The sequence below is a fragment of the Stegodyphus dumicola genome, chromosome 6 (assembly GCF_044657685.1).
Source record: "Stegodyphus dumicola isolate Sdum_Otavi_A_Nest chromosome 6, ASM4465768v1".
NCBI lineage: Eukaryota > Metazoa > Arthropoda > Arachnida > Araneae > Eresidae > Stegodyphus > Stegodyphus dumicola.
Genome location: NC_140773.1, coordinates 216506966 through 217083681, shown reverse-complemented (window position 1 = coordinate 217083681; position 576716 = coordinate 216506966). Strand labels below are relative to the sequence as shown.

Below are 576716 nucleotides of genomic sequence, written 5' to 3'. Positions count from 1 at the left end.
ATTGAATTGCCTCCGAAAGAGCAGAAAAAACTGGAACAGCAGGTAAAAAAAAAATTCAGATTTATTTGATAAGACACCTTGATTAATGCATGTGGTGAGTCATGAGATCGAGCCGGGAAATAAACTTCCCAGGTAGAGCAAATCCCTAGCGCTAATTAAATAGGAGCTAAAGGGAAGACCATTGAGTGTGTGTGATTATGGCAAAGCCTCGAGGGCTATCTGCTTAAGGGAATGGATGCCTTCGTGGAGGACTTTCTAAGGGAAACTGACTCGTATACACGTTACACATGGGGAAAACCACGAAAACGCCCATGCAGCCAGTCCGTTCGCGGGATTCGAACCTCGGACCGAACTGCCAGTGTTCAGCGACTTTACCGCTCGGCCGCTGGTAGGCCCGGGAAAATCATTGAAAGACACAGTTCGGAAATATTAAAAAACGAAATAATAATTCCCACCAGTAGTCTCTACGCTAGCCCTGTAGTCCTATGCAAAAAGAAAAAAAGATAAAAAAAATTACCTCCTACTGACTTTAAGGCATAGTAATTCGCTATCGATTATAGAAAATTAAATAGCATAGTAAAATATCCGGTTTACTCCTCACCTGTAATTGAAGAAATAATAAGAAAAACTAAATCCGCGAAATATATGAATACTCGAGTTCACGTCTGGATACTTCCAGATACGTGTATAACCTGAGGACATACCAGAAACAGAATTCATTGCCAAAGCAGGGGTATATGAGTTTCTTAGTATTTCGTTCCGCCGATGCGGGGCGCTTGCTACATTTCAAAGTGTTTCAAAGGATATATATATATATAATATTAAGGCACATACCTGGCAAATCAGCCCTCATGTACTTAGATGACATAATAGTCACAAGTAACACAATTGGTGAACACATTGAGGATTTGCACCTGCTAAAAGAAGCAGGTTTAAAAGTGAATGCAGAAAATGTAAATTCACGACCAAAGATAGCACATAGTAAGTAGTATTCTCAAATTTAAATAGAGACTTCAATATAAATGGCTATAAGTTTTGGTTCATATTTTAAGCGCACGGCCTAACATCGTCTAGCAAAATGGCTAAAGCCGGTTAGTTAACGTAGCAGAACTTTGCGAGAGAAACGTACAACTGCGAAAAGCTGCCAAAAGCTCTATCTTTAAAGCTTCTCTAGCTTAAATGATTTTAACTCGTTTACATCTAGATTAGAGTTAACGAAATGTAGAAGTTATAGTAAAGATGCAAATAATAATAAAACTGGCCAATTGACTTAAACTCTACATCTTGCTCTTTACAATATATTTGCGATTATTAAACAAGTACAAAAAATCTTAAGAAAAATGTCGATATTTATATGGTTAATGACTGGAAATGTTTATGCTTCGAAAGTTAGAGACAAATCTAACTCCAAACTTTGGTTTTACTACTATTAATGGAATGGAGACGCAGATTTATGAATATTGGAGAGTTTCAAAATTTTAAAACTTCATTTGGCAGGTTTCTAACTGTAACTTTTCAAAAATTCCTTTTTGAGATTATACTATGAAAACCTGAATGCAATTTTACCAGAAATAATTTTAGTGTGTAAAATGTCAGAGAAAGGCTATACTGATTTTCTGATTGCAAGAAAACTACTACTACTAAATAACTGTTACATAATTTTCTTGAACTTGCTTTAAAAATGCCAGTTGGATTGCAGCGATAACTATCTACCTAATTCCATTTTGTCGAAAACCTCAAACTGCATGCGTTACCGTGGCTTTGAGACTAGGATTAATATACCTGATATTGTATAGGACTCCTATTTTAATACTTTAGTATATTCAACACTAATGCAATAGATATACATGCATAAAACATTAAAATGCTGGAATATAAAATTTTAAATTTCATAACTTATGGATCAAAATATTCTTCACCATTTGGGAATTCAGTGCTCTTAGTGTCACTTGAGCACCGTTTTTGAGTACCATATTTGTGTCTCTCGCAACAGTCTTGTTTCACTTTTTCCATAATTCAAAAAATCTCTAAGTATGCGTTATGTGTTTAATTTTCAAAAAGAGGGTGAAGCATTGAAAGAAAAGATTTTAGAGTCATTAGGTTTTCTTGAAGCAGGAGACATGAAAAATGAGCAATGCCCTTCTCTGGACTCGAACCTGGACTGCTCGAATACGCGCCGAGTGTGCTACCATTATACCACAAAGGCATGCTGGAAAGAAGGAAGAAAATACCTTATATACTCGTCCTTTTAAAAGGCGATTGATGATTAGGGGATCCAGTCACCATATACTAGTGGTGACGAATTATTGTTCACCATTTTTTAGTTCGAGTGCCACTCTAGAGTCATTAAGCATTTTTTGATGCAGGATATGTGAAAATGGGCAATATTCTCACCGGAACTCGAATCTGGACCTCTCGAATATGCACCGAGTGTGCTATCTCTACACCATGAAGACATGCTGGAAGGAGGGAGAAACTACCCTATAGCATATTTCTTCTACATTGCGTACATCTTCAAGGAGTGGTAGATTAATTGCAATAATGCTTTTTCACCCAAGCACCAACTAAGCAATGAACTATTAATACTAATTTCGCGGGGCACTCAATATCGGGATCGCCGTGGAAGGCAGTAATGGATGCATATGCGCAACTATGTCTGATCTGGCTACAGTTCACTTTAAATTAATGGGAGTTTTGTTTAAGGCTAAATTGTTTGAATCGTGTTAAATCTTAAAAAACTGGAAATGAAAGTAAAAGTAGCAGATCAGCAAATACTTTGACAAGATTACATCTACAATAATATCATTCAGCGTTGATTTCAGATTGATTGTAATAAGTTTATCATCAATTAAAAGATAACTGAAGTATCTTCAAGAAATCAAATTCAACATCAGAAGTTTTAAAAGAAGCTTTGAGATAAAAATCGAGCCCAGATTCAACGTTTTAAAATTAGCAGAAGCTATTGTGAAAGTTTGATAATAAGACCTGACGATACAAAGTTTTCAAAATAAAATAATAATATTAAAAACATAAAGTCTGAAAGCTTTCAAATTTTATATTTCTCCCAAAGGGGCGACTTTTCATTTAAAGACACATACAAGTTTCAAGACCATTTGCGCTAAAAATATTTTAAAACAGTATATCTTTAGAATTTCCGATAGACAGTCTCGAGCCCTGGAGATGAAATGTGTTATTCCTTACAGTGTTCCCTATGCTCACTTTGAAATTGTTAAGTTTTTAAATCAAACTTCGTTAAAGGTTTACAAAATATCAAATAGATAATAAAAGAAACTCCAAATTCAGACTTTCAAGTGCCCATGTTCAGGTGGAGGACTATGTTATTCAAAATTTGAATACTTGGGGCATCATCGTTTTTCATAGTACGAAAAACATACATACATTCACGTAGATTCCTCATTATTTAATTTCTTTAATTACAATACAGGGCGATAATATTGGGTGGTAGCAATCCTAAACGTGATACAGCCGTTTATAGTGATTCAACAAAAAATGCCGTTTCGAGACTGATAGCCCTTCTGTTTTAATGCCCCTTTGGACAAATAATGATTTTATGAGTCCCTTTAGTGTTATTTCAGGAGTCCGGTTACTAATCAGTGATAGATAATAGAGATGAAAAAAGCGTTTATTGCTTTTTAATCGCTTAATTCGTTAATCAGTATTAGAAAGATTAAATTTGTCAGTGGAAACACATTTCTTTCAAATGACTGAGATTATTGATTCAATTTTAAACAAGACAAATATCTTACGCTTTGCTAAATGATAACACACAGCTTTTAAATTGCTAAGTTTGTTAGTAAAAACTTTAGTTCCTACAAAACGAAAGCAAATAAAAAAATTTGAAATTAAAAATTCGAGTTTCAAGGTGCACTAGTAGCTTAAAATTTAAAAGCGCTAGATGCTGTAGCTTTTTCACAGCGTAAAAAAGCATACAAAAATCTGGTTTATACATAAACAGATTCTTCATTATTTATTAATGAAAGTAAACAATAAAACAGCATGTAGCACACTAAACTACATAAAGTGTTATTCTAGTTAGAATAATCTAAAATAGATTTAATTTCAGATAAAATATTTTATTTTCTGTTATTTAAATTCAGAACAGCAATTGAAAATTTCAAGGTTGTTTGTAAGTAACACAGGTGTTCTCCCATTTACTTTTAATTAACGTTAGATTTAAAATCGTATTTAATTTGCAAGTAAAATTAACTCTGATAGAAGAAGATAGCCACATTGTGTCACATAAAATGCAATTTAGCTTTTCCATTAATTGCATTCATTTATAGATACAGAGCGAATGCTAATATGTCTAATATATGTATTTTTTACTCGTGTAAAAATCAATTCTCGTAAAGCATTCTTTCTTTAATGTTAATTCAAATACTGTTAATCTATGTCATCAAATAATTTTTAGAAATATGTATTCCATAGTTTTAAGATATTGTCATAAATTTTAGATACTTAAAATTAGTAATAAATACAATGCAAATGTCTGTGCAGAATGCGTAAATATAAAATGTGTCAATGTTGCTTAAGATAACTCCATTTAGTCAAGACTAATGAAATAGATCAAATTATTCATTTAAACAAAGCTACATCATTTTAAATATATTTACTCGCATATTTCTTCTCCTCGTTTTTTTCAACTTGTGATTTAAAACTTCTGATTTATCAACATATGCATAAATAAAAAAAAAGTATTTTGTGTTAGTTAAAAGAATATTATTGAAATTAATAAATCTCTTGAAATACATATAAAAAATGCCGAAAGCCTTTCCGATTTTATATTACGTCCAAATGGGACATTCTTTTCATTTACTTACACATGCACGTTTCGAGAGCATTTGGGTTAATGTGCCTTTGGACTAAAAATATTTAAAAACAGCCTATCTTTAGAATTTCCGATAAACAGGATAAACTGGATAAACTCCGATAAACTGGAGATAAAAATTTTTTTTTTCGTAGAGTGTTGCTACTGCTTGCTTTGGAATCGTGGAGTTTGTTAATCAAAAATTCGTTAAAGTTTTAAAATGTTTAAAATATATAATAAAATATTTAAAAACAACATATCTTTAGAATTTCCAAAAGACAGTCTCTCGCGCTGGAGATAAAAGTGTTTTTTCCCGTATTGTGAGTGACACTGCTTGTTTTTAAATCGTTGAGCTTGTTAATCAAAAATTCGTTAAAGTTTTACGAAATGTGAAATACACAATAAAACAAAATTCAAAATTCGGGCTTTCATGTGTCCATATTCGGATGGAAGACTGAGTTATTTAATGTACATTTTATGGCTCTAGGTACCGTTGTTATTTCACAATGCACACATTCATGCAAATTCTCCATTATTTAATTTTTTTTAAATATAATACAGGGCAATAATATTTGGTGGTAACAATTTGAAAAGTGATTTAGACTTTTATAGTGATTCAAAGCAAAATCCCATTTTGAGACTAGTAGCCCTTATGACCAACGCTCCTTTGGGCTAATAATAATATCAGAATAGCCTTTTTAATGTGCCATGTTTACGATTTGCATTTAATGTTAAGCATTGCACATTAAAAAGCACACATAAAGACAAACTAGTCTATTCATCTGTACCCTCTCCCGGTTTTTCAGCATAAGATTTAGAAACTTCTGATATACGATAACGTTCTGAAATATATGCATAAATAAGAAAATATTTTGTGTAAGTAAATATGATTGAAACTAATAAGTCCTTTGGAATACATAATAAAATAATATCAGATTGTCTATATGTGTGTTTTTTAATAAGTTATGTTTAAAATTTAATGTAAATGTAAATGTAATTTAATGCAAGTACTTGTATGCATTATTTTAAATACATTGAAATGGTTCATCGGCTAATTCTGGATACAGAAAAGCAAGGACTTTCGTAGAAGAGAGATTTCAATTAATTTCAAGGTTCCTTTCCTCTGATGAAGTGACATTGAGATCGATTGACTTCCTCTTCTGTTTTTGTTCATTTTTCTTTTAGATTCATAATTTTTGAAGAGGGGATTTGCTTGTTTGAAATGTTTTGGTTTCAAACTTTTTTAATTTATTATTGCATTTCTATGATTATTTGAAATTTATTAATTATGAATTTCAATTTCTGATCTTTGTGAAATATTAGTTCTACATTTCTTACTTAATACTGAAATGTTTACTTACTGTAGTAAACATTTCAGTATTAAGTAAGTAAGTATATTATTAAGTAAGTATTTTATTAATACTTAACTGTTTCATGCAACGATACTAGCTTGATAAAGCCTTGACTAGGCCGGCAAGCTACAGCATAAGCATTTTTAATGATAATGTCAAGTCTCATTTTAAACATTTTAAAATGTAAGAAACAAATAAACTGCATACATTTTGAGTGAAATCAATGTCCCATTGGGTCTCACGCAGAGTCCAATGGCTCTTAAGGGAAAAGAAAAGGTAAAAGAAGGTACTTCCTAAAGACAGTTACTTGATATTTTTAAGAAAGAAAATTTCCCATAAAAAAAAAAAAAACCACCACTGTAGAGTCATTAAAATTTTTTGGACCCTCACCGGAACACGAACGGAGACCTCTCGAATATGCGCCGAGCCTGCTAACCGTTACACCACGAATACACGCTGGAAGAAGGGAGAAAATACCCTATAACATCTTCCTCATTCTTTTCCACTTACATCGTCTACTCCGTACACTCTCCTTTCTACAGGTAAAGAAAAATTAAATTAAGTTTTCGGCTATTTTATTTGTTTAACATTGTGTTTATCTTTTTATTACTTCCTTGAATGAAGTAAAAAGGAACTATTGTAATCGCGAAAAGTTTCAGGCAGAATATTTCAACGACAATATCCATTTAACCGCTATTGAATGAATTTAACGATGCTTTTGCGTGACATCTGTACCTAAGCACAATAAAAAAACTCTTTTCTCCCAAAAACAAATTATAAAACTGCTTTAAAATGAATTCTGAAGAGAATTTTTCGTGGCGTACGTACGTACGTACGTATCTCGCATAACTCAAAAACGAGTAGCCTCAGAACGTTGAAATTTTGTATATAGGACTACTATAACATGTAGATGTGCCCCTCGTATTTTGGTTGCAATCGGCCGCACCAAACATATATAAATGTATTTATATATATATCCATTCTGTTACCCGGCTCAGTGACCTCAGTTTCTTTACTCTTATATGTTTGTAAATTATGCATTTTTTGCTTAATAAAATGATTAAATTATGTTGTTCTTATCTTCCGTTTAAGGTTTTTATGCCTTTAAGAAATCTGCAAGCAGTATTTGTAGAATTATCAACAATTTAAAAGCTGTTTAATTGTGGTTAAGCCTAATGTTTAAGTAACATGGAGACATGCTTGTTTACATTTGAAACAGCAGAATAGTAGATTTGTTTCCAATCTAGAAAGACTAAGCTTCGCAACAACAAAGATAACGCCTTCATGTATTATTATTACGAATTAAATCATGCTTAATCCTTTCTGGAATTGTTTCGAGGAAATAAGTGTTTAAGATTTACTTCGTAATTTTTAATACAGATATCTCGAGTTTTTATGTATTTTTGCCTTGTCGAGAAGTGAGAACTGAATTATTTATTATACATCGTTCTAGATTTATTATAGTATTTGAAAAGAACATGTGGCAACAATTAGATAATTCTTCAAATGATATAAATTTTGTGCATTCTTAGTTATAATATGAACGAAATATAACGCTGTTAAGTGAACTTAGCGCCACAGTGTCGCTGTGGTAAACAAATATAGTGAATTTATTCTATTGTGGTTTATGCTGTATCGTCGAAGTAGATTTCATTCAATCCAATAAGTCAAAATGAAATGCAAGAAAAAATGGGTATAATTTAATATTCCGCACAAGGAAGTCGCGGTGTACACATTCGATTTTTTAATATGTAACGATTTCTATCGGTTTGGGATTATGAAATTTTGCGCAAATTATACTGTTGTAAAATTTTAATAAACAATCATCTGTGGCTCAGAAACAAAGTAATGCATTTTACATTAATTTCTTTGGGAAATATTGCTTCGGTTTACGAACATTTCTGTTGAAAAACGACCTTCAAGAACGAATCATGACAGTGAACTAAGGTTTCGCTGTAGACATTGATATATGAAAACATGCAAAATATTATTGCTACCTATATCCGTAGGTCTTTAATTGCAAATATTTAAAATTGAGTTTATGAATTCCAATATATAGGGAATTCCAAGAGAATTAACTTTTTCAATCAAGAACTTGAGTAACAGTCTTAAGAAGTGAGAACGTAAATGAAAACTGCTTTAATTTATGGTAATTATTCTACCGGAAAGCTTTTGAAATTCCAAATTCGCCTGTATTATTTTAAAATCTTAAATGTATTACAATTATTATATGCAATATTTCTTACAAATGTAAATTCGAACGAAGATTTTGTGTCTTCCTATGTGCTGCAAATTCAAATAATAGAATCATATTATTTTCTGTTCTCTATGTAGATCTTAGGGAAAATTATGGGATTTCGTTCTTAAGTATCTTTTTGGTTGAAAAATGGTGCTACATCTTCTGTACATAATAGCAGCCATTTTTATGGTTAAGTTATTTAAATATGCCAAACTCACAAGGGATATCTTCCTAAGAGAAGGGATGCTTTCGAGGAAGACTTTCTGAGGGAAATTAGCTCGTATTCAAGTTACATGTGAGGAAAATCACGAAAACCAGACACGCATCTAATCCGTTCGTCGGAGGTGGAACCTAGGTCGAATTCTCGGTACTCAGCGGTCTTAATTTTTCGGCTAGTGATGAGCACTGTTTTCATGGAACTATAGTGGTTAGCGGTCGTTGACTGCCGTGCTGAAGAACTCGAGTTAGAACCCCGAAGATGGCATGGATGTTTGTAAATGTATAGTGTGCGTGCGGATGGGAGTGCTCTAAATATACGGCCAGCCGAAAGTCTTCTCGAAAGGTTAATGATAGGGAAAGAGGGGTGGAAGACTCTCGATCCCGACCCTCCCTAGGGTTTTCTCCATCAAAGTTGTGGGTGGAACTGAGCTAAATTGCACTGTCATCTGTAAGGTGCTCAAGGCTGTTGCCAACGACAGACGTATCTTTCACTCCTTGCCACAAGGAATTTTGTGGGCTTGGATTGACTATAGCTTAGCCAAGTGAGCATTAGTCAACAACAACAACAATAATTTTTATGAAGCTATGCGTAGGTGTTGGTGTATTTAATTATGGCAAAGCACACAAGGGCTATTTGCCTAAAGGGAGGGATGCTCTCGTGGAGGACTTTCTAAGGGAAACTGGCTCGTATACACGTTACACATGGGGAAAACCACGAAAACGCCCATGCAGCTAGCCCGTTCGCGGGATTCGAACCTCAGACCGAACTACCAGTGTTCAGCGTCTTTACCGCTCGGCCGCTGGTGGGCCTAAGCTATGCGTAGAAAATGTAAGAGCAAGGAATGATGATTCTAAAATAATCTTGATGAGCTTTGTTATTATTAGAATTCTAAATTATTAAATTAATATTAATAAATATATATTTGTTTCTTGTTACACTTTCATAATCTGCTTTATAATTTTCTTTTGATAATATAACTTTACAATACATTAAATATTGATAAAATAAAGAAAAGGATTAGAAATAAAAGATAAAAGAGAATAATAATTTTAAATGCCATGAAATGTTTTTAATTAATAAAATAATTTACTCATGCAATAACTGCTGCACTGCTAAATTTACTTCATTTGTCAAGATTATCAATTTTATGATTATTACTCTATTTTATAGGACTTTATTTAATTTAATTTGAAATCTGAAAAGCTTATAATTTTATGATGTTTTATTCTGTATCATTAAATTTCAAAATTAAGATTACCTTAATTCTGAATTTTAATGGCACTGAATAAAATTATTGAAAAGTTGTATGTCTTTTTCTACAAGATAAGTTAATAATTGAAAATATATTTCTTTATACAAGTAAAAAAATATCTAATATATAAGTGCAAAACTTATGTATGATATTTACTCTCACATATTAATTTAATACTTGCACTTAATATTAGACATGCAGTAAAGTTCTGATATTAAATGTAATACGGTTATTTTATACAAAATATCAGCAGTTTATACATAAATATATAAGTAATCCTGCAGATGAAATAATTTGATTTAAAAAAATGTCTTTAAAATTTAATATATTTTCGCTATAATCTATATATCAATCGTTTTAATTTATTGCTCAGAAACTTATATTTATTTTCTTACTACTTAAAGAAAATCTGAAATCAAAATACTGATGTTACATTGTATACTATTATGGATTGATGCTTACATTTTCTGCTGTAGAATATTTTTAATGTGAAAATACTCGAAATGATAAATTTCTAAATGCAAAATCGTCAAAGACCTTTTCCAAATTCTAAATGCAAAAGATATTCTCCAGATTTCAATTCTAAAATTGAAATGAATTTAATAGTGTGCATGCGTAATATGGAAAACAGTTTATTTTGGAATACAAAACCTGTTTTACCTCGAATATTAAGATCTAGAAACTCAAACTCATATGTGTGCTAAAATTTTTAAATTACCACGACACAACTCATTTTGCCATACATGACATTTTTATAGTATGAATAATGTACATTTTTCCTAAAAAAACATTGTTACATGTATACACTATAAATCTGTAGTGGTCCAGTTATTGCTAGTATAATGGCCTCGTTATTGCATGAGTCATAATTGTTTTTAATTTCAAGTATTTTATATACTTTTGCATGTGTTTAAATACTTCATAAAATTAACTTTGACGTTTTGTTAATATTTTTATTTCTTTTATGCTGAATGGCAAAAAGTAATTATTCATATTTATATTTCTTTCACGCTGAATGGCAACGAGTAATGAATCATGATTAGTTTAGTTTTCGAATGTTATTCTATAAAATAGAAGCAACTCCTTTTGATAGCTGAAAAATAAGAGCAATAAACTTAGCTATTTGTTTGTAATTTTTGCTGTTTGTAATCATAATTTAGTTTAAACATTACTAGCCAAGGCTACAAATCCAGACTTACCTTTTCTGAGTCAAGCGGATGTCATTTTCCGTCACTCTCCAAGCTGATTTCAAACAGGAATATTTCGTGTGACAGCTAGACATTGATAACAAATATTGCATAACACAGTCTGATCTGTTTATCTTAATGTAAGCACAAGATGATAATGTTTTGTTTGGAATACAAATTACAAATTTTTGTTGCTTTCCATGTGATTTTAGTTGCTTACGATTTGTTAACATTTGTTTTCATTTTCAATGATTGCATGCATGCAAAAAAATAAATAAATATTATTATTTCTCCTTTCGATTATAGTGTTAATTTTGATAAGACACAATGCATTTATTCATTGTGATAAATTATTATTATTTTCAAATACGTTTAATGACTTATAATTAATAAATTATGAAACATTTTGTTAAGAATACAGCTACTGATATTTTCAACTTAAATAAAAAATATATTAAAATCTAAAATGTACACTAAAACAAATAAATACAAATTTTTATTATTTTAAAACATCCAAAACAGAATACAGATCTGCAATAAAACAAGCAAAAGGGCTGCAGATAAGTATTTTACACATAACTCTGAAACTGTAAAAAATAAACGTAAAATATAAACATCCAAGTGCAACAAATAATTTAACAATATTTACACTATGTACAACAAATACTGATGAGCGTCAGTTTTTCTTTACATTCATTTGCAGCTGATATCGAGTGACCTAAATTAGTCAGGCAGATATTAACAGAAATTTGAAAAATAATAGAAATGTTGTAAAAATCTTTATACTTAACGCATTATAAAATTTTAGAAAATACAGATACGGTGATAAATTTAGAAGTATCATTAAACAGATTGCATTGATTTGAAACAATCACATGAATTTTTAAAAAACTAAATTAAGTTTAAAATGTACATTTTTATAAAAAAATACTTCGACAAGAAAATTTGAAAATGTATGATAAATTTTTACACTAATTTTTGCATCATCTAATATAGTGAATTTATTTTATTGCTTAAATGGACATACAGTTTATCTTCTTGAACAAAATAATTTTAATCTAAATCATTTGAAAACTCTATATTAAAAATCTTCAACCAAAATGAAAAAAAAAAAAAAATAATAATAATAATAAAAAAAAAAAAAATACAGAAGTATTTAAGTAAGTAACAATGGCAGTGAAAACAAATTACAAAATATCAAGTATTGGTAATTTAAATTATTAAATAATCCAAAATTAAATAAATTTATAAAGTACAATATCTAAAACAAAAAATAATTCTATAAACAGCTGATTTACAGATTATTGCTCTATTGTACTATAATATTTCTTAAAATCTCACATGTGCAATATCGAGAGGAAAAAATCTGTAAAATTATTACTTACAGATGATTATTCTATTGTACTTGCACTGCAAATATTTCTATATGAGAATGTCCTAAAAATACTGATAGTCGTGCAGTTTGGAAGAATGTCATGATTTGGCTACGAGGTAACAAAATAGTTCAGCACTTGCAATGGTACACCCTACATGGTTGTCCTGCAATTAGGAGGTTAATACTTATCGTTCTTTTTGGAACATCAAATGTTCATGTCAGTTATAAAGTGTGACACACGCTGAAGTTCATTCTGCTGTCGAAGGTAATCTTTCTCTTACTCGTTGACAGAACCCTTTTGTGCCATCAGGACCTCTTGGTACTCGGATGGTTTTGACTGGAAGACTCTGCAGCAGGGAGCCCGTCGAAGACACTGAAGATGTCAAATTCGAATCGGACAGCATCATCTGCTCCCGTCTCCTGCGCCAAGGGCTGAGAGTCTCGATGGTATCGGTCTCAGTCTTCTGCAGGCGGTCCCTCGATCCATTATACCGGTTGCTCAGCGATGCGAAAGATGAATTTGGATCATTATAGATGGAAGGATTGAAACTATGTCGTCTAGGATATCTGCTGTCGAAAGTGTTTCCAGTGTTGTTACCTGGAGAGGAAGAGAGATAACCGGAACTCTGAGAGCTCATGGATCCACTCCGTCTCGTTCTCTTTGGGTCATCAACAAGCAGATTGCTTTTCTGCTTCTCGATAGTTTTTTTGTCTGCTGATGATTTCCTATTCTTTTTCTTTTTCTTAGGACTTTCCTTGGTAGCACTGGAATCGTTGTTATTAGGCGAAGGCTTGGCGATTTCCTTTTTAGGGGATTCAGCTTTATTAGTTTTATTGTCCTTTAGTAGAACCGGTATCACTTTTATCTCTGATGACTGGTTGCTTTCCAAGGCTTTCTTGGCTGAAGCGTGTTCTTCGAATTCCACAAGAGCGCAAATCTTAGCCTGAACATCTGGATTCTTTGAAAGGAATCGTTTAATATCAGAAGGTATGGATCCTCCAGGTCTCAGGATTCTCACAAGAGCTATGTCTCCGCAACTAGAAAACATCTCGCTGATACTGTCGACAGATGGCTTATCGGAATTGAAGCCGTATACTATGATAGATCTTGAAGTAACTGTCTCGTCGTGGTCAGGTAAAGGAGTCAAACGTTTCACTTTCGTGCCATCTGCATTGAGAGCTAGCATCTGAGACTTTTTGACACTGTGAGCTACGGCTTTCCAGTTTCGGCACAGACTTCTAACTTTGCGAAAAGATGCCAAGAGTTTCAAGCTCACGTAACCTTCCTTATTGCGACGAACATGTTTCAGCAAAAATGGATCCTTGAGAATATTAGCATCAGAAAGATAGAACTCTACCATCTTCATGATATTCTCTGCAGTCTCATCATCGGGAATATCGAATGCTTGTTCTGATCCACTACAGTCAACTCCAGAATCCTTCGGTTCTGAATCAGACAAATTCAGTCCTTCTTCGCTGTGATTCCCACAAGAGGAATCATCATCTATATCCTCAACTGACAAAGTCGGCTTCATCGCCTTCGTTGTAGCAACTACAGCGCTCATTTTAATTTACGCTGGCGGCAGCTCTGGATAGAGAGATCACGGGAGAAACGCGGTTGTTCAAAACGGCGGGAAGTATCCGAAGAAGCAAACTTTACAGGATATCTTCCTCTTTCTTCCCACAAGCTTTGATGATGACGATTTCTACTGCTGCGATCTGATTAATCCGCAAGAGCCGAGTTAAGAGTTTTTATGCTGTTCGGATTACGCCCCGCGTTCTGATTGGACGAAGAGGAAAACGAACGATCCCGCCACGTCGCTAGCTGTGACAGCGGCAGATCTAGGATTACTCATCACCGCCGCGTGACGTCACTGCGAAAGGTGATTTGGAAGCCCCGATCTTCTGTCGCCGGTTGGTATTGTGCGATGCAATTGCTGTAAGGCTTCTGCATGCACGAGGAAAGTCGTGTGATTATGAGTGTGCGCTTGAACATTGTGACCGCTACAAACGTGAGAGATTAACAGGTGTCTTTTCTTACTTCGCATTTTCTAAAGGGGAGAAACTGTACGACAGAAAACTTATCGCTTTGATGAAATGCGTTGTATAAAAGAAATAGGTTAATTCAAAGCGAAAAAGAATACGCATTAACTAGAGATAAGCGAAATATCGATAAATGTTTTTATGACTCATCAAAATTTGAGTATTTTAATCAGAAATATTTTGTATTGTCTTAGCAAAGTAATATCTTTTTGCGTAATATGAAATAAAAATATTAAATGGGCTTTTTTTTATTTTTAAGGATATATGTTTTCAAAGGCATTTATTTCTTTTATAAGACATGATTTTTTTTTAAATTTGTATTTTTAGAAGCATGTTAATTTTAGAAGAAAAATTTTAATTTGTTTTAAAATTTGAGTCTGTCTTAATAAAAAAGTGCCTCGGAATTATCTAATTTTCCTTATCGTGTCCCATTTGAACTCGTAAAACATTAATAGAAGTAAATTAATGAATATAAAATAATAATAATAATAAAAGAAGAAGAAAGAAAATTTGAAAACTCTCAAATTTTATACTACTCCCAAATGGGTGCTTTTTTTTCATTTACAGGCACATACACGTTTCGAGAGCATTTGGGCTATCACCACCTTCGGTTAAAAATATAAAACAGTATATCTTAGAATTTCCGATAGACAGTCTCTCTCGCGCGCTAGAGATAAAAAAAAAGCGTTTGATTCCTTATAGTGTTGCCATCGCATGCGTGGAAATGTTTTAATTTTTTAATCAAAAATTCGTTAAATTTTACAAAATATGAAATACACAATAAAACAAAATCGAAATTCAAAATTCGGGTTTCCAGGTGCCCATCTTCGGGTGGAGGACTAGGTTATACAAAATTTGATGTCTCTCTTTTTTGGGGGGACAGGGCGAGAAACATTCATTCATACAGGTTCTTCATTTCTTATGTTTTTTTTTTAAATATAATACAGGCCGATAGCATTTAATGGCAACAATTTGAAAAGTGATACAGCCGTTTATAGTGATTCGTTGCAAAATATTGTTTCGCGACTAAAAGCACTTTTGGGCTAATAAGATCCATTTATGGTTACGAAGTAGTGTCAAATACCTTTATAATAGCGAAATTTCTCATCTTTTCTCAAATTAAATTTTATTCTCCATTTTTAAATTAATTATCCAACAACAACAACAAAAAAGTAAGTTTCTTCATATTGTAGATTTCATGAAAAGAATATTTAATTTTTAAATTTATCGAAACCCTACTAAGGCGACCATCTTTGGTTCCAACTTTGGGCGCCTTTATATAATTATGCACATAGAATCGTTTTCAGAAATGGTCCCCGTAATTTATTCCATGGCACATTTATAATATATAATGATTTGGTTTTCCTCGGATGAATGGCTGATAATGAATCTACAGATACTTTGCCAACGATAACGTTCTTTTTTGGTTTCGTACTATTTGTACACAAAATATTTTTTCTTTCTTTACCTTATAATATTCACTTTACTATAAATAAAAAAAAACCCTGATGTGTACACCACATGACTTCTTTGTACGGAATATTAAATTATACGCATTTTTCTTGCATTTCATTTAAACGTATTGGATTGAATTAAATTTACTTCGCCGACAGCGCATAAACCACAATAGAATAAATGTATTCTTTAAAATTCAGTCTATTTGTTTACCATAGCGACACTCTGGCGCTAGGTTCACTTAACAGTATTCTATTTCGTTCATATTATAACTCAGAATGCAGAAAATTTATATCATTTAAAGAATTATCTAATCGTTGCCACATGTTCTATTCAAATACTATAATAAAGCTAGAACAATGTATAAAAGAAATTAAGCAAACAAAACAAAAAAAGAAACAGTTTTTCACAGACGATTGAGTATTTCTCATTCAATTAATTCAGTTCTCACTTCTCTACAAGGCAAAAATACATAAAACCTCAAAATATATGTATTAAAAATTACAAAGTAAATCTTAAACACATATTTCCTGGAAAAAATTTCAGAAAGGATTAAGCATGATTTAATTCGCAATAATAAATGAAGGTGTAATCTTTGTTGTTGCGAAGCTGAGTTTCTCTAGATTGGTAACAAATCCACTATCCTGATGTTTCAAATGTAAACAAGCAATGGCTGCCATCAAAAAAATTATTAGGCTTAACGGCACTTAAACAACTTTAAAATTGTTGATAATTCAAAAAATATTGCATACAGATTTACTAAAGGCATAAAAAACTTAACCAGAAGATAAGAACAACGTAATTCAATCATTTTTAAAGCAAAAAATGTACAATTTACAAACATATAAGAGTAAAGAAACTGAGATCACTGAGCCGGGTAACAGAGTGGATATATATATATATATATATATATATATATATATATTTATATACGTTTGGTGCTGCCGATTGCAACCAAAATACGAGGTGCACATCTACATGTTATAGCAGTCCTATATACAAAATGTCAACGTTCTGAGGCTACTCGTTTTTGAGTTATGCGAGAACACACGTTCGTACAGACGCCACGAAAAATTCTTTTTAGAATTCATTTTAAAGTAGTTTTATAATTTTTTTGGAGGAAAAGAGTATTTTATTCTGTCCTTACGTACAGATATCACGCAAAAACATCGTTAAATTGCATTCCATAAAGGTCAAAATGGATATTTTCGTTGAAATATGCTGCCTAAAACTTATCGCGATTACAATACTTCCTTTTTACTTCGTACAAGGAAGTAAAAATTGTTGTATTTTTACTCGCACGCATTACATTAGCAAGCATACATACTCTCTCTCGGTAGTAGTTGATATTGTCTCAACTATGCTTGTGTAAGATTTTCGTTCAAAATGCATCTTAGTATATTGTAATGCTATCTTGAAATATTTAAAAAGATAGAAATTATAGCCATGAGATGAACATTTTATGTATTTGGGAAATTTCCAGCTTTTTAATTTAAATGTATGCAACTATTTTATATAAAAGTTGCATTAACATTTAGAATGAAGTTAAACAATATTTGACAGTATTCTTATATATCTCTTCTTAAGAAATTAGGCATTCGAAAACCGGGACAGCTAAAAAATAATGACTTTTGAAAACTCCCTGAACAATGTTAGTTCCGACAGGGGTTCTAATCCATACGAACGGGCTGACTGCATGGGCATTTTCGTATTTTTACCCATGTGTAATGTGTATCCGAGCCATTTTCATTTAGAAAGGTCCTCAACCAAGGCATTCCTCCCGTTAGCCCTAGTGTGCTTTGACATAATAAATTAAACCAAACAATTATTATAAAATTAAAGCTAAAAGTATTTTATCTTTTAGCTGCGATTTCCTAATAAGTAAATATACAGAGGTAAATTCAGATGAGTTTTGATGACGATGGATTACCAAGAGAAGATCTTGATTTGTACACGTTTCTACATATCGAATATGCATAAAATATTTTTCCATTACTTCCAGCATGCCTTCGTGGCGTTACGCTAACACGACCGGCGCGTATTCGAGAGGTCCAGGTTCGAGTCCTGGAGAGAGCATTGCTAATTTTTCATGTACTCCCGCTTCAAAATAACCTAATGGTTCTACAGTGGCTCCGAAACTAAAGCATGTCGGACAATAATTCGTCAAACCAGAATTTGGCAATTGGGTCCCCTAATTACCAGTTGCTTTTTAAAAGGGGGAGTATATAAGGTATTTTCTGTCTCCTTCCAGCATGCCTTCGTTGTGTAACTATAGTACACTCGGCTCGTATTTGAGAGGTCCAGGTTGGGGTCCCGGCGAATCGCTCAATTTTCATGTACTCCTGCTTCAAAATAGCCTAATGATTCTGTAGCTGATATAACTATTTCCTGTTCTTTAAATGAACGAGTTAACGTTTGAAAACATAATAATTTTGAAATATTGATGTGTAAGAATAGTAGAAACTACAAATTCCGAATTGTGTTTCCCCCGATTTTCAAGCAACGATATATAGGGTGTTTCATAGATCATGGGACAAACTTGGAGGGGTGGTGAAGCGTACTAAAACATGCATTTTTTGTATAGGAATGTAGAGTCTAAAGTGACGTGTTAAGGCAGGAACGCCAAAAAAAAAAGACACGAGTGAAAAATGTGTTTATGTACAAAATCAACGCAAAGTGCTTCTTTGCAGCAATACAGTATTCAAAATAAATGTTCAAAAAAGGGAACACTAACAGTAATAGGAACTACAGCTGTTGTGATTGGCTAGTAATGCAGCGGTAGAGGGCGGTAGTCAGCCGGACAAACCACGATCCGATGCCTCAGAGCATCTCATGTACCGTGCTGCTAATGGGAACGGCAGAGCAGCGCTACGGTTGTACCAGGAACGGTTTCCGAACAGGCGTATGCCGAAGCACACAATGTTCTAGAGGTTGCATCGGTCTTTATGTGAAAAAGGGTCATTTGAAGCCACCTCTGACACTAGGAGTGGAAGAAGAAGTGCACGACAACCTCGCATTGACGAACCCATCTTGAACATTGTGCATGAATCACCTCAGACAAGTACAAGAGCTATTTGCACGTCGCCTGCAGCTGAGTCATTCCACCGTTTGGAGAGTATTGCATGAAAATGGTTTGCACCCATACCATTTGCAGAGAGTCCAAGCCTTGCAAGAGACAGATTCCCTTCTTCGAGTTCATTTCTGTCATTGGTTCTTGCAGCAGTGTGCGGCGCAGGCGGATTTCCCATCGGATGTGCTATTCACGGACGAGGCAACTTTCTCACAGGACGGCATCTTCAATAGCCACAACATGCACGTGTGGGCAACTCATAATCCACACGGTACACGTCCACATGCATTCCAAACTCGCTTCTCCATGAATGTGTGCGCGGGTACTGTTAAAGACTAGCTCGTCAATCCCTTCTGCGACGTTACCAAGCATGTATTATTGCTGCTGGTCGTAATTTTGGACATTTATTGTTAATACTGTATTGCTGCAAAGAAGCACTTTGCGTTGATTTTGTGCATAAACACATTTTCCTCTCGTGTCGTTTTTTTTTTTTTTTTTTTTTTTTTTTTTTTTTTTTTTTTTTTTCCTTCGTTCCTGCCTTAACCCGTCACTTTAGACCCTACATTCCTATAAAAAATGCATGTTTTAGTACGCTCCACCACCCCTCCAAGTTTGTCCTATGATCTATGAAACACCCTGCATATTCATAAGAACTCTGTATGAATATTTTCCTCTGTATTCAGTTTGACAGTTGGTAGTATTTTCGGGATATATAAAAAATTCGCCAACTGTTAAAATAAAATTTATTCAAATACAACAGTTTCTTTTTTATTATTATTTTAATTATTTAACGAGTTCTAATAGTTTACTTCTGACTATCCAGTCTAACTATTCAGTTTTAAACTTTATGAAAGTTAGATTGAAATTTTGAAATAATTAAGCTCAGAGAATTTAACTAAATGCTTCTAAAATAGTTTGCAAGGTATTTAGAGAAAAGAAGGATGCGATACTTTTCAGAAATGAAATGAATGCTTAGAACAAATTTTTGCCGTTCTTCTTAAAAATTATTTCATGCTAATGTAGAGGGTAAAGGTTTAGTGAAAAGAATTTATCAAAAAAAGGTAATGTAGGTATCGTCCCACTACACTTCGGTTTATTTTTAAAGTTAATATTCAAAATAGTACATAGTATAATATAATATAATATAACAGTATAAATAGTATATCTACATTTTGATTGATATCATATCTATTAGATATAATTATAGTAGTTATAATAGGTATAATAATAGTAGGCTAACAGTCATAATTTATAACAGTTCATAATAGTTCCTTGAGATAAAGTTTATTATATGAATCTGTATCTTCTTCTTCATCTTTTCCCTTTTTTTACTATATCATTATTATTGCAAGGGTTTGTTTTTAATTCGTCGCGTATTCGTGAGATCCAGGTTCGAGTCCGGCAAGGGCACTGCTCATTTCTCACATCATTCTGCATCAGAAAACCCTAATATCTCTACAGTGGCGCCCGAACTAAAAGATGGTGGATGATGATTCTTCAGCAGCAGGATTTGGCGACTGGTTCCTGTGACCCCCAGTCGCCCTTTAAAAGTGGGGAGTATATAAGGTATTTTATCCCTCCTTTCTGCATGCCTTTGTGTTGCGACGGTAGCACACTCGGAGCGTATTTGAGAACTCCAGGTTCGAGTCCAGAGAGAGCATTGTTCATTTTTGACATTATTCTACATCAGAAAAACCTAATATAACACAGTAAAATAATTGCCATTTCATTGCTGCAGATCCTCAAAATTAAACCTTCTGTATTTTATGTGCAGAGTTGAATTCTATGTTTTACCTGGCGTCAATAAGTTTCTTTCCTCAGGACGTTATGCTAAAAATCTTCAAGCTGTTTATTTGGCAACCTCAGCTATCTCTTAATCTTTTCGACGGGCTATTTTTCATTCAGTTTTGCTATTTAAACAAGTATTTCAACAGAAAAATAATATCATAGGTCTCCAAAATGAACTAAAGTCCTTAAGCCTTATTTTATGAAACCAAAGCGGAGGACATATTATACGGTATTTCTCCCGCCTTCTTAACATGCCTTCTTAGTGTAGTGGTCAGCACGCTCGGCGGATATTCAAGAGGCCCATGGTTCGAACTCTGGCGTAGGCGTTGCTCATTTTTCATCTCTCCTGCTTCCAAAAAATACCTAATGTCTCTAGGATTGTCCTTTCTTTTTCATAGTGTTATATAATAGATGCTTGAAGTTGGGGATGTACGGAAAATTGGAAAATTAATCCTGATTCCAAAGGATAAAGGAGGATTTCGTCTATTTTGTCTGCTGAAAATATTTGCAAAGGTTTACGATAAAATTTTAGTTAATAGACTGTAATATATTTTAAATAAGAATAATGTTAATTCTGAAAGGCAATTTGGTTTCAGAAGGTCAACAGAACTGGCTCTTCATAGAGTTACAGCTGACATTAGAGAGCACAGAAAGACGGAGCATGTGGCTTTGGTTTCATTTGATGCCAGGGGTGCCTTCGACATTGTAAGGTGGCTCTTCCTGATGCGACACTTGAAGAATATTGGAATTACTAAGAGTTATAAGGTATTTTCTCCCTTCTTTCTGCATGCTTTCCTGGTGTAACGGTAGCACGCACGTCGCGTATTCGAGAGATCCAGGTTCGAATATATATGAAATTATAAAAAGTTACTTTTTAAAGGCGAAAGATGGTTTTTAAGGGTCCATCTGATAATCTGAACTGGTTTTTGGACATTTACAAAGGATGTCCCCAAGGCTCTTGCAGCGCTCCTCTGTCCTGAGGTCTTCAGAGAGTCAATAGTTCGAATTGTGAGATTATCTACTATGCCGACGATATACTGGTTATGGTGGAGGGCGACTCTCTTGAAAAAATGGAGAAAGTATTTTAAAAAGTATAAACTGATTTGAAAGAATGTAGTGATATAAAGAACATATATTTTAATAATGAAAAACACTTGTGGACTTTTTTTCCCCTCGAGGAGGGAAAAAGACTAACCCCCCACAATTGAAATTTAAGGGTAATCCATCAAATTTGATGAAAATATGAAATATCTAGGAATTATTATTGATAGCAAATTAAATTTTGCGGAACATTTTAAGCACATACATAGAACCACAGGTCCTGAGGTCTTCAGAGAGTCAATAGTTCGAATTGTGAGATTATCTACTATGCCGACGATATACTGGTTATGGTGGAGGGCGACTCTCTTGAAAAAATGGAGAAAGTATTTTAAAAAGTATAAACTGATTTGAAAGAATGTAGTCATATAAAGAACATATATTTTAATAATGAAAAACACTTGCGGACTTTTTTTCCCCTCGAGGAGGGAAAAAGACTAACCCCCCACAATTGAAATTTAAGGGTAATCAATCAAATTTGATGAAAATATGAAATATCTAGGAATTATTATTGATAGCAAATTAAATTTTGCGGAACATTTTAAGCACATACATAGAACCACAGATAACATTTTAAAAAGTTATAAGTATAGTTTTAGTGCTGATACTTTGAATAAATAAGAGTTTCACCCTGAGAGAGATATTTAGAAATGTGGTCATCCTTAAAATTTTATATGGAGTAGGATCTTGGGGCTGCCCGGCAGAGGAGGTACTTAGGATTAGAATGAAATTGGACACCCTGCAGAGAGGCTGGATACTTGCCATTAAAAGAGCCTTCAGAACCGTTTCGATTGAAGTTGCTGCGTCTTTGCGGGTGTTCCTATTTTATACAAATTATACTACAAAAAGTTTCTATTAGCTAATAAAATTATTATAGATACTGAAATTGGACAAAAAGTACTCACGAGTAAGGCCTTTTAACAGGAGAATGAGGATATTATTCACCCAACGACACGATTTGGATTATTTTATGATCTCGATTTTCCTTCTGGATGCGAAATAGACGATTTTACAGATGGTTCTAGAATTGACGGGCGAGTGGGTAGCGCTGTGGTAATTTATTTTCATGGAGTGGAGATAGACAATGGAGACTAAAACTTAAACCAAGGAATTCGATTTATCAAGCAGAACTATGCGCATTGACAGAGGCCAATTTGAGTCTTTTATCCCAATTTGAGTCAATTACGCCTTGTCCAATTTGAATAGGATTAATAAAAAATTAACAGTTTGATGTTTTATAAATATATATACTCATGCCCTATCTGCGCTTCAGGTACTCACCCAACCAGATCATAAAAGTCAACTGATTAATGAAATAAAAGACTAGTTTAAAAAGACTGAACGAAAACATATTGTTAAATTAGGCTGAGTGAAAGCACACAGTGGAATTGTCGGAAATGAAAGGGGCGGACACCCTTACTAAAATGGCGCACTTGGAGATGGAATCGATAATTCTGATATCCAAGACTCAAGAAATAAGACTATTGCTGAAATGGAAAACTGGATTTATACAGAATGGAATTTTTGCTGGGAATCATCTAACAAGAAAAAAGTTAATGAAAAACGTAAAGATGATGTATATTATAAGTAACGTTGCTATAAATCAGGTACTGACTAACCATAGCTATTTCCCGGCAGTTTATTTTAATCGATTCCATCTACAGAATAATGACAAATGCTTAATATGTGATAATTTTGAAGACGCCAGGCACTTCGTCGATGAATGTGCGCTTACCCGGAATGCAAGGGAGAAATATAGAAATAATTTTAAGGAGTATTTCAAAAGGAACTATTCAAATTTGAAACATTTTGCAGACACAATAATGAAGATTATAAATACGAACAAAGATAGAATTGAAATTCTACACTGAGACTCAGATTTTGGACTTTATATGTTTTTTTAGTCCATAGGGACTTTGTTCCTGAAGGACTATTGTTTTCTTTTTGCGATTTTGCGTTGAAACACTATAAATGTCCGTTTCACTTTTCAAACTGTTGCCACCCAATGTTAGAGTCCTGCGTTATATCTGAAGTAATTAAATAATGAAAAATCTGCATAAATGTATGATTATTTCTCGCATTGTGATAAAACAACGGTATATAGAGCCATCGAATTTTGAATGACGTAATCCTCCTACAAATATGGGCATGTGGAAGATCAAATTTGAAATTTGGAATTTGTTTTATAATCGATTTCATATTTTGTAAACCTTTAACGAATTTTTTAATTAACAATTTCTAGGATTTCAACGCGAGCAATGGCATCACTCTACAGAAAGAGAAACACATTTTTATCTCCAGCGCGCGGAATTGTGTATGGGAAATTCTAAAGATAGGTTCGTTTTAAAATTATTTTGCGACATTGCTACTGAACTGAATTTTATGGTTTAAGGGCAAAGAACATGATATTTAATAAATAAAGATAACACACAAAAAGTTTAAAAACGCCCCCTTGTACGTAATTTAAAATCTGAAACCTTTCAGGTTTTAAAAATTTTTTTGGCTTTTATCTTGTTTTTTTTTTTTTTTTTTTTTTTTTTTTCCTGGCCAGTCCTATTTTTTTTATCATACGGCCGGATTGTGCCGGCTAGGAGGATCGAGGCTGTGCTCTTATAATAATAATAATAATAATAATAATATGTTCCAGCTCCCAAAAGAAGGTTAATTGTTGTTTGAAAAAGATTCCGTTGGAAATTTATGTATGAAAAGTGAAAGCAATAACATTTTACAGCAGTATTAGCAACAATACATTACAAAATTTGTAAACAATGACGAGACATTTCCTTAGTAAACTAAACAAAGATTATCTTGGTAGGGTAGATAAAAATGTGACAGTCCCCATCTGAGGACTAATTTTTAAAATTATTTTGTCTGCTTTTTATCCCAAAAGGGTTAAAATTCCCGAAGTCTTGGATCTGACTTTTCACCAAATCACTTTCTATCATTTCAGCTTTCAAATAAAGAGATGCTGCCACCAAATATTATCGCCATGTATTACTAGCACAAAAGGTCTAGACCCAAAGGTCTGAAAACGGCATTTTGCATCGTTTCACTTTCTGCTTCGGTTCGCTTTTGCCTCTAAATATTATCGCCATGTATTATATTTAAGGAAACTAAATAATGAAGAATTTGCATGAATGTTTCTGGCATTGTGAAAAAACAACGGTTACGTAGAGCCATCAAATTTTGAATAACGTAGTCCTCCACCGAATATGGGCATCTGGAAGCCCGAATTTGGAATTTGTTTTATTATAGATTTCATATTTTGTAACACTTTAACGAATTTTAGATTAACAAACTCAACGATTTCAAAGCCAGCAATGGCAACACTGTACGGGAAAAAAAAGTTTTTTTTACCTATGACGCGCGAGACTGTGTATCGGAAATTCTAAAGATATGCTCATTTTAAAATTATTTTGCAATATTGCTGTTGAATTGAATTTTGTGGTTTAAGTGCGAAGAACATGATATTTAATAAATAAAGGTAACACACGAAACGTTAAAAAATCCCCTTTGGGTGTAATATAAAATCTGAAAGCTCTCAGTTTATTATTTTTTTAAAAACCTAACCAGTCATTTAATGTTCAATACCTTTACAGTCATTTTCACTTTTTTTCCCCTGCCAGAATGCTAATTTTAATTCGCGCGTATTCAAATGAGGTAGAAAGAGATAGTGTTTAAAGTAAGGTTTTAGATTGTTTAATCAAAGCTCCGCCCCTTGAGCTTGAGCTCCGCCCCTGTTGTTAGTTGCAATTCTACTATAGCCGTTTGTCTTCGGCATTGTGTTATTCCTGCCATTAGTGCTTCCCATGCCGGTGTAGTTTTCAGCCAACTTGTGCGTTATTCATTTGCTGCGAGCATTTGGCTAACTTAGTTTAGTTTTAATCCGAATTCATTACTTTTGAGTTATGCCGTAAATGATGGCTAGTTGTGTAAGCACAAGAAGTGCTTTCTCTTAAATTTAATTCAGTTCTTAATAAAAGAGTCTTTTTTCTTACGCTCTATGTCTTCTTACTAGATATAGCGATAAATCACTTGAAATCCAGCTTGAGTCTCGATTAAGTTTATGCTTTCCAAGAAGGTGAGACTCTACATGTTATGTTCTATCTTTTTTTCAACCTGATCTTTTAAGCTTATTAAATCTCCAAATTGAGCAAATGCTATTATTCGATTTAATGTTACGTAACCCTAGACATTCGACTTAGTTTTCGATTGGATCAAATTACAACGCTTCGCAAATGAACACACGTTGAATGAAAAGCAAATATTTGTTGAATATGACGGAACGTAATCTGGAATGCTATTATCTGAAAAATTCGGTTGTGTTCTTTATGCTAGTATGCCGCTAGGAGAATTTGGATTCCTTCATTTCAGCAATGCTTTCACCGGGATTCCAGCTCCGAAACTTACGATGCTAGTGTTTTCCAATTACACTATGAAGAAAGAAAAACATTTTGTATAAGATAAATAAAAAGAAACGCAAATAGTAATAATCAGTATGAATAAGTTAACGACTTAATTTCATGTAGTCTTGGAAAAAAGCAAGCAATCCGGATTATTCGAGTTCTGGATGTCCATCATCCTGAAAGATGGAATCTGTTGGACTTATCTGAAATGCAACCATTTTTACAATTTTTCTTTAATGCTATGATTCTAAATTTTAAAAAAAAAATTAATGTTAAAAGATTACAAAATAAATATCTTTCATTTCTGAAATCACTATAAAATCCCGAGCAAGTTCTGGTTCCAAAAAGGTAATTAATTGTCGATAATATTTTCTAAAATATATTTTTATTGCTCATAGAATATATTTATTGGAGATGTCCGTAAGTAGGGCACATGTATAAACTGCAATAAGGAATTCGGAATTTTTCAGAGCAAAATGTTCTTACTTCTTGATGAATTATGGATCTCATACTTGCCTTTGTTAAAATTTGTAGAATTTTTCTTGATAACTAGCTTCAATTTAATATTTAATTTTCCTTTAATTAAAATGTCATAATAATGGGATTCCTTTCCACAGATAATTAGATTAAAAGCAATAATTCTAACTTGCAAACAATTAAGAAAACTCGCATTCGTAGAAAGGGTCGGCAGCTCTTTTGCATATGCCTGAATTTTAAAAGACAGCTGTCCAAAGACCTGATCCACGAAGGCGTCCCTCTCTTTAAGCAGATAGCCCTCAAGTGCTTTGCCATAACCGCATAAATCAAACTAAACCAAAACTCTGAATGTTCGTTGCTGAGTGGCAAGCCCAGTTATTTGTTACTGTTAGTTACAAGCGCAGTTATTTGTCAGTTATTCAGCCCAGTTATTTGTTACATCTTAAACCACGCGCGCCTTCTTTTATACTAGTTCAACTCGTACTTTTCTGTTTTGGGTAAGGTAATGCAGAAACGATGAGAAACGAAATGAGAGAGTAATTTAGTTAAATTCGGAGAGGTATAGGTTCGAGTATTCGGAGAGGTATAGTATAGTATTCAGAGAAGTAAAATAAAATATTCGAAGAGGTACAGGTTCGAGTCCCGGCTAGGGCACTGCACATTTTTCACATCTCCTGCTTAAAAAAAAAATCCTAATACAAGTAATAAGTATAGTAGTAATAAACCACCTCAAGCAAGTTCTTCGGTTTTATTACATAAAAAATCCGATGTGTAGACCACATGACTTCCTTGCACGGAATATTAAATTATATTATATTATTTGCAGCATTTCATTTAAACATATTCCCTCGAATTTCGTTAGAGATATAGTTCTCATTCAATTAATTCAGTTCTCACTTCGCGGCAGGGCAAAAATACATAAAACCTTTAAATATCTTTATCGAAAATTGAAAAATGTAGAAAAATATAAAACAACAAATACAGTTAAAATTTAAAAAAAAAAAAAAAAAAAAAAAAAAAAAAAAAAACACTTTTGCAATTATAATTAGAGTTTCTACACGAAACGAAGCAATTCGGCCAGCGGGCAAGAAGGAAGATTTTTTGAGGTGCACAAAACTCAAAGTTTACTTTTGGCCCCACTCGGCAGAAAGATAATGAATGTGCAGATGCTGACTTAATTTACTATTCTGGAAGTTTCAAATGTAAACAAATATGGCGCCTATGAAAAAATATGCTAAGCCGCACTTAAATAACATTTGAATTGTTGATAATTCTACAACTATTGCATGCAGGTTAACTAGAGGCATAAGAACTTTAACCGGAAGATAAGAACATCATTCAATCATTTTTAAAGCAAAAAATTCTCAATTTACCAATATATAAGAATAAAAAATAAACTGAGCTCTGAGTTCAGGGAGCCGAGTAACAGAGTGGATAGATATATGTACTTATCTACTTTTGGTGCAGCCGATTGCAACCGAAAAGGGAGTTGCACAACCACATGTTGCAGCAGTCCTATATACCAAATTTCAACCTTCTGAGACTATTGTTTTTGAGTTGTACGTGATACATACACACGTACGTACAGACGACTCGAAAAAAAAAATCTCTTCTGAATCCATTTGAATCCTTTTTATAACCTTTTTTGGGAAAAAGAGTCCTTCATTCTGTTCTTACTTACAGATGTCACTCAAAAACATAGTTAAATTGTATTCGAAGCTGTCAAAATGGATATTTTGGGTAAACAATGATACCCTAAAATTTTCACCATTACAATACTTCCTTTACTTCGTACAAGGAAGTAAAAATAATTACACATATATAGAAACGTGAATAAGCTCTGCATTAAGCTGCAGAAAAATGTTTAAATCTAGGAAATGTAAGTAATTTTGAATTCCTGTTGTTAACGCCGTGCAGAAGTAAAGCAGTAATAAGTTAAAATTTTTCAGAAATTTTGTGAAAAAAAATTTGCTATAAAATATTTTTTCTTTACCAATTGTATGAAATAAATCTGCATTTTGATTTTTCTTTTTGATTACTTTCTTTTCGCATCGTAGCAGTAGTTCATATTTACAGTACCAATGAATGCATCGTAGCATTCATTGGTACTGCAAATATGGTTTTTGTGCTAATCACAGAGATGTGCACCAAAGCACCATTTACAGGATGAGTTACTAAACACGTTTTCTTTCACGTTTCACTTAGAATTAATTGTTAGAATTCGAAAAAATTATACATCCGTCAAATCAATCCTAAAAATAATAATTAAAAAAATATTTAATTTATTTTATCTCTAAATCTTACATACATATATATCAAAATTTGAAGCAGGTAAGTATTCCAAAATTTTTTCGGACCAAGTGTAAATATATATATATATATATATATATATATATATATATTTGGTGTGAGACTTGTCTTTAGCGGAATCTTCCAAAACTTCTTGAACAATTAGATTAGGTAATTTTACCTTATATGGAATTATGTTACGTTAACATGCGTTTATTATTTGCACGATGCGGTAAATATTGCTGCTGCATGAAACAAACACATTTACAATATTTAATACCTAATTTAATTTCCACGCCGCCTGAGAAACAGCAAGATTCTAGAGCAGGGATGTCAAACTCATAGATACATTTGGGCCAAACAAACAAGGTTTAACTTTAGGCGGGCCGAAAGAAAAAAAAATCAATATTCATAGAAACGTAGATTTATTTCGAATAATACAATAATAAACATATATATATATTTATATAGAAAAGAACAAGAAAAATTTAATGTTTACGTCCTGATACTTGACATCTCTTCTCTGCTATTATCTTTCCTATTTCGGAAGAAATTTTGTTTGCAGTGATAACTTTCAACGCTGACCCAAGGTGAGCATCATTAATACGGTTTCTAATAGGAGACTTATTACCTTTCATGACTGAAAATAACTGCTCTCACCGATAAGTGCTACCAAACATGGAAATAATTTAATATGCGAATTTTCGAGTATTTTCAAACCTGGCTGGTAAATATTTGTAAAATTCAGGCACGCCCACTTCAATGAATTTTGCTTTAAAATTTGAGTTGCATTGAATCTGGATCACCTCTATTTGCATATGGCTGGGTACTGAGTCAATACTTATTGAGAAAATCGAAGAAAACAAAAAAATTTGTCTTCAAGGGAACTAAAATCATTAAACCTCGTTTCAAATTCAGTTGTTAAATTTGCAATTTTTTCTGCGTATTTTTGATACGAACAAGTATCATCTAAACTTGATTTGTTCATGCTTCACGTCGGGAAGTGCGTCAAATCTTCATTTTTAAGTTGTTTTTCCCAAAGAACTAGTTGACATTTGAATGCTTTAATTATGTCAAACATGTTCGTAATGATATGATCTTTTCCTTGTAACGATACATTTAAATCGGTTAAGTGTTTGGTTATATCAACCAAGAAAGATAAATCTTGTATCCATATTGGATCGTAAAACAAACTTACGTCTTGATTTTTCGTTTTTAAAAACTGACATATTTCTTATTTCAAATCCCAGAATTGTTTGAGAATCTTGGAGCAAGATAACAAACGTACCTCGGTATAGTAGGACAAACCCGAATATTCACTATCTAACTCACTTAAGAAAGCAGTGAATTGACGCTGATTTAAACCTCGAGATCTTATAAAATTTATAACTTTTTTTATATTTGACAAAACATTCTCCATATTTATTACTTTCGTGCATAGAACTTCTTGATGTATAATACAATGCATATGATGAATGTTTGAACCGTGAATTTCACTAAGTTTTTTTCTTAGTAATGCTACGAATGCTACGAAGCCCTTGTTTCTCCCGGTCATTGATGGAGCGCCATCTGTAGCTACAGAATTTAATTTTGCCAAAGGTAGATTGTATTTCTGCAGAAGTTCAAAAACACAAGTAAATATATCTTCTCCTGTGGTAGTACCAGGCATCGGTATTAGTTCCAGTAATTCCTCAAAAATGTTAAAATTCTTGTCACAAGAACGAAGAAACACTGCTAATTGAGCTTTGCCACTAATGTCCGTGCTCTCGTCACAGGCAATGGAGAAACTTTCGAAACTAGATGATTTTGCTTTGATCTGATCACTTAAATTTGCGGCTAAATCAGTAACTCTTTCCGCAACTGTGTTTCGAGACAATGAAATGGATTGAAAAGCCTTCACATTTACAGGACAAACAATTTCTTCAGCTTTCATTAGGCATTCCTTGATGAAATCACCTTCAGTAAAAGGCTTCGAATGTTTATTTATCAACTCGGACAAGATGTAGCTTGCATGTACCGCCGCTTCACTTTCTTGCAATACTTTACTAAACATGGACTGTTGCTTTTTCACTCCTAACTTGAGCTCTTTCAACTTTTCTTCTCTCATTAATCCTTCGTAATTGTTATATTTCGATTTGTGTTGTTCGTAATGACGTTTAATATTATATAACATTGATACATTAATAGTATTATTACATATCAAGCGGATTATTTTATCTTTTATTTCACAGCAAAAATATTCTAATTCCCATTTTACTTGGAATATTCTATGTTCGTCAGCGATTTTTCGTTTCATTTTACTACCACTTGGTTTTGATATAGACATACTGAATACAAAGGGCTGGAATAAACACGGTTAACGTTAACAAGTTAACAAAAATTCATTCTTTCCACAAAAGATAAATCAAAATGCTGAAATATTTCTTCAAAAATATTCTAACAATATCACAAAATGTTAAACGTTTAGCAAAAATCAATTCAAAACAGAGAAACTAATTCTATCTCACAGCGAAATCGCTACAAATCAATCACAGCATTTAAGTAAACAAACAGTTCGCTAGAACTACAGCTACTACTGAGATGAGTTGTTTATTCTCGGCTTTTATAGGCTTTATAATTAATTTCTCGAATATACTGGAAACATCTATAAATATCTGGATTTTTGTGGATGGCAACAGCAATTACGAGATATTTATTTATTAGGTATTAAATGCACGCGCTGTTCTATTTTTAACCTTCCAACGCAGATGTCTTTTCAAAAATCGTCTGCGTTGCTAAGGCAACATGAAGCAAATCTAATTGCAATTCTAAATAAAAAAACTAAATAAATAAATAAATATGAAATCCGTAACAGTATGAATTAAGTAATAATTAATAATAAAGCAAAGTGCATGCACATGCATGCACCAATATATCGTACAAAACTATGATTGGAAAACTGAGACCATGAGTTCGGCCACATTCGGCTATCGGGGGTTGCGTACAAGTTCTGAGTGCACGTGTCCCCCAAAAGCCGAAGGTAGCTGAACGCAAGCTACTCACACGCATTTGTAATTTAAGTAGTGTGTGTGTCAGCTCGCTGTGAGTAATCTAGCAACACTGAATAAATTATCGTTAATTACTTAGCAGTAAACATTTCATTTTTTTTCTTCGTCGGTATGTTATTTTATTATTATATATTATTATTTGCCGATATATTGGCCGGGACTCAAAAATATTTGTTGTGGGCCGCATGCGGGCCGCGGGCCGCGAATTTGACATCCTTGTTCTAGAAGATTGCCATTCGACGAGATATAAAATTTTTAATTCAACTTTCAAATTTTACTCGTTTTCTTAACAAATAGTATGATTTCAAAGGAATACGCTCATTATTTTCCTTTTTCTTATTCTTTATTTTAATTTTAATTATATGTCTAAGTAATATAATTTAAATATATAAAAAAGATAATTTTTATGGAATATTGCAGAATTATTGTAATTAACAACAAAAGAGGATTTAAATACACTATATTTTACATACTTCAGTGCAAGCCTTTTTTTTAAAAAAAAAAGTTCGACCAGCTTTATTGCTAGACTATTGGGTAGTAAAATTAAACAAACGCAAAATTAAAACATGATATTTTAAAAAAGATTTAATTTGAAAATTTATGTATTAATGCGAGATAAAATGCATATTTTAAATAAAGAGATTCAATCTATGATTACGGGATAAAGAATATATTTTTTTAATTTATGAGTATTCTTTATATCACATGGTATGGCATGAATTAAAGGTTTGAAATACTCAACATAATAATATAAATTTTAAGATTTGCGAGAGTTCTTTTTACATTAATTTCTGATGCCATTAGTATTTCTTTATATGAGAATTAATTTTACTATTGTGCATGTTACCGGCCAAGTATGAAATCCGACATTCTAATTCGGCATTATTCTATAGAATGCCTAGGAATTTTAAAGAATGCCAAAAGCTGGCCGGCAATGTATGAAAGGATTTAAATTTCACACATTGTAGAGTCATTAGGTTTATTGGAATCAGAAAAGATGAAAAATATGCAACCGCCTTCGCCGGGAATCGAACCACGGACCTCTGGAATACCGGCCCAGCGTGCTACCGTTACACCACGAAGGCACGCTAGGGAAGTGTGAGAAATACCTTATATACTCCCCTTTTTAATGGGCGACTAGGGTTTTAGGGGACCTAGTCGCCAAATCCTGAGTGCGGAGAATCATCATCCTCAACCCTTTTAGTTCGGGCGACACTTGTAGAGACATTAGGTTAATTGGAAGCAGAAAAGATAAAAAATATGCAACCGCCTTCGCCGGGAATCGAACCACGGACCTCTGGAATACCGGCCCAGCTTGCTACCGTTGCACCACGAAGGCACGCTAGGGAAGTGGGAGAAATACCTTATAACATTGCCTAGACATTTCATAGAATGCCAAATGACAAACCGGGCAAAGTATGAAATGCATCTGAAATTCTTTTCGAATAACCGAAACAACTTACCAGAAGTTAATACATGATGTGAAAAAGACAAAATGACTGCTAAGAAGGAACTACTGGAAGGAACTATTGGCTGCTGAATCGCTATGAGTTGATGAGTGTGGAAAATTAAAATTAAAAAAAAAAATAAATAAAAAAAAAAAAACTCATTTATCCTGTTAAAGAAGGCGTACTTCATGAAATTCATTTGGATGTTGGGCACGGAGGACTGGACAGAATGTTTAAGAGCCTTTAACCTAAATACCGCGAAATGATATTGAACTGGACATCCACCTTTGTGAGCTCTGCCAGTAAAAACAAACAAGTATTAAAAAGGGCATTATTGTGAAACTTGGGGTGATTTTTCTAGATTTAATTCCCGTAGTCAGGTAGATCTAAATGATTTCCAGACAGATAGAGAATATAAATTTTTATGGTTTTTATGATTTATGGTAACATCCATAAATGATTACGTCATTCCCATGGAAACAAGATTTTCACCTAGTCTTTATGTTTCTCTTTAATGCTTGTTGGAATTTTTGTGAAGCTCTATAAGCAAGATCTTTTAATAGGAAAACGGTAATAACCAGTCTCTTCAAACAACCTAATTTAATTATAATTTATATCTCAATAAAATATAATTAAAAAAATCTGATGTGTACACCACATGACTTCCTTGTACGGAATATTAAATTATACGCATTTTTTTCATGCATTTCATTTAAACTTATTGGATTGAATTAAATCTACTTCGTCGATAGCGCATAAACCACAACAGAATAAATGCACTCTTTAAAATTCACTATATTTGTTTACCACAGCGATACTGTGGCGCTAGGTTCACTCAACAGCGTTATATTTCGTTCATATTATAACTTATGAATTACTTTTTTTCTGATTTTTAACTACTAAAGAGTTTTCGCCAGTAGATCGAATTAAAGTGCACTAGGCAAAGATATTTCCAAATAAATGGTACTAGAGAAGTACCAACACCCGTGGGCGAAGAAAATTCAGCTGCATGAGCAGGCACAACTTAATACTTACGAAAGTAGACGTTCATCATAAAAATTGTGCAGTAATAAGCAATGGCATTAAATTGAAGCATGCAGGCAGGTGCAGTGAGTTATATGGCAAATGCAGTGAGTGCAGTATAGCTAGTAAGAGTGCAGGATAAGCAATAGTGAGGCATCATGAAAATGGCGCGAAGACAGTTTGAAGCTGTGAATGGCATAAGTCCTTCAGAAGTATGCAGTAGCTAGATAGGCCGTAAAAAGTTCAAAAGTTCGTAGAATCATACGATAAAGAAAAAATTCATACAAAATAATTTAAAATGAAATAGTAACATAAAAAACTTGAATAAAAAAAGTTTCTTGATTAACATAAGTATAAAATGGAACACAAATAATGGGATAGAGTCCAAGTTCTCTATCGGAGAAAATTAAGCAAAGATCGTGACCTGTGGTCAGTGCGAAAAACATTCAGAGTCCAAGTAAATTTTAAAATTAAAATTCACAAGTTACCATCATTGCGAATTGTGATGAATTGTCCTTGGGCGTTTGACAGTGTGTTCAATGGTTGGATCATAATCCGACATTTGTTTAATTGCGTTATACTGACTATGTTTCATCTTCTCGAAGAAGTTGTGAGCTGTCATGAGTATAAAGTTATGCACAGATGGAATATCCTGGTCGTTATGAATTATAGAGTTTCTCACGTACCAAGGTGCATTCACAATGCTACGTAGAATTTTATTTTGAAGTATATCCAGTTTTTTACGCTCAGTTTTATTGGCGATTGCCCAGACCGGCACTGCATATCGAATTAGAGATATGTAAAGCATTTTCTTTATTTTTAGACTGAGCTTTGATTTTTTGCCGATAATAGAATAAATTGTCATGTAGGCATTTGCTTTGTTTGAGATGTAAGAAATATGATCTTTGAAGTTGAGAGACTTATCTATGTAAACACCTAAATATTTATAGGAATTAGCTATAGGGATTAGAGTTCTATCTAAGTAGATATCAGTGTTGATATTTAATCTTGTTTTGTATCTCCGATAAAGCACAATACAACATTTAGAGGCGTTGAGCTTGATTTTCCAAGTCTTGCTCCAGTCATTGACCATACTGAGACGCATTTGTAAATTACTTAGAGCGAGCTGGGGATTTCTGGATTCAGTCAGTACTACAGTGTTCTCAGCATATTTGAGTATTTTCGTGTTGAATGGGTGCGGGAAATCATTGATATAAACATTATAGAGCCGGGGGGAAAGAACGGACCCTTGTGGGACCCCGCTATGAATTGTTTTTCTGACAGATAAGGCGTCACCGCAGCGAACTTGAAAAGTCCTGTTTTTCAGATAGGAACTAATGAGTTTTACGAAACTGTTTGGAAGCATAAAATTATTCAATTTATGCAGGAGGCCTGCATGCCACACTCTATCAAAGGCCTTTTCGAAATCGAGGTAGCATGCAGCCACTCCATTTTTCTTAGTAAAGGCTTGCCAAACAAATTCCCCCAAATAATTTGATGAGTCGTGCAGTGTCCACTGCGGAAGCCGAATTGCAGTTCATCTATTAAATTGATTTTTTCGAGATGGTTAGCGAGCCTTGAGTAGAGGATTTTCTCAAATACTTTTCCTAATGAAGGTAAAAGACTGATAGGTTTGTAGGAAGTGACGAGTTTAGGATCTTTCTTTGGTTTTAAGATATTGACAATTATTGAGTGTTTTCATTGCTGAGGGAAATAATTATTTCAGATGCCGACATTAAAAATATTAAGACGTTGTATTATGTTAGTAATACAACGTCTAGGAAGGGCTTTAAGTGCTTCATTGCTAATTTGATCATAGCCTTTGGCTTTCCTTGGCTTGAGTTTGTGAATAATTTCTCTTACTTTTCTTGGTGAAGTAAAGGGAATGAAATTTGTAATAGGATAATTGTTAATACTGTCAATGGTAAAATTAACTTCTTCTTGGGAGTTATTCTCAGGAGGGTGAGGTTGAAAGATTTTCTCTAATTCATTAGCCATTATATTAGCAATCTCGTCATTAGATTGATAAGAGATTCCCATGTGATGAATTGCATGAGTTTGATTTGGTCTGCTATATCTTAGACATTTAGCAATTTTCCATACTGCTTTATCTTGAGGATCCAGGTTTGATAGGAGAAAGTCCCATTTTTTGTTTCTGAATTCCATAATTTCATGCTTGATTTTCCTGTTTAAAATGTTGATGTGCCATTTGGCACGAGGTTCTCCGGACCGCTTCCATTCCTTATGTTTTCTGTTCTTCTCTGCAATAATATCTTTTATATATTTAGGAAGAGAGAGAAAATTAGTGCTTTTGCATGGATAAGTCACATTATTGATTGCATCTTTCATTTTAGTGGTGAATTTATAAATTTCATCATATTATAACTCAGAATGCACAAAATTTATATCATTTGAAGAATTTTCTAATCGTTGCCACATGTTCTATTCAAATACTATAATAAATCTAGAACCATGTATAAAATAAATTAAGAAAACAAAACAAAAAATAAACAGTTTTTCACAGACGATTTAGTATTTCTCGTTCAATTAATTTAGTTCTCACTTCCCGACAAGGCAAAAATACATAAAAACTCATATCTATATTAAAAACTACGAAGTAAATCTTAAACATTTATTTCCTGAAATAAATTCCAGAAAGGATTAAGCATGATTTAATTCGCAATAATACACGAGGGCTTTATTTTTTTTTGTTGCGAAGCTTAGGCTTTATAGACCGGCAACAAATCTACTATTCTGCTGTTTCAATAGTAAAGAAACATGTCCGCCATGTTGTTTAAAAATTAGGCTTAACCGCACTTAAACAGCTTTTAAATTGTTGATAATTCTACGAATATTGCTTGCAGATTTCCTAAAGGTATAAAATCCTTAACCGAAAGATAAAAACAACATAATTCAATCATTTTTAAAGCAAAAAATATACAATTTACAAATATATAAGAGTAAAGAAACTGAGATCACTGAGCCGGGTAATAGAGTGGATATACATATGTTTGGTGCAGCCGATTGAAACTAAAATACGAGGGACACATCTACAGGTTAAAGCAGTCCTATATACAAAATTTCAACGTTCTGAGGCTACTCGTTTTTGAGTTATTCGAGATACGTACGTACGTACAGACGCCACGAAAAATTCTCTTTAGAATTCATTTTAAAGCAGTTTTATAACTTTTTTGGGAGAAAAAGAGTCTTTTATTCTGTTCTTACGTACAGATGTCTTGCAAAAACATCGTTAAATTGCATTCGATAGTGGTCAAAATGGATATTTTCGTTGAAATAAGCTGCCTGAAAATTTTCGGGATTACATTACTTCCTTTTTACTTCGTACAAGGAAGTAAAAAAGAATTTTATATAATAGGCTTTTATTTAAAATGTGTATGGTAATTAAAAGAGTGCCAGTGCGGTTTAATTTACATTGTACTAAAACCATTACACTATATTATTATATAGTGTATAAAATTAAATTGCACTAAAAGTAAAACAATAATTTATCATACAGTGTAATGGGAATATTAGATTAAATAATACTATTTACAAAATTCATCTACAGTTTTATAAAGCATAGAGCATCCATGATAAATTAAAAATGATAATGCGCTTAAACTAATAGATTTCGTTAATTTAAGCGCCCCAGTCTTTTATTATTCGCGATATAAAATTATAAAGGAATTCTATACATAGAATTATTTAATCTGTTGTGCTTTTTTTCCATTTTGTTCTAAAAACAGTAAATTTTTTAATGTCTTTCTGGAGTATCTGGTTCTAAAACTTAATAGCGATACCACAACTCTTGGATGAAGTGGGTGACAGATATACTTCTGGTAACGGGGCATGGGAAACTATAGACCTTTTATCCAATAATAATCAAACTAAAACTGTTATTAACCAATAGTTATAAGGCAATATTAATCCCCTGTCTTGAGAAATTTAGCAACTTCAACACCTTTAATCAAATACCAGTAATATAGTTTTACTCTTCTTATGCTTTCCTTTCTCCAGATAACATGCAGTTAATAGCTTCTCTTTCTTGTCAGATGTGATGTTGTAACATCTGAAAATGAATACTTGAATAATAATTAAGACACAATAACACGCCGAATAAATACTGATTCAGAAGTCAAACAACAAAAATCAGCGTTAATTTACAAAATTTTCACAGGACTAGTTTCGATGGTTTTACCGAACCATCATCTTCAGCTGCAAAACCGCAAATGAACAAGATAGGAAATAATGTTTAGATAAGATAAGAAAGCCTGGACAAGAATAAGCAAGTGGCGCCATCTGTTGGCGAAACCAGAACTAAAACATAATTTCTCTAAAATCCGAAGGCAAATTTGGATTGGAATTAGGATCGTTAACTAGAACAGAAAGATTTTTATGAATGTGAAATGCCTCTAGAAAATCCAGTTCTCCAATGGAAGATGTTTTTTGAATAATTTTGGCAGCAGAAAAATTGAAAGTGTGATTTTCGGACCAACAATGTTGAGCAACAGAAGACTTCTGTATTTCCTTTTTTCTAACATATGCCTCATGTTCTTTGACGCGAAATTTTAAGGCTCTCTTAGTTTGGCCAATGTAAATTAAACCGCACTGGCAAGGAATCCTATAAATACCCCAGGAATTCATATCCGGAATGGGGTCCTTGAGTATAGAAGTTGGAATTTTATTGATGGGAGAGTAAACAACCCGAAAGTTAAATTTCTGCAAAATATGTGCAACTTTATAGCTAATTGATGGAAAGAAGGGAATGACAACAGAATTTTTATAATCTCCTAAAATAAGAGTGTGGCTTTTAGTGTGTTGAGATGAGAATTTTTTAACTGCTTGATTAATAATGTTGGGTGAAAAGCCCCTGTCAATAGCTATTGCTTTTAAATAATTTAGTTCTTCATCAAGGGCTAGTTTGGAGGAGCAAACCTGAAGAGCACGGAAAACATAGGAATAAAATGAAGCTAACTTTGTTTAGTCGGATGACATGATTTAAAGTGTGGTGGAAGGCAAACCGATGAAGGTTTACGGTAAACTGTAGTACTGAAGTTGGATGTATTACGTGTGATCAGAATGTCGAGAAACGGAAGAGAATTGCAAGTCTCAAGTTCAAAAGTGAACTGAATAGCAGGATCAATAGAATTCATTGTTGAAAGAACTCTATTTAAATCATCTTTATTACCTTCAAACAGGGCAAAAGTATCGTCTACGTAATATTTATTTTGGAAAACAAAATGTGTTTGTTTCAAACACTCTCACTCAACTCTGTTTGAAACAAACACATTTTGTTTTCCAAAATAAATATTACAAGCAAACTGAGGGATTAGCCATGGGAAGCCCCCTCAGTCCCATCCTGGCTGATATCTACATGCATTATTATGAATCAAAATTGTTTGAAACTTTAAACTTCCCGGCATGGTTCCGCTACGTAGACGATACTTTTGCCCTGTTTGAAGGTAATAAAGATTATTTAAATAGAGTTCTTTCAACAATGAATTCTATTGATCCTGCTATTCAGTTCACTTTTGAACTTGAGACTTGCAATTCTCTTCCGTTTCTCGACATTCTGGTCACACGTAACACATCCAACTTCAGTACTACAGTTTCCCGTAAACCTTCATCGGTTTGCCTTCCACCACACTTTAAATCATGTCATCCGACTAAACAAAAGTTAGCTTCATTTTATTCCTATGTTTTCCGTGCGCTTCAAGTTTGCTCCTCCAAACTAGCCCTTGATGAAGAACTAAATTATTTAAAAGCAATAGCTATTGACAGGGGCTTTTCACCCAACATTATTAATCAAGCAGTTAAAAAATTCTCATCTCAACACACTAAAAGCCACACTCTTATTTTAGGAGATTATAAAAATTCTGTTGTCATTCCCTTCTTTCCATCAATTAGCTATAAAGTTGCACATATTTTGCAGAAATTTAACTTTCGGGTTGTTTACTCTCCCATCAATAAAATTCCAACTTCTATACTCAAGGACCCCATTCCGGATATGAATTCCTGGGGTATTTATAGGATTCCTTGCCAGTGCGGTTTAATTTACATTGGCCAAACTAAGAGAGCCTGAAAATTTCGCGTCAAAGAACATGAGGCATATGTTAGAAAAAAGGAAATACAGAAGTCTTCTGTTGCTCAACATTGTTGGTCCGAAAATCACACTTTCAATTTTTCTGCTGCCAAAATTATTCAAAAAACATTTTCCATTGGAGAACTGGATTTTCTAGAGGCATTTCACATTCATAAAAATCTTTCTGTTCTAGTTAACGATCCTAATTCCAATCCAAATTTGCCTTCGGCTTTTAGAGAAATTATGTTTTAGTTCTGGTTTCGCCAACAGATGGCGCCACTTGGTTATTCTTGTCCAGGCTTTCTTATCTTATCTAAACATTATTTCCTATCTTGTTCATTTGCGGTTTTGCAGCTGAAGATGATGGTTCGATAAAACCATTGAAACTAGTCCTGTGAAAATTTTGTGAATTAACGCTGATTTTTGTTGTTTGACTTCTGAATCAGTACTTGAATAATAATTTGTTGAACAGCGGATGCGCACGTCGAAGTGCTTGGATTGCCTTTTTATGATTTATTATGCTATGAATTATATTTGAATAAAGCTGATCTGTGAAAATGTGAAACTGTATGTTTCTGATCTGTTAAAATGTGTTTTAATGTCACAACTGTATCTTTTTACCATAAAGCCATCAAAGCTGCATGATCATCATCATCATCTTTTACTTTATCGGCCCTAAATTCTTATCCCACATTTACATTTATCTCTTTATTATCTCTGTTATGAAATAATGAAAAATATGTATGAATGTATATGCATAGTCCTCTCTCTTTGGAAAATGGCGGCATCTACAGCCGAAAAGTTTGAACGTAAAAGGTCTTCATCCGAAAATGTGCACGTCGAGATTAATATTTTGAATTTCGAATTTAGTTTTTATTTCTTTATTTCTTTTGTAATTTGATCTAATTTATTAGGTTTTTGATTGAGAAACTCAGCGATTTAAAAGCAATGTGTTGTCTCTGATCGAAATGAGACATTTTTATCTTCCGAGGGTTCCGATCTTTTACCACTCGGCAAAGTTTAAGTTACGAATGGCCTTTAACTAGCTCAATCTGTCGTTTAACCATAGATTCAGCTAGTTAAAGGCCATTTGTTACCCCTTCTGGAAATAAAATTCTTCAGATTTAATGTGTCTGTTACTGATTAACGAACTACGGAACTTAAAATCTGTAAACTCAATTCTTAATAATATTGTTTTCTTTTTTAATCGGATTCATTTAAACAAAAACGTATTAAATTTTCTTGCCTATTGTGCTCGGGCTAGTAATGCGTATTTAAATTCTTCTGTATTCATCACATTTAGTGCATCCATTCTATACTACACTGAATACCAATAAGTATTTGGATACTTATGCAAATGACGATATCTGCAGTCCCAAGGTACGCCACGGACTCCGCCGGTATATATCGTGTAGGAAACAGCATCGGCTTTAGTCGCATGCAAGATGCCTCGCAGTTCGGAGCTCTCTGATTTCGAGAAAGGTATAATTATCGGGTATCACAAATGTGGCCGATCCTTAAGGGACATATCTAGCGATCTGAAGTACCCAATATAGACAGTGGCCTATGTGATTAAGAAGTGGAAGATGAGCGGTGATTGTCGCAATGTGCCCCTAGTCGGCTGACCAACGAAGCTGGGGGATAGAGACCGACGAGTGCTGTTCAGAGAAATTCGGAAGAACCGCACCCAACCGATAGCCCTCATCCGCGAGGAGTTTCAACAGGCATCCGGGAGTATTGTTTCAATGAATACCATCCGTCAGGAAGCACATCTGCTTGGTTTTTATGGTCGTGCTGCTGCCCATAATCCTTTGATCACAAAGTCCAACCGTGCTGCTCGGTTAATGTGGTACAAAGCACATCGAAATTGGACCGTAGATCAGTGGAAACGGGTTCTTTGGAGTGACGAATCACGATTCACCCTTTACCTTTCGGATGGCAGGATCTGGGTCTGGCGTCTACCTGGAGAACGTCTCCTGCCAGAATGCTTTGTGCCAACAGTCAAGTTCGGCGGAGGTGGAATTATGGTCTGGGGTATTTCTCCTGGTATGGGCTGGGACCCTTGGTCCCCATTCTTGGTAAGCTCAACTCCGATTCCTATTGCACTATTTTGGACGACAATGTGCTTCCTACGTTGTGGCAGTTTTACGGGTTGGACTCCTGTTACTTTCAGGACGACAATGCCAGTTGTCATGTCTCGATGTTAACCAAGGCTTGGTATGGTGCCAATGGAATTCATCGAATGAACTGGCCTGCCCAAAGTCCAGACTTGAACCCTATCGAGAACCTCTGGGACGAGTTGCATCGCCGAATTCAGGGGTGCACTACCCGTGCAAAATCGGTGAAGGAACTTCTATGACTTCTCCAAGTCGAGTGGAAGAAAATACCACTAGCTGTCATACAAAGACTTGTGGAAAGTATACCCCGGAGGGTCCACGCTGTAATTACCTCACGTGGAGGCTCTACCAACTATTGATTTTGAATAAAGTTAGTTTTTCTTTTCTATCACAGGTGTCCAAATACTTATTGGTAGTCAGTGTATATAATAATATTATTTTAAACTGCTTTCGTGCTTTTTTTTCGTGTCTTATTAATAATGATTCGCCCATCTTCGTTGCATGGTTGAAAGAAAAAAAGGATTGTTCCAGAGGAACAAGATACATGATATGATTGCTAGATAAACAATTATTGTGTTCCCTATCATCAATCTCTTCGATGAAAACGAAAACAAAATAAAAAGAAACTACTAATATTTGAATTAAGATTAGTACTGGTTATATACTTAAGAATAGAATGCACACCAAAAATAATATAAATATAGTCGGGAAGGGTCTGAAAGAAAGAAATAATTTCCTCCATATTTCATATTCAGTATTTAAATGTTAACAAATGCTTTTGCACACTAAAAAATAAAATATTTTAAAACAGCGTTATTCATTCCAAGCCTTTCTGGAGTATAATTAAAAGCAGCTGTCATGTTAAAGGAATTGTATGATGAGCTGCAGCATTCACTACAGCTCATCGTATAACTTCTATTGCCTATGATCTAATGACTATGATCGTTGGACTGGAACGATTGCTTAAATTAGTGTAATAAAAATACTTTTGATTTATTATTAAAATCATTAAATATTTTTTTTTGAAATTATAACAGCTGGACCCTATGTAATTACACCAATTGGATTCATAAAAAACATTACATATTTTTGCTTTTCGTAATAATTGTTACAGGCTACTAGTATAAATATATAATTTCATTAAATCTTTTTAAGTTAAAATATGGCACAGCTAATTGAAATTGGTTTTAAAAAGTTTTCTTGAAAAAGTATTAAATTTAAATAAAAATACTTAGTATTAAAAAATACAAAATCGTAAAAGCCGTTATATTATTTTCAGACTTTTTCGAAATCAAGAGGAGATAAATTAATCAAAGAATATTTCTCAAAGAATATCCCCCTACCAAAAATATTTTGTTTCTGTACTCTAAAAATTAGCTGAGGCACTGAATTAATAATTTAAATATTTTTCGTACCTCTGAAAACTAAAAACGCATCCCCTACAAAACAAATTTTCCCACCAAATAATCATAAATAAAACGTTAAATGCAAAATAAGATGTGCTCGATTCTTTGAAGATTTTTTGGTTGTATTATAATTTCTTATTTTAATTATTTCTTACCATTGCATTTGGACGTGAATTTAATTTATTATATCAGTTTGATAGATTAAATTCCATATGTAATTAGCATTATTTTTATTTGAAAACTTGTTTATATTAATTCAAATGTATAGACTATGTTACCAGATAGTAAATTTTCAAAACATTTGTGCATTTTTTGTGTTTTAAGGTTTATTTATATAGCATAATTCTTCAAAACTGCGGCAGATACTTTCAAAATTTTTTATTTTAATGCAGAATTATTCTATATGTCACATGACATGGTTAAAAAAATCTACGCATTTACTATGATATACACGTGTTATGTGCATAAGTCAACCTACATCACAGAGATAATAATTTTAATACTGATCTTGTTATAGCTGTACATGATTCTATGAGATAGACTGGAGGTACAATTCACTAACCAAATTCGCGTTAGATATCGAGTATGGGCAGCTCGTACTACAATATCTTTGACTTATCCTCAAAGAAAAATATCACAGATCTGAGCGAAAGTTTAAAAGTAGAACTCGTGTAATCGCCTTGTGCACTTTGACCAATATATTGATGTACTTCAAGCATACGTTTTTACAACACAATTAATGCAGTGGAAATGTTTTTCCTCCTCTTGTTATCGAGATCTTGAAAGCGTACAAAATGTGTTCGTTTCGAGAGACGCTGTGTACATAGATATAAATAAGACAGCAGAAGAAATCAAAATAATCACAGTGAAAAAATGAGAAATTCTATGTTATATTGTAGAGACATTAGGTGTTTGATGCTGAGGCACGTGAAAAACGAGCAATCCCGTCCCCGGGACGCATAATGGCAAACCTCACATTGAGTTGATCAATGTTAACGAATTTCGCTTACTGCGCATGCTCAGTGTTGTACCGTTGGCGTGGGAGAAAATACTGGCGACTAAGGCATAAACATCCCTACAAGCCTGTTTGGTCATGTAGGTCTTATTGCAATTGCAATACTATGTAACTGTTGCAATACTTATGGCAATTGCAATACTGTTTGCAATTGCAATACTATGTAAATTTGTTTGCGCTCAATACATTTGCTTCTTTTCATTTTGGTTTATTTTGTTCATAAGAATGATAATAATTTCTTTGATTTTTATTCAGTAATTTAAGCTGGATTTATTCCTTAATTTGTTAAAGTATATGCGAATGAAACGTATGGTAAATAATCAGTTGCTTTTTTTCCTCAGAAATATAATCAATATAGTGCATTCAGCTAATATACCTTGTAATGTTTCCTGTTTTGTAATCACTCTTAAAAATTTGCGTAGTTTGCAATCTATATTTACACTCTACGTAATGAAGCAACTTACAAAGTTTTAAAACCCCGAACCGTTTACGACCAGATAACAGAATATAAACCACATACCGTATTTGCTTTCCTTTAGAATTATGCCAAAGTTGTAATTGCGCCAAATTCTGTTCTGGGCAAGCGTAGTATGCAAAATTCGCTTAACATTGATCAACTGAATGTGCGGTCTGCCATTACCCCGCCGAGGGGACTCGAACCTCAGATCTCTCAAATACGCGCCGAGTGTGCTGGACATTACACCCCGAAGGCATGTTACGAAGGCGAGACATGTACCTTATGATATAAAATAAGTTTTAATCCTACTTCAGATTTTCTATTTGGGTTTGGTATTAAATAGTCTTTAATACTTAGAGGCAAGTTATTGATTTCACAGAGCTTTAGTTGTATCTCTAAACGGGTAGAAAAGTAAGCAAGCAACAACGAAAATACTTTTTAACAACTAGAGATCTAGAATTTACCTAAGTATGTCTGGAGTATCTAATAAAGTAATTTCAAACTTAAATTTTTATTTTGTTTGTGCTCAACAAACACGTATGCATAAATTTAGTAACTACCTTTCTAAAAGTTGACCGTTCTGCTAGGTATAATACGTTTGCTTCACTTTCACCAAACTGTGATTTCTAAAAGGTTAGTTTAAATGTCACATATCTAAAGTCTATATAATTTTATTACAGAATTTATTTAATACCTGTGTTTGATTTGAGCATTACTCAATTTAGATTTCTTACTGTAGTGGACTTAAAACCCATGATCGCCGAATGCAGAACTTGAAAGTAGATAAGAGGCTAGAATTTTTTCTTTAACAAAACGGAAATTTTTCTTAGCCAAATAAAAATTATTTTTTAACAAAGAAAAATTAACTATATTTTAAATTTTACTTGCTACTTACTCATTAAAATACATAAAAAATACTAATTATAATAAAGCAAACGAAAAATTCGGATTTATATCTTCTACTGACTCTAAATGTTGTCCCCTGCAAGAAACTTCTGTTAGTTAATTAATCTTTAATTCGTTCAAGGTGCTACATTCAGAAGCTATGCATACTTCCAAACATAAGCGATGGTATAAAATAGAGCTAATAAAAAGCACAAATAAGGAGTATTTTTAGTTTATCTCTATCTATGTAGCAATATAAACTACGTAGCTGGACCATCAACCGACCAAATAGTGATTGACTCAAGAAAAATATATATCAGAAACACCAACTCTATAGAGAAAAAAGGAAACATTACAATACTGAAGCATTACCAAATGTCAGCTAAGCGCACTAAATTTATTGATTGTACAGTCTCTAATATCAGTGGTTTTTAACAATTGCATCCATTATTTGATTCGTTTACAAGGGCAGATGTGAAAATTTCTTTTAATTCTAGCTACCGAATTCCGTGGGTAAATTTTGATACCTTTATAGTTTGAAATAATCATTTCTTTACATTAAGAACTAAAACAGTGTCTAATACTTTAGTTTTTGATATTACCAACGGTGGTTAAAGACTAATGTATACTGGTAGTTCGTCCCCCTGAGTTCGAACCCAGGTAAACGGCCTAGCTGTCTGATTGGTCTCGTGTGTTCTTCATATGTAACGTAGATACAAAACAGACTTGGAAAGTTCTCCATGCAGACATCTCAACGCTTAGGCAGATAAGCCCTTGTGTACTTTGTCATATTCAAATAATCTAACCTATCTTTAATTCTTTTCATGGCAGGAGGTGCCAATGATATTAGAAATATTCTTAGCTGGAACTTTTAGCATATTTGGGCTGTCAAGCTCGTTCATTATGTCATATATCATCCAGTAACGCAATTCTTTAACTAATTGAGCATGTAATAATCACACTTCTCGATAATGTATGTCTTCGTTTTATATTTTAACGTACTAAAGCTAGTATATTTAATTCTAAACGCTGGAATACGTAACAAAATACATATAATTTATAATATATCTGATTGATATAATTAATATTTATGAATATTTAGCGTTTTACGTATTTGTTACAAAATGTTTTGATTCTATAACTTAACGTTACCTGTTTCAAAATGATAAAAAAATTATTTTAAAATGGATTCCTTTATTGATTTTTAAGAAATTGAAATTAATACTTATTTTTAAATAAATAAGTTCTTAAAATTCTTAAGATTGATATTTAAAGTTTCCATTTAATATTAGTCATAGGTTGCATGTAATAAATTAGAAAATTGATTTATTTGCCTTAATGAAGAAGGAATAAATTGTTATAAATTTAGTTAAATGCGCCAAAGCATAATTTATAAGGAGCATATAAGGAATGGGTAGAATTTAAAATGCCATATAAGCTTTATGCTTTATGCTTGCTTTATATTATAACAAGCTTTATGCTTGTTCCTTATATGGCATTTTAAATTCTACCCAGTACTTCCAAAAACTAAATAATAGAATTGTTTCCTATATACTAATAAAATAAAGTCAGATTACTTAATCAATTTCTATTCGTTGCACTTCTATTCATTCGCATTCTCTGTAATTATGCGAAGTTTCAGCCTACATAGAATAGATTTCAACAAAAAACTGCATTTTCGAATTTCTTATTTCAGGAGATTAATGGTCAGGTTGCAAACCTCTTAGTTCAATATCCCCATCACCTGCAGCGTAGAATATCTGCATTCGAACTTTTAGCTTTTTCAGATCAAAGGACTAAATTCTAATCTGCCTTTAAATAACCACTATAAATGTTAATTACACCGAAATTTTATTTCTTCTTACACTTTTATATTTGATTCTTAAGGTCATTGATCCACTGGGTAATGCCAGACGAAATTCTTAGCATTTTTTGCGAGCGAAGATTTCACGTGCAAATCTATCCATTCGAACGATAACCAGCCGCATTGGCAGATCCAATATATATTTAGTTTTAGCATCTACTTCCTCCAACCCTTTAAAACTCCCCAGAGGACTTTTAATTTTTAAAACTTCTGCTTTCATCTACACCGCTAGTCAATCTCTTTACGTCAAATATATCCCCGCTGTGTGGGTAGCCGGGGGAAAAGATAACACAGTGCTAAAGGAAATGTTCTTCATTAAGGAATAACCTCACGTATATTTTCGAGATCTTACGTAAGCTGATATCATCGTCCAGCTGCACCCGCCTAGGTATAAAAAACAAGAGAATAAAGAGTGATGTCCACATGCAAAGTAAGGTACCTTTCCATTATTACCTTTTTCATTTTAAGATTGCGTAAGGGCGCAATGGGAAATTTATATCTTTATTTCCTACCTTTTCTCCTGAAAATGAGCACTATGACCTTACTCTTAAGTACGTCTGGGTATTCGCTACATGGCCTTCAATGGTACTTTCGGAAAACATCCTAATGTGTTAACGAACGCTTAAAAGATAAAATATCATTCTGGGAAAATAACAATTTTTTCCAAGTGGCTATGTTTTACGCAAATATGTGGTAGCCATGTCCTATGCAAAAAGCATACAAGGTCATCAAATGAGCAAATTGAGATTTTAAAAACAAATTATTTAAAAGCTGACTAATGTGTTGAGATTATGAAATGTCTTGTAATGCTGTCTTAATCGAAAATTATTCCAAAGTTATCGTTTTACCTCATTAAATGTCAATAAGTTAATTACCCAGACAGTTCCTCCGAATTATGAATTCATACAGGTGCAAACACTACTTCTATCATCTTGACAAAAACACATTTTCTATCATCACAAAACGTTGGCTAAATTATTTTCATCTTTACCATATATTAATCTTTTCATCTTTACCATATATAGTTGCTAAAATGATTAATGGTGCACAGTTCCACAAAATTTTATCGTGTAAATCAGTTGTAGAGACATTGGGTATTTTTGAAAGGAGGAGAGATGAAAAATGAGCAATGCCCTTGCCGGGACTCGAACCACGAGCCTCTCGAATACGCGTCCAGCGTGCTGAGCACTACACCACGAAGGCATGCTAAGAAAGCGAGAGAAATACCTTATATACTTCCCTTTTAAAGGGCGACTGGACATTAGGGGGACCCAATCGCCATATCCTGGTGATGGAGAATCATCATCCACCAACTTTTTACTTCCTTGTACGAAGTAAAAAGGAAGTATTGTAATCGCGAAAAGTTTCAGGGCATGCATCCTATTTTAACGCAAATACCCATTTTTACCGCTATCGAATGCAAATTTAACGATGTTTTTGCTTGACGTCTGTAAGGACAGAATAAAGGACTCTTATTCCCCCCCCCCAAAATGGTAAAACTAATTTTAAATGATTTCCGAAGAGAATTTTTCGTGGCGTCTGTGGGTACGTATGTATCTCGCATAACTCAAAAACGAGTAGCCTCAGAGCGTAGAGTTTGGTCCGAGGTTCGAATCCCGCGAACGGACCGGCTGCATGAGTGTTTTTGTGGTTTTCCCCACGTGTAACGTGTATACGAGCCAGTTTCCCTTAGAAAGTCCTCCACTAAAGCATCCCTCCCCTTAGGCAGATAGCCCTAGTGGGCTTTGCCATAATTAAATACACCACACGTTTCAAAAAAGTTCCTAATATTTTCAAAAAATTCCTAACGACTCTACAGTGGCGCCGGAACTAAAAGGTGGTGGATGATGATTCTTCACCATCAGGATTTGACGATTAGGTCCCCTGATCCCCAGTCGCCCTTCAAAAGGGAGAGTATATAAGGCATTTTCTCCCTCCTTTCTGCATGCCTTCGTGGTGTAACGGTAGCACACTCGGCGTGTAATTGAGAAGTCAGGTTCGAGTCCCGGCGAGGACACTGCTCATTTTTCATGTCTCCTGCTTCAAAATAACCTAATGATACTAGAAACGGTATTAGGTACGTTGGAGGGTTAGCAAAATTTCTGTTCATAACGAAAAAGCTTTAAAATAGGATGTGAAGAGAGTAAAATGTTAAGCCTCTAGAATTCGATCGCTTATTGGCGCCAGATTTGAAAAATGAGCCTTAATGATGATTTGAAAATGAGCAAAATTAGCCTAAAATTAATCTCTCTCACACGATTTTCTAATTAGACTAGCCTGGCAAAAATATTGCAATCACAAAGTTCGAAATAACAACTTTGCAAATGAGCGAAGACAAACAATAGTTGCTAAAATGATTATTGATGACCATAGCTTGTATGGTCTTGGCTGCAAATAAAACTCCACACCATCAAAAATGTCGGTAGAAGAGTCAGTCCAGAGTAAAGATCAGCAAATCTAACCGACTTACGGTTGAAATGCTTAAAGAGTTTGTAAGGATCCTAAGTTTTACTAATGTTTATTTTATTTTAAACCTGTACTATCACTTCTTATTTTCTACTTCCGGCCAGAATTAAATGCTTTAACTTGTTTATGCAAATTGTTTTGCTAACGCCCAAGTACTTAAGTTGTGGCTTTTTGCCAAGCGAGAGAGAGAAGGAGTTTTAGGAAACAAGCCACTTGCCACTGTAGTTTTACGAGTTTTCACTCTGTTGCTGGTTGCCTTAAAGGCCAGAGGTTTAGCCCTCTTGATATTTGCAGACGTATCGTAGTTTTAGCAGCTTGGCGTACTACATACGTAGTGAAATCCGACAGATCCGACACGTTCTCTAAATCAAAGTAATTACTTATTTAGCTCAAAGGGAAATGTGCCCAGAAGCGCTATTAATTTCGTTTTAGCATTTTGCATTGGTTCATTATAAAAGTCTGAAGCACTTTTGGAATTGTTGCCACCAAATATTAGATCCCTGCATTATATTTAAAAAAAATTAAGTAATGAAGAATCTGAATGTATATATGTTTCTCGCACTGCGAAAAAACAACGGTACCTAGAGACATCGAATTTTGAATAACATAGTTTTTCACTCGAATATGGCCATCTGGAAGCCCAAATTTGGAATCTGGAATTTTTTCATTGTCTATTTCATGTTTTGTAAAACTTTAACGAATTTTTGGTTAACAAACTCAACGATTTCAAAATGTCCCATTAACATTAAACATTGCGTGCATCTTCCAAGCATGGATATTTTATGCGTGAGGCTGTTGAATTGAATTTTATGTGATATAGATGCAAATGACATGATATTTAATAAATAAAGGCAACACACAAAACGTTTAAAAAACGCCCCTTTGGGCGTAATATAAAATCTGAAAGCATTCAGATTTTTTTATTAATTTTACTTTTTTAAGTAATAAATGCATATAATATGCATGAAAATTGATTACTTGGATTATCCATGGCATTAATGCAGATAATCGAAAGAACACTGCGTCTTATTACACCACCCCTCAGTCATTCTTACAACCTCAGTCATTTTTACATGGGCTACAACTTCGATTGTAGTCATTAAACTTAGATGACTTCGGAGTGCATTCATTCGGAAATGAACACAGAGAAAAATAAAAATTAAAGTATTAATTCAAAAAAAATCGATAATAAGACAAATTTCAAATTTCAAATTTGCCATACTCGTAGGAGGATTACGCCTTTCAAAATTCGATGGCTCTAGGTACCGTTGTTTTATCGCAATGCGAGACATAGACATACATTTATGCAGATTTTTCATTATTTAATTTCTTCAAATATAATGCAAAACTCTAACATTGGTGGCAACAGTTTGAAAAGTAAAAGGGACATTTATAGTGATTCAACGCAAAATCGCAAAACGAAAACCCCTTTGGACTAATAAAAATTAAATATCAGCTTCCTCAAATAATTCTTTTAAAGCAATTCACGAAACAAAGAAATTGAGCAATTTTTTTTATCTATGTATTTTTTAACTGAGACATGTCTCACTTTACAAAACTTAAGGATGTTCAAAGCTAAGATACAGAAGAGTGAATGATCTAATCCAGTGGTTCTCAATCTTTTGACTAACGCATACCATCTAAACAAAAACTGAAAAACCACTACCACTACATTTTACAACGGTTATTTTTCAATTTGTCAATAGAAATATTAAAAAAGATATATTTTGCTATTTTTACAACCTATTGGCTATTTGTATTAAATATGCACACACAAAAAATATTAGATTAAAAATTGGTTACCATTTTAATTATCTAAATTTAAGTTATAGTACTTCAATCCTAAATTTTCCGGTGAAATCTGGCCCTGTTTCAGGAGAAATCAGTGTCATTATGTCTGGTCTTATTTCACTTAACTTCAACCGTAAATTGTAAATTAGGATACACTTTTAATTTTGTTCTATATTAATTTTTCAAATAAAACGTAAAAGGAAATCCTTGTTCACACAAATAGATTGTGAAAAAAATCAATAAAATTTAATAGCTTTATTTGAAACGAATTCGTTTCAAATAAAGCTATTAAATTTTTATTGATTTTAAATTCGTTTTGTTTGGGTTCAGCCCAAAGTTAACAAGTGTTTTCTTTATGAAATCTTTTCTTTCGCGTACCACCGGTTGAGAATCGCAGGTCTGATCCATATCAGTATAAAATTTTACAACAGTTCCAGTCATACACATTAATTATAATATTTTCTCTTATTTGTTTTGGTTGCTATCAAGATTGCAAAAGCAGATTTCTACACTGCTTTTACATGAATGAAATCAGGGCTGTGCAGTCGGAGTCGGAATAGAAGTCGTGCAGATTTGGGGGTAAAAGAAATCGGAGCTGGAGTCTCTCAAAACAGGTCGACTCCGATTCCACTTTTGTTGGACAGTTTGAATTTGAAATGAAATTAAAGTGAATTCAAAAAATTAATGACAAGCCGACTTATTTTTATTTATGAACTATATACATTAATACATAGTTATTTTCTATTATATTGACATTAATAAATAAATATAAAGGAGGAGGATTTGATATTTGTCATTAGTGATTAAACTGATTCCTTTAGTTACAAATCTCACTGATAAATTTAGCTAAGCAGCAATAGCAGCAAGAACTCCCAAAATTGATGCCATTCTTAGGAAGCGACCAGGAAAAGGAGGAATTATTGATCAAGTAACGCGATAAGGAAGTACATATTTGATGAAAATGAGGTTGTTAGAAATAAGAACTTTTTTAGAAGACGTAGATAACCCTAATGTTTCACTAACAGAAAAGCTGTAGAATGATCTTGCAGAATTGGAACTCTTCTTCCTACACCGTATATAGCCACAAAAAAGCTGCAATCTCAAGAATTGACAGAAGACGAGAATGGAAGAATGTGATGTTTATTCTTTCTGAAATGGAAGGTTTATTGCAGAAGGAATCATTTCTTCAATGAAGAAAAGAGAAACTAGTTTGCTAGACAATGAGATCTTGCTGGGTTCAATATACGGAGATCCGAAACACCGAATTTTCTTGGATGACGAACAAATTAAAAAGGCAAAGAAAGTCATCTATGAACTTTCATTAAAAATGAAATTATACTCAGAACAATTGGAAAATTCGAATCAGGACAGTCAAACTGCAGACATTGCAATTGAGTCTCTATCCTTTTCCATTGATGAATTAGGTTTTGAGAAATATCTTTGGATAACATTGAAAAGGCTAAGGCAAAGCGAATGAAAATAAAAAACAAGAGCCTTTAGATATAAAAATGAAAAAATACAAACAAGATTTCTATACGGCCTTTGAAGAAATAGAGAAATATGATTGCGCTTGGAAGACACCTCTTTTAGAACTTATAAAAATCTATCCTGAAAAGTTAAATGAAGTAGCCCTAACAGTAACAGCTCTTCCTCCTACTCAAGTTAGTGTAGAAAGACTCTTCTCGGCTCTGAAGTTTATCAAATCGGATCTGTGGCTCTCCAACAAAGAAGATCTTGCCGAAGCTATACTCTTTCTTACAAATAACTAATGCTAGTTTTTCCATTTCATAATAAATGCTAATTAATATAAATAATTTGCCATGCCATCATTTTTTTCTGTAGCATCTATTACTTCTTTTATATTTAAAAAATAAGCTGTAACCCATGTGTATATGTTTACATATATATATATATATATATATATATATATATATGAGGAAGTTGGAGTCATTAAAATTCCAAGAGTCAGAGTCGGAGTCGGTCATTTTCCCTACCGACTCCACAGTCCTGAATGAAATGCATTGCAAACTGTATATGTTTATAGTAAAACATAACAAAGTGTGATACATAACACCTTATCAAAAACATTCTAAGAACTGAAATAATCAAAGGTTAACCATTTAAAGCATTAAAAGTTTTGAATGTAGCTTTTTAAATGTACACGAAGCCGTATAGTATCTAACATTGTTTATCAAACGGAGATTATATTCCGAAAAAAAAATTAAATTACGATGAACATAATCGAGAGTATTTGTGCGTAATGCAGTAATTTTCTCATCTTTAATATAAAAAATGGTTTTTCTGTTCTGTTACATAATTTTGGAATACTTTTAATTATTGTAATTACTTAAAAATCGTAAATGTTATTTCTAATCTATTGGTGCAGAGATTACGATAAGAGACATTTTTATAATTTCAATTGCTCTAGTATGTATATACAATACGCTTTCAAAGACAAAATTCCTTTTTCCATTAGAATCATGACTGAGGTCTTAAGACTTTGGCCTTTTTTGGAGCAAGAAATACGAAAAATCAGCAGTACCGTCGCCGAGATTTTAACTGTGGATCTTTTAATTATCAGCTGGATGTCCTACCATTTACAACAAGCGAATAAGCAAGGGGGTATGTGATAACGCCTTAAATTCTGTCCGCATAATGAGCGACTTGGAAGAAGAATGAGACCCTGTTGACCAAATCTAGATGGAAACGAATTATCGTTCACTAGATTTTTAAAAAGTGTGCCGGTGTAGAGGTATTTCGCTTGTAGTTCGTTCGGGGTTCGAATCTCGGTGAACCGATTGGTTGCATAGACGTTTTCGTAATTTTCCTCGTGTGTAACATGTGCATCGCCCAAACAGTATAGTGGTTAGGGGTGCCTACTGCGATGCCGAAGGGTCCGGGTTCGAATCCCAGAAAAGGCAATGTTAAGTGTATAGTATCTTTGCGACATAGGAGCACTATAAATACACGATGAGTTAAAATCCTCTTAAGAGTTTGGTCGCAAGAAAATAAGGGTGGAAGAACCTCGGACCATCCTGCTGGGGTGCTCTCCTTCAAACCTGGGGGCGAAACTGACAAAAGTCATACAGTCGACTCAAAGATCTAGCCAATAACAGGCGCAATCTTGCTCTGTTTGTCGTGATGAATTTTGTGGTTCTGTTCTGAAGAAACTCTGTCAGATAAGTGAGATAAGTCACAACATAACACCAACACAACATTTGTAACGTGTATACGAGCCAGTCTCTCTTAGAAAGTCCTTTACAAAGGCATCCCATCCCTTAGGCAAAAGCATAGATCTTTCAATTAATTACCAGCTGAACGTTCTACTACTTGCAGCACTCATGAAGGAATGCAATAATTTCTTAAAATATTAATCATTTTATTTGAAATGGTCAGATAAATGATAAGAAAACTCATAACAATGGGAGATAATACATGAAGTAAATTAAAGTGATGCACTGAGCGCCGCCTGAGATAACCACTAACCTGACTTTGTTGTAAAAGTCTTTTACAGTGTTAATAGTCATCCTGGCAGAAGGGAATATTCCTCCGTGTAAAAATATGAATTTAAATATTACATGGGCATACAAGGCCTGTGTATAAGCATAGATATGTTGATTACAAACATTGTCTTGTACAAGTTACATGTGAAATCATGACAGTTATGTGTACATTTAAACATTATCTGAATTCATATTTACAATATTTTTACTGAGATAATCAAAGTAAACTTGTAATTCATTTACACATTGACTGGATTTTCAATATCATTTAAACTGGTTTACAATATTATTTTTATCAAGTACATACGAACTGGATAGTAATATGCTTACATTACAATAGTTTTGCTCTTACAGTCCTGTTACTATTCTACAGGGTGAGCTATTTTTCTAGTGTTGATTATAAGTTGTAGTATTTTGAATTGCTATTAAAATTATGCTGCGAAGATACAATTCTCAAAGGAGGGGAAGAATTTCTTTGTACCTTTAACAAAAATATTTGCTCAAAGCGGCATTGCTGATTATTTTCGAATTATTATATCGAAATTTTTTCTACTTAGAGGAATGCTTTGCATGATATGTGGGCATTGCAAGGTAAGAAAGAAAAGCTAGTTTGAAAACTCAACAAAGATATTCTTGAAGTAATAAAGAAAAAAATTAATTTCACTATGTAATAAATAGCATATGGTTAATACCTTAGTCTGAGTATTGTATTGTGTGTGTGATTATGGCAAAGTCTCGAGGGCTATCTGCCTAAGGGGAGGGATGCCTTCGTGGAGGACTTTCTAAGGGGAACTGGCTCGTATACACGTTACACATGGGGAAAACAACGAAAACGCCCATTCAGCCAGCCCATTCGCGGGATTCGAACCTCGGACCGAACTACCAGTGTTCAGCGTTTTTACCGCTCGGCCGTTGGTTGGCTGTACCTTAGACTGAAAGAAATCGTTTTTAAATTTTTAATTGACTTCTGAGGGAAAACTGGAGAGTTATTTTTACAGACGTAAACGCAGATGGAATATTTACAAAATTATTAGATTTATTTTGTTAGATACAAATATTGGGTCAGTCCATAAATTTGTGCGCATTTTTTGGTAAATTTTTAAATAATATAAAAAACACAATTTAACATTTTAATCTATTATATATTTTGCTCCATTATCTGCAATGTCTCGCCATCTTACAAGCAGCTTTTTTATGTTATTGCTATAGAAAGACTCTGGTTTTGATGCAAAAAAACTTGAAGGTTCATTGTGTACATCCTGCTTAGAATTTAATTTTTTTTCCCAGTAGAAAATTTTGTAAGGCACGAAATAAGTTAAAATCACTTGGGGCAATATCTGGGAGTAAACTGGTTGTGGCAAAAGCTCCAATTAAATTCACTCATTTTTTGCGTTGTTCGAGCCGTATGCGGTCTAGTGTTATCATGATGAAACAACACTTTCTTGATATTCACCCATCGTGGGCGTTTTTTGATCCATTCTGAGTTTAGACGGCAAAGTTGTTCATTATCAACTTCTGAATGAATCGTTTGATTTCGTTCTAACAGTTCAAAACTTCCTGAAATGAGCTTCATCATCTATGCTGATTTTTCCAATTTTAAATTTTTTAAACCATTTCTGGGCAGTCCTTACACTAATAGTGTGTTCACCATGTACACTATTAGTTTTTATCGCTGCAGACCTGGCAGATTCAGCACACGAAAATAAAAAATGTAGCACAGGACGTTTGTACTGATTATTTATATTCATCTTCTATGGGTACTAAAATGCGTTCGATATTTAGAGAAGTTGGTGATGAACTGAATAATATGTTAGTCAAACGATGAGAAGTTTCAACAGGTTCAAAATTTTATTGTTTTAGTAAATGCGTCATAGTGAATTCCACGCATACTCTTAATGCGCACGCACGAACTTATGGACTGACCCGATATTTTGATGCATTCATGATAATTTAGTACTTAGTATGTAAATCCTATGCTTTTCTAAGTATTTTGAGAAGTATGAGCACCTAATGAATAAAAGATTTTCAATTTTTTTTACATCCATATCATGATGACACATTTTAATAACATTCTAGGTGTTTCTCACTATGTTAGTTATTCTCTTTAGCTTTGTTTTTATTTCCTTTTGCAGTAGACTAATATTTTTTATCGGATTCTTATCTACACTCACGTACTAATTATCTTCACATTCATCGAGTCACAGCTTTCCCAGAAACTGTGAATTATATAATTTTATGAATTTGTGTGGACTGGCACATAACATCATAACACATAAAAACAAAAGAAAAAAATTTAAGAGCAATGCATACGATATAAAATTGCAATATAAAACAGTAAAAAGGTAATAATATGTTACAAGGAGAATTCAGAAAAAAAAGAAGACAATAACTCAGAAAAAAAAAGCTGAAAAGCTTATGAGCTGAATACGGAATGTAATCTTCCCTGAATTGTGCATGCATACCACAACGTGTTTTCATCCTGGCAATAACGTTGCTAAGAACAGTTACGGAATTAAGTTCCACGCCTCTAGCAATGAGGTCTTTAGAGCGTATGCATCTCGAAGAGGAGGATGTCTCGGTGCAACTTCTGGTAAGCCCAAAGTAGCCCCCATATTCCCTATCTGGTTAAGAGTAGATTTTGCTGGCTACAGTATTCACTTGATGTCTTTACTTTCAAGGAATCTGTCAACGAGTTTGCTCGATGCGGACAAGCATTATCAGCCATAGATAAAAAATGAGATCCATATGCATTGTAATACATTGTGGGTACACTCAGACCCTCCTGGTCACGGAGTGGCCTCATGGTCAAAATAAAGAGTGACCCCCAAAATGAGGTCAATGATCCAAAAGGAGATCCGTATGCGTTACTGAAAAGTCTTACATATGATTTTAAGACCTCATCTCGATATCTCTGGCCAGTCACATATCCGTTATTGAAAACATGGGTTGGGGCGCATGTCCATCGATTATTATTCCTCACATCTGCATTAACGAAACGGTCAAGTTTCGTAAAGTCTCCTGGAAAATTTCGCGTTCCCGACTCCTTCCGGATGTTAATACAGTTATAATCAGATGTTAAACAAAACCGGGACTAATTAGTAAAACAAATATGGGACGATTAGTGTTCACTTGTGAGACATTAGGTATTTTTGGAAGCAGAAGTCATGAAAAATGAGCAATGCCCTCGCCGGGACTCGAAACTGGACCTCTCGAATACGCGCCGGGTGTTACACTACGAAGGTTTATGCAGAGAGGAGGGAGAAAATACCTTATACACTCCAGTTTTGATATTCTTTGCATCAAGTAAAGTGATCTTTCTTTAATTTAGAAGGCAAACAACAAAAATCAGCGTTATATTTTCAAATTTTCTCAGGACTAGTTTCGATGGTTTTACCGAATCATCATCCTCAGCTGCAAAAGCGGGGAGGGGGGATTGCGCATTTGCTTTTTTTTTCCCCTCGCGGAAGAAACGGATATTTCCGTTTCTTCTTTGTGGCATGATGAACTTCGTGACTTGATTTTGCTTTGTTGTATGATCAGAACAATTTTCCAGAGTGCCAGTTCCTTATTTGAATCACGTGTGCTTTCAATTATTAATTATTATTGATTTATCATTTTTCTCTTATAGCTGCATCCACAATTAACAGCCTTCCTAGAAATTCAATATTCATCCCGTTCTAGATCATTGCTAAACACTGGACGATAAGTTAATTTGATGAATACACTCTATTCTAATGATATTTTCTGGTAACTTCCGAACTTATTTTGATGTTTTCTTTATTAACACAGAATATAAGTTAAAGTTATCCTAAAAGTTATCCTAAAGTTATCCTAAAAGTAATTAATAATATTTCTCAAGTATTTAACCAAGAAAATATACAGAGCCATTAGGTTACTTTGAAGCCAGAAGACATGAAAAATGAGCAATGATCTTGCCGGGACTTGAACCACGGACCTCTCGAATACGCGCCGAGCGTGCTAACCATTACACCACGAAGGCATGCTATGAAGGCAGGAGACTTACCTTATGATATAGAAAGTAGGATTTTAAATGAAACTGAAAATAAAGGTCACAGAATAATATTTGGCGATAATTCTTCGGGTATAATAAAATATCAATGAATGATTTACTAATTTCACTCCATTGTATACTATATTATTTTTGAATTTAACAGTTTTTTGCCATATCAGATTAACGCATGTTTCGGAAACTTTTAATGTGTTATTTATTAATATTATTTTCACTATCCCAGCTGATATTTTCAAACCCATAGAAGTTAACTTATTTCTTAAATCCGTTGCCGTTGTCTTTTCGTATAGTAAGCTCAATTTTTATCAATTTTCCTTATTTAGTTTCGATATAGTCTATGGTTTTGAATGCACCTTGATGAAAAAAGGCTCATAAAAGTTTTGTCCATTATTGAATTTTTAACAGCTCCCCTCCCATGATTATACATTTTTTCATTTATGAGTGAAAAATTAAAGATCATTTTTATCTAACCTTTGAATATTGTATAAAAGAAATTAGTGGTAAATAACAAATAAAATAAAATTTAAAATTCCCCAAAATAATAAATAAGAAAAGGACGAATATATGAAATAGACTGCATTGCCAATTCTAATGCCGCCCAACCGGGATAGTGGTTAGTGACGCTGACAACCGTACCGAAAAGACCGGGGTCGAAGCTCGCAGAAGGCATGGATGTTTGTAAATGTATAGCGTCTGTGTGGCATGCGGCACTCTAAATATGCAACGAACCTAAAGTCCTCTCAAGAGGTCAGTGGTAGGAAAATGGGGGTTGGAAGATCCTTGAACTTGTCCCCACCCCGGGGTGCTCTCCTTCAAAATAGGATGCGAAACTGCGCAAAATCGTACTGTCACCTGTATAGTCCCTCAAGGCTCTTGTGAACGACAAACGCAATCTTGCCTCCTTTCCAGGATAAATTTCGTGGGCTTACTCTCATATCTGACAATCAAGATTAGTCACAACAACAATTTCTAATGCAATTAAGTTGCATAAAAGACGCGTAAAAAGCAAATAATTATATATATATTGTAATTAAAATAGTGGCATATAGGTTATTATCTTAATGAATGACAGGGATTTCTTCAGTAAGTATACACTATAAATATTAATTAAATATTGTCATTATTAAACTGCGACATTCAATAAAAGAAATATTTTCAAATAGTTGCTGATTTAGACTTATAATAATAACGTTATTTAAAAACGATTTTCTTGAGATTTGTCAATTTTTTACTCTGATAATCTGTCTGTGTCTACACTAAGTTTTGAGCTATCTCGTAATGCAGTTAAAAAGGAAGATAGAAAAGAAAATAGCATGAGAATGTTAGGCTATGTGATCTTAATTCCTTCATGAAAAGTTGTTTTGGAAACGTTTTATCAGTAATAGACGTAAAATATTTTTCTTCCTTGATTTACCTATATCTTAGAAATTTCACCACCCATGAATTGCTGAAGTTTTGTTTGTAAGGTTTTCCATATCGAATAACCATCAGTTTTCACCTCAACATGTGAAAGCTTTTCAGTTCTTGTTTTTGCAAACATACGAGAAAGAAATTAAAGAATGAGGTCAAAAGCGATATCGATTTCGGTTTACGCATTCTCCTGCTGAAAGTATTTCTTATGAAGACATATTCTAAGAAAAATCCTCCCTCTTAAGTATAAAGTAATAACACTTGCTGAAAATTAAATGATAAAAGCTTAAAAATTCTAGCAACTACTTCTTTTCTTAAGTATTAATAGGCCAAAACAAAGTTACATACCAAGTTCAAAATAATAACATCTGATTCAAATTAAATGATAAAGCGTAAAGATTCTAGCAACTACTTAATTTGTTAAGTATTTACAGGGTAAAACAAAATTACAAAGTTTTAATAACTAAACAAGTTTGGGCTTAAGATTTTGAGAAATATAAACATATGTTACCGTGAAAGACCGAAATTGGAGAATGTCGACTTTCAACCGGAGAATGTCAACATTCACCAAATACGTCAGTGAAAGATCCAATATTGCATTACATTCTTGTACATTCGGACCCTCACCGGTGTATGTCGACAATCACAGATATGCTCTGGTGTAGGTCGAAAAGAGAGGAGTATATGTACACGCTTGTCATTGCAAAAGGAATGTTCCACAATTTTGTTCCACAAATAAATGCAGTTATTTGTGGAAGTAAAAGCAAGGGCCTCTTGTGCAATTCAATGTGTCATAATAGTTTAAGTTGTTGCAATAAATAAGATTTGAATCACATAATTTAGTAAGTTTTTAACTTGTATTATTTTCCTTTCTCATTTTGAATGTACTGTGTGTTTTAAGTTCTTAAGTTCTTATTTTAAGTGCGTTTTTTGCGACTGAATTACGGAGAAGAAAATATAATATTCTTATATGTTCAACATCCACCATTAGTACATGGCGAATGTCGACATTTACCGGTGTAAGTCAGAAATAAGAGTATTTGGAAAATATTTAGGACATACACCAAGCGACTATATGAATGTTGACATTCACTGGTGAAATTCGACATTCTCCAGATTTCGGTGTTTCGCCGTAACATATACATATGTAAGATAAAAAATATGAAAGCAAACTTCTAATTTTAATTGGCTATAATCTCTATTATTTTTTATTTAATTTGGGGGCTTCCTCTCTCTCTCTAAAACAAATAGCGCCATAAGTCTAAACTGCGTCATTTAAATTAATCATGCGATCTTACGTAACCCTTAATGTAGATATCTCTTGCCAAATCAAAGTAATTTGTAAACCAAACTTTTTTTGACTCCCTCCCTTCTTTCTCTGAAGTACTGCGACACTCTTTCTCTTTTCGCTTATGCTTTCATTAAGATGCTTCTGCAATCATATATGTTCGCTATCATTGCCATAGTATCAAAATTGTTCTGGAAATAGATACGATTCGAGTGCCAAGTGAATTTTGATCACGTATGTGAATTTAAATAAACATGGAATTTAATCTGGCTCTACTGCTTTTTCTTCAAAATGGATGGACGCTCTAAGCATCAAATATTTACGTCATCAGTATTTGTACGTATCTACATGTCAGTGCTCTTACATCAGGGCTTCCAAAATCGGGCTATCAAACTCGAAATATAGCCTCGAAAAACTCCCATACACCTGACTCCGGACCAAGTTTCCAGTGTTCAATGGCATTTACCCCTTCGCCGCTTCTGAGCTTTTTTTTTTTTTTTTTTTTAGATTGATAATTAATCCCTAGATCAAAATGCTGATTCCTGGAAGTTTCTTAGGCTAGTGGTTTAAATCTCATGTAAAACGTAAATCAGGAATGATTAAACTTTATTTCAGTTAGGCTTCGAATCTACGTATTAACCCTTAGCGCTCCGCACGTTTTTGTACCACTGCCTACCAGCAACTCCGGCACATTTTCACAGCGGAATGCAGCATCCAGACTATCTGCATAAATCTCTTTCTTGTAAATATTTTAACAAAGAAAGGGATGTGACTATTCCCCTTAACTGACCAATAATCCTGCATATTCGCCAGGGGTATCGTACCCATATTGATAATAACTCCAATAAAAGCAGAAAACTCATCGTCTTCCACCGCACGCTACGTTTTCCAAATAGAATTACTAGATATTTCTTTATCCTTTAGAACATTTTCTGCGTAATTGTTGGTTTCTTTTATAATTTCATTTACCAGTTCTTTGTGAAAAATAATTTGAAATATTGGGTCGGCTGTACAATATTTGTAGGAATTTGTGGTCCAATAACCTTTGGCGATACAGTAAAATGTATTCTATCCGGAATATATAATTCTTCTGTGGCATCGCGTCATTTAGCTAAGTCTTCCGGAGACTCTTCGCTTTCACTTTCAATAACTACCATTTGTCGTCTCTTTGGTAGTATAATTTCGGAACCACTACTTGAAGTGTCAGAATTATAATCAACATTGTCTTCCACAATATCTTCTAAGAATGAAAAATCAAACACATCTTCACTATCACTCAACTCTATATTCTCATCACAATAATTATTTTTCTCCGTGTTGCTAACCATAAAATGGGTCAAATAATGTTTCAGTCGTAGCAGCTGCGAGACTGAGCACGTTTTAACTACAGATAACAATTGCCAACGCCGACGATTCCGTAACATCTTAAGCCCAATCAACCATGCTAAAAACAATGGGCTCCGCAGCGGAGCCTACGGAGTTACGGAACAAATGACGGACGGCTCCGTAGCGGAGCCAACGCAGCGCTAAGGGTTAAAATTACTATAAGCAGATATTTATAAAATGTCAATGGTAATCAAAGTGTTTGATTAATTTTAACCGTCAACGTCTTTAACATAAAGGAAATTAATAAAATTTCGCATTTTCAATTATAGTGATTATTTATAAACGTAAATAATAATTACTGTTGCATTTTTTTTTTTTTTTGGCATTCAAAAAAGTATGTTCCTACAACATTTTTTGCAGATAGAAAAAACAATGATTTTCTTTTAATTTTTATCCTTTTCTGAAAGCGAGATAAAATGAAAGAAAACGTAACAGTCTTTATAACAGCCTATAATAAATTCCTTTAAAGCGAGGAACAGTCGCGATTTTTTACCTAAACTCACTCTTCTGGAGAGATTAACGTATGTGATGAAAGAAGTCCACTCAGTTCGAAACTGCAGTGGAAATACGAATAAACTAACCAGGATTTCTACTTAAAATAAAATAGCTAAAATAGCACCTACACTTTATTTGACCACAAAACATACCAAGATCACACCTAAGGCATTTAAATAGTTCGGTAGGTATAAATAAGTCAGCAGGTACTTTTGTTCTGTTAAAACTGCATGTAAGTGTATATATCTTGTTTCCCCAAAAGTAAAATTTAATCGGAAAATAAGATTTCGCATAAATTTTCGGTTGCTCGTGGTATAAGCCCTGTCCCAAAAGTAAGCCCTAGTCAAAAGAGTCAAACAGTTATTAGCCGAATATCAACAGACGAGGTCGTGACTATTAGAATCTTCATAATTTAATATCTAGTCTAATAGTCATAATCACTATTCAATATGCCGTGTAACGAACATACTTCACATACTCAGTGAAATAAAGAAATAATTTTTGAATCTGTGGCTAAAATGTTTTGTCACTTCTGTGTAGTCAATCATTCTTAAAAGTTTTTGTTGCCAATACTGCCTAATACAGCGGTGTTCGCACATTTTTACACGAATTTATTGTACCTATAGAAATACTGTACCGAAAGTTTTTGTATTTTAAATGTTCTATTTGACAACTCTTATTCTTCACTATCTTTCTACATCGTATTTTCCAAGAAAATAAAGTATTTTGTAGTATCGGCAAAGGTATTTTATTCCATTCCTCTTGAACAACTTTCGATGAACATTTCGATGATTTCTTGAACAACTTTAGGGTTGTGGGTCGACGTTTGGACAATTCGTTTTTTAAAAGTCCAAAAGAGCAAAAATCCATCGGTGAAATATCAGGAGATTTAGAAGGAATATGAGTGAAAAGTGTGGCCTTGGTATCCGTTCCTTGTTCGATTTTTTCCAGGAAATTAACAGCGGAATTTGGTGTGTGGCTGCTTGCTTGGTCTTGATGCAGTTCTACTGATTAATGGTGCTATGGGTAAAGAGAAGGTATTTCATATTTCAAAATGGGTATAAAATATGTCTTTGATAATATGTGGAGTTTATCTTAATATTTTTCTCCACTCTCTTTATTTTTTAGCTTGCTTTTATATGAAAAACCAGCAAAGATCATAAATCCCTTAGAAAAACTTTCTTGGATTCTTTGAACCATGATTTAAGATTTTGTTCTCCTCTTTGATGACAATAAATGGATCTCTTTTTGTTACATTTAATCTCTTTTTGTTCATTTAAATACACCCAATATTCTTCTACTGTGACAATATTTTTCCATTTTTGTCAACATAAATGTTTCTCATTAAGAATTCTGCAGCTCGTTCTGCATTCGGCGATATGTCGTAGAGGAAAACGATGCACATAAATTTTTTTTTTTTTTTTTTTTCCTTTTAAAGATTTAAATCAGCATTAACCACTTTGTTTGCAGTTTACACTGAGTATTTAATAACTTTGCTGCTATCCTTTCTTTTAATATTAAAGATTTTATCTTTGCAACTTTCGAAGGAATCCGGTTTTCCCTTGGATATGTAATGGAACTAACTTTCCACTTGAAGCTAAACTTTGACTTTTTTTTCCTTTCTTGTTGACAATATCACCTATCGTAGCTTTAGAAATCAGAAAACCGTGGCTTTCACAGCGTTTTTAATAACTAGATACGAATAAGTTTCTTGGAAAGAGCACAAACATAGCCTTCCATCCACTGCTTCTTTAAAAGCGCCATTTTGCATGAAAACAAAACTATGAAGTAGCAGATGATAATTTAAAGATATGATAATTTAAAAAATAAAGTTGCAGTTAATTTTTTTCCAAGCAGACGACTTTTATAGTAAAGAAAAGTCGTCTAAAAATGTGCGAATACTTCTTCTATTAAAACTTGATTTAATAATTCACTTAAAAGGAATGATATTTCGATTGTCTAAACAAGATGAATGTAAAATCTTCTTGGAAGTAAAAAAAGAAATTGTGGGCTGTCCGGTAAAAATTTTACAGTCCGTCTAAAGAGAAGTTAAATCGCCAAAAATGGTGATTATAGTACGATAAGTTGTAAGGTATCGTGACTTGGGTGAAGAATTCATGGAATAAAATCACTGACAGCTGTATTATCAATGCATTACGAACTGTCTAGAGGGTTAACAAGTGTTCATTTAAGAAGATCTGTATTGCTAGACATGATAGATTATGGCCGATAGTTCTACAGGAAATGAAACCACAAGAGAAAGAAAATCAGACCAGGATTTGAGGTTTGGAGATTTATGACGATGTTCCAGAAGGTGGCATGATTGCAACTGAATAAATTTAAATTTTATACATGAGTGTTGATCGTTGCAAATGGATAAATGTTAACTGTTATTCATTAGTAAATAAGAAATCCCCTGAAAATAAACCCTAATTCGTTTTTGTAGGAAACAATTAATGTAAGATGTCTTAGTTTCGATAAGATAAGATAGTATATGCCACATATTCTTATATACCACATGCTTAAAGCGTAACATTGCCACGGCAATAAGATACAAAAATTAAATTAGCTTTCATTCGTTATTTTCGCGATAAGCCAAATGAACGTTTTTAATGGACATTTTGAAAGGCTTTCACATTTATGTTGTTGTTGTTGTGACTTATCCCACTTGTTTGGCAGTGACATCGGAACAAGCCCACGAAATTCATCGTGGCAAGGAGTGCAAGACTACGTCTGTCATTGGCAAGAACCTTGAGCACTATACAGGTGACAGTAAGACTCTTCTCAGTTCTGCCTCCAGTTTTGATGTAAAGCACCTCCTTGTGTGTGTGGGGGTGGGGGTCGAGTCCGATAGTTCCCACCCCTCTTCCTCTACCAAAAACTCTCGAGAGAGGACTTTTGGCTCGCAGCATAGCTGGCTATTTTTAAGTAACAGAAAGAAGACAATTAAAGCTAATAATTATATGCATTATCTAGTAATAAACTAATAATTACATGCATTATCTTATTTGTTGCGACATTGCTTTTTGCCTGATTGAGGTGTAGCGAATGACCGAAGTGACTTGGTATATTCGTTACTTCTTCAATCGTAATTATTTTTTTCCACAGATGTTGAACTGGGATCGAGAATATAACTTTTTTAAGCGGCCGTTTTCTGCTCCCAATTCAAAAAAATCCCCCCCCCCCCCCAGATAACAGTTAAAACAGATCCGAAGTCATCTGTTCCTCTGTCAGCTTCAGATACTGAGATGCATAATGCAACCCGTGTAGGATTTCCCCGTGTCTTCAAAGGACCTTATTGAGATTTATCTGATTGTTTTTGTCTTCTTAGACTGACTTTTTAAACATTCTTTAGATAGTCTTCTTTCCCTTTGAGCATTCCTTTCATTAAAACACAATATACAAATCTTCTGCATGACTTTATCTTCCAAAACGTAGTCTTCTAAACCTGATATATCGACATCTTGCCTACATTTCCGATAAGCTATGCTTTCGCTGCACTTATTTTAATAAATGACATATAATTTAATACTGATAATAAAGTCTTGTTTTTTCATTTAACACCTCATTATCAGGTTAAGACGAACTTATTGTAGTCAAAATATCTTGCAACTTTTCTTCCTCCTCCAGTAAATCAAATGCTTCCCTCGTAATAGGAATTGTCGACAATGCGATTCTTGCTGCGCAAACAAGCATAGCCTAGTAAGAAGGGGTCTTTTCTTACCACTATTACCTTTTCTCATTAACTGAGCAATTTTAGTTCGTTCTTCTAAGAAGTAAATGTGTTGTCTTACACCCCCGTCTTCAACACGTTTTCAGTATTCTGGGCTTAGCTCTGTCAACACTGCTTTAGCTGTGGCTATGACTTGGTTTTCCATGCAGTACCTTAATCCCTGTCAAGGTTATTTTTAATCTCGAATAAATCTATTATAAAATTCTCCCCCCCTTTTTTTTTCCCAACTGCAGTGCACAACGAGCATCAAATAGCAGTAATATAACAAGCAGTTGTGCTACAATTTCTGCATATTTTGTCTGAAGAAATTTAAAACGTCAAACTTTGTCAGGTGAACTTAATAAATTAAAATTAATTTATAATTTCCATCAGGTTATGACTAAAAATACATGATAAGTCTACATGCCATCTTGAGTTCAAGTCAAAACAAAGAACAACGTATTTTTCGCCTATTTTTGATTTTTGTTGCCAAGTTTATGAAAGTTCAGAAAAATTTTTATATTTTTTGCAATATTTTTATAACTATGCTAAGTTCTGTCATCCAATCTTTGCCAGTATGCCCAACAGATGTAGGACTTTCGTTTACAGTGTGAACCATAGAATCACTTGAATAGTAAAACAATCATTTTGGGTTTTGTATCCGTGATCAAGACTATTAGTTTTTCTGCTTCCTGAACTATGGACATCATAATGTTATAGAAGACAACAATCACGTCTTATTTTCTTATCTGATGTTTTAGATTTCTTCTCATCCACCATTAAACAGATTAACTTGTCTTAGGTAAGTAAAGAATTGTCCGTTTTCATATCACACTTCCTTAGTGAAGATTTAAACTTGTTTTTCATCACGTCTTTTTTGCTCACATCACATACACTTAATGGATTCATCATTCATATCAACTCAAAATTGTTTATATTTTTCACTTTAAAATAAGAATTTAGTATTTTAACACAACATCTTATATATCAAAGCACAAATAGACGCATAGTAAGAAACATAGAATGGCGGTTTTCAATTGACTGGAATAAATTGACGCCTATATTCGCGCACTATCATATGAAGAGAACGACGGTATTACTTGTTGTCATTCATTACTTAATCATGTTATTTCAACTACAGACGTTAAAATTATATAAATTTTTATTTAATGCTGTAACAGACTGTATATCCTGTGTATTATTCTATGAGTGTATTATTCTATGAAATGTATTATTCTATGAAATGTATTATTCTATGAGTGTATTATTCTATGAAATGTATTATTCTATGAGTGTTTTATTCTATGAAACAATTAGTTTAAGCATAGAGCACGGATGTATTTTTCGCTTTTATTGATACATTCATCTTTTAATTGATGTAATAATTTTTCATGTTTCATATTTCATAAGCATATTCATGTTACATTTTCATTATTCATGTTTCATAAACTAACGAATTTTATACTTTAGTAGTAACATTTGCAAAATTTAACTAATAAAATAAATATCAGGTAATAAAATAAATATCAGGTAAAAATAAATATCAGGTTGATGAAGAAGTCAAACAACAAGAATCAGCGTTATATTAGTAAATTTTGTAGGACTAGTTTCGATGGTTTACTACAGAACCATCTCCCTCAGCTGCGAAAATGCAAATGAACGAGATAAGGTATGGTGATAAGATAAAATAAGAATGACTGGACAGAAGTGAAGCTACTGGCGTCATCTATTAATGAAACAAGAAAACTAAAATATAATTTCCTTAAAGGCTGAAGGTAAAGCTGGATTGGAATTAGGGTCATTAATAAGAACAGAAAGATTTTTTTGAATGTGAAACGTCTCAAAATCTAATTCACAAATGGAAGATATTTTTTGAATAATTTTGGCTGCAGAAAATGAAAAGTATGATTTTCGGACCAACAATGCTGGGAAATAGAGAACTTATGAGTTCCCTTTTTCCAAACGTATGCCTCATCTTAACGCGAAATTTTAAGGCTCTCTTAGTTTGACCAATGTAAATTAAACCACACTTGCAAGGAATCCTGTAAATACTTCAGGAATTCATATCCGGAATGGGGTCTTTAAGCATGGAACTAGGAATTTTGTTGATAGGGGAATAAACAACTCGAAAGTTAAATTTCTGTAAATACGTGCACTTTTGTAGCTAATCGATGGAAAGAAAGAAATGAGAACAAATTCTTTTTCTTTTTTCGTGATGAGATGAGAATTTTTTAACTGCTTGGTTTAATAATGTTGGATGAAAAGCCCCTGTCAATAACAACTGCTTTTAAATATTTTAGTTCTTGATTAAGAGTCGGTTTCGAGGAGCAAACCTGAAGTGCATGGAAAAGAAAGGAATAAAATGAAGCTAACTTCTGTTTAGTCGGACGCCATGATTTGAAGTGGGGTGAAAAGCAAACCGATGAAGGTTTGCGGTAAACAATAGTACTGAAGTTTGATGTGTTACGTGTGACCGTGTTGTTTGTCTTTTCCAATAACAACATATGAGCAACCTTAAATAATTGCCTATTTTATGTTCCTACTTTAAACTCTTTGGGATAAAAAAAAATTGATTTTCTGTTCCTTTTTCTTTCATTTAATATTCCCATTGAAGGCAGGCTAAATTGGGCAAGGTTAGATACACTAATGGCAACGAATTAAAATCCTTGATAGGGCATGGACATTTGTAATTGCTGCAGATCTGAAAAAATAGGCCATCATGACTCGTTCGTAAGGTCTATGACCAATGCAAGTTCTCTCCTTGCCCATGACCCAAATTATTCAAGTTGATATCATGGGCCTGATTCAAGGACTTAAACTAAACAAAACTTAAACTAGACACATAAATTCACATTCAAGCTGTTTGTTATTACGCTTGAGTAACGCGAATAATGCAAGCAAAATATTTTGAAACTTTTAACGTAGTATGTCATTTTTATCTAAAAATTCATTACGGTTATAATAATTTTGTTTAATTGTTTAAAAATGTTATTATTTAATGTAATACGGATGTCTTTTACCTTATCTCTCAGAGAAAGACCACCTCTATTAGCATGGAATAATAAAATAAGTTTTAAGAACTTATTTTATTAAAGATTATTATATTATTATTTTATTAATTTAAGAAGTCGTCTGAACCTCTTTTAGGAATAAAATAGCTTACTAATTTCCATAGCCACACCTGCGTTCGCGTCATTGCGGTCAACTGACTTATCTACATTAATTAAGCAAGCAAGCAGTCTATACATGAAAATAAAACGTTCTCCATAACCTTGTGGACAACTTTTCCAAGTTTTAGGATGAGAAATCAACTTTTTGGAGGTCATGCCAACTTCACTTTGCCGTAATGGATTCCGAAGGGCGAAGCAATTAGAGGTTATCTAAACTCAATAAAGATTTTAGTGTTAAAAATACAATTAGAAGATTATTTTAGGTTTAATTTTTAAGTCAACCTTGAAATACGCAATTGAATGCATAAAGTGTCAAATAAAAAAAGCTGTTTCTATTTCTATATGCCCAATATATAAAGTTCCTTTGGATGGTATATTAATCATAGATAAATTTAGATAGCTTTCTTTTTCAAATGTCTTTTCTAAGACTTTAAACATCTGCTGGTGATTCATTGAATTCAGCTAAAGTGTTATCTTTAAAAAATGATGTTCATTGCCAATGTATAAGGCAGTTATGAATCTAGGTTCCTACCAGTATTTCATTCTATGAAATTAACATGCCATTTTATGACTACTAAACCATTTCTTTCAGCTGAAGTGTCAGCAAGAATTTAAAACAAATCGTCTACCTCAAAAGGTAATGGAAAAATAGCACAGTTTTATAGTTGAATTTAATTGTTTTCGGAGATCAAAACCAATATTAGAAGCCATTATTTCCATTAAATTATGAAAATTTAGTTTATGAAATAATCTGATTGTTCTTATTTATATGGTCATTTCCTTTCTAACTTATTTTTAATCTTAATCAACCCTAAGATTCAAACAAGATCGATAAATACCTTTTGATAAATTCAATCTCATAAGAATATGCTTTAATCTTGTTTTATGATTTTCGCATAATTTTCACCAAATAAAAATTTTAGAAGTAAAATAAAAAAAGATTTATAAGACTTTTTTTTCGTAGTTAACATATATTGGTAGTTAAAGGGAAGTTATGAGAAATTTTATAACTCAAAGACGGCACTGCAGAAACAACATTGCCGAGAAAATTCAAAAATTACTACTTTCCTTGCCAGTTAACATTACACCGTTCTTCAATGAATCCCTAATCACACTGGAATCATTAGTGAAGAAAAAGGGGAGTAAATTGCTAAATCGGTTGTCACAGATCTTCCACTCAAAAATGGTATAAGGTGGCATTCCACTAAGAGACAAATTACAAAGGCCTCTACTAATGGAACAAGGGCAGAAGATGTGAGCTGATGTAGAAATAGATGAGAGTGTACACTTTCATTCCCAAATCAGGGTAAAAGCTGCATAGTAGTACATCTGAACTCGAAGTTTTTTACTAATCATTGCCAATATGTGAGCTCTTTACATCGTTTCAGCTTTCGGGACAATGATAGCTGTACATATTGATGAGTTTGGGGGCATGACCACTATCAATTCAAGTGCTCTAAATCAGAATCCATCCATCACCTCAGAAAAACATCCACCGAGAATTGCCTCTCATGGGCTAAAGACCCCTACAATAATTCACACGCAATTAAATGTATTCAAAACTGCACTAAAGTAGCTCTGTCGATATCGAATAAGTTGAAAGACTAATTCCAAATTCACTGTACAGTTTGCTATATTACTTTGGTACTGCTACAATGTCCTATAAGCGTGCTTATAGATTTCTGACCATATAGCTTGAACATTCCATTTTACTTGTTTGTACGAAGTAAAGGAACGCTAAAAATTTCGAGTTTCTTATTTCAACGAAAATATTCATTTTTACCGCTCTCGAATCCTTTTGAACGATGTTTTTGCGTGGCATCTGTACGTACGGACAGAATAAAGGATTTTTTTTCCCAAAACGCATTTAAAATGGATTCAGAAGAGATTTTTTTCGTGACTTATGTATGTATCTCGCATAAACACGAAACGTTTGAGTTGATACTTTTAGAAAAGCTTTTCGTATATTATCTCCAAGGAAGAAAAACATATATATATACAGATGGAGGAAAAAATAATGCTAACACCTGTGAAAACGTATGACGCATTTCACACCTGCAGTAAAGCTGCGATTCCTGCAACAGAAGTCTGCCACCTAGTGAGCGTGAAGAGGAAGGTATCAGTCTCTCAACAGCAGTCACCTGCGTTGCATGCTTCGATCGAACTGTCTGTGAGAAGTTGAAATGTCAGATCTGTCAGAGCTCCAAAGAGGAATGATAGTTGGAGCGCATTTAAGTGGAGTATCGGTTATGGAAATATCAAACCTTGTGGGATGTACAAGGAGTATGGTATCAGCCGTTATGACAGCATTGTCATAACGGCTGACGATCTGACGATCTAAGACCACGTCTTCAAAGCATAATAGTGGCCGAAAGTCAAAGCTGACTGATAGGAATAAACGGGTCTTGAAGCTCATTGCAACCCGAAAGCACAAGCAATCATTATCCGAAATGAACAGTCATCTGCAGGACACCGTTTCAACTAAAACTGTCAAAAGCGAACTTCATGCTGCGAACATTTATGGCAATAGTGGCAATTCGTAAACCCTTGGTGACAGCAACTAATGCTTTCAAGCGACGCCAGTGGTGCAGAGATCACAAAGGCTGGCCCCACAGCAGTGGCAACAGATAATATGGCAGGTGAATCGTCATATACCCTATTTCAGACGAGCGGACGCGTTTATGTTTGGAGAATGCCCAAAGAAGCGTTTCATCTTGACTGTCTCTTGCCGACTGTCAGGATGGGGGTGGCGCCATTATGGTATGGGATGCGCTATCTTGGCATGGTCTTGAACCCCTTGTTATTCTGCATGGGAGGATCACATCCAATCACTATCTAAGCATTCTATGGGATCATGTCCATCCTTTTGTCCAGACTGTATTCCCTGGGGAGCGACCCCTTTTTCAAGACGACAACACCCCTATCCATGTATTCAAGAATGGTTCGAAGAGCATGACGATGCAATTGAACATCTCGTTTGGACCTCTCAGTCTCCGGACTTGAATATTATTGAACATTTATGGGCATATTTGGAGTCCAAACTTCGTTCCCGATTTCCAACTCCCTCCGGTCTTTCGGAATTAGAGACCACTCTGCAGGAGAAATGGCTTAATATTCCTTTAAATATTGTCCATGACCTTTATGCATCTATTCCACATCACATTCAGTCTGTACTTCAGTCAAAGGGTGGTCCAACTCCCTATTAATGAAGATTTTCCATTATTTCACAGGTGTTCGTATTATTTTGTCCTCCATCTATATATATATACCCACTTTGTTAGCCGCCTCGGTGAGCTCGAATTTTTTATTCTTTATATGATGCTAAATATGCATTTTTTGCATTAAAAATAATTGAATTATATTATTATATTTCGTTTAAAGTTTTTATGCCTTTAGTTAATCTCCGTGCAACAATTGTAGAATTAGCGACAATTTAAAAGTTGTTCAAGAAGTAGTAGTAAGCCTAACAAAGCCGTCGGAATTATGTTTTTGTGTATTTTACAGTTTTTAATGACGAAATTTTCAATTTTATGTATTTGTGCCTTGCCGCGAAGTAAGAACTGAATTAATTGAATGAGAAATATATATATATATATAATGAAATTCGAGGATGTTTCCAGGAAGTTTAAATAATGCACCCAAAATGTGTATAACTTAATAGGTCGTGCGAGGAAGTCATGTGGTGTCTACATCAGGTTGTTTTTTATTATTATTATTATTATTATTATTATTACCAAGATGATACACATGCAAGATGATACATGGCTAATATTTTTAAGACAGTGGTTTTAGGGTACAAAAACGTTTTTTAAAAGTTATGCATTGCTAAAATTATGCATAATAACACTGTTATAACGTCACTGTGTCTCAGTGATAGTGCATTGCATTCGCATTGCAACGCCCTTAGTGCTATAACATAGAACTACACTAGTACTATAGCAGTATTCTATTGTTGTACACAATGCCTGTAAAATTCCTTACTCGGCTTTTATTTTCGCAGCCGTTAGTCGTAGACATATACCTAATCTTTATCTCCTTCTTATACTTATATTTAGGAAAGGTTTGTCTTCGTTATAAAAAATAAAATACAAAATGCTTGAACCCACATACCACAAAGACTGACCGAGATATTTGATAAGTCAGGTATAAAAGTCTGTCACAAAAACTAAGGAGAGAAATGTTTACATATATACGAACAATAAATAAAAATCTGATGTATACACCACATGACTTCTTTGTACGGAATATTAAATTATACGCATTTTTTCTTGCATTTCATTTAAACTTATTGGATTGAATTAAATCTACTACGCCGACAGCGCATAAACCACAATAGAATAAATGCATTCTTTAAAATTCACTCTAGTATTTGTTTACCATAGCGACACTCTGGAGCTAGATTCACTTAACAGTATTATATTTCGTTCATATTATAACTCATAAGGTACAAAATTTATATCATTTAAAGAATAGAATTATCTAATCGTTGCCACATGTTCTATTCAAATACTGCAATAAAGCTAGAATGATGTATAAAAGAAATTAAGCAAACAAAACAAAAAACAAACAGTTTTTCACAGACTATTCAGTATTTCTCATTCAATTAATTCAGTTCTCACTTCACGAGAAGGCAAAAATACATAAAAACTCAAAATATCTGTATTAAAAATTACGAAGTAAATCTTAAACACTTATTTCCTCGAAAAAATTCTAGAAAGGATTAAGCATGATTTAATTCGCAATAATAAATGAAGACGTTATCTTTGTTGTTGCGAAGCTGAGTTTCTCTAGATTGGTAAAAAATCCACTAGCCTGCTGTTTCAAATGTAAACAATCAATGGCCGCCATAAAAAAAGGGTTAGCGGCACTTAAACAACTTTAAAATTGCTGATAATTCTAAACATATTGCATACATATTTACTAAAAGCATAAAATCCTTAACCGGAAGATAAAAATAACATAATTCAATCATTTTTAAAGCAAAAAATGTACAATTTACAAACATATAAAAGAGTAAAGAAACTGAGATTACTGAGCCGGGTAACAGAGGGGATATATATATAAATATATTTATATACGTTTGGTGCGGCCGATTTCAACCAAATACGAGGTGCACATCTACATGTTATAGCAGTCCTATATACAAAATTTCAACGTTCTGAGGCTACTCGTTTTTGAGTTATGCGAGATACGTACGTACGTACATACGTTTGTACAGACGCCACGAAAAATTCTCTAAAAATTAATTTTAAAGTAGTTTTATAATTTTTTTGGAGGGAAAGAGTCTTTTATTCTGTCCTTACGTACAGATATCACGCAGAAACTTCGTTAAATTGCATTCGATAGCGGTCAAAATGCATATTTTCGTTGAAATATGCTGCCTGAAACTTTTCGCTACTACAATACTTCCTTTTTACTTCGTACAAGGAAGTGAAAATGCAGTTTAGGAAAATGTTTATGAAAAGTATTGATTAATATTTTTTTTTTCAAAATGGAGGTCTTATTTACAGAATTATAGAATTAGTGTTCTAAGAAACACTGGAAGGCTTCATTAAGGGCCACAGCCAACTTGAAATACTATTTTCATTAATTAAAAATAAATAATATTTGTAGTTAAATTATTTTTGCGCTATTATCAAATTATGATTCTAAAATACTAAAACTTCATCAGAATATTTAAAACGTGTTTCTTAGACATGCAATCTTAACAAAACTTTTGTTACTCACACAAGAAATTACATATTACTTGCGTGAATATTGTTTCGGCATACTATATGTAATAAAATTATAAATTAAAGACACTTGCATGTCACAAAACAATACCATTGAATGAAATGTATGGGAACAACCTTGAATTTTTTTAATTTATTTATTAACCGACTCTGAAAATTTCTCTGCAAATTGAATATGGCGTCCAAAATCAAAAATTTTCAATTTAAATATCTCGGTCAATTTTTGTCGTGTGATAGTAAACCTCTTGCGTTTTAATTTTCATAACAAGTACAAAAACGTTCATAAATATAAATAAAGAGGTCGGAAGAACATATAAAATTCATAATTTTTAGAATATTAATTTGTTTAAATTTAAAAATACCGAAACACGGATCTTTGCGCCATTTAAAACATTTTGTTGTTGCTGTTGACGCTGTGACTTCTCAGAAAATAACATCAGCACAAGTCCAGGAAATTCATCTTGGCAAAGAGCGCAAGATTGCGCCTGTCATTCAAGGGCCTTCAGCACAATACAGGTGGCAGTACAATTTCGCTCAGTTTATAAGGATCTTAAGTTTTACTAACGTTTATTTTATTTTAAAAGTTTGCTGTCCTCTCTTATTTTCCACTTCCGGCCAGAATAAACGTGTTAATCAGTTGATGTAAATTGTGCTTGCTAACGCTTAAGTATTTCAGTTGTGGCTTTTCGCCAAGGCGAGTTAAGAGAGAGAGTGAGTCTTCTTGCCACGTTATTTCACGCGTACTTTCAGTCAGTTGCTGTCTGCTTCTAAGGCCAGAGGTTTAATCTCTTGGATCTAAGACGTATTGTAGTTTTCCGCAGTTTTTGTACGTAATAATCTGAAAGGCCAAATCTTCGTGTAACTCATCTGTGTAAAGTATTCGAAGTTAGTTGTTATTTAAATTTAGCTAGCTAGCAGTTCTTATTTTCTTACTTTCAGACCACAAGTGGTTGGTCTTTGTATCTCGAAGTGCGGGAGCACCTGTAAAGTGTGGATAATAAAGGGTAAAGTTAACTCTTCTTACCTGTGTCGTCTGTTCCACGCAGACACGAACATAGTTTGAGTAAGCTCCCTTTTCCCATTCAGGATATTAAATGTTTCCCAAGGCAATTAGAAGGAATAGCAGCCCTGATAAGTTCCGACCCTAATTTTGAGAGCGTACTGGGGGGGGGACACGTCGGAGGGTATCCCATCTCCTTTTCCCTTACCATTAACATCTTTTGGCTCGACGAATATTTAGAGACCCCCTGCAGCACAGACACTATACATTTACAAACATCCATGCCTTCTCCGGGATTCGAATCCAGGCCCTCCGGTACGACAGTCAGCGTCGCTAACCACTATCCCGGTTGGGCGGCAAACATTTTTGTAATTTGTGTATGTCAATGATCAAAGGCTAAGTATATAAAGATCAGATACGGATTTTTTTGTGGATGCGATGTACATATGTATTTGTGCGGGTGCACCAGTTTATTGATATTGAAAAATATAAAACAGTATTCATTTGGTGCATCGTATTATAGTGTGCTACTATTATTAATAATGTTACAAATTTTGTGTTTAGTTTAAATAATTTTAGTAGAATTATAATTAAAATCGTTTTATTTCCCCGTGCAATGTAGCACGAGACACATTTATGTCGGAAAAGTGAAAATACAGGAGCATGTGGATTTAACATTGAGTAAATTGTTGTCTCAGTAATTTGTATTAAAATTGGATAAATGTAATTGACCACTATGTTGGCTGTAACCGTAATTCCATCCTCTTATTGCTTTCCAGAAATCTCGAGAAGCAGAAAGTACTAGAAATTTCTAGCGACCTGCTGAAATCTACAAAAAGCCAGAGAAAGAGAGCATATCAGCTCAATTGCTTAGTTACTGTTGTTGCGAGTTGTAGTTCCGCGTGAACTGACATAAATTGGTGTTAGCTTTCTCTTTAGATAACGCTTTCCATTGCGTTGTATTTTGACGTTTCTAGTATAACTACTGATTGTACTGCTGCGGAATATTGTGAACACTTGAACGAATATCTCTGAGGAAAATTCCAGCGTTTTGTTATATTTCTTACGATAAGAATAAATTTTATTAACTTATTATCGGACTTGTGCATTAAATCTATTACGAACCCGTACGCACGCAACAATATGTTTACATATGTTTATTAGTTATTTGTCCTGTCTATTTTCATACGATAAACAGCAGTGCTGTACCGATGTATGTATGTATATGTCTTGAGCTGCTGTGAAATTATTTAGAACTCTAAAAAAGACAGCTCTATTTTAACTTAAAACGTAACTTATGTATTGCTCCCTTCTCACCTCATTCAGTTAAACGACTGAACACTCATAACAGAATTAACAGCAAACACTCATAATGCTTCACCCGTATGGCTAATTTCATACAGCCATTGCCATTTCTTACCGATACAGCACATAGAAGAGATATCTCTGGACATGTGAATGAATTTCGAATCGCTGAAAAGGCTGTTAAATACCATTTCGAAGTGGACCGGCAGCTGTTTCAGTAAAGTATATTAATGTCTGGGGCGATTTCAATAGATAAAATGTTTGTCTCAATACATTTCTCTATAATTTTTCTGAAAATTTCTCTGCAAATTTTAAAGTGCCGCTAAAATTATAAGGTATTTCTCCCGCCTTCTTCGCATGCCTGCGTGGTGTGGTGGTCTGCACGCTTGGAGCGTATTCCAGAGATCCGCGGTTCAATTCCCGGCAAAGACGTTGTATATTTTTCATCTTGCCTGCTTCCAAAAATACCTAGTGTCTCTACAAAATCATTACTGTAGTACCACTGGAAAGAGGATCTTACAAGGAGTATTTAGAGACCAATTTCAAGACAATTGGTTAATTATAACGCCAGTAATTAATTTTTAAAGTAAGTGATTCTGCAGTGATTCTGATTTTAAAGTAAGTGATTCTGCTTAATTTTTAAAGTAAGTGATTCGAGGTGTCCGGGACGCCTAATGGCAGACCGCACATTGAGTTGAACAGTGTTAAGCGAATTTCGCTTACTGCGCATGCTTGATGGTGTACCTTTGGCGCGGGAAGAAATATTGGCGATTAAGCAACCCTACGTTAGCTTATTCGTGATCTCCATGGCTGTCGAGTGTGTTCGAGTGATGTTTAAAACTGCAATGTTGTGGAACTTTGCTTATTAGTTATTTTAACGTCCATGCCGATTGCACTTGCTTATTTTTCTAATATATGTTTCATTTTAATTTGTCAATAACAGTGCATTTAATATTTTTTAACATATGTTCGTAATAATTCGTTATTTAAATATAATTTGTTTACATGTTATAATTCAGTTATTGTAAACTGGAGTATCTCGCTTAGTTTGTTAGCGTATATTCGCGCTTTTATTTTCTCATTTCAAAGAATTTAATAACTAGCATTAAAGAATTGTAAAATTTCTTCAGTGTTATTTGCAAGTACTTGTTATATTCCTGCGTGCTTCTTTATGTATGTACGAATGGAACGTATGGTAAATCCTGAATTGTTTTTATTGCTTAAAAGTATAATGAATAAATTTTCAACTAATATATCCTAAATTTCAGTCTTTTTCTGAACTAAAATTTGTACAGTTCCAAAGGAATGTGCAGAATTTCATAAGTACAGTAAGACCCCGCTTAACGCTGTTTCGTTTAGCGCTGTTTCGGTTTAGCGCTCTTTTGTTTCAACCCAGGGATTCCAAATAACATATCCGAAACAGTGTAGTTGTGTTTCTTGCTTTGTGGACGCATTTTTATCATTTGAAACATTTATTGACATTATTGTAAGTTTAAATTTGTATAATACTATAACGATTAATACAGTGACAAATATTATGATCTTTAGTTTTTATCACGGGTGATAATAAAAAACAAGAAAAGAAAGCAACCAGAAAAAGCATTTCACTGGAAACTCAAATGCAAGTGATTAGAAGATTAGATTCTGGTGAACGTCAATCTCAAATTAGTGCTGCATTGATTTTGGCAACTTCAACAATAAGGACAATTCTTAAGAATAAAGAAAAAATACTGTCATCGGCAACTGCAACTACGTCAAGCTCTGCAACTAGAATTACCCTTTCTAGAAATAACATTATAGAGGAAATGGAAAAACGACTGTCTATATGGATTGACGACGAAATTGAACGCAATATGCCATTAAACCAATCTATCACAATGCTGCCTTCTTGACAAAAAGGCAGAAAATTGGAAACCCAGAATAGACTGAATGATCTGACTGAGAATTTTATTTGTTTTTAAAAGTATATGCGTTTATATTGTTTTTATTTTTGTAAGAAATAAATGTTTGATTTTATTTTTATTAAAAAAAACATTATTAAATTTAATGCCTAACCATTTTTTATCCGTCTTCCCCTAAACCCATTATTTACATGGTAAGATAGCCTCGCTTAGCGCTGTTTCGCATTACGCTCTACTTCGATGGAACGTATCCCCCGCGTTAAGAGGGGTCTTACTGTATTATATTTTACATTTTGAATGTAAACACTCCTTCACATTACTTCGCAATAATTTCAGCTTTCTAGTTGTTTGAGCAGTACAGCAAAAAATAGTATTTTAACACTGTAATTAATTTACATTTACATTATACTCTACGAAGATTTAAACGCCAGGTTTGTTTACAATTAGATGGCGATACATCTACCATATACCGTATTTATCTTCTTTTCAAATCGCGCCAACATAGTAATTACGCCAAATTGTTTTCTGGGCATGCGCAGTATGCCACATTCGTTTAACACTGTTCAACTCAATGTGCGGTCTGCCATTACGCGTCCGGGACCCTTGACCTTTTCAAGCGATCCAACGATCACCTGCAGTCCAGCGACCCCCCCCCCCCGGCGTCAGCGACTTCCTTTCTATCAACAAAGGGGAAAGAAGACCAACAAAGTGTTTTAATTCGTCTTTTCTCTAATTAGGCAACTAACTGGAGTAGCTCTTCAGAACCTTCAGTTTTGGACTCCTCATGTGACAGGGATTACAGGGATATAAATTTCAGAATTTTTGGACGACTACAACCCGAGTTTTCCTTTTTGTGACTTTATTTTGAACATAGGATTTTCACCTTCGCGCGACTGTGTTTACGTACAGTGTTTACCTGATTTATGCCCATCTCTTGGATTACACAGTGACAATATTTGAACGATTTCTGCAGAAACTCATTATACAGAAGAAGAGCAGAAAAAATAGCGGCCAAGTGCCAATTGGCTTACCGCGGCTGCTTATAGATGGTACAGAGAAGGTTAGCAACCAAGGTAGGATTGCCTGTTTCTAATTAAATCAATTAATTTAATTAAGAATCGCATTACTTACTGGTTAGACTAGGCTAATTTTTGTCATTAACTTCATATTATAAAAATAGACTTCAGGTATACTTGGGAATAACGTCGGATACTGTATAATTACCAAACTATGTCAATTTGTGTCGTTTTGTGCTATCTAATAATATCTATTACTGTTATGCTAATTTAACTACAGTTTCTAACGCTACAATTTTGCTGTGATCGTGTGCATTTAATTTGTACTCTGCACAGAAGGCTCTAGCTCCCATTGCAAATCTGTTTTATTTACCGCAGTTCAAAACTGGCTCATTAATTATATTAATTGCCAATATAATTCTCTTGTATCAGTATTTGATAATATGTTTTTACGGAATGCATAAACAGTAGCATTTCCTATCAGAGCATTATGATTTAGTTTCCTTGTACTTTATTCTAAATTTTTATGTGTGATAATTGGCTTACCAACGTGTTTTAATTAGGCAGTAATTAAACATAAATAGTAATATTATATCATTTGTGTGTATCTCTGTGCATATAATCTATTCCGTGAATGTATAATAGTACTGTTACAGTGTTCTGATCACCTTTTGATTATTCTATTTTATTAATTAACATTAATTAATTTGTTGATCATTACATATTTCTTCGAATAAGAGCATTAGCGTTACTTAAAGTGCAAGTGTGTGTGAATTACGGGCAGAGTTAGTGTCACAGTGAAATTTTACAACAGTGAAAGTGAATAAGTGATTATTAAGTGCTTACAGTGATACGTGTGCAAGTAATAAGTGCACAAAAAGTGCATTAGTGATTAGTGCTGATTAGCACAAGTGCATTTACGTTCAGTGAGTGAATTTACGAGCAGAGTTAGTGTCACAGTGAAATTTTTACTATAGTGAAGTGTATAAGTGTTCTGTGTGTTTCTATGTGATTTTACTCTTTGCATCAAATTCAGTGCGCCATCTCAAGTCCACAATAGTTTCTCGCATTGTATAGTGCAAGTGATTGCTACTATGACACGGCCATCAACCTCAGCGGCTGAGTACGACAATTCTAACTGCGACTCTTATCCGGCAACTCTTGCTGGCTTAGAATTAGACTATCACACAAAAATCAATAAGCCTGCGAAAGTCTTAGAAAAACAGCCTCCATACAAAGAGGAGGCAGATACCTTCTTCCTTCAGACGTAGAGGTATCTCTCCTGGATTTGATAGACGCAGTGCACACTTTGGCACTGGAAGGCCCAAATTACATACCAAAACCAGAAGCAGCAGACGCCTGTACCACCACTTCCTCCATAGTCTGTTGCGGTTCATTGCACGGCACAGCTCCCAACGAAGGCACCAACGACTCATCAGCGCTTAGCGATACCGTCGTCAGAGTCAAAACATACGTCCAAGCAACCAGACCGAAGCCAAAACACACGGTTTTAATTTATCCCTCTGAGAGTACTGCACAGGGTAATAAGGACCTAAAAGCTGTCCTTAACGAAAATTTCTCTATTCAGAAGCTCTGAGTTAAAATCTCCTCCATTAGAAATCTACAGAAAGGAGGACTAGCTGTAGACTGTGTTTCCAAAGAGGACGTGACCAAGCTCACTACTACTTTACAAAGCACGCAGGGACAAGTAATAGTCAAGATCAAGCAACCACTGACTAGACTACCACGAGTGGCTATCCACAACGTATCTCCTGACGTCCAGCCAGAAGAGATAGAAAATGCACTCGCCTCAGAACTCCATCTCACCAAAACAACAGCCAAAGTCATGTACCGACTCAAGGACAGAGGAAACACCGTCAAATGGATACTTGAATGTCAACCAGCGGCACTTAGAAGCCTCCTCCAGTCATCCAAGCTCTTCATTGGATGGAGAGGACACAGGATTGCTGAGCACTTCGACACAAAATGATGTTTCCGATGCCAGGAGTTTGGCCATCTGCAGCAAACATGCACCAATAGAATCTATTGTGCCTTCTGCTCTGGAAGTCACAGTGTTAAGGACTGTCACGCCAGCAGGCCAATATGCATCAACTGTTCAGACGCCAACTATAAAACGCGCAGCACAATGCCATGCAGCCATCCGGCCTATGATACCAACTGCCCAACGTATGGAAGATACATCGAACGCGTCAGAAAGAGCACTCTCTATGAATAATGAACAAAAGCCGAACAGCACAAGCGATACGCGGGGCAACCCAAGAAACTTCAAGTGCGGAAGCTAATTCTAATCAAGCACAGATAAAGTGCACACAAATTAACTTACAACGGGCGGTAGCCGCGTCCACGCAGGTAGTCCAGCATGCTATTCAATATAACTTAGATTTCTTGATAATTCAAGAACCTTATTGTCGAGAGGGCCAAGTGGCAAGCCTACCACTGGCATGGAAAATTTTTCAGAAGAAAGCCAATGCAGAACAAGCACCACAGGCAGCCATTGTCTGTTGCAACCCCTCCTGGTCTCCATACGTAGTAACCATAGAAAGAGACTTCGTTACTATTCTAGTCATCTTTGAAGAGCAGCAATTCCTCCTAACCTCCGTCTACTCCCCACCCACGGAAGGTCTTACGGATGTGACTTGCAACTTTATACGAGTGAAATAGAAATGCCCAACAGTACCTCACGTCATTGGAGGAGATTTCAATGCACATAATATTATATGGGGCTACCAAGACACAACACCTAAAGGGCGAGACATGGAAGATTTTATGGCCTGTCACGATCTACATTTGCATAATAGTGAAGGGGCACAACCAACCTATGACAATACCTATCATAAAGGATGGCCTGATCTTACACTCTCAACTGCTAATTTTGCCAACAACTTTAGCTCATGGGATGTTCTAGATGATGAGAGTAACTCAGATCATCGATACATCCACTTCACACTAACACTTGAAGCCAGCATTAATATCCTCCAGAGATTCAAACTACCGGGCGGAAAGATACGACGACTGAAGAATGCCTTTCAGGAGCTGCTCATCAGAGAAGAAGACATACTAGAAGAGCTTACCACTCCCCAAGAACTGGATGATCACACAGAACACATTCTGTCATTACTCAGACAAATATGTCAGCAGATCCTCCCTACAAGGACCTCCAAAAAACTCCAAGGCATATCCTGGGGGACGGGAAGACTGAAAGAGATGAAACAGAGGTGCAGAGCTCTGCGGCGCCGCCTCAGATCTGCTACCAACGAAATAGTAGCTTCCAACATCCTTACTGCCTTTCAGCAAGAAAGGGCCGCCTACAAGAAAGCAATTCTTGAAGCTAAAATTAACAGCTGGAGATCTTTCTGCACCAGTAACAGTAATCCATATGGAATTTTACACAAACTGGCAATGAAGAAGATCTTCCAACCAGCGCAAGTACCAGTTCAACCAACAGCACCACATACTATGGACGTAGCGGCCTCCACCGCCAAGGAACTTTTAAATGCTATTTCCCACAGATGATACACAAGCAGATACTTCAGAACAGAGGCAACTTAGAGAAGATACAAGCTCGCCATGCACACCGAACGATATACAGTTTTCTGCACAGGAGATACGTAATATCTTACTGTATATGCCACTAAAAAAGTCCCCGGGTCCAGACGGACTCGATTACGCAATTATCAAAGTTGCATATCAGGCACGACCATCCTACTTCCATAAATACTACAACCAGCTTCTGCATTATAAAATATTCCCCACAGCCTTCAAAAAAGGCAATGTGGTATTATTTTTAAAAAAGGATAAAGACCCCCTAGTATCGATCTACGAGAAGCTCATCGTCAACAGGCTAAACTTTCATCTACATCAATACCAAAGCATTAGCCCAAGACAATTTGGCTTCAAATCAAGCAGTTCTACCACTCATGCCCTGCAGTGAATCCATGAAGTCATAATTCAGAACAAATCGCAGGGCTACCAGGCGGCTTTTATATCGATAGATTTGCAAAGTGCGTTCGATACCCTCTGGTGGCCTGCCATCAGGCAGGCCCTCAGAGAGGCAAGATGCCCAAGAAATATCTATCAAGTCCTGGACAACTATCTGGCAAACCGGCAACTGATGATCTCTAACAACAGTAGTACTGTTTCAATAACACAAGTGAGAGGATGTCCACAGGGGTCCTGTGCAGGGCCTCTGCTATGGAACCTCACCTTTAATAAAGTCTTAGCGGCAAGGTGGCCACAACATACTGTGATAGTTGCATACGCGGACGACGCGGCATTACTGGTCAGAGGCCGCACACGTGCTGAGCTTGAAGCCCATGGCAGTTAGTCATGCACTATCTTTGCCAACCTCTGCGAAGAAGCTAAAACTCCAAATATCCACCACAAAGTCCACTGCTATCATCTTTCCAAGAAAGGGTACAAATCCAACACGTAGCCCATGTATCAAACTACAAGGCCGGAATATTAAGGTCGTAAAAACTTTAAGTTACCTTGGGGTAATATGGGACCCAGGTCTGACTTAGCTTCCGCATATCCAGGCACAAAAGATTAAAACATCTGCAATTGCCAGGAGATCACGACAATTCCAAGGCCGGAACTGGGGACGGAATCCCCACATTCAAAAGGTACTTTACAAAACTGTAGCTAAGAAGGTGGCACTCTATGCGGCAGCTATATGGGCACAGCCCATGACCGCACGCAAGGTTAAGCAACTCCTATCACTACAGCGCCCATTCGCCCTAGGTTTATGCAGAGCCTACCGCACCACTGCAACTTATGCAGCACTCACCTTGGCAGGCATCATGCCACTTCATATCCAAGCGGAGCTAGAGGCCACATATACTAAAATAATACATCTACAGAAAAACGCAACCTTTGCAGGCACCTTACATAGCCCTGCAAATTACGAACATCCATGTACTCCTCTCCACACCCACCCAGCACACAAGGAACTTGGCAATCACACTATCCTCAAACCGCCACGACGTCAACCAGAAGGAAACCCTAATATGCACACGTTCTACACAGATGGCTCGAAAACTGCTGATGGTGTAGGTAGTGCCTTTATATACTACAGGCAAGGCCATGCTGCACATCATTGGAAAGGGCACCTCAATCCAAATAATAGCATTTTTCAAGCAGAAGTAGTTGCCATTACAGCTGCCATTGAATAAGTGGCGCTCAACAACATCACACGTGTGCAGCTTTATACAGACAGACACACCGGGCGAAGGACCTCCATCCCAGGTCCTCATTATACGGGACCCATTGAGAGTTTGAAATATCCAACGCCCGTGGGACCTCGTTCTCGCAGGCGCTACCTCCGCAGTCCCCGTCCGGCTTTTACTAAGCATTGGCCAGAACGATTCGTTGCTAATTTAAAACGCTGTCACCTTGCCTCCGGGCACCACTCCATCGGCAAAACCACATTGTAGTAAGGTGCTCTGTCCGCTTTGTCAGTCTCCCCCACGAAAACTGAATGGGGTCAAACCGCCGGGAGCTCAGTCGACAAATGCACCATGTAGCTCCACCACAGCCGAAGGAACGGACACGACAGTACCAGTACGGTCTCTGCCAAGCCTGAACCAACCTGAGTACAATACTCGGGCTCTAGTCCTGTGAAGTCAAATTATTTACCCCCGTGGTTGAGTCTGCCTAGGTACAGATCCTAACCAGTACTTCCCAGGCATTCGCCTGAGTCAACCCCCGGGGGGCTTTATACAGACAGTATGTCGACACTGCTTGCTCTTGACAAACATAGTCACGCCTCCCCGCTGATCATACGACTGCAGCATATCCTAAAAGATAATCGGCACGCACATGTTGACCTAGTATGGATTAAAGCCCATGCAGGTAACAGGGGTAATGAGACAGCGGAACGCTTAGGAGGCTGCTTCAAACCAAAATGCCAGACCGATATCAGTATCAGCACACTTTCCTCAAAAGTCAACTGCGAAATACCGCTATCCAGTGGTAGCAAAGAGAATGGGATCAGGGCGACACGGGAAGGAGAGCGCATAGCTTCCTGCCAAAAGTAACCACGGAGCGCCTTATGGCAATTGCTCCCTTTATCAACTTCATTACTGGTCATGGTCCCTTCCCGAATTACTTCTACCGCCGCACCATCTAAACCACGGACGCTGTGTTTGCGGGGGTGAGGGGTCACCGGACCATTATATCTTTCAGTGCCCACTCACGGAACAGTTCCACTTCCCGATACCAGCCAATATCTCAGCATTTCACAAGTTCCTAGCCAAAAACAGAGCGGCCATAAATAAAATCTGCAAAGTAATAACCACCATTGCAGCATATGGCCAGGACCTCTGTCAACCAGAGTAATAGGGCTTATATGCATTACTTGCACTGACATATGCACTCTAATGCTCTACCATCTAATCTCTGACTGCATAGGGAGCAGAAGAAAATTAGACACCATTTTTAGGTGTTTGATTTTCTTCTTTTGTTATAACCTATTAAGTGGTTTTTTCTTTTCTTTTTTTTTTTTTTTTTTTCTTTTTTCTTTTTTTTTTTTTTGCCTGTATGTTAATTCAAATGTACTTCAAATGCCAGATGTTGAACAGTTGCCCCTGTATGGCCATGTATCCACACTTATAATTATTAAATAAACTCCAGGGGAGGACGCGGGACATATGCCTGTTAACCTCTGTTAAGCTTCAGACGTCCCCGTCCTCCGCCACCTGTCACCTGTTCTTATAGTGAAAAGCGAATTTTTCTGTAGCGATTAATGAAGCTTAAATTTCATTCCAGCGCATTTCAGTTACTTAAAAGTTTACATATTTTAATAACCTCATAAGCGGATAGAAATATCAATAACGCAAATTTGGCATCTTCGAAGACCTTCGTCAACACTAAATTTATCCTGCTTGGTGGGATCTCCTTATCTGTTAAGAAGCATGTGGAGTTACATCGTACTATTATAAATAAGGCAATTAGTTTTCTGGAGCCCTAATATGCATCAGAGAAATTCATTAATGAAAATAGATCTTATACGTTGTGTCTGTTTCCTACATAGGTGTCGTTATCAGAATTCTCCAAGTTGCTATGTTTCCTGAAATATTCACTTTTTCCTCGGATTATTTGAATTGACATCAGTCTAGTAATATTTGTCATTTAGTTCTCTTGCTCAGTATAACAAACTAAAAGAAAAATTATCAAATTGAACGGATCTAACAAGTACTCCGATAAGATCTGATAGGTAAACTGATATCTGCTAAGTAAGCTCTGAGATATTTGGTGCACAAAGTTTACGGATGCCAGGATTCTCAATAAGAAAACGCCTCGAAACTAATTTGGAGGCTTACAGCCACTTGTGTAACGTGTCCTTGAACTTAGATATCTATATGATGCCCTCGAAATCTCTCTACACGTTTCGAAAATCAACTATCGAACGTTATTCACTTATAGAACATATAATTGTGTTATAGTAACATTTCAAATACCTAACATATGTTTCGTAAAAATTTTTCATGCCTCCTATTACTAAACAAAGTGAAATTTTAAGATTGCGCTTATTTGAATTGCCTCTAATTAAAAACAAATGGATTGTATAATTTTAATTTAGCTTTTAATATATACAGGGAAAGATATTCTGATTTAAAATTACAAAATGTTATTGGGTTGGAAAGAAATTAATTTCGGTTTACATAAATAAGTAGATTTATGTTCGTTTTACCATTCTTCCGTCAGTCTTATATACAATTTTTTTCTTTTGAGATTTGACGGTTGACATTTTTAGATCGCTAGAGAAAAAAATTCCGTGCATTTTTTATTTGTTTTCTTAGTTCACGGTCAGCTTTTAAAATGGTGTCCAAAAATAATCTTTTTGACATATTTTACTTTTTTATTTTCATAAAGTCAAGAGGAAGTTGAGACTTACAAAGATTTATGGTGTCGGTTGCTCTAGAGCAGAGCTTCTTAAGCTTTCTTCAGTCGCGATCCATTTTTATCACTGAGAATTTTTTCGCGACACCAGATATTAAATATAAAATAAAGATATAACAATGTTACAAAAAAAATCTGAAAAGTATCAGATTTTAAATTACGTCCAAAGGAGCATTTTTTAACGTTTTGTGTGTTACCTTTATTTATTAAATATCATGTTCTTCGCACTTAAACAATAAATTTCAGTTCAATAGCAATGTCGCAAAATACTTTTAAAATGAGCCTATCTTTAGAATTTCCCATACACAGTTCCGCGCGCTGGAGACAAAAAGGTCCCCCCCTCCCCCCGTAGATTGTTGCCATTGCTCGCTTTAAACTCGAGGTTTTACTCAAAAACTCGTTAAAGATTTACAAAATATGAAATCGATCATAAAACAAACTCCAAATTTCAAATTTTGACTTCCATATGCCCATATTCGCAGTAGGATTATGTCATTCAAACTTCGATGGCTGTATGTACCGTTATTTTATCACAATGCGAGAAATATACATACAGTCATGCAGATTTTTGATTATTTAATTTCTTCAAATATAATGCAGGACTCTAACATTGGTGAAACGGACATTTATAGTGATTCAACGCAAAATCGCAAAACGAAAACAATAGTCCTTCAAGGACAAATTCCCTTTGGACTAAAAATAAATATCCCCCCGTAAATAATTTACTTCTTTGGTGAACAATATATATATATATATATATATATACAATGAGTTAGTTTTAAGATTTATTTTAAGCAAACAAAAATTAAAGAAAATTCTAATAAGATAGATGTGCTTGCTTTCTGCTATACAACAAACTAGCTTTACAAATTCCTTTTGCACTTTATATAACAGGTAATTAATCTCATTAATATCAATTAATGTAATGTCTTTAAACATCTAATTTCATTAATGTCAATTAATGTAATTTTTTTAAGTCTTATAAATACAAATTCTTTAAATTCAACCATCAAATTTAATTTTCAGGAACCCATTTGCTGTCGCGATCCTATAGTTTTCTGTAATTCTGCCATAGTTCTCTAGAGAACGCATGCGTCAAAATTTGTTTAAAAAACTTCGTTTTGGAGATTTCTCGCTTGAAGATGACAAACGTTCTGGCCGACATTCTGAAGCTGATGATAACAAAATTAAATCCATAACTGAATCGAACTGACATATAATTATGAGAAATTTTGCAAAAGCTTAAATGTATCGCATGTAACAGCTGCAATTGAAAATCACGTAAGATGTCTTAGACTCGTTAAAAAGCTGGATGTTTGGGTTCTGCATGAACTGAAAACACTTAACACAACGAATCAATATTTGTGATTCGTGTTTCAAACGCAATGCAATTCGCCGTTTTTTGTAACGAATTATCACCGATGATGAAAAATGGATTGCGTACAATAAAATAAATCGAAATAGATCATGGTCCAAGCACGATGAATCAGCGCAAATCATATCGAAAGTTAAATTACAATAGAAAAAGATCATGCTGTCAGTTTGGTGGAATCACAAAGGTGTTGTGTATTTTGAGCTGCTTAAAAGCAGCCAAACGATCAACTTAAATGTTTACTTCCAGTACCTTATGAAACTGGAGGAAGCAATCAAAGAGAAAAGGCCAGACTATGCAAATCGCAAAGGAATCGGGTTCCACCACAACAATGCGAGGCCTCGCACATTTTTAGGAAAATATACAAAATTACTGAAGCTTGGGCGGGAAGTGATGTAGTATCCTCATATATGGGCGGGAAATGATGTAGCACCCGACTTTGCACCATCGGATTATTATTTATTTCACAAAGCTCATAAAATTTCTTAAAAGGTAAAAATTCAGTAATAACGAAACCTCTAATCGCACTTGTTTGAGGTTTTTGCTGATAAAGACCAGAAGTTCTACGAGCTCGGAATTTTGAAGTTACTAGAAGGATGGCAAAAGGTCATCGAACAGAATGGAAGATACTTAACTGATTAACGTTAATTTTTTATAGAGAAAAAATTTTATTTTATTTAACATTGAAAAACCAAAATTACTTCCTTACCAAACCGATATTAAATTAGTATTGCTTTTTAAAATTCTCTCTATAGGCCTTCCGAAAGAAGACCTAATACATATTTTTCAATCTTCAAAGAGTAGTTTTGTGTACTATTCTCACAATTACATCGCCTTTCATATATATATAAAAAAAAAAAAAAAAAAAAAAAAAAGAACTAGAGGGGAAAAAGAAATTATAAACTAAGACTTTTAAACACTTTTTCATAGTTATAATTAAAGTCACAAACTAGAACTGATAGATTTGGTGAGTTTGAAAAGGCCTTCAGAATATTCTACTTCGACCAAAAAATGCTTTTTGGTGACTTTAACAGTAAGAAAAGTTTTAACACCTGTGAAGAGACTGATTAATTTGGTTCAAAAACAAGGAAAACTTTGAAATTTTGCCATAAGGAAACATATATCTTATATCAAAAACGCAGTTGAATTAAATAATATTAAATCACATTGACAGGACTATAAATACTCTAGTAATTCAAATATGGTGCATCAAAAATTTTAATACTATTTTTAAATCAGTTCCAATCTAAGATTCATTTTTCTCTGATTTAAAATAGCTTTTATATTCTAGAGGACTAATGATTGTAGTTCACAATTACTTATTAACTACAAAATATATATAAAAAAAATTCTGAAAGGCTTCAGATTTTAAATTACGTCTAAAGGGGCCTTTTTTTTTACATTTTGTGTGTTACCTTTTTTATTAGATATCATGTTCTTCGCCCTTAAACCATAAAATTCATTTCAAGAGCAATATCGCAAAATAATTTTAAAATGAGCATATCTTTAGAATTTCCGACACACATTTTCACGTGCTGGAGATAAAAAATTTTTTTTCTGTACAACGTCGCCATTGCTCGCTTTGAAATCTTTCAGTTTGTTAATCAAAATTTCGTTAAAGTTTTACAAAATATGAAATCGGTAATAAAACAAATTCTAAATTCCAAATTTGGGCTTGTAGATGCCCATATTCGTAGGAGGATTACGTTATTCAAAATTTGATGACTCTAGGTACCGTCGTTTTTTCACAATGCAAAAAACATACATACATTTATGCAGATTCACCATTATTTAATTTCTTTAAATATAGTACAGGGCGATAATATTTGGTGGCAACAATTTGAAAAGTAAAACACCGCTTATAGTGAATCAACGTAAAATGCCAAAATGAAATTAATAGTCTTTCTGGGCAAATTTCCCCTTTGTACTAAAAATACATTGATTTATAAAGTTTGCTCAGTGTTTCATAACATTGTAGCAAAATGTAGGCATTAGAAAACGTAGAAATAAATTACAAAGAGCATTTCAAAGTTGAATAATAAATAGCCTTCAGAACAGCATCTAGATTCAGCCTAATTGTATTACATAATTTAAGTAATCCTCTTCAAGCCTCGAAAAACTAAATTTTTTTAATCACTTCAGCTTATTCTGCTTTTGCAGTATATACAACATCCGATTCCATGTTTATTACTTACCACCTGTCCTTCAGCATTTATATTATTATTTTTTACTCGGCTGTGCGTGACTTACATAATACTTAGTTTAGGTTCAATATCTCATATAATTCATTGCATAACATATCTTTTACATCCACACACATACCAAAGAAAACTGAAGGTGAATGCCAGTTCACCTTCAACTTCCATTCGAAGCATAGTGGTGAGAGCATTGTAAAATGAAAGTACACTTTTGTTGCCAATAAAGATTTAGTTTCTCTTTAAATACGTCCACTTTTTGAACATAAATATTAATTGGTGTTTGAAATAACATGGCGAATTTTACACTGGTTCTGTGGTAACCAATCGCAAGATTATTTTTCTCTTCTGTTGCACTCTTGCTTTTGCAAGTAACATACAGTTATTCATTTCTCTGTCATGTACAACGTTTCCACAAGTCCTTGCCCAGTCCTTATTTTTCCAAACATTGATAGTAGATATATATACTTCCAACTGAAAAAAAAATTAGTTAAAATGACGCAAATATTCGTAGTGTGAGAATTTAAATTAAAAATCAGTTATAAGGTATTTCCTTTCTCCTTTCAGTATGCCGATGGTGTAACGATAGCACACTCGGCGTGTATTCGAAAGGTTCAGGTTCGAGTCCTTGCGAGGGCATTGTTTATTTTTCATGTCTCCTGCATTAGAAAAAAAAAACCCTAATGACTCAACAGTGGCGTGCGAACTAAAAAAGGAGGTAATGACAACAACTCGTCACCATGAGGATTTGGCGACTGGGTCATCTAATCTCTTGTCGCTCTTTAAAAGGGGGAGTATATAAGCTACTTTCTCCCTCCTTCCAGCATGCTTTGTGATGTAACAATAGCACATTCGGCGCATATTCGAAAGGTCCAGGCTCGAGTCCCCATGAGGGCATTGCACGTTTTTCACGTCTCCTGCTTCAAAATAATAATAATAATGACTCTACATAAAAATTCAAAAATTTAAACTTCTATATATTTCACCGGTTCCTATACTTTGAAAACTGTTATTTCAATTACAAAAAGTAAAACACAAAATGTTTGATTTCCATGCGACAAAAATAGAGATATTTAATTTCAAAGTTTGGAATCTCTGACGTCATATTAAATTTGCATACAGGGAATGAGTTAAAAAACGATTCGAAGATGATTTCCCCTCTTGAATGCCATTCAATGATATTCGTTTCTGATTTACTAGCGCCTTTAATATACATTTTATATAGAATATACGTAGTTATAATTTTGTTACATTTGGTATGCAGAAAGAATTAAGTAGTACACAAGTAATTTATAAGTTTTCAAAGTCTAAAGATATGTTATTAATATTCTCATAAAATTTTATTACTTTAACGTCATAATTTGGTAATCGTTCTATAACATATTTTTTATCTTCTTGCTGCATGCTTTCGATGTATAAGTGAAGCATACTCGACGTGTATTCGACAGGTACAAGGTTCGAGGCTCGGCGGGGGCACTGCACACTTTTCCTGTTCTTGCTAAAATAAAAAAATTAAAAAAAAAAAAAAAAAAGCTAATGACTCTACAAGTGGGGGCCGAATTAAGAAAGTTGGTAGACGATAATTCATCACCATCAGGATTTGGCAATTGCTGCCCTAATCCCCAGTCGCCTTTTAACAGGGGAGTATGTAAGGTATTTTTTCCCTCCTTTCTGTATGGCTTTGTGGTGTAATTGGAAGCATATTTGACGGATATTCAAGAAGTTCAGGCTTTCAGTCCTGGCAGACAGGAGGGTATTGCACATTTTTCCTGTTCCTGTCCCCCCCCCGAAAAAAAACCTAATGACTCTATACAGTTCAAAAAATTTATTCAACTACAAATATTCTTCATTTTATATTAATGCCAATAATAATACGAGCTGGCTAAGTGGCAGTTCTAAAGCCAACATCTCAAGTCAGTACTTAATACTTAAATTCTGTCTGGAACACAAATTTTACATGATTCTGTGAAAGATCTCCAATTTAAATATATATATATATATTGATCCATATTTTTATAATAATTTACATAGAAATATTTAACACTTACTCTCCTATCTTCAGACGCCTTTTTCTAAGCTCATATTTTATTTTTTGCTACATGGAAATTCAAACATTTTGCTTTTCACTTTGGGTACGGTCCCCGAATATGATCTCCGAGTTTAATATCAGATATCTCAGTCAATTTTTATTCTGCAAGAATTACACGTTTTATATTTTGTTTTTCATAACGAACGCAAAATTTTCCATCACATGAGTATAGGAACCGAAGGAAAATTTATTTCATTAAGTTTACAAATTTATTATTATTTTATAGATTGATCACGATCCTAAGAGGCAGAATTAGTAGTTTTCGAAATTAAGACTCATGGTTTAACGCTGAAAAAACTTTTCGATCATTCAAATATGTTACCTTGTAGAGACATTAGGTATTTGGGAAGCAGGAGAAATGGAAAATTAATAACACCTTTCGTCGGGAATCGAAATGCGGACCTCTGGAATACGCGCCCGCCGTACAGACCATCACACCGCGAAGACACGCTAGGAAGGTCGGAGAAATACTTTACATACTCCCCCTTTTAAAAAAAGGCTGAGGTTTTTTAGAGGACCCAGTCGCCATATCCTGGGTGCGAAGAATCATCATTCAACACCCTTTTAGTTCGAGCGGCACTGTAGAGACATTAGGTATTTTGGAAGTAGAAGAAATGAAAAATTAGCAACGTCTTCGCCGCGAATCGAACCGCGGACCTCTGGAATATGTGTCCAGCGTGCAGACCACCACACTATGAAGGCACACTAGGAAGGCGGGAGAAATACCTTATAACCTAAGAGAACATAGAGTTGTCAACAAGCCTAACTGCTAAATAATTTTACATTTCAGCTTCTGATTTTGAGGGCAGAGAAAATGAGTTTAAATAATCTAACTTTACAGGAAGAAAAGTATAATTACGAAAAATAAATCAATCAGTTCACCACTGAAATATAAATATGTTAACAAAAATAAATAATAATATTTTTAATTATTATTTATTTTTATTAATAATATTTAATATTATTAATAAAATTTTAATAATAATATTTTATTATATTTTTATTAATTATTTTAAATTTTATTAATAATATTTTTATTAATAAGATAAAAATAAATAATAATATTTATTTTTGTTAAGGATTCCCCTTTTCTCCATTACTTTAATAAACTTTTCGTCTTTGATGTTAGGTAGTGACGATCTTAGGTAGAAATTTTCCTCTGGTCTAGTGCTTCGATTTTACACCTGTACTTTCCATCTAAACTAGATAAAGATAATTATTACAGATAACGTTAAACCTTTATCTGTAAGATAAAGGCAAAGGATTAACATTATCTGTAAGATAAAGGTCGTTAATACTCAGCTCATTAATACCTAAAATACAATGTTTATTAACACGGAGCAAGAAATTTCTTTATTAACTCAGTGTTAACAAATCTTACTAATCAAAAGTAGTGATACGAGAGTTTGTAGATGATCATTACTATGGAGGATTTTATGTGTTGTAACTGAAGTACTGGCAACACAGATCTATCTAAATAAAACTAGTGATAGCAAAACCATCCATTGCGAGCTACCAGCAACTCTAGGCAATAAATTGACTCACGCGCGAACCTTTTTTTCATTTAAACATTCTATGCTGTTAAAATTTGTGTGCAGATCGTCTGTCTGTTTGTTTGTGGCATTACCTCCTCCGGAACGGTGGCGAGTTGAGTTTCTACAAAGGTACTCCCCGGGTTCCAAAAATTCGTGGGAAGCCATTTCGATCATTCTCATTTCGTTATATTTTAATCAGCAGAGATATCAAAAACTCTGAAAAAGAAGGAAGTCTGAATCAAAAACTCTGAAAACACTAATTTTCTCCCTCATTTTTCCCAAAGGTTGAAAATGACATAAAAAATTAGGAATTGTATTAAGAATGAAATCAAAATATTTTCTAAGTGAAACTGGCTCGTATTTATTTCTGCTGGTAAGACATGGAAACACCTATTTAAAATACGCTTACGTACTTATTCCAAAAAAAGAAAAACTATGTTTTTACTCATTTAAAAAAAGTTTTCTTAATAATACCACTCAAATGAATACTAAAGCTGTCAAATTCCACCTTGTTTGCTTTGCTACTAGCATCGTGAGGTTGCAAAACTACTAAACAACTGTATTAGTAGCCCACGGCTGCATTACTCTCACAAGTAAAAAAAAAATTAATAAATGCCGTATCAACAATTTTACTTATTCTTTCTTGGAATACAGGCTACACTATGACGTCAATTTGTTGGTATTTCTTTCTCTTAACATTGGCAACACGTGCGTCGATAATTTTCTGTGACTTGATCAACCTCCTGATGATCTAAGAGTGTGGCGAGATGATCAGTGCAGCCAATCAGAGTAGCGGCTTCGATCGTACGCCCTTTTGCCTTTGAATGACCATTTTGTTTATTTTTATATTTTATTCTGTTTGTACAACAAGATGGCGATAGATCCGGATCTGATTAGTACAGAGACCTCGTGAAACATTAATGTTTCATAATCGCTTCCAGCTTAACGCGGACTTTGACTTACAGTTGGCGAACTCCCAAATTCTCTAGATTACCATTCCAAAAACAAAACTTAGTCTGAAAAACAGAACTTAGTAAATTTTAGTTTGTGAAAAAAATGTAAAAAAATTTTGCTGAGACAAAACTGTGTACCAGTGCCATTTAATTGTTGATTAATTATCAGCAAAATTAAAATTTTTTCTTTAAAAAAAGCTTATTTTGTTAATTTGACTTGACGCTGTAAGTGTTTGATCTATGGTCGGAAAAATTAAGTGAAGACTGAGAATTTTAAATTTTTCTCGATTTGCGGTTTTTCCCCATTTTGTACATAGAGTTTTTCATAGTGGAAAATGTCATATAGCGTAAGTATAGGTACTTCATGTATGTGCATTTATGAAAAACATCGGTAGATCTGATATTAATTGTGTTAATGATTGTTGTGATAAATACTTTCTCGTTCATTGTAAAGTGCTCAATTTAATGCTCATATTATTTTTTTTACTCGGACTTTAATTCAATTGTTGAAGAATTTGCGATGTAGTCATATTTCTAAGCAGTTTTAATGATGCAGTTCAAATAACAGTAGCTTAAAGTTTGAGAACTGCGTTTCAGCAAGTAAATTTCGAGGCTTCAGAGACATGGACGCTAACTATGGAGAGAACAATAAAAAGGGTTCTAATCAATTGGGACATTTATCTAAAAATAAAGATATTTTTGTGTTTTAAACCCTTTTCCTTAAATCACATTTTATAGCCTTTATTTTATTTCATAGGGTTTAATTTTTATGTTTCGAAAGAGGTACTAAATTTTGTAACACTCTGTGAAATGAAAAACGAGAAAAATATATATATACAAAAGAACATTATGTTTGCTAAATCAACAACATGTACCAGTGTCTAAGCCTTTTCAATATTTCAATTTGCTATAAATGATCCTCATCAGAAAAGAGACACTGATAATCATGTTATTCTAACATACCACTATCCAGAAACAAAATTACGTTCATTGCTTCAGTATTTATAGGCAACTGTGGTTTCTTGCTGGGTACATGCATTTGTCATCAATACCATAGTAAACACACGTTTTCCTTAATTCATGACAATATTTTAATGAGTTGCATGAAATATTCAGTATTTTATCTATATAATAGTCTATATAAAAGTCAGTACATTAAATAATATTCCCTATTTGTTAGTTAATTTAGTATAAATCTAAGTACATTTCGACAAGCTAACTAGTCTTCAGCTTAGGCACTCTTGAAGAGTTTTCGACTTAAGCCGGCTTAATTAGGTTTTACATCCCTCACTCGTTTAACTTACTGCAGTTAAATATAATATATAATTGTTGTCCAGAGTGACTTATTTTCTTTTATGTTTGTAAAATTAAAAAATAGCTTTTTCTGGTAAAGTTCTGTAAAAAAATTAAGAATTTTTTTTTATTCTCAAGTTACTAAAAATGGTTTATTATACTTAACGTGAAAATTTTGGTATATTTATTTAAAATGTTAATGAAAAGTTATCCCTAAAAATGTCTCCTTTTTATCTGTCTTACATTTAATGGACTACTTAGAAAAACACAAGAAAAGTTAGTTGTCTTTAAGACATGGAAAAATTCTTAACTTCTGCTGCTTAAAGAAAAGGATCAAACGCTATAGAGAATGATAAAGTTTTATATAAAATCTACATCATTCTAGTTTCTTTTTTGAGGAGGTCTAATTTTATATTGATAATGGTTGATGCGTTCTTAGATCTTTAACTTAATGAATAGAAAAATATGTTGTCAGATTTAGGCATGTTATGATTTTGACACATGATGGCTTCATGAGATCTGAATATATTTCAAGGATTCCTTTAAGATAACAATTAATTAAAGAAGATTCTTTTTTATGTGATCTTAATTTTATTGACAATATTGCCGTCAAGAATTGAATTTTAGTCGTAATTTCTTGGCAAAATATAATACTCTGTACTCACAGATAAGATATATTGCAGTGAAAGTGAAAATTTAGTAAGAGTATCATAGTTTTGAAAGCTTGCAAATGTACGCTACAGGTTTCAGTAGTTATTATATGCACTTTTCCCATCGTAGTTGCTTTCTATTTATATTTTTTTTAATTAATGATTCTTGTTTTACATTAGCTTGAAAGAATGAACTCGAACGCAATAAAATGAAACGGGTTAGCAACTTAAATAACAATAAAAGAGCTAAAATATACTGGTAATGGATACTTAAAAAATGAATTAGATATGATTAAGAGGATGTTAGAAAAAGAGCGAGGAATAAGAAGAAAAACCAAAAACCTCTTCAAGATATTTTTCCAATGCCGGGCACTAACCATTATAGGGCATTGGCTACTACTGAGCTCAGAAGCGGTGGTCACGCTATTATTTAAGGCGCCTAATAAGTGATCCACCGTTGCCTTTTATGAAGGCAGTTTACATCCATGCCTTCATAAGAGGGTTCCAACTCAAGCCCTTTGGTATTGCAGTTATTAACCACTTTCTTGTCTGAGCGACTCAAGATTTTAGAAAACACATAAAATCGGAAAGAGGATTTTATTAAAAGTACACTGCTCAAAAAAAAAAAAAAAAAAAAAAAAAAAAAAAAAAAAAAAGTGGGGGCGACAGTTCTATATTTTCCGTTCTACTGAGCCGACTTACAGATTTCAAGTTGCGTTTTTCATATCTCGAAAGCGCAACTTAGTATATATATTAGATATATATATATGTAGCATTGTTCTATCACAGGTATTTTGACAAAAATAGGACTTTTTCTGAAATAACATCCCAAAGGTTTTTCATATTTCGACTCTACGACTCAAATTATGTCTAGATATTAAATTTTGTGAATTTGGTACGAAGTTTACGGAAAAATTCAAAAATTTATCTTGTTACAATTTTTCAGCTTTCGCCAAGAATCACCACTTGGCGAACTTCTTAATATGTGGCAAGCAATTTTCCTTTCCCTTCCATTATATGGCTCCGGCATAATGGAAGGGAAGGGCATAATCTCGTTCCTACCTTTTTACATTGTACGTGAGCGGAATTCGTTTCTACTTCCAAATAATTTTAACAAAGTGTCTAAACTTCGTTTGATGTTTTATCGCATTCAGTAAATATGCCAAATTTCAAAACGCGCCAGCATATAAATTCACATATATGTTGAATACAAAATTTCACATAATTTTCACATAATTTTGAATACAAAACTATAATTTTTTGCAGGTATGCTTAGAAATACGTGTACTTTAAGATGATGGTAAAAATTTTATAGTTTATAATTCAAGAAGGTTTTTGAAAAATTTATAAAAATTATTTAAAAATACAAATTTTACAAATAAATCATAAAAAATGGGTGAATTTTATTTGGAATGAACTTGCATTTCGAAATGTGAAAGGAAGAATCAAATAAGTTTAATAAAAAAAAAAGAGAGATTAATGAATATATACCAACTCAATTAACATTGAGGGCTAAAATTTTGAGAGCTAATTTTTTAATAACTACTCTTGCGATTTTTACAAAACTTGGTAGTTTGGGCGTAATCTGAGTCGTAGAATCGAAATATGGAAAACAATTAGTACGTTATTTCAGAAAAGTCCGATTTTGTGTCAAAATACCTGTATTAGAACAAAGCTATATATAAATCTAATACATATCCTAAGTCGCGTATTCGAGACATGAAAAACGCAAGTTGAATTTCGTCAGTCGGCCCAGTGGAACCGAAGATATGGAACTGTCCCTCCCACTTTTTTTTTTTTTTTTCTTTTTTTCACGCAGTATACATTAAGAAGAAAATCGAAAGAATCTTTTACTAAAGTATATTTTTTTTTTCCTTCTTCTTAGTTCCTTAAAAGTACACTAAGAAAAGGTTGAAAAAAATTTACTGATGATGTGGATAAGCAGTGCTCGTCACCTGTTCAAATCACATCGGATCTAAACACATTTGAGAATATCAAACGACTGAATTTCATAGATGCCATTTGTATATTACAAACTGTAATTTTAGTATTAAATATGGCTAGCAAGATAATAATTAATGACTTATTTAATGACTAATAACTTAAAAGAATAATAAAAATTAATGTTAAACTGTTTAATGTAATTTTGAAATTTATTTATAATTTTTTATATAAATATATGCTTCGTAAGAATATTTTTAAACTTTTAGGACTGATTAATCCGGGTTTGTTTGGTACTTTTAATTAAAATTTCAATCGTATTACAAGTTCGTAAAACTGCTTTTAAATTTTCTGATTTATTAACCTCTTCGTCGTCCGTAAGGCGTCTAGCGCGTTCAAGTGAAACTTCCGCAGGGCGGCCGTACCGCGCCTCAAGCGTTCTTCTACATTTTAAAACTTTTAAACGTTTAAAACGCTTTCTAAATGTTTACTTGTTTCAGTTTTTATTTTTCTTTGTTCTAATACCTCCTAGGGGATAGCACTAACCAGGCATTCTATTTCTAATTGAATTTGCCCCGGGTTTTATGAATATTCGCGCCATTTTACATAAGATGCAGCTTCAACGTCTACTCAGCAGAAGAGAAAAAAAAATGAGGTTTTGAATTGGAAAGACAAGATGGATGTACGTTTGATGAGTACAGCTTTTAATTCCTCTGAAGATTTCCGTGAATTAAACCTTTTAACGCAAGTTTTAGCTGTGTTTTGAGTGACTTCGCCCAAGCATTGACCAATATGCAGTGCATCTAGCCAAGTTATGTAATTATTTATGTTCTTCGAAATGCTTGAATTTTCACAAGATTCAGTTCTGTGTATTATGTTTTGAGCGACAAGTTTTCTGTAACGATATCTGAAAGCTTTTTAATATTCTGTTGTTGTTGTGACTTATCTGACGTGTCCGGGAGTAACATCAGAACAAGACCACAAAATTAACCTTGGCAAGGAGTACAAGATAGCACTTGTCGTTCGCAAGAGCCTTGAACACCCTACAGGCGATAGTGCGAATTTGCTGAGCTCCCCGGGGGTCCGATCCGAGGGTATCTCACACCTCCTCCTCTACCACAACCCTTCGAGAGGACTTTCGGCTCTCCGTATATTTAGAAAGCCCCCATGCCGCATAGCCACCATACATTTACAAACATCTTTGCCTTCTCCAGGCCATCTTTTGAGCCATTCGTCAGTTAGAACAAAATCTTCTTCAGCATTTTAGCGAATTTTTCAGTTTTGCCGGTCAAAATGCTAGAAGGAAATTTTTTAGTCTTGTAGATTATAATCATTTTCGAAGAAAAATTTTTGTATCTTTCAGTTCTCCATTCTTTTTTACCTTCCTTGAGACATTTGTATCTTTTTTAGTTCTTCCACAATTTTAATTCACATGAAAATTCCTATTGCAGAAATTTTGAGTTTAAATACAGCCTCCCTTAAGTGGCACTTACCAACAGCATCTTTCAATAATTTTAGTGTTCTCTTTTAGGCTTAAATCTTTGTGTTTTAAACGTTTTAGTAAGTTTTCTGAAACCTCTCTGTGAATATATAGGAGTAATTTTTATTAAATAAATGAAGTACAAAATTTGCTCAGAGAAAATTAGTAGGCTCCTTTGTCACTGAAGAAGCAATCAGTTGCAAATCGGAATTTTACAAGCTACGAAGATGAATTTATTAAACGACAATTTTTCTTTCAATTAGTACGTACTTTAAGTACTTATAAGTTCCTGGAGATCTGTTAGATAACAAACTGTTGATTTTATTGACCAATAAGTCAAAAAGTACGGGTACTCTCTATTAAACAGTAGAAACTTTTTTTCAGTTATTGATGTTATCATTAAGGAAATGTGGTATGATTTGCTTCATGATAAGAATTAAAATTAACAAATGGCTAAAATTTACTGATTTCTTTACTTAAATAAAAATCTGATGCGGACACCGCATGACTTCTTTGTACGATGACACATTATACACATTTTTCGCTGCACTTCATTTCAACTTCTTTCCTCGTATTTCGTTAGAAATATATTTCTCAATTAATTATTGGGTCAGTCCATAAATTTGTGCGCATTTTTTGGTAAATTTTTAAATAATATAAAAAACATAACATTTTAATCAATTATATATTTTCCTCCATTATCTTCAATGTCTCGCCATCTTACAGGCAGCTTTTTTATGCCATTGCTGTAGAAACACTCTTGTTTTGATGCAAAAAAAACTTGAAAGTTCATTGTGTACATCCTGTTTAGAATTTAATTTTTTTTTCCCGGTAAAAAATTTTGTAAGGTACGAAATAAGTGAAAATCACTTGGAGAGTAAGCAGAATGTGGCAAAAGCTCCCAGTTAAATTGACTAATTTTTTGCGGCCGAGCCGAGCGGTAAAGTCGCTGAACACTGGTAGTTCGGTCCAAGGTTCGAATCCCGCGAATGGGCTGCCTGCATGGGCGCTTTCGTGGTTTTCCCCATGTGTAACGTGTATACGAGCCAGTTTCCCTTAGAACGTCCTCCACGAAGGCATCCCTTCCCTTAGGCAGATAGCCCTAGAGGGCTTTGCCATAACTCAACACACACACACTAATTTTTTGCGGCGTTGTTCGAGCCGCTGTCTAGCATTGTCATGATGAAATAACACTCTCTTTATATTCACGAATCGTGGGCGTTTTTTGTTCAATTCTGACTTTAGACAGCAAAGTTGTTCACTATAAACTTCTGAATTAATCGTCTGATTTGGTTCTAACAGTTCAAACCGTCCTGAACGGGGTTCATCATCAATGCTGCTTTTTCCAACTCTACATTTTGTAAACCATTTCTGGGCAGTCCTTACACTAATAGTGTGTTCACCATGTACACTATTCATTTTTATCGCTGCAAACTGGCAGATTCACCACACGAAAATAAAAAATGTAGCACAGCACGCTTGCACTGATTATCTATATTCATCTTCTTTCGGTACTAAAATACGTTCGATATTTACGAAAGTTGGTGATGAACTGAATAATATGTTAATTAAACGATGACAAGTTTCAGCAGGTTCAAAATTGTATCGTTTTAGTAAATTCGTCATACTGAATTCCGCGCATACTCTTAATGCGCACGAACTTATGGACTGAGCCGATAATTCAGTTCTCATATCGCGGCATGTCAAAATTACAAAAAAATTCAAAACATCTTCGTTAAAGATTGGAAAATAGAGAAAAGCATAAAACACCAAATACAGTTAAAAAAACAGTTTTTACACAAAAACAAGCAATTCGGCCAGCGAACATGCACACTGACTTAATTCACTGTTCCACTAAGAGTTTCAAATGTAAACGAATGGTGGCTACGTTAGGCTTACTAAAACAACTTTTAAATTGTTGGTAATTTTGCAACTATTGCATGCAGAGTACCTAACGGCATAAACTCTTAACCGGAGCATAAGAACAGCATAATTCAATCACTTTTAAAGCAAAACATGCAAAATTTTATGCTTTAAGAGATTATAAATAAGAAATATATAAGAATAAAGAAGCAAATCTCACCTAGCCAGGGTGAATATATATATATGTGTGTTACTGTAAACAACCGAAGTCTGGTAAAAAGTTCTCCACTTTGGAAAAATTAAAATGTGTTCTGGGGCTTTTACCAAGCCTTTGCCGTAAATCCTAGGAGTTACCAACGCCTTCCGGTAAAAGCCCGAAATGAGAGATTTAAATCGACCTTTAGTTGGGGACAGGGACTCAGAAAATGCAACTGTTCAAAGAAGTGTACTACGAAGATGTGTTTGTGCAAATCAGCTGTTCTACTTTGTAATTCAAAATGCCGTAACAGTCAACCTTGTTGTAACAGGCAGTGAGAAGTATTAAAGGAAAATGTACTACATTTTTCTGATTTTTAAATTTAATAATTTTTATTGTTTTTCTGAGCTTTCAGTTTAATTTTTTTAACTATTGTCAAAATTATGTTTAAAAGTTGTTGCAATCTTTTCAGTAGTTTTCGAGAGAATTGTGCATTAGTTCAGCTTTTTAACATGGAATCTTATTTGTAAAATGGCATAAGTACCTCATATTTTTATTTTTATTTCTTGTAACTCTTCGAAAAATAATTGTAAGACAGTTCCATCGACATGATCTTAAGTCATACCTTATTTTGATCATTTTTACAATTTATATCATCAGTTAAAAAATTAAAATGTGTTCTAACCTTTTGAGGACATACTGTATACAATACACCTGCAAATGAAAATTCCTATCATAAGTAATCTGTCGTTTCAGGCTTTTACCGGAAGGCGTTGGTAACTCCTAGAATTTAACGCAAAGGCTTGGTAAAAGCCCGAAATGGAATCATGTTAAAAAGCATACTTCGTACTTTTGCCAAGCCACTTTGATAAAAGCTAGGTTTTACCGATAAAAACCTAGGATTTACCAGGTTTCGGGCAGTAATACATATATGTACAGTAACATATATATTGTTAAGAAATGTACAGACTCGGTAAGATGGTTTCCTCGCAAAGCAATTTTATGGTTGCCATAAAATGGAAAAAAAGAAGGCGGGTCGCCACATTTGGCGAGAAATCGCCCATTTGGCGACATTTGGTGACAAAATCGGCGATATACCATGGACGGATGGAGAACCTTCTGGAACGAATTCTTACCGGTTTAGCCCAGAATGTTCTCGAACACAAGCCGAAAGCTATATAAACCCTGCTGGTCCGCAGTCAGTTAGTGTGTCTCGTCTAGAGTGCGAGATAGTTAGTATCGAGTTAGTGTGTCTCATTTAGTTAGTACGTGCGGAGACGATCGATTTGACAGCCGGCCAGCGAGCGCCGAGTGGGTCGTCGAGTTCACCGAAGGAGTCTCTTATTATATCGCGGTTAGCGCATCGTCGAGAGAGCGTGTTAAGACGACTGAACCGAAGAGTCTGGAGCTGTGCTCATGTGTCATAGAGTGCATCGCGAGTTGTAGCGTGGAGAGTCTCGAGAGTACGTGAAGCTCCGAGAACGACCGAGCAGAGTCGGAAGCTTTGGAGTGAAGCTGTCTCCATCGTTATTGCCTGATAGTGTGAAGGCTGTGTCACTGATTGTTCCAGCGTGTTTAGAGTAGTTCATCGACGAATGTAAAAAGTGTTATTGGTTATTATAAAGTTCTGATTAATATTGGCTAAATAAAGTGTGTTTTGATACTTCATCAAGTGTCGTCGTTATTCACTCCAAATCCATACGAACCCCGTACGAACGTAAAGGAAGAAAATAACGTAACAACTGGTGAGAGAAGAAAAACGTAACAATATGTACACGTTTGGTGAAGTCGATTCCAATGAAATAGGGAGGTGCACAAATATATGTTATAGTGGTTCCATATACAAAATTTCAACGTTCTACGGCTAATCGTTTTCCAGTTAAGCAAGATACATATATACGTACGTACATACGTATTGACGTCACAAAAAAATCCCTCTTGGTGCCATTTAAAATCCATTTTACAATCCATTTACAGATACGGAACAGAAAAAAAATGTACAGTACGGGCAGAGAAAAGGGTGCATTATTCTGTACAGATGTCACGCAAAAAAACGTTTCGTCCGAATGGACTGAAGAACGATCAAAATGCATATTTTCTTTGAAATAATGATACCCGAAATTTTTCGCGATTATAATACTTCCTTTGCTTCGTACAAGGGAGTAAGAAATATTAAAAAATATGCACATACAGGCTGAACGCGTAATTTTAATATGATTTACCACCCATAAATGCTGCTTCGCTTGTATTATTGTTAATTTATCTGATTTTAATACTATCCCATACAATCCATACACAATACAATTAATTACAGTTGTACAATTAGTATATAATGGGGTATCTGTTCAAAAATTAATAAAAAATGCTTTCTTACATTGCAATTCCCTACTCAGATATAGATGTTAACATACTCATATTTGCATACGTGTAGAGATAGGATTTTTGGAAGCAGGAAAGATGAAAAATGAGCAACGCCATCGCCAGTAATCGAACCACGGGCCTCTGCGCCCAGCGTGCAGACCAGCACACTACAAAGGCATGCAAAGAAGCGGGAGAAATACCTTATATACGTACGATTAATATCATACTAATACGTTTTCATACATGAAAACCGATTAAATTAAGACTTCTCATAGGTAAACCTTCTTTTAATGTACCTCAAATTTTAATGAAGCACCTAAAGCTTATTGAATAATATTTAGCAATACCATTAACCTTAAATTTCTTTCCAAGAATTTTTTATATTGATACAAGAAACTGCTGAACAAAGCATACCATAATCAAGAATATCAAGATAACTAAAAAAGAAATTTTGAGGAGATTAATACTTTCGAAATATAAATAACCTTGAATTCCTTTCAAAACTATCTCTTTTAGATAAGAGTACGATTCGAGATATTTCGCTGCCTGAAACACCTATCTTAAATCTAAACTGGAGCATAGGCACAAGTATGTACTTAAAGTAATCAATCTGAAAATCAGATTTTACGTTAATTTTATTACCTCGAAAAATTTGACGACTAGGCACTCTCGGAATTCGAAATTTGAAAAATGCTTGCCTAAGATGTTTTCAGTTGATATTAGGTCAGCAGATCTTTCACTGGGTTACCTAGTATGACACATGGAACATGCCGATAGGTTTCCGCATGTACTATAATTTTGTATTTCTTGTTTAAAATTTTCGAACGATAATAAAAAATATATGAAAGGAAAAACATATGTAGTCACCACATAGTTTAGCTACTTTTTATTTATATATTTATTGAAATGCATGTTTTCCGAACAGCATTTTTTAAGAAAAAAATCCATATTGATAATAAAAATATTATTTATGAATACTTTATAAGGTATTGTCTCCGTTCCTTCTGCGTGCTTTCGGGCTGTAACTGAACACACGTCTGACACGTAATCAGGAGGTCCGACGAGGGCGGAATTCTCTAGCTTCCTGCCTTCGAAAAAAATTCTAAATTATTCTACAAATGGCTCCCGAATACATGTGTATACATATACGTCTCTACAAGTATGGTGGTTCCTAAAAATGTCAAATATAGCATTCTATAAATTAAAATGTATATACATTATAAAAATGCATTGTAAAGTGCGAAAAAAAAGGGGGTTCAGTTCTATATCTTTCGACCTATTGGGCCGATTGACGAAATTCAAATTGCTTTTTTTGGGTTTCGAAAGCGTGACTTAGGATATGTATTGGATTTATACATAGCATTGTTCTAATATAGCTATTTTCACACAAAATTGTTCTGAAATGGCATGGCAATCTTTTTCCATATTTCGATTCTACGATTCAAATTATACCAAACTGCTAAGTTTTGTAAAAACCCCACGAGTAGTTTTTTAAAAAAATGGCTCTCAAAATTTTAGCTCCTCCTTGTTAATTGAATTTAGTATATATTTATTAATATCACTTTTTTATTAAACGTATGTGATTCTTCCCTTCACATTTTGAAATTTACGTTCACTCCAAATAAAATTCGGCCATTTTTTATGATTCATCTCTACATATAATAAAAGAAAGAGTCTGTCTGCGTGTCAGGTGTGTGTGTCTTTCGTTCGCGCTGCGCATAAGCTAATAGACCCACGGCTACGAAATTTGGTACATAGGTGCATCTAGACAAGAGCCAGTGCACCTCGAAGCGATTTTTTCAAAATTCGAATTAGAATTTCTTTTATTTTATTTTACGTTTTGTGACAAAATCGCGTCATTTTGAGACATAATGGGCTATAGGAAAGCGAGATTTTACTCTACACACTCCATTTTCACATAGTCATGAAACGTAAGCACTTAGCTATTTTACAAACTTAAAATAAATTTCGTGTTTCAATAAATCGATTAAATACGAATTTATTTAACAAAGTGAGCTTAACACCTTTTCAACGGGATTTTTTACAACAAAGTTTATTTTTAAAAATGTACCGTTTATTTTTCTTTGATTTTAGGATACGTTAAACTTTCATCCTTGCGACTGCTTTTACAAAAAGAATTTTGGAAAAATGATAATATTTTGTATTTAAATTTTTTTTTTAATGAAGCTTCCGAGTACACATCTCACATCTTTAAAAATGTGGTTTTGGCAACAATTTTCCTTTCTTATTGTAGTTGATAGATTTTTGATGAAATCGCATCATTTTGAATAGTTTCATTCTTTTAGAAATATGGGTTGGCAACAACTTTTCATCGTATTTTTTATATCACTGTTTTTAAGAGATTGGCATATTTCCTTGTCATTTTTTTATATGTATAATATATTTTTATTGATTTTTTTTTTTTTTGATAAAATTGTTCTGCAGAGTAAAATTCTGCGCGGAATTTTTTGTACTTTGAGTTTTTTCCATGTTATTTTTTGCTTATTTCACTATTTGTAAGATATAGAAAAGTTTTGCATGATTTTTTTTCTTCAACGGAAAGTTGGTTAATTTTTGTATTAGGATAATTAATATTTGTATTAAGGGGTATATCTATAATAGTGTAATTTTTTTCTCTTGAAAATATGAGATAAAATATCATTAATTATACTTTGCTTTTCAGAATTTTTTGTTTTTTGTGTTCTTTTATGTTATTTATTGCTCATTTCACTGTCTTTAAGATATTGAAAAGTTTTGAGTGATTTTTTTAGATAACATAGTTCTTAACCTCCTTTATAGCATTTGAGTTCTTAAGATTTTGCAAAGGGAAGTTGGTTAATTTATTTATTAGCATAATTAATATTTGTATTATGGGATATTGCTTATTTCATTGTAATTTTGTTACACGTAATAATTTTTTTCTTTGTTTGAAGTCGTTCTGCAGAATAAAATTCTAAGCAGTTTTTAAATTTAACGTTTGGTGTTCCCTTCAGCCATTTTTCCGGTATATTTAAAAGCCAGACGAAGGATGGCAGCGAAGCTGCTAGTTTTTAAATATTTTTTATAAATATTTCGAAAAAGATATTGAATTACCTATAAAAATTTTACCGTCATCTTAAAGGGGATGTATTTCTAAGCATACCTGCAACAAATTAGAGTAATGCAAAATTTCCTAAGACATACGTAATTTACATATTGGCGCGTTTTGAAATTTGACATATTTGTGATAAAGCGATAAATGTGCCAAATTTGTTTTAAAAATTATTTGAAAGAGTGATACATAAATTAAGAATTTTGACACGTGACTTATTCTTGGCGTAAACCGACAAACGTCCGATTTTGTGTCAAAATACCTATATTAAAACAATGCTATATATAACTATAATATATATCGTAGGTCGCGTTTTTGAGACATGAAAAACGCAATTTGAATTTCGTCAATCGCCTCTGTAGAACGGAAGATACAAGGGAACTGTCCCCCCCCCACAGTGTACATACTTGGTTCCATTGCAACGTTATTTTCAAAAACAAGAGTTTCATTTATAGATTTCCCGTTTAACTCAAAGATACTTTATGAAAAAAATTTAATAAAGAAAGAACAATAATATATGCATGTAGAAAAAGATATTTTTTTATTGAAGTTAATGAATATAGGAGTGTGATAAATGCATAGCTATTTCCTGCATATCATATAAATTTTTACTTAAAGCACTTTTTTCAATTATTTCTTATGAGAAATATATTTAGGTAAATCGGTGCATTTTGAATGAAAATAACAAAATATCTTCTGAAAGTTCTTATTTTAAATGGAAGGCGATATTAGAATAAATATATATCTGATACGAATTCTGCCCTCCATTAGTTTTACATAATAATTTACTTTCGGCCTCCGAATCATTTAATTTCTTCGTCCTGTCTATTTGATGAAAATCTAAATGTATTCGCTTGTTCATTTATTCGGTCATTCAGAATGTATCCAAAGACCTTGAAAAGAACGATAAAAATTATTTTTACCTTTTTCTTACAACCTTGAATGACATCAACTTTGAAGTTTTGAAGTTCAATTTGCGCACATTCGAACTTGAAATAGATGTTTTCGTAGCAGGCACTTAAAGTTATTTTCATAGTGTTTTTAAGAATGTCGAATATATCAAAGTATGTCATTGTTATCGTAACCTTTTAACGGACCTTCTTTTCGCATGAAACGTGATTCACGTTGCATGACCAGGGTGGTAAATGTCACCAAGAAAATGTGACTTGCGATTGCGACATCTGTTTGAAACCTTAAAGAATTTCTTATTACTGATTCTTCTCAAGGAATGCCGTTCGAAAACACATTTAAAATAAATTTTGGTTATGATCAAAGTTGCTTACGCATTTGGAATCACACAGATAAGGATCATTTCAACAGTCAGTACTTGGATACTTGTAGAATAAAAAGAAGACCAAGCATAAATTTATTTAGCTTTACATTGCTGTAAACTAACACGTAGAATTGGTAAATTAATTATAGTACGTTTAACATCAGCATAAATGTGTTATACTTTTCGAAAGAAAATATTTTACCTTTATGTATATATGACCTTTACATTTTACTAAAAAGATTGCACTAATAAATGTTAAGCCAAATGCATAAAGATTATCCTAGCAGTATTCATTATTTAAACATTCATGTATAAAACGTTTTTCATAAAAATATGTATGTGAGTCATTATGCCTTTTTAATGCCAGAGACGCAAAAAATAAGCAATGAGCTCGCCGAGACTCGAACCTGGAACTCTCGAATATGCGCCGAGTTGGCTACCGTTACACGACGATGGCATGCAGAAAGGAAGGAGAAAATGCCTCATGTACTCCTCCTTTAAAAGAACATCTGGGGATTAGAGGACCCAATCGCCAAATCTTGGTGGTGAAGAATAATCATCCACCTTTTAGTTCGGACACCACTATAGTGTCATTACGTTATTTGAAGTAGGAAACACGAAAAATGAGCAATACCCTCACCGGGACTCGAACCTGAATCTCTCGAATACGAGCCGAGTGTGCTACCGTTACACCACGAAGGCATGCTTGAAAGAGGAGAAAATACCTTATAAAGTGTAATTGTAATGTGTACTATTGTAAGTATAATCTGTGTCTGCATCCGCATTTAATATCTGTGTAGTAAATAATAATGTACACAGTGTCTAGTTATCAGTATAATATAGTATCTAACTATCTATATTAGTATCTAGTATCTATGTAGTACGTAGTAATGTATTTAGTATCTGTGGATTTTGTGTAAAGACTTGCATTAGTATTTACAAGCTGTGTCAACATTCGTTTTTAATATCTGTATAGTATGTAATAGTATATTTTGCTTTTATATGTATCCGTATTACTCTGCATTAGTATTTAATATCTGTTTCAGTATTCGCAATTATCGGTGAAATTTTATAACCACGTTAATATATTTGTATTCGGTTCCAAAAAAAAGGAGAAAGTTTTACGTGAACCTACCTCGAAAGAATGTCGAAGGCATGCGGAAAGGAAGGAGAAAATACCTTATATGCTATTATAAATATTTGCTCGTTGTAAGAAAGATTTCAAATCTCTGGATTAATCCGAAATTATTTGGGCAACAGATAATGGTATGAACAAGGCTCAGTTGATACAGCCTGGAAGTCTAGGTATGACATTCTTTCGAGGTAGGTTCACGTAAATCTTTCTCCGTTTTTTGGAACCGAATACAAATATATTACTCTTTTCCACAAAGCAATTATCAAGATAGATTGCCTGGTATAGCCTAAATTCCTAGTCCTTCTTTGATAAGTAAAAATCTGATGTGTACATCACATGACTTCCTTGTACGGAATATTAAATTATACACATTTTTTCTTGCATTTCATTTAAACTCATTGGATTTAATTAAATCTACATCGTCGATAGCGCATAAACCACAATAGCATAAATGCACTTTTTAAAATTCACTATATTTGTTGACCATAGCGGCCCTCTGGGACTAGGTTCACTTAACAGCGTTATATTTCGTCCATATTATAACTCAGACTGCATATAAATTTATATCATTTGAAGAATTATCGAATCGTTGCCACATGCACTATTCAAATACTATAATAAATCTAAAACGATATATAAAAGAAAGTAAGCAAACAAAATAAAAAGGCAACAGTTTTTCACAGACGATTCAGTATTTCTCATTCAATTAATTCAGTTCTCACTTCCCGACAAGGCAAAAGTACATAAAAACTCAAAATATCTATATTAAAAATTAAGAAGTAAATCTGAAACACTTATTTCCTCAAAAAAATTCCAGAATGGATTAAGCATGATTTATTCCGCAATAATAAAAGAAGGCGTTATCTTTGTTGTTGCGAAGCTTAGTTTCTCCAGATTGGCAACATATCTGCTATTTCGCCAAATTTAAAATATAAACAAACATGTCCGCCATCACAAAATTCATTAGGCTTAGCGGCACTTAAACAACTTTTAAATTGTTGATAACTCCACAAATATTGCATGCAGATTTACTAAAGGCATAAAACCCTTAACCGAAAGATAAGAACAACATAATTCAATCACTTTTAAAGCAAAACATGCACAATTTACAAACATGTAAGAATAAAGAAACTGAGCTGACTGAGCCGAGTATCAGAGTGGATATATATATTTATATATTTTTGGTGCGGCCGATTGCAACCAAAATACGGAGGTGCACATCTACATATTATAGCAGTGCTACATACAAAATTTCAACGTTCTGAGGTTACTCGTTTTTGAGTTATGCGGGATACGTACATACGCACAGACGCCACGAAACATTCTCTTCAGAGTTCATTTTAAAGCAGTTTTATAATTTTTTTGGAGGAAAATAGGCTTTTATTCTGTCCTTACGTACAAATATCACGCGAAAACATCGTTAAATTGCATTCGATAGCGGTCAAAATGGATATTTGCGTTGAAATATGATACCCGAAATTTTTCGCGATAACAATACTTCCTTTTTACTTCGTATAAGGAATTAAAAATGGGTATAGCGATATAAAGCTATAATATGCTTGTCTGCTTTGCTATTGTTTTGCTTACAGAAAAGATTCCGAAATTTTAAAAACCAGTATTAAAAATCATCGCTGAATTATCGTGGTTTGTTAAGGGTTTCTTCTTGCACAGAAATCTGAGAACCATATATTTTGACTCACATGCCTTGTACACTGACTACCAATAAGTATTTGGACACCTGTGGTACAAAAGAAAAACTAACTTTATTCAAAATCAACGGTTGGTAGAGCCTCCACGAGAGGTAATTACAGCGTGGACCCTCCGGGGCATACTTTCCACAAGTCTTTGTATGACAGCTAGTGGTATTTTCTTCCACTCGACTTGGAGAAGACATAGAAGTTCCTTCACCGATTTTGCACGGGTAGTGCACCCCTGAATTCGGCGATGCAACTCGTCCCAGAGGTTCTCGATAGGGTTCAGGTCTGGACTCTGGACAGGCCAGTCCATTCGATGAACTCCATTGGCCCCATACCAAGCCTTGGTTAACGTCGAAACATGACAACTGGCATTGTCGTCCTGAAAGTAATAGGGGTCCAACCCGTAAAACTGCCACAACGTAGGAAGCACATTGTCATCCAAAATAGTGCGGTAGGCATCGGAGTTGAGCTAAACCATGAATGGGGACCAAGGGTCGCAGCCCATACCAGGAGAAACACCCCCAGACCATAATTCCACCTCCGCCGAACTTGACTGTTGGCACAATGCATTCTGGCAGGAGACGTTCTCCAGGTAGACGCCAGATCCTGCCATCCGAACGGTAAAGGGTGAACCTTGATTCGTCACTCCAAAGAACCCGTATCCACTGATCTCTACGGTCCAATTTCGATGTGCTTTGCACCACATTAACCGAGCAACGCGTTTGGACTTTGTGATCAAAGGCTTATGGGCAGCCACACGACCATGAAAACCAAGCAGATGTGCTTCCTTAGGGATGGTATTCATTGAAACAATACTCCCGGATGCCTGTTGAAGCTCCTCGTGGATGAGGACCATCGGTTGGGTGCGGTTCTTCCGAATTTCTCTGGACAGCACTCGTCGGTCTCTATCTCCCAGTTTCGTTGGTCTGCTGACTCGGGGCACATTCCGACAATCACCGCTCACCTTCCACTTCTTAATCACATAGGCCACTTTCGATTTTGGGTACTTCAGATTGCTAGATATGTCCCTTAGGGATCGGCCACATTTGTGATACCCGATAATTATACCTTTCTCGAAATCAGAAAGCTCAGAACTGCGAGGCATCTTGCATGCGACTAAAGCCGATGCTGTTTTCTACATGACATATTTCGGCGGAGACCGTAAAGTACCTTAGGACCGCAGATATCGTCATTTGCATAGGTGTCCAAATACTTATTGGTAGTTAGTGTATTAGACAGTAACAGATTCATATGTATGAAAAAAACTAAATTTAGGCGCGGAATTTCATCATTTTATAGCAATTGAAGCTGGTTTCGTTTCCTGTTTTAATCATTAAAGCCTTGATATCCGTAACAAGAATTGATAACCAAACATAAGCAGAATTTCTTATAAAGTATTTTTATAATTTAAATTCTTAAAAGCACTCCATATGTAAAACGATTAAACGATACATTAATCATTAACAGTAATTCAAATTTGATCAATTTGGCATGCTTATTATGGTAAAGGCCGAAACATCGCAGCAAAAACATCGCAGTCGAAAATGTCTTGGAAAAAACAATGCAAGGCGAAAACGTCGTCGTATAAAACATCGTGGAAGAAAAGAAAGCATCGAGGTATAAAATATCGTCGTCGAACTTTCTTTGATTTAAACTCTCCCAGATACATTCATGTAAATTTCCAGGGTCTTTCATAGGCTGAGCATTTTCAAAATCGGGGCTTTGATCAATGTCTCTGTCTCCTCTTCAGACTATTTAAGCCTTGCCTTTTTCTTTTCAACTCCATAAGGGGCTCGGCAATGTTTAAAAACTTTTCAGTAAACTATCTACTATAATACGACTATATAATCAGTGAAACTATGTTAATTAGGCATTGTTTGGAGAAATAAACTTATTCACTGTAATGACTGGTATTTAATCCTGCGAACCTTAAAGGTATATGCAGGGCTTATTGAAACTCCTAATTGATTTAAAATCAACCACCATACTGTACTCGTTACTGGCCGGAAGATCCATTAACCTCGCCAACAAATTAAAATACTTTATTAATGAAACAACTTGTTACAACAAAAAAAATATAATAATACATAATTTTTAATCAAATTAAAATTAACATATTCCTAATTTAGGGAATAGAACACTTTTCCATATAATAGTACAACATATAACAAATGACATCCTTGTCGTAAAAAGATTATTTGTACAACAATGTATAATCTAATATAAGTTTTTATAAAACACAGAGACCTTCCAACAAAATGAATAACTTTTTCAATTTCTTTTTAACATTTTTAAACATAAAAATTTACAATTTTCAATAATAATTCATAATCCAAAATTATTCACCATTTTTCTTTTTCTTTCATTTCCTTCCTTTTCTTTTTAAGAGAACATTACCCATAGTCAGTTCTTCTTATTATAAGATCCATTTGTCTTCTAAAACAGGAACAATTTTTATCTAAGCTTGAATGCTTACTTTCTAATTCTAATTTATATTTATTGTTCGCTTGTACGCAATTAATGCATTCAGGTTCATTTTTGCATTCCCAATAATTATGTCCTTTTTTCGAACATTTCCCACATATCAAATCTTTATCACATTTACTTTGAAAATGACCATACTCTTGACATTTAAAACATCTTACAACATTTAGATATTCTTTTACTGTGATTCTATATCATTTCAAATTAATTTTATTTTGGTTCATAATCGGACCAAACTTATCTGGTTGAATATTTGCTACCCAATGTACTTTTTGATTTTTAGCTTTTATTTTGAACAAAAGTTCAATTCCGCCATTTTCAAATATTTGATTTTGTTTCTTAATTGCTTCCAAAATTTCACCTTTATCCAATTCTTCTTCCACATTATACAATATAATTTTAGGTTGTTTCCTTTTAGGAGCTTTTACTTGAATTTCATCTCTTAAAAGAGAATTCGTTTTTATTTCTCGTTCTAATGAAACAATATCTTCTTTTTTCGAACATTGTACAACCAATCCACCATTATTCACTTTTCTAACATTTTTAATACCAATCTTCAACTCAACTGGATCAATAATTTCTACCACTTTTGATTTAACTTCTTCAGAAGAAGTTCCCTTTTTACTTGGATAGAGTAGAACAACATGTTCTTCTATTTTCTTAGTTTTTCCTTTATTCTGATACGTTTTCTTATGACTTATTTTCTGCTGTTTTGAAACCTCAGCAAAAGATCTTTCATATTGTGGTTTCTTGTCCAATATTTCTAATTTTCCTTTTAAATTTTCGATCTCCAATGCTTGAGATACCAAATAACTAAACAACACTTCTTGTGTGTTAAAAACTTTCTTTCTTATTGCAATTGTAATTCTACTTGCATCTTCCAAACAAGTCTCTAGCTCGCTAATTATAGTCCGAGCTTCTTCGATCAAATCGCTTTGCACAACAGTCTCTGTCTGAACTTTCTTATCCATTATCAATCTCTTTTGGGGTTTGGATTTAGACCACCTTCCTTAGGAAGTGGAGCCCTCAGACCACGACAAGGTACCAAACCCCGGGAAGTGTTTCTATTGATTATCAAAATTTAAGTATAAAAATACTTTCCAATAATAAACGCTTTTCCAATTCAATCAAAATGAGCCAATAACTTCCCCTGAGGGTTATTCACTGTAAGGCATTCAGCTCGTTTGTCTGAATGCTTTCTTGAATCAACTAAATTCCTATATATCTTAATCCTTTACAAGCACATTTACATTTCGCAATACTTACTTTTAGTCTGGCATCTTTTAATAAAGAAAATACTTCACGGATGGCCTTTGCATGCTCTTCTAGTGATTTCGAGGTTACAATTAAATACTCAGGATATATAAGATAAATGCTTCCCAGGACTAGCCGAAGAATACCAACCATCATCTGCTGAAAGTTTGCTGGATTGCCCAATAACACAAAAGACAAGTGTAGAAAAGTATAAATCCCAAATTTCGTGATAAAGGCAACTTTATTAACATTTTCTGGCCTGACAGCTGTTTGAATGTACCTGCTGGTCAGGCTAACACTGTCATATACCCTTTTATTCTGCCAATTATGTCTCGTAGACAGTGGATACGCGGGATTTCCAATGTCAAATATCTATTAGTGGATATTTATTTTGCTTCCTACACAGGACCACAGGTCTCGCGTTTGCTTTTCATACCGGAATTATAATTTTGTTTTCCAACATGTTTCCATGCGTTCCTCAATGATTCTTCCTTTAACCCTTTGCGGCACAGTGTGTACAATCTGGACACACCTAAAATTTTCCTTTTGTACGCACAGAAAAATTGAATGAAAAAGGATTTATAAGTTACTATAGGTTACTATGAACCTTCTTTATTTATAGTAGATGCCAGCTCAACACAAACCAGTCCATATATTTTAGCCATCTTTAGTTTTTTAAGACCCTCATTTTTCAAAGAAATCTTCCAGATTATTTTAGAGTATAAAAGGAATTGTTTGAAAATAAATTTCTATGTTATTTTTTGGCTGTATGCTAATCTCCTTATTCTATATTAGTTTTAAATTTTTACCTTGAAATCTTGCCTAAAATCAAACGTCAAACCCTAGGTGTGCCCAGACCGGGCTCACCGATCATCTAGGACAACTGAGAGTCTGTACTCTTTGTTTCTCCGCATCTCATCGGTCAGTTCATTAAAACAATGCTCGTTTCAGAACTCTTTTCGAAGCTGTATTCAATCAATGTGCCCACTTTGGGCATACCAACAGAATTAAAACGATAAGTGCTATCTTCACAAAATTTTACTTGTGTACTCATCTAGGCCTAATTAGACTGCCTACCTTTTTTTAATCAAAATTCCACTTCAAAAGGTAGCGTGCCGGAAAGAGTTAACCGTATAAGGTATTTCTCCCACTTTCCTAACGCGCTTTCATGGTGTAGTGGTTTTGCACACTGGGTCGATATTCCAGAGGTCCGTGGTTCGATTCGAAGGCGGTTGCTAATTTTTCATCTTGCCTGCTTCCAAAAAATACCTAATGTCTGTACAACCGCCGCATCATATTTAACTTCATCAGACATATCGCTAAATAAATCGGAAAATTTCTCACCGGTTATTTCTTTCTTATTTCCCTCGGAAAGGTTTTCGAATTAAGCGTTTGCGTCGACTTGGGCGCTCTATCCATATCACCCATTGTTAGTGTTATCATGTGGTAAGTTAATTTATGATTTACTTTTTTGCAGGAAGTCCACCTCCAAAGTAACGTCAGTTTATAAACCTGTTAAAACCAAAAACACCATCTTTTGAGCTTTATTTTTGACTTTCATGTTTAATGTCATTCTACCTAGCACCGGACATTGTCCTTTCGTGCAGCTATAACTCAATAACCTGTTCTTTAAACAATTTTGTACTTCCAAAAGTCTTTGAAAAAAATCTGGCAAGCGAAAACTTCTTTCGCTAATACTATCCAGCTCTCGTTAGTATGCTTGAGCTATAAGGTAGCTCAACATTGTTAAGTACAATAGTATTCAGTGTTATTTGAGAGTATTTATTATTGTCTTATGACGCCTGTCCTCCCTTCCCTCCACCCGTCTTAGCTTAAGTACTCACTCTGGTCCTTCTTATCGGTAAAATCGGTTTTTTTTTTGTTTGTTTGTTTGTTTGTTTTGTTTCCCCCCCCCCCGAATTCTCGCCTCTGAGATTTTTTTTTTTTTTTTTTTTTCCATCCCCCATGCCAAATTTCATCATTTTTCTGCACTGGCAGGAATTTTTGGCCTTGCTCGCGAGACCTATATCCATTGATTCTATGAAAACCAGTTTGTGTCTGACGATATTCGACCTCTATTCGTCTACTTTCATGTATAGGTGCCAATTGAAATAAAGTGACTTAATGTTTGGGGGTTCCTTAATTCCTTCTGTACTTTCCGTAACGGACGAGAAACTACTATCTTTATAACTCTCTTTCTCATTCCCATACAATTACAACTTTACTCAATATAAACTTCGTCAATTCTTCATCCTACGTTTGAAATCGATTATACAACTCTGTTTTTAACTGAACCCTGTTTTTTTACTGAAGGGGATGCCTTTAATAGAGCTTATTTAAAAGTTTCATATCAATAACTCAGCACATCGACAGGGCTTAACAACGCCTTCCCAATAAATTTATGTCACTTGAAAACTTGCTCTTATAACACTGATGGGACTATTGCTACCACATGGGCGTCAATTGTAACCTGTGCTGGGTGTTCCAAATAGCTTAGCTTTCTCAATTACCACGAAAATATGAGGCGTAACGTTTAAACTGAGTAGTGAATTACTACCACTAGAAGATCTAACCATCAAACAAATAGACACAGAATTAAAGCATTTTAAGTATATTCTGCGTCCTCACTTGTGAGTGTTTAAATTAAAATACACAAACACAAATTTACCAGCCAACCTGGAGTTGGTGTAAAACTCCAAGCTTCATTTCACAAAGGATATAAATGCAACAAATTAAATCTAATTTGAGGAGAGATTACAACATTTCATTGATCTCGACAGAATTTCAAACGTACACTTACCAAAACATAATCTAACCTCAATCTAGCGAGAGCAGCGTGTATCTCGTGTATTTACTTTTGGGGATTATGTGTAGTATTTTGTACTTTTATGTTTTTGTTTGTGGAACTTTACTTCCAGCGAGAGCAGCATTAACGTCGCCCACCGATTGTTTTCTTCAACTGGCAGTAAAATGGAAAGCCGGCCAGACTCTCAGATTCCTATTCGTAAATCTCTAAATTTAAAGAAAAACTAATTGACACTGAAATCTTCATAAATTCTGGAATAAGCGAACCGCGTAGCGAAAAGAGGCAAAAAGGGAAGAAGTAAATTAAAATAACATTTCCTTAGTAAAACTTTAACATAAATGCTACAAGCTTAGATTGAACAAAGAAGTAAAATTAAACAAATTTCTACACTGGTTAATAAAATCTTCTGAAATATTTATTCAAGTGTCATAATTACAAGTTATAATATATATGCCATTTTACTAGCAAACTGTGTAAAGCTGTAAATGCTAAAATGTAGATCATAATGTTAAGATGATCTTTCGCATACTTGCTTTATGTGAATTTTCCATTTTTTATAAAACATTTAAAATAATATATTTTATTTATTTATTTCAGTTCGAGAAATATTAGAGACTTGTTTAACTATCTATAAATGTTTATCAACAATGGTACTAATGACAAAAATGTATCTTTTAACAGTTACATCAATAAATAGTAAATGTTTGAATGTCACTTTTCATCCATTACAAGCAAATCAAAAGAAAAAGCAGATCAGCTTATTGAGAATATCACTAGTTTATCTGTTTCATATAATTTGTGCAACTTTGAGAAAATACTTAGGATCATGATTTTATTTATTTATTTATGTTTGTAGCATGGGAAAATTTTCATAAAGATTTCATATTGCATTCAAATGATAATATTAATGTGAAAATATAGATTTTTAATAGTTAAATCTTTAAACAATTAAATATACCTTTCATCTGCCAAGAACATTATCTTCCTGCAAAAAAGCACCAAAAGCGAAACAAAACATTTTTTTTTTAATTTTTATTTTGGTCTGCTAGTCTGAGATAATCTTAGAAATCCTTTTTTGACTAATTCACCTGCTATATGCATCAATCATACAAGCCACCCAGACAGGAAAGTGGTTAGCAAATCCGACTGTCATACCAAAGAGCCAAGGTTCGAATAGCGAAGAAGGTATGGATATAACTTGTCAGTTTCTTCTAGGAGGCAACGGTAACCTAGCTGTTGGGCGTCTCCATAATAAAGAGACCACTGCTTCTGGCCTTAGTAATGGCTAATGACTATGTATGTCTAGAGTCCATCACCATTGGAATAAAAAAACATCAGCCGAACAGGTCCATTATCGTGGCCAAGAGGCAAGAAGTAATGTATATCGTTGGCTTAGACTATAGGCACCTTTTAGGTGATAATGCGAGGTTGCCCAACTTCGATCCAGTTTTAATGAAGAACCCCGGACAACGGATCCGAAGTTCTTTTACCCCTTTCGAGAGAATTTTAGGCTCAAGAGTATTTTGAGTTGCATCCCCAAAGGCATTGTATACTTACAAACATTCATATCTTCACCTGAATTCAAACTTAGGCCCAAAGCTATGGCAATCCAAGGCTATGCCTTTGCTACAACCAGCCATATTACTAACACGACACAGTCTTAGAGGTGACCGACCAAAGCCTGAAAATAACATTAAAAGTTGTAAGGATCTTAAGTTTGATTAACGTTTATTTTGTTTTAAAATTTTACCGTCATCTCTTATTTTTCACTTCCGGCCAGAATAAACGCTTTAAATTGTTTATGGAAATTGTACTTGCTAACGCTTAAGTATTTAAGTTGTGGCTTTTCGCCAAGAACAGAGTTAGATGGGAAGAGAGTGAGCTTTCTTGCCAATGTACTTCACGCTAGCTTTCAGTTCCTGTCGGCCTTTAAGGTCAGAGGTTCAGTCCTCTTGATATCTGAGACGTATTGTAGTTTTCCGCAGTTTGCGTACTACATACGTAATAATCTGAAAGACCAGTCTTAGGGTTAATCCTCTGTGTAAAGTACTCGAGTTTAGTTCTTATTTAAATTTAGTTAGCTAGTAGTTCTTATTTTCTTACTTTCAGACGACGAGTGGTTTGTCTTTGTATCCCGAAGTGCGGGAGCGCCTGTAATATCGTGGAGAATAAAGGGTAAAGTTAACCCTTCTTGCTTGTGTTGTCCATTCCACACATACTCGAACATAGCTTGAGTAAGCTCCCTGTTCCCATTCAGGGCATTAGATGTTCCCTAAACATATTAGACGATCAACCAGTCCTGATACAGCTACTGTTTTTTAGGGTTCTGGTTAAATAATTGGCCGATTTGCGAAGTAGCCGGCCATTCTGCGGAGCGGCCAAGTTCGGACTGTGACCATAACATGTTCAAACAATCTCGTGTATTTACTTTTGGGGGGTAGAATTTTATACTTTTATGTTTTGTTTGTGGTACTTTACTTTTAAATTTCATTGATTGATTGCATCGCTTTTAAATGATGCACATACTGTACATAAATTTTTCTTACTGTGAATATCCTTTTTTTTTTTTTTTTTTTTTTTTTTTTTTCATTTAAGAATCCTACACTTTAAACAAAATGCGGATTGCCTTATACCATGGGTTTAATTCTACTCTGACGCCCTTCGTTAAAATCAGAGAGACTGTGTTTATCGAAATAATATTTTCTTACTTATTAGTATTGTTCAAATCTGTTATTTTATCTTCTGAAAAATGCTTCATTGGATTTTTCCAGAATATCATGAAAACACTGTTATGAGATTGCACCATCGTGGATTAAAAACACTGTAACTCGTTTTCTACTACCAGAAGAAGGGAAATAAGCTGAAATTTATCGAAAAAATATGCGCACACTGCTACGTGACTTGCATTAAACTGGCAAATGAACAGACAGGCTCGAACTAAAGGTAAAAAAACACGCACTTTAGTCACAAAATACAGAAAGGAAGAAATAAATTTACAGATGAAGATTAATTCAAAGATTTCTAAGCCTCCAGCATACAAAAATAAGACGAAAGTGAATCATGTTTGCAAAAAAATAGATATTATTTATGAATATGAATGTAGTTTCTCAAAATAAATAAAGCAAAACTTGTTATATGCTACTAGAAAGCCCGGCGGTCATACGAAATGACCGCTGTTCTAGATATTGCAATTCTGCTAATTTAAACTGAATTACACAGGGGAGGCGGAGAGGACGCCCCTTTACTTACTGCATGGAGGTAGGAAGTAAGATGGAGTCGTCCTAAACAAGTTTCTCCCGTACCCTGCTCTGAAGCACCTGTGATCCCTACGTGGTGACCAAAATATTGGGTCATTTACCATTGAGTTCTATGGGATTTGACGCGTTCGGATGTAAATATTTTGTAAATACGTCATAAATATACATATAAATGTATATATTTTCTTTTTCTACACTGCAAAGTCCTAAGTATGTGAAAACAACATATTTTTAAACAACATTTCATTCTGAACGGAATTAAATGCTATACTTTTCACAAGACAGTTTGCTCAGAATGGTTTAATTTGAATGAAATATTTTCACAAGTTTTCGTTAATTACACTAAAAAAAAAAAGTTAAAGTAATTCGATTTTATTCGGTTAAGGTACAAAAATTAAGATCAAAGTTTATTGTATTATTAATATTAAAATGATGCATTATTTCTTTTCTATTTATAGAGCTTCTTCCTCAAATACTTTCTTAAATATGACATGATTTTTTGTCTTCTGATGCATCTTTTAAATCGAAAAATGTAAGTCAATTTATAATTAATGCTCTATTCTAATTCCTAATAATTAAATAAGTATTAAATAGTACTTGACTTTCTCTGAACATTTCTGAAAGGGAATAAAATAAGTTTTGGTTTCTTAAGTATTATTTAAAACTTGTAACTGAGTTATTATAAAATGTAAGGGGAATAATTCTTTTAATTATACTTATCAGATTTTTTTTTTACTCTTCATTTCAACAAAACATATTCCAAAACTCTTTATTACGTTCTTAAGTGCGCATCTCATAGCATTTGCTTTACAATACCTTTTAACAGACTACTTTCCAATACGAACAATTCTTGCTTAAATAGTTTTATAACGTATTTGTCAACAGGATTTCAATTTATGTTTACAATTCAATATTAAGGTTATTATATATTAAGATAGCGTTTATAATCATCATAAATTAGATGCATTTAATAATTAGATTTCTTCACAGTACTTTCACAGTTGTTTATAAATGAATAAATTCTTCATTTCAAATACATTTATAAATAATTTAATGAATATTTAAGTATTTTGTCAAAGGCAGATACATGCTTTTTGCAAGCACATGCATGAATACCCATACATATTTCCTATTTTTCATTTCCGGCATGTGCAAATCTTTAATTTCTGTGCATTCATTATTTTTTTCGTGTAACGTAATTTACACTAATTTAGCATACACCCGAAAGTTTTACATAAAAAATATATATGAATATTATTTGAATGAAAATTATAAGTATCATTTTTAATACCCACTCAAAGGTCAGTTTTTCTTCAAAATTCCTCCACGATGGCATCTCTCTCTTTAGGCAGATAGCCCTTGCATGCGTTACTCTGTTGAATAAAAACTTAATCTGACCTATGTGCCTAATTACAAATATTTTAACATACATAATTTTATATTTATAAAACATGTAAGCCCAAAATGATTATTTTTCAGATATATAAAATTAAAACGATGGGTTTAAAATGAGCAGCAGTGAAGCCTCTCCTCTAAAAAATTTTAAAAGGTACATGTTATAATAATATATGGATGTGGAAAAAATTTGTTTTATTTAAAACATTTTGACGTTTGGAAAATAAAATAAAAGTAGCGATAACTCTATCAAGGGTATCGAAAGACGTATACAATTTTAAATGTACCGTAAGGTATTTTTCATTCCTTAAGCATAACATTTTTCTTAAAGTCTATATTTTTGTAGTGCAACAGCTTATAATTTTATAAAACAAATTCATAATCAAAATCGCTGTTGTTAGTTATCGAAAAATAACCAAGATGTGATTTTTGCGTAAATGTCAGTAAACTATACAAATTGCTATTATCCATCACACTATGAATGTTTCTTTCATGCGAAAGTGTCCCTTTTTCGATTTCTATGGAACTGTCGTGTGTCGAAATACTATCAGAATCTTGTCAAGCGAGCTTCTGAATGTAAACAAAGAACACCCCCTCTGGTGACCCAAGCTTCAAAGAAGTGCTTCACTTTTAGAGCGGGTTGGCCCCTCCTCCCTTTCCTACCTCCATGGGGCAGTAAGTCATGGAGGTAGGAAAGGGAGGAGGGGCCAACCCGCGCTAAAAGTGAAACACTGCTTTGAAGCTTGGGTCACCAGATGGGGTGTTCTTTGTTTACATTCAGAAGCTCGCTTGACAAGATTCTGATAGTATTTCCAAAGAACACGACAGTTCCATACAAATCGAAAAAGGGACACTTTCGCATGAAAGAAACATTCATAGTGTGATGGATAATAGCAATTTGTATAGTTTAGTGACATTTACGCAAAAATCACATCTTGGTTATTTTTCGATAACTAACAACAGCGATTTTGATTATGAATTTGTTTTATAAAATTATAAGCTGTTGCACTACAAAAATATAGACTTTAAGAAAAATGTTATGCTTAAGGAATGAAAAATACCTTACGGTTCATTTAAAATTGTATACGTCTTTCGATACCCTTGATAGAGTATTCGCTACTCTTATTTTATTTTCCAAATGTCAAAATGTTTTAAATAAAACAAATTTTTTTCACGTCCATATATTATTGTAACATGTACCTTTTAAAATTTTTTAGAGGAGAGGCTTTACTGCTGCTCATTTTAAACCCATCGTTTTAATTTTATATATCTGAAAAATAATCATTTTGGGCTTACACGTTTTATAAATATAAAATTATGCATGTTAAAATATTTGTAATTAGGCACATAGGTCAGATTAAGTTTTTATTAAATAGAGTAACGCATGCAAGGGCTATCTGCCTAAAGAGAGAGATGCCATCGTGGAGGAATTTTGAAGAAAAACTGACCTTTGAGTGGGTATTAAAAATGATACTTATAATTTTCATTCAAATTATATTCACATATATTTTTTATGTAAAACTTTCGGGTGTATGCTAAATTAGTGTAAATTACGTTACACGAAAAAAATAGTGAATGCACAGAAATTAAAGATTTGCACATGCCGGAAATGAAAAATAGGCAATATGTATGGGTATTTATGCATGTGCTTTCAAAAAGCATGTATCTGCCTTTGACAAAATACTTAAATATTCATTAAATTATTTATAAATGTATTTGAAATGAAGAATTTATTCATTTATAAACAACTGTGAAAGTACTGTGAAGAAATCTAATTATTAAATGTATCTAATTTATAATGATTATAAATGTTATCTAAATATATAATAACCTTAATATTGAATTGTAAACATAAATTGAAATCCTGTTGACAAATACGTTATAAAACTATTTAAGCAAGAATTGTTCGTATTGGAAAGTAGTCTGTTAAAAGGTATTGTAAAGCAAATGCTATGAGATGCGCACTTAAGAACGTAATAAAGAGTTTTGGAATATGTTTTGTTGAAATGAAGAGTAAAAAAAAAATCTGATAAGTATAATTAAAAGAATTATACCCCTTACATTTTATAATAACTCAGTTACAAGTTTTAAATAATACTTAAAAAAAAAAAAAAAAAAAAAAAAAAAAAACTTATTTTATTCCCTTTCAGAAATGTTCAGAGAAAATCAAGTACTATTTAATACCTATTTAATTATTAGGAATTAGCGAAATACTTATTTAAAGTATTTCGCTAATTCCTAATAATTCTCTAATTTAAAATGAACCGAATAGAGCATTAATTATAAATTGACTTACATTTTTCGATTTAAAAGATGCCTCAGAAGCCATAAAATCATGTCATATTTAAGAAAGTATTTTAGGAAGAAGCTCTATAAATAGAAAAGAAATAATGCATAATTTTAATATTAATAATACAATAAACTTTGACCTTAATTTTTGTATTTTAACCGAATAAAATCGAATTACCTTGATTTTTTTTTTCTAGTGTAATTAACGAAAACTTGTGAAGATATTTCATTCAAATTAAACCATTCTGAGAAAACTGTCCTGTGAAAAGTATAGCATTTAATTCCGTTCAGAATGAAATGTTGTTTAAAAATATGTTGTTTTCACATACTTAGAACTCTGAAGTGTTGTAGAAAAAGAAAATATATACATTTATATGTATATTTACGACGTAATTACAAAATATTTACATCCGAACGCGTCAAATCCCGTAGAACTCAATGGTAAATGACCCAATGTTTTGGTCACCACGTACGGGTCGCCGGTGCTTCAGAGCAGGGTACGGGAGAAACTTGTTTAGGGCGACTCCATCTTACTCCCTACCTCCATGTACTGTCCCACGGGGTTTCCCCCTTCTACTTGCTTAATTGCTCAAAGTAGAGTGCAATGAAGGAAACCACTGGCGGTACATTTCTTAAGAGCCCAACGCTAGCTCAATCAATAAAGCTGATTTAAATAATGAAATGATAATTTACGTGTCAAAGATCTCTTTGTACACAACATTTCTTGTGTAGATCTTTCCATCATTTTTAAGCTCGCCTTGCAGAGGACCATCCATTATTTTTAATTTTACGCTACGTTCTTTCACGAACTTTTGAACAGGCAACATAAAGTTGACAGTGTCCAAATTCAGGCTAAGGTAAATAAATGCCAATACGTTTAAGCGTTTGGCCCTGAGACTTATGGATGGTCATAGCAAAGCCAAGTTTTACAGGAAATTGTCTACGTCTCAATTGAAACGGCAACCCTGTGCCGTGGCAACTTCACCCCATTGGCTAGTACAGTTACGCAAGCAACCAATAAACTATCGGCGACAAACAGACACTTAAGCCGTATATATATATGGGATGAAGTAACATCATCTCCTCCGAAACGGCTGTCTCCCGGGCTTAGCGAAGCACACCGTTGGATTCCGCAGGCACGTAGCACGCCATTTTGACCATTCGCGTCTTAATCATTCGCGGACTTTAATTAGCCGAGATATTGCTTAAAAACTAATTTTCTCCTACGTTTTCCCTACATTTTCCACTTTCTTTCTTGGGCTTTCCCTATTACAGGGATTTGGCTCCGTGCCAAATTCTTTTTTCTCGAATATCTACGGAACGGCGCCGAGTCGAAATTCGAGACGCGTATCCTCGGATTCCAAAAAATTCTCCGAATCCATCGATACCATTCTAATCTTTGTACGACTTTACTCGCGCGCCGAGATATTAATTAAAAACTGCGAAAACGTTAATTTCCGCGCTCATTTTTCCGAGTGGCAACAATAAACTATCGGCGACACACACTTTAGGCCGCTTATATATATAAAGATAAGATATTTCTCCCGCCTTCCTTGGTATGCCTTCGTGGTGCGGTGGTTTGCATGCTCGGCGGGTATTCCAGTGGTCCGTTGTTCGATTCCCGGCGAAGGCGTTGTTAATTTTTCAATCTCTCTTGCATCCACAAAATACCTAATGCCTTTACAGTGGCGCCCGAACTAAAAAAAGGTGTTGGATGATGATTCTCCTGACCCAGGGTATGGTGATTGAGTCCCCTAAAAAATTGAGTCCCCTTCAAAAGGGGGAGCATATAAGGATTTCTCCCACCTTCTTGGCATGCCTTCGTGGTGTGGTGGTCTGCACGCTGGGCGCGTATTCCAGAGGTCCGTGGTTCGATTCCCGGCGTAAGCGTTGCTAATTTTTCAATCTCTCTTGCTTCCACAAAATTACCTAATGTCTCTACAAAGCCACAACGGTTTCTGAGATCATAAATCAGCGTCGACACTGAAAGTTCTCCTTCTGAATGAATCATTTCCATATTAGACAGAAATTATTTAGAGTTGTGGACGGTAATCTTACATCTCTTTAAGTTATTTATAAATATTTTGGCATTTTTATGTTAAGCATCTGTCGTAAACATCAAACTGTTTAAAAAGTATTGACTTGTGGTAAATCTCAGAAAGAAGGAATAGTTTCAAACAGATATCAAGATTAAAATTTAATGCTGAGAACTTCAGATAATTAACAGTTTGCAAATATCTTTTGCAGCCAAGTTAGAATTTTAATATAATGTAAAAATTAAAGTAGTTTTCCTTTCTATGATTAAGACAAAAGATTACAAACTGCGTAAAAAATTTCTTTAGAACATAGTGTGTTCTAAGCTAAATGTAATAATTTGGTTTTATATTTATTTGCTGGTTATATGTCATGACTTACTGCGCGTTCATATTTTGCACATAGCTTCACAAGTTGTTATGTGAGTTGTGCATCATAATTTTTACAAAAATTGTAAATTAAATTTCATACCTTAAAAGTAAAGGAAATAAACATTGTGTATCGATTAATGAAAGTGGAATAGTGTGAAATTATGTTATGAGATGCAGTTAGAAAAGCTATTCCCTTACGTTGTAGAATAAAACATTCTATATAAAAACTGTAAAGACATTAGGTATTTTTTGGAAGCAGAGGAGTCATGAAAAATTAGCAACGCCTTCGCCAGGAATCGAACCACGGACCTCTGGAATACGCGCACAGCGTGCAGACCACCACACCACGAAGGCATGCCAAGAAAAGGAAGAAATATATAAAACTTTAAAAAAAATTACAGAAAACTAACTATACTATTACTATACTACGCGTATGGGGAGTATGAAATACTGAAGTATCTGAAAACGTTTAAGTATTTGACCTTAAATAATATAATTTAGCATTTTATATGTGATAATTATTTATCGTATGTATGACAGAAAGATTTGCTTTTTGCCGCGCAACCGGGATTGGGGGTCAGTAACACTGACTGCCGTACCGAAGGGCTGTTCAAATCCCGGAGAAAACATAGATGTTTGTTGTATAGTATCTGTTATATGGTATGGCCTTATAGTTAGAGTGCATGGAGGCACTCTTAACTATACGGCTATTTTCAAGTCCTTTCGAGAGGCTCATGGTAGGGTAAGAAGGCTCTTGTCAGAGACAGACGCAATCTTGCATTCCTTGCCACGATGAATTTCATGGACTTGTTCTAATGTTGCTGTCAGACAAGTCAGATAAGTCGCAACATCAAACCTGCTTTTTAAACTAAAGGAGTATAATGTGTATTTTAGTTATTTTTCACAGTATTCGTGCGGATGTAAAGTGACATACTGTCCCTGTTACGAAACGAAGCTGTGCGTGTGTGTCCACCATTATCTTTCTTATTTCTATAAAATGGCGAAAGTGCTTTCACTTTCCACTCAGGCAATTGACTGTAAACTTCCGTTAGCAAAACACTTCACGAAGATCCAAATAATGTACTCCACACTCATACTGCGCCACACTGTTTCCTTTCATTATAGTCAACCACATTTTTAATAACAGTGTGTTTTACGCTGTACAAACGTATTATTGTCGAGCAGTTATAATTTTACTCTGAGCTGCTAAAAGCAAAATTTAGCAGAAACACCGAATGAAACTTGTACTCAGGTTATGAAAAGTGTTGATGTAGTAGGTATTATATCTTAAATAAATCTTTTGAAAAATTTATAATTCGAAAATAATTTTGTGAAGTTTATTTTGTTTCTTAAATCTTTATTGTTTGCGAGTGTGATATTTTTTTAGAATCCTTCCTTAATGTTGATTCATAATTTAAAAGATGTTTGTCAAATTTTATCCGTACTAAAATTCATTAAAAAATATTCAAGACTATTACCCCATTTGTTCTACTTTAAAGTGCACTCTTGTAAATGTCACTGAAAAAGAGGTATATCATAAAATCAAAGAAATCCTTAAGTAGTAATTTTTTATTACTAATTATTCCTAGGTTAGTAATTTTTCCAAATTTTTAATAAAAAGAGGTACCACATTTAAAATTAATTAAATAATCGGCCTTAGTTTAGAACTTCTTTTAAATAAAACTATCGATTTTTCAGGGGACAGGACAATTGTTATCGAAAGCGACAGAGTGTTACTGAAAATCTACCCGAATTTAAATTTGCTCTTTTGTTTAATTTAAATTTTACTTCCAAATGGGTAAATTATTGTTGTTAATGAATCAAAATCAATTGCCAAAAATATTTGCTAGAGATATTTTGTCAGCTCATTTCTAGTATTTATTTTAAATCTCCCCCTTCCCCCCGATGAATCCGAAATTAAGAGGCTTTCCTCATAATAGAAGAAAAATTATATTTCAGATTTTAAAAATATTCGCAAATGTTTCTTCATACCTAAAATGTTGATTCGATGCAAGTTTTATCTGAAACGTTTTCAGTATTTAGATATATACACTGCTATGATGACTCTCTTTTCTAATTCTGTATGTGAATTATAGTGAAATTTAAAATTGCTTTATACTTTGGTTGAAGGTTTGGTTTGGTTTATTGAATTAAGGCAAAGCACTCGAGGGATATCTGCCTGTGGGAAGGGATGCCTTCGTGGAAGACGTTTCTATGGAAAACTGACCCGTATATACGTTACGCATGGGAAAAACTACGAAAACGTGCATGCAGCCAGCCTGTTCACCTGGAATCGAACCTGGTCGGAACTACCACTGTTCAGCGATTTTTACCGCTCGGCCGCTGGTAAGCCAATTATACTCGTAGATGGAAAGACTGCATGCATTAATTTCATTCATTATTTACTGTGAAACTCTTACTTTCGGGTTTCTTCCTGGCTGGTAAAAGGCGAAGAAGATTTATTACCATAACCAATGAACTTTTCTTTCAATACCTATTACTGTAATTATTAGAAATTCTTTTTTCATTTGCCTTTTATCTTGAAAAATTATAAAATAATTTGATTTTTCTTTTCCTCAGTGAAGGAAACGTAATTATGAAGACTTTTCACGGCACTTAATCCCATAATATTTCACGAATTCTTTATCTTCATTCAAAGCCCAAAAAAGACTAAATTTAGAGCCATAATTGCAAAGTTCCAATGAAACTCTCCGAACTGATGCATGAAATTTGGTAACACGATTACGTGCAGATAGAGATATTTGAGCGAGCGGATGTTGAAACGCTCAGCACATCTCAAACTTCTCTCTCTCACCACACAAATTTCGTGTTTCGTGTTTAGAACCAGGGCATACAAATATCATCCACTGATACTGACTTCCTGTTGATCCCAAAGTCAAACATCGGTCATTCTGCACGATTCCTCCTCTCATGACGACAAGGAAAGTGGGAGAGGCAGATAATAAATGATTTTTATAGAATCAGCGCTTGCATCAAGTTTGCATTTTTTTTATATTTTGCTCTTTCATGTAGGGAAGCAAATACTTTGTTTTTTAATTTTGCTCTAAATAAATGTTATCGAAGAAGAAAGGATTTTTTGTCTTAATAAATCTGTCTTTTCACTATCAAAGATAGATAAACATCAACGGAATCTTTTTCTTGTGAGATGTATTAATTTCCCTTTAAAGAATCTGTTATTTATGTGTAACAAAGCGATTCATTTTAAAAAGAATGTACTTTTACTTTTTTATACGAAGTAAAGAAGGTATTGTAATCACGAAAAATTTCGGGCATCATATTTCAGCGAAAATATCCACTATGACCGCTCTCCAATCCATTTGAACGATGTTTTTGCGTCACATCTCTACCTACGGACAAAATAAAAAACTTTTTTCTATAACGGATTGTAAAATGGATTCAGAGGAGATTTTTTTCATGGCGTCTGTAAGTACATACGTATGTATGTATGTATCTCTCACAAATCAAAAACGAGTACCTCATAACATTGAAATATTATATATGGGAGACTGCTATAACATGGACTTGTGCAACTCCCTTTTTGGTTGCAATCAGCAACCCCAAAAATATATAAATATATACACTCTCTTATTCTGTGAACTCAATTTTTTATTCTTATATGTTGGTAAATTGCGCATTTTTTGCTTTAAAAAAGATTGAATTGTGTTGTTCTTATGTTGCGGTTAATGTTTTTATGCCTTTAGTTAATCTGTATTCAGTGGTTGTAGAATTGTGAACAATTTAAAGTGTAACACTAAGCTTAACGAAGCCGTCATTTGTTTACATTTGAAACTTCGTAGAATAGTGAACTAAGTCAATTGGTTTTACTAGGAAAAAAACTTGTACTTGGTTATGAAAAGTGTTGATGTAGTAGGTATTATATCTTAAATAACATGTAGTTGTGCAACTATAACATGTAGTTGTGCAACTCCCTTTTTGGTTGCTATCGGCAACCCCAAAAATATATAAATATATACACTCTCTTACTCTGTGAACTCAATTTTTTATTCTTATATGTTGGTAAATTGCGCATTTTTTGCTTTAAAAAAGATTGAATTGTGTTGTATGTTGCGGTTAATGTTTTTATGCCTTTAGTTAATCTGTATTCAGTGGTTGTAGAATTGTGAACAATTTAAAGTGTAACACTAAGCTTAACGAAGCCGTTATTTGTTTACATTTGAAACTTAGTAGAATAGTAAACTAAGTCAATTGGTTTTACTAGGAAAAAAACTTGTACCTGGTTATGAAAAGTGTTGATGTAGTAGGTATTATATCTTAAATAACATGTAGTTTTGCAACTATAACATGTAGTTGTGCAACTCCCTTTTTGGTTCCAATCGGCAACCCCAAAAATATATAAATATATACACTCTCTTACTCTGTGAACTCAATTTTTTATTCTTATATGTTGGTAAATTGCGCATTTTTTGCTTTAAAAAATATTGAATTGTGTTGTTCTTATGTTGCGGTTAATGTTTTTATGCCTTTAGTTAATCTGTATTCAGTGGTTGTAGAATTGTGAACAATTTAAAGTGTAACACTAAGCTTAACCAAGCCGTCATTTGTTTACATTTGAAACTTAGTAGAATAGTGAACTAAGTCAATTGGTTTTACTAGGAAAAAAACTTGTACTTGGTTATGAAAAGTGTTGATGTAGTAGGTATTATATCTTAAATAACATGTAGTTGTGCAACTATAACATGTAGTTGTGCAACTCCCTTTTTGGTTGCTATCGGCAACCCCAAAAATATATAAATATATACACTCTCTTACTCTGTGAACTCAATTTTTTATTCTTATATGTTGGTAAATTGCGCATTTTTTGCTTTAAAAAAGATTGAATTGTTTTGTATGTTGCGGTTAATGTTTTTATGCCTTTAGTTAATCTGTATTCAGTGGTTGTAGAATTGTGAACAATTTAAAGTGTAACACTAAGCTTAACGAAGCCGTCATTTGTTTACATTTGAAACTTCGTAGAATAGTGAACTAAGTCAATTGGTTTTACTAAGAAAAAACTTGTACTTGATTATGAAAAGTGTTGATGTAGTAGGTATTATATCTTAAATAACATGTAGTTGTGCAACTATAACATGTAGTTGTGCAACTCCCTTTTTGGTTGCAATCGGCAACCCCAAAAATATATAAATATATACACTCTCTTACTCTGTGAACTCAATTTTTTATTCTTATATGTTGGTAAATTGCGCATTTTTTGCTTTAAAAAATATTGAATTGTGTTGTTCTTATGTTGCGGTTAATGTTTTTATGCCTTTAGTTAATCTGTATTCAGTGGTTGTAGAATTGTGAACAATTTAAAGTGGAACACTAAGCTTAACGAAGCCGTCATTTGTTTACATTTTAAACTTAGTAGAATAGTGAACTAAGTCAATTAGTTTTACTAGGAAAAAAACTTGTACTTGGTTATGAAAAGTGTTGATGTAGTAGGTATTATATCTTAAATAACATGTAGTTGTGCAACTATAACATGTAGTTGTGCAACTCCCTTTTTGGTTGCTATCGGCAACCCCAAAAATATATAAATATATACACTCTCTTACTCTGTGAACTCAATTTTTTATTCTTATATGTTGATAAATTGCGCATTGCTTTAAAAAAGTTTGAATTGTGTTGTTCTTATGTTGCGGTTAATGTTTTTATGCCTTTAGTTAATCTGTATTCAGTGGTTGTAGAATTGTGAACAATTTAAAGTGTAACACTAAGCTTAACGAAGGCGTCATTTGTTTAAATTTGAAACTTAGTAGAATAGTGAACTAAGTCAATTGGTTTTACTAGGAAAAAAACTTGGTTATGAAAAGTGTTGATGTAGTAGGTATTATATCTTAAATAACATGTAGTTGTGCAACTATAACATGTAGTTGTGCAACTCTCTTTTTGTTTTCTATCGGCAACCCCAAAAATATATAAATATATACACTCACTTACTCTGTGAACTCAATTTTTTATTCTTATATGTTGGTAAATTGCGCATTGCTTTAAAAAAGATTGAATTGTGTTGTTCTTATGTTGCGGTTAATGTTTTTATGCCTTTAGTTAATATGTATTCAGTAGTTGTAGAATTGTGAACAATTTAAAGTAACACTAAGCTTAACGAAGCCGTCATTTGTTTACATTTGAAACTTAATAGAATAGTGAACTAAGTCAATTGGTTTTCTAGGAAAAAAACTTGTACTTGGTTATGAAAAGTGTTCATGTAGTAGGTATTATATCTTAAATAACATGTAGTTGTGCAACTATAACATGTAGTTGTGCAACTCCCCTTTTGGTTGCTATCGGCAACCCCAAAAATATATAAATATATACACTCTCTTACTCTGTGAACTCAATTTTTTATTCTTATATGTTGGTAAATTGCGCATTTTTTGCTTTAAAAAAGATTGAATTGTGTTGTTCTTATGTTGCGGTTAATGTTTTTATGCCTTTAGTTAATCTGTATTCAGTGGTTGTAGAATTGTGAACAATTTAAAGTGTAACACTAAGCATAACGAAGCCGTCATTTGTTTACATTTGAAACTTAGTAGAATAGTGAACTAATTCAATTGGTTTTACTAGGAAAAAAACTTGTACTTGGTTATGAAAAGTGTTGATGTAGTAGGTATTATACCTTATATAACATGTAGTTGTGCAACTATAACATGTAGTTGTGCAACTCCCTTTTTGGTTCCAATCGGCAACCCCAAAAATATATAAATATATACACTCACTTACTCTGTGAACTCAATTTTTTATTCTTATATGTTGGTAAATTGCGCATTTTTTGCTTTAAAAAAGATTGAATTTTGTTGTATGTTGCGGTTAATATTTTTATGCCTTTTGTTAATCTGTATTCATTGGTTGTAGAATTGTGAACAATTTAAAGTAACACTAAGCTTAACGAAGCCGTCATTTGTTTACATTTGAAACTTAGTAGAATAGTGAACTAAGTCAATTGGTTTTACTAGGAAAAAAACTTGTACTTGGTTATGAAAAGTGTTGATGTAGTAGGTATTATATCTTATATAACATGTAGTTGTGCAACTATAACATGTAGTTGTGCAACTCCCTTTTTGGTTGCATTCGGCAACCCCAAAAATATATAAATATATACACTCTCTTACTCTGTGAACTCAATTTTTATTCTTATATGTTGGTAAATTGCGCATTTTTTGCTTTAAAAAAGATTGAATTGTGTTGTTCTTATGTTGCGGTTAATGTTTTTATGCCTTTAGTTAATCTGTATTCAGTGGTTGTAGAATTGTGAAAAATTTAAAGTAACACTAAGCTTAAGGAAGCCGTCATTTGTTTACATTTGAAACTTAGTAGAATAGTGAACTAAGTCAATTGGTTTTACTAGGAAAAAAACTTGTACTTGGTTATGAAAAGTGTTGATGTAGTAGGTATTATATCTTAAATAACATGTAGTTGTGCAACTATAACATGTAGTTGTGCAACTCCCTTTTTGGTTGCTATCGGCAACCCCAAAAATATATAAATATATACACTCTCTTACTCTGTGAACTCAATTTTTTATTCTTATATGTTGGTAAATTGCGCATTTTTTGCTTTAAAAAAGATTGAATTGTGTTGTATGTTGCGGTTAATGTTTTTATGCCTTTAGTTAATCTGTATTCAGTGGTTGTAGAATTGTGAACAATTTAAAGTGTAACACTAAGCTTAACGAAGCCGTTATTTGTTTACATTTGAAACTTAGTAGAATAGTAAACTAAGTCAATTGGTTTTACTAGGAAAAAAACTTGTACCTGGTTATGAAAAGTGTTGATGTAGTAGGTATTATATCTTAAATAACATGTAGTTTTGCAACTATAACATGTAGTTGTGCAACTCCCTTTTTGGTTCCAATCGGCAACCCCAAAAATATATAAATATATACACTCTCTTACTCTGTGAACTCAATTTTTTATTCTTATATGTTGGTAAATTGCGCATTTTTTGCTTTAAAAAATATTGAACTGTGTTGTTCTTATCTTGCGGTTAATGTTTTTATGCCTTTAGTTAATCTGTATTCAGTGGTTGTAGAATTGTGAACAATTTAAAGTGTAACACTAAGCTTAACGAAGCCGTCATTTGTTTACATTTGAAACTTCGTAGAATAGTGAACTAAGTCAATTGGTTTTACTAGGAAAAAAACTTGTACTTGGTTATGAAAAGTGTTGATGTAGTAGGTATTATATCTTAAATAACATGTAGTTGTGCAACTATAACATGTAGTTGTGCAACTCCCTTTTTGGTTGCTATCGGCAACCCCAAAAATATATAAATATATACACTCTCTTACTCTGTGAACTCAATTTTTTATTCTTATATGTTGGTAAATTGCGCATTTTTTGCTTTAAAAAATATTGAACTGTGTTGTTCTTATCTTGCGGTTAATGTTTTTATGCCTTTAGTTAATCTGTATTCAGTGGTTGTAGAATTGTGAACAATTTAAAGTGTAACACTAAGCTTAACGAAGCCGTCATTTGTTTACATTTGAAACTTCGTAGAATAGTGAACTAAGTCAATTGGTTTTACTAGGAAAAAAACTTGTACTTGGTTATGAAAAGTGTTGATGTAGTAGGTATTATATCTTAAATAACATGTAGTTGTGCAACTATAACATGTAGTTGTGCAACTCCCTTTTTGGTTGCTATCGGCAACCCCAAAAATATATAAATATATACACTCTCTTACTCTGTGAACTCAATTTTTTATTCTTATATGTTGGTAAATTGCGCATTTTTTGCTTTAAAAAAGATTGAATTGTGTTGTATGTTGCGGTTAATGTTTTTATGCCTTTAGTTAATCTGTATTCAGTGGTTGTAGAATTGTGAACAATTTAAAGTGTAACACTAAGCTTAACGAAGCCGTTATTTGTTTACATTTGAAACTTAGTAGAATAGTAAACTAAGTCAATTGGTTTTACTAGGAAAAAAACTTGTACCTGGTTATGAAAAGTGTTGATGTAGTAGGTATTATATCTTAAATAACATGTAGTTTTGCAACTATAACATGTAGTTGTGCAACTCCCTTTTTGGTTCCAATCGGCAACCCCAAAAATATATAAATATATACACTCTCTTACTCTGTGAACTCAATTTTTTATTCTTATATGTTGGTAAATTGCGCATTTTTTGCTTTAAAAAATATTGAATTGTGTTGTTCTTATGTTGCGGTTAATGTTTTTATGCCTTTAGTTAATCTGTATTCAGTGGTTGTAGAATTGTGAACAATTTAAAGTGTAACACTAAGCTTAACGAAGCCGTCATTTGTTTACATTTGAAACTTAGTAGAATAGTGAACTAAGTCAATTGGTTTTACTAGGAAAAAAACTTGTACTTGGTTATGAAAAGTGTTGATGTAGTAGGTATTATATCTTAAATAACATGTAGTTGTGCAACTATAACATGTAGTTGTGCAACTCCCTTTTTGGTTGCTATCGGCAACCCCAAAAATATATAAATATATACACTCTCTTACTCTGTGAACTCAATTTTTTATTCTTATATGTTGGTAAATTGCGCATTTTTTGCTTTAAAAAAGATTGAATTGTTTTGTATGTTGCGGTTAATGTTTTTATGCCTTTAGTTAATCTGTATTCAGTGGTTGTAGAATTGTGAACAATTTAAAGTGTAACACTAAGCTTAACGAAGCCGTTATTTGTTTACATTTGAAACTTAGTAGAATAGTAAACTAAGTCAATTGGTTTTACTAGGAAAAAAACTTGTACTTGGTTATGAAAAGTGTTGATGTAGTAGGTATTATATCTTAAATAACATGTAGTTGTGCAACTATAACATGTAGTTGTGCAACTCCCTTTTTGGTTGCTATCGGCAACCCCAAAAATATATAAATATATACACTCTCTTACTCTGTGAACTCAATTTTTTATTCTTATATGTTGGTAAATTGCGCATTTTTTGCTTTAAAAAATATTGAACTGTGTTGTTCTTATCTTGCGGTTAATGTTTTTATGCCTTTAGTTAATCTGTATTCAGTGGTTGTAGAATTGTGAACAATTTAAAGTGTAACACTAAGCTTAACGAAGCCGTCATTTGTTTACATTTGAAACTTCGTAGAATAGTGAACTAAGTCAATTGGTTTTACTAGGAAAAAAACTTGTACTTGGTTATGAAAAGTGTTGATGTAGTAGGTATTATATCTTAAATAACATGTAGTTGTGCAACTATAACATGTAGTTGTGCAACTCCCTTTTTGGTTGCTATCGGCAACCCCAAAAATATATAAATATATACACTCTCTTACTCTGTGAACTCAATTTTTTATTCTTATATGTTGGTAAATTGCGCATTTTTTGCTTTAAAAAAGATTGAATTGTGTTGTATGTTGCGGTTAATGTTTTTATGCCTTTAGTTAATCTGTATTCAGTGGTTGTAGAATTGTGAACAATTTAATGTGTAACACTAAGCTTAACGAAGCCGTTATTTGTTTACATTTGAAACTTAGTAGAATAGTAAACTAAGTCAATTGGTTTTACTAGGAAAAAAACTTGTACCTGGTTATGAAAAGTGTTGATGTAGTAGGTATTATATCTTAAATAACATGTAGTTTTGCAACTATAACATGTAGTTGTGCAACTCCCTTTTTGGTTCCAATCGGCAACCCCAAAAATATATAAATATATACACTCTCTTACTCTGTGAACTCAATTTTTTATTCTTATATGTTGGTAAATTGCGCATTTTTTGCTTTAAAAAATATTGAATTGTGTTGTTCTTATGTTGCGGTTAATGTTTTTATGCCTTTAGTTAATCTGTATTCAGTGGTTGTAGAATTGTGAACAATTTAAAGTGTAACACTAAGCTTAACGAAGCCGTCATTTGTTTACATTTGAAACTTAGTAGAATAGTGAACTAAGTCAATTGGTTTTACTAGGAAAAAAACTTGTACTTGGTTATGAAAAGTGTTGATGTAGTAGGTATTATATCTTAAATAACATGTAGTTGTGCAACTATAACATGTAGTTGTGCAACTCCCTTTTTGGTTGCTATCGGCAACCCCAAAAATATATAAATATATACACTCTCTTACTCTGTGAACTCAATTTTTTATTCTTATATGTTGGTAAATTGCGCATTTTTTGCTTTAAAAAAGATTGAATTGTTTTGTATGTTGCGGTTAATGTTTTTATGCCTTTAGTTAATCTGTATTCAGTGGTTGTAGAATTGTGAACAATTTAAAGTGTAACACTAAGCTTAACGAAGGCGTCATTTGTTTAAATTTGAAACTTAGTAGAATAGTGAACTAAGTCAATTGGTTTTACTAGGAAAAAAACTTGGTTATGAAAAGTGTTGATGTAGTAGGTATTATATCTTAAATAACATGTAGTTGTGCAACTATAACATGTAGTTGTGCAACTCTCTTTTTGTTTTCTATCGGCAACCCCAAAAATATATGAATATATACACTCACTTACTCTGTGAACTCAATTTTTTATTCTTATATGTTGGTAAATTGCGCATTGCTTTAAAAAAGATTGAATTGTGTTGTTCTTATGTTGCGGTTAATGTTTTTATGCCTTTAGTTAATATGTATTCAGTAGTTGTAGAATTGTGAACAATTTAAAGTAACACTAAGCTTAACGAAGGCGTCATTTGTTTAAATTTGAAACTTAGTAGAATAGTGAACTAAGTCAATTGGTTTTCTAGGAAAAAAACTTGTACTTGGTTATGAAAAGTGTTGATGTAGTAGGTATTATATCTTAAATAACATGTAGTTGTGCAACTATAACATGTAGTTGTGCAACTCCCCTTTTGGTTGCTATCGGCAACCCCAAAAATATATAAATATATACACTCTCTTACTCTGTGAACTCAATTTTTTATTCTTATATGTTGGTAAATTGCGCATTTTTTGCTTTAAAAAAGATTGAATTGTGTTGTTCTTATGTTGCGGTTAATGTTTTTATGCCTTTAGTTAATCTGTATTCAGTGGTTGTAGAATTGTGAACAATTTAAAGTGTAACACTAAGCATAACGAAGCCGTCATTTGTTTACATTTGAAACTTAGTAGAATAGTGAACTAATTCAATTGGTTTTACTAGGAAAAAAACTTGTACTTGGTTATGAAAAGTGTTGATGTAGTAGGTATTATACCTTATATAACATGTAGTTGTGCAACTATAACATGTAGTTGTGCAACTCCCTTTTTGGTTCCAATCGGCAACCCCAAAAATATATAAATATATACACTCACTTACTCTGTGAACTCAATTTTTTATTCTTATATGTTGGTAAATTGCGCATTTTTTGCTTTAAAAAAGATTGAATTTTGTTGTATGTTGCGGTTAATATTTTTATGCCTTTTGTTAATCTGTATTCATTGGTTGTAGAATTGTGAACAATTTAAAGTAACACTAAGCTTAACGAAGCCGTCATTTGTTTACATTTGAAACTTAGTAGAATAGTGAACTAAGTCAATTGGTTTTACTAGGAAAAAAACTTGTACTTGGTTATGAAAAGTGTTGATGTAGTAGGTATTATATCTTATATAACATGTAGTTGTGCAACTATAACATGTAGTTGTGCAACTCCCTTTTTGGTTGCAATCGGCAATCCCAAAAATATATAAATATATATACTCTCTTACTCTGTGAACTCAATTTTTTATTCTTATATGTTCGTAAATTGCGCATTTTTTGCTTTAAAAAAGATTGAATTGTGTTGTATGTTGCGGTTAATGTTTTTATGCCTTTAGTTAATCTGTATTCAGTGGTTGTAGAATTGTGAACAATTTAAAGTGTAACACTAAGCTTAACGAAGCCGTTATTTGTTTACATTTGAAACTTCGTAGAATAGTGAACTAAGTCAATTGGTTTTACTAAGAAAAAACTTGTACTTGATTATGAAAAGTGTTGATGTAGTAGGTATTATATCTTAAATAACATGTAGTTGTGCAACTATAACATGTAGTTGTGCAACTCCCTTTTTGGTTGCAATCGGCAACCCCAAAAATATATAAATATATACACTCTCTTACTCTGTGAACTCAATTTTTTATTCTTATATGTTGGTAAATTGCGCATTTTTTGCTTTAAAAAAGATTGAATTGTGTTGTTCTTATATTGCGGTTAATGTTTTTATGCCTTTAGTTAATCTGTATCATTGGTTGTAGAATTGTGAACAATTTAAAGTAACACTAAGCTTAACGAAGCCGTCATTTGTTCACATTTGAAACTTAGTAGAATAGTGAACTAAGTCAATTGGTTTTACTAGGAAAAAAACTTGTACTTGGTTATGAAAAGTGTTGATGTAGTAGGTATTAAATCTTAAATAACATGTAGTAGTGCAACTATAACATGCAGTTGTGCAACTCCCTTTTTGGTTGCATTCGGCAACCCCAAAAATATATAAATATATACACTCTCTTACTCTGTGAACTCAATTTTTTATTCTTATATGTTGGTAAATTGCGCATTTTTTGCTTTAAAAAAGATTGAATTGTTTTGTTCTTATGTTGCGGTTAATATTTTTATGCCTTTAGTTAATCTGTATTCAGTGGTTGTAGAATTGTGAAAAATTTAAAGTAACACTAAGCTTAAGGAAGCCGTCATTTGTTTACATTTGAAACTTAGTAGAATAGTGAACTAAGTCAATTGGTTTTACTAGGAAAAAAACTTGTACTTGGTTATGAAAAGTGTTGATGTAGTAGGTATTATATCTTAAATAACATGTAGTTGTGCAACTATAACATGTAGTTGTGCAACTCCCTTTTTGGTTGCTATCGGCAACCCCAAAAATATATAAATATATACACTCTCTTACTCTGTGAACTCAATTTTTTATTCTTATATGTTGGTAAATTGCGCATTTTTTGCTTTAAAAAAGATTGAATTGTGTTGTTCTTATGTTGCGGTTAATGTTTTTATGCCTTTAGTTAATCTGTATTCAGTGGTTGTAGAATTGTGAACAATTTAAAGTGTAACACTAAGCTTAACGAAGCCGTTATTTGTTTACATTTGAAACTTAGTAGAATAGTAAAGTAAGTCAATTGGTTTTACTAGGAAAAAAACTTGTACCTGGTTATGAAAAGTGTTGATGTAGTAGGTATTATATCTTAAATAACATGTAGTTGTGCAACTATAACATGTAGTTGTGCAACTCCCTTTTTGGTTCCAATCGGCAACCCCAAAAATATATAAATATATACACTCTCTTACTCTGTGAACTCAATTTTTTATTCTTATATGTTGGTAAATTGCGCATTTTTTGCTTTAAAAAATATTGAATTGTGTTGTTCTTATGTTGCGGTTAATGTTTTTATGCCTTTAGTTAATCTGTATTCAGTGGTTGTAGAATTGTGAACAATTTAAAGTGTAACACTAAGCTTAACGAAGCCGTCATTTGTTTACATTTGAAACTTAGTAGAATAGTGAACTAAGTCAATTGGTTTTACTAGGAAAAAAACTTGTACTTGGTTATGAAAAGTGTTGATGTAGTAGGTATTATATCTTAAATAACATGTAGTTGTGCAACTATAACATGTAGTTGTGCAACTCCCTTTTTGGTTGCTATCGGCAACCCCAAAAATATATAAATATATACACTCTCTTACTCTGTGAACTCAATTTTTTATTCTTATATGTTGATAAATTGCGCATTGCTTTAAAAAAGTTTGAATTGTGTTGTTCTTATGTTGCGGTTAATGTTTTTATGCCTTTAGTTAATATGTATTCAGTAGTTGTAGAATTGTGAACAATTTAATGTAACACTCAGCTTAACGAAGCCGTCATTTGTTTACATTTGAAACTTAGTAGAATAGTGAACTAAGTCAATTGGTTTTACTAGGAAAAAAACTTGTACTTTGTTATGAAAAGTGTTGATGTAGTAGGTATTATATCTTAAATAACATGTAGTTTTGCAACTCCCTTTTTGGTTGCTATCGGCAACCCCAAAAATATATAAATATATACACTCTCTTACTCTGTGAACTCAAATTTTTATTCTTATATTGGTAAATTGCGCGTTTTTTGCTTTAAAAAAGATTGAATTGTGTTCTTCTTATGTTGCGGTTAATGTTTTTATGCCTTTAGTTAATCTGTATTCAGTGGTTGTAGAATTGGGAACAATTTAAAGTGTAACACTAAGCTTAACGAAGCCGTTATTTGTTTACATTTGAAACTTAGTAGAATAGTAAACTAAGTCAATTGGTTTTACTAGGAAAAAAACTTGTACTTGGTTATGAAAAGTGTTGATGTAGTAGGTATTATATCTTAAATAACATGTAGTTGTGCAACTATAACATGTAGTTGTGCAACTCCATTTTTGGTTCCAATCGGCAACCACAAAAATATATAAATATATACACTCTCTTACTCTGTGAACTCAAATTTTTATTCTTATATGTTGGTAAATTGCGCATTGCTTTAAAAAAAATTGAATTGTGTTGTTCTTATGTTGCGGTTAATGTTTTTATGCCTTTAGTTAATATGTATTCAGTAGTTGTAGAATTGTGAACAATTTAAAGTAACACTAAGCTTCACGAAGCCGTCATTTGTTTACATTTGAAACTTAGTAGAATAGTGAACTAAGTCAATTGGTTTTACTAGGAAAAAAACTTGTACTTGGTTATGAAAAGTGTTGATGTAGTAGGTATTATATCTTAAATAACATGTAGTTGTGCAACTATAACATGTAGTTGTGCAACTCCCCTTTTGGTTGCTATCGGCAACCCCAAAAATATATAAATATATACACTCTCTTACTCTGTGAACTCAATTTTTTATTCTTATATGTTGGTAAATTGCGCATTTTTTTCTTTAAAAAAGATTGAATTGTGTTGTCCTTATGTTGCGGTTAATGTTTTTATGCCTTTAGTTAATCTGTATTCAGTGGTTGTAGAATTGTGAACAATTTAAAGTGTAACACTAAGCTTAACGAAGCCGTTATTTGTTTACATTTGAAACTTAGTAGAATAGTAAACTAAGTCAATTGGTTTTACTAGGAAAAAAACTTGTACTTGGTTATGAAAAGTGTTGATGTAGTAGGTATTATATCTTAAATAACATGTAGTTGTGCAACTATAACATGTAGTTGTGCAACTCCCTTTTTGGTTGCAATCGGCAACCCCAAAAATATATAAATATATACACTCTCTTAGTCTGTGAACTCAATTTTTTATTCTTATATGTTGGTAAATTGCGCATTTTTTGCTTTAAAAAAGATTGAATTGTGTTGTTCTTATGTTGCGGTTAATGTTTTTATGCCTTTAGTTAATCTGTTTTCAGTGGTTGTAGAATTGTGAACAATTTAAAGTGTAACACTAAGCATAACGAAGCCGTCATTTGTTTACATTTGAAACTTAGTAGAATAGTGAACTAATTCAATTGGTTTTACTAGGAAAAAAACTTGTACTTGGTTATGAAAAGTGTTGATGTAGTAGGTATTATATCTTATATAACATGTAGTTGTGCAACTATAACATGTAGTTGTGCAACTCCCTTTTTGGTTGAAATCGGCAATCCCAAAAATATATAAATATATACACTCTCTTACTCTGTGAACTCAATTTTTTATTCTTATATGTTCGTAAATTGCGCATTTTTTGCTTTAAAAAAGATTGAATTGTGTTGTATGTTGCGGTTAATGTTTTTATGCCTTTAGTTAATCTGTATTCAGTGGTTGTAGAATTGTGAACAATTTAAAGTGTAACACTAAGCTTAACGAAGCCGTCATTTGTTTACATTTGGAACTTCGTAGAATAGTGAACTAAGTCAATTGGTTTTACTAAGAAAAAACTTGTACTTGATTATGAAAAGTGTTGATGTAGTAGGTATTATATCTTAAATAACATGTAGTTGTGCAACTATAACATGTAGTTGTGCAACTCCCTTTTTGGTTGCAATCGGCAACCCCAAAAATATATAAATATATACACTCTCTTACTCTGTGAACTCAATTTTTTATTCTTATATGTTGGTAAATTGCGCATTTTTTGCTTTAAAAAAGATTGAATTGTGTTGTTCTTATATTGCGGTTAATGTTTTTATGCCTTTAGTTAATCTGTATCATTGGTTGTAGAATTGTGAACAATTTAAAGTAACACTAAGCTTAACGAAGCCGTCATTTGTTTACATTTGAAACTTAGTAGAATAGTGAACTAAGTCAATTGGTTTTACTAGGAAAAAAACTTGTACTTGGTTATGAAAAGTGTTGATGTAGTAGGTATTATATCTTAAATAACATGTAGTAGTGCAACTATAACATGTAGTTGTGCAACTCCCTTTTTGGTTGCATTCGGCAACCCCAAAAATATATAAATATATACACTCTCTTACTCTGTGAACTCAATTTTTTATTCTTATATGTTGGTAAATTGCGCATTTTTTGCTTTAAAAAAGATTGAATTGTTTTGTTCTTATGTTGCGGTTAATGTTTTTATGCCTTTAGTTAATCTGTATTCAGTGGTTGTAGAATTGTGAAAAATTTAAACTAACACTAAGCTTAAGGAAGCCGTCATTTGTTTACATTTGAAACTTAGTAGAATAGTGAACTAAGTCAATGGTTTTACTAGGAAAAAAATTTGTACTTGGTTATGAAAAGTGTTGATGTAGTAGGTATTATATCTTAAATAACATGTAGTTGTGCAACTATAACATGTAGTTGTGCAACTCCCTTTTTGGTTGCTATCGGCAACCCCAAAAATATATAAATATATACACTCTCTTACTCTGTGAACTCAATTTTTTATTCTTATATGTTGGTAAATTGCGCATTTTTTGCTTTAAAAAAGATTGAATTGTTTTGTATGTTGCGGTTAATGTTTTTATGCCTTTAGTTAATCTGTATTCAGTGGTTGTAGAATTGTGAACAATTTAAAGTGTAACACTAAGCTTAACGAAGCCGTCATTTGTTTACATTTGAAACTTAGTAGAATAGTAAACTAAGTCAATTGGTTTTACTAGGAACAAAACTTGTACCTGGTTATGAAAAGTGTTGATGTAGTAGGTATTATATCTTAAATAACATGTAGTTGTGCAACTATAACATGTAGTTGTGCAACTCCCTTTTTGGTTCCAATCGGCAACCCCAAAAATATATAAATATATACACTCTCTTACTCTGTGAACTCAATTTTTTATTCTTATATGTTGGTAAATTGCGCATTTTTTGCTTTAAAAAATATTGAATTGTGTTGTTCTTATGTTGCGGTTAATGTTTTTATGCCTTTAGTTAATCTGTATTCAGTGGTTGTAGAATTGTGAACAATTTAAAGTGTAACACTAAGCTTAACGAAGCCGTCATTTGTTTACATTTGAAACTTAGTAGAATAGTGAACTAAGTCAATTGGTTTTACTAGGAAAAAACTTGTACTTGGTTATGAAAAGTGTTGATGTAGTAGGTATTATATCTTAAATAACATGTAGTTGTGCAACTATAACATGTAGTTGTGCAACTCCCTTTTTGGTTGCTATCGGCAACCCCAAAAATATATAAATATATACACTCTCTTACTCTGTGAACTCAATTTTTTATTCTTATATGTTGATAAATTGCGCATTGCTTTAAAAAAGTTTGAATTGTGTTGTTCTTATGTTGCGGTTAATGTTTTTATGCCTTTAGTTAATATGTATTCAGTAGTTGTAGAATTGTGAACAATTTAAAGTAACACTCAGCTTAACGAAGCCGTCATTTGTTTACATTTGAAACTTAGTAGAATAGTGAACTAAGTCAATTGGTTTTACTAGGAAAAAAACTTGTACTTGGTTATGAAAAGTGTTGATGTAGTAGGTATTATATCTTAAATAACATGTAGTTTTGCAACTCCCTTTTTGGTTGCTATCGGCAACCCCAAAAATATATAAATATATACACTCTCTTACTCTGTGAACTCAATTTTTTATTCTTATATGTTGGTAAATTGCGCATTTTTTGCTTTAAAAAATATTGAATTGTGTTGTTCTTATGTTGCGGTTAATGTTTTTATGCCTTTAGTTAATCTGTATTCAGTGGTTGTAGAATTGTGAACAATTTAAAGTGTAACACTAAGCTTAACGAAGCCGTCATTTGTTTACATTTGAAACTTAGTAGAATAGTGAACTAAGTCAATTGGTTTTACTAGGAAAAAAACTTGTACTTGGTTATGAAAAGTGTTGATGTAGTAGGTATTATATCTTAAATAACATGTAGTTGTGCAACTATAACATGTAGTTGTGCAACTCCCTTTTTGGTTGCAATCGGCAACCCCAAAAATATATAAATATATACACTCTCTTAGTCTGTGAACTCAATTTTTTATTCTTATATGTTGGTAAATTGCGCATTTTTTGCTTTAAAAAAGATTGAATTGTGTTGTTCTTATGTTGCGGTTAATGTTTTTATGCCTTTAGTTAATCTGTTTTCAGTGGTTGTAGAATTGTGAACAATTTAAAGTGTAACACTAAGCATAACGAAGCCGTCATTTGTTTACATTTGAAACTTAGTAGAATAGTGAACTAATTCAATTGGTTTTACTAGGAAAAAAACTTGTACTTGGTTATGAAAAGTGTTGATGTAGTAGGTATTATATCTTATATAACATGTAGTTGTGCAACTATAACATGTAGTTGTGCAACTCCCTTTTTGGTTGAAATCGGCAATCCCAAAAATATATAAATATATACACTCTCTTACTCTGTGAACTCAATTTTTTATTCTTATATGTTCGTAAATTGCGCATTTTTTGCTTTAAAAAAGATTGAATTGTGTTGTATGTTGCGGTTAATGTTTTTATGCCTTTAGTTAATCTGTATTCAGTGGTTGTAGAATTGTGAACAATTTAAAGTGTAACACTAAGCTTAACGAAGCCGTCATTTGTTTACATTTGGAACTTCGTAGAATAGTGAACTAAGTCAATTGGTTTTACTAAGAAAAAACTTGTACTTGATTATGAAAAGTGTTGATGTAGTAGGTATTATATCTTAAATAACATGTAGTTGTGCAACTATAACATGTAGTTGTGCAACTCCCTTTTTGGTTGCAATCGGCAACCCCAAAAATATATAAATATATACACTCTCTTACTCTGTGAACTCAATTTTTTATTCTTATATGTTGGTAAATTGCGCATTTTTTGCTTTAAAAAAGATTGAATTGTGTTGTTCTTATATTGCGGTTAATGTTTTTATGCCTTTAGTTAATCTGTATCATTGGTTGTAGAATTGTGAACAATTTAAAGTAACACTAAGCTTAACGAAGCCGTCATTTGTTTACATTTGAAACTTAGTAGAATAGTGAACTAAGTCAATTGGTTTTACTAGGAAAAAAACTTGTACTTGGTTATGAAAAGTGTTGATGTAGTAGGTATTATATCTTAAATAACATGTAGTAGTGCAACTATAACATGTAGTTGTGCAACTCCCCTTTTGGTTGCTATCGGCAACCCCAAAAATATATAAATATATACACTCTCTTACTCTGTGAACTCAATTTTTTATTCTTATATGTTGGTAAATTGCGCATTTTTTGCTTTAAAAAGATTGAATTGTGTTCTTCTTATGTTGCGGTTAATGTTTTTATGCCTTTAGTTAATCTGTATTCAGTGGTTGTAGAATTGTGAACAGTTTAAAGTGTAACACTAAGCTTAACGAAGCCGTCATTTGTTTACATTTGAAACTTAGTAGAATAGTGAACTAAGTCAATTGGTTTTACTAGGAAAAAAACTTGTACTTGGTTATGAAAAGTGTTGATGTAGTAGGTATTATATCTTAAATAACATGTAGTTGTGCAACTATAACATGTAGTTGTGCAACTCCCTTTTTGGTTGCTATCGGCAACCCCAAAAAGTATATAAATATATACACTCACTTACTCTGTGAACTCAATTTTTTATTCTTATATGTTGGTAAATTGCGCATTTTTTGCTTTAAAAAAGATTGAATTTTGTTGTATGTTGCGGTTAATATTTTTATGCCTTTTGTTAATCTGTATTCATTGGTTGTAGAATTGTGAACAATTTAAAGTAACACTCAGCTTAACGAAGCCGTCATTTGTTTACATTTGAAACTTAGTAGAATAGTGAACTAAGTCAATTGGTTTTACTAGGAAAAAAACTTGTACTTGGTTATGAAAAGTGTTGATGTAGTAGGTATTATATCTTAAATAACATGTAGTTTTGCAACTCCCTTTTTGGTTGCTATCGGCAACCCCAAAAATATATAAATATATACACTCTCTTACTCTGTGAACTCAATTTTTTATTCTTATATGTTGGTAAATTGCGCATTTTTTGCTTTAAAAAATATTGAATTGTGTTGTTCTTATGTTGCGGTTAATGTTTTTATGCCTTTAGTTAATCTGTATTCAGTGGTTGTAGAATTGTGAACAATTTAAAGTGTAACACTAAGCTTAACGAAGCCGTCATTTGTTTACATTTTAAACTTAGTAGAATAGTGAACTAAGTCAATTGGTTTTACTAGGAAAAAAACTTGTACTTGGTTATGAAAAGTGTTGATGTAGTAGGTATTATATCTTAAATAACATGTAGTTGTGCAACTATAACATGTAGTTGTGCAACTCCCTTTTTGGTTGCTATCGGCAACCCCAAAAATATATAAATATATACACTCTCTTACTCTGTGAACTCAATTTTTTATTCTTATATGTTGATAAATTGCGCATTGCTTTAAAAAAGTTTGAATTGTGTTGTTCTTATGTTGCGGTTAATGTTTTTATGCCTTTAGTTAATATGTATTCAGTAGTTGTAGAATTGTGAACAATTTAAAGTGTAACACTCAGCTTAACGAAGCCGTCATTTGTTTACATTTGAAACTTAGTAGAATAGTGAACTAAGTCAATTGGTTTTACTAGGAAAAAAACTTGTACTTGGTTGTGAAAAGTGTTGATGTATTAGGTAATATATCTTAAATAACATGTAGTTGTGCAACTCCCTTTTTGGTTGCTATCGGCAACCCCAAAAATATATAAATATATACACTCTCTTACTCTGTGAACTCAAATTTTTATTCTTATATTGGTAAATTGCGCATTTTTTGCTTTAAAAGATTGAATTGTGTTCTTCTTATGTTGCGGTTAATGTTTTTATGCCTTTAGTTAATCTGTATTCAGTGGTTGTAGAATTGGGAACAATTTAAAGTGTAACACTAAGCTTAACGAAGCCGTTATTTGTTTACATTTGAAACTTAGTAGAATAGTGAACTAAGTCAATTGGTTTTACTAGGAAAAAAACTTGTACTTGGTTATGAAAAGTGTTGATGTAGTAGGTATTATATCTTAAATAACATGTAGTTGTGCAACTATAACATGTAGTTGTGCAACTCCCTTTTTGGTTGCTATCGGCAACCCCAAAAATATATAAATATATACACTCTCTTACTCTGTGAACTCAATTTTTTATTCTTATATGTTGGTAAATTGCGCATTTTTTGCTTTAAAAAATATTGAATTGTTTTGTATGTTGCGGTTAATGTTTTTATGCCTTTAGTTAATCTGTATTCAGTGGTTGTAGAATTGGGAACAATTTAAAGTGTAACACTAAGCTTAACGAAGCCGTTATTTGTTTACATTTGAAACTTAGTAGAATAGTAAACTAAGTCAATTGGTTTTACTAGGAAAAAAACTTGTACTTGGTTATGAAAAGTGTTGATGTAGTAGGTATTATATCTTAAATAACATGTAGTTGTGCAACTATAACATGTAGTTGTGCAACTCCCTTTTTGGTTCCAATCGGCAACCCCAAAAATATATAAATATATACACTCTCTTACTCTGTGAACTCAAATTTTTATTCTTATATGTTGGTAAATTGCGCATTTTTTGCTTTAAAAAAGATTGAATTGTGTTGTTCTTATGTTGCGGTTAATGTTTTTATGCCTTTAGTTAATCTGTATTCAGTGGTTGTAGAATTGTGAACAATTTAAAGTGTAACACTCAGCTTAACGAAGCCGTCATTTGTTTACATTTGAAACTTAGTAGAATAGTGAACTAAGTCAATTGGTTTTACTAGGAAAAAAACTTGTACTTGGTTATGAAAAGTGTTGATGTAGTAGGTATTATATCTTAAATAACATGTAGTTGTGCAACTATAACATGTAGTTGTGCAACTCCCTTTTTGGTTCCAATCGGCAACCCCAAAAATATATAAATATATACACTCTCTTACTCTGTGAACTCAAATTTTTATTCTTATATGTTGGTAAATTGCGCATTTTTTGCTTTAAAAAAGATTGAATTGTGTTGTTCTTATGTTGCGGTTAATGTTTTTATGCCTTTAGTTAATCTGTATTCAGTGGTTGTAGAATTGTGAACAATTTAAAGTGTAACACTAAGCTTAACGAAGGCGTCATTTGTTTAAATTTGAAACTTAGTAGAATAGAGAACTAAGTCAATTGGTTTTACTAGGAAAAAAACTTGGTTATGAAAAGTGTTGATGTATTAGGTATTATATCTTAAATAACATGTAGTTGTGCAACTCCCTTTTTGGTTGCTATCGGCAACCCCAAAAATATATAAATATATACACTCACGTACTCTGTGAACTCAATTTTTTATTCTTATATTTTGGTAAATTGCGCATTGCTTTAAAAAAGATTGAATTGTGTTGTTCTTATGTTGCGGTTAATGTTTTTATGCCTTTAGTTAATATGTATTCAGTAGTTGTAGAATTGTGAACAATTTAAAGTAACACTAAGCTTAACGAAGCCGTCATTTGTTTACATTTGAAACTTAGTAGAATAGTGAACTAAGTCAATTGGTTTTACTAGGAAAAAAACTTGTACTTGGTTATGAAAAGTGTTGATGTAGTAGGTATTATATCTTAAATAACATGTAGTTGTGCAACTATAACAGGTAGTTGTGCAACTCCCCTTTTGGTTGCTATCGGCAACCCCAAAAATATATAAATATATACACTCTCTTACTCTGTGAACTCAATTTTTTATTCTTATATGTTGGTAAATTGCGCATTTTTTGCTTTAAAAAGATTGAATTGTGTTCTTCTTATGTTGCGGTTAATGTTTTTATGCCTTTAGTTAATCTGTATTCAGTGGTTGTAGAATTGTGAACAATTTAAAGTGTAACACTAAGCTTTACGAAGCCGTTATTTGTTTACATTTGAAACTTAGTAGAATAGTAAACTAAGTCAATTGGTTTTACTAGGAAAAAAAGTTGTACTTGGTTATGAAAAGTGTTGATGTAGTAGGTATTATATCTTAAATAACATGTAGTTGTGCAACTATAACATGTAGTTGTGCAACTCCCTTTTTGGTTGCAATCGGCAACACCAAAAATATATAAATATATACACTCTCTTAGTCTGTGAACTCAATTTTTTATTCTTATATGTTGGTAAATTGCGCATTTTTTGCTTTAAAAAAGATTGAATTGTGTTGTTCTTATGTTGCGGTTAATGTTTTTATGCCTTTAGTTAATCTGTATTCAGTGGTTGTAGAATTGTGAACAATTTAAAGTGTAACACTAAGCATAACGAAGCCGTCATTTGTTTACATTTGAAACTTAGTAGAATAGTGAACTAATTCAATTGGTTTTACTAGGAAAAAAACTTGTACTTGGTTATGAAAAGTGTTGATGTAGTAGGTATTATATCTTAAATAACATGTAGTAGTGCAACTATAACATGTAGTTGTGCAACTCCCTTTTTGGTTGCATTCGGCAACCCCAAAAATATATAAATATATACACTCTCTTACTCTGTGAACTCAATTTTTTATTCTTATATGTTGGTAAATTGCGCATTTTTTGCTTTAAAAAAGATTGAATTGTTTTGTATGTTGCGGTTAATGTTTTTATGCCTTTAGTTAATCTGTATTCAGTGGTTGTAGAATTGTGAACAATTTAAAGTGTAACACTAAGCTTAACGAAGCCGTCATTTGTTTACATTTGAAACTTAGTAGAATAGTAAACTAAGTCAATTGGTTTTACTAGGAACAAAACTTGTACCTGGTTATGAAAAGTGTTGATGTAGTAGGTATTATATCTTAAATAACATGTAGTTGTGCAACTATAACATGTAGTTGTGCAACTCCCTTTTTGGTTCCAATCGGCAACCCCAAAAATATATAAATATATACACTCTCTTACTCTGTGAACTCAATTTTTTATTCTTATATGTTGGTAAATTGCGCATTTTTTGCTTTAAAAAATATTGAATTGTGTTGTTCTTATGTTGCGGTTAATGTTTTTATGCCTTTAGTTAATCTGTATTCAGTGGTTGTAGAATTGTGAACAATTTAAAGTGTAACACTAAGCTTAACGAAGCCGTCATTTGTTTACATTTGAAACTTAGTAGAATAGTGAACTAAGTCAATTGGTTTTACTAGGAAAAAACTTGTACTTGGTTATGAAAAGTGTTGATGTAGTAGGTATTATATCTTAAATAACATGTAGTTGTGCAACTATAACATGTAGTTGTGCAACTCCCTTTTTGGTTGCTATCGGCAACCCCAAAAATATATAAATATATACACTCTCTTACTCTGTGAACTCAATTTTTTATTCTTATATGTTGATAAATTGCGCATTGCTTTAAAAAAGTTTGAATTGTGTTGTTCTTATGTTGCGGTTAATGTTTTTATGCCTTTAGTTAATATGTATTCAGTAGTTGTAGAATTGTGAACAATTTAAAGTAACACTCAGCTTAACGAAGCCGTCATTTGTTTACATTTGAAACTTAGTAGAATAGTGAACTAAGTCAATTGGTTTTACTAGGAAAAAAACTTGTACTTGGTTATGAAAAGTGTTGATGTAGTAGGTATTATATCTTAAATAACATGTAGTTTTGCAACTCCCTTTTTGGTTGCTATCGGCAACCCCAAAAATATATAAATATATACACTCTCTTACTCTGTGAACTCAATATTTTATTCTTATATGTTGGTAAATTGCGCATTTTTTGCTTTAAAAAATATTGAATTGTGTTGTTCTTATGTTGCGGTTAATGTTTTTATGCCTTTAGTTAATCTGTATTCAGTGGTTGTAGAATTGTGAACAATTTAAAGTGTAACACTAAGCTTAACGAAGCCGTCATTTGTTTACATTTGAAACTTAGTAGAATAGTGAACTAAGTCAATTGGTTTTACTAGGAAAAAAACTTGTACTTGGTTATGAAAAGTGTTGATGTAGTAGGTATTATATCTTAAATAACATGTAGTTGTGAACTATAACATGTAGTTGTGCAACTCCCTTTTTGGTTGCTATCGGCAACCCCAAAAATATATAAATATATACACTCTCTTACTCTGTGAACTCAATTTTTTATTCTTATATGTTGATAAATTGCGCATTGCTTTAAAAAAGTTTGAATTGTGTTGTTCTTATGTTGCGGTTAATGTTTTTATGCCTTTAGTTAATATGTATTCAGTAGTTGTAGAATTGTGAACAATTTAAAGTAACACTCAGCTTAACGAAGCCGTCATTTGTTTACATTTGAAACTTAGTAGAATAGTGAACTAAGTCAATTGGTTTTACTAGGAAAAAAACTTGTACTTGGTTATGAAAAGTGTTGATGTAGTAGGTATTATATCTTAAATAACATGTAGTTTTGCAACTCCCTTTTTGGTTGCTATCGGCAACCCCAAAAATATATAAATATATACACTCTCTTACTCTGTGAACTCAATTTTTTATTCTTATATGTTGGTAAATTGCGCATTTTTTGCTTTAAAAAATATTGAATTGTGTTGTTCTTATGTTGCGGTTAATGTTTTTATGCCTTTAGTTAATCTGTATTCAGTGGTTGTAGAATTGTGAACAATTTAAAGTGTAACACTAAGCTTAACGAAGCCGTCATTTGTTTACATTTTAAACTTAGTAGAATAGTGAACTAAGTCAATTGGTTTTACTAGGAAAAAAACTTGTACTTGGTTATGAAAAGTGTTGATGTAGTAGGTATTATATCTTAAATAACATGTAGTTGTGCAACTATAACATGTAGTTGTGCAACTCCCTTTTTGGTTGCTATCGGCAACCCCAAAAATATATAAATATATACACTCTCTTACTCTGTGAACTCAATTTTTTATTCTTATATGTTGATAAATTGCGCATTGCTTTAAAAAAGTTTGAATTGTGTTGTTCTTATGTTGCGGTTAATGTTTTTATGCCTTTAGTTAATATGTATTCAGTAGTTGTAGAATTGTGAACAATTTAAAGTGTAACACTCAGCTTAACGAAGCCGTCATTTGTTTACATTTGAAACTTAGTAGAATAGTGAACTAAGTCAATTGGTTTTACTAGGAAAAAAACTTGTACTTGGTTGTGAAAAGTGTTGATGTATTAGGTAATATATCTTAAATAACATGTAGTTGTGCAACTCCCTTTTTGGTTGCTATCGGCAACCCCAAAAATATATAAATATATACACTCTCTTACTCTGTGAACTCAAATTTTTATTCTTATATTGGTAAATTGCGCATTTTTTGCTTTAAAAGATTGAATTGTGTTCTTCTTATGTTGCGGTTAATGTTTTTATGCCTTTAGTTAATCTGTATTCAGTGGTTGTAGAATTGGGAACAATTTAAAGTGTAACACTAAGCTTAACGAAGCCGTTATTTGTTTACATTTGAAACTTAGTAGAATAGTGAACTAAGTCAATTGGTTTTACTAGGAAAAAAACTTGTACTTGGTTATGAAAAGTGTTGATGTAGTAGGTATTATATCTTAAATAACATGTAGTTGTGCAACTATAACATGTAGTTGTGCAACTCCCTCTTTGGTTGCTATCGGCAACCCCAAAAATATATAAATATATACACTCTCTTACTCTGTGAACTCAATTTTTTATTCTTATATGTTGGTAAATTGCGCATTTTTTGCTTTAAAAAATATTGAATTGTTTTGTATGTTGCGGTTAATGTTTTTATGCCTTTAGTTAATCTGTATTCAGTGGTTGTAGAATTGGGAACAATTTAAAGTGTAACACTAAGCTTAACGAAGCCGTTATTTGTTTACATTTGAAACTTAGTAGAATAGTAAACTAAGTCAATTGGTTTTACTAGGAAAAAAACTTGTACTTGGTTATGAAAAGTGTTGATGTAGTAGGTATTATATCTTAAATAACATGTAGTTGTGCAACTATAACATGTAGTTGTGCAACTCCCTTTTTGGTTCCAATCGGCAACCCCAAAAATATATAAATATATACACTCTCTTACTCTGTGAACTCAAATTTTTATTCTTATATGTTGGTAAATTGCGCATTTTTTGCTTTAAAAAAGATTGAATTGTGTTGTTCTTATGTTGCGGTTAATGTTTTTATGCCTTTAGTTAATCTGTATTCAGTGGTTGTAGAATTGTGAACAATTTAAAGTGTAACACTCAGCTTAACGAAGCCGTCATTTGTTTACATTTGAAACTTAGTAGAATAGTGAACTAAGTCAATTGGTTTTACTAGGAAAAAAACTTGTACTTGGTTATGAAAAGTGTTGATGTAGTAGGTATTATATCTTAAATAACATGTAGTTGTGCAACTATAACATGTAGTTGTGCAACTCCCCTTTTGGTTGCTATCGGCAAACCCAAAAATATATAAATATATACACTCTCTTACTCTGTGTACTCAATTTTTTATTCTTATATGTTGATAAATTGCGCATTGCTTTAAAAAATTTGAATTGTGTTGTTCTTATGTTGCGGTTAATGTTTTTATGCCTTTAGTTAATATGTATTCAGTAGTTGTAGAATTGTGAACAATTTAAAGTAACACTCAGCTTAACGAAGCCGTCATTTGTTTACATTTGAAACTTAGTAGAATAGTGAACTAAGTCAATTGGTTTTACTAGGAAAAAAACTTGTACTTGGTTATGAAAAGTGTTGATGTATTAGGTATTATATCTTAAATAACATGTAGTTGTGCAACTCCCTTTTTGGTTGCTATCGGCAAACCCAAAAATATATAAATATATACACTCTCTTACTCTGTGAACTCAAATTTTTATTCTTATATTGGTAAATTGCGCATTTTTTGCTTTAAAAAGATTGAATTGTGTTCTTCTTATGTTGCGGTTAATGTTTTTATGCCTTTAGTTAATCTGTATTCAGTGGTTGTAGAATTGGGAACAATTTAAAGTGTAACACTAAGCTTAACGAAGCCGTTATTTGTTTACATTTGAAACTTAGTAGAATAGTAAACTAAGTCAATTGGTTTTACTAGGAAAAAAACTTGTACTTGGTTATGAAAAGTGTTGATGTAGTAGGTATTATATCTTAAATAACATGTAGTTGTGCAACTATAACATGTAGTTGTGCAACTCCCTTTTTGGTTCCAATCGGCAACCCCAAAAATATATAAATATATACACTCTCTTACTCTGTGAACTCAAATTTTTATTCTTATATGTTGGTAAATTGCGCATTTTTTGCTTTAAAAAAGATTGAATTGTGTTGTTCTTATGTTGCGGTTAATGTTTTTATGCCTTTAGTTAATCTGTATTCAGTGGTTGTAGAATTGTGAACAATTTAAAGTGTAACACTAAGCTTAACGAAGGCGTCATTTGTTTAAATTTGAAACTTAGTAGAATAGTGAACTAAGTCAATTGGTTTTACTAGGAAAAAAACTTGGTTATGAAAAGTGTTGATGTATTAGGTATTATATCTTAAATAACATGTAGTTGTGCAACTCCCTTTTTGGTTGCTATCGGCAACCCCAAAAATATATAAATATATACACTCACGTACTCTGTGAACTCAATTTTTTATTCTTATATTTTGGTAAATTGCGCATTGCTTTAAAAAAGATTGAATTGTGTTGTTCTTATGTTGCGGTTAATGTTTTTATGCCTTTAGTTAATATGTATTCAGTAGTTGTAGAATTGTGAACAATTTAAAGTAACACTAAGCTTAACGAAGCCGTCATTTGTTTACATTTGAAACTTAGTAGAATAGTGAACTAAGTCAATTGGTTTTACTAGGAAAAAAACTTGTACTTGGTTATGAAAAGTGTTGATGTAGTAGGTATTATATCTTAAATAACATGTAGTTGTGCAACTATAACAGGTAGTTGTGCAACTCCCCTTTTGGTTGCTATCGGCAACCCCAAAAATATATAAATATATACACTCTCTTACTCTGTGAACTCAATTTTTTATTCTTATATGTTGGTAAATTGCGCATTTTTTGCTTTAAAAAGATTGAATTGTGTTCTTCTTATGTTGCGGTTAATGTTTTTATGCCTTTAGTTAATCTGTATTCAGTGGTTGTAGAATTGTGAACAATTTAAAGTGTAACACTAAGCTTTACGAAGCCGTTATTTGTTTACATTTGAAACTTAGTAGAATAGTAAACTAAGTCAATTGGTTTTACTAGGAAAAAAAGTTGTACTTGGTTATGAAAAGTGTTGATGTAGTAGGTATTATATCTTAAATAACATGTAGTTGTGCAACTATAACATGTAGTTGTGCAACTCCCTTTTTGGTTGCAATCGGCAACACCAAAAATATATAAATATATACACTCTCTTAGTCTGTGAACTCAATTTTTTATTCTTATATGTTGGTAAATTGCGCATTTTTTGCTTTAAAAAAGATTGAATTGTGTTGTTCTTATGTTGCGGTTAATGTTTTTATGCCTTTAGTTAATCTGTATTCAGTGGTTGTAGAATTGTGAACAATTTAAAGTGTAACACTAAGCATAACGAAGCCGTCATTTGTTTACATTTGAAACTTAGTAGAATAGTGAACTAATTCAATTGGTTTTACTAGGAAAAAAACTTGTACTTGGTTATGAAAAGTGTTGATGTAGTAGGTATTATACCTTATATAACATGTAGTTGTGCAACTATAACATGTAGTTGTGCAACTCCCTTTTTGGTTCCAATCGACAACCCCAAAAATATATAAATATATACACTCACTTACTCTGTGAACTCAATTTTTTATTCTTATATGTTGGTAAATTGCGCATTTTTTGCTTTAAAAAAGATTGAATTTTGTTGTATGTTGCGGTTAATATTTTTATGCCTTTTGTTAATCTGTATTCATTGGTTGTAGAATTGTGAACAATTTAAAGTGTAACACTAAGCATAACGAAGCCGTCATTTGTTTACATTTGAAACTTAGTAGAATAGTGAACTAATTCAATTGGTTTTACTAGGAAAAAAACTTGTACTTGGTTATGAAAAGTGTTGATGTATTAGGTATTATATCTTAAATAACATGTAGTTGTGCAACTCCCTTTTTGGTTGCTATCGGCAACCCCAAAAATATATAAATATATACACTCTCTTACTCTGTGAACTCAATTTTTTATTCTTATATGTTGATAAATTGCGCATTGCTTTAAAAAAGTTTGAATTGTGTTGTTCTTATGTTGCGGTTAATGTTTTTATGCCTTTAGTTAATATGTATTCAGTAGTTGTAGAATTGTGAACAATTTAAAGTGTAACACTCAGCTTAACGAAGCCGTCATTTGTTTACATTTGAAACTTAGTAGAATAGTGAACTAAGTCAATTGGTTTTACTAGGAAAAAAACTTGTACTTGGTTGTGAAAAGTGTTGATGTATTAGGTAATATATCTTAAATAACATGTAGTTGTGCAACTCCCTTTTTGGTTGCTATCGGCAACCCCAAAAATATATAAATATATACACTCTCTTACTCTGTGAACTCAAATTTTTATTCTTATATTGGTAAATTGCGCATTTTTTGCTTTAAAAATATTGAATTGTGTTCTTCTTATGTTGCGGTTAATGTTTTTATAACTTTAGTTAATCTGTATTCAGTGGTTGTAGAATTGGGAACAATTTAAGGTGTAACACTAAGCTTAACGAAGCCGTTATTTGTTTACATTTGAAACTTAGTAGAATAGTGAACTAAGTCAATTGGTTTTACTAGGAAAAAAACTTGTACTTGGTTATGAAAAGTGTTGATGTAGTAGGTATTATATCTTAAATAACATGTAGTTGTACAACTATAACATGTAGTTGTGCAACTCCCCTTTTGGTTGCTATCGGCAAACCCAAAAATATATAAATATATACACTCTCTTACTCTGTGTACTCAATTTTTTATTCTTATATGTTGATAAATTGCGCATTGCTTTAAAAAATTTGAATTGTGTTGTTCTTATGTTGCGGTTAATGTTTTTATGCCTTTAGTTAATATGTATTCAGTAGTTGTAGAATTGTGAACAATTTAAAGTAACACTCAGCTTAACGAAGCCGTCATTTGTTTACATTTGAAACTTAGTAGAATAGTGAACTAAGTCAATTGGTTTTACTAGGAAAAAAACTTGTACTTGGTTATGAAAAGTGTTGATGTATTAGGTATTATATCTTAAATAACATGTAGTTGTGCAACTCCCTTTTTGGTTGCTATCGGCAACCCCAAAAATATATAAATATATACACTCTCTTACTCTGTGAACTCAATTTTTTATTCTTATATGTTGATAAATTGCGCATTGCTTTAAAAAAGTTTGAATTGTGTTGTTCTTATGTTGCGGTTAATGTTTTTATGCCTTTAGTTAATATGTATTCAGTAGTTGTAGAATTGTGAACAATTTAAAGTGTAACACTCAGCTTAACGAAGGCGTTATTTGTTTACATTTGAAACTTAGTAGAATAGTGAACTAAGTCAATTGGTTTTACTAGGAAAAAAACTTGGTTATGAAAAGTGTTGATGTATTAGGTATTATATCTTAAATAACATGTAGTTGTGCAACTCCCTTTTTGGTTGCTATCGGCAACCCCAAAAATATATAAATATATACACTCTCTTACTCTGTGAACTCAAATTTTTATTCTTATATTGGTAAATTGCGCATTTTTTGCTTTAAAAAGATTGAATTGTGTTCTTCTTATGTTGCGGTTAATGTTTTTATGCCTTTAGTTAATCTGTATTCAGTGGTTGTAGAATTGGGAACAATTTAAAGTGTAACACTAAGCTTAACGAAGCCGTTATTTGTTTACATTTGAAACTTAGTAGAATAGTAAACTAAGTCAATTGGTTTTACTAGGAAAAAAACTTGTACTTGGTTATGAAAAGTGTTGATGTAGTAGGTATTATATCTTAAATAACATGTAGTTGTGCAACTATAACATGTAGTTGTGCAACTCCCTTTTTGGTTCCAATCGGCAACCCCAAAAATATATAAATATATACACTCTCTTACTCTGTGAACTCAAATTTTTATTCTTATATGTTGGTAAATTGCGCATTTTTTGCTTTAAAAAAGATTGAATTGTGTTGTTCTTATGTTGCGGTTAATGTTTTTATGCCTTTAGTTAATCTGTATTCAGTGGTTGTAGAATTGTTAACAATTTAAAGTGTAACACTCAGCTTAACGAAGCCGTCATTTGTTTACATTTGAAACTTAGTAGAATAGTGAACTAAGTCAATTGGTTTTACTAGGAAAAAAACTTGTACTTGGTTATGAAAAGTGTTGATGTAGTAGGTATTATATCTTAAATAACATGTAGTTGTGCAACTATAACATGTAGTTGTGCAACTCCCCTTTTGGTTGCTATCGGCAAACCCAAAAATATATAAATATATACACTCTCTTACTCTGTGTACTCAATTTTTTATTCTTATATGTTGATAAATTGCGCATTGCTTTAAAAAATTTGAATTGTGTTGTTCTTATGTTGCGGTTAATGTTTTTATGCCTTTAGTTAATATGTATTCAGTAGTTGTAGAATTGTGAACAATTTAAAGTAACACTCAGCTTAACGAAGCCGTCATTTGTTTACATTTGAAACTTAGTAGAATAGTGAACTAAGTCAATTGGTTTTACTAGGAAAAAAACTTGTACTTGGTTATGAAAAGTGTTGATGTATTAGGTATTATATCTTAAATAACATGTAGTTGTGCAACTCCCTTTTTGGTTGCTATCGGCAACCCCAAAAATATATAAATATATACACTCTCTTACTCTGTGAACTCAAATTTTTATTCTTATATTGGTAAATTGCGCATTTTTTGCTTTAAAAAGATTGAATTGTGTTCTTCTTATGTTGCGGTTAATGTTTTTATGCCTTTAGTTAATCTGTATTCAGTGGTTGTAGAATTGAGAACAATTTAAAGTGTAACACTAAGCTTAACGAAGGCGTTATTTGTTTACATTTGAAACTTAGTAGAATAGTGAACTAAGTCAATTGGTTTTACTAGGAAAAAAACTTGGTTATGAAAAGTGTTGATGTATTAGGTATTATATCTTAAATAACATGTAGTTGTGCAACTCCCTTTTTGGTTGCTATCGGCAACCCCAAAAATATATAAATATATACACTCACGTACTCTGTGAACTCAATTTTTTATTCTTATATTTTGGTAAATTGCGCATTGCTTTAAAAAAGATTGAATTGTGTTGTTCTTATGTTGCGGTTAATGTTTTTATGCCTTTAGTTAATATGTATTCAGTAGTTGTAGAATTGTGAACAATTTAAAGTAACACTAAGCTTAACGAAGCCGTCATTTGTTTACATTTGAAACTTAGTAGAATAGTGAACTAAGTCAATTGGTTTTACTAGGAAAAAAACTTGTACTTGGTTATGAAAAGTGTTGATGTAGTAGGTATTATATCTTAAATAACATGTAGTTGTGCAACTATAACATGTAGTTGTGCAACTCCCCTTTTGGTTGCTATCGGCAACCCCAAAAATATATAAATATATACACTCTCTTACTCTGTGAACTCAATTTTTTATTCTTATATGTTGGTAAATTGCGCATTTTTTGCTTTAAAAAGATTGAATTGTGTTGTTCTTATGTTGCGGTTAATGTTTTTATGCCTTTAGTTAATCTGTATTCAGTGGTTGTAGAATTGTGAACAATTTAAAGTGTAACACTAAGCTTTACGAAGCCGTTATTTGTTTACATTTGAAACTTAGTAGAATAGTAAACTAAGTCAATTGGTTTTACTAGGAGAAAAAGTTGTACTTGGTTATGAAAAGTGTTGATGTAGTAGGTATTATATCTTAAATAACATGTAGTTGTGCAACTATAACATGTAGTTGTGCAACTCCCTTTTTGGTTGCAATCGGCAACACCAAAAATATATAAATATATACACTCTCTTAGTCTGTGAACTCAATTTTTTATTCTTATATGTTGGTAAATTGCGCATTTTTTGCTTTAAAAAAGATTGAATTGTGTTGTTCTTATGTTGCGGTTAATGTTTTTATGCCTTTAGTTAATCTGTATTCAGTGGTTGTAGAATTGTGAACAATTTAAAGTGTAACACTAAGCATAACGAAGCCGTCATTTGTTTACATTTGAAACTTAGTAGAATAGTGAACTAATTCAATTGGTTTTACTAGGAAAAAAACTTGTACTTGGTTATGAAAAGTGTTGATGTAGTAGGTATTATACCTTATATAACATGTAGTTGTGCAACTATAACATGTAGTTGTGCAACTCCCTTTTTGGTTCCAATCGACAACCCCAAAAATATATAAATATATACACTCACTTACTCTGTGAACTCAATTTTTTATTCTTATATGTTGGTAAATTGCGCATTTTTTGCTTTAAAAAAGATTGAATTTTGTTGTATGTTGCGGTTAATATTTTTATGCCTTTTGTTAATCTGTATTCATTGGTTGTAGAATTGTGAACAATTTAAAGTAACACTAAGCTTAACGAAGCCGTCATTTGTTTACATTTGAAACTTAGTAGAATAGTGAACTAAGTCAATTGGTTTTACTAGGAAAAAAACTTGTACTTGGTTATGAAAAGTGTTGATGTAGTAGGTATTATATCTTATATAACATGTAGTTGTGCAACTATAACATGTAGTTGTGCAACTCCCTTTTTGGTTTCAATCGGCAACCCCAAAAATATATAAATATATACACTCTCTTACTCTGTGAACTCAATTTTTATTCTTATATGTTGGTAAATTGCGCATTTTTTGCTTTAAAAAAGATTGAATTGTGTTGTTCTTATGTTGCGGTTAATGTTTTTATGCCTTTAGTTAATCTGTATTCAGTGGTTGTAGAATTGGGAACAATTTAAAGTGTAACACTAAGCTTAACGAAGCCGTTAATTGTTTACATTTGAAACTTAGTAGAACAGTAAACTAAGTCAATTGGTTTTACTAGGAAAAAAACTTGTACTTGGTTATGAAAAGTGTTGATGTAGTAGGTATTATATCTTAAATAACATGTAGTTGTGCAACTATAACATGTAGTTGTGCAACTCCCTTTTTGGTTCCAATCGGCAACCCCAAAAATATATAAATATATACACTCTCTTACTCTGTGAACTCAAATTTTTATTCTTATATGTTGGTAAATTGCGCATTTTTTGCTTTAAAAAAGATTGAATTGTGTTGTTCTTATGTTGCGGTTAATGTTTTTATGCCTTTAGTTAATCTGTATTCAGTGGTTGTAGAATTGTGAACAATTTAAAGTGTAACACTCAGCTTAACGAAGCCGTCATTTGTTTACATTTGAAACTTAGTAGAATAGTGAACTAAGTCAATTGGTTTTACTAGGAAAAAAACTTGTACTTGGTTATGAAAAGTGTTGAAGTAGTAGGTATTATATCTTAAATAACATGTAGTTGTACAACTATAACATGTAGTTGTGCAACTCCCCTTTTGGTTGCTATCGGCAAACCCAAAAATATATAAATATATACACTCTCTTACTCTGTGTACTCAATTTTTTATTCTTATATGTTGATAAATTGCGCATTGCTTTAAAAAATTTGAATTGTGTTGTTCTTATGTTGCGGTTAATGTTTTTATGCCTTTAGTTAATATGTATTCAGTAGTTGTAGAATTGTGAACAATTTAAAGTAACACTCAGCTTAACGAAGCCGTCATTTGTTTACATTTGAAACTTAGTAGAATAGTGAACTAAGTCAATTGGTTTTACTAGGAAAAAAACTTGTACTTGGTTATGAAAAGTGTTGATGTATTAGGTATTATATCTTAAATAACATGTAGTTGTGCAACTCCCTTTTTGGTTGCTATCGGCAACCCCAAAAATATATAAATATATACACTCTCTTACTCTGTGAACTCAATTTTTTATTCTTATATGTTGATAAATTGCGCATTGCTTTAAAAAATTTGAATTGTGTTGTTCTTATGTTGCGGTTAATGTTTTTATGCCTTTAGTTAATATGTATTCAGTAGTTGTAGAATTGTGAACAATTTAAAGTGTAACACTAAGCTTAACGAAGGCGTCATTTGTTTAAATTTGAAACTTAGTAGAATAGTGAACTAAGTCAATTGGTTTTACTAGGAAAAAAACTTGTACTTGGTTATGAAAAGTGTTGATGTAGTAGGTATTATATCTTATATAACATGTAGTTGTGCAACTATAACATGTAGTTGTGCAACTCCCTTTTTGGTTGCAATCGGCAATCCCAAAAATATATAAATATATACACTCTCTTACTCTGTGAACTCAATTTTTTATTCTTATATGTTCGTAAATTGCGCATTTTTTGCTTTAAAAAAGATTGAATTGTGTTGTATGTTGCGGTTAATGTTTTTATGCCTTTAGTTAATCTGTATTCAGTGGTTGTAGAATTGTGAACAATTTAAAGTGTAACACTAAGCTTAACGAAGCCGTTATTTGTTTACATTTGAAACTTCGTAGAATAGTGAACTAAGTCAATTGGTTTTACTAAGAAAAAACTTGTACTTGATTATGAAAAGTGTTGATGTAGTAGGTATTATATCTTAAATAACATGTAGTTGTGCAACTATAACATGTAGTTGTGCAACTCCCTTTTTGGTTGCAATCGGCAACCCCAAAAATATATAAATATATACACTCTCTTACTCTGTGAACTCAATTTTTTATTCTTATATGTTGGTAAATTGCGCATTTTTTGCTTTAAAAAAGATTGAATTGTGTTGTTCTTATATTGCGGTTAATGTTTTTATGCCTTTAGTTAATCTGTATCATTGGTTGTAGAATTGTGAACAATTTAAAGTAACACTAAGCTTAACGAAGCCGTCATTTGTTTACATTTGAAACTTAGTAGAATAGTGAACTAAGTCAATTGGTTTTACTAGGAAAAAAACTTGTACTTGGTTATGAAAAGTGTTGATGTAGTAGGTATTAAATCTTAAATAACATGTAGTAGTGCAACTATAACATGCAGTTGTGCAACTCCCTTTTTGGTTGCATTCAGCAACCCCAAAAATATATAAATATATACACTCTCTTACTCTGTGAACTCAATTTTTTATTCTTATATGTTGGTAAATTGCGCATTTTTTGCTTTAAAAAAGATTGAATTGTTTTGTTCTTATGTTGCGGTTAATGTTTTTATGCCTTTAGTTAATCTGTATTCAGTGGTTGTAGAATTGTGAACAATTTAAAGTAACACTAAGCTTAAGGAAGCCGTCATTTGTTTACATTTGAAACTTAGTAGAATAGTGAACTAAGTCAATTGGTTTTACTAGGAAAAAAACTTGTACTTGGTTATGAAAAGTGTTGATGTAGTAGGTATTATATCTTAAATAACATGTAGTTGTGCAACTATAACATGTAGTTGTGCAACTCCCTTTTTGGTTGCTATCGGCAACCCCAAAAATATATAAATATATACACTCTCTTACTCTGTGAACTCAATTTTTTATTCTTATATGTTGGTAAATTGCGCATTTTTTGCTTTAAAAAAGATTGAATTGTGTTGTTCTTATGTTGCGGTTAATGTTTTTATGCCTTTAGTTAATCTGTATTCAGTGGTTGTAGAATTGTGAACAATTTAAAGTGTAACACTAAGCTTAACGAAGCCGTTATTTGTTTACATTTGAAACTTAGTAGAATAGTAAAGTAAGTCAATTGGTTTTACTAGGAAAAAAACTTGTACCTGGTTATGAAAAGTGTTGATGTAGTAGGTATTATATCTTAAATAACATGTAGTTGTGCAACTATAACATGTAGTTGTGCAACTCCCTTTTTGGTTCCAATCGGCAACCCCAAAAATATATAAATATATACACTCTCTTACTCTGTGAACTCAATTTTTTATTCTTATATGTTGGTAAATTGCGCATTTTTTGCTTTAAAAAATATTGAATTGTGTTGTTCTTATGTTGCGGTTAATGTTTTTATGCCTTTAGTTAATCTGTATTCAGTGGTTGTAGAATTATGAACAATTTAAAGTGTAACACTAAGCTTAACGAAGCCGTCATTTGTTTACATTTGAAACTTAGTAGAATAGTGAACTAAGTCAATTGGTTTTACTAGGAAAAAAACTTGTACTTGGTTATGAAAAGTGTTGATGTAGTAGGTATTATATCTTAAATAACATGTAGTTGTGCAACTATAACATGTAGTTGTGCAACTCCCTTTTTGGTTGCTATCGGCAACCCCAAAAATATATAAATATATACACTCTCTTACTCTGTGAACTCAATTTTTTATTCTTATATGTTGATAAATTGCGCATTGCTTTAAAAAAGTTTGAATTGTGTTGTTCTTATGTTGCGGTTAATGTTTTTATGCCTTTAGTTAATATGTATTCAGTAGTTGTAGAATTGTGAACAATTTAATGTAACACTCAGCTTAACGAAGCCGTCATTTGTTTACATTTGAAACTTAGTAGAATAGTGAACTAAGTCAATTGGTTTTACTAGGAAAAAAACTTGTACTTGGTTATGAAAAGTGTTGATGTAGTAGGTATTATATCTTAAATAACATGTAGTTTTGCAACTCCCTTTTTGGTTGCTATCGGCAACCCCAAAAATATATAAATATATACACTCTCTTACTCTGTGAACTCAAATTTTTATTCTTATATTGGTAAATTGCGCATTTTTTGCTTTAAAAAAGATTGAATTGTGTTCTTCTTATGTTGCGGTTAATGTTTTTATGCCTTTAGTTAATCTGTATTCAGTGGTTGTAGAATTGGGAACAATTTAAAGTGTAACACTAAGCTTAACGAAGCCGTTATTTGTTTACATTTGAAACTTAGTAGAATAGTAAACTAAGTCAATTGGTTTTACTAGGAAAAAAACTTGTACTTGGTTATGAAAAGTGTTGATGTAGTAGGTATTATATCTTAAATAACATGTAGTTGTGCAACTATAACATGTAGTTGTGCAACTCCATTTTTGGTTCCAATCGGCAACCACAAAAATATATAAATATATACACTCTCTTACTCTGTGAACTCAAATTTTTATTCTTATATGTTGGTAAATTGCGCATTGCTTTAAAAAAAATTGAATTGTGTTGTTCTTATGTTGCGGTTAATGTTTTTATGCCTTTAGTTAATATGTATTCAGTAGTTGTAGAATTGTGAACAATTTAAAGTAACACTAAGCTTCACGAAGCCGTCATTTGTTTACATTTGAAACTTAGTAGAATAGTGAACTAAGTCAATTGGTTTTACTAGGAAAAAAACTTGTACTTGGTTATGAAAAGTGTTGATGTAGTAGGTATTATATCTTAAATAACATGTAGTTGTGCAACTATAACATGTAGTTGTGCAACTCCCCTTTTGGTTGCTATCGGCAACCCCAAAAATATATAAATATATACACTCTCTTACTCTGTGAACTCAATTTTTTATTCTTATATGTTGGTAAATTGCGCATTTTTTTCTTTAAAAAAGATTGAATTGTGTTGTCCTTATGTTGCGGTTAATGTTTTTATGCCTTTAGTTAATCTGTATTCAGTGGTTGTAGAATTGTGAACAATTTAAAGTGTAACACTAAGCTTAACGAAGCCGTTATTTGTTTACATTTGAAACTTAGTAGAATAGTAAACTAAGTCAATTGGTTTTACTAGGAAAAAAACTTGTACTTGGTTATGAAAAGTGTTGATGTAGTAGGTATTATATCTTAAATAACATGTAGTTGTGCAACTATAACATGTAGTTGTGCAACTCCCTTTTTGGTTGCAATCGGCAACCCCAAAAATATATAAATATATACACTCTCTTAGTCTGTGAACTCAATTTTTTATTCTTATATGTTGGTAAATTGCGCATTTTTTGCTTTAAAAAAGATTGAATTGTGTTGTTCTTATGTTGCGGTTAATGTTTTTATGCCTTTAGTTAATCTGTTTTCAGTGGTTGTAGAATTGTGAACAATTTAAAGTGTAACACTAAGCATAACGAAGCCGTCATTTGTTTACATTTGAAACTTAGTAGAATAGTGAACTAATTCAATTGGTTTTACTAGGAAAAAAACTTGTACTTGGTTATGAAAAGTGTTGATGTAGTAGGTATTATATCTTAAATAACATGTAGTTTTGCAACTCCCTTTTTGGTTGCTATCGGCAACCCCAAAAATATATAAATATATACACTCTCTTACTCTGTGAACTCAAATTTTTATTCTTATATTGGTAAATTGCGCATTTTTTGCTTTAAAAAAGATTGAATTGTGTTCTTCTTATGTTGCGGTTAATGTTTTTATGCCTTTAGTTAATCTGTATTCAGTGGTTGTAGAATTGGGAACAATTTAAAGTGTAACACTAAGCTTAACGAAGCCGTTATTTGTTTACATTTGAAACTTAGTAGAATAGTAAACTAAGTCAATTGGTTTTACTAGGAAAAAAACTTGTACTTGGTTATGAAAAGTGTTGATGTAGTAGGTATTATATCTTAAATAACATGTAGTTGTGCAACTATAACATGTAGTTGTGCAACTCCATTTTTGGTTCCAATCGGCAACCACAAAAATATATAAATATATACACTCTCTTACTCTGTGAACTCAAATTTTTATTCTTATATGTTGGTAAATTGCGCATTGCTTTAAAAAAAATTGAATTGTGTTGTTCTTATGTTGCGGTTAATGTTTTTATGCCTTTAGTTAATATGTATTCAGTAGTTGTAGAATTGTGAACAATTTAAAGTAACACTAAGCTTCACGAAGCCGTCATTTGTTTACATTTGAAACTTAGTAGAATAGTGAACTAAGTCAATTGGTTTTACTAGGAAAAAAACTTGTACTTGGTTATGAAAAGTGTTGATGTAGTAGGTATTATATCTTAAATAACATGTAGTTGTGCAACTATAACATGTAGTTGTGCAACTCCCCTTTTGGTTGCTATCGGCAACCCCAAAAATATATAAATATATACACTCTCTTACTCTGTGAACTCAATTTTTTATTCTTATATGTTGGTAAATTGCGCATTTTTTTCTTTAAAAAAGATTGAATTGTGTTGTCCTTATGTTGCGGTTAATGTTTTTATGCCTTTAGTTAATCTGTATTCAGTGGTTGTAGAATTGTGAACAATTTAAAGTGTAACACTAAGCTTAACGAAGCCGTTATTTGTTTACATTTGAAACTTAGTAGAATAGTAAACTAAGTCAATTGGTTTTACTAGGAAAAAAACTTGTACTTGGTTATGAAAAGTGTTGATGTAGTAGGTATTATATCTTAAATAACATGTAGTTGTGCAACTATAACATGTAGTTGTGCAACTCCCTTTTTGGTTGCAATCGGCAACCCCAAAAATATATAAATATATACACTCTCTTAGTCTGTGAACTCAATTTTTTATTCTTATATGTTGGTAAATTGCGCATTTTTTGCTTTAAAAAAGATTGAATTGTGTTGTTCTTATGTTGCGGTTAATGTTTTTATGCCTTTAGTTAATCTGTTTTCAGTGGTTGTAGAATTGTGAACAATTTAAAGTGTAACACTAAGCATAACGAAGCCGTCATTTGTTTACATTTGAAACTTAGTAGAATAGTGAACTAATTCAATTGGTTTTACTAGGAAAAAAACTTGTACTTGGTTATGAAAAGTGTTGATGTAGTAGGTATTATATCTTATATAACATGTAGTTGTGCAACTATAACATGTAGTTGTGCAACTCCCTTTTTGGTTGAAATCGGCAATCCCAAAAATATATAAATATATACACTCTCTTACTCTGTGAACTCAATTTTTTATTCTTATATGTTCGTAAATTGCGCATTTTTTGCTTTAAAAAAGATTGAATTGTGTTGTATGTTGCGGTTAATGTTTTTATGCCTTTAGTTAATCTGTATTCAGTGGTTGTAGAATTGTGAACAATTTAAAGTGTAACACTAAGCTTAACGAAGCCGTCATTTGTTTACATTTGGAACTTCGTAGAATAGTGAACTAAGTCAATTGGTTTTACTAAGAAAAAACTTGTACTTGATTATGAAAAGTGTTGATGTAGTAGGTATTATATCTTAAATAACATGTAGTTGTGCAACTATAACATGTAGTTGTGCAACTCCCTTTTTGGTTGCAATCGGCAACCCCAAAAATATATAAATATATACACTCTCTTACTCTGTGAACTCAATTTTTTATTCTTATATGTTGGTAAATTGCGCATTTTTTGCTTTAAAAAAGATTGAATTGTGTTGTTCTTATATTGCGGTTAATGTTTTTATGCCTTTAGTTAATCTGTATCATTGGTTGTAGAATTGTGAACAATTTAAAGTAACACTAAGCTTAACGAAGCCGTCATTTGTTTACATTTGAAACTTAGTAGAATAGTGAACTAAGTCAATTGGTTTTACTAGGAAAAAAACTTGTACTTGGTTATGAAAAGTGTTGATGTAGTAGGTATTATATCTTAAATAACATGTAGTTGTGCAACTATAACATGTAGTTGTGCAACTCCCTTTTTGGTTGCTATCGGCAACCCCAAAAATATATAAATATATACATTCTCTTACTCTGTGAACTCAATTTTTTATTCTTATATGTTGGTAAATTGCGCATTTTTTGCTTTAAAAAAGATTGAATTGTTTTGTATGTTGCGGTTAATGTTTTTATGCCTTTAGTTAATCTGTATTCAGTGGTTGTAGAATTGTGAACAATTTAAAGTGTAACACTAAGCTTAACGAAGCCGTCATTTGTTTACATTTGAAACTTAGTAGAATAGTAAACTAAGTCAATTGGTTTTACTAGGAACAAAACTTGTACCTGGTTATGAAAAGTGTTGATGTAGTAGGTATTATATCTTAAATAACATGTAGTTGTGCAACTATAACATGTAGTTGTGCAACTCCCTTTTTGGTTCCAATCGGCAACCCCAAAAATATATAAATATATACACTCTCTTACTCTGTGAACTCAATTTTTTATTCTTATATGTTGGTAAATTGCGCATTTTTTGCTTTAAAAAATATTGAATTGTGTTGTTCTTATGTTGCGGTTAATGTTTTTATGCCTTTAGTTAATCTGTATTCAGTGGTTGTAGAATTGTGAACAATTTAAAGTGTAACACTAAGCTTAACGAAGCCGTCATTTGTTTACATTTGAAACTTAGTAGAATAGTGAACTAAGTCAATTGGTTTTACTAGGAAAAAAACTTGTACTTGGTTATGAAAAGTGTTGATGTAGTAGGTATTATATCTTAAATAACATGTAGTTGTGCAACTATAACATGTAGTTGTGCAACTCCCTTTTTGGTTGCTATCGGCAACCCCAAAAATATATAAATATATACACTCTCTTACTCTGTGAACTCAATTTTTTATTCTTATATGTTGATAAATTGCGCATTGCTTTAAAAAAGTTTGAATTGTGTTGTTCTTATGTTGCGGTTAATGTTTTTATGCCTTTAGTTAATATGTATTCAGTAGTTGTAGAATTGTGAACAATTTAAAGTAACACTCAGCTTAACGAAGCCGTCATTTGTTTACATTTGAAACTTAGTAGAATAGTGAACTAAGTCAATTGGTTTTACTAGGAAAAAAACTTGTACTTGGTTATGAAAAGTGTTGATGTATTAGGTATTATATCTTAAATAACATGTAGTTGTGCAACTCCCTTTTTGGTTGCTATCGGCAACCCCAAAAATATATAAATATATACACTCTCTTACTCTGTGAACTCAATTTTTTATTCTTATATGTTGATAAATTGCGCATTGCTTTAAAAAAGTTTTAATTGTGTTGTTCTTATGTTGCGGTTAATGTTTTTATGCTTTAGTTAATCTGTATTCAGTGGTTGTAGAATTGTGAACAATTTAAAGTGTAACACTAAGCTTAACGAAGGCGTCATTTGTTTAAATTTGAAACTTAGTAGAATAGTGAACTAAGTCTATTGGTTTTACTAGGAAAAAAACTTGGTTATGAAAAGTGTTGATGTAGTAGGTATTATATCTTAAATAACATGTAGTTGTGCAACTATAACATGTAGTTGTGCAACTCTCTTTTTGTTTTCTATCGGCAACCCCAAAAATATATGAATATATACACTCACTTACTCTGTGAACTCAATTTTTTATTCTTATATGTTGGTAAATTGCGCATTGCTTTAAAAAAGATTGAATTGTGTTGTTCTTATGTTGCGGTTAATGTTTTTATGCCTTTAGTTAATATGTATTCAGTAGTTGTAGAATTGTGAACAATTTAAAGTAACACTAAGCTTAACGAAGCCGTCATTTGTTTACATTTGAAACTTAGCAGAATAGTGAACTAAGTCAATTGGTTTTCTAGGAAAAAAACTTGTACTTGGTTATGAAAAGTGTTGATGTAGTAGGTATTATATCTTAAATAACATGTAGTTGTGCAACTATAACATGTAGTTGTGCAACTCCCCTTTTGGTTGCTATCGGCAACCCCAAAAATATATAAATATATACACTCTCTTACTCTGTGAACTCAATTTTTTATTCTTATATGTTGGTAAATTGCGCATTTTTTGCTTTAAAAAAGATTGAATTGTGTTGTTCTTATGTTGCGGTTAATGTTTTTATGCCTTTAGTTAATCTGTATTCAGTGGTTGTAGAATTGTGAACAATTTAAAGTGTAACACTAAGCATAACGAAGCCGTCATTTGTTTACATTTGAAACTTAGTAGAATAGGGAACTAATTCAATTGGTTTTACTAGGAAAAAAACTTGTACTTGGTTATGAAAAGTGTTGATGTAGTAGGTATTATACCTTATATAACATGTAGTTGTGCAACTATAACATGTAGTTGTGCAACTCCCTTTTTGGTTCCAATCGGCAACCCCAAAAATATATAAATATATACACTCACTTACTCTGTGAACTCAATTTTTTATTCTTATATGTTGGTAAATTGCGCATTTTTTGCTTTAAAAAAGATTGAATTTTGTTGTATGTTGCGGTTAATATTTTTATGCCTTTTGTTAATCTGTATTCATTGGTTGTAGAATTGTGAACAATTTAAAGTAACACTAAGCTTAACGAAGCCGTCATTTGTTTACATTTGAAACTTAGTAGAATAGTGAACTAAGTCAATTGGTTTTACTAGGAAAAAAACTTGTACTTGGTTATGAAAAGTGTTGATGTAGTAGGTATTATATCTTATATAACATGTAGTTGTGCAACTATAACATGTAGTTGTGCAACTCCCTTTTTGGTTGCAATCGGCAATCCCAAAAATATATAAATATATACACTCTCTTACTCTGTGAACTCAATTTTTTATTCTTATATGTTCGTAAATTGCGCATTTTTTGCTTTAAAAAAGATTGAATTGTGTTGTATGTTGCGGTTAATGTTTTTATGCCTTTAGTTAATCTGTATTCAGTGGTTGTAGAATTGTGAACAATTTAAAGTGTAACACTAAGCTTAACGAAGCCGTTATTTGTTTACATTTGAAACTTCGTAGAATAGTGAACTAAGTCAATTGGTTTTACTAAGAAAAAACTTGTACTTGATTATGAAAAGTGTTGATGTAGTAGGTATTATATCTTAAATAACATGTAGTTGTGCAACTATAACATGTAGTTGTGCAACTCCCTTTTTGGTTGCAATCGGCAACCCCAAAAATATATAAATATATACACTCTCTTACTCTGTGAACTCAATTTTTTATTCTTATATGTTGGTAAATTGCGCATTTTTTGCTTTAAAAAAGATTGAATTGTGTTGTTCTTATATTGCGGTTAATGTTTTTATGCCTTTAGTTAATCTGTATCATTGGTTGTAGAATTGTGAACAATTTAAAGTAACACTAAGCTTAACGAAGCCGTCATTTGTTTACATTTGAAACTTAGTAGAATAGTGAACTAAGTCAATTGGTTTTACTAGGAAAAAAACTTGTACTTGGTTATGAAAAGTGTTGATGTAGTAGGTATTAAATCTTAAATAACATGTAGTAGTGCAACTATAACATGCAGTTGTGCAACTCCCTTTTTGGTTGCATTCGGCAACCCCAAAAATATATAAATATATACACTCTCTTACTCTGTGAACTCAATTTTTTATTCTTATATGTTGGTAAATTGCGCATTTTTTGCTTTAAAAAAGATTGAATTGTTTTGTTCTTATGTTGCGGTTAATGTTTTTATGCCTTTAGTTAATCTGTATTCAGTGGTTGTAGAATTGTGAACAATTTAAAGTAACACTAAGCTTAAGGAAGCCGTCATTTGTTTACATTTGAAACTTAGTAGAATAGTGAACTAAGTCAATTGGTTTTACTAGGAAAAAAACTTGTACTTGGTTATGAAAAGTGTTGATGTAGTAGGTATTATATCTTAAATAACATGTAGTTGTGCAACTATAACATGTAGTTGTGCAACTCCCTTTTTGGTTGCTATCGGCAACCCCAAAAATATATAAATATATACACTCTCTTACTCTGTGAACTCAATTTTTTATTCTTATATGTTGGTAAATTGCGCATTTTTTGCTTTAAAAAAGATTGAATTGTGTTGTTCTTATGTTGCGGTTAATGTTTTTATGCCTTTAGTTAATCTGTATTCAGTGGTTGTAGAATTGTGAACAATTTAAAGTGTAACACTAAGCTTAACGAAGCCGTTATTTGTTTACATTTGAAACTTAGTAGAATAGTAAAGTAAGTCAATTGGTTTTACTAGGAAAAAAACTTGTACCTGGTTATGAAAAGTGTTGATGTAGTAGGTATTATATCTTAAATAACATGTAGTTGTGCAACTATAACATGTAGTTGTGCAACTCCCTTTTTGGTTCCAATCGGCAACCCCAAAAATATATAAATATATACACTCTCTTACTCTGTGAACTCAATTTTTTATTCTTATATGTTGGTAAATTGCGCATTTTTTGCTTTAAAAAATATTGAATTGTGTTGTTCTTATGTTGCGGTTAATGTTTTTATGCCTTTAGTTAATCTGTATTCAGTGGTTGTAGAATTGTGAACAATTTAAAGTGTAACACTAAGCTTAACGAAGCCGTCATTTGTTTACATTTGAAACTTAGTAGAATAGTGAACTAAGTCAATTGGTTTTACTAGGAAAAAAACTTGTACTTGGTTATGAAAAGTGTTGATGTAGTAGGTATTATATCTTAAATAACATGTAGTTGTGCAACTATAACATGTAGTTGTGCAACTCCCTTTTTGGTTGCTATCGGCAACCCCAAAAATATATAAATATATACACTCTCTTACTCTGTGAACTCAATTTTTTATTCTTATATGTTGATAAATTGCGCATTGCTTTAAAAAAGTTTGAATTGTGTTGTTCTTATATTGCGGTTAATGTTTTTATGCCTTTAGTTAATCTGTATCATTGGTTGTAGAATTGTGAACAATTTAAAGTAACACTAAGCTTAACGAAGCCGTCATTTGTTTACATTTGAAACTTAGTAGAATAGTGAACTAAGTCAATTGGTTTTACTAGGAAAAAAACTTGTACTTGGTTATGAAAAGTGTTGATGTAGTAGGTATTAAATCTTAAATAACATGTAGTAGTGCAACTATAACATGCAGTTGTGCAACTCCCTTTTTGGTTGCATTCGGCAACCCCAAAAATATATAAATATATACACTCTCTTACTCTGTGAACTCAATTTTTTATTCTTATATGTTGGTAAATTGCGCATTTTTTGCTTTAAAAAATATTGAATTGTGTTGTTCTTATGTTGCGGTTAATGTTTTTATGCCTTTAGTTAATATGTATTCAGTAGTTGTAGAATTGTGAACAATTTAATGTAACACTCAGCTTAACGAAGCCGTCATTTGTTTACATTTGAAACTTAGTAGAATAGTGAACTAAGTCAATTGGTTTTACTAGGAAAAAAACTTGTACTTGGTTATGAAAAGTGTTGATGTAGTAGGTATTATATCTTAAATAACATGTAGTTTTGCAACTCCCTTTTTGGTTGCTATCGGCAACCCCAAAAATATATAAATATATACACTCTCTTACTCTGTGAACTCAAATTTTTATTCTTATATTGGTAAATTGCGCATTTTTTGCTTTAAAAAAGATTGAATTGTGTTCTTCTTATGTTGCGGTTAATGTTTTTATGCCTTTAGTTAATCTGTATTCAGTGGTTGTAGAATTGGGAACAATTTAAAGTGTAACACTAAGCTTAACGAAGCCGTTATTTGTTTACATTTGAAACTTAGTAGAATAGTAAACTAAGTCAATTGGTTTTACTAGGAAAAAAACATGTACTTGGTTATGAAAAGTGTTGATGTAGTAGGTATTATATCTTAAATAACATGTAGTTGTGCAACTATAACATGTAGTTGTGCAACTCCATTTTTGGTTCCAATCGGCAACCACAAAAATATATAAATATATACACTCTCTTACTCTGTGAACTCAAATTTTTATTCTTATATGTTGGTAAATTGCGCATTGCTTTAAAAAAAATTGAATTGTGTTGTTCTTATGTTGCGGTTAATGTTTTTATGCCTTTAGTTAATATGTATTCAGTAGTTGTAGAATTGTGAACAATTTAAAGTAACACTAAGCTTCACGAAGCCGTCATTTGTTTACATTTGAAACTTAGTAGAATAGTGAACTAAGTCAATTGGTTTTACTAGGAAAAAAACTTGTACTTGGTTATGAAAAGTGTTGATGTAGTAGGTATTATATCTTAAATAACATGTAGTTGTGCAACTATAACATGTAGTTGTGCAACTCCCTTTTTGGTTCCAATCGGCAACCCCAAAAATATATAAATATATACACTCTCTTACTCTGTGAACTCAAATTTTTATTCTTATATGTAGGTAAATTGCGCATTTTTTGCTTTAAAAAAGATTGAATTGTTTTGTTCTTATGTTGCGGTTAATGTTTTTATGCCTTTAGTTAATCTGTATTCAGTGGTTGTAGAATTGTGAACAATTTAAAGTAACACTAAGCTTAAGGAAGCCGTCATTTGTTTACATTTGAAACTTAGTAGAATAGTGAACTAAGTCAATTGGTTTTACTAGGAAAAAAACTTGTACTTGGTTATGAAAAGTGTTGATGTAGTAGGTATTATATCTTAAATAACATGTAGTTGTGCAACTATAACATGTAGTTGTGCAACTCCCTTTTTGGTTGCTATCGGCAACCCCAAAAATATATAAATATATACACTCTCTTACTCTGTGAACTCAATTTTTTATTCTTATATGTTGGTAAATTGCGCATTTTTTGCTTTAAAAAAGATTGAATTGTGTTGTTCTTATGTTGCGGTTAATGTTTTTATGCCTTTAGTTAATCTGTATTCAGTGGTTGTAGAATTGTGAACAATTTAAAGTGTAACACTAAGCTTAACGAAGCCGTTATTTGTTTACATTTGAAACTTAGTAGAATAGTAAAGTAAGTCAATTGGTTTTACTAGGAAAAAAACTTGTACCTGGTTATGAAAAGTGTTGATGTAGTAGGTATTATATCTTAAATAACATGTAGTTGTGCAACTATAACATGTAGTTGTGCAACTCCCTTTTTGGTTCCAATCGGCAACCCCAAAAATATATAAATATATACACTCTCTTACTCTGTGAACTCAATTTTTTATTCTTATATGTTGGTAAATTGCGCATTTTTTGCTTTAAAAAATATTGAATTGTGTTGTTCTTATGTTGCGGTTAATGTTTTTATGCCTTTAGTTAATCTGTATTCAGTGGTTGTAGAATTGTGAACAATTTAAAGTGTAACACTAAGCTTAACGAAGCCGTCATTTGTTTACATTTGAAACTTAGTAGAATAGTGAACTAAGTCAATTGGTTTTACTAGGAAAAAAACTTGTACTTGGTTATGAAAAGTGTTGATGTAGTAGGTATTATATCTTAAATAACATGTAGTTGTGCAACTATAACATGTAGTTGTGCAACTCCCTTTTTGGTTGCTATCGGTAACCCCAAAAATATATAAATATATACACTCTCTTACTCTGTGAACTCAATTTTTTATTCTTATATGTTGATAAATTGCGCATTGCTTTAAAAAAGTTTGAATTGTGTTGTTCTTATGTTGCGGTTAATGTTTTTATGCCTTTAGTTAATATGTATTCAGTAGTTGTAGAATTGTGAACAATTTAATGTAACACTCAGCTTAACGAAGCCGTCATTTGTTTACATTTGAAACTTAGTAGAATAGTGAACTAAGTCAATTGGTTTTACTAGGAAAAAAACTTGTACTTGGTTATGAAAAGTGTTGATGTAGTAGGTATTATATCTTAAATAACATGTAGTTTTGCAACTCCCTTTTTGGTTGCTATCGGCAACCCCAAAAATATATAAATATATACACTCTCTTACTCTGTGAACTCAAATTTTTATTCTTATATTGGTAAATTGCGCATTTTTTGCTTTAAAAAAGATTGAATTGTGTTCTTCTTATGTTGCGGTTAATGTTTTTATGCCTTTAGTTAATCTGTATTCAGTGGTTGTAGAATTGGGAACAATTTAAAGTGTAACACTAAGCTTAACGAAGCCGTTATTTGTTTACATTTGAAACTTAGTAGAATAGTAAACTAAGTCAATTGGTTTTACTAGGAAAAAAACTTGTACTTGGTTATGAAAAGTGTTGATGTAGTAGGTATTATATCTTAAATAACATGTAGTTGTGCAACTATAACATGTAGTTGTGCAACTCCATTTTTGGTTCCAATCGGCAACCACAAAAATATATAAATATATACACTCTCTTACTCTGTGAACTCAAATTTTTATTCTTATATGTTGGTAAATTGCGCATTGCTTTAAAAAAAATTGAATTGTGTTGTTCTTATGTTGCGGTTAATGTTTTTATGCCTTTAGTTAATATGTATTCAGTAGTTGTAGAATTGTGAACAATTTAAAGTAACACTAAGCTTCACGAAGCCGTCATTTGTTTACATTTGAAACTTAGTAGAATAGTGAACTAAGTCAATTGGTTTTACTAGGAAAAAAACTTGTACTTGGTTATGAAAAGTGTTGATGTAGTAGGTATTATATCTTAAATAACATGTAGTTGTGCAACTATAACATGTAGTTGTGCAACTCCCCTTTTGGTTGCTATCGGCAACCCCAAAAATATATAAATATATACACTCTCTTACTCTGTGAACTCAATTTTTTATTCTTATATGTTGGTAAATTGCGCATTTTTTTCTTTAAAAAAGATTGAATTGTGTTGTCCTTATGTTGCGGTTAATGTTTTTATGCCTTTAGTTAATCTGTATTCAGTGGTTGTAGAATTGTGAACAATTTAAAGTGTAACACTAAGCTTAACGAAGCCGTTATTTGTTTACATTTGAAACTTAGTAGAATAGTAAACTAAGTCAATTGGTTTTACTAGGAAAAAAACTTGTACTTGGTTATGAAAAGTGTTGATGTAGTAGGTATTATATCTTAAATAACATGTAGTTGTGCAACTATAACATGTAGTTGTGCAACTCCCTTTTTGGTTGCAATCGGCAACCCCAAAAATATATAAATATATACACTCTCTTAGTCTGTGAACTCAATTTTTTATTCTTATATGTTGGTAAATTGCGCATTTTTTGCTTTAAAAAAGATTGAATTGTGTTGTTCTTATGTTGCGGTTAATGTTTTTATGCCTTTAGTTAATCTGTTTTCAGTGGTTGTAGAATTGTGAACAATTTAAAGTGTAACACTAAGCATAACGAAGCCGTCATTTGTTTACATTTGAAACTTAGTAGAATAGTGAACTAATTCAATTGGTTTTACTAGGAAAAAAACTTGTACTTGGTTATGAAAAGTGTTGATGTAGTAGGTATTATATCTTATATAACATGTAGTTGTGCAACTATAACATGTAGTTGTGCAACTCCCTTTTTGGTTGAAATCGGCAATCCCAAAAATATATAAATATATACACTCTCTTACTCTGTGAACTCAATTTTTTATTCTTATATGTTCGTAAATTGCGCATTTTTTGCTTTAAAAAAGATTGAATTGTGTTGTATGTTGCGGTTAATGTTTTTATGCCTTTAGTTAATCTGTATTCAGTGGTTGTAGAATTGTGAACAATTTAAAGTGTAACACTAAGCTTAACGAAGCCGTCATTTGTTTACATTTGGAACTTCGTAGAATAGTGAACTAAGTCAATTGGTTTTACTAAGAAAAAACTTGTACTTGATTATGAAAAGTGTTGATGTAGTAGGTATTATATCTTAAATAACATGTAGTTGTGCAACTATAACATGTAGTTGTGCAACTCCCTTTTTGGTTGCAATCGGCAACCCCAAAAATATATAAATATATACACTCTCTTACTCTGTGAACTCAATTTTTTATTCTTATATGTTGGTAAATTGCGCATTTTTTGCTTTAAAAAAGATTGAATTGTGTTGTTCTTATATTGCGGTTAATGTTTTTATGCCTTTAGTTAATCTGTATCATTGGTTGTAGAATTGTGAACAATTTAAAGTAACACTAAGCTTAACGAAGCCGTCATTTGTTTACATTTGAAACTTAGTAGAATAGTGAACTAAGTCAATTGGTTTTACTAGGAAAAAAAACTTGTACTTGGTTATGAAAAGTGTTGATGTAGTAGGTATTATATCTTAAATAACATGTAGTTGTGCAACTATAACATGTAGTTGTGCAACTCCCTTTTTGGTTGCTATCGGCAACCCCAAAAATATATAAATATATACATTCTCTTACTCTGTGAACTCAATTTTTTATTCTTATATGTTGGTAAATTGCGCATTTTTTGCTTTAAAAAAGATTGAATTGTTTTGTATGTTGCGGTTAATGTTTTTATGCCTTTAGTTAATCTGTATTCAGTGGTTGTAGAATTGTGAACAATTTAAAGTGTAACACTAAGCTTAACGAAGCCGTCATTTGTTTACATTTGAAACTTAGTAGAATAGTAAACTAAGTCAATTGGTTTTACTAGGAACAAAACTTGTACCTGGTTATGAAAAGTGTTGATGTAGTAGGTATTATATCTTAAATAACATGTAGTTGTGCAACTATAACATGTAGTTGTGCAACTCCCTTTTTGGTTCCAATCGGCAACCCCAAAAATATATAAATATATACACTCTCTTACTCTGTGAACTCAATTTTTTATTCTTATATGTTGGTAAATTGCGCATTTTTTGCTTTAAAAAATATTGAATTGTGTTGTTCTTATGTTGCGGTTAATGTTTTTATGCCTTTAGTTAATCTGTATTCAGTGGTTGTAGAATTGTGAACAATTTAAAGTGTAACACTAAGCTTAACGAAGCCGTCATTTGTTTACATTTGAAACTTAGTAGAATAGTGAACTAAGTCAATTGGTTTTACTAGGAAAAAAACTTGTACTTGGTTATGAAAAGTGTTGATGTAGTAGGTATTATATCTTAAATAACATGTAGTTGTGCAACTATAACATGTAGTTGTGCAACTCCCTTTTTGGTTGCTATCGGCAACCCCAAAAATATATAAATATATACACTCTCTTACTCTGTGAACTCAATTTTTTATTCTTATATGTTGATAAATTGCGCATTGCTTTAAAAAAGTTTGAATTGTGTTGTTCTTATGTTGCGGTTAATGTTTTTATGCCTTTAGTTAATATGTATTCAGTAGTTGTAGAATTGTGAACAATTTAAAGTAACACTCAGCTTAACGAAGCCGTCATTTGTTTACATTTGAAACTTAGTAGAATAGTGAACTAAGTCAATTGGTTTTACTAGGAAAAAAACTTGTACTTGGTTATGAAAAGTGTTGATGTAGTAGGTATTATATCTTAAATAACATGTAGTTTTGCAACTCCCTTTTTGGTTGCTATCGGCAACCCCAAAAATATATAAATATATACACTCTCTTACTCTGTGAACTCAATTTTTTATTCTTATATGTTGGTAAATTGCGCATTTTTTGCTTTAAAAAAGATTGAATTGTGTTGTTCTTATGTTGCGGTTAATGTTTTTATGCCTTTAGTTAATCTGTATTCAGTGGTTGTAGAATTGTGAACAATTTAAAGTGTAACACTAAGCTTAACGAAGCCGTCATTTGTTTACATTTGAAACTTAGTAGAATAGTGAACTAAGTCAATTGGTTTTACTAGGAAAAAAACTTGTACTTGGTTATGAAAAGTGTTGATGTAGTAGGTATTATATCTTAAATAACATGTAGTTGTGAACTATAACATGTAGTTGTGCAACTCCCTTTTTGGTTGCTATCGGCAACCCCAAAAATATATAAATATATACACTCTCTTACTCTGTGAACTCAATTTTTTATTCTTATATGTTGATAAATTGCGCATTGCTTTAAAAAAGTTTGAATTGTGTTGTTCTTATGTTGCGGTTAATGTTTTTATGCCTTTAGTTAATATGTATTCAGTAGTTGTAGAATTGTGAACAATTTAAAGTAACACTCAGCTTAACGAAGCCGTCATTTGTTTACATTTGAAACTTAGTAGAATAGTGAACTAAGTCAATTGGTTTTACTAGGAAAAAAACTTGTACTTGGTTATGAAAAGTGTTGATGTAGTAGATATTATATCTTAAATAACATGTAGTTGTGAACTATAACATGTAGTTGTGCAACTCCCTTTTTGGTTGCTATCGGCAACCCCAAAAATATATAAATATATACACTCTCTTACTCTGTGAACTCAATTTTTTATTCTTATATGTTGATAAATTGCGCATTGCTTTAAAAAAGTTTGAATTGTGTTGTTCTTATGTTGCGGTTAATGTTTTTATGCCTCTAGTTAATCTGTATTCAGTGGTTGTAGAATTGTGAACAATTTAAAGTGTAACACTAAGCTTAACGAAGCCGTCATTTGTTTACATTTTAAACTTAGTAGAATAGTGAACTAAGTCAATTGGTTTTACTAGGAAAAAAACTTGTACTTGGTTATGAAAAGTGTTGATGTAGTAGGTATTATATCTTAAATAACATGTAGTTGTGCAACTATAACATGTAGTTGTGCAACTCCCTTTTTGGTTGCTATCGGCAACCCCAAAAATATATAAATATATACACTCTCTTACTCTGTGAACTCAATTTTTTATTCTTATATGTTGATAAATTGCGCATTGCTTTAAAAAAGTTTGAATTGTGTTGTTCTTATGTTGCGGTTAATGTTTTTATGCCTTTAGTTAATATGTATTCAGTAGTTGTAGAATTGTGAACAATTTAAAGTAACACTCAGCTTAACGAAGCCGTCATTTGTTTACATTTGAAACTTAGTAGAATAGTGAACTAAGTCAATTGGTTTTACTAGGAAAAAAACTTGTACTTGGTTGTGAAAAGTGTTGATGTATTAGGTAATATATCTTAAATAACATGTAGTTGTGCAACTCCCTTTTTGGTTGCTATCGGCAACCCCAAAAATATATAAATATATACACTCTCTTACTCTGTGAACTCAAATTTTTATTCTTATATTGGTAAATTGCGCATTTTTTGCTTTAAAAAGATTGAATTGTGTTCTTCTTATGTTGCGGTTAATGTTTTTATGCCTTTAGTTAATCTGTATTCAGTGGTTGTAGAATTGGGAACAATTTAAAGTGTAACACTAAGCTTAACGAAGCCGTTATTTGTTTACATTTGAAACTTAGTAGAATAGTGAACTAAGTCAATTGGTTTTACTAGGAAAAAAACTTGTACTTGGTTATGAAAAGTGTTGATGTAGTAGGTATTATATCTTAAATAACATGTAGTTGTGCAACTATAACATGTAGTTGTGCAACTCCCTTTTTGGTTGCTATCGGCAACCCCAAAAATATATAAATATATACACTCTCTTACTCTGTGAACTCAATTTTTTATTCTTATATGTTGGTAAATTGCGCATTTTTTGCTTTAAAAAAGATTGAATTGTTTTGTATGTTGCGGTTAATGTTTTTATGCCTTTAGTTAATCTGTATTCAGTGGTTGTAGAATTGGGAACAATTTAAAGTGTAACACTAAGCTTAACGAAGCCGTTATTTGTTTACATTTGAAACTTAGTAGAATAGTAAACTAAGTCAATTGGTTTTACTAGGAAAAAAACTTGTACTTGGTTATGAAAAGTGTTGATGTAGTAGGTATTATATCTTAAATAACATGTAGTTGTGCAACTATAACATGTAGTTCTGCAACTCCCTTTTTGGTTCCAATCGGCAACCCCAAAAATATATAAATATATACACTCTCTTACTCTGTGAACTCAAATTTTTATTCTTATATGTTGGTAAATTGCGCATTTTTTGCTTTAAAAAAGATTGAATTGTGTTGTTCTTATGTTGCGGTTAATGTTTTTATGCCTTTAGTTAATATGTATTCAGTAGTTGTAGAATTGTGAACAATTTAAAGTAACACTCAGCTTAACGAAGCCGTCATTTGTTTACATTTGAAACTTAGTAGAATAGTGAACTAAGTCAATTGGTTTTACTAGGAAAAAAACTTGTACTTGGTTATGAAAAGTGTTGATGTATTAGGTATTATATCTTAAATAACATGTAGTTGTGCAACTCCCTTTTTGGTTGCTATCGGCAACCCCAAAAATATATAAATATATACACTCTCTTACTCTGTGAACTCAAATTTTTATTCTTATATTGGTAAATTGCGCATTTTTTGCTTTAAAAAGATTGAATTGTGTTCTTATGTTGCGGTTAATGTTTTTATGCCTTTAGTTAATCTGTATTCAGTGGTTGTAGAATTGGGAACAATTTAAAGTGTAACACTAAGCTTAACGAAGCCGTTATTTGTTTACATTTGAAACTTAGTAGAATAGTAAACTAAGTCAATTGGTTTTACTAGGAAAAAACTTGTACTTGGTTATGAAAAGTGTTGATGTAGTAGGTATTATATCTTAAATAACATGTAGTTGTGCAACTATAACATGTAGTTGTGCAACTCCCTTTTTGGTTCCAATCGGCAACCCCAAAAATATATAAATATATACACTCTCTTACTCTGTGAACTCAAATTTTTATTCTTATATGTTGGTAAATTGCGCATTTTTTGCTTTAAAAAAGATTGAATTGTGTTGTTCTTATGTTGCGGTTAATGTTTTTATGCCTTTAGTTAATCTGTATTCAGTGGTTGAAGAATTGTGAACAATTTAAAGTGTAACACTAAGCTTAACGAAGGCGTCATTTGTTTAAATTTGAAACTTAGTAGAATAGTGAACTAAGTCAATTGGTTTTACTAGGAAAAAAACTTGGTTATGAAAAGTGTTGATGTATTAGGTATTATATCTTAAATAACATGTAGTTGTGCAACTCCCTTTTTGGTTGCTATCGGCAACCCCAAAAATATATAAATATATACACTCACGTACTCTGTGAACTCAATTTTTTATTCTTATATTTTGGTAAATTGCGCATTGCTTTAAAAAAGATTGAATTGTGTTGTTCTTATGTTGCGGTTAATGTTTTTATGCCTTTAGTTAATATGTATTCAGTAGTTGTAGAATTGTGAACAATTTAAAGTAACACTAAGCTTAACGAAGCCGTCATTTGTTTACATTTGAAACTTAGTAGAATAGTGAACTAAGTCAATTGGTTTTACTAGGAAAAAAACTTGTACTTGGTTATGAAAAGTGTTGATGTAGTAGGTATTATATCTTAAATAACATGTAGTTGTGCAACTATAACATGTAGTTGTGCAACTCCTCTTTTGGTTGCTATCGGCAACCCCAAAAATATATAAATATATACACTCTCTTACTCTGTGAACTCAATTTTTTATTCTTATATGTTGGTAAATTGCGCATTTTTTGCTTTAAAAAGATTGAATTGTGTTGTTCTTATGTTGCGGTTAATGTTTTTATGCCTTTAGTTAATCTGTATTCAGTGGTTGTAGAATTGTGAACAATTTAAAGTGTAACACTAAGCTTTACGAAGCCGTTATTTGTTTACATTTGAAACTTAGTAGAATAGTAAACTAAGTCAATTGGTTTTACTAGGAAAAAAAGTTGTACTTGGTTATGAAAAGTGTTGATGTAGTAGGTATTATATCTTAAATAACATGTAGTTGTGCAACTATAACATGTAGTTGTGCAACTCCCTTTTTGGTTGCAATCGGCAACCCCAAAAATATATAAATATATACACTCTCTTAGTCTGTGAACTCAATTTTTTATTCTTATATGTTGGTAAATTGCGCATTTTTTGCTTTAAAAAAGATTGAATTGTGTTGTTCTTATGTTGCGGTTAATGTTTTTATGCCTTTAGTTAATCTGTATTCAGTGGTTGTAGAATTGTGAACAATTTAAAGTGTAACACTAAGCATAACGAAGCCGTCATTTGTTTACATTTGAAACTTAGTAGAATAGTGAACTAATTCAATTGGTTTTACTAGGAAAAAAACTTGTACTTGGTTATGAAAAGTGTTGAAGTAGTAGGTATTATATCTTAAATAACATGTAGTTGTACAACTATAACATGTAGTTGTGCAACTCCCCTTTTGGTTGCTATCGGCAAACCCAAAAATATATAAATATATACACTCTCTTACTCTGTGTACTCAATTTTTTATTCTTATATGTTGATAAATTGCGCATTGCTTTAAAAAATTTGAATTGTGTTGTTCTTATGTTGCGGTTAATGTTTTTATGCCTTTAGTTAATATGTATTCAGTAGTTGTAGAATTGTGAACAATTTAAAGTAACACTCAGCTTAACGAAGCCGTCATTTGTTTACATTTGAAACTTAGTAGAATAGTGAACTAAGTCAATTGGTTTTACTAGGAAAAAAACTTGTACTTGGTTATGAAAAGTGTTGATGTATTAGGTATTATATCTTAAATAACATGTAGTTGTGCAACTCCCTTTTTGGTTGCTATCGGCAACCCCAAAAATATATAAATATATACACTCACTTACTCTGTGAACTCAATTTTTTATTCTTATATGTTGGTAAATTGCGCATTTTTTGCTTTAAAAAAGATTGAATTTTGTTGTATGTTGCGGTTAATATTTTTATGCCTTTTGTTAATCTGTATTCATTGGTTGTAGAATTGTGAACAATTTAAAGTAACACTAAGCTTAACGAAGCCGTCATTTGTTTACATTTGAAACTTAGTAGAATAGTGAACTAAGTCAATTGGTTTTACTAGGAAAAAAACTTGTACTTGGTTATGAAAAGTGTTGATGTAGTAGGTATTATATCTTATATAACATGTAGTTGTGCAACTATAACATGTAGTTGTGCAACTCCCTTTTTGGTTTCAATCGGCAACCCCAAAAATATATAAATATATACACTCTCTTACTCTGTGAACTCAATTTTTATTCTTATATGTTGGTAAATTGCGCATTTTTTGCTTTAAAAAAGATTGAATTGTGTTGTTCTTATGTTGCGGTTAATGTTTTTATGCCTTTAGTTAATCTGTATTCAGTGGTTGTAGAATTGTGAACAATTTAAAGTAACACTAAGCTTAACGAAGGCGTCATTTGTTTACATTTGAAACTTAGTAGAATAGTGAACTAAGTCAATTGGTTTTACTAGGAAAAAAACTTGTACTTGGTTATGAAAAGTGTTGATGTAGTAGGTATTATATCTTAAATAACATGTAGTTGTGCAACTCCCTTTTTGGTTGCTATCGGCAACCCCAAAAATATATAAATATATACACTCTCTTACTCTGTGAACTCAATTTTTTATTCTTATATGTTGGTAAATTGCGCATTTTTTGCTTTAAAAAAGATTGAATTGTTTTGTATGTTGCGGTTAATGTTTTTATGCCTTTAGTTAATCTGTATTCAGTGGTTGTAGAATTGGGAACAATTTAAAGTGTAACACTAAGCTTAACGAAGCCGTTATTTGTTTACATTTGAAACTTAGTAGAATAGTAAACTAAGTCAATTGGTTTTACTAGGAAAAAAACTTGTACTTGGTTATGAAAAGTGTTGATGTAGTAGGTATTATATCTTAAATAACATGTAGTTGTGCAACTATAACATGTAGTTCTGCAACTCCCTTTTTGGTTCCAATCGGCAACCCCAAAAATATATAAATATATACACTCTCTTACTCTGTGAACTCAAATTTTTATTCTTATATGTTGGTAAATTGCGCATTTTTTGCTTTAAAAAAGATTGAATTGTGTTGTTCTTATGTTGCGGTTAATGTTTTTATGCCTTTAGTTAATCTGTATTCAGTGGTTGTAGAATTGTGAACAATTTAAAGTGTAACACTCAGCTTAACGAAACCGTCATTTGTTTACATTTGAAACTTAGTAGAATAGTGAACTAAGTCAATTGGTTTTACTAGGAAAAAAACTTGTACTTGGTTATGAAAAGTGTTGAAGTAGTAGGTATTATATCTTAAATAACATGTAGTTGTGCAACTATAACATGTAGTTGTGCAACTCCCCTTTTGGTTGCTATCGGAAACCCAAAAATATATAAATATATACACTCTCTTACTCTGTGTACTCAATTTTTTATTCTTATATGTTGATAAATTGCGCATTGCTTTAAAAAATTTGAATTGTGTTGTTCTTATGTTGCGGTTAATGTTTTTATGCCTTTAGTTAATATGTATTCAGTAGTTGTAGAATTGTGAACAATTTAAAGTAACACTCAGCTTAACGAAGCCGTCATTTGTTTACATTTGAAACTTAGTAGAATAGTGAACTAAGTCAATTGGTTTTACTAGGAAAAAAACTTGTACTTGATTATGAAAAGTGTTGATGTATTAGGTATTATATCTTAAATAACATGTAGTTGTGCAACTCCCTTTTTGGTTGCTATCGGCAACCCCAAAAATATATAAATATATACACTCTCTTACTCTGTGAACTCAAATTTTTATTCTTATATTGGTAAATTGCGCATTTTTTGCTTTAAAAAGATTGAATTGTGTTCTTATGTTGCGGTTAATGTTTTTATGCCTTTAGTTAATCTGTATTCAGTGGTTGTAGAATTGGGAACAATTTAAAGTGTAACACTAAGCTTAACGAAGCCGTTATTTGTTTACATTTGAAACTTAGTAGAATAGTAAACTAAGTCAATTGGTTTTACTAGGAAAAAACTTGTACTTGGTTATGAAAAGTGTTGATGTAGTAGGTATTATATCTTAAATAACATGTAGTTGTGCAACTATAACATGTAGTTGTGCAACTCCCTTTTTGGTTCCAATCGGCAACCCCAAAAATATATAAATATATACACTCTCTTACTCTGTGAACTCAAATTTTTATTCTTATATGTTGGTAAATTGCGCATTTTTTGCTTTAAAAAAGATTGAATTGTGTTGTTCTTATGTTGCGGTTAATGTTTTTATGCCTTTAGTTAATCTGTATTCAGTGGTTGAAGAATTGTGAACAATTTAAAGTGTAACACTAAGCTTAACGAAGGCGTCATTTGTTTAAATTTGAAACTTAGTAGAATAGTGAACTAAGTCAATTGGTTTTACTAGGAAAAAAACTTGGTTATGAAAAGTGTTGATGTATTAGGTATTATATCTTAAATAACATGTAGTTGTGCAACTCCCTTTTTGGTTGCTATCGGCAACCCCAAAAATATATAAATATATACACTCACGTACTCTGTGAACTCAATTTTTTATTCTTATATTTTGGTAAATTGCGCATTGCTTTAAAAAAGATTGAATTGTGTTGTTCTTATGTTGCGGTTAATGTTTTTATGCCTTTAGTTAATATGTATTCAGTAGTTGTAGAATTGTGAACAATTTAAAGTAACACTAAGCTTAACGAAGCCGTCATTTGTTTACATTTGAAACTTAGTAGAATAGTGAACTAAGTCAATTGGTTTTACTAGGAAAAAAACTTGTACTTGGTTATGAAAAGTGTTGATGTAGTAGGTATTATATCTTAAATAACATGTAGTTGTGCAACTATAACATGTAGTTGTGCAACTCCTCTTTTGGTTGCTATCGGCAACCCCAAAAATATATAAATATATACACTCTCTTACTCTGTGAACTCAATTTTTTATTCTTATATGTTGGTAAATTGCGCATTTTTTGCTTTAAAAAGATTGAATTGTGTTGTTCTTATGTTGCGGTTAATGTTTTTATGCCTTTAGTTAATCTGTATTCAGTGGTTGTAGAATTGTGAACAATTTAAAGTGTAACACTAAGCTTTACGAAGCCGTTATTTGTTTACATTTGAAACTTAGTAGAATAGTAAACTAAGTCAATTGGTTTTACTAGGAAAAAAAGTTGTACTTGGTTATGAAAAGTGTTGATGTAGTAGGTATTATATCTTAAATAACATGTAGTTGTGCAACTATAACATGTAGTTGTGCAACTCCCTTTTTGGTTGCAATCGGCAACCCCAAAAATATATAAATATATACACTCTCTTAGTCTGTGAACTCAATTTTTTATTCTTATATGTTGGTAAATTGCGCATTTTTTGCTTTAAAAAAGATTGAATTGTGTTGTTCTTATGTTGCGGTTAATGTTTTTATGCCTTTAGTTAATCTGTATTCAGTGGTTGTAGAATTGTGAACAATTTAAAGTGTAACACTAAGCATAACGAAGCCGTCATTTGTTTACATTTGAAACTTAGTAGAATAGTGAACTAATTCAATTGGTTTTACTAGGAAAAAAACTTGTACTTGGTTATGAAAAGTGTTGATGTAGTAGGTATTATACCTTATATAACATGTAGTTGTGCAACTATAACATGTAGTTGTGCAACTCCCTTTTTGGTTCCAATCGACAACCCCAAAAATATATAAATATATACACTCACTTACTCTGTGAACTCAATTTTTTATTCTTATATGTTGGTAAATTGCGCATTTTTTGCTTTAAAAAAGATTGAATTTTGTTGTATGTTGCGGTTAATATTTTTATGCCTTTTGTTAATCTGTATTCATTGGTTGTAGAATTGTGAACAATTTAAAGTAACACTAAGCTTAACGAAGCCGTCATTTGTTTACATTTGAAACTTAGTAGAATAGTGAACTAAGTCAATTGGTTTTACTAGGAAAAAAACTTGTACTTGGTTATGAAAAGTGTTGATGTAGTAGGTATTATATCTTATATAACATGTAGTTGTGCAACTATAACATGTAGTTGTGCAACTCCCTTTTTGGTTTCAATCGGCAACCCCAAAAATATATAAATATATACACTCTCTTACTCTGTGAACTCAATTTTTATTCTTATATGTTGGTAAATTGCGCATTTTTTGCTTTAAAAAAGATTGAATTGTGTTGTTCTTATGTTGCGGTTAATGTTTTTATGCCTTTAGTTAATCTGTATTCAGTGGTTGTAGAATTGTGAACAATTTAAAGTAACACTAAGCTTAACGAAGGCGTCATTTGTTTACATTTGAAACTTAGTAGAATAGTGAACTAAGTCAATTGATTTTACTAAGAAAAAACTTGTACTTGATTATGAAAAGTGTTGATGTAGTAGGTATTATATCTTAAATAACATGTAGTTGTGCAACTATAACATGTAGTTGTGCAACTCCCTTTTTGGTTGCAATCGGCAACCCCAAAAATATATAAATATATACACTCTCTTACTCTGTGAACTCAATTTTTTATTCTTATATGTTGGTAAATTGCGCATTTTTTGCTTTAAAAAAGATTGAATTGTGTTGTTCTTATATTGCGGTTAATGTTTTTATGCCTTTAGTTAATCTGTATCATTGGTTGTAGAATTGTGAACAATTTAAAGTAACACTAAGCTTAACGAAGCCGTCATTTGTTTACATTTGAAACTTAGTAGAATAGTGAACTAAGTCAATTGGTTTTACTAGGAAAAAAACTTGTACTTGGTTATGAAAAGTGTTGATGTAGTAGGTATTAAATCTTAAATAACATGTAGTTGTGCAACTATAACATGTAGTTGTGCAACTCCCTTTTTGGTTGCATTCGGCAACCCCAAAAATATATAAATATATACACTCTCTTACTCTGTGAACTCAATTTTTTATTTTTATATGTTGGTAAATTGCGCATTTTTTGCTTTAAAAAAGATTGAATTGTTTTGTTCTTATGTTGCGGTTAATGTTTTTATGCCTTTAGTTAATCTGTATTCAGTGGTTGTAGAATTGTGAAAAATTTAAAGTAACACTAAGCTTAAGGAAGCCGTCATTTGTTTACATTTGAAACTTAGTAGAATAGTGAACTAAGTCAATTGGTTTTACTAGGAAAAAAACTTGTACTTGGTTATGAAAAGTGTTGATGTAGTAGGTATTATATCTTAAATAACATGTAGTTGTGCAACTATAACATGTAGTTGTGCAACTCCCTTTTTGGTTGCTATCGGCAACCCCAAAAATATATAAATATATACACTCTCTTACTCTGTGAACTCAATTTTTTATTCTTATATGTTGGTAAATTGCGCATTTTTTGCTTTAAAAAAGATTGAATTGTGTTGTATGTTGCGGTTAATGTTTTTATGCCTTTAGTTAATCTGTATCATTGGTTGTAGAATTGTGAACAATTTAAAGTAACACTAAGCTTAACGAAGCCGTCATTTGTTTACATTTGAAACTTAGTAGAATAGTGAACTAAGTCAATTGGTTTTACTAGGAAAAAAACTTGTACTTGGTTATGAAAAGTGTTGATGTATTAGGTATTATATCTTAAATAACATGTAGTTGTGCAACTCCCTTTTTGGTTGCTATCGGCAACCCCAAAAATATATAAATATATACACTCTCTTACTCTGTGAACTCAAATTTTTATTCTTATATTGGTAAATTGCGCATTTTTTGCTTTAAAAAGATTGAATTGTGTTCTTATGTTGCGGTTAATGTTTTTATGCCTTTAGTTAATCTGTACTCAGTGGTTGTAGAATTGGGAACAATTTAAAGTGTAACACTAAGCTTAACGAAGCCGTTATTTGTTTACATTTGAAACTTAGTAGAATAGTAAACTAAGTCAATTGGTTTTACTAGGAAAAAACTTGTACTTGGTTATGAAAAGTGTTGATGTAGTAGGTATTATATCTTAAATAACATGTAGTTGTGCAACTATAACATGTAGTTGTGCAACTCCCTTTTTGGTTCCAATCGGCAACCCCAAAAATATATAAATATATACACTCTCTTACTCTGTGAACTCAAATTTTTATTCTTATATGTTGGTAAATTGCGCATTTTTTGCTTTAAAAAAGATTGAATTGTGTTGTTCTTATGTTGCGGTTAAGGGTTTTATGCCTTTAGTTAATCTGTATTCAGTGGTTGAAGAATTGTGAACAATTTAAAGTGTAACACTAAGCTTAACGAAGGCGTCATTTGTTTAAATTTGAAACTTAGTAGAATAGTGAACTAAGTCAATTGGTTTTACTAGGAAAAAAACTTGGTTATGAAAAGTGTTGATGTATTAGGTATTATATCTTAAATAACATGTAGTTGTGCAACTCCCTTTTTGGTTGCTATCGGCAACCCCAAAAATATATAAATATATACACTCACGTACTCTGTGAACTCAATTTTTTATTCTTATATTTTGGTAAATTGCGCATTGCTTTAAAAAAGATTGAATTGTGTTGTTCTTATGTTGCGGTTAATGTTTTTATGCCTTTAGTTAATATGTATTCAGTAGTTGTAGAATTGTGAACAATTTAAAGTAACACTAAGCTTAACGAAGCCGTCATTTGTTTACATTTGAAACTTAGTAGAATAGTGAACTAAGTCAATTGGTTTTACTAGGAAAAAAACTTGTACTTGGTTATGAAAAGTGTTGATGTAGTAGGTATTATATCTTAAATAACATGTAGTTGTGCAACTATAACATGTAGTTGTGCAACTCCTCTTTTGGTTGCTATCGGCAACCCCAAAAATATATAAATATATACACTCTCTTACTCTGTGAACTCAATTTTTTATTCTTATATGTTGGTAAATTGCGCATTTTTTGCTTTAAAAAGATTGAATTGTGTTGTTCTTATGTTGCGGTTAATGTTTTTATGCCTTTAGTTAATCTGTATTCAGTGGTTGTAGAATTGTGAACAATTTAAAGTGTAACACTAAGCTTTACGAAGCCGTTATTTGTTTACATTTGAAACTTAGTAGAATAGTAAACTAAGTCAATTGGTTTTACTAGGAAAAAAAGTTGTACTTGGTTATGAAAAGTGTTGATGTAGTAGGTATTATATCTTAAATAACATGTAGTTGTGCAACTATAACATGTAGTTGTGCAACTCCCTTTTTGGTTGCAATCGGCAACCCCAAAAATATATAAATATATACACTCTCTTAGTCTGTGAACTCAATTTTTTATTCTTATATGTTGGTAAATTGCGCATTTTTTGCTTTAAAAAAGATTGAATTGTGTTGTTCTTATGTTGCGGTTAATGTTTTTATGCCTTTAGTTAATCTGTATTCAGTGGTTGTAGAATTGTGAACAATTTAAAGTGTAACACTAAGCATAACGAAGCCGTCATTTGTTTACATTTGAAACTTAGTAGAATAGTGAACTAATTCAATTGGTTTTACTAGGAAAAAAACTTGTACTTGGTTATGAAAAGTGTTGATGTAGTAGGTATTATACCTTATATAACATGTAGTTGTGCAACTATAACATGTAGTTGTGCAACTCCCTTTTTGGTTCCAATCGACAACCCCAAAAATATATAAATATATACACTCACTTACTCTGTGAACTCAATTTTTTATTCTTATATGTTGGTAAATTGCGCATTTTTTGCTTTAAAAAAGATTGAATTTTGTTGTATGTTGCGGTTAATATTTTTATGCCTTTTGTTAATCTGTATTCATTGGTTGTAGAATTGTGAACAATTTAAAGTAACACTAAGCTTAACGAAGCCGTCATTTGTTTACATTTGAAACTTAGTAGAATAGTGAACTAAGTCAATTGGTTTTACTAGGAAAAAAACTTGTACTTGGTTATGAAAAGTGTTGATGTAGTAGGTATTATATCTTATATAACATGTAGTTGTGCAACTATAACATGTAGTTGTGCAACTCCCTTTTTGGTTTCAATCGGCAACCCCAAAAATATATAAATATATACACTCTCTTACTCTGTGAACTCAATTTTTATTCTTATATGTTGGTAAATTGCGCATTTTTTGCTTTAAAAAAGATTGAATTGTGTTGTTCTTATGTTGCGGTTAATGTTTTTATGCCTTTAGTTAATCTGTATTCAGTGGTTGTAGAATTGTGAACAATTTAAAGTAACACTAAGCTTAACGAAGGCGTCATTTGTTTACATTTGAAACTTAGTAGAATAGTGAACTAAGTCAATTGATTTTACTAAGAAAAAACTTGTACTTGATTATGAAAAGTGTTGATGTAGTAGGTATTATATCTTAAATAACATGTAGTTGTGCAACTATAACATGTAGTTGTGCAACTCCCTTTTTGGTTGCAATCGGCAACCCCAAAAATATATAAATATATACACTCTCTTACTCTGTGAACTCAATTTTTTATTCTTATATGTTGGTAAATTGCGCATTTTTTGCTTTAAAAAAGATTGAATTGTGTTGTTCTTATATTGCGGTTAATGTTTTTATGCCTTTAGTTAATCTGTATCATTGGTTGTAGAATTGTGAACAATTTAAAGTAACACTAAGCTTAACGAAGCCGTCATTTGTTTGCATTTGAAACTTAGTAGAATAGTGAACTAAGTCAATTGGTTTTACTAGGAAAAAAACTTGTACTTGGTTATGAAAAGTGTTGATGTAGTAGGTATTAAATCTTAAATAACATGTAGTAGTGCAAATATAACATGTAGTTGTGCAACTCCCTTTTTGGTTGCATTCGGCAACCCCAAAAATATATAAATATATACACTCTCTTACTCTGTGAACTCAATTTTTTATTTTTATATGTTGGTAAATTGCGCATTTTTTGCTTTAAAAAAGATTGAATTGTTTTGTTCTTATGTTGCGGTTAATGTTTTTATGCCTTTAGTTAATCTGTATTCAGTGGTTGTAGAATTGTGAAAAATTTAAAGTAACACTAAGCTTAAGGAAGCCGTCATTTGTTTACATTTGAAACTTAGTAGAATAGTGAACTAAGTCAATTGGTTTTACTAGGAAAAAAACTTGTACTTGGTTATGAAAAGTGTTGATGTAGTAGGTATTATATCTTAAATAACATGTAGTTGTGCAACTATAACATGTAGTTGTGCAACTCCCTTTTTGGTTGCTATCGGCAACCCCAAAAATATATAAATATATACACTCTCTTACTCTGTGAACTCAATTTTTTATTCTTATATGTTGGTAAATTGCGCATTTTTTGCTTTAAAAAAGATTGAATTGTGTTGTATGTTGCGGTTAATGTTTTTATGCCTTTAGTTAATCTGTATCATTGGTTGTAGAATTGTGAACAATTTAAAGTAACACTAAGCTTAACGAAGCCGTCATTTGTTTACATTTGAAACTTAGTAGAATAGTGAACTAAGTCAATTGGTTTTACTAGGAAAAAAACTTGTACTTGGTTATGAAAAGTGTTGATGTAGTAGGTATTAAATCTTAAATAACATGTAGTAGTGCAACTATAACATGTAGTTGTGCAACTCCCTTTTTGGTTGCATTCGGCAACCCCAAAAATATGTAAATATATACACTCTCTTACTCTGTGAACTCAATTTTTTATTCTTATATGTTGGTAAATTGCGCATTTTTTGCTTTAAAAAAGATTGAATTGTTTTGTTCTTATGTTGCGGTTAATGTTTTTATGCCTTTAGTTAATCTGTATTCAGTGGTTGTAGAATTGTGAAAAATTTAAAGTAACACTAAGCTTAAGGAAGCCGTCATTTGTTTACATTTGAAACTTAGTAGAATAGTGAACTAAGTCAATTGGTTTTACTAGGAAAAAAACTTGTACTTGGTTATGAAAAGTGTTGATGTAGTAGGTATTATATCTTAAATAACATGTAGTTGTGCAACTATAACATGTAGTTGTGCAACTCCCTTTTTGGTTGCTATCGGCAACCCCAAAAATATATAAATATATACACTCTCTTACTCTGTGAACTCAATTTTTTATTCTTATATGTTGGTAAATTGCGCATTTTTTGCTTTAAAAAAGATTGAATTGTGTTGTATGTTGCGGTTAATGTTTTTATGCCTTTAGTTAATCTGTATTCAGTGGTTGTAGAATTGTGAACAATTTAAAGTGTAACACTAAGCTTAACAAAGCCGTCATTTGTTTACATTTGAAACTTCGTAGAATAGTGAACTAAGTCAATTGGTTTTACTAAGAAAAAACTTGTACTTGATTATGAAAAGTGTTGATGTAGTAGGTATTATATCTTAAATAACATGTAGTTGTGCAACTATAACATGTAGTTGTGCAACTCCCTTTTTGGTTGCAATCGGCAACCCCAAAAATATATAAATATATACACTCTCTTACTCTGTGAACTCAATTTTTTATTCTTATATGTTGGTAAATTGCGCATTTTTTGCTTTAAAAAAGATTGAATTGTTTTGTTCTTATGTTGCGGTTAATGTTTTTATGCCTTTAGTTAATCTGTATTCAGTGGTTGTAGAATTGTGAAAAATTTAAAGTAACACTAAGCTTAAGGAAGCCGTCATTTGTTTACATTTGAAACTTAGTAGAATAGTAAACTAAGTCAATTGGTTTTACTAGGAAAAAAACTTGTACCTGGTTATGAAAAGTGTTGATGTAGTAGGTATTATATCTTAAATAACATGTAGTTGTGCAACTATAACATGTAGTTGTGCAACTCCCTTTTTGGTTCCAATCGGCAACCCCAAAAATATATAAATATATACACTCTCTTACTCTGTGAACTCAATTTTTTATTCTTATATGTTGGTAAATTGCGCATTTTTTGCTTTAAAAAATATTGAATTGTGTTGTTCTTATGTTGCGGTTAATGTTTTTATGCCTTTAGTTAATCTGTATTCAGTGCTTGTAGAATTGTGAACAATTTAAAGTGTAACACTAAGCTTAACGAAGCCGTCATTTGTTTACATTTGAAACTTAGTAGAATAGTGAACTAAGTCAATTGGTTTTACTAGGAAAAAAACTTCTACTTGGTTATGAAAAGTGTTGATGTAGTAGGTATTATATCTTAAATAACATGTAGTTGTGCAACTATAACATGTAGTTGTGCAACTCCCTTTTTGGTTGCTATCGGCAACCCCAAAAATATATAAATATATACACTCTCTTACTCTGTGAACTCAATTTTTTATTCTTATATGTTGATAAATTGCGCATTGCTTTAAAAAAGTTTGAATTGTGTTGTTCTTATGTTGCGGTTAATGTTTTTATGCCTTTAGTTAATATGTATTCAGTTGTTGTAGAATTGTGAACAATTTAAAGTAACACTCAGCTTAACGAAGCCGTCATTTGTTTACATTTGAAACTTAGTAGAATAGTGAACTAAGTCAATTGGTTTTACTAGGAAAAAAACTTGTACTTGGTTATGAAAAGTGTTGATGTAGTAGGTATTATATCTTAAATAACATGTAGTTTTGCAACTCCCTTTTTGGTTGCTATCGGGAACCCCAAAAATATATAAATATATACACTCTCTTACTCTGTGAACTCAAATTTTTATTCTTATATTGGTAAATTGCGCATTTTTTGCTTTAAAAAAGATTGAATTGTGTTCTTATGTTGCGGTTAATGTTTTTATGCCTTTAGTTAATCTGTATTCAGTGGTTGTAGAATTGTGAACAATTTAAAGTGTAACACTAAGCTTAACGAAGCCGTTATTTGTTTAAATTTGAAACTTAGTAGAATAGTGAACTAAGTCAATTTTTTTTACTAGGAAAAAAACTTGGTTATGAAAAGTGTTGATGTAGTAGGTATTATATCTTAAATAACATGTAGTTGTGCAACTATAACATGTAGTTGTGCAACTCCCTTTTTGGTTGCTATCGGCAACCCCAAAAATATATAAATATATACATTCTCTTACTCTGTGAACTCAATTTTTTATTCTTATATGTTGGTAAATTGCGCATTGCTTTAAAAAAGATTGAATTGTGTTGTTCTTATGTTGGGGTTAATGTTTTTATGCCTTTAGTTAAAATGTATTAAGTAGTTGTAGAATTGTGAACAATTTAAAGTAACACTAAGCTTAACGAAGGCGTCATTTGTTTACATTTGAAACTTAATAGAATAGTGAACTAAGTCAATTGGTTTTACTAGGAAAAAAACTTGTACTTGGTTATGAAAAGTGTTGATGTAGTAGGTATTATATCTTATATAACATGTAGTTGTGCAACTATAACATGTATTTGTGCAACTCCCTTTTTGGTTGCTATCGGCAACCCCAAAAATATATAAATATATACATTCTCTTACTCTGTGAACTCAAATTTTTATTCTTATATTGGTAAATTGCGCATTTTTTGCTTTAAAAAAGATTGAATTGTGTTCTTATGTTGCGGTTAATGTTTTTATGCCTTTAGTTAATCTGTATTCAGTGGTTGTAGAATTGTGAACAATTTAAAGTGTAACACTAAGCTTAACGAAGCCGTTATTTGTTTAAATTTGAAACTTAGTAGAATAGTGAACTAAGTCAATTTTTTTTACTAGGAAAAAAACTTGGTTATGAAAAGTGTTGATGTAGTAGGTATTATATCTTAAATAACATGTAGTTGTGCAACTATAACATGTAGTTGTGCAACTCCCTTTTTGGTTGCTATCGGCAACCCCAAAAATATATAAATATATACATTCTCTTACTCTGTGAACTCAATTTTTTATTCTTATATGTTGGTAAATTGCGCATTGCTTTAAAAAAGATTGAATTGTGTTGTTCTTATGTTGGGGTTAATGTTTTTATGCCTTTAGTTAAAATGTATTAAGTAGTTGTAGAATTGTGAACAATTTAAAGTAACACTAAGCTTAACGAAGGCGTCATTTGTTTACATTTGAAACTTAATAGAATAGTGAACTAAGTCAATTGGTTTTACTAGGAAAAAAACTTGTACTTGGTTATGAAAAGTGTTGATGTAGTAGGTATTATATCTTATATAACATGTAGTTGTGCAACTATAACATGTATTTGTGCAACTCCCTTTTTGGTTGCTATCGGCAACCCCAAAAATATATAAATATATACATTCTCTTACTCTGTGAACTCAATTTTTTATTCTTATATGTTGGTAAATTGCGCATTTTTTGCTTTAAAAAAGATTGAATTGTGTTGTTCTTATGTTGCGGTTAATGTTTTTATGCCTTTAGTTAATCTGTATTCAGTAGTTGTAGAATTGTGAACAATTTAAAGTGTAACACTAAGCTTAACGAAGCCGTTATTTGTTTACAATTGAAACTTAGTACAATAGTAAACTAAGTCAATTGGTTTTACTAGGAAAAAAACTTGTACTTGGTTATGAAAAGTGTTGATGTAGTAGGTATTATATCTTAAATATCATGTAGTTGTGCAACTATAACATGTAGTTGTACAACTCCCTTTTTGGTTGCTATCGGCAACCCCAAATATATATAAATATATACACTCTCTTACTCTGTGAACTCAATTTTTTATTCTTATATGTTGGTAAATTGCGCATTTTTTGCTTTAAAAAAGATTGAATTGTGTTGTATGTTGCGGTTAATGTTTTTATGCCTTTAGTTAATCTGTATTCAGTGGTTGTAGAATTGTGAACAATTTAAAGTGTAACACTAAGCTTAACGAAGCCGTTATTTGTTTACATTTGAAACTTAGTAGAATAGTAAACTAAGTCAATTGGTTTTACTAGGAAAAAAACTTGTACCTGGTTATGAAAAGTGTTGATGTAGTAGGTATTATATCTTAAATAACATGTAGTTGTGCAACTATAACATGTAGTTGTGCAACTCCCTTTTTGGTTCCAATCGGCAACCCCAAAAATATATAAATATATACACTCTCTTACTCTGTGAACTCAATTTTTTATTCTTATATGTTGGTAAATTGCGCATTTTTTGCTTTAAAAAATATTGAATTGTGTTGTTCTTATGTTGCGGTTAATGTTTTTATGCCTTTAGTTAATCTGTATTCAGTGCTTGTAGAATTGTGAACAATTTAAAGTGTAACACTAAGCTTAACGAAGCCGTCATTTGTTTACATTTGAAACTTAGTAGAATAGTGAACTAAGACAATTGGTTTTACTAGGAAAAAAACTTCTACTTGGTTATGAAAAGTGTTGATGTAGTAGGTATTATATCTTAAATAACATGTAGTTGTGCAACTATAACATGTAGTTGTGCAACTCCCTTTTTGGTTGCTATCGGCAACCCCAAAAATATATAAATATATACATTCTCTTACTCTGTGAACTCAATTTTTTATTCTTATATGTTGATAAATTGCGCATTGCTTTAAAAAAGTTTGAATTGTGTTGTTCTTATGTTGCGATTAATGTTTTTATGCCTTTAGTTAATATGTATTCAGTTGTTGTAGAATTGTGAACAATTTAAAGTAACACTCAGCTTAACGAAGCCGTCATTTGTTTACATTTGAAACTTAGTAGAATAGTGAACTAAGTCAATTGGTTTTACTAGGAAAAAAACTTGTACTTGGTTATGAAAAGTGTTGATGTAGTAGGTATTATATCTTAAATAACATGTAGTTTTGCAACTCCCTTTTTGGTTGCTATCGGCAACCCCAAAAATATATAAATATATACACTCTCTTACTCTGTGAACTCAAATTTTTATTCTTATATTGGTAAATTGCGCATTTTTTGCTTTAAAAAAGATTGAATTGTGTTCTTATGTTGCGGTTAATGTTTTTATGCCTTTAGTTAATGTGTATTCAGTGGTTGTAGAATTGTGAACAATTTAAAGTGTAACACTAAGCTTAACGAAGCCGTTATTTGTTTAAATTTGAAACTTAGTAGAATAGTGAACTAAGTCAATTTTTTTTACTAGGAAAAAAACTTGGTTATGAAAAGTGTTGATGTAGTAGGTATTATATCTTAAATAACATGTAGTTGTGCAACTATAACATGTAGTTGTGCAACTCCCTTTTTGGTTGCTATCGGCAACCCCAAAAATATATAAATATATACATTCTCTTACTCTGTGAACTCAATTTTTTATTCTTATATGTTGGTAAATTGCGCATTGCTTTAAAAAAGATTGAATTGTGTTGTTCTTATGTTGGGGTTAATGTTTTTATGCCTTTAGTTAAAATGTATTAAGTAGTTGTAGAATTGTGAACAATTTAAAGTAACACTAAGCTTAACGAAGGCGTCATTTGTTTACATTTGAAACTTAATAGAATAGTGAACTAAGTCAATTGGTTTTACTAGGAAAAAAACTTGTACTTGGTTATGAAAAGTGTTGATGTAGTAGGTATTATATCTTATATAACATGTAGTTGTGCAACTATAACATGTATTTGTGCAACTCCCTTTTTGGTTGCTATCGGCAACCCCAAAAATATATAAATATATACATTCTCTTACTCTGTGAACTCAATTTTTTATTCTTATATGTTGGTAAATTGCGCATTTTTTGCTTTAAAAAAGATTGAATTGTGTTGTTCTTATGTTGCGGTTAATGTTTTTATGCCTTTAGTTAATCTGTATTCAGTAGTTGTAGAATTGTGAACAATTTAAAGTGTAACACTAAGCTTAACGAAGCCGTTATTTGTTTACAATTGAAACTTAGTACAATAGTAAACTAAGTCAATTGGTTTTACTAGGAAAAAAACTTGTACTTGGTTATGAAAAGTGTTGATGTAGTAGGTATTATATCTTAAATATCATGTAGTTGTGCAACTATAACATGTAGTTGTACAACTCCCTTTTTGGTTGCTATCGGCAACCCCAAATATATATAAATATATACACTCTCTTACTCTGTGAACTCAATTTTTTATTCTTATATGTTGGTAAATTGCGCATTTTTTGCTTTAAAAATGATTGAATTGTGTTGTTCTTATGTTGCGGTTAATGTTTTTATGCCTTTAGTTAATCTGTATTCAGTGGTTGTAGAATTGTGAACAATTTAAAGTAACACTAAGCTTAACGAAGCCGTCATTTGTTTACATTTGAAACTTAGTAGAATAGTGAACTAAGTCAATTGGTTTTACTAGGAAAAAAACTTGTACTTGGTTATGAAAAGTGTTGATGTAGTAGGTATTATATCTTATATAACATGTAGTTGTGCAACTATAACATGTAGTTGTGCAACTCCCTTTTTGGTTGCAATCGGCAATCCCAAAAATATATAAATATATACACTCTCTTACTCTGTGAACTCAATTTTTTATTCTTATATGTTGGTAAATTGCGCATTTTTTGCTTTAAAAAAGATTGAATTGTGTTGTATGTTGCGGTTAATGTTTTTATGCCTTTTGTTAATCTGTATTCAGTGGTTGTAGAATTGTGAACAGTTTAAAGTGTAACACTAAGCTTAACGAAGCCGTCATTTGTTTACATTTGAAACTTAGTAGAATAGTGAACTAAGTCAATTGGTTTTACTAGGAAAAAAACTTGTACTTGGTTATGAAAAGTGTTGATGTAGTAGGTATTATACCTTATATAACATGTAGTTGTGCAACTATAACATGTAGTTGTGCAACTCCCTTTTTGGTTCCAATCGGCAACCCCAAAAATATATAAATATATACACTCACTTACTCTGTGAACTCAATTTTTTATTCTTATATGTTGGTAAATTGCGCATTTTTTGCTTTAAAAAAGATTGAATTTTGTTGTATGTTGCGGTTAATATTTTTATGCCTTTTGTTAATCTGTATTCATTGGTTGTAGAATTGTGAACAATTTAAAGTAACACTAAGCTTAACGAAGCCGTCATTTGTTTACATTTGAAACTTAGTAGAATAGTGAACTAAGTCAATTGGTTTTACTAGGAAAAAAACTTGTACTTGGTTATGAAAAGTGTTGATGTTGTAGGTATTATATCTTATATAACATGTAGTTGTGCAACTATAACATGTAGTTGTGCAACTCCCTTTTTGGTTTCAATCGGCAACCCCAAAAATATATTAATATATACACTCTCTTACTCTGTGAACTCAATTTTTTATTCTTATATGTTGGTAAATTGCGCATTTTTTGCTTTAAAAAAGATTGAATTGTGTTGTTCTTATGTTGCGGTTAATGTTTTTATGCCTTTAGTTAATCTGTATTCAGTGGTTGTAGAATTGTGAACAATTTAAAGTAACACTAAGCTTAACGAAGGCGTCATTTGTTTACATTTGAAACTTAGTAGAATAGTGAACTAAGTCAATTGGTTTTACTAGGAAAAAAACTTGTACTTGGTTATGAAAAGTGTTGATGTAGTAGGTATTATATCTTATATAACATGTAGTTGTGCAACTATAACATGTAGTTGTGCAACTCCCTTTTTGGTTGCAATCGGCAATCCCAAAAATATATAAATATATACACTCTCTTACTCTGTGAACTCAATTTTTTATTCTTATATGTTCGTAAATTGCGCATTTTTTGCTTTAAAAAAGATTGAATTGTGTTGTATGTTGCGGTTAATGTTTTTATGCCTTTAGTTAATCTGTATTCAGTGGTTGTAGAATTGTGAACAATTTCAAGTGTAACACTAAGCTTAACGAAGCCGTTATTTGTTTACATTTGAAACTTAGTAGAATAGTAAACTATGTCAATTCATTTTACTAGGAAAAAAACTTGTACTTGGTTATGAAAAGTGTTGATGTAGTAGGTATTATATCTTAAATAACATGTAGTTGTGCAACTATAACATGTAGTTGTGCAACTCCCTTTTTGGTTCCAATCGGCAACCCCAAAAATATATAAATATATACACTCTCTTACTCTGTGAACTCAATTTTTTATTCTTATATGTTGGTAAATTGCGCATTTTTTGCTTTAAAAAATATTGAATTGTGTTGTTCTTATGTTGCGGTTAATGTTTTTATGCCTTTAGTTAATCTGTATTCAGTGGTTGTAGAATTGTGAACAATTTAAAGTGTAACACTAAGCTTAACGAAGCCGTCATTTGTTTACATTTGAAACTTAGTAGAATAGTGAACTAAGTCAATTGGTTTTACTAGGAAAAAAACTTGTACTTGGTTATGAAAAGTGTTGATGTAGTAGGTATTATATCTTAAATAACATGTAGTTGTGCAACTATAACATGTAGTTGTGCAACTCCCTTTTTGGTTGCTATCGGCAACCCCAAAAATATAGAAATATATACACTCTCTTACTCTGTGAACTCAATTTTTTATTCTTATATGTTGGTAAATTGCGCATTTTTTGCTTTAAAAAAGATTGAATTGTGTTGTATGTTGCGGTTAATGTTTTTATGCCTTTTGTTAATCTGTATTCAGTGGTTGTAGAATTGTGAACAGTTTAAAGTGTAACACTAAGCTTAACGAAGCCGTCATTTGTTTACATTTGAAACTTAGTAGAATAGTGAACTAAGTCAATTGGTTTTACTAGGAAAAAAACTTGTACTTGGTTATGAAAAGTGTTGATGTAGTAGGTATTATATTTTAAATAACATGTAGTTGTGCAACTCCCTTTTTGGTTCCAATCGGCATCCCCAAAAATATATAAATATATACACTCTCTTACTCTGTGAACTCAATTTTTTATTCTTATATGTTGGTAAATTGCGCATTTTTTGCTTTAAAAAATTTTGAATTGTGTTGTTCTTATGTTGCGGTTAATGTTTTTATGCCTTTAGTTAATCTGTATTCATTGGTTGTAGAATTGTGAACAATTTAAAGTAACACTAAGCTTAACGAAGCCGTCATTTGTTTACATTTGAAACTTAGTAGAATTGTGAACTAAGTCAATTGGTTTTACTAGGAAAAAAACTTGTACTTGTTTATGAAAAGTGTTGATGTAGTAGGTATTATATCTTAAATAACATGTAGTTGTGCAACTATAACATGTAGTTGTGCAACTCCCTTTTTGGTTGCTATCGGCAACCCCAAAAGTATATAAATATATACATTCTCTTACTCTGTGAACTCAATTTTTTATTCTTATATGTTGGTAAATTGCGCATTTTTTGCTTTAAAAAAATTGAATTGTGTTGTTCTTATGTTGCGGTTAATGTTTTTATGCCTTTAGTTAATATGTATTCAGTAGTTGTAGAATTGTGAACAATTTAAAGTGTAACACTAAGCTTAACGAAGCCGTTATTTGTTTACAATTGAAACTTAGTACAATAGTAAACTAAGTCAATTGGTTTTACTAGGAAAAAAACTTGTACTTGGTTATGAAAAGTGTTGATGTAGTAGGTATTATATCTTAAATATCATGTAGTTGTGCAACTATAACATGTAGTTGTACAACTCCCTTTTTGGTTGCTATCGGCAACCCCAAATATATATAAATATATACACTCTCTTACTCTGTGAACTCAATTTTTTATTCTTATATGTTGGTAAATTGCGCATTTTTTGCTTTAAAAAAGATTGAATTGTGTTGTATGTTGCGGTTAATGTTTTTATGCCTTTTGTTAATCTGTATTCAGTGGTTGTAGAATTGTGAACAGTTTAAAGTGTAACACTAAGCTTAACGAAGCCGTCATTTGTTTACATTTGAAACTTAGTAGAATAGTGAACTAAGTCAATTGGTTTTACTAGGAAAAAAACTTGTACTTGGTTATGAAAAGTGTTGATGTAGTAGGTATTATATTTTAAATAACATGTAGTTGTGCAACTCCCTTTTTGGTTCCAATCGGCATCCCCAAAAATATATAAATATATACACTCTCTTACTCTATGAACTCAATTTTTTATTCTTATATGTTGGTAAATTGCGCATTTTTTGCTTTAAAAAATATTGAATTGTGTTGTTCTTATGTTGCGGTTAATGTTTTTATGCCTTTAGTTAATCTGTATTCATTGGTTGTAGAATTGTGAACAATTTAAAGTAACACTAAGCTTAACGAAGCCGTCATTTGTTTACATTTGAAACTTAGTAGAATTGTGAACTAAGTCAATTGGTTTTACTAGGAAAAAAACTTGTACTTGGTTATGAAAAGTGTTGATGTAGTAGGTATTATATCTTAAATAACATGTAGTTGTGCAACTATAACATGTAGTTGTGCAACTCCCTTTTTGGTTGCTATCGGCAACCCCAAAAATATATAAATATATACATTCTCTTACTCTGTGAACTCAATTTTTTATTCTTATATGTTGGTAAATTGCGCATTTTTTGCTTTAAAAAAGATTGAATTGTGTTGTTCTTATGTTGCGGTTAATGTTTTTATGCCTTTAGTTAATATGTATTCAGTAGTTGTAGAATTGTGAACAATTTAAAGTGTAACACTAAGCTTAACGAAGCCGTTATTTGTTTACAATTGAAACTTAGTACAATAGTAAACTAAGTCAATTGGTTTTACTAGGAAAAAAACTTGTACTTGGTTATGAAAAGTGTTGATGTAGTAGGTATTATATCTTAAATATCATGTAGTTGTGCAACTATAACATGTAGTTGTACAACTCCCTTTTTGGTTGCTATCGGCAACCCCAAATATATATAAATATATACACTCTCTTACTCTGTGAACTCAATTTTTTATTCTTATATGTTGGTAAATTGCGCATTTTTTGCTTTAAAAAAGATTGAATTGTGTTGTTCTTATGTTGCGGTTAATGTTTTTATGGCTTTAGTTAATCTGTATTCAGTGGTTGTAGAATTGTGAACAATTTAAAGTGTAACACTAAGCTTAAGGAAGCCGTTATTTGTTTACATTTGAAACTTAATAGAATAGTAAACTATGTCAATTCGTTTTACTAGGAAAAAAACTTGTACTTGGTTATGAAAAGTGTTGATGTAGTAGGTATTATATCTTAAATAACATGTAGTTGTGCAACTATAACATGTAGTTGTGCAACTCCCTTTTTGGTTCCAATCGGCAACCCCAAAAATATATAAATATATACACTCTCTTACTCTGTGAACTCAATTTTTTATTCTTATATGTTGGTAAATTGCGCATTTTTTGCTTTAAAAAATATTGAATTGTGTTGTTCTTATGTTGCGGTTAATGTTTTTATGCCTTTAGTTAATCTGTATTCAGTGGTTGTAGAATTGTGAACAATTTAAAGTGTAACACTAAGCTTAACGAAGCCGTCATTTGTTTACATTTGAAACTTAGTAGAATAGTGAACTAAGTCAATTGGTTTTACTAGGAAAAAAACTTGTACTTGGTTATGAAAAGTGTTGATGTAGTAGGTATTATATCTTAAATAACATGTAGTTGTGCAACTATAACATGTAGTTGTGCAACTCCCTTTTTGGTTGCTATCGGCAACCCCAAAAATATAGAAATATATACACTCTCTTACTCTGTGAACTCAATTTTTTATTCTTATATGTTGGTAAATTGCGCATTTTTTGCTTTAAAAAAGATTGAATTGTGTTGTATGTTGCGGTTAATGTTTTTATGCCTTTTGTTAATCTGTATTCAGTGGTTGTAGAATTGTGAACAGTTTAAAGTGTAACACTAAGCTTAACGAAGCCGTCATTTGTTTACATTTGAAACTTAGTAGAATAGTGAACTAAGTCAATTGGTTTTACTAGGAAAAAAACTTGTACTTGGTTATGAAAAGTGTTGATGTAGTAGGTATTATATTTTAAATAACATGTAGTTGTGCAACTCCCTTTTTGGTTCCAATCGGCATCCCCAAAAATATATAAATATATACACTCTCTTACTCTGTGAACTCAATTTTTTATTCTTATATGTTGGTAAATTGCGCATTTTTTGCTTTAAAAAATTTTGAATTGTGTTGTTCTTATGTTGCGGTTAATGTTTTTATGCCTTTAGTTAATCTGTATTCATTGGTTGTAGAATTGTGAACAATTTAAAGTAACACTAAGCTTAACGAAGCCGTCATTTGTTTACATTTGAAACTTAGTAGAATTGTGAACTAAGTCAATTGGTTTTACTAGGAAAAAAACTTGTACTTGGTTATGAAAAGTGTTGATGTAGTAGGTATTATATCTTAAATAACATGTAGTTGTGCAACTATAACATGTAGTTGTGCAACTCCCTTTTTGGTTGCTATCGGCAACCCCAAAAGTATATAAATATATACATTCTCTTACTCTGTGAACTCAATTTTTTATTCTTATATGTTGGTAAATTGCGCATTTTTTGCTTTAAAAAAATTGAATTGTGTTGTTCTTATGTTGCGGTTAATGTTTTTATGCCTTTAGTTAATATGTATTCAGTAGTTGTAGAATTGTGAACAATTTAAAGTGTAACACTAAGCTTAACGAAGCCGTTATTTGTTTACAATTGAAACTTAGTACAATAGTAAACTAAGTCAATTGGTTTTACTAGGAAAAAAACTTGTACTTGGTTATGAAAAGTGTTGATGTAGTAGGTATTATATCTTAAATATCATGTAGTTGTGCAACTATAACATGTAGTTGTACAACTCCCTTTTTGGTTGCTATCGGCAACCCCAAATATATATAAATATATACACTCTCTTACTCTGTGAACTCAATTTTTTATTCTTATATGTTGGTAAATTGCGCATTTTTTGCTTTAAAAAAGATTGAATTGTGTTGTATGTTGCGGTTAATGTTTTTATGCCTTTTGTTAATCTGTATTCAGTGGTTGTAGAATTGTGAACAGTTTAAAGTGTAACACTAAGCTTAACGAAGCCGTCATTTGTTTACATTTGAAACTTAGTAGAATAGTGAACTAAGTCAATTGGTTTTACTAGGAAAAAAACTTGTACTTGGTTATGAAAAGTGTTGATGTAGTAGGTATTATATTTTAAATAACATGTAGTTGTGCAACTCCCTTTTTGGTTCCAATCGGCATCCCCAAAAATATATAAATATATACACTCTCTTACTCTATGAACTCAATTTTTTATTCTTATATGTTGGTAAATTGCGCATTTTTTGCTTTAAAAAATATTGAATTGTGTTGTTCTTATGTTGCGGTTAATGTTTTTATGCCTTTAGTTAATCTGTATTCATTGGTTGTAGAATTGTGAACAATTTAAAGTAACACTAAGCTTAACGAAGCCGTCATTTGTTTACATTTGAAACTTAGTAGAATTGTGAACTAAGTCAATTGGTTTTACTAGGAAAAAAACTTGTACTTGGTTATGAAAAGTGTTGATGTAGTAGGTATTATATCTTAAATAACATGTAGTTGTGCAACTATAACATGTAGTTGTGCAACTCCCTTTTTGGTTGCTATCGGCAACCCCAAAAATATATAAATATATACATTCTCTTACTCTGTGAACTCAATTTTTTATTCTTATATGTTGGTAAATTGCGCATTTTTTGCTTTAAAAAAGATTGAATTGTGTTGTTCTTATGTTGCGGTTAATGTTTTTATGCCTTTAGTTAATATGTATTCAGTAGTTGTAGAATTGTGAACAATTTAAAGTGTAACACTAAGCTTAACGAAGCCGTTATTTGTTTACAATTGAAACTTAGTACAATAGTAAACTAAGTCAATTGGTTTTACTAGGAAAAAAACTTGTACTTGGTTATGAAAAGTGTTGATGTAGTAGGTATTATATCTTAAATATCATGTAGTTGTGCAACTATAACATGTAGTTGTACAACTCCCTTTTTGGTTGCTATCGGCAACCCCAAATATATATAAATATATACACTCTCTTACTCTGTGAACTCAATTTTTTATTCTTATATGTTGGTAAATTGCGCATTTTTTGCTTTAAAAAAGATTGAATTGTGTTGTTCTTATGTTGCGGTTAATGTTTTTATGGCTTTAGTTAATCTGTATTCAGTGGTTGTAGAATTGTGAACAATTTAAAGTGTAACACTAAGCTTAAGGAAGCCGTTATTTGTTTACATTTGAAACTTAATAGAATAGTAAACTATGTCAATTCGTTTTACTAGGAAAAAAACTTGTACTTGGTTATGAAAAGTGTTGATGTAGTAGGTATTATATCTTAAATAACATGTAGTTGTGCAACTATAACATGTAGTTGTGCAACTCCCTTTTTGGTTCCAATCGGCAACCCCAAAAATATATAAATATATACACTCTCTTACTCTGTGAACTCAATTTTTTATTCTTATATGTTGGTAAATTGCGCATTTTTTGCTTTAAAAAATATTGAATTGTGTTGTTCTTATGTTGCGGTTAATGTTTTTATGCCTTTAGTTAATCTGTATTCAGTGGTTGTAGAATTGTGAACAATTTAAAGTGTAACACTAAGCTTAACGAAGCCGTCATTTGTTTACATTTGAAACTTAGTAGAATAGTGAACTAAGTCAATTGGTTTTACTAGGAAAAAAACTTGTACTTGGTTATGAAAAGTGTTGATGTAGTAGGTATTATATCTTAAATAACATGTAGTTGTGCAACTATAACATGTAGTTGTGCAACTCCCTTTTTGGTTGCTATCGGCAACCCCAAAAATATAGAAATATATACACTCTCTTACTCTGTGAACTCAATTTTTTATTCTTATATGTTGGTAAATTGCGCATTTTTTGCTTTAAAAAAGATTGAATTGTGTTGTATGTTGCGGTTAATGTTTTTATGCCTTTTGTTAATCTGTATTCAGTGGTTGTAGAATTGTGAACAGTTTAAAGTGTAACACTAAGCTTAACGAAGCCGTCATTTGTTTACATTTGAAACTTAGTAGAATAGTGAACTAAGTCAATTGGTTTTACTAGGAAAAAAACTTGTACTTGGTTATGAAAAGTGTTGATGTAGTAGGTATTATATTTTAAATAACATGTAGTTGTGCAACTCCCTTTTTGGTTCCAATCGGCATCCCCAAAAATATATAAATATATACACTCTCTTACTCTGTGAACTCAATTTTTTATTCTTATATGTTGGTAAATTGCGCATTTTTTGCTTTAAAAAATTTTGAATTGTGTTGTTCTTATGTTGCGGTTAATGTTTTTATGCCTTTAGTTAATCTGTATTCATTGGTTGTAGAATTGTGAACAATTTAAAGTAACACTAAGCTTAACGAAGCCGTCATTTGTTTACATTTGAAACTTAGTAGAATTGTGAACTAAGTCAATTGGTTTTACTAGGAAAAAAACTTGTACTTGGTTATGAAAAGTGTTGATGTAGTAGGTATTATATCTTAAATAACATGTAGTTGTGCAACTATAACATGTAGTTGTGCAACTCCCTTTTTGGTTGCTATCGGCAACCCCAAAAGTATATAAATATATACATTCTCTTACTCTGTGAACTCAATTTTTTATTCTTATATGTTGGTAAATTGCGCATTTTTTGCTTTAAAAAAATTGAATTGTGTTGTTCTTATGTTGCGGTTAATGTTTTTATGCCTTTAGTTAATATGTATTCAGTAGTTGTAGAATTGTGAACAATTTAAAGTGTAACACTAAGCTTAACGAAGCCGTTATTTGTTTACAATTGAAACTTAGTACAATAGTAAACTAAGTCAATTGGTTTTACTAGGAAAAAAACTTGTACTTGGTTATGAAAAGTGTTGATGTAGTAGGTATTATATCTTAAATATCATGTAGTTGTGCAACTATAACATGTAGTTGTACAACTCCCTTTTTGGTTGCTATCGGCAACCCCAAATATATATAAATATATACACTCTCTTACTCTGTGAACTCAATTTTTTATTCTTATATGTTGGTAAATTGCGCATTTTTTGCTTTAAAAAAGATTGAATTGTGTTGTATGTTGCGGTTAATGTTTTTATGCCTTTTGTTAATCTGTATTCAGTGGTTGTAGAATTGTGAACAGTTTAAAGTGTAACACTAAGCTTAACGAAGCCGTCATTTGTTTACATTTGAAACTTAGTAGAATAGTGAACTAAGTCAATTGGTTTTACTAGGAAAAAAACTTGTACTTGGTTATGAAAAGTGTTGATGTAGTAGGTATTATATTTTAAATAACATGTAGTTGTGCAACTCCCTTTTTGGTTCCAATCGGCATCCCCAAAAATATATAAATATATACACTCTCTTACTCTATGAACTCAATTTTTTATTCTTATATGTTGGTAAATTGCGCATTTTTTGCTTTAAAAAATATTGAATTGTGTTGTTCTTATGTTGCGGTTAATGTTTTTATGCCTTTAGTTAATCTGTATTCATTGGTTGTAGAATTGTGAACAATTTAAAGTAACACTAAGCTTAACGAAGCCGTCATTTGTTTACATTTGAAACTTAGTAGAATTGTGAACTAAGTCAATTGGTTTTACTAGGAAAAAAACTTGTACTTGGTTATGAAAAGTGTTGATGTAGTAGGTATTATATCTTAAATAACATGTAGTTGTGCAACTATAACATGTAGTTGTGCAACTCCCTTTTTGGTTGCTATCGGCAACCCCAAAAATATATAAATATATACATTCTCTTACTCTGTGAACTCAATTTTTTATTCTTATATGTTGGTAAATTGCGCATTTTTTGCTTTAAAAAAGATTGAATTGTGTTGTTCTTATGTTGCGGTTAATGTTTTTATGCCTTTAGTTAATATGTATTCAGTAGTTGTAGAATTGTGAACAATTTAAAGTGTAACACTAAGCTTAACGAAGCCGTTATTTGTTTACAATTGAAACTTAGTACAATAGTAAACTAAGTCAATTGGTTTTACTAAGAAAAAAACTTGTACTTGGTTATGAAAAGTGTTGATGTAGTAGGTATTATATCTTATATAACATGTAGTTGTGCAACTATAACATGTAGTTGTGCAACTCCCTTTTTGGTTGCAATCGGCAATCCCAAAAATATATAAATATATACACTCTCTTACTCTGTGAACTCAATTTTTTATTCTTATATGTTGGTAAATTGCGCATTTTTTGCTTTAAAAAAGATTGAATTGTGTTGTATGTTGCGGTTAATGTTTTTATGCCTTTTGTTAATCTGTATTCAGTGGTTGTAGAATTGTGAACAGTTTAAAGTGTAACACTAAGCTTAACGAAGCCGTCATTTGTTTACATTTGAAACTTAGTAGAATAGTGAACTAAGTCAATTGGTTTTACTAGGAAAAAAACTTGTACTTGGTTATGAAAAGTGTTGATGTAGTAGGTATTATATTTTAAATAACATGTAGTTGTGCAACTCCCTTTTTGGTTCCAATCGGCATCCCCAAAAATATATAAATATATACACTCTCTTACTCTGTGAACTCAATTTTTTATTCTTATATGTTGGTAAATTGCGCATTTTTTGCTTTAAAAAATATTGAATTGTGTTGTTCTTATGTTGCGGTTAATGTTTTTATGCCTTTAGTTAATCTGTATTCATTGGTTGTAGAATTGTGAACAATTTAAAGTGTAACACTAAGCTTAACGAAGCCGTCATTTGTTTACATTTGAAACTTAGTAGAATTGTGAACTAAGTCAATTGGTTTTACTAGGAAAAAAACTTGTACTTGGTTATGAAAAGTGTTGATGTAGTAGGTATTATATCTTAAATAACATGTAGTTGTGCAACTATAACATGTAGTTGTGCAACTCCCTTTTTGGTTGCTATCGGCAACCCCAAAAATATATAAATATATACATTCTCTTACTCTGTGAACTCAATTTTTTATTCTTATATGTTGGTAAATTGCGCATTTTTTGCTTTAAAAAAGATTGAATTGTGTTGTTCTTATGTTGCGGTTAATGTTTTTATGCCTTTAGTTAATATGTATTCAGTAGTTGTAGAATTGTGAACAATTTAAAGTGTAACACTAAGCTTAACGAAGCCGTTATTTGTTTACAATTGAAACTTAGTACAATAGTAAACTAAGTCAATTGGTTTTACTAGGAAAAAAACTTGTACTTGGTTATGAAAAGTGTTGATGTAGTAGGTATTATATCTTAAATATCATGTAGTTGTGCAACTATAACATGTAGTTGTACAACTCCCTTTTTGGTTGCTATCGGCAACCCCAAATATATATAAATATATACACTCTCTTACTCTGTGAACTCAATTTTTTATTCTTATATGTTGGTAAATTGCGCATTTTTTGCTTTAAAAAAGATTGAATTGTGTTGTTCTTATGTTGCGGTTAATGTTTTTATGACTTTAGTTAATCTGTATTCAGTGGTTGTAGAATTGTGAACAATTTAAAGTGTAACACTAAGCTTAAGGAAGCCGTTATTTGTTTACATTTGAAACTTAATAGAATAGTGAACTAAGTCAATTGGTTTTACTAAGAAAAAAACTTGTACTTGGTTATGAAAAGTGTTGATGTAGTAGGTATTATATCTTATATAACATGTAGTTGTGCAACTATAACATGTAGTTGTGCAACTCCCTTTTTGGTTGCAATCGGCAATCCCAAAAATATATAAATATATACACTCTCTTACTCTGTGAACTCAATTTTTTATTCTTATATGTTGGTAAATTGCGCATTTTTTGCTTTAAAAAAGATTGAATTGTGTTGTATGTTGCGGTTAATGTTTTTATGCCTTTTGTTAATCTGTATTCAGTGGTTGTAGAATTGTGAACAGTTTAAAGTGTAACACTAAGCTTAACGAAGCCGTCATTTGTTTACATTTGAAACTTAGTAGAATAGTGAACTAAGTCAATTGGTTTTACTAGGAAAAAAACTTGTACTTGGTTATGAAAAGTGTTGATGTAGTAGGTATTATATTTTAAATAACATGTAGTTGTGCAACTCCCTTTTTGGTTCCAATCGGCATCCCCAAAAATATATAAATATATACACTCTCTTACTCTGTGAACTCAATTTTTTATTCTTATATGTTGGTAAATTGCGCATTTTTTGCTTTAAAAAATATTGAATTGTGTTGTTCTTATGTTGCGGTTAATGTTTTTATGCCTTTAGTTAATCTGTATTCATTGGTTGTAGAATTGTGAACAATTTAAAGTAACACTAAGCTTAACGAAGCCGTTATTTGTTTACATTTGAAACTTAATAGAATAGTGAACTAAGTCAATTGGTTTTACTAAGAAAAAAAATTGTACTTGGTTATGAAAAGTGTTGATGTAGTAGGTATTATATCTTATATAACATGTAGTTGTGCAACTATAACATGTAGTTGTGCAACTCCCTTTTTGGTTGCAATCGGCAATCCCAAAAATATATAAATATATACACTCTCTTACTCTGTGAACTCAATTTTTTATTCTTATATGTTGGTAAATTGCGCATTTTTTGCTTTAAAAAAGATTGAATTGTGTTGTTCTTATGTTGCGGTTAATGTTTTTCTGCCTTTAGTTAATCTGTATTCATTGGTTGTAGAATTGTGAACACTTTAAAGTAACACTAAGCTTAACGAAGCCGTCATTTGTTTACATTTGAAACTTAGTAGAATTGTGAACTAAGTCAATTGGTTTTACTAGGAAAAAAACTTGTACTTGGTTATGAAAAGTGTTGATGTAGTAGGTATTATATCTTAAATAACATGTAGTTGTGCAACTATAACATGTAGATGTGCAACTCCCTTTTTGGTTGCTATCGGCAACCCCAAAAGTATATAAATATATACATTCTCTTACTCTGTGAACTCAATTTTTTATTCTTATATGTTGGTAAATTGCGCATTTTTTGCTTTAAAAAAGATTGAATTGTGTTGTTCTTATGTTGCGGTTAATGTTTTTATGCCTTTAGTTAATATGTATTCAGTAGTTGTAGAATTGTGAACAATTTAAAGTGTAACACTAAGCTTAACGAAGCCGTTATTTGTTTACAATTGAAACTTAGTACAATAGTAAACTAAGTCAATTGGTTTTACTAGGAAAAAAACTTGTACTTGGTTATGAAAAGTGTTGATGTAGTAGGTATTATATCTTAAATATCATGTAGTTGTGCAACTATAACATGTAGTTGTACAACTCCCTTTTTGGTTGCTATCGGCAACCCCAAATATATATAAATATATACACTCTCTTACTCTGTGAACTCAATTTTTTATTCTTATATGTTGGTAAATTGCGCATTTTTTGCTTTAAAAAAGATTGAATTGTGTTGTTCTTATGTTGCGGTTAATGTTTTTATGCCTTTAGTTAATCTGTATTCAGTGGTTGTAGAATTGTGAACAATTTAAAGTGTAACACTAAGCTTAACGAAGCCGTCATTTGTTTACATTTGAAACTTAGTAGAATATCTAACTAAGTCAATTGGTTTTACTAGAAGAAAAACTTGTACTTGGTTATGAAAAGTGTTGATGTAGTAGGTATTATATCTTAAATAACATGTAGTTGTGCAACTTCCTTTTTGGTTCCAATCGGCAACCCCAAAAATATATAAATATATACACTCTCTTACTCTGTGAACTCAATTTTTTATTCTTATATGTTGGTAAATTCGCATTTTTTGCTTTAAAAAAGATTGAATTTTGTTGTATGTTGCGGTTAATGCTTTTATGCCTTTTTTAATCTGTATTCATTGGTTGTAGAATTGTAAACAATTTAAAGTAAGACTAAGCTTAACGAAGCCGTCATTTGTTTACATTTGAAACTTAATAGAATAGTGAACTAAGTCAATTGGTTTTACTAAGAAAAAAACTTGTACTTGGTTATGAAAAGTGTTGATGTAGTAGGTATTATATCTTATATAACATGTAGTTGTGCAACTATAACATGTAGTTGTGCAACTCCCTTTTTGGTTGCAATCGGCAACCCCAAAAATATATAAATATATACACTCTCTTACTCTGTGAACTCAATTTTTTATTCTTATATGTTGGTAAATTGCGCATTTTTGCTTTAAAAAATATTGAATTGTGTTGTTCTTATGTTGCGGTTAATGTTTTTATGCCTTTAGTTAATCTGTATTCAGTGGTTGTAGAATTGTGAACAATTTAAAGTGTAACACTAAGCTTAACGAAGCCGTCATTTGTTTACATTTGAAACTTAGTAGAATAGTGAACTAAGTCAATTGGTTTTACTAGGAAAAAAACTTGTACTTGGTTATGAAAAGTGTTGATGTAGTAAGTATTATATCTTAAATAACATGTAGTTGTGCAACTATAACATGTAGTTGTGCAACTCCCTTTTTGGTTGCTATCGGCAACCCCAAAAATATAGAAATATATACACTCTCTTACTCTGTGAACTCAATTTTTTATTCTTATATGTTGGTAAATTGCGCATTTTTTGCTTTAAAAAAGATTGAATTGTGTTGTATGTTGCGGTTAATGTTTTTATGCCTTTTGTTAATCTGTATTCAGTGGTTGTAGAATTGTGAACAGTTTAAAGTTTAACACTAAGCTTAACGAAGCCGTCATTTGTTTACATTTGAAACTTAGTAGAATAGTGAACTAAGTCAATTGGTTTTACTAGGAAAAAACTTGTACTTGGTTATGAAAAGTGTTGATGTAGTAGGTATTATATTTTAAATAACATGTAGTTGTGCAACTCCCTTTTTGGTTCCAATCGGCATCCCCAAAAATATATAAATATATACACTCTCTTACTCTGTGAACTCAATTTTTTATTCTTATATGTTGGTAAATTGCGCATTTTTTGCTTTAAAAAATATTGAATTGTGTTGTTCTTATGTTGCGGTTAATGTTTTTATGCCTTTAGTTAATCTGTATTCATTGGTTGTAGAATTGTGAACAATTTAAAGTAACACTAAGCTTAACGAAGCCGTCATTTGTTTACATTTGAAACTTAGTAGAATTGTGAACTAAGTCAATTGGTTTTATTAGGAAAAAAACTTGTACTTGGTTATGAAAAGTGTTGATGTAGTAGGTATTATATCTTAAATAACATGTAGTTGTGCAACTATAACATGTAGTTGTGCAACTCCCTTTTTGGTTGCTATCGGCAACCCCAAAAATATATAAATATATACATTCTCTTACTCTGTGAACTCAATTTTTTATTCTTATATGTTGGTAAATTGCGCATTTTTTGCTTTAAAAAAGATTGAATTGTGTTGTTCTTATGTTGCGGTTAATGTTTTTATGCCTTTAGTTAATATGTATTCAGTAGTTGTAGAATTGTGAACAATTTAAAGTGTAACACTAAGCTTAACGAAGCCGTTATTTGTTTACAATTGAAACTTAGTACAATAGTAAACTAAGTCAATTGGTTTTACTAGGAAAAAAACTTGTACTTGGTTATGAAAAGTGTTGATGTAGTAGGTATTATATCTTAAATATCATGTAGTTGTGCAACTATAACATGTAGTTGTACAACTCTCTTTTTGGTTGCTATGGGCAACCCCAAATATATATAAATATATACACTCTCTTACTCTGTTAACTCAATTTTTTATTCTTATATGTTGGTAAATTGCGCATTTTTTGCTTTAAAAAAGATTGAATTGTGTTGTTCTTATGTTGCGGTTAATGTTTTTATGACTTTAGTTAATCTGTATTCAGTGGTTGTAGAATTGTGAACAATTTAAAGTGTAACACTAAGCTTAAGGAAGCCGTTATTTGTTTACATTTGAAACTTAGTAGAATAGTAAACTAAGTCAATTGGTTTTACTAGGAAAAAAACTTGTACTTGGTTATGAAAAGTGTTGATGTAGTAGGTATTATATCTTAAATAACATGTAGTTGTGCAACTATAACATGTAGTTGTGCAACTTCCTTTTTGGTTCCAATCGGCAACCCCAAAAATATATAAATATATACACTCTCTTACTCTGTGAACTCAATTTTTTATTCTTATATGTTGGTAAATTGCGCATTTTTTGCTTTAAAAAATATTGAATTGTGTTGTTCTTATGTTGCGGTTAATGTTTTTATGCCTTTAGTTAATCAGTATTCATTGGTTGTAGAATTGTGAACAATTTAAAGTAACACTAAGCTTAACGAAGCCGTCATTTGTTTACATTTGAAACTTAGTAGAATTGTGAACTAAGTCAATTGGTTTTACTAGGAAAAAAACTTGTACTTGGTTATGAAAAGTGTTGATGTAGTAGGTATTATATCTTAAATAACATGTAGTTGTGCAACTATAACATGTAGTTGTGCAACTCCCTTTTTGGTTGCTATCGGCAACCCCAAAAATATATAAATATATACATTCTCTTACTCTGTGAACTCAATTTTTTATTCTTATATGTTGGTAAATTGCGCATTTTTTGCTTTAAAAAAGATTGAATTGTGTTGTTCTTATGTTGCGGTTAATGTTTTTATGCCTTTAGTTAATATGTATTCAGTAGTTGTAGAATTGTGAACAATTTAAAGTGTAACACTAAGCTTAACGAAGCCGTTATTTGTTTACAATTGAAACTTAGTAGAATAGTAAACTAAGTCAATTGGTTTTACTAGGAAAAAAACTTGTACTTGGTTATGAAAAGTGTTGATGTAGTAGGTATTATATCTTAAATATCATGTAGTTGTGCAACTATAACATGTAGTTGTACAACTCCCTTTTTGGTTGCTATCGGCAACCCCAAATATATATAAATATATACACTCTCTTACTCTGTGAACTCAATTTTTTATTCTTATATGTTGGTAAATTGCGCATTTTTTGCTTTAAAAAAGATTGAATTGTGTTGTTCTTATGTTGCGGTTAATGTTTTTATGACTTTAGTTAATCTGTATTCAGTGGTTGTAGAATTGTGAACAATTTAAAGTGTAACACTAAGCTTAAGGAAGCCGTTATTTGTTTACATTTGAAACTTAGTAGAATAGTAAAGTAAGTCAATTGGTTTTACTAGGAAAAAAACTTGTACTTGGTTATGAAAAGTGTTGATGTAGTAGGTATTATATCTTAAATAACATGTAGTTGTGCAACTATAACGTGTAGTTGTGCAACTTCCTTTTTGGTTCCAATCGGCAACCCCAAAAATATATAAATATATACACTCTCTTACTCTGTGAACTCAATTTTTTATTCTTATATGTTGGTAAATTCGCATTTTTTGCTTTAAAAAAGATTGAATTTTGTTGTATGTTGCGGTTAATGCTTTTATGCCTTTTTTTAATCTGTATTCATTGGTTGTAGAATTGTAAACAATTTAAAGTAACACTAAGCTTAACGAAGCCGTCATTTGTTTATATTTGAAACTTAATAGAATAGTGAACTAAGTCAATTGGTTTTACTAAGAAAAAAACTTGTACTTGGTTATGAAAAGTGTTGATGTAGTAGGTATTATATCTTATATAACATGTAGTTGTGCAACTATAACATGTAGTTGTGCAACTCCCTTTTTGGTTGCAATCGGCAACCCCAAAAATATATAAATATATACACTCTCTTACTCTGTGAACTCAATTTTTTATTCTTATATGTTGGTAAATTGCGCATTTTTTGCTTTAAAAAAGATTGAATTGTGTTGTTCTTATGTTGCGGTTAATGTTTTTATGCCTTTAGTTAATCTGTATTCAGTGGTTGTAGAATTGTGAACAATTTAAAGTGTAACACTAAGCTTAACGAAGCCGTCATTTGTTTACATTTGAAACTTAGTAGAATAGTGAACTAAGTCAATTGGTTTTACTAGGAAAAAAACTTGTACTTGGTTATGAAAAGTGTTGATGTAGTAGGTATTATACCTTATATAACATGTAGTTGTGCAACTATAACATGTAGTTGTGCAACTCCCTTTTTGGTTCCAATCGGCAACCCCAAAAATATATAAATATATACACTCACTTACTCTGTGAACTCAATTTTTTATTCTTATATGTTGGTAAATTGCGCATTTTCTGCTTTAAAAAAGATTGAATTTTGTTGTATGTTGCGGTTAATATTTTTATGCCTTTTGTTAATCTGTATTCATTGGTTGTAGAATTGTGAACAATTTAAAGTAACACTAAGCTTAACGAAGGCGTCATTTGTTTACATTTGAAACTTAGTAGAATAGTGAACTAAGTCAATTGGTTTTACTAGGAAAAAAACTTGTACTTGGTTATGAAAAGTGTTGATGTAGTAGGTATTATACCTTATATAACATGTAGTTGTGCAACTATAACATGTAGTTGTGCAACTCCCTTTTTGGTTCCAATCGGCAACCCTAAAAATATATAAATATATACACTCTCTTACTCTGTGAACTCAATTTTTTATTCTTATATGTTGGTAAATTGCGCATTTTTTGCTTTAAAAAGGATGAATTGTGTTGTTCTTATGTTGCGGTTAATGTTTTTATGCCTTTAGTTAATCTGTATTCAGTGGTTGTAGAATTGTGAACAATTTAAAGTGTAACACTAAGCTTAACGAAGCCGTCATTTGTTTACATTTGAAACTTAGTAGAATAGTGAAATAAGTCAATTGGTTTTACTAGGAAAAAAACTTGTACTTGGTTATGAAAAGTGTTGATGTAGTAGGTATTATATCTTATATAACATGTAGTTGTGCAAATATAACATGTAGTTGTGCAACTCCCTTTTTGGTTGCAATCGGCAATCCCAAAAATATATAAATATATACACACTCTTACTCTGTGAACTCAATTTTTTATTCTTATATGTTGGTAAATTGCGCATTTTTTGCTTTAAAAAAGATTGAATTGTGTTGTTCTTATGTTGCGGTTAATGTTTTTATGCCTTTAGTTAATCTGTATTCACTGGTTGTAGAATTGTGAACAATTTAAAGTGTAACACTAAGCTTAACGAAGCCGTTATTTGTTTACATTTGAAACTTAGTGGAATAGTAAACTATGTCAATTCGTTTTACTAGGAAAAAAACTTGTACTTGGTTATGAAAAGTGTTGATGTAGTAGGTATTATATCTTAAATAACATGTAGTTGTGCAACTATAACATGTAGTTGTGCAACTCCCTTTTTGGTTCCAATCGGCAACCCCAAAAATATATAAATATATACACTCTCTTACTCTGTGAACTCAATTTTTTATTCTTATATGTTGGTAAATTCGCATTTTTTGCTTTAAAAAAGATTGATTTTTGTTGTATGTTGCGGTTAAAGCTTTTATGCCTTTTTTTAACCTGTATTCATTGGTTGTAGAATTGTGAACAATTTAAAGTAACACTAAGCTTAACGAAGCCGTCATTTGTTTACATTTGAAACATAATAGAATAGTGAACTAAGTCAATTGGTTTTACTAGGAAAAAAACTTGTACTTGGTTATGAAAAGTGTTGATGTAGTAGGTATTATATTTTAAATAACATGTAGTTGTGCAACTCCCTTTTTGGATCCAATCGGCATCCCCAAAAATATATAAATATATACACTCTCTTACTCTGTGAACTCAATTTTTTATTCTTATATGTTGGTAAATTGCGCATTTTTTGCTTTAAAAAATATTGAATTGTGTTGTTCTTATGTTGCGGTTAATGTTTTTATGCCTTTAGTTAATCTGTATTCATTGGTTGTAGAATTGTGAACAATTTAAAGTGTAACACTAAGCTTAACGAAGCCGTTATTTGTTTACATTTGAAACTTAGTGGAATAGTAAACTATGTCAATTCGTTTTACTAGGAAAAAAACTTGTACTTGGTTATGAAAAGTGTTGATGTAGTAGGTATTATATCTTATATAACATGTAGTTATGCAACTATAACATGTAGTTGTGCAACTCCCTTTTTGGTTGCAATCGGCAACCCCAAAAATATATAAATATATACACTCTCTTACTCTGTGAACTCAATTTTTTATTCTTATATGTTGGTAAATTGCGCATTTTTTGCTTTGAAAAGGATTGAATTGTGTTGTTCTTATGTTGCGGTTAATGTTTTTATGCCTTTAGTTAATCTGTATTCAGTGGTTGTAGAATTGTGAACAATTTAAACTTCGTTAAGCTTAGTGTAGCACTAAGCTTAACGAAGCCGTCATTTGTTTACATTTGAAACTTAGTAGAATAGTGAACTAAGTCAATTGGTTTTACTAGGAAAAAAACTTGTACTTGGTTATGAAAAGTGTTGATGTAGTAGGTATTATATTTTAAATAACATGTAGTTGTGCAACTCCCTTTTTGGTTGCAATCGGCAACCCCAAAAATATATAAATATATACACTCTCTTACTCTGTGAACTCAATTTTTTATTCTTATATGTTGGTAAATTGCGCATTTTTTGCTTTGAAAAGGATTGAATTGTGTTGTTCTTATGTTGCGGTTAATGTTTTTATGCCTTTAGTTAATCTGTATTCAGTGGTTGTAGAATTGTGAACAATTTAAACTTCGTTAAGCTTAGTGTAGCACTAAGCTTAACGAAGCCGTCATTTGTTTACATTTGAAACTTAGTAGAATAGTAAACTAAGTCAATTGGTTTTACTAGGAAAAAAACTTGTACTTGGTTATGAAAAGTGTTGATGTAGTAGGTATTATATCTTAAATAACATGTAGTTGTGCAACTATAACATGTAGTTGTGCAACTTCCTTTTTGGTTCCAATCGGCAACCCCAAAAATATATAAATATATACACTCTCTTACTCTGTGAACTCAATTTTTTATTCTTATATGTTGGTAAATTCGCATTTTTTGCTTTAAAAAAGATTGAATTTTGTTGTATGTTGCGGTTAATGCTTTTATGCCTTTTTTTAATCTGTATTCATTGGTTGTAGAATTGTAAACAATTTAAAGTAACACTAAGCTTAACGAAGCCGTCATTTGTTTATATTTGAAACTTAATAGAATAGTGAACTAAGTCAATTGGTTTTACTAAGAAAAAAACTTGTACTTGGTTATGAAAAGTGTTGATGTAGTAGGTATTATATCTTATATAACATGTAGTTGTGCAACTATAACATGTAGTTGTGCAACTCCCTTTTTGGTTGCAATCGGCAACCCCAAAAATATATAAATATATACACTCTCTTACTCTGTGAACTCAATTTTTTATTCTTATATGTTGGTAAATTGCGCATTTTTTGCTTTAAAAAAGATTGAATTGTGTTGTTCTTATGTTGCGGTTAATGTTTTTATGACTTTAGTTAATCTGTATTCAGTGGTTGTAGAATTGTGAACAATTTAAAGTGTAACACTAAGCTTAAGGAAGCCGTTATTTGTTTACATTTGAAACTTAGTAGAATAGTAAAGTAAGTCAATTGGTTTTACTAGGAAAAAAACTTGTACTTGGTTATGAAAAGTGTTGATGTAGTAGGTATTATATCTTAAATAACATGTAGTTGTGCAACTATAACGTGTAGTTGTGCAACTTCCTTTTTGGTTCCAATCGGCAACCCCAAAAATATATAAATATATACACTCTCTTACTCTGTGAACTCAATTTTTTATTCTTATATGTTGGTAAATTCGCATTTTTTGCTTTAAAAAAGATTGAATTTTGTTGTATGTTGCGGTTAATGCTTTTATGCCTTTTTTTAATCTGTATTCATTGGTTGTAGAATTGTAAACAATTTAAAGTAACACTAAGCTTAACGAAGCCGTCATTTGTTTATATTTGAAACTTAATAGTGAACTAAGTCAATTGGTTTTACTAAGAAAAAAACTTGTACTTGGTTATGAAAAGTGTTGATGTAGTAGGTATTATATCTTATATAACATGTAGTTGTGCAACTATAACATGTAGTTGTGCAACTCCCTTTTTGGTTGCAATCGGCAACCCCAAAAATATATAAATATATACACTCTCTTACTCTGTGAACTCAATTTTTTATTCTTATATGTTGGTAAATTGCGCATTTTTTGCTTTAAAAAAGATTGAATTGTGTTGTTCTTATGTTGCGGTTAATGTTTTTATGCCTTTAGTTAATCTGTATTCAGTGGTTGTAGAATTGTGAACAATTTAAAGTGTAACACTAAGCTTAACGAAGCCGTCATTTGTTTACATTTGAAACTTAGTAGAATAGTGAACTAAGTCAATTGGTTTTACTAGGAAAAAAACTTGTACTTGGTTATGAAAAGTGTTGATGTAGTAGGTATTATACCTTATATAACATGTAGTTGTGCAACTATAACATGTAGTTGTGCAACTCCCTTTTTGGTTCCAATCGGCAACCCCAAAAATATATAAATATATACACTCACTTACTCTGTGAACTCAATTTTTTATTCTTATATGTTGGTAAATTGCGCATTTTCTGCTTTAAAAAAGATTGAATTTTGTTGTATGTTGCGGTTAATATTTTTATGCCTTTTGTTAATCTGTATTCATTGGTTGTAGAATTGTGAACAATTTAAAGTAACACTAAGCTTAACGAAGCCGTCATTTGTTTACATTTGAAACTTAATAGAATAGTGAACTAAGTCAATTGGTTTTACTAGGAAAAAAACTTGTACTTGGTTATGAAAACTGTTGATGTAGTAGGTATTATATCTTATATAACATGTAGTTGTGCAACTATAACATGTAGTTGTGCAACTCCCTTTTTGGTTGCAATCGGCAATCCCAAAAATATATAAATATATACACACTCTTACTCTGTGAACTCAATTTTTTATTCTTTTATGTTCGTAAATTGCGCATTTTTTGCTTTAAAAAAGATTGAATTGTGTTGTTCTTAAGTTGCGGTTAATGTTTTTATGCCTTTAGTTAATCTGTATTCAGTGGTTGTAGAATTGTGAACAATTTAAAGTAACACTAAGCTTAACGAAGGCGTCATTTGTTTACATTTGAAACTTAGTAGAATAGTGAACTAAGTCAATTGGTTTTACTAGGAAAAAAACTTGTACTTGGTTATGAAAAGTGTTGATGTAGTAGGTATTATACCTTATATAACATGTAGTTGTGCAACTATAACATGTAGTTGTGCAACTCCCTTTTTGGTTGCAATCGGCAATCCCAAAAATATATAAATATATACACACTCTTACTCTGTGAACTCAATTTTTTATTCTTATATGTTGGTAAATTGCGCATTTTTTGCTTTAAAAAATATTGAATTGTGTTGTTCTTATGTTGCGGTTAATGTTTTTATGCCTTTAGTTAATCTGTATTCACTGGTTGTAGAATTGTGAACAATTTAAAGTGTAACACTAAGCTTAACGAAGCCGTTATTTGTTTACATTTGAAACTTAGTGGAATAGTAAACTATGTCAATTCGTTTTACTAGGAAAAAAACTTGTACTTGGTTATGAAAAGTGTTGATGTAGTAGGTATTATAATTTAAATAACATGTAGTTGTGCAACTATAACATGTAGTTGTGCAACTCCCTTTTTGGTTCCAATCGGCAACCCCAAAAATATATAAATATATACACTCTCTTACTCTGTGAACTCAATTTTTTATTCTTATATGTTGGTAAATTCGCATTTTTTGCTTTAAAAAAGATTGATTTTTGTTGTATGTTGCGGTTAAAGCTTTTATGCATTTTTTTAACCTGTATTCATTGGTTGTAGAATTGTGAACAATTTAAAGTAACACTAAGCTTAACGAAGCCGTCATTTGTTTACATTTGAAACATAATAGAATAGTGAACTAAGTCAATTGGTTTTACTAGGAAAAAAACTTGTACTTGGTTATGAAAAGTGTTGATGTAGTAGGTATTATATCTTATATAACATGTAGTTATGCAACTATAACATGTAGTTGTGCAACTCCCTTTTTGGTTGCAATCGGCAACCCCAAAAATATATAAATATATACACTCTCTTACTCTGTGAACTCAATTTTTTATTCTTATATGTTGGTAAATTGCGCATTTTTTGCTTTGAAAAGGATTGAATTGTGTTGTTCTTATGTTGCGGTTAATGTTTTTATGCCTTTAGTTAATCTGTATTCAGTGGTTGTAGAATTGTGAACAATTTAAACTTCGTTAAGCTTAGTGTAGCACTAAGCTTAACGAAGCCGTCATTTGTTTACATTTGAAACTTAGTAGAATAGTGAACTAAGTCAATTGGTTTTACTAGGAAAAAAACTTGTACTTGGTTATGAAAAGTGTTGATGTAGTAGGTATTATATTTTAAATAACATGTAGTTGTGCAACTCCCTTTTTGGATCCAATCGGCATCCCCAAAAATATATAAATATATACACTCTCTTACTCTGTGAACTCAATTTTTTATTCTTATATGTTGGTAAATTGCGCATTTTTTGCTTTAAAAAATATTGAATTGTGTTGTTCTTATGTTGCGGTTAATGTTTTTATGCCTTTAGTTAATCTGTATTCATTGGTTGTAGAATTGTGAACAATTTAAAGTAACACTAAGCTTAAGGAAGCCGTTATTTGTTTACATTTGAAACTTAGTAGAATAGTAAACTAAGTCAATTGGTTTTACTAGGAAAAAAACTTGTACTTGGTTATGAAAAGTGTTGATGTAGTAGGTATTATATCTTAAATAACATGTAGTTGTGCAACTATAACATGTAGTTGTGCAACTTCCTTTTTGGTTCCAATCGGCAACCCCAAAAATATATAAATATATACACTCTCTTACTCTGTGAACTCAATTTTTTATTCTTATATGTTGGTAAATTCGCATTTTTTGCTTTAAAAAAGATTGAATTTTGTTGTATGTTGCGGTTAATGCTTTTATGCCTTTTTTTAATCTGTATTCATTGGTTGTAGAATTGTAAACAATTTAAAGTAACACTAAGCTTAACGAAGCCGTCATTTGTTTATATTTGAAACTTAATAGAATAGTGAACTAAGTCAACTGGTTTTACTAAGAAAAAAACTTGTACTTGGTTATGAAAAGTGTTGATGTAGTAGGTATTATATCTTATATAACATGTAGTTGTGCAACTATAACATGTAGTTGTGCAACTCCCTTTTTGGTTGCAATCGGCAACCCCAAAAATATATAAATATATACACTCTCTTACTCTGTGAACTCAATTTTTTATTCTTATATGTTGGTAAATTGCGCATTTTTTGCTTTAAAAAATATTGAATTGTGTTGTTCTTATGTTGCGGTTAATGTTTTTATGCCTTTAGTTAATCAGTATTCATTGGTTGTAGAATTGTGAACAATTTAAAGTAACACTAAGCTTAACGAAGCCGTCATTTGTTTACATTTGAAACTTAGTAGAATTGTGAACTAAGTCAATTGGTTTTACTAGGAAAAAAACTTGTACTTGGTTATGAAAAGTGTTGATGTAGTAGGTATTATATCTTAAATAACATGTAGTTGTGCAACTATAACATGTAGTTGTGCAACTCCTTTTTTGGTTGCTATCGGCAACCCCAAAAATATATAAATATATACATTCTCTTACTCTGTGAACTCAATTTTTTATTCTTATATGTTGGTAAATTGCGCATTTTTTGCTTTAAAAAAGATTGAATTGTGTTGTTCTTATGTTGCGGTTAATGTTTTTATGCCTTTAGTTAATATGTATTCAGTAGTTGTAGAATTGTGAACAATTTAAAGTGTAACACTAAGCTTAACGAAGCCGTTATTTGTTTACAATTGAAACTTAGTAGAATAGTAAACTAAGTCAATTGGTTTTACTAGGAAAAAAACTTGTACTTGGTTATGAAAAGTGTTGATGTAGTAGGTATTATATCTTAAATATCATGTAGTTGTGCAACTATAACATGTAGTTGTACAACTCCCTTTTTGGTTGCTATCGGCAACCCCAAATATATATAAATATATACACTCTCTTACTCTGTGAACTCAATTTTTTATTCTTATATGTTGGTAAATTGCGCATTTTTTGCTTTAAAAAAGATTGAATTGTGTTGTTCTTATGTTGCGGTTAATGTTTTTATGACTTTAGTTAATCTGTATTCAGTGGTTGTAGAATTGTGAACAATTTAAAGTGTAACACTAAGCTTAAGGAAGCCGTTATTTGTTTACATTTGAAACTTAGTAGAATAGTAAAGTAAGTCAATTGGTTTTACTAGGAAAAAAACTTGTACTTGGTTATGAAAAGTGTTGATGTAGTAGGTATTATATCTTAAATAACATGTAGTTGTGCAACTATAACGTGTAGTTGTGCAACTTCCTTTTTGGTTCCAATCGGCAACCCCAAAAATATATAAATATATACACTCTCTTACTCTGTGAACTCAATTTTTTATTCTTATATGTTGGTAAATTCGCATTTTTTGCTTTAAAAAAGATTGAATTTTGTTGTATGTTGCGGTTAATGCTTTTATGCCTTTTTTTAATCTGTATTCATTGGTTGTAGAATCGTAAACAATTTAAAGAAACACTAAGCTTAACGAAGCCGTCATTTGTTTATATTTGAAACTTAATAGAATAGTGAACTAAGTCAATTGGTTTTACTAAGAAAAAAACTTGTACTTGGTTATGAAAAGTGTTGATGTAGTAGGTATTATATCTTATATAACATGTAGTTGTGCAACTATAACATGTAGTTGTGCAACTCCCTTTTTGGTTGCAATCGGCAACCCCAAAAATATATAAATATATACACTCTCTTACTCTGTGAACTCAATTTTTTATTCTTATATGTTGGTAAATTGCGCATTTTTTGCTTTAAAAAAGATTGAATTGTGTTGTTCTTATGTTGCGGTTAATGTTTTTATGCCTTTAGTTAATCTGTATTCAGTGGTTGTAGAATTGTGAACAATTTAAAGTCTAACACTAAGCTTAACGAAGCCGTCATTTGTTTACATTTGAAACTTAGTAGAATAGTGAACTAAGTCAATTGGTTTTACTAGAAAAAAAACTTGTACTTGGTTATGAAAAGTGTTGATGTAGTAGGTATTATACCTTATATAACATGTAGTTGTGCAACTATAACATGTAGTTGTGCAACTCCCTTTTTGGTTCCAATCGGCAACCCCAAAAATATATAAATATATACACTCACTTACTCTGTGAACTCAATTTTTTATTCTTATATGTTGGTAAATTGCGCATTTTCTGCTTTAAAAAAGATTGAATTTTGTTGTATGTTGCGGTTAATATTTTTATGCCTTTTGTTAATCTGTATTCATTGGTTGTAGAATTGTGAACAATTTAAAGTAACACTAAGCTTAACGAAGCCGTCATTTGTTTACATTTGAAACTTAATAGAATAGTGAACTAAGTCAATTGGTTTTACTAGGAAAAAAACTTGTACTTGGTTATGAAAACTGTTGATGTAGTAGGTATTATATCTTATATAACATGTAGTTGTGCAACTATAACATGTAGTTGTGCAACTCCCTTTTTGGTTGCAATCGGCAATCCCAAAAATATATAAATATATACACACTCTTACTCTGTGAACTCAATTTTTTATTCTTTTATGTTCGTAAATTGCGCATTTTTTGCTTTAAAAAAGATTGAATTGTGTTGTTCTTATGTTGCGGTTAATGTTTTTATGCCTTTAGTTAATCTGTATTCAGTGGTTGTAGAATTGTGAACAATTTAAAGTAACACTAAGCTTAACGAAGGCGTCATTTGTTTACATTTGAAACTTAGTAGAATAGTGAACTAAGTCAATTGGTTTTACTAGGAAAAAAACTTGTACTTGGTTATGAAAAGTGTTGATGTAGTAGGTATTATACCTTATATAACATGTAGTTGTGCAACTATAACATGTAGTTGTGCAACTCCCTTTTTGGTTCCAATCGGCAACCCTAAAAATATATAAATATATACACTCTCTTACTCTGTGAACTCAATTTTTTATTCTTATATGTTGGTAAATTGCGCATTTTTTGCTTTAAAAAGTATGAATTGTGTTGTTCTTATGTTGCGGTTAATGTTTTTATGCCTTTAGTTAATCTGTATTCAGTGGTTGTAGAATTGTGAACAATTTAAAGTGTAACACTAAGCTTAACGAAGCCGTCATTTGTTTACATTTGAAACTTAGTAGAATAGTGAAATAAGTCAATTGGTGTTACTAGGAAAAAAACTTGTACTTGGTTATGAAAAGTGTTGATGTAGTAGGTATTATATCTTATATAACATGTAGTTGTGCAAATATAACATGTAGTTGTGCAACTCCCTTTTTGGTTGCAATCGGCAATCCCAAAAATATATAAATATATACACACTCTTACTCTGTGAACTCAATTTTTTATTCTTATATGTTGGTAAATTGCGCATTTTTTGCTTTAAAAAAGATTGAATTGTGTTGTTCTTATGTTGCGGTTAATGTTTTTATGCCTTTAGTTAATCTGTATTCACTGGTTGTAGAATTGTGAACAATTTAAAGTGTAACACTAAGCTTAACGAAGCCGTTATTTGTTTACATTTGAAACTTAGTGGAATAGTAAACTATGTCAATTCGCTTTACTAGGAAAAAAACTTGTACTTGGTTATGAAAAGTGTTGATGTAGTAGGTATTATATCTTAAATAACATGTAGTTGTGCAACTATAACATGTAGTTGTGCAACTCCCTTTTTGGTTCCAATCGGCAACCCCAAAAATATATAAATATATACACTCTCTTACTCTGTGAACTCAATTTTTTATTCTTATATGTTGGTAAATTCGCATTTTTTGCTTTAAAAAAGATTGATTTTTGTTGTATGTTGCGGTTAAAGCTTTTATGCCTTTTTTTAACCTGTATTCATTGGTTGTAGAATTGTGAACAATTTAAAGTAACACTAAGCTTAACGAAGCCGTCATTTGTTTACATTTGAAACATAATAGAATAGTGAACTAAGTCAATTGGTTTTACTAGGAAAAAAACTTGTACTTGGTTATGAAAAGTGTTGATGTAGTAGGTATTATATCTTATATAACATGTAGTTATGCAACTATAACATGTAGTTGTGCAACTCCCTTTTTGGTTGCAATCGGCAACCCCAAAAATATATAAATATATACACTCTCTTACTCTGTGAACTCAATTTTTTATTCTTATATGTTGGTAAATTGCGCATTTTTTGCTTTGAAAAGGATTGAATTGTGTTGTTCTTATGTTGCGGTTAATGTTTTTATGCCTTTAGTTAATCTGTATTCAGTGGTTGTAGAATTGTGAACAATTTAAACTTCGTTAAGCTTAGTGTAGCGCTAAGCTTAACGAAGCCGTCATTTGTTTACATTTGAAACTTAGTAGAATAGTGAACTAAGTCAATTGGTTTTACTAGGAAAAAAACTTGTACTTGGTTATGAAAAGTGTTGATGTAGTAGGTATTATATTTTAAATAACATGTAGTTGTGCAACTCCCTTTTTGGATCCAATCGGCATCCCCAAAAATATATAAATATATACACTCTCTTACTCTGTGAACTCAATTTTTTATTCTTATATGTTGGTAAATTGCGCATTTTTTGCTTTAAAAAAGATTGAATTGTGTTGTTCTTATGTTGCGGTTAATGTTTTTATGACTTTAGTTAATATGTAATCAGTAGTTGTAGAATTGTGAACAATTTAAAGTGTAACACTAAGCTTAACGAAGCCGTTATTTGTTTACAATTGAAACTTAGTACAATAGTAAACTAAGTCAATTGGTTTTACTAGGAAAAAAACTTGTACTTGGTTATGAAAAGTGTTGATGTAGTAGGTATTATATCTTAAATATCATGTAGTTGTGCAACTATAACATGTAGTTGTACAACTCCCTTTTTGGTTGCTATCGGCAACCCCAAATATATATAAATATATACACTCTCTTACTGTGTGAACTCAATTTTTTATTCTTATATGTTGGTAAATTGCGCATTTTTTGCTTTAAAAAAGATTGAATTGTGTTGTTCTTATGTTGCGGTTAATGTTTTTATGACTTTAGTTAATCTGTATTCAGTGGTTGTAGAATTGTGAACAATTTAAAGTGTAACACTAAGCTTAAGGAAGCCGTTATTTGTTTACATTTGAAACTTAGTAGAATAGTAAAGTAAGTCAATTGGTTTTACTAGGAAAAAAACTTGTACTTGGTTATGAAAAGTGTTGATGTAGTAGGTATTATATCTTAAATAACATGTAGTTGTGCAACTATAACGTGTAGTTGTGCAACTTCCTTTTTGGTTCCAATCGGCAACCCCAAAAATATATAAATATATACACTCTCTTACTCTGTGAACTCAATTTTTTATTCTTATATGTTGGTAAATTCGCATTTTTTGCTTTAAAAAAGATTGAATTTTGTTGTATGTTGCGGTTAATGCTTTTATGCCTTTTTTTAATCTGTATTCATTGGTTGTAGAATTGTAAACAATTTAAAGTAACACTAAGCTTAACGAAGCCGTCATTTGTTTATATTTGAAACTTAATAGAATAGTGAACTAAGTCAATTGGTTTTACTAAGAAAAAAACTTGTACTTGGTTATGAAAAGTGTTGATGTAGTAGGTATTATATCTTATATAACATGTAGTTGTGCAACTATAACATGTAGTTGTGCAACTCCCTTTTTGGTTGCAATCGGGAACCCCAAAAATATATAAATATATACACTCTCTTACTCTGTGAACTCAATTTTTTATTCTTATATGTTGGTAAATTGCGCATTTTTTGCTTTAAAAAAGATTGAATTGTGTTGTTCTTATGTTGCGGTTAATGTTTTTATGCCTTTAGTTAATCTGTATTCAGTGGTTGTAGAATTGTGAACAATTTAAAGTGTAACACTAAGCTTAACGAAGCCGTCATTTGTTTACATTTGAAACTTAGTAGAATAGTGAACTAAGTCAATTGGTTTTACTAGGAAAAAAACTTGTACTTGGTTATGAAAAGTGTTGATGTAGTAGGTATTATATTTTAAATAACATGTAGTTGTGCAACTCCCTTTTTGGTTCCAATCGGCATCCCCAAAAATATATAAATATATACACTCTCTTACTCTGTGAACTCAATTTTTTATTCTTATATGTTGGTAAATTGCGCATTTTTTGCTTTAAAAAAGATTGAATTGTGTTGTTCTTATGTTGCGGTTAATGTTTTTATGACTTTAGTTAATCTGTATTCAGTGGTTGTAGAATTGTGAACAATTTAAAGTGTAACACTAAGCTTAAGGAAGCCGTTATTTGTTTACATTTGAAACTTAATAGAATAGTGAACTAAGTCAATTGGTTTTACTAAGAAAAAAACTTGTACTTGGTTATGAAAAGTGTTGATGTAGTAGGTATTATATCTTATATAACATGTAGTTGTGCAACTATAACATGTAGTTGTGCAACTCCCTTTTTGGTTGCAATCGGCAATCCCAAAAATATATAAATATATACACTCTCTTACTCTGTGAACTCAATTTTTTATTCTTATATGTTGGTAAATTGCGCATTTTTTGCTTTAAAAAAGATTGAATTGTGTTGTATGTTGCGGTTAATGTTTTTATGCCTTTTGTTAATCTGTATTCAGTGGTTGTAGAATTGTGAACAGTTTAAAGTGTAACACTAAGCTTAACGAAGCCGTCATTTGTTTACATTTGAAACTTAGTAGAATAGTGAACTAAGTCAATTGGTTTTACTAGGAAAAAAACTTGTACTTGGTTATGAAAAGTGTTGATGTAGTAGGTATTATATTTTAAATAACATGTAGTTGTGCAACTCCCTTTTTGGTTCCAATCGGCATCCCCAAAAATATATAAATATATACACTCTCTTACTCTGTGAACTCAATTTTTTATTCTTATATGTTGGTAAATTGCGCATTTTTTGCTTTAAAAAATATTGAATTGTGTTGTTCTTATGTTGCGGTTAATGTTTTTATGCCTTTAGTTAATCTGTATTCATTGGTTGTAGAATTGTGAGCAATTTAAAGTAACACTAAGCTTAACGAAGCCGTCATTTGTTTACATTTGAAACTTAGTAGAATTGTGAACTAAGTCAATTGGTTTTACTAGGAAAAAAACTTGTACTTGGTTATGAAAAGTGTTGATGTAGTAGGTATTATATCTTAAATAACATGTAGTTGTGCAACTATAACATGTAGTTGTGCAACTCCCTTTTTGGTTGCTATCGGGAACCCCAAAAATATATAAATATATACATTCTCTTACTCTGTGAACTCAATTTTTTATTCTTATATGTTGGTAAATTGCGCATTTTTTGCTTTAAAAAAGATTGAATTGTGTTGTTCTTATGTTGCGGTTAATGTTTTTATGCCTTTAGTTAATATGTATTCAGTAGTTGTAGAATTGTGAACAATTTAAAGTGTAACACTAAGCTTAACGAAGCCGTTATTTGTTTACAATTGAAACTTAGTACAATAGTAAACTAAGTCAATTGGTTTTACTAGGAAAAAAACTTGTACTTGGTTATGAAAAGTGTTGATGTAGTAGGTATTATATCTTAAATATCATGTAGTTGTGCAACTATAACATGTAGTTGTTCCACTCCCTTTTTGGTTGCTATCGGCAACCCCAAATATATATAAATATATACACTCTCTTACTCTGTGAACTCAATTTTTTATTCTTATATGTTGGTAAATTGCGCATTTTTTGCTTTAAAAAAGATTGAATTGTGTTGTTCTTATGTTGCGGTTAATGTTTTTATGACTTTAGTTAATCTGTATTCAGTGGTTGTAGAATTGTGAACAATTTAAAGTGTAACACTAAGCTTAAGGAAGCCGTTATTTGTTTACATTTGAAACTTAATAGATTAGTGAACTAAGTCAATTGGTTTTACTAAGAAAAAAACTTGTACTTGGTTATGAAAAGTGTTGATGTAGTAGGTATTATATCTTATATAACATGTAGTTGTGCAACTATAACATGTAGTTGTGCAACTCCCTTTTTGGTTGCTATCGGCAACCCCAAAAGTATATAAATATATACATTCTCTTACTCTGTGAACTCAATTTTTTATTCTTATATGTTGGTAAATTGCGCATTTTTTGCTTTAAAAAAGATTGAATTGTGTTGTTCTTATGTTGCGGTTAATGTTTTTATGCCTTTAGTTAATATGTATTCAGTAGTTGTAGAATTGTGAACAATTTAAAGTGTAACACTAAGCTTAACGAAGCCGTTATTTGTTTACAATTGAAACTTAGTACAATAGTAAACTAAGTCAACTGGTTTTACTAGGAAAAAAACTTGTACTTGGTTATGAAAAGTGTTGATGTAGTAGGTATTATATCTTAAATATCATGTAGTTGTGCAACTATAACATGTAGTTGTGCAACTCCCTTTTTGGTTGCAATCGGCAATCCCAAAAATATATAAATATATACACTCTCTTACTCTGTGAACTCAATTTTTTATTCTGATATGTTGGTAAATTGCGCATTTTTTGCTTTAAAAAAGATTGAATTGTGTTGTTCTTATGTTGCGGTTAATGTTTTTATGCCTTTAGTTAATCTGTATTCATTGGTTGTAGAATTGTGAACACTTTAAAGTAACACTAAGCTTAACGAAGCCGTCATTTGTTTACATTTGAAACTTAGTAGAATTGTGAACTAAGTCAATTGGTTTTACTAGGAAAAAAACTTGTACTTGGTTATGAAAAGTGTTGATGTAGTAGGTATTATATCTTAAATAACATGTAGTTGTGCAACTATAACATGTAGTTGTGCAACTCCCTTTTTGGTTGCTATCGGCAACCCCAAAAGTATATAAATATATACATTCTCTTACTCTGTGAACTCAATTTTTTATTCTTATATGTTGGTAAATTGCGCATTTTTTGCTTTAAAAAAGATTGAATTGTGTTGTTCTTATGTTGCGGTTAATGTTTTTATGCCTTTAGTTAATCTGTATTCAGTGGTTGTAGAATTGTGAACAATTTAAAGTGTAACACTAAGCTTAACGAAGCCGTCATTTGTTTACATTTGAAACTTAGTAGAATATCTAACTAAGTCAATTGGTTTTACTAGAAAAAAAACTTGTACTTGGTTATGAAAAGTGTTGATGTAGTAGGTATTATATCTTAAATAACATGTAGTTGTGCAACTATAACATGTAGTTGTGCAACTTCCTTTTTGGTTCCAATCGGCAACCCCAAAAATATATAAATATATACACTCTCTTACTCTGTGAACTCAATTTTTTATTCTTATATGTTGGTAAATTCGCATTTTTTGCTTTAAAAAAGATTGAATTTTGTTGTATGTTGCGGTTAATGCTTTTATGCCTTTTTTAATCTGTATTCATTGGTTGTAGAATTGTAAACAATTTAAAGTAAGACTAAGCTTAACGAAGCCGTCATTTGTTTACATTTGAAACTTAATAGAATAGTGAACTAAGTCAATTGGTTTTACTAAGAAAAAAACTTGTACTTGGTTATGAAAAGTGTTGATGTAGTAGGTATTATATCTTATATAACATGTAGTTGTGCAACTATAACATGTAGTTGTGCAACTCCCTTTTTGGTTGCAATCGGCAACCCCAAAAATATATAAATATATACACTCTCTTACTCTGTGAACTCAATTTTTTATTCTTATATGTTGGTAAATTGCGCATTTTTGCTTTAAAAAATATTGAATTGTGTTGTTCTTATGTTGCGGTTAATGTTTTTATGCCTTTAGTTAATCTGTATTCAGTGGTTGTAGAATTGTGAACAATTTAAAGTGTAACACTAAGCTTAACGAAGCCGTCATTTGTTTACATTTGAAACTTAGTAGAATAGTGAACTAAGTCAATTGGTTTTACTAGGAAAAAAACTTGTACTTGGTTATGAAAAGTGTTGATGTAGTAAGTATTATATCTTAAATAACATGTAGTTGTGCAACTATAACATGTAGTTGTGCAACTCCCTTTTTGGTTGCTATCGGCAACCCCAAAAATATAGAAATATATACACTCTCTTACTCTGTGAACTCAATTTTTTATTCTTATATGTTGGTAAATTGCGCATTTTTTGCTTTAAAAAAGATTGAATTGTGTTGTTCTTATGTTGCGGTTAATGTTTTTATGCCTTTAGTTAATATGTATTCAGTAGTTGTAGAATTGTGAACAATTTAAAGTGTAACACTAAGCTTAACGAAGCCGTTATTTGTTTACAATTGAAACTTAGTACAATAGTAAACTAAGTCAATTGGTTTTACTAGGAAAAAAACTTGTACTTGGTTATGAAAAGTGTTGATGTAGTAGGTATTATATCTTAAATATCATGTAGTTGTGCAACTATAACATGTAGTTGTTCCACTCCCTTTTTGGTTGCTATCGGCAACCCCAAATATATATAAATATATACACTCTCTTACTCTGTGAACTCAATTTTTTATTCTTATATGTTGGTAAATTGCGCATTTTTTGCTTTAAAAAAGATTGAATTGTGTTGTTCTTATGTTGCGGTTAATGTTTTTATGACTTTAGTTAATCTGTATTCAGTGGTTGTAGAATTGTGAACAATTTAAAGTGTAACACTAAGCTTAAGGAAGCCGTTATTTGTTTACATTTGAAACTTAATAGATTAGTGAACTAAGTCAATTGGTTTTACTAAGAAAAAAACTTGTACTTGGTTATGAAAAGTGTTGATGTAGTAGGTATTATATCTTATATAACATGTAGTTGTGCAACTATAACATGTAGTTGTGCAACTCCCTTTTTGGTTGCTATCGGCAACCCCAAAAGTATATAAATATATACATTCTCTTACTCTGTGAACTCAATTTTTTATTCTTATATGTTGGTAAATTGCGCATTTTTTGCTTTAAAAAAGATTGAATTGTGTTGTTCTTATGTTGCGGTTAATGTTTTTATGCCTTTAGTTAATATGTATTCAGTAGTTGTAGAATTGTGAACAATTTAAAGTGTAACACTAAGCTTAACGAAGCCGTTATTTGTTTACAATTGAAACTTAGTACAATAGTAAACTAAGTCAACTGGTTTTACTAGGAAAAAAACTTGTACTTGGTTATGAAAAGTGTTGATGTAGTAGGTATTATATCTTAAATATCATGTAGTTGTGCAACTATAACATGTAGTTGTGCAACTCCCTTTTTGGTTGCAATCGGCAATCCCAAAAATATATAAATATATACACTCTCTTACTCTGTGAACTCAATTTTTTATTCTTATATGTTGGTAAATTGCGCATTTTTTGCTTTAAAAAAGATTGAATTGTGTTGTTCTTATGTTGCGGTTAATGTTTTTATGCCTTTAGTTAATCTGTATTCATTGGTTGTAGAATTGTGAACACTTTAAAGTAACACTAAGCTTAACGAAGCCGTCATTTGTTTACATTTGAAACTTAGTAGAATTGTGAACTAAGTCAATTGGTTTTACTAGGAAAAAAACTTGTACTTGGTTATGAAAAGTGTTGATGTAGTAGGTATTATATCTTAAATAACATGTAGTTGTGCAACTATAACATGTAGTTGTGCAACTCCCTTTTTGGTTGCTATCGGCAACCCCAAAAGTATATAAATATATACATTCTCTTACTCTGTGAACTCAATTTTTTATTCTTATATGTTGGTAAATTGCGCATTTTTTGCTTTAAAAAAGATTGAATTGTGTTGTTCTTATGTTGCGGTTAATGTTTTTATGCCTTTAGTTAATCTGTATTCAGTGGTTGTAGAATTGTGAACAATTTAAAGTGTAACACTAAGCTTAACGAAGCCGTCATTTGTTTACATTTGAAACTTAGTAGAATATCTAACTAAGTCAATTGGTTTTACTAGAAAAAAAACTTGTACTTGGTTATGAAAAGTGTTGATGTAGTAGGTATTATATCTTAAATAACATGTAGTTGTGCAACTATAACATGTAGTTGTGCAACTTCCTTTTTGGTTCCAATCGGCAACCCCAAAAATATATAAATATATACACTCTCTTACTCTGTGAACTCAATTTTTTATTCTTATATGTTGGTAAATTCGCATTTTTTGCTTTAAAAAAGATTGAATTTTGTTGTATGTTGCGGTTAATGCTTTTATGCCTTTTTTAATCTGTATTCATTGGTTGTAGAATTGTAAACAATTTAAAGTAAGACTAAGCTTAACGAAGCCGTCATTTGTTTACATTTGAAACTTAATAGAATAGTGAACTAAGTCAATTGGTTTTACTAAGAAAAAAACTTGTACTTGGTTATGAAAAGTGTTGATGTAGTAGGTATTATATCTTATATAACATGTAGTTGTGCAACTATAACATGTAGTTGTGCAACTCCCTTTTTGGTTGCAATCGGCAACCCCAAAAATATATAAATATATACACTCTCTTACTCTGTGAACTCAATTTTTTATTCTTATATGTTGGTAAATTGCGCATTTTTGCTTTAAAAAATATTGAATTGTGTTGTTCTTATGTTGCGGTTAATGTTTTTATGCCTTTAGTTAATCTGTATTCAGTGGTTGTAGAATTGTGAACAATTTAAAGTGTAACACTAAGCTTAACGAAGCCGTCATTTGTTTACATTTGAAACTTAGTAGAATAGTGAACTAAGTCAATTGGTTTTACTAGGAAAAAAACTTGTACTTGGTTATGAAAAGTGTTGATGTAGTAAGTATTATATCTTAAATAACATGTAGTTGTGCAACTATAACATGTAGTTGTGCAACTCCCTTTTTGGTTGCTATCGGCAACCCCAAAAATATAGAAATATATACACTCTCTTACTCTGTGAACTCAATTTTTTATTCTTATATGTTGGTAAATTGCGCATTTTTTGCTTTAAAAAAGATTGAATTGTGTTGTATGTTGCGGTTAATGTTTTTATGCCTTTTATTAATCTGTATTCAGTGGTTGTAGAATTGTGAACAGTTTAAAGTTTAACACTAAGCTTAACGAAGCCGTCATTTGTTTACATTTGAAACTTAGTAGAATAGTGAACTAAGTCAATTGGTTTTACTAGGAAAAAACTTGTACTTGGTTATGAAAAGTGTTGATGTAGTACGTATTATATTTTAAATAACATGTAGTTGTGCAACTCCCTTTTTGGTTCCAATCGGCATCCCCAAAAATATATAAATATATACACTCTCTTACTCTGTGAACTCAATTTTTTATTCTTATATGTTGGTAAATTGCGCATTTTTTGCTTTAAAAAATATTGAATTGTGTTGTTCTTATGTTGCGGTTAATGTTTTTATGCCTTTAGTTAATCTGTATTCATTGGTTGTAGAATTGTGAACAATTTAAAGTAACACTAAGCTTAACGAAGCCGTCATTTGTTTACATTTGAAACTTAGTAGAATTGTGAACTAAGTCAATTGGTTTTACTAGGAAAAAAACTTGTACTTGGTTATGAAAAGTGTTGATGTAGTAGGTATTATATTTTAAATAACATGTAGTTGTGCAACTATAACATGTAGTTGTGCAACTCCCTTTTTGGTTGCTATCGGCAACCCCAAAAATATATAAATATATACATTCTCTTACTCTGTGAACTCAATTTTTTATTCTTATATGTTGGTAAATTGCGCATTTTTTGCTTTAAAAAAGATTGAATTGTGTTGTTCTTATGTTGCGGTTAATGTTTTTATGCCTTTAGTTAATATGTATTCAGTAGTTGTAGAATTGTGAACAATTTAAAGTGTAACACTAAGCTTAACGAAGCCGTTATTTGTTTACAATTGAAACTTAGTACAATAGTAAACTAAGTCAATTGGTTTTACTAGGAAAAAAACTTGTACTTGGTTATGAAAAGTGTTGATGTAGTAGGTATTATATCTTAAATATCATGTAGTTGTGCAACTATAACATGTAGTTGTACAACTCTCTTTTTGGTTGCTATCGGCAACCCCAAATATATATAAATATATACACTCTCTTACTCTGTTAACTCAATTTTTTATTCTTATATGTTGGTAAATTGCGCATTTTTTGCTTTAAAAAAGATTCAATTGTGTTGTTCTTATGTTGCGGTTAATGTTTTTATGACTTTAGTTAATCTGTATTCAGTGGTTGTAGAATTGTGAACAATTTAAAGTGTAACACTAAGCTTAAGGAAGCCGTTATTTGTTTACATTTGAAACTTAGTAGAATAGTAAACTAAGTCAATTGGTTTTACTAGGAAAAAAACTTGTACTTGGTTATGAAAAGTGTTGATGTAGTAGGTATTATATCTTAAATAACATGTAGTTGTGCAACTATAACATGTAGTTGTGCAACTTCCTTTTTGGTTCCAATCGGCAACCCCAAAAATATATAAATATATACACTCTCTTACTCTGTGAACTCAATTTTTTTATTCTTATATGTTGGTAAATTCGCATTTTTTGCTTTAAAAAAGATTGAATTTTGTTGTATGTTGCGGTTAATGCTTTTATGCCTTTTTTTAATCTGTATTCATTGGTTGTAGAATTGTAAACAATTTAAAGTAACACTAAGCTTAACGAAGCCGTCATTTGTTTATATTTGAAACTTAATAGAATAGTGAACTAAGTCAATTGGTTTTACTAAGAAAAAAACTTGTACTTGGTTATGAAAAGTGTTGATGTAGTAGGTATTATATCTTATATAACATGCAGTTGTGCAACTATAAAATGTAGTTGTGCAACTCCCTTTTTGGTTGCAATCGGCAACCCCAAAAATATATAAATATATACACTCTCTTACTCTGTGAACTCAATTTTTTATTCTTATATGTTGGTAAATTGCGCATTTTTTGCTTTAAAAAATATTGAATTGTGTTGTTCTTATGTTGCGGTTAATGTTTTTATGCCTTTAGTTAATCTGTATTCATTGGTTGTAGAATTGTGAACAATTTAAAGTAACACTAAGCTTAACGAAGCCGTCATTTGTTTACATTTGAAACTTAGTAGAATAGTGAACTAAGTCAATTGGTTTTACTAGGAAAAAAACTTGTACTTGGTTATGAAAAGTGTTGATGTAGTAGGTATTATATCTTAAATAACATGTAGTTGTGCAACTCCCTTTTTGGTTGCTATCGGCAACAACAAAAATATATAAATATATACACTCTCTTACTCTGTGAACTCAATTTTTTATTCTTATATTTTGGTAAATTGCGCATTTTTTGCTTTAAAAAAGATTGAATTGTGTTGTTCTTATGTTGCGGTTAATGTTTTTATGACTTTAGTTAATCTGTATTCAGTGGTTGTAGAATTGTGAACAATTTAAAGTGTAACACTAAGCTTAAGGAAGCCGTTATTTGTTTACATTTGAAACTTAGTAGAATAGTAAAGTAAGTCAATTGGTTTTACTAGGAAAAAAACTTGTACTTGGTTATGAAAAGTGTTGATGTAGTAGGTATTATATCTTAAATAACATGTAGTTGTGCAACTATAACGTGTAGTTGTGCAACTTCCTTTTTGGTTCCAATCGGCAACCCCAAAAATATATAAATATATACACTCTCTTACTCTGTGAACTCAATTTTTTATTCTTATATGTTGGTAAATTGCGCATTTTTTGCTTTAAAAAAGATTGAATTGTGTTGTATGTTGCGGTTAATGTTTTTATGCCTTTTATTAATCTGTATTCAGTGGTTGTAGAATTGTGAACAGTTTAATGTTTAACACTAAGCTTAACGAAGCCGTCATTTGTTTACATTTGAAACTTAGTAGAATAGTGAACTAAGTCAATTGGTTTTACTAGGAAAAAACTTGTACTTGGTTATGAAAAGTGTTGATGTAGTACGTATTATATTTTAAATAACATGTAGTTGTGCAACTCCCTTTTTGGTTCCAATCGGCATCCCCAAAAATATATAAATATATACACTCTCTTACTCTGTGAACTCAATTTTTTATTCTTATATGTTGGTAAATTGCGCATTTTTTGCTTTAAAAAATATTGAATTGTGTTGTTCTTATGTTGCGGTTAATGTTTTTATGCCTTTAGTTAATCTGTATTCATTGGTTGTAGAATTGTGAACAATTTAAAGTAACACTAAGCTTAACGAAGCCGTCATTTGTTTACATTTGAAACTTAGTAGAATTGTGAACTAAGTCAATTGGTTTTACTAGGAAAAAAACTTGTACTTGGTTATGAAAAGTGTTGATGTAGTAGGTATTATATTTTAAATAACATGTAGTTGTGCAACTATAACATGTAGTTGTGCAACTCCCTTTTTGGTTGCTATCGGCAACCCCAAAAATATATAAATATATACATTCTCTTACTCTGTGAACTCAATTTTTTATTCTTATATGTTGGTAAATTGCGCATTTTTTGCTTTAAAAAATATTGAATTGTGTTGTTCTTATGTTGCGGTTAATGTTTTTATGCCTTTAGTTAATATGTATTCAGTAGTTGTAGAATTGTGAACAATTTAAAGTGTAACACTAAGCTTAACGAAGCCGTTATTTGTTTACAATTGAAACTTAGTACAATAGTAAACTAAGTCAATTGGTTTTACTAGGAAAAAAACTTGTACTTGGTTATGAAAAGTGTTGATGTAGTAGGTATTATATCTTAAATATCATGTAGTTGTGCAACTATAACATGTAGTTGTACAACTCTCTTTTTGGTTGCTATCGGCAACCCCAAATATATATAAATATATACACTCTCTTACTCTGTTAACTCAATTTTTTATTCTTATATGTTGGTAAATTGCGCATTTTTTGCTTTAAAAAAGATTCAATTGTGTTGTTCTTATGTTGCGGTTAATGTTTTTATGACTTTAGTTAATCTGTATTCAGTGGTTGTAGAATTGTGAACAATTTAAAGTGTAACACTAAGCTTAAGGAAGCCGTTATTTGTTTACATTTGAAACTTAGTAGAATAGTAAACTAAGTCAATTGGTTTTACTAGGAAAAAAACTTGTACTTGGTTATGAAAAGTGTTGATGTAGTAGGTATTATATCTTAAATAACATGTAGTTGTGCAACTATAACATGTAGTTGTGCAACTTCCTTTTTGGTTCCAATCGGCAACCCCAAAAATATATAAATATATACACTCTCTTACTCTGTGAACTCAATTTTTTTATTCTTATATGTTGGTAAATTCGCATTTTTTGCTTTAAAAAAGATTGAATTTTGTTGTATGTTGCGGTTAATGCTTTTATGCCTTTTTTTAATCTGTATTCATTGGTTGTAGAATTGTAAACAATTTAAAGTAACACTAAGCTTAACGAAGCCGTCATTTGTTTATATTTGAAACTTAATAGAATAGTGAACTAAGTCAATTGGTTTTACTAAGAAAAAAACTTGTACTTGGTTATGAAAAGTGTTGATGTAGTAGGTATTATATCTTATATAACATGCAGTTGTGCAACTATAACATGTAGTTGTGCAACTCCCTTTTTGGTTGCAATCGGCAACCCCAAAAATATATAAATATATACACTCTCTTACTCTGTGAACTCAATTTTTTATTCTTATATGTTGGTAAATTGCGCATTTTTTGCTTTAAAAAATATTGAATTGTGTTGTTCTTATGTTGCGGTTAATGTTTTTATGCCTTTAGTTAATCTGTATTCATTGGTTGTAGAATTGTGAACAATTTAAAGTAACACTAAGCTTAACGAAGCCGTCATTTGTTTACATTTGAAACTTAGTAGAATAGTGAACTAAGTCAATTGGTTTTACTAGGAAAAAAACTTGTACTTGGTTATGAAAAGTGTTGATGTAGTAGGTATTATATCTTAAATAACATGTAGTTGTGCAACTCCCTTTTTGGTTGCTATCGGCAACAACAAAAATATATAAATATATACACTCTCTTACTCTGTGAACTCAATTTTTTATTCTTATATTTTGGTAAATTGCGCATTTTTTGCTTTAAAAAAGATTGAATTGTGTTGTTCTTATGTTGCGGTTAATGTTTTTATGACTTTAGTTAATCTGTATTCAGTGGTTGTAGAATTGTGAACAATTTAAAGTGTAACACTAAGCTTAAGGAAGCCGTTATTTGTTTACATTTGAAACTTAGTAGAATAGTAAAGTAAGTCAATTGGTTTTACTAGGAAAAAAACTTGTACTTGGTTATGAAAAGTGTTGATGTAGTAGGTATTATATCTTAAATAACATGTAGTTGTGCAACTATAACGTGTAGTTGTGCAACTTCCTTTTTGGTTCCAATCGGCAACCCCAAAAATATATAAATATATACACTCTCTTACTCTGTGAACTCAATTTTTTATTCTTATATGTTGGTAAATTCGCATTTTTTGCTTTAAAAAAGATTGAATTTTGTTGTATGTTGCGGTTAATGCTTTTATGCCTTTTTTTAATCTGTATTCATTGGTTGTAGAATTGTAAACAATTTAAAGTAACACTAAGCTTAACGAAGCCGTCATTTGTTTATATTTGAAACTTAATAGAATAGTGAACTAAGTCAATTGGTTTTACTAAGAAAAAAACTTGTACTTGGTTATGAAAAGTGTTGATTTAGTAGGTATTATATCTTATATAACATGTAGTTGTGCAACTATAACATGTAGTTGTGCAACTCCCTTTTTGGTTGCAATCGGCAACCCCAAAAATATATAAATATATACACTCTCTTACTCTGTGAACTCAATTTTTTATTCTTATATGTTGGTAAATTGCGCATTTTTTGCTTTAAAAAAGATTGAATTGTGTTGTTCTTATGTTGCGGTTAATGTTTTTATGCCTTTAGTTAATCTGTATTCAGTGGTTGTAGAATTGTGAACAATTTAAAGTGTAACACTAAGCTTAACGAAGCCGTCATTTGTTTACATTTGAAACTTAGTAGAATAGTGAACTAAGTCAATTGGTTTTACTAGGAAAAAAACTTGTACTTGGTTATGAAAAGTGTTGATGTAGTAGGTATTATACATTATATAACATGTAGTTGTGCAACTATAACATGTAGTTGTGCAACTCCCTTTTTGGTTCCAATCGGCAACCCCAAAAATATATAAATATATACACTCACTTACTCTGTGAACTCAATTTTTTATTCTTATATGTTGGTAAATTGCGCATTTTCTGCTTTAAAAAAGATTGAATTTTGTTGTATGTTGCGGTTAATATTTTTATGCCTTTTGTTAATCTGTATTCATTGGTTGTAGAATTGTGAACAATTTAAAGTAACACTAAGCTTAACGAAGCCGTCATTTGTTTACATTTGAAACTTAATAGAATAGTGAACTAAGTCAATTGGTTTTACTAGGAAAAAAACTTGTACTTGGTTATGAAAACTGTTGATGTAGTAGGTATTATATCTTATATAACATGTAGTTGTGCAACTATAACATGTAGTTGTGCAACTCCCTTTTTGGTTGCAATCGGCAATCCCAAAAATATATAAATATATACACACTCTTACTCTGTGAACTCAATTTTTTATTCTTTTATGTTCGTAAATTGCGCATTTTTTGCTTTAAAAAAGATTGAATTGTGTTGTTCTTATGTTGCGGTTAATGTTTTTATGCCTTTAGTTAATCTGTATTCAGTGGTTGTAGAATTGTGAACAATTTAAAGTAACACTAAGCTTAACGAAGGCGTCATTTGTTTACATTTGAAACTTAGTAGAATAGTGAACTAAGTCAATTGGTTTTACTAGGAAAAAAACTTGTACTTGGTTATGAAAAGTGTTGATGTAGTAGGTATTATACCTTATATAACATGTAGTTGTGCAACTATAACATGTAGTTGTGCAACTCCCTTTTTGGTTCCAATCGGCAACCCTAAAAATATATAAATATATACACTCTCTTACTCTGTGAACTCAATTTTTTATTCTTATATGTTGGTAAATTGCGCATTTTTTGCTTTAAAAAGGATGAATTGTGTTGTTCTTATGTTGCGGTTAATGTTTCTATGCCTTTAGTTAATCTGTATTCAGTGGTTGTAGAATTGTGAACAATTTAAAGTAACACTAAGCTTAACGAAGGCGTCATTTGTTTACATTTGAAACTTAGTAGAATAGTGAACTAAGTCAATTGGTTTTACTAGGAAAAAAACTTGTACTTGGTTATGAAAAGTGTTGATGTAGTAGGTATTATACCTTATATAACATGTAGTTGTGCAACTATAACATGTAGTTGTGCAACTCCCTTTTTGGTTCCAATCGGCAACCCTAAAAATATATAAATATATACACTCTCTTACTCTGTGAACTCAATTTTTTATTCTTATATGTTGGTAAATTGCGCATTTTTTGCTTTAAAAAAGATTGAATTGTGTTGTTCTTATGTTGCGGTTAATGTTTTTATGCCTTTAGTTAATCTGTATTCACTGGTTGTAGAATTGTGAACAATTTAAAGTGTAACACTAAGCTTAACGAAGCCGTTATTTGTTTACATTTGAAACTTAGTGGAATAGTAAACTATGTCAATTCGTTTTACTAGGAAAAAAACTTGTACTTGGTTATGAAAAGTGTTGATGTAGTAGGTATTATATCTTAAATAACATGTAGTTGTGCAACTATAACATGTAGTTGTGCAACTCCCTTTTTGGTTCCAATCGGCAACCCCAAAAATATATAAATATATACACTCTCTTACTCTGTGAACTCAATTTTTTATTCTTATATGTTGGTAAATTCGCATTTTTTGCTTTAAAAAAGATTGATTTTTGTTGTATGTTGCGGTTAAAGCTTTTATGCCTTTTTTTAACCTGTATTCATTGGTTGTAGAATTGTGAACAATTTAAAGTAACACTAAGCTTAACGAAGCCGTCATTTGTTTACATTTGAAACATAATAGAATAGTGAACTAAGTCAATTGGTTTTACTAGGAAAAAAACTTGTACTTGGTTATGAAAAGTGTTGATGTAGTAGGTATTATATCTTATATAACATGTAGTTATGCAACTATAACATATAGTTGTGCAACTCCCTTTTTGGTTGCAATCGGCAACCCCAAAAATATATAAATATATACACTCTCTTACTCTGTGAACTCAATTTTTTATTCTTATATGTTGGTAAATTGCGCATTTTTTGCTTTGAAAAGGATTGAATTGTGTTGTTCTTATGTTGCGGTTAATGTTTTTATGCCTTTAGTTAATCTGTATTCAGTGGTTGTAGAATTGTGAACAATTTAAACTTCGTTAAGCTTAGTGTAGCACTAAGCTTAACGAAGCCGTCATTTGTTTACATTTGAAACTTAGTAGAATAGTGAACTAAGTCAATTGGTTTTACTAGGAAAAAAACTTGTACTTGGTTATGAAAAGTGTTGATGTAGTAGGTATTATATTTTAAATAACATGTAGTTGTGCAACTCCCTTTTTGGATCCAATCGGCATCCCCAAAAATATATAAATATATACACTCTCTTACTCTGTGAACTCAATTTTTTATTCTTATATGTTGGTAAATTGCGCATTTTTTGCTTTAAAAAATATTGAATTGTGTTGTTCTTATGTTGCGGTTAATGTTTTTATGCCTTTAGTTAATCTGTATTCACTGGTTGTAGAATTGTGAACAATTTAAAGTGTAACACTAAGCTTAACGAAGCCGTTATTTGTTTACATTTGAAACTTAGTGGAATAGTAAACTATGTCAATTCGTTTTACTAGGAAAAAAACTTGTACTTGGTTATGAAAAGTGTTGATGTAGTAGGTATTATATCTTAAATAACATGTAGTTGTGCAACTATAACATGTAGTTGTGCAACTCCCTTTTTGGTTGCTATCGGGAACCCCAAAAATATATAAATATATACATTCTCTTACTCTGTGAACTCAATTTTTTATTCTTATATGTTGGTAAATTGCGCATTTTTTGCTTTAAAAAAGATTGAATTGTGTTGTTCTTATGTTGCGGTTAATGTTTTTATGACTTTAGTTAATATGTAATCAGTAGTTGTAGAATTGTGAACAATTTAAAGTGTAACACTAAGCTTAACGAAGCCGTTATTTGTTTACAATTGAAACTTAGTACAATAGTAAACTAAGTCAATTGGTTTTACTAGGAAAAAAACTTGTACTTGGTTATGAAAAGTGTTGATGTAGTAGGTATTATATCTTAAATATCATGTAGTTGTGCAACTATAACATGTAGTTGTACAACTCCCTTTTTGGTTGCTATCGGCAACCCCAAATATATATAAATATATACACTCTCTTACTCTGTGAACTCAATTTTTTATTCTTATATGTTGGTAAATTGCGCATTTTTTGCTTTAAAAAAGATTGAATTGTGTTGTTCTTATGTTGCGGTTAATGTTTTTATGACTTTAGTTAATCTGTATTCAGTGGTTGTAGAATTGTGAAGAATTTAAAGTGTAACACTAAGCTTAAGGAAGCCGTTATTTGTTTACATTTGAAACTTAGTAGAATAGTAAAGTAAGTCAATTGGTTTTACTAGGAAAAAAACTTGTACTTGGTTATGAAAAGTGTTGATGTAGTAGGTATTATATCTTAAATAACATGTAGTTGTGCAACTATAACGTGTAGTTGTGCAACTTCCTTTTTGGTTCCAATCGGCAACCCCAAAAATATATAAATATATACACTCTCTTACTCTGTGAACTCAATTTTTTATTCTTATATGTTGGTAAATTCGCATTTTTTGCTTTAAAAAAGATTGAATTTTGTTGTATGTTGCGGTTAATGCTTTTATGCCTTTTTTTAATCTGTATTCATTGGTTGTAAAATTGTAAACAATTTAAAGGAACACTAAGCTTAACGAAGCCGTCATTTGTTTATATTTGAAACTTAATAGAATAGTGAACTAAGTCAATTGGTTTTACTAAGAAAAAAACTTGTACTTGGTTATGAAAAGTGTTCATGTAGTAGGTATTATATCTTATATAACATGTAGTTGTGCAACTATAACATGTAGTTGTGCAACTCCCTTTTTGGTTGCAATCGGTAACCCCAAAAATATATAAATATATACACTCTCTTACTCTGTGAACTCAATTTTTTATTCTTATATGTTGGTAAATTGCGCATTTTTTGCTTTAAAAAAGATTGAATTGTGTTGTTCTTATGTTGCGGTTAATGTTTTTATGCCTTTAGTTAATCTGTATTCAGTGGTTGTAGAATTGTGAACAATTTAAAGTGTAACACTAAGCTTAACGAAGCCGTCATTTGTTTACATTTGAAACTTAGTAGAATAGTGAACTAAGTCAATTGGTTTTACTAGGAAAAAAACTTGTACTTGGTTATGAAAAGTGTTGATGTAGTAGGTATTATACCTTATATAACATGTAGTTGTGCAACTATAACATGTAGTTGTGCAACTCCCTTTTTGGTTCCAATCGGCAACCCCAAAAATATATAAATATATACACTCACTTACTCTGTGAACTCAATTTTTTATTCTTATATGTTGGTAAATTGCGCATTTTCTGCTTTAAAAAAGATTGAATTTTGTTGTATGTTGCGGTTAATATTTTTATGCCTTTTGTTAATCTGTATTCATTGGTTGTAGAATTGTGAACAATTTAAAGTAACACTAAGCTTAACGAAGCCGTCATTTGTTTACATTTGAAACTTAATAGAATAGTGAACTAAGTCAATTGGTTTTACTAGGAAAAAAACTTGTACTTGGTTATGAAAACTGTTGATGTAGTAGGTATTATATCTTATATAACATGTAGTTGTGCAACTATAACATGTAGTTGTGCAACTCCCTTTTTGGTTGCAATCGGCAATCCCAAAAATATATAAATATATACACACTCTTACTCTGTGAACTCAATTTTTTATTCTTTTATGTTCGTAAATTGCGCATTTTTTGCTTTAAAAAAGATTGAATTGTGTTGTTCTTATGTTGCGGTTAATGTTTTTATGCCTTTAGTTAATCTGTATTCAGTGGTTGTAGAATTGTGAACAATTTAAAGTAACACTAAGCTTAACGAAGGCGTCATTTGTTTACATTTGAAACTTAGTAGAATAGTGAACTAAGTCAATTGGTTTTACTAGGAAAAAAACTTGTACTTGGTTATGAAAAGTGTTGATGTAGTAGGTATTATACCTTATATAACATGTAGTTGTGCAACTATAACATGTAGTTGTGCAACTCCCTTTTTGGTTCCAATCGGCAACCCTAAAAATATATAAATATATACACTCTCTTACTCTGTGAACTCAATTTTTTATTCTTATATGTTGGTAAATTGCGCATTTTTTGCTTTAAAAAGGATGAATTGTGTTGTTCTTATGTTGCGGTTAATGTTTTTATGCCTTTAGTTAATCTGTATTCAGTGGTTGTAGAATTGTGAACAATTTAAAGTGTAACACTAAGCTTAACGAAGCCGTCATTTGTTTACATTTGAAACTTAGTAGAATAGTGAAATAAGTCAATTGGTTTTACTAGGAAAAAAACTTGTACTTGGTTATGAAAAGTGTTGATGTAGTAGGTATTATATCTTATATAACATGTAGTTGTGCAACTATAACATGTAGTTGTGCAACTCCCTTTTTGGTTGCAATCGGCAATCCCAAAAATATATAAATATATACACACTCTTACTCTGTGAACTCAATTTTTTATTCTTATATGTTGGTAAATTGCGCATTTTTTGCTTTAAAAAAGATTGAATTGTGTTGTTCTTATGTTGCGGTTAATGTTTTTATGCCTTTAGTTAATCTGTATTCATTGGTTGTAGAATTGTGAACAATTTAAAGTGTAACACTAAGCTTAACGAAGCCGTTATTTGTTTACATTTGAAACTTAGTGGAATAGTAAACTATGTCAATTCGTTTTACTAGGAAAAAAACTTGTACTTGGTTATGAAAAGTGTTGATGTAGTAGGTATTATATCTTAAATAACATGTAGTTGTGCAACTATAACATGTAGTTGTGCAACTCCCTTTTTGGTTCCAATCGGCAACCCCAAAAATATATAAATATATACACTCTCTTACTCTGTGAACTCAATTTTTTATTCTTATATGTTGGTAAATTCGCATTTTTTGCTTTAAAAAAGATTGATTTTTGTTGTATGTTGCGGTTAAAGCTTTTATGCCTTTTTTTAACCTGTATTCATTGGTTGTAGAATTGTGAACAATTTAAAGTAACACTAAGCTTAACGAAGCCGTCATTTGTTTACATTTGAAACATAATAGAATAGTGAACTAAGTCAATTGGTTTTACTAGGAAAAAAACTTGTACTTGGTTATGAAAAGTGTTGATGTAGTAGGTATTATATCTTATATAACATGTAGTTATGCAACTATAACATGTAGTTGTGCAACTCCCTTTTTGGTTGCAATCGGCAACCCCAAAAATATATAAATATATACACTCTCTTACTCTGTGAACTCAATTTTTTATTCTTATATGTTGGTAAATTGCGCATTTTTTGCTTTGAAAAGGATTGAATTGTGTTGTTCTTATGTTGCGGTTAATGTTTTTATGCCTTTAGTTAATCTGTATTCAGTGGTTGTAGAATTGTGAACAATTTAAACTTCGTTAAGCTTAGTGTAGCACTAAGCTTAACGAAGCCGTCATTTGTTTACATTTGAAACTTAGTAGAATAGTGAACTAAGTCAATTGGTTTTACTAGGAAAAAAACTTGTACTTGGTTATGAAAAGTGTTGATGTAGTAGGTATTATATTTTAAATAACATGTAGTTGTGCAACTCCCTTTTTGGTTCCAATCGGCATCCCCAGAAATATATAAATATATACACTCTCTTACTCTGTGAACTCAATTTTTTATTCTTATATGTTGGTAAATTGCGCATTTTTTGCTTTAAAAAATATTGAATTGTGTTGTTCTTATGTTGCGGTTAATGTTTTTATGCCTTTAGTTAATCTGTATTCATTGGTTGTAGAATTGTGAACAATTTAAAGTAACACTAAGCTTAACGAAGCCGTCATTTGTTTACATTTGAAACTTAGTAGAATTGTGAACTAAGTCAATTGGTTTTACTAGGAAAAAAACTTGTACTTGGTTATGAGAAGTGTTGATGTAGTAGGTATTATATCTTAAATAACATGTAGTTGTGCAACTATAACATGTAGTTGTGCAACTCCCTTTTTGGTTGCTATCGGGAACCCCAAAAATATATAAATATATACATTCTCTTACTCTGTGAACTCAATTTTTTATTCTTATATGTTGGTAAATTGCGCATTTTTTGCTTTAAAAAAGATTGAATTGTGTTGTTCTTATGTTGCGGTTAATGTTTTTATGACTTTAGTTAATATGTAATCAGTAGTTGTAGAATTGTGAACAATTTAAAGTGTAACACTAAGCTTAACGAAGCCGTTATTTGTTTACAATTGAAACTTAGTACAATAGTAAACTAAGTCAATTGGTTTTACTAGGAAAAAAACTTGTACTTGGTTATGAAAAGTGTTGATGTAGTAGGTATTATATCTTAAATAAAATGTAGTTGTGCAACTATAACATGTAGTTGTGCAACTCCCTTTTTGGTTGCTATCGGCAACCCCAAAAATATATAAATATATACACTCTCTTACTCTGTGAACTCAATTTTTTATTCTTATATGTTGGTAAATTGCGCATTTTTTGCTTTAAAAAAGATTGAATTGTGTTGTTCTTATGTTGCGGTTAATGTTTTTATGCCTTTAGTTAATCTGTATTCAGTGGTTGTAGAATTGTGAACAATTTAAAGTGTAACACTAAGCTTAACGAAGCCGTCATTTGTTTACATTTGAAACTTAGTAGAATAGTGAACTAAGTCAATTGGTTTTACTAGAAAAAAAACTTGTACTTGGTTATGAAAAGTGTTGATGTAGTAGGTATTATATCTTAAATAACATGTAGTTGTGCAACTATAACATGTAGTTGTGCAACTTCCTTTTTGGTTCCAATCGGCAACCCCAAAAATATATAAATATATACACTCTCTTACTCTGTGAACTCAATTTTTTATTCTTATATGTTGGTAATTTCGCATTTTTTGCTTTAAAAAAGATTGAATTTTGTTGTATGTTGCGGTTAATGCTTTTATGCCTTTTTTTAATCTGTATTCATTGGTTGTAGAATTGTAAACAATTTAAAGTAACACTAAGCTTAACGAAGCCGTCATTTGTTTACATTTGAAACTTAATAGAATAGTGAACTAAGTCAATTGGTTTTACTAAGAAAAAAACTTGTACTTGGTTATGAAAAGTGTTGATGTAGTATGTATTATATCTTATATAACATGTAGTTGTGCAACTATAACATGTAGTTGTGCAACTCCCTTTTTGGTTGCAATCGGCAACCCCAAAAATATATAAATATATACACTCTCTTACTCTGTGAACTCAATTTTTTATTCTTATATGTTGGTAAATTGCGCATTTTCTGCTTTAAAAAAGATTGAATTTTGTTGTATGTTGCGGTTAATATTTTTATGCTTTTTGTTAATCTGTATTCATTGGTTGTAGAATTGTGAACAATTTAAAGTAACACTAAGCTTAACGAAGCCGTCATTTGTTTACATTTGAAACTTAATAGAATAGTGAACTAAGTCAATTGGTTTTACTAGGAAAAAAACTTTTACTTGGTTATGAAAAGTGTTGATGTAGTAGGTATTATATCTTATATAACATGTAGTTGTGCAACTATAACATGTAGTTGTGAAACTCCCTTTTTGGTTGCAATCGGCAATCCCAAAAATATATAAATATATACACACTCTTACTCTGTGAACTCAATTTTTTATTCTTTTATGTTCGTAAATTGCGCATTTTTTGCTTTAAAAAAGATTGAATTGTGTTGTTCTTATGTTGCGGTTAATGTTTTTATGCCTTTAGTTAATCTGTATTCAGTGGTTGTAGAATTGTGAACAATTTAAAGTAACACTAAGCTTAACGAAGGCGTCATTTGTTTACATTTGAAACTTAGTAGAATAGTGAACTAAGTCAATTGGTTTTACTAGGAAAAAAACTTGTACTTGGTTATGAAAAGTGTTGATGTAGTAGGTATTATACCTTATATAACATGTAGTTGTGCAACTATAACATGTAGTTGTGCAACTCCCTTTTTGGTTCCAATCGGCAACCCCAAAAATATATAAATATATACACTCTCTTACTCTGTGAACTCAATTTTTTATTCTTATATGTTGGTAAATTGCGCATTTTTTGCTTTAAAAAGGATTGAATTGTGTTGTTCTTATGTTGCGGTTAATGTTTTTATGCCTTTAGTTAATCTGTATTCAGTGGTTGTAGAATTGTGAAGAATTTAAAGTGTAACACTAAGCTTAACGAAGCCGTCATTTGTTTACATTTGAAACTTAGTAGAATAGTGAAATAAGTCAATTGGTTTTACTAGGAAAAAAACTTGTACTTGGTTATGAAAAGTGTTGATGTAGTAGGTATTATATCTTATATAACATGTAGTTGTGCAACTATAACATGTAGTTGTGCAACTCCCTTTTTGGTTGCAATCGGAAATCCCAAAAATATATAAATATATACACACTCTTACTCTGTGAACTCAATTTTTTATTCTTATATGTTCGTAAATTGCGCATTTTTTGCTTTAAAAAAGATTGAATTGTGTTGTTCTTATGTTGCGGTTAATGTTTTTATGCCTTTAGTTAATCTGTATTCAGTGGTTGTAGAATTGTGAAGAATTTAAAGTGTAACACTAAGCTTAACGAAGCCGTCATTTGTTTACATTTGAAACTTAGTAGAATAGTGAAATAAGTCAATTGGTTTTACTAGGAAAAAAACTTGTACTTGGTTATGAAAAGTGTTGATGTAGTAGGTATTATATCTTATATAACATGTAGTTGTGCAACTATAACATGTAGTTGTGCAACTCCCTTTTTGGTTGCAATCGGAAATCCCAAAAATATATAAATATATACACACTCTTACTCTGTGAACTCAATTTTTTATTCTTATATGTTCGTAAATTGCGCATTTTTTGCTTTAAAAAAGATTGAATTGTGTTGTTCTTATGTTGCGGTTAATGTTTTTATGCCTTTAGTTAATCTGTATTCAGTGGTTGTAGAATTGTGAACAATTTAAAATGTAACACTAAGCTTAACGAAGCCGTTATTTGTTTACATTTGAAACTTAGTAGAATAGTAAACTATGTCAATTCGTTTTACTAGGAAAAAAACTTGTACTTGGTTATGAAAAGTGTTGATGTAGTAGGTACTATATCTTAAATAACATGTAGTTGTGCAACTATAACATGTAGTTGTGCAACTCCCTTTTTGGTTGCTATCGGCAACCCCGAAAATATATAAATATATACACTCACTTACTCTGTGAACTCAATTTTTTATTCTTATATGTTGGTAAATTCGCATTTTTTGCTTTAAAAAAGATTGAATTTTGTTGTATGTTGCGGTTAAAGCTTTTATGCCTTTTTTTAACCCTTATTCATTGGTTGTAGAATTGTGAACAATTTAAAGTAACACTAAGCTTAACGAAGCCGTCATTTGTTTACATTTGAAACATAATAGAATAGTGAACTAAGTCAATTGGTTTTACTAGGAAAAAAACTTGTACTTGGTTATGAAAAGTGTTGAAGTAGTAGGTATTATATCTTATATAACATGTAGTTGTGCAACTATAACATGTAGTTGTGCAACTCCCTTTTTGGTTGCAATCGGCAATCCCAAAAATTTATAAATATATACACACTCTTACTCTGTGAACTCAATTTTTTATTCTTATATGTTCGTAAATTGCGCATTTTTTGCTTTAAAAAGGATTGAATTGTGTTGTTCTTATTTTGCGGTTAATGTTTTTATGCCTTTTTTTAATCTGTATTCATTGGTTGTAGAATTGTGAACAATTTAAAGTAACACTAAGCTTAACGAAGCCGTCATTTGTTTACATTTGAAACTTCATAGAATAGTAAACTAAGTCAATTGGTTTTACTAGGAAAAAAACTTGTACTTGGTTATGAAAAGTGTTGATGTAGTAGGTATTATATCTTATATAACATGTAGTTGTGCAACTATAACATGTAGTTGTGCAACTATAACATGTAGTTGTGCAACTCCCTTTTTGGTTGCAATCGGCAACCCCAAAAATATATAAATATATACACTCTCTTACTCTGTGAACTCAATTTTTTATTCTTATATGTTGGTAAATTGCGCATTTTTTGCTTTAAAAAGGATTGAATTGTGTTGTTCTTATGTTGCGGTTAATGTTTTTATGCCTTTAGTTAATCTGTATTCAGTGGTTGTAGAATTGTGAACAGTTTAAAGTGTAACACTAAGCTTAACGAAGCCGTCATTTGTTTACATTTGAAACTTAGTAGAATAGTGAACTAAGTCAATTGGTTTTACTAGGAAAAAAACTTGTACTTGGTTATGAAAAGTGTTGATGTAGTAGGTATTATATCTTAAATAACATGTAGTTGTGCAACTATAACATGTAGTTGTGCAACTCCCTTTTTGGTTGCTATCGGCAACCCCAAAAAGTATATAAATATATACACTCACTTACTCTGTGAACTCAATTTTTTATTCTTATATGTTGGTAAATTGCGCATTTTTTGCTTTAAAAAAGATTGAATTTTGTTGTATGTTGCGGTTAATATTTTTATGCCTTTTGTTAATCTGTATTCATTGGTTGTAGAATTGTGAACAATTTAAAGTAACACTAAGCTTAACGAAGCCGTCATTTGTTTACATTTGAAACTTAGTAGAATAGTGAACTAAGTCAATTGGTTTTACTAGGAAAAAAACTTGTACTTGGTTATGAAAAGTGTTGATGTAGTAGGTATTATATCTTATATAACATGTAGTTGTGCAACTATAACATGTAGTTGTGCAACTCCCTTTTTGGTTGCAATCGGCAATCCCAAAAATTTATAAATATATACACACTCTTACTCTGTGAACTCAATTTTTTATTCTTATATGTTCGTAAATAGCGCATTTTTTGTTTTAAAAAAGATTGAATTGTGTTGTTCTTATGTTGCGGTTAATGTTTTTATGCCATTAGTTAATCTGTATTCAGTGGTTGTAGAATTGTGAACAATTTAAAGTAACACTAAGCTTAACGAAGCCGTCATTTGTTTACATTTGAAACTTAATAGAATAGTAAACTATGTCAATTCGTATTACTAGGAAAAAAACTTGTACTTGGTTATGAAAAGTGTTGATGTAGTAGGTATTATATCTTATATAACATGTAGTTGTGCAACTATAACATGCAGTTGTGCAACTATAACATGTAGTTGTGCAACTATAACATGTAGTTGTGCAACTCCCTTTTTGGTTGCAATCGGCAACCCCAAAAATATATAAATATATACACTCTCTTACTCTGTGAACTCAATTTTTTATTCTTATATGTTGGTAAATTGCGCATTTTTTGCTTTAAAAAGGATTGAATTGTGTTGTTCTTATGTTGCGGTTAATGTTTTTATGCCTTTAGTTAATCTGTATTCAGTGGTTGTAGAATTGTGAACAATTTAAAGTGTAACACTAAGCTTAACGAAGGCGTCATTTGTTTACATTTGAAACTTAGTAGAATAGTGAACTAAGTCAATTGGTTTTACTAGGAAAAAAACTTGTACTTGGTTATGAAATGTGTTGATGTAGTAGGTATTATATCTTAAATAACATGTAGTTGTGCAACTATAACATGTAGTTGTGCAACTCCCTTTTTGGTTGCTATCGGCAACCCCAAAAATATATAAATATATACACTCTCTTACTCTGTGAACTCAATTTTTTATTCTAATATGTTGGTAAATTGCGCATTGCTTTAAAAAAGATTGAATTGTGTTGTTCTTATGTTGGGGTTAATGTTTTTATGCCTTTAGTTAAAATGTATTCAGTAGTTGTAGAATTGTGAACAATTTAAAGTAACACTAAGCTTAACGAAGGCGTCATTTGTTTACATTTGAAACTTAGTAGAATAGTGAACTAAGTGAATTGGTTTTACTAGGAAAAAAACTTGTACTTGGTTATGAAAAGTGTTGATGTAGTAGGTATTATATTTTAAATAACATGTAGTTGTGCAACTCCCTTTTTGGTTGCTATCGGCAACCCCAAAAATATATAAATATATACACTCTCTTACTCTGTGAACTCAATTTTTTATTCTTATATGTTGGTAAGTTGCGCATTTTTTGCTTTAAAAAAGATTGAATTGTGTTGTTCTTATGTTGCGGTTAATGTTTTTAAGCCTTTAGTTAATCTGTATTCAGTTTTTGTAGAATTGTGAACAATTTAAAGTGTAACACTAAGCTTAACGAAGCCGTTATTTGTTTACATTTGAAACTTAGTAGAATTGTGAACTAAGTCAATTGGTTTTACTAGGAAAAAAACTTGTACTTGGTTATGAAAACTGTTGATGTAGTAGGTATTATATCTTATATAACATGTAGTTGTGCAACTATAACATGTAGTTGTGCAACTATAACATGTAGTTGTGCAACTATAACATGTAGTTGTGCAACTATAACATGTAGTTGTGCAACTATAACATGTAGTTGTGCAACTCCCTTTTTGGTTGCAATCGGCAACCCCAAAAATATATAAATATATACACTCACTTACTCTGTGAACTCAATTTTTTATTCTTATATGTTGGTAAATTGCGCATTTTCTGCTTAAAAAAAGATTGAATTTTGTTGTATGTTGCGGTTAATATTTTTATGCCTTTTGTTAATCTGTATTCATTGGTTGTAGAATTGTGAACAATTTAAAGTAACACTAAGCTTAACGAAGCCGTCATTTGTTTACATTTGAAACTTAATAGAATAGTGAGCTAAGTCAATTGGTTTTACTAGGAAAAAAACTTGTACTTGGTTATGAAAAGTGTTGATGTAGTAGGTATTATATCTTATATAACATGTAGTTGTGCAACTATAACATGTAGTTGTGCAACTCCCTTTTTGGTTGCAATCGGCAATCCCAAAAATATATAAATATATACACACTCTTACTCTGTGAACTCAATTTTTTATTCTTTTATGTTCGTAAATTGCGCATTTTTTGCTTTAAAAAAGATTGAATTGTGTTGTTCTTATGTTGCGGTTAATGTTTTTATGCCTTTAGTTAATCTGTATTCAGTGGTTGTAGAATTGTGAACAGTTTAAAGTAACACTAAGCTTAACGAAGGCGTCATTTGTTTACATTTGAAACTTAGTAGAATAGTGAACTAAGTGAATTGGTTTTACTAGGAAAAAAACTTGTACTTGGTTATGAAAAGTGTTGATGTAGTAGGTATTATATTTTAAATAACATGTAGTTGTGCAACTCCCTTTTTGGTTGCTATCGGCAACCCCAAAAATATATAAATATATACACTCTCTTACTCTGTGAACTCAATTTTTTATTCTTATATGTTGGTAAGTTGCGCATTTTTTGCTTTAAAAAAGATTGAATTGTGTTGTTCTTATGTTGCGGTTAATGTTTTTAAGCCTTTAGTTAATCTGTATTCAGTGGTTGTAGAATTGTGAACAATTTAAAGTGTAACACTAAGCTTAACGAAGCCGTTTTTTGTTTACATTTGAAACTTAGTAGAATTGTGAACTAAGTCAATTGGTTTTACTAGGAAAAAAACTTGTACTTGGTTATGAAAACTGTTGATGTAGTAGGTATTATATTTTAAATAACATGTAGTTGTGCAACTCCCTTTTTGGTTGCTATCGGCAACCCCAAAAATATATAAATATATACACTCTCTTACTCTGTGAACTCAATTTTTTATTCTTATATGTTGGTAAGTTGCGCATTTTTTGCTTTAAAAAAGATTGAATTGTGTTGTTCTTATGTTGCGGTTAATGTTTTTATGCCTTTAGTTAATCTGTATTCAGTGGTTGTAGAATTGTGAACAATTTAAAGTGTAACACTAAGCTTAACGAAGCCGTTTTTTGTTTACATTTGAAACTTAGTAGAATTGTGAACTAAGTCAATTGGTTTTACTAGGAAAAAAACTTGTACTTGGTTATGAAAACTGTTGATGTAGTAGGTATTATATCTTATATAACATGTAGTTGTGCAACTATAACATGTAGTTGTGCAACTATAACATGTAGTTGTGCAACTATAACATGTAGTTGTGCAACTATAACATGTAGTTGTGCAACTATAACATGTAGTTGTGCAACTATAACATGTAGTTGTGCAACTATAACATGTAGTTGTGCAACTCCCTTTTTGGTTGCAATCGGCAACCCCAAAAATATATAAATATATACACTCACTTACTCTGTGAACTCAATTTTTTATTCTTATATGTTGGTAAATTGCGCATTTTCTGCTTTAAAAAAGATTGAATTTTGTTGTATGTTGCGGTTAATATTTTTATGCCTTTTGTTAATCTGTATTCATTGGTTGTAGAATTGTGAACAATTTAAAGTAACACTAAGCTTAACGAAGCCGTCATTTGTTTACATTTGAAACTTAATAGAATAGTGAGCTAAGTCAATTGGTTTTACTAGGAAAAAAACTTGTACTTGGTTATGAAAAGTGTTGATGTAGTAGGTATTATATCTTATATAACATGTAGTTGTGCAACTATAACATGTAGTTGTGCAACTCCCTTTTTGGTTGCAATCGGCAATCCCAAAAATATATAAATATATACACACTCTTACTCTGTGAACTCAATTTTTTATTCTTTTATGTTCGTAAATTGCGCATTTTTTGCTTTAAAAAAGATTGAATTGTGTTGTTCTTATGTTGCGGTTAATGTTTTTAAGCCTTTAGTTAATCTGTATTCAGTTTTTGTAGAATTGTGAACAATTTAAAGTGTAACACTAAGCTTAACGAAGCCGTTATTTGTTTACATTTGAAACTTAGTAGAATTGTGAACTAAGTCAATTGGTTTTACTAGGAAAAAAACTTGTACTTGGTTATGAAAACTGTTGATGTAGTAGGTATTATATCTTATATAACATGTAGTTGTGCAACTATAACATGTAGTTGTGCAACTATAACATGTAGTTGTGCAACTATAACATGTAGTTGTGCAACTCCCTTTTTGGTTGCAATCGGCAACCCCAAAAATATATAAATATATACACTCACTTACTCTGTGAACTCAATTTTTTATTCTTATATGTTGGTAAATTGCGCATTTTCTGCTTTAAAAAAGATTGAATTTTGTTGTATGTTGCGGTTAATATTTTTATGCCTTTTGTTAATCTGTATTCATTGGTTGTAGAATTGTGAACAATTTAAAGTAACACTAAGCTTAACGAAGCCGTCATTTGTTTACATTTGAAACTTAATAGAATAGTGAGCTAAGTCAATTGGTTTTACTAGGAAAAAAACTTGTACTTGGTTATGAAAAGTGTTGATGTAGTAGGTATTATATCTTATATAACATGTAGTTGTGCAACTATAACATGTAGTTGTGCAACTCCCTTTTTGGTTGCAATCGGCAATCCCAAAAATATATAAATATATACACACTCTTACTCTGTGAACTCAATTTTTTATTCTTTTATGTTCGTAAATTGCGCATTTTTTGCTTTAAAAAAGATTGAATTGTGTTGTTCTTATGTTGCGGTTAATGTTTTTATGCCTTTAGTTAATCTGTATTCAGTGGTTGTAGAATTGTGAACAATTTAAAGTAACACTAAGCTTAACGAAGGCGTCATTTGTTTACATTTGAAACTTAGTAGAATAGTGAACTAAGTGAATTGGTTTTACTAGGAAAAAAACTTGTACTTGGTTATGAAAAGTGTTGATGTAGTAGGTATTATATTTGAATAACATGTAGTTGTGCAACTCCCTTTTTGGTTGCTATCGGCAACCCCAAAAATATATAAATATATACACTCTCTTACTCTGTGAACTCAATTTTTTATTCTTATATGTTGGTAAGTTGCGCATTTTTTGCTTTAAAAAAGATTGAATTGTGTTGTTCTTATGTTGCGGTTAATGTTTTTAAGCCTTTAGTTAATCTGTATTCAGTTTTTGTAGAATTGTGAACAATTTAAAGTGTAACACTAAGCTTAACGAAGCCGTTATTTGTTTACATTTGAAACTTAGTAGAATTGTGAACTAAGTCAATTGGTTTTACTAGGAAAAAAACTTGTACTTGGTTATGAAAACTGTTGATGTAGTAGGTATTATATCTTATATAACATGTAGTTGTGCAACTATAACATGTAGTTGTGCAACTATAACATGTAGTTGTGCAACTATAACATGTAGTTGTGCAACTATAACATGTAGTTGTGCAACTATAACATGTAGTTGTGCAACTCCCTTTTTGGTTGCAATCGGCAACCCCAAAAATATATAAATATATACACTCACTTACTCTGTGAACTCAATTTTTTATTCTTATATGTTGGTAAATTGCGCATTTTCTGCTTTAAAAAAGATTGAATTTTGTTGTATGTTGCGGTTAATATTTTTATGCCTTTTGTTAATCTGTATTCATTGGTTGTAGAATTGTGAACAATTTAAAGTAACACTAAGCTTAACGAAGCCGTCATTTGTTTACATTTGAAACTTAATAGAATAGTGAGCTAAGTCAATTGGTTTTACTAGGAAAAAAACTTGTACTTGGTTATGAAAAGTGTTGATGTAGTAGGTATTATATCTTATATAACATGTAGTTGTGCAACTATAACATGTAGTTGTGCAACTCCCTTTTTGGTTGCAATCGGCAATCCCAAAAATATATAAATATATACACACTCTTACTCTGTGAACTCAATTTTTTATTCTTTTATGTTCGTAAATTGCGCATTTTTTGCTTTAAAAAAGATTGAATTGTGTTGTTCTTATGTTGCGGTTAATGTTTTTATGCCTTTAGTTAATCTGTATTCAGTGGTTGTAGAATTGTGAACAATTTAAAGTAACACTAAGCTTAACGAAGGCGTCATTTGTTTACAATTGAAACTTAGTAGAATAGTGAACTAAGTCAATTGGTTTTACTAGGAAAAAAACTTGTACTTGGTTATGAAAAGTGTTGATGTAGTAGGTATTATACCTTATATAACATGTAGTTGTGCAACTATAACATGTAGTTGTGCAACTCCCTTTTTGGTTCCAAACGGCAACCCCAAAAATATATAAATATATACACTCTCTTACTCTGTGAACTCAATTTTTTATTCTTATATGTTGGTAAATTGCGCATTTTTTGCTTTAAAAAGGATTGAATTGTGTTGCTCTTATGTTGCGGTGAATGTTTTTATGCCTTTAGTTAATCTGTATTCAGTGGTTGTAGAATTGTGAACAATTTAAAGTAACACTAAGCTTAACGAAGTAGTCATTTGTTTACATTTGAAACTTAGTAGAATAGTGAACTAAGTCAATTGGTTTTACTAGGAAAAAAACTTGTACTTGGTTATGAAAAGTGTTGATGTAGTAGGTATTATACCTTATATAACATGTAGTTGTGCAACTATAACATGTAGTTGTGCAACTCCCTTTTTGGTTGCAATCGGCAATCCCAAAAATTTATAAATATATACACACTCTTACTCTGTGAACTCAATTTTTTATTCTTATATGTTCGTAAATAGCGCATTTTTTGCTTTAAAAAAGATTGAATTGTGTTGTTCTTATGTTGCGGTTAATGTTTTTATGCCTTTAGTTAATCTGTATTCAGTGGTTGTAGAATTGTGAACAATTTAAAGTAACACTAAGCTTAACGAAGCCGTCATTTGTTTACATTTGAAACTTAATAGAATAGTAAACTATGTCAATTCGTTTTACTAGGAAAAAAACTTGTACTTGGTTATGAAAAGTGTTGATGTAGTAGGTATTATATCTTATATAACATGTAGTTGTGCAACTATAACATGTAGTTGTGCAACTATAACATGTAGTTGTGCAACTATAACATGTAGTTGTGCAACTATAACATGTAGTTGTGCAACTATAACATGTAGTTGTGCAACTATAACATGTAGTTGTGCAACTCCCTTTTTGGTTGCAATCGGCAACCCCAAAAATATATAAATATATACACTCACTTACTCTGTGAACTCAATTTTTTATTCTTATATGTTGGTAAATTGCGCATTTTCTGCTTTAAAAAAGATTGAATTTTGTTGTATGTTGCGGTTAATATTTTTATGCCTTTTGTTAATCTGTATTCATTGGTTGTAGAATTGTGAACAATTTAAAGTAACACTAAGCTTAACGAAGCCGTCATTTGTTTACATTTGAAACTTAATAGAATAGTGAGCTAAGTCAATTGGTTTTACTAGGAAAAAAACTTGTACTTGGTTATGAAAAGTGTTGATGTAGTAGGTATTATACCTTATATAACATGTAGTTGTGCAACTATAACATGTAGTTGTGCAACTCCCTTTTTGGTTGCAATCGGCAATCCCAAAAATTTATAAATATATACACACTCTTACTCTGTGAACTCAATTTTTTATTCTTATATGTTCGTAAATAGCGCATTTTTTGCTTTAAAAAAGATTGAATTGTGTTGTTCTTATGTTGCGGTTAATATTTTTATGCCTTTTGTTAATCTGTATTCATTGGTTGTAGAATTGTGAACAATTTAAAGTAACACTAAGCTTAACGAAGCCGTCATTTGTTTACATTTGAAACTTAGTAGAATAGTGAACTAAGTCAATTGGTTTTACTAGGAAAAAAATTGTACTTGGTTATGAAAAGTGTTGATGTAGTAGGTATTATATCTTATATAACATGTAGTTGTGCAACTATAACATGTAGTTGTGCAACTCCCTTTTTGGTTGCAATCGGCAACCCCAAAAATATATAAATATATACACTCTCTTACTCTGTGAACTCAATTTTTTATTCTTATATGTTGGTAAATTGCGCATTTTTTGCTTTAAAAAGGATTGAATTGTGTTGTTCTTATGTTGCGGTTAATGTTTTTATGCCTTTAGTTAATCTGTATTCAGTGGTTGTAGAATTGTGAACAATTTAAAGTGTAACACTAAGCTTAACGAAGCCGTCATTTGTTTACATTTGAAACTTAGTAGAATAGTGAACTAAGTCAATTGGTTTTACTAGGAAAAAAACTTGTACTTGGTTATGAAAAGTGTTGATGTAGTAGGTATTATATCTTAAATAACATGTAGTTGTGCAACTATAACATGTAGTTGTGCAACTCCCTTTTTGGTTGCTATCGGCAACCCCAAAAATATATAAATATATACACTCTCTTACTCTGTGAACTCAATTTTTTATTCTAATATGTTGGTAAATTGCGCATTGCTTTAAAAAAGATTGAATTGTGTTGTTCTTATGTTGGGGTTAATGTTTTTATGCCTTTAGTTAAAATGTATTCAGTAGTTGTAGAATTGTGAACAATTTAAAGTAACACTAAGCTTAACGAAGGCGTCATTTGTTTACATTTGAAACTTAGTAGAATAGTGAACTAAGTCAATTGCTTTTACTAGGAAAAAAACTTGTACTTGGTTATGAAAAGTGTTGATGTAGTAGGTATTATATCTTATATAACATGTAGTTGTGCAACTATAACATGTAGTTGTGCAACTCCCTTTTTGGTTGCAATCGGCAATCCCAAAAATATATAAATATATACACACTCTTACTCTGTGAACTCAATTTTTTATTCTTTTATGTTCGTAAATTGCGCATTTTTTGCTCTAAAAAAGATTGAATTGTGTTGTTCTTATGTTGCGGTTAATGTTTTTATGCCTTTAGTTAATCTGTATTCAGTGGTTGTAGAATTGTGAACAATTTAAAGTAACACTAAGCTTAACGAAGGCGTCATTTGTTTACATTTGAAACTTAGTAGAATAGTGAACTAAGTCAATTGGTTTTACTAGGAAAAAAACTTGTACTTGGTTATGAAAAGTGTTGATGTAGTAGGTATTATACCTTATATAAGATGTAGTTGTGCAACTATAACATGTAGTTGTGCAACTCCCTTTTTGGTTCCAAACGGCAAGCCCAAAAATATATAAATATATACACTCTCTTACTCTGTGAACTCAATTTTTTATTCTTATATGTTGGTAAATTGCGCATTTTTTGCTTTAAAAAGGATTGAATTGTGTTGCTCTTATGTTGCGGTTAATGTTTTTATGCCTTTAGTTAATCTGTATTCAGTGGTTGTAGAATTGTGAACAATTTAAAGTAACACTAAGCTTAACGAAGTAGTCATTTGTTTACATTTGAAACTTAGTAGAATAGTGAACTAAGTCAATTGGTTTTACTAGGAAAAAAACTTGTACTTGGTTATGAAAAGTGTTGATGTAGTAGGTATTATACCTTATATAACATGTAGTTGTGCAACTATAACATGTAGTTGTGCAACTCCCTTTTTGGTTGCAATCGGCAATCCCAAAAATTTATAAATATATACACACTCTTACTCTGTGAACTCAATTTTTTATTCTTATATGTTCGTAAATAGCGCATTTTTTGCTTTAAAAAAGATTGAATTGTGTTGTTCTTATGTTGCGGTTAATGTTTTTATGCCTTTAGTTAATCTGTATTCAGTGGTTGTAGAATTGTGAACAATTTAAAGTAACACTAAGCTTAACGAAGCCGTCATTTGTTTACATTTGAAACTTAATAGAATAGTAAACTATGTCAATTCGTTTTACTAGGAAAAAAACTTGTACTTGGTTATGAAAAGTGTTGATGTAGTAGGTATTATATCTTATATAACATGTAGTTGTGCAACTATAACATGTAGTTGTGCAACTATAACATGTAGTTGTGCAACTCCCTTTTTGGTTGCAATCGGCAACCCCAAAAATATATAAATATATACACTCTCTTACTCTGTGAACTCAATTTTTTATTCTTATATGTTGGTAAATTGCGCATTTTTTGCTTTAAAAAGGATTGAATTGTGTTGTTCTTATGTTGCGGTTAATGTTTTTATGCCTTTAGTTAATCTGTATTCAGTGGTTGTAGAATTGTGAACAATTTAAAGTGTAACACTAAGCTTAACGAAGCCGTCATTTGTTTACATTTGAAACTTAGTAGAATAGTGAACTAAGTCAATTGGTTTTACTAGGAAAAAAACTTGTACTTGGTTATGAAAAGTGTTGATGTAGTAGGTATTATATCTTAAATAACATGTAGTTGTGCAACTATAACATGTAGTTGTGCAACTCCCTTTTTGGTTGCTATCGGCAACCCCAAAAATATATAAATATATACACTCTCTTACTCTGTGAACTCAATTTTTTATTCTAATATGTTGGTAAATTGCGCATTGCTTTAAAAAAGATTGAATTGTGTTGTTCTTATGTTGGGGTTAATGTTTTTATGCCTTTAGTTAAAATGTATTCAGTAGTTGTAGAATTGTGAACAATTTAAAGTAACACTAAGCTTAACGAAGGCGTCATTTGTTTACATTTGAAACTTAGTAGAATAGTGAACTAAGTCAATTGGTTTTACTAGGAAAAAAACTTGTACTTGGTTATGAAAAGTGTTGATGTAGTAGGTATTATATTTTAAATAACATGTAGTTGTGCAACTCCCTTTTTGGTTGCTATCGGCAACCCCAAAAATATATAAATATATACACTCTCTTACTCTGTGAACTCAATTTTTTATTCTTATATGTTGGTAAATTGCGCATTTTTTGCTTTAAAAAAGATTGAATTGTGTTGTTCTTATGTTGCGGTTAATGTTTTTATGCCTTTAGTTAATCTGTATTCAGTTTTTGTAGAATTGTGAACAATTTAATGTGTAACACTAAGCTTAACGAAGCCGTTATTTGTTTACATTTGAAACTTAGTAGAATTGTGAACTAAGTCAATTGGTTTTACTAGGAAAAAAACTTGTACTTGGTTATGAAAAGTGTTGATGTAGTAGGTATTATACCTTATATAACATGTAGTTGTGCAACTATAACATGTAGTTGTGCAACTCCCTTTTTGGTTCCAATCGGCAACCCCAAAAATATATAAATATATACACTCACTTACTCTGTGAACTCAATTTTTTATTCTTATATGTTGGTAAATTGCGCATTTTCTGCTTTAAAAAAGATTGAATTTTGTTGTATGTTGCGGTTAATATTTTTATGCCTTTTGTTAATCTGTATTCATTGGTTGTAGAATTGTGAACAATTTAAAGTAACACTAAGCTTAACGAAGCCGTCATTTGTTTACATTTGAAACTTAATAGAATAGTGAACTAAGTCAATTGGTTTTACTAGGAAAAAAACTTGTACTTGGTTATGAAAAGTGTTGATGTAGTAGGTATTATATCTTATATAACATGTAGTTGTGCAACTATAACATGTAGTTGTGCAACTCCCTTTTTGGTTGCAATCGGCAATCCCAAAAATATATAAATATATACACACTCTTACTCTGTGAACTCAATTTTTTATTCTTTTATGTTCGTAAATTGCGCATTTTTTGCTTTAAAAAAGATTGAATTGTGTTGTTCTTATGTTGCGGTTAATGTTTTTATGCCTTTAGTTAATCTGTATTCAGTGGTTGTAGAATTGTGAACAATTTAAAGTAACACTAAGCTTAACGAAGGCGTCATTTGTTTACATTTGAAACTTAGTAGAATAGTGAACTAAGTCAATTGGTTTTACTAGGAAAAAAACTTGTACTTGGTTATGAAAAGTGTTGATGTAGTAGGTATTATACCTTATATAACATGTAGTTGTGGAACTATAACATGTAGTTGTGCAACTCCCTTTTTGGTTCCAAACGGCAACCCCAAAAATATATAAAAATATACACTCTCTTACTCTGTGAACTCAATTTTTTATTCTTATATGTTGGTAAATTGCGCATTTTTTGCTTTAAAAAGGATTGAATTGTGTTGCTCTTATGTTGCGGTTAATGTTTTTATGCCTTTAGTTAATCTGTATTCAGTGGTTGTAGAATTGTGAACAATTTAAAGTGTAACACTAAGCTTAACGAAGCCGTCATTTGTTTACATTTGAAACTTAGTAGAATAGTGAAATAAGTCAATTGGTTTTACTAGGAAAAAAACTTGTACTTGGTTATGAAAAGTGTTGATGTAGTAGGTATTATATCTTATATAACATGTAGTTGTGCAACTATAACATGTAGTTGTCCAACTATAACATGTAGTTGTGCAACTCCCTTTTTGGTTCCAATCGGCAACCCCAAAAATATATAAATATATACACTCTCTTACTCTGTGAACTCAATTTTTTATTCTTATATGTTGGTAAATTCGCATTTTTTGCTTTAAAAAAGATTGAATTTTGTTGTATGTTGCGGTTAAAGCTTTTATGCCTTTTTTTAATCTGTATTCATTGGTTGTAGAATTGTGAACAATTTAAAGTAACACTAAGCTTAACGAAGCCGTCATTTGTTTACATTTGAAACATAATAGAATAGTGAACTAAGTCAATTGGTTTTACTAGGAAAAAAACTTGTACTTGGTTATGAAAAGTGTTGATGTAGTAGGTATTATATCTTATATAACATGTAGTTGTGCAACTATAACATGTAGTTGTGCAACTCCCTTTTTAGTTGCAATCGGCAACCCCAAAAATATATAAATATATACACTCTCTTACTCTGTGAACTCAATTTTTTATTCTTATATGTTGGGAAATTGCGCATTTTTTGCTTTAAAAAGGATTGAATTGTGTTGTTCTTATGTTGCGGTTAATGTTTTTATGCCTTTAGTTAATCTGTATTCAGTGGTTGTAGAATTGTGAACAATTTAAAGTGTAACACTAAGCTTAACGAAGCCGTCATTTGTTTACATTTGAAACTTAGTAGAATAGTGAACTAAGTCAATTGGTTTTACTAGGAAAAAAACTTGTACTTGGTTATGAAAAGTGTTGATGTAGTAGGTATTATACCTTATATCACATGTAGTTGTGCAACTCCCTTTTTGGTTCCAATCGCCAACCCCAAAAATATATAAATATATACACTCACTTACTCTGTGAACTCAATTTTTTATTCTTATATGTTGGTAAATTGCGCATTTTTTGCTTTAAAAAAGATTGAATTTTGTTGTATGTTGCGGTTAATATTTTTATGCCTTTTGTTAATCTGTATTCATTGGTTGTAGAATTGTGAACAATTTAAAGTAACACTAAGCTTAACAAAGCCGTCATTTGTTTACATTTGAAACTTAGTAGAATAGTGAACTAAGTCAATTGGTTTTACTAGGAAAAAAACTTGTACTTGGTTATGAAAAGTGTTGATGTAGTAGGTATTATACCTTATATAACATGTAGTTGTGCAACTATAACATGTAGTTGTGCAACTCCCTTTTTGGTTCCAATCGGCAACCCCAAAAATATATAAATATATACACTCTCTTACTCTGTGAACTCAATTTTTTATTCTTATATGTTGGTAAATTGCGCATTTTTTGCTTTAAAAAGGATTGAATTGTGTTGTTCTTATGTTGCGTTTAATGTTTTTATGCCTTTAGTTAATCTGTATTCAGTGGTTGTTGAATTGTGAACAATTTAAAGTGTAACACTAAGCTTAACGAAGCCGTCATTTGTTTACATTTGAAACTTAGTAGAATAGTGAACTAAGTCAATTGGTTTTACTAGCAAAAAAACTTGTACTTGGTTATGAAAAGTGTTGATGTAGTAGGTATTATATCTTATATAACATGTAGTTGTGCAACTATAACATGTAGTTGTGCAACTCCCTTTTTGGTTGCAATCGGCAACCCCAAAAATATATAAATATATACACTATCTTACTCTGTGAACTCAATTTTTTGTTCTTATATGTTGGTAAATTGCGCATTTTTTGCTTTAAAAAGGATTGAATTGTGTTGTTCTTATGTTGCGTTTAATGTTTTTATGCCTTTAGTTAATCTGTATTCAGTGGTTGTTGAATTGTGAACAATTTAAAGTGTAACACTAAGCTTAACGAAGCCGTCATTTGTTTACATTTGAAACTTAGTAGAATAGTGAACTAAGTCAATTGGTTTTACTAGGAAAAAAACTTGTACTTGGTTATGAAAAGTGTTGATGTAGTAGGTATTATATCTTATATAACATGTAGTTGTGCAACTCCCTTTTTGGTTGCAATCGGCAACCCCAAAAATATATAAATATATACACTCTCTTACTCTGTGAACTCAATTTTTTATTCTTATATGTTGGTAAATTGCGCATTTTTTGCTTTAAAAAAGATTGAATTGTGTTGTTCTTATGTTGCGGTTAATGTTTTTATGCCTTTAGTTAATCTGTATTCAGTGGTTGTAGAATTGTGAACAATTTAAAGTGTAACACTAAGCTTAACGAAGCCGTCATTTGTTTACATTTGAAACTTAGTAGAATAGTGAACTATGTCAATTGGTTTTACTAGGAAAAAAACTTGTACTTCGTTATGAAAAGTGTTGATGTAGTAGGTACTATACCTTATATCACATGTAGTTGTGCAACTCCCTTTTTGGTTCCAATCGCCAACCCCAAAAATATATAAATATATACACTCACTTACTCTGTGAACTCAATTTTTTATTCTTATATGTTGGTAAATTCGCATTTTTTGCTTTAAAAAGATTGAATTTTGTTGTATGTTGCGGTTAATGCTTTTATGCCTTTTTTTAATCTGTATTCATTGGTTGTAGAATTGTGAACAATTTAAAGTAACACTAAGCTTAACGAAGCCGTCATTTGTTTACATTTGAAACTTAGTAGAATAGTGAACTAAGTCAATTGGTTTTACTAGGAAAAAAACTTGTACTTGGTTATGAAATGTGTTGATGTAGTAGGTGTTATATCTTATATAACATGTAGTTGTGCAACTCCCTTTTTGGTTGCAATCGGCAACCCCAAAAATATATAAATATATACACTCTCTTACTCTGTGAACTCAATTTTTTATTCTTATATGTTGGTAAATTGCGCATTTTTTGCTTTAAAAAAGATTGAATTGTGTTGTTCTTATGTTGCGGTTAATGTTTTTATGCCTTTAGTTAATCTGTATTCATTGGTTGTAGAATTGTGAACAATTTAAAGTAACACTAAGCTTAACGAAGCCGTCATTTGTTTACATTTGAAACTTAGTAGAATAGTGAACTAAGTCAATTGGTTTTACTAGGAAAAAAACTTGTACTTGGTTATGAAATGTGTTGATGTAGTAGGTGTTATATCTTATATAACATGTAGTTGTGCAACTATAACATGTAGTTGTGCAACTCCCTTTTTGGTTGCAATCGGCAACCCCAAAAATATATAAATATATACACTCTCTTACTCTGTGAACTCAATTTTTTATTCTTATATGTTGGTAAATTGCGCATTTTTTGCTTTAAAAAAGATTGAATTGTGTTGTTCTTATGTTGCGGTTAATGTTTTTATGCCTTTAGTTAATCTGTATTCAGTGGTTGTAGAATTGTGAACAATTTAAAGTGTAACACTAAGCTTAACGAAGCCGTCATTTGTTTACATTTGAAACTTAGTAGAATAGTGAACTAAGTCAATTGGTTTTACTAGGAAAAAAACTTGTACTTGGTTATGAAAAGTGTTGATGTAGTAGGTATTATACCTTATATCACATGTAGTTGTGCAACTCCCTTTTTGGTTCCAATCGCCAACCCCAAAAATATATAAATATATACACTCACTTACTCTGTGAACTCAATTTTTTATTCTTATATGTTGGTAAATTGCGCATTTTTTGCTTTAAAAAAGATTGAATTTTGTTGTATGTTGCGGTTAATATTTTTATGCCTTTTGTTAATCTGTATTCATTGGTTGTAGAATTGTGAACAATTTAAAGTAACACTAAGCTTAACAAAGCCGTCATTTGTTTACATTTGAAACTTAGTAGAATAGTGAACTAAGTCAATTGGTTTTACTAGGAAAAAAACTTGTACTTGGTTATGAAAAGTGTTGATGAAGTAGGTATTATACCTTATATAACATGTAGTTGTGCAACTCCCTTTTTGGTTCCAATCGGCAACCCCAAAAATATATAAATATATACACTCTCTTACTCTGTGAACTCAATTTTTTATTCTTATATGTTGGTAAATTGCGCATTTTTTGCTTTAAAAAAGATTGAATTGTGTTGTTCTTATGTTGCGGTTAATGTTTTTATGCCTTTAGTTAATCTGTATTCAGTGGTTGTAGAATTGTGAACAATTTAAAGTGTAACACTAAGCTTAACGAAGCCGTCATTTGTTTACATTTCAAACTTAGTAGAATAGTGAACTAAGTCAATTGGTTTTACTAGGAAAAAAACTTGTACTTGGTTATGAAAAGTGTTGATGTAGTAGGTATTATATCTTATATAACATGTAGTTGTGCAACTATAACATGTAGTTGTGCAACTCCCTTTTTGGTTGCAATCGGCAACCCCAAAAATATATAAATATATACACTATCTTACTCTGTGAACTCAATTTTTTGTTCTTATATGTTGGTAAATTGCGCATTTTTTGCTTTAAAAAGGATTGAATTGTGTTGTTCTTATGTTGCGGTTAATGTTTTTATGCCTTTAGTTAATCTGTATTCAGTGGTTGTTGAATTGTGAACAATTTAAAGTGTAACACTAAGCTTAACGAAGCCGTCATTTGTTTACATTTGAAACTTAGTAGAATAGTGAACTAAGTCAATTGGTTTTACTAGGAAAAAAACTTGTACTTGGTTATGAAATGTGTTGATGTAGTAGGTATTATATCTTATATAACATGTAGTTGTGCAACTCCCTTTTTGGTTGCAATCGGCAACCCCAAAAATATATAAATATATACACTCACTTACTCTGTGAACTCAATTTTTTATTCTTATATGTTGGTAAATTCGCATTTTTTGCTTTAAAAAAGATTGAATTTTGTTGTATGTTGCGGTTAATGCTTTTATGCCTTTTTTTAATCTGTATTCATTGGTTGTAGAATTGTGAACAATTTAAAGTAACACTAAGCTTAACGAAGCCGTCATTTGTTTACATTTGAAACTTAGTAGAATAGTGAACTAAGTCAATTGGTTTTACTAGGAAAAAAACTTGTACTTGGTTATGAAAAGTGTTGATGTAGTAGGTATTATATCTTATATAACATGTAGTTGTGCAACTCCCTTTTTGGTTGCAATCGGCAACCCCAAAAATATATAAATATATACACTCTCTTACTCTGTGAACTCAATTTTTTATTCTTATATGTTGGTAAATTGCGCATTTTTTGCTTTAAAAAAGATTGAATTGTGTTGTTCTTATGTTGCGGTTAATGTTTTTATGCCTTTAGTTAATCTGTATTCAGTGGTTGTAGAATTGTGAACAATTTAAAGTGTAACACTAAGCTTAACGAAGCCGTCATTTGTTTACATTTCAAACTTAGTAGAATAGTGAACTAAGTCAATTGGTTTTACTAGGAAAAAAACTTGTACTTGGTTATGAAAAGTGTTGATGTAGTAGGTATTATACCTTATATAACATGTAGTTGTGCAACTCCCTTTTTGGTTCCAATCGCCAACCCCAAAAATATATAAATATATACACTCTCTTACTCTGTGAACTCAATTTTTTATTCTTATATGTTGGTAAATTGCGCATTTTTTGCTTTAAAAAAGATTGAATTGTGTTGTTCTTATGTTGCGGTTAATGTTTTTATGCCTTTAGTTAATCTGTATTCAGTGGTTGTAGAATTGTGAACAATTTAAAGTGTAACACTAAGCTTAACGAAGCCGTCATTTGTTTACATTTGAAACTTAGTAGAATAATGAACTAAGGCAATTGGTTTTACTAGGAAAAAAACTTGTACTTGGTTATGAAAAGTGTTGATGTAGTAGGTATTATACCTTATATAACATGTAGTTGTGCAGCTCCCTTTTTGGTTCCAATCGGCAACCCCAAAAATATATAAATATATACACTCACTTACTCTGTGAACTCAATTTTTTATTCTTATATGTTGGTAAATTCGCATTTTTTGCTTTAAAAAAGATTGAATTTTGTTGTATGTTGCGGTTAATGCTTTTATGCCTTTTTTTAATCTGTATTCATTGGTTGTAGAATTGTGAACAATTTAAAGTAACACTAAGCTTAACGAAGCCGTCATTTGTTTACATTTGAAACTTAGTAGAATAGTGAACTAAGTCAATTGGTTTTACTAGGAAAAAAACTTGTACTTGGTTATGAAATGTGTTGATGTAGTAGGTATTATATCTTATATAACATGTAGTTGTGCAACTATAACATGTAGTTGTGCAACTCCCTATTTGGTTGCAATCGGAAACCCCAAAAATATATAAATATATACACTCACTTACTCTGTGAACTCAATTTTTTATTCTTATATGTTGGTAAATTGCGCATTTTTTGCTTTAAAAAAGATTGAATTGTGTTGTTCTTATATTGCGGTTAATGTTTTTATGCCTTTAGTTAATCTGTATTCAGTGGTTGTAGAATTGTGAACAATTTAAAGTCTAACACTAAGCTTAACGAAGCCGTCATTTGTTTACATTTGAAACTTAGTAGAATAGTGAACTAAGTCAATTGGTTTTACTAGGAAAAAAACTTGTACTTGGTTATGAAAAGTGTTGATGTAGTAGGTATTATACCTTATATAACATGTAGTTGTGCAACTATAACATGTAGTTGTGCAACTCCCTTTTTGGTTCCAATCGGCAACCCCAAAAATATATAAATATATACACTCACTTACTCTGTGAACTCAATTTTTTATTCTTATATGTTGGTAAATTGCGCATTTTTTGCTTTAAAAAAGACTGAATTGTGTTGTTCTTATGTTGCGGTTAATGTTTTTATGCCTTTAGTTAATCTGTATTCATTGGTTGTAGAATTGTGAACAATTTAAAGTATAACACTAAGCTTAACGACGCCGTCATTTGTTTACATTTGAAACTTAGTAGAATAGTGAACTAAGTCAATTGGTTTTACTAGGAAAAATACTTGTACTTGGTTATGAAAAGTGTTGATGTAGTAGGTATTATATCTTAAATAACATGTAGTTGTGCAACTATAACATGTAGTTGTGCAACTCCCTTTTTGGTTCCAATCGGCAAACCCAAAAATATATAAATATGTACACTCTCTTACTCTGTGAACTCAATTTTTTATTCTTATATGTTGGTAAATTCGCATTTTTTGCTTTAAAAAAGATTGAATTTTGTTGTATGTTGCGGTTAATGCTTTTATGCCTTTTTTTAATCTGTATTCATTGGTTGTAGAATTGTGAACAATTTAAAGTAACACTAAGCTTAACGAAGCCGTCATTTGTTTACATTTGAAACTTAGTAGAATAGTGAACTAAGTCAATTGGTTTTACTAGGAAAAAAACTTGTACTTGGTTATGAAAAGTGTTGATGTAGTAGGTATTATATTTTATATAACATGTAGTTGTTCAACTCCCTTTTTGGTTGCAATCGGCAACCCCAAAAATATATAAATATATACACTCTCTTACTCTGTGAACTCAATATTTTATTCTTATATGTTGGTAAATTGCGCATTTTTTGCTTTAAAAAAGATTGAATTGTGTTGTTCTTATGTTGCGGTTAATGTTTTTATGCCTTTAGTTAATCTGTATTCAGTGGTTGTAGAATTGTGAACAATTTAAAGTGTAACACTAAGCTTAACGAAGCCGTCATTTGTTTACATTTGAAACTTAGTAGAATAGTGAACTAAGTCAATTGGTTTTACTAGGAAAAAAACTTGTACTTGGTTATGAAAAGTGTTGATGTAGTAGGTATTATACCTTATATAACATGTAGTTGTGCAACTCCCTTTTTGGTTCCAATCGGCAACCCCAAAAATATATAAATATATACACTCACTTACTCTGTGAACTCAATTTTTTTTTCTTATATGTTGGTAAATTCGCATTTTTTGCTTTAAAAAAGATTGAATTTTGTTGTATGTTGCGGTTAATGCTTTTATGCCTTTTTTTAATCTGTATTCATTGGTTGTAGAATTGTGAACAATTTAAAGTAACACTAAGCTTAACGAAGCCGTCATTTGTTTACATTTGAAACTTAGTAGAATAGTGAACTAAGTCAATTGGTTTTACTAGGAAAAAAACTTGTACTTGGTTATGAAATGTGTTGATGTAGTAGGTGTTATATCTTATATAACATGTAGTTGTGCAACTATAACATGTAGTTGTGCAACTCCCTTTTTGGTTCCAATCGGCAACCCCAAAAATATATAAATATGTACACTCTCTTACTCTGTGAACTCAATTTTTTATTCTTATATGTTGGTAAATTGCGCATTTTTTGCTTTAAAAACGATTGAATTGTGTTGTTCTTATGTTGCGGTTAATGTTTTTATGCCTTTAGTTAATCTGTATTCAGTGGTTGTAGAATTGTGAACAATTTAAAGTGTAACACTAAGCTTAACGAAGCCGTCATTTGTTTACATTTGAAACTTAGTAGAATAGTGAACTAAGTCAATTGGTTTTACTAGGAAAAAAACTTGTACTTGGTTATGAAAAGTGTTGATGTAGTAGGTATTATATCTTATATAACATGTAGTTGTGCAACTCCCTTTTTGGTTCCAATCGGCAACCCCAAAAATATATAAATATATACACTCACTTACTCTGTGAACTCAATTTGTTTTTCTTATATGTTGGTAAATTCGCATTTTTTGCTTTAAAAAAGATTGAATTGTGTTGTTCTTATGTTGCGGTTAATGTTTTTATGCCTTTAGTTAATCTGTATTCAGTGGTTGTAGAATTGTGAACAAATTAAAGTGTAACACTAAGCTTAACGAAGCCGTCATTTGTTTACATTTGAAACTTAGTAGAATAGTGAACTAAGTCAATTGGTTTTACTAGGAAAAAAACTTGTACTTGGTTATGAAAAGTGTTGATGTAGTAGGTATTATACCTTATATAACATGTAGTTGTGCAACTATAACATGTAGTTGTGCAACTCCCTTTTTGGTTCCAATCGGCAACCCCAAAAATATATAAATATGTACACTCTCTTACTCTGTGAACTCAATTTTTTATTCTTATATGTTGGTAAATTGCGCATTTTTTGCTTTAAAAAAGATTGAATTGTGTTGTTCTTATGTTGCGGTTAATGTTTTTATGCCTTTAGTTAATCTGTATTCAGTGGTTGTAGAATTGTGAACAATTTAAAGTGTAACACTAAGCTTAACGAAGCCGTCATTTGTTTACATTTGAAACTTAGTAGAATAGTGAACTAAGTCAATTGGTTTTACTAGGAAAAAAACTTGTACTTGGTTATGAAAAGTGTTGATGTAGTAGGTATTATACCTTATATAACATGTAGTTGTGCAACTCCCTTTTTGGTTCCAATCGGCAACCCCAAAAATATATAAATATATACACTCACTTACTCTGTGAACTCAATTTTTTTTTCTTATATGTTGGTAAATTCGCATTTTTTGCTTTAAAAAAGATTGAATTTTGTTGTATGTTGCGGTTAATGCTTTTATGCCTTTTTTTAATCTGTATTCATTGGTTGTAGAATTGTGAACAATTTAAAGTAACACTAAGCTTAACGAAGCCGTCATTTGTTTACATTTGAAACTTAGTAGAATAGTGAACTAAGTCAATTGGTTTTACTAGGAAAAAAACTTGTACTTGGTTATGAAATGTGTTGATGTAGTAGGTGTTATATCTTATATAACATGTAGTTGTGCAACTATAACATGTAGTTGTGCAACTCCCTTTTTGGTTCCAATCGGCAACCCCAAAAATATATAAATATGTACACTCTCTTACTCTGTGAACTCAATTTTTTATTCTTATATGTTGGTAAATTGCGCATTTTTTGCTTTAAAAACGATTGAATTGTGTTGTTCTTATGTTGCGGTTAATGTTTTTATGCCTTTAGTTAATCTGTATTCAGTGGTTGTAGAATTGTGAACAATTTAAAGTGTAACACTAAGCTTAACGAAGCCGTCATTTGTTTACATTTGAAACTTAGTAGAATAGTGAACTAAGTCAATTGGTTTTACTAGGAAAAAAACTTGTACTTGGTTATGAAAAGTGTTGATGTAGTAGGTATTATATCTTATATAACATGTAGTTGTGCAACTCCCTTTTTGGTTCCAATCGGCAACCCGAAAAATATATAAATATGTACACTCTCTTACTCTGTGAACTCAATTTTTTATTCTTATATGTTGGTAAATTGCGCATTTTTTGCTTTAAAAAAGATTGAATTGTGTTGTTCTTATGTTGCGGTTAATGTTTTTATGCCTTTAGTTAATCTGTATTCAGTGGTTGTAGAATTGTGAACAATTTAAAGTGTAACACTAAGCTTAACGAAGCCGTCATTTGTTTACATTTGAAACTTAGTAGAATAGTGAACTAAGTCAATTGGTTTTACTAGGAAAAAAACTTGTACTTGGTTATGAAAAGTGTTGATGTAGTAGGTATTATATTTTATATAACATGTAGTTGTTCAACTCCCTTTTTGGTTGCAATCGGCAACCCCAAAAATATATAAATATATACACTCTCTTACTCTGTGAACTCAATTTTTTATTCTTATATGTTGGTAAATTGCGCATTTTTTGCTTTAAAAAAGATTGAATTGTGTTGTTCTTATGTTGCGGTTAATGTTTTTATGCCTTTAGTTAATCTGTATTCAGTGGTTGTAGAATTGTGAACAATTTAAAGTGTAACACTAAGCTTAACGAAGCCGTCATTTGTTTACATTTGAAACTTAGTAGAATAGTGAACTAAGTCAATTGGTTTTACTAGGAAAAAAACTTGTACTTGGTTATGAAAAGTGTTGATGTAGTAGGTATTATACCTTATATAACATGTAGTTGTGCAACTCCCTTTTTGGTTCCAATCGGCAACCCCAAAAATATATAAATATATACACTCACTTACTCTGTGAACTCAATTTTTTTTTCTTATATGTTGGTAAATTCGCATTTTTTGCTTTAAAAAAGATTGAATTTTGTTGTATGTTGCGGTTAATGCTTTTATCCCTTTTTTTAATCTGTATTCATTGGTTGTAGAATTGTGAACAATTTAAAGTAACACTAAGCTTAACGAAGCCGTCATTTGTTTACATTTGAAACTTAGTAGAATAGTGAACTAAGTCAATTGGTTTTACTAGGAAAAAAACTTGTACTTGGTTATGAAATGTGTTGATGTAGTAGGTGTTATATCTTATATAACATGTAGTTGTGCAACTATAACATGTAGTTGTGCAACTCCCTTTTTGGTTCCAATCGGCAACCCCAAAAATATATAAATATGTACACTCTCTTACTCTGTGAACTCAATTTTTTATTCTTATATGTTGGTAAATTGCGCATTTTTTGCTTTAAAAAAGATTGAATTGTGTTGTTCTTATGTTGCGGTTAATGTTTTTATGCCTTTAGTTAATCTGTATTCAGTGGTTGTAGAATTGTGAACAATTTAAAGTGTAACACTAAGCTTAACGAAGCCGTCATTTGTTTACATTTGAAACTTAGTAGAATAGTGAACTAAGTCAATTGGTTTTACTAGGAAAAAAACTTGTACTTGGTTATGAAAAGTGTTGATGTAGTAGGTATTATACCTTATATAACATGTAGTTGTGCAACTCCCTTTTTGGTTCCAATCGGCAACCCCAAAAATATATAAATATATACACTCACTTACTCTGTGAACTCAATTTTTTTTTCTTATATGTTGGTAAATTCGCATTTTTTGCTTTAAAAAAGATTGAATTTTGTTGTATGTTGCGGTTAATGCTTTTATGCCTTTTTTTAATCTGTATTCATTGGTTGTAGAATTGTGAACAATTTAAAGTAACACTAAGCTTAACGAAGCCGTTTATTTGTTTACATTTGAAACTTAGTAGAATAGTGAACTAAGTCAATTGGTTTTACTAGGAAAAAAACTTGTACTTGGTTATGAAATGTGTTGATGTAGTAGGTGTTATATCTTATATAACATGTAGTTGTGCAACTATAACATGTAGTTGTGCAACTCCCTTTTTGGTTCCAATCGGCAACCCCAAAAATATATAAATATGTACACTCTCTTACTCTGTGAACTCAATTTTTTATTCTTATATGTTGGTAAATTGCACATTTTTTGCTTTAAAAAAGATTGAATTGTGTTGTTCTTATGTTGCGGTTAATGTTTTTATGCCTTTAGTTAATCTGTATTCAGTGATTGTAGAATTGTGAACAATTTAAAGTGTAACACTAAGCTTAACGAAGCCGTCATTTGTTTACATTTGAAACTTAGTAGAATAGTGAACTAAGTCAATTGGTTTTACTAGGAAAAAAACTTGTACTTGGTTATGAAAAGTGTTGATGTAGTAGGTATTATATCTTATATAACATGTAGTTGTGCAACTATAACATGTAGTTGTGCAACTCCCTTTTTGGTTGCAATCGGCAACCCCAAAAATATATAAATATATACACTCTCTTACTCTGTGAACTCAATTTTTTGTTCTTATATGTTGGTAAATTGCGCATTTTTTGCTTTAAAAAGGATTGAATTGTGTTGTTCTTATGTTGCGGTTAATGTTTTTATGTCTTTAGTTAATCTGTATTCAGTGGTTGTTGAATTGTGAACAATTTAAAGTGTAACACTAAGCTTAACGAAGCCGTCATTTGTTTACATTTGAAACTTAGTAGAATAGTGAACTAAGTCAATTGGTTTTACTAGGAAAAAAACTTGTACTTGGTTATGAAAAGTGTTGATGTAGTAGGTATTATACCTTATATAACATGTAGTTGTGCAACTATAACATGTAGTTGTGCAACTCCCTTTTTGGTTCCAATCGACAACCCCAATAATATATAAATATATACACTCTCTTACTCTGTGAACTCAATTTTTTATTCTTATATGTTGGTAAATTGCGCATTTTTTGCTTTAAAAAAGATTGAATTGTGTTGTTCTTATGTTGCGGTTAATGTTTTTATGCCTTTAGTTAATCTGTATTCAGTGGTTGTAGAATTGTGAACAATTTAAAGTGTAACACTAAGCTTAACGAAGCCGTCATTTGTTTACATTTGAAACTTAGTAGAATAGTGAACTAAGTCAATTGGTTTTACTAGGAAAAAAACTTGTACTTGGTTATGAAATGTGTTGATGTAGTAGGTATTATATCTTATATAACATGTAGTTGTGCAACTCCGTTTTTGGTTGCAATCGGCAACCCCAAAAATATATAAATATATACACTCACTTACTCTGTGAACTCAATTTTTTATTCTTATATGTTGGTAAATTCGCATTTTTTGCTTTAAAAAAGATTGAACTTGGTTGTATGTTGCGGTTAATGCTTTTATGCCTTTTTTTAATCTGTATTCATTGGTTGTAGAATTGTGAACAATTTAAAGTAACACTAAGCTTAACGAAGCCGTCATTTGTTTACATTTGAAACTTAGTAGAATAGTGAACTAAGTCAATTGGTTTTACTAGGAAAAAAACTTGTACTTGGTTATGAAAAGTGTTGATGTAGTAGGTATTATATCTTATATAACATGTAGTTGTGCAACTCCCTTTTTGGTTGCAATCGGCAACCCCAAAAATATATAAATATATACACTCTCTTACTCTGTGAACTCAAATTTTTGTTCTTATATGTTGGTAAATTGCGCATTTTTTGCTTTAAAAAGGATTGAATTGTGTTGTTCTTATGTTGCGGTTAATGTTTTTATGCCTTTAGTTAACCTGTATTCAGTGGTTGTTGTATTGTGAACAATTTAAAGTGTAACACTAAGCTTAACGAAGCCGTCATTTGTTTACATTTGAAACTTAGTAGAATAGTGAACTAAGTCAATTGGTTTTACTAGGAAAAAAACTTGTACTTGGTTATGAAATGTGTTGATGTAGTAGGTATTATATCTTATATAACATGTAGTTGTGCAACTCCCTTTTTGGTTGCAATCGGCAACCCCAAAAATATATAAATATATACACTCACTTACTCTGTGAACTCAATTTTTTATTCTTATATGTTGGTAAATTCGCATTTTTTGCTTTAAAAAAGATTGAATTTTGTTGTATGTTGCGGTTAATGCTTTTATGCCTTTTTTTAATCTGTATTCATTGGTTGTAGAATTGTGAACAATTTAAAGTAACACTAAGCTTAACGAAGCCGTCATTTGTTTACATTTGAAACTTAGTAGAATAGTGAACTAAGTCAATTGGTTTTACTAGGAAAAAAACTTGTACTTGGTTATGAAAAGTGTTGATGTAGTAGGTATTATATCTTATATAACATGTAGTTGTGCAACTCCCTTTTTGGTTGCAATCGGCAACCCCAAAAATATATAAATATATACACTCTCTTACTCTGTGAACTCAATTTTTTATTCTTATATGTTGGTAAATTGCGCATTTTTTGCTTTAAAAAAGATTGAATTGTGTTGTTCTTATGTTGCGGTTAATGTTTTTATGCCTTTAGTTAATCTGTATTCAGTGGTTGTAGAATTGTGAACAATTTAAAGTGTAACACTAAGCTTAACGAAGCCGTCATTTGTTTACATTTGAAACTTAGTAGAATAGTGAACTAAGTCAATTGGTTTTACTAGGAAAAAAACTTGTACTTGGTTATGAAAAGTGTTGATGTAGTAGGTATTATACCTTATATCACATGTAGTTGTGCAACTCCCTTTTTGGTTCCAATCGCCAACCCCAAAAATATATAAATATATACACTCACTTACTCTGTGAACTCAATTTTTTATTCTTATATGTTGGTAAATTCGCATTTTTTGCTTTAAAAAGATTGAATTTTGTTGTATGTTGTTGTTAATGCTTTTATGCCTTTTTTTAATCTGTATTCATTGGTTGTAGAATTGTGAACAATTTAAAGTAACACTAAGCTTAACGAAGCCGTCATTTGTTTACATTTGAAACTTAGTAGAATAGTGAACTAAGTCAATTGGTTTTACTAGGAAAAAAACTTGTACTTGGTTATGAAATGTGTTGATGTAGTAGGTGTTATATCTTATATAACATGTAGTTGTGCAACTCCCTTTTTGGTTGCAATCGGCAACCCCAAAAATATATAAATATATACACTCTCTTACTCTGTGAACTCAATTTTTTATTCTTATATGTTGGTAAATTGCGCATTTTTTGCTTTAAAAAAGATTGAATTGTGTTGTTCTTATGTTGCGGTTAATGTTTTTATGCCTTTAGTTAATCTGTATTCAGTGGTTGTAGAATTGTGAACAATTTAAAGTGTAACACTAAGCTTAACGAAGCCGTCATTTGTTTACATTTGAAACTTAGTAGAATAGTGAACTTAGGCAATTGGTTTTACTAGGAAAAAAACTTGTACTTGGTTATGAAAAGTGTTGATGTAGTAGGTATTATACCTTATATAACATGTAGTTGTGCAACTCCCTTTTTGGTCCAATCGGCAACCCCAAAAATATATAAATATATACACTCACTTACTCTGTGAACTCAATTTTTTATTCTTATATGTTGGTAAATTCGCATTTTTTGCTTTAAAAAAGATTGAATTTTGTTGTATGTTGCGGTTAATGCTTTTATGCCTTTTTTTAATCTGTATTCATTGGTTGTAGAATTGTGAACAATTTAAAGTAACACTAAGCTTAACGAAGCCGTCATTTGTTTACATTTGAAACTTAGTAGAATAGTGAACTAAGTCAATTGGTTTTACTAGGAAAAAAACTTGTACTTGGTTATGAAAAGTGTTGATGTAGTAGGTATTATACCTTATATAACATGTAGTTGTGCAACTATAACATGTAGTTGTGCAACTCCCTTTTTGGTTCCAATCGGCAACCCCAAAAATATATAAATATGTACACTCTCTTACTCTGTGAACTCAATTTTTTATTCTTATATGTTGGTAAATTGCGCATTTTTTGCTTTAAAAAAGATTGAATTGTGTTGTTCTTATGTTGCGGTTAATGTTTTTATGCCTTTAGTTAATCTGTATTCAGTGGTTGTAGAATTGTGAACAATTTAAAGTGTAACACTAAGCTTAACGAAGCCGTCATTTGTTTACATTTGAAACTTAGTAGAATAGTGAACTAAGTCAATTGGTTTTACTAGGAAAAAAACTTGTACTTGGTTATGAAAAGTGTTGATGTAGTAGGTATTATACCTTATATAACATGTAGTTGTGCAACTCCCTTTTTGGTTCCAATCGGCAACCCCAAAAATATATAAATATATACACTCACTTACTCTGTGAACTCAATTTTTTTTTCTTATATGTTGGTAAATTCGCATTTTTTGCTTTAAAAAAGATTGAATTTTGTTGTATGTTGCGGTTAATGCTTTTATGCCTTTTTTTAATCTGTATTCATTGGTTGTAGAATTGTGAACAATTTAAAGTAACACTAAGCTTAACGAAGCCGTCATTTGTTTACATTTGAAACTTAGTAGAATAGTGAACTAAGTCAATTGGTTTTACTAGGAAAAAAACTTGTACTTGGTTATGAAATGTGTTGATGTAGTAGGTGTTATATCTTATATAACATGTAGTTGTGCAACTATAACATGTAGTTGTGCAACTCCCTTTTTGGTTCCAATCGGCAACCCCAAAAATATATAAATATGTACACTCTCTTACTCTGTGAACTCAATTTTTTATTCTTATATGTTGGTAAATTGCGCATTTTTTGCTTTAAAAACGATTGAATTGTGTTGTTCTTATGTTGCGGTTAATGTTTTTATGCCTTTAGTTAATCTGTATTCAGTGGTTGTAGAATTGTGAACAATTTAAAGTGTAACACTAAGCTTAACGAAGCCGTCATTTGTTTACATTTGAAACTTAGTAGAATAGTGAACTAAGTCAATTGGTTTTACTAGGAAAAAAACTTGTACTTGGTTATGAAAAGTGTTGATGTAGTAGGTATTATATCTTATATAACATGTAGTTGTGCAACTCCCTTTTTGGTTCCAATCGGCAACCCGAAAAATATATAAATATGTACACTCTCTTACTCTGTGAACTCAATTTTTTATTCTTATATGTTGGTAAATTGCGCATTTTTTGCTTTAAAAAAGATTGAATTGTGTTGTTCTTATGTTGCGGTTAATGTTTTTATGCCTTTAGTTAATCTGTATTCAGTGGTTGTAGAATTGTGAACAATTTAAAGTGTAACACTAAGCTTAACGAAGCCGTCATTTGTTTACATTTGAAACTTAGTAGAATAGTGAACTAAGTCAATTGGTTTTACTAGGAAAAAAACTTGTACTTGGTTATGAAAAGTGTTGATGTAGTAGGTATTATATTTTATATAACATGTAGTTGTTCAACTCCCTTTTTGGTTGCAATCGGCAACCCCAAAAATATATAAATATATACACTCTCTTACTCTGTGAACTCAATTTTTTATTCTTATATGTTGGTAAATTGCGCATTTTTTGCTTTAAAAAAGATTGAATTGTGTTGTTCTTATGTTGCGGTTAATGTTTTTATGCCTTTAGTTAATCTGTATTCAGTGGTTGTAGAATTGTGAACAATTTAAAGTGTAACACTAAGCTTAACGAAGCCGTCATTTGTTTACATTTGAAACTTAGTAGAATAGTGAACTAAGTCAATTGGTTTTACTAGGAAAAAAACTTGTACTTGGTTATGAAAAGTGTTGATGTAGTAGGTATTATACCTTATATAACATGTAGTTGTGCAACTCCCTTTTTGGTTCCAATCGGCAACCCCAAAAATATATAAATATATACACTCACTTACTCTGTGAACTCAATTTTTTTTTCTTATATGTTGGTAAATTCGCATTTTTTGCTTTAAAAAAGATTGAATTTTGTTGTATGTTGCGGTTAATGCTTTTATCCCTTTTTTTAATCTGTATTCATTGGTTGTAGAATTGTGAACAATTTAAAGTAACACTAAGCTTAACGAAGCCGTCATTTGTTTACATTTGAAACTTAGTAGAATAGTGAACTAAGTCAATTGGTTTTACTAGGAAAAAAACTTGTACTTGGTTATGAAATGTGTTGATGTAGTAGGTGTTATATCTTATATAACATGTAGTTGTGCAACTATAACATGTAGTTGTGCAACTCCCTTTTTGGTTCCAATCGGCAACCCCAAAAATATATAAATATGTACACTCTCTTACTCTGTGAACTCAATTTTTTATTCTTATATGTTGGTAAATTGCGCATTTTTTGCTTTAAAAAAGATTGAATTGTGTTGTTCTTATGTTGCGGTTAATGTTTTTATGCCTTTAGTTAATCTGTATTCAGTGGTTGTAGAATTGTGAACAATTTAAAGTGTAACACTAAGCTTAACGAAGCCGTCATTTGTTTACATTTGAAACTTAGTAGAATAGTGAACTAAGTCAATTGGTTTTACTAGGAAAAAAACTTGTACTTGGTTATGAAAAGTGTTGATGTAGTAGGTATTATACCTTATATAACATGTAGTTGTGCAACTCCCTTTTTGGTTCCAATCGGCAACCCCAAAAATATATAAATATATACACTCACTTACTCTGTGAACTCAATTTTTTTTTCTTATATGTTGGTAAATTCGCATTTTTTGCTTTAAAAAAGATTGAATTTTGTTGTATGTTGCGGTTAATGCTTTTATGCCTTTTTTTAATCTGTATTCATTGGTTGTAGAATTGTGAACAATTTAAAGTAACACTAAGCTTAACGAAGCCGTTTATTTGTTTACATTTGAAACTTAGTAGAATAGTGAACTAAGTCAATTGGTTTTACTAGGAAAAAAACTTGTACTTGGTTATGAAATGTGTTGATGTAGTAGGTGTTATATCTTATATAACATGTAGTTGTGCAACTATAACATGTAGTTGTGCAACTCCCTTTTTGGTTCCAATCGGCAACCCCAAAAATATATAAATATGTACACTCTCTTACTCTGTGAACTCAATTTTTTATTCTTATATGTTGGTAAATTGCACATTTTTTGCTTTAAAAAAGATTGAATTGTGTTGTTCTTATGTTGCGGTTAATGTTTTTATGCCTTTAGTTAATCTGTATTCAGTGATTGTAGAATTGTGAACAATTTAAAGTGTAACACTAAGCTTAACGAAGCCGTCATTTGTTTACATTTGAAACTTAGTAGAATAGTGAACTAAGTCAATTGGTTTTACTAGGAAAAAAACTTGTACTTGGTTATGAAAAGTGTTGATGTAGTAGGTATTATATCTTATATAACATGTAGTTGTGCAACTATAACATGTAGTTGTGCAACTCCCTTTTTGGTTGCAATCGGCAACCCCAAAAATATATAAATATATACACTCTCTTACTCTGTGAACTCAATTTTTTGTTCTTATATGTTGGTAAATTGCGCATTTTTTGCTTTAAAAAGGATTGAATTGTGTTGTTCTTATGTTGCGGTTAATGTTTTTATGTCTTTAGTTAATCTGTATTCAGTGGTTGTTGAATTGTGAACAATTTAAAGTGTAACACTAAGCTTAACGAAGCCGTCATTTGTTTACATTTGAAACTTAGTAGAATAGTGAACTAAGTCAATTGGTTTTACTAGGAAAAAAACTTGTACTTGGTTATGAAAAGTGTTGATGTAGTAGGTATTATACCTTATATAACATGTAGTTGTGCAACTATAACATGTAGTTGTGCAACTCCCTTTTTGGTTCCAATCGACAACCCCAATAATATATAAATATATACACTCTCTTACTCTGTGAACTCAATTTTTTATTCTTATATGTTGGTAAATTGCGCATTTTTTGCTTTAAAAAAGATTGAATTGTGTTGTTCTTATGTTGCGGTTAATGTTTTTATGCCTTTAGTTAATCTGTATTCAGTGGTTGTAGAATTGTGAACAATTTAAAGTGTAACACTAAGCTTAACGAAGCCGTCATTTGTTTACATTTGAAACTTAGTAGAATAGTGAACTAAGTCAATTGGTTTTACTAGGAAAAAAACTTGTACTTGGTTATGAAATGTGTTGATGTAGTAGGTATTATATCTTATATAACATGTAGTTGTGCAACTCCGTTTTTGGTTGCAATCGGCAACCCCAAAAATATATAAATATATACACTCACTTACTCTGTGAACTCAATTTTTTATTCTTATATGTTGGTAAATTCGCATTTTTTGCTTTAAAAAAGATTGAACTTGGTTGTATGTTGCGGTTAATGCTTTTATGCCTTTTTTTAATCTGTATTCATTGGTTGTAGAATTGTGAACAATTTAAAGTAACACTAAGCTTAACGAAGCCGTCATTTGTTTACATTTGAAACTTAGTAGAATAGTGAACTAAGTCAATTGGTTTTACTAGGAAAAAAACTTGTACTTGGTTATGAAAAGTGTTGATGTAGTAGGTATTATATCTTATATAACATGTAGTTGTGCAACTCCCTTTTTGGTTGCAATCGGCAACCCCAAAAATATATAAATATATACACTCTCTTACTCTGTGAACTCAAATTTTTGTTCTTATATGTTGGTAAATTGCGCATTTTTTGCTTTAAAAAGGATTGAATTGTGTTGTTCTTATGTTGCGGTTAATGTTTTTATGCCTTTAGTTAACCTGTATTCAGTGGTTGTTGTATTGTGAACAATTTAAAGTGTAACACTAAGCTTAACGAAGCCGTCATTTGTTTACATTTGAAACTTAGTAGAATAGTGAACTAAGTCAATTGGTTTTACTAGGAAAAAAACTTGTACTTGGTTATGAAATGTGTTGATGTAGTAGGTATTATATCTTATATAACATGTAGTTGTGCAACTCCCTTTTTGGTTGCAATCGGCAACCCCAAAAATATATAAATATATACACTCACTTACTCTGTGAACTCAATTTTTTATTCTTATATGTTGGTAAATTCGCATTTTTTGCTTTAAAAAAGATTGAATTTTGTTGTATGTTGCGGTTAATGCTTTTATGCCTTTTTTTAATCTGTATTCATTGGTTGTAGAATTGTGAACAATTTAAAGTAACACTAAGCTTAACGAAGCCGTCATTTGTTTACATTTGAAACTTAGTAGAATAGTGAACTAAGTCAATTGGTTTTACTAGGAAAAAAACTTGTACTTGGTTATGAAAAGTGTTGATGTAGTAGGTATTATATCTTATATAACATGTAGTTGTGCAACTCCCTTTTTGGTTGCAATCGGCAACCCCAAAAATATATAAATATATACACTCTCTTACTCTGTGAACTCAATTTTTTATTCTTATATGTTGGTAAATTGCGCATTTTTTGCTTTAAAAAAGATTGAATTGTGTTGTTCTTATGTTGCGGTTAATGTTTTTATGCCTTTAGTTAATCTGTATTCAGTGGTTGTAGAATTGTGAACAATTTAAAGTGTAACACTAAGCTTAACGAAGCCGTCATTTGTTTACATTTGAAACTTAGTAGAATAGTGAACTAAGTCAATTGGTTTTACTAGGAAAAAAACTTGTACTTGGTTATGAAAAGTGTTGATGTAGTAGGTATTATACCTTATATCACATGTAGTTGTGCAACTCCCTTTTTGGTTCCAATCGCCAACCCCAAAAATATATAAATATATACACTCACTTACTCTGTGAACTCAATTTTTTATTCTTATATGTTGGTAAATTCGCATTTTTTGCTTTAAAAAGATTGAATTTTGTTGTATGTTGTTGTTAATGCTTTTATGCCTTTTTTTAATCTGTATTCATTGGTTGTAGAATTGTGAACAATTTAAAGTAACACTAAGCTTAACGAAGCCGTCATTTGTTTACATTTGAAACTTAGTAGAATAGTGAACTAAGTCAATTGGTTTTACTAGGAAAAAAACTTGTACTTGGTTATGAAATGTGTTGATGTAGTAGGTGTTATATCTTATATAACATGTAGTTGTGCAACTCCCTTTTTGGTTGCAATCGGCAACCCCAAAAATATATAAATATATACACTCTCTTACTCTGTGAACTCAATTTTTTATTCTTATATGTTGGTAAATTGCGCATTTTTTGCTTTAAAAAAGATTGAATTGTGTTGTTCTTATGTTGCGGTTAATGTTTTTATGCCTTTAGTTAATCTGTATTCAGTGGTTGTAGAATTGTGAACAATTTAAAGTGTAACACTAAGCTTAACGAAGCCGTCATTTGTTTACATTTGAAACTTAGTAGAATAGTGAACTTAGGCAATTGGTTTTACTAGGAAAAAAACTTGTACTTGGTTATGAAAAGTGTTGATGTAGTAGGTATTATACCTTATATAACATGTAGTTGTGCAACTCCCTTTTTGGTCCAATCGGCAACCCCAAAAATATATAAATATATACACTCACTTACTCTGTGAACTCAATTTTTTATTCTTATATGTTGGTAAATTCGCATTTTTTGCTTTAAAAAAGATTGAATTTTGTTGTATGTTGCGGTTAATGCTTTTATGCCTTTTTTTAATCTGTATTCATTGGTTGTAGAATTGTGAACAATTTAAAGTAACACTAAGCTTAACGAAGCCGTCATTTGTTTACATTTGAAACTTAGTAGAATAGTGAACTAAGTCAATTGGTTTTACTAGGAAAAAAACTTGTACTTGGTTATGAAATGTGTTGATGTAGTAGGTATTATATCTTATATAACATGTAGTTGTGCAACTATAACATGTAGTTGTGCAACTCCCTATTTGGTTGCAATCGGAAACCCCAAAAATATATAAATATATACACTCACTTACTCTGTGAACTCAATTTTTTATTCTTATATGTTGGTAAATTGCGCATTTTTTGCTTTAAAAAAGATTGAATTGTGTTGTTCTTATATTGCGGTTAATGTTTTTATGCCTTTAGTTAATCTGTATTCAGTGGTTGTAGAATTGTGAACAATTTAAAGTGTAACACTAAGCTTAACGAAGCCGTCATTTGTTTACATTTGAAACTTAGTAGAATAGTGAACTAAGTCAATTGGTTTTACTAGGAAAAAAACTTGTACTTGGTTATGAAAAGTGTTGATGTAGTAGGTATTATACCTTATATAACATGTAGTTGTGCAACTATAACATGTAGTTGTGCAACTCCCTTTTTGGTTCCGATCGGCAACCCCAAAAATATATAAATATATACACTCACTTACTCTGTGAACTCAATTTTTTATTCCTTTATGTTGGTAAATTGCGCATTTTTTGCTTTAAAAAAGATTGAATTGTGTTGTTCTTATGTTGCGGTTAATGTTTTTATGCCTTTAGTTAATCTGTATTCATTGGTTGTAGAATTGTGAACAATTTAAAGTATAACACTAAGCTTAACGAAGCCGTCATTTGTTTACATTTGAAACTTAGTAGAATAGTGAACTAAGTCAATTGGTTTTACTAGGAAAAATACTTGTACTTGGTTATGAAAAGTGTTGATGTAGTAGGTATTATATCTTAAATAACATGTAGTTGTGCAACTATAACATGTAGTTGTGCAACTCCCTTTTTGGTTCCAATCGGGAACCCCAAAAATATATAAATATGTACACTCTCTTACTCTGTGAACTCAATTTTTTATTCTTATATGTTGGTAAATTCGCATTTTTTGCTTTAAAAAAGATTGAATTTTGTTGTATGTTGCGGTTAATGCTTTTATGCCTTTTTTTAATCTGTATTCATTGGTTGTAGAATTGTGAACAATTTAAAGTAACACTAAGCTTAACGAAGCCGTCATTTGTTTACATTTGAAACTTAGTAGAATAGTGAACTAAGTCAATTGGTTTTACTAGGAAAAAAACTTGTACTTGGTTATGAAAAGTGTTGATGTAGTAGGTATTATATCTTATATAACATGTAGTTGTTCAACTTCCTTTTTGGTTGCAATCGGCAACCCCAAAAATATATAAATATATACACTCTCTTACTCTGTGAACTCAATTTTTTATTCTTATATGTTGGTAAATTGCGCATTTTTTGCTTTAAAAAAGATTGAATTGTGTTGTTCTTATGTTGCGGTTAATGTTTTTATGCCTTTAGTTAATCTGTATTCAGTGGTTGTAGAATTGTGAACAATTTAAAGTGTAACACTAAGCTTAACGAAGCCGTCATTTGTTTACATTTGAAACTTAGTAGAATAGTGAACTAAGTCAATTGGTTTTACTAGGAAAAAAACTTGTACTTGGTTATGAAAAGTGTTGATGTAGTAGGTATTATACGTTATATAACATGTAGTTGTGCAACTCCCTTTTTGGTTCCAATCGGCAACCCCAAAAATATATAAATATATACACTCACTTACTCTGTGAACTCAATTTTTTTTTCTTATATGTTGGTAAATTCGCATTTTTTGCTTTAAAAAAGATTGAATTTTGTTGTATGTTGCGGTTAATGCTTTTATGCCTTTTTTTAATCTGTATTCATTGGTTGTAGAATTGTGAACAATTTAAAGTAACACTAAGCTTAACGAAGCCGTCATTTGTTTACATTTGAAACTTAGTAGAATAGTGAACTAAGTCAATTGGTTTTACTAGGAAAAAAACTTGTACTTGGTTATGAAAAGTGTTGATGTAGTAGGTATTATACCTTATATCACATGTAGTTGTGCAACTCCCTTTTTGGTTCCAATCGCCAACCCCAAAAATATATAAATATATACACTCACTTACTCTGTGAACTCAATTTTTTATTCTTATATGTTGGTAAATTCGCATTTTTTGCTTTAAAAAGATTGAATTTTGTTGTATGTTGCGGTTAATGCTTTTATGCCTTTTTTTAATCTGTATTCATTGGTTGTAGAATTGTGAACAATTTAAAGTAACACTAAGCTTAACGAAGCCGTCATTTGTTTACATTTGAAACTTAGTAGAATAGTGAACTAAGTCAATTGGTTTTACTAGGAAAAAAACTTGTACTTGGTTATGAAATGTGTTGATGTAGTAGGTGTTATATCTTATATAACATGTAGTTGTGCAACTATAACATGTAGTTGTGCAACTCCCTTTTTGGTTCCAATCGGCAACCCCAAAAATATATAAATATGTACACTCTCTTACTCTGTGAACTCAATTTTTTATTCTTATATGTTGGTAAATTGCGCATTTTTTGCTTTAAAAAAGATTGAATTGTGTTGTTCTTATGTTGCGGTTAATGTTTTTATGCCTTTAGTTAATCTGTATTCAGTGGTTGTAGAATTGTGAACAATTTAAAGTGTAACACTAAGCTTAACGAAGCCGTCATTTGTTTACATTTGAAACTTAGTAGAATAGTGAACTAAGTCAATTGGTTTTACTAGGAAAAAAACTTGTACTTGGTTATGAAAAGTGTTGATGTAGTAGGTATTATATCTTATATAACATGTAGTTGTGCAACTATAACATGTAGTTGTGCAACTCCCTTTTTGGTTGCAATCGGCAACCCCAAAAATATATAAATATATACACTCTCTTACTCTGTGAACTCAATTTTTTGTTCTTATATGTTGGTAAATTGCGCATTTTTTGCTTTAAAAAGGATTGAATTGTGTTGTTCTTATGTTGCGGTTAATGTTTTTATGCCTTTAGTTAATCTGTATTCAGTGGTTGTTGAATTGTGAACAATTTAAAGTGTAACACTAAGCTTAACGAAGCCGTCATTTGTTTACATTTGAAACTTAGTAGAATAGTGAACTAAGTCAATTGGTTTTACTAGGAAAAAAACTTGTACTTGGTTATGAAAAGTGTTGATGTAGTAGGTATTATACCTTATATAACATGTAGTTGTGCAACTATAACATGTAGTTGTGCAACTCCCTTTTTGGTTCCAATCGACAACCCCAAAAATATATAAATATATACACTCTCTTACTCTGTGAACTCAATTTTTTATTCTTATATGTTGGTAAATTGCGCATTTTTTGCTTTAAAAAAGATTGAATTGTGTTGTTCTTATGTTGCGGTTAATGTTTTTATGCCTTTAGTTAATCTGTATTCAGTGGTTGTAGAATTGTGAACAATTTAAAGTGTAACACTAAGCTTAACGAAGCCGTCATTTGTTTACATTTGAAACTTAGTAGAATAGTGAACTAAGTCAATTGGTTTTACTAGGAAAAAAACTTGTACTTGGTTATGAAATGTGTTGATGTAGTAGGTATTATATCTTATATAACATGTAGTTGTGCAACTCCCTTTTTGGTTGCAATCGGCAACCCCAAAAATATATAAATATATACACTCACTTACTCTGTGAACTCAATTTTTTATTCTTATATGTTGGTAAATTCGCATTTTTTGCTTTAAAAAAGATTGAATTTGGTTGTATGTTGCGGTTAATGCTTTTATGCCTTTTTTTAATCTGTATTCATTGGTTGTAGAATTGTGAACAATTTAAAGTAACACTAAGCTTAACGAAGCCGTCATTTGTTTACATTTGAAACTTAGTAGAATAGTGAACTAAGTCAATTGGTTTTACTAGGAAAACAACTTGTACTTGGTTATGAAAAGTGTTGATGTAGTAGGTATTATATCTTATATAACATGTAGTTGTGCAACTCCCTTTTTGGTTGCAATCGGCAACCCCAAAAATATATAAATATATACACTCTCTTACTCTGTGAACTCAATTTTTTATTCTTATATGTTGGTAAATTGCGCATTTTTTGCTTTAAAAAAGATTGAATTGTGTTGTTCTTATGTTGCGGTTAATGTTTTTATGCCTTTAGTTAATCTGTATTCAGTGGTTGTAGAATTGTGAACAATTTAAAGTGTAACACTAAGCTTAACGAAGCCGTCATTTGTTTACATTTGAAACTTAGTAGAATACTGAACTAAGTCAATTGGTTTTACTAGGAAAAAAACTTGTACTTGGTTATGAAAAGTGTTGATGTAGTAGGTATTATACCTTATATCACATGTAGTTGTGCAACTCCCTTTTTGGTTCCAATCGCCAACCCCAAAAATATATAAATATATACACTCACTTACTCTGTGAACTCAATTTTTTATTCTTATATGTTGGTAAATTCGCATTTTTTGCTTTAAAAAAGATTGAATTTTGTTGTATGTTGCGGTTAATGCTTTTATGCCTTTTTTTAATCTGTATTCATTGGTTGTAGAATTGTGAACAATTTAAAGTAACACTAAGCTTAACGAAGCCGTCATTTGTTTACATTTGAAACTTAGTAGAATAGTGAACTAAGTCAATTGGTTTTACTAGGAAAAAAACTTGTACTTGGTTATGAAATGTGTTGATGTAGTAGGTGTTATATCTTATATAACATGTAGTTGTGCAACTCCCTTTTTGGTTGCAATCGGCAACCCCAAAAATATATAAATATATACACTCACTTACTCTGTGAACTCAATTTTTTATTCTTATATGTTGGTAAATTCGCATTTTTTGCTTTAAAAAAGATTGAATTTTGTTGTATGTTGCGGTTAATGCTTTTATGCCTTTTTTTAATCTGTATTCATTGGTTGTAGAATTGTGAACAATTTAAAGTAACACTAAGCTTAACGAAGCCGTCATTTGTTTACATTTGAAACTTAGTAGAATAGTGAACTAAGTCAATTGGTTTTACTAGGAAATAAACTTGTACTTGGTTATGAAATGTGTTGATGTAGTAGGTGTTATATCTTATATAACATGTAGTTGTGCAACTATAACATGTAGTTGTGCAACTCCCTTTTTGGTTGCAATCGGCAACCCCAAAAATATATAAATATATACACTCTCTTACTCTGTGAACTCAATTTTTTATTCTTATATGTTGGTAAATTCGCATTTTTTGCTTTAAAAAATATTGAATTTTGTTGTATGTTGCGGTTAATGCTTTTATGCCTTTTTTTAATCTGTATTCATTGGTTGTAGAATTGTGAACAATTTAAAGTAACACTAAGCTTAACGAAGCCGTCATTTGTTTACATTTGAAACTTAGTAGAATAGTGAACTAAGTCAATTGGTTTTACTAGGAAAAAAACTTGTACTTGGTTATGAAAAGTGTTGATGTAGTAGGTATTATATCTTATATAACATGTAGTTGTGCAACTCCCTTTTTGGTTGCAATCGGCAACCCCAAAAATATATAAATATATACACTCTCTTACTCTGTGAACTCAATTTTTTATTCTTATATGTTGGTAAATTGCGCATTTTTTGCTTTAAAAAAGATTGAATTGTGTTGTTCTTATGTTGCGGTTAATGTTTTTATGCCTTTAGTTAATCTGTATTCAGTGGTTGTAGAATTGTGAACAATTTAAAGTGTAACACTAAGCTTAACGAAGCCGTCATTTGTTTACATTTGAAACTTAGTAGAATACTGAACTAAGTCAATTGGTTTTACTAGGAAAAAAACTTGTACTTGGTTATGAAAAGTGTTGATGTAGTAGGTATTATACCTTATATCACATGTAGTTGTGCAACTCCCTTTTTGGTTCCAATCGCCAACCCCAAAAATATATAAATATATACACTCACTTACTCTGTGAACTCAATTTTTTATTCTTATATGTTGGTAAATTCGCATTTTTTGCTTTAAAAAAGATTGAATTTTGTTGTATGTTGCGGTTAATGCTTTTATGCCTTTTTTTAATCTGTATTCATTGGTTGTAGAATTGTGAACAATTTAAAGTAACACTAAGCTTAACGAAGCCGTCATTTGTTTACATTTGAAACTTAGTAGAATAGTGAACTAAGTCAATTGGTTTTACTAGGAAAAAAACTTGTACTTGGTTATGAAATGTGTTGATGTAGTAGGTATTATATCTTATATAACATGTAGTTGTGCAACTATAACATGTAGTTGTGCAACTCCCTATTTGGTTGCAATCGGAAACCCCAAAAATATATAAATATATACACTCTCTTACTCTGTGAACTCAATTTTTTATTCTTATATGTTGGTAAATTGCGCATTTTTTGCTTTAAAAAAGATTGAATTGTGTTGTTCTTATATTGCGGTTAATGTTTTTATGCCTTTAGTTAATCTGTATTCAGTGGTTGTAGAATTGTGAACAATTTAAAGTGTAACACTAAGCTTAACGAAGCCGTCATTTGTTTACATTTGAAACTTAGTAGAATAGTGAACTAAGTCAATTGGTTTTACTAGGAAAAAAACTTGTACTTGGTTATGAAAAGTGTTGATGTAGTAGGTATTATACCTTATATAACATGTAGTTGTGCAACTATAACATGTAGTTGTGCAACTCCCTTTTTGGTTCCAATCGGCAACCCCTAAAATATATAAATATATACACTCACTTACTCTGTGAACTCAATTTTTTATTCTTATATGTTGGTAAATTGCGCATTTTTTGCTTTAAAAAAGATTGAATTGTGTTGTTCTTATGTTGCGGTTAATGTTTTTATGCCTTTAGTTAATCTGTATTCAGTGGTTGTAGAATTGTGAACAATTTAAAGTGTAACACTAAGCTTAACGAAGCCGTCATTTGTTTACATTTGAAACTTAGTAGAATACTGAACTAAGTCAATTGGTTTTACTAGGAAAAAAACTTGTACTTGGTTATGAAAAGTGTTGATGTAGTAGGTATTATACCTTATATCACATGTAGTTGTGCAACTCCCTTTTTGGTTCCAATCGCCAACCCCAAAAATATATAAATATATACACTCACTTACTCTGTGAACTCAATTTTTTATTCTTATATGTTGGTAAATTCGCATTTTTTGCTTTAAAAAAGATTGAATTTTGTTGTATGTTGCGGTTAATGCTTTTATGCCTTTTTTTAATCTGTATTCATTGGTTGTAGAATTGTGAACAATTTAAAGTAACACTAAGCTTAACGAAGCCGTCATTTGTTTACATTTGAAACTTAGTAGAATAGTGAACTAAGTCAATTGGTTTTACTAGGAAAAATCTTGTACTTGGTTATGAAAAGTGTTGATGTAGTAGGTATTATACCTTATATAACATGTAGTTGTGCAACTATAACATGTAGTTGTGCAACTCCCTTTTTGGTTCCAATCGGCAACCCTAAAATATATAAATATATACACTCACTTACTCTGTGAACTCAATTTTTTATTCTTATATGTTGGTAAATTGCGCATTTTTTGCTTTAAAAAAGATTGAATTGTGTTGTTCTTATGTTGCGGTTAATGTTTTTATGCCTTTAGTTAATCTCTATTCATTGGTTGTAGAATTGTGAACAATTTAAAGTGTAACACTAAGCTTAACGAAGCCGTCATTTGTTTACATTTGAAACTTAGTAGAATAGTGAACTAAGTCAATTGGTTTTACTAGGAAAAAAACTTGTACTTGGTTATGAAAAGTGTTGATGGAGTAGGTATTATATCTTAAATAACATGTAGTTGTGCAACTATAACATGTAGTTGTGCAACTCCCTTTTTGGTTCCAATCGGCAACCCCAAAAATATATAAATATGTACACTCTTTTACTCTGTGAACTCAATTTTTTATTCTTATATGTTGGTAAATTGCGCATTTTTTGCTTTAAAAAAGATTGAATTGTGTTGTTCTTATGTTGCGGTTAATGTTTTTATGCCTTTAGTTAATCTGTATTCAGTGGTTGTAGAATAGTGAACAATTTAAAGTAACACTAAGCTTAACGAAGCCGTTATTTGTTTACATTTGAAACTTAGTAGAATAGTGAACTAAGTCAATTTGTTTTACTAGGAAAAAAACTTGTACTTGGTTATGAAAAGTGTTGATGTAGTAGGTATTATACCTTATATAACATGTAGTTGTGCAACTCCCTTTTTTGGTTCCAATCGCCAACCCCAAAAACATATAAATATATACACTCACTTACTCTGTGAACTCAATTTTTTATTCTTATATGTTGGTAAATTCGCATTTTTTGCTTTAAAAAAGATTGAATTTTGTTGTATGTTGCGGTTAATGCTTTTATGCCTTTTTTTAATCTGTATTCATTGGTTGTACAATTGTGAACAATTTAAAGTAACACTAAGCTTAACGAAGCCGTCATTTGTTTACATTTGAAACTTAGTAGAATAGTGAACTAAGTCAATTGGTTTTACTAGGAAAAAAACTTGTACTTGGTTATGAAATGTGTTGATGTAGTAGGTGTTATATCTTATATAACATGTAGTTGTGCAACTCCCTTTTTGTTTGCAATCGGCAACCCCAAAAATATATAAATATATACACTCTCTTACTCTGTGAACTCAATTTTTTATTCTTATATGTTGGTAAATTGCGCATTTTTTGCTTTAAAGAAGATTGAATTGTGTTGTTCTTATGTTGCGGTTAATGTTTTTATGCCTTTAGTTAATCTGTATTCAGTGGTTGTAGAATTGTGAACAATTTAAAGTGTAACACTAAGCTTAACGAAGCCGTCATTTGTTTACATTTGAAACTTAGTAGAATAGTGAACTAAGTCAATTGGTTTTACTAGGAAAAAAACTTGTACTTGGTTATGAAAAGTGTTGATGTAGTAGGTATTATATCTTATATAACATGTAGTTGTGCAACTCCCTTTTTGGTTCCAATCGGCAACCCCAAAAATATATAAATATATACACTCACTTACTCTGTGAACTCAATTTTTTATTCTTATATGTTGGTAAATTCGCATTTTTTGCTTTAAAAAGATTGAATTTTGTTGTATGTTGCGGTTAATGCTTTTATGCCTTTTTTTAATCTGTATTCATTGGTTGTAGAATTGTGAACAATTTAAAGTAACACTAAGCTTAACGAAGCCGTCATTTGTTTACATTTGAAACTTAGTAGAATAGTGAACTAAGTCAATTGGTTTTACTAGGAAAAAAACTTGTACTTGGTTATGAAATGTGTTGATGTAGTAGGTGTTATATCTTATATAACATGTAGTTGTGCAACTATAACATGTAGTTGTGCAACTCCCTTTTTGGTTCCAATCGGCAACCCCAAAAATATATAAATATGTACACTCTCTTACTCTGTGAACTCAATTTTTTATTCTTATATGTTGGTAAATTGCGCATTTTTTGCTTTAAAAAAGATTGAATTGTGTTGTTCTTATGTTGCGGTTAATGTTTTTATGCCTTTAGTTAATCTGTATTCAGTGGTTGTAGAATTGTGAACAATTTAAAGTGTAACACTAAGCTTAACGAAGCCGTCATTTGTTTACATTTGAAACTTAGTAGAATAGTGAACTAAGTCAATTGGTTTTACTAGGAAAAAAACTTGTACTTGGTTATGAAAAGTGTTGATGTAGTAGGTATTATATCTTATATAACATGTAGTTGTGCAACTATAACATGTAGTTGTGCAACTCCCTTTTTGGTTGCAATCGGCAACCCCAAAAATATATAAATATATACACTCTCTTACTCTGTGAACTCAATTTTTTGTTCTTATATGTTGGTAAATTGCGCATTTTTTGCTTTAAAAAGGATTGAATTGTGTTGTTCTTATGTTGCGGTTAATGTTTTTATGCCTTTAGTTAATCTGTATTCAGTGGTTGTTGAATTGTGAACAATTTAAAGTGTAACACTAAGCTTAACGAAGCCGTCATTTGTTTACATTTGAAACTTAGTAGAATAGTGAACTAAGTCAATTGGTTTTACTAGGAAAAAAACTTGTACTTGGTTATGAAAAGTGTTGATGTAGTAGGTATTATACCTTATATAACATGTAGTTGTGCAACTATAACATGTAGTTGTGCAACTCCCTTTTTGGTTCCAATCGACAACCCCAAAAATATATAAATATATACACTCTCTTACTCTGTGAACTCAATTTTTTATTCTTATATGTTGGTAAATTGCGCATTTTTTGCTTTAAAAAAGATTGAATTGTGTTGTTCTTATGTTGCGGTTAATGTTTTTATGCCTTTAGTTAATCTGTATTCAGTGGTTGTAGAATTGTGAACAATTTAAAGTGTAACACTAAGCTTAACGAAGCCGTCATTTGTTTACATTTGAAACTTAGTAGAATAGTGAACTAAGTCAATTGGTTTTACTAGGAAAAAAACTTGTACTTGGTTATGAAATGTGTTGATGTAGTAGGTATTATATCTTATATAACATGTAGTTGTGCAACTCCCTTTTTGGTTGCAATCGGCAACCCCAAAAATATATAAATATATACACTCACTTACTCTGTGAACTCAATTTTTTATTCTTATATGTTGGTAAATTCGCATTTTTTGCTTTAAAAAAGATTGAATTTGGTTGTATGTTGCGGTTAATGCTTTTATGCCTTTTTTTAATCTGTATTCATTGGTTGTAGAATTGTGAACAATTTAAAGTAACACTAAGCTTAACGAAGCCGTCATTTGTTTACATTTGAAACTTAGTAGAATAGTGAACTAAGTCAATTGGTTTTACTAGGAAAACAACTTGTACTTGGTTATGAAAAGTGTTGATGTAGTAGGTATTATATCTTATATAACATGTAGTTGTGCAACTCCCTTTTTGGTTGCAATCGGCAACCCCAAAAATATATAAATATATACACTCTCTTACTCTGTGAACTCAATTTTTTATTCTTATATGTTGGTAAATTGCGCATTTTTTGCTTTAAAAAAGATTGAATTGTGTTGTTCTTATGTTGCGGTTAATGTTTTTATGCCTTTAGTTAATCTGTATTCAGTGGTTGTAGAATTGTGAACAATTTAAAGTGTAACACTAAGCTTAACGAAGCCGTCATTTGTTTACATTTGAAACTTAGTAGAATACTGAACTAAGTCAATTGGTTTTACTAGGAAAAAAACTTGTACTTGGTTATGAAAAGTGTTGATGTAGTAGGTATTATACCTTATATCACATGTAGTTGTGCAACTCCCTTTTTGGTTCCAATCGCCAACCCCAAAAATATATAAATATATACACTCACTTACTCTGTGAACTCAATTTTTTATTCTTATATGTTGGTAAATTCGCATTTTTTGCTTTAAAAAAGATTGAATTTTGTTGTATGTTGCGGTTAATGCTTTTATGCCTTTTTTTAATCTGTATTCATTGGTTGTAGAATTGTGAACAATTTAAAGTAACACTAAGCTTAACGAAGCCGTCATTTGTTTACATTTGAAACTTAGTAGAATAGTGAACTAAGTCAATTGGTTTTACTAGGAAAAAAACTTGTACTTGGTTATGAAATGTGTTGATGTAGTAGGTGTTATATCTTATATAACATGTAGTTGTGCAACTCCCTTTTTGGTTGCAATCGGCAACCCCAAAAATATATAAATATATACACTCACTTACTCTGTGAACTCAATTTTTTATTCTTATATGTTGGTAAATTCGCATTTTTTGCTTTAAAAAAGATTGAATTTTGTTGTATGTTGCGGTTAATGCTTTTATGCCTTTTTTTAATCTGTATTCATTGGTTGTAGAATTGTGAACAATTTAAAGTAACACTAAGCTTAACGAAGCCGTCATTTGTTTACATTTGAAACTTAGTAGAATAGTGAACTAAGTCAATTGGTTTTACTAGGAAATAAACTTGTACTTGGTTATGAAATGTGTTGATGTAGTAGGTGTTATATCTTATATAACATGTAGTTGTGCAACTATAACATGTAGTTGTGCAACTCCCTTTTTGGTTGCAATCGGCAACCCCAAAAATATATAAATATATACACTCTCTTACTCTGTGAACTCAATTTTTTATTCTTATATGTTGGTAAATTCGCATTTTTTGCTTTAAAAAATATTGAATTTTGTTGTATGTTGCGGTTAATGCTTTTATGCCTTTTTTTAATCTGTATTCATTGGTTGTAGAATTGTGAACAATTTAAAGTAACACTAAGCTTAACGAAGCCGTCATTTGTTTACATTTGAAACTTAGTAGAATAGTGAACTAAGTCAATTGGTTTTACTAGGAAAAAAACTTGTACTTGGTTATGAAAAGTGTTGATGTAGTAGGTATTATATCTTATATAACATGTAGTTGTGCAACTCCCTTTTTGGTTGCAATCGGCAACCCCAAAAATATATAAATATATACACTCTCTTACTCTGTGAACTCAATTTTTTATTCTTATATGTTGGTAAATTGCGCATTTTTTGCTTTAAAAAAGATTGAATTGTGTTGTTCTTATGTTGCGGTTAATGTTTTTATGCCTTTAGTTAATCTGTATTCAGTGGTTGTAGAATTGTGAACAATTTAAAGTGTAACACTAAGCTTAACGAAGCCGTCATTTGTTTACATTTGAAACTTAGTAGAATACTGAACTAAGTCAATTGGTTTTACTAGGAAAAAAACTTGTACTTGGTTATGAAAAGTGTTGATGTAGTAGGTATTATACCTTATATCACATGTAGTTGTGCAACTCCCTTTTTGGTTCCAATCGCCAACCCCAAAAATATATAAATATATACACTCACTTACTCTGTGAACTCAATTTTTTATTCTTATATGTTGGTAAATTCGCATTTTTTGCTTTAAAAAAGATTGAATTTTGTTGTATGTTGCGGTTAATGCTTTTATGCCTTTTTTTAATCTGTATTCATTGGTTGTAGAATTGTGAACAATTTAAAGTAACACTAAGCTTAACGAAGCCGTCATTTGTTTACATTTGAAACTTAGTAGAATAGTGAACTAAGTCAATTGGTTTTACTAGGAAAAAAACTTGTACTTGGTTATGAAATGTGTTGATGTAGTAGGTATTATATCTTATATAACATGTAGTTGTGCAACTATAACATGTAGTTGTGCAACTCCCTATTTGGTTGCAATCGGAAACCCCAAAAATATATAAATATATACACTCTCTTACTCTGTGAACTCAATTTTTTATTCTTATATGTTGGTAAATTGCGCATTTTTTGCTTTAAAAAAGATTGAATTGTGTTGTTCTTATATTGCGGTTAATGTTTTTATGCCTTTAGTTAATCTGTATTCAGTGGTTGTAGAATTGTGAACAATTTAAAGTGTAACACTAAGCTTAACGAAGCCGTCATTTGTTTACATTTGAAACTTAGTAGAATAGTGAACTAAGTCAATTGGTTTTACTAGGAAAAAAACTTGTACTTGGTTATGAAAAGTGTTGATGTAGTAGGTATTATACCTTATATAACATGTAGTTGTGCAACTATAACATGTAGTTGTGCAACTCCCTTTTTGGTTCCAATCGGCAACCCCTAAAATATATAAATATATACACTCACTTACTCTGTGAACTCAATTTTTTATTCTTATATGTTGGTAAATTGCGCATTTTTTGCTTTAAAAAAGATTGAATTGTGTTGTTCTTATGTTGCGGTTAATGTTTTTATGCCTTTAGTTAATCTGTATTCAGTGGTTGTAGAATTGTGAACAATTTAAAGTGTAACACTAAGCTTAACGAAGCCGTCATTTGTTTACATTTGAAACTTAGTAGAATACTGAACTAAGTCAATTGGTTTTACTAGGAAAAAAACTTGTACTTGGTTATGAAAAGTGTTGATGTAGTAGGTATTATACCTTATATCACATGTAGTTGTGCAACTCCCTTTTTGGTTCCAATCGCCAACCCCAAAAATATATAAATATATACACTCACTTACTCTGTGAACTCAATTTTTTATTCTTATATGTTGGTAAATTCGCATTTTTTGCTTTAAAAAAGATTGAATTTTGTTGTATGTTGCGGTTAATGCTTTTATGCCTTTTTTTAATCTGTATTCATTGGTTGTAGAATTGTGAACAATTTAAAGTAACACTAAGCTTAACGAAGCCGTCATTTGTTTACATTTGAAACTTAGTAGAATAGTGAACTAAGTCAATTGGTTTTACTAGGAAAAATCTTGTACTTGGTTATGAAAAGTGTTGATGTAGTAGGTATTATACCTTATATAACATGTAGTTGTGCAACTATAACATGTAGTTGTGCAACTCCCTTTTTGGTTCCAATCGGCAACCCTAAAATATATAAATATATACACTCACTTACTCTGTGAACTCAATTTTTTATTCTTATATGTTGGTAAATTGCGCATTTTTTGCTTTAAAAAAGATTGAATTGTGTTGTTCTTATGTTGCGGTTAATGTTTTTATGCCTTTAGTTAATCTCTATTCATTGGTTGTAGAATTGTGAACAATTTAAAGTGTAACACTAAGCTTAACGAAGCCGTCATTTGTTTACATTTGAAACTTAGTAGAATAGTGAACTAAGTCAATTGGTTTTACTAGGAAAAAAACTTGTACTTGGTTATGAAAAGTGTTGATGGAGTAGGTATTATATCTTAAATAACATGTAGTTGTGCAACTATAACATGTAGTTGTGCAACTCCCTTTTTGGTTCCAATCGGCAACCCCAAAAATATATAAATATGTACACTCTTTTACTCTGTGAACTCAATTTTTTATTCTTATATGTTGGTAAATTGCGCATTTTTTGCTTTAAAAAAGATTGAATTGTGTTGTTCTTATGTTGCGGTTAATGTTTTTATGCCTTTAGTTAATCTGTATTCAGTGGTTGTAGAATAGTGAACAATTTAAAGTAACACTAAGCTTAACGAAGCCGTTATTTGTTTACATTTGAAACTTAGTAGAATAGTGAACTAAGTCAATTTGTTTTACTAGGAAAAAAACTTGTACTTGGTTATGAAAAGTGTTGATGTAGTAGGTATTATACCTTATATAACATGTAGTTGTGCAACTCCCTTTTTTGGTTCCAATCGCCAACCCCAAAAACATATAAATATATACACTCACTTACTCTGTGAACTCAATTTTTTATTCTTATATGTTGGTAAATTCGCATTTTTTGCTTTAAAAAAGATTGAATTTTGTTGTATGTTGCGGTTAATGCTTTTATGCCTTTTTTTAATCTGTATTCATTGGTTGTACAATTGTGAACAATTTAAAGTAACACTAAGCTTAACGAAGCCGTCATTTGTTTACATTTGAAACTTAGTAGAATAGTGAACTAAGTCAATTGGTTTTACTAGGAAAAAAACTTGTACTTGGTTATGAAATGTGTTGATGTAGTAGGTGTTATATCTTATATAACATGTAGTTGTGCAACTCCCTTTTTGTTTGCAATCGGCAACCCCAAAAATATATAAATATATACACTCTCTTACTCTGTGAACTCAATTTTTTATTCTTATATGTTGGTAAATTGCGCATTTTTTGCTTTAAAGAAGATTGAATTGTGTTGTTTTTATGTTGCGGTTAATGTTTTTATGCCTTTAGTTAATCTGTATTCAGTGGTTGTAGAATTGTGAACAATTTAAAGTGTAACACTAAGCTTAACGAAGCCGTCATTTGTTTACATTTGAAACTTAGTAGAATAGTGAACTAAGTCAATTGGTTTTACTAGGAAAAAAACTTGTACTTGGTTATGAAAAGTGTTGATGTACTAGGTATTATACCTTATATAACATGTAGTTGTGCAACTCCCTTTTTGGTTCCAATCGGCAACCCCAAAAATATATAAATATATACACTCACTTACTCTGTGAACTCAATTTTTTATTCTTATATGTTGGTAAATTCGCATTTTTTGCTTTAAAAAAGATTGAATTTTGTTGTATTTTGCGGTTAATGCTTTTATGCCTTTTTTTAATCTGTATTCATTGGTTGTAGAATTGTGAACAATTTAAAGTAACACTAAGCTTAACGAAGCCGTCATTTGTTTACATTTGAAACTTAGTAGAATAGTGAACTAAGTCAATTGGTTTTACTAGGAAAAAAACTTGTACTTGGTTATGAAATGTGTTGATGTAGTAGGTATTATATCTTATATAACATGTAGTTGTGCAAATATAACATGTAGTTGTGCAACTCCCTATTTGGTTGCAATCGGAAACCCCAAAAATATATAAATATATACACTCTCTTACTCTGTGAACTCAATTTTTTATTCTTATATGTTGGTAAATTGCGCATTTTTTGCTTTAAAAAAGATTGAATTGTGTTGTTCTTATATTGCGGTTAATGTTTTTATGCCTTTAGTTAATCTGTATTCAGTGGTTGTAGAATTGTGAACAATTTAAAGTGTAACACTAAGCTTAACGAAGCCGTCATTTGTTTACATTTGAAACTTAGTAGAATAGTGAACTAAGTCAATTGGTTTTACTAGGAAAAAAACTTGTACTTGGTTATGAAAAGTGTTGATGTAGTAGGTATTATACCTTATATAACATGTAGTTGTGCAACTATAACATGTAGTTGTGCAACTCCCTTTTTGGTTCCAATCGGCAACCCCTAAAATATATAAATATATACACTCTCTTACTCTGTGAACTCAATTTTTTATTCTTATATGTTGGTAAATTGCGCATTTTTTGCTTTAAAAAAGATTGAATTGTGTTGTTCTTATGTTGCGGTTAATGTTTTTATGCCTTTAGTTAATCTGTATTCAGTGGTTGTAGAATTGTGAACAATTTAAAGTGTAACACTAAGCTTAACGAAGCCGTCATTTGTTTACATTTGAAACTTAGTAGAATAGTGAACTAAGTCAATTGGTTTTACTAGGAAAAAAACTTGTACTTGGTTATGAAAAGTGTTGATGTACTAGGTATTATACCTTATATAACATGTAGTTGTGCAACTCCCTTTTTGGTTCCAATCGGCAACCCCAAAAATATATAAATATATACACTCACTTACTCTGTGAACTCAATTTTTTATTCTTATATGTTGGTAAATTCGCATTTTTTGCTTTAAAAAAGATTGAATTTTGTTGTATGTTGCGGTTAATGCTTTTATGCCTTTTTTTAATCTGTATTCATTGGTTGTAGAATTGTGAACAATTTAAAGTAACACTAAGCTTAACGAAGCCGTCATTTGTTTACATTTGAAACATAGTAGAATAGTGAACTAAGTCAATTGGTTTTACTAGGAAAAAAACTTGTACTTGGTTATGAAATGTGTTGATGTAGTAGGTGTTATATCTTATATAACATGTAGTTGTGCAACTCCCTTTTTGGTTGCAATCGGCAACCCCAAAAATATATAAATATATACACTCTCTTACTCTGTGAACTCAATTTTTTATTCTTATATGTTGGTAAATTGCGCATTTTTTGCTTTAAAAAAGATTGAATTGTGTTGTTCTTATGTTGCGGTTAATGTTTTTATGCCTTTAGTTAATCTGTATTCAGTGGTTGTAGAATTGTGAACAATTTAAAGTGTAACACTAAGCTTAACGAAGCCGTCATTTGTTTACATTTGAAACTTAGTAGAATAGTGAACTAAGTCAATTGGTTTTACTAGGAAAAAAACTTGTACTTGGTTATGAAAAGTGTTGATGTACTAGGTATTATACCTTATATAACATGTAGTTGTGCAACTCCCTTTTTGGTTCCAATCGGCAACCCCAAAAATATATAAATATATACACTCACTTACTCTGTGAACTCAATTTTTTATTCTTATATGTTGGTAAATTCGCATTTTTTGCTTTAAAAAAGATTGGATTTTGTTGTATGTTGCGGTTAATGCTTTTATGCCTTTTTTTAATCTGTATTCATTGGTTGTAGAATTGTGAACAATTTAAAGTAACACTAAGCTTAACGAAGCCGTCATTTGTTTACATTTGAAACTTAGTAGAATAGTGAACTTAGTCAATTGGTTTTACTAGGAAAAAAACTTGTACTTGGTTATGAAATGTGTTGATGTAGTAGGTATTATATCTTATATAACATGTAGTTGTGCAACTATAACATGTAGTTGTGCAACTCCCTATTTGGTTGCAATCGGAAACCCCAAAAATATATAAATATATACACTCTCTTACTCTGTGAACTCAATTTTTTATTCTTATATGTTGGTAAATTGCGCATTTTTTGCTTTAAAAAAGATTGAATTGTGTTGTTCTTATATTGCGGTTAATGTTTTTATGCCTTTAGTTAATCTGTATTCAGTGGTTGTAGAATTGTGAACAATTTAAAGTGTAACACTAAGCTTAACGAAGCCGTCATTTGTTTACATTTGAAACTTAGTAGAATAGTGAACTAAGTCAATTGGTTTTACTAGGAAAAAAACTTGTACTTGGTTATGAAAAGTGTTGATGTACTAGGTATTATACCTTATATAACATGTAGTTGTGCAACTCCCTTTTTGGTTCCAATCGGCAACCCCAAAAATATATAAATATATACACTCACTTACTCTGTGAACTCAATTTTTTATTCTTATATGTTGGTAAATTCGCATTTTTTGCTTTAAAAAAGATTGTATTTTGTTGTATGTTGCGGTTAATGCTTTTATGCCTTTTTTTAATCTGTATTCATTGGTTGTAGAATTGTGAACAATTTAAAGTAACACTAAGCTTAACGAAGCCGTCATTTGTTTACATTTGAAACTTAGTAGAATAGTGAACTAAGTCAATTGGTTTTACTAGGAAAAAAACTTGTACTTGGTTATGAAATGTGTTGATGTAGTAGGTGTTATATCTTATATAACATGTAGTTGTGCAACTCCCTTTTTGGTTGCAATCGGCAACCCCAAAAATATATAAATATATACACTCTCTTACTCTGTGAACTCAATTTTTTATTCTTATATGTTGGTAAATTGCGCATTTTTTGCTTTAAAAAAGATTGAATTGTGTTGTTCTTATGTTGCGGTTAATGTTTTTATGCCTTTAGTTAATCTGTATTCAGTGGTTGTAGAATTGTGAACAATTTAAAGTGTAACACTAAGCTTAACGAAGCCGTCATTTGTTTACATTTGAAACTTAGTAGAATAGTGAACTAAGTCAATTGGTTTTACTAGGAAAAAAACTTGTACTTGGTTATGAAAAGTGTTGATGTACTAGGTATTATACCTTATATAACATGTAGTTGTGCAACTCCCTTTTTTGTTCCAATCGGCAACCCCAAAAATATATAAATATATACACTCACTTACTCTGTGAACTCAATTTTTTATTCTTATATGTTGGTAAATTCGCATTTTTTGCTTTAAAAAAGATTGAATTTTGTTGTATGTTGCGGTTAATGCTTTTATGCCTTTTTTTAATCTGTATTCATTAGTTGTAGAATTGTGAACAATTTAAAGTAACACTAAGCTTAACGAAGCCGTCATTTGTTTACATTTGAAACTTAGTAGAATAGTGAACTTAGTCAATTGGTTTTACTAGGAAAAAAACTTGTACTTGGTTATGAAATGTGTTGATGTAGTAGGTATTATATCTTATATAACATGTAGTTGTGCAACTATAACATGTAGTTGTGCAACTCCCTATTTGGTTGCAATCGGAAACCCCAAAAATATATAAATATATACACTCTCTTACTCTGTGAACTCAATTTTTTATTCTTATATGTTGGTAAATTGCGCATTTTTTGCTTTAAAAAAGATTGAATTGTGTTGTTCTTATATTGCGGTTAATGTTTTTATGCCTTTAGTTAATCTGTATTCAGTGGTTGTAGAATTGTGAACAATTTAAAGTGTAACACTAAGCTTAACGAAGCCGTCATTTGTTTACATTTGAAACTTAGTAGAATAGTGAACTAAGTCAATTGGTTTTACTAGGAAAAAAACTTGTACTTGGTTATGAAAAGTGTTGATGTAGTAGGTATTATATCTTATATAACATGTAGTTGTGCAACTCCCTTTTTGGTTGCAATCGGCAACCCCAAAAATATATAAATATATACACTCTCTTACTCTGTGAACTCAATTTTTTATTCTTATATGTTGGTAAATTCGCATTTTTTGCTTTAAAAAATATTGAATTTTGTTGTATGTTGCGGTTAATGCTTTTATGCCTTTTTTTAATCTGTATTCATTGGTTGTAGAATTGTGAACAATTTAAAGTAACACTAAGCTTAACGAAACCGTCATTTGTTTACATTTGAAACTTAGTAGAATAGTGAACTAAGTCAATTGGTTTTACTAGGAAAAAAACTTGTACTTGGTTATGAAAAGTGTTGATGTAGTAGGTATTATATCTTATATAACATGTAGTTGTGCAACTCCCTTTTTGGTTGCAATCGGCAACCCCAAAAATATATAAATATATACACTCTCTTACTCTGTGAACTCAATTTTTTATTCTTATATGTTGGTAAATTCGCATTTTTTGCTTTAAAAAATATTGAATTTTGTTGTATGTTGCGGTTAATGCTTTTATGCCTTTTTTTAATCTGTATTCATTGGTTGTAGAATTGTGAACAATTTAAAGTAACACTAAGCTTAACGAAGCCGTCATTTGTTTACATTTGAAACTTAGTAGAATAGTGAACTAAGTCAATTGGTTTTACTAGGAAAAAAACTTGTACTTGGTTATGAAAAGTGTTGATGTAGTAGGTATTATATCTTATATAACATGTAGTTGTGCAACTCCCTTTTTGGTTGCAATCGGCAACCCCAAAAATATATAAATATATACACTCTCTTACTCTGTGAACTCAATTTTTTATTCTTATATGTTGGTAAATTGCGCATTTTTTGCTTTAAAAAAGATTGAATTGTGTTGTTCTTATGTTGCGGTTAATGTTTTTATGCCTTTAGTTAATCTGTATTCAGTGGTTGTAGAATTGTGAACAATTTAAAGTGTAACACTAAGCTTAACGAAGCCGTCATTTGTTTACATTTGAAACTTAGTAGAATAGTGAACTAAGTCAATTGGTTTTACTAGGAAAAAAACTTGTACTTGGTTATGAAAAGTGTTGATGTAGTAGGTATTATACCTTATATCACATGTAGTTGTGCAACTCCCTTTTTGGTTCCAATCGCCAACCCCAAAAATATATAAATATATACACTCACTTACTCTGTGAACTCAATTTTTTATTCTTATATGTTGGTAAATTCGCATTTTTTGCTTTAAAAAAGATTGAATTTTGTTGTATGTTGCGGTTAATGCTTTTATGCCTTTTTTTATTCTGTATTCATTGGTTGTAGAATAGTGAACAATTTAAAGTAACACTAAGCTTAACGAAGCCGTCATTTGTTTACATTTGAAACTTAGTAGAATAGTGAACTAAGTCAATTGGTTTTACTAGGAAAAATTTGTACTTGGTTATGAAAAGTGTTGATGTAGTAGGTATTACATCTTATATAACATGTAGTTGTGCAACTCCCTTTTTGGTTGCAATCGGCAACCCCAAAAATATATAAATATATACACTCTCTTACTCTGTGAACTCAATTTTTTATTCTTATATGTTGGTAAATTGCGCATTTTTTGCTTTAAAAAAGATTGAATTGTGTTGTTCTTATATTGCGGTTAATGTTTTTATGCCTTTAGTTAATCTGTATTCAGTCGTTGTAGAATTGTGACCAATTTAAAGTGTAACACTAAGCTTAACGAAGCCGTCATTTGTTTACATTTGAAACTTAGTAGAATAGTGAACTAAGTCAATTGGTTTTACTAGGAAAAAAACTTGTACTTGGTTATGAAAAGTGTTGATGTAGTAGGTATTACATCTTATATAACATGTAGTTGTGCAACTCCCTTTTGGTTGCAATCGGCAACCCCAAAAATATATAAATATATACACTCTCTTACTCTGTGAACTCAATTTTTTATTCTTATATGTTGGTAAATTCGCATTTTTTGCTTTAAAAAATATTGAATTTTGTTGTATGTTGCGGTTAATGCTTTTATGCCTTTTTTTAATCTGTATTCATTGGTTGTAGAATTGTGAACAATTTAAAGTAACACTAAGCTTAACGAAACCGTCATTTGTTTACATTTGAAACTTAGTAGAATAGTGAACTAAGTCAATTGGTTTTACTAGGAAAAAAACTTGTACTTGGTTATGAAAAGTGTTGATGTAGTAGGTATTATATCTTATATAACATGTAGTTGTGCAACTCCCTTTTTGGTTGCAATCGGCAACCCCAAAAATATATAAATATATACACTCTCTTACTCTGTGAACTCAATTTTTTATTCTTATATGTTGGTAAATTCGCATTTTTTGCTTTAAAAAATATTGAATTTTGTTGTATGTTGCGGTTAATGCTTTTATGCCTTTTTTTAATCTGTATTCATTGGTTGTAGAATTGTGAACAATTTAAAGTAACACGAAGCTTAACGAAGCCGTCATTTGTTTACATTTGAAACTTAGTAGAATAGTGAACTAAGTCAATTGGTTTTACTAGGAAAAAAACTTGTACTTGGTTATGAAAAGTGTTGATGTAGTAGGTATTATATCTTATATAACATGTAGTTGTGCAACTCCCTTTTTGGTTGCAATCGGCAACCCCAAAAATATATAAATATATACACTCTCTTACTCTGTGAACTCAATTTTTTATTCTTATATGTTGGTAAATTGCGCATTTTTTGCTTTAAAAAAGATTGAATTGTGTTGTTCTTATGTTGCGGTTAATGTTTTTATGCCTTTAGTTAATCTGTATTCAGTGGTTGTAGAATTGTGAACAATTTAAAGTGTAACACTAAGCTTAACGAAGCCGTCATTTGTTTACATTTGAAACTTAGTAGAATAGTGAACTAAGTCAATTGGTTTTACTAGGAAAAAAACTTGTACTTGGTTATGAAAAGTGTTGATGTAGTAGGTATTATACCTTATATCACATGTAGTTGTGCAACTCCCTTTTTGGTTCCAATCGCCAACCCCAAAAATATATAAATATATACACTCACTTACTCTGTGAACTCAATTTTTTATTCTTATATGTTGGTAAATTCGCATTTTTTGCTTTAAAAAAGATTGAATTTTGTTGTATGTTGCGGTTAATGCTTTTATGCCTTTTTTAATCTGTATTCATTGGTTGTAGAATTGTGAACAATTTAAAGTAACACTAAGCTTAACGAAGCCGTTATTTGTTTACATTTGAAACTTAGTAGAATAGTGAACTAAGTCAATTGGTTTTACTAGGAAAAAAACTTGTACTTGGTAATGAAATGTGTTAATGTAGTAGGTGTTATATCTTATATAACATGTAGTTGTGCAACTATAACATGTAGTTGTGCAACTCCCTTTTTGGTTGCAATCGGCAACCCCAAAAATATATAAATATATACACTCTCTTACTCTGTGAACTCAATTTTTTATTCTTATATGTTGGTAAATTGCGCATTTTTTGCTTTAAAAAAGATTGAATTGTGTTGTTCTTATATTGCGGTTAATGTTTTTATGCCTTTAGTTAATCTGTATTCAGTCGTTGTAGAATTGTGACCAATTTAAAGTGTAACACTAAGCTTAACGAAGCCGTCATTTGTTTACATTTGAAACTTAGTAGAATAGTGAACTAAGTCAATTGGTTTTACTAGGAAAAAAACTTGTACTTGGTTATGAAAAGTGTTGATGTAGTAGGTATTATACCTTATATAACATGTAGTTGTGCAACTATAACATGTAGTTGTGCAACTCCCTTTTTGGTTCCAATCGGCAACCCCAAAAATATATAAATATATACACTCACTTACTCTGTGAACTCAATTTTTTATTCTTATATGTTGGTAAATTGCGCATTTTTTGCTTTAAAAAAGATTGAATTTTGTTGTATGTTGCGGTTAATATTTTTATGCCTTTTTTTAATCTGTATTCATTGGTTGTAGAATTGTGAACAATTTAAAGTAACACTAAGCTTAACGAAGCCGTCATTTGTTTACATTTGAAACTTAGTAGAATAGTGAACTAAGTCAATTGGTTTTACTAGGAAAAAAACTTGTACTTGGTTATGAAAACTGTTGATGTAGTAGGTATTATATCTTATATAACATGTAGTTGTGCAACTCCCTTTTTGGTTGCAATCGGCAACCCCAAAAATATATAAATATATACACTCTCTTACTCTGTGAACTCAATTTTTTATTCTTATATGTTGGTAAATTCGCATTTTTTGCTTTAAAAAATATTGAATTTTGTTGTATGTTGCGGTTAATGCTTTTATGCCTTTTTTTAATCTGTATTCATTGGTTGTAGAATTGTGAACAATTTAAAGTAACACTAAGCTTAACGAAGCCGTCATTTGTTTACATTTGAAACTTAGTAGAATAGTGAACTAAGTCAATTGGTTTTACTAGGAAAAAAACTTGTACTTGGTTATGAAAAGTGTTGATGTAGTAGGTATTATATCTTATATAACATGTAGTTGTGCAACTCCCTTTTTGGTTGCAATCGGCAACTCCAAAAATATATAAATATATACACTCTCTTACTCTGTGAACTCAATTTTTTATTCTTATATGTTGGTAAATTCGCATTTTTTGCTTTAAAAAATATTGAATTTTGTTGTATGTTGCGGTTAATGCTTTTATGCCTTTTTTAATCTGTATTCATTGGTTGTAGAATTGTGAACAATTTAAAGTAACACTAAGCTTAACGAAGCCGTCATTTGTTTACATTTGAAACTTAGTAGAATAGTGAACTAAGTCAATTGGTTTTACTAGGAAAAAACTTGTACTTGGTTATGAAAAGTGTTGATGTAGTAGGTATTATATCTTATATAACATGTAGTTGTGCAACTCCCTTTTCGGTTGCAATCGGCAACCCCAAAAATATATAAATATATACACTCTCTTACTCTGTGAACTCAATTTTTTATTCTTATATGTTGGTAAATTGCGCATTTTTTGCTTTAAAAAAGATTGAATTGTGTTGTTCTTATGTTGCGGTTAATGTTTTTATGCCTTTAGTTAATCTGTATTCAGTGGTTGTAGAATTGTGAACAATTTAAAGTGTAACACTAAGCTTAACGAAGCCGTCATTTGTTTACATTTGAAACTTAGTAGAATAGTGAACTAAGTCAATTGGTTTTACTAGGAAAAAAACTTGTACTTGGTTATGAAAAGTGTTGATGTAGTAGGTATTATACCTTATATCACATGTAGTTGTGCAACTCCCTTTTTGGTTCCAATCGCCAACCCCAAAAATATATAAATATATACACTCACTTACTCTGTGAACTCAATTTTTTATTCTTATATGTTGGTAAATTCGCATTTTTTGCTTTAAAAAAGATTGAATTTTGTTGTATGTTGCGGTTAATGCTTTTATGCCTTTTTTAATCTGTATTCATTGGTTGTAGAATTGTGAACAATTTAAAGTAACACTAAGCTTAACGAAGCCGTCATTTGTTTACATTTGAATATTAGTAGAATAGTGAACTAAGTCAATTGGTTTTACTAGGAAAAAAACTTGTACTTGGTAATGAAATGTGTTAATGTAGTAGGTGTTATATCTTATATAACATGTAGTTGTGCAACTATAACATGTAGTTGTGCAACTCCCTTTTTGGTTGCAATCGGCAACCCCAAAAATATATAAATATATACACTCTCTTACTCTGTGAACTCAATTTTTTATTAATATATGTTGGTAAATTGCGCATTTTTTGCTTTAAAAAAGATTGAATTGTGTTGTTCTTATATTGCGGTTAATGTTTTTATGCCTTTAGTTAATCTGTATTCAGTCGTTGTAGAATTGTGACCAATTTAAAGTGTAACACTAAGCTTAACGAAGCCGTCATTTGTTTACATTTGAAACTTAGTAGAATAGTGAACTAAGTCAATTGGTTTTACTAGGAAAAAAACTTGTACTTGGTTATGAAAAGTGTTGATGTAGTAGGTATTATATCTTATATAACATGTAGTTGTGCAACTCCCTTTTTGGTTGCAATCGGCAGCCCCAAAAATATATAAATATATACACTCTCTTACTCTGTGAACTCAATTTTTTATTCTTATATGTTGGTAAATTCGCATTTTTTGCTTTAAAAAATATTGAATTTTGTTGTATGTTGCGGTTAATGCTTTTATGCCTTTTTTTAATCTGTATTCATTGGTTGTAGAATTGTGAACAATTTAAAGTAACACTAAGCTTAACGAAACCGTCATTTGTTTACATTTGAAACTTAGTAGAATAGTGAACTAAGTCAATTGGTTTTACTAGGAAAAAAACTTGTACTTGGTTATGAAAAGTGTTGATGTAGTAGGTATTATATCTTATATAACATGTAGTTGTGCAACTCCCTTTTTGGTTGCAATCGGCAACCCCAAAAATATATAAATATATACACTCTCTTACTCTGTGAACTCAATTTTTTATTCTTATATGTTGGTAAATTCGCATTTTTTGCTTTAAAAAATATTGAATTTTGTTGTATGTTGCGGTTAATGCTTTTATGCCTTTTTTTAATCTGTATTCATTGGTTGTAGAATTGTGAACAATTTAAAGTAACACTAAGCTTAACGAAGCCGTCATTTGTTTACATTTGAAACTTAGTAGAATAGTGAACTAAGTCAATTGGTTTTACTAGGAAAAAAACTTGTACTTGGTTATGAAAAGTGTTGATGTAGTAGGTATTATATCTTATATAACATGTAGTTGTGCAACTCCCTTTTTGGTTGCAATCGGCAACCCCAAAAATATATAAATATATACACTCTCTTACTCTGTGAACTCAATTTTTTATTCTTATATGTTGGTAAATTGCGCATTTTTTGCTTTAAAAAAGATTGAATTGTGTTGTTCTTATGTTGCGGTTAATGTTTTTATGCCTTTAGTTAATCTGTATTCAGTGGTTGTAGAATTGTGAACAATTTAAAGTGTAACACTAAGCTTAACGAAGCCGTCATTTGTTTACATTTGAAACTTAGTAGAATAGTGAACTAAGTCAATTGGTTTTACTAGGAAAAAAACTTGTACTTGGTTATGAAAAGTGTTGATGTAGTAGGTATTATACCTTATATCACATGTAGTTGTGCAACTCCCTTTTTGGTTCCAATCGCCAACCCCAAAAATATATAAATATATACACTCACTTACTCTGTGAACTCAATTTTTTATTCTTATATGTTGGTAAATTCGCATTTTTTGCTTTAAAAAAGATTGAATTTTGTTGTATGTTGCGGTTAATGCTTTTATGCCTTTTTTAATCTGTATTCATTGGTTGTAGAATTGTGAACAATTTAAAGTAACACTAAGCTTAACGAAGCCGTCATTTGTTTACATTTGAATATTAGTAGAATAGTGAACTAAGTCAATTGGTTTTACTAGGAAAAAAACTTGTACTTGGTAATGAAATGTGTTAATGTAGTAGGTGTTATATCTTATATAACATGTAGTTGTGCAACTATAACATGTAGTTGTGCAACTCCCTTTTTGGTTGCAATCGGCAACCCCAAAAATATATAAATATATACACTCTCTTACTCTGTGAACTCAATTTTTTATTCTTATATGTTGGTAAATTGCGCATTTTTTGCTTTAAAAAAGATTGAATTGTGTTGTTCTTATATTGCGGTTAATGTTTTTATGCCTTTAGTTAATCTGTATTCAGTCGTTGTAGAATTGTGACCAATTTAAAGTGTAACACTAAGCTTAACGAAGCCGTCATTTGTTTACATTTGAAACTTAGTAGAATAGTGAACTAAGTCAATTGGTTTTACTAGGAAAAAAACTTGTACTTGGTTATGAAAAGTGTTGATGTAGTAGGTATTATATCTTATATAACATGTAGTTGTGCAACTCCCTTTTTGGTTGCAATCGGCAACCCCAAAAATATATAAATATATACACTCTCTTACTCTGTGAACTCAATTTTTTATTCTTATATGTTGGTAAATTCGCATTTTTTGCTTTAAAAAATATTGAATTTTGTTGTATGTTGCGGTTAATGCTTTTATGCCTTTTTTTAATCTGTATTCATTGGTTGTAGAATTGTGAACAATTTAAAGTAACACTAAGCTTAACGAAACCGTCATTTGTTTACATTTGAAACTTAGTAGAATAGTGAACTAAGTCAATTGGTTTTACTAGGAAAAAAACTTGTACTTGGTTATGAAAAGTGTTGATGTAGTAGGTATTATATCTTATATAACATGTAGTTGTGCAACTCCCTTTTTGGTTGCAATCGGCAACCCCAAAAATATATAAATATATACACTCTCTTACTCTGTGAACTCAATTTTTTATTCTTATATGTTGGTAAATTGCGCATTTTTTGCTTTAAAAAAGATTGAATTGTGTTGTTCTTATGTTGCGGTTAATGTTTTTATGCCTTTAGTTAATCTGTATTCAGTGGTTGTAGAATTGTGAACAATTTAAAGTGTAACACTAAGCTTAACGAAGCCGTCATTTGTTTACATTTGAAACTTAGTAGAATAGTGAACTAAGTCAATTGGTTTTACTAGGAAAAAAACTTGTACTTGGTTATGAAAAGTGTTGATGTAGTAGGTATTATACCTTATATCACATGTAGTTGTTCAACTCCCTTTTTGGTTCCAATCGCCAACCCCAAAAATATATAAATATATACACTCACTTACTCTGTGAACTCAATTTTTTATTCTTATATGTTGGTAAATTCGCATTTTTTGCTTTAAAAAGGATTGAATTTTGTTGTATGTTGCGGTTAATGCTTTTATGCCTTTTTTAATCTGTATTCATTGGTTGTAGAATTGTGAACAATTTAAAGTAACACTAAGCTTAACGAAGCCGTCATTTGTTTACATTTGAAACTTAGTAGAATAGTGAACTAAGTCAATTGGTTTTACTAGGAAAAAAACTTGTACTTGGTAATGAAATGTGTTAATGTAGTAGGTGTTATATCTTATATAACATGTAGTTGTGCAACTATAACATGTAGTTGTGCAACTATAACATGTAGTTGTGCAACTCCCTTTTTGGTTGCAATCGGCAACCCCAAAAATATATAAATATATACACTCTCTTACTCTGTGAACTCAATTTTTTATTCTTATATGTTGGTAAATTGCGCATTTTTTGCTTTAAAAAAGATTGAATTGTGTTGTTCTTATATTGCGGTTAATGTTTTTATGCCTTTAGTTAATCTGTATTCAGTCGTTGTAGAATTGTGACCAATTTAAAGTGTAACACTAAGCTTAACGAAGCCGTCATTTGTTTACATTTGAAACTTAGTAGAATAGTGAACTAAGTCAATTGGTTTTACTAGGAAAAAAACTTGTACTTGGTTATGAAAAGTGTTGATGTAGTAGGTATTATACCTTATATAACATGTAGTTGTGCAACTATAACATGTAGTTGTGCAACTCCCTTTTTGGTTCCAATCGGCAACCCCAAAAATATATAAATATATACACTCTCTTACTCTGTGAACTCAATTTTTTATTCTTATATGTTGGTAAATTGCGCATTTTTTGCTTTAAAAAAGATTGAATTTTGTTGTATGTTGCGGTTAATATTTTTATGCCTTTTTTTAATCTGTATTCATTGGTTGTAGAATTGTGAACAATTTAAAGTAACACTAAGCTTAACGAAGCCGTCATTTGTTTACATTTGAAACTTAGTAGAATAGTGAACTAAGTCAATTGGTTTTACTAGGAAAAAAACTTGTACTTGGTTATGAAAAGTGTTGATGTAGTAGGTATTATATCTTATATAACATGTAGTTGTGCAACTCCCTTTTTGGTTGCAATCGGCAACCCCAAAAATATATAAATATATACACTCTCTTACTCTGTGAACTCAATTTTTTATTCTTATATGTTGGTAAATTCGCATTTTTTGCTTTAAAAAATATTGAATTTTGTTGTATGTTGCGGTTAATGCTTTTATGCCTTTTTTTAATCTGTATTCATTGGTTGTAGAATTGTGAACAATTTAAAGTAACACTAAGCTTAACGAAGCCGTCATTTGTTTACATTTGAAACTTAGTAGAATAGTGAACTAAGTCAATTGGTTTTACTAGGAAAAAAACTTGTACTTGGTTATGAAAAGTGTTGATGTAGTAGGTATTATATCTTATATAACATGTAGTTGTGCAACTCCCTTTTTGGTTGCAATCGGCAACTCCAAAAATATATAAATATATACACTCTCTTACTCTGTGAACTCAATTTTTTATTCTTATATGTTGGTAAATTCGCATTTTTTGCTTTAAAAAATATTGAATTTTGTTGTATGTTGCGGTTAATGCTTTTATGCCTTTTTTTAATCTGTATTCATTGGTTGTAGAATTGTGAACAATTTAAAGTAACACTAAGCTTAACGAAGCCGTCATTTGTTTACATTTGAAACTTAGTAGAATAGTGAACTAAGTCAATTGGTTTTACTAGGAAAAAACTTGTACTTGGTTATGAAAAGTGTTGATGTAGTAGGTATTATATCTTATATAACATGTAGTTGTGCAACTCCCTTTTCGGTTGCAATCGGCAACCCCAAAAATATATAAATATATACACTCTCTTACTCTGTGAACTCAATTTTTTATTCTTATATGTTGGTAAATTGCGCACTTTTTGCTTTAAAAAAGATTGAATTGTGTTGTTCTTATGTTGCGGTTAATGTTTTTATGCCTTTAGTTAATCTGTATTCAGTGGTTGTAGAATTGTGAACAATTTAAAGTGTAACACTAAGCTTAACGAAGCCGTCATTTGTTTACATTTGAAACTTAGTAGAATAGTGAACTAAGTCAATTGGTTTTACTAGGAAAAAAACTTGTACTTGGTTATGAAAAGTGTTGATGTAGTAGGTATTATACCTTATATCACATGTAGTTGTGCAACTCCCTTTTTGGTTCCAATCGCCAACCCCAAAAATATATAAATATATACACTCACTTACTCTGTGAACTCAATTTTTTATTCTTATATGTTGGTAAATTCGCATTTTTTGCTTTAAAAAAGATTGAATTTTGTTGTATGTTGCGGTTAATGCTTTTATGCCTTTTTTAATCTGTATTCATTGGTTGTAGAATTGTGAACAATTTAAAGTAACACTAAGCTTAACGAAGCCGTCATTTGTTTACATTTGAATATTAGTAGAATAGTGAACTAAGTCAATTGGTTTTACTAGGAAAAAAACTTGTACTTGGTAATGAAATGTGTTAATGTAGTAGGTGTTATATCTTATATAACATGTAGTTGTGCAACTATAACATGTAGTTGTGCAACTCCCTTTTTGGTTGCAATCGGCAACCCCAAAAATATATAAATATATACACTCTCTTACTCTGTGAACTCAATTTTTTATTAATATATGTTGGTAAATTGCGCATTTTTTGCTTTAAAAAAGATTGAATTGTGTTGTTCTTATATTGCGGTTAATGTTTTTATGCCTTTAGTTAATCTGTATTCAGTCGTTGTAGAATTGTGACCAATTTAAAGTGTAACACTAAGCTTAACGAAGCCGTCATTTGTTTACATTTGAAACTTAGTAGAATAGTGAACTAAGTCAATTGGTTTTACTAGGAAAAAAACTTGTACTTGGTTATGAAAAGTGTTGATGTAGTAGGTATTATATCTTATATAACATGTAGTTGTGCAACTCCCTTTTTGGTTGCAATCGGCAACCCCAAAAATATATAAATATATACACTCTCTTACTCTGTGAACTCAATTTTTTATTCTTATATGTTGGTAAATTCGCATTTTTTGCTTTAAAAAATATTGAATTTTGTTGTATGTTGCGGTTAATGCTTTTATGCCTTTTTTTAATCTGTATTCATTGGTTGTAGAATTGTGAACAATTTAAAGTAACACTAAGCTTAACGAAGCCGTCATTTGTTTACATTTGAAACTTAGTAGAATAGTGAACTAAGTCAATTGGTTTTACTAGGAAAAAAACTTGTACTTGGTTATGAAAAGTGTTGATGTAGTAGGTATTATATCTTATATAACATGTAGTTGTGCAACTCCCTTTTTGGTTGCAATCGGCAACCCCAAAAATATATAAATATATACACTCTCTTACTCTGTGAACTCAATTTTTTATTCTTATATGTTGGTAAATTGCGCATTTTTTGCTTTAAAAAAGATTGAATTGTGTTGTTCTTATGTTGCGGTTAATGTTTTTATGCCTTTAGTTAATCTGTATTCAGTGGTTGTAGAATTGTGAACAATTTAAAGTGTAACACTAAGCTTAACGAAGCCGTCATTTGTTTACATTTGAAACTTAGTAGAATAGTGAACTAAGTCAATTGGTTTTACTAGGAAAAAAACTTGTACTTGGTTATGAAAAGTGTTGATGTAGTAGGTATTATACCTTATATCACATGTAGTTGTGCAACTCCCTTTTTGGTTCCAATCGCCAACCCCAAAAATATATAAATATATACACTCACTTACTCTGTGAACTCAATTTTTTATTCTTATATGTTGGTAAATTCGCATTTTTTGCTTTAAAAAAGATTGAATTTTGTTGTATGTTGCGGTTAATGCTTTTATGCCTTTTTTAATCTGTATTCATTGGTTGTAGAATTGTGAACAATTTAAAGTAACACTAAGCTTAACGAAGCCGTCATTTGTTTACATTTGAATATTAGTAGAATAGTGAACTAAGTCAATTGGTTTTACTAGGAATAAAACTTGTACTTGGTAATGAAATGTGTTAATGTAGTAGGTGTTATATCTTATATAACATGTAGTTGTGCAACTATAACATGTAGTTGTGCAACTCCCTTTTTGGTTGCAATCGGCAACCCCAAAAATATATAAATATATACACTCTCTTACTCTGTGAACTCAATTTTTTATTCTTATATGTTGGTAAATTGCGCATTTTTTGCTTTAAAAAAGATTGAATTGTGTTGTTCTTATATTGCGGTTAATGTTTTTATGCCTTTAGTTAATCTGTATTCAGTCGTTGTAGAATTGTGACCAATTTAAAGTGTAACACTAAGCTTAACGAAGCCGTCATTTGTTTACATTTGAAACTTAGTAGAATAGTGAACTAAGTCAATTGGTTTTACTAGGAAAAAAACTTGTACTTGGTTATGAAAAGTGTTGATGTAGTAGGTATTATATCTTATATAACATGTAGTTGTGCAACTCCCTTTTTGGTTGCAATCGGCAACCCCAAAAATATATAAATATATACACTCTCTTACTCTGTGAACTCAATTTTTTATTCTTATATGTTGGTAAATTCGCATTTTTTGCTTTAAAAAATATTGAATTTTGTTGTATGTTGCGGTTAATGCTTTTATGCCTTTTTTTAATCTGTATTCATTGGTTGTAGAATTGTGAACAATTTAAAGTAACACTAAGCTTAACGAAACCGTCATTTGTTTACATTTGAAACTTAGTAGAATAGTGAACTAAGTCAATTGGTTTTACTAGGAAAAAAACTTGTACTTGGTTATGAAAAGTGTTGATGTAGTAGGTATTATATCTTATATAACATGTAGTTGTGCAACTCCCTTTTTGGTTGCAATCGGCAACCCCAAAAATATATAAATATATACACTCTCTTACTCTGTGAACTCAATTTTTTATTCTTATATGTTGGTAAATTCGCATTTTTTGCTTTAAAAAATATTGAATTTTGTTGTATGTTGCGGTTAATGCTTTTATGCCTTTTTTTAATCTGTATTCATTGGTTGTAGAATTGTGAACAATTTAAAGTAACACTAAGCTTAACGAAGCCGTCATTTGTTTACATTTGAAACTTAGTAGAATAGTGAACTAAGTCAATTGGTTTTACTAGGAAAAAAACTTGTACTTGGTTATGAAAAGTGTTGATGTAGTAGGTATTATATCTTATATAACATGTAGTTGTGCAACTCCCTTTTTGGTTGCAATCGGCAACCCCAAAAATATATAAATATATACACTCTCTTACTCTGTGAACTCAATTTTTTATTCTTATATGTTGGTAAATTGCGCATTTTTTGCTTTAAAAAAGATTGAATTGTGTTGTTCTTATGTTGCGGTTAATGTTTTTATGCCTTTAGTTAATCTGTATTCAGTGGTTGTAGAATTGTGAACAATTTAAAGTGTAACACTAAGCTTAACGAAGCCGTCATTTGTTTACATTTGAAACTTAGTAGAATAGTGAACTAAGTCAATTGGTTTTACTAGGAAAAAAACTTGTACTTGGTTATGAAAAGTGTTGATGTAGTAGGTATTATACCTTATATCACATGTAGTTGTGCAACTCCCTTTTTGGTTCCAATCGCCAACCCCAAAAATATATAAATATATACACTCACTTACTCTGTGAACTCAATTTTTTATTCTTATATGTTGGTAAATTCGCATTTTTTGCTTTAAAAAGGATTGAATTTTGTTGTATGTTGCGGTTAATGCTTTTATGCCTTTTTTAATCTGTATTCATTGGTTGTAGAATTGTGAACAATTTAAAGTAACACTAAGCTTAACGAAGCCGTCATTTGTTTACATTTGAAACTTAGTAGAATAGTGAACTAAGTCAATTGGTTTTACTAGGAAAAAAACTTGTACTTGGTAATGAAATGTGTTAATGTAGTAGGTGTTATATCTTATATAACATGTAGTTGTGCAACTATAACATGTAGTTGTGCAACTCCCTTTTTGGTTGCAATCGGCAACCCCAAAAATATATAAATATATACACTCTCTTACTCTGTGAACTCAATTTTTTATTCTTATATGTTGGTAAATTGCGCATTTTTTGCTTTAAAAAAGATTGAATTGTGTTGTTCTTATATTGCGGTTAATGTTTTTATGCCTTTAGTTAATCTGTATTCAGTCGTTGTAGAATTGTGACCAATTTAAAGTGTAACACTAAGCTTAACGAAGCCGTCATTTGTTTACATTTGAAACTTAGTAGAATAGTGAACTAAGTCAATTGGTTTTACTAGGAAAAAAACTTGTACTTGGTAATGAAATGTGTTAATGTAGTAGGTGTTATATCTTATATAACATGTAGTTGTGCAACTATAACATGTAGTTGTGCAACTCCCTTTTTGGTTGCAATCGGCAACCCCAAAAATATATAAATATATACACTCTCTTACTCTGTGAACTCAATTTTTTATTCTTATATGTTGGTAAATTGCGCATTTTTTGCTTTAAAAAAGATTGAATTGTGTTGTTCTTATATTGCGGTTAATGTTTTTATGCCTTTAGTTAATCTGTATTCAGTCGTTGTAGAATTGTGACCAATTTAAAGTGTAACACTAAGCTTAACGAAGCCGTCATTTGTTTACATTTGAAACTTAGTAGAATAGTGAACTAAGTCAATTGGTTTTACTAGGAAAAAAACTTGTACTTGGTTATGAAAAGTGTTGATGTAGTAGGTATTATACCTTATATAACATGTAGTTGTGCAACTATAACATGTAGTTGTGCAACTCCCTTTTTGGTTCCAATCGGCAACCCCAAAAATATATAAATATATACACTCACTTACTCTGTGAACTCAATTTTTTATTCTTATATGTTGGTAAATTGCGCATTTTTTGCTTTAAAAAAGATTGAATTTTGTTGTATGTTGCGGTTAATATTTTTATGCCTTTTTTTAATCTGTATTCATTGGTTGTAGAATTGTGAACAATTTAAAGTAACACTAAGCTTAACGAAGCCGTCATTTGTTTACATTTGAAACTTAGTAGAATAGTGAACTAAGTCAATTGGTTTTACTAGGAAAAAAACTTGTACTTGGTTATGAAAAGTGTTGATGTAGTAGGTATTATATCTTATATAACATGTAGTTGTGCAACTCCCTTTTTGGTTGCAATCGGCAACCCCAAAAATATATAAATATATACACTCTCTTACTCTGTGAACTCAATTTTTTATTCTTATATGTTGGTAAATTCGCATTTTTTGCTTTAAAAAATATTGAATTTTGTTGTATGTTGCGGTTAATGCTTTTATGCCTTTTTTTAATCTGTATTCATTGGTTGTAGAATTGTGAACAATTTAAAGTAACACTAAGCTTAACGAAGCCGTCATTTGTTTACATTTGAAACTTAGTAGAATAGTGAACTAAGTCAATTGGTTTTACTAGGAAAAAAACTTGTACTTGGTTATGAAAAGTGTTGATGTAGTAGGTATTATATCTTATATAACATGTAGTTGTGCAACTCCCTTTTTGGTTGCAATCGGCAACTCCAAAAATATATAAATATATACACTCTCTTACTCTGTGAACTCAATTTTTTATTCTTATATGTTGGTAAATTCGCATTTTTTGCTTTAAAAAATATTGAATTTTGTTGTATGTTGCGGTTAATGCTTTTATGCCTTTTTTTAATCTGTATTCATTGGTTGTAGAATTGTGAACAATTTAAAGTAACACTAAGCTTAACGAAGCCGTCATTTGTTTACATTTGAAACTTAGTAGAATAGTGAACTAAGTCAATTGGTTTTACTAGGAAAAAACTTGTACTTGGTTATGAAAAGTGTTGATGTAGTAGGTATTATATCTTATATAACATGTAGTTGTGCAACTCCCTTTTCGGTTGCAATCGGCAACCCCAAAAATATATAAATATATACACTCTCTTACTCTGTGAACTCAATTTTTTATTCTTATATGTTGGTAAATTCGCATTTTTTGCTTTAAAAAATATTGAATTTTGTTGTATGTTGCGGTTAATGCTTTTATGCCTTTTTTTAATCTGTATTCATTGGTTGTAGAATTGTGAACAATTTAAAGTAACACTAAGCTTAACGAAACCGTCATTTGTTTACATTTGAAACTTAGTAGAATAGTGAACTAAGTCAATTGGTTTTACTAGGAAAAAAACTTGTACTTGGTTATGAAAAGTGTTGATGTAGTAGGTATTATATCTTATATAACATGTAGTTGTGCAACTCCCTTTTTGGTTGCAATCGGCAACCCCAAAAATATATAAATATATACACTCTCTTACTCTGTGAACTCAATTTTTTATTCTTATATGTTGGTAAATTCGCATTTTTTGCTTTAAAAAATATTGAATTTTGTTGTATGTTGCGGTTAATGCTTTTATGCCTTTTTTTAATCTGTATTCATTGGTTGTAGAATTGTGAACAATTTAAAGTAACACTAAGCTTAACGAAGCCGTCATTTGTTTACATTTGAAACTTAGTAGAATAGTGAACTAAGTCAATTGGTTTTACTAGGAAAAAAACTTGTACTTGGTTATGAAAAGTGTTGATGTAGTAGGTATTATATCTTATATAACATGTAGTTGTGCAACTCCCTTTTTGGTTGCAATCGGCAACCCCAAAAATATATAAATATATACACTCTCTTACTCTGTGAACTCAATTTTTTATTCTTATATGTTGGTAAATTGCGCATTTTTTGCTTTAAAAAAGATTGAATTGTGTTGTATGTTGCGGTTAATGCTTTTATGCCTTTTTTAATCTGTATTCATTGGTTGTAGAATTGTGAACAATTTAAAGTAACACTAAGCTTAACGAAGCCGTCATTTGTTTACATTTGAAACTTAGTAGAATAGTGAACTAAGTCAATTGGTTTTACTAGGAAAAAAACTTGTACTTGGTAATGAAATGTGTTAATGTAGTAGGTGTTATATCTTATATAACATGTAGTTGTGCAACTATAACATGTAGTTGTGCAACTCCCTTTTTGGTTGCAATCGGCAACCCCAAAAATATATAAATATATACACTCTCTTACTCTGTGAACTCAATTTTTTATTCTTATATGTTGGTAAATTGCGCATTTTTTGCTTTAAAAAAGATTGAATTGTGTTGTTCTTATATTGCGGTTAATGTTTTTATGCCTTTAGTTAATCTGTATTCAGTCGTTGTAGAATTGTGACCAATTTAAAGTGTAACACTAAGCTTAACGAAGCCGTCATTTGTTTACATTTGAAACTTAGTAGAATAGTGAACTAAGTCAATTGGTTTTACTAGGAAAAAAACTTGTACTTGGTAATGAAATGTGTTAATGTAGTAGGTGTTATATCTTATATAACATGTAGTTGTGCAACTATAACATGTAGTTGTGCAACTCCCTTTTTGGTTGCAATCGGCAACCCCAAAAATATATAAATATATACACTCTCTTACTCTGTGAACTCAATTTTTTATTCTTATATGTTGGTAAATTGCGCATTTTTTGCTTTAAAAAAGATTGAATTGTGTTGTTCTTATATTGCGGTTAATGTTTTTATGCCTTTAGTTAATCTGTATTCAGTCGTTGTAGAATTGTGACCAATTTAAAGTGTAACACTAAGCTTAACGAAGCCGTCATTTGTTTACATTTGAAACTTAGTAGAATAGTGAACTAAGTCAATTGGTTTTACTAGGAAAAAAACTTGTACTTGGTTATGAAAAGTGTTGATGTAGTAGGTATTATACCTTATATAACATGTAGTTGTGCAACTATAACATGTAGTTGTGCAACTCCCTTTTTGGTTCCAATCGGCAACCCCAAAAATATATAAATATATACACTCACTTACTCTGTGAACTCAATTTTTTATTCTTATATGTTGGTAAATTGCGCATTTTTTGCTTTAAAAAAGATTGAATTTTGTTGTATGTTGCGGTTAATATTTTTATGCCTTTTTTTAATCTGTATTCATTGGTTGTAGAATTGTGAACAATTTAAAGTAACACTAAGCTTAACGAAGCCGTCATTTGTTTACATTTGAAACTTAGTAGAATAGTGAACTAAGTCAATTGGTTTTACTAGGAAAAAAACTTGTACTTGGTTATGAAAAGTGTTGATGTAGTAGGTATTATATCTTATATAACATGTAGTTGTGCAACTCCCTTTTTGGTTGCAATCGGCAACCCCAAAAATATATAAATATATACACTCTCTTACTCTGTGAACTCAATTTTTTATTCTTATATGTTGGTAAATTCGCATTTTTTGCTTTAAAAAATATTGAATTTTGTTGTATGTTGCGGTTAATGCTTTTATGCCTTTTTTTAATCTGTATTCATTGGTTGTAGAATTGTGAACAATTTAAAGTAACACTAAGCTTAACGAAGCCGTCATTTGTTTACATTTGAAACTTAGTAGAATAGTGAACTAAGTCAATTGGTTTTACTAGGAAAAAAACTTGTACTTGGTTATGAAAAGTGTTGATGTAGTAGGTATTATATCTTATATAACATGTAGTTGTGCAACTCCCTTTTTGGTTGCAATCGGCAACTCCAAAAATATATAAATATATACACTCTCTTACTCTGTGAACTCAATTTTTTATTCTTATATGTTGGTAAATTCGCATTTTTTGCTTTAAAAAATATTGAATTTTGTTGTATGTTGCGGTTAATGCTTTTATGCCTTTTTTTAATCTGTATTCATTGGTTGTAGAATTGTGAACAATTTAAAGTAACACTAAGCTTAACGAAGCCGTCATTTGTTTACATTTGAAACTTAGTAGAATAGTGAACTAAGTCAATTGGTTTTACTAGGAAAAAACTTGTACTTGGTTATGAAAAGTGTTGATGTAGTAGGTATTATATCTTATATAACATGTAGTTGTGCAACTCCCTTTTCGGTTGCAATCGGCAACCCCAAAAATATATAAATATATACACTCTCTTACTCTGTGAACTCAATTTTTTATTCTTATATGTTGGTAAATTCGCATTTTTTGCTTTAAAAAATATTGAATTTTGTTGTATGTTGCGGTTAATGCTTTTATGCCTTTTTTTAATCTGTATTCATTGGTTGTAGAATTGTGAACAATTTAAAGTAACACTAAGCTTAACGAAACCGTCATTTGTTTACATTTGAAACTTAGTAGAATAGTGAACTAAGTCAATTGGTTTTACTAGGAAAAAAACTTGTACTTGGTTATGAAAAGTGTTGATGTAGTAGGTATTATATCTTATATAACATGTAGTTGTGCAACTCCCTTTTTGGTTGCAATCGGCAACCCCAAAAATATATAAATATATACACTCTCTTACTCTGTGAACTCAATTTTTTATTCTTATATGTTGGTAAATTCGCATTTTTTGCTTTAAAAAATATTGAATTTTGTTGTATGTTGCGGTTAATGCTTTTATGCCTTTTTTTAATCTGTATTCATTGGTTGTAGAATTGTGAACAATTTAAAGTAACACTAAGCTTAACGAAGCCGTCATTTGTTTACATTTGAAACTTAGTAGAATAGTGAACTAAGTCAATTGGTTTTACTAGGAAAAAAACTTGTACTTGGTTATGAAAAGTGTTGATGTAGTAGGTATTATATCTTATATAACATGTAGTTGTGCAACTCCCTTTTTGGTTGCAATCGGCAACCCCAAAAATATATAAATATATACACTCTCTTACTCTGTGAACTCAATTTTTTATTCTTATATGTTGGTAAATTGCGCATTTTTTGCTTTAAAAAAGATTGAATTGTGTTGTATGTTGCGGTTAATGCTTTTATGCCTTTTTTAATCTGTATTCATTGGTTGTAGAATTGTGAACAATTTAAAGTAACACTAAGCTTAACGAAGCCGTCATTTGTTTACATTTGAAACTTAGTAGAATAGTGAACTAAGTCAATTGGTTTTACTAGGAAAAAAACTTGTACTTGGTAATGAAATGTGTTAATGTAGTAGGTGTTATATCTTATATAACATGTAGTTGTGCAACTATAACATGTAGTTGTGCAACTCCCTTTTTGGTTGCAATCGGCAACCCCAAAAATATATAAATATATACACTCTCTTACTCTGTGAACTCAATTTTTTATTCTTATATGTTGGTAAATTGCGCATTTTTTGCTTTAAAAAAGATTGAATTGTGTTGTTCTTATATTGCGGTTAATGTTTTTATGCCTTTAGTTAATCTGTATTCAGTCGTTGTAGAATTGTGACCAATTTAAAGTGTAACACTAAGCTTAACGAAGCCGTCATTTGTTTACATTTGAAACTTAGTAGAATAGTGAACTAAGTCAATTGGTTTTACTAGGAAAATAACTTGTACTTGGTAATGAAATGTGTTAATGTAGTAGGTGTTATATCTTATATAACATGTAGTTGTGCAACTATAACATGTAGTTGTGCAACTCCCTTTTTGGTTGCAATCGGCAACCCCAAAAATATATAAATATATACACTCTCTTACTCTGTGAACTCAATTTTTTATTCTTATATGTTGGTAAATTGCGCATTTTTTGCTTTAAAAAGGTTGAATTGTGTTGTTCTTATATTGCGGTTAATGTTTTTATGCCTTTAGTTAATCTGTATTCAGTCGTTGTAGAATTGTGACCAATTTAAAGTGTAACACTAAGCTTAACGAAGCCGTCATTTGTTTACATTTGAAACTTAGTAGAATAGTGAACTAAGTCAATTGGTTTTACTAGGAAAAAAACTTGTACTTGGTTATGAAAAGTGTTGATGTAGTAGGTATTATACCTTATATAACATGTAGTTGTGCAACTATAACATGTAGTTGTGCAACTCCCTTTTTGGTTCCAATCGGCAACCCCAAAAATATATAAATATATACACTCACTTACTCTGTGAACTCAATTTTTTATTCTTATATGTTGGTAAATTGCGCATTTTTTGCTTTAAAAAAGATTGAATTTTGTTGTATGTTGCGGTTAATATTTTTATGCCTTTTTTTAATCTGTATTCATTGGTTGTAGAATTGTGAACAATTTAAAGTAACACTAAGCTTAACGAAGCCGTCATTTGTTTACATTTGAAACTTAGTAGAATAGTGAACTAAGTCAATTGGTTTTACTAGGAAAAAAACTTGTACTTGGTTATGAAAAGTGTTGATGTAGTAGGTATTATATCTTATATAACATGTAGTTGTGCAACTCCCTTTTTGGTTGCAATCGGCAACCCCAAAAATATATAAATATATACACTCTCTTACTCTGTGAACTCAATTTTTTATTCTTATATGTTGGTAAATTCGCATTTTTTGCTTTAAAAAATATTGAATTTTGTTGTATGTTGCGGTTAATGCTTTTATGCCTTTTTTTAATCTGTATTCATTGGTTGTAGAATTGTGAACAATTTAAAGTAACACTAAGCTTAACGAAGCCGTCATTTGTTTACATTTGAAACTTAGTAGAATAGTGAACTAAGTCAATTGGTTTTACTAGGAAAAAAACTTGTACTTGGTTATGAAAAGTGTTGATGTAGTAGGTATTATATCTTATATAACATGTAGTTGTGCAACTCCCTTTTTGGTTGCAATCGGCAACTCCAAAAATATATAAATATATACACTCTCTTACTCTGTGAACTCAATTTTTTATTCTTATATGTTGGTAAATTCGCATTTTTTGCTTTAAAAAATATTGAATTTTGTTGTATGTTGCGGTTAATGCTTTTATGCCTTTTTTTAATCTGTATTCATTGGTTGTAGAATTGTGAACAATTTAAAGTAACACTAAGCTTAACGAAGCCGTCATTTGTTTACATTTGAAACTTAGTAGAATAGTGAACTAAGTCAATTGGTTTTACTAGGAAAAAACTTGTACTTGGTTATGAAAAGTGTTGATGTAGTAGGTATTATATCTTATATAACATGTAGTTGTGCAACTCCCTTTTTGGTTCCAATCGGCAACCCCAAAAATATATAAATATATACACTCACTTACTCTGTGAACTCAATTTTTTATTCTTATATGTTGGTAAATTGCGCATTTTTTGCTTTAAAAAAGATTGAATTTTGTTGTATGTTGCGGTTAATATTTTTATGCCTTTTTTTAATCTGTATTCATTGGTTGTAGAATTGTGAACAATTTAAAGTAACACTAAGCTTAACGAAGCCGTCATTTGTTTACATTTGAAACTTAGTAGAATAGTGAACTAAGTCAATTGGTTTTACTAGGAAAAAAACTTGTACTTGGTTATGAAAAGTGTTGATGTAGTAGGTATTATATCTTATATAACATGTAGTTGTGCAACTCCCTTTTTGGTTGCAATCGGCAACCCCAAAAATATATAAATATATACACTCTCTTACTCTGTGAACTCAATTTTTTATTCTTATATGTTGGTAAATTCGCATTTTTTGCTTTAAAAAATATTGAATTTTGTTGTATGTTGCGGTTAATGCTTTTATGCCTTTTTTTAATCTGTATTCATTGGTTGTAGAATTGTGAACAATTTAAAGTAACACTAAGCTTAACGAAGCCGTCATTTGTTTACATTTGAAACTTAGTAGAATAGTGAACTAAGTCAATTGGTTTTACTAGGAAAAAAACTTGTACTTGGTTATGAAAAGTGTTGATGTAGTAGGTATTATATCTTATATAACATGTAGTTGTGCAACTCCCTTTTTGGTTGCAATCGGCAACTCCAAAAATATATAAATATATACACTCTCTTACTCTGTGAACTCAATTTTTTATTCTTATATGTTGGTAAATTCGCATTTTTTGCTTTAAAAAATATTGAATTTTGTTGTATGTTGCGGTTAATGCTTTTATGCCTTTTTTTAATCTGTATTCATTGGTTGTAGAATTGTGAACAATTTAAAGTAACACTAAGCTTAACGAAGCCGTCATTTGTTTACATTTGAAACTTAGTAGAATAGTGAACTAAGTCAATTGGTTTTACTAGGAAAAAACTTGTACTTGGTTATGAAAAGTGTTGATGTAGTAGGTATTATATCTTATATAACATGTAGTTGTGCAACTCCCTTTTCGGTTGCAATCGGCAACCCCAAAAATATATAAATATATACACTCTCTTACTCTGTGAACTCAATTTTTTATTCTTATATGTTGGTAAATTCGCATTTTTTGCTTTAAAAAATATTGAATTTTGTTGTATGTTGCGGTTAATGCTTTTATGCCTTTTTTTAATCTGTATTCATTGGTTGTAGAATTGTGAACAATTTAAAGTAACACTAAGCTTAACGAAACCGTCATTTGTTTACATTTGAAACTTAGTAGAATAGTGAACTAAGTCAATTGGTTTTACTAGGAAAAAAACTTGTACTTGGTTATGAAAAGTGTTGATGTAGTAGGTATTATATCTTATATAACATGTAGTTGTGCAACTCCCTTTTTGGTTGCAATCGGCAACCCCAAAAATATATAAATATATACACTCTCTTACTCTGTGAACTCAATTTTTTATTCTTATATGTTGGTAAATTCGCATTTTTTGCTTTAAAAAATATTGAATTTTGTTGTATGTTGCGGTTAATGCTTTTATGCCTTTTTTTAATCTGTATTCATTGGTTGTAGAATTGTGAACAATTTAAAGTAACACTAAGCTTAACGAAGCCGTCATTTGTTTACATTTGAAACTTAGTAGAATAGTGAACTAAGTCAATTGGTTTTACTAGGAAAAAAACTTGTACTTGGTTATGAAAAGTGTTGATGTAGTAGGTATTATATCTTATATAACATGTAGTTGTGCAACTCCCTTTTTGGTTGCAATCGGCAACCCCAAAAATATATAAATATATACACTCTCTTACTCTGTGAACTCAATTTTTTATTCTTATATGTTGGTAAATTGCGCATTTTTTGCTTTAAAAAAGATTGAATTGTGTTGTATGTTGCGGTTAATGCTTTTATGCCTTTTTTAATCTGTATTCATTGGTTGTAGAATTGTGAACAATTTAAAGTAACACTAAGCTTAACGAAGCCGTCATTTGTTTACATTTGAAACTTAGTAGAATAGTGAACTAAGTCAATTGGTTTTACTAGGAAAAAAACTTGTACTTGGTAATGAAATGTGTTAATGTAGTAGGTGTTATATCTTATATAACATGTAGTTGTGCAACTATAACATGTAGTTGTGCAACTCCCTTTTTGGTTGCAATCGGCAACCCCAAAAATATATAAATATATACACTCTCTTACTCTGTGAACTCAATTTTTTATTCTTATATGTTGGTAAATTGCGCATTTTTTGCTTTAAAAAGATTGAATTGTGTTGTTCTTATATTGCGGTTAATGTTTTTATGCCTTTAGTTAATCTGTATTCAGTCGTTGTAGAATTGTGACCAATTTAAAGTGTAACACTAAGCTTAACGAAGCCGTCATTTGTTTACATTTGAAACTTAGTACAATAGTGAACTAAGTCAATTGGTTTTACTAGGAAAAAAACTTGTACTTGGTTATGAAAAGTGTTGATGTAGTAGGTATTATACCTTATATAACATGTAGTTGTGCAACTATAACATGTAGTTGTGCAACTCCCTTTTTGGTTCCAATCGGCAACCCCAAAAATATATAAATATATACACTCACTTACTCTGTGAACTCAATTTTTTATTCTTATATGTTGGTAAATTGCGCATTTTTTGCTTTAAAAAAGATTGAATTTTGTTGTATGTTGCGGTTAATATTTTTATGCCTTTTTTTAATCTGTATTCATTGGTTGTAGAATTGTGAACAATTTAAAGTAACACTAAGCTTAACGAAGCCGTCATTTGTTTACATTTGAAACTTAGTAGAATAGTGAACTAAGTCAATTGGTTTTACTAGGAAAAAAACTTGTACTTGGTTATGAAAAGTGTTGATGTAGTAGGTATTATATCTTATATAACATGTAGTTGTGCAACTCCCTTTTTGGTTGCAATCGGCAACCCCAAAAATATATAAATATATACACTCTCTTACTCTGTGAACTCAATTTTTTATTCTTATATGTTGGTAAATTCGCATTTTTTGCTTTAAAAAATATTGAATTTTGTTGTATGTTGCGGTTAATGCTTTTATGCCTTTTTTTAATCTGTATTCATTGGTTGTAGAATTGTGAACAATTTAAAGTAACACTAAGCTTAACGAAGCCGTCATTTGTTTACATTTGAAACTTAGTAGAATAGTGAACTAAGTCAATTGGTTTTACTAGGAAAAAAACTTGTACTTGGTTATGAAAAGTGTTGATGTAGTAGGTATTATATCTTATATAACATGTAGTTGTGCAACTCCCTTTTTGGTTGCAATCGGCAACTCCAAAAATATATAAATATATACACTCTCTTACTCTGTGAACTCAATTTTTTATTCTTATATGTTGGTAAATTCGCATTTTTTGCTTTAAAAAATATTGAATTTTGTTGTATGTTGCGGTTAATGCTTTTATGCCTTTTTTTAATCTGTATTCATTGGTTGTAGAATTGTGAACAATTTAAAGTAACACTAAGCTTAACGAAGCCGTCATTTGTTTACATTTGAAACTTAGTAGAATAGTGAACTAAGTCAATTGGTTTTACTAGGAAAAAAACTTGTACTTGGTTATGAAAAGTGTTGATGTAGTAGGTATTATACCTTATATCACATGTAGTTGTGCAACTCCCTTTTTGGTTCCAATCGCCAACCCCAAAAATATATAAATATATACACTCACTTACTCTGTGAACTCAATTTTTTATTCTTATATGTTGGTAAATTCGCATTTTTTGCTTTAAAAAAGATTGAATTTTGTTGTATGTTGCGGTTAATGCTTTTATGCCTTTTTTAATCTGTATTCATTGGTTGTAGAATTGTGAACAATTTAAAGTAACACTAAGCTTAACGAAGCCGTCATTTGTTTACATTTGAAACTTAGTAGAATAGTGAACTAAGTCAATTGGTTTTACTAGGAAAAAAACTTGTACTTGGTAATGAAATGTGTTAATGTAGTAGGTGTTATATCTTATATAACATGTAGTTGTGCAACTATAACATGTAGTTGTGCAACTCCCTTTTTGGTTGCAATCGGCAACCCCAAAAATATATAAATATATACACTCTCTTACTCTGTGAACTCAATTTTTTATTCTTATATGTTGGTAAATTGCGCATTTTTTGCTTTAAAAAAGATTGAATTGTGTTGTTCTTATATTGCGGTTAATGTTTTTATGCCTTTAGTTAATCTGTATTCAGTCGTTGTAGAATTGTGACCAATTTAAAGTGTAACACTAAGCTTAACGAAGCCGTCATTTGTTTACATTTGAAACTTAGTAGAATAGTGAACTAAGTCAATTGGTTTTACTAGGAAAAAAACTTGTACTTGGTTATGAAAAGTGTTGATGTAGTAGGTATTATATCTTATATAACATGTAGTTGTGCAACTCCCTTTTTGGTTGCAATCGGCAACCCCAAAAATATATAAATATATACACTCTCTTACTCTGTGAACTCAATTTTTTATTCTTATATGTTGGTAAATTCGCATTTTTTGCTTTAAAAAATATTGAATTTTGTTGTATGTTGCGGTTAATGCTTTTATGCCTTTTTTTAATCTGTATTCATTGGTTGTAGAATTGTGAACAATTTAAAGTAACACTAAGCTTAACGAAACCGTCATTTGTTTACATTTGAAACTTAGTAGAATAGTGAACTAAGTCAATTGGTTTTACTAGGAAAAAAACTTGTACTTGGTTATGAAAAGTGTTGATGTAGTAGGTATTATATCTTATATAACATGTAGTTGTGCAACTCCCTTTTTGGTTGCAATCGGCAACCCCAAAAATATATAAATATATACACTCTCTTACTCTGTGAACTCAATTTTTTATTCTTATATGTTGGTAAATTCGCATTTTTTGCTTTAAAAAATATTGAATTTTGTTGTATGTTGCGGTTAATGCTTTTATGCCTTTTTTTAATCTGTATTCATTGGTTGTAGAATTGTGAACAATTTAAAGTAACACTAAGCTTAACGAAGCCGTCATTTGTTTACATTTGAAACTTAGTAGAATAGTGAACTAAGTCAATTGGTTTTACTAGGAAAAAAACTTGTACTTGGTTATGAAAAGTGTTGATGTAGTAGGTATTATATCTTATATAACATGTAGTTGTGCAACTCCCTTTTTGGTTGCAATCGGCAACCCCAAAAATATATAAATATATACACTCTCTTACTCTGTGAACTCAATTTTTTATTCTTATATGTTGGTAAATTGCGCATTTTTTGCTTTAAAAAAGATTGAATTGTGTTGTTCTTATGTTGCGGTTAATGTTTTTATGCCTTTAGTTAATCTGTATTCAGTGGTTGTAGAATTGTGAACAATTTAAAGTGTAACACTAAGCTTAACGAAGCCGTCATTTGTTTACATTTGAAACTTAGTAGAATAGTGAACTAAGTCAATTGGTTTTACTAGGAAAAAAACTTTTACTTGGTTATGAAAAGTGTTGATGTAGTAGGTATTATACCTTATATCACATGTAGTTGTGCAACTCCCTTTTTGGTTCCAATCGCCAACCCCAAAAATATATAAATATATACACTCACTTACTCTGTGAACTCAATTTTTTATTCTTATATGTTGGTAAATTCGCATTTTTTGCTTTAAAAAAGATTGAATTTTGTTGTATGTTGCGGTTAATGCTTTTATGCCTTTTTTAATCTGTATTCATTGGTTGTAGAATTGTGAACAATTTAAAGTAACACTAAGCTTAACGAAGCCGTCATTTGTTTACATTTGAAACTTAGTAGAATAGTGAACTAAGTCAATTGGTTTTACTAGGAAAAAAACTTGTACTTGGTAATGAAATGTGTTAATGTAGTAGGTGTTATATCTTATATAACATGTAGTTGTGCAACTATAACATGTAGTTGTGCAACTCCCTTTTTGGTTGCAATCGGCAACCCCAAAAATATATAAATATATACACTCTCTTACTCTGTGAACTCAATTTTTTATTCTTATATGTTGGTAAATTGCGCATTTTTTGCTTTAAAAAAGATTGAATTGTGTTGTTCTTATATTGCGGTTAATGTTTTTATGCCTTTAGTTAATCTGTATTCAGTCGTTGTAGAATTGTGACCAATTTAAAGTGTAACACTAAGCTTAACGAAGCCGTCATTTGTTTACATTTGAAACTTAGTAGAATAGTGAACTAAGTCAATTGGTTTTACTAGGAAAAAAACTTGTACTTGGTTATGAAAAGTGTTGATGTAGTAGGTATTATACCTTATATAACATGTAGTTGTGCAACTATAACATGTAGTTGTGCAACTCCCTTTTTGGTTCCAATCGGCAACCCCAAAAATATATAAATATATACACTCACTTACTCTGTGAACTCAATTTTTTATTCTTATATGTTGGTAAATTGCGCATTTTTTGCTTTAAAAAAGATTGAATTTTGTTGTATGTTGCGGTTAATATTTTTATGCCTTTTTTTAATCTGTATTCATTGGTTGTAGAATTGTGAACAATTTAAAGTAACACTAAGCTTAACGAAGCCGTCATTTGTTTACATTTGAAACTTAGTAGAATAGTGAACTAAGTCAATTGGTTTTACTAGGAAAAAAACTTGTACTTGGTTATGAAAAGTGTTGATGTAGTAGGTATTATATCTTATATAACATGTAGTTGTGCAACTCCCTTTTTGGTTGCAATCGGCAACTCCAAAAATATATAAATATATACACTCTCTTACTCTGTGAACTCAATTTTTTATTCTTATATGTTGGTAAATTCGCATTTTTTGCTTTAAAAAAGATTGAATTTTGTTGTATGTTGCGGTTAATGCTTTTATGCCTTTTTTAATCTGTATTCATTGGTTGTAGAATTGTGAACAATTTAAAGTAACACTAAGCTTAACGAAGCCGTCATTTGTTTACATTTGAAACTTAGTAGAATAGTGAACTAAGTCAATTGGTTTTACTAGGAAAAAAACTTGTACTTGGTAATGAAATGTGTTAATGTAGTAGGTGTTATATCTTATATAACATGTAGTTGTGCAACTATAACATGTAGTTGTGCAACTCCCTTTTTGGTTGCAATCGGCAACCCCAAAAATATATAAATATATACACTCTCTTACTCTGTGAACTCAATTTTTTATTCTTATATGTTGGTAAATTGCGCATTTTTTGCTTTAAAAAAGATTGAATTGTGTTGTTCTTATATTGCGGTTAATGTTTTTATGCCTTTAGTTAATCTGTATTCAGTCGTTGTAGAATTGTGACCAATTTAAAGTGTAACACTAAGCTTAACGAAGCCGTCATTTATTTACATTTGAAACTTAGTAGAATAGTGAACTAAGTCAATTGGTTTTACTAGGAAAAAAACTTGTACTTGGTTATGAAAAGTGTTGATGTAGTAGGTATTATACCTTATATAACATGTAGTTGTGCAACTATAACATGTAGTTGTGCAACTCCCTTTTTGGTTCCAATCGGCAACCCCAAAAATATATAAATATATACACTCACTTACTCTGTGAACTCAATTTTTTATTCTTATATGTTGGTAAATTGCGCATTTTTTGCTTTAAAAAAGATTGAATTTTGTTGTATGTTGCGGTTAATATTTTTATGCCTTTTTTTAATCTGTATTCATTGGTTGTAGAATTGTGAACAATTTAAAGTGTAACACTAAGCTTAACGAAGCCGTCATTTGTTTACATTTGAAACTTAGTAGAATAGTGAACTAAGTCAATTGGTTTTACTAGGAAAAAAACTTGTACTTGGTTATGAAAAGTGTTGATGTAGTAGGTATTATACCTTATATCACATGTAGTTGTGCAACTCCCTTTTTGGTTCCAATCGCCAACCCCAAAAATATATAAATATATACACTCACTTACTCTGTGAACTCAATTTTTTATTCTTATATGTTGGTAAATTCGCATTTTTTGCTTTAAAAAAGATTGAATTTTGTTGTATGTTGCGGTTAATGCTTTTATGCCTTTTTTAATCTGTATTCATTGGTTGTAGAATTGTGAACAATTTAAAGTAACACTAAGCTTAACGAAGCCGTCATTTGTTTACATTTGAATATTAGTAGAATAGTGAACTAAGTCAATTGGTTTTACTAGGAAAAAAACTTGTACTTGGTTATGAAAAGTGTTGATGTAGTAGGTATTATATCTTATATAACATGTAGTTGTGCAACTCCCTTTTTGGTTGCAATCGGCAACCCCAAAAATATATAAATATATACACTCTCTTACTCTGTGAACTCAATTTTTTATTCTTATATGTTGGTAAATTCGCATTTTTTGCTTTAAAAAATATTGAATTTTGTTGTATGTTGCGGTTAATGCTTTTATGCCTTTTTTTAATCTGTATTCATTGGTTGTAGAATTGTGAACAATTTAAAGTAACACTAAGCTTAACGAAGCCGTCATTTGTTTACATTTGAAACTTAGTAGAATAGTGAACTAAGTCAATTGGTTTTACTAGGAAAAAAACTTGTACTTGGTTATGAAAAGTGTTGATGTAGTAGGTATTATATCTTATATAACATGTAGTTGTGCAACTCCCTTTTTGGTTGCGATCGGCAAACCCAAAAATATATAAATATATACACTCTCTTACTCTGTGAACTCAATTTTTTATTCTTATATGTTGGTAAATTGCGCATTTTTTGCTTTAAAAAAGATTGAATTGTGTTGTTCTTATGTTGCGGTTAATGTTTTTATGCCTTTAGTTAATCTGTATTCAGTGGTTGTAGAATTGTGAACAATTTAAAGTGTAACACTAAGCTTAACGAAGCCGTCATTTGTTTACATTTGAAACTTAGTAGAATAGTGAACTAAGTCAATTGGTTTTACTAGGAAAAAAACTTGTACTTGGTTATGAAAAGTGTTGATGTAGTAGGTATTATACCTTATATCACATGTAGTTGTGCAACTCCCTTTTTGGTTCCAATCGCCAACCCAAAAAATATATAAATATATACACTCACTTACTCTGTGAACTCAATTTTTTATTCTTATATGTTGGTAAATTCGCATTTTTTGCTTTAAAAAGGATTGAATTTTGTTGTATGTTGCGGTTAATGCTTTTATGCCTTTTTTAATCTGTATTCATTGGTTGTAGAATTGTGAACAATTTAAAGTAACACTAAGCTTAACGAAGCCGTCATTTGTTTACATTTGAAACTTAGTAGAATAGTGAACTAAGTCAATTGGTTTTACTAGGAAAAAAACTTGTACTTGGTAATGAAATGTGTTAATGTAGTAGGTGTTATATCTTATATAACATGTAGTTGTGCAACTATAACATGTAGTTGTGCAACTCCCTTTTTGGTTGCAATCGGCAACCCCAAAAATATATAAATATATACACTCTCTTACTCTGTGAACTCAATTTTTTATTCTTATATGTTGGTAAATTGCGCATTTTTTGCTTTAAAAAAGATTGAATTGTGTTGTTCTTATATTGCGGTTAATGTTTTTATGCCTTTAGTTAATCTGTATTCAGTCGTTGTAGAATTGTGACCAATTTAAAGTGTAACACTAAGCTTAACGAAGCCGTCATTTGTTTACATTTGAAACTTAGTAGAATAGTGAACTAAGTCAATTGGTTTTACTAGGAAAAAAACTTGTACTTGGTAATGAAATGTGTTAATGTAGTAGGTGTTATATCTTATATAACATGTAGTTGTGCAACTATAACATGTAGTTGTGCAACTCCCTTTTTGGTTGCAATCGGCAACCCCAAAAATATATAAATATATACACTCTCTTACTCTGTGAACTCAATTTTTTATTCTTATATGTTGGTAAATTGCGCATTTTTTGCTTTAAAAAAGATTGAATTGTGTTGTTCTTATATTGCGGTTAATGTTTTTATGCCTTTAGTTAATCTGTATTCAGTCGTTGTAGAATTGTGACCAATTTAAAGTGTAACACTAAGCTTAACGAAGCCGTCATTTGTTTACATTTGAAACTTAGTAGAATAGTGAACTAAGTCAATTGGTTTTACTAGGAAAAAAACTTGTACTTGGTTATGAAAAGTGTTGATGTAGTAGGTATTATACCTTATATAACATGTAGTTGTGCAACTATAACATGTAGTTGTGCAACTCCCTTTTTGGTTCCAATCGGCAACCCCAAAAATATATAAATATATACACTCACTTACTCTGTGAACTCAATTTTTTATTCTTATATGTTGGTAAATTGCGCATTTTTTGCTTTAAAAAAGATTGAATTTTGTTGTATGTTGCGGTTAATATTTTTATGCCTTTTTTTAATCTGTATTCATTGGTTGTAGAATTGTGAACAATTTAAAGTAACACTAAGCTTAACGAAGCCGTCATTTGTTTACATTTGAAACTTAGTAGAATAGTGAACTAAGTCAATTGGTTTTACTAGGAAAAAAACTTGTACTTGGTTATGAAAAGTGTTGATGTAGTAGGTATTATATCTTATATAACATGTAGTTGTGCAACTCCCTTTTTGGTTGCAATCGGCAACCCCAAAAATATATAAATATATACACTCTCTTACTCTGTGAACTCAATTTTTTATTCTTATATGTTGGTAAATTCGCATTTTTTGCTTTAAAAAATATTGAATTTTGTTGTATGTTGCGGTTAATGCTTTTATGCCTTTTTTTAATCTGTATTCATTGGTTGTAGAATTGTGAACAATTTAAAGTAACACTAAGCTTAACGAAGCCGTCATTTGTTTACATTTGAAACTTAGTAGAATAGTGAACTAAGTCAATTGGTTTTACTAGGAAAAAAACTTGTACTTGGTTATGAAAAGTGTTGATGTAGTAGGTATTATATCTTATATAACATGTAGTTGTGCAACTCCCTTTTTGGTTGCAATCGGCAACTCCAAAAATATATAAATATATACACTCTCTTACTCTGTGAACTCAATTTTTTATTCTTATATGTTGGTAAATTCGCATTTTTTGCTTTAAAAAATATTGAATTTTGTTGTATGTTGCGGTTAATGCTTTTATGCCTTTTTTTAATCTGTATTCATTGGTTGTAGAATTGTGAACAATTTAAAGTAACACTAAGCTTAACGAAGCCGTCATTTGTTTACATTTGAAACTTAGTAGAATAGTGAACTAAGTCAATTGGTTTTACTAGGAAAAAACTTGTACTTGGTTATGAAAAGTGTTGATGTAGTAGGTATTATATCTTATATAACATGTAGTTGTGCAACTCCCTTTTCGGTTGCAATCGGCAACCCCAAAAATATATAAATATATACACTCTCTTACTCTGTGAACTCAATTTTTTATTCTTATATGTTGGTAAATTCGCATTTTTTGCTTTAAAAAATATTGAATTTTGTTGTATGTTGCGGTTAATGCTTTTATGCCTTTTTTTAATCTGTATTCATTGGTTGTAGAATTGTGAACAATTTAAAGTAACACTAAGCTTAACGAAACCGTCATTTGTTTACATTTGAAACTTAGTAGAATAGTGAACTAAGTCAATTGGTTTTACTAGGAAAAAAACTTGTACTTGGTTATGAAAAGTGTTGATGTAGTAGGTATTATATCTTATATAACATGTAGTTGTGCAACTCCCTTTTTGGTTGCAATCGGCAACCCCAAAAATATATAAATATATACACTCTCTTACTCTGTGAACTCAATTTTTTATTCTTATATGTTGGTAAATTCGCATTTTTTGCTTTAAAAAATATTGAATTTTGTTGTATGTTGCGGTTAATGCTTTTATGCCTTTCTTTAATCTGTATTCATTGGTTGTAGAATTGTGAACAATTTAAAGTAACACTAAGCTTAACGAAGCCGTCATTTGTTTACATTTGAAACTTAGTAGAATAGTGAACTAAGTCAATTGGTTTTACTAGGAAAAAAACTTGTACTTGGTTATGAAAAGTGTTGATGTAGTAGGTATTATATCTTATATAACATGTAGTTGTGCAACTCCCTTTTTGGTTGCAATCGGCAACCCCAAAAATATATAAATATATACACTCTCTTACTCTGTGAACTCAATTTTTTATTCTTATATGTTGGTAAATTGCGCATTTTTTGCTTTAAAAAAGATTGAATTGTGTTGTATGTTGCGGTTAATGCTTTTATGCCTTTTTTAATCTGTATTCATTGGTTGTAGAATTGTGAACAATTTAAAGTAACACTAAGCTTAACGAAGCCGTCATTTGTTTACATTTGAAACTTAGTAGAATAGTGAACTAAGTCAATTGGTTTTACTAGGAAAAAAACTTGTACTTGGTAATGAAATGTGTTAATGTAGTAGGTGTTATATCTTATATAACATGTAGTTGTGCAACTATAACATGTAGTTGTGCAACTCCCTTTTTGGTTGCAATCGGCAACCCCAAAAATATATAAATATATACACTCTCTTACTCTGTGAACTCAATTTTTTATTCTTATATGTTGGTAAATTGCGCATTTTTTGCTTTAAAAAAGATTGAATTGTGTTGTTCTTATATTGCGGTTAATGTTTTTATGCCTTTAGTTAATCTGTATTCAGTCGTTGTAGAATTGTGACCAATTTAAAGTGTAACACTAAGCTTAACGAAGCCGTCATTTGTTTACATTTGAAACTTAGTAGAATAGTGAACTAAGTCAATTGGTTTTACTAGGAAAATAACTTGTACTTGGTAATGAAATGTGTTAATGTAGTAGGTGTTATATCTTATATAACATGTAGTTGTGCAACTATAACATGTAGTTGTGCAACTCCCTTTTTGGTTGCAATCGGCAACCCCAAAAATATATAAATATATACACTCTCTTACTCTGTGAACTCAATTTTTTATTCTTATATGTTGGTAAATTGCGCATTTTTTGCTTTAAAAAGATTGAATTGTGTTGTTCTTATATTGCGGTTAATGTTTTTATGCCTTTAGTTAATCTGTATTCAGTCGTTGTAGAATTGTGACCAATTTAAAGTGTAACACTAAGCTTAACGAAGCTGTCATTTGTTTACATTTGAAACTTAGTAGAATAGTGAACTAAGTCAATTGGTTTTACTAGGAAAAAATTTGTACTTGGTTATGAAAAGTGTTGATGTAGTAGGTATTATACCTTATATAACATGTAGTTGTGCAACTATAACATGTAGTTGTGCAACTCCCTTTTTGGTTCCAATCGGCAACCCCAAAAATATATAAATATATACACTCACTTACTCTGTGAACTCAATTTTTTATTCTTATATGTTGGTAAATTGCGCATTTTTTGCTTTAAAAAAGATTGAATTTTGTTGTATGTTGCGGTTAATATTTTTATGCCTTTTTTTAATCTGTATTCATTGGTTGTAGAATTGTGAACAATTTAAAGTAACACTAAGCTTAACGAAGCCGTCATTTGTTTACATTTGAAACTTAGTAGAATAGTGAACTAAGTCAATTGGTTTTACTAGGAAAAAAACTTGTACTTGGTTATGAAAAGTGTTGATGTAGTAGGTATTATATCTTATATAACATGTAGTTGTGCAACTCCCTTTTTGGTTGCAATCGGCAACCCCAAAAATATATAAATATATACACTCTCTTACTCTGTGAACTCAATTTTTTATTCTTATATGTTGGTAAATTCGCATTTTTTGCTTTAAAAAATATTGAATTTTGTTGTATGTTGCGGTTAATGCTTTTATGCCTTTTTTTAATCTGTATTCATTGGTTGTAGAATTGTGAACAATTTAAAGTAACACTAAGCTTAACGAAGCCGTCATTTGTTTACATTTGAAACTTAGTAGAATAGTGAACTAAGTCAATTGGTTTTACTAGGAAAAAAACTTGTACTTGGTTATGAAAAGTGTTGATGTAGTAGGTATTATATCTTATATAACATGTAGTTGTGCAACTCCCTTTTTGGTTGCAATCGGCAACTCCAAAAATATATAAATATATACACTCTCTTACTCTGTGAACTCAATTTTTTATTCTTATATGTTGGTAAATTCGCATTTTTTGCTTTAAAAAATATTGAATTTTGTTGTATGTTGCGGTTAATGCTTTTATGCCTTTTTTTAATCTGTATTCATTGGTTGTAGAATTGTGAACAATTTAAAGTAACACTAAGCTTAACGAAGCCGTCATTTGTTTACATTTGAAACTTAGTAGAATAGTGAACTAAGTCAATTGGTTTTACTAGGAAAAAACTTGTACTTGGTTATGAAAAGTGTTGATGTAGTAGGTATTATATCTTATATAACATGTAGTTGTGCAACTCCCTTTTCGGTTGCAATCGGCAACCCCAAAAATATATAAATATATACACTCTCTTACTCTGTGAACTCAATTTTTTATTCTTATATGTTGGTAAATTGCGCATTTTTTGCTTTAAAAAAGATTGAATTGTGTTGTTCTTATGTTGCGGTTAATGTTTTTATGCCTTTAGTTAATCTGTATTCAGTGGTTGTAGAATTGTGAACAATTTAAAGTGTAACACTAAGCTTAACGAAGCCGTCATTTGTTTACATTTGAAACTTAGTAGAATAGTGAACTAAGTCAATTGGTTTTACTAGGAAAAAAACTTGTACTTGGTTATGAAAAGTGTTGATGTAGTAGGTATTATACCTTATATCACATGTAGTTGTGCAACTCCCTTTTTGGTTCCAATCGCCAACCCCAAAAATATATAAATATATACACTCACTTACTCTGTGAACTCAATTTTTTATTCTTATATGTTGGTAAATTCGTATTTTTTGCTTTAAAAAAGATTGAATTGTGTTGTTCTTATGTTGCGGTTAATGTTTTTATGCCTTTAGTTAATCTGTATTCAGTGGTTGTAGAATTGTGAACAATTTAAAGTGTAACACTAAGCTTAACGAAGCCGTCATTTGTTTACATTTGAAACTTAGTAGAATAGTGAACTAAGTCAATTGGTTTTACTAGGAAAAAAACTTGTACTTGGTTATGAAAAGTGTTGATGTAGTAGGTATTATACCTTATATCACATGTAGTTGTGCAACTCCCTTTTTGGTTCCAATCGCCAACCCCAAAAATATATAAATATATACACTCACTTACTCTGTGAACTCAATTTTTTATTCTTATATGTTGGTAAATTCGCATTTTTTGCTTTAAAAAAGATTGAATTTTGTTGTATGTTGCGGTTAATGCTTTTATGCCTTTTTTAATCTGTATTCATTGGTTGTAGAATTGTGAACAATTTAAAGTAACACTAAGCTTAACGAAGCCGTCATTTGTTTACATTTGAAACTTAGTAGAATAGTGAACTAAGTCAATTGGTTTTACTAGGAAAAAAACTTGTACTTGGTAATGAAATGTGTTAATGTAGTAGGTGTTATATCTTATATAACATGTAGTTGTGCAACTATAACATGTAGTTGTGCAACTCCCTTTTTGGTTGCAATCGGCAACCCCAAAAATATATAAATATATACACTCTCTTACTCTGTGAACTCAATTTTTTATTCTTATATGTTGGTAAATTGCGCATTTTTTGCTTTAAAAAAGATTGAATTGTGTTGTTCTTATATTGCGGTTAATGTTTTTATGCCTTTAGTTAATCTGTATTCAGTCGTTGTAGAATTGTGACCAATTTAAAGTGTAACACTAAGCTTAACGAAGCCGTCATTTGTTTACATTTGAAACTTAGTAGAATAGTGAACTAAGTCAATTGGTTTTACTAGGAAAAAAACTTGTACTTGGTTATGAAAAGTGTTGATGTAGTAGGTATTATATCTTATATAACATGTAGTTGTGCAACTCCCTTTTTGGTTGCAATCGGCAACCCCAAAAATATATAAATATATACACTCTCTTACTCTGTGAACTCAATTTTTTATTCTTATATGTTGGTAAATTCGCATTTTTTGCTTTAAAAAATATTGAATTTTGTTGTATGTTGCGGTTAATGCTTTTATGCCTTTTTTTAATCTGTATTCATTGGTTGTAGAATTGTGAACAATTTAAAGTAACACTAAGCTTAACGAAACCGTCATTTGTTTACATTTGAAACTTAGTAGAATAGTGAACTAAGTCAATTGGTTTTACTAGGAAAAAAACTTGTACTTGGTTATGAAAAGTGTTGATGTAGTAGGTATTATATCTTATATAACATGTAGTTGTGCAACTCCCTTTTTGGTTGCAATCGGCAACCCCAAAAATATATAAATATATACACTCTCTTACTCTGTGAACTCAATTTTTTATTCTTATATGTTGGTAAATTCGCATTTTTTGCTTTAAAAAATATTGAATTTTGTTGTATGTTGCGGTTAATGCTTTTATGCCTTTTTTTAATCTGTATTCATTGGTTGTAGAATTGTGAACAATTTAAAGTAACACTAAGCTTAACGAAGCCGTCATTTGTTTACATTTGAAACTTAGTAGAATAGTGAACTAAGTCAATTGGTTTTACTAGGAAAAAAACTTGTACTTGGTTATGAAAAGTGTTGATGTAGTAGGTATTATATCTTATATAACATGTAGTTGTGCAACTCCCTTTTTGGTTGCAATCGGCAACCCCAAAAATATATAAATATATACACTCTCTTACTCTGTGAACTCAATTTTTTATTCTTATATGTTGGTAAATTGCGCATTTTTTGCTTTAAAAAAGATTGAATTGTGTTGTTCTTATGTTGCGGTTAATGTTTTTATGCCTTTAGTTAATCTGTATTCAGTGGTTGTAGAATTGTGAACAATTTAAAGTGTAACACTAAGCTTAACGAAGCCGTCATTTGTTTACATTTGAAACTTAGTAGAATAGTGAACTAAGTCAATTGGTTTTACTAGGAAAAAAACTTTTACTTGGTTATGAAAAGTGTTGATGTAGTAGGTATTATACCTTATATCACATGTAGTTGTGCAACTCCCTTTTTGGTTCCAATCGCCAACCCCAAAAATATATAAATATATACACTCACTTACTCTGTGAACTCAATTTTTTATTCTTATATGTTGGTAAATTCGCATTTTTTGCTTTAAAAAAGATTGAATTTTGTTGTATGTTGCGGTTAATGCTTTTATGCCTTTTTTAATCTGTATTCATTGGTTGTAGAATTGTGAACAATTTAAAGTAACACTAAGCTTAACGAAGCCGTCATTTGTTTACATTTGAAACTTAGTAGAATAGTGAACTAAGTCAATTGGTTTTACTAGGAAAAAAACTTGTACTTGGTAATGAAATGTGTTAATGTAGTAGGTGTTATATCTTATATAACATGTAGTTGTGCAACTATAACATGTAGTTGTGCAACTCCCTTTTTGGTTGCAATCGGCAACCCCAAAAATATATAAATATATACACTCTCTTACTCTGTGAACTCAATTTTTTATTCTTATATGTTGGTAAATTGCGCATTTTTTGCTTTAAAAAAGATTGAATTGTGTTGTTCTTATATTGCGGTTAATGTTTTTATGCCTTTAGTTAATCTGTATTCAGTCGTTGTAGAATTGTGACCAATTTAAAGTGTAACACTAAGCTTAACGAAGCCGTCATTTGTTTACATTTGAAACTTAGTAGAATAGTGAACTAAGTCAATTGGTTTTACTAGGAAAAAAACTTGTACTTGGTTATGAAAAGTGTTGATGTAGTAGGTATTATACCTTATATAACATGTAGTTGTGCAACTATAACATGTAGTTGTGCAACTCCCTTTTTGGTTCCAATCGGCAACCCCAAAAATATATAAATATATACACTCACTTACTCTGTGAACTCAATTTTTTATTCTTATATGTTGGTAAATTGCGCATTTTTTGCTTTAAAAAAGATTGAATTTTGTTGTATGTTGCGGTTAATATTTTTATGCCTTTTTTTAATCTGTATTCATTGGTTGTAGAATTGTGAACAATTTAAAGTAACACTAAGCTTAACGAAGCCGTCATTTGTTTACATTTGAAACTTAGTAGAATAGTGAACTAAGTCAATTGGTTTTACTAGGAAAAAAACTTGTACTTGGTTATGAAAAGTGTTGATGTAGTAGGTATTATATCTTATATAACATGTAGTTGTGCAACTCCCTTTTTGGTTGCAATCGGCAACTCCAAAAATATATAAATATATACACTCTCTTACTCTGTGAACTCAATTTTTTATTCTTATATGTTGGTAAATTCGCATTTTTTGCTTTAAAAAATATTGAATTTTGTTGTATGTTGCGGTTAATGCTTTTATGCCTTTTTTTAATCTGTATTCATTGGTTGTAGAATTGTGAACAATTTAAAGTAACACTAAGCTTAACGAAGCCGTCATTTGTTTACATTTGAAACTTAGTAGAATAGTGAACTAAGTCAATTGGTTTTACTAGGAAAAAACTTGTACTTGGTTATGAAAAGTGTTGATGTAGTAGGTATTATATCTTATATAACATGTAGTTGTGCAACTCCCTTTTCGGTTGCAATCGGCAACCCCAAAAATATATAAATATATACACTCTCTTACTCTGTGAACTCAATTTTTTATTCTTATATGTTGGTAAATTGCGCATTTTTTGCTTTAAAAAAGATTGAATTGTGTTGTTCTTATGTTGCGGTTAATGTTTTTATGCCTTTAGTTAATCTGTATTCAGTGGTTGTAGAATTGTGAACAATTTAAAGTATAACACTAAGCTTAACGAAGCCGTCATTTGTTTACATTTGAAACTTAGTAGAATAGTGAACTAAGTCAATTGGTTTTACTAGGAAAAAAACTTGTACTTGGTTATGAAAAGTGTTGATGTAGTAGGTATTATACCTTATATCACATGTAGTTGTGCAACTCCCTTTTTGGTTCCAATCGCCAACCCCAAAAATATATAAATATATACACTCTCTTACTCTGTGAACTCAATTTTTTATTCTTATATGTTGGTAAATTGCGCATTTTTTGCTTTAAAAAAGATTGAATTGTGTTGTTCTTATATTGCGGTTAATGTTTTTATGCCTTTAGTTAATCTGTATTCAGTCGTTGTAGAATTGTGACCAATTTAAAGTGTAACACTAAGCTTAACGAAGCCGTCATTTGTTTACATTTGAAACTTAGTAGAATAGTGAACTAAGTCAATTGGTTTTACTAGGAAAAAAACTTGTACTTGGTTATGAAAAGTGTTGATGTAGTAGGTATTATACCTTATATAACATGTAGTTGTGCAACTATAACATGTAGTTGTGCAACTCCCTTTTTGGTTCCAATCGGCAACCCCAAAAATATATAAATATATACACTCACTTACTCTGTGAACTCAATTTTTTATTCTTATATGTTGGTAAATTCGCATTTTTTGCTTTAAAAAAGATTGAATTTTGTTGTATGTTGCGGTTAATATTTTTATGCCTTTTTTTAATCTGTATTCATTGGTTGTAGAATTGTGAACAATTTAAAGTAACACTAAGCTTAACGAAGCCGTCATTTGTTTACATTTGAAACTTAGTAGAATAGTGAACTAAGTCAATTGGTTTTACTAGGAAAAAAACTTGTACTTGGTTATGAAAAGTGTTGATGTAGTAGGTATTATATCTTATATAACATGTAGTTGTGCAACTCCCTTTTTGGTTGCAATCGGCAACCCCAAAAATATATAAATATATACACTCTCTTACTCTGTGAACTCAATTTTTTATTCTTATATGTTGGTAAATTCGCATTTTTTGCTTTAAAAAATATTGAATTTTGTTGTATGTTGCGGTTAATGCTTTTATGCCTTTTTTTAATCTGTATTCATTGGTTGTAGAATTGTGAACAATTTAAAGTAACACTAAGCTTAACGAAGCCGTCATTTGTTTACATTTGAAACTTAGTAGAATAGTGAACTAAGTCAATTGGTTTTACTAGGAAAAAAACTTGTACTTGGTTATGAAAAGTGTTGATGTAGTAGATATTATATCTTATATAACATGTAGTTGTGCAACTCCCTTTTTGGTTGCAATCGGCAACCCCAAAAATATATAAATATATACACTCTCTTACTCTGTGAACTCAATTTTTTATTCTTATATGTTGGTAAATTCGCATTTTTTGCTTTAAAAAAGATTGAATTTTGTTGTATGTTGCGGTTAATGCTTTTATGCCTTTTTTTAATCTGTATTCATTGGTTGTAGAATTGTGAACAATTTAAAGTAACACTAAGCTTAACGAAGCCGTCATTTGTTTACATTTGAAACTTAGTAGAATAGTGAACTAAGTCAATTGGTTTTACTAGGAAAAAAACTTGTACTTGGTTATGAAAAGTGTTGATGTAGTAGGTATTATACCTTATATAACATGTAGTTGTGCAACTCCCTTTTTGGTTGCAATCGGCAACCCCAAAAATATATAAATATATACACTCTCTTACTCTGTGAACTCAATTTTTTATTCTTATATGTTGGTAAATTGCGCATTTTTTGCTTTAAAAAAGATTGAATTGTGTTGTTCTTATGTTGCGGTTAATGTTTTTATGCCTTTAGTTAATCTGTATTCAGTGGTTGTAGAATTGTGAACAATTTAAAGTGTAACACTAAGCTTAACGAAGCCGTCATTTGTTTACATTTGAAACTTAGTAGAATAGTGAACTAAGTCAATTGGTTTTACTAGGAAAAAAACTTGTACTTGGTTATGAAAAGTGTTGATGTAGTAGGTATTATACCTTATATCACATGTAGTTGTGCAACTCCCTTTTTGGTTCCAATCGCCAACCCCAAAAATATATAAATATATACACTCACTTACTCTGTGAACTCAATTTTTTATTCTTATATGTTGGTAAATTCGCATTTTTTGCTTTAAAAAAGATTGAATTTTGTTGTATGTTGCGGTTAATGCTTTTATGCCTTTTTTTAATCTGTATTCATTGGTTGTAGAATTGTGAACAATTTAAAGTAACACTAAGCTTAACGAAGCCGTCATTTGTTTACATTTGAAACTTAGTAGAATAGTGAACTAAGTCAATTGGTTTTACTAGGAAAAAATCTTGTACTTGGTTATGAAATGTGTTGATGTAGTAGGTGTTATATCTTATATAACATGTAGTTGTGCAACTCCCTTTTTGGTTGCAATCGGCAACCCCAAAAATATATAAATATATACACTCTCTTACTCTGTGAACTCAATTTTTTATTCTTATATGTTGGTAAATTGCGCATTTTTTGCTTTAAAAAAGATTGAATTGTGTTGTTCTTATGTTGCGGTTAATGTTTTTATGCCTTTAGTTAATCTGTATTCAGTGGTTGTAGAATTGTGAACAATTTAAAGTGTAACACTAAGCTTAACGAAGCCGTCATTTGTTTACATTTGAAACTTAGTAGAATAGTGAACTAAGTCAATTGGTTTTACTAGGAAAAAAACTTGTACTTGGTTATGAAAAGTGTTGATGTACTAGGTATTATACCTTATATAACATGTAGTTGTGCAACTCCCTTTTTGGTTCCAATCGGCAACCCCAAAAATATATAAATATATACACTCACTTACTCTGTGAACTCAATTTTTTATTCTTATATGTTGGTAAATTGCGCATTTTTTGCTTTAAAAAAGATTGAATTGTGTTGTTCTTATATTGCGGTTAATGTTTTTATGCCTATAGTTAATCTGTATTCATTGGTTGTAGAATTGTGAACAATTTAAAGTAACACTAAGCTTAACGAAGCCGTCATTTGTTTACATTTGAAACTTAGTAGAATAGTGAACTAAGTCAATTGGTTTTACTAGGAAAAAAACTTGTACTTGGTTATGAAATGTGTTGATGTAGTAGGTGTTATATCTTATATAACATGTAGTTGTGCAACTCCCTTTTTGGTTGCAATCGGCAACCCCAAAAATATATAAATATATACACTCTCTTACTCTGTGAACTCAATTTTTTATTCTTATATGTTGGTAAATTGCGCATTTTTTGCTTTAAAAAAGATTGAATTGTGTTGTTCTTATGTTGCGGTTAATGTTTTTATGCCTTTAGTTAATCTGTATTCAGTGGTTGTAGAATTGTGAACAATTTAAAGTGTAACACTAAGCTTAACGAAGCCGTCATTTGTTTACATTTGAAACTTAGTAGAATAGTGAACTAGGTCAATTGGTTTTACTAGGAAAAAAACTTGTACTTGGTTATGAAAAGTGTTGATGTACTAGGTATTATACCTTATATAACATGTAGTTGTGCAACTCCCTTTTTGGTTCCAATCGGCAACCCCAAAAATATATAAATATATACACTCACTTACTCTGTGAACTCACTTTTTTATTCTTATATGTTGGTAAATTCGCATTTTTTGCTTTAAAAAAGATTGAATTTTGTTGTATGTTGCGGTTAATGCTTTTATGCCTTTTTTTAATCTGTATTCATTGGTTGTAGAATTGTGAACAATTTAAAGTAACACTAAGCTTAACGAAGCCGTCATTTGTTTACATTTGAAACTTAGTAGAATAGTGAACTAAGTCAATTGGTTTTACTAGGAAAAAAACTTGTACTTGGTTATGAAATGTGTTGATGTAGTAGGTATTATATCTTATATAACATGTAGTTGTGCAACTATAACATGTAGTTGTGCAACTCCCTATTTGGTTGGAATCGGAAACCCCAAAAATATATAAATATATACACTCTCTTACTCTGTGAACTCAATTTTTTATTCTTATATGTTGGTAAATTGCGCATTTTTTGCTTTAAAAAAGATTGAATTGTGTTGTTCTTATATTGCGGTTAATGTTTTTATGCCTATAGTTAATCTGTATTCAGTGGTTGTAGAATTGTGAACAATTTAAAGTGTAACACTAAGCTTAACGAAGCCGTCATTTGTTTACATTTGAAACTTAGTAGAATAGTGAACTAAGTCAATTGGTTTTACTAGGAAAAAAACTTGTACTTGGTTATGAAAAGTGTTGATGTAGTAGGTATTATACCTTATATAACATGTATTTGTGCAACTATAACATGTAGTTGTGCAACTCCCTTTTTGGTTCCAATCGGCAACCCCTAAAATATATAAATATATACACTATCTTACTCTGTGAACTCAATTCTTTATTCTTATATGTTGGTAAATTGCGCATTTTTTGCTTTAAAAAAGATTGAATTGTGTTGTTCTTATGTTGCGGTTAATGTTTTTATGCCTTTAGTTAATCTGTATTCAGTGGTTGTAGAATTGTGAACAATTTAAAGTGTAACACTAAGCTTAACGAAGCCGTCATTTGTTTACATTTGAAACTTAGTAGAATAGTGAACTAAGTCAATTGGTTTTACTAGGAAAAAAACTTGTACTTGGTTATGAAAAGTGTTGATGTACTAGGTATTATACCTTATATAACATGTAGTTGTGCAACTCCCTTTTTGGTTCCAATCGGCAACCCCAAAAATATATAAATATGTACACTCACTTACTCTGTGAACTCAATTTTTTATTCTTATATGTTGGTAAATTCGCATTTTTTGCTTTAAAAAAGATTGAATTTTGTTGTATGTTGCGGTTAATGCTTTTATGCCTTTTTTTAATCTGTATTCATTGGTTGTAGAATTGTGAACAATTTAAAGTAACACTAAGCTTAACGAAGCCGTCATTTGTTTACATTTGAAACTTAGTAGAATAGTGAACTAAGTCAATTGGTTTTACTAGGAAAAAAACTTGTACTTGGTTATGAAATGTGTTGATGTAGTAGGTGTTATATCTTATATAACATGTAGTTGTGCAACTCCCTTTTTGGTTGCAATCGGCAACCCCAAAAATATATAAATATATACACTCTCTTACTCTGTGAACTCAATTTTTTATTCTGATATGTTGGTAAATTGCGCATTTTTTGCTTTAAAAAAGATTGAATTGTGTTGTTCTTATGTTGCGGTTAATGTTTTTATGCCTTTAGTTAATCTGTATTCAGTGGTTGTAGAATTGTGAACAATTTAAAGTGTAACACTAAGCTTAACGAAGCCGTCATTTGTTTACATTTGAAACTTAGTAGAATAGTGAACTAAGTCAATTGGTTTTACTAGGAAAAAAACTTGTACTTGGTTATGAAAAGTGTTGATGTACTAGGTATTATACCTTATATAACATGTAGTTGTGCAACTCCCTTTTTGGTTCCAATCGGCAACCCCAAAAATATATAAATATATACACTCACTTACTCTGTGAACTCAATTTTTTATTCTTATATGTTGGTAAATTCGCATTTTTTGCTTTAAAAAAGATTGAATTTTGTTGTATGTTGCGGTTAATGCTTTTATGCCTTTTTTTAATCTGTATTCATTGGTTGTAGAATTGTGAACAATTTAAAGTAACACTAAGCTTAACGAAGCCGTCATTTGTTTACATTTGAAACTTAGTAGAATAGTGAACTAAGTCAATTGGTTTTACTAGGAAAAAAACTTGTACTTGGTTATGAAATGTGTTGATGTAGTAGGTATTATATCTTATATAACATGTAGTTGTGCAACTATAACATGTAGTTGTGCAACTCCCTATTTGGTTGCAATCGGAAACCCCAAAAATATATAAATATATACACTCTCTTACTCTGTGAACTCAATTTTTTATTCTTATATGTTGGTAAATTGCGCATTTTTTGCTTTAAAAAAGATTGAATTGTGTTGTTCTTATATTGCGGTTAATGTTTTTATGCCTATAGTTAATCTGTATTCAGTGGTTGTAGAATTGTGAACAATTTAAAGTGTAACACTAAGCTTAACGAAGCCGTCATTTGTTTACATTTGAAACTTAGTAGAATAGTGAACTAAGTCAATTGGTTTTACTAGGAAAAAAACTTGTACTTGGTTATGAAAAGTGTTGATGTAGTAGGTATTATACCTTATATAACATGTATTTGTGCAAGTATAACATGTAGTTGTGCAACTCCCTTTTTGGTTCCAATCGGCAACCCCTAAAATATGTAAATATATACACTCTCTTACTCTGTGAACTCAATTCTTTATTCTTATATGTTGGTAAATTGCGCATTTTTTGCTTTAAAAAAGATTGAATTGTGTTGTTCTTATGTTGCGGTTAATGTTTTTATGCCTTTAGTTAATCTGTATTCAGTGGTTGTAGAATTGTGAACAATTTAAAGTGTAACACTAAGCTTAACGAAGCCGTCATTTGTTTACATTTGAAACTTAGTAGAATAGTGAACTAAGTCAATTGGTTTTACTAGGAAAAAAACTTGTACTTGGTTATGAAAAGTGTTGATGTACTAGGTATTATACCTTATATAACATGTAGTTGTGCAACTCCCTTTTTGGTTCCAATCGGCAACCCCAAAAATATATAAATATATACACTCACTTACTCTGTGAACTCAATTTTTTATTCTTATATGTTGGTAAATTCGCATTTTTTGCTTTAAAAAAGATTGAATTTTGTTGTATGTTGCGGTTAATGCTTTTATGCCTTTTTTTAATCTGTATTCATTGGTTGTAGAATTGTGAACAATTTAAAGTAACACTAAGCTTAACGAAGCCGTCATTTGTTTACATTTGAAACTTAGTAGAATAGTGAACTAAGTCAATTGGTTTTACTAGGAAAAAAACTTGTACTTGGTTATGAAATGTGTTGATGTAGTAGGTGTTATATCTTATATAACATGTAGTTGTGCAACTCCCTTTTTGGTTGCAATCGGCAACCCCAAAAATATATAAATATATACACTCTCTTACTCTGTGAACTCAATTTTTTATTCTTATATGTTGGTAAATTGCGCATTTTTTGCTTTAAAAAAGATTGAATTGTGTTGTTCTTATGTTGCGGTTAATGTTTTTATGCCTTTAGTTAATCTGTATTCAGTGGTTGTAGAATTGTGAACAATTTAAAGTGTAACACTAAGCTTAACGAAGCCGTCATTTGTTTACATTTGAAACTTAGTAGAATAGTGAACTAAGTCAATTGGTTTTACTAGGAAAAAAACTTGTACTTGGTTATGAAAAGTGTTGATGTACTAGGTATTATACCTTATATAACATGTAGTTGTGCAACTCCCTTTTTGGTTCCAATCGGCAACCCCAAAAATATATAAATATATACACTCACTTACTCTGTGAACTCACTTTTTTATTCTTATATGTTGGTAAATTCGCATTTTTTGCTTTAAAAAAGATTGAATTTTGTTGTATGTTGCGGTTAATGCTTTTATGCCTTTTTTTAATCTGTATTCATTGGTTGTAGAATTGTGAACAATTTAAAGTAACACTAAGCTTAACGAAGCCGTCATTTGTTTACATTTGAAACTTAGTAGAATAGTGAACTAAGTCAATTGGTTTTACTAGGAAAAAAACTTGTACTTGGTTATGAAATGTGTTGATGTAGTAGGTATTATATCTTATATAACATGTAGTTGTGCAACTATAACATGTAGTTGTGCAACTCCCTATTTGGTTGCAATCGGAAACCCCAAAAATATATAAATATATACACTCTCTTACTCTGTGAACTCAATTTTTTATTCTTATATGTTGGTAAATTGCGCATTTTTTGCTTTAAAAAAGATTGAATTGTGTTGTTCTTATATTGCGGTTAATGTTTTTATGCCTATAGTTAATCTGTATTCAGTGGTTGTAGAATTGTGAACAATTTAAAGTGTAACACTAAGCTTAACGAAGCCGTCATTTGTTTACATTTGAAACTTAGTAGAATAGTGAACTAAGTCAATTGGTTTTACTAGGAAAAAAACTTGTACTTGGTTATGAAAAGTGTTGATGTAGTAGGTATTATACCTTATATAACATGTATTTGTGCAACTATAACATGTAGTTGTGCAACTCCCTTTTTGGTTCCAATCGGCAACCCCTAAAATATATAAATATATACACTATCTTACTCTGTGAACTCAATTCTTTATTCTTATATGTTGGTAAATTGCGCATTTTTTGCTTTAAAAAAGATTGAATTGTGTTGTTCTTATGTTGCGGTTAATGTTTTTATGCCTTTAGTTAATCTGTATTCAGTGGTTGTAGAATTGTGAACAATTTAAAGTGTAACACTAAGCTTAACGAAGCCGTCATTTGTTTACATTTGAAACTTAGTAGAATAGTGAACTAAGTCAATTGGTTTTACTAGGAAAAAAACTTGTACTTGGTTATGAAAAGTGTTGATGTACTAGGTATTATACCTTATATAACATGTAGTTGTGCAACTCCCTTTTTGGTTCCAATCGGCAACCCCAAAAATATATAAATATGTACACTCACTTACTCTGTGAACTCAATTTTTTATTCTTATATGTTGGTAAATTCGCATTTTTTGCTTTAAAAAAGATTGAATTTTGTTGTATGTTGCGGTTAATGCTTTTATGCCTTTTTTTAATCTGTATTCATTGGTTGTAGAATTGTGAACAATTTAAAGTAACACTAAGCTTAACGAAGCCGTCATTTGTTTACATTTGAAACTTAGTAGAATAGTGAACTAAGTCAATTGGTTTTACTAGGAAAAAAACTTGTACTTGGTTATGAAATGTGTTGATGTAGTAGGTGTTATATCTTATATAACATGTAGTTGTGCAACTCCCTTTTTGGTTGCAATCGGCAACCCCAAAAATATATAAATATATACACTCTCTTACTCTGTGAACTCAATTTTTTATTCTGATATGTTGGTAAATTGCGCATTTTTTGCTTTAAAAAAGATTGAATTGTGTTGTTCTTATGTTGCGGTTAATGTTTTTATGCCTTTAGTTAATCTGTATTCAGTGGTTGTAGAATTGTGAACAATTTAAAGTGTAACACTAAGCTTAACGAAGCCGTCATTTGTTTACATTTGAAACTTAGTAGAATAGTGAACTAAGTCAATTGGTTTTACTAGGAAAAAAACTTGTACTTGGTTATGAAAAGTGTTGATGTACTAGGTATTATACCTTATATAACATGTAGTTGTGCAACTCCCTTTTTGGTTCCAATCGGCAACCCCAAAAATATATAAATATATACACTCACTTACTCTGTGAACTCAATTTTTTATTCTTATATGTTGGTAAATTCGCATTTTTTGCTTTAAAAAAGATTGAATTTTGTTGTATGTTGCGGTTAATGCTTTTATGCCTTTTTTTAATCTGTATTCATTGGTTGTAGAATTGTGAACAATTTAAAGTAACACTAAGCTTAACGAAGCCGTCATTTGTTTACATTTGAAACTTAGTAGAATAGTGAACTAAGTCAATTGGTTTTACTAGGAAAAAAACTTGTACTTGGTTATGAAAAGTGTTGATGTAGTAGGTATTATATCTTATATAACATGTAGTTGTGCAACTCCCTTTTTGGTTGCAATCGGCAACCCCAAAAATATATAAGTATATACACTCTCTTACTCTGTGAACTCAATTTTTTATTCTTATATGTTGGTAAATTGCGCATTTTTTGCTTTAAAAAAGATTGAATTGTGTTGTTCTTATGTTGCGGTTAATGTTTTTATGCCTTTAGTTAATCTGTATTCAGTGGTTGTAGAATTGTGAACAATTTAAAGTGTAACACTAAGCTTAACGAAGCCGTCATTTGTTTACATTTGAAACTTAGTAGAATAGTGAACTAAGTCAATTGGTTTTACTAGGAAAAAAACTTGTACTTGGTTATGAAAAGTGTTGATGTACTAGGTATTATACCTTATATAACATGTAGTTGTGCAACTCCCTTTTTGGTTGCAATCGGCAACCCCAAAAATATATAAATATATACACTCTCTTACTCTGTGAACTCAATTTTTTATTCTTATATGTTGGTAAGTTCGCATTTTTTGCTTTAAAAAAGATTGAATTTTGTTGTATGTTGCGGTTAATGCTTTTATGCCTTTTTTTAATCTGTATTCATTGGTTGTAGAATTGTGAACAATTTAAAGTAACAATAAGCTTAACGAAGCCGTCATTTGTTTACATTTGAAACTTAGTAGAATAGTGAACTAAGTCAATTGGTTTTACTAGAAAAAAACTTGTACTTGGTTATGAAAAGTGTTGATGTAGTAGGTATTATATCTTATATAACATGTAGTTGTGCAACTCCCTTTTTGGTTGCAATCGGCAACCCCAAAAATATATAAATATATACACTCTCTTACTCTGTGAACTCAATTTTTTATTCTGATATGTTGGTAAATTGCGCATTTTTTGCTTTAAAAAAGATTGAATTGTGTTGTTCTTATGTTGCGGTTAATGTTTTTATGCCTTTAGTTAATCTGTATTCAGTGGTTGTAGAATTGTGAACAATTTAAAGTGTAACACTAAGCTTAACGAAGCCGTCATTTGTTTACATTTGAAACTTAGTAGAATAGTGAACTAAGTCAATTGGTTTTACTAGGAAAAAAACTTGTACTTGGTTATGAAAAGTGTTGATGTACTAGGTATTATACCTTATATAACATGTAGTTGTGCAACTCCCTTTTTGGTTCCAATCGGCAACCCCAAAAATATATAAATATATACACTCACTTACTCTGTGAACTCAATTTTTTATTCTTATATGTTGGTAAATTCGCATTTTTTGCTTTAAAAAAGATTGAATTTTGTTGTATGTTGCGGTTAATGCTTTTATGCCTTTTTTTAATCTGTATTCATTGGTTGTAGAATTGTGAACAATTTAAAGTAACACTAAGCTTAACGAAGCCGTCATTTGTTTACATTTGAAACTTAGTAGAATAGTGAACTAAGTCAATTGGTTTTACTAGGAAAAAAACTTGTACTTGGTTATGAAAAGTGTTGATGTAGTAGGTATTATATCTTATATAACATGTAGTTGTGCAACTCCCTTTTTGGTTGCAATCGGCAACCCCAAAAATATATAAGTATATACACTCTCTTACTCTGTGAACTCAATTTTTTATTCTTATATGTTGGTAAATTGCGCATTTTTTGCTTTAAAAAAGATTGAATTGTGTTGTTCTTATGTTGCGGTTAATGTTTTTATGCCTTTAGTTAATCTGTATTCAGTGGTTGTAGAATTGTGAACAATTTAAAGTGTAACACTAAGCTTAACGAAGCCGTCATTTGTTTACATTTGAAACTTAGTAGAATAGTGAACTAAGTCAATTGGTTTTACTAGGAAAAAAACTTGTACTTGGTTATGAAAAGTGTTGATGTAGTAGGTATTATACCTTATATAACATGTAGTTGTGCAACTCCCTTTTTGGTTCCAATCGGCAACCCCAAAAATATATAAATATATACACTCACTTACTCTGTGAACTCAATTTTTTTTTCTTATATGTTGGTAAATTCGCATTTTTTGCTTTAAAAAAGATTGAATTTTGTTGTATGTTGCGGTTAATGCTTTTATGCCTTTTTTTAATCTGTATTCATTGGTTGTAGAATAGTGAACAATTTAAAGTAACACTAAGCTTAACGAAGCCGTCATTTGTTTACATTTGAAACTTAGTAGAATAGTGAACTAAGTCAATTGGTTTTACTAGAAAAAAACTTGTACTTGGTTATGAAAAGTGTTGATGTAGTAGGTATTATATCTTATATAACATGTAGTTGTGCAACTCCCTTTTTGGTTGCAATCGGCAACCCCAAAAATATATAAATATATACACTCTCTTACTCTGTGAACTCAATTTTTTATTCTTATATGTTGGTAAATTGCGCATTTTTTGCTTTAAAAAAGATTGAATTGTGTTGTTCTTATGTTGCGGTTAATGTTTTTATGCCTTTAGTTAATCTGTATTCAGTGGTTGTAGAATTGTGAACAATTTAAAGTATAACACTAAGCTTAACGAAGCCGTCATTTGTTTACATTTGAAACTTAGTAGAATAGTGAACTAAGTCAATTGGTTTTACTAGGAAAAAAACTTGTACTTGGTTATGAAAAGTGTTGATGTAGTAGGTATTATACCTTATATCACATGTAGTTGTGCAACTCCCTTTTTGGTTCCAATCGCCAACCCCAAAAATATATAAATATATACACTCACTTACTCTGTGAACTCAATTTTTTATTCTTATATGTTGGTAAATTCGCATTTTTTGCTTTAAAAAAGATTGAATTTTGTTGTATGTTGCGGTTAATGCTTTTATGCCTTTTTTTAATCTGTATTCATTGGTTGTAGAATTGTGAACAATTTAAAGTAACACTAAGCTTAACGAAGCCGTCATTTGTTTACATTTGAAACTTAGTAGAATAGTGAACTAAGTCAATTGGTTTTACTAGGAAAAAAACTTGTACTTGGTAATGAAATGTGTTAATGTAGTAGGTGTTATATCTTATATAACATGTAGTTGTGCAACTATAACATGTAGTTGTGCAACTCCCTTTTTGGTTGCAATCGGCAACCCCAAAAATATATAAATATATACACTCTCTTACTCTGTGAACTCAATTTTTTATTCTTATATGTTGGTAAATTGCGCATTTTTTGCTTTAAAAAAGATTGAATTGTGTTGTTCTTATATTGCGGTTAATGTTTTTATGCCTTTAGTTAATCTGTATTCAGTCGTTGTAGAATTGTGACCAATTTAAAGTGTAACACTAAGCTTAACGAAGCCGTCATTTGTTTACATTTGAAACTTAGTAGAATAGTGAACTAAGTCAATTGGTTTTACTAGGAAAAAAACTTGTACTTGGTTATGAAAAGTGTTGATGTAGTAGGTATTATACCTTATATAACATGTAGTTGTGCAACTATAACATGTAGTTGTGCAACTCCCTTTTTGGTTCCAATCGGCAACCCCAAAAATATATAAATATATACACTCACTTACTCTGTGAACTCAATTTTTTATTCTTATATGTTGGTAAATTCGCATTTTTTGCTTTAAAAAAGATTGAATTTTGTTGTATGTTGCGGTTAATATTTTTATGCCTTTTTTTAATCTGTATTCATTGGTTGTAGAATTGTGAACTATTTAAAGTAACACTAAGCTTAACGAAGCCGTCATTTGTTTACATTTGAAACTTAGTAGAATAGTGAACTAAGTCAATTGGTTTTACTAGGAAAAAAACTTGTACTTGGTTATGAAAAGTGTTGATGTAGTAGGTATTATATCTTATATAACATGTAGTTGTGCAACTCCCTTTTTGGTTGCAATCGGCAACCCCAAAAATATATAAATATATACACTCTCTTACTCTGTGAACTCAATTTTTTATTCTTATATGTTGGTAAATTGCGCATTTTTTGCTTTAAAAAAGATTGAATTGTGTTGTTCTTATGTTGCGGTTAATGTTTTTATGCCTTTAGTTAATCTGTATTCAGTGGTTGTAGAATTGTGAACAATTTAAAGTGTAACACTAAGCTTAACGAAGCCGTCATTTGTTTACATTTGAAACTTAGTAGAATAGTGAACTAAGTCAATTGGTTTTACTAGGAAAAAAACTTGTACTTGGTTATGAAAAGTGTTGATGTAGTAGGTATTATACCTTATATCACATGTAGTTGTGCAACTCCCTTTTTGGTTCCAATCGCCAACCCCAAAAATATATAAATATATACACTCACTTACTCTGTGAACTCAATTTTTTATTCTTATATGTTGGTAAATTCGCATTTTTTGCTTTAAAAAAGATTGAATTTTGTTGTATGTTGCGGTTAATGCTTTTATGCCTTTTTTTAATCTGTATTCATTGGTTGTAGAATTGTGAACAATTTAAAGTAACACTAAGCTTAACGAAGCCGTCATTTGTTTACATTTGAAACTTAGTAGAATAGTGAACTAAGTCAATTGGTTTTACTAGGAAAAAAACTTGTACTTGGTTATGAAATGTGTTGATGTAGTAGGTGTTATATCTTATATAACATGTAGTTGTGCAACTCCCTTTTTGGTTGCAATCGGCAACCCCAAAAATATATAAATATATACACTCTCTTACTCTGTGAACTCAATTTTTTATTCTTATATGTTGGTAAATTGCGCATTTTTTGCTTTAAAAAAGATTGAATTGTGTTGTTCTTATGTTGCGGTTAATGTTTTTATGCCTTTAGTTAATCTGTATTCAGTGGTTGTAGAATTGTGAACAATTTAAAGTGTAACACTAAGCTTAACGAAGCCGTCATTTGTTTACATTTGAAACTTAGTAGAATAGTGAACTAAGTCAATTGGTTTTACTAGGAAAAAAACTTGTACTTGGTTATGAAAAGTGTTGATGTACTAGGTATTATACCTTATATAACATGTAGTTGTGCAACTCCCTTTTTGGTTCCAATCGGCAACCCCAAAAATATATAAATATATACACTCACTTACTCTGTGAACTCAATTTTTTATTCTTATATGTTGGTAAATTCGCATTTTTTGCTTTAAAAAAGATTGAATTTTGTTGTATGTTGCGGTTAATGCTTTTATGCCTTTTTTTAATCTGTATTCATTGGTTGTAGAATTGTGAACAATTTAAAGTAACACTAAGCTTAACGAAGCCGTCATTTGTTTACATTTGAAACTTAGTAGAATAGTGAACTAAGTCAATTGGTTTTACTAGGAAAAAAACTTGTACTTGGTTATGAAATGTGTTGATGTAGTAGGTATTATATCTTATATAACATGTAGTTGTGCAACTATAACATGTAGTTGTGCAACTCCCTATTTGGTTGCAATCGGAAACCCCAAAAATATATAAATATATACACTCTCTTACTCTGTGAACTCAATTTTTTATTCTTATATGTTGGTAAATTGCGCATTTTTTGCTTTAAAAAAGATTGAATTGTGTTGTTCTTATATTGCGGTTAATGTTTTTATGCCTATAGTTAATCTGTATTCAGTGGTTGTAGAATTGTGAACAATTTAAAGTGTAACACTAAGCTTAACGAAGCCGTCATTTGTTTACATTTGAAACTTAGTAGAATAGTGAACTAAGTCAATTGGTTTTACTAGGAAAAAAACTTGTACTTGGTTATGAAAAGTGTTGATGTAGTAGGTATTATACCTTATATAACATGTATTTGTGCAAGTATAACATGTAGTTGTGCAACTCCCTTTTTGGTTCCAATCGGCAACCCCTAAAATATGTAAATATATACACTCTCTTACTCTGTGAACTCAATTCTTTATTCTTATATGTTGGTAAATTGCGCATTTTTTGCTTTAAAAAAGATTGAATTGTGTTGTTCTTATGTTGCGGTTAATGTTTTTATGCCTTTAGTTAATCTGTATTCAGTGGTTGTAGAATTGTGAACAATTTAAAGTGTAACACTAAGCTTAACGAAGCCGTCATTTGTTTACATTTGAAACTTAGTAGAATAGTGAACTAAGTCAATTGGTTTTACTAGGAAAAAAACTTGTACTTGGTTATGAAAAGTGTTGATGTACTAGGTATTATACCTTATATAACATGTAGTTGTGCAACTCCCTTTTTGGTTCCAATCGGCAACCCCAAAAATATATAAATATATACACTCACTTACTCTGTGAACTCAATTTTTTATTCTTATATGTTGGTAAATTCGCATTTTTTGCTTTAAAAAAGATTGAATTTTGTTGTATGTTGCGGTTAATGCTTTTATGCCTTTTTTTAATCTGTATTCATTGGTTGTAGAATTGTGAACAATTTAAAGTAACACTAAGCTTAACGAAGCCGTCATTTGTTTACATTTGAAACTTAGTAGAATAGTGAACTAAGTCAATTGGTTTTACTAGGAAAAAAACTTGTACTTGGTTATGAAATGTGTTGATGTAGTAGGTGTTATATCTTATATAACATGTAGTTGTGCAACTCCCTTTTTGGTTGCAATCGGCAACCCCAAAAATATATAAATATATACACTCTCTTACTCTGTGAACTCAATTTTTTATTCTTATATGTTGGTAAATTGCGCATTTTTTGCTTTAAAAAAGATTGAATTGTGTTGTTCTTATGTTGCGGTTAATGTTTTTATGCCTTTAGTTAATCTGTATTCAGTGGTTGTAGAATTGTGAACAATTTAAAGTGTAACACTAAGCTTAACGAAGCCGTCATTTGTTTACATTTGAAACTTAGTAGAATAGTGAACTAAGTCAATTGGTTTTACTAGGAAAAAAACTTGTACTTGGTTATGAAAAGTGTTGATGTACTAGGTATTATACCTTATATAACATGTAGTTGTGCAACTCCCTTTTTGGTTCCAATCGGCAACCCCAAAAATATATAAATATATACACTCACTTACTCTGTGAACTCACTTTTTTATTCTTATATGTTGGTAAATTCGCATTTTTTGCTTTAAAAAAGATTGAATTTTGTTGTATGTTGCGGTTAATGCTTTTATGCCTTTTTTTAATCTGTATTCATTGGTTGTAGAATTGTGAACAATTTAAAGTAACACTAAGCTTAACGAAGCCGTCATTTGTTTACATTTGAAACTTAGTAGAATAGTGAACTAAGTCAATTGGTTTTACTAGGAAAAAAACTTGTACTTGGTTATGAAATGTGTTGATGTAGTAGGTATTATATCTTATATAACATTTAGTTGTGCAACTATAACATGTAGTTGTGCAACTCCCTATTTGGTTGCAATCGGAAACCCCAAAAATATATAAATATATACACTCTCTTACTCTGTGAACTCAATTTTTTATTCTTATATGTTGGTAAATTGCGCATTTTTTGCTTTAAAAAAGATTGAATTGTGTTGTTCTTATATTGCGGTTAATGTTTTTATGCCTATAGTTAATCTGTATTCAGTGGTTGTAGAATTGTGAACAATTTAAAGTGTAACACTAAGCTTAACGAAGCCGTCATTTGTTTACATTTGAAACTTAGTAGAATAGTGAACTAAGTCAATTGGTTTTACTAGGAAAAAAACTTCTACTTGGTTATGAAAAGTGTTGATGTAGTAGGTATTATACCTTATATAACATGTATTTGTGCAACTATAACATGTAGTTGTGCAACTCCCTTTTTGGTTCCAATCGGCAACCCCTAAAATATATAAATATATACACTCTCTTACTCTGTGAACTCAATTCTTTATTCTTATATGTTGGTAAATTGCGCATTTTTTGCTTTAAAAAAGATTGAATTGTGTTGTTCTTATGTTGCGGTTAATGTTTTTATGCCTTTAGTTAATCTGTATTCAGTGGTTGTAGAATTGTGAACAATTTAAAGTGTAACACTAAGCTTAACGAAGCCGTCATTTGTTTACATTTGAAACTTAGTAGAATAGTGAACTAAGTCAATTGGTTTTACTAGGAAAAAAACTTGTACTTGGTTATGAAAAGTGTTGATGTACTAGGTATTATACCTTATATAACATGTAGTTGTGCAACTCCCTTTTTGGTTCCAATCGGCAACCCCAAAAATATATAAATATGTACACTCACTTACTCTGTGAACTCAATTTTTTATTCTTATATGTTGGTAAATTCGCATTTTTTGCTTTAAAAAAGATTGAATTTTGTTGTATGTTGCGGTTAATGCTTTTATGCCTTTTTTTAATCTGTATTCATTGGTTGTAGAATTGTGAACAATTTAAAGTAACACTAAGCTTAACGAAGCCGTCATTTGTTTACATTTGAAACTTAGTAGAATAGTGATCTAAGTCAATTGGTTTTACTAGGAAAAAAACTTGTACTTGGTTATGAAATGTGTTGATGTAGTAGGTGTTATATCTTATATAACATGTAGTTGTGCAACTCCCTTTTTGGTTGCAATCGGCAACCCCAAAAATATATAAATATATACACTCTCTTACTCTGTGAACTCAATTTTTTATTCTGATATGTTGGTAAATTGCGCATTTTTTGCTTTAAAAAAGATTGAATTGTGTTGTTCTTATGTTGCGGTTAATGTTTTTATGCCTTTAGTTAATCTGTATTCAGTGGTTGTAGAATTGTGAACAATTTAAAGTGTAACACTAAGCTTAACGAAGCCGTCATTTGTTCACATTTGAAACTTAGTAGAATAGTGAACTAAGTCAATTGGTTTTACTAGGAAAAAAACTTGTACTTGGTTATGAAAAGTGTTGATGTACTAGGTATTATACCTTATATAACATGTAGTTGTGCAACTCCCTTTTTGGTTCCAATCGGCAACCCCAAAAATATATAAATATGTACACTCACTTACCCTGTGAACTCAATTTTTTATTCTTATATGTTGGTAAATTCGCATTTTTTGCTTTAAAAAAGATTGAATTTTGTTGTATGTTGCGGTTAATGCTTTTATGCCTTTTTTTAATCTGTATTCATTGGTTGTAGAATAGTGAACAATTTAAAGTAACACTAAGCTTAACGAAGCCGTCATTTGTTTACATTTGAAACTTAGTAGAATAGTGAACTAAGTCAATTGGTTTTACTAGAAAAAAACTTGTACTTGGTTATGAAAAGTGTTGATGTAGTAGGTATTATATCTTATATAACATGTAGTTGTGCAACTCCCTTTTTGGTTGCAATCGGCAACCCCAAAAATATATAAATATATACACTCTCTTACTCTGTGAACTCAATTTTTTATTCTTATATGTTGGTAAATTGCGCATTTTTTGCTTTAAAAAAGATTGAATTGTGTTGTTCTTATGTTGCGGTTAATGTTTTTATGCCTTTAGTTAATCTGTATTCAGTGGTTGTAGAATTGTGAACAATTTAAAGTGTAACACTAAGCTTAACGAAGCCGTCATTTGTTTACATTTGAAACTTAGTAGAATAGTGAACTAAGTCAATTGGTTTTACTAGGAAAAAAACTTGTACTTGGTTATGAAAAGTGTTGATGTAGTAGGTATTATACCTTATATAACATGTAGTTGTGCAACTCCCTTTTTGGTTCCAATCGCCAACCCCAAAAATATATAAATATATACACTCACTTACTCTGTGAACTCAATTTTTTATTCTTATATGTTGGTAAATTCGCATTTTTTGCTTTAAAAAAGATTGAATTTTGTTGTATGTTGCGGTTAATGCTTTTATGCCTTTTTTTAATCTGTATTCATTGGTTGTAGAATTGTGAACAATTTAAAGTAACACTAAGCTTAACGAAGCCGTCATTTGTTTACATTTGAAACTTAGTAGAATAGTGAACTAAGTCAATTGGTTTTACTAGGAAAAAAACTTGTACTTGGTAATGAAATGTGTTAATGTAGTAGGTGTTATATCTTATATAACATGTAGTTGTGCAACTATAACATGTAGTTGTGCAACTCCCTTTTTGGTTGCAATCGGCAACCCCAAAAATATATAAATATATACACTCTCTTACTCTGTGAACTCAATTTTTTATTCTTATATGTTGGTAAATTGCGCATTTTTTGCTTTAAAAAAGATTGAATTGTGTTGTTCTTATATTGCGGTTAATGTTTTTATGCCTTTAGTTAATCTGTATTCAGTCGTTGTAGAATTGTGACCAATTTAAAGTGTAACACTAAGCTTAACGAAGCCGTCATTTGTTTACATTTGAAACTTAGTAGAATAGTGAACTAAGTCAATTGGTTTTACTAGGAAAAAAACTTGTACTTGGTTATGAAAAGTGTTGATGTAGTAGGTATTATACCTTATATAACATGTAGTTGTGCAACTATAACATGTAGTTGTGCAACTCCCTTTTTGGTTCCAATCGGCAACCCCAAAAATATATAAATATATACACTCACTTACTCTGTGAACTCAATTTTTTTTCTTATATGTTGGTAAATTGCGCATTTTTTGCTTTAAAAAAGATTGAATTTTGTTGTATGTTGCGGTTAATATTTTTATGCCTTTTTTTAATCTGTATTCATTGGTTGTAGAATTGTGAACAATTTAAAGTAACACTAAGCTTAACGAAGCCGTCATTTGTTTACATTTGAAACTTAGTAGAATAGTGAACTAAGTCAATTGGTTTTACTAGGAAAAAAACTTGTACTTGGTTATGAAAAGTGTTGATGTAGTAGGTATTATATCTTATATAACATGTAGTTGTGCAACTCCCTTTTTGGTTGCAATCGGCAACCCCCAAAAATATATAAATATATACACTCTCTTACTCTGTGAACTCAATTTTTTATTCTTATATGTTGGTAAATTCGCATTTTTTGCTTTAAAAAATATTGAATTTTGTTGTATGTTGCGGTTAATGCTTTTATGCCTTTTTTTAATCTGTATTCATTGGTTGTAGAATTGTGAACAATTTAAAGTAACACTAAGCTTAACGAAGCCGTCATTTGTTTATATTTGAAACTTAGTAGAATAGTGAACTAAGTCAATTGGTTTTACTAGGAAAAAAACTTGTACTTGGTTAGGAAAAGTGTTGATGTAGTAGGTATTATATCTTATATAACATGTAGTTGTGCAACTCCCTTTTTGGTTGCAATCGGCAACCCCAAAAATATATAAATATATACACTCTCTTACTCTGTGAACTCAATTTTTTATTCTTATATGTTGGTAAATTGCGCATTTTTTGCTTTAAAAAAGATTGAATTGTGTTGTTCTTATGTTGCGGTTAATGTTTTTATGCCTTTAGTTAATCTGTATTCAGTGGTTGTAGAATTGTGAACAATTTAAAGTGTAACACTAAGCTTAACGAAGCCGTCATTTGTTTACATTTGAAACTTAGTAGAATAGTGAACTAAGTCAATTGGTTTTACTAGGAAAAAAACTTGTACTTGGTTATGAAAAGTGTTGATGTAGTAGGTATTATACCTTATATAACATGTAGTTGTGCAACTATAACATGTAGTTGTGCAACTCCCTTTTTGGTTCCAATCGGCAACCCCAAAAATATATAAATATATACACTCACTTACTCTGTGAACTCAATTTTTTATTCTTATATGTTGGTAAATTCGCATTTTTTGCTTTAAAAAAGATTGAATTTTGTTGTATGTTGCGGTTAATGCTTTTATGCCTTTTTTTAATCTGTATTCATTGGTTGTAGAATTGTGAACAATTTAAAGTAACACTAAGCTTAACGAAGCCGTCATTTGTTTACATTTGAAACTTAGTAGAATAGTGAACTAAGTCAATTGGTTTTACTAGGAAAAAAACTTGTACTTGGTTATGAAATGTGTTGATGTAGTAGGTGTTATATCTTATATAACATGTAGTTGTGCAACTCCCTTTTTGGTTGCAATCGGCAACCCCAAAAATATATAAATATATACACTCTCTTACTCTGTGAACTCAATTTTTTATTCTTATATGTTGGTAAATTGCGCATTTTTTGCTTTAAAAAAGATTGAATTGTGTTGTTCTTATGTTGCGGTTAATGTTTTTATGCCTTTAGTTAATCTGTATTCAGTGGTTGTAGAATTGTGAACAATTTAAAGTGTAACACTAAGCTTAACGAAGCCGTCATTTGTTTACATTTGAAACTTAGTAGAATAGTGAACTAAGTCAATTGGTTTTACTAGGAAAAAAACTTGTACTTGGTTATGAAAAGTGTTGATGTACTAGGTATTATACCTTATATAACATGTAGTTGTGCAACTCCCTTTTTGGTTCCAATCGGCAACCCCAAAAATATATAAATATTTACACTCACTTACTCTGTGAACTCAATTTTTTATTCTTATATGTTGGTAAGTTCGCATTTTTTGCTTTAAAAAAGATTGAATTTTGTTGTATGTTGCGGTTAATGCTTTTATGCCTTTTTTTAATCTGTATTCATTGGTTGTAGAATTGTGAACAATTTAAAGTAACAATAAGCTTAACGAAGCCGTCATTTGTTTACATTTGAAACTTAGTAGAATAGTGAACTAAGTCAATTGGTTTTACTAGAAAAAAACTTGTACTTGGTTATGAAAAGTGTTGATGTAGTAGGTATTATATCTTATATAACATGTAGTTGTGCAACTCCCTTTTTGGTTGCAATCGGCAACCCCAAAAATATATAAATATATACACTCTCTTACTCTGTGAACTCAATTTTTTATTCTTATATGTTGGTAAATTGCGCATTTTTTGCTTTAAAAAAGATTGAATTGTGTTGTTCTTATGTTGCGGTTAATGTTTTTATGCCTTTAGTTAATCTGTATTCAGTGGTTGTAGAATTGTGAACAATTTAAAGTGTAACACTAAGCTTAACGAAGCCGTCATTTGTTTACATTTGAAACTTAGTAGAATAGTGAACTAAGTCAATTGGTTTTACTAGGAAAAAAACTTGTACTTGGTTATGAAAAGTGTTGATGTAGTAGGTATTATACCTTATATAACATGTAGTTGTGCAACTCCCTTTTTGGTTCCAATCGCCAACCCCAAAAATATATAAATATATACACTCACTTACTCTGTGAACTCAATTTTTTATTCTTATATGTTGGTAAATTCGCATTTTTTGCTTTAAAAAAGATTGAATTTTGTTGTATGTTGCGGTTAATGCTTTTATGCCTTTTTTTAATCTGTATTCATTGGTTGTAGAATTGTGAACAATTTAAAGTAACACTAAGCTTAACGAAGCCGTCATTTGTTTACATTTGAAACTTAGTAGAATAGTGAACTAAGTCAATTGGTTTTACTAGGAAAAAAACTTGTACTTGGTAATGAAATGTGTTAATGTAGTAGGTGTTATATCTTATATAACATGTAGTTGTGCAACTATAACATGTAGTTGTGCAACTCCCTTTTTGGTTGCAATCGGCAACCCCAAAAATATATAAATATATACACTCTCTTACTCTGTGAACTCAATTTTTTATTCTTATATGTTGGTAAATTGCGCATTTTTTGCTTTAAAAAAGATTGAATTGTGTTGTTCTTATATTGCGGTTAATGTTTTTATGCCTTTAGTTAATCTGTATTCAGTCGTTGTAGAATTGTGACCAATTTAAAGTGTAACACTAAGCTTAACGAAGCCGTCATTTGTTTACATTTGAAACTTAGTAGAATAGTGAACTAAGTCAATTGGTTTTACTAGGAAAAAAACTTGTACTTGGTTATGAAAAGTGTTGATGTAGTAGGTATTATACCTTATATAACATGTAGTTGTGCAACTATAACATGTAGTTGTGCAACTCCCTTTTTGGTTCCAATCGGCAACCCCAAAAATATATAAATATATACACTCACTTACTCTGTGAACTCAATTTTTTATTCTTATATGTTGGTAAATTGCGCATTTTTTGCTTTAAAAAAGATTGAATTTTGTTGTATGTTGCGGTTAATATTTTTATGCCTTTTTTTAATCTGTATTCATTGGTTGTAGAATTGTGAACAATTTAAAGTAACACTAAGCTTAACGAAGCCGTCATTTGTTTACATTTGAAACTTAGTAGAATAGTGAACTAAGTCAATTGATTTTACTAGGAAAAAAACTTGTACTTGGTTATGAAAAGTGTTGATGTAGTAGGTATTATATCTTATATAACATGCAGTTGTGCAACTCCCTTTTTGGTTGCAATCGGCAACCCCAAAAATATATAAATATATACACTCTCTTACTCTGTGAACTCAATTTTTTATTCTTATATGTTGGTAAATTCGCATTTTTTGCTTTAAAAAATATTGAATTTTGTTGTATGTTGCGGTTAATGCTTTTATGCCTTTTTTTAATCTGTATTCATTGGTTGTAGAATTGTGAACAATTTAAAGTAACACTAAGCTTAACGAAGCCGTCATTTGTTTACATTTGAAACTTAGTAGAATAGTGAACTAAGTCAATTGGTTTTACTAGGAAAAAAACTTGTACTTGGTTATGAAAAGTGTTGATGTAGTAGGTATTATATCTTATATAACATGTAGTTGTGCAACTCCCTTTTTGGTTGCAATCGGCAACCCCAAAAATATATAAATATATACACTCTCTTACTCTGTGAACTCAATTTTTTATTCTTATATGTTGGTAAATTGCGCATTTTTTGCTTTAAAAAAGATTGAATTGTGTTGTTCTTATGTTGCGGTTAATGTTTTTATGCCTTTAGTTAATCTGTATTCAGTGGTTGTAGAATTGTGAACAATTTAAAGTGTAACACTAAGCTTAACGAAGCCGTCATTTGTTTACATTTGAAACTTAGTAGAATAGTGAACTAAGTCAATTGGTTTTACTAGGAAAAAAACTTGTACTTGGTTATGAAAAGTGTTGATGTACTAGGTATTATACCTTATATAACATGTAGTTGTGCAACTCCCTTTTTGGTTCCAATCGGCAACCCCAAAAATATATAAATATATACACTCACTTACTCTGTGAACTCAATTTTTTATTCTTATATGTTGGTAAATTCGCATTTTTTGCTTTAAAAAAGATTGAATTTTGTTGTATGTTGCGGTTAATGCTTTTATGTCTTTTTTTAATCTGTATTCATTGGTTGTAGAATTGTGAACAATTTAAAGTAACAATAAGCTTAACGAAGCCGTCATTTGTTTACATTTGAAACTTAGTAGAATAGTGAACTAAGTCAATTGGTTTTACTAGAAAAAAACTTGTACTTGGTTATGAAAAGTGTTGATGTAGTAGGTATTATATCTTATATAACATGTAGTTGTGCAACTCCCTTTTTGGTTGCAATCGGCAACCCCAAAAATATATAAATATATACACTCTCTTACTCTGTGAACTCAATTTTTTATTCTTATATGTTGGTAAATTGCGCATTTTTTGCTTTAAAAAAGATTGAATTGTGTTGTTCTTATGTTGCGGTTAATGTTTTTATGCCTTTAGTTAATCTGTATTCAGTGGTTGTAGAATTGTGAACAATTTAAAGTGTAACACTAAGCTTAACGAAGCCGTCATTTGTTTACATTTGAAACTTAGTAGAATAGTGAACTAAGTCAATTGGTTTTACTAGGAAAAAAACTTGTACTTGGTTATGAAAAGTGTTGATGTAGTAGGTATTATACCTTATATAACATGTAGTTGTGCAACTCCCTTTTTGGTTCCAATCGCCAACCCCAAAAATATATAAATATATACACTCACTTACTCTGTGAACTCAATTTTTTATTCTTATATGTTGGTAAATTCGCATTTTTTGCTTTAAAAAAGATTGAATTTTGTTGTATGTTGCGGTTAATGCTTTTATGCCTTTTTTTAATCTGTATTCATTGGTTGTAGAATTGTGAACAATTTAAAGTAACACTAAGCTTAACGAAGCCGTCATTTGTTTACATTTGAAACTTAATAGAATAGTGAACTAAGTCAATTGGTTTTACTAGGAAAAAAACTTGTACTTGGTAATGAAATGTGTTAATGTAGTAGGTGTTATATCTTATATAACATGTAGTTGTGCAACTATAACATGTAGTTGTGCAACTCCCTTTTTGGTTGCAATCGGCAACCCCAAAAATATATAAATATATACACTCTCTTACTCTGTGAACTCAATTTTTTATTCTTATATGTTGGTAAATTGCGCATTTTTTGCTTTAAAAAAGATTGAATTGTGTTGTTCTTATATTGCGGTTAATGTTTTTATGCCTTTAGTTAATCTGTATTCAGTCGTTGTAGAATTGTGACCAATTTAAAGTGTAACACTAAGCTTAACGAAGCCGTCATTTGTTTACATTTGAAACTTAGTAGAATAGTGAACTAAGTCAATTGGTTTTACTAGGAAAAAAACTTGTACTTGGTTATGAAAAGTGTTGATGTAGTAGGTATTATACCTTATATAACATGTAGTTGTGCAACTATAACATGTAGTTGTGCAACTCCCTTTTTGGTTCCAATCGGCAACCCCAAAAATATATAAATATATACACTCACTTACTCTGTGAACTCAATTTTTTTTCTTATATGTTGGTAAATTGCGCATTTTTTGCTTTAAAAAAGATTGAATTTTGTTGTATGTTGCGGTTAATATTTTTATGCCTTTTTTTAATCTGTATTCATTGGTTGTAGAATTGTGAACAATTTAAAGTAACACTAAGCTTAACGAAGCCGTCATTTGTTTACATTTGAAACTTAGTAGAATAGTGAACTAAGTCAATTGGTTTTACTAGGAAAAAAACTTGTACTTGGTTATGAAAAGTGTTGATGTAGTAGGTATTATATCTTATATAACATGTAGTTGTGCAACTCCCTTTTTGGTTGCAATCGGCAACCCCAAAAATATATAAATATATACACTCTCTTACTCTGTGAACTCAATTTTTTATTCTTATATGTTGGTAAATTCGCATTTTTTGCTTTAAAAAATATTGAATTTTGTTGTATGTTGCGGTTAATGCTTTTATGCCTTTTTTTAATCTGTATTCATTGGTTGTAGAATTGTGAACAATTTAAAGTAACACTAAGCTTAACGAAGCCGTCATTTGTTTACATTTGAAACTTAGTAGAATAGTGAACTAAGTCAATTGGTTTTACTAGGAAAAAAACTTGTACTTGGTTATGAAAAGTGTTGATGTAGTAGGTATTATATCTTATATAACATGTAGTTGTGCAACTCCCTTTTTGGTTGCAATCGGCAACCCCAAAAATATATAAATATATACACTCTCTTACTCTGTGAACTCAATTTTTTATTCTTATATGTTGGTAAATTGCGCATTTTTTGCTTTAAAAAAGATTGAATTGTGTTGTTCTTATGTTGCGGTTAATGTTTTTATGCCTTTAGTTAATCTGTATTCAGTGGTTGTAGAATTGTGAACAATTTAAAGTGTAACACTAAGCTTAACGAAGCCGTCATTTGTTTACATTTGAAACTTAGTAGAATAGTGAACTAAGTCAATTGGTTTTACTAGGAAAAAAACTTGTACTTGGTTATGAAAAGTGTTGATGTACTAGGTATTATACCTTATATAACATGTAGTTGTGCAACTCCCTTTTTGGTTCCAATCGGCAACCCCAAAAATATATAAATATATACACTCACTTACTCTGTGAACTCAATTTTTTATTCTTATATGTTGGTAAATTCGCATTTTTTGCTTTAAAAAAGATTGAATTTTGTTGTATGTTGCGGTTAATGCTTTTATGCCTTTTTTTAATCTGTATTCATTGGTTGTAGAATTGTGAACAATTTAAAGTAACAATAAGCTTAACGAAGCCGTCATTTGTTTACATTTGAAACTTAGTAGAATAGTGAACTAAGTCAATTGGTTTTACTAGAAAAAAACTTGTACTTGGTTATGAAAAGTGTTGATGTAGTAGGTATTATATCTTATATAACATGTAGTTGTGCAACTCCCTTTTTGGTTGCAATCGGCAACCCCAAAAATATATAAATATATACACTCTCTTACTCTGTGAACTCAATTTTTTATTCTTATATGTTGGTAAATTGCGCATTTTTTGCTTTAAAAAAGATTGAATTGTGTTGTTCTTATGTTGCGGTTAATGTTTTTATGCCTTTAGTTAATCTGTATTCAGTGGTTGTAGAATTGTGAACAATTTAAAGTGTAACACTAAGCTTAACGAAGCCGTCATTTGTTTACATTTTAAACTTAGTAGAATAGTGAACTAAGTCAATTGGTTTTACTAGGAAAAAAACTTGTACTTGGTTATGAAAAGTGTTGATGTAGTAGGTATTATACCTTATATAACATGTAGTTGTGCAACTCCCTTTTTGGTTCCAATCGCCAACCCCAAAAATATATAAATATATACACTCACTTACTCTGTGAACTCAATTTTTTATTCTTATATGTTGGTAAATTCGCATTTTTTGCTTTAAAAAAGATTGAATTTTGTTTTATGTTGCGGTTAATGCTTTTATGCCTTTTTTTAATCTGTATTCATTGGTTGTAGAATTGTGAACAATTTAAAGTAACACTAAGCTTAACGAAGCCGTCATTTGTTTACATTTGAAACTTAGTAGAATAGTGAACTAAGTCAATTGGTTTTACTAGGAAAAAAACTTGTACTTGGTAATGAAATGTGTTAATGTAGTAGGTGTTATATCTTATATAACATGTAGTTGTGCAACTATAACATGTAGTTGTGCAACTCCCTTTTTGGTTGCAATCGGCAACCCCAAAAATATATAAATATATACACTCTCTTACTCTGTGAACTCAATTTTTTATTCTTATATGTTGGTAAATTGCGCATTTTTTGCTTTAAAAAAGATTGAATTGTGTTGTTCTTATATTGCGGTTAATGTTTTTATGCCTTTAGTTAATCTGTATTCAGTCGTTGTAGAATTGTGACCAATTTAAAGTGTAACACTAAGCTTAACGAAGCCGTCATTTGTTTACATTTGAAACTTAGTAGAATAGTGAACTAAGTCAATTGGTTTTACTAGGAAAAAAACTTGTACTTGGTTATGAAAAGTGTTGATGTAGTAGGTATTATACCTTATATAACATGTAGTTGTGCAACTATAACATGTAGTTGTGCAACTCCCTTTTTGGTTCCAATCGGCAACCCCAAAAATATATAAATATATACACTCACTTACTCTGTGAACTCAATTTTTTATTCTTATATGTTGGTAAATTGCGCATTTTTTGCTTTAAAAAAGATTGAATTTTGTTGTATGTTGCGGTTAATATTTTTATGCCTTTTTTTAATCTGTATTCATTGGTTGTAGAATTGTGAACAATTTAAAGTAACACTAAGCTTAACGAAGCCGTCATTTGTTTACATTTGAAACTTAGTAGAATAGTGAACTAAGTCAATTGGTTTTACTAGGAAAAAAACTTGTACTTGGTTATGAAAAGTGTTGATGTAGTAGGTATTATATCTTATATAACATGCAGTTGTGCAACTCCCTTTTTGGTTGCAATCGGCAACCCCAAAAATATATAAATATATACACTCTCTTACTCTGTGAACTCAATTTTTTATTCTTATATGTTGGTAAATTCGCATTTTTTGCTTTAAAAAATATTGAATTTTGTTGTATGTTGCGGTTAATGCTTTTATGCCTTTTTTTAATCTGTATTCATTGGTTGTAGAATTGTGAACAATTTAAAGTAACACTAAGCTTAACGAAGCCGTCATTTGTTTACATTTGAAACTTAGTAGAATAGTGAACTAAGTCAATTGGTTTTACTAGGAAAAAAACTTGTACTTGGTTATGAAAAGTGTTGATGTAGTAGGTATTATATCTTATATAACATGTAGTTGTGCAACTCCCTTTTTGGTTGCAATCGGCAACCCCAAAAATATATAAATATATACACTCTCTTACTCTGTGAACTCAATTTTTTATTCTTATATGTTGGTAAATTGCGCATTTTTTGCTTTAAAAAAGATTGAATTGTGTTGTTCTTATGTTGCGGTTAATGTTTTTATGCCTTTAGTTAATCTGTATTCAGTGGTTGTAGAATTGTGAACAATTTAAAGTGTAACACTAAGCTTAACGAAGCCGTCATTTGTTTACATTTGAAACTTAGTAGAATAGTGAACTAAGTCAATTGGTTTTACTAGGAAAAAAACTTGTACTTGGTTATGAAAAGTGTTGATGTAGTAGGTATTATACCTTATATCACATGTAGTTGTGCAACTTCCTTTTTGGTTCCAATCGGCAACCCCTAAAATATATAAATATATACACTCACTTACTCTGTGAACTCAATTTTTTATTCTTATATGTTGGTAAATTGCGCATTTTTTGCTTTAAAAAAGATTGAATTGTGTTGTTCTTATGTTGCGGTTAATGTTTTTATGCCTTTAGTTAATCTGTATTCATTGGTTGTAGAGTTGTGAACAATTTAAAGTGTAACACTAAGCTTAACGAAGCCGTCATTTGTTTACATTTGAAACTTAGTAGAATAGTGAACTAAGTCAATTGGTTTTACTAGGAAAAAAACTTGTACTTGGTTATGAAAAGTGTTGATGTAGTAGGTATTATATCTTAAATAACATGTAGTTGTGCAACTATAACATGTAGTTGTGCAACTCCCTTTTTGGTTCCAATCGGCAACCCCAAAAATATATAAATATGTACACTCTCTTACTCTGTGAACTCAATTTTTTATTCTTATATGTTGGTAAATTCGCATTTTTTGCTTTAAAAAAGATTGAATTTTGTTGTATGTTGCGGTTAATGCTTTTATGCCTTTTTTTAATCTGTATTCATTGGTTGTAGAATTGTGAACAATTTAAAGTAACACTAAGCTTAACGAAGCCGTCATTTGTTTACATTTGAAACTTAGTAGAATAGTGAACTAAGTCAATTGGTTTTACTAGGAAAAAAACTTGTACTTGGTTATGAAAAGTGTTGATGTAGTAGGTATTATATCTTATATAACATGTAGTTGTGCAACTCCCTTTTTGGTTGCAATCGGCAACCCCAAAAATATATAAATATATACACTCTCTTACTCTGTGAACTCAATTTTTTATTCTTATATGTTGGTAAATTGCGCATTTTTTGCTTTAAAAAAGATTGAATTGTGTTGTTCTTATGTTGCGGTTAATGTTTTTATGCCTTTAGTTAATCTGTATTCAGTGGTTGTAGAATTGTGAACAATTTAAAGTGTAACACTAAGCTTAACGAAGCCGTCATTTGTTTACATTTGAAACTTAGTAGAATAGTGAACTAAGTCAATTGGTTTTACTAGGAAAAAAACTTGTACTTGGTTATGAAAAGTGTTGATGTAGTAGGTATTATACCTTATATAACATGTAGTTGTGCAACTCCCTTTTTGGTTCCAATCGGCAACCCCAAAAATATATAAATATATACACTCACTTACTCTGTGAACTCAATTTTTTTTTCTTATATGTTGGTAAATTCGCATTTTTTGCTTTAAAAAAGATTGAATTTTGTTGTATGTTGCGGTTAATGCTTTTATGCCTTTTTTTAATCTGTATTCATTGGTTGTAGAATAGTGAACAATTTAAAGTAACACTAAGCTAAACGAAGCCGTCATTTGTTTACATTTGAAACTTAGTAGAATAGTGAACTAAGTCAATTGGTTTTACTAGGAAAAAAACTTGTACTTGGTTATGAAAAGTGTTGATGTAGTAGGTATTATATCTTATATAACATGTAGTTGTGCAACTCCCTTTTTGGTTGCAATCGGCAACCCCAAAAATATATAAATATATACACTCTCTTACTCTGTGAACTCAATTTTTTATTCTTATATGTTGGTAAATTGCGCATTTTTTGCTTTAAAAGAGATTGAATTGTGTTGTTCTTATGTTGCGGTTAATGTTTTTATGCCTTTAGTTAATCTGTATTCAGTGGTTGTAGAATTGTGAACAATTTAAAGTGTAACACTAAGCTTAACGAAGCCGTCATTTGTTTACATTTGAAACTTAGTAGAATAGTGAACTAAGTCAATTGGTTTTACTAGGAAAAAAACTTGTACTTGGTTATGAAAAGTGTTGATGTAGTAGGTATTATACCTTATATAACATGTAGTTGTGCAACTACCTTTTTGGTTCCAATCGCCAACCCCAAAAATATATAAATATATACACTCACTTACTCTGTGAACTCAATTTTTTATTCTTATATGTTGGTAAATTCGCATTTTTTGCTTTAAAAAATATTGAATTTTGTTGTATGTTGCGGTTAATGCTTTTATGCCTTTTTTTAATCTGTATTCATTGGTTGTAGAATTGTGAACAATTTAAAGTAACACTAAGCTTAACGAAGCCGTCATTTGTTTACATTTGAAACTTAGTAGAATAGTGAACTAAGTCAATTGGTTTTACTAGGAAAAAAACTTGTACTTGGTTAAGAAATGTGTTGATGTAGTAGGTATTATATCTTATATAACATGTAGTTGTGCAACTATAACATGTAGTTGTGCAACTCCCTATTTGGTTGCAATCGGAAACCCCAAAAATATATAAATATATACACTCTCTTACTCTGTGAACTCAATTTTTTATTCTTATATGTTGGTAAATTGCGCATTTTTTGCTTTAAAAAAGATTGAATTGTGTTGTTCTTATATTGCGGTTAATGTTTTTATGCCTTTACTTAATCTGTATTCAGTGGTTGTAGAATTGTGAACAATTTAAAGTGTAACACTAAGCTAAACGAAGCCGTCATTTGTTTACATTTGAAACTTAGTAGAATAGTGAACTAAGTCAATTGGTTTTACTAGGAAAAAAACTTGTACTTGGTTATGAAAAGTGTTGATGTAGTAGGTATTATATCTTATATAACATGTAGTTGTGCAACTCCCTTTTTGGTTGCAATCGGCAACCCCAAAAATATATAAATATATACACTCTCTTACTCTGTGAACTCAATTTTTTATTCTTATATGTTGGTAAATTGCGCATTTTTTGCTTTAAAAAAGATTCAATTGTGTTGTTCTTATATTGCGGTTAATGTTTTTATGCCTTTAGTTAATCTGTATTCAGTCGTTGTAGAATTGTGAACAATTTAAAGTGTAACACTAAGCTTAACGAAGCCGTCATTTGTTTACATTTGAAACTTAGTAGAATAGTGAACTAAGTCAATTGGTTTTACTAGGAAAAAAACTTGTACTTGGTTATGAAAAGTGTTGATGTAGTAGGTATTATACCTTATATAACATGTAGTTGTGCAACTATAACATGTAGTTGTGCAACTCCCTTTTTGGTTCCAATCGGCAACCCCTAAAATATATAAATATATACACTCACTTACTCTGTGAACTCAATTTTTTATTCTTATATGTTGGTAAATTGCGCATTTTTTGCTTTAAAAAAGATTGAATTGTGTTGTTCTTATGTTGCGGTTAATGTTTTTATGCCTTTAGTTAATCTGTATTCATTGGTTGTAGAATTGTGAACAATTTAAAGTGTAACACTAAGCTTAACGAAGCCGTCATTTGTTTACATTTGAAACTTAGTAGAATAGTGAACTAAGTCAATTGGTTTTACTAGGAAAAAAACTTGTACTTGGTTATGAAAAGTGTTGATGTAGTAGGTATTATATCTTAAATAACATGTAGTTGTGCAACTATAACATGTAGTTGTGCAACTCCCTTTTTGGTTCCAAACGGCAACCCCAAAAATATATAAATATGTACACTCTCTTACTCTGTGAACTCAATTTTTTATTCTTATATGTTGGTAAATTCGCATTTTTTGCTTTAAAAAATATTGAATTTTGTTGTATGTTGCGGTTAATGCTTTTATGCCTTTTTTTAATCTGTATTCATTGGTTGTAGAATTGTGAACAATTTAAAGTAACACTAAGCTTAACGAAGCCGTCATTTGTTTACATTTGAAACTTAGTAGAATAGTGAACTAAGTCAATTGGTTTTACTAGGAAAAAAACTTGTACTTGGTTATGAAAAGTGTTGATGTAGTAGGTATTATATCTTATATAACATGTAGTTGTGCAACTCCCTTTTTGGTTGCAATCGGCAACCCCAAAAATATATAAATATATACACTCTCTTACTCTGTGAACTCAATTTTTTATTCTTATATGTTGGTAAATTGCGCATTTTTTGCTTTAAAAAAGATTGAATTGTGTTGTTCTTATGTTGCGGTTAATGTTTTTATGCCTTTAGTTAATCTGTATTCAGTGGTTGTAGAATTGTGAACAATTTAAAGTGTAACACTAAGCTTAACGAAGCCGTCATTTGTTTACATTTGAAACTTAGTAGAATAGTGAACTAAGTCAATTGGTTTTACTAGGAAAAAAACTTGTACTTGGTTATGAAAAGTGTTGATGTAGTAGGTATTATACCTTATATCACATGTAGTTGTGCAACTTCCTTTTTGGTTCCAATCGGCAACCCCTAAAATATATAAATATATACACTCACTTACTCTGTGAACTCAATTTTTTATTCTTATATGTTGGTAAATTGCGCATTTTTTGCTTTAAAAAAGATTGAATTGTGTTGTTCTTATGTTGCGGTTAATGTTTTTATGCCTTTAGTTAATCTGTATTCATTGGTTGTAGAGTTGTGAACAATTTAAAGTGTAACACTAAGCTTAACGAAGCCGTCATTTGTTTACATTTGAAACTTAGTAGAATAGTGAACTAAGTCAATTGGTTTTACTAGGAAAAAAACTTGTACTTGGTTATGAAAAGTGTTGATGTAGTAGGTATTATATCTTAAATAACATGTAGTTGTGCAACTATAACATGTAGTTGTGCAACTCCCTTTTTGGTTCCAATCGGCAACCCCAAAAATATATAAATATGTACACTCTCTTACTCTGTGAACTCAATTTTTTATTCTTATATGTTGGTAAATTCGCATTTTTTGCTTTAAAAAAGATTGAATTTTGTTGTATGTTGCGGTTAATGCTTTTATGCCTTTTTTTAATCTGTATTCATTGGTTGTAGAATTGTGAACAATTTAAAGTAACACTAAGCTTAACGAAGCCGTCATTTGTTTACATTTGAAACTTAGTAGAATAGTGAACTAAGTCAATTGGTTTTACTAGGAAAAAAACTTGTACTTGGTTATGAAAAGTGTTGATGTAGTAGGTATTATATCTTATATAACATGTAGTTGTGCAACTCCCTTTTTGGTTGCAATCGGCAACCCCAAAAATATATAAATATATACACTCTCTTACTCTGTGAACTCAATTTTTTATTCTTATATGTTGGTAAATTGCGCATTTTTTGCTTTAAAAAAGATTGAATTGTGTTGTTCTTATGTTGCGGTTAATGTTTTTATGCCTTTAGTTAATCTGTATTCAGTGGTTGTAGAATTGTGAACAATTTAAAGTGTAACACTAAGCTTAACGAAGCCGTCATTTGTTTACATTTGAAACTTAGTAGAATAGTGAACTAAGTCAATTGGTTTTACTAGGAAAAAAACTTGTACTTGGTTATGAAAAGTGTTGATGTAGTAGGTATTATACCTTATATAACATGTAGTTGTGCAACTCCCTTTTTGGTTCCAATCGGCAACCCCAAAAATATATAAATATATACACTCACTTACTCTGTGAACTCAATTTTTTTTTCTTATATGTTGGTAAATTCGCATTTTTTGCTTTAAAAAAGATTGAATTTTGTTGTATGTTGCGGTTAATGCTTTTATGCCTTTTTTTAATCTGTATTCATTGGTTGTAGAATAGTGAACAATTTAAAGTAACACTAAGCTAAACGAAGCCGTCATTTGTTTACATTTGAAACTTAGTAGAATAGTGAACTAAGTCAATTGGTTTTACTAGGAAAAAAACTTGTACTTGGTTATGAAAAGTGTTGATGTAGTAGGTATTATATCTTATATAACATGTAGTTGTGCAACTCCCTTTTTGGTTGCAATCGGCAACCCCAAAAATATATAAATATATACACTCTCTTACTCTGTGAACTCAATTTTTTATTCTTATATGTTGGTAAATTGCGCATTTTTTGCTTTAAAAGAGATTGAATTGTGTTGTTCTTATGTTGCGGTTAATGTTTTTATGCCTTTAGTTAATCTGTATTCAGTGGTTGTAGAATTGTGAACAATTTAAAGTGTAACACTAAGCTTAACGAAGCCGTCATTTGTTTACATTTGAAACTTAGTAGAATAGTGAACTAAGTCAATTGGTTTTACTAGGAAAAAAACTTGTACTTGGTTATGAAAAGTGTTGATGTAGTAGGTATTATACCTTATATAACATGTAGTTGTGCAACTACCTTTTTGGTTCCAATCGCCAACCCCAAAAATATATAAATATATACACTCACTTACTCTGTGAACTCAATTTTTTATTCTTATATGTTGGTAAATTCGCATTTTTTGCTTTAAAAAATATTGAATTTTGTTGTATGTTGCGGTTAATGCTTTTATGCCTTTTTTTAATCTGTATTCATTGGTTGTAGAATTGTGAACAATTTAAAGTAACACTAAGCTTAACGAAGCCGTCATTTGTTTACATTTGAAACTTAGTAGAATAGTGAACTAAGTCAATTGGTTTTACTAGGAAAAAAACTTGTACTTGGTTAAGAAATGTGTTGATGTAGTAGGTATTATATCTTATATAACATGTAGTTGTGCAACTATAACATGTAGTTGTGCAACTCCCTATTTGGTTGCAATCGGAAACCCCAAAAATATATAAATATATACACTCTCTTACTCTGTGAACTCAAATTTTTATTCTTATATGTTGGTAAATTGCGCATTTTTTGCTTTAAAAAAGATTGAATTGTGTTGTTCTTATATTGCGGTTAATGTTTTTATGCCTTTACTTAATCTGTATTCAGTGGTTGTAGAATTGTGAACAATTTAAAGTGTAACACTAAGCTAAACGAAGCCGTCATTTGTTTACATTTGAAACTTAGTAGAATAGTGAACTAAGTCAATTGGTTTTACTAGGAAAAAAACTTGTACTTGGTTATGAAAAGTGTTGATGTAGTAGGTATTATATCTTATATAACATGTAGTTGTGCAACTCCCTTTTTGGTTGCAATCGGCAACCCCAAAAATATATAAATATATACACTCTCTTACTCTGTGAACTCAATTTTTTATTCTTATATGTTGGTAAATTGCGCATTTTTTGCTTTAAAAAAGATTCAATTGTGTTGTTCTTATATTGCGGTTAATGTTTTTATGCCTTTAGTTAATCTGTATTCAGTCGTTGTAGAATTGTGAACAATTTAAAGTGTAACACTAAGCTTAACGAAGCCGTCATTTGTTTACATTTGAAACTTAGTAGAATAGTGAACTAAGTCAATTGGTTTTACTAGGAAAAAAACTTGTACTTGGTTATGAAAAGTGTTGATGTAGTAGGTATTATACCTTATATAACATGTAGTTGTGCAACTATAACATGTAGTTGTGCAACTCCCTTTTTGGTTCCAATCGGCAACCCCTAAAATATATAAATATATACACTCACTTACTCTGTGAACTCAATTTTTTATTCTTATATGTTGGTAAATTGCGCATTTTTTGCTTTAAAAAAGATTGAATTGTGTTGTTCTTATGTTGCGGTTAATGTTTTTATGCCTTTAGTTAATCTGTATTCATTGGTTGTAGAATTGTGAACAATTTAAAGTGTAACACTAAGCTTAACGAAGCCGTCATTTGTTTACATTTGAAACTTAGTAGAATAGTGAACTAAGTCAATTGGTTTTACTAGGAAAAAAACTTGTACTTGGTTATGAAAAGTGTTGATGTAGTAGGTATTATATCTTAAATAACATGTAGTTGTGCAACTATAACATGTAGTTGTGCAACTCCCTTTTTGGTTCCAAACGGCAACCCCAAAAATATATAAATATGTACACTCTCTTACTCTGTGAACTCAATTTTTTATTCTTATATGTTGGTAAATTCGCATTTTTTGCTTTAAAAAAGATTGAATTTTGTTGTATGTTGCGGTTAATGCTTTTATGCCTTTTTTTAATCTGTATTCATTGGTTGTAGAATTGTGAACAATTTAAAGTAACACTAAGCTTAACGAAGCCGTCATTTGTTTACATTTGAAACTTAGTAGAATAGTGAACTAAGTCAATTGGTTTTACTAGGAAAAAAACTTGTACTTGGTTATGAAAAGTGTTGATGTAGTAGGTATTATATCTTATATAACATGTAGTTGTGCAACTCCCTTTTTGGTTGCAATCGGCAACCCCAAAAATATATAAATATATACACTCTCTTACTCTGTGAACTCAATTTTTTATTCTTATATGTTGGTAAATTGCGCATTTTTTGCTTTAAAAAAGATTGAATTGTGTTGTTCTTATGTTGCGGTTAATGTTTTTATGCCTTTAGTTAATCTGTATTCAGTGGTTGTAGAATTGTGAACAATTTAAAGTGTAACACTAAGCTTAACGAAGCCGTCATTTGTTTACATTTGAAACTTAGTAGAATAGTGAACTAAGTCAATTGGTTTTACTAGGAAAAAAACTTGTACTTGGTTATGAAAAGTGTTGATGTAGTAGGTATTATATCTTATATAACATGTAGTTGTGCAACTCCCTTTTTGGTTGCAATCGGCAACCCCAAAAATATATAAATATATACACTCTCTTACTCTGTGAACTCAATTTTTTTTTCTTATATGTTGGTAAATTCGCATTTTCTGCTTTAAAAAAGATTGAATTTTGTTGTATGTTGCGGTTAATGCTTTTATGCCTTTTTTTAATCTGTATTCATTGGTTGTAGAATTGTGAACAATTTAAAGTGTAACACTAAGCTTAACGAAGCCGTCATTTGTTTACATTTGAAACTTAGTAGAATAGTGAACTAAGTCAATTGGTTTTACTAGGAAAAAAACTTGTACTTGGTTATGAAAAGTGTTGATGTAGTAGGTATTATACCTTATATCACATGTAGTTGTGCAACTTCCTTTTTGGTTCCAATCGGCAACCCCTAAAATATATAAATATATACACTCACTTACTCTGTGAACTCAATTTTTTATTCTTATATGTTGGTAAATTGCGCATTTTTTGCTTTAAAAAAGATTGAATTGTGTTGTTCTTATGTTGCGGTTAATGTTTTTATGCCTTTAGTTAATCTGTATTCATTGGTTGTAGAGTTGTGAACAATTTAAAGTGTAACACTAAGCTTAACGAAGCCGTCATTTGTTTACATTTGAAACTTAGTAGAATAGTGAACTAAGTCAATTGGTTTTACTAGGAAAAAAACTTGTACTTGGTTATGAAAAGTGTTGATGTAGTAGGTATTATATCTTAAATAACATGTAGTTGTGCAACTATAACATGTAGTTGTGCAACTCCCTTTTTGGTTCCAATCGGCAACCCCAAAAATATATAAATATGTACACTCTCTTACTCTGTGAACTCAATTTTTTATTCTTATATGTTGGTAAATTCGCATTTTTTGCTTTAAAAAAGATTGAATTTTGTTGTATGTTGCGGTTAATGCTTTTATGCCTTTTTTTAATCTGTATTCATTGGTTGTAGAATTGTGAACAATTTAAAGTAACACTAAGCTTAACGAAGCCGTCATTTGTTTACATTTGAAACTTAGTAGAATAGTGAACTAAGTCAATTGGTTTTACTAGGAAAAAAACTTGTACTTGGTTATGAAAAGTGTTGATGTAGTAGGTATTATATCTTATATAACATGTAGTTGTGCAACTCCCTTTTTGGTTGCAATCGGCAACCCCAAAAATATATAAATATATACACTCTCTTACTCTGTGAACTCAATTTTTTATTCTTATATGTTGGTAAATTGCGCATTTTTTGCTTTAAAAAAGATTGAATTGTGTTGTTCTTATGTTGCGGTTAATGTTTTTATGCCTTTAGTTAATCTGTATTCAGTGGTTGTAGAATTGTGAACAATTTAAAGTGTAACACTAAGCTTAACGAAGCCGTCATTTGTTTACATTTGAAACTTAGTAGAATAGTGAACTAAGTCAATTGGTTTTACTAGGAAAAAAACTTGTACTTGGTTATGAAAAGTGTTGATGTAGTAGGTATTATACCTTATATAACATGTAGTTGTGCAACTCCCTTTTTGGTTCCAATCGGCAACCCCAAAAATATATAAATATATACACTCACTTACTCTGTGAACTCAATTTTTTTTTCTTATATGTTGGTAAATTCGCATTTTTTGCTTTAAAAAAGATTGAATTTTGTTGTATGTTGCGGTTAATGCTTTTATGCCTTTTTTTAATCTGTATTCATTGGTTGTAGAATAGTGAACAATTTAAAGTAACACTAAGCTAAACGAAGCCGTCATTTGTTTACATTTGAAACTTAGTAGAATAGTGAACTAAGTCAATTGGTTTTACTAGGAAAAAAACTTGTACTTGGTTATGAAAAGTGTTGATGTAGTAGGTATTATATCTTATATAACATGTAGTTGTGCAACTCCCTTTTTGGTTGCAATCGGCAACCCCAAAAATATATAAATATATACACTCTCTTACTCTGTGAACTCAATTTTTTATTCTTATATGTTGGTAAATTGCGCATTTTTTGCTTTAAAAGAGATTGAATTGTGTTGTTCTTATGTTGCGGTTAATGTTTTTATGCCTTTAGTTAATCTGTATTCAGTGGTTGTAGAATTGTGAACAATTTAAAGTGTAACACTAAGCTTAACGAAGCCGTCATTTGTTTACATTTGAAACTTAGTAGAATAGTGAACTAAGTCAATTGGTTTTACTAGGAAAAAAACTTGTACTTGGTTATGAAAAGTGTTGATGTAGTAGGTATTATACCTTATATAACATGTAGTTGTGCAACTACCTTTTTGGTTCCAATCGCCAACCCCAAAAATATATAAATATATACACTCACTTACTCTGTGAACTCAATTTTTTATTCTTATATGTTGGTAAATTCGCATTTTTTGCTTTAAAAAATATTGAATTTTGTTGTATGTTGCGGTTAATGCTTTTATGCCTTTTTTTAATCTGTATTCATTGGTTGTAGAATTGTGAACAATTTAAAGTAACACTAAGCTTAACGAAGCCGTCATTTGTTTACATTTGAAACTTAGTAGAATAGTGAACTAAGTCAATTGGTTTTACTAGGAAAAAAACTTGTACTTGGTTAAGAAATGTGTTGATGTAGTAGGTATTATATCTTATATAACATGTAGTTGTGCAACTATAACATGTAGTTGTGCAACTCCCTATTTGGTTGCAATCGGAAACCCCAAAAATATATAAATATATACACTCTCTTACTCTGTGAACTCAAATTTTTATTCTTATATGTTGGTAAATTGCGCATTTTTTGCTTTAAAAAAGATTGAATTGTGTTGTTCTTATATTGCGGTTAATGTTTTTATGCCTTTACTTAATCTGTATTCAGTGGTTGTAGAATTGTGAACAATTTAAAGTGTAACACTAAGCTAAACGAAGCCGTCATTTGTTTACATTTGAAACTTAGTAGAATAGTGAACTAAGTCAATTGGTTTTACTAGGAAAAAAACTTGTACTTGGTTATGAAAAGTGTTGATGTAGTAGGTATTATATCTTATATAACATGTAGTTGTGCAACTCCCTTTTTGGTTGCAATCGGCAACCCCAAAAATATATAAATATATACACTCTCTTACTCTGTGAACTCAATTTTTTATTCTTATATGTTGGTAAATTGCGCATTTTTTGCTTTAAAAAAGATTCAATTGTGTTGTTCTTATATTGCGGTTAATGTTTTTATGCCTTTAGTTAATCTGTATTCAGTCGTTGTAGAATTGTGAACAATTTAAAGTGTAACACTAAGCTTAACGAAGCCGTCATTTGTTTACATTTGAAACTTAGTAGAATAGTGAACTAAGTCAATTGGTTTTACTAGGAAAAAAACTTGTACTTGGTTATGAAAAGTGTTGATGTAGTAGGTATTATACCTTATATAACATGTAGTTGTGCAACTATAACATGTAGTTGTGCAACTCCCTTTTTGGTTCCAATCGGCAACCCCTAAAATATATAAATATATACACTCACTTACTCTGTGAACTCAATTTTTTATTCTTATATGTTGGTAAATTGCGCATTTTTTGCTTTAAAAAAGATTGAATTGTGTTGTTCTTATGTTGCGGTTAATGTTTTTATGCCTTTAGTTAATCTGTATTCATTGGTTGTAGAATTGTGAACAATTTAAAGTGTAACACTAAGCTTAACGAAGCCGTCATTTGTTTACATTTGAAACTTAGTAGAATAGTGAACTAAGTCAATTGGTTTTACTAGGAAAAAAACTTGTACTTGGTTATGAAAAGTGTTGATGTAGTAGGTATTATATCTTAAATAACATGTAGTTGTGCAACTATAACATGTAGTTGTGCAACTCCCTTTTTGGTTCCAAACGGCAACCCCAAAAATATATAAATATGTACACTCTCTTACTCTGTGAACTCAATTTTTTATTCTTATATGTTGGTAAATTCGCATTTTTTGCTTTAAAAAAGATTGAATTTTGTTGTATGTTGCGGTTAATGCTTTTATGCCTTTTTTTAATCTGTATTCATTGGTTGTAGAATTGTGAACAATTTAAAGTAACACTAAGCTTAACGAAGCCGTCATTTGTTTACATTTGAAACTTAGTAGAATAGTGAACTAAGTCAATTGGTTTTACTAGGAAAAAAACTTGTACTTGGTTATGAAAAGTGTTGATGTAGTAGGTATTATATCTTATATAACATGTAGTTGTGCAACTCCCTTTTTGGTTGCAATCGGCAACCCCAAAAATATATAAATATATACACTCTCTTACTCTGTGAACTCAATTTTTTATTCTTATATGTTGGTAAATTGCGCATTTTTTGCTTTAAAAAAGATTGAATTGTGTTGTTCTTATGTTGCGGTTAATGTTTTTATGCCTTTAGTTAATCTGTATTCAGTGGTTGTAGAATTGTGAACAATTTAAAGTGTAACACTAAGCTTAACGAAGCCGTCATTTGTTTACATTTGAAACTTAGTAGAATAGTGAACTAAGTCAATTGGTTTTACTAGGAAAAAAACTTGTACTTGGTTATGAAAAGTGTTGATGTAGTAGGTATTATATCTTATATAACATGTAGTTGTGCAACTCCCTTTTTGGTTGCAATCGGCAACCCCAAAAATATATAAATATATACACTCTCTTACTCTGTGAACTCAATTTTTTTTTCTTATATGTTGGTAAATTCGCATTTTCTGCTTTAAAAAAGATTGAATTTTGTTGTATGTTGCGGTTAATGCTTTTATGCCTTTTTTTAATCTGTATTCATTGGTTGTAGAATAGTGAACAATTTAAAGTAACACTAAGCTTAACGAAGCCGTCATTTGTTTACATTTGAAACTTAGTAGAATAGTGAACTAAGTCAATTGGTTTTACTAGAAAAAAAACTTGTACTTGGTTATGAAAAGTGTTGATGTAGTAGGTATTATATCTTATATAACATGTAGTTGTGCAACTCCCTTTTTGGTTGCAATCGGCAACCCCAAAAATATATAAATATATACACTCTCTTACTCTGTGAACTCAATTTTTTATTCTTATATGTTGGTAAATTGCGCATTTTTTGCTTTAAAAAAGATTGAATTGTGTTGTTCTTATGTTGCGGTTAATGTTTTTAAGCCTTTAGTTAATCTGTATTCAGTGGTTGTAGAATTGTGAACAATTTAAAGTGTAACACTAAGCTTAACGAAGCCGTCATTTGTTTACATTTGAAACTTAGTAGAATAGTGAACTAAGTCAATTGGTTTTACTAGGAAAAAAACTTGTACTTGGTTATGAAAAGTGTTGATGTAGTAGGTATTATACCTTATATAACATGTAGTTGTGCAACTCCCTTTTTGGTTCCAATCGGCAACCCCAAAAATATATAAATATATACACTCACTTACTCTGTGAACTCAATTTTTTATTCTTATATGTTGGTAAATTCGCATTTTTTGCTTTAAAAAAATTGAATTTTGTTGTATGTTGCGGTTAATGCTTTTATGCCTTTTTTTAATCTGTATTCATTGGTTGTAGAATTGTGAACAATTTAAAGTAACACTAAGCTTAACGAAGCCGTCATTTGTTTACATTTTAACTTAGTAGAATAGTGAACTAAGTCAATTGGTTTTACTAGGAAAAAAACTTGTACTTGGTAATGAAATGTGTTAATGTAGTAGGTGTTATATCTTATATAACATGTAGTTGTGCAACTATAACATGTAGTTGTGCAACTCCCTATTTGGTTGCAATCGGAAACCCCAAAAATATATAAATATATACACTCTCTTACTCTGTGAACTCAATTTTTTATTCTTATATGTTGGTAAATTGCGCATTTTTTGCTTTAAAAAAGATTGAATTGTGTTGTTCTTATATTGCGGTTAATGTTTTTATGCCTTTAGTTAATCTGTATTCAGTGGTTGTAGAATTGTGAACAATTTAAAGTGTAACACTAAGCTTAACGAAGCCGTCATTTGTTTACATTTGAAACTTAGTAGAATAGTGAACTAAGTCAATTGGTTTTACTAGGAAAAAAACTTGTACTTGGTTATGAAAAGTGTTGATGTAGTAGGTATTATACCTTATATAACATGTAGTTGTGCAACTCCCTTTTTGGTTCCAATCGGCAACCCCAAAAATATATAAATATATACACTCACTTACTCTGTGAACTCAATTTTTTATTCTTATATGTTGGTAAATTCGCATTTTTTGCTTTAAAAAAATTGAATTTTGTTGTATGTTGCGGTTAATGCTTTTATGCCTTTTTTTAATCTGTATTCATTGGTTGTAGAATTGTGAACAATTTAAAGTAACACTAAGCTTAACGAAGCCGTCATTTGTTTACATTTTAACTTAGTAGAATAGTGAACTAAGTCAATTGGTTTTACTAGGAAAAAAACTTGTACTTGGTAATGAAATGTGTTAATGTAGTAGGTGTTATATCTTATATAACATGTAGTTGTGCAACTATAACATGTAGTTGTGCAACTCCCTATTTGGTTGCAATCGGAAACCCCAAAAATATATAAATATATACACTCTCTTACTCTGTGAACTCAATTTTTTATTCTTATATGTTGGTAAATTGCGCATTTTTTGCTTTAAAAAAGATTGAATTGTGTTGTTCTTATATTGCGGTTAATGTTTTTATGCCTTTAGTTAATCTGTATTCAGTGGTTGTAGAATTGTGAACAATTTAAAGTGTAACACTAAGCTTAACGAAGCCGTCATTTGTTTACATTTGAAACTTAGTAGAATAGTGAACTAAGTCAATTGGTTTTACTAGGAAAAAAACTTGTACTTGGTTATGAAAAGTGTTGATGTAGTAGGTATTATACCTTATATAACATGTAGTTGTGCAACTATAACATGTAGTTGTGCAACTCCCTTTTTGGTTCCAATCGGCAACCCCTAAAATATATAAATATATACACTCACTTACTCTGTGAACTCAATTTTTTATTCTTATATGTTGGTAAATTGCGCATTTTTTGCTTGAAAAAAATTGAATTGTGTTGTTCTTATGTTGCGGTTAATGTTTTTATGCCTTTAGTTAATCTGTATTCATTGGTTGTAGAATTGTGAACAATTTAAAGTGTAACACTAAGCTTAACGAAGCCGTCATTTGTTTACATTTGAAACTTAGTAGAATAGTGAACTAAGTCAATTGGTTTTACTAGGAAAAAAACTTGTACTTGGTTATGAAAAGTGTTGATGTAGTAGGTATTATATCTTAAATAACATGTAGTTGTGCAACTATAACATGTAGTTGTGCAACTCCCTTTTTGGTTCCAATCGGCAAACCCAAAAATATATAAATATGTACACTCTCTTACTCTGTGAACTCAATTTTTTATTCTTATATGTTGGTAAATTCGCATTTTTTGCTTTAAAAAAGATTGAATTTTGTTGTATGTTGCGGTTAATGCTTTTATGCCTTTTTTTAATCTGTATTCATTGGTTGTAGAATTGTGAACAATTTAAAGTAACACTAAGCTTAACGAAGCCGTCATTTGTTTACATTTGAAACTTAGTAGAATAGTGAACTAAGTCAATTGGTTTTACTAGGAAAAAAACTTGTACTTGGTTATGAAAAGTGTTGATGTAGTAGGTATTATATCTTATATAACATGTAGTTGTGCAACTCCCTTTTTGGTTGCAATCGGCAACCCCAAAAATATATAAATATATACACTCTCTTACTCTGTGAACTGAATTTTTTATTCTTATATGTTGGTAAATTGCGCATTTTTTGCTTTAAAAAAGATTGAATTGTGTTGTTCTTATGTTGCGGTTAATGTTTTTATGCCTTTAGTTAATCTGTATTCAGTGGTTGTAGAATTGTGAACAATTTAAAGTGTAACACTAAGCTTAACGAAGCCGTCATTTGTTTACATTTGAAACTTAGTAGAATAGTGAACTAAGTCAATTGGTTTTACTAGGAAAAAAACTTGTACTTGGTTATGAAAAGTGTTGATGTAGTAGGTATTATACCTTATATAACATGTAGTTGTGCAACTCCCTTTTTGGTTCCAATCGGCAACCCCAAAAATATATAAATATATACACTCACTTACTCTGTGAACTCAATTTTTTTTTCTTATATGTTGGTAAATTCGCATTTTTTGCTTTAAAAAAGATTGAATTTTGTTGTATGTTGCGGTTAATGCTTTTATGCCTTTTTTTAATCTGTATTCATTGGTTGTAGAATAGTGAACAATTTAAAGTAACACTAAGCTTAACGAAGCCGTCATTTGTTTACATTTGAAACTTAGTAGAATAGTGAACTAAGTCAATTGGTTTTACTAGGAAAAAAACTTGTACTTGGTTATGAAAAGTGTTGATGGAGTAGGTATTATATCTTATATAACATGTAGTTGTGCAACTCCCTTTTTGGTTGCAATCCGCAACCCCAAAAATATATAAATATATACACTCTCTTACTCTGTGAACTCAATTTTTTATACTTATATGTTGGTAAATTGCGCATTTTTTGCTTTAAAAAAGATTGAATTGTGTTGTTCTTATGTTGCGGTTAATGTTTTTATGCCTTTAGTTAATCTGTATTCAGTGGTTGTAGAATTGTGAACAATTTAAAGTGTAACACTAAGCTTAACGAAGCCGTCATTTGTTTACATTTGAAACTTAGTAGAATAGTGAACTAAGTCAATTGGTTTTACTAGGAAAAAAACTTGTACTTGGTTATGAAAAGTGTTGATGTAGTAGGTATTATACCTTATATAACATGTAGTTGTGCAACTCCCTTTTTGGTTCCAATCGGCAACCCCAAAAATATATAAATATATACACTCACTTACTCTGTGAACTCAATTTTTTATTCTTATATGTTGGTAAATTCGCATTTTTTGCTTTAAAAAAATTGAATTTTGTTGTATGTTGCGGTTAATGCTTTTATGCCTTTTTTTAATCTGTATTCATTGGTTGTAGAATTGTGAACAATTTAAAGTAACACTAAGCTTAACGAAGCCGTCATTTGTTTACATTTTAACTTAGTAGAATAGTGAACTAAGTCAATTGGTTTTACTAGGAAAAAAACTTGTACTTGGTAATGAAATGTGTTAATGTAGTAGGTGTTATATCTTATATAACATGTAGTTGTGCAACTATAACATGTAGTTGTGCAACTCCCTTTTTGGTTGCAATCGGCAACCCCAAAAATATATAAATATATACACTCTCTTACTCTGTGAACTCAATTTTTTATTCTTATATGTTGGTAAATTGCGCATTTTTTGCTTTAAAAAAGATTGAATTGTGTTGTTCTTATATTGCGGTTAATGTTTTTATGCCTTTAGTTAATCTGTATTCAGTCGTTGTAGAATTGCGACCAATTTAAAGTGTAACACTAAGCTTAACGAAGCCGTCATTTGTTTACATTTGAATCTTAGTAGAATAGTGAACTAAGTCAATTGGTTTTACTAGGAAAAAAACTTGTACTTGGTTATGAAAAGTGTTGATGTAGTAGGTATTATACCTTATATAACATGTAGTTGTGCAACTATAACATGTAGTTGTGCAACTCCCTTTTTGGTTCCAATCGGCAACCCCAAAAATATATAAATATATACACTCACTTACTCTGTGAACTCAATTTTTTATTCTTATATGTTGGTAAATTGCGCATTTTTTGCTTTAAAAAAGATTGAATTTTGTTGTATGTTGCGGTTAATATTTTTATGCCTTTTGTTAATCTGTATTCATTGGTTGTAGAATTGTGAACAATTTAAAGTAACACTAAGCTTAACGAAGCCGTCATTTGTTTACATTTGAAACTTAGTAGAATAGTGAACTAAGTCAATTGGTTTTACTAGGAAAAAAACTTGTACTTGGTTATGAAAAGTGTTGATGTAGTAGGTATTATACCTTATATAACATGTAGTTGTGCAACTATAACATGTAGTTGTGCAACTCCCTTTTTGGTTCCAATCGGCAACCCCAAAAATATATGAATATATACACTCTCTTACTCTGTGAACTCAATTTTTTATTCTTATATGTTGGTAAATTGCGCATTTTTTGCTTTAAAAAAGATTGAATTGTGTTGTTCTTATGTTGCGGTTAATGTTTTTATGCCTTTAGTTAATCTGTATTCAGTGGTTGTAGAATTGTGAACAATTTAAAGTGTAACACTAAGCTTAACGAAGCCGTCATTTGTTTACATTTGAAACTTAGTAGAATAGTGAACTAAGTCAATTGGTTTTACTAGGAAAAAAACTTGTACTTGGTTATGAAAAGTGTTGATGTAGTAGGTATTATATCTTATATAACATGTAGTTGTGCAACTATAACATGTAGTTGTGCAACTCCCTTTTTGGTTGCAATCGGCAACCCCAAAAATATATAAATATATACACTCTCTTACTCTGTGAACTCAATTTTTTGTTCTTATATGTTGGTAAATTGCGCATTTTTTCCTTTAAAAAGGATTGAATTGTGTTGTTCTTATGTTGCGGTTAATGTTTTTATGCCTTTAGTTAATCTGTATTCAGTGGTTGTTGAATTGTGAACAATTTAAAGTGTAACACTAAGCTTAACGAAGCCGTCATTTGTTTACATTTGAAACTTAGTAGAATAGTGAACTAAGTCAATTGGTTTTACTAGGAAAAAAACTTGTACTTGGTTATGAAAAGTGTTGATGTAGTAGGTATTATACCTTATATAACATGTAGTTGTTCAACTATAACATGTAGTTGTGCAACTCCCTTTTTGGTTCCAATCGGCAACCCCAAAAATATATAAATATATACACTCTCTTACTCTGTGAACTCAATTTTTATTCTTATATGTTGGTAAATTGCGCAATTTTGCTTTAAAAAAGATTGAATTGTGTTGTTCTTATGTTGCGGTTAATGTTTTTATGCCTTTAGTTAATCTGTATTCAGTGGTTGTAGAATTGTGAACAATTTAAAGTGTAACACTAAGCTTAACGAAGCCGTCATTTGTTTACATTTGAAACTTAGTAGAATAGTGAACTAAGTCAATTGGTTTTACTAGGAAAAAAACTTGTACTTGGTTATGAAAAGTGTTGATGTAGTAGGTATTATATCTTAAATAACATGTAGTTGTGCAACTATAACATGTAGTTGTGCAGCTCCCTTTTAGGATCCAATCGGCAACCCCAAAAATATATAAATATATACACTCTCACTCTGTGAACTCAATTTTTTATTCTTATATGTTGGTAAATTCGCATTTTTTGCTTTAAAAAATATTGAATTTTGTTGTATGTTGCGGTTAATGCTTTTATGCCTTTTTTTAATCTGTATTCATTGGTTGTAGAATTGTGAACAATTTAAAGTAACACTAAGCTTAACGAAGCCGTCATTTGTTTACATTTGAAACTTAGTAGAATAGTGAACTAAGTCAATTGGTTTTACTAGGAAAAAAACTTGTACTTGGTTATGAAAAGTGTTGATGTAGTAGGTATTATATCTTATATAACATGTAGTTGTGCAACTCCCTTTTTGGTTGCATTCGGCAACCCCAAAAATATATAAATATATACACTCTCTTACTCTGTGAACTCAATTTTTTATTCTTATATGTTGGTAAATTGCGCATTTTTTGCTTTAAAAAAGATTGAATTGTGTTGTTCTTATGTTGCGGTTAATGTTTTTATGCCTTTAGTTAATCTGTATTCAGTGGTTGTAGAATTGTGAACAATTTAAAGTGTAACACTAAGCTTAACGAAGCCGTCATTTGTTTACATTTGAAACTTAGTAGAATAGTGAACTAAGTCAATTGGTTTTACTAGGAAAAAAACTTGTACTTGGTTATGAAAAGTGTTGATGTAGTAGGTATTATACCTTATATAACATGTAGTTGTGCAACTATAACATGTAGTTGTGCAACTCCCTTTTTGGTTCCAATCGGCAACCCCAAAAATATATAAATATATACACTCACTTACTCTGTGAACTCAATTTTTTATTCTTATATGTTGGTAAATTGCGCATTTTTTGCTTTAAAAAAGATTGAATTTTGTTGTATGTTGCGGTTAATATTTTTATGCCTTTTGTTAATCTGTATTCATTGGTTGTAGAATTGTGAACAATTTAAAGTAACACTAAGCTTAACGAAGCCGTCATTTGTTTACATTTGAAACTTAGTAGAATAGTGAACTAAGTCAATTGGTTTTACTAGGAAAAAAACTTGTACTTGGTTATGAAAAGTGTTGATGTAGTAGGTATTATACCTTATATAACATGTAGTTGTGCAACTATAACATGTAGTTGTGCAACTCCCTTTTTGGTTCCAATCGGCAACCCCAAAAATATATGAATATATACACTCTCTTACTCTGTGAACTCAATTTTTTATTCTTATACGTTGGTAAATTGCGCATTTTTTGCTTTAAAAAAGATTGAATTGTGTTGTTCTTATGTTGCGGTTAATGTTTTTATGCCTTTAGTTAATCTGTATTCAGTGGTTGTAGAATTGTGAACAATTTAAAGTGTAACACTAAGCTTAACGAAGCCGTCATTTGTTTACATTTGAAACTTAGTAGAATAGTGAACTAAGTCAATTGGTTTTACTAGGAAAAAAACTTGTACTTGGTTATGAAAAGTGTTGATGTAGTAGGTATTATATCTTATATAACATGTAGTTGTGCAACTATAACATGTAGTTGTGCAACTCCCTTTTTGGTTGCAATCGGCAACCCCAAAAATATATAAATATATACACTCTCTTACTCTGTGAACTCAATTTTTTGTTCTTATATGTTGGTAAATTGCGCATTTTTTCCTTTAAAAAGGATTGAATTGTGTTGTTCTTATGTTGCGGTTAATGTTTTTATGCCTTTAGTTAATCTGTATTCAGTGGTTGTTGAATTGTGAACAATTTAAAGTGTAACACTAAGCTTAACGAAGCCGTCATTTGTTTACATTTGAAACTTAGTAGAATAGTGAACTAAGTCAATTGGTTTTACTAGGAAAAAAACTTGTACTTGGTTATGAAAAGTGTTGATGTAGTAGGTATTATACCTTATATAACATGTAGTTGTTCAACTATAACATGTAGTTGTGCAACTCCCTTTTTGGTTCCAATCGGCAACCCCAAAAATATATAAATATATACACTCTCTTACTCTGTGAACTCAATTTTTATTCTTATATGTTGGTAAATTGCGCATTTTTTGCTTTAAAAAAGATTGAATTGTGTTGTTCTTATGTTGCGGTTAATGTTTTTATGCCTTTAGTTAATCTGTATTCAGTGGTTGTAGAATTGTGAACAATTTAAAGTGTAACACTAAGCTTAACGAAGCCGTCATTTGTTTACATTTGAAACTTAGTAGAATAGTGAACTAAGTCAATTGGTTTTACTAGGAAAAAAACTTGTACTTGGTTATGAAAAGTGTTGATGTAGTAGGTATTATATCTTAAATAACATGTAGTTGTGCAACTATAACATGTAGTTGTGCAACTCCCTTTTAGGTTCCAATCGGCAACCCCAAAAATATATAAATATATACACTCTCACTCTGTGAACTCAATTTTTTATTCTTATATGTTGGTAAATTCGCATTTTTTGCTTTAAAAAATATTGAATTTTGTTGTATGTTGCGGTTAATGCTTTTATGCCTTTTTTTAATCTGTATTCATTGGTTGTAGAATTGTGAACAATTTAAAGTAACACTAAGCTTAACGAAGCCGTCATTTGTTTACATTTGAAACTTAGTAGAATAGTGAACTAAGTCAATTGGTTTTACTAGGAAAAAAACTTGTACTTGGTTATGAAAAGTGTTGATGTAGTAGGTATTATATCTTATATAACATGTAGTTGTGCAACTCCCTTTTTGGTTGCATTCGGCAACCCCAAAAATATATAAATATATACACTCTCTTACTCTGTGAACTCAATTTTTTATTCTTATATGTTGGTAAATTGCGCATTTTTTGCTTTAAAAAAGATTGAATTGTGTTGTTCTTATGTTGCGGTTAATGTTTTTATGCCTTTAGTTAATCTGTATTCAGTGGTTGTAGAATTGTGAACAATTTAAAGTGTAACACTAAGCTTAACGAAGCCGTCATTTGTTTACATTTGAAACTTAGTAGAATAGTGAACTAATTCAATTGGTTTTACTAGGAAAAATACTTGTACTTGGTTATGAAAAGTGTTGATGTAGTAGGTATTATACCTTATATCACATGTAGTTGTGCAACTCCCTTTTTGGTTCCAATCGCCAACCCCAAAAATATATAAATATATACACTCACTTACTCTGTGAACTCAATTTTTTATTCTTATATGTTGGTAAATTGCGCATTTTTTGCTTTAAAAAAGATTGAATTGTGTTGTTCTTATGTTGCGGTTAATGTTTTTATGCCTTTAGTTAATCTGTATTCAGTGGTTGTAGAATTGTGAACAATTTAAAGTGTAACACTAAGTTTAACGAAGCCGTCATTTGTTTACATTTGAAACTTAGTAGAATAGTGAACTAAGTCAATTGGTTTTACTAGGAAAAAAACTTGTACTTGGTTATGAAAAGTGTTGATGTAGTAGGTATTATATCTTATATAACATGTAGTTGTGCAACTATAACATGTAGTTGTGCAACTCCCTTTTTGGTTGCAATCGGCAACCCCAAAAATATATAAATATATACACTCTCTTACTCTGTGAACTCAATTTTTTGTTCTTATATGTTGGTAAATTGCGCATTTTTTCCTTTAAAAAGGATTGAATTGTGTTGTTCTTATGTTGCGGTTAATGTTTTTATGCCTTTAGTTAATCTGTATTCAGTGGTTGTTGAATTGTGAACAATTTAAAGTGTAACACTAAGCTTAACGAAGCCGTCATTTGTTTACATTTGAAACTTAGTAGAATAGTGAACTAAGTCAATTGGTTTTACTAGGAAAAAAACTTGTACGTGGTTATGAAAAGTGTTGATGTAGTAGGTATTATACCTTATATAACATGTAGTTGTTCAACTATAACATGTAGTTGTGCAACTCCCTTTTTGGTTCCAATCGGCAACCCCAAAAATATATAAATATATACACTCACTTACCCTGTGAACTCAATTTTTTATTCTTATATGTGGTAAATTGCGCATTTTTTGCTTTAAAAAAGATTGAATTGTGTTGTTCTTATGTTGCGGTTAATGTTTTTATGCCTTTAGTTAATCTGTATTCATTGGTTGTAGAATTGTGAACAATTTAAAGTGTAACACTAAGCTTAACGAAGCCGTCATTTGTTTACATTTGAAACTTAGTAGAATAGTGAACTAAGTCAATTGGTTTTACTAGGAAAAAAACTTGTACTTGGTTATGAAAAGTGTTGATGTAGTAGGTATTATATCTTAAATAACATGTAGTTGTGCAACTATAACATGTAGTTGTGCAACTCCCTTTTTGGTTCCAATCGGCAACCCCAAAAATATATAAATATGTACACTCTCTTACTCTGTGAACTCAATTTTTTATTCTTATATGTTGGTAAATTCGCATTTTTTGCTTTAAAAAAGATTGAATTTTGTTGTATGTTGCGGTTAATGCTTTTATGCCTTTTTTTAATCTGTATTCATTGGTTGTAGAATTGTGAACAATTTAAAGTAACACTAAGCTTAACGAAGCCGTCATTTGTTTACATTTGAAACTTAGTAGAATAGTGAACTAAGTCAATTGGTTTTACTAGGAAAAAAACTTGTACTTGGTTATGAAAAGTGTTGATGTAGTAGGTATTATATCTTATATAACATGTAGTTGTGCAACTCCCTTTTTGGTTGCAATCGGCAACCCCAAAAATATATAAATATATACACTCTCTTACTCTGTGAACTCAATTTTTTATTCTTATATGTTGGTAAATTGCGCATTTTTTGCTTTAAAAAAGATTGAATTGTGTTGTTCTTATGTTGCGGTTAATGTTTTTATGCCTTTAGTTAATCTGTATTCAGTGGTTGTAGAATTGTGAACAATTTAAAGTGTAACACTAAGCTTAACGAAGCCGTCATTTGTTTACATTTGAAACTTAGTAGAATAGTGAACTAAGTCAATTGGTTTTACTAGGAAAAAAACTTGTACTTGGTTATGAAAAGTGTTGATGTAGTAGGTATTATACCTTATATAACATGTAGTTGTGCAACTCCCTTTTTGGTTCCAATCGGCAACCCCAAAAATATATAAATATATACACTCACTTACTCTGTGAACTCAATTTTTTTTTCTTATATGTTGGTAAATTCGCATTTTTTGCTTTAAAAAAGATTGAATTTTGTTGTATGTTGCGGTTAATGCTTTTATGCCTTTTTTTAATCTGTATTCATTGGTTGTAGAATAGTGAACAATTTAAAGTAACACTAAGCTAAACGAAGCCGTCATTTGTTTACATTTGAAACTTAGTAGAATAGTGAACTAAGTCAATTGGTTTTACTAGGAAAAAAACTTGTACTTGGTTATGAAAAGTGTTGATGTAGTAGGTATTATATCTTATATAACATGTAGTTGTGCAACTCCCTTTTTGGTTGCAATCGGCAACCCCTAAAATATATAAATATATACACTCTCTTACTCTGTGAACTCAATTTTTTATTCTTATATGTTGGTAAATTGCGCATTTTTTGCTTTAAAAAAGATTGAATTGTGTTGTTCTTATGTTGCGGTTAATGTTTTTATGCCTTTAGTTAATCTGTATTCATTGGTTGTAGAATTGTGAACAATTTAAAGTGTAACACTAAGCTTAACGAAGCCGTCATTTGTTTACATTTGAAACTTAGTAGAATAGTGAACTAAGTCAATTGGTTTTACTAGGAAAAAAACTTGTACTTGGTTATGAAAAGTGTTGATGTAGTAGGTATTATATCTTAAATAACATGTAGTTGTGCAACTATAACATGTAGTTGTGCAACTCCCTTTTTGGTTCCAATCGGCAACCCCAAAAATATATAAATATGTACACTCTCTTACTCTGTGAACTCAATTTTTTATTCTTATATGTTGGTAAATTCGCATTTTTTGCTTTAAAAAAGATTGAATTTTGTTGTATGTTGCGGTTAATGCTTTTATGCCTTTTTTTAATCTGTATTCATTGGTTGTAGAATTGTGAACAATTTAAAGTAACACTAAGCTTAACGAAGCCGTCATTTGTTTACATTTGAAACTTAGTAGAATAGTGAACTAAGTCAATTGGTTTTACTAGGAAAAAAACTTGTACTTGGTTATGAAAAGTGTTGATGTAGTAGGTATTATATCTTATATAACATGTAGTTGTGCAACTCCCTTTTTGGTTGCAATCGGCAACCCCAAAAATATATAAATATATACATTCTCTTACTCTGTGAACTCAATTTTTTATTCTTATATGTTGGTAAATTGCGCATTTTTTGGTTTAAAAAAGATTGAATTGTGTTGTTCTTATGTTGCGGTTAATGTTTTTATGCCTTTAGTTAATCTGTATTCAGTGGTTGTAGAATTGTGAACAATTTAAAGTGTAACACTAAGCTTAACGAAGCCGTCATTTGTTTACATTTGAAACTTAGTAGAATAGTGAACTAAGTCAATTGGTTTTACTAGGAAAAAAACTTGTACTTGGTTATGAAAAGTGTTGATGTAGTAGGTATTATACGTTATATAACATGTAGTTGTGCAACTCCCTTTTTGGTTCCAATCGGCAACCCCAAAAATATATAAATATATACACTCACTTACTTTGTGAACTCAATTTTTTTTTCTTATATGTTGGTAAATTCGCATTTTTTGCTTTAAAAAAGATTGAATTTTGTTGTATGTTGCGGTTAATGCTTTTATGCCTTTTTTTAATCTGTATTCATTGGTTGTAGAATAGTGAACAATTTAAAGTAACACTAAGCTAAACGAAGCCGTCATTTGTTTACATTTGAAACTTAGTAGAATAGTGAACTAAGTCAATTGGTTTTACTAGGAAAAAAACTTGTACTTGGTTATGAAAAGTGTTGATGTAGTAGGTATTATATCTTATATAACATGTAGTTGTGCAACTCACTTTTTGGTTGCAATCGGCAACCCCAAAAATATATAAATATATACACTCTCTTACTCTGTGAACTCAATTTTTTATTCTTATATGTTGGTAAATTGCGCATTTTTTGCTTTAAAAAAGATTGAATTGTGTTGTTCTTATGTTGCGGTTAATGTTTTTATGCCTTTAGTTAATCTGTATTCAGTGGTTGTAGAATTGTGAACAATTTAAAGTGTAACACTAAGCTTAACGAAGCCGTCATTTGTTTACATTTGAAACTTAGTAGAATAGTGAACTAAGTCAATTGGTTTTACTAGGAAAAAAACTTGTACTTGGTTATGAAAAGTGTTGATGTAGTAGGTATTATACCTTATATAACATGTAGTTGTGCAACTCCCTTTTTGGTTCCAATCGCCAACCCCAAAAATATATAAATATATACACTCACTTACTCTGTGAACTCAATTTTTTATTCTTATATGTTGGTAAATTCGCATTTTTTGCTTTAAAAAAGATTGAATTTTGTTGTATGTTGCGGTTAATGCTTTTATGCCTTTTTTTAATCTGTATTCATTGGTTGTAGAATTGTGAACAATTTAAAGTAACACTAAGCTTAACGAAGCCGTCATTTGTTTACATTTGAAACTTAGTAGAATAGTGAACTAAGTCAATTGGTTTTACTAGGAAAAAAACTTGTACTTGGTAATGAAATGTGTTAATGTAGTAGGTGTTATATCTTATATAACATGTAGTTGTGCAACTATAACATGTAGTTGTGCAACTCCCTTTTTGGTTGCAATCGGCAACCCCAAAAATATATAAATATATACACTCTCTTACTCTGTGAACTCAATTTTTTATTCTTATATGTTGGTAAATTGCGCATTTTTTGCTTTAAAAAAGATTGAATTGTGTTGTTCTTATATTGCGGTTAATGTTTTTATGCCTTTAGTTAATCTGTATTCAGTCGTTGTAGAATTGTGACCAATTTAAAGTGTAACACTAAGCTTAACGAAGCCGTCATTTGTTTACATTTGAAACTTAGTAGAATAGTGAACTAAGTCAATTGGTTTTACTAGGAAAAAAACTTGTACTTGGTTATGAAAAGTGTTGATGTAGTAGGTATTATATCTTATATAACATGTAGTTGTGCAACTCCCTTTTTGGTTGCAATCGGCAACCCCAAAAATATATAAATATATACACACTCTTACTCTGTGAACTCAATTTTTTATTCTTATATGTTGGTAAATTCGCATTTTTTGCTTTAAAAAATATTGAATTTTGTTGTATGTTGCGGTTAATGCTTTTATGCCTTTTTTTAATCTGTATTCATTGGTTGTAGAATTGTGAACAATTTAAAGTAACACTAAGCTTAACGAAGCCGTCATTTGTTTACATTTGAAACTTAGTAGAATAGTGAACTAAGTCAATTGGTTTTACTAGGAAAAAAACTTGTACTTGGTTATGAAAAGTGTTGATGTAGTAGGTATTATATCTTATATAACATGTAGTTGTGCAACTCCCTTTTTGGTTGCAATCGGCAACCCCAAAAATATATAAATATATACACTCTCTTACTCTGTGAACTCAATTTTTTATTCTTATATGTTGGTAAATTGCGCATTTTTTGCTTTAAAAAAGATTGAATTGTGTTGTTCTTATGTTGCGGTTAATGTTTTTATGCCTTTAGTTAATCTGTATTCAGTGGTTGTAGAATTGTGAACAATTTAAAGTGTAACACTAAGCTTAACGAAGCCGTCATTTGTTTACATTTGAAACTTAGTAGAATAGTGAACTAAGTCAATTGGTTTTACTAGGAAAAAACTTGTACTTGGTTATGAAAAGTGTTGATGTACTAGGTATTATACCTTATATAACATGTAGTTGTGCAACTTCCTTTTTGGTTCCAATCGGCAACCCCAAAAATATATAAATATATACACTCACTTACTCTGTGAACTCAATTTTTTATTCTTATATGTTGGTAAATTCGCATTTTTTGCTTTAAAAAAGATTGAATTTTGTTGTATGTTGCGGTTAATGCTTTTATGCCTTTTTTTAATCTGTATTCATTGGTTGTAGAATTGTGAACAATTTAAAGTAACACTAAGCTTAACGAAGCCGTCATTTGTTTACATTTGAAACTTAGTAGAATAGTGAACTAAGTCAATTGGTTTTACTAGGAAAAAAACTTGTACTTGGTTATGAAATGTGTTGATGTAGTAGGTATTATATCTTATATAACATGTAGTTGTGCAACTCCCTATTTGGTTGCAATCGGAAACCCCAAAAATATATAAATATATACACTCTCTTACTCTGTGAACTCAATTTTTTATTCTTATATGTTGGTAAATTGCGCATTTTTTGCTTTAAAAAAGATTGAATTGTGTTGTTCTTATATTGCGGTTAATGTTTTTATGCCTTTAGTTAATCTGTATTCAGTGGTTGTAGAATTGTGAACAATTTAAAGTGTAACACTAAGCATAACGAAGCCGTCATTTGTTTACATTTGAAACTTAGTAGAATAGTGAACTAAGTCAATTGGTTTTACTAGGAAAAAAACTTGTACTTGGTTATGAAAAGTGTTGATGTAGTAGGTATTATACCTTATATAACATGTAGTTGTGCAACTATAACATGTAGTTGTGCAACTCCCTTTTTGGTTCCAATCGGCAACCCCTAAAATATATAAATATATACACTCACTTACTCTGTGAACTCAATTTTTTATTCTTATATGTTGGTAAATTGCGCATTTTTTGCTTTAAAAAAGATTGAATTGTGTTGTTCTTATGTTGCGGTTAATGTTTTTATGCCTTTAGTTAATCTGTATTCATTGGTTGTAGAATTGTGAACAATTTAAAGTGTAACACTAAGCTTAACGAAGCCGTCATTTGTTTACATTTGAAACTTAGTAGAATAGTGAACTAAGTCAATTGGTTTTACTAGGAAAAAAACTTGTACTTGGTTATGAAAAGTGTTGATGTAGTAGGTATTATATCTTAAATAACATGTAGTTGTGCAACTCCCTTTTTGGTTCCAATCGGCAACCCCAAAAATATATAAATATGTACACTCTCTTACTCTGTGAACTCAATTTTTTATTCTTATATGTTGGTAAATTCGCATTTTTTGCTTTAAAAAAGATTGAACTTTGTTGTATGTTGCGGTTAATGCTTTTATGCCTTTTTTTAATCTGTATTCATTGGTTGTAGAATTGTGAACAATTTAAAGTAACACTAAGCTTAACGAAGCCGTCATTTGTTTACATTTGAAACTTAGTAGAATAGTGAACTAAGTCAATTGGTTTTACTAGGAAAAAAACTTGTACTTGGTTATGAAAAGTGTTGATGTAGTAGGTATTATACCTTATATAACATGTAGTTGTGCAACTATAACATGTAGTTGTGCAACTCCCTTTTTGGTTCCAATCGGCAACCCCTAAAATATATAAATATATACACTCACTTACTGTGTGAACTCAATTTTTTATTCTTATATGTTGGTAAATTGCGCATTTTTTGCTTTAAAAAAGATTGAATTGTGTTGTTCTTATGTTGCGGTTAATGTTTTTATGCCTTTAGTTAATCTGTATTCATTGGTTGTAGAATTGTGAACAATTTAAAGTGTAACACTAAGCTTAACGAAGCCGTCATTTGTTTACATTTGAAACTTAGTAGAATAGTGAACTAAGTCAATTGGTTTTACTAGGAAAAAAACTTGTACTTAGTTATGAAAAGTGTTGATGTAGTAGGTATTATATCTTAAATAACATGTAGTTGTGCAACTATAACATGTAGTTGTGCAACTCCCTTTTTGGTTCCAATCGGCAACCCCAAAAATATATAAATATGTACACTCTCTTACTCTGTGAACTCAATTTTTTATTCTTATATGTTGGTAAATTCGCATTTTTTGCTTTAAAAAAGATTGAATTTTGTTGTATGTTGCGGTTAATGCTTTTATGCCTTTTTTTAATCTGTATTCATTGGTTGTAGAATTGTGAACAATTTAAAGTAACACTAAGCTTAACGAAGCCGTCATTTGTTTACATTTGAAACTTAGTAGAATAGTGAACTAAGTCAATTGGTTTTACTAGGAAAAAAACTTGTACTTGGTTATGAAAAGTGTTGATGTAGTAGGTATTATATCTTATATAACATGTAGTTGTGCAACTCCCTTTTTGGTTGCAATCGGCAACCCCAAAAATATATAAATATATACACTCTCTTACTCTGTGAACTCAATTTTTTATTCTTATATGTTGGTAAATTGCGCATTTTTTGCTTTAAAAAAGATTGAATTGTGTTGTTCTTATGTTGCGGTTAATGTTTTTATGCCTTTAGTTAATCTGTATTCAGTGGTTGTAGAATTGTGAACAATTTAAAGTGTAACACTAAGCTTAACGAAGCCGTCATTTGTTTACATTTGAAACTTAGTAGAATAGTGAACTAAGTCAATTGGTTTTACTAGGAAAAAAACTTGTACTTGGTTATGAAAAGTGTTGATGTAGTAGGTATTATACCTTATATAACATGTAGTTGTGCAACTCCCTTTTTGGTTCCAATCGGCAACCCCAAAAATATATAAATATATACACTCACTTACTCTGTGAACTCAATTTTTTTTTTCTTATATGTTGGTAAATTCGCATTTTTTGCTTTAAAAAAGATTGAATTTTGTTGTATGTTGCGGTTAATGCTTTTATGCCTTTTTTTAATCTGTATTCATTGGTTGTAGAATAGTGAACAATTTAAAGTAACACTAAGCTTAACGAAGCCGTCATTTGTTTACATTTGAAACTTAGTAGAATAGTGAACTAAGTCAATTGGTTTTACTAGGAAAAAAACTTGTACTTGGTTATGAAAAGTGTTGATGTAGTAGGTATTATATCTTATATAACATGTAGTTGTGCAACTCCCTTTTTGGTTGCAATCGGCAACCCCAAAAATATATAAATATATACACTCTCTTACTCTGTGAACTCAATTTTTTATTCTTATATGTTGGTAAATTGCGCATTTTTTGCTTTAAAAAAGATTGAATTGTGTTGTTCTTATGTTGCGGTTAATGTTTTTATGCCTTTAGTTAATCTGTATTCAGTGGTTGTAGAATTGTGAACAATTTAAAGTGTAACACTAAGCTTAACGAAGCCGTCATTTGTTTACATTTGAAACTTAGTAGAATAGTGAACTAAGTCAATTGGTTTTACTAGGAAAAAAACTTGTACTTGGTTATGAAAAGTGTTGATGTAGTAGGTATTATACCTTATATAACATGTAGTTGTGCAACTCCCTTTTTGGTTCCAATCGGCAACCCCAAAAATATATAAATATATACACTCACTTACTCTGTGAACTCAATTTTTTATTCTTATATGTTGGTAAATTCGCATTTTTTGCTTTAAAAAAATTGAATTTTGTTGTATGTTGTGGTTAATGCTTTTATGCCTTTTTTTAATCTGTATTCATTGGTTGTAGAATTGTGAACAATTTAAAGTAACACTAAGCTTAACGAAGCCGTCATTTGTTTACATTTGAAACTTAGTAGAATAGTGAACTAAGTCAATTGGTTTTACTAGGAAAAAAACTTGTACTTGGTAATGAAATGTGTTAATGTAGTAGGTGTTATATCTTATATAACATGTAGTTGTGCAACTATAACATGTAGTTGTGCAACTCCCTTTTTGGTTGCAATCGGCAACCCCAAAAATATATAAATATATACACTCTCTTACTCTGTGAACTCAATTTTTTATTCTTATATATTGGTAAATTGCGCATTTTTTGCTTTAAAAAAGATTGAATTGTGTTGTTCTTATATTGCGGTTAATGTTTTTATGCCTTTAGTTAATCTGTATTCAGTCGTTGTAGAATTGTGACCAATTTAAAGTGTAACACTAAGCTTAACGAAGCCGTCATTTGTTTACATTTGAAACTTAGTAGAATAGTGAACTAAGTCAATTGGTTTTACTAGGAAAAAAACTTGTACTTGGTTATGAAAAGTGTTGATGTAGTAGGTATTATACCTTATATAACATGTAGTTGTGCAACTATAACATGTAGTTGTGCAACTCCCTTTTTGGTTCCAATCGGCAACCCCAAAAATATATAAATATATACACTCACTTACTCTGTGAACTCAATTTTTTATTCTTATATGTTGGTAAATTGCGCATTTTTTGCTTTAAAAAAGATTGAATTTTGTTGTATGTTGCGGTTAATATTTTTATGCCTTTTGTTAATCTGTATTCATTGGTTGTAGAATTGTGAACAATTTAAAGTAACACTAAGCTTAACGAAGCCGTCATTTGTTTACATTTGAAACTTAGTAGAATAGTGAACTAAGTCAATTGGTTTTACTAGGAAAAAAACTTGTACTTGGTTATGAAAAGTGTTGATGTAGTAGGTATTATACCTTATATAACATGTAGTTGTGCAACTATAACATGTAGTTGTGCAACTCCCTTTTTGGTTCCAATCGGCAACCCCAAAAATATATGAATATATACACTCTCTTACTCTGTGAACTCAATTTTTTATTCTTATATGTTGGTAAATTGCGCATTTTTTGCTTTAAAAAAGATTGAATTGTGTTGTTCTTATGTTGCGGTTAATGTTTTTATGCCTTTAGTTAATCTGTATTCAGTGGTTGTAGAATTGTGAACAATTTAAAGTGTAACACTAAGCTTAACGAAGCCGTCATTTGTTTACATTTGAAACTTAGTAGAATAGTGAACTAAGTCAATTGGTTTTACTAGGAAAAAAACTTGTACTTGGTTATGAAAAGTGTTGATGTAGTAGGTATTATATCTTATATAACATGTAGTTGTGCAACTATAACATGTAGTTGTGCAACTCCCTTTTTGGTTGCAATCGGCAACCCCAAAAATATATAAATATATACACTCTCTTACTCTGTGAACTCAATTTTTTGTTCTTATATGTTGGTAAATTGCGCATTTTTTCCTTTAAAAAGGATTGAATTGTGTTGTTCTTATGTTGCGGTTAATGTTTTTATGCCTTTAGTTAATCTGTATTCAGTGGTTGTTGAATTGTGAACAATTTAAAGTGTAACACTAAGCTTAACGAAGCCGTCATTTGTTTACATTTGAAACTTAGTAGAATAGTGAACTAAGTCAATTGGTTTTACTAGGAAAAAAACTTGTACTTGGTTATGAAAAGTGTTGATGTAGTAGGTATTATACCTTATATAACATGTAGTTGTTCAACTATAACATGTAGTTGTGCAACTCCCTTTTTGGTTCCAATCCGCAACCCCAAAAATATATAAATATATACACTCTCTTACTCTGTGAACTCAATTTTTATTCTTATATGTTGGTAAATTGCGCATTTTTTGCTTTAAAAAAGATTGAATTTTGTTGTATGTTGCGGTTAATGCTTTTATGCCTTTTTTTAATCTGTATTCATTGGTTGTAGAATTGTGAACAATTTAAAGTAACACTAAGCTTAACGAAGCCGTCATTTGTTTACATTTGAAACTTAGTAGAATAGTGAACTAAGTCAATTGGTTTTACTAGAAAAAAACTTGTACTTGGTTATGAAAAGTGTTGATGTAGTAGGTATTATATCTTATATAACATGTAGTTGTGCAACTCCCTTTTTGGTTGCATTCGGCAACCCCAAAAATATATAAATATATACACTCTCTTACTCTGTGAACTCAATTTTTTATTCTTATATGTTGGTAAATTGCGCATTTTTTGCTTTAAAAAAGATTGAATTGTGTTGTTCTTATGTTGCGGTTAATGTTTTTATGCCTTTAGTTAATCTGTATTCAGTGGTTGTAGAATTGTGAACAATTTAAAGTGTAACACTAAGCTTAACGAAGCCGTCATTTGTTTACATTTGAAACTTAGTAGAATAGTGAACTAAGTCAATTGGTTTTACTAGGAAAAAAACTTGTACTTGGTTATGAAAAGTGTTGATGTAGTAGGTATTATACCTTATATCACATGTAGTTGTGCAACTCCCTTTTTGGTTCCAATCGCCAACCCCAAAAATATATAAATATATACACTCACTTACTCTGTGAACTCAATTTTTTATTCTTATATGTTGGTAAATTGCGCATTTTTTGCTTTAAAAAAGATTGAATTGTGTTGTTCTTATGTTGCGGTTAATGTTTTTATGCCTTTAGTTAATCTGTATTCAGTGGTTGTAGAATTGTGAACAATTTAAAGTGTAACACTAAGCTTAACGAAGCCGTCATTTGTTTACATTTGAAACTTAGTAGAATAGTGAACTAAGTCAATTGGTTTTACTAGGAAAAAAACTTGTACTTGGTTATGAAAAGTGTTGATGTAGTAGGTATTATATCTTATATAACATGTAGTTGTGCAACTATAACATGTAGTTGTGCAACTCCCTTTTTGGTTGCAATCGGCAACCCCAAAAATATATAAATATATACACTCTCTTACTCTGTGAACTCAATTTTTTGTTCTTATATGTTGGTAAATTGCGCATTTTTTCCTTTAAAAAGGATTGAATTGTGTTGTTCTTATGTTGCGGTTAATGTTTTTATGCCTTTAGTTAATCTGTATTCAGTGGTTGTTGAATTGTGAACAATTTAAAGTGTAACACTAAGCTTAACGAAGCCGTCATTTGTTTACATTTGAAACTTAGTAGAATAGTGAACTAAGTCAATTGGTTTTACTAGGAAAAAAACTTGTACTTGGTTATGAAAAGTGTTGATGTAGTAGGTATTATACCTTATATAACATGTAGTTGTTCAACTATAACATGTAGTTGTGCAACTCCCTTTTTGGTTCCAATCGGCAACCCCAAAAATATATAAATATATACACTCTCTTACTCTGTGAACTCAATTTTTATTCTTATATGTTGGTAAATTGCGCATTTTTTGCTTTAAAAAAGATTGAATTGTGTTGTTCTTATGTTGCGGTTAATGTTTTTATGCCTTTAGTTAATCTGTATTCAGTGGTTGTAGAATTGTGAACAATTTAAAGTGTAACACTAAGCTTAACGAAGCCGTCATTTGTTTACATTTGAAACTTAGTAGAATAGTGAACTAAGTCAATTGGTTTTACTAGGAAAAAAACTTGTACTTGGTTATGAAAAGTGTTGATGTAGTAGGTATTATATCTTAAATAACATGTAGTTGTGCAACTATAACATGTAGTTGTGCAACTCCCTTTTAGGTTCCAATCGGCAACCCCAAAAATATATAAATATATACACTCTCACTCTGTGAACTCAATTTTTTATTCTTATATGTTGGTAAATTCGCATTTTTTGCTTTAAAAAATATTGAATTTTGTTGTATGTTGCGGTTAATGCTTTTATGCCTTTTTTTAATCTGTATTCATTGGTTGTAGAATTGTGAACAATTTAAAGTAACACTAAGCTTAACGAAGCCGTCATTTGTTTACATTTGAAACTTAGTAGAATAGTGAACTAAGTCAATTGGTTTTACTAGGAAAAAAACTTGTACTTGGTTATGAAAAGTGTTGATGTAGTAGGTATTATATCTTATATAACATGTAGTTGTGCAACTCCCTTTTTGGTTGCAATCGGCAACCACAAAAATATATAAATATATACACTCTCTTACTCTGTGAACTCAATTTTTTATTCTTATATGTTGGTAAATTGCGCATTTTTTGGTTTAAAAAAGATTGAATTGTGTTGTTCTTATGTTGCGGTTAATGTTTTTATGCCTTTAGTTAATCTGTATTCAGTGGTTGTAGAATTGTGAACAATTTAAAGTGTAACACTAAGCTTAACGAAGCCGTCATTTGTTTACATTTGAAACTTAGTAGAATAGTGAACTAAGTCAATTGGTTTTACTAGGAAAAAAACTTGTACTTGGTTATGAAAAGTGTTGATGTAGTAGGTATTATACCTTATATAACATGTAGTTGTGCAACTCGCTTTTTGGTTCCAATCGGCAACCCCAAAAATATATAAATATATACACTCACTTACTCTGTGAACTCAATTTTTTTTTCTTATATGTTGGTAAATTCGCATTTTTTGCTTTAAAAAAGATTGAATTTTGTTGTATGTTGCGGTTAATGCTTTTATGCCTTTTTTTAATCTGTATTCATTGGTTGTAGAATAGTGAACAATTTAAAGTAACACTAAGCTAAACGAAGCCGTCATTTGTTTACATTTGAAACTTAGTAGAATAGTGAACTAAGTCAATTGGTTTTACTAGGAAAAAAACTTGTACTTGGTTATGAAAAGTGTTGATGTAGTAGGTATTATATCTTATATAAAATGTAGTTGTGCAACTCACTTTTTGGTTGCAATCGGCAACCCCAAAAATATATAAATATATACACTCTCTTACTCTGTGAACTCAATTTTTTATTCTTATATGTTGGTAAATTGCGCATTTTTTGCTTTAAAAAAGATTGAATTGTGTTGTTCTTATGTTGCGGTTAATGTTTTTATGCCTTTAGTTAATCTGTATTCAGTGGTTGTAGAATTGTGAACAATTTAAAGTGTAACACTAAGCTTAACGAAGCCGTCATTTGTTTACATTTGAAACTTAGTAGAATAGTGAACTAAGTCAATTGGTTTTACTAGGAAAAAAACTTGTACTTGGTTATGAAAAGTGTTGATGTAGTAGGTATTATACCTTATATAACATGTAGTTGTGCAACTCCCTTTTTGGTTCCAATCGCCAACCCCAAAAATATATAAATATATACACTCACTTACTCTGTGAACTCAATTTTTTATTCTTATATGTTGGTAAATTCGCATTTTTTGCTTTAAAAAAGATTGAATTTTGTTGTATGTTGCGGTTAATGCTTTTATGCCTTTTTTTAATCTGTATTCATTGGTTGTAGAATTGTGAACAATTTAAAGTAACACTAAGCTTAACGAAGCCGTCATTTGTTTACATTTGAAACTTAGTAGAATAGTGAACTAAGTCAATTGGTTTTACTAGGAAAAAAACTTGTACTTGGTAATGAAATGTGTTAATGTAGTAGGTGTTATATCTTATATAACATGTAGTTGTGCAACTATAACATGTAGTTGTGCAACTCCCTTTTTGGTTGCAATCGGCAACCCCAAAAATATATAAATATATACACTCTCTTACTCTGTGAACTCAATTTTTTATTCTTATATGTTGGTAAATTGCGCATTTTTTGCTTTAAAAAAGATTGAATTGTGTTGTTCTTATATTGCGGTTAATGTTTTTATGCCTTTAGTTAATCTGTATTCAGTCGTTGTAGAATTGTGACCAATTTAAAGTGTAACACTAAGCTTAACGAAGCCGTCATTTGTTTACATTTGAAACTTAGTAGAATAGTGAACTAAGTCAATTGGTTTTACTAGGAAAAAAACTTGTACTTGGTTATGAAAAGTGTTGATGTAGTAGGTATTATACCTTATATAACATGTAGTTGTGCAACTATAACATGTAGTTGTGCAACTCCCTTTTTGGTTCCAATCGGCAACCCCAAAAATATATAAATATATACACTCACTTACTCTGTGAACTCAATTTTTTATTCTTATATGTTGGTAAATTGCGCATTTTTTGCTTTAAAAAAGATTGAATTGTGTTGTTCTTATGTTGCGGTTAATGTTTTTATGCCTTTAGTTAATCTGTATTCAGTGGTTGTAGAATTGTGAACAATTTAAAGTGTAACACTAAGCTTAACGAAGCCGTCATTTGTTTACATTTGAAACTTAGTAGAATAGTGAACTAAGTCAATTGGTTTTACTAGGAAAAAAACTTGTACTTGGTTATGAAAAGTGTTGATGTAGTAGGTATTATACCTTATATAACATGTAGTTGTGCAACTCCCTTTTTGGTTCCAATCGCCAACTGTGAACTCAATTTTTTATTCTTATATGTTGGTAAATTGCGCATTTTTTGCTTTAAAAAAGATTGAATTTTGTTGTATGTTGCGGTTAATATTTTTATGCCTTTTTTTAATCTGTATTCATTGGTTGTAGAATTGTGAACAATTTAAAGTAACACTAAGCTTAACGAAGCCGTCATTTGTTTACATTTGAAACTTAGTAGAATAGTGAACTAAGTCAATTGGTTTTACTAGGAAAAAAACTTGTACTTGGTTATGAAAAGTGTTGATGTAGTAGGTATTATATCTTATATAACATGTAGTTGTGCAACTCCCTTTTTGGTTGCAATCGGCAACCCCAAAAATATATAAATATATACACTCTCTTACTCTGTGAACTCAATTTTTTATTCTTATATGTTGGTAAATTCGCATTTTTTGCTTTAAAAAATATTGAATTTTGTTGTATGTTGCGGTTAATGCTTTTATGCCTTTTTTTAATCTGTATTCATTGGTTGTAGAATTGTGAACAATTTAAAGTAACACTAAGCTTAACGAAGCCGTCATTTGTTTACATTTGAAACTTAGTAGAATAGTGAACTAAGTCAATTGGTTTTACTAGGAAAAAAACTTGTACTTGGTTATGAAAAGTGTTGATGTAGTAGGTATTATATCTTATATAACATGTAGTTGTGCAACTCCCTTTTTGGTTGCAATCGGCAACCCCAAAAATATATAAATATATACACTCTCTTACTCTGTGAACTCAATTTTTTATTCTTATATGTTGGTAAATTGCGCATTTTTTGCTTTAAAAAAGATTGAATTGTGTTGTTCTTATGTTGCGGTTAATGTTTTTATGCCTTTAGTTAATCTGTATTCAGTGGTTGTAGAATTGTGAACAATTTAAAGTGTAACACTAAGCTTAACGAAGCCGTCATTTGTTTACATTTGAAACTTAGTAGAATAGTGAACTAAGTCAATTGGTTTTACTAGGAAAAAACTTGTACTTGGTTATGAAAAGTGTTGATGTAGTAGGTATTATATCTTAAATAACATGTAGTTGTGCAACTATAACATGTAGTTGTGCAACTCCCTTTTTGGTTCCAATCGGCAACCCCAAAAATATATAAATATGTACACTCTCTTACTCTGTGAACTCAATTTTTTATTCTTATATGTTGGTAAATTCGCATTTTTTGCTTTAAAAAAGATTGAACTTTGTTGTATGTTGCGGTTAATGCTTTTATGCCTTTTTTTAATCTGTATTCATTGGTTGTAGAATTGTGAACAATTTAAAGTAACACTAAGCTTAACGAAGCCGTCATTTGTTTACATTTGAAACTTAGTAGAATAGTGAACTAAGTCAATTGGTTTTACTAGGAAAAAAACTTGTACTTGGTTATGAAAAGTGTTGATGTAGTAGGTATTATACCTTATATAACATGTAGTTGTGCAACTATAACATGTAGTTGTGCAACTCCCTTTTTGGTTCCAATCGGCAACCCCTAAAATATATAAATATATACACTCACTTACTCTGTGAACTCAATTTTTTATTCTTATATGTTGGTAAATTGCGCATTTTTTGCTTTAAAAAAGATTGAATTGTGTTGTTCTTATGTTGCGGTTAATGTTTTTATGCCTTTAGTTAATCTGTATTCATTGGTTGTAGAATTGTGAACAATTTAAAGTGTAACACTAAGCTTAACGAAGCCGTCATTTGTTTACATTTGAAACTTAGTAGAATAGTGAACTAAGTCAATTGGTTTTACTAGGAAAAAAACTTGTACTTAGTTATGAAAAGTGTTGATGTAGTAGGTATTATATCTTAAATAACATGTAGTTGTGCAACTATAACATGTAGTTGTGCAACTCCCTTTTTGGTTCCAATCGGCAACCCCAAAAATATATAAATATGTACACTCTCTTACTCTGTGAACTCAATTTTTTATTCTTATATGTTGGTAAATTCGCATTTTTTGCTTTAAAAAAGATTGAATTTTGTTGTATGTTGCGGTTAATGCTTTTATGCCTTTTTTTAATCTGTATTCATTGGTTGTAGAATTGTGAACAATTTAAAGTAACACTAAGCTTAACGAAGCCGTCATTTGTTTACATTTGAAACTTAGTAGAATAGTGAACTAAGTCAATTGGTTTTACTAGGAAAAAAACTTGTACTTGGTTATGAAAAGTGTTGATGTAGTAGGTATTATATCTTATATAACATGTAGTTGTGCAACTCCCTTTTTGGTTGCAATCGGCAACCCCAAAAATATATAAATATATACACTCTCTTACTCTGTGAACTCAATTTTTTATTCTTATATGTTGGTAAATTGCGCATTTTTTGCTTTAAAAAAGATTGAATTGTGTTGTTCTTATGTTGCGGTTAATGTTTTTATGCCTTTAGTTAATCTGTATTCAGTGGTTGTAGAATTGTGAACAATTTAAAGTGTAACACTAAGCTTAACGAAGCCGTCATTTGTTTACATTTGAAACTTAGTAGAATAGTGAACTAAGTCAATTGGTTTTACTAGGAAAAAAACTTGTACTTGGTTATGAAAAGTGTTGATGTAGTAGGTATTATACCTTATATAACATGTAGTTGTGCAACTCCCTTTTTGGTTCCAATCGGCAACCCCAAAAATATATAAATATATACACTCACTTACTCTGTGAACTCAATTTTTTTTTTCTTATATGTTGGTAAATTCGCATTTTTTGCTTTAAAAAAGATTGAATTTTGTTGTATGTTGCGGTTAATGCTTTTATGCCTTTTTTTAATCTGTATTCATTGGTTGTAGAATAGTGAACAATTTAAAGTAACACTAAGCTTAACGAAGCCGTCATTTGTTTACATTTGAAACTTAGTAGAATAGTGAACTAAGTCAATTGGTTTTACTAGGAAAAAAACTTGTACTTGGTTATGAAAAGTGTTGATGTAGTAGGTATTATACCTTATATAACATGTAGTTGTGCAACTCCCTTTTTGGTTCCAATCGGCAACCCCAAAAATATATAAATATATACACTCACTTACTCTGTGAACTCAATTTTTTATTCTTATATGTTGGTAAATTCGCATTTTTTGCTTTAAAAAAATTGAATTTTGTTGTATGTTGCGGTTAATGCTTTTATGCCTTTTTTTAATCTGTATTCATTGGTTGTAGAATTGTGAACAATTTAAAGTAACACTAAGCTTAACGAAGCCGTCATTTGTTTACATTTGAAACTTAGTAGAATAGTGAACTAAGTCAATTGGTTTTACTAGGAAAAAAACTTGTACTTGGTAATGAAATGTGTTAATGTAGTAGGTGTTATATCTTATATAACATGTAGTTGTGCAACTATAACATGTAGTTGTGCAACTCCCTTTTTGGTTGCAATCGGCAACCCCAAAAATATATAAATATATACACTCTCTTACTCTGTGAACTCAATTTTTTATTCTTATATGTTGGTAAATTGCGCATTTTTTGCTTTAAAAAAGATTGAATTGTGTTGTTCTTATATTGCGGTTAATGTTTTTATGCCTTTAGTTAATCTGTATTCAGTTGTAGAATTGTGACCAATTTAAAGTGTAACACTAAGCTTAACGAAGCCGTCATTTGTTTACATTTGAAACTTAGTAGAATAGTGAACTAAGTCAATTGGTTTTACTAGGAAAAAAACTTGTACTTGGTTATGAAAAGTGTTGATGTAGTAGGTATTATACCTTATATAACATGTAGTTGTGCAACTATAACATGTAGTTGTGCAACTCCCTTTTTGGTTCCAATCGGCAACCCCAAAAATATATAAATATATACACTCACTTACTCTGTGAACTCAATTTTTTATTCTTATATGTTGGTAAATTGCGCATTTTTTGCTTTAAAAAAGATTGAATTTTGTTGTATGTTGCGGTTAATATTTTTATGCCTTTTGTTAATCTGTATTCATTGGTTGTAGAATTGTGAACAATTTAAAGTAACACTAAGCTTAACGAAGCCGTCATTTGTTTACATTTGAAACTTAGTAGAATAGTGAACTAAGTCAATTGGTTTTACTAGGAAAAAAACTTGTACTTGGTTATGAAAAGTGTTGATGTAGTAGGTATTATACCTTATATAACATGTAGTTGTGCAACTATAACATGTAGTTGTGCAACTCCCTTTTTGGTTCCAATCGGCAACCCCAAAAATATATGAATATATACACTCTCTTACTCTGTGAACTCAATTTTTTATTCTTATATGTTGGTAAATTGCGCATTTTTTGCTTTAAAAAAGATTGAATTGTGTTGTTCTTATGTTGCGGTTAATGTTTTTATGCCTTTAGTTAATCTGTATTCAGTGGTTGTAGAATTGTGAACAATTTAAAGTGTAACACTAAGCTTAACGAAGCCGTCATTTGTTTACATTTGAAACTTAGTAGAATAGTGAACTAAGTCAATTGGTTTTACTAGGAAAAAAACTTGTACTTGGTTATGAAAAGTGTTGATGTAGTAGGTATTATATCTTATATAACATGTAGTTGTGCAACTATAACATGTAGTTGTGCAACTCCCTTTTTGGTTGCAATCGGCAACCCCAAAAATATATAAATATATACACTCTCTTACTCTGTGAACTCAATTTTTTGTTCTTATATGTTGGTAAATTGCGCATTTTTTCCTTTAAAAAGAATTGAATTGTGTTGTTCTTATGTTGCGGTTAATGTTTTTATGCCTTTAGTTAATCTGTATTCAGTGGTTGTTGAATTGTGAACAATTTAAAGTGTAACACTAAGCTTAACGAAGCCGTCATTTGTTTACATTTGAAACTTAGTAGAATAGTGAACTAAGTCAATTGGTTTTACTAGGAAAAAAACTTGTACTTGGTTATGAAAAGTGTTGATGTAGTAGGTATTATACCTTATATAACATGTAGTTGTTCAACTATAACATGTAGTTGTGCAACTCCCTTTTTGGTTCCAATCCGCAACCCCAAAAATATATAAATATATACACTCTCTTACTCTGTGAACTCAATTTTTATTCTTATATGTTGGTAAATTGCGCATTTTTTGCTTTAAAAAAGATTGAATTGTGTTGTTCTTATGTTGCGGTTAATGTTTTTATGCCTTTAGTTAATCTGTATTCAGTGGTTGTAGAATTGTGAACAATTTAAAGTGTAACACTAAGCTTAACGAAGCCGTCATTTGTTTACATTTGAAACTTAGTAGAATAGTGAACTAAGTCAATTGGTTTTAGTAGGAAAAAAACTTGTACTTGGTTATGAAAAGTGTTGATGTAGTAGGTATTATATCTTAAATAACATGTAGTTGTGCAACTATAACATGTAGTTGTGCAACTCCCTTTTAGGTTCCAATCGGCAACCCCAAAAATATATAAATATATACACTCTCACTCTGTGAACTCAATTTTTTATTCTTATATGTTGGTAAATTCGCATTTTTTGCTTTAAAAAATATTGAATTTTGTTGTATGTTGCGGTTAATGCTTTTATGACTTTTTTTAATCTGTATTCATTGGTTGTAGAATTGTGAACAATTTAAAGTAACACTAAGCTTAACGAAGCCGTCATTTGTTTACATTTGAAACTTAGTAGAATAGTGAACTAAGTCAATTGGTTTTACTAGAAAAAAACTTGTACTTGGTTATGAAAAGTGTTGATGTAGTAGGTATTATATCTTATATAACATGTAGTTGTGCAACTCCCTTTTTGGTTGCATTCGGCAACCCCAAAAATATATAAATATATACACTCTCTTACTCTGTGAACTCAATTTTTTATTCTTATATGTTGGTAAATTGCGCATTTTTTGCTTTAAAAAAGATTGAATTGTGTTGTTCTTATGTTGCGGTTAATGTTTTTATGCCTTTAGTTAATCTGTATTCAGTGGTTGTAGAATTGTGAACAATTTAAAGTGTAACACTAAGCTTAACGAAGCCGTCATTTGTTTACATTTGAAACTTAGTAGAATAGTGAACTAAGTCAATTGGTTTTACTAGGAAAAAAACTTGTACTTGGTTATGAAAAGTGTTGATGTAGTAGGTATTATACCTTATATCACATGTAGTTGTGCAACTCCCTTTTTGGTTCCAATCGCCAACCCCAAAAATATATAAATATATACACTCACTTACTCTGTGAACTCAATTTTTTATTCTTATATGTTGGTAAATTGCGCATTTTTTGCTTTAAAAAAGATTGAATTGTGTTGTTCTTATGTTGCGGTTAATGTTTTTATGCCTTTAGTTAATCTGTATTCAGTGGTTGTAGAATTGTGAACAATTTAAAGTGTAACACTAAGCTTAACGAAGCCGTCATTTGTTTACATTTGAAACTTAGTAGAATAGTGAACTAAGTCAATTGGTTTTACTAGGAAAAAAACTTGTACTTGGTTATGAAAAGTGTTGATGTAGTAGGTATTATATCTTATATAACATGTAGTTGTGCAACTATAACATGTAGTTGTGCAACTCCCTTTTTGGTTGCAATCGGCAACCCCAAAAATATATAAATATATACACTCTCTTACTCTGTGAACTCAATTTTTTGTTCTTATATGTTGGTAAATTGCGCATTTTTTCCTTTAAAAAGGATTGAATTGTGTTGTTCTTATGTTGCGGTTAATGTTTTTATGCCTTTAGTTAATCTGTATTCAGTGGTTGTTGAATTGTGAACAATTTAAAGTGTAACACTAAGCTTAACGAAGCCGTCATTTGTTTACATTTGAAACTTAGTAGAATAGTGAACTAAGTCAATTGGTTTTACTAGGAAAAAAACTTGTACTTGGTTATGAAAAGTGTTGATGTAGTAGGTATTATACCTTATATAACATGTAGTTGTTCAACTATAACATGTAGTTGTGCAACTCCCTTTTTGGTTCCAATCGGCAACCCCAAAAATATATAAATATATACACTCTCTTACTCTGTGAACTCAATTTTTATTCTTATATGTTGGTAAATTGCGCATTTTTTGCTTTAAAAAAGATTGAATTGTGTTGTTCTTATGTTGCGGTTAATGTTTTTATGCCTTTAGTTAATCTGTATTCAGTGGTTGTAGAATTGTGAACAATTTAAAGTGTAACACTAAGCTTAACGAAGCCGTCATTTGTTTACATTTGAAACTTAGTAGAATAGTGAACTAAGTCAATTGGTTTTACTAGGAAAAAAACTTGTACTTGGTTATGAAAAGTGTTGATGTAGTAGGTATTATATCTTAAATAACATGTAGTTGTGCAACTATAACATGTAGTTGTGCAACTCCCTTTTAGGTTCCAATCGGCAACCCCAAAAATATATAAATATATACACTCTCACTCTGTGAACTCAATTTTTTATTCTTATATGTTGGTAAATTCGCATTTTTTGCTTTAAAAAATATTGAATTTTGTTGTATGTTGCGGTTAATGCTTTTATGCCTTTTTTTTAATCTGTATTCATTGGTTGTAGAATTGTGAACAATTTAAAGTAACACTAAGCTTAACGAAGCCGTCATTTGTTTACATTTGAAACTTAGTAGAATAGTGAACTAAGTCAATTGGTTTTACTAGGAAAAAAACTTGTACTTGGTTATGAAAAGTGTTGATGTAGTAGGTATTATATCTTATATAACATGTAGTTGTGCAACTCCCTTTTTGGTTGCATTCGGCAACCCCAAAAATATATAAATATATACACTCTCTTACTCTGTGAACTCAATTTTTTATTCTTATATGTTGGTAAATTGCGCATTTTTTGCTTTAAAAAAGATTGAATTGTGTTGTTCTTATGTTGCGGTTAATGTTTTTATGCCTTTAGTTAATCTGTATTCAGTGGTTGTAGAATTGTGAACAATTTAAAGTGTAACACTAAGCTTAACGAAGCCGTCATTTGTTTACATTTGAAACTTAGTAGAATAGTGAACTAAGTCAATTGGTTTTACTAGGAAAAAAACTTGTACTTGGTTATGAAAAGTGTTGATGTAGTAGGTATTATACCTTATATCACATGTAGTTGTGCAACTCCCTTTTTGGTTCCAATCGCCAACCCCAAAAATATATAAATATATACACTCACTTACTCTGTGAACTCAAATTTTTATTCTTATATGTTGGTAAATTGCGCATTTTTTGCTTTAAAAAAGATTGAATTGTGTTGTTCTTATGTTGCGGTTAATGTTTTTATGCCTTTAGTTAATCTGTATTCAGTGGTTGTAGAATTGTGAACAATTTAAAGTGTAACACTAAGCTTAACGAAGCCGTCATTTGTTTACATTTGAAACTTAGTAGAATAGTGAACTAAGTCAATTGGTTTTACTAGGAATAAAACTTGTACTTGGTTATGAAAAGTGTTGATGTAGTAGGTATTATACCTTATATAACATGTAGTTGTGCAACTCCCTTTTTGGTTCCAATCCGCAACCCCAAAAATATATAAATATATACACTCACTTACTCTGTGAACTCAATTTTTTTTTCTTATATGTTGGTAAATTCGCATTTTTTGCTTTAAAAAAGATTGAATTTTGTTGTATGTTGCGGTTAATGCTTTTATGCCTTTTTTTAATCTGTATTCATTGGTTGTAGAATTGTGAACAATTTAAAGTAACACTAAGCTTAACGAAGCCGTCATTTGTTTACATTTGAAACTTAGTAGAATAGTGAACTAAGTCAATTGGTTTTACTAGGAGAAAAACTTGTACTTGGTTATGAAATGTGTTGATGTAGTAGGTGTTATATCTTATATAACATGTAGTTGTGCAACTATAACATGTAGTTGTGCAACTCCCTTTTTGGTTCCAATCGGCAACCCCAAAAATATATAAATATGTACACTCTCTTACTCTGTGAACTCAATTTTTTATTCTTATATGTTGGTAAATTCGCATTTTTTGCTTTAAAAAAGATTGAATTTTGTTGTATGTTGCGGTTAATGCTTTTATGCCTTTTTTTAATCTGTATTCATTGGTTGTAGAATAGTGAACAATTTAAAGTAACACTAAGCTTAACGAAGCCGTCATTTGTTTACATTTGAAACTTAGTAGAATAGTGAACTAAGTCAATTGGTTTTACTAGGAAAAAAACTTGTACTTGGTTAAGAAAAGTGTTGATGTAGTAGGTATTATATCTTATATAACATGTAGTTGTGCAACTCTCTTTTTGGTTGCAATCGGCAACCCCAAAAATATATAAATATATACACTCTCTTACTCTGTGAACTCAATTTTTTATTCTTATATGTTGGTAAATTGCGCATTTTTTGCTTTAAAAAAGATTGAATTGTGTTGTTCTTATGTTGCGGTTAATGTTTTTATGCCTTTAGTTAATCCGTATTCAGTGGTTGTAGAATTGTGAACAATTTAAAGTGTAACACTAAGCTTAAGGAAGCCGTCATTTGTTTACATTTGAAACTTAGTAGAATAGTGAACTAAGTCAATTGGTTTTACTAGGAAAAAAACTTGTACTTGGTTATGAAAAGTGTTGATGTAGTAGGTATTATACCTTATATAACATGTAGTTGTGCAACTCCCTTTTTGGTTCCAATCGGCAACCCCAAAAATATATAAATATATACACTCACTTACTCTGTGAACTCAATTTTTTATTCTTATATGTTGGTAAATTGCGCATTTTTTCCTTTAAAAAGGATTGAATTGTGTTGTTCTTATGTTGCGGTTAATGTTTTTATGCCTTTAGTTAATCTGTATTCAGTGGTTGTTGAATTGTGAACAATTTAAAGTGTAACACTAAGCTTAACGAAGCCGTCATTTGTTTACATTTGAAACTTAGTAGAATAGTGAACTAAGTCAATTGGTTTTACTAGGAAAAAAACTTGTACTTGGTTATGAAAAGTGTTGATGTAGTAGGTATTATACCTTATATAACATGTAGTTGTTCAACTATAACATGTAGTTGTGCAACTCCCTTTTTGGTTCCAATCGGCAACCCCAAAAATATATAAATATATACACTCTCTTACTCTGTGAACTCAATTTTTATTCTTATATGTTGGTAAATTGCGCATTTTTTGCTTTAAAAAATATTGAATTGTGTTGTTCTTATGTTGCGGTTAATGTTTTTATGCCTTTAGTTAATCTGTATTCAGTGGTTGTAGAATTGTGAACAATTTAAAGTGTAACACTAAGCTTAACGAAGCCGTCATTTGTTTACATTTGAAACTTAGTAGAATAGTGAACTAAGTCAATTGGTTTTACTAGGAAAAAAACTTGTACTTGGTTATGAAAAGTGTTGATGTAGTAGGTATTATATCTTATATAACATGTAGTTGTGCAACTATAACATGTAGTTGTGCAACTCCCTTTTTGGTTGCAATCGGCAACCCCAAAAATATATAAATATATACACTCTCTTACTCTGTGAACTCAATTTTTTGTTCTTATATGTTGGTAAATTGCGCATTTTTTCCTTTAAAAAGGATTGAATTGTGTTGTTCTTATGTTGCGGTTAATGTTTTTATGCCTTTAGTTAATCTGTATTCAGTGGTTGTTGAATTGTGAACAATTTAAAGTGTAACACTAAGCTTAACGAAGCCGTCATTTGTTTACATTTGAAACTTAGTAGAATAGTGAACTAAGTCAATTGGTTTTACTAGGAAAAAAACTTGTACTTGGTTATGAAAAGTGTTGATGTAGTAGGTATTATACCTTATATAACATGTAGTTGTTCAACTATAACATGTAGTTGTGCAACTCCCTTTTTGGTTCCAATCGGCAACCCCAAAAATATATAAATATATACACTCTCTTACTCTGTGAACTCAATTTTTATTCTTATATGTTGGTAAATTGCGCATTTTTTGCTTTAAAAAAGATTGAATTGTGTTGTTCTTATGTTGCGGTTAATGTTTTTATGCCTTTAGTTAATCTGTATTCAGTGGTTGTAGAATTGTGAACAATTTAAAGTAACACTAAGCTTAACGAAGCCGTCATTTGTTTACATTTGAAACTTAGTAGAATAGTGAACTAAGTCAATTGGTTTTACTAGGAAAAAAACTTGTACTTGGTTATGAAAAGTGTTGATGTAGTAGGTATTATACCTTATATAACATGTAGTTGTGCAACTCCCTTTTTGGTTCCAATCCGCAACCCCAAAAATATATAAATATATACACTCACTTACTCTGTGAACTCAATTTTTTTTTCTTATATGTTGGTAAATTCGCATTTTTTGCTTTAAAAAAGATTGAATTTTGTTGTATGTTGCGGTTAATGCTTTTATGCCTTTTTTTAATCTGTATTCATTGGTTGTAGAATTGTGAACAATTTAAAGTAACACTAAGCTTAACGAAGCCGTCATTTGTTTACATTTGAAACTTAGTAGAATAGTGAACTAAGTCAATTGGTTTTACTAGGAGAAAAACTTGTACTTGGTTATGAAATGTGTTGATGTAGTAGGTGTTATATCTTATATAACATGTAGTTGTGCAACTATAACATGTAGTTGTGCAACTCCCTTTTTGGTTCCAATCGGCAACCCCAAAAATATATAAATATGTACACTCTCTTACTCTGTGAACTCAATTTTTTATTCTTATATGTTGGTAAATTCGCATTTTTTGCTTTAAAAAAGATTGAATTTTGTTGTATGTTGCGGTTAATGCTTTTATGCCTTTTTTTAATCTGTATTCATTGGTTGTAGAATAGTGAACAATTTAAAGTAACACTAAGCTTAACGAAGCCGTCATTTGTTTACATTTGAAACTTAGTAGAATAGTGAACTAAGTCAATTGGTTTTACTAGGAAAAAAACTTGTACTTGGTTAAGAAAAGTGTTGATGTAGTAGGTATTATATCTTATATAACATGTAGTTGTGCAACTCTCTTTTTGGTTGCAATCGGCAACCCCAAAAATATATAAATATATACACTCTCTTACTCTGTGAACTCAATTTTTTATTCTTATATGTTGGTAAATTGCGCATTTTTTGCTTTAAAAAAGATTGAATTGTGTTGTTCTTATGTTGCGGTTAATGTTTTTATGCCTTTAGTTAATCCGTATTCAGTGGTTGTAGAATTGTGAACAATTTAAAGTGTAACACTAAGCTTAAGGAAGCCGTCATTTGTTTACATTTGAAACTTAGTAGAATAGTGAACTAAGTCAATTGGTTTTACTAGGAAAAAAACTTGTACTTGGTTATGAAAAGTGTTGATGTAGTAGGTATTATACCTTATATAACATGTAGTTGTGCAACTCCCTTTTTGGTTCCAATCGGCAACCCCAAAAATATATAAATATATACACTCACTTACTCTGTGAACTCAATTTTTTATTCTTATATGTTGGTAAATTGCGCATTTTTTCCTTTAAAAAGGATTGAATTGTGTTGTTCTTATGTTGCGGTTAATGTTTTTATGCCTTTAGTTAATCTGTATTCAGTGGTTGTTGAATTGTGAACAATTTAAAGTGTAACACTAAGCTTAACGAAGCCGTCATTTGTTTACATTTGAAACTTAGTAGAATAGTGAACTAAGTCAATTGGTTTTACTAGGAAAAAAACTTGTACTTGGTTATGAAAAGTGTTGATGTAGTAGGTATTATACCTTATATAACATGTAGTTGTTCAACTATAACATGTAGTTGTGCAACTCCCTTTTTGGTTCCAATCGGCAACCCCAAAAATATATAAATATATACACTCTCTTACTCTGTGAACTCAATTTTTATTCTTATATGTTGGTAAATTGCGCATTTTTTGCTTTAAAAAATATTGAATTGTGTTGTTCTTATGTTGCGGTTAATGTTTTTATGCCTTTAGTTAATCTGTATTCAGTGGTTGTAGAATTGTGAACAATTTAAAGTGTAACACTAAGCTTAACGAAGCCGTCATTTGTTTACATTTGAAACTTAGTAGAATAGTGAACTAAGTCAATTGGTTTTACTAGGAAAAAAACTTGTACTTGGTTATGAAAAGTGTTGATGTAGTAGGTATTATATCTTATATAACATGTAGTTGTGCAACTATAACATGTAGTTGTGCAACTCCCTTTTTGGTTGCAATCGGCAACCCCAAAAATATATAAATATATACACTCTCTTACTCTGTGAACTCAATTTTTTGTTCTTATATGTTGGTAAATTGCGCATTTTTTCCTTTAAAAAGGATTGAATTGAGTTGTTCTTATGTTGCGGTTAATGTTTTTATGCCTTTAGTTAATCTGTATTCAGTGGTTGTTGAATTGTGAACAATTTAAAGTGTAACACTAAGCTTAACGAAGCCGTCATTTGTTTACATTTGAAACTTAGTAGAATAGTGAACTAAGTCAATTGGTTTTACTAGGAAAAAAACTTGTACTTGGTTATGAAAAGTGTTGATGTAGTAGGTATTATACCTTATATAACATGTAGTTGTTCAACTATAACATGTAGTTGTGCAACTCCCTTTTTGGTTCCAATCGGCAACCCCAAAAATATATAAATATATACACTCTCTTACTCTGTGAACTCAATTTTTATTCTTATATGTTGGTAAATTGCGCATTTTTTGCTTTAAAAAAGATTGAATTGTGTTGTTCTTATGTTGCGGTTAATGTTTTTATGCCTTTAGTTAATCTGTATTCAGTGGTTGTAGAATTGTGAACAATTTAAAGTAACACTAAGCTTAACGAAGCCGTCATTTGTTTACATTTGAAACTTAGTAGAATAGTGAACTAAGTCAATTGGTTTTACTAGGAAAAAAACTTGTACTTGGTTATGAAAAGTGTTGATGTAGTAGGTATTATACCTTATATAACATGTAGTTGTGCAACTCCCTTTTTGGTTCCAATCCGCAACCCCAAAAATATATAAATATATACACTCACTTACTCTGTGAACTCAATTTTTTTTTCTTATATGTTGGTAAATTCGCATTTTTTGCTTTAAAAAAGATTGAATTTTGTTGTATGTTGCGGTTAATGCTTTTATGCCTTTTTTTAATCTGTATTCATTGGTTGTAGAATTGTGAACAATTTAAAGTAACACTAAGCTTAACGAAGCCGTCATTTGTTTACATTTGAAACTTAGTAGAATAGTGAACTAAGTCAATTGGTTTTACTAGGAGAAAAACTTGTACTTGGTTATGAAATGTGTTGATGTAGTAGGTGTTATATCTTATATAACATGTAGTTGTGCAACTATAACATGTAGTTGTGCAACTCCCTTTTTGGTTCCAATCGGCAACCCCAAAAATATATAAATATGTACACTCTCTTACTCTGTGAACTCAATTTTTTATTCTTATATGTTGGTAAATTCGCATTTTTTGCTTTAAAAAAGATTGAATTTTGTTGTATGTTGCGGTTAATGCTTTTATGCCTTTTTTTAATCTGTATTCATTGGTTGTAGAATAGTGAACAATTTAAAGTAACACTAAGCTTAACGAAGCCGTCATTTGTTTACATTTGAAACTTAGTAGAATAGTGAACTAAGTCAATTGGTTTTACTAGGAAAAAAACTTGTACTTGGTTAAGAAAAGTGTTGATGTAGTAGGTATTATATCTTATATAACATGTAGTTGTGCAACTCTCTTTTTGGTTGCAATCGGCAACCCCAAAAATATATAAATATATACACTCTCTTACTCTGTGAACTCAATTTTTTATTCTTATATGTTGGTAAATTGCGCATTTTTTGCTTTAAAAAAGATTGAATTGTGTTGTTCTTATGTTGCGGTTAATGTTTTTATGCCTTTAGTTAATCTGTATTCAGTGGTTGTAGAATTGTGAACAATTTAAAGTGTAACACTAAGCTTAACGAAGCCGTCATTTGTTTACATTTGAAACTTAGTAGAATAGTGAACTAAGTCAATTGGTTTTACTAGGAAAAAAACTTGTACTTGGTTATGAAAAGTGTTGATGTAGTAGGTATTATACCTTATATCACATGTAGTTGTGCAACTCCCTTTTTGGTTCCAATCGCCAACCCCAAAAATATATAAATATATACACTCACTTACTCTGTGAACTCAAATTTTTATTCTTATATGTTGGTAAATTGCGCATTTTTTGCTTTAAAAAAGATTGAATTGTGTTGTTCTTATGTTGCGGTTAATGTTTTTATGCCTTTAGTTAATCTGTATTCAGTGGTTGTAGAATTGTGAACAATTTAAAGTGTAACACTAAGCTTAACGAAGCCGTCATTTGTTTACATTTGAAACTTAGTAGAATAGTGAACTAAGTCAATTGGTTTTACTAGGAATAAAACTTGTACTTGGTTATGAAAAGTGTTGATGTAGTAGGTATTATACCTTATATAACATGTAGTTGTGCAACTCCCTTTTTGGTTCCAATCCGCAACCCCAAAAATATATAAATATATACACTCACTTACTCTGTGAACTCAATTTTTTTTTCTTATATGTTGGTAAATTCGCATTTTTTGCTTTAAAAAAGATTGAATTTTGTTGTATGTTGCGGTTAATGCTTTTATGCCTTTTTTTAATCTGTATTCATTGGTTGTAGAATTGTGAACAATTTAAAGTAACACTAAGCTTAACGAAGCCGTCATTTGTTTACATTTGAAACTTAGTAGAATAGTGAACTAAGTCAATTGGTTTTACTAGGAGAAAAACTTGTACTTGGTTATGAAATGTGTTGATGTAGTAGGTGTTATATCTTATATAACATGTAGTTGTGCAACTATAACATGTAGTTGTGCAACTCCCTTTTTGGTTCCAATCGGCAACCCCAAAAATATATAAATATGTACACTCTCTTACTCTGTGAACTCAATTTTTTATTCTTATATGTTGGTAAATTCGCATTTTTTGCTTTAAAAAAGATTGAATTTTGTTGTATGTTGCGGTTAATGCTTTTATGCCTTTTTTTAATCTGTATTCATTGGTTGTAGAATAGTGAACAATTTAAAGTAACACTAAGCTTAACGAAGCCGTCATTTGTTTACATTTGAAACTTAGTAGAATAGTGAACTAAGTCAATTGGTTTTACTAGGAAAAAAACTTGTACTTGGTTAAGAAAAGTGTTGATGTAGTAGGTATTATATCTTATATAACATGTAGTTGTGCAACTCTCTTTTTGGTTGCAATCGGCAACCCCAAAAATATATAAATATATACACTCTCTTACTCTGTGAACTCAATTTTTTATTCTTATATGTTGGTAAATTGCGCATTTTTTGCTTTAAAAAAGATTGAATTGTGTTGTTCTTATGTTGCGGTTAATGTTTTTATGCCTTTAGTTAATCCGTATTCAGTGGTTGTAGAATTGTGAACAATTTAAAGTGTAACACTAAGCTTAAGGAAGCCGTCATTTGTTTACATTTGAAACTTAGTAGAATAGTGAACTAAGTCAATTGGTTTTACTAGGAAAAAAACTTGTACTTGGTTATGAAAAGTGTTGATGTAGTAGGTATTATACCTTATATAACATGTAGTTGTGCAACTCCCTTTTTGGTTCCAATCGGCAACCCCAAAAATATATAAATATATACACTCACTTACTCTGTGAACTCAATTTTTTATTCTTATATGTTGGTAAATTGCGCATTTTTTCCTTTAAAAAGGATTGAATTGTGTTGTTCTTATGTTGCGGTTAATGTTTTTATGCCTTTAGTTAATCTGTATTCAGTGGTTGTTGAATTGTGAACAATTTAAAGTGTAACACTAAGCTTAACGAAGCCGTCATTTGTTTACATTTGAAACTTAGTAGAATAGTGAACTAAGTCAATTGGTTTTACTAGGAAAAAAACTTGTACTTGGTTATGAAAAGTGTTGATGTAGTAGGTATTATACCTTATATAACATGTAGTTGTTCAACTATAACATGTAGTTGTGCAACTCCCTTTTTGGTTCCAATCGGCAACCCCAAAAATATATAAATATATACACTCTCTTACTCTGTGAACTCAATTTTTATTCTTATATGTTGGTAAATTGCGCATTTTTTGCTTTAAAAAATATTGAATTGTGTTGTTCTTATGTTGCGGTTAATGTTTTTATGCCTTTAGTTAATCTGTATTCAGTGGTTGTAGAATTGTGAACAATTTAAAGTGTAACACTAAGCTTAACGAAGCCGTCATTTGTTTACATTTGAAACTTAGTAGAATAGTGAACTAAGTCAATTGGTTTTACTAGGAAAAAAACTTGTACTTGGTTATGAAAAGTGTTGATGTAGTAGGTATTATATCTTATATAACATGTAGTTGTGCAACTATAACATGTAGTTGTGCAACTCCCTTTTTGGTTGCAATCGGCAACCCCAAAAATATATAAATATATACACTCTCTTACTCTGTGAACTCAATTTTTTGTTCTTATATGTTGGTAAATTGCGCATTTTTTCCTTTAAAAAGGATTGAATTGTGTTGTTCTTATGTTGCGGTTAATGTTTTTATGCCTTTAGTTAATCTGTATTCAGTGGTTGTTGAATTGTGAACAATTTAAAGTGTAACACTAAGCTTAACGAAGCCGTCATTTGTTTACATTTGAAACTTAGTAGAATAGTGAACTAAGTCAATTGGTTTTACTAGGAAAAAAACTTGTACTTGGTTATGAAAAGTGTTGATGTAGTAGGTATTATACCTTATATAACATGTAGTTGTTCAACTATAACATGTAGTTGTGCAACTCCCTTTTTGGTTCCAATCGGCAACCCCAAAAATATATAAATATATACACTCTCTTACTCTGTGAACTCAATTTTTATTCTTATATGTTGGTAAATTGCGCATTTTTTGCTTTAAAAAAGATTGAATTGTGTTGTTCTTATGTTGCGGTTAATGTTTTTATGCCTTTAGTTAATCTGTATTCAGTGGTTGTAGAATTGTGAACAATTTAAAGTAACACTAAGCTTAACGAAGCCGTCATTTGTTTACATTTGAAACTTAGTAGAATAGTGAACTAAGTCAATTGGTTTTACTAGGAAAAAAACTTGTACTTGGTTATGAAAAGTGTTGATGTAGTAGGTATTATACCTTATATAACATGTAGTTGTGCAACTCCCTTTTTGGTTCCAATCCGCAACCCCAAAAATATATAAATATATACACTCACTTACTCTGTGAACTCAATTTTTTTTTCTTATATGTTGGTAAATTCGCATTTTTTGCTTTAAAAAAGATTGAATTTTGTTGTATGTTGCGGTTAATGCTTTTATGCCTTTTTTTAATCTGTATTCATTGGTTGTAGAATTGTGAACAATTTAAAGTAACACTAAGCTTAACGAAGCCGTCATTTGTTTACATTTGAAACTTAGTAGAATAGTGAACTAAGTCAATTGGTTTTACTAGGAGAAAAACTTGTACTTGGTTATGAAATGTGTTGATGTAGTAGGTGTTATATCTTATATAACATGTAGTTGTGCAACTATAACATGTAGTTGTGCAACTCCCTTTTTGGTTCCAATCGGCAACCCCAAAAATATATAAATATGTACACTCTCTTACTCTGTGAACTCAATTTTTTATTCTTATATGTTGGTAAATTCGCATTTTTTGCTTTAAAAAAGATTGAATTTTGTTGTATGTTGCGGTTAATGCTTTTATGCCTTTTTTTAATCTGTATTCATTGGTTGTAGAATAGTGAACAATTTAAAGTAACACTAAGCTTAACGAAGCCGTCATTTGTTTACATTTGAAACTTAGTAGAATAGTGAACTAAGTCAATTGGTTTTACTAGGAAAAAAACTTGTACTTGGTTAAGAAAAGTGTTGATGTAGTAGGTATTATATCTTATATAACATGTAGTTGTGCAACTCTCTTTTTGGTTGCAATCGGCAACCCCAAAAATATATAAATATATACACTCTCTTACTCTGTGAACTCAATTTTTTATTCTTATATGTTGGTAAATTGCGCATTTTTTGCTTTAAAAAAGATTGAATTGTGTTGTTCTTATGTTGCGGTTAATGTTTTTATGCCTTTAGTTAATCTGTATTCAGTGGTTGTAGAATTGTGAACAATTTAAAGTGTAACACTAAGCTTAAGGAAGCCGTCATTTGTTTACATTTGAAACTTAGTAGAATAGTGAACTAAGTCAATTGGTTTTACTAGGAAAAAAACTTGTACTTGGTTATGAAAAGTGTTGATGTAGTAGGTATTATACCTTATATAACATGTAGTTGTGCAACTCCCTTTTTGGTTCCAATCGGCAACCCCAAAAATATATAAATATATACACTCACTTACTCTGTGAACTCAATTTTTTATTCTTATATGTTGGTAAATTGCGCATTTTTTCCTTTAAAAAGGATTGAATTGTGTTGTTCTTATGTTGCGGTTAATGTTTTTATGCCTTTAGTTAATCTGTATTCAGTGGTTGTTGAATTGTGAACAATTTAAAGTGTAACACTAAGCTTAACGAAGCCGTCATTTGTTTACATTTGAAACTTAGTAGAATAGTGAACTAAGTCAATTGGTTTTACTAGGAAAAAAACTTGTACTTGGTTATGAAAAGTGTTGATGTAGTAGGTATTATACCTTATATAACATGTAGTTGTTCAACTATAACATGCAGTTGTGCAACTCCCTTTTTGGTTCCAATCGGCAACCCCAAAAATATATAAATATATACACTCTCTTACTCTGTGAACTCAATTTTTATTCTTATATGTTGGTAAATTGCGCATTTTTTGCTTTAAAAAATATTGAATTGTGTTGTTCTTATGTTGCGGTTAATGTTTTTATGCCTTTAGTTAATCTGTATTCAGTGGTTGTAGAATTGTGAACAATTTAAAGTGTAACACTAAGCTTAACGAAGCCGTCATTTGTTTACATTTGAAACTTAGTAGAATAGTGAACTAAGTCAATTGGTTTTACTAGGAAAAAAACTTGTACTTGGTTATGAAAAGTGTTGATGTAGTAGGTATTATATCTTATATAACATGTAGTTGTGCAACTATAACATGTAGTTGTGCAACTCCCTTTTTGGTTGCAATCGGCAACCCCAAAAATATATAAATATATACACTCTCTTACTCTGTGAACTCAATTTTTTGTTCTTATATGTTGGTAAATTGCGCATTTTTTCCTTTAAAAAGGATTGAATTGTGTTGTTCTTATGTTGCGGTTAATGTTTTTATGCCTTTAGTTAATCTGTATTCAGTGGTTGTTGAATTGTGAACAATTTAAAGTGTAACACTAAGCTTAACGAAGCCGTCATTTGTTTACATTTGAAACTTAGTAGAATAGTGAACTAAGTCAATTGGTTTTACTAGGAAAAAAACTTGTACTTGGTTATGAAAAGTGTTGATGTAGTAGGTATTATACCTTATATAACATGTAGTTGTTCAACTATAACATGTAGTTGTGCAACTCCCTTTTTGGTTCCAATCGGCAACCCCAAAAATATATAAATATATACACTCTCTTACTCTGTGAACTCAATTTTTATTCTTATATGTTGGTAAATTGCGCATTTTTTGCTTTAAAAAAGATTGAATTGTGTTGTTCTTATGTTGCGGTTAATGTTTTTATGCCTTTAGTTAATCTGTATTCAGTGGTTGTAGAATTGTGAACAATTTAAAGTAACACTAAGCTTAACGAAGCCGTCATTTGTTTACATTTGAAACTTAGTAGAATTGTGAACTAAGTCAATTGGTTTTACTAGGAAAAAAACTTGTACTTGGTTATGAGAAGTGTTGATGTAGTAGGTATTATATCTTAAATAACATGTAGTTGTGCAACTCCCTTTTTGGTTGCTATCGGGAACCCCAAAAATATATAAATATATACATTCTCTTACTCTGTGAACTCAATTTTTTATTCTTATATGTTGGTAAATTGCGCATTTTTTGCTTTAAAAAAGATTGAATTGTGTTGTTCTTATGTTGCGGTTAATGTTTTTATGACTTTAGTTAATATGTAATCAGTAGTTGTAGAATTGTGAACAATTTAAAGTGTAACACTAAGCTTAACGAAGCCGTTATTTGTTTACAATTGAAACTTAGTACAATAGTAAACTAAGTCAATTGGTTTTACTAGGAAAAAAACTTGTACTTGGTTATGAAAAGTGTTGATGTAGTAGGTATTATATCTTAAATATCATGTAGTTGTTCAACTATAACATGTAGTTGTGCAACTCCCTTTTTGGTTGCAATCGGCAACCCCAAAAATATATAAATATATACACTCTCTTACTCTGTGAACTCAATTTTTTGTTCTTATATGTTGGTAAATTGCGCAATTTTTCCTTTAAAAAGGATTGAATTGTGTTGTTCTTATGTTGCGGTTAATGTTTTTATGCCTTTAGTTAATCTGTATTCAGTGGTTGTTGAATTGTGAACAATTTAAAGTGTAACACTAAGCTTAACGAAGCCGTCATTTGTTTACATTTGAAACTTAGTAGAATAGTGAACTAAGTCAATTGGTTTTACTAGGAAAAAAACTTGTACTTGGTTGTGAAAAGTGTTGATGTAGTAGGTATTATACCTTATATAACATGTAGTTGTTCAACTATAACATGTAGTTGTGCAACTCCCTTTTTGGTTCCAATCGGCAACCCCAAAAATATATAAATATATACACTCTCTTACTCTGTGAACTCAATTTTTATTCTTATATGTTGGTAAATTGCGCATTTTTTGCTTTAAAAAAGATTGAATTGTGTTGTTCTTATGTTGCGGTTAATGTTTTTATGCCTTTAGTTAATCTGTATTCAGTGGTTGTAGAATTGTGAACAATTTAAAGTAACACTAAGCTTAACGAAGCCGTCATTTGTTTACATTTGAAACTTAGTAGAATTGTGAACTAAGTCAATTGGTTTTACTAGGAAAAAAACTTGTACTTGGTTATGAGAAGTGTTGATGTAGTAGGTATTATATCTTAAATAACATGTAGTTGTGCAACTATAACATGTAGTTGTGCAACTCCCTTTTTGGTTGCTATCGGGAACCCCAAAAATATATAAATATATACATACTCTTACTCTGTGAACTCAATTTTTTATTCTTATATGTTGGTAAATTGCGCATTTTTTGCTTTAAAAAAGATTGAATTGTGTTGTTCTTATGTTGCGGTTAATGTTTTTATGACTTTAGTTAATATGTAATCAGTAGTTGTAGAATTGTGAACAATTTAAAGTGTAACACTAAGCTTAACGAAGCCGTCATTTGTTTACATTTGAAACTTAGTAGAATAGTGAACTAAGTCAATTGGTTTTACTAGGAAAAAAACTTGTACTTGGTTATGAAAAGTGTTGATGTAGTAGGTATTATATCTTAAATAACATGTAGTTGTGCAACTATAACATGTAGTTGTGCAACTCCCTTTTAGGTTCCAATCGGCAACCCCAAAAATATATAAATATATACACTCTCACTCTGTGAACTCAATTTTTTATTCTTATATGTTGGTAAATTCGCATTTTTTGCTTTAAGAAATATTGAATTTTGTTGTATGTTGCGGTTAATGCTTTTATGCCTTTTTTTAATCTGTATTCATTGGTTGTAGAATTGTGAACAATTTAAAGTAACACTAAGCTTAACGAAGCCGTCATTTGTTTACATTTGAAACTTAGTAGAATAGTGAACTAAGTCAATTGGTTTTACTAGGAAAAAAACTTGTACTTGGTTATGAAAAGTGTTGATGTAGTAGGTATTATATCTTATATAACATGTAGTTGTGACCCTCCCTTTTTGGTTGCATTCGGCAACCCCAAAAATATATAAATATATACACTCTCTTACTCTGTGAACTCAATTTTTTATTCTTATATGTTGGTAAATTGCGCATTTTTTGCTTTAAAAAAGATTGAATTGTGTTGTTCTTATGTTGCGGTTAATGTTTTTATGCCTTTAGTTAATCTGTATTCAGTGGTTGTAGAATTGTGAACAATTTAAAGTGTAACACTAAGCTTAACGAAGCCGTCATTTGTTTACATTTGAAACTTAGTAGAATAGTGAACTAAGTCAATTGGTTTTACTAGGAAAAAAACTTGTACTTGGTTATGAAAAGTGTTGATGTAGTAGGTATTATACCTTATATCACATGTAGTTGTGCAACTCCCTTTTTGGTTCCAATCGCCAACCCCAAAAATATATAAATATATACACTCACTTACTCTGTGAACTCAATTTTTTATTCTTATATGTTGGTAAATTGCGCATTTTTTGCTTTAAAAAAGATTGAATTGTGTTGTTCTTATGTTGCGGTTAATGTTTTTATGCCTTTAGTTAATCTGTATTCAGTGGTTGTAGAATTGTGAACAATTTAAAGTGTAACACTAAGCTTAACGAAGCCGTCATTTGTTTACATTTGAAACTTAGTAGAATAGTGAACTAAGTCAATTGGTTTTACTAGGAAAAAAACTTGTACTTGGTTATGAAAAGTGTTGATGTAGTAGGTATTATACCTTATATAACATGTAGTTGTGCAACTCCCTTTTTGGTTCCAATCCGCAACCCCAAAAATATATAAATATATACACTCACTTACTCTGTGAACTCAATTTTTTTTTCTTATATGTTGGTAAATTCGCATTTTTTGCTTTAAAAAAGATTGAATTTTGTTGTATGTTGCGGTTAATGCTTTTATGGCTTTTTTTAATCTGTATTCATTGGTTGTAGAATTGTGAACAATTTAAAGTAACACTAAGCTTAACGAAGCCGTCATTTGTTTACATTTGAAACTTAGTAGAATAGTGAACTAAGTCAATTGGTTTTACTAGGAAAAAAACTTGTACTTGGTTATGAAAAGTGTTGATGTAGTAGGTATTATACCTTATATAACATGTAGTTGTTCAACTATAACATGTAGTTGTGCAACTCCCTTTTTGGTTCCAATCGGCAACCCCAAAAATATATAAATATATACACTCTCTTACTCTGTGAACTCAATTTTTATTCTTATATGTTGGTAAATTGCGCATTTTTTGCTTTAAAAAAGATTGAATTGTGTTGTTCTTATGTTGCGGTTAATGTTTTTATGCCTTTAGTTAATCTGTATTCAGTGGTTGTAGAATTGTGAACAATTTAAAGTAACACTAAGCTTAACGAAGCCGTCATTTGTTTACATTTGAAACTTAGTAGAATTGTGAACTAAGTCAATTGGTTTTACTAGGAAAAAAACTTGTACTTGGTTATGAGAAGTGTTGATGTAGTAGGTATTATATCTTAAATAACATGTAGTTGTGCAACTATAACATGTAGTTGTGCAACTCCCTTTTTGGTTGCTATCGGGAACCCCAAAAATATATAAATATATACATTCTCTTACTCTGTGAACTCAATTTTTTATTCTTATATGTTGGTAAATTGCGCATTTTTTGCTTTAAAAAAGATTGAATTGTGTTGTTCTTATGTTGCGGTTAATGTTTTTATGACTTTAGTTAATATGTAATCAGTAGTTGTAGAATTGTGAACAATTTAAAGTGTAACACTAAGCTTAACGAAGCCGTTATTTGTTTACAATTGAAACTTAGTACAATAGTAAACTAAGTCAATTGGTTTTACTAGGAAAAAAACTTGTACTTGGTTATGAAAAGTGTTGATGTAGTAGGTATTATATCTTAAATATCATGTAGTTGTGCAACTATAACATGTAGTTGTGCAACTCCCTTTTTGGTTGCAATCGGCAACCCTAAAAATATATAAATATATACACTCTCTTACTCTGTGAACTCAATTTTTTGTTCTTATATGTTGGTAAATTGCGCATTTTTTCCTTTAAAAAGGATTGAATTGTGTTGTTCTTATGTTGCGGTTAATGTTTTTATGCCTTTAGTTAATCTGTATTCAGTGGTTGTTTAATTGTGAACAATTTAAAGTGTAACACTAAGCTTAACGAAGCCGTCATTTGTTTACATTTGAAACTTAGTAGAATAGTGAACTAAGTCAATTGGTTTTACTAGGAAAAAAACTTGTACTTGGTTATGAAAAGTGTTGATGTAGTAGGTATTATACCTTATATAACATGTAGTTGTTCAACTATAACATGTAGTTGTGCAACTCCCTTTTTGGTTCCAATCGGCAACCCCAAAAATATATAAATATATACACTCTCTTACTCTGTGAACTCAATTTTTATTCTTATATGTTGGTAAATTGCGCATTTTTTGCTTTAAAAAAGATTGAATTGTGTTGTTCTTATGTTGCGGTTAATGTTTTTATGCCTTTAGTTAATCTGTATTCAGTGGTTGTAGAATTGTGAACAATTTAAAGTAACACTAAGCTTAACGAAGCCGTCATTTGTTTACATTTGAAACTTAGTAGAATTGTGAACTAAGTCAATTGGTTTTACTAGGAAAAAAACTTGTACTTGGTTATGAGAAGTGTTGATGTAGTAGGTATTATATCTTAAATAACATGTAGTTGTGCAACTATAACATGTAGTTGTGCAACTCCCTTTTTGGTTGCTATCGGGAACCCCAAAAATATATAAATATATACATTCTCTTACTCTGTGAACTCAATTTTTTATTCTTATATGTTGGTAAATTGCGCAATTTTTGCTTTAAAAAAGATTGAATTGTGTTGTTCTTATGTTGCGGTTAATGTTTTTATGACTTTAGTTAATATGTAATCAGTAGTTGTAGAATTGTGAACAATTTAAAGTGTAACACTAAGCTTAACGAAGCCGTCATTTGTTTACATTTGAAACTTAGTAGAATAGTGAACTAAGTCAATTGGTTTTACTAGGAAAAAAACTTGTACTTGGTTATGAAAAGTGTTGATGTAGTAGGTATTATATCTTAAATAACATGTAGTTGTGCAACTATAACATGTAGTTGTGCAACTCCCTTTTAGGTTCCAATCGGCAACCCCAAAAATATATAAATATATACACTCTCACTCTGTGAACTCAATTTTTTATTCTTATATGTTGGTAAATTCGCATTTTTTGCTTTAAAAAATATTGAATTTTGTTGTATGTTGCGGTTAATGCTTTTATGCCTTTTTTTAATCTGTATTCATTGGTTGTAGAATTGTGAACAATTTAAAGTAACACTAAGCTTAACGAAGCCGTCATTTGTTTACATTTGAAACTTAGTAGAATAGTGAACTAAGTCAATTGGTTTTACTAGGAAAAAAACTTGTACTTGGTTATGAAAAGTGTTGATGTAGTAGGTATTATATCTTATATAACATGTAGTTGTGCAACTCCCTTTTTGGTTGCATTCGGCAACCCCAAAAATATATAAATATATACACTCTCTTACTCTGTGAACTCAATTTTTTATTCTTATATGTTGGTAAATTGCGCATTTTTTGCTTTAAAAAAGATTGAATTGTGTTGTTCTTATCTTGCGGTTAATGTTTTTATGCCTTTAGTTAATCTGTATTCAGTGGTTGTAGAATTGTGAACAATTTAAAGTGTAACACTAAGCTTAACGAAGCCGTCATTTGTTTACATTTGAAACTTAGTAGAATAGTGAACTAAGTCAATTGGTTTTACTAGGAAAAAAACTTGTACTTGGTTATGAAATGTGTTGATGTAGTAGGTGTTATATCTTATATAACATGTAGTTGTGCAACTATAACATGTAGTTGTGCAACTCCCTTTTTGGTTCCAATCGGCAACCCCAAAAATATATAAATATGTACACTCTCTTACTCTGTGAACTCAATTTTTTATTCTTATATGTTGGTAAATTCGCATTTTTTGCTTTAAAAAAGATTGAATTTTGTTGTATGTTGCGGTTAATGCTTTTATGCCTTTTTTTAATCTGTATTCATTGGTTGTAGAATAGTGAACAATTTAAAGTAACACTAAGCTTAACGAAGCCGTCATTTGTTTACATTTGAAACTTAGTAGAATAGTGAACTAAGTCAATTGGTTTTACTAGGAAAAAAACTTGTACTTGGTTAAGAAAAGTGTTGATGTAGTAGGTATTATATCTTATATAACATGTAGTTGTGCAACTCTCTTTTTGGTTGCAATCGGCAACCCCAAAAATATATAAATATATACACTCACTTACTCTGTGAACTCAATTTTTTTTTCTTATATGTTGGTAAATTCGCATTTTTTGCTTTAAAAAAGATTGAATTTTGTTGTATGTTGCGGTTAATGCTTTTATGCCTTTTTTTAATCTGTATTCATTGGTTGTAGAATTGTGAACAATTTAAAGTAACACTAAGCTTAACGAAGCCGTCATTTGTTTACATTTGAAACTTAGTAGAATAGTGAACTAAGTCAATTGGTTTTACTAGGAGAAAAACTTGTACTTGGTTATGAAATGTGTTGATGTAGTAGGTGTTATATCTTATATAACATGTAGTTGTGCAACTATAACATGTAGTTGTGCAACTCCCTTTTTGGTTCCAATCGGCAACCCCAAAAATATATAAATATGTACACTCTCTTACTCTGTGAACTCAATTTTTTATTCTTATATGTTGGTAAATTCGCATTTTTTGCTTTAAAAAAGATTGAATTTTGTTGTATGTTGCGGTTAATGCTTTTATGCCTTTTTTTAATCTGTATTCATTGGTTGTAGAATAGTGAACAATTTAAAGTAACACTAAGCTTAACGAAGCCGTCATTTGTTTACATTTGAAACTTAGTAGAATAGTGAACTAAGTCAATTGGTTTTACTAGGAAAAAAACTTGTACTTGGTTATGAAAAGTGTTGATGTAGTAGGTATTATACCTTATATAACATGTAGTTGTGCAACTCCCTTTTTGGTTCCAATCGGCAACCCCAAAAATATATAAATATATACACTCTCTTACTCTGTGAACTCAATTTTTTATTCTTATATGTTGGTAAATTGCGCATTTTTTGCTTTAAAAAAGATTGAATTGTGTTGTTCTTATGTTGCGGTTAATGTTTTTATGCCTTTAGTTAATCTGTATTCAGTGGTTGTAGAATTGTGAACAATTTAAAGTGTAACACTAAGCTTAAGGAAGCCGTCATTTGTTTACATTTGAAACTTAGTAGAATAGTGAACTAAGTCAATTGGTTTTACTAGGAAAAAAACTTGTACTTGGTTATGAAAAGTGTTGATGTAGTAGGTATTATACCTTATATAACATGTAGTTGTGCAACTCCCTTTTTGGTTCCAATCGGCAACCCCAAAAATATATAAATATATACACTCACTTACTCTGTGAACTCAATTTTTTATTCTTATATGTTGGTAAATTGCGCATTTTTTCCTTTAAAAAGGATTGAATTGTGTTGTTCTTATGTTGCGGTTAATGTTTTTATGCCTTTAGTTAATCTGTATTCAGTGGTTGTTGAATTGTGAACAATTTAAAGTGTAACACTAAGCTTAACGAAGCCGTCATTTGTTTACATTTGAAACTTAGTAGAATAGTGAACTAAGTCAATTGGTTTTACTAGGAAAAAAACTTGTACTTGGTTATGAAAAGTGTTGATGTAGTAGGTATTATACCTTATATAACATGTAGTTGTTCAACTATAACATGTAGTTGTGCAACTCCCTTTTTGGTTCCAATCGGCAACCCCAAAAATATATAAATATATACACTCTCTTACTCTGTGAACTCAATTTTTATTCTTATATGTTGGTAAATTGCGCATTTTTTGCTTTAAAAAATATTGAATTGTGTTGTTCTTATGTTGCGGTTAATGTTTTTATGCCTTTAGTTAATCTGTATTCAGTGGTTGTAGAATTGTGAACAATTTAAAGTGTAACACTAAGCTTAACGAAGCCGTCATTTGTTTACATTTGAAACTTAGTAGAATAGTGAACTAAGTCAATTGGTTTTACTAGGAAAAAAACTTGTACTTGGTTATGAAAAGTGTTGATGTAGTAGGTATTATATCTTATATAACATGTAGTTGTGCAACTATAACATGTAGTTGTGCAACTCCCTTTTTGGTTGCAATCGGCAACCCCAAAAATATATAAATATATACACTCTCTTACTCTGTGAACTCAATTTTTTGTTCTTATATGTTGGTAAATTGCGCATTTTTTCCTTTAAAAAGGATTGAATTGTGTTGTTCTTATGTTGCGGTTAATGTTTTTATGCCTTTAGTTAATCTGTATTCAGTGGTTGTTGAATTGTGAACAATTTAAAGTGTAACACTAAGCTTAACGAAGCCGTCATTTGTTTACATTTGAAACTTAGTAGAATAGTGAACTAAGTCAATTGGTTTTACTAGGAAAAAAACTTGTACTTGGTTATGAAAAGTGTTGATGTAGTAGGTATTATACCTTATATAACATGTAGTTGTTCAACTATAACATGTAGTTGTGCAACTCCCTTTTTGGTTCCAATCGGCAACCCCAAAAATATATAAATATATACACTCTCTTACTCTGTGAACTCAATTTTTATTCTTATATGTTGGTAAATTGCGCATTTTTTGCTTTAAAAAAGATTGAATTGTGTTGTTCTTATGTTGCGGTTAATGTTTTTATGCCTTTAGTTAATCTGTATTCAGTGGTTGTAGAATTGTGAACAATTTAAAGTAACACTAAGCTTAACGAAGCCGTCATTTGTTTACATTTGAAACTTAGTAGAATTGTGAACTAAGTCAATTGGTTTTACTAGGAAAAAAACTTGTACTTGGTTATGAGAAGTGTTGATGTAGTAGGTATTATATCTTAAATAACATGTAGTTGTGCAACTCCCTTTTTGGTTGCTATCGGGAACCCCAAAAATATATAAATATATACATTCTCTTACTCTGTGAACTCAATTTTTTATTCTTATATGTTGGTAAATTGCGCATTTTTTGCTTTAAAAAAGATTGAATTGTGTTGTTCTTATGTTGCGGTTAATGTTTTTATGACTTTAGTTAATATGTAATCAGTAGTTGTAGAATTGTGAACAATTTAAAGTGTAACACTAAGCTTAACGAAGCCGTTATTTGTTTACAATTGAAACTTAGTACAATAGTAAACTAAGTCAATTGGTTTTACTAGGAAAAAAACTTGTACTTGGTTATGAAAAGTGTTGATGTAGTAGGTATTATATCTTAAATATCATGTAGTTGTTCAACTATAACATGTAGTTGTGCAACTCCCTTTTTGGTTGCAATCGGCAACCCCAAAAATATATAAATATATACACTCTCTTACTCTGTGAACTCAATTTTTTGTTCTTATATGTTGGTAAATTGCGCAATTTTTCCTTTAAAAAGGATTGAATTGTGTTGTTCTTATGTTGCGGTTAATGTTTTTATGCCTTTAGTTAATCTGTATTCAGTGGTTGTTGAATTGTGAACAATTTAAAGTGTAACACTAAGCTTAACGAAGCCGTCATTTGTTTACATTTGAAACTTAGTAGAATAGTGAACTAAGTCAATTGGTTTTACTAGGAAAAAAACTTGTACTTGGTTGTGAAAAGTGTTGATGTAGTAGGTATTATACCTTATATAACATGTAGTTGTTCAACTATAACATGTAGTTGTGCAACTCCCTTTTTGGTTCCAATCGGCAACCCCAAAAATATATAAATATATACACTCTCTTACTCTGTGAACTCAATTTTTATTCTTATATGTTGGTAAATTGCGCATTTTTTGCTTTAAAAAAGATTGAATTGTGTTGTTCTTATGTTGCGGTTAATGTTTTTATGCCTTTAGTTAATCTGTATTCAGTGGTTGTAGAATTGTGAACAATTTAAAGTAACACTAAGCTTAACGAAGCCGTCATTTGTTTACATTTGAAACTTAGTAGAATTGTGAACTAAGTCAATTGGTTTTACTAGGAAAAAAACTTGTACTTGGTTATGAGAAGTGTTGATGTAGTAGGTATTATATCTTAAATAACATGTAGTTGTGCAACTATAACATGTAGTTGTGCAACTCCCTTTTTGGTTGCTATCGGGAACCCCAAAAATATATAAATATATACATACTCTTACTCTGTGAACTCAATTTTTTATTCTTATATGTTGGTAAATTGCGCATTTTTTGCTTTAAAAAAGATTGAATTGTGTTGTTCTTATGTTGCGGTTAATGTTTTTATGACTTTAGTTAATATGTAATCAGTAGTTGTAGAATTGTGAACAATTTAAAGTGTAACACTAAGCTTAACGAAGCCGTCATTTGTTTACATTTGAAACTTAGTAGAATAGTGAACTAAGTCAATTGGTTTTACTAGGAAAAAAACTTGTACTTGGTTATGAAAAGTGTTGATGTAGTAGGTATTATATCTTAAATAACATGTAGTTGTGCAACTATAACATGTAGTTGTGCAACTCCCTTTTAGGTTCCAATCGGCAACCCCAAAAATATATAAATATATACACTCTCACTCTGTGAACTCAATTTTTTATTCTTATATGTTGGTAAATTCGCATTTTTTGCTTTAAGAAATATTGAATTTTGTTGTATGTTGCGGTTAATGCTTTTATGCCTTTTTTTAATCTGTATTCATTGGTTGTAGAATTGTGAACAATTTAAAGTAACACTAAGCTTAACGAAGCCGTCATTTGTTTACATTTGAAACTTAGTAGAATAGTGAACTAAGTCAATTGGTTTTACTAGGAAAAAAACTTGTACTTGGTTATGAAAAGTGTTGATGTAGTAGGTATTATATCTTATATAACATGTAGTTGTGCAACTCCCTTTTTGGTTGCATTCGGCAACCCCAAAAATATATAAATATATACACTCTCTTACTCTGTGAACTCAATTTTTTATTCTTATATGTTGGTAAATTGCGCATTTTTTGCTTTAAAAAAGATTGAATTGTGTTGTTCTTATGTTGCGGTTAATGTTTTTATGCCTTTAGTTAATCTGTATTCAGTGGTTGTAGAATTGTGAACAATTTAAAGTGTAACACTAAGCTTAACGAAGCCGTCATTTGTTTACATTTGAAACTTAGTAGAATAGTGAACTAAGTCAATTGGTTTTACTAGGAAAAAAACTTGTACTTGGTTATGAAAAGTGTTGATGTAGTAGGTATTATACCTTATATCACATGTAGTTGTGCAACTCCCTTTTTGGTTCCAATCGCCAACCCCAAAAATATATAAATATATACACTCACTTACTCTGTGAACTCAATTTTTTATTCTTATATGTTGGTAAATTGCGCATTTTTTGCTTTAAAAAAGATTGAATTGTGTTGTTCTTATGTTGCGGTTAATGTTTTTATGCCTTTAGTTAATCTGTATTCAGTGGTTGTAGAATTGTGAACAATTTAAAGTGTAACACTAAGCTTAACGAAGCCGTCATTTGTTTACATTTGAAACTTAGTAGAATAGTGAACTAAGTCAATTGGTTTTACTAGGAAAAAAACTTGTACTTGGTTATGAAAAGTGTTGATGTAGTAGGTATTATACCTTATATAACATGTAGTTGTGCAACTCCCTTTTTGGTTCCAATCCGCAACCCCAAAAATATATAAATATATACACTCACTTACTCTGTGAACTCAATTTTTTTTTCTTATATGTTGGTAAATTCGCATTTTTTGCTTTAAAAAAGATTGAATTTTGTTGTATGTTGCGGTTAATGCTTTTATGGCTTTTTTTAATCTGTATTCATTGGTTGTAGAATTGTGAACAATTTAAAGTAACACTAAGCTTAACGAAGCCGTCATTTGTTTACATTTGAAACTTAGTAGAATAGTGAACTAAGTCAATTGGTTTTACTAGGAAAAAAACTTGTACTTGGTTATGAAAAGTGTTGATGTAGTAGGTATTATACCTTATATAACATGTAGTTGTTCAACTATAACATGTAGTTGTGCAACTCCCTTTTTGGTTCCAATCGGCAACCCCAAAAATATATAAATATATACACTCTCTTACTCTGTGAACTCAATTTTTATTCTTATATGTTGGTAAATTGCGCATTTTTTGCTTTAAAAAAGATTGAATTGTGTTGTTCTTATGTTGCGGTTAATGTTTTTATGCCTTTAGTTAATCTGTATTCAGTGGTTGTAGAATTGTGAACAATTTAAAGTAACACTAAGCTTAACGAAGCCGTCATTTGTTTACATTTGAAACTTAGTAGAATTGTGAACTAAGTCAATTGGTTTTACTAGGAAAAAAACTTGTACTTGGTTATGAGAAGTGTTGATGTAGTAGGTATTATATCTTAAATAACATGTAGTTGTGCAACTATAACATGTAGTTGTGCAACTCCCTTTTTGGTTGCTATCGGGAACCCCAAAAATATATAAATATATACATTCTCTTACTCTGTGAACTCAATTTTTTATTCTTATATGTTGGTAAATTGCGCATTTTTTGCTTTAAAAAAGATTGAATTGTGTTGTTCTTATGTTGCGGTTAATGTTTTTATGACTTTAGTTAATATGTAATCAGTAGTTGTAGAATTGTGAACAATTTAAAGTGTAACACTAAGCTTAACGAAGCCGTTATTTGTTTACAATTGAAACTTAGTACAATAGTAAACTAAGTCAATTGGTTTTACTAGGAAAAAAACTTGTACTTGGTTATGAAAAGTGTTGATGTAGTAGGTATTATATCTTAAATATCATGTAGTTGTGCAACTATAACATGTAGTTGTGCAACTCCCTTTTTGGTTGCAATCGGCAACCCTAAAAATATATAAATATATACACTCTCTTACTCTGTGAACTCAATTTTTTGTTCTTATATGTTGGTAAATTGCGCATTTTTTCCTTTAAAAAGGATTGAATTGTGTTGTTCTTATGTTGCGGTTAATGTTTTTATGCCTTTAGTTAATCTGTATTCAGTGGTTGTTTAATTGTGAACAATTTAAAGTGTAACACTAAGCTTAACGAAGCCGTCATTTGTTTACATTTGAAACTTAGTAGAATAGTGAACTAAGTCAATTGGTTTTACTAGGAAAAAAACTTGTACTTGGTTATGAAAAGTGTTGATGTAGTAGGTATTATACCTTATATAACATGTAGTTGTTCAACTATAACATGTAGTTGTGCAACTCCCTTTTTGGTTCCAATCGGCAACCCCAAAAATATATAAATATATACACTCTCTTACTCTGTGAACTCAATTTTTATTCTTATATGTTGGTAAATTGCGCATTTTTTGCTTTAAAAAAGATTGAATTGTGTTGTTCTTATGTTGCGGTTAATGTTTTTATGCCTTTAGTTAATCTGTATTCAGTGGTTGTAGAATTGTGAACAATTTAAAGTAACACTAAGCTTAACGAAGCCGTCATTTGTTTACATTTGAAACTTAGTAGAATTGTGAACTAAGTCAATTGGTTTTACTAGGAAAAAAACTTGTACTTGGTTATGAGAAGTGTTGATGTAGTAGGTATTATATCTTAAATAACATGTAGTTGTGCAACTATAACATGTAGTTGTGCAACTCCCTTTTTGGTTGCTATCGGGAACCCCAAAAATATATAAATATATACATTCTCTTACTCTGTGAACTCAATTTTTTATTCTTATATGTTGGTAAATTGCGCAATTTTTGCTTTAAAAAAGATTGAATTGTGTTGTTCTTATGTTGCGGTTAATGTTTTTATGACTTTAGTTAATATGTAATCAGTAGTTGTAGAATTGTGAACAATTTAAAGTGTAACACTAAGCTTAACGAAGCCGTCATTTGTTTACATTTGAAACTTAGTAGAATAGTGAACTAAGTCAATTGGTTTTACTAGGAAAAAAACTTGTACTTGGTTATGAAAAGTGTTGATGTAGTAGGTATTATATCTTAAATAACATGTAGTTGTGCAACTATAACATGTAGTTGTGCAACTCCCTTTTAGGTTCCAATCGGCAACCCCAAAAATATATAAATATATACACTCTCACTCTGTGAACTCAATTTTTTATTCTTATATGTTGGTAAATTGCGCATTTTTTGCTTTAAAAAAGATTGAATTGTGTTGTTCTTATCTTGCGGTTAATGTTTTTATGCCTTTAGTTAATCTGTATTCAGTGGTTGTAGAATTGTGAACAATTTAAAGTGTAACACTAAGCTTAACGAAGCCGTCATTTGTTTACATTTGAAACTTAGTAGAATAGTGAACTAAGTCAATTGGTTTTACTAGGAAAAAAACTTGTACTTGGTTATGAAAAGTGTTGATGTAGTAGGTATTATACCTTATATCACATGTAGTTGTGCAACTCCCTTTTTGGTTCCAATCGCCAACCCCAAAAATATATAAATATATACACTCACTTACTCTGTGAACTCAATTTTTTATTCTTATATGTTGGTAAATTGCGCATTTTTTGCTTTAAAAAAGATTGAATTGTGTTGTTCTTATGTTGCGGTTAATGTTTTTATGCCTTTAGTTAATCTGTATTCAGTGGTTGTAGAATTGTGAACAATTTAAAGTGTAACACTAAGCTTAACGAAGCCGTCATTTGTTTACATTTGAAACTTAGTAGAATAGTGAACTAAGTCAATTGGTTTTACTAGGAAAAAAACTTGTACTTGGTTATGAAAAGTGTTGATGTAGTAGGTATTATACCTTATATAACATGTAGTTGTGCAACTCCCTTTTTGGTTCCAATCCGCAACCCCAAAAATATATAAATATATACACTCACTTACTCTGTGAACTCAATTTTTTTTTCTTATATGTTGGTAAATTCGCATTTTTTGCTTTAAAAAAGATTGAATTTTGTTGTATGTTGCGGTTAATGCTTTTATGGCTTTTTTTAATCTGTATTCATTGGTTGTAGAATTGTGAACAATTTAAAGTAACACTAAGCTTAACGAAGCCGTCATTTGTTTACATTTGAAACTTAGTAGAATAGTGAACTAAGTCAATTGGTTTTACTAGGAAAAAAACTTGTACTTGGTTATGAAATGTGTTGATGTAGTAGGTGTTATATCTTATATAACATGTAGTTGTGCAACTATAACATGTAGTTGTGCAACTCCCTTTTTGGTTCCAATCGGCAACCCCAAAAATATATAAATATGTACACTCTCTTACTCTGTGAACTCAATTTTTTATTCTTATATGTTGGTAAATTCGCATTTTTTGCTTTAAAAAAGATTGAATTTTGTTGTATGTTGCGGTTAATGCTTTTATGCCTTTTTTTAATCTGTATTCATTGGTTGTAGAATAGTGAACAATTTAAAGTAACACTAAGCTTAACGAAGCCGTCATTTGTTTACATTTGAAACTTAGTAGAATAGTGAACTAAGTCAATTGGTTTTACTAGGAAAAAAACTTGTACTTGGTTAAGAAAAGTGTTGATGTAGTAGGTATTATATCTTATATAACATGTAGTTGTGCAACTCTCTTTTTGGTTGCAATCGGCAACCCCAAAAATATATAAATATATACACTCTCTTACTCTGTGAACTCAATTTTTTATTCTTATATGTTGGTAAATTGCGCATTTTTTGCTTTAAAAAAGATTGAATTGTGTTGTTCTTATGTTGCGGTTAATGTTTTTATGCCTTTAGTTAATCTGTATTCAGTGGTTGTAGAATTGTGAACAATTTAAAGTGTAACACTAAGCTTAACGAAGCCGTCATTTGTTTACATTTGAAACTTAGTAGAATAGTGAACTAAGTCAATTGGTTTTACTAGGAAAAAAACTTGTACTTGGTTATGAAAAGTGTTGATGTAGTAGGTATTATACCTTATATAACATGTAGTTGTGCAACTCCCTTTTTGGTTCCAATCGGCAACCCCAAAAATATATAAATATATACACTCACTTACTCTGTGAACTCAATTTTTTATTCTTATATGTTGGTAAATTGCGCATTTTTTCCTTTAAAAAGGATTGAATTGTGTTGTTCTTATGTTGCGGTTAATGTTTTTATGCTTTTAGTTAATCTGTATTCAGTGGTTGTTGAATTGTGAACAATTTAAAGTGTAACACTAAGCTTAACGAAGCCGTCATTTGTTTACATTTGAAACTTAGTAGAATAGTGAACTAAGTCAATTGGTTTTACTAGGAAAAAAACTTGTACTTGGTTATGAAAAGTGTTGATGTAGTAGGTATTATACCTTATATCACATGTAGTTGTGCAACTCCCTTTTTGGTTCCAATCGCCAACCCCAAAAATATATAAATATATACACTCACTTACTCTGTGAACTCAATTTTTTATTCTTATATGTTGGTAAATTGCGCATTTTTTGCTTTAAAAAAGATTGAATTGTGTTGTTCTTATGTTGCGGTTAATGTTTTTATGCCTTTAGTTAATCTGTATTCAGTGGTTGTAGAATTGTGAACAATTTAAAGTGTAACACTAAGCTTAACGAAGCCGTCATTTGTTTACATTTGAAACTTAGTAGAATAGTGAACTAAGTCAATTGGTTTTACTAGGAAAAAAACTTGTACTTGGTTATGAAAAGTGTTGATGTAGTAGGTATTATACCTTATATAACATGTAGTTGTGCAACTCCCTTTTTGGTTCCAATACGCAACCTCAAAAATATATAAATATATACACTCACTTACTCTGTGAACTCAATTTTTTTTTCTTATATGTTGGTAAATTCGCATTTTTTGCTTTAAAAAAGATTGAATTTTGTTGTATGTTGCGGTTAATGCTTTTATGGCTTTTTTTAATCTGTATTCATTGGTTGTAGAATTGTGAACAATTTAAAGTAACACTAAGCTTAACGAAGCCGTCATTTGTTTACATTTGAAACTTAGTAGAATAGTGAACTAAGTCAATTGGTTTTACTAGGAAAAAAACTTGTACTTGGTTATGAAATGTGTTGATGTAGTAGGTGTTATATCTTATATAACATGTCGTTGTGCAACTATAACATGTAGTTGTGCAACTCCCTTTTTGGTTCCAATCGGCAACCCCAAAAATATATAAATATGTACACTCTCTTACTCTGTGAACTCAATTTTTTATTCTTATATGTTGGTAAATTCGCATTTTTTGCTTTAAAAAAGATTGAATTTTGTTGTATGTTGCGGTTAATGCTTTTATGCCTTTTTTTAATCTGTATTCATTGGTTGTAGAATAGTGAACAATTTAAAGTAACACTAAGCTTAACGAAGCCGTCATTTGTTTACATTTGAAACTTAGTAGAATAGTGAACTAAGTCAATTGGTTTTACTAGGAAAAAAACTTGTACTTGGTTAAGAAAAGTGTTGATGTAGTAGGTATTATATCTTATATAACATGTAGTTGTGCAACTCTCTTTTTGGTTGCAATCGGCAACCCCAAAAATATATAAATATATACACTCTCTTACTCTGTGAACTCAATTTTTTATTCTTATATGTTGGTAAATTGCGCATTTTTTGCTTTAAAAAAGATTGAATTGTGTTGTTCTTATGTTGCGGTTAATGTTTTTATGCCTTTAGTTAATCTGTATTCAGTGTAGAATTGTGAACAATTTAAAGTGTAACACTAAGCTTAACGAAGCCGTCATTTGTTTACATTTCAAACTTAGTAGAATAGTGAACTAAGTCAATTGGTTTTACTAGGAAAAAAACTTGTACTTGGTTATGAAAAGTGTTGATGTAGTAGGTATTATACCTTATATAACATGTAGTTGTGCAACTCCCTTTTTGGTTCCAATCGGCAACCCCAAAAATATATAAATATATACACTCACTTACTCTGTGAACTCAATTTTTTATTCTTATATGTTGGTAAATTGCGCATTTTTTCCTTTAAAAAAGATTGAATTGTGTTGTTCTTATGTTGCGGTTAATGTTTTTATGCCTTTAGTTAATCTGTATTCAGTGGTTGTAGAATTGTGAACAATTTAAAGTGTAACACTAAGCTTAACGAAGCCGTCATTTGTTTACATTTGAAACTTAGTAGAATAGTGAACTAAGTCAATTGGTTTTACTAGGAAAAAAACTTGTACTTGGTTATGAAAAGTGTTGATGTAGTAGGTATTATACCTTATATCACATGTAGTTGTGCAACTCCCTTTTTGGTTCCAATCGCCAACCCCAAAAATATATAAATATATACACTCACTTACTCTGTGAACTCAATTTTTTATTCTTATATGTTGGTAAATTGCGCATTTTTTGCTTTAAAAAAGATTGAATTGTGTTGTTCTTATGTTGCGGTTAATGTTTTTATGCCTTTAGTTAATCTGTATTCAGTGGTTGTAGAATTGTGAACAATTTAAAGTGTAACACTAAGCTTAACGAAGCCGTCATTTGTTTACATTTGAAACTTAGTAGAATAGTGAACTAAGTCAATTGGTTTTACTAGGAAAAAAACTTGTACTTGGTTATGAAAAGTGTTGATGTAGTAGGTATTATACCTTATATAACATGTAGTTGTGCAACTCCCTTTTTGGTTCCAATCCGCAACCCCAAAAATATATAAATATGTACACTCTCTTACTCTGTGAACTCAATTTTTTATTCTTATATGTTGGTAAATTCGCATTTTTTGCTTTAAAAAAGATTGAATTTTGTTGTATGTTGCGGTTAATGCTTTTATGCCTTTTTTTAATCTGTATTCATTGGTTGTAGAATAGTGAACAATTTAAAGTAACACTAAGCTTAACGAAGCCGTCATTTGTTTACATTTGAAACTTAGTAGAATAGTGAACTAAGTCAATTGGTTTTACTAGGAAAAAAACTTGTACTTGGTTAAGAAAAGTGTTGATGTAGTAGGTATTATATCTTATATAACATGTAGTTGTGCAACTCTCTTTTTGGTTGCAATCGGCAACCCCAAAAATATATAAATATATACACTCTCTTACTCTGTGAACTCAATTTTTTATTCTTATATGTTGGTAAATTGCGCATTTTTTGCTTTAAAAAAGATTGAATTGTGTTGTTCTTATGTTGCGGTTAATGTTTTTATGCCTTTAGTTAATCTGTATTCAGTGGTTGTAGAATTGTGAACAATTTAAAGTGTAACACTAAGCTTAACGAAGCCGTCATTTGTTTACATTTGAAACTTAGTAGAATAGTGAACTAAGTCAATTGGTTTTACTAGGAAAAAAACTTGTACTTGGTTATGAAAAGTGTTGATGTAGTAGGTATTATACCTTATATAACATGTAGTTGTGCAACTCCCTTTTTGGTTCCAATCGGCAACCCCAAAAATATATAAATATATACACTCACTTACTCTGTGAACTCAATTTTTTATTCTTATATGTTGGTAAATTGCGCATTTTTTCCTTTAAAAAGGATTGAATTGTGTTGTTCTTATGTTGCGGTTAATGTTTTTATGCCTTTAGTTAATCTGTATTCAGTGGTTGTTGAATTGTGAACAATTTAAAGTGTAACACTAAGCTTAACGAAGCCGTCATTTGTTTACATTTGAAACTTTGTAGAATAGTGAACTAAGTCAATTGGTTTTACTAGGAAAAAAACTTGTACTTGGTTATGAAAAGTGTTGATGTAGTAGGTATTATACCTTATATAACATGTAGTTGTTCAACTATAACATGTAGTTGTGCAACTCCCTTTTTGGTTCCAATCGGCAACCCCAAAAATATATAAATATATACACTCTCTTACTCTGTGAACTCAATTTTTATTCTTATATGTTGGTAAAATGCGCATTTTTTGCTTTAAAAAATATTGAATTGTGTTGTTCTTATGTTGCGGTTAATGTTTTTATGCCTTTAGTTAATCTGTATTCAGTGGTTGTAGAATTGTGAACAATTTAAAGTGTAACACTAAGCTTAACGAAGCCGTCATTTGTTTACATTTGAAACTTAGTAGAATAGTGAACTAAGTCAATTGGTTTTACTAGGAAAAAAACTTGTACTTGGTTATGAAAAGTGTTGATGTAGTAGGTATTATATCTTAAATAACATGTAGTTGTGCAACTATAACATGTAGTTGTGCAACTCCCTTTTAGGTTCCAATCGGCAACCCCAAAAATATATAAATATATACACTCTCTTACTCTGTGAACTCAATTTTTTATTCTTATATGTTGGTAAATTCGCATTTTTTGCTTTAAAAAATATTGAATTTTGTTGTATGTTGCGGTTAATGCTTTTATGCCTTTTTTTAATCTGTATTCATTGGTTGTAGAATTGTGAACAATTTAAAGTAATACTAAGCTTAACGAAGCCGTCATTTGTTTACATTTGAAACTTAGTAGAATAGTGAACTAAGTCAATTGGTTTTACTAGGAAAAAAACTTGTACTTGGTTATGAAAAGTGTTGATGTAGTAGGTATTATATCTTATATAACATGTAGTTGTGCAACTCCCTTTTTGGTTGCATTCGGCAACCCCAAAAATATATAAATATATACACTCTCTTACTCTGTGAACTCAATTTTTTATTCTTATATGTTGGTAAATTGCGCATTTTTTGCTTTAAAAAAGATTGAATTGTGTTGTTCTTATGTTGCGGTTAATGTTTTTATGCCTTTAGTTAATCTGTATTCAGTGGTTGTAGAATTGTGAACAATTTAAAGTGTAACACTAAGCTTAACGAAGCCGTCATTTGTTTACATTTGAAACTTAGTAGAATAGTGAACTATGTCAATTGGTTTTACTAGGAAAAAAACTTGTACTTGTTTATGAAAAGTGTTGATGTAGTAGGTATTATACCTTATATCACATGTAGTTGTGCAACTCCCTTTTTGGTTCCAATCGCCAACCCCAAAAATATATAAATATATACACTCACTTACTCTGTGAACTCAATTTTTTATTCTTATATGTTGTTAAATTGCGCATTTTTTGCTTTAAAAAAGATTGAATTGTGTTGTTCTTATCTTGCGGTTAATGTTTTTATGCCTTTAGTTAATCTGTATTCAGTGGTTGTAGAATTGTGAACAATTTAAAGTGTAACACTAAGCTTAACGAAGCCGTCATTTGTTTACATTTGAAACTTAGTAGAATAGTGAACTAAGTCAATTGGTTTTACTAGGAAAAAAACTTGTACTTGGTTATGAAAAGTGTTGATGTAGTAGGTATTATACCTTATATAACATGTAGTTGTGCAACTCCCTTTTTGGTTCCAATCCGCAACCCCAAAAATATATAAATATATACACTCACTTACTCTGTGAACTCAATTTTTTTTTCTTATATGTTGGTAAATTCGCATTTTTTGCTTTAAAAAAGATTGAATTTTGTTGTATGTTGCGGTTAATGCTTTTATGCCTTTTTTTAATCTGTATTCATTGGTTGTAGAATTGTGAACAATTTAAAGTAACACTAAGCTTAACGAAGCCGTCGTTTGTTTACATTTGAAACTTAGTAGAATAGTGAACTAAGTCAATTGGTTTTACTAGGAAAAAAACTTGTACTTGGTTATGAAATGTGTTGATGTAGTAGGTGTTATATCTTATATAACATGTAGTTGTGCAACTATAACATGTAGTTGTGCAACTCCCTTTTTGGTTCCAATCGGCAACCCCAAAAATATATAAATATGTACACTCTCTTACTCTGTGAACTCAATTTTTTATTCTTATATGTTGGTAAATTGCGCATTTTTTGCTTTAAAAAATATTGAATTGTGTTGTTCTTATGTTGCGGTTAATGTTTTTATGCCTTTAGTTAATCTGTATTCAGTGGTTGTAGAATTGTGAACAATTTAAAGTGTAACACTAAGCTTAACGAAGCCGTCATTTGTTTACATTTGAAACTTAGTAGAATAGTGAACTAAGTCAATTGGTTTTACTAGGAAAAAAACTTGTACTTGGTTATGAAAAGTGTTGATGTAGTAGGTATTATATCTTATATAACATGTAGTTGTGCAACTATAACATGTAGTTGTGCAACTCCCTTTTTGGTTGCAATCGGCAACCCCAAAATTATATAAATATATACACTCTCTTACTCTGTGAACTCAATTTTTTGTTCTTTTATGTTGGTAAATTGCGCATTTTTTGCTTTAAAAAGGATTGAATTGTGTTGTTCTTATGTTGCGGTTAATGTTTTTATGCCTTTATTTAATCTGTATTCAGTGGTTGTTGAATTGTGAACAATTTAAAGTGTAACACTAAACTTAACGAAGCCGTCATTTGTTTACATTTGAAACTTAGTAGAATAGTGAACTAAGTCAATTCGTTTTACTAGGAAAAAAACTTGTACTTGGTTATGAAAAGTGTTGATGTAGTAGGTATTATATCTTATATAACATGTAGTTGTGCAACTCCCTTTTTGGTTGCATTCGGCAACCCCAAAAATATATAAATATATACACTCTCTTACTCTGTGAACTCAATTTTTTATTCTTATATGTTGGTAAATTGCGCATTTTTTGCTTTAAAAAAGATTGAATTGTGTTGTTCTTATGTTGCGGTTAATGTTTTTATGCCTTTAGTTAATCTGTATTCAGTGGTTGTAGAATTGTGAACAATTTAAAGTGTAACACTAAGCTTAACGAAGCCGTCATTTGTTTACATTTGAAACTTAGTAGAATAGTGAACTATGTCAATTGGTTTTACTAGGAAAAAAACTTGTACTTGGTTATGAAAAGTGTTGATGTAGTAGGTATTATACCTTATATCACATGTAGTTGTGCAACTCCCTTTTTGGTTCCAATCGCCAACCCCAAAAATATATAAATATATACACTCACTTACTCTGTGAACTCAATTTTTTATTCTTATATGTTGTTAAATTGCGCATTTTTTGCTTTAAAAAAGATTGAATTGTGTTGTTCTTATCTTGCGGTTAATGTTTTTATGCCTTTAGTTAATCTGTATTCAGTGGTTGTAGAATTGTGAACAATTTAAAGTGTAACACTAAGCTTAACGAAGCCGTCATTTGTTTACATTTGAAACTTAGTAGAATAGTGAACTAAGTCAATTGGTTTTACTAGGAAAAAAACTTGTACTTGGTTATGAAAAGTGTTGATGTAGTAGGTATTATACCTTATATAACATGTAGTTGTGCAACTCCCTTTTTGGTTCCAATCCGCAACCCCAAAAATATATAAATATATACACTCACTTACTCTGTGAACTCAATTTTTTTTTCTTATATGTTGGTAAATTCGCATTTTTTGCTTTAAAAAAGATTGAATTTTGTTGTATGTTGCGGTTAATGCTTTTATGCCTTTTTTTAATCTGTATTCATTGGTTGTAGAATTGTGAACAATTTAAAGTAACACTAAGCTTAACGAAGCCGTCGTTTGTTTACATTTGAAACTTAGTAGAATAGTGAACTAAGTCAATTGGTTTTACTAGGAAAAAAACTTGTACTTGGTTATGAAATGTGTTGATGTAGTAGGTGTTATATCTTATATAACATGTAGTTGTGCAACTATAACATGTAGTTGTGCAACTCCCTTTTTGGTTCCAATCGGCAACCCCAAAAATATATAAATATGTACACTCTCTTACTCTGTGAACTCAATTTTTTATTCTTATATGTTGGTAAATTGCGCATTTTTTGCTTTAAAAAAGATTGAATTGTGTTGTTCTGATGTTGCGGTTAATGTTTTTATGCCTTTAGTTAATCTGTATTCAGTGGTTGTAGAATTGTGAACAATTTAAAGTGTAACACTAAGCTTAACGAAGCCGTCATTTGTTTACATTTGAAACTTAGTAGAATAGTGAACTAAGTCAATTGGTTTTACTAGGAAAAAAACTTGTACTTGGTTATGAAAAGTGTTGATGTAGTAGGTATTATATCTTATATAACATGTAGTTGTGCAACTCCCTTTTTGGTTGCAATCGGCAACCCCAAAAATATATAAATATATACACTCTCTTACTCTGTGAACTCAATTTTTTATTCTTATATGTTGGTAAATTGCGCATTTTTTGCTTTAAAAAAGATTGAATTGTGTTGTTCTTATGTTGCGGTTAATGTTTTTATGCCTTTAGTTAATCTGTATTCAGTGGTTGTAGAATTGTGAACAATTTAAAGTGTAACACTAAGCTTAACGAAGCCGTCATTTGTTTACATTTGAAACTTAGTAGAATAGTGAACTAAGTCAATTGGTTTTACTAGGAAAAAAACTTGTACTTGGTTATGAAAAGTGTTGATGTAGTAGGTATTATACCTTATATAACATGTAGTTGTGCAACTCCCTTTTTGGTTCCAATCGGCAACCGCAAAAATATATAAATATATACACTCACTTACTCTGTGAACTCAATTTTTTATTCTTATATGTTGGTAAATTCGCATTTTTTGCTTTAAAAAAGATTGAATTTTGTTGTATGTTGCGGTTAATGCTTTTATGCCTTTTTTTAATCTGTATTCATTGGTTGTAGAATTGTGAACAATTTAAAGTAACACTAAGCTTAACGAAGCCGTCATTTGTTTACATTTGAAACTTAGTAGAATAGTGAACTAAGTCAATTGGTTTTACTAGGAAAAAACTTGTACTTGGTTATGAAATGTGTTGATGTAGTAGGTGTTATATCTTATATAACATGTAGTTGTGCAACTATAACATGTAGTTGTGCAACTCCCTTTTTGGTTGCAATCGGCAACCCCAAAAATATATAAATATATACACTCTCTTACTCTGTGAACTCAATTTTTTATTCTTATATGTTGGTAAATTGCGCATTTTTTGCTTTAAAAAAGATTGAATTGTGTTGTTCTTATGTTGCGGTTAATGTTTTTATGCCTTTAGTTAATCTGTATTCAGTGGTTGTAGAATTGTGAACAATTTAAAGTGTAACACTAAGCTTAACGAAGCCGTCATTTGTTTACATTTGAAACTTAGTAGAATAGTGAACTAAGTCAATTGGTTTTACTAGGAAAAAAACTTGTACTTGGTTATGAAAAGTGTTGATGTAGTAGGTATTATATCTTATATAACATGTAGTTGTGCAACTATAACATGTAGTTGTGCAACTCCCTTTTTGGTTGCAATCGGCAACCCCAAAAATATATAAATATATACACTCTCTTACTCTGTGAACTCAATTTTTTGTTCTTATATGTTGGTAAATTGCGCATTTTTTGCTTTAAAAAGGATTGAATTGTGTTGTTCTTATGTTGCGGTTAATGTTTTTATGCCTTTAGTTAATCTGTATTCAGTGGTTGTAGAATTGTGAACAATTTAAAGTGTAACACTAAGCTTAACGAAGCCGTCATTTGTTTACATTTGAAACTTAGTAGAATAGTGAACTAAGTCAATTGGTTTTACTAGGAAAAAAACTTGTACTTGGTTATGAAAAGTGTTGATGTAGTAGGTATTATATCTTAAATAACATGTAGTTGTGCAACTATAACATGTAGTTGTGCAACTCCCTTTTTGGTTCCAATCGGCAACCCCAAAAATATATAAATATATACACTCTCTTACTCTGTGAACTCAATTTTTTATTCTTATATGTTGGTAAATTCGCATTTTTTGCTTTAAAAAATATTGAATTTTGTTGTATGTTGCGGTTAATGCTTTTATGCCTTTTTTTAATCTGTATTCATTGGTTGTAGAATTGTGAACAATTTAAAGTAACACTAAGCTTAACGAAGCCGTCATTTGTTTACATTTGAAACTTAGTAGAATAGTGAACTAAGTCAATTGGTTTTACTAGGAAAAAAACTTGTACTTGGTTATGAAAAGTGTTGATGTAGTAGGTATTATATCTTATATAACATGTAGTTGTGCAACTCCCTTTTTGGTTGCAATCGGCAACCCCAAAAATATATAAATATATACACTCTCTTACTCTGTGAACTCAATTTTTTATTCTTATATGTTGGTAAATTGCGCATTTTTTGCTTTAAAAAAGATTGAATTGTGTTGTTCTTATGTTGCGGTTAATGTTTTTATGCCTTTAGTTAATCTGTATTCAGTGGTTGTAGAATTGTGAACAATTTAAAGTGTAACACTGAGCTTAACGAAGCCGTCATTTGTTTACATTTGAAACTTAGTAGAATAGTGAACTAAGTCAATTGGTTTTACTAGGAAAAAAACTTGTACTTGGTTATGAAAAGTGTTGATGTAGTAGGTATTATACCTTATATCACATGTAGTTGTGCAACTCCCTTTTTGGTTCCAATCGCCAACCCCAAAAATATATAAATATATACACTCACTTACTCTGTGAACTCAATTTTTTATTCTTATATGTTGGTAAATTCGCATTTTTTGCTTTAAAAAAGATTGAATTTTGTTGTATGTTGCGGTTAATGCTTTTATGCCTTTTTTTAATCTGTATTCATTGGTTGTAGAATTGTGAACAATTTAAAGTAACACTAAGCTTAACGAAGCCGTCATTTGTTTACATTTGAAACTTAGTAGAATAGTGAACTAAGTCAATTGGTTTTACTAGGAAAAAAACTTGTACTTGGTTATGAAATGTGTTGATGTAGTAGGTGTTATATCTTATATAACATGTAGTTGTGCAACTCCCTTTTTGGTTGCAATCGACAACCCCAAAAATATATAAATATATACACTCTCTTACTCTGTGAACTCAATTTTTTATTCTTATATGTTGGTAAATTGCGCATTTTTTGCTTTAAAAAAGATTGAATTGTGTTGTTCTTATGTTGCGGTTAATGTTTTTATGCCTTTAGTTAATCTGTATTCAGTGGTTGTAGAATTGTGAACAATTTAAAGTGTAACACTAAGCTTAACGAAGCCGTCATTTGTTTACATTTGAAACTTAGTAGAATAGTGAACTAAGTCAATTGGTTTTACTAGGAAAAAAACTTGTACTTGGTTATGAAAAATGTTGACGTAGTAGGTATTATACCTTATATAACATGTAGTTGTGCAACTCCCTTTTTGGTTCCAATCGGCAACCCCAAAAATATATAAATATATACACTCACTTACTCTGTGAACTCAATTTTTTATTCTTATATGTTGGTAAATTCGCATTTTTTGCTTTAAAAAAGATTGAATTTTGTTGTATGTTGCGGTTAATGCTTTTATGCCTTTTTTTAATCTGTATTCATTGGTTGTAGAATTGTGAACAATTTAAAGTAACACTAAGCTTAACGAAGCCGTCATTTGTTTACATTTGAAACTTAGTAGAATAGTGAAGTAAGTCAATTGGTTTTACTAGGAAAAAAACTTGTACTTGGTTATGAAATGTGTTGATGTAGTAGGTATTATATCTTATATAACATGTAGTTGTGCAACTATAACATGTAGTTGTGCAACTCCCTATTTGGTTGCAATCGGAAACCCCAAAAATATATAAATATATACACTCTCTTACTCTGTGAACTCAATTTTTTATTCTTATATGTTGGTAAATTGCGCATTTTTTGCTTTAAAAAAGATTGAATTGTGTTGTTCTTATATTGCGGTTAATGTTTTTATGCCTTTAGTTAATCTGTATTCAGTGGTTGTAGAATTGTGAACAATTTAAAGTGTAACACTAAGCTTAACGAAGCCGTCATTTGTTTACATTTGAAACTTAGTAGAATAGTGAACTAAGTCAATTGGTTTTACTAGGAAAAAAACTTGTACTTGGTTATGAAAAGTGTTGATGTAGTAGGTATTATATCTTATATAACATGTAGTTGTGCAACTCCCTTTTTGGTTGCAATCGGCAACCCCAAAAATATATAAATATATACACTCTCTTACTCTGTGAACTCAATTTTTTATTCTTATATGTTGGTAAATTGCGCATTTTTTGCTTTAAAAAAGATTGAATTGTGTTGTTCTTATGTTGCGGTTAATGTTTTTATGCCTTTAGTTAATCTGTATTCAGTGGTTGTAGAATTGTGAACAATTTAAAGTGTAACACTAAGCTTAACGAAGCCGTCATTTGTTTACATTTGAAACTTAGTAGAATAGTGAACTAAGTCAATTGGTTTTACTAGGAAAAAAACTTGTACTTGGTTATGAAAAGTGTTGATGTAGTAGGTATTATATCTTATATAACATGTAGTTGTGCAACTATAACATGTAGTTGTGCAACTCCCTTTTTGGTTGTAATCGGCAACCCCAAAAATATATAAATATATACACTCTCTTACTCTGTGAACTCAATTTTTTGTTCTTATATGTTGGTAAATTGCGCATTTTTTGCTTTAAAAAGGATTGAATTGTGTTGTTCTTATCTTGCGGTTAATGTTTTTATGCCTTTAGTTAATTTGTATTCAGTGGTTGTAGAATTGTGAACAATTTAAAGTGTAACACTAAGCTTAACGAAGCCGTCATTTGTTTACATTTGAAACTTAGTAGAATAGTGAACTAAGTCAATTGGTTTTACTAGGAAAAAAACTTGTACTTGGTTATGAAAGGTGTTGATGTAGTAGGTATTATATCTTAAATAACATGTAGTTGTGCAACTATAACATGTAGTTGTGCAACTCCCTTTTTGGTTCCAATCGGCAACCCCAAAAATATATAAATATATACACTCTCTTACTCTGTGAACTCAATTTTTTATTCTTATATGTTGGTAAATTGCGCATTTTTTGCTTTAAAAAAGATTGAATTGTGTTGTTCTTATATTGCGGTTAATGTTTTTATGCCTTTAGTTAATCTGTATTCAGTGGTTGTAGAATTGTGAACAATTTAAAGTGTAACACTAAGCTTAACGAAGCCGTCATTTGTTTACATTTGAAACTTAGTAGAATAGTGAACTAAGTCAATTGGTTTTACTAGGAAAAAAACTTGTACTTGGTTATGAAAAGTGTTGATGTAGTAGGTATTATATCTTAAATAACATGTAGTTGTGCAGCTATAACATGTAGTTGTGCAACTCCCTTTTTGGTTCCAATCGGCAACCCCAAAAATATATAAATATGTACACTCTGTTACTCTGTGAACTCAATTTTTTATTCTTATATGTTGGTAAATTCGCATTTTTTGCTTTAAAAAAGATTGAATTTTGTTGTATGTTGCGGTTAATGCTTTTATGCCTTTTTTTAATCTGTATTCATTGGTTGTAGAATTGTGAACAATTTAAAGTAACACTAAGCTTAACGAAGCCGTCATTTGTTTACATTTGAAACTTAGTAGAATAGTGAACTAAGTCAATTGGTTTTACTAGGAAAAAAACTTGTACTTGGTTATGAAATGTGTTGATGTAGTAGGTATTATATCTTATATAACATGTAGTTGTGCAACTATAACATGTAGTTGTGCAACTCCCTATTTGGTTGCAATCGGAAACCCCAAAAATATATAAATATATACACTCTCTTACTCTGTGAACTCAATTTTTTATTCTTATATGTTGGTAAATTGCGCATTTTTTGCTTTAAAAAAGATTGAATTGTGTTGTTCTTATATTGCGGTTAATGTTTTTATGCCTTTAGTTAATCTGTATTCAGTGGTTGTAGAATTGTGAACAATTTAAAGTGTAACACTAAGCTTAACGAAGCCGTCATTTGTTTACATTTGAAACTTAGTAGAATAGTGAACTAAGTCAATTGGTTTTACTAGGAAAAAAACTTGTACTTGGTTATGAAAAGTGTTGATGTAGTAGGTATTATATCTTATATAACATGTAGTTGTGCAACTCCCTTTTTGGTTGCAATCGGCAACCCCAAAAATATATAAATATATACACTCTCTTACTCTGTGAACTCAATTTTTTATTCTTATATGTTGGTAAATTGCGCATTTTTTGCTTTAAAAAAGATTGAATTGTGTTGTTCTTATGTTGCGGTTAATGTTTTTATGCCTTTAGTTAATCTGTATTCAGTGGTTGTAGAATTGTGAACAATTTAAAGTGTAACACTAAGCTTAACGAAGCCGTCATTTGTTTACATTTGAAACTTAGTAGAATAGTGAACTAAGTCAATTGGTTTTACTAGGGAAAAAACTTGTACTTGGTTATGAAAAGTGTTGATGTAGTAGGTATTATACCTTATATAACATGTAGTTGTGCAACTCCCTTTTTGGTTCCAATCGGCAACCCCAAAAATATATAAATATATACACTCACTTACTCTGTGAACTCAATTTTTTATTCTTATATGTTGGTAAATTGCGCATTTTTTGCTTTAAAAAAGATTGAATTGTGTTGTTCTTATATTGCGGTTAATGTTTTTATGCCTTTAGTTAATCTGTATTCAGTGGTTGTAGAATTGTGAACAATTTAAAGTGTAACACTAAGCTTAACGAAGCCGTCATTTGTTTACATTTGAAACTTAGTAGAATAGTGAACTAAGTCAATTGGTTTTACTAGGAAAAAAACTTGTACTTGGTTATGAAAAGTGTTGATGTAGTAGGTATTATATCTTAAATAACATGTAGTTGTGCAGCTATAACATGTAGTTGTGCAACTCCCTTTTTGGTTCCAATCGGCAACCCCAAAAATATATAAATATGTACACTCTGTTACTCTGTGAACTCAATTTTTTATTCTTATATGTTGGTAAATTCGCATTTTTTGCTTTAAAAAAGATTGAATTTTGTTGTATGTTGCGGTTAATGCTTTTATGCCTTTTTTTAATCTGTATTCATTGGTTGTAGAATTGTGAACAATTTAAAGTAACACTAAGCTTAACGAAGCCGTCATTTGTTTACATTTGAAACTTAGTAGAATAGTGAACTAAGTCAATTGGTTTTACTAGGAAAAAAACTTGTACTTGGTTATGAAAAGTGTTGATGTAGTAGGTATTATATCTTAAATAACATGTAGTTGTGCAGCTATAACATGTAGTTGTGCAACTCCCTTTTTGGTTCCAATCGGCAACCCCAAAAATATATAAATATGTACACTCTGTTACTCTGTGAACTCAATTTTTTATTCTTATATGTTGGTAAATTCGCATTTTTTGCTTTAGAAAAGATTGAATTTTGTTGTATGTTGCGGTTAATGCTTTTATGCCTTTTTTTAATCTGTATTCATTGGTTGTAGAATTGTGAACAATTTAAAGTAACACTAAGCTTAACGAAGCCGTCATTTGTTTACATTTGAAACTTAGTAGAATAGTGAACTAAGTCAATTGGTTTTACTAGGAAAAAAACTTGTACTTGGTTATGAAATGTGTTGATGTAGTAGGTATTATATCTTATATAACATGTAGTTGTGCAACTATAACATGTAGTTGTGCAACTCCCTATTTGGTTGCAATCGGAAACCCCAAAAATATATAAATATATACACTCTCTTACTCTGTGAACTCAATTTTTTATTCTTATATGTTGGTAAATTGCGCATTTTTTGCTTTAAAAAAGATTGAATTGTGTTGTTCTTATATTGCGGTTAATGTTTTTATGCCTTTAGTTAATCTGTATTCAGTGGTTGTAGAATTGTGAACAATTTAAAGTGTAACACTAAGCTTAACGAAGCCGTCATTTGTTTACATTTGAAACTTAGTAGAATAGTGAACTAAGTCAATTGGTTTTACTAGGAAAAAAACTTGTACTTGGTTATGAAAAGTGTTGATGTAGTAGGTATTATATCTTATATAACATGTAGTTGTGCAACTCCCTTTTTGGTTGCAATCGGCAACCCCAAAAATATATAAATATATACACTCTCTTACTCTGTGAACTCAATTTTTTATTCTTATATGTTGGTAAATTGCGCATTTTTTGCTTTAAAAAAGATTGAATTGTGTTGTTCTTATGTTGCGGTTAATGTTTTTATGCCTTTAGTTAATCTGTATTCAGTGGTTGTAGAATTGTGAACAATTTAAAGTGTAACACTAAGCTTAACGAAGCCGTCATTTGTTTACATTTGAAACTTAGTAGAATAGTGAACTAAGTCAATTGGTTTTACTAGGAAAAAAACTTGTACTTGGTTATGAAAAGTGTTGATGTAGTAGGTATTATACCTTATATAACATGTAGTTGTGCAACTCCCTTTTTGGTTCCAATCGGCAACCCCAAAAATATATAAATATATACACTCACTTACTCTGTGAACTCAATTTTTTATTCTTATATGTTGGTAAATTGCGCATTTTTTGCTTTAAAAAAGATTGAATTGTGTTGTTCTTATATTGCGGTTAATGTTTTTATGCCTTTAGTTAATCTGTATTCAGTGGTTGTAGAATTGTGAACAATTTAAAGTGTAACACTAAGCTTAACGAAGCCGTCATTTGTTTACATTTGAAACTTAGTAGAATAGTGAACTAAGTCAATTGGTTTTACTAGGAAAAAAACTTGTACTTGGTTATGAAAAGTGTTGATGTAGTAGGTATTATATCTTAAATAACATGTAGTTGTGCAGCTATAACATGTAGTTGTGCAACTCCCTTTTTGGTTCCAATCGGCAACCCCAAAAATATATAAATATGTACACTCTGTTACTCTGTGAACTCAATTTTTTATTCTTATATGTTGGTAAATTCGCATTTTTTGCTTTAAAAAAGATTGAATTTTGTTGTATGTTGCGGTTAATGCTTTTATGCCTTTTTTTAATCTGTATTCATTGGTTGTAGAATTGTGAACAATTTAAAGTAACACTAAGCTTAACGAAGCCGTCATTTGTTTACATTTGAAACTTAGTAGAATAGTGAACTAAGTCAATTGGTTTTACTAGGAAAAAAACTTGTACTTGGTTATGAAATGTGTTGATGTAGTAGGTATTATATCTTATATAACATGTAGTTGTGCAACTATAACATGTAGTTGTGCAACTCCCTATTTGGTTGCAATCGGAAACCCCAAAAATATATAAATATATACACTCTCTTACTCTGTGAACTCAATTTTTTATTCTTATATGTTGGTAAATTGCGCATTTTTTGCTTTAAAAAAGATTGAATTGTGTTGTTCTTATATTGCGGTTAATGTTTTTATGCCTTTATTTAATCTGTATTCAGTGGTTGTTGAATTGTGAACAATTTAAAGTGTAACACTAAGCTTAACGAAGCCGTCATTTGTTTACATTTGAAACTTAGTAGAATAGTGAACTAAGTCAATTGGTTTTACTAGGAAAAAAACTTGTACTTGGTTATGAAAAGTGTTGATGTAGTAGGTATTATACCTTATATAACATGTAGTTGTGCAACTCCCTTTTTGGTTCCAATCGGCAACCCCAAAAATATATAAATATATACACTCACTTACTCTGTGAACTCAATTTTTTATTCTTATATGTTGGTAAATTCGCATTTTTTGCTTTAAAAAAGATTGAATTTTGTTGTATGTTGCGGTTAATGCTTTTATGCCTTTTTTTAATCTGTATTCATTGGTTGTAGAATTGTGAACAATTTAAAGTAACACTAAGCTTAACGAAGCCGTCATTTGTTTACATTTGAAACTTAGTAGAATAGTGAACTAAGTCAATTGGTTTTACTAGGAAAAAAACTTGTACTTGGTTATGAAATGTGTTGATGTAGTAGGTGTTATATCTTATATAACATGTAGTTGTGCAACTATAACATGTAGTTGTGCAACTCTTTTTTTGGTTGCAATCGGCAACCCCAAAAATATATAAATATATACACTCTCTTACTCTGTGAACTCAATTTTTTATTCTTATATGTTGGTAAATTGCGTATTTTTTGCTTTAAAAAAATTGAATTGTGTTGTTCTTATATTGCGGTTAATGTTTTTATGCCTTTAGTTAATCTGTATTCAGTGGTTGTAGAATTGTGAACAATTTAAAGTGTAACACTAAGCTTAACGAAGCCGTCATTTGTTTACATTTGAAACTTAGTAGAATAGTGAACTAAGTCAATTGGTTTTACTAGGAAAAAAAGTTGTACTTGGTTATGAAAAGTGTTGATGTAGTAGGTATTATATCTTATATAACATGTAGTTGTGCAACTCCCTTTTTGGTTGCAATCGGCAACCCCAAAAATATATAAATATATACACTCTCTTACTCTGTGAACTCAATTTTTTATTCTTATATGTTGGTAAATTGCGCATTTTTTGCTTTAAAAAAGATTGAATTGTGTTGTTCTTATGTTGCGGTTAATGTTTTTATGCCTTTAGTTAATCTGTATTCAGTGGTTGTAGAATTGTGCACAATTTAAAGTGTAACACTAAGCTTAACGAAGCCGTCATTTGTTTACATTTGAAACTTAGTAGAATAGTGAACTAAGTCAATTGGTTTTACTAGGAAAAAAACTTGTACTTGGTTATGAAAAGTGTTGATGTAGTAGGTATTATATCTTATATAACATGTAGTTGTGCAACTATAACATGTAGTTGTGCAACTCCCTTTTTGGTTGTAATCGGCAACCCCAAAAATATATAAATATATACACTCTCTTTCTCTGTGAACTCAATTTTTTGTTCTTATATGTTGGTAAATTGCGCATTTTTTGCTTTAAAAAGGATTGAATTGTGTTGTTCTTATCTTGCGGTTAATGTTTTTATGCCTTTAGTTAATCTGTATTCAGTGGTTGTAGAATTGTGAACAATTTAAAGTGTAACACTAAGCTTAACGAAGCCGTCATTTGTTTACATTTGAAACTTAGTAGAATAGTGAACTAAGTCAATTGGTTTTACTAGGAAAAAAACTTGTACTTGGTTATGAAAAGTGTTGATGTAGTAGGTATTATATCTTAAATAACATGTAGTTGTGCAACTATAACATGTAGTTGTGCAACTCCCTTTTTGGTTCCAATCGGCAACCCCAAAAATATATAAATATATACACTCTCTTACTCTGTGAACTCAATTTTTTATTCTTATATGTTGGTAAATTGCGCATTTTTTGCTTTAAAAAAGATTGAATTGTGTTGTTCTTATATTGCGGTTAATGTTTTTATGCCTTTAGTTAATCTGTATTCAGTCGTTGTAGAATTGTGACCAATTTAAAGTGTAACACTAAGCTTAACGAAGCCGTCATTTGTTTACATTTGAAACTTAGTAGAATAGTGAAGTAAGTCAATTGGTTTTACTAGGAAAAAAACTTGTACTTGGTTATGAAAAGTGTTGATGTAGTAGGTATTATACCTTATATAACATGTAGTTGTGCAACTATAACATGTAGTTGTGCAACTCCCTTTTTGGTTCCAATCGGCAACCCCAAAAATATATAAATATATACACTCACTTACTCTGTGAACTCAATTTTTTATTCTTATATGTTGGTAAATTGCGCATTTTTTGCTTTAAAAAAGATTGAATTTTGTTGTATGTTGCGGTTAATATTTTTATGCCTTTTGTTAATCTGTATTCATTGGTTGTAGAATTGTGAACAATTTAAAGTAACACTAAGCTTAACGAAGCCGTCATTTGTTTACATTTGAAACTTAGTAGAATAGTGAACTAAGTCAATTGGTTTTACTAGGAAAAAAACTTGTACTTGGTTATGAAAAGTGTTGATGTAGTAGGTATTATACCTTATATAACATGTAGTTGTGCAACTATAACATGTAGTTGTGCAACTCCCTTTTTGGTTCCAATCGGCAACCCCAAAAATATATAAATATATACACTCTCTTACTCTGTGAACTCAATTTTTTATTCTTATATGTTGGTAAATTGCGCATTTTTTGCTTTAAAAAAGATTGAATTGTGTTGTTCTTATGTTGCGGTTAATGTTTTTATGCCTTTAGTTAATCTGTATTCAGTGGTTGTAGAATTGTGAACAATTTAAAGTGTAACACTAAGCTTAACGAAGCCGTCATTTGTTTACATTTGAAACTTAGTAGAATAGTGAACTAAGTCAATTGGTTTTACTAGGAAAAAAACTTGTACTTGGTTATGAAAAGTGTTGATGTAGTAGGTATTATATCTTATATAACATGTAGTTGTGCAACTATAACATGTAGTTGTGCAACTCCCTTTTTGGTTGCAATCGGCAACCCCAAAATTATATAAATATATACACTCTCTTACTCTGTGAACTCAATTTTTTGTTCTTATATGTTGGTAAATTGCGCATTTTTTGCTTTAAAAAGGATTGAATTGTGTTGTTCTTATGTTGCGGTTAATGTTTTTATGCCTTTATTTAATCTGTATTCAGTGGTTGTTGAATTGTGAACAATTTAAAGTGTAACACTAAGCTTAACGAAGCCGTCATTTGTTTACATTTGAAACTTAGTAGAATAGTGAACTAAGTCAATTGGTTTTACTAGGAAAAAAACTTGTACTTGGTTATGAAAAGTGTTGATGTAGTAGGTATTATACCTTATATAACATGTAGTTGTGCAACTCCCTTTTTGGTTCCAATCGGCAACCCCAAAAATATATAAATATATACACTCACTTACTCTGTGAACTCAATTTTTTTTTCTTATATGTTGGTAAATTCGCATTTTTTGCTTTAAAAAAGATTGAATTTTGTTGTATGTTGCGGTTAATGCTTTTATGCCTTTTTTTAATCTGTATTCATTGGTTGTAGAATTGTGAACAATTTAAAGTAACACTAAGCTTAACGAAGCCGTCATTTGTTTACAATTGAAACTTAGTAGAATAGTGAACTAAGTCAATTGGTTTTACTAGGAAAAAAACTTGTACTTGGTTATGAAATGTGTTGATGTAGTAGGTGTTATATCTTATATAACATGTAGTTGTGCAACTATAACATGTAGTTGTGCAACTCCCTTTTTGGTTCCAATCGGCAACCCCAAAAATATATAAATATGTACAATCTCTTACTCTGTGAACTCAATTTTTTATTCTTATATGTTGGTAAATTCGCTTATATGTTGGTAAATTTTTTGCTTTAAAAATGATTGAATTTTGTTGTATGTTGCGGTTAATGCTTTTATGCCTTTTTTTAATCTGTATTCATTGGTTGTAGAATTGTGAACAATTTAAAGTAACACTAAGCTTAACGAAGCCGTCATTTGTTTACATTTGAAACTTAGTAGAATAGTGAACTAAGTCAATTGGTTTTACTAGGAAAAAAACTTGTACTTGGTTATGAAATGTGTTGATGTAGTAGGTGTTATATCTTATATAACATGTAGTTGTGCAACTATAACATGTAGTTGTGCAACTCCCTTTTTGGTTCCAATCGGCAACCCCAAAAATATATAAATATATACACTCACTTACTCTGTGAACTCAATTTTTTATTCTTATATGTTGGTAAATTGCGCATTTTTTGCTTTAAAAAAGATTGAATTTTGTTGTATGTTGCGGTTAATATTTTTATGCCTTTTGTTAATCTGTATTCATTGGTTGTAGAATTGTGAACAATTTAAAGTAACACTAAGCTTAACGAAGCCGTCATTTGTTTACATTTGAAACTTAGTAGAATAGTGAACTAAGTCAATTGGTTTTACTAGGAAAAAAACTTGTACTTGGTTATGAAAAGTGTTGATGTAGTAGGTATTATACCTTATATAACATGTAGTTGTGCAACTATAACATGTAGTTGTGCAACTCCCTTTTTGGTTCCAATCGGCAACCCCAAAAATATATAAATATATACACTCTCTTACTCTGTGAACTCAATTTTTTATTCTTATATGTTGGTAAATTGCGCATTTTTTGCTTTAAAAAAGATTGAATTGTGTTGTTCTTATGTTGCGGTTAATGTTTTTATGCCTTTAGTTAATCTGTATTCAGTGGTTGTAGAATTGTGAACAATTTAAAGTGTAACACTAAGCTTAACGAAGCCGTCATTTGTTTACATTTGAAACTTAGTAGAATAGTGAACTAAGTCAATTGGTTTTACTAGGAAAAAAACTTGTACTTGGTTATGAAAAGTGTTGATGTAGTAGGTATTATATCTTATATAACATGTAGTTGTGCAACTATAACATGTAGTTGTGCAACTCCCTTTTTGGTTGCAATCGGCAACCCCAAAATTATATAAATATATACACTCTCTTACTCTGTGAACTCAATTTTTTGTTCTTATATGTTGGTAAATTGCGCATTTTTTGCTTTAAAAAGGATTGAATTGTGTTGTTCTTATGTTGCGGTTAATGTTTTTATGCCTTTATTTAATCTGTATTCAGTGGTTGTTGAATTGTGAACAATTTAAAGTGTAACACTAAGCTTAACGAAGCCGTCATTTGTTTACATTTGAAACTTAGTAGAATAGTGAACTAAGTCAATTGGTTTTACTAGGAAAAAAACTTGTACTTGGTTATGAAAAGTGTTGATGTAGTAGGTATTATACCTTATATAACATGTAGTTGTGCAACTCCCTTTTTGGTTCCAATCGGCAACCCCAAAAATATATAAATATATACACTCACTTACTCTGTGAACTCAATTTTTTTTTCTTATATGTTGGTAAATTCGCATTTTTTGCTTTAAAAAAGATTGAATTTTGTTGTATGTTGCGGTTAATGCTTTTATGCCTTTTTTTAATCTGTATTCATTGGTTGTAGAATTGTGAACAATTTAAAGTAACACTAAGCTTAACGAAGCCGTCATTTGTTTACAATTGAAACTTAGTAGAATAGTGAACTAAGTCAATTGGTTTTACTAGGAAAAAAACTTGTACTTGGTTATGAAATGTGTTGATGTAGTAGGTGTTATATCTTATATAACATGTAGTTGTGCAACTATAACATGTAGTTGTGCAACTCCCTTTTTGGTTCCAATCGGCAACCCCAAAAATATATAAATATGTACAATCTCTTACTCTGTGAACTCAATTTTTTATTCTTATATGTTGGTAAATTCGCTTATATGTTGGTAAATTTTTTGCTTTAAAAATGATTGAATTTTGTTGTATGTTGCGGTTAATGCTTTTATGCCTTTTTTTAATCTGTATTCATTGGTTGTAGAATTGTGAACAATTTAAAGTAACACTAAGCTTAACGAAGCCGTCATTTGTTTACATTTGAAACTTAGTAGAATAGTGAACTAAGTCAATTGGTTTTACTAGGAAAAAAACTTGTACTTGGTTATGAAAAGTGTTGATGTAGTAGGTATTATATCTTATATAACATGTAGTTGTGCAACTCCCTTTTTGTTTGCAATCGGCAACGCCAAAAATATATAAATATATACACTCTCTTACTCTGTGAACTCAATTTTTTATTCTTATATGTTGGTAAATTCGCATTTTTTGCTTTAAAAAAGATTGAATTTTGTTGTATGTTGCGGTTAATGCTTTTATGCCTTTTTTTAATCTGTATTCATTGGTTGTAGAATTGTGAACAATTTAAAGTAACACTAAGCTTAACGAAGCCGTCATTTGTTTACATTTGAAACTTAGTAGAATAGTGAACTAAGTCAATTGGTTTTACTAGGAAAAAAACTTGTACTTGGTTATGAAAAGTGTTGATGTAGTAGGTATTATATCTTATATAACATGTAGTTGTGCAACTCCCTTTTTGGTTGCAATCGGCAACCCCAAAAATATATAAATATATACACTCTCTTACTCTGTGAACTCAATTTTTTATTCTTATATGTTGGTAAATTGCGCATTTTTTGCTTTAAAAAGGATTGAATTGTGTTGTTCTTATGTTGCGGTTAATGTTTTTATGCCTTTAGTTAATCTGTATTCAGTGGTTGTAGAATTGTGAACAATTTAAAGTGTAACACTAAGCTTAACGAAGCCGTCATTTGTTTACATTTGAAACTTAGTAGAATAGTGAACTAAGTCAATTGGTTTTACTAGGAAAAAAACTTCTACTTGGTTATGAAAAGTGTTGATGTAGTAGGTATTATACCTTATATAACATGTAGTTGTGCAACTATAACATGTAGTTGTGCAACTCCCTTTTTGGTTCCAATCGGCAACCCCAAAAATATATAAATATATACACTCACTTACTCTGTGAACTCAATTTTTTATTCTTATATGTTGGTAAATTCGCATTTTTTGCTTTAAAAAAGATTGAATTTTGTTGTATGTTGCGGTTAATGCTTTTATGCCTTTTTTTAATCTGTATTCATTGGTTGTAGAATTCTGAACAATTTAAAGTAACACTAAGCTTAACGAAGCCGTCATTTGTTTACATTTGAAACTTAGTAGAATAGTGAACTAAGTCAATTGGTTTTACTAGGAAAAAAACTTGTACTTGGTTATGAAATGTGTTGATGTAGTAGGTGTTTTATCTTATATAACATGTAGTTGTTCAACTATAACATGTAGTTGTGCAACTCCCTTTTTGGTTGTAATCGGCAACCCCAAAAATATATAAATATATACACTCTCTTACTCTGTGAACTCAATTTTTTGTTCTTATATGTTGGTAAATTGCGCATTTTTTGCTTTAAAAAGGATTGAATTGTGTTGTTCTTATGTTGCGGTTAATGTTTTTATGCCTTTAGTTAATCTGTATTCAGTGGTTGTTGAATTGTGAACAATTTAAAGTGTAACACTAAGCTTAACGAAGCCGTCATTTGTTTACATTTGAAATTTAGTAGAATAGTGAACTAAGTCAATTGGTTTTACTAGGAAAAAAACTTGTACTTGGTTATGAAAAGTGTTGATGTAGTAGGTATTATACCTTATATAACATGTAGTTGTGCAACTATAACATGTAGTTGTGCAACTCCCTTTTTGGTTCCAATCGGCAACCCCAAAAATATATAAATATATACACTCAATTACTCTGTGAACTCAATTTTTTATTCTTATATGTTGGTAAATTGCGCATTTTTTGCTTTAAAAAAGATTGAATTGTGTTGTTCTTATGTTGCGGTTAATGTTTTTATGCCTTTAGTTAATCTGTATTCAGTGGTTGTAGAATTGTGAACAATTTAAAGTGTAACACTAAGCTTAACGAAGCCGTCATTTGTTTACATTTGAAACTTAGTAGAATAGTGAACTAAGTCAATTGGTTTTACTAGGAAAAAAACTTGTACTTGGTTATGAAAAGTGTTGATGTAGTAGGTATTATATCTTAAATAACATGTAGTTGTGCAACTATAACATGTAGTTGTGCAACTCCCTTTTTGGTTCCAATCGGCAACCCCAAAAATATATAAATATATACACTCTCTTACTCTGTGAACTCAATTTTTTATTCTTATATGTTGGTAAATTCGCATTTTTTGCTTTAAAAAATATTGAATTTTGTTGTATGTTGCGGTTAATGCTTTTATGCCTTTTTTTAATCTGTATTCATTGGTTGTAGAATTGTGAACAATTTAAAGTAACACTAAGCTTAACGAAGCCGTCATTTGTTTACATTTGAAACTTAGTAGAATAGTGAACTAAGTCAATTGGTTTTACTAGGAAAAAAACTTGTACTTGGTTATGAAAAGTGTTGATGTAGTAGGTATTATACCTTATATAACATGTAGTTGTGCAACTATAACATGTAGTTGTGCAACTCCCTTTTTGGTTCCAATCGGCAACCCCAAAAATATATAAATATATACACTCAATTACTCTGTGAACTCAATTTTTTATTCTTATATGTTGGTAAATTGCGCATTTTTTGCTTTAAAAAAGATTGAATTGTGTTGTTCTTATGTTGCGGTTAATGTTTTTATGCCTTTAGTTAATCTGTATTCAGTGGTTGTAGAATTGTGAACAATTTAAAGTGTAACACTAAGCTTAACGAAGCCGTCATTTGTTTACATTTGAAACTTAGTAGAATAGTGAACTAAGTCAATTGGTTTTACTAGGAAAAAAACTTGTACTTGGTTATGAAATGTGTTGATGTAGTAGGTGTTATATCTTATATAACATGTAGTTTTGCAACTATAACATGTAGTTGTGCAACTCCCTTTTTGGTTGCAATCGGCAACCCCAAAAATATATAAATATATACACTCTCTTACTCTGTGAACTCAATTTTTTATTCTTATATGTTGGTAAATTGCGCATTTTTTGCTTTAAAAAAGATTGAATTGTGTTGTTCTTATATTGCGGTTAATGTTTTTATGCCTTTAGTTAATCTGTATTCAGTCGTTGTAGAATTGTGACCAATTTAAAGTGTAACACTGAGCTTAACGAAGCCGTCATTTGTTTACATTTGAAACTTAGTAGAATAGTGAATTAAGTCAATTGGTTTTACTAGGAAAAAAACTTGTACTTGGTTATGAAAAGTGTTGATGTAGTAGGTATTATACCTTATATAACATGTAGTTGTGCAACTATAACATGTAGTTGTGCAACTCCCTTTTTGGTTCCAATCGGCAACCCCAAAAATATATAAATATATACACTCTCTTACTCTGTGAACTCAATTTTTTATTCTTATATGTTGGTAAATTGCGCATTTTTTGCTTTAAAAAAGATTGAATTGTGTTGTTCTTATGTTGCGGTTAATGTTTTTATGCCTTTAGTTAATCTGTATTCAGTGGTTGTAGAATTGTGAACAATTTAAAGTGTAACACTAAGCTTAACGAAGCCGTCATTTGTTTACATTTGAAACTTAGTAGAATAGTGAACTAAGTCAATTGGTTTTAATAGGAAAAAAACTTGTACTTGGTTATGAAAAGTGTTGATGTAGTAGGTATTATATCTTATATAACATGTAGTTGTGCAACTATAACATGTAGTTGTGCAACTCCCTTTTTGGTTGCAATCGGCAACCCCAAAAATATATAAATATATACACTCTCTTACTCTGTGAACTCAATTTTTTGTTCTTATATGTTGGTAAATTGCGCATTTTTTGCTTTAAAAAGGATTGAATTGTGTTGTTCTTATGTTGCGGTTAATGTTTTTATGCCTTTATTTAATCTGTATTCAGTGGTTGTTGAATTGTGAACAATTTAAAGTGTAACACTAAGCTTAACGTAGCCGTCATTTGTTTACATTTGAAACTTAGTAGAATAGTGAACTAAGTCAATTGGTTTCAATAGGAAAAAAACTTGTACTTGGTTATGAAAAGTGTTGATGTAGTAGGTATTATACCTTATATAACATGTAGTTGTTCAACTATAACATGTAGTTGTGCAACTCCCTTTTTGGTTCCAATCGGCAACCCCAAAAATATATAAATATATACACTCTCTTACTCTGTGAACTCAATTTTTTATTCTTATATGTTGGTAAATTCGCATTTTTTGCTTTAAAAAATATTGAATTTTGTTGTATGTTGCGGTTAATGCTTTTATGCCTTTTTTTAATCTGTATTCATTGGTTGTAGAATTGTGAACAATTTAAAGTAACACTAAGCTTAACGAAGCCGTCATTTGTTCACATTTGAAACTTAGTAGAATAGTGAACTAAGTCAATTGGTTTTACTAAGAAAAAAACTTGTACTTGGTTATGAAAAGTGTTGATGTAGTAGGTATTATATCTTATATAACATGTAGTTGTGCAACTATAACATGTAGTTGTGCAACTCCCTTTTTGGTTCCAATCGGCAACCCCAAAAATATATAAATATATACACTCTCTTACTCTGTGAACTCAATTTTTTATTCTTATATGTTGGTAAATTGCGCATTTTTTGCTTTAAAAAAGATTGAATTGTGTTGTTCTTATGTTGCGGTTAATGTTTTTATGCCTTTAGTTAATCTGTATTCAGTGGTTGTAGAATTGTGAACAATTTAAAGTGTAACACTAAGCTTAACGAAGCCGTCATTTGTTTACATTTGAAACTTAGTAGAATAGTGAACTAAGTCAATTGGTTTTACTAGGAAAAAAACTTGTACTTGGTTATGAAAAGTGTTGATGTAGTAGGTATTATATCTTAAATAACATGTAGTTGTGCAACTATAACATGTAGTTGTGCAACTCCCTTTTTGGTTGCAATCGGCAACCCCAAAAATATATAAATATATACACTCTCTTACTCTGTGAACTCAATTTTTTATTCTTATATGTTGGTAAATTCGCATTTTTTGCTTTAAAAAATATTGAATTTTGTTGTATGTTGCGGTTAATGCTTTTATGCCTTTTTTTAATCTGTATTCATTGGTTGTAGAATTGTGAACAATTTAAAGTAACACTAAGCTTAACGAAGCCGTCATTTGTTTACATTTGAAACTTAGTAGAATAGTGAACTAAGTCAATTGGTTTTACTAGGAAAAAAACTTGTACTTGGTTATGAAAAGTGTTGATGTAGTAGGTATTATACCTTATATAACATGTAGTTGTGCAACTATAACATGTAGTTGTGCAACTCCCTTTTTGGTTCCAATCGGCAACCCCAAAAATATATAAATATATACACTCAATTACTCTGTGAACTCAATTTTTTATTCTTATATGTTGGTAAATTGCGCATTTTTTGCTTTAAAAAAGATTGAATTGTGTTGTTCTTATGTTGCGGTTAATGTTTTTATGCCTTTAGTTAATCTGTATTCAGTGGTTGTAGAATTGTGAACAATTTAAAGTGTAACACTAAGCTTAACGAAGCCGTCATTTGTTTACATTTGAAACTTAGTAGAATAGTGAACTAAGTCAATTGGTTTTACTAGGAAAAAAACTTGTACTTGGTTATGAAATGTGTTGATGTAGTAGGTGTTATATCTTATATAACATGTAGTTTTGCAACTATAACATGTAGTTGTGCAACTCCCTTTTTGGTTGCAATCGGCAACCCCAAAAATATATAAATATATACACTCTCTTACTCTGTGAACTCAATTTTTTATTCTTATATGTTGGTAAATTGCGCATTTTTTGCTTTAAAAAAGATTGAATTGTGTTGTTCTTATATTGCGGTTAATGTTTTTATGCCTTTAGTTAATCTGTATTCAGTCGTTGTAGAATTGTGACCAATTTAAAGTGTAACACTGAGCTTAACGAAGCCGTCATTTGTTTACATTTGAAACTTAGTAGAATAGTGAATTAAGTCAATTGGTTTTACTAGGAAAAAAACTTGTACTTGGTTATGAAAAGTGTTGATGTAGTAGGTATTATACCTTATATAACATGTAGTTGTGCAACTATAACATGTAGTTGTGCAACTCCCTTTTTGGTTCCAATCGGCAACCCCAAAAATATATAAATATATACACTCTCTTACTCTGTGAACTCAATTTTTTATTCTTATATGTTGGTAAATTGCGCATTTTTTGCTTTAAAAAAGATTGAATTGTGTTGTTCTTATGTTGCGGTTAATGTTTTTATGCCTTTAGTTAATCTGTATTCAGTGGTTGTAGAATTGTGAACAATTTAAAGTGTAACACTAAGCTTAACGAAGCCGTCATTTGTTTACATTTGAAACTTAGTAGAATAGTGAACTAAGTCAATTGGTTTTAATAGGAAAAAAACTTGTACTTGGTTATGAAAAGTGTTGATGTAGTAGGTATTATATCTTATATAACATGTAGTTGTGCAACTATAACATGTAGTTGTGCAACTCCCTTTTTGGTTGCAATCGGCAACCCCAAAAATATATAAATATATACACTCTCTTACTCTGTGAACTCAATTTTTTGTTCTTATATGTTGGTAAATTGCGCATTTTTTGCTTTAAAAAGGATTGAATTGTGTTGTTCTTATGTTGCGGTTAATGTTTTTATGCCTTTATTTAATCTGTATTCAGTGGTTGTTGAATTGTGAACAATTTAAAGTGTAACACTAAGCTTAACGTAGCCGTCATTTGTTTACATTTGAAACTTAGTAGAATAGTGAACTAAGTCAATTGGTTTTACTAAGAAAAAAACTTGTACTTGGTTATGAAAAGTGTTGATGTAGTAGGTATTATACCTTATATAACATGTAGTTGTTCAACTATAACATGTAGTTGTGCAACTCCCTTTTTGGTTCCAATCGGCAACCCCAAAAATATATAAATATATACACTCTCTTACTCTGTGAACTCAATTTTTTATTCTTATATGTCGGTAAATTGCGCATTTTTTGCTTTAAAAAACATTGAATTGTGTTGTTCTTATGTTGCGGTTAATGTTTTTATGCCTTTAGTTAATCTGTATTCAGTGGTTGTAGAATTGTGAACAATTTAAAGTGTAACACTAAGCTTAACGAAGCCGTCATTTGTTTACATTTGAAACTTAGTAGAATAGTGAACTAAGTCAATTGGTTTTAATAGGAAAAAAACTTGTACTTGGTTATGAAAAGTGTTGATGTAGTAGGTATTATATCTTATATAACATGTAGTTGTGCAACTATAACATGTAGTTGTGCAACTCCCTTTTTGGTTGCAATCGGCAACCCCAAAAATATATAAATATATACACTCTCTTACTCTGTGAACTCAATTTTTTGTTCTTATATGTTGGTAAATTGCGCATTTTTTGCTTTAAAAAGGATTGAATTGTGTTGTTCTTATGTTGCGGTTAATGTTTTTATGCCTTTATTTAATCTGTATTCAGTGGTTGTTGAATTGTGAACAATTTAAAGTGTAACACTAAGCTTAACGAAGCCGTCATTTGTTTACATTTGAAACTTAGTAGAATAGTGAACTAAGTCAATTGGTTTTACTAAGAAAAAAACTTGTACTTGGTTATGAAAAGTGTTGATGTAGTAGGTATTATATCTTATATAACATGTAGTTGTGCAACTATAACATGTAGTTGTGCAACTCCCTTTTTTGGTTGCAATCGGCAACCCCAAAAATATATAAATATATACACTCTCTTACTCTGTGAACTCAATTTTTTATTCTTATATGTTGGTAAATTGCGTATTTTTTGCTTTAAAAAAATTGAATTGTGTTGTTCTTATATTGCGGTTAATGTTTTTATGCCTTTAGTTAATCTGTATTCAGTGGTTGTAGAATTGTGAACAATTTAAAGTGTAACACTAAGCTTAACGAAGCCGTCATTTGTTTACATTTGAAACTTAGTAGAATAGTGAACTAAGTCAATTGGTTTTACTAGGAAAAAAACTTGTACTTGGTTATGAAAAGTGTTGATGTAGTAGGTATTATATCTTATATAACATGTAGTTGTGCAACTCCCTTTTTGGTTGCAATCGGTAACCCCAAAAATATATAAATATATACACTCTCTTACTCTGTGAACTCAATTTTTTATTCTTATATGTTGGTAAATTGCGCATTTTTTGCTTTAAAAAAGATTGAATTGTGTTGTTCTGATGTTGCGGTTAATGTTTTTATGCCTTTAGTTAATCTGTATTCAGTGGTTGTAGAATTGTGAACAATTTAAAGTGTAACACTAAGCTTAACGAAGCCGTCATTTGTTTACATTTGAAACTTAGTAGAATAGTGAACTAAGTCAATTGGTTTTACTAGGAAAAAAACTTGTACTTGGTTATGAAAAGTGTTGATGTAGTAGGTATTATATCTTAAATAACATGTAGTTGTGCAACTATAACATGTAGTTGTGCAACTCCCTTTTTGGTTCCAATCGGCAACCCCAAAAATATATAAATATATACACTCTCTTACTCTGTGAACTCAATTTTTTATTCTTATATGTTGGTAAATTCGCATTTTTTGCTTTAAAAAATATTGAATTTTGTTGTATGTTGCGGTTAATGCTTTTATGCCTTTTTTAATCTGTATTCATTGGTTGTAGAATTGTGAACAATTTAAAGTAACACTAAGCTTAACGAAGCCGTCATTTGTTTACATTTGAAACTTAGTAGAATAGTGAACTAAGTCAATTGGTTTTACTAGGAAAAAAACTTGTACTTGGTTATGAAAAGTGTTGATGTAGTAGGTATTATACCTTATATAACATGTAGTTGTGCAACTATAACATGTAGTTGTGCAACTCCCTTTTTGGTTCCAATCGGCAACCCCAAAAATATATAAATATATACACTCTCTTACTCTGTGAACTCAATTTTTTATTCTTATATGTTGGTAAATTGCGCATTTTTTGCTTTAAAAAAGATTGAATTGTGTTGTTTTTATGTTGCGGTTAATGTTTTTATGCCTTTAGTTAATCTGTATTCAGTGGTTGTAGAATTGTGAACAATTTAAAGTGTAACACTAAGCTTAACGAAGCCGTCATTTGTTTACATTTGAAACTTAGTAGAATAGTGAACTAAGTCAATTGGTTTTACTAGGAAAAAACTTGTACTTGGTTATGAAATGTGTTGATGTAGTAGGTGTTATATCTTATATAACATGTAGTTGTGCAACTATAACATGTAGTTGTGCAACTCCCTTTTTGGTTGCAATCGGCAACCCCAAAAATATATAAATATATACACTCTCTTACTCTGTGAACTCAATTTTTTATTCTTATATGTTGGTAAATTGCGCATTTTTTGCTTTAAAAAAGATTGAATTGTGTTGTTCTTATATTGCGGTTAATGTTTTTATGCCTTTAGTTAATCTGTATTCAGTCGTTGTAGAATTGTGACCAATTTAAAGTGTAACACTAAGCTTAACGAAGCCGTCATTTGTTTACATTTGAAACTTAGTAGAATAGTGAACTAAGTCAATTGGTTTTACTAGGAAAAAAACTTGTACTTGGTTATGAAAAGTGTTGATGTAGTAGGTATTATACCTTATATAACATGTAGTTGTGCAACTATAACATGTAGTTGTGCAACTCCCTTTTTGGTTCCAATCGGCAACCCCAAAAATATATAAATATATACACTCACTTACTCTGTGAACTCAATTTTTTATTCTTATATGTTGGTAAATTGCGCATTTTTTGCTTTAAAAAAGATTGAATTTTGTTGTATGTTGCGGTTAATATTTTTATGCCTTTTGTTAATCTGTATTCATTGGTTGTAGAATTGTGAACAATTTAAAGTAACACTAAGCTTAACGAAGCCGTCATTTGTTTACATTTGAAACTTAGTAGAATAGTGAACTAAGTCAATTTGTTTTACTAGGAAAAAAACTTGTACTTGGTTATGAAAAGTGTTGATGTAGTAGGTATTATACCTTATATAACATGTAGTTGTGCAACTATAACATGTAGTTGTGCAATTCCCTTTTTGGTTCCAATCGGCAACCCCAAAAATATATAAATATATACACTCCCTTACTCTGTGAACTCAATTTTTTGTTCTTATATGTTGGTAAATTGCGCATTTTTTGCTTTAAAAAGGATTGAATTGTGTTGTTCTTATGTTGCGGTTAATGTTTTTATGCCTTTATTTAATCTGTATTCAGTGGTTGTTGAATTGTGAACAATTTATAGTGTAACACTAAGCTTAACGAAGCCGTCATTTGTTTACATTTGAAACTTAGTAGAATAGTGAACTAAGTCAATTGGTTTTACTAGGAAAAAAACTTGTACTTGGTTATGAAAAGTGTTGATGTAGTAGGTATTATACCTTATATAACATGTAGTTGTGCAACTATAACATGTAGTTGTGCAACTCCCTTTTTGGTTCCAATCGGCAACCCCAAAAATATATAAATATATACACTCACTTACTCTGTGAACTCAATTTTTTATTCTTATATGTTGGTAAATTGCGCATTTTTTGCTTTAAAAAAGATTGAATTTTGTTGTATGTTGCGGTTAATATTTTTATGCCTTTTGTTAATCTGTATTCATTGGTTGTAGAATTGTGAACAATTTAAAGTAACACTAAGCTTAACGAAGCCGTCATTTGTTTACATTTGAAACTTAGTAGAATAGTGAACTAAGTCAATTGGTTTTACTAGGAAAAAAACTTGTACTTGGTTATGAAAAGTGTTGATGTAGTAGGTATTATATCTTATATAACATGTAGTTGTGCAACTATAACATGTAGTTGTGCAACTCCCTTTTTGGTTGCAATCGGCAACCCCAAAAATATATAAATATATACACTCTCTTACTCTGTGAACTCAATTTTTTGTTCTTATATGTTGGTAAATTGCGCATTTTTTGCTTTAAAAAGGATTGAATTGTGTTGTTCTTATGTTGCGGTTAATGTTTTTATGCCTTTATTTAATCTGTATTCAGTGGTTGTTGAATTGTGAACAATTTAAAGTGTAACACTAAGCTTAACGAAGCCGTCATTTGTTTACATTTGAAACTTAGTAGAATAGTGAACTAAGTCAATTGGTTTTACTAGGAAAAAAACTTGTACTTGGTTATGAAAAGTGTTGATGTAGTAGGTATTATACCTTATATAACATGTAGTTGTGCAACTCCCTTTTTGGTTCCAATCGGCAACCCCAAAAATATATAAATATATACACTCACTTACTCTGTGAACTCAATTTTTTTTTCTTATATGTTGGTAAATTCGCATTTTTTGCTTTAAAAAAGATTGAATTTTGTTGTATGTTGCGGTTAATGCTTTTATGCCTTTTTTTAATCTGTATTCATTGGTTGTAGAATTGTGAACAATTTAAAGTAACACTAAGCTTAACGAAGCCGTCATTTGTTTACATTTGAAACTTAGTAGAATAGTGAACTAAGTCAATTGGTTTTACTAGGAAAAAAACTTGTACTTGGTTATGAAATGTGTTGACGTAGTAGGTGTTATATCTTATATAACATGTAGTTGTGCAACTATAACATGTAGTTGTGCAACTCCCTTTTTGGTTCCAATCGGCAACCCCAAAAATATATAAATATGTACACTCTCTTACTCTGTGAACTCAATTTTTTATTCTTATATGTTGGTAAATTCGCATTTTTTGCTTTATAAAAGATTGAATTTTGTTGTATGTTGCGGTTAATGCTTTTATGCCTTTTTTTAATCTGTATTCATTGGTTGTAGAATTGTGAACAATTTAAAGTAACACTAAGCTTAACGAAGCCGTCATTTGTTTACATTTGAAACTTAGTAGAATAGTGAACTAAGTCAATTGGTTTTACTAGGAAAAAAACTTGTACTTGGTTATGAAAAGTGTTGATGTAGTAGGTATTATATCTTATATAACATGTAGTTGTGCAACTCCCTTTTTGGTTGCAATCGGCAACCCCAAAAATATATAAATATATACACTCTCTTACTCTGTGAACTCAATTTTTTATTCTTATATGTTGGTAAATTGCGTATTTTTTGCTTTAAGAAAATTGAATTGTGTTGTTCTTATATTGCGGTTAATGTTTTTATGCCTTTAGTTAATCTGTATTCAGTGGTTGTAGAATTGTGAACAATTTAAAGTGTAACACTAAGCTTAACGAAGCCGTCATTTGTTTACATTTGAAACTTAGTAGAATAGTGAACTAAGTCAATTGGTTTTACTAGGAAAAAAACTTGTACTTGGTTATGAAAAGTGTTGATGTAGTAGGTATTATATCTTATATAACATGTAGTTGTGCAACTCCCTTTTTGGTTGCAATCGGCAACCCCAAAAATATATAAATATATACACTCTCTTACTCTGTGAACTCAATTTTTTATTCTTATATGTTGGTAAATTGCGCATTTTTTGCTTTAAAAAAGATTGAATTGTGTTGTTCTTATGTTGCGGTTAATGTTTTTATGCCTTTAGTTAATCTGTATTCAGTGGTTGTAGAATTGTGAACAATTTAAAGTGTAACACTAAGCTAAACGAAGCCGTCATTTGTTTACATTTGAAACTTAGTAGAATAGTGAACTAAGTCAATTGGTTTTACTAGGAAAAAAACTTGTACTTGGTTATGAAAAGTGTTGATGTAGTAGGTGTTATATCTTATATAACATGTAGTTGTGCAACTATAACATGTAGTTGTGCAACTCCCTTTTTGGTTGTAATCGGCAACCCCAAAAATATATAAATATATACACTCTCTTACTCTGTGAACTCAATTTTTTGTTCTTATATGTTGGTAAATTGCGCATTTTTTGCTTTAAAAAGGATTGAATTGTGTTGTTCTTATGTTGCGGTTAATGTTTTTATGCCTTTAGTTAATCTGTATTCAGTGGTTGTTGAATTGTGAACAATTTAAAGTGTAACACTAAGCTTAACGAAGCCGTCATTTGTTTACATTTGAAATTTAGTAGAATAGTGAACTAAGTCAATTGGTTTTACTAGGAAAAAAACTTGTACTTGGTTATGAAAAGTGTTGATGTAGTAGGTATTATACCTTATATAACATGTAGTTGTGCAACTATAACATGTAGTTGTGCAACTCCCTTTTTGGTTCCAATCGGCAACCCCAAAAATATATAAATATATACACTCTCTTACTCTGTGAACTCAATTTTTTATTCTTATATGTTGGTAAATTGCGCATTTTTTGCTTTAAAAAAGATTGAATTGTGTTGTTCTTATGTTGCGGTTAATGTTTTTATGCCTTTAGTTAATCTGTATTCAGTGGTTGTAGAATTGTGAACAATTTAAAGTGTAACACTAAGCTTAACGAAGCCGTCATTTGTTTACATTTGAAACTTAGTAGAATAGTGAACTAAGTCAATTGGTTTTACTAAGAAAAAAACTTGTACTTGGTTATGAAAAGTGTTGATGTAGTAGGTATTATATCTTATATAACATGTAGTTGTGCAACTATAACATGTAGTTGTGCAACTCCCTTTTTTGGTTGCAATCGGCAACCCCAAAAATATATAAATATATACACTCTCTTACTCTGTGAACTCAATTTTTTATTCTTATATGTTGGTAAATTGCGTATTTTTTGCTTTAAAAAAATTGAATTGTGTTGTTCTTATATTGCGGTTAATGTTTTTATGCCTTTAGTTAATCTGTATTCAGTGGTTGTAGAATTGTGAACAATTTAAAGTGTAACACTAAGCTTAACGAAGCCGTCATTTGTTTACATTTGAAACTTAGTAGAATAGTGAACTAAGTCAATTGGTTTTACTAGGAAAAAAACTTGTACTTGGTTATGAAAAGTGTTGATGTAGTAGGTATTATATCTTATATAACATGTAGTTGTGCAACTCCCTTTTTGGTTGCAATCGGCAACCCCAAAAATATATAAATATATACACTCTCTTACTCTGTGAACTCAATTTTTTATTCTTATATGTTGGTAAATTGCGCATTTTTTGCTTTAAAAAAGATTGAATTGTGTTGTTCTGATGTTGCGGTTAATGTTTTTATGCCTTTAGTTAATCTGTATTCAGTGGTTGTAGAATTGTGAACAATTTAAAGTGTAACACTAAGCTTAACGAAGCCGTCATTTGTTTACATTTGAAACTTAGTAGAATAGTGAACTAAGTCAATTGGTTTTACTAGGAAAAAAACTTGTACTTGGTTATGAAAAGTGTTGATGTAGTAGGTATTATATCTTAAATAACATGTAGTTGTGCAACTATAACATGTAGTTGTGCAACTCCCTTTTTGGTTCCAATCGGCAACCCCAAAAATATATAAATATATACACTCTCTTACTCTGTGAACTCAATTTTTTATTCTTATATGTTGGTAAATTCGCATTTTTTGCTTTAAAAAATATTGAATTTTGTTGTATGTTGCGGTTAATGCTTTTATGCCTTTTTTAATCTGTATTCATTGGTTGTAGAATTGTGAACAATTTAAAGTAACACTAAGCTTAACGAAGCCGTCATTTGTTTACATTTGAAACTTAGTAGAATAGTGAACTAAGTCAATTGGTTTTACTAGGAAAAAAACTTGTACTTGGTTATGAAAAGTGTTGATGTAGTAGGTATTATACCTTATATAACATGTAGTTGTGCAACTATAACATGTAGTTGTGCAACTCCCTTTTTGGTTCCAATCGGCAACCCCAAAAATATATAAATATATACACTCTCTTACTCTGTGAACTCAATTTTTTATTCTTATATGTTGGTAAATTGCGCATTTTTTGCTTTAAAAAAGATTGAATTGTGTTGTTTTTATGTTGCGGTTAATGTTTTTATGCCTTTAGTTAATCTGTATTCAGTGGTTGTAGAATTGTGAACAATTTAAAGTGTAACACTAAGCTTAACGAAGCCGTCATTTGTTTACATTTGAAACTTAGTAGAATAGTGAACTAAGTCAATTGGTTTTACTAGGAAAAAACTTGTACTTGGTTATGAAATGTGTTGATGTAGTAGGTGTTATATCTTATATAACATGTAGTTGTGCAACTATAACATGTAGTTGTGCAACTCCCTTTTTGGTTGCAATCGGCAACCCCAAAAATATATAAATATATACACTCTCTTACTCTGTGAACTCAATTTTTTATTCTTATATGTTGGTAAATTGCGCATTTTTTGCTTTAAAAAAGATTGAATTGTGTTGTTCTTATATTGCGGTTAATGTTTTTATGCCTTTAGTTAATCTGTATTCAGTCGTTGTAGAATTGTGACCAATTTAAAGTGTAACACTAAGCTTAACGAAGCCGTCATTTGTTTACATTTGAAACTTAGTAGAATAGTGAACTAAGTCAATTGGTTTTACTAGGAAAAAAACTTGTACTTGGTTATGAAAAGTGTTGATGTAGTAGGTATTATACCTTATATAACATGTAGTTGTGCAACTATAACATGTAGTTGTGCAACTCCCTTTTTGGTTCCAATCGGCAACCCCAAAAATATATAAATATATACACTCACTTACTCTGTGAACTCAATTTTTTATTCTTATATGTTGGTAAATTGCGCATTTTTTGCTTTAAAAAAGATTGAATTTTGTTGTATGTTGCGGTTAATATTTTTATGCCTTTTGTTAATCTGTATTCATTGGTTGTAGAATTGTGAACAATTTAAAGTAACACTAAGCTTAACGAAGCCGTCATTTGTTTACATTTGAAACTTAGTAGAATAGTGAACTAAGTCAATTTGTTTTACTAGGAAAAAAACTTGTACTTGGTTATGAAAAGTGTTGATGTAGTAGGTATTATACCTTATATAACATGTAGTTGTGCAACTATAACATGTAGTTGTGCAATTCCCTTTTTGGTTCCAATCGGCAACCCCAAAAATATATAAATATATACACTCCCTTACTCTGTGAACTCAATTTTTTGTTCTTATATGTTGGTAAATTGCGCATTTTTTGCTTTAAAAAGGATTGAATTGTGTTGTTCTTATGTTGCGGTTAATGTTTTTATGCCTTTATTTAATCTGTATTCAGTGGTTGTTGAATTGTGAACAATTTATAGTGTAACACTAAGCTTAACGAAGCCGTCATTTGTTTACATTTGAAACTTAGTAGAATAGTGAACTAAGTCAATTGGTTTTACTAGGAAAAAAACTTGTACTTGGTTATGAAAAGTGTTGATGTAGTAGGTATTATACCTTATATAACATGTAGTTGTGCAACTATAACATGTAGTTGTGCAACTCCCTTTTTGGTTCCAATCGGCAACCCCAAAAATATATAAATATATACACTCACTTACTCTGTGAACTCAATTTTTTATTCTTATATGTTGGTAAATTGCGCATTTTTTGCTTTAAAAAAGATTGAATTTTGTTGTATGTTGCGGTTAATATTTTTATGCCTTTTGTTAATCTGTATTCATTGGTTGTAGAATTGTGAACAATTTAAAGTAACACTAAGCTTAACGAAGCCGTCATTTGTTTACATTTGAAACTTAGTAGAATAGTGAACTAAGTCAATTGGTTTTACTAGGAAAAAAACTTGTACTTGGTTATGAAAAGTGTTGATGTAGTAGGTATTATATCTTATATAACATGTAGTTGTGCAACTATAACATGTAGTTGTGCAACTCCCTTTTTGGTTGTAATCGGCAACCCCAAAAATATATAAATATATACACTCTCTTACTCTGTGAACTCAATTTTTTATTCTTATATGTTGGTAAATTGCGCATTTTTTGCTTTAAAAAAGATTGAATTGTGTTGTTCTTATGTTGCGGTTAATGTTTTTATGCATTTAGTTAATCTGTATTCAGTGGTTGTAGAATTGTGAACAATTTAAAGTGTAACACTAAGCTTAACGAAGCCGTCATTTGTTTACATTTGAAACTTAGTAGAATAGTGAACTAAGTCAATTGGTTTTACTAGGAAAAAAACTTGTACTTGGTTATGAAAAGTGTTGATGTAGTAGGTATTATATCTTATATAACATGTAGTTGTGCAACTATAACATGTAGTTGTGCAACTCCCTTTTTGGTTGCAATCGGCAACCCCAAAAATATATAAATATATACACTCTCTTACTCTGTGAACTCAATTTTTTGTTCTTATATGTTGGTAAATTGCGCATTTTTTGCTTTAAAAAGGATTGAATTGTGTTGTTCTTATGTTGCGGTTAATGTTTTTATGCCTTTATTTAATCTGTATTCAGTGGTTGTTGAATTGTGAACAATTTAAAGTGTAACACTAAGCTTAACGAAGCCGTCATTTGTTTACATTTGAAACTTAGTAGAATAGTGAACTAAGTCAATTGGTTTTACTAGGAAAAAAACTTGTACTTGGTTATGAAAAGTGTTGATGTAGTAGGTATTATACCTTATATAACATGTAGTTGTGCAACTCCCTTTTTGGTTCCAATCGGCAACCCCAAAAATATATAAATATATACACTCACTTACTCTGTGAACTCAATTTTTTTTTCTTATATGTTGGTAAATTCGCATTTTTTGCTTTAAAAAAGATTGAATTTTGTTGTATGTTGCGGTTAATGCTTTTATGCCTTTTTTTAATCTGTATTCATTGGTTGTAGAATTGTGAACAATTTAAAGTAACACTAAGCTTAACGAAGCCGTCATTTGTTTACATTTGAAACTTAGTAGAATAGTGAACTAAGTCAATTGGTTTTACTAGGAAAAAAACTTGTACTTGGTTATGAAATGTGTTGACGTAGTAGGTGTTATATCTTATATAACATGTAGTTGTGCAACTATAACATGTAGTTGTGCAACTCCCTTTTTGGTTCCAATCGGCAACCCCAAAAATATATAAATATGTACACTCTCTTACTCTGTGAACTCAATTTTTTATTCTTATATGTTGGTAAATTCGCATTTTTTGCTTTATAAAAGATTGAATTTTGTTGTATGTTGCGGTTAATGCTTTTATGCCTTTTTTTAATCTGTATTCATTGGTTGTAGAATTGTGAACAATTTAAAGTAACACTAAGCTTAACGAAGCCGTCATTTGTTTACATTTGAAACTTAGTAGAATAGTGAACTAAGTCAATTGGTTTTACTAGGAAAAAAACTTGTACTTGGTTATGAAAAGTGTTGATGTAGTAGGTATTATATCTTATATAACATGTAGTTGTGCAACTCCCTTTTTGGTTGCAATCGGCAACCCCAAAAATATATAAATATATACACTCTCTTACTCTGTGAACTCAATTTTTTATTCTTATATGTTGGTAAATTGCGTATTTTTTGCTTTAAGAAAATTGAATTGTGTTGTTCTTATATTGCGGTTAATGTTTTTATGCCTTTAGTTAATCTGTATTCAGTGGTTGTAGAATTGTGAACAATTTAAAGTGTAACACTAAGCTTAACGAAGCCGTCATTTGTTTACATTTGAAACTTAGTAGAATAGTGAACTAAGTCAATTGGTTTTACTAGGAAAAAAACTTGTACTTGGTTATGAAAAGTGTTGATGTAGTAGGTATTATATCTTATATAACATGTAGTTGTGCAACTCCCTTTTTGGTTGCAATCGGCAACCCCAAAAATATATAAATATATACACTCTCTTACTCTGTGAACTCAATTTTTTATTCTTATATGTTGGTAAATTGCGCATTTTTTGCTTTAAAAAAGATTGAATTGTGTTGTTCTTATGTTGCGGTTAATGTTTTTATGCCTTTAGTTAATCTGTATTCAGTGGTTGTAGAATTGTGAACAATTTAAAGTGTAACACTAAGCTAAACGAAGCCGTCATTTGTTTACATTTGAAACTTAGTAGAATAGTGAACTAAGTCAATTGGTTTTACTAGGAAAAAAACTTGTACTTGGTTATGAAAAGTGTTGATGTAGTAGGTATTATATCTTATATAACATGTAGTTGTGCAACTATAACATGTAGTTGTGCAACTCCCTTTTTGGTTGTAATCGGCAACCCCAAAAATATATAAATATATACACTCTCTTACTCTGTGAACTCAATTTTTTGTTCTTATATGTTGGTAAATTGCGCATTTTTTGCTTTAAAAAGGATTGAATTGTGTTGTTCTTATGTTGCGGTTAATGTTTTTATGCCTTTAGTTAATCTGTATTCAGTGGTTGTTGAATTGTGAACAATTTAAAGTGTAACACTAAGCTTAACGAAGCCGTCATTTGTTTACATTTGAAATTTAGTAGAATAGTGAACTAAGTCAATTGGTTTTACTAGGAAAAAAACTTGTACTTGGTTATGAAAAGTGTTGATGTAGTAGGTATTATACCTTATATAACATGTAGTTGTGCAACTATAACATGTAGTTGTGCAACTCCCTTTTTGGTTCCAATCGGCAACCCCAAAAATATATAAATATATACACTCTCTTACTCTGTGAACTCAATTTTTTATTCTTATATGTTGGTAAATTGCGCATTTTTTGCTTTAAAAAAGATTGAATTGTGTTGTTCTTATGTTGCGGTTAATGTTTTTATGCCTTTAGTTAATCTGTATTCAGTGGTTGTAGAATTGTGAACAATTTAAAGTGTAACACTAAGCTTAACGAAGCCGTCATTTGTTTACATTTGAAACTTAGTAGAATAGTGAACTAAGTCAATTGGTTTTACTAGGAAAAAAACTTGTACTTGGTTATGAAAAGTGTTGATGTAGTAGGTATTATATCTTAAATAACATGTAGTTGTGCAACTATAACATGTAGTTGTGCAACTCCCTTTTTGGTTCCAATCGGCAACCCCAAAAATATATAAATATATACACTCTCTTACTCTGTGAACTCAATTTTTTATTCTTATATGTTGGTAAATTCGCATTTTTTGCTTTAAAAAATATTGAATTTTGTTGTATGTTGCGGTTAATGCTTTTATGCCTTTTTTTAATCTGTATTCATTGGTTGTAGAATTGTGAACAATTTAAAGTAACACTAAGCTTAACGAAGCCGTCATTTGTTTACATTTGAAACTTAGTAGAATAGTGAACTAAGTCAATTGGTTTTACTAGGAAAAAAACTTGTACTTGGTTATGAAATGTGTTGATGTAGTAGGTGTTATATCTTATATAACATGTAGTTGTGCAACTATAACATGTAGTTGTGCAACTCCCTTTTTGGTTGCAATCGGCAACCCCAAAAATATATAAATATATACACTCTCTTACTCTGTGAACTCAATTTTTTATTCTTATATGTTGGTAAATTGCGCATTTTTTGCTTTAAAAAAGATTGAATTGTGTTGTTCTTATATTGCGGTTAATGTTTTTATGCCTTTAGTTAATCTGTATTCAGTCGTTGTAGAATTGTGACCAATTTAAAGTGTAACACTAAGCTTAACGAAGCCGTCATTTGTTTACATTTGAAACTTAGTAGAATAGTGAACTAAGTCAATTGATTTTACTAGGAAAAAAACTTGTACTTGGTTATGAAAAGTGTTGATGTAGTAGGTATTATACCTTATATAACATGTAGTTGTGCAACTATAACATGTAGTTGTGCAACTCCCTTTTTGGTTCCAATCGGCAACCCCAAAAATATATAAATATATACACTCACTTACTCTGTGAACTCAATTTTTTATTCTTATATGTTGGTAAATTGCGCATTTTTTGCTTTAAAAAAGATTGAATTTTGTTGTATGTTGCGGTTAATATTTTTATGCCTTTTGTTAATCTGTATTCATTGGTTGTAGAATTGTGAACAATTTAAAGTAACACTAAGCTTAACGAAGCCGTCATTTGTTTACATTTGAAACTTAGTAGAATAGTGAACTAAGTCAATTGGTTTTACTAGGAAAAAAACTTGTACTTGGTTATGAAAAGTGTTGATGTAGTAGGTATTATACCTTATATAACATGTAGTTGTGCAACTATAACATGTAGTTGTGCAACTCCCTTTTTGGTTCCAATCGGCAACCCCAAAAATATATAAATATATACACTCTCTTACTCTGTGAACTCAATTTTTTATTCTTATATGTTGGTAAATTGCGCATTTTTTGCTTTAAAAAAGATTGAATTGTGTTGTTCTTATGTTGCGGTTAATGTTTTTATGCCTTTAGTTAATCTGTATTCAGTGGTTGTAGAATTGTGAACAATTTAAAGTGTAACACTAAGCTTAACGAAGCCGTCATTTGTTTACATTTGAAACTTAGTAGAATAGTGAACTAAGTCAATTGGTTTTACTAGGAAAAAAACTTGTACTTGGTTATGAAAAGTGTTGATGTAGTAGGTATTATATCTTATATAACATGTAGTTGTGCAACTATAACATGTAGTTGTGCAACTCCCTTTTTGGTTGCAATCGGCAACCCCAAAAATATATAAATATATACACTCTCTTACTCTGTGAACTCAATTTTTTGTTCTTATATGTTGGTAAATTGCGCATTTTTTGCTTTAAAAAGGATTGAATTGTGTTGTTCTTATGTTGCGGTTAATGTTTTTATGCCTTTATTTAATCTGTATTCAGTGGTTGTTGAATTGTGAACAATTTAAAGTGTAACACTAAGCTTAACGAAGCCGTCATTTGTTTACATTTGAAACTTAGTAGAATAGTGAACTAAGTCAATTGGTTTTACTAGGAAAAAAACTTGTACTTGGTTATGAAAAGTGTTGATGTAGTAGGTATTATACCTTATATAACATGTAGTTGTGCAACTCCCTTTTTGGTTCCAATCGGCAACCCCAAAAATATATAAATATATACACTCACTTACTCTGTGAACTCAATTTTTTTTTCTTATATGTTGGTAAATTCGCATTTTTTGCTTTAAAAAAGATTGAATTTTGTTGTATGTTGCGGTTAATGCTTTTATGCCTTTTTTTAATCTGTATTCATTGGTTGTAGAATAGTGAACAATTTAAAGTAACACTAAGCTAAACGAAGCCGTCATTTGTTTACATTGGAACTTAGTAGAATAGTGAACTAAGTCAATTGGTTTTACTAGGAAAAAAACTTGTACTTGGTTATGAAAAGTGTTGATGTAGTAGGTATTATATCTTATATAACATGTAGTTGTGCAACTCCCTTTTTGGTTGCAATCGGCAACCCCAAAAATATATAAATATATACACTCTCTTACTCTGTGAACTCAATTTTTTGTTCTTATATGTTGGTAATTGGCGCATTTTTTGCTTTAAAAAGGATTGAATTGTGTTGTTCTTATGTTGCGGTTAATGTTTTTATGCCTTTATTTAATCTGTATTCAGTGGTTGTAGAATTGTGAACAATTTAAAGTGTAACACTAAGCTTAACGAAGCCGTCATTTGTTTACATTTGAAACTTAGTAGAATAGTGAACTAAGTCAATTGGTTTTACTAGGAAAAAAACTTGTACTTGGTTATGAAAAGTGTTGATGTAGTAGGTATTATATCTTAAATAACATGTAGTTGTGCAACTATAACATGTAGTTGTGCAACTCCCTTTTTGGTTCCAATCGGCAACCCCAAAAATATATAAATATATACACTCTCTTACTCTGTGAACTCAATTTTTTATTCTTATATGTTGGTAAATTCGCATTTTTTGCTTTAAAAAATATTGAATTTTGTTGTATGTTGCGGTTAATGCTTTTATGCCTTTTTTTAATCTGTATTCATTGGTTGTAGAATTATGAACAATTTAAAGTAACACTAAGCTTAACGAAGCCGTCATTTGTTTACATTTGAAACTTAGTAGAATATTGAACTAAGTCAATTGGTTTTACTAGGAAAAAAACTTGTACTTGGTTATGAAAAGTGTTGATGTAGTAGGTATTATATCTTATATAACATGTAGTTGTGCAACTCCCTTTTTGGTTGCAATCGGCAACCCCAAAAATATATAAATATATACACTCTCTTACTCTGTGAACTCAATTTTTTATTCTTATATGTTCGTAAATTGCGCATTTTTTGCTTTAAAAAAGATTGAATTGTGTTGTTCTTATATTGCGGTTAATGTTTTTATGCCTTTAGTTAATCTGTATTCAGTGGTTGTAGAATTGTGAACAATTTAAAGTGTAACACTAAGCTTAACGAAGCCGTCATTTGTTTACATTTGAAACTTAGTAGAATAGTGAACTAAGTCAATTGGTTTTACTAGGAAAAAAACTTGTACTTGGTTATGAAAAGTGTTGATGTAGTAGGTATTATACCTTATATAACATGTAGTTGTGCAACTATAACATGTAGTTGTGCAACTCCCTTTTTGGTTCCAATCGGCAACCCCAAAAATATATAAATATATACACTCACTTACTCTGTGAACTCAATTTTTTATTCTTATATGTTGGTAAATTGCGCATTTTTTGCTTTAAAAAAGATTGAATTTTGTTGTATGTTGCGGTTAATATTTTTATGCCTTTTGTTAATCTGTATTCATTGGTTGTAGAATTGTGAACAATTTAAAGTAACACTAAGCTTAACGAAGCCGTCATTTGTTTACATTTGAAACTTAGTAGAATAGTGAACTAAGTCAATTGGTTTTACTAGGAAAAAAACTTGTACTTGGTTATGAAAAGTGTTGATGTAGTAGGTATTATATCTTATATAACATGTAGTTGTGCAACTCCCTTTTTTGTTGCAATCGGCAACCCCAAAAATATATAAATATATACACTCTCTTACTCTGTGAACTCAATTTTTTGTTCTTATATGTTGGTAAATTGCGCATTTTTTGCTTTAAAAAGGATTGAATTGTGTTGTTCTTATGTTGCGGTTAATGTTTTTATGCCTTTATTTAATCTGTATTCAGTGGTTGTTGAATTGTGAACAATTTAAAGTGTAACACTAAGCTTAACGAAGCCGTCATTTGTTTACATTTGAAACTTAGTAGAATAGTGAACTAAGTCAATTGGTTTTACTAGGAAAAAAACTTGTACTTGGTTATGAAAAGTGTTGATGTAGTAGGTATTATACCTTATATAACATGTAGTTGTGCAACTCCCTTTTTGGTTCCAATCGGCAACCCCAAAAATATATAAATATATACACTCACTTACTCTGTGAACTCAATTTTTTTTTCTTATATGTTGGTAAATTCGCATTTTTTGCTTTAAAAAAGATTGAATTTTGTTGTATGTTGCGGTTAATGCTTTTATGCCTTTTTTTAATCTGTATTCATTGGTTGTAGAATAGTGAACAATTTAAAGTAACACTAAGCTAAACGAAGCCGTCATTTGATTACATTTGAAACTTAGTAGAATAGTGAACTAAGTCAATTGGTTTTACTAGGAAAAAAACTTGTACTTGGTTATGAAAAGTGTTGATGTAGTAGGTATTATATCTTATATAACATGTAGTTGTGCAACTCCCTTTTTGGTTGCAATCGGCAACCCCAAAAATATATAAATATATACACTCTCTTACTCTGTGAACTCAATTTTTTGTTCTTATATGTTGGTAAATTGCGCATTTTTTGCTTTAAAAAGGATTGAATTGTGTTGTTCTTAAGTTGCGGTTAATGTTTTTATGCCTTTATTTAATCTGTATTCAGTGGTTGTAGAATTGTGAACAATTTAAAGTGTAACACTAAGCTTAACGAAGCCGTCATTTGTTTACATTTGAAACTTAGTAGAATAGTGAACTAAGTCAATTGGTTTTACTAGGAAAAAAACTTGTACTTGGTTATGAAAAGTGTTGATGTAGTAGGTATTATATCTTAAATAACATGTAGTTGTGCAACTATAACATGTAGTTGTGCAACTCCCTTTTTGGTTCCAATCGGCAACCCCAAAAATATATAAATATATACACTCTCTTACTCTGTGAACTCAATTTTTTATTCTTATATGTTGGTAAATTCGCATTTTTTGCTTTAAAAAATATTGAATTTTGTTGTATGTTGCGGTTAATGCTTTTATGCCTTTTTTTAATCTGTATTCATTGGTTGTAGAATTGTGAACAATTTAAAGTAACACTAAGCTTAACGAAGCCGTCATTTGTTTACATTTGAAACTTAGTAGAATAGTGAACTAAGTCAATTGGTTTTACTAGGAAAAAAACTTGTACTTGGTTATGAAAAGTGTTGATGTAGTAGGTATTATATCTTATATAACATGTAGTTGTGCAACTCCCTTTTTGGTTGCAATCGGCAACCCCAAAAATATATAAATATATACACTCTCTTACTCTGTGAACTCAATTTTTTATTCTTATATGTTGGTAAATTGCGCATTTTTTGCTTTAAAAAAGATTGAATTGTGTTGTTCTTATGTTGCGGTTAATGTTTTTATGCCTTTAGTTAATCTGTATTCCGTGGTTGTAGAATTGTGAACAATTTAAAGTGTAACACTAAGCTTAACGAAGCCGTCATTTGTTTACATTTGAAACTTAGTAGAATAGTGAACTAAGTCAATTGGTTTTACTAGGAAAAAAACTTGTACTTGGTTATGAAAAGTGTTGATGTAGTAGGTATTATACCTTATATCACATGTAGTTGTGCAACTCCCTTTTTGGTTCCAATCGCCAACCCCAAAAATATATAAATATATACACTCACTTACTCTGTGAACTCAATTTTTTATTCTTATATGTTGGTAAATTCGCATTTTTTGCTTTAAAAAAGATTGAATTTTGTTGTATGTTGCGGTTAATGCTTTTATGCCTTTTTTTAATCTGTATTCATTGGTTGTAGAATTGTGAACAATTTAAAGTAACACTAAGCTTAACGAAGCCGTCATTTGTTTACATTTGAAACTTAGTAGAATAGTGAACTAAGTCAATTGGTTTTACTAGGAAAAAAACTTGTACTTGGTTATGAAATGTGTTGATGTAGTAGGTATTATATCTTATATAACATGTAGTTGTGCAACTATAACATGTAGTTGTCCAACTCCCTATTTGGTTGCAATCGGAAACCCCAAAAATATATAAATATATACACTCTCTTACTCTGTGAACTCAATTTTTTATTCTTATATGTTGGTAAATTGCGCATTTTTTGCTTTAAAAAAGATTGAATTGTGTTGTTCTTATGTTGCGGTTAATGTTTTTATGCCTTTAGTTAATCTGTATTCAGTGGTTGTAGAATTGTGAACAATTTAAAGTGTAACACTAAGCTTAACGAAGCCGTCATTTGTTTACATTTGAAACTTAGTAGAATAGTGAACTAAGTCAATTGGTTTTACTAGGAAAAAAACTTGTACTTGGTTATGAAAAGTGTTGATGTAGTAGGTATTATACCTTATATAACATGTAGTTGTGCAACTATAACATGTAGTTGTGCAACTCCCTTTTTGGTTCCAATCGGCAACCCCAAAAATATATAAATATATAGACTCACTTACTCTGTGAACTCAATTTTTTATTCTTATATGTTGGTAAATTGCGCATTTTTTGCTTTAAAAAAGATTGAATTTTGTTGTATGTTGCGGTTAATATTTTTATGCCTTTTGTTAATCTGTATTCATTGGTTGTAGAATTGTGAACAATTTAAAGTAACACTAAGCTTAACGAAGCCGTCATTTGTTTACATTTGAAACTTAGTAGAATAGTGAACTAAGTCAATTGGTTTTACTAGGAAAAAAACTTGTACTTGGTTATGAAAAGTGTTGATGTAGTAGGTATTATACCTTATATAACATGTAGTTGTGCAACTCCCTTTTTGGTTCCAATCGGCAACCCCAAAAATATATAAATATATACACTCTCTTACTCTGTGAACTCAATTTTTTATTCTTATATGTTGGTAAATTGCGCATTTTTTGCTTTAAAAAAGATTGAATTGTGTTGTTCTTATGTTGCGGTTAATGTTTTTATGCCTTTAGTTAATCTGTATTCAGTGGTTGTAGAATTGTGAACAATTTAAAGTGTAACACTAAGCTTAACGAAGCCGTCATTTGTTTACATTTGAAACTTAGTAGAATAGTGAACTAAGTCAATTGGTTTTACTAGGAAAAAAACTTGTACTTGGTTATGAAAAGTGTTGATGTAGTAGGTATTATATCTTATATAACATGTAGTTGTGCAACTATAACATGTAGTTGTGCAACTCCCTTTTTGGTTGCAATCGGCAACCCCAAAAATATATAAATATATACACTCTCTTACTCTGTGAACTCAATTTTTTGTTCTTATATGTTGGTAAATTGCGCATTTTTTGCTTTAAAAAGGATTGAATTGTGTTGTTCTTATGTTGCGGTTAATGTTTTTATGCCTTTATTTAATCTGTATTCAGTGGTTGTTGAATTGTGAACAATTTATAGTGTAACACTAAGCTTAACGAAGCCGTCATTTGTTTACATTTGAAACTTAGTAGAATAGTGAACTAAGTCAATTGGTTTTACTAGGAAAAAAACTTGTACTTGGTTATGAAAAGTGTTGATGTAGTAGGTATTATATCTTATATAACATGTAGTTGTGCAACTCCCTTTTTGGTTGCAATCGGCAACCCCAAAAATATATAAATATATACACTCTCTTACTCTGTGAACTCAATTTTTTGTTCTTATATGTTGGTAAATTGCGCATTTTTTGCTTTAAAAAGGATTGAATTGTGTTGTTCTTATGTTGCGGTTAATGTTTTTATGCCTTTATTTAATCTGTATTCAGTGGTTGTAGAATTGTGAACAATTTAAAGTGTAACACTAAGCTTAACGAAGCCGTCATTTGTTTACATTTGAAACTTAGTAGAATAGTGAACTAAGTCAATTGGTTTTACTAGGAAAAAAACTTGTACTTGGTTATGAAAAGTGTTGATGTAGTAGGTATTATATCTTAAATAACATGTAGTTGTGCAACTATAACATGTAGTTGTGCAACTCCCTTTTTGGTTCCAATCGGCAACCCCAAAAATATATAAATATATACACTCTCTTACTCTGTGAACTCAATTTTTTATTCTTATATGTTGGTAAATTCGCATTTTTTGCTTTAAAAAATATTGAATTTTGTTGTATGTTGCGGTTAATGCTTTTATGCCTTTTTTTAATCTGTATTCATTGGTTGTAGAATTGTGAACAATTTAAAGTAACACTAAGCTTAACGAAGCCGTCATTTGTTCACATTTGAAACTTAGTAGAATAGTGAACTAAGTCAATTGGTTTTACTAGGAAAAAAACTTGTACTTGGTTATGAAAAGTGTTGATGTAGTAGGTATTATATCTTATATAACATGTAGTTGTGCAACTCCCTTTTTGGTTGCAATCGGCAACCCCAAAAATATATAAATATATACACTCTCTTACTCTGTGAACTCAATTTTTTATTCTTATATGTTGGTAAATTGCGCATTTTTTGCTTTAAAAAAGATTGAATTGTGTTGTTCTTATGTTGCGGTTAATGTTTTTATGCCTTTAGTTAATCTGTATTCAGTGGTTGTAGAATTGTGAACAATTTAAAGTGTAACACTAAGCTTAACGAAGCCGTCATTTGTTTACATTTGAAACTTAGTAGAATAGTGAACTAAGTCAATTGGTTTTACTAGGAAAAAAACTTGTACTTGGTTATGAAAAGTGTTGATGTAGTAGGTATTATACCTTATATCACATGTAGTTGTGCAACTCCCTTTTTGGTTCCAATCGCCAACCCCAAAAATATATAAATATATACACTCACTTACTCTGTGAACTCAATTTTTTATTCTTATATGTTGGTAAATTCGCATTTTTTGCTTTAAAAAAGATTGAATTTTGTTGTATGTTGCGGTTAATGCTTTTATGCCTTTTTTTAATCTGTATTCATTGGTTGTAGAATTGTGAACAATTTAAAGTAACACTAAGCTTAACGAAGCCGTCATTTGTTTACATTTGAAACTTAGTAGAATAGTGAACTAAGTCAATTGGTTTTACTAGGAAAAAAACTTGTACTTGGTTATGAAATGTGTTGATGTAGTAGGTGTTATATCTTATATAACATGTAGTTGTGCAACTCCCTTTTTGGTTGCAATCGGCAACCCCAAAAATATATAAATATATACACTCTCTTACTCTGTGAACTCAATTTTTTATTCTTATATGTTGGTAAATTGCGCATTTTTTGCTTTAAAAAAGATTGAATTGTGTTGTTCTTATGTTGCGGTTAATGTTTTTATGCCTTTAGTTAATCTGTATTCAGTGGTTGTAGAATTGTGAACAATTTAAAGTGTAACACTAAGCTTAACGAAGCCGTCATTTGTTTACATTTGAAACTTAGTAGAATAGTGAACTAAGTCAATTGGTTTTACTAGGAAAAAAACTTGTACTTGGTTATGAAAAATGTTGATGTAGTAGGTATTATACCTTATATAACATGTAGTTGTGCAACTCCCTTTTTGGTTCCAATCGGCAACCCCAAAAATATATAAATATATACACTCACTTACTCTGTGAACTCAATTTTTTATTCTTATATGTTGGTAAATTCGCATTTTTTTGCTTTAAAAAAGATTGAATTTTGTTGTATGTTGCGGTTAATGCTTTTATGCCTTTTTTTAATCTGTATTCATTGGTTGTAGAATTGTGAACAATTTAAAGTAACACTAAGCTTAACGAAGCCGTCATTTGTTTACATTTGAAACTTAGTAGAATAGTGAACTAAGTCAATTGGTTTTACTAGGAAAAAAACTTGTACTTGGTTATGAAAAGTGTTGATGTAGTAGGTATTATATCTTATATAACATGTAGTTGTGCAACTCCCTTTTTGGTTGCAATCGGCAACCCCAAAAATATATAAATATATACACTCTCTTACTCTGTGAACTCAATTTTTTATTCTTATATGTTGGTAAATTGCGCATTTTTTGCTTTAAAAAAGATTGAATTGTGTTGTTCTTATGTTGCGGTTAATGTTTTTATGCCTTTAGTTAATCTGTATTCCGTGGTTGTAGAATTGTGAACAATTTAAAGTGTAACACTAAGCTTAACGAAGCCGTCATTTGTTTACATTTGAAACTTAGTAGAATAGTGAACTAAGTCAATTGGTTTTACTAGGAAAAAAACTTGTACTTGGTTATGAAAAGTGTTGATGTAGTAGGTATTATACCTTATATCACATGTAGTTGTGCAACTCCCTTTTTGGTTCCAATCGGCAACCCCAAAAATATATAAATATATACACTCACTTACTCTGTGAACTCAATTTTTTATTCTTATATGTTGGTAAATTGCGCATTTTTTGCTTTAAAAAAGATTGAATTTTGTTGTATGTTGCGGTTAATATTTTTATGCCTTTTTTTAATCTGTATTCATTGGTTGTAGAATTGTGAACAATTTAAAGTAACACTAAGCTTAACGAAGCCGTCATTTGTTTACATTTGAAACTTAGTAGAATAGTGAACTAAGTCAATTGGTTTTACTAGGAAAAAAACTTGTACTTGGTTATGAAATGTGTTGATGTAGTAGGTGTTATATCTTATATAACATGTAGTTGTGCAACTCCCTTTTTGGTTGCAATCGGCAACCCCAAAAATATATAAATATATACACTCTCTTACTCTGTGAACTCAATTTTTTATTCTTATATGTTGGTAAATTGCGCATTTTTTGCTTTAAAAAAGATTGAATTGTGTTGTTCTTATGTTGCGGTTAATGTTTTTATGCCTTTAGTTAATCTGTATTCAGTGGTTGTAGAATTGTGAACAATTTAAAGTGTAACACTAAGCTTAACGAAGCCGTCATTTGTTTACATTTGAAACTTAGTAGAATAGTGAACTAAGTCAATTGGTTTTACTAGGAAAAAAACTTGTACTTGGTTATGAAAAATGTTGATGTAGTAGGTATTATACCTTATATAACATGTAGTTGTGCAACTCCCTTTTTGGTTCCAATCGGCAACCCCAAAAATATATAAATATATACACTCACTTACTCTGTGAACTCAATTTTTTATTCTTATATGTTGGTAAATTCGCATTTTTTGCTTTAAAAAAGATTGAATTTTGTTGTATGTTGCGGTTAATGCTTTTATGCCTTTTTTTAATCTGTATTCATTGGTTGTAGAATTGTGAACAATTTAAAGTAACACTAAGCTTAACGAAGCCGTCATTTGTTTACATTTGAAACTTAGTAGAATAGTGAACTAAGTCAATTGGTTTTACTAGGAAAAAAACTTGTACTTGGTTATGAAATGTGTTGATGTAGTAGGTATTATATCTTATATAACATGTAGTTGTGCAACTATAACATGTAGTTGTGCAACTCCCTATTTGGTTGCAATCGGAAACCCCAAAAATATATAAATATATACACTCTCTTACTCTGTGAACTCAATTTTTTATTCTTATATGTTGGTAAATTGCGCATTTTTTGCTTTAAAAAAGATTGAATTGTGTTGTTCTTATATTGCGGTTAATGTTTTTATGCCTTTAGTTAATCTGTATTCAGTGGTTGTAGAATTGTGAACAATTTAAAGTGTAACACTAAGCTTAACGAAGCCGTCATTTGTTTACATTTGAAACTTAGTAGAATAGTGAACTAAGTCAATTGGTTTTACTAGGAAAAAAACTTGTACTTGGTTATGAAAAGTGTTGATGTAGTAGGTATTATACCTTATATAACATGTAGTTGTGCAACTATAACATGTAGTTGTGCAACTCCCTTTTTGGTTCCAATCGGCAACCCCAAAAATATATAAATATATACACTCACTTACTCTGTGAACTCAATTTTTTATTCTTATATGTTGGTAAATTGCGCATTTTTTGCTTTAAAAAAGATTGAATTTTGTTGTATGTTGCGGTTAATATTTTTATGCCTTTTGTTAATCTGTATTCATTGGTTGTAGAATTGTGAACAATTTAAAGTAACACTAAGCTTAACGAAGCCGTCATTTGTTTACATTTGAAACTTAGTAGAATAGTGAACTAAGTCAATTGGTTTTACTAGGAAAAAAACTTGTACTTGGTTATGAAAAGTGTTGATGTAGTATGTATTATACCTTATATAACATGTAGTTGTGCAACTCCCTTTTTGGTTCCAATCGGCAACCCCAAAAATATATAAATATATACACTCTCTTACTCTGTGAACTCAATTTTTTATTCTTATATGTTGGTAAATTGCGCATTTTTTGCTTTAAAAAAGATTGAATTGTGTTGTTCTTATGTTGCGGTTAATGTTTTTATGCCTTTAGTTAATCTGTATTCAGTGGTTGTAGAATTGTGAACAATTTAAAGTGTAACACTAAGTTTAACGAAGCCGTCATTTGTTTACATTTGAAACTTAGTAGAATAGTGAACTAAGTCAATTGGTTTTACTAGGAAAAAAACTTGTACTTGGTTATGAAAAGTGTTGATGTAGTAGGTATTATATCTTATATAACATGTAGTTGTGCAACTATAACATGTAGTTGTGCAACTCCCTTTTTGGTTGCAATCGGCAACCCCAAAAATATATAAATATATACACTCTCTTACTCTGTGAACTCAATTTTTTGTTCTTATATGTTGGTAAATTGCGCATTTTTTGCTTTAAAAAGGATTGAATTGTGTTGTTCTTATGTTGCGGTTAATGTTTTTATGCCTTTATTTAATCTGTATTCAGTGGTTGTTGAATTGTGAACAATTTAAAGTGTAACACTAAGCTTAACGAAGCCGTCATTTGTTTACATTTGAAACTTAGTAGAATAGTGAACTAAGTCAATTGGTTTTACTAGGAAAAAAACTTGTACTTGGTTATGAAAAGTGTTGATGTAGTAGGTATTATATCTTATATAACATGTAGTTGTGCAACTCCCTTTTTGGTTGCAATCGGCAACCCCAAAAATATATAAATATATACACTCTCTTACTCTGTGAACTCAATTTTTTGTTCTTATATGTTGGTAAATTGCGCATTTTTTGCTTTAAAAAGGATTGAATTGTGTTGTTCTTATGTTGCGGTTAATGTTTTTATGCCTTTATTTAATCTGTATTCAGTGGTTGTAGAATTGTGAACAATTTAAAGTGTAACACTAAGCTTAACGAAGCCGTCATTTGTTTACATTTGAAACTTAGTAGAATAGTGAACTAAGTCAATTGGTTTTACTAGGAAAAAAACTTGTACTTGGTTATGAAAAGTGTTGATGTAGTAGGTATTATATCTTAAATAACATGTAGTTGTGCAACTATAACATGTAGTTGTGCAACTCCCTTTTTGGTTCCAATCGGCAACCCCAAAAATATATAAATATATACACTCTCTTACTCTGTGAACTCAATTTTTTATTCTTATATGTTGGTAAATTCGCATTTTTTGCTTTAAAAAATATTGAATTTTGTTGTATGTTGCGGTTAATGCTTTTATGCCTTTTTTTAATCTGTATTCATTGGTTGTAGAATTGTGAACAATTTAAAGTAACACTAAGCTTAACGAAGCCGTCATTTGTTTACATTTGAAACTTAGTAGAATAGTGAACTAAGTCAATTGGTTTTACTAGGAAAAAAACTTGTACTTGGTTATGAAAAGTGTTGATGTAGTAGGTATTATATCTTATATAACATGTAGTTGTGCAACTCCCTTTTTGGTTGCAATCGGCAACCCCAAAAATATATAAATATATACACTCTCTTACTCTGTGAACTCAATTTTTTATTCTTATATGTTGGTAAATTGCGCATTTTTTGCTTTAAAAAAGATTGAATTGTGTTGTTCTTATGTTGCGGTTAATGTTTTTATGCCTTTAGTTAATCTGTATTCAGTGGTTGTAGAATTGTGAACAATTTAAAGTGTAACACTAAGCTTAACGAAGCCGTCATTTGTTTACATTTGAAACTTAGTAGAATAGTGAACTAAGTCAATTGGTTTTACTAGGAAAAAAACTTGTACTTGGTTATGAAAAGTGTTGATGTAGTAGGTATTATACCTTATATCACATGTAGTTGTGCAACTCCCTTTTTGGTTCCAATCGCCAACCCCAAAAATATATAAATATATACACTCACTTACTCTGTGAACTCAATTTTTTATTCTTATATGTTGGTAAATTCGCATTTTTTGCTTTAAAAAAGATTGAATTTTGTTGTATGTTGCGGTTAATGCTTTTATGCCTTTTTTTAATCTGTATTCATTGGTTGTAGAATTGTGAACAATTTAAAGTAACACTAAGCTTAACGAAGCCGTCATTTGTTTACATTTGAAACTTAGTAGAATAGTGAACTAAGTCAATTGGTTTTACTAGGAAAAAAACTTGTACTTGGTTATGAAATGTGTTGATGTAGTAGGTGTTATATCTTATATAACATGTAGTTGTGCAACTCCGTTTTTGGTTGCAATCGGCAACCCCAAAAATATATAAATATATACACTCTCTTACTCTGTGAACTCAATTTTTTATTCTTATATGTTGGTAAATTGCGCATTTTTTGCTTTAAAAAAGATTGAATTGTGTTGTTCTTATGTTGCGGTTAATGTTTTTATGCCTTTAGTTAATCTGTATTCAGTGGTTGTAGAATTGTGAACAATTTAAAGTGTAACACTAAGCTTAACGAAGCCGTCATTTGTTTACATTTGAAACTTAGTAGAATAGTGAACTAAGTCAATTGGTTTTACTAGGAAAAAAACTTGTACTTGGTTATGAAAAATGTTGATGTAGTAGGTATTATACCTTATATAACATGTAGTTGTGCAACTCCCTTTTTGGTTCCAATCGGCAACCCCAAAAATATATAAATATATACACTCACTTACTCTGTGAACTCAATTTTTTATTCTTATATGTTGGTAAATTCGCATTTTTTGCTTTAAAAAAGATTGAATTTTGTTGTATGTTGCGGTTAATGCTTTTATGCCTTTTTTTAATCTGTATTCATTGGTTGTAGAATTGTGAACAATTTAAAGTAACACTAAGCTTAACGAAGCCGTCATTTGTTTACATTTGAAACTTAGTAGAATAGTGAACTAAGTCAATTGGTTTTACTAGGAAAAAAACTTGTACTTGGTTATGAAATGTGTTGATGTAGTAGGTATTATATCTTATATAACATGTAGTTGTGCAACTATAACATGTAGTTGTGCAACTCCCTATTTGGTTGCAATCGGAAACCCCAAAAATATATAAATATATACACTCTCTTACTCTGTGAACTCAATTTTTTATTCTTATATGTTGGTAAATTGCGCATTTTTTGCTTTAAAAAAGATTGAATTGTGTTGTTCTTATATTGCGGTTAATGTTTTTATGCCTTTAGTTAATCTGTATTCAGTGGTTGTAGAATTGTGAACAATTTAAAGTGTAACACTAAGCTTAACGAAGCCGTCATTTGTTTACATTTGAAACTTAGTAGAATAGTGAACTAAGTCAATTGGTTTTACTAGGAAAAAAACTTGTACTTGGTTATGAAAAGTGTTGATGTAGTAGGTATTATACCTTATATAACATGTAGTTTTGCAACTATAACATGTAGTTGTGCAACTCCCTTTTTGGTTCCAATCGGCAACCCCAAAAATATATAAATATGTACACTCTCTTACTCTGTGAACTCAATTTTTTATTCTTATATGTTGGTAAATTCGCATTTTTTGCTTTAAAAAAGATTGAATTTTGTTGTATGTTGCGGTTAATGCTTTTATGCCTTTTTTTAATCTGTATTCATTGGTTGTAGAATTGTGAACAATTTAAAGTAACACTAAGCTTAACGAAGCCGTCATTTGTTTACATTTGAAACTTAGTAGAATAGTGAACTAAGTCAATTGGTTTTACTAGGAAAAAAACTTGTACTTGGTTATGAAAAGTGTTGATGTAGTAGGTATTATACCTTATATCACATGTAGTTGTGCAACTCCCTTTTTGGTTCCAATCGCCAACCCCAAAAATATATAAATATATACACTCACTTACTCTGTGAACTCAATTTTTTATTCTTATATGTTGGTAAATTCGCATTTTTTGCTTTAAAAAAGATTGAATTTTGTTGTATGTTGCGGTTAATGCTTTTATGCCTTTTTTTAATCTGTATTCATTGGTTGTAGAATTGTGAACAATTTAAAGTAACACTAAGCTTAACGAAGCCGTCATTTGTTTACATTTGAAACTTAGTAGAATAGTGAACTAAGTCAATTGGTTTTACTAGGAAAAAAACTTGTACTTGGTTATGAAATGTGTTGATGTAGTAGGTGTTATATCTTATATAACATGTAGTTGTGCAACTCCCTTTTTGGTTGCAATCGGCAACCCCAAAAATATATAAATATATACACTCTCTTACTCTGTGAACTCAATTTTTTATTCTTATATGTTGGTAAATTGCGCATTTTTTGCTTTAAAAAAGATTGAATTGTGTTGTTCTTATGTTGCGGTTAATGTTTTTATGCCTTTAGTTAATCTGTATTCAGTGGTTGTAGAATTGTGAACAATTTAAAGTGTAACACTAAGCTTAACGAAGCCGTCATTTGTTTACATTTGAAACTTAGTAGAATAGTGAACTAAGTCAATTGGTTTTACTAGGAAAAAAACTTGTACTTGGTTATGAAAAGTGTTGATGTAGTAGGTATTATACCTTATATCACATGTAGTTGTGCAACTCCCTTTTTGGTTCCAATCGCCAACCCCAAAAATATATAAATATATACACTCACTTACTCTGTGAACTCAATTTTTTATTCTTATATGTTGGTAAATTCGCATTTTTTGCTTTAAAAAAGATTGAATTTTGTTGTATGTTGCGGTTAATGCTTTTATGCCTTTTTTTAATCTGTATTCATTGGTTGTAGAATTGTGAACAATTTAAAGTAACACTAAGCTTAACGAAGCCGTCATTTGTTTACATTTGAAACTTAGTAGAATAGTGAACTAAGTCAATTGGTTTTACTAGGAAAAAAACTTGTACTTGGTTATGAAATGTGTTGATGTAGTAGGTGTTATATCTTATATAACATGTAGTTGTGCAACTCCCTTTTTGGTTGCAATCGGCAACCCCAAAAATATATAAATATATACACTCTCTTACTCTGTGAACTCAATTTTTTATTCTTATATGTTGGTAAATTGCGCATTTTTTGCTTTAAAAAAGATTGAATTGTGTTGTTCTTATGTTGCGGTTAATGTTTTTATGCCTTTAGTTAATCTGTATTCAGTGGTTGTAGAATTGTGAACAATTTAAAGTGTAACACTAAGCTTAACGAAGCCGTCATTTGTTTACATTTGAAACTTAGTAGAATAGTGAACTAAGTCAATTGGTTTTACTAGGAAAAAAACTTGTACTTGGTTATGAAAAATGTTGATGTAGTAGGTATTATACCTTATATAACATGTAGTTGTGCAACTCCCTTTTTGGTTCCAATCGGCAACCCCAAAAATATATAAATATATACACTCACTTACTCTGTGAACTCAATTTTTTATTCTTATATGTTGGTAAATTCGCATTTTTTGCTTTAAAAAAGATTGAATTTTGTTGTATGTTGCGGTTAATGCTTTTATGCCTTTTTTTAATCTGTATTCATTGGTTGTAGAATTGTGAACAATTTAAAGTAACACTAAGCTTAACGAAGCCGTCATTTGTTTACATTTGAAACTTAGTAGAATAGTGAACTAACTCAATTGGTTTTACTAGGAAAAAAACTTGTACTTGGTTATGAAATGTGTTGATGTAGTAGGTATTATATCTTATATAACATGTAGTTGTGCAACTATAACATGTAGTTGTGCAACTCCCTATTTGGTTGCAATCGGAAACCCCAAAAATATATAAATATATACACTCTCTTACTCTGTGAACTCAATTTTTTATTCTTATATGTTGGTAAATTGCGCATTTTTTGCTTTAAAAAAGATTGAATTGTGTTGTTCTTATATTGCGGTTAATGTTTTTATGCCTTTAGTTAATCTGTATTCAGTGGTTGTAGAATTGTGAACAATTTAAAGTGTAACACTAAGCTTAACGAAGCCGTCATTTGTTTACATTTGAAACTTAGTAGAATAGTGAACTAAGTCAATTGGTTTTACTAGGAAAAAAACTTGTACTTGGTTATGAAAAGTGTTGATGTAGTAGGTATTATACCTTATATAACATGTAGTTTTGCAACTATAACATGTAGTTGTGCAACTCCCTTTTTGGTTCCAATCGGCAACCCCAAAAATATATAAATATATACACTCACTTACTCTGTGAACTCAATTTTTTATTCTTATATGTTGGTAAATTGCGCATTTTTTGCTTTAAAAAAGATTGAATTGTGTTGTTCTTATGTTGCGGTTAATGTTTTTATGCCTTTAGTTAATCTGTATTCAGTGGTTGTAGAATTGTGAACAATTTAAAGTGTAACACTAAGCTTAACGAAGCCGTCATTTGTTTACATTTGAAACTTAGTAGAATAGTGAACTAAGTCAATTGGTTTTACTAGGAAAAAAACTTGTACTTGGTTATGAAAAGTGTTGATGTAGTAGGTATTATACCTTATATAACATGTAGTTGTGCAACTCCCTTTTTGGTTCCAATCGGCAACCCCAAAAATATATAAATATATACAATCACTTACTCTGTGAACTCAATTTTTTTTTCTTATATGTTGGTAAATTCGCATTTTTTGCTTTAAAAAAGATTGAATTTTGTTGTATGTTGCGGTTAATGCTTTTATGCCTTTTTTTAATCTGTATTCATTGGTTGTAGAATTGTGAACAATTTAAAGTAACACTAAGCTTAACGAAGCCGTCATTTGTTTACATTTGAAACTTAGTAGAATAGTGAACTAAGTCAATTGGTTTTACTAGGAAAAAAACTTGTACTTGGTTATGAAATGTGTTGATGTAGTAGGTGTTATATCTTATATAACATGTAGTTGTGCAACTATAACATGTAGTTGTGCAACTCCCTTTTTGGTTCCAATCGGCAACCCCAAAAATATATAAATATATACACTCTCTTACTCTGTGAACTCAATTTTTTATTCTTATATGTTGGTAAATTGCGTATTTTTTGCTTTAAAAAAATTGAATTGTGTTGTTCTTATATTGCGGTTAATGTTTTTATGCCTTTAGTTAATCTGTATTCAGTGGTTGTAGAATTGTGAACAATTTAAAGTGTAACACTAAGCTTAACGAAGCCGTCATTTGTTTACATTTGAAACTTAGTAGAATAGTGAACTAAGTCAATTGGTTTTACTAGGAAAAAAACTTGTACTTGGTTATGAAATGTGTTGATGTAGTAGGTGTTATATCTTATATAACATGTAGTTGTGCAACTATAACATGTAGTTGTGCAACTCCCTTTTTGGTTCCAATCGGCAACCCCAAAAATATATAAATATATACACTCTCTTACTCTGTGAACTCAATTTTTTGTTCTTATATGTTGGTAAATTGCGCATTTTTTGCTATAAAAAGGATTGAATTGTGTTGTTCTTATGTTGCGGTTAATGTTTTTATGCCTTTATTTAATCTGTATTCAGTGGTTGTAGAATTGTGAACAATTTAAAGTGTAACACTAAGCTTAACGAAGCCGTCATTTGTTTACATTTGAAACTTAGTAGAATAGTGAACTAAGTCAATTGGTTTTACTAGGAAAAAAACTTGTACTTGGTTATGAAAAGTGTTGATGTAGTAGGTATTATATCTTAAATAACATGTAGTTGTGCAACTATAACATGTAGTTGTGCAACTCCCTTTTTGGTTCCAATCGGCAACCCCAAAAATATATAAATATATACACTCTCTTACTCTGTGAACTCAATTTTTTATTCTTATATGTTGGTAAATTCGCATTTTTTGCTTTAAAAAATATTGAATTTTGTTGTATGTTGCGGTTAATGCTTTTATGCCTTTTTTTAATCTGTATTCATTGGTTGTAGAATTGTGAACAATTTAAAGTAACACTAAGCTTAACGAAGCCGTCATTTGTTTACATTTGAAACTTAGTAGAATAGTGAACTAAGTCAATTGGTTTTACTAGGAAAAAAACTTGTACTTGGTTATGAAATGTGTTGATGTAGTAGGTGTTATATCTTATATAACATGTAGTTGTGCAACTCCCTTTTTGGTTGCAATCGGCAACCCCAAAAATATATAAATATATACACTCTCTTACTCTGTGAACTCAATTTTTTATTCTTATATGTTGGTAAATTGCGCATTTTTTGCTTTAAAAAAGATTGAATTGTGTTGTTCTTATGTTGCGGTTAATGTTTTTATGCCTTTAGTTAATCTGTATTCAGTGGTTGTAGAATTGTGAACAATTTAAAGTGTAACACTAAGCTTAACGAAGCCGTCATTTGTTTACATTTGAAACTTAGTAGAATAGTGAACTAAGTCAATTGGTTTTACTAGGAAAAAAACTTGTACTTGGTTATGAAAAATGTTGATGTAGTAGGTATTATACCTTATATAACATGTAGTTGTGCAACTCCCTTTTTGGTTCCAATCGGCAACCCCAAAAATATATAAATATATACACTCACTTACTCTGTGAACTCAATTTTTTATTCTTATATGTTGGTAAATTCGCATTTTTTGCTTTAAAAAAGATTGAATTTTGTTGTATGTTGCGGTTAATGCTTTTATGCCTTTTTTTAATCTGTATTCATTGGTTGTAGAATTGTGAACAATTTAAAGTAACACTAAGCTTAACGAAGCCGTCATTTGTTTACATTTGAAACTTAGTAGAATAGTGAACTAAGTCAATTGGTTTTACTAGGAAAAAAACTTGTACTTGGTTATGAAATGTGTTGATGTAGTAGGTATTATATCTTATATAACATGTAGTTGTGCAACTATAACATGTAGTTGTGCAACTCCCTATTTGGTTGCAATCGGAAACCCCAAAAATATATAAATATATACACTCTCTTACTCTGTGAACTCAATTTTTTATTCTTATATGTTGGTAAATTGCGCATTTTTTGCTTTAAAAAAGATTGAATTGTGTTGTTCTTATATTGCGGTTAATGTTTTTATGCCTTTAGTTAATCTGTATTCAGTGGTTGTAGAATTGTGAACAATTTAAAGTGTAACACTAAGCTTAACGAAGCCGTCATTTGTTTACATTTGAAACTTAGTAGAATAGTGAACTAAGTCAATTGGTTTTACTAGGAAAAAAACTTGTACTTGGTTATGAAAAATGTTGATGTAGTAGGTATTATACCTTATATAACATGTAGTTGTGCAACTCCCTTTTTGGTTCCAATCGGCAACCCCAAAAATATATAAATATATACACTCACTTACTCTGTGAACTCAATTTTTTATTCTTATATGTTGGTAAATTCGCATTTTTTGCTTTAAAAAAGATTGAATTTTGTTGTATGTTGCGGTTAATGCTTTTATGCCTTTTTTTAATCTGTATTCATTGGTTGTAGAATTGTGAACAATTTAAAGTAACACTAAGCTTAACGAAGCCGTCATTTGTTTACATTTGAAACTTAGTAGAATAGTGAACTAAGTCAATTGGTTTTACTAGGAAAAAAACTTGTACTTGGTTATGAAATGTGTTGATGTAGTAGGTATTATATCTTATATAACATGTAGTTGTGCAACTATAACATGTAGTTGTGCAACTCCCTATTTGGTTGCAATCGGAAACCCCAAAAATATATAAATATATACACTCTCTTACTCTGTGAACTCAATTTTTTATTCTTATATGTTGGTAAATTGCGCATTTTTTGCTTTAAAAAAGATTGAATTGTGTTGTTCTTATATTGCGGTTAATGTTTTTATGCCTTTAGTTAATCTGTATTCAGTGGTTGTAGAATTGTGAACAATTTAAAGTGTAACACTAAGCTTAACGAAGCCGTCATTTGTTTACATTTGAAACTTAGTAGAATAGTGAACTAAGTCAATTGGTTTTACTAGGAAAAAAACTTGTACTTGGTTATGAAAAGTGTTGATGTAGTAGGTATTATACCTTATATAACATGTAGTTGTGCAACTATAACATGTAGTTGTGCAACTCCCTTTTTGGTTCCAATCGGCAACCCCAAAAATATATAAATATATACACTCACTTACTCTGTGAACTCAATTTTTTATTCTTATATGTTGGTAAATTGCGCATTTTTTGCTTTAAAAAAGATTGAATTTTGTTGTATGTTGCGGTTAATATTTTTATGCCTTTTGTTAATCTGTATTCATTGGTTGTAGAATTGTGAACAATTTAAAGTAACACTAAGCTTAACGAAGCCGTCATTTGTTTACATTTGAAACTTAGTAGAATAGTGAACTAAGTCAATTGGTTTTACTAGGAAAAAAACTTGTACTTGGTTATGAAAAGTGTTGATGTAGTAGGTATTATACCTTATATAACATGTAGTTGTGCAACTCCCTTTTTGGTTCCAATCGGCAACCCCAAAAATATATAAATATATACACTCTCTTACTCTGTGAACTCAATTTTTTATTCTTATATGTTGGTAAATTGCGCATTTTTTGCTTTAAAAAAGATTGAATTGTGTTGTTCTTATGTTGCGGTTAATGTTTTTATGCCTTTAGTTAATCTGTATTCAGTGGTTGTAGAATTGTGAACAATTTAAAGTGTAACACTAAGTTTAACGAAGCCGTCATTTGTTTACATTTGAAACTTAGTAGAATAGTGAACTAAGTCAATTGGTTTTACTAGGAAAAAAACTTGTACTTGGTTATGAAAAGTGTTGATGTAGTAGGTATTATATCTTATATAACATGTAGTTGTGCAACTATAACATGTAGTTGTGCAACTCCCTTTTTGGTTGCAATCGGCAACCCCAAAAATATATAAATATATACACTCTCTTACTCTGTGAACTCAATTTTTTGTTCTTATATGTTGGTAAATTGCGCATTTTTTGCTTTAAAAAGGATTGAATTGTGTTGTTCTTATGTTGCGGTTAATGTTTTTATGCCTTTATTTAATCTGTATTCAGTGGTTGTTGAATTGTGAACAATTTAAAGTGTAACACTAAGCTTAACGAAGCCGTCATTTGTTTACATTTGAAACTTAGTAGAATAGTGAACTAAGTCAATTGGTTTTACTAGGAAAAAAACTTGTACTTGGTTATGAAAAGTGTTGATGTAGTAGGTATTATATCTTATATAACATGTAGTTGTGCAACTCCCTTTTTGGTTGCAATCGGCAACCCCAAAAATATATAAATATATACACTCTCTTACTCTGTGAACTCAATTTTTTGTTCTTATATGTTGGTAAATTGCGCATTTTTTGCTTTAAAAAGGATTGAATTGTGTTGTTCTTATGTTGCGGTTAATGTTTTTATGCCTTTATTTAATCTGTATTCAGTGGTTGTAGAATTGTGAACAATTTAAAGTGTAACACTAAGCTTAACGAAGCCGTCATTTGTTTACATTTGAAACTTAGTAGAATAGTGAACTAAGTCAATTGGTTTTACTAGGAAAAAAAACTTGTACTTGGTTATGAAAAATGTTGATGTAGTAGGTATTATACCTTATATAACATGTAGTTGTGCAACTCCCTTTTTGGTTCCAATCGGCAACCCCAAAAATATATAAATATATACACTCACTTACTCTGTGAACTCAATTTTTTATTCTTATATGTTGGTAAATTCGCATTTTTTGCTTTAAAAAAGATTGAATTTTGTTGTATGTTGCGGTTAATGCTTTTATGCCTTTTTTTAATCTGTATTCATTGGTTGTAGAATTGTGAACAATTTAAAGTAACACTAAGCTTAACGAAGCCGTCATTTGTTTACATTTGAAACTTAGTAGAATAGTGAACTAAGTCAATTGGTTTTACTAGGAAAAAAACTTGTACTTGGTTATGAAATGTGTTGATGTAGTAGGTATTATATCTTATATAACATGTAGTTGTGCAACTATAACATGTAGTTGTGCAACTCCCTATTTGGTTGCAATCGGAAACCCCAAAAATATATAAATATATACACTCTCTTACTCTGTGAACTCAATTTTTTATTCTTATATGTTGGTAAATTGCGCATTTTTTGCTTTAAAAAAGATTGAATTGTGTTGTTCTTATATTGCGGTTAATGTTTTTATGCCTTTAGTTAATCTGTATTCAGTGGTTGTAGAATTGTGAACAATTTAAAGTGTAACACTAAGCTTAACGAAGCCGTCATTTGTTTACATTTGAAACTTAGTAGAATAGTGAACTAAGTCAATTGGTTTTACTAGGAAAAAAACTTGTACTTGGTTATGAAAAATGTTGATGTAGTAGGTATTATACCTTATATAACATGTAGTTGTGCAACTCCCTTTTTGGTTCCAATCGGCAACCCCAAAAATATATAAATATATACACTCACTTACTCTGTGAACTCAATTTTTTATTCTTATATGTTGGTAAATTCGCATTTTTTGCTTTAAAAAAGATTGAATTTTGTTGTATGTTGCGGTTAATGCTTTTATGCCTTTTTTTAATCTGTATTCATTGGTTGTAGAATTGTGAACAATTTAAAGTAACACTAAGCTTAACGAAGCCGTCATTTGTTTACATTTGAAACTTAGTAGAATAGTGAACTAAGTCAATTGGTTTTACTAGGAAAAAAACTTGTACTTGGTTATGAAATGTGTTGATGTAGTAGGTATTATATCTTATATAACATGTAGTTGTGCAACTATAACATGTAGTTGTGCAACTCCCTATTTGGTTGCAATCGGAAACCCCAAAAATATATAAATATATACACTCTCTTACTCTGTGAACTCAATTTTTTATTCTTATATGTTGGTAAATTGCGCATTTTTTGCTTTAAAAAAGATTGAATTGTGTTGTTCTTATATTGCGGTTAATGTTTTTATGCCTTTAGTTAATCTGTATTCAGTGGTTGTAGAATTGTGAACAATTTAAAGTGTAACACTAAGCTTAACGAAGCCGTCATTTGTTTACATTTGAAACTTAGTAGAATAGTGAACTAAGTCAATTGGTTTTACTAGGAAAAAAACTTGTACTTGGTTATGAAAAGTGTTGATGTAGTAGGTATTATACCTTATATAACATGTAGTTGTGCAACTATAACATGTAGTTGTGCAACTCCCTTTTTGGTTCCAATCGGCAACCCCAAAAATATATAAATATATACACTCACTTACTCTGTGAACTCAATTTTTTATTCTTATATGTTGGTAAATTGCGCATTTTTTGCTTTAAAAAAGATTGAATTTTGTTGTATGTTGCGGTTAATATTTTTATGCCTTTTGTTAATCTGTATTCATTGGTTGTAGAATTGTGAACAATTTAAAGTAACACTAAGCTTAACGAAGCCGTCATTTGTTTACATTTGAAACTTAGTAGAATAGTGAACTAAGTCAATTGGTTTTACTAGGAAAAAAACTTGTACTTGGTTATGAAAAGTGTTGATGTAGTAGGTATTATACCTTATATAACATGTAGTTGTGCAACTCCCTTTTTGGTTCCAATCGGCAACCCCAAAAATATATAAATATATACACTCTCTTACTCTGTGAACTCAATTTTTTATTCTTATATGTTGGTAAATTGCGCATTTTTTGCTTTAAAAAAGATTGAATTGTGTTGTTCTTATGTTGCGGTTAATGTTTTTATGCCTTTAGTTAATCTGTATTCAGTGGTTGTAGAATTGTGAACAATTTAAAGTGTAACACTAAGTTTAACGAAGCCGTCATTTGTTTACATTTGAAACTTAGTAGAATAGTGAACTAAGTCAATTGGTTTTACTAGGAAAAAAACTTGTACTTGGTTATGAAAAGTGTTGATGTAGTAGGTATTATATCTTATATAACATGTAGTTGTGCAACTATAACATGTAGTTGTGCAACTCCCTTTTTGGTTGCAATCGGCAACCCCAAAAATATATAAATATATACACTCTCTTACTCTGTGAACTCAATTTTTTGTTCTTATATGTTGGTAAATTGCGCATTTTTTGCTTTAAAAAGGATTGAATTGTGTTGTTCTTATGTTGCGGTTAATGTTTTTATGCCTTTATTTAATCTGTATTCAGTGGTTGTTGAATTGTGAACAATTTAAAGTGTAACACTAAGCTTAACGAAGCCGTCATTTGTTTACATTTGAAACTTAGTAGAATAGTGAACTAAGTCAATTGGTTTTACTAGGAAAAAAACTTGTACTTGGTTATGAAAAGTGTTGATGTAGTAGGTATTATATCTTATATAACATGTAGTTGTGCAACTCCCTTTTTGGTTGCAATCGGCAACCCCAAAAATATATAAATATATACACTCTCTTACTCTGTGAACTCAATTTTTTGTTCTTATATGTTGGTAAATTGCGCATTTTTTGCTTTAAAAAGGATTGAATTGTGTTGTTCTTATGTTGCGGTTAATGTTTTTATGCCTTTATTTAATCTGTATTCAGTGGTTGTAGAATTGTGAACAATTTAAAGTGTAACACTAAGCTTAACGAAGCCGTCATTTGTTTACATTTGAAACTTAGTAGAATAGTGAACTAAGTCAATTGGTTTTACTAGGAAAAAAACTTGTACTTGGTTATGAAAAGTGTTGATGTAGTAGGTATTATATCTTATATAACATGTAGTTGTGCAACTCCCTTTTTGGTTGCAATCGGCAACCCCAAAAATATATAAATATATACACTCTCTTACTCTGTGAACTCAATTTTTTATTCTTATATGTTGGTAAATTGCGCATTTTTTGCTTTAAAAAAGATTGAATTGTGTTGTTCTTATGTTGCGGTTAATGTTTTTATGCCTTTAGTTAATCTGTATTCAGTGGTTGTAGAATTGTGAACAATTTAAAGTGTAACACTAAGCTTAACGAAGCCGTCATTTGTTTACATTTGAAACTTAGTAGAATAGTGAACTAAGTCAATTGGTTTTACTAGGAAAAAAACTTGTACTTGGTTATGAAAAGTGTTGATGTAGTAGGTATTATACCTTATATCACATGTAGTTGTGCAACTCCCTTTTTGGTTCCAATCGCCAACCCCAAAAATATATAAATATATACACTCACTTACTCTGTGAACTCAATTTTTTATTCTTATATGTTGGTAAATTCGCATTTTTTGCTTTAAAAAAGATTGAATTTTGTTGTATGTTGCGGTTAATGCTTTTATGCCTTTTTTTAATCTGTATTCATTGGTTGTAGAATTGTGAACAATTTAAAGTAACACTAAGCTTAACGAAGCCGTCATTTGTTTACATTTGAAACTTAGTAGAATAGTGAACTAAGTCAATTGGTTTTACTAGGAAAAAAACTTGTACTTGGTTATGAAATGTGTTGATGTAGTAGGTGTTATATCTTATATAACATGTAGTTGTGCAACTCCCTTTTTGGTTGCAATCGGCAACCCCAAAAATATATAAATATATACACTCTCTTACTCTGTGAACTCAATTTTTTATTCTTATATGTTGGTAAATTGCGCATTTTTTGCTTTAAAAAAGATTGAATTGTGTTGTTCTTATGTTGCGGTTAATGTTTTTATGCCTTTAGTTAATCTGTATTCAGTGGTTGTAGAATTGTGAACAATTTAAAGTGTAACACTAAGCTTAACGAAGCCGTCATTTGTTTACATTTGAAACTTAGTAGAATAGTGAACTAAGTCAATTGGTTTTACTAGGAAAAAAACTTGTACTTGGTTATGAAAAATGTTGATGTAGTAGGTATTATACCTTATATAACATGTAGTTGTGCAACTCCCTTTTTGGTTCCAATCGGCAACCCCAAAAATATATAAATATATACACTCACTTACTCTGTGAACTCAATTTTTTATTCTTATATGTTGGTAAATTCGCATTTTTTGCTTTAAAAAAGATTGAATTTTGTTGTATGTTGCGGTTAATGCTTTTATGCCTTTTTTTAATCTGTATTCATTGGTTGTAGAATTGTGAACAATTTAAAGTAACACTAAGCTTAACGAAGCCGTCATTTGTTTACATTTGAAACTTAGTAGAATAGTGAACTAAGTCAATTGGTTTTACTAGGAAAAAAACTTGTACTTGGTTATGAAATGTGTTGATGTAGTAGGTATTATATCTTATATAACATGTAGTTGTGCAACTATAACATGTAGTTGTGCAACTCCCTATTTGGTTGCAATCGGAAACCCCAAAAATATATAAATATATACACTCTCTTACTCTGTGAACTCAATTTTTTATTCTTATATGTTGGTAAATTGCGCATTTTTTGCTTTAAAAAAGATTGAATTGTGTTGTTCTTATATTGCGGTTAATGTTTTTATGCCTTTAGTTAATCTGTATTCAGTGGTTGTAGAATTGTGAACAATTTAAAGTGTAACACTAAGCTTAACGAAGCCGTCATTTGTTTACATTTGAAACTTAGTAGAATAGTGAACTAAGTCAATTGGTTTTACTAGGAAAAAAACTTGTACTTGGTTATGAAAAGTGTTGATGTAGTAGGTATTATACCTTATATAACATGTAGTTTTGCAACTATAACATGTAGTTGTGCAACTCCCTTTTTGGTTCCAATCGGCAACCCCAAAAATATATAAATATGTACACTCTCTTACTCTGTGAACTCAATTTTTTATTCTTATATGTTGGTAAATTCGCATTTTTTGCTTTAAAAAAGATTGAATTTTGTTGTATGTTGCGGTTAATGCTTTTATGCCTTTTTTTAATCTGTATTCATTGGTTGTAGAATTGTGAACAATTTAAAGTAACACTAAGCTTAACGAAGCCGTCATTTGTTTACATTTGAAACTTAGTAGAATAGTGAACTAAGTCAATTGGTTTTACTAGGAAAAAAACTTGTACTTGGTTATGAAAAGTGTTGATGTAGTAGGTATTATACCTTATATCACATGTAGTTGTGCAACTCCCTTTTTGGTTCCAATCGCCAACCCCAAAAATATATAAATATATACACTCACTTACTCTGTGAACTCAATTTTTTATTCTTATATGTTGGTAAATTGGCATTTTTTGCTTTAAAAAAGATTGAATTTTGTTGTATGTTGCGGTTAATGCTTTTATGCCTTTTTTTAATCTGTATTCATTGGTTGTAGAATTGTGAACAATTTAAAGTAACACTAAGCTTAACGAAGCCGTCATTTGTTTACATTTGAAACTTAGTAGAATAGTGAACTAAGTCAATTGGTTTTACTAGGAAAAAAACTTGTACTTGGTTATGAAATGTGTTGATGTAGTAGGTGTTATATCTTATATAACATGTAGTTGTGCAACTCCCTTTTTGGTTGCAATCGGCAACCCCAAAAATATATAAATATATACACTCTCTTACTCTGTGAACTCAATTTTTTATTCTTATATGTTGGTAAATTGCGCATTTTTTGCTTTAAAAAAGATTGAATTGTGTTGTTCTTATGTTGCGGTTAATGTTTTTATGCCTTTAGTTAATCTGTATTCAGTGGTTGTAGAATTGTGAACAATTTAAAGTGTAACACTAAGCTTAACGAAGCCGTCATTTGTTTACATTTGAAACTTAGTAGAATAGTGAACTAAGTCAATTGGTTTTACTAGGAAAAAAACTTGTACTTGGTTATGAAAAGTGTTGATGTAGTAGGTATTATACCTTATATCACATGTAGTTGTGCAACTCCCTTTTTGGTTCCAATCGCCAACCCCAAAAATATATAAATATATACACTCACTTACTCTGTGAACTCAATTTTTTATTCTTATATGTTGGTAAATTCGCATTTTTTGCTTTAAAAAAGATTGAATTTTGTTGTATGTTGCGGTTAATGCTTTTATGCCTTTTTTTAATCTGTATTCATTGGTTGTAGAATTGTGAACAATTTAAAGTAACACTAAGCTTAACGAAGCCGTCATTTGTTTACATTTGAAACTTAGTAGAATAGTGAACTAAGTCAATTGGTTTTACTAGGAAAAAAACTTGTACTTGGTTATGAAATGTGTTGATGTAGTAGGTGTTATATCTTATATAACATGTAGTTGTGCAACTCCCTTTTTGGTTGCAATCGGCAACCCCAAAAATATATAAATATATACACTCTCTTACTCTGTGAACTCAATTTTTTATTCTTATATGTTGGTAAATTGCGCATTTTTTGCTTTAAAAAAGATTGAATTGTGTTGTTCTTATGTTGCGGTTAATGTTTTTATGCCTTTAGTTAATCTGTATTCAGTGGTTGTAGAATTGTGAACAATTTAAAGTGTAACACTAAGCTTAACGAAGCCGTCATTTGTTTACATTTGAAACTTAGTAGAATAGTGAACTAAGTCAATTGGTTTTACTAGGAAAAAAACTTGTACTTGGTTATGAAAAATGTTGATGTAGTAGGTATTATACCTTATATAACATGTAGTTGTGCAACTCCCTTTTTGGTTCCAATCGGCAACCCCAAAAATATATAAATATATACACTCACTTACTCTGTGAACTCAATTTTTTATTCTTATATGTTGGTAAATTCGCATTTTTTGCTTTAAAAAAGATTGAATTTTGTTGTATGTTGCGGTTAATGCTTTTATGCCTTTTTTTAATCTGTATTCATTGGTTGTAGAATTGTGAACAATTTAAAGTAACACTAAGCTTAACGAAGCCGTCATTTGTTTACATTTGAAACTTAGTAGAATAGTGAACTAAGTCAATTGGTTTTACTAGGAAAAAAACTTGTACTTGGTTATGAAATGTGTTGATGTAGTAGGTATTATATCTTATATAACATGTAGTTGTGCAACTATAACATGTAGTTGTGCAACTCCCTATTTGGTTGCAATCGGAAACCCCAAAAATATATAAATATATACACTCTCTTACTCTGTGAACTCAATTTTTTATTCTTATATGTTGGTAAATTGCGCATTTTTTGCTTTAAAAAAGATTGAATTGTGTTGTTCTTATATTGCGGTTAATGTTTTTATGCCTTTAGTTAATCTGTATTCAGTGGTTGTAGAATTGTGAACAATTTAAAGTGTAACACTAAGCTTAACGAAGCCGTCATTTGTTTACATTTGAAACTTAGTAGAATAGTGAACTAAGTCAATTGGTTTTACTAGGAAAAAAACTTGTACTTGGTTATGAAAAGTGTTGATGTAGTAGGTATTATACCTTATATAACATGTAGTTTTGCAACTATAACATGTAGTTGTGCAACTCCCTTTTTGGTTCCAATCGGCAACCCCAAAAATATATAAATATGTACACTCTCTTACTCTGTGAACTCAATTTTTTATTCTTATATGTTGGTAAATTCGCATTTTTTGCTTTAAAAAAGATTGAATTTTGTTGTATGTTGCGGTTAATGCTTTTATGCCTTTTTTTAATCTGTATTCATTGGTTGTAGAATTGTGAACAATTTAAAGTAACACTAAGCTTAACGAAGCCGTCATTTGTTTACATTTGAAACTTAGTAGAATAGTGAACTAAGTCAATTGGTTTTACTAGGAAAAAAACTTGTACTTGGTTATGAAAAGTGTTGATGTAGTAGGTATTATACCTTATATCACATGTAGTTGTGCAACTCCCTTTTTGGTTCCAATCGCCAACCCCAAAAATATATAAATATATACACTCACTTACTCTGTGAACTCAATTTTTTATTCTTATATGTTGGTAAATTCGCATTTTTTGCTTTAAAAAAGATTGAATTTTGTTGTATGTTGCGGTTAATGCTTTTATGCCTTTTTTTAATCTGTATTCATTGGTTGTAGAATTGTGAACAATTTAAAGTAACACTAAGCTTAACGAAGCCGTCATTTGTTTACATTTGAAACTTAGTAGAATAGTGAACTAAGTCAATTGGTTTTACTAGGAAAAAAACTTGTACTTGGTTATGAAATGTGTTGATGTAGTAGGTGTTATATCTTATATAACATGTAGTTGTGCAACTCCCTTTTTGGTTGCAATCGGCAACCCCAAAAATATATAAATATATACACTCTCTTACTCTGTGAACTCAATTTTTTATTCTTATATGTTGGTAAATTGCGCATTTTTTGCTTTAAAAAAGATTGAATTGTGTTGTTCTTATGTTGCGGTTAATGTTTTTATGCCTTTAGTTAATCTGTATTCAGTGGTTGTAGAATTGTGAACAATTTAAAGTGTAACACTAAGCTTAACGAAGCCGTCATTTGTTTACATTTGAAACTTAGTAGAATAGTGAACTAAGTCAATTGGTTTTACTAGGAAAAAAACTTGTACTTGGTTATGAAAAGTGTTGATGTAGTAGGTATTATACCTTATATCACATGTAGTTGTGCAACTCCCTTTTTGGTTCCAATCGCCAACCCCAAAAATATATAAATATATACACTCACTTACTCTGTGAACTCAATTTTTTATTCTTATATGTTGGTAAATTCGCATTTTTTGCTTTAAAAAAGATTGAATTTTGTTGTATGTTGCGGTTAATGCTTTTATGCCTTTTTTTAATCTGTATTCATTGGTTGTAGAATTGTGAACAATTTAAAGTAACACTAAGCTTAACGAAGCCGTCATTTGTTTACATTTGAAACTTAGTAGAATAGTGAACTAAGTCAATTGGTTTTACTAGGAAAAAAACTTGTACTTGGTTATGAAATGTGTTGATGTAGTAGGTGTTATATCTTATATAACATGTAGTTGTGCAACTCCCTTTTTGGTTGCAATCGGCAACCCCAAAAATATATAAATATATACACTCTCTTACTCTGTGAACTCAATTTTTTATTCTTATATGTTGGTAAATTGCGCATTTTTTGCTTTAAAAAAGATTGAATTGTGTTGTTCTTATGTTGCGGTTAATGTTTTTATGCCTTTAGTTAATCTGTATTCAGTGGTTGTAGAATTGTGAACAATTTAAAGTGTAACACTAAGCTTAACGAAGCCGTCATTTGTTTACATTTGAAACTTAGTAGAATAGTGAACTAAGTCAATTGGTTTTACTAGGAAAAAAACTTGTACTTGGTTATGAAAAATGTTGATGTAGTAGGTATTATACCTTATATAACATGTAGTTGTGCAACTCCCTTTTTGGTTCCAATCGGCAACCCCAAAAATATATAAATATATACACTCACTTACTCTGTGAACTCAATTTTTTATTCTTATATGTTGGTAAATTCGCATTTTTTGCTTTAAAAAAGATTGAATTTTGTTGTATGTTGCGGTTAATGCTTTTATGCCTTTTTTTAATCTGTATTCATTGGTTGTAGAATTGTGAACAATTTAAAGTAACACTAAGCTTAACGAAGCCGTCATTTGTTTACATTTGAAACTTAGTAGAATAGTGAACTAACTCAATTGGTTTTACTAGGAAAAAAACTTGTACTTGGTTATGAAATGTGTTGATGTAGTAGGTATTATATCTTATATAACATGTAGTTGTGCAACTATAACATGTAGTTGTGCAACTCCCTATTTGGTTGCAATCGGAAACCCCAAAAATATATAAATATATACACTCTCTTACTCTGTGAACTCAATTTTTTATTCTTATATGTTGGTAAATTGCGCATTTTTTGCTTTAAAAAAGATTGAATTGTGTTGTTCTTATATTGCGGTTAATGTTTTTATGCCTTTAGTTAATCTGTATTCAGTGGTTGTAGAATTGTGAACAATTTAAAGTGTAACACTAAGCTTAACGAAGCCGTCATTTGTTTACATTTGAAACTTAGTAGAATAGTGAACTAAGTCAATTGGTTTTACTAGGAAAAAAACTTGTACTTGGTTATGAAAAGTGTTGATGTAGTAGGTATTATACCTTATATAACATGTAGTTTTGCAACTATAACATGTAGTTGTGCAACTCCCTTTTTGGTTCCAATCGGCAACCCCAAAAATATATAAATATATACACTCACTTACTCTGTGAACTCAATTTTTTATTCTTATATGTTGGTAAATTGCGCATTTTTTGCTTTAAAAAAGATTGAATTGTGTTGTTCTTATGTTGCGGTTAATGTTTTTATGCCTTTAGTTAATCTGTATTCAGTGGTTGTAGAATTGTGAACAATTTAAAGTGTAACACTAAGCTTAACGAAGCCGTCATTTGTTTACATTTGAAACTTAGTAGAATAGTGAACTAAGTCAATTGGTTTTACTAGGAAAAAAACTTGTACTTGGTTATGAAAAGTGTTGATGTAGTAGGTATTATACCTTATATAACATGTAGTTGTGCAACTCCCTTTTTGGTTCCAATCGGCAACCCCAAAAATATATAAATATATACAATCACTTACTCTGTGAACTCAATTTTTTTTTCTTATATGTTGGTAAATTCGCATTTTTTGCTTTAAAAAAGATTGAATTTTGTTGTATGTTGCGGTTAATGCTTTTATGCCTTTTTTTAATCTGTATTCATTGGTTGTAGAATTGTGAACAATTTAAAGTAACACTAAGCTTAACGAAGCTGTCATTTGTTTACATTTGAAACTTAGTAGAATAGTGAACTAAGTCAATTGGTTTTACTAGGAAAAAAACTTGTACTTGGTTATGAAATGTGTTGATGTAGTAGGTGTTATATCTTATATAACATGTAGTTGTGCAACTATAACATGTAGTTGTGCAACTCCCTTTTTGGTTCCAATCGGCAACCCCAAAAATATATAAATATATACACTCTCTTACTCTGTGAACTCAATTTTTTATTCTTATATGTTGGTAAATTGCGTATTTTTTGCTTTAAAAAAATTGAATTGTGTTGTTCTTATATTGCGGTTAATGTTTTTATGCCTTTAGTTAATCTGTATTCAGTGGTTGTAGAATTGTGAACAATTTAAAGTGTAACACTAAGCTTAACGAAGCCGTCATTTGTTTACATTTGAAACTTAGTAGAATAGTGAACTAAGTCAATTGGTTTTACTAGGAAAAAAACTTGTACTTGGTTATGAAATGTGTTGATGTAGTAGGTGTTATATCTTATATAACATGTAGTTGTGCAACTATAACATGTAGTTGTGCAACTCCCTTTTTGGTTCCAATCGGCAACCCCAAAAATATATAAATATATACACTCTCTTACTCTGTGAACTCAATTTTTTGTTCTTATATGTTGGTAAATTGCGCATTTTTTGCTTTAAAAAGGATTGAATTGTGTTGTTCTTATGTTGCGGTTAATGTTTTTATGCCTTTATTTAATCTGTATTCAGTGGTTGTAGAATTGTGAACAATTTAAAGTGTAACACTAAGCTTAACGAAGCCGTCATTTGTTTACATTTGAAACTTAGTAGAATAGTGAACTAAGTCAATTGGTTTTACTAGGAAAAAAACTTGTACTTGGTTATGAAAAGTGTTGATGTAGTAGGTATTATATCTTAAATAACATGTAGTTGTGCAACTATAACATGTAGTTGTGCAACTCCCTTTTTGGTTCCAATCGGCAACCCCAAAAATATATAAATATATACACTCTCTTACTCTGTGAACTCAATTTTTTATTCTTATATGTTGGTAAATTCGCATTTTTTGCTTTAAAAAATATTGAATTTTGTTGTATGTTGCGGTTAATGCTTTTATGCCTTTTTTTAATCTGTATTCATTGGTTGTAGAATTGTGAACAATTTAAAGTAACACTAAGCTTAACGAAGCTGTCATTTGTTTACATTTGAAACTTAGTAGAATAGTGAACTAAGTCAATTGGTTTTACTAGGAAAAAAACTTGTACTTGGTTATGAAAAGTGTTGATGTAGTAGGTATTATATCTTATATAACATGTAGTTGTGCAACTCCCTTTTTGGTTGCAATCGGCAACCCCAAAAATATATAAATATATACACTCTCTTACTCTGTGAACTCAATTTTTTATTCTTATATGTTGGTAAATTGCGCATTTTTTGCTTTAAAAAAGATTGAATTGTGTTGTTCTTATGTTGCGGTTAATGTTTTTATGCCTTTAGTTAATCTGTATTCAGTGGTTGTAGAATTGTGAACAATTTAAAGTGTAACACTAAGCTTAACGAAGCCGTCATTTGTTTACATTTGAAACTTAGTAGAATAGTGAACTAAGTCAATTGGTTTTACTAGGAAAAAAACTTGTACTTGGTTATGAAAAGTGTTGATGTAGTAGGTATTATACCTTATATCACATGTAGTTGTGCAACTCCCTTTTTGGTTCCAATCGCCAACCCCAAAAATATATAAATATATACACTCACTTACTCTGTGAACTCAATTTTTTATTCTTATATGTTGGTAAATTCGCATTTTTTGCTTTAAAAAAGATTGAATTTTGTTGTATGTTGCGGTTAATGCTTTTATGCCTTTTTTTAATCTGTATTCATTGGTTGTAGAATTGTGAACAATTTAAAGTAACACTAAGCTTAACGAAGCCGTCATTTGTTTACATTTGAAACTTAGTAGAATAGTGAACTAAGTCAATTGGTTTTACTAGGAAAAAAACTTGTACTTGGTTATGAAATGTGTTGATGTAGTAGGTATTATATCTTATATAACATGTAGTTGTGCAACTATAACATGTAGTTGTGCAACTCCCTATTTGGTTGCAATCGGAAACCCCAAAAATATATAAATATATACACTCTCTTACTCTGTGAACTCAATTTTTTATTCTTATATGTTGGTAAATTGCGCATTTTTTGCTTTAAAAAAGATTGAATTGTGTTGTTCTTATATTGCGGTTAATGTTTTTATGCCTTTAGTTAATCTGTATTCAGTGGTTGTAGAATTGTGAACAATTTAAAGTGTAACACTAAGCTTAACGAAGCCGTCATTTGTTTACATTTGAAACTTAGTAGAATAGTGAACTAAGTCAATTGGTTTTACTAGGAAAAAAACTTGTACTTGGTTATGAAAAGTGTTGATGTAGTAGGTATTATACCTTATATAACATGTAGTTTTGCAACTATAACATGTAGTTGTGCAACTCCCTTTTTGGTTCCAATCGGCAACCCCAAAAATATATAAATATATACACTCACTTACTCTGTGAACTCAATTTTTTATTCTTATATGTTGGTAAATTGCGCATTTTTTGCTTTAAAAAAGATTGAATTGTGTTGTTCTTATGTTGCGGTTAATGTTTTTATGCCTTTAGTTAATCTGTATTCATTGGTTGTAGAATTGTGAACAATTTAAAGTGTAACACTAAGCTTAACGAAGCCGTCATTTGTTTACATTTGAAACTTAGTAGAATAGTGAACTAAGTCAATTGGTTTTACTAGGAAAAAAACTTGTACTTGGTTATGAAAAGTGTTGATGTAGTAGGTATTATATCTTAAATAACATGTAGTTGTGCAACTATAACATGTAGTTGTGCAACTCCCTTTTTGGTTCCAATCGGCAACCCCAAAAATATATAAATATGTACACTCTCTTACTCTGTGAACTCAATTTTTTATTCTTATATGTTGGTAAATTCGCATTTTTTGCTTTAAAAAAGATTGAATTTTGTTGTATGTTGCGGTTAATGCTTTTATGCCTTTTTTTAATCTGTATTCATTGGTTGTAGAATTGTGAACAATTTAAAGTAACACTAAGCTTAACGAAGCCGTCATTTGTTTACATTTGAAACTTAGTAGAATAGTGAACTAAGTCAATTGGTTTTACTAGGAAAAAAACTTGTACTTGGTTATGAAAAGTGTTGATGTAGTAGGTATTATATCTTATATAACATGTAGTTGTGCAACTCCCTTTTTGGTTGCAATCGGCAACCCCAAAAATATATAAATATATACACTCTCTTACTCTGTGAACTCAATTTTTTATTCTTATATGTTGGTAAATTGCGCATTTTTTGCTTTAAAAAAGATTGAATTGTGTTGTTCTTATGTTGCGGTTAATGTTTTTATGCCTTTAGTTAATCTGTATTCAGTGGTTGTAGAATTGTGAACAATTTAAAGTGTAACACTAAGCTTAACGAAGCCGTCATTTGTTTACATTTGAAACTTAGTAGAATAGTGAACTAAGTCAATTGGTTTTACTAGGAAAAAAACTTGTACTTGGTTATGAAAAGTGTTGATGTAGTAGGTATTATACCTTATATCACATGTAGTTGTGCAAATCCCTTTTTGGTTCCAATCGCCAACCCCAAAAATATATAAATATATACACTCACTTACTCTGTGAACTCAATTTTTTATTCTTATATGTTGGTAAATTCGCATTTTTTGCTTTAAAAAAGATTGAATTTTGTTGTATGTTGCGGTTAATGCTTTTATGCCTTTTTTTAATCTGTATTCATTGGTTGTAGAATTGTGAACAATTTAAAGTAACACTAAGCTTAACGAAGCCGTCATTTGTTTACATTTGAAACTTAGTAGAATACTGAACTAAGTCAATTGGTTTTACTAGGAAAAAAACTTGTACTTGGTTATGAAATGTGTTGATGTAGTAGGTGTTATATCTTATATAACATGTAGTTGTGCAACTCCCTTTTTGGTTGCAATCGGCAACCCCAAAAATATATAAATATATACACTCTCTTACTCTGTGAACTCAATTTTTTATTCTTATATGTTGGTAAATTGCGCATTTTTTGCTTTAAAAAAGATTGAATTGTGTTGTTCTTATGTTGCGGTTAATGTTTTTATGCCTTTAGTTAATCTGTATTCAGTGGTTGTAGAATTGTGAACAATTTAAAGTGTAACACTAAGCTTAACGAAGCCGTCATTTGTTTACATTTGAAACTTAGTAGAATAGTGAACTAAGTCAATTGGTTTTACTAGGAAAAAAACTTGTACTTGGTTATGAAAAATGTTGATGTAGTAGGTATTATACCTTATATAACATGTAGTTGTGCAACTCCCTTTTTGGTTCCAATCGGCAACCCCAAAAATATATAAATATATACACTCACTTACTCTGTGAACTCAATTTTTTATTCTTATATGTTGGTAAATTCGCATTTTTTGCTTTAAAAAAGATTGAATTTTGTTGTATGTTGCGGTTAATGCTTTTATGCCTTTTTTTAATCTGTATTCATTGGTTGTAGAATTGTGAACAATTTAAAGTAACACTAAGCTTAACGAAGCCGTCATTTGTTTACATTTGAAACTTAGTAGAATAGTGAACTAAGTCAATTGGTTTTACTAGGAAAAAAACTTGTACTTGGTTATGAAAAGTGTTGATGTAGTAGGTATTATACCTTATATAACATGTAGTTTTGCAACTATAACATGTAGTTGTGCAACTCCCTTTTTGGTTCCAATCGGCAACCCCAAAAATATATAAATATATACACTCACTTACTCTGTGAACTCAATTTTTTATTCTTATATGTTGGTAAATTGCGCATTTTTTGCTTTAAAAAAGATTGAATTGTGTTGTTCTTATGTTGCGGTTAATGTTTTTATGCCTTTAGTTAATCTGTATTCAGTGGTTGTAGAATTGTGAACAATTTAAAGTGTAACACTAAGCTTAACGAAGCCGTCATTTGTTTACATTTGAAACTTAGTAGAATAGTGAACTAAGTCAATTGGTTTTACTAGGAAAAAAACTTGTACTTGGTTATGAAAAGTGTTGATGTAGTAGGTATTATACCTTATATAACATGTAGTTGTGCAACTCCCTTTTTGGTTCCAATCGGCAACCCCAAAAATATATAAATATATACAATCACTTACTCTGTGAACTCAATTTTTTTTTCTTATATGTTGGTAAATTCGCATTTTTTGCTTTAAAAAAGATTGAATTTTGTTGTATGTTGCGGTTAATGCTTTTATGCCTTTTTTTAATCTGTATTCATTGGTTGTAGAATTGTGAACAATTTAAAGTAACACTAAGCTTAACGAAGCCGTCATTTGTTTACATTTGAAACTTAGTAGAATAGTGAACTAAGTCAATTGGTTTTACTAGGAAAAAAACTTGTACTTGGTTATGAAATGTGTTGATGTAGTAGGTGTTATATCTTATATAACATGTAGTTGTGCAACTATAACAAGTAGTTGTGCAACTCCCTTTTTGGTTCCAATCGGCAACCCCAAAAATATATAAATATATACACTCTCTTACTCTGTGAACTCAATTTTTTATTCTTATATGTTGGTAAATTGCGTATTTTTTGCTTTAAAAAAATTGAATTGTGTTGTTCTTATATTGCGGTTAATGTTTTTATGCCTTTAGTTAATCTGTATTCAGTGGTTGTAGAATTGTGAACAATTTAAAGTGTAACACTAAGCTTAACGAAGCCGTCATTTGTTTACATTTGAAACTTAGTAGAATAGTGAACTAAGTCAATTGGTTTTACTAGGAAAAAAACTTGTACTTGGTTATGAAAAGTGTTGATGTAGTAGGTATTATATCTTATATAACATGTAGTTGTGCAACTCCCTTTTTGGTTGCAATCGGCAACCCCAAAAATATATAAATATATACACTCTCTTACTCTGTGAACTCAATTTTTTATTCTTATATGTTGGTAAATTGCGCATTTTTTGCTTTAAAAAAGATTGAATTGTGTTGTTCTTATGTTGCGGTTAATGTTTTTATGCCTTTAGTTAATCTGTATTCAGTGGTTGTAGAATTGTGAACAATTTAAAGTGTAACACTAAGCTTAACGAAGCCGTCATTTGTTTACATTTGAAACTTAGTAGAATAGTGAACTAAGTCAATTGGTTTTACTAGGAAAAAAACTTGTACTTGGTTATGAAAAGTGTTGATGTAGTAGGTATTATATCTTATATAACATGTAGTTGTGCAACTATAACATGTAGTTGTGCAACTCCCTTTTTGGTTGTAATCGGCAACCCCAAAAATATATAAATATATACACTCTCTTACTCTGTGAACTCAATTTTTTATTCTTATATGTTGGTAAATTGCGCATTTTTTGCTTTAAAAAAGATTGAATTGTGTTGTTCTTATGTTGCGGTTAATGTTTTTATGCCTTTAGTTAATCTGTATTCAGTGGTTGTAGAATTGTGAACAATTTAAAGTGTAACACTAAGCTTAACGAAGCCGTCATTTGTTTACATTTGAAACTTAGTAGAATAGTGAACTAAGTCAATTGGTTTTACTAGGAAAAAAAACTTGTACTTGGTTATGAAAAGTGTTGATGTAGTAGGTATTATATCTTATATAACATGTAGTTGTGCAACTCCCTTTTTGGTTGCAATCGGCAACCCCAAAAATATATAAATATATACACTCTCTTAGTCTTTGAACTCAATTTTTTATTCTTATATGTTGGTAAATTGCGCATTTTTTGCTTTAAAAAAGATTGAATTGTGTTGTTCTTATGTTGCGGTTAATGTTTTTATGCCTTTAGTTAATCTGTATTCAGTGGTTGTAGAATTGTGAACAATTTAAAGTGTAACACTAAGCTTAACGAAGCCGTCATTTGTTTACATTTGAAACTTAGTAGAATAGTGAACTAAGTCAATTGGTTTTACTAGGAAAAAAACTTGTACTTGGTTATGAAAAGTGTTGATGTAGTAGGTATTATATCTTAAATAACATGTAGTTGTGCAACTATAACATGTAGTTGTGCAACTCCCTTTTTGGTTCCAATCGGCAACCCCAAAAATATATAAATATATACACTCTCTTACTCTGTGAACTCAATTTTTTATTCTTATATGTTGGTAAATTCGCATTTTTTGCTTTAAAAAATATTGAATTTTGTTGTATGTTGCGGTTAATGCTTTTATGCCTTTTTTTAATCTGTATTCATTGGTTGTAGAATTGTGAACAATTTAAAGTAACACTAAGCTTAACGAAGCCGTCATTTGTTTACATTTGAAACTTAGTAGAATAGTGAACTAAGTCAATTGGTTTTACTAGGAAAAAGCTTGTACTTGGTTATGAAAAGTGTTGGTGTAGTAGGTATTATATCTTATATAACATGTAGTTGTGCAACTCCCTTTTTGGTTGCAATCGGCAACCCCAAAAATATATAAATATATACACTCTCTTACTCTGTGAACTCAATTTTTTATTCTTATATGTTGGTAAATTCGCATTTTTTGCTTTAAAAAAGATTGAATTTTGTTGTATGTTGCGGTTAATGCTTTTATGCCTTTTTTTAATCTGTATTCATTGGTTGTAGAATTGTGAACAATTTAAAGTAACACTAAGCTTAACGAAGCCGTCATTTGTTTACATTTGAAACTTAGTAGAATAGTGAACTAAGTCAATTGGTTTTACTAGGAAAAAAAATTGTACTTGGTTATGAAATGTGTTGATGTAGTAGGTGTTATATCTTATATAACATGTAGTTGTGCAACTCCCTTTTTGGTTGCAATCGGCAACCCCAAAAATATATAAATATATACACTCTCTTACTCTGTGAACTCAATTTTTTATTCTTATATGTTGGTAAATTGCGCATTTTTTGCTTTAAAAAAGATTGAATTGTGTTGTTCTTATGTTGCGGTTAATGTTTTTATGCCTTTAGTTAATCTGTATTCAGTGGTTGTAGAATTGTGAACAATTTAAAGTGTAACACTAAGCTTAACGAAGCCGTCATTTGTTTACATTTGAAACTTAGTAGAATAGTGAACTAAGTCAATTGGTTTTACTAGGAAAAAAACTTGTACTTGGTTATGAAAAATGTTGATGTAGTAGGTATTATACCTTATATAACATGCAGTTGTGCAACTCCCTTTTTGGTTCCAATCGGCAACCCCAAAAATATATAAATATATACACTCACTTACTCTGTGAACTCAATTTTTTATTCTTATATGTTGGTAAATTCGCATTTTTTGCTTTAAAAAAGATTGAATTTTGTTGTATGTTGCGGTTAATGCTTTTATGCCTTTTTTTAATCTGTATTCATTGGTTGTAGAATTGTGAACAATTTAAAGTAACACTAAGCTTAACGAAGCCGTCATTTGTTTACATTTGAAACTTAGTAGAATAGTGAACTAAGTCAATTGGTTTTACTAGGAAAAAAACTTGTACTTGGTTATGAAATGTGTTGATGTAGTAGGTATTATATCTTATATAACATGTAGTTGTGCAACTATAACATGTAGTTGTGCAACTCCCTATTTGGTTGCAATCGGAAACCCCAAAAATATATAAATATATACACTCTCTTACTCTGTGAACTCAATTTTTTATTCTTATATGTTGGTAAATTGCGCATTTTTTGCTTTAAAAAAGATTGAATTGTGTTGTTCTTATATTGCGGTTAATGTTTTTATGCCTTTAGTTAATCTGTATTCAGTGGTTGTAGAATTGTGAACAATTTAAAGTGTAACACTAAGCTTAACGAAGCCGTCATTTGTTTACATTTGAAACTTAGTAGAATAGTGAACTAAGTCAATTGGTTTTACTAGGAAAAAAACTTGTACTTGGTTATGAAAAGTGTTGATGTAGTAGGTATTATACCTTATATAACATGTAGTTTTGCAACTATAACATGTAGTTGTGCAACTCCCTTTTTGGTTCCAATCGGCAACCCCAAAAATATATAAATATATACACTCACTTACTCTGTGAACTCAATTTTTTATTCTTATATGTTGGTAAATTGCGCATTTTTTGCTTTAAAAAAGATTGAATTGTGTTGTTCTTATGTTGCGGTTAATGTTTTTATGCCTTTAGTTAATCTGTATTCATTGGTTGTAGAATTGTGAACAATTTAAAGTGTAACACTAAGCTTAACGAAGCCGTCATTTGTTTACATTTGAAACTTAGTAGAATAGTGAACTAAGTCAATTGGTTTTACTAGGAAAAAAACTTGTACTTGGTTATGAAAAGTGTTGATGTAGTAGGTATTATATCTTAAATAACATGTAGTTGTGCAACTATAACATGTAGTTGTGCAACTCCCTTTTTGGTTCCAATCGGCAACCCCAAAAATATATAAATATGTACACTCTCTTACTCTGTGAACTCAATTTTTTATTCTTATATGTTGGTAAATTCGCATTTTTTGCTTTAAAAAAGATTGAATTTTGTTGTATGTTGCGGTTAATGCTTTTATGCCTTTTTTTAATCTGTATTCATTGGTTGTAGAATTGTGAACAATTTAAAGTAACACTAAGCTTAACGAAGCCGTCATTTGTTTACATTTGAAACTTAGTAGAATAGTGAACTAAGTCAATTGGTTTTACTAGGAAAAAAACTTGTACTTGGTTATGAAAAGTGTTGATGTAGTAGGTATTATATCTTATATAACATGTAGTTGTGCAACTCCCTTTTTGGTTGCAATCGGCAACCCCAAAAATATATAAATATATACACTCTCTTACTCTTTGAACTCAATTTTTTATTCTTATATGTTGGTAAATTGCGCATTTTTTGCTTTAAAAAAGATTGAATTGTGTTGTTCTTATGTTGCGGTTAATGTTTTTATGCCTTTAGTTAATCTGTATTCAGTGGTTGTAGAATTGTGAACAATTTAAAGTGTAACACTAAGCTTAACGAAGCCGTCATTTGTTTACATTTGAAACTTAGTAGAATAGTGAACTAAGTCAATTGGTTTTACTAGGAAAAAAACTTGTACTTGGTTATGAAAAGTGTTGATGTAGTAGGTATTATACCTTATATAACATGTAGTTGTGCAACTCCCTTTTTGGTTCCAATCGGCAACCCCAAAAATATATAAATATATACACTCACTTACTCTGTGAACTCAATTTTTTTTTCTTATATGTTGGTAAATTCGCATTTTTTGCTTTAAAAAAGATTGAATTTTGTTGTATGTTGCGGTTAATGCTTTTATGCCTTTTTCTAATCTGTATTCGTTGGTTGTAGAATTGTGAACAATTTAAAGTAACACTAAGCTTAACGAAGCCGTCATTTGTTTACATTTGAAACTTAGTAGAATAGTGAACTAAGTCAATTGGTTTTACTAGGAAAAAAACTTGTACTTGGTTATGAAATGTGTTGATGTAGTAGGTGTTATATCTTATATAACATGTAGTTGTGCAACTATAACATGTAGTTGTGCAACTCCCTTTTTGGTTCCAATCGGCAACCCCAAAAATATATAAATATGTACACTCTCTTACTCTGTGAACTCAATTTTTTATTCTTATATGTTGGTAAATTCGCATTTTTTGCTTTAAAAAAGATTGAATTTTGTTGTATGTTGCGGTTAATGCTTTTATGCCTTTTTTTAATCTGTATTCATTGGTTGTAGAATTGTGAACAATTTAAAGTAACACTAAGCTTAACGAAGCCGTCATTTGTTTACATTTGAAACTTAGTAGAATAGTGAACTAAGTCAATTGGTTTTACTAGGAAAAAAACTTGTACTTGGTTATGAAAAGTGTTGATGTAGTAGGTATTATATCTTATATAACATGTAGTTGTGCAACTCCCTTTTTGGTTGCAATAGGCAACCCCAAAAATATATAAATATATACACTCTCTTACTCTGTGAACTCAATTTTTTATTCTTATATGTTGGTAAATTGCGCATTTTTTGCTTTAAAAAAGATTGAATTGTGTTGTTCTTATGTTGCGGTTAATGTTTTTATGCCTTTAGTTAATCTGTATTCAGTGGCTGTAGAATTGTGAACAATTTAAAGTGTAACACTAAGCTTAACGAAGCCGTCATTTGTTTACATTTGAAACTTAGTAGAATAGTGAACTAAGTCAATTGGTTTTACTAGGAAAAAAACTTGTACTTGGTTATGAAAAGTGTTGATGTAGTAGGTATTATACCTTATATAACATGTAGTTGTGCAACTCCCTTTTTGGTTCCAATCGGCAACCCCAAAAATATATAAATATATACACTCACTTACTCTGTGAACTCAATTTTTTATTCTTATATGTTGGTAAATTCGCATTTTTTGCTTTAAAAAAGATTGAATTTTGTTGTATGTTGCGGTTAATGCTTTTATGCCTTTTTTTAATCTGTATTCATTGGTTGTAGAATTGTGAACAATTTAAAGTAACACTAAGCTTAACGAAGCCGTCATTTGTTTACATTTGAAACTTAGTAGAATAGTGAACTAAGTCAATTGGTTTTACTAGGAAAAAAACTTGTACTTGGTTATGAAATGTGTTGATGTAGTAGGTGTTATATCTTATATAACATGTAGTTGTGCAACTATAACATGTAGTTGTGCAACTCCCTTTTTGGTTGCAATCGGCAACCCCAAAAATATATAAATATATACACTCTCTTACTCTGTGAACTCAATTTTTTATTCTTATATGTTGGTAAATTGCGTATTATTTGCTTTAAAAAAATTGAATTGTGTTGTTCTTATATTGCGGTTAATGTTTTTATGCCTTTAGTTAATCTGTATTCAGTGGTTGTAGAATTGTGAACAATTTAATGTGTAACACTAAGCTTAACGAAGCCGTCATTTGTTTACATTTGAAACTTAGTAGAATAGTGAACTAAGTCAATTGGTTTTACTAGGAAAAAAACTTGTACTTGGTTATGAAAAGTGTTGATGTAGTAGGTATTATATCTTATATAACATGTAGTTGTGCAACTATAACATGTAGTTGTGCAACTCCCTTTTTGGTTGTAATCGGCAACCCCAAAAATATATAAATATACACACTCTCTTACTCTGTGAACTCAATTTTTTGTTCTTATATGTTGGTAAATTGCGCATTTTTTGCTTTAAAAAGGATTGAATTGTGTTGTTCTTATGCTGCGGTTAATGTTTTTATGCCTTTAGTTAATCTGTATTCAGTGGTTGTAGAATTGTGAACAATTTAAAGTGTAACACTAAGCTTAACGAAGCCGTCATTTGTTTACATTTGAAACTTAGTAGAATAGTGAACTAAGTCAATTGGTTTTACTAGGAAAAAAACTTGTACTTGGTTATGAAAAGTGTTGATGTAGTAGGTATTATATCTTATATAACATGTAGTTGTGCAACTATAACATGTAGTTGTGCAACTCCCTTTTTGGTTGTAATCGGCAACCCCAAAAATATATAAATATACACACTCTCTTACTCTGTGAACTCAATTTTTTGTTCTTATATGTTGGTAAATTGCGCATTTTTTGCTTTAAAAAGGATTGAATTGTGTTGTTCTTATGTTGCGGTTAATGTTTTTATGCCTTTAGTTAATCTGTATTCAGTGGTTGTTGAATTGTGAACAATTTAAAGTGTAACACTAAGCTTAACGAAGCCGTCATTTGTTTACATTTGAAATTTAGTAGAATAGTGAACTAAGTCAATTGGTTTTACTAGGAAAAAACTTGTACTTGGTTATGAAAAGTGTTGATGTAGTAGGTATTATACCTTATATAACATGTAGTTGTGCAACTATAACATGTAGTTGTGCAACTCCCTTTTTGGTTCCAATCGGCAACCCCAAAAATATATAAATATACACACTCTCTTACTCTGTGAACTCAATTTTTTATTCTTATATGTTGGTAAATTGCGCATTTTTTGCTTTAAAAAAGATTGAATTGTGTTGTTCTTATGTTGCGGTTAATGTTTTTATGCCTTTAGTTAATCTGTATTCAGTGGTTGTTGAATTGTGAACAATTTAAAGTGTAACACTAAGCTTAACGAAGCCGTCATTTGTTTACATTTGAAATTTAGTAGAATAGTGAACTAAGTCAATTGGTTTTACTAGGAAAAAAACTTGTACTTGGTTATGAAAAGTGTTGATGTAGTAGGTATTATATCTTAAATAACATGTAGTTGTGCAACTATAACATGTAGTTGTGCAACTCCCTTTTTGGTTCCAATCGGCAACCCCAAAAATATATAAATATATACACTCTCTTACTCTGTGAACTCAATTTTTTATTCTTATATGTTGGTAAATTCGCATTTTTTGCTTTAAAAAATATTGAATTTTGTTGTATGTTGCGGTTAATGCTTTTATGCCTTTTTTTAATCTGTATTCATTGGTTGTAGAATTGTGAACAATTTAAAGTAACACTAAGCTTAACGAAGCCGTCATTTGTTTACATTTGAAACTTAGTAGAATAGTGAACTAAGTCAATTGGTTTTACTAGGAAAAAAACTTGTACTTGGTTATGAAAAGTGTTGATGTAGTAGGTATTATACCTTATATAACATGTAGTTGTGCAACTATAACATGTAGTTGTGCAACTCCCTTTTTGGTTCCAATCGGCAACCCCAAAAATATATAAATATATACACTCTCTTACTCTGTGAACTCAATTTTTTATTCTTATATGTTGGTAAATTGCGCATTTTTTGCTTTAAAAAAGATTGAATTGTGTTGTTCTTATGTTGCGGTTAATGTTTTTATGCCTTTAGTTAATCTGTATTCAGTGGTTGTAGAATTGTGAACAATTTAAAGTGTAACACTAAGCTTAACGAAGCCGTCATTTGTTTACATTTGAAACTTAGTAGAATAGTGAACTAAGTCAATTGGTTTTACTAGGAAAAATACTTGTACTTGCTTATGAAAAGTGTTGATGTAGTAGGTATTATATCTTATATAACATGTAGTTGTGCAACTATAACATGTAATTGTGCAACTCGCTTTTTGGTTGCAATCGGCAACCCCAAAAATATATAAATATATACACTCTCTTACTCTGTGAACTCAATTTTTTATTCTTATATGTTGGTAAATTCGCATTTTTTGCTTTAAAAAAGATTGAATTTTGTTGTATGTTGCGGTTAATGCTTTTATGCCTTTTTTTAATCTGTATTCATTGGTTGTAGAATTGTGAACAATTTAAAGTAACACTAAGCTTAACGAAGCCGTCATTTGTTTACATTTGAAACTTAGTAGAATAGTGAACTAAGTCAATTGGTTTTACTAGGAAAAAAACTTGTACTTGGTTATGAAAAGTGTTGATGTAGTAGGTATTATATCTTATATAACATGTAGTTGTGCAACTCCCTTTTTGGTTGCAATCGGCAACCCCAAAAATATATAAATATATACACTCTCTTACTCTTTGAACTCAATTTTTTATTCTTATATGTTGGTAAATTGCGCATTTTTTGCTTTAAAAAAGATTGAATTGTGTTGTTCTTATGTTGCGGTTAATGTTTTTATGCCTTTAGTTAATCTGTATTCAGTGGTTGTAGAATTGTGAACAATTTAAAGTGTAACACTAAGCTTAACGAAGCCGTCATTTGTTTACATTTGAAACTTAGTAGAATAGTGAACTAAGTCAATTGGTTTTACTAGGAAAAAAACTTGTACTTGGTTATGAAAAGTGTTGATGTAGTAGGTATTATACCTTATATAACATGTAGTTGTGCAACTCCCTTTTTGGTTCCAATCGGCAACCCCAAAAATATATAAATATATACACTCACTTACTCTGTGAACTCAATTTTTTTTTCTTATATGTTGGTAAATTCGCATTTTTTGCTTTAAAAAAGATTGAATTTTGTTGTATGTTGCGGTTAATGCTTTTATGCCTTTTTCTAATCTGTATTCGTTGGTTGTAGAATTGTGAACAATTTAAAGTAACACTAAGCTTAACGAAGCCGTCATTTGTTTACATTTGAAACTTAGTAGAATAGTGAACTAAGTCAATTGGTTTTACTAGGAAAAAAACTTGTACTTGGTTATGAAATGTGTTGATGTAGTAGGTGTTATATCTTATATAACATGTAGTTGTGCAACTATAACATGTAGTTGTGCAACTCCCTTTTTGGTTCCAATCGGCAACCCCAAAAATATATAAATATGTACACTCTCTTACTCTGTGAACTCAATTTTTTATTCTTATATGTTGGTAAATTCGCATTTTTTGCTTTAAAAAAGATTGAATTTTGTTGTATGTTGCGGTTAATGCTTTTATGCCTTTTTTTAATCTGTATTCATTGGTTGTAGAATTGTGAACAATTTAAAGTAACACTAAGCTTAACGAAGCCGTCATTTGTTTACATTTGAAACTTAGTAGAATAGTGAACTAAGTCAATTGGTTTTACTAGGAAAAAAACTTGTACTTGGTTATGAAAAGTGTTGATGTAGTAGGTATTATATCTTATATAACATGTAGTTGTGCAACTCCCTTTTTGGTTGCAATAGGCAACCCCAAAAATATATAAATATATACACTCTCTTACTCTGTGAACTCAATTTTTTATTCTTATATGTTGGTAAATTGCGCATTTTTTGCTTTAAAAAAGATTGAATTGTGTTGTTCTTATGTTGCGGTTAATGTTTTTATGCCTTTAGTTAATCTGTATTCAGTGGCTGTAGAATTGTGAACAATTTAAAGTGTAACACTAAGCTTAACGAAGCCGTCATTTGTTTACATTTGAAACTTAGTAGAATAGTGAACTAAGTCAATTGGTTTTACTAGGAAAAAAACTTGTACTTGGTTATGAAAAGTGTTGATGTAGTAGGTATTATACCTTATATAACATGTAGTTGTGCAACTCCCTTTTTGGTTCCAATCGGCAACCCCAAAAATATATAAATATATACACTCACTTACTCTGTGAACTCAATTTTTTATTCTTATATGTTGGTAAATTCGCATTTTTTGCTTTAAAAAAGATTGAATTTTGTTGTATGTTGCGGTTAATGCTTTTATGCCTTTTTTTAATCTGTATTCATTGGTTGTAGAATTGTGAACAATTTAAAGTAACACTAAGCTTAACGAAGCCGTCATTTGTTTACATTTGAAACTTAGTAGAATAGTGAACTAAGTCAATTGGTTTTACTAGGAAAAAAACTTGTACTTGGTTATGAAATGTGTTGATGTAGTAGGTGTTATATCTTATATAACATGTAGTTGTGCAACTATAACATGTAGTTGTGCAACTCCCTTTTTGGTTGCAATCGGCAACCCCAAAAATATATAAATATATACACTCTCTTACTCTGTGAACTCAATTTTTTATTCTTATATGTTGGTAAATTGCGTATTATTTGCTTTAAAAAAATTGAATTGTGTTGTTCTTATATTGCGGTTAATGTTTTTATGCCTTTAGTTAATCTGTATTCAGTGGTTGTAGAATTGTGAACAATTTAATGTGTAACACTAAGCTTAACGAAGCCGTCATTTGTTTACATTTGAAACTTAGTAGAATAGTGAACTAAGTCAATTGGTTTTACTAGGAAAAAAACTTGTACTTGGTTATGAAAAGTGTTGATGTAGTAGGTATTATATCTTATATAACATGTAGTTGTGCAACTATAACATGTAGTTGTGCAACTCCCTTTTTGGTTGTAATCGGCAACCCCAAAAATATATAAATATACACACTCTCTTACTCTGTGAACTCAATTTTTTGTTCTTATATGTTGGTAAATTGCGCATTTTTTGCTTTAAAAAGGATTGAATTGTGTTGTTCTTATGCTGCGGTTAATGTTTTTATGCCTTTAGTTAATCTGTATTCAGTGGTTGTAGAATTGTGAACAATTTAAAGTGTAACACTAAGCTTAACGAAGCCGTCATTTGTTTACATTTGAAACTTAGTAGAATAGTGAACTAAGTCAATTGGTTTTACTAGGAAAAAAACTTGTACTTGGTTATGAAAAGTGTTGATGTAGTAGGTATTATATCTTATATAACATGTAGTTGTGCAACTATAACATGTAGTTGTGCAACTCCCTTTTTGGTTGTAATCGGCAACCCCAAAAATATATAAATATACACACTCTCTTACTCTGTGAACTCAATTTTTTGTTCTTATATGTTGGTAAATTGCGCATTTTTTGCTTTAAAAAGGATTGAATTGTGTTGTTCTTATGTTGCGGTTAATGTTTTTATGCCTTTAGTTAATCTGTATTCAGTGGTTGTTGAATTGTGAACAATTTAAAGTGTAACACTAAGCTTAACGAAGCCGTCATTTGTTTACATTTGAAATTTAGTAGAATAGTGAACTAAGTCAATTGGTTTTACTAGGAAAAAACTTGTACTTGGTTATGAAAAGTGTTGATGTAGTAGGTATTATACCTTATATAACATGTAGTTGTGCAACTATAACATGTAGTTGTGCAACTCCCTTTTTGGTTCCAATCGGCAACCCCAAAAATATATAAATATACACACTCTCTTACTCTGTGAACTCAATTTTTTATTCTTATATGTTGGTAAATTGCGCATTTTTTGCTTTAAAAAAGATTGAATTGTGTTGTTCTTATGTTGCGGTTAATGTTTTTATGCCTTTAGTTAATCTGTATTCAGTGGTTGTTGAATTGTGAACAATTTAAAGTGTAACACTAAGCTTAACGAAGCCGTCATTTGTTTACATTTGAAATTTAGTAGAATAGTGAACTAAGTCAATTGGTTTTACTAGGAAAAAAACTTGTACTTGGTTATGAAAAGTGTTGATGTAGTAGGTATTATATCTTAAATAACATGTAGTTGTGCAACTATAACATGTAGTTGTGCAACTCCCTTTTTGGTTCCAATCGGCAACCCCAAAAATATATAAATATATACACTCTCTTACTCTGTGAACTCAATTTTTTATTCTTATATGTTGGTAAATTCGCATTTTTTGCTTTAAAAAATATTGAATTTTGTTGTATGTTGCGGTTAATGCTTTTATGCCTTTTTTTAATCTGTATTCATTGGTTGTAGAATTGTGAACAATTTAAAGTAACACTAAGCTTAACGAAGCCGTCATTTGTTTACATTTGAAACTTAGTAGAATAGTGAACTAAGTCAATTGGTTTTACTAGGAAAAAAACTTGTACTTGGTTATGAAAAGTGTTGATGTAGTAGGTATTATACCTTATATAACATGTAGTTGTGCAACTATAACATGTAGTTGTGCAACTCCCTTTTTGGTTCCAATCGGCAACCCCAAAAATATATAAATATATACACTCTCTTACTCTGTGAACTCAATTTTTTATTCTTATATGTTGGTAAATTGCGCATTTTTTGCTTTAAAAAAGATTGAATTGTGTTGTTCTTATGTTGCGGTTAATGTTTTTATGCCTTTAGTTAATCTGTATTCAGTGGTTGTAGAATTGTGAACAATTTAAAGTGTAACACTAAGCTTAACGAAGCCGTCATTTGTTTACATTTGAAACTTAGTAGAATAGTGAACTAAGTCAATTGGTTTTACTAGGAAAAAAACTTGTACTTGGTTATGAAAAGTGTTGATGTAGTAGGTATTATACCTTATATAACATGTAGTTGTGCAACTATAACATGTAGTTGTGCAACTCCCTTTTTGGTTCCAATCGGCAACCCCAAAAATATATAAATATATACACTCTCTTACTCTGTGAACTCAATTTTTTATTCTTATATGTTGGTAAATTCGCATTTTTTGCTTTAAAAAAGATTGAATTTTGTTGTATGTTGCGGTTAATGCTTTTATGCCTTTTTTTAATCTGTATTCATTGGTTGTAGAATTGTGAACAATTTAAAGTAACACTAAGCTTAACGAAGCCGTCATTTGTTTACATTTGAAACTTAGTAGAATAGTGAACTAAGTCAATTGGTTTTACTAGGAAAAATACTTGTACTTGCTTATGAAAAGTGTTGATGTAGTAGGTATTATATCTTATATAACATGTAGTTGTGCAACTATAACATGTAATTGTGCAACTCGCTTTTTGGTTGCAATCGGCAACCCCAAAAATATATAAATATATACACTCTCTTACTCTGTGAACTCAATTTTTTATTCTTATATGTTGGTAAATTGCGCATTTTTTGCTTTAAAAAAGATTGAATTGTGTTGTATGTTGCGGTTATTGTTTTTATGCCTTAAGTTAATCAGTATTCATTGGTTGTAGAATTGTGAACAATTTAAAGTAACACTAAGCTTAACGAAGCCGTCATTTGTTTACATTTGAAACTTAGTAGAATAGTGAACTAAGTCAATTGGTTTTACTAGGAAAAATACTTGTACTTGCTTATGAAAAGTGTTGATGTAGTAGGTATTATATCTTATATAACATGTAGTTGTGCAACTATAACATGTAGTTGTACAACTCCCTTTTTGGTTGCAATCGGCAACCCCAAAAATATATAAATATATACACTCTCTTACTCTGTGAACTCAATTTTTTATTCTTATATGTTGGTAAATTGCGCATTTTTTGCTTTAAAAAAGATTGAATTGTGTTGTATGTTGCGGTTATTGTTTTTATGCCTTTAGTTAATCAGTATTCATTGGTTGTAGAATTGTGAACAATTTAAAGTAACACTAAGCTTAACGAAGCCGTCATTTGTTTACATTTGAAACTTAGTAGAATAGTGAACTAAGTCAATTGGTTTTACTAGGAAAAATACTTGTACTTGCTTATGAAAAGTGTTGATGTAGTAGGTATTATATCTTATATAACATGTAGTTGTGCAACTATAACATGTAGTTGTACAACTCCCTTTTTGGTTGCAATCGGCAACCCCAAAAATATATAAATATATACACTCTCTTACTCTGTGAACTCAATTTTTTATTCTTATATGTTGGTAAATTGCGCATTTTTTGCTTTAAAAAAGATTGAATTGTGTTGTATGTTGCGGTTATTGTTTTTATGCCTTTAGTTAATCAGTATTCATTGGTTGTAGAATTGTGAACAATTTAAAGTAACACTAAGCTTAACGAAGCCGTCATTTGTTTACATTTGAAACTTAGTAGAATAGTGAAGTAAGTCAATTGGTTTTACTAGGAAAAAAACTTGTACTTGGTTATGAAAAGTGTTGATGTAGTAGGTATTATATCTTAAATAACATGTAGTTGTGCAACTGCCTTTTTGGTTGCTATCGGCAACCCCAAAAATATATAAATATATACACTCTCTTACTCTGTGAACTCAATTTTTTATTCTTATATGTTGGTAAATTGCGCATTTTTTGCTTTAAAAAAGATTGAATTGTGTTGTTCTTATGGTGCGGTTAATGTTTTTATGCCTTTAGTTAATCTGCATTCATTGGTTGTAGAATTGTGAACAATTTAAAGTAACACTAAGCTTAACGAAGGCGTCATTTGTTTACATTTGAAACTTAGTAGAATAGTGAACTAAGTCAATTGGTTTTACTAGGAAAAAAACTTGTACTTGGTTATGAAAAGTGTTGATGTAGTAGGTATTATATCTTATATAACATGTAGTTGTGCAACTCCCTTTTTGGTTGCAATAGGCAACCCCAAAAATATATAAATATATACACTCTCTTACTCTTTGAACTCAATTTTTTATTCTTATATGTTGGTAAATTGCGCATTTTTTGCTTTAAAAAAGATTGAATTGTGTTGTTCTTATGTTGCGGTTAATGTTTTTATGCCTTTAGTTAATCTGTATTCAGTGGTTGTAGAATTGTGAACAATTTAAAGTGTAACACTAAGCTTAACGAAGCCGTCATTTGTTTACATTTGAAACTTAGTAGAATAGTGAACTAAGTCAATTGGTTTTACTAGGAAAAAAACTTGTACTTGGTTATGAAAAGTGTTGATGTAGTAGGTATTATACCTTATATAACATGTAGTTGTGCAACTATAACATGTAATTGTGCAACTCCCTTTTTGGTTGCAATCGGCAACCCCAAAAATATATAAATATATACACTCTCCTACTCTGTGAACTCAATTTTTTATTCTATGTTGGTAAATTGTGCATTTTTTGCTTTAAAAAAGATTGAATTGTGTTGTTCTTATGTTGCGGTTAATGTTTTTATGCCTTTAGTTAATCTGTATTCATTGGTTGTAGAATTGTGAACAATTTAAAGTAACACTAAGCTTAACGAAGGCGTCATTTGTTTACATTTGAAACTTAGTAGAATAGTGAACTAAGTCAATTGGTTTTACTAGGAAAAAAACTTGTACTTGGTTATGAAAAGTGTTGATGTAGTAGGTATTATATCTTATATAACATGTAGTTGTGCAACTCCCTTTTTGGTTGCAATAGGCAACCCCAAAAATATATAAATATATACACTCTCTTACTCTGTGAACTCAATTTTTTATTCTTATATGTTGGTAAATTGCGCATTTTTTGCTTTAAAAAAGATTGAATTGTGTTGTTCTTATGTTGCGGTTAATGTTTTTATGCCTTTAGTTAATCTGTATTCAGTGGTTGTAGAATTGTGAACAATTTAAAGTGTAACACTAAGCTTAACGAAGCCGTCATTTGTTTACATTTGAAACTTAGTAGAATAGTGAACTAAGTCAATTGGTTTTACTAGGAAAAAAACTTGTACTTGGTTATGAAAAGTGTTGATGTAGTAGGTATTATATCTTATATAACATGTAGTTGTGCAACTATAACATGTAGTTGTGCAACTCCCTTTTTGGTTGTAATCGGCAACCCCAAAAATATATAAATATATACACTCTCTTACTCTGTGAACTCAATTTTTTGTTCTTATATGTTGGTAAATTGCGCATTTTTTGCTTTAAAAAGGATTGAATTGTGTTGTTCTTATGTTGCGGTTAATGTTTTTATGCCTTTAATTAATCTGTATTCAGTGGTTGTTGAATTGTGAACAATTTAAAGTGTAACACTAAGCTTAACGAAGCCGTCATTTGTTTACATTTGAAATTTAGTAGAATAGTGAACTAAGTCAATTGGTTTTACTAGGAAAAAAACTTGTACTTGGTTATGAAAAGTGTTGATGTAGTAGGTATTATACCTTATATAACATGTAGTTGTGCAACTATAACATGTAGTTGTGCAACTCCCTTTTTGGTTGCAATCGGCAACCCCAAAAATATATAAATATATACACTCTCTTACTCTGTGAACTCAATTTTTTATTCTTATATGTTGGTAAATTGCGCATTTTTTGCTTTAAAAAAGATTGAATTGTGTTGTTCTTATGTTGCGGTTAATGTTTTTATGCCTTTAGTTAATCTGTATTCAGTGGTTGTAGAATTGTGAACAATTTAAAGTGTAACACTAAGCTTAACGAAGCCGTCATTTGTTTACATTTGAAATTTAGTAGAATAGTGAACTAAGTCAATTGGTTTTACTAGGAAAAAAACTTGTACTTGGTTATGAAAAGTGTTGATGTAGTAGGTATTATATCTTAAATAACATGTAGTTGTGCAACTATAACATGTAGTTGTGCAACTCCCTTTTTGGTTCCAATCGGCAACCCCAAAAATATATAAATATATACACTCTCTTACTCTGTGAACTCAATTTTTTATTCTTATATGTTGGTAAATTCGCATTTTTTGCTTTAAAAAATATTGAATTTTGTTGTATGTTGCGGTTAATGCTTTTATGCCTTTTTTTAATCTGTATTCATTGGTTGTAGAATTGTGAACAATTTAAAGTAACACTAAGCTTAACGAAGCCGTCATTTGTTTACATTTGAAACTTAGTAGAATAGTGAACTAAGTCAATTGGTTTTACTAGGAAAAAAACTTGTACTTGGTTATGAAAAGTGTTGATGTAGTAGGTATTATACCTTATATAACATGTAGTTGTGCAACTATAACATGTAGTTGTGCAACTCCCTTTTTGGTTCCAATCGGCAACCCCAAAAATATATAAATATATACACTCTCTTACTCTGTGAACTCAATTTTTTATTCTTATATGTTGGTAAATTGCGCATTTTATGCTTTAAAAAAGATTGAATTGTGTTGTTCTTATGTTGCGGTTAATGTTTTTATGCCTTTAGTTAATCTGTATTCAGTGGTTGTAGAATTGTGAACAATTTAAAGTGTAACACTAAGCTTAACGAAGCCGTCATTTGTTTACATTTGAAATTTAGTAGAATAGTGAACTAAGTCAATTGGTTTTACTAGGAAAAAAACTTGTACTTGGTTATGAAAAGTGTTGATGTAGTAGGTATTATACCTTATATAACATGTAGTTGTGCAACTATAACATGTAGTTGTGCAACTCCCTTTTTGGTTCCAATCGGCAACCCCAAAAATATATAAATATATACACTCTCTTACTCTGTGAACTCAATTTTTTATTCTTATATGTTGGTAAATTCGCATTTTTTGCTTTAAAAAAGATTGAATTTTGTTGTATGTTGCGGTTAATGCTTTTATGCCTTTTTTTAATCTGTATTCATTGGTTGTAGAATTGTGAACAATTTAAAGTAACACTAAGCTTAACGAAGCCGTCATTTGTTTACATTTGAAACTTAGTAGAATAGTGAACTAAGTCAATTGGTTTTACTAGGAAAAATACTTGTACTTGCTTATGAAAAGTGTTGATGTAGTAGGTATTATATCTTATATAACATGTAGTTGTGCAACTATAACATGTAATTGTGCAACTCGCTTTTTGGTTGCAATCGGCAACCCCAAAAATATATAAATATATACACTCTCTTACTCTGTGAACTCAATTTTTTATTCTTATATGTTGGTAAATTGCGCATTTTTTGCTTTAAAAAAGATTGAATTGTGTTGTATGTTGCGGTTATTGTTTTTATGCCTTTAGTTAATCAGTATTCATTGGTTGTAGAATTGTGAACAATTTAAAGTAACACTAAGCTTAACGAAGCCGTCATTTGTTTACATTTGAAACTTAGTAGAATAGTGAACTAAGTCAATTGGTTTTACTAGGAAAAATACTTGTACTTGCTTATGAAAAGTGTTGATGTAGTAGGTATTATATCTTATATAACATGTAGTTGTGCAACTATAACATGTAGTTGTACAACTCCCTTTTTGGTTGCAATCGGCAACCCCAAAAATATATAAATATATACACTCTCTTACTCTGTGAACTCAATTTTTTATTCTTATATGTTGGTAAATTGCGCATTTTTTGCTTTAAAAAAGATTGAATTGTGTTGTATGTTGCGGTTATTGTTTTTATGCCTTTAGTTAATCAGTATTCATTGGTTGTAGAATTGTGAACAATTTAAAGTAACACTAAGCTTAACGAAGCCGTCATTTGTTTACATTTGAAACTTAGTAGAATAGTGAACTAAGTCAATTGGTTTTACTAGGAAAAATACTTGTACTTGCTTATGAAAAGTGTTGATGTAGTAGGTATTATATCTTATATAACATGTAGTTGTGCAACTATAACATGTAGTTGTACAACTCCCTTTTTGGTTGCAATCGGCAACCCCAAAAATATATAAATATATACACTCTCTTACTCTGTGAACTCAATTTTTTATTCTTATATGTTGGTAAATTGCGCATTTTTTGCTTTAAAAAAGATTGAATTGTGTTGTATGTTGCGGTTATTGTTTTTATGCCTTTAGTTAATCAGTATTCATTGGTTGTAGAATTGTGAACAATTTAAAGTAACACTAAGCTTAACGAAGCCGTCATTTGTTTACATTTGAAACTTAGTAGAATAGTGAACTAAGTCAATTGGTTTTACTAGGAAAAAAACTTGTACTTGGTTATGAAAAGTGTTGATGTAGTAGGTATTATATCTTAAATAACATGTAGTTGTGCAACTGCCTTTTTGGTTGCTATCGGCAACCCCAAAAATATATAAATATATACACTCTCTTACTCTGTGAACTCAATTTTTTATTCTTATATGTTGGTAAATTGCGCATTTTTTGCTTTAAAAAAGATTGAATTGTGTTGTTCTTATGGTGCGGTTAATGTTTTTATGCCTTTAGTTAATCTGTATTCATTGGTTGTAGAATTGTGAACAATTTAAAGTAACACTAAGCTTAACGAAGGCGTCATTTGTTTACATTTGAAACTTAGTAGAATAGTGAACTAAGTCAATTGGTTTTACTAGGAAAAAAACTTGTACTTGGTTATGAAAAGTGTTGATGTAGTAGGTATTATACCTTATATAACATGTAGTTGTGCAACTATAACATGTAATTGTGCAACTCCCTTTTTGGTTGCAATCGGCAACCCCAAAAATATATAAATATATACACTCTCCTACTCTGTGAACTCAATTTTTTATTCTATGTTGGTAAATTGTGCATTTTTTGCTTTAAAAAAGATTGAATTGTGTTGTTCTTATGTTGCGGTTAATGTTTTTATGCCTTTAGTTAATCTGTATTCATTGGTTGTAGAATTGTGAACAATTTAAAGTAACACTAAGCTTAACGAAGGCGTCATTTGTTTACATTTGAAACTTAGTAGAATAGTGAACTAAGTCAATTGGTTTTACTAGGAAAAAAACTTGTACTTGGTTATGAAAAGTGTTGATGTAGTAGGTATTATATCTTATATAACATGTAGTTGTGCAACTATAACATGTAGTTGTGCAACTCCCTTTTTGGTTGTAATCGGCAACCCCAAAAATATATAAATATATACACTCTCTTACTCTGTGAACTCAATTTTTTGTTCTTATATGTTGGTAAATTGCGCATTTTTTGCTTTAAAAAGGATTGAATTGTGTTGTTCTTATGTTGCGGTTAATGTTTTTATGCCTTTAGTTAATCTGTATTCAGTGGTTGTTGAATTGTGAACAATTTAAAGTGTAACACTAAGCTTAACGAAGCCGTCATTTGTTTACATTTGAAATTTAGTAGAATAGTGAACTAAGTCAATTGGTTTTACTAGGAAAAAAACTTGTACTTGGTTATGAAAAGTGTTGATGTAGTAGGTATTATACCTTATATAACATGTAGTTGTGCAACTATAACATGTAGTTGTGCAACTCCCTTTTTGGTTGTAATCGGCAACCCCAAAAATATATAAATATATACACTCTCTTACTCTGTGAACTCAATTTTTTGTTCTTATATGTTGGTAAATTGCGCATTTTTTGCTTTAAAAAGGATTGAATTGTGTTGTTCTTATGTTGCGGTTAATGTTTTTATGCCTTTAGTTAATCTGTATTCAGTGGTTGTTGAATTGTGAACAATTTAAAGTGTAACACTAAGCTTAACGAAGCCGTCATTTGTTTACATTTGAAATTTAGTAGAATAGTGAACTAAGTCAATTGGTTTTACTAGGAAAAAAACTTGTACTTGGTTATGAAAAGTGTTGATGTAGTAGGTATTATACCTTATATAACATGTAGTTGTGCAACTATAACATGTAGTTGTGCAACTCCCTTTTTGGTTCCAATCGGCAACCCCAAAAATATATAAATATATACACTCTCTTACTCTGTGAACTCAATTTTTTATTCTTATATGTTGGTAAATTGCGCATTTTTTGCTTTAAAAAAGTTTGAATTGTGTTGTTCTTATGTTGCGGTTAATGTTTTTATGCCTTTAGTTAATCTGTATTCAGTGGTTGTAGAATTGTGAACAATTTAAAGTGTAACACTAAGCTTAACGAAGCCGTCATTTGTTTACATTTGAAACTTAGTAGAATAGTGAACTAAGTCAATTGGTTTTACTAGGAAAAAAACTTGTACTTGGTTATGAAAAGTGTTGATGTAGTAGGTATTATATCTTAAATAACATGTAGTTGTGCAACTATAACATGTAGTTGTGCAACTCCCTTTTTGGTTCCAATCGGCAACCCCAAAAATATATAAATATATACACTCTCTTACTCTGTGAACTCAATTTTTTATTCTTATATGTTGGTAAATTCGCATTTTTTGCTTTAAAAAATATTGAATTTTGTTGTATGTTGCGGTTAATGCTTTTATGCCTTTTTTTAATCTGTATTCATTGGTTGTAGAATTGTGAACAATTTAAAGTAACACTAAGCTTAACGAAGCCGTCATTTGTTTACATTTGAAACTTAGTAGAATAGTGAACTAAGTCAATTGGTTTTACTAGGAAAAAAACTTGTACTTGGTTATGAAAAGTGTTGATGTAGTAGGTATTATACCTTATATAACATGTAGTTGTGCAACTATAACATGTAGTTGTGCAACTCCCTTTTTGGTTCCAATCGGCAACCCCAAAAATATATAAATATATACACTCTCTTACTCTGTGAACTCAATTTTTTATTCTTATATGTTGGTAAATTGCGCATTTTTTGCTTTAAAAAAGATTGAATTGTGTTGTTCTTATGTTGCGGTTAATGTTTTTATGCCTTTAGTTAATCTGTATTCAGTGGTTGTAGAATTGTGAACAATTTAAAGTGTAACACTAAGCTTAACGAAGCCGTCATTTGTTTACATTTGAAACTTAGTAGAATAGTGAACTAAGTCAATTGGTTTTACTAGGAAAAAAACTTGTACTTGGTTATGAAAAGTGTTGATGTAGTAGGTATTATACCTTATATAACATGTAGTTGTGCAACTATAACATGTAGTTGTACAACTCCCTTTTTGGTTGCAATCGGCAACCCCAAAAATATATAAATATATACACTCTCTTACTCTGTGAACTCAATTTTTTATTCTTATATGTTGGTAAATTGCGCATTTTTTGCTTTAAAAAAGATTGAATTGTGTTGTATGTTGCGGTTATTGTTTTTATGCCTTTAGTTAATCAGTATTCATTGGTTGTAGAATTGTGAACAATTTAAAGTAACACTAAGCTTAACGAAGCCGTCATTTGTTTACATTTGAAACTTAGTAGAATAGTGAAGTAAGTCAATTGGTTTTACTAGGAAAAAAACTTGTACTTGGTTATGAAAAGTGTGTATGTAGTAGGTATTATATCTGAAATAACATGTAGTTGTGCAACTGCCTTTTTGGTTGCTATCGGCAACCCCAAAAATATATAAATATATACACTCTCTTACTCTGTGAACTCAATTTTTTATTCTTATATGTTGGTAAATTGCGCATTTTTTGCTTTAAAAAAGATTGAATTGTGTTGTTCTTATGGTGCGGTTAATGTTTTTATGCCTTTAGTTAATCTGTATTCAGTGGTTGTAGAATTGTGAACAATTTAAAGTGTAACACTAAGCTTAACGAAGCCGTCATTTGTTTACATTTGAAACTTAGTAGAATAGTGAACTAAGTCAATTGGTTTTACTAGGAAAAAAACTTGTACTTGGTTATGAAAAGTGTTGATGTAGTAGGTATTATATCTTATATAACATGTAGTTGTGCAACTATAACATATAATTGTGCAACTCCCTTTTTGGTTGCAATCGGCAACCCCAAAAATATATAAATATATACACTCTCCTACTCTGTGAACTCAATTTTTTATTCTATGTTGGTAAATTGCGCATTTTTTGCTTTAAAAAAGATTGAATTGTGTTGTTCTTATGTTGCGGTTAATGTTTTTATGCCTTTAGTTAATCTGTATTCATTGGTTGTACAATTGTGAACAATTTAAAGTAACACTAAGCTTAACGAAGGCGTCATTTGTTTACATTTGAAACTTAGTAGAATAGTGAACTAAGTCAATTGGTTTTACTAGGAAAAAAACTTGTACTTGGTTATGAAAAGTGTTGATGTAGTAGGTATTATATCTTATATAACATGTAGTTGTGCAACTATAACATATAATTGTGCAACTCCCTTTTTGGTTGCAATCGGCAACCCCAAAAATATATAAATATATACACTCTCCTACTCTGTGAACTCAATTTTTTATTCTATGTTGGTAAATTGCGCATTTTTTGCTTTAAAAAAGATTGAATTGTGTTGTTCTTATGTTGCGGTTAATGTTTTTATGCCTTTAGTTAATCTGTATTCATTGGTTGTACAATTGTGAACAATTTAAAGTAACACTAAGCTTAACGAAGGCGTCATTTGTTTACATTTGAAACTTAGTAGAATAGTGAAGTAAGTCAATTGGTTTTACTAGGAAAAAAACTTGTACTTGGTTATGAAAAGTGTTGATGTAGTAGGTATTATATCTTAAATAACATGTAGTTGTGCAACTATAACATGTAGTTGTGCAACTCCCTTTTTGGTTGCTATCGGCAACCCCAAAAATATATAAATATATACACTCTCTTACTCTGTGAACTCAATTTTTTATTCTTATATGTTGGTAAATTGCGCATTTTTTGCTTTAGAAAAGATTGAATTGTGTTGTTCTTATGGTGCGGTTAATGTTTTTATGCCTTTAGTTAATCTGTATTCAGTGGTTGTAGAATTGTGAACAATTTAAAGTGTAACACTAAGCTTAACGAAGCCGTTATTTGTTTACAATTGAAACTTAGTACAATAGTAAACTAAGTCAATTGGTTTTACTAGGAAAAAAACTTGTACTTGGTTATGAAAAGTGTTGATGTAGTAGGTATTATATCTTAAATATCATGTAGTTGTGCAACTATAACATGTAGTTGTACAACTCCCTTTTTGGTTGCTATCGGCAACCCCAAATATATATAAATATATACACTCTCTTACTCTGTGAACTCAATTTTTTATTCTTATATGTTGGTAAATTGCGCATTTTTTGCTTTAAAAAAGATTTAATTGTGTTGTTCTTATGTTGCGGTTAATGTTTTTATGCCTTTAGTTAATCTGTATTCATTGGTTGTAGAATTGTGAACAATTTAAAGTAACACTAAGCTTAACGAAGCCGTCATTTGTTTACATTTGAAACTTAGTAGAATAGTGAAGTAAGTCAATTGGTTTTACTAGGAAAAAAACTTGTACTTGGTTATGAAAAGTGTTGATGTAGTAGGTATTATATCTTAAATAACATGTAGTTGTGCAACTATAACATGTAGTTGTGCAACTCCCTTTTTGGTTGCTATCGGCAACCCCAAAAATATATAAATATATACACTCTCTTACTCTGTGAACTCAATTTTTTATTCTTATATGTTGGTAAATTGCGCATTTTTTGCTTTAGAAAAGATTGAATTGTGTTGTTCTTATGGTGCGGTTAATGTTTTTATGCCTTTAGTTAATCTGTATTCAGTGGTTGTAGAATTGTGAACAATTTAAAGTGTAACACTAAGCTTAACGAAGCCGTCATTTGTTTACATTTGAAACTTAGTAGAATAGTGAACTAAGTCAATTGGTTTTACTAGGAAAAAAACTTGTACTTGGTTATGAAAAGTATTGATGTAGTAGGTATTATATCTTAAATAACATGTAGTTGTGCAACTATAACATGTAGTTGTGCAACTCCCTTTTTGGTTGCTATCGGCAACCCCAAAAATATATAAATATATACACTCTCTTACTCTGTGAACTCAATTTTTTATTCTTATATGTTGGTAAATTGCGCATTGCTTTAAAAAAGATTAAATTTTGTTTTTCTTATGTTGCGGTTAATGTTTTTATGCCTTTAGTTAATCTTTATTCATTGGTTGTAGAATTGTGAACAATTTAAAGTAACACTAAGCTTAACGAAGCCGTCATTTGTTTACATTTGAAACTTAGTAGAATAGTGAACTAAGTCAATTGGTTTTACTAGGAAAAAAACTTGTACTTGGTTATGAAAAGTGTTGATGTAGTAGGTATTATATCTTAAATAACATGTAGTTGTGCAACTATAACATGTAGTTGTGCAACTCCCTTTTTGGTTGCTATCGGCAACCCCAAAAATATATAAATATATACACTCTCTTACTCTGTGAACTCAATTTTTTATTCTTATATGTCGGTAAATTGCGCATTTTTTGCTTTAAAAAAGATTGGATTGTGTTGTATGTTGCGGTTAATGTTTTTATGCCTTTAGATAATCTGTATTCATTGGTTGTAGAATTGTGAACATGTAGTTGTGCAACTCCCTTTTGGTTGCAATCGGCAACCCCAAAAATATATAAATATATACACCCTCTTACTCTGTGAACTCAAATTTTATTCTTATATGTTGGTAAATTGCGCATTTTTGGTTTTAAAAAAGATTGAATTGTGTTGTATGTTGCGGTTAATGTTTTTATGCCTTTAGTTAATCTGTATTCATTGGTTGTAGAATTGGAACAATTTAAAGTAACACTAAGCTTAACGAAGCCGTCATTTGTTTACATTTGAAACTTAGTAGAATAGTGAACTAAGTCAATTGGTTTTACTAGGAAAAAAACTTGTACTTGGTTATGAAAAGTGTTGATGTAGTAGGTATTATATCTTATATAACATGTAGTTGTGCAACTCCCTTTTTGGTTGCAATCGGCAACCCCAAAAATATATAAATATATACACTCTCTTACTCTGTGAACTCAATTTTTTATTTTTATATGTTGGTAAATTGCGCATTTTTTGCTTTAAAAAAGACTGAATTGTGTTGTATGTTGCGGTTAATGTTTTTATGCCTTTAGTTAATCAGTATTCATTGGTTGTAGAATTGTGAACAATTTAAAGTAACACTAAGCTTAACGAAGCCGTCATTTGTTTACACTTGAAACTTAGTAGAATAGTGAAGTAAGTCAATTGGTTTTACTAGGAAAAAAACTTGTACTTGGTTATGAAAAGTGTTGATGTAGTAGGTATTATATCTTAAATAACATGTAGTTGTGCAACTCCCTTTTTGGTTGCTATCGGCAACCCCAAAAATATATAAATATATACACTCTCTTACTCTGTGAACTCAATTTTTTATTCTTATATGTTGGTAAATTGCGCATTTTTTGCTTTAAAAGAGATTGAATTGTGTTGTTCTTATATTGCGGTTAATGTTTTTATGCCTTTAGTTAATCTGTATTCAGTGGTTGTAGAATTGTGAACAATTTAAAGTGTAACACTAAGCTTAACGAAGCCGTCATTTGTTTACATTTGAAACTTAGTAGAATAGTGAACTAAGTCAATTGGTTTTACTAGGAAAAAAACTTGTACTTGGTTATGAAAAGTGTTGATGTAGTAGGTATTATATCTTAAATAACATGTAGTTGTGCAACTCCCTTTTTGGTTGCTATCGGCAACCCCAAAAATATATAAATATATACACTCTCTTACTCTGTGAACTCAATTTTTTCTTCTTATATGTTGGTAAATTGCGCATTTTTTGCTTTAAAAAAGATTGAATTGTGTTGTTCTTATGGTGCGGTTAATGTTTTTATGCCTTTAGTTAATCTGTATTCAGTGGTTGTAGAATTGTGAACAATTTAAAGTGTAACACTAAGCTTAACGAAGCCGTCATTTGTTTACATTTGAAACTTAGTAGAATAGTGAACTAAGTCAATTGGTTTTACTAGGAAAAAAACTTGTACTTGGTTATGAAAAATGTTGATGTAGTAGGTATTATATCTTATATAACATGTAGTTGTGCAACTATAACATGTAGTTGTGCAACTCCCTTTTTGGTTGCAATCGGCAACCCCAAAAATATATAAATATATACAGTCTCTTACTCTGTGAACTCAATTTTTTATTCTTATATGTTGGTAAATTGCGCATTTTTTGCTTTAAAAAAGATTGAATTGTGTTGTATGTTGCGGTTAATGTTTTTATGCCTTTAGTTAATCAGTATTCAGTGGTTGTAGAATTGTGAACAATTTAAAGTGTAACACTAAGCTTAACGAAGCCGTCATTTGTTTACATTTGAAACTTAGTAGAATAGTGAACTAAGTCAATTGGTTTTACTAGGAAAAAAACTTGTACTTGGTTATGAAAAGTGTTGATGTAGTAGGTATTATATCTTATATAACATGTAGTTGTGCAACTATAACATGTAGTTGTGCAACTCCCTTTTTGGTTGTAATCGGCAACCCCAAAAATATATAAATATATACACTCTCTTACTCTGTGAACTCAATTTTTTGTTCTTATATGTTGGTAAATTGCGCATTTTTTGCTTTAAAAAGGAATGAATTGTGTTGTTCTTATGTTGCGGTTAATGTTTTTATGCCTTTAGTTAATCTGTATTCAGTGGTTGTTGAATTGTGAACAATTTAAAGTGTAACACTAAGCTTAACGAAGCCGTCATTTGTTTACATTTGAAATTTAGTAGAATAGTGAACTAAGTCAATTGGTTTTACTAGGAAAAAAACTTGTACTTGGTTATGAAAAGTGTTGATGTAGTAGGTATTATACCTTATATAACATGTAGTTGTGCAACTATAACATGTAGTTGTGCAACTCCCTTTTTGGTTCCAATCGGCAACCCCAAAAATATATAAATATATACACTCTCTTACTCTGTGAACTCAATTTTTTATTCTTATATGTTGGTAAATTGCGCATTTTTTGCTTTAAAAAAGTTTGAATTGTGTTGTTCTTATGTTGCGGTTAATGTTTTTATGCCTTTAGTTAATCTGTATTCAGTGGTTGTAGAATTGTGAACAATTTAAAGTGTAACACTAAGCTTAACGAAGCCGTCATTTGTTTACATTTGAAACTTAGTAGAATAGTGAACTAAGTCAATTGGTTTTACTAGGAAAAAAACTTGTACTTGGTTATGAAAAGTGTTGATGTAGTAGGTATTATATCTTAAATAACATGTAGTTGTGCAACTATAACATGTAGTTGTGCAACTCCCTTTTTGGTTCCAATCGGCAACCCCAAAAATATATAAATATATACACTCTCTTACTCTGTGAACTCAATTTTTTATTCTTATATGTTGGTAAATTCGCATTTTTTGCTTTAAAAAATATTGAATTTTGTTGTATGTTGCGGTTAATGCTTTTATGCCTTTTTTTAATCTGTATTCATTGGTTGTAGAATTGTGAACAATTTAAAGTAACACTAAGCTTAACGAAGCCGTCATTTGTTTACATTTGAAACTTAGTAGAATAGTGAACTAAGTCAATTGGTTTTACTAGGAAAAAAACTTGTACTTGGTTATGAAAAGTGTTGATGTAGTAGGTATTATACCTTATATAACATGTAGTTGTGCAACTATAACATGTAGTTGTGCAACTCCCTTTTTGGTTCCAATCGGCAACCCCAAAAATATATAAATATATACACTCTCTTACTCTGTGAACTCAATTTTTTATTCTTATATGTTGGTAAATTCGCATTTTTTGCTTTAAAAGAGATTGAATTTTGTTGTATGTTGCGGTTAATGCTTTTATGCCTTTTTTTAATCTGTATTCATTGGTTGTAGAATTGTGAACAATTTAAAGTAACACTAAGCTTAACGAAGCCGTCATTTGTTTACATTTGAAACTTAGTAGAATAGTGAACTAAGTCAATTGGTTTTACTAGGAAAAATACTTGTACTTGCTTATGAAAAGTGTTGATGTAGTAGGTATTATATCTTATATAACATGTAGTTGTGCAACTATAACATGTAGTTGTGCAACTCCCTTTTTGGTTCCAATCGGCAACCCCAAAAATATATAAATATATACACTCTCTTACTCTGTGAACTCAATTTTTTATTCTTATATGTTGGTAAATTGCGCATTTTTTGCTTTAAAAAAGATTGAATTGTGTTGTTCTTATGTTGCGGTTAATGTTTTTATGCCTTTAGTTAATCTGTATTCAGTGGTTGTAGAATTGTGAACAATTTAAAGTGTAACACTAAGCTTAACGAAGCCGTCATTTGTTTACATTTGAAACTTAGTAGAATAGTGAACTAAGTCAATTGGTTTTACTAGGAAAAATACTTGTACTTGCTTATGAAAAGTGTTGATGTAGTAGGTATTATATCTTATATAACATGTAGTTGTGCAACTATAACATGTAATTGTGCAACTCGCTTTTTGGTTGCAATCGGCAACCCCAAAAATATATAAATATATACACTCTCTTACTCTGTGAACTCAATTTTTTATTCTTATATGTTGGTAAATTCGCATTTTTTGCTTTAAAAAAGATTGAATTTTGTTGTATGTTGCGGTTAATGCTTTTATGCCTTTTTTTAATCTGTATTCATTGCTTGTAGAATTGTGAACAATTTAAAGTAACACTAAGCTTAACGAAGCCGTCATTTGTTTACATTTGAAACTTAGTAGAATAGTGAACTAAGTCAATTGGTTTTACTAGGAAAAATACTTGTACTTGCTTATGAAAAGTGTTGATGTAGTAGGTATTATATCTTATATAACATGTAGTTGTGCAACTATTACATGTAGTTGTACAACTCCCTTTTTGGTTGCAATCGGCAACCCCAAAAATATATAAATATATACACTCTCTTACTCTGTGAACTCAATTTTTTATTCTTATATGTTGGTAAATTGCGCATTTTTTGCTTTAAAAAAGATTGAATTGTGTTGTATGTTGCGGTTATTGTTTTTATGCCTTTAGTTAATCAGTATTCATTGGTTGTAGAATTGTGAACAATTTAAAGTAACACTAAGCTTAACGAAGCCGTCATTTGTTTACATTTGAAACTTAGTAGAATAGTGAAGTAAGTCAATTGGTTTTACTAGGAAAAAAACTTGTACTTGGTTATGAAAAGTGTGTATGTAGTAGGTATTATATCTGAAATAACATGTAGTTGTGCAACTGCCTTTTTGGTTGCTATCGGCAACCCCAAAAATATATAAATATATACACTCTCTTACTCTGTGAACTCAATTTTTTATTCTTATATGTTGGTAAATTGCGCATTTTTTGCTTTAAAAAAGATTGAATTGTGTTGTTCTTATGGTGCGGTTAATGTTTTTATGCCTTTAGTTAATCTGTATTCAGTGGTTGTAGAATTGTGAACAATTTAAAGTGTAACACTAAGCTTAACGAAGCCGTCATTTGTTTACATTTGAAACTTAGTAGAATAGTGAACTAAGTCAATTGGTTTTACTAGGAAAAAAACTTGTACTTGCTTATGAAAAGTGTTGATGTAGTAGGTATTATATCTTATATAACATGTAGTTGTGCAACTATAACATATAATTGTGCAACTCCCTTTTTGGTTGCAATCGGCAACCCCAAAAATATATAAATATATACACTCTCCTACTCTGTGAACTCAATTTTTTATTCTATGTTGGTAAATTGCGCATTTTTTGCTTTAAAAAAGATTGAATTGTGTTGTTCTTATGTTGCGGTTAATGTTTTTATGCCTTTAGTTAATCTGTATTCATTGGTTGTAGAATTGTGAACAATTTAAAGTAACACTAAGCTTAACGAAGGCGTCATTTGTTTACATTTCAAACTTAGTAGAATAGTGAACTAAGTCAATTGATTTTACTAGGAAAAAAACTTGTACTTGGTTATGAAAAGTGTTGATGTAGTAGGTATTATATCTTATATAACATGTAGTTGTGCAACTATAACATGTAGTTGTGCAACTCCCTTTTTGGTTGCAATCGGCAACCCCAAAAATATATAAATATATACACTCTCTTACTCTGTGAACTCAATTTTTTATTCTTATATGTTGGTAAATTGCGCATTTTTTGCTTTAAAAAAGATTGAATTGTGTTGTATGTTGCGGTTAATGTTTTTATGCCTTTAGTTAATCAGTATTCATTGGTTGTAGAATTGTGAACAATTTAAAGTAACACTAAGCTTAACGAAGCCGTCATTTGTTTACATTTGAAACTTAGTAGAATAGTGAAGTAAGTCAATTGGTTTTACTAGGAAAAAAACTTGTACTTGGTTATGAAAAGTGTTGATGTAGTAGGTATTATATCTTAAATAACATGTAGTTGTGCAACTATAACATGTAGTTGTGCAACTCCCTTTTTGGTTGCTATCGGCAACCCCAAAAATATATAAATATATACACTCTCTTACTCTGTGAACTCAATTTTTTATTCTTATATGTTGGTAAATTGCGCATTTTTTGCTTTAAAAAAGATTGAATTGTGTTGTTCTTATGGTGCGGTTAATGTTTTTATGCCTTTAGTTAATCTGTATTCAGTGGTTGTAGAATTGTGAACAATTTAAAGTGTAACACTAAGCTTAACGAAGCCGTCATTTGTTTACATTTGAAACTTAGTAGAATAGTGAACTAAGTCAATTGGTTTTACTAGGAAAAAAACTTGTACTTGGTTATGAAAAATGTTGATGTAGTAGGTATTATATCTTATATAACATGTAGTTGTGCAACTATAACATGTAGTTGTGCAACTCCCTTTTTGGTTGCAATCGGCAACCCCAAAAATATATAAATATATACAGTCTCTTACTCTGTGAACTCAATTTTTTATTCTTATATGTTGG

At 30.7% G+C, this 576716-nt stretch overlaps 1 protein-coding gene across 1 annotated transcript; it reads right to left on the bottom strand.

The window, feature by feature from the left end:
• Positions 1-11561: 11561 nt before the first annotated feature.
• Positions 11562-14239, bottom strand: LOC118186750 (la-related protein 6-like). Its single transcript, XM_035356895.2, has one exon. The coding sequence runs from the start codon at positions 14016-14018 to the stop codon at positions 12702-12704; it is 1317 nt and encodes a 438-aa protein (XP_035212786.1). The 5' UTR covers positions 14019-14239; the 3' UTR covers positions 11562-12701.
• Positions 14240-576716: the final 562477 nt, after the last annotated feature.

Coding starts and splice junctions, on each gene's coding strand:
- LOC118186750 (XM_035356895.2), bottom strand. CDS start 14,018: ATGAGCGCTGTAGTTGCTACAACGAAGGCGATGAAGCCGACTTTGTCA.